Source organism: Galleria mellonella, unplaced genomic scaffold (genome assembly GCF_026898425.1).
Source record: "Galleria mellonella isolate WM207_F2 unplaced genomic scaffold, CSIRO_AGI_GalMel_v1 utg778, whole genome shotgun sequence".
NCBI lineage: Eukaryota > Metazoa > Arthropoda > Insecta > Lepidoptera > Pyralidae > Galleria > Galleria mellonella.
The window spans coordinates 1,371,930-1,948,510 of record NW_026442150.1 but is presented as its reverse complement, the minus strand read 5'-3'; the positions used below and the strand labels follow the sequence as shown (position 1 = coordinate 1,948,510).

General features: G+C 37.3%; 41 protein-coding genes and 5 long non-coding RNA genes across 74 annotated transcripts; 23 read left to right on the top strand and 23 right to left on the bottom strand.

Annotated features, from left to right (window-relative positions):
- Positions 1 to 7,605: 7,605 nt before the first annotated feature.
- LOC128202118 (uncharacterized) lies at positions 7,606 to 9,947 on the top strand. Its single transcript, XM_052901259.1, has one exon. The coding sequence runs from the start codon at positions 8,396 to 8,398 to the stop codon at positions 9,848 to 9,850; it is 1,455 nt and encodes a 484-aa protein (XP_052757219.1). The 5' UTR covers positions 7,606 to 8,395; the 3' UTR covers positions 9,851 to 9,947.
- A 579-nt stretch (positions 9,948 to 10,526) lies between these two features.
- LOC113510082 (zinc finger protein 664-like) lies at positions 10,527 to 12,576 on the bottom strand. Its single transcript, XM_026893498.1, has 2 exons — positions 12,549 to 12,576; positions 10,527 to 11,707 (listed from the first exon to the last, which is right to left on the bottom strand). Exons 1-2 carry the CDS (start codon positions 12,574 to 12,576, stop codon positions 10,527 to 10,529), a joined length of 1,209 nt encoding a protein of 402 aa, XP_026749299.1.
- Positions 12,577 to 13,345: 769 nt separating this feature from the next.
- LOC113510081 (zinc finger protein 208-like) lies at positions 13,346 to 18,888 on the bottom strand. Its single transcript, XM_052901211.1, has 4 exons — positions 18,876 to 18,888; positions 17,087 to 18,211; positions 14,164 to 14,538; positions 13,346 to 13,989 (listed from the first exon to the last, which is right to left on the bottom strand). Exons 1-4 carry the CDS (start codon positions 18,886 to 18,888, stop codon positions 13,346 to 13,348), a joined length of 2,157 nt encoding a protein of 718 aa, XP_052757171.1.
- An 860-nt stretch (positions 18,889 to 19,748) lies between these two features.
- LOC113510080 (zinc finger protein 431-like) lies at positions 19,749 to 21,615 on the bottom strand. The gene is made up of 3 exons (XM_052901209.1): positions 21,564 to 21,615; positions 20,921 to 21,058; positions 19,749 to 20,677 (listed from the first exon to the last, which is right to left on the bottom strand). Exons 1-3 carry the CDS (start codon positions 21,613 to 21,615, stop codon positions 19,749 to 19,751), a joined length of 1,119 nt encoding a protein of 372 aa, XP_052757169.1.
- A 2,254-nt stretch (positions 21,616 to 23,869) lies between these two features.
- On the bottom strand, positions 23,870 to 31,138 carry LOC113510079 (zinc finger protein 184-like). Its single transcript, XM_052901260.1, has 2 exons — positions 30,979 to 31,138; positions 23,870 to 25,619 (listed from the first exon to the last, which is right to left on the bottom strand). Exon 2 carries the CDS (start codon positions 25,597 to 25,599, stop codon positions 24,301 to 24,303), a length of 1,299 nt encoding a protein of 432 aa, XP_052757220.1. The 5' UTR covers positions 25,600 to 25,619; positions 30,979 to 31,138; the 3' UTR covers positions 23,870 to 24,300.
- LOC128202119 (uncharacterized) lies at positions 26,415 to 31,219 on the top strand. The gene is made up of 3 exons (XR_008253615.1): positions 26,415 to 26,577; positions 30,017 to 30,153; positions 31,080 to 31,219. It is a non-coding gene; the product is annotated as an uncharacterized LOC128202119 (long non-coding RNA).
- Positions 31,220 to 32,714: 1,495 nt separating this feature from the next.
- Positions 32,715 to 38,351, bottom strand: LOC128202106 (zinc finger protein 845-like). The gene is made up of 2 exons (XM_052901208.1): positions 37,265 to 38,351; positions 32,715 to 33,910 (listed from the first exon to the last, which is right to left on the bottom strand). Exons 1-2 carry the CDS (start codon positions 38,349 to 38,351, stop codon positions 32,715 to 32,717), a joined length of 2,283 nt encoding a protein of 760 aa, XP_052757168.1.
- A 3,273-nt stretch (positions 38,352 to 41,624) lies between these two features.
- Positions 41,625 to 43,683, bottom strand: LOC113510076 (zinc finger protein 354B-like). The gene is made up of 2 exons (XM_026893492.3): positions 43,472 to 43,683; positions 41,625 to 42,816 (listed from the first exon to the last, which is right to left on the bottom strand). The coding sequence occupies exons 1-2, from the start codon at positions 43,659 to 43,661 to the stop codon at positions 41,681 to 41,683; spliced, it is 1,326 nt and encodes a 441-aa protein (XP_026749293.2). The 5' UTR covers positions 43,662 to 43,683; the 3' UTR covers positions 41,625 to 41,680.
- Positions 43,679 to 44,977, bottom strand: LOC128202105 (zinc finger protein 366-like). Its single transcript, XM_052901207.1, has 2 exons — positions 44,947 to 44,977; positions 43,679 to 44,319 (listed from the first exon to the last, which is right to left on the bottom strand). Exons 1-2 carry the CDS (start codon positions 44,975 to 44,977, stop codon positions 43,679 to 43,681), a joined length of 672 nt encoding a protein of 223 aa, XP_052757167.1.
- A 177-nt stretch (positions 44,978 to 45,154) lies between these two features.
- On the bottom strand, positions 45,155 to 71,929 carry LOC113510180 (uncharacterized). The gene is given in 14 exon segments (XM_052901206.1): positions 45,155 to 46,837; positions 49,009 to 49,756; positions 49,910 to 50,044; positions 50,716 to 50,873; positions 50,972 to 51,963; positions 51,965 to 52,308; positions 52,953 to 53,052; positions 54,045 to 55,125; positions 55,973 to 56,015; positions 57,588 to 58,810; positions 64,963 to 65,082; positions 68,427 to 68,516; positions 69,967 to 70,108; positions 71,499 to 71,929. Coding segments are annotated over 14 exon segments (6,462 nt in total). The 5' UTR covers positions 71,637 to 71,929; the 3' UTR covers positions 45,155 to 45,689.
- Positions 71,930 to 72,059: 130 nt separating this feature from the next.
- On the top strand, positions 72,060 to 79,384 carry LOC113510178 (zinc finger imprinted 3-like). Of its 2 annotated transcripts, XM_026893627.3 has the most exons (6): positions 72,062 to 72,289; positions 74,216 to 74,369; positions 75,420 to 75,488; positions 76,022 to 76,165; positions 77,185 to 77,316; positions 78,138 to 79,384. In XM_026893627.3, exons 1-6 carry the CDS (start codon positions 72,068 to 72,070, stop codon positions 79,337 to 79,339), a joined length of 1,923 nt encoding a protein of 640 aa, XP_026749428.2. In that variant the 5' UTR covers positions 72,062 to 72,067; the 3' UTR covers positions 79,340 to 79,384. The 2 variants fall into 2 exon arrangements, with proteins under 2 accessions (XP_031766500.2, XP_026749428.2); XM_031910640.2 differs by lacking the exon at positions 77,185 to 77,316 and having other exon boundaries at positions 72,060 to 72,289.
- Positions 79,385 to 84,321: 4,937 nt separating this feature from the next.
- On the bottom strand, positions 84,322 to 92,451 carry LOC113510179 (GDNF-inducible zinc finger protein 1-like). The gene is made up of 5 exons (XM_026893628.3): positions 91,909 to 92,451; positions 88,212 to 88,350; positions 87,302 to 87,382; positions 86,249 to 86,416; positions 84,322 to 85,585 (listed from the first exon to the last, which is right to left on the bottom strand). Exons 1-5 carry the CDS (start codon positions 92,035 to 92,037, stop codon positions 84,381 to 84,383), a joined length of 1,722 nt encoding a protein of 573 aa, XP_026749429.1. The 5' UTR covers positions 92,038 to 92,451; the 3' UTR covers positions 84,322 to 84,380.
- A 341-nt stretch (positions 92,452 to 92,792) lies between these two features.
- On the top strand, positions 92,793 to 119,531 carry LOC113510074 (uncharacterized). The gene is given in 8 exon segments (XM_052901262.1): positions 92,793 to 93,076; positions 95,498 to 95,654; positions 96,812 to 96,913; positions 97,852 to 98,037; positions 108,609 to 110,472; positions 112,071 to 113,807; positions 113,903 to 115,698; positions 118,050 to 119,531. Coding segments are annotated over 8 exon segments (7,215 nt in total). The 5' UTR covers positions 92,793 to 92,923; the 3' UTR covers positions 119,270 to 119,531.
- Positions 119,532 to 119,655: 124 nt separating this feature from the next.
- Positions 119,656 to 120,720, top strand: LOC113510072 (zinc finger protein 432-like). Its single transcript, XM_026893489.1, has one exon. It carries the CDS (start codon positions 119,656 to 119,658, stop codon positions 120,718 to 120,720), a length of 1,065 nt encoding a protein of 354 aa, XP_026749290.1.
- A 2,022-nt stretch (positions 120,721 to 122,742) lies between these two features.
- Positions 122,743 to 127,451, top strand: LOC113510071 (zinc finger protein 729-like). Its single transcript, XM_026893488.3, has 3 exons — positions 122,743 to 123,916; positions 126,527 to 127,305; positions 127,365 to 127,451. The coding sequence occupies exons 1-3, from the start codon at positions 122,743 to 122,745 to the stop codon at positions 127,449 to 127,451; spliced, it is 2,040 nt and encodes a 679-aa protein (XP_026749289.2).
- Positions 123,910 to 133,440, top strand: LOC113510070 (zinc finger protein 57-like). Its single transcript, XM_031910615.2, has 2 exons — positions 123,910 to 124,005; positions 131,854 to 133,440. The coding sequence occupies exon 2, from the start codon at positions 131,952 to 131,954 to the stop codon at positions 132,846 to 132,848; it is 897 nt and encodes a 298-aa protein (XP_031766475.1). The 5' UTR covers positions 123,910 to 124,005; positions 131,854 to 131,951; the 3' UTR covers positions 132,849 to 133,440.
- LOC116413158 (zinc finger protein 667-like) lies at positions 127,439 to 129,402 on the top strand. The gene is made up of 2 exons (XM_031910614.2): positions 127,439 to 127,616; positions 127,905 to 129,402. Exons 1-2 carry the CDS (start codon positions 127,589 to 127,591, stop codon positions 129,017 to 129,019), a joined length of 1,143 nt encoding a protein of 380 aa, XP_031766474.2. The 5' UTR covers positions 127,439 to 127,588; the 3' UTR covers positions 129,020 to 129,402.
- Positions 133,441 to 134,461: 1,021 nt separating the features above from the next.
- LOC113510069 (zinc finger protein OZF-like) lies at positions 134,462 to 136,159 on the top strand. Its single transcript, XM_026893486.1, has 2 exons — positions 134,462 to 134,468; positions 135,069 to 136,159. The coding sequence occupies exons 1-2, from the start codon at positions 134,462 to 134,464 to the stop codon at positions 136,157 to 136,159; spliced, it is 1,098 nt and encodes a 365-aa protein (XP_026749287.1).
- Positions 136,160 to 137,684: 1,525 nt separating this feature from the next.
- Positions 137,685 to 141,580, top strand: LOC128202117 (uncharacterized). Its single transcript, XM_052901254.1, has 2 exons — positions 137,685 to 138,749; positions 139,274 to 141,580. The coding sequence occupies exon 2, from the start codon at positions 139,279 to 139,281 to the stop codon at positions 141,148 to 141,150; it is 1,872 nt and encodes a 623-aa protein (XP_052757214.1). The 5' UTR covers positions 137,685 to 138,749; positions 139,274 to 139,278; the 3' UTR covers positions 141,151 to 141,580.
- Positions 141,581 to 141,661: 81 nt separating this feature from the next.
- Positions 141,662 to 150,008, top strand: LOC113521922 (zinc finger protein 808-like). Its single transcript, XM_052901258.1, has 5 exons — positions 141,662 to 142,027; positions 143,076 to 143,232; positions 146,369 to 146,509; positions 147,600 to 147,749; positions 148,853 to 150,008. The coding sequence occupies exons 1-5, from the start codon at positions 141,884 to 141,886 to the stop codon at positions 149,992 to 149,994; spliced, it is 1,734 nt and encodes a 577-aa protein (XP_052757218.1). The 5' UTR covers positions 141,662 to 141,883; the 3' UTR covers positions 149,995 to 150,008.
- A 1,473-nt stretch (positions 150,009 to 151,481) lies between these two features.
- Positions 151,482 to 158,972, top strand: LOC113510092 (zinc finger protein 568-like). Its single transcript, XM_031910477.2, has 5 exons — positions 151,482 to 151,893; positions 153,013 to 153,175; positions 155,128 to 155,232; positions 156,965 to 157,114; positions 157,748 to 158,972. Exons 1-5 carry the CDS (start codon positions 151,750 to 151,752, stop codon positions 158,956 to 158,958), a joined length of 1,773 nt encoding a protein of 590 aa, XP_031766337.2. The 5' UTR covers positions 151,482 to 151,749; the 3' UTR covers positions 158,959 to 158,972.
- A 1,089-nt stretch (positions 158,973 to 160,061) lies between these two features.
- Positions 160,062 to 173,296, bottom strand: LOC113514109 (zinc finger protein 879-like). 2 transcript variants are annotated; one of them, XM_052901256.1, is made up of 5 exons: positions 172,988 to 173,293; positions 171,865 to 171,998; positions 171,186 to 171,349; positions 169,986 to 170,213; positions 160,062 to 163,313 (listed from the first exon to the last, which is right to left on the bottom strand). In XM_052901256.1, exons 1-5 carry the CDS (start codon positions 173,144 to 173,146, stop codon positions 162,262 to 162,264), a joined length of 1,737 nt encoding a protein of 578 aa, XP_052757216.1. In that variant the 5' UTR covers positions 173,147 to 173,293; the 3' UTR covers positions 160,062 to 162,261. The 2 variants fall into 2 exon arrangements, with proteins under 2 accessions (XP_052757216.1, XP_052757215.1); XM_052901255.1 differs by lacking the exon at positions 160,062 to 163,313 and adding an exon at positions 165,553 to 168,111 and having other exon boundaries at positions 172,988 to 173,296.
- A 3,272-nt stretch (positions 173,297 to 176,568) lies between these two features.
- Positions 176,569 to 189,339, top strand: LOC113513568 (PR domain zinc finger protein 5-like). Its single transcript, XM_052901257.1, has 5 exons — positions 176,569 to 177,918; positions 178,711 to 178,858; positions 180,984 to 181,115; positions 181,953 to 182,162; positions 183,191 to 189,339. The coding sequence occupies exons 1-5, from the start codon at positions 177,763 to 177,765 to the stop codon at positions 184,306 to 184,308; spliced, it is 1,764 nt and encodes a 587-aa protein (XP_052757217.1). The 5' UTR covers positions 176,569 to 177,762; the 3' UTR covers positions 184,309 to 189,339.
- Positions 189,340 to 192,972: 3,633 nt separating this feature from the next.
- On the bottom strand, positions 192,973 to 199,630 carry LOC113510093 (SET and MYND domain-containing protein 4-like). The gene is made up of 3 exons (XM_026893510.3): positions 199,524 to 199,630; positions 194,531 to 195,972; positions 192,973 to 193,460 (listed from the first exon to the last, which is right to left on the bottom strand). Exons 2-3 carry the CDS (start codon positions 195,958 to 195,960, stop codon positions 193,124 to 193,126), a joined length of 1,767 nt encoding a protein of 588 aa, XP_026749311.1. The 5' UTR covers positions 195,961 to 195,972; positions 199,524 to 199,630; the 3' UTR covers positions 192,973 to 193,123.
- A 2,277-nt stretch (positions 199,631 to 201,907) lies between these two features.
- On the top strand, positions 201,908 to 210,195 carry LOC113510143 (zinc finger protein 568-like). Of its 3 annotated transcripts, none has more exons than XM_026893572.3 (5): positions 201,908 to 202,225; positions 206,120 to 206,258; positions 207,389 to 207,508; positions 208,131 to 208,274; positions 209,180 to 210,195. In XM_026893572.3, the coding sequence occupies exons 1-5, from the start codon at positions 202,064 to 202,066 to the stop codon at positions 210,178 to 210,180; spliced, it is 1,566 nt and encodes a 521-aa protein (XP_026749373.2). In that variant the 5' UTR covers positions 201,908 to 202,063; the 3' UTR covers positions 210,181 to 210,195. The 3 variants fall into 3 exon arrangements, with proteins under 3 accessions (XP_026749373.2, XP_031766522.2, XP_031766524.2); XM_031910662.2 differs by having other exon boundaries at positions 207,377 to 207,508; XM_031910664.2 differs by lacking the exon at positions 208,131 to 208,274 and having other exon boundaries at positions 207,377 to 207,508.
- A 2,608-nt stretch (positions 210,196 to 212,803) lies between these two features.
- On the top strand, positions 212,804 to 214,325 carry LOC128202115 (uncharacterized). The gene is made up of 2 exons (XR_008253612.1): positions 212,804 to 212,947; positions 213,995 to 214,325. It is a non-coding gene; the product is annotated as an uncharacterized LOC128202115 (long non-coding RNA).
- Positions 212,807 to 214,112, bottom strand: LOC128202116 (uncharacterized). Its single transcript, XR_008253613.1, has 2 exons — positions 213,977 to 214,112; positions 212,807 to 213,684 (listed from the first exon to the last, which is right to left on the bottom strand). It is a non-coding gene; the product is annotated as an uncharacterized LOC128202116 (long non-coding RNA).
- Positions 214,326 to 217,120: 2,795 nt separating the features above from the next.
- Positions 217,121 to 221,702, top strand: LOC113510094 (PR domain zinc finger protein 5-like). The gene is made up of 5 exons (XM_026893511.3): positions 217,121 to 217,334; positions 217,792 to 217,939; positions 218,219 to 218,329; positions 218,974 to 219,096; positions 220,670 to 221,702. Exons 1-5 carry the CDS (start codon positions 217,215 to 217,217, stop codon positions 221,671 to 221,673), a joined length of 1,506 nt encoding a protein of 501 aa, XP_026749312.2. The 5' UTR covers positions 217,121 to 217,214; the 3' UTR covers positions 221,674 to 221,702.
- A 2,179-nt stretch (positions 221,703 to 223,881) lies between these two features.
- Positions 223,882 to 232,900, bottom strand: LOC113510125 (zinc finger protein 26-like). The gene is made up of 4 exons (XM_026893547.3): positions 232,595 to 232,900; positions 229,044 to 229,179; positions 228,317 to 228,415; positions 223,882 to 226,725 (listed from the first exon to the last, which is right to left on the bottom strand). Exons 1-4 carry the CDS (start codon positions 232,748 to 232,750, stop codon positions 225,560 to 225,562), a joined length of 1,557 nt encoding a protein of 518 aa, XP_026749348.2. The 5' UTR covers positions 232,751 to 232,900; the 3' UTR covers positions 223,882 to 225,559.
- Positions 232,901 to 233,496: 596 nt separating this feature from the next.
- LOC113510096 (uncharacterized) lies at positions 233,497 to 235,553 on the bottom strand. The gene is made up of 3 exons (XM_031910655.2): positions 235,226 to 235,553; positions 234,524 to 234,707; positions 233,497 to 233,882 (listed from the first exon to the last, which is right to left on the bottom strand). Exons 1-3 carry the CDS (start codon positions 235,323 to 235,325, stop codon positions 233,666 to 233,668), a joined length of 501 nt encoding a protein of 166 aa, XP_031766515.2. The 5' UTR covers positions 235,326 to 235,553; the 3' UTR covers positions 233,497 to 233,665.
- Positions 235,554 to 235,976: 423 nt separating this feature from the next.
- On the top strand, positions 235,977 to 237,978 carry LOC128202104 (uncharacterized). Its single transcript, XM_052901204.1, has 3 exons — positions 235,977 to 236,688; positions 237,040 to 237,238; positions 237,792 to 237,978. Exons 1-3 carry the CDS (start codon positions 236,607 to 236,609, stop codon positions 237,976 to 237,978), a joined length of 468 nt encoding a protein of 155 aa, XP_052757164.1. The 5' UTR covers positions 235,977 to 236,606.
- A 329-nt stretch (positions 237,979 to 238,307) lies between these two features.
- Positions 238,308 to 241,676, bottom strand: LOC113510160 (oocyte zinc finger protein XlCOF20-like). 2 transcript variants are annotated; one of them, XM_052901252.1, is made up of 2 exons: positions 241,589 to 241,676; positions 238,308 to 239,590 (listed from the first exon to the last, which is right to left on the bottom strand). In XM_052901252.1, exon 2 carries the CDS (start codon positions 239,553 to 239,555, stop codon positions 238,515 to 238,517), a length of 1,041 nt encoding a protein of 346 aa, XP_052757212.1. In that variant the 5' UTR covers positions 239,556 to 239,590; positions 241,589 to 241,676; the 3' UTR covers positions 238,308 to 238,514. The 2 variants fall into 2 exon arrangements, with proteins under 2 accessions (XP_052757212.1, XP_052757211.1); XM_052901251.1 differs by lacking the exon at positions 241,589 to 241,676 and adding an exon at positions 239,673 to 239,800.
- LOC113510145 (gastrula zinc finger protein XlCGF26.1-like) lies at positions 240,572 to 317,739 on the bottom strand. 19 transcript variants are annotated; one of them, XM_052901249.1, is made up of 6 exons: positions 317,402 to 317,737; positions 314,213 to 314,390; positions 312,401 to 312,511; positions 310,939 to 311,139; positions 272,346 to 273,432; positions 272,002 to 272,151 (listed from the first exon to the last, which is right to left on the bottom strand). In XM_052901249.1, exons 1-6 carry the CDS (start codon positions 317,552 to 317,554, stop codon positions 272,139 to 272,141), a joined length of 1,743 nt encoding a protein of 580 aa, XP_052757209.1. In that variant the 5' UTR covers positions 317,555 to 317,737; the 3' UTR covers positions 272,002 to 272,138. The 19 variants fall into 19 exon arrangements, with proteins under 19 accessions (XP_052757210.1, XP_052757208.1, XP_052757206.1 ...); XM_052901250.1 differs by lacking the exons at positions 272,002 to 272,151; positions 272,346 to 273,432 and adding an exon at positions 240,572 to 241,674 and having other exon boundaries at positions 317,402 to 317,738; XM_052901248.1 differs by lacking the exons at positions 272,002 to 272,151; positions 272,346 to 273,432 and adding an exon at positions 242,979 to 244,108 and having other exon boundaries at positions 317,402 to 317,738.
- A 7,745-nt stretch (positions 317,740 to 325,484) lies between these two features.
- Positions 325,485 to 334,997, top strand: LOC113510149 (uncharacterized). Of its 2 annotated transcripts, none has more exons than XM_026893592.3 (6): positions 325,485 to 325,577; positions 325,864 to 325,927; positions 327,463 to 327,595; positions 328,760 to 328,927; positions 329,463 to 329,571; positions 330,325 to 334,997. In XM_026893592.3, exons 1-6 carry the CDS (start codon positions 325,571 to 325,573, stop codon positions 330,720 to 330,722), a joined length of 879 nt encoding a protein of 292 aa, XP_026749393.2. In that variant the 5' UTR covers positions 325,485 to 325,570; the 3' UTR covers positions 330,723 to 334,997. The 2 variants fall into 2 exon arrangements, with proteins under 2 accessions (XP_026749393.2, XP_052757271.1); XM_052901311.1 differs by having other exon boundaries at positions 325,569 to 325,632.
- An 827-nt stretch (positions 334,998 to 335,824) lies between these two features.
- LOC113522345 (zinc finger protein OZF-like) lies at positions 335,825 to 353,512 on the bottom strand. Of its 2 annotated transcripts, XM_052901308.1 has the most exons (9): positions 353,132 to 353,504; positions 351,905 to 352,052; positions 345,028 to 345,159; positions 344,382 to 344,546; positions 342,666 to 343,179; positions 340,965 to 341,067; positions 339,893 to 340,089; positions 339,305 to 339,478; positions 335,825 to 337,844 (listed from the first exon to the last, which is right to left on the bottom strand). In XM_052901308.1, the coding sequence occupies exons 1-9, from the start codon at positions 353,285 to 353,287 to the stop codon at positions 337,763 to 337,765; spliced, it is 1,671 nt and encodes a 556-aa protein (XP_052757268.1). In that variant the 5' UTR covers positions 353,288 to 353,504; the 3' UTR covers positions 335,825 to 337,762. The 2 variants fall into 2 exon arrangements, with proteins under 2 accessions (XP_052757268.1, XP_052757269.1); XM_052901309.1 differs by lacking the exon at positions 345,028 to 345,159 and having other exon boundaries at positions 353,132 to 353,512.
- A 2,765-nt stretch (positions 353,513 to 356,277) lies between these two features.
- On the bottom strand, positions 356,278 to 364,280 carry LOC113510112 (zinc finger protein 782-like). 2 transcript variants are annotated; one of them, XM_026893530.3, is made up of 5 exons: positions 364,039 to 364,280; positions 363,446 to 363,587; positions 361,874 to 361,987; positions 360,643 to 360,801; positions 356,278 to 358,188 (listed from the first exon to the last, which is right to left on the bottom strand). In XM_026893530.3, the coding sequence occupies exons 1-5, from the start codon at positions 364,201 to 364,203 to the stop codon at positions 357,089 to 357,091; spliced, it is 1,680 nt and encodes a 559-aa protein (XP_026749331.1). In that variant the 5' UTR covers positions 364,204 to 364,280; the 3' UTR covers positions 356,278 to 357,088. The 2 variants fall into 2 exon arrangements, with proteins under 2 accessions (XP_026749331.1, XP_026749332.1); XM_026893531.3 differs by having other exon boundaries at positions 364,035 to 364,172.
- Positions 364,281 to 370,712: 6,432 nt separating this feature from the next.
- On the top strand, positions 370,713 to 378,362 carry LOC113510098 (zinc finger protein 99-like). Its single transcript, XM_052901307.1, has 8 exons — positions 370,713 to 370,969; positions 371,421 to 371,562; positions 372,319 to 372,432; positions 373,229 to 373,423; positions 374,514 to 375,192; positions 375,968 to 376,213; positions 377,047 to 377,212; positions 377,920 to 378,362. Exons 1-7 carry the CDS (start codon positions 370,805 to 370,807, stop codon positions 377,207 to 377,209), a joined length of 1,704 nt encoding a protein of 567 aa, XP_052757267.1. The 5' UTR covers positions 370,713 to 370,804; the 3' UTR covers positions 377,210 to 377,212; positions 377,920 to 378,362.
- Positions 378,363 to 379,853: 1,491 nt separating this feature from the next.
- Positions 379,854 to 386,881, bottom strand: LOC113510128 (PR domain zinc finger protein 5-like). Of its 2 annotated transcripts, none has more exons than XM_026893554.3 (5): positions 386,615 to 386,881; positions 385,012 to 385,150; positions 384,492 to 384,590; positions 383,245 to 383,394; positions 379,854 to 382,219 (listed from the first exon to the last, which is right to left on the bottom strand). In XM_026893554.3, the coding sequence occupies exons 1-5, from the start codon at positions 386,780 to 386,782 to the stop codon at positions 381,117 to 381,119; spliced, it is 1,659 nt and encodes a 552-aa protein (XP_026749355.1). In that variant the 5' UTR covers positions 386,783 to 386,881; the 3' UTR covers positions 379,854 to 381,116. The 2 variants fall into 2 exon arrangements, with proteins under 2 accessions (XP_026749355.1, XP_026749354.1); XM_026893553.3 differs by having other exon boundaries at positions 379,854 to 382,222; positions 386,615 to 386,879.
- A 1,196-nt stretch (positions 386,882 to 388,077) lies between these two features.
- Positions 388,078 to 395,121, bottom strand: LOC113510017 (ferritin, lower subunit). 2 transcript variants are annotated; one of them, XM_031910582.2, is made up of 6 exons: positions 394,903 to 395,121; positions 392,871 to 392,989; positions 392,395 to 392,409; positions 390,270 to 390,503; positions 389,850 to 390,034; positions 388,078 to 388,939 (listed from the first exon to the last, which is right to left on the bottom strand). In XM_031910582.2, exons 2-6 carry the CDS (start codon positions 392,983 to 392,985, stop codon positions 388,775 to 388,777), a joined length of 714 nt encoding a protein of 237 aa, XP_031766442.1. In that variant the 5' UTR covers positions 392,986 to 392,989; positions 394,903 to 395,121; the 3' UTR covers positions 388,078 to 388,774. The 2 variants fall into 2 exon arrangements, with proteins under 2 accessions (XP_031766442.1, XP_026749237.1); XM_026893436.3 differs by lacking the exon at positions 392,395 to 392,409 and having other exon boundaries at positions 394,903 to 395,119.
- A 592-nt stretch (positions 395,122 to 395,713) lies between these two features.
- LOC113510018 (ferritin subunit) lies at positions 395,714 to 411,203 on the top strand. Its single transcript, XM_026893437.3, has 5 exons — positions 395,714 to 396,019; positions 404,960 to 405,102; positions 405,606 to 405,740; positions 406,843 to 406,977; positions 410,519 to 411,203. Exons 1-5 carry the CDS (start codon positions 395,953 to 395,955, stop codon positions 410,672 to 410,674), a joined length of 636 nt encoding a protein of 211 aa, XP_026749238.2. The 5' UTR covers positions 395,714 to 395,952; the 3' UTR covers positions 410,675 to 411,203.
- On the bottom strand, positions 400,855 to 403,827 carry LOC128202131 (uncharacterized). Its single transcript, XR_008253620.1, has 2 exons — positions 403,606 to 403,827; positions 400,855 to 401,220 (listed from the first exon to the last, which is right to left on the bottom strand). It is a non-coding gene; the product is annotated as an uncharacterized LOC128202131 (long non-coding RNA).
- An 887-nt stretch (positions 411,204 to 412,090) lies between the features above and the next one.
- LOC113510187 (putative U5 small nuclear ribonucleoprotein 200 kDa helicase) lies at positions 412,091 to 456,108 on the bottom strand. Its single transcript, XM_052901306.1, has 41 exons — positions 455,729 to 456,108; positions 454,551 to 454,714; positions 453,457 to 453,655; positions 452,226 to 452,337; positions 451,426 to 451,553; positions 449,433 to 449,546; positions 448,359 to 448,608; positions 447,451 to 447,581; positions 446,474 to 446,663; positions 445,648 to 445,781; positions 444,679 to 444,876; positions 443,636 to 443,780; positions 441,083 to 441,219; positions 439,818 to 439,924; positions 438,617 to 438,734; positions 437,634 to 437,731; positions 437,329 to 437,491; positions 436,473 to 436,650; positions 435,531 to 435,692; positions 434,934 to 435,069; positions 431,885 to 432,116; positions 430,767 to 430,944; positions 430,091 to 430,197; positions 429,377 to 429,601; positions 428,317 to 428,498; positions 426,798 to 426,978; positions 425,638 to 425,847; positions 424,997 to 425,097; positions 423,255 to 423,385; positions 422,706 to 422,845; positions 421,761 to 421,997; positions 420,985 to 421,166; positions 419,990 to 420,161; positions 419,126 to 419,286; positions 418,047 to 418,198; positions 416,292 to 416,424; positions 415,747 to 415,894; positions 414,864 to 415,040; positions 414,177 to 414,311; positions 412,816 to 412,923; positions 412,091 to 412,374 (listed from the first exon to the last, which is right to left on the bottom strand). The coding sequence occupies exons 1-41, from the start codon at positions 455,771 to 455,773 to the stop codon at positions 412,135 to 412,137; spliced, it is 6,441 nt and encodes a 2,146-aa protein (XP_052757266.1). The 5' UTR covers positions 455,774 to 456,108; the 3' UTR covers positions 412,091 to 412,134.
- Positions 456,109 to 461,374: 5,266 nt separating this feature from the next.
- Positions 461,375 to 479,532, top strand: LOC113510104 (lysine-specific demethylase 4C-like). Its single transcript, XM_052901203.1, has 5 exons — positions 461,375 to 464,544; positions 473,791 to 473,915; positions 474,659 to 474,803; positions 475,848 to 475,952; positions 477,251 to 479,532. Exons 1-5 carry the CDS (start codon positions 461,773 to 461,775, stop codon positions 477,377 to 477,379), a joined length of 3,276 nt encoding a protein of 1,091 aa, XP_052757163.1. The 5' UTR covers positions 461,375 to 461,772; the 3' UTR covers positions 477,380 to 479,532.
- Positions 479,533 to 482,998: 3,466 nt separating this feature from the next.
- LOC128202130 (uncharacterized) lies at positions 482,999 to 491,500 on the top strand. The gene is made up of 3 exons (XR_008253619.1): positions 482,999 to 483,860; positions 485,324 to 485,401; positions 485,476 to 491,500. It is a non-coding gene; the product is annotated as an uncharacterized LOC128202130 (long non-coding RNA).
- An 8,148-nt stretch (positions 491,501 to 499,648) lies between these two features.
- LOC113521140 (unextended protein-like) lies at positions 499,649 to 534,440 on the bottom strand. Its single transcript, XM_052901305.1, has 15 exons — positions 533,716 to 534,440; positions 525,763 to 526,485; positions 524,125 to 524,227; positions 522,713 to 523,285; positions 521,938 to 522,054; positions 520,118 to 520,289; positions 516,657 to 516,848; positions 514,827 to 514,973; positions 513,564 to 513,704; positions 511,984 to 512,123; positions 511,049 to 511,175; positions 510,070 to 510,199; positions 509,627 to 509,723; positions 507,445 to 507,507; positions 499,649 to 505,928 (listed from the first exon to the last, which is right to left on the bottom strand). The coding sequence occupies exons 1-15, from the start codon at positions 534,168 to 534,170 to the stop codon at positions 505,791 to 505,793; spliced, it is 3,318 nt and encodes a 1,105-aa protein (XP_052757265.1). The 5' UTR covers positions 534,171 to 534,440; the 3' UTR covers positions 499,649 to 505,790.
- Positions 534,441 to 535,834: 1,394 nt separating this feature from the next.
- Positions 535,835 to 562,326, top strand: LOC113514788 (dipeptidyl peptidase 9). Its single transcript, XM_052901304.1, has 19 exons — positions 535,835 to 536,372; positions 538,544 to 538,742; positions 539,011 to 539,192; positions 540,125 to 540,222; positions 541,128 to 541,230; positions 542,552 to 542,670; positions 543,746 to 543,872; positions 544,752 to 544,893; positions 545,375 to 545,564; positions 546,703 to 546,812; positions 550,259 to 550,411; positions 550,667 to 550,805; positions 551,843 to 551,932; positions 553,962 to 554,134; positions 555,436 to 555,579; positions 556,719 to 556,797; positions 558,056 to 558,248; positions 560,120 to 560,231; positions 562,156 to 562,326. Exons 1-19 carry the CDS (start codon positions 536,071 to 536,073, stop codon positions 562,246 to 562,248), a joined length of 2,748 nt encoding a protein of 915 aa, XP_052757264.1. The 5' UTR covers positions 535,835 to 536,070; the 3' UTR covers positions 562,249 to 562,326.
- Positions 562,327 to 576,581: the final 14,255 nt, after the last annotated feature.

The following is a 576,581-nucleotide window of genomic DNA, read 5'->3' as shown; positions in this document are numbered from 1 at the left end:
TTATTTATTTATTCTTTATTCCACAATAAAATTTTTGTACAAATGGCGAGCTTAATACCATATGGCATTCTCTACCAGCTAACCAATGGGTAAAAACAGAAAGCGTATGAAGGGCAGATGTGGTGAAAAATATGTGACAATTATAGTAACACATTAAGGCAATACACAATATAAATATAATATACTCATAAGAAATGCACATATAATACATAAACATTACTTTTAATATATATGGATAATTTTTTTTAATAATTTTTTTTAAATAAATTTCTAAAGCTGTGTGAAAACGTTTTTGGACGTCCTTGATCTTATTGAATTAAACCTTTTTTACTGCTACTATTCGTGTTAAATATAATTTTAAATCTTAGTTTTAAACTTAACTGTAAGTTTTCCTATATGTATACGCACCATTTTATAATGGCTGTACTTGGCTAGTTGTTTTTTATTTTGTCTACAATTATATAGACAAGAACTGTACCTGTTTAAAAAAATTTTTTAAATATCGTTCGTGATCAGAATCAGTCTTTTTTTTAATAATTCAGTTGGATTATTTAAAAAAAATTCAATCGAATTGTGGACCTCCTTTATTAAAATCGGTTGTAAAAATTTAGTTTCACCGGTGGAACACTGCCATAAAAATAAGATTTCAACTACGCCCTTTATAAAAAATGTAAATAAAAAACTTACGTAAATGAGAAATTTACCAGAGGGAGACTTTGTACAAAAGTCGATTGCTTGGATACCTATGTCCCATTCGTGTTTCAACCGTGAAGCAATTGTGTTTGCATGGCTGTGTTTCGGTTTGAAGGGTGGGATATGGCGTGAATTTACTGGGTACAGAGGAATAACACCTGAGTCCTCAGGAACGACAACGCATGGGGAGTATCATGGGCGAAACAGTATACTCTGTTATGTCCATGGTACTGCTCATGTCTATAGGCGACGGTTACCACTTTCCACCAGGTGGGCTGTCAGCTTGTTGCCATTATAAGTTGTATAAAAAAAAAAACCAAGATAATATTCTCGCTCTTTATTTCCATATTCACAACAACATGAACTTAAATCTAAATATAAACATATAATCATTAATCAACCACTATTTTTTATTTATTTATTAAATACAAAATATTTACAACAGCGAGTACATTGGAGCCCGCACTAGGCGAACCTGTATCGCGGGAGTCCATATGAGATTACCAAGACACGGTGATTTACAAATATAAATTAAATTAAATTAGTGAGCCAGTTTTACGAAAACAACAAGTTAGAATGAAGTGCATCGTGAAGACAATAATGCGCATAAAACAGAAAATTATGCAAATACTTTAATATTACATAAACAAATACATATAATTAAATATAAGGAAGAGATTGCTTAGCAATAAGACCGCCTTTTGTACTACACTATACGTACTGAAAATTGTTCAACAAATCATGTTATGTTGGTGCAATAAAGTGTTAAATAAATAAATATACTAAAGACATACACTAATATATATGAATATCAATAAATGGTATATAATATTAATTCTGTGGCATCGTAATCAAGATTTTGTAAATATCCTTGTATCCTATGTTTAGCCTAAATAGCTAACATTTGAACGCAGATTCTAAGGCGCCATTTTTCTAAAACTATCCCTCAATGTAAAATTTCTATTTGATATCACTGCCAAATTTTTATTCTAGGGTCTAATATGAATTAAATTTTTAATAAATATTAGTCAAATCCTTAATACGGTAAGTTTGCAAAATTATCAAAATTACGCGGGCGCAAGCTTGACTGACTTCACAGTGGCTCATGACTAAGAATCACGATTTGATCCCGAAACTAGTCGAGCTTTCTCTAATTACACATAAGTAAAACCGGTATGTTATTATATTAAAATGCAATGTGTGTTTATGAATTTTTTTAACAATTAGAGATAATTGCGACTTTGGCATACTTTGCTATGAACATTCTTAAACTTGTTTACTATGCTTCGACCACATATGACTCTTCCAACTGCATTTCTGAACAAACGCCTGACCACAAATTGTGCAAGCAAATCTTCTATCATTTGCGTGGATCCGCATATGTTCTCTTAAAGTATTTCTTCTTCCATACGCCTTATGGCACACATCGCACTCGAACTGTCTCAAGCCAGTATGTTTCGTCATATGCTTTTGTAAACTGCTCTTACCAAAAAACCTCATATTGCACTCCCCGCATTGATGTTTTCGCTCCAAAAGATGATCCTTCCTTGTATGGCGGGATAAAGATCTTTGATTATCGAACGTGCGATCACACGCTTTACATTTTATAACAATGGGCTGTTGCCCATGCTCCTTCACCATATGGTTGACTTTCTTCCAGTAATCGACAAATCTCTCCGGGCAATGCGGACAGACGTTCCTCTTTTCGAAGCCAAGGTGTTTCCTCCTCAAATGTTCATTTCTTTTAATGTTCGTAGTGAACGTTTTGTCGCATTGTTCGCATTTGTACTGGCCGTTCTCGTGTCTCTTTACGTGACACTGCAATAAACGGACCGACACAAACCCCGTACCGCATACGTGACAAATATAATTTCCGAAGTGCAAATTCATATGTTCCTGCATTCGTTTGAATGACGCGTGAGTGGTTTCACAAATTGCACAGCGAAGTTCCTCTGAATCGAATTTAAATGGCAAAATTGGGCTGATTACGTCCGTATATATTTTTATACTGTGTTCATTGTTGAGATGTGTCATCAATTCTTCAAGTTTATCCAAATCTTTGTCACACAGAGCGCAGTTAAGAAAAGTTATGTCCAGCTTAACAACTTTCTCGAAGAGTTTCTCTGACATGTTTCTGATTAATTTATCATCGTTGTGCTCTTCTAGAAAATGTTTCTTTAAAACTTTAGGTTCAGGAAACTTTTTTATGCAGAAACCACAGCCGTATCCGTTGTTGTCTTTGCATCTTATAGGGTTAGCATTCGAATTTAACAGAATGTTCTGGAGGTTTTCTTTACTTTTAAACAGGTCAGTAGCGTAGATGCCTCGTGTAACCTTGACATCTACAGTGCGTTTGTGATCTGCCCCGATTGTCAGAATCCTAGTCCGTCTTGCAACACCTACAAAGAGAAATGTTATTAATGTAACACAATTTCTAAATATTAAAGTTGGAACATAACCTATACACATTGTAATAAAAAAAAAAATGAAAAAAGTAAATAGTGGTCACATTAATTTAGAACAGAGGGCCTACCATGAAATGTTTTCCGAAATTTCGGAGCTAAACGAAACACAAATTTGATGTTAAAATTACATAATACATGTCATTTGGAAATATTAAAAATGTTAAAATATTATTTCTTTGGACTTTTATGACAGGATGTATGACGAACGAAATGTTAAACTCCATTTATTGGTCCGATTTTGGTATACACAAAAACACGAAATTGAGCCCGAAATTTCGGAATTTCATTTCATTGTAGACCCGCTGACAATGACATCGATGTCGTCATCAGTTCTAAATTGATAATCAGTTATAAATTGCTCATCCGTCATACTCGTGAACTAGTGCCTCTAGTAGGGATTGGTCTGTTCAAGGATACTGTGATTGATTGTAGTTGTGTAGTTTTTTTTTGTTTTTTCTTTCTTTTATCAATAAGTAGTTTATGATAGTCATTTTATGCATTCATAATTCTTTTGTTGTAAACTTTTATTTAAAAAAAAGCAACAGCTGTGATTCTTGCCTGTTATTCTCAGCAATTTCATTCCGAACTGGTACCTCTGTCCCATTCGTGTTTCAACCATGAAGCAGTATTTGCATGGCTGTGTTTCGATTTGAAGGGTGGGATATGGCGTGAATTCACTAGGTACAGAGGAATAACACCTGAGTCCTCAGGAATGGCAACGCATGGGGGTATCATGGGCGAAACAGTATAGATAGATAGATAGATAGATAGATGACATTTATTACCATTACTAAGAAATTAAAACAACAAAAAGGAAAAAAAAAAACAATTAATGTTGCTGGTAATAGGAGCCGCCTCAGCTATTGCTATATATGTACAACTCCAGCGAGATGTACCTATATAGCGCTGATTTTCAGGCGGCCCCTTAACTTCTTTACCTTTAGCATGCGTGCGGATCGCTAATACCTATTTCTCGGATGGGAGACTCAACACGCTTACCAACAAATACATAATACATTACAACACATACATAAAACATTACAATAAATACATAAAACATTACAACAAATACACAAAAAATTACAACCAAAACCGAGAAGAATAAACTCTGAATAAATTATCGCACTTCACAATGACAGCATCATAAAAAAATAAAAAAAGAACGAGAAGCGTCAGTTTCTCAACTGTTTTGAATTTGTTTCTCCAATAAGACTTTTTTAAGTTTATTTTTTAAAGTAATTAATCCACAGTAACGTGAGAGCGTGCAGATCTTGGCATAATCAGTGACTGTGGTTTGTGGAGAAGGTAACAGAGTGAGTGCACGTCCAATAAGGAAATGGGAAGGGGTAAGCGCTTCTAGGTCTGAGGGATCAGATGAAATAGGAGTGAGAGGTCTAGAGTTTAAAATCGCCTCAATTTGTATTAATAATGCATTCATTTCCTCATATGTTAAATGTGCAAAGGAAACTACTCTTTTTAAGTGATGTTTAACAGCCTTGACGGCGCTTTCAGCCAACCCATTGAAATGAGGGCTATATGCTGGACTAAACTTAAAGTTAATCATTGTATTAGCAAAGTAAGAACTAATATCATCCGAATTATATTTTAAAAATTTATCTAATTCATTACTTGCGCCTATGAAACATTTTCCATTATCTGAGAAAATGTTGACGGGTTTACCCCTGCGAGAAATGAAACGATTTAAAGCAGAAATAAATGCATCCTTAGACAGGTCGGTTACCAGTTCTATATGTACTGCTTTGATTGCCAAACATACAAATATACATATATATGATTTAATTAATTTGCACCCTCTGCCACTTCGACTCACTATCATGACTGGCCCGGCGTAGTCAACTGCTGTATTAATGAATGGATAGTCAGCGTGTAGACGCTGTTTAGGTAAATTTCCCATAATTGGTTGAATACTTTTACCCGAAAATCGACAACATTTGACACAGTTGTGTACAATTTTTCTGGAGAGATTACGTGCTCCTATTGTCCAGTATTTATGACGTGTGCTTGCTGTGAGTAGTTGAGGACCTCCGTGAATTAGTATTTTGTGATAATAACGAAATATTAATTGTGTAATATAATGAGAAGCATGCATCATAATCGGATGTTTTGTATCATAATCATAGTATGAGTTAGATAGTCTGCCTCCAACGCGAATTAAACCGTCTGAATGTAAAAATGGGTTCAAATATAAGAATTTGTTTTTATATGGCAATAATTTATTCTTACTTAACAAATTGTATTCGGGTTTGAAAGATTCAGCCTGTGCGATTTTACACAACATATTGTGAGCATTCTGAAGCTCGTGTATCTGTAAATAGCCTATTCGTTTTGTGTAAGGATGTCTACAATTATAGATGAATCTCAAAATGTATGCTGAAGCACGCTGTAACTTGCTGAAATCAGAAAATCGTTCTATGAACGAAGAAAATTGTGACAATGACGCGTTAACGTGACACTGAACCTTGGTTTCAGGTAAGTCGTGTTCATGTATTTGTGTAGGTTGTGTTGGCCATGTGGATTTATCTTGATGAAGAAGAAAAAATGGTCCTGACCACCACAACTTGCAATTTTTTAACTGTTTTGCATTTAAACCGCGTGACCCTATATCAGCAGGATTTAAATTTGTGGGTATATAACGCCATTCTGATGTGTTAGAAGTTTCTAAAATTTCGCTTACTCTGTTATTGACAAAAGATTTGAGTAACTGATTTTTGGTAATTTTAAGCCAACTTAAAACAATTGTTGAGTCACACCAATATGTACAGCTAGATATTTGCAATCTTAGTGAAGATTTAACTTTCTCTGTCAATCGGGCAGAAAGGAAAGCGCCACACAGCTCTAAGCGGGGGATGGTCATCGGTTTTATAGGTGATACTCTGCTTTTTGCTGTCAACAAATGAACAGAGATGATTTTATTTTGAGCAATGGATCTAAGATAAATACATGCACTATATGCATGCACAGAGGCATCGCTAAAGGCATGTAATTCGATTACCTCTGGGTCGTTACATATAATGTGCCGTGGTATTTTGATATCAGACAAATATGACAAATTACTCATTATTTTAAGCCACGTTGATTTTAATTTGTCAGGGACGTTTTCGTCCCACGATAATTTAGATGCCCATAATTGTTGTAGTACTATTTTAGCTTCTAACACACATGGATTAATTAACCCCAATGGGTCGAAGATTTGTGAGATAATAGAAAGAATTTCACGTTTAGTTATTTCTTTATGTTGCATTGTGTTAAATGAAAACATCAGTATGTCTTCTTTACAATTCCAAAGCAATCCTAACGTTTTGGAAGACTCATTTTTTATGATGTTGAGCAATGAGTCACGGCCATTTTCGCCAACGATTTGATTAACGATTTGTGGATTATTAGAATTCCACTTTCGTAGATGAAACTGACTATTTCCTAATTGTTGTTTTACACTTCTACAGTCGTTCACGAGTTGAGTTTGTGAGTCTGCGCCTGTAATCAAGTCATCAACGTAGAAATCGTGATTAATAATTACAGCTACAGACTCTTCTAAGCATTCATTTGCCAATTGCTTAATGCATCTCGTCGCCAAGTAAGGTGCTGAAGCTGTGCCGTATGTTACTGTATTGAGTTTATATTGTTTTAACTTATCTGTCGGTTCAAACCGCCATAATATTTGTTGTAAGATACGTTGATTTTCATTAACATTTATCATACGGTACATCTTTTCAACATCTGCAGTGACAACATATTTATGCTGACGAAATCTAATTAAAATGCTTATGAGGTCATCTTGTACTGTTGGACCCACTAGCTGAATGTCATTAAAGGATACGCCAGATGTCGTGACTGCAGATGCATTGAACACGACCCGTAACTTGGTAGTAGAGCTTGTTTCACGCATTACTCCATGATGTGGCAAAATATATGATTGTGTATCTTCCTGTGGATTTGTGTTTTCTGACATATGTCCTAACTCACTGTACACTCTGTTACTTAGCTCACGTATTGGTATCAGTCCTTTATATGTATTGACTTTGCTTGAACTTGATTATTTATTGATGATGATGAGTACTGATTTATTGATGATGACCGTCCTCTTCGTAATAATGTTATGCTGTCCAGGCGCAAAGTATTCCTTTGATCTGCATGAACTGGTACTGGTTACTCGGCAACACGTAGGTTCTTGTAGCAAGACGGGCCGATGAATAATGATGATTTATGATGATATCCGACTGAAAACTGAATGAAGGTCCAAATGGGCAGTAAGATACTTAATTTTACCTGGTTGGCTATACGGTCGGACGATCGTAATTGTCAGTACAATTACGATCGTCCGAAATAAATCATCATTATTCATCGGCCCGTCTTGCTACAAGAACCTACGTGTTGCCGAGTAACCAGTACCAGTTCATGCAGATCAAAGGAATACTTTGCACCTGGACAGCATAACATTATTACGAAGAGGACGGTCATCATCAATAAATCAGTACTCATCATCATCAATAAATAATCAAGTTCAAGCAAAGTCAATACATATAAAGGACTGATACCAATACGTGAGCTAAGTAACAGAGTGTACAGTGAGTTTGTTCCAATTGCCTACTACCCACCCGTATCCATTTTATCACTTAGATTTGAATAAATTACTTTATTTCCTTACTTTAAATAAGTGAATTCCAACTACTTTCTTTAATTATTTAATATTTTTAGACAAGTTATCATTACCTACCCTACACTTTTAGGTTTAATAGATTTTTTTACTCAATTAATTGCATACGGTTGTCATTATATACATTATATATATAATTCAGTATCTCATTTTAAGTAAATCTTTCATCGTAATTTAAGTAAATATCGTAATATAACTATTTCATTGAATATTTTTAATATCATAATAATTCTTCAGTGTCATTAGTGTTTGGAGTTGCCTCGTATGTATTAAAATTCGAATAGGCAATCTATACTTAATACCTATTTGTGTTTAACAGTTTTGCTAATTCCAGCAGTGTTACATCGGAGAAATCGTTGAGCTAGCGGAGCGTACTAGGTGCCCGGGCGCATAATTCGTGCCCTGTCACGACCCGCATTTGCTGACTTTATAAAATATAAGTATACCGTCTTACTTAAATTTATTTCTTTCGATTTGTGCCTATACCACTTAACTATTTCTAATATAAACATAGTGATTTGAACTTGAAATTTGCTTTAGATTTTACCTAAAATAATACAAAATGGATTTAAAATCTTTAATTAAAAAGCGTGGTAGTTACAAAGCTAGACTTACGCAATTCTCTTCATATCTAAATGTAAATCAATCATGTGAATCACTTTCTAGTTTACAAATTAATGAGCTCAACATAAGATTATCAAAAATTGAGGAACTTTATTCAGATTTTGATTGTACGCAAATTGAAATAGAAAATTTATCTGAAATTCCAGACGATCAGTACAAAGAACGCGAAACATTCGAAACTCAGTACTTCGGCGTGATAGCTGCCGCTCGAGATATGTTGACGCGGTCAGCGCCTGCGAGTGCTGAAACGGACTCAGGTTCGGTTGCTGGTTCTGCATCTAAAGGTTGGCCAAAATTGAAATTGCCTTCTATCAGTATACCGAGCTACTCGGGCCAGTATCTCAATTGGTTGGAATTCCACGACACTTACTCCACTCTCATACATTCAGATAATTCAATTCCTAAAATTAATAAATTTCACTATTTGCGCGCTGCACTTAAAGATAGCGCCGCATTAATCATTAGTTCACTTGATTTCTCAGCTGAAAATTATGATGTTGCATGGCAGCTTCTATGCGAACGGTATAACAATAAAAGACTTTTAATCAATAATCATATTCATGCTATTTTTGCTATTGAGTCTATACAAAGAGAGTCGGCTAAGGCATTGCGCAACATTATAGACACTGTCAATAAAAATCTGAGAGCTCTCAAAACACTTAAATTACCCACTGACCACTGGGACATATTAATTATACATATAGTCTCGAGTAAACTCGATATCATTACAACTCGCGAATGGGAAACGTATCGTAATAATCTTAAAGATATTCCATCGCTTTTAGATTTCAATACCTTTTTAAAAAATCGTGCAGATCTATTGGAAACAATGGACGAGTCACAAAACCGTAGGCACAGTGATACTACACATACACGTCACAAATCTTTTATAGCGAACTCACACTCTCCACCCACTCGAACATACACATGTCCCTTATGTAAACACAACCATGCTATTTATCAATGTCCAAAATTTAAATCGTTGCCAGTTGAAATAAGAATACAAAAGGCAAAATCATTAAAATTATGTATTAACTGTTTGCGTCAAGGACACAATGAAACCAAATGCAAACTAGGTCACTGCAAACTTTGTCTTAACTCTCATAATACTTTACTTCATGTCAATCATTCATCACTTACACCACAGTCATCTACTATTCCAACTTCAACAAGTAGCAGTGTCGTCTTGACTAATTCACATCAGAATAACACAAAACAGAAAACAAAACCAATTGATGACACATCGTCAAAATCTTTAACTACACATAGTGATATAGTCCTTTCCTCTGTCGATAACACGCAAAATGTTGTATTATTATCCACAGTCACGTTTTACTCTGTTATGTCCATGGTACTGCTCATGTCTATAGGCGACGGTTACCACTTCCCATAAGGTGGGCCGTCAGCTTGTTTGCCATTCTAAGTTGTATAAAAAAAAAGTGTTTACCTATTAGAAATTACTGTACTATACTAATTATAGAGGGCGAAATTGAAATAAATCTAATATATAAAATTCTCGTGTCACAATGTTTGTTACCAAACTCCTCCGAAACTAACCTTACCGATTTTTATGAAATTTTGTATGCATATTGGGTAGGTCTGAGAATCGGCCAACATCTATTTTTCATACCCTTCAATGACAAAGATATTTTACGAGGTTTTATTTTACATGTAATATTTGTTAATTTGTTTTGGTCAAATCTTGAATACTACATTAGAACACCTTTAGTCCTGACGAATATATGTATTATTCGATATTGTAATACTTTCAAAATGGCCGCCCTCACAAGATGGCGGATGGTGTGTATTTTGTCAACCGTTTAAATATGAGTGTCAAATGAAAGAGCTTAGTGAATAGAATGATAGAATATAATGATGTAATTTAAGATTGTGTTACACGAAAAGAAACTTAATTTCAATTGTGGTAAAACAAGTTATTTTAAATTAAGAACTAAACTACTGAATCGATTTTTTTGAAACCTATATTTTGGAAATAAGTATATCTTATCAGATTAAAAAAAATTACAAATAGCTTTGTAAATGACGGAGTTAAAAGATAATAAATATAATCACATCTTCCCGTGTTTAGATCTCAGATGTCCTTTTAAGCTGCACTTCTGCACGAAAGCCTGTCCGCAGTGTTGACATTTAAACTTGCGATCATTATTGTGTATCCTCATATGTTCCTTAAGCGTCTTCTTCCTTCCGTATGACTTGAAGCAGATGGCACACCGAAACTGCTTCACACCAGTATGTTTCACCATATGATGGCTCAATTCCTCAGCGCTAAAGAACCTCTTTGTACACTGACTACACTTATGATCCTTTTCTAATAAATGGTATCTCTTCAAATGCAATTTCAAACCTCGAACGGTCGTGAACGATTTATCGCAGGCCTGACATTTGGCCAGTGTTCTCTTTATTCCATGAACAACAGCCAAATGCTCTATTCTCCGTCTATGGTCCGAAAACCCTTCGATACAATAACCACATTTATACGGGTAAGTGTTTTTATGTATTTTTCTCTTATGATAGTTCAATTTTGGCAATGTTTCCAACACTAAATCGCAGGCGTTACACTTAAAATTGCCAGTAATGTGAATACGAGAATGATGATAAAGCAGTGCACGATTAACAAACCCAGCATTACATTTGTCACAAGTATAATTCTTATAATGGGTAGACATATGCTCCAATAGTCCTTTAAAATTGATGAACTCGTTCGAACACATAAAACACTTAATTACATCTTCATTTTCAAATTTAAACGGCAGTATATGATTATTTATGTCGGTGTGTATCTTTTTGTAATGTGTAGTCTTTAAATGTTCAAACAGATCTTCTAAAGTATCGATACTGCGACCACAAATTTTACATCGAAGACCAGTGATATCGAATTTAGCGAAGTATTTCGATATGACACTGCCTTTCATGAACTCTGATTTGGAATTGTCGTCATGTTCGTTTAAAGTGTGCTTTTTCAAATTTGCCGGGCTTGCAAATTGTTCAGTGCAGAAGCTACAACAGTAGCCTATCCCGTGATAAGCTCGAATTGGAGTTGCATTAGAATTTAGCAGCACCAGTCTCGCGTTGTAGCGATGTTTTTCTATTTCTTCCCTTGGCTTGATCTTACTTTCTTTCTTTGATTGAGTGTGTTCTGCAACTTCATTGTTCTTTCTATTTGTATTCTCATTAAATTCTGGCTTAATAACTTTCAATTTCAGGATTACTTCCTCTTTTTTGATGGTACCTATAAAGAAAAAGTTGATTTAACGTAATTATAAGTAGTTATAGTGTCAGCATGATATTTAGAAGTTGTAAAATAAATGTAATGTTTGTATGACGTCAAGTTCTTACCAGTTTATATTACTAATATTTAAATGAAATATTATTATTAGAAAAATACACACAAATTCACATAATGAACACATTATTAAAAGACAATCGATACGTTCATGTAACTGTTTATTTGCAACAATTTTCAAATTTTTCATCGCATAATTAAATTTCTGTTTCGCCAAAGGTTGACTGTGAGAGAATACTTACTCATAAATTATTAAGTCCACCTTTTGTACCAGACATTTTTTTTTTGTAAAGTGGTTAATAAAGCATAAATAAATAAATAATCAACATGCAAAATGTGAGAGTACATTTTGCATTTCAAGTACTCAGCATTGGAGATACAACACAGATATTATTGTACTATTTACCACGGCTTTACTCGTGTTAAAAAAACCTTCCTGTGTAATTTTTTTCAAATCCATATATCCGTTTAAGTGTGATTAAATTAATAGTGCGACGAACCAACTTTCATATTTATTATATTAATATGTACTTTGTCTAAATTTTATTTGGGGTCTGCGTAATATATTTCTCTTTCATTCATATTTATTTGCAGTTCTCTTAGTATTTGCATCCTTCTTACTCGAATCATTTAGGAAGATGAGATTAATAGTAATGGGAAATAGTGGATCCATTGTTAGCTATAACATGTTGAAGTCCACACGGTTTACCCTAAAAACCATGGTGATTGATTTGTCATGATGGGACATCTAATCAGACTTCATTCTCACCCGTCAACATTCACTCACCATCGTACATTGCAACAGTGCAGGCCATTTTGAGCAAATAAATAAACGCATATTTGATTATTATTATTATTTACCATTACATTATCATCTCCATAAAAAATATTCTCTTCTTAATCTGTAGTGAAAGACAGGAAAGTTATTCAAAATTTATTTTCCCGACCATTATAGACTTTTTTAAAGCCACTTTTTGGAACATGCCAGCGCTATCCCCGCAAAGCCTTGCATAAATTTCCGATATATTGCCGGCTATTAGAAGCATTAAAATTAGAAAACATTATTCTATAAATCGAATCTAACAGATAATGTTACAGATATAACAATATATATATAAAAATGTAACCAAACTGTACTGGAATCAATATCAATAGGAGCGCCCAGTAACTACATGCGAGCACGTCGACGGCACTTATTCGATGTTGCATTACGAAGAACAGAGTTCGCTAAGCAGGCTCCTCTATCTCTTGCATTGAAACTACTCAATGATATTTTGAGCCGGTATCCGCAATTGGATGTATTTGCCTCCAACTTGCTGGAGTTTTGTCGAGTGACCACAGAGTATTTCTGTACTCATGCTTTCCTGGGTGAGCGTATTGGAAGACTGTAAGGCTCACCCAGTGGATGTAATAAATAAATAAATAATTAGAAGGATTATTTAAACTACAAATAGGATTATTTTAATTAAATAATACTTTAAGGAGAAAATCATAAATTGTTGATATCTAATTATAGAAACAAATAATACATCATTACTGTTATTGTAATTGTATTATATTAAATAAATTTTAACAAATTCTAACTTAGATAGAATCATTGCACATTTTCCCGTGTTTGGATCGCAAATGTCCTTTTAAACTACACTTCTGCACAAAAGCTTGCCCGCAATGCTGACATTTGAATTTACGATCATTATTATGTATCCGCATATGTTCTTTGAGCGTTTTCTTCCTTCCATACGACTTATAACAGACGCCACACTGAAACTGTTTTTCACCAGTATGTTTCACCATATGATAGTTCAATTCCACACCAGTAAAGAATCCCATCGGACATTGTGAACACTTGTAATTTTTTTCAAGTAGGTGATACCTTTTCAAATGCTGTCTCAACGCTCGTGTAGTTGCAAACTTTTTATCACAAGCCTGACATTCACCTGGTTGTTTTATTCCATGCACTTCAATTAAATGTTCAATTTTTTTATAATTCTCTTTAAATCTCTCATTGCAGTAACCACATTTATGCGACTGAGTTTTTCTATGTGCCTTCCTCTCGTGGTGTTTACTTTTTGGTAATGTTTCGAATACTGAATCGCAGTAGTTGCATTTGAAATTACCAGTTACATGAACCAGAGAATGACGGTACAGCAAAGACCGGTTAACAAAGCCAGCGTCACATTTGTCGCAGTTATAATTCTTATAATGTACAGACATGTGCTCTAGGAGACCTTTAAAATTGGTGAACTCATTTGTACATATACTACACTTAAGTATATTTTCATTTTCAAATTTAAACGGTAATATATGATTATTTATATCAGTGTATACATTTTTGTTGTGTAAAGTCTTTAAGTGTTCAAACAAAGCGTCTAGTGAGACGATATTGGATTCACATATCTTACAGCTCAATCCAGTGATATCAAGTTTAACAGAATACTTGGCCATAACGCTGCCTTTCATGAATTTAGATTTGGACTTGTCGTCGTGTTCATCTAGTGTGTGCCTCTTCAGGTTTCCAGGGTTCGGAAACTGTTCAGCACAGAAGCAGCAACAGTAGCCTATACCTTGGTAAGCTCTGATTGGAGTAGCATTTGAATTTAGTAGAATCAACCTCGCGTTATGCCGGTGTTTCTCTAATTCTTCCCCTATTTTGCCATCACTTTTAATATTTGATTTAGCTTTTGCGGCAACCTTTTTTTTCTTTTCATTTGTATGCTCGTTAAATTCTGTCTTAACTTCTTTCAATGTCACGATTACTGCCTCCTTTTTGATGACACCTACAAAGAAAAAGTGGATTTAACGCAGTTACAATATTGCATAGCATTAGTGATAGATTAGATTTGTTTATTTGCCAGAACATTGTTTTTAAAAGAATGTAAAGGATTTTATATTACATAATTTTTACCTATATGTAGTACCGAAAAATAATTACTAGTTAATGTTAAAAATTGAAATCGTGAAAGATTGTTACCAAACTATTAGCTTTGATAGTATTATCTCCTTATATAATCAAGCTGATAGATTGGCTAATACCCCAACTCCTGGATCACCTTAGTTAAATGTATCAAGTGATCCAAACCCAGAATCTTTGTAAGTTATAGCCAAGATTAACATGGATACCGATCCGATATTTGTATATTGGGTTTCTCTGGACATTGATGGTGGAAAAAAGATTATTTCGATATCTCCCATATCGGTCGGATATTTACATTCGTATAAGTTAAAAGTCTGTTATCCAATATATATTTTTTTTTTTTGGAAAACAGACTTTTAACGTATTCCTTATTGGAATTATATATACCAGATATTGTAACTAAAATATATAAATATTGTTATATATTATCCACCCTTAGTAGTATAGTAGCCAAAGCACTAGGTGCCAGAGCCGTAGAATTAATATAGTTGTATCTACGTCGTGACAATTAAAAAGAGGAAGACGGTCGATAAGGCGAGAATAATTATTGTATATAATTGTTTGTATCTACATAGTAACTAAGTGTATAAATAAAGGTAACAGGTTAAGAACCAAAAAGTTTATGAATTGAAATGAAATTTACTTGCCAAAAACATTGTAGATAAGACGTTGCATCTGTCATGTTTACAAAATGTCCATCATGTTACGCCACATCAATGGCATGCAAATATTAACCATTAATTAATTTCCAATGAAAGGTTATTCCAAGATGATCCTGTATTATTGAAATATGATCTTTGCCAGTATTATTTATTTTTGTACGTATGTGTATCAATACAGATTCGAGCTTTTTAATACTTCCTTAAAGTGGAAAGATTTTTTTTTATTATTAATGACGTAACGGAGCAGATAGTGCACTTGATAGAAACCGGTTAACGTCGCCCATTAACACCTGCAACACGACAGGAGTTGCTTGTGCGTTTTTTTATGTAATAAAGAAATATATAAATAAGAAATAAATAAATAAAATTATTAATATTTTTAAATTAAATTCATTACTGTGAAGGTTAATTGTAGATACGTGTGTTGGTTTGAAAGAACGCTCTAAAATTTGAAAAGGCATGCTATGTTTGTTCAAAAAATGTCAGATAAAAGGTTGGCGAAAGAAATACGAAATACAAAAAAATTATGATGATAAAAGACAAATATATTAATAACTAGCGGCCCGTCCCGGCTTCGCATAGGTGGACATTTATACATTTTACATTTTTATTGTTACATCCAATAAGTAGAGAGCCGTCCGCGCGACTGAGCTGCGCGTCTACATATTTCATAAGTGTGCCCGCCCCCGCCTCCCACACCGCTACAATGCCTGGCTAGCTAGCCACGCGGCTGATACAGTGCGGGTGGCTGGCGACGCCTTTTCTATATCTAACTTTTTAACATAATAAGCGGCCCGTCCCGGCTTCACACGGGTGGACATTTTTACAAAATTTTACATTTTTATCTGTTCCTATTTCATACCTAGTTACCTATTTCATAGATGTGCCCGCCCCCACCTGCCCCTCTTTCGCACCGCTAAAATAGGTATGAATAACATGTACAACGCGACAGCGTTATTTTTTCTATTTCTATGAATTATTAAATTCGTAATATCTATTAAATGGAATAGCCGATTTGAACTATTTAAAAGTAATCTACATAAATTGAAACAGTTTTGAAAACAATATGATTTATTTGAATAAGGATTAAAACAGAAGTATGAATAACATGGTGTAGTTTTGGTCGGTATTTCCATCAACTTTTAAAATGTAAATAGTGGTTATTGTGACATAACGATAATAGTTAGACATATAGTACCGCGAAGTTTTTTGTAGTTATTGATATTTTCTTCAATATTGTAGAACATACTTTTGTTCTATCACTAATAGTTTCCGCAGCGCACGCGACGAAATACATTTTATAGCATTTTTTTTTTTTACATCTTGAGTTACGTTATTAAAGTTTTAGTAAGGATCTCTAAACTTTTCTAGCAATAAATATAGAAAGAATTTTTGAAATCGGCAAAGTAGTTTTTGAGTTTATTCATTACAAACATACGTACACACAAAAATATAAATCTTTCCTCTTTATAATATTAGTGTAGATGTAGATCTTGTATTAAGTACTACGATGGAGATGAATTTTGTAAATAATATTTTTTACTTGTTGTGTTCGGCAATGATTTTGATGATGACATTTATAGATATAATTTAGTAAAATTAAACATTAGATAGTATTAAATCAATTTATTTGTTTATTTATTTATTAATATTTGCACTGCTATCACTGTATCACGGTCACAATATAATTTGTTTAAAAATATTAAACTATTTCCCCATGCTTGGAGCGCATATGTCCCCTCCAACTACATTTCTGCACAAAAGCCTGTCCGCAGTGCTCGCATTTGAATCTGCGGTCGTCGGCGTGTATCCTCATATGCTCTTTCAGTGTATATTTCCTTCCGTAAGATTTGAGACACACGTCGCATTTATATTCTCTCTCACCGGTGTGACTAAGCATATGATTTTTCAGTTGTCCAACTGCGAAGAACTCTTTATCGCATTGTTTGCATTTAAAAAATCTCTCCATTAAATGATCCCTCTTCGTATGTGAATTGAGTAGCTTCGTAGAATTAAATGTTTTATCGCAAGCTTGACAATTGAAAGAAATCCTCACACCGTGCACCGATTTTAAATGTTCGTCTTTCAAACGCGGCAGTGTGAACCTCTCGTTGCAATACCCACATTTGTGCAAAACATTCTTATAAATATGCACCCCTTTTTCGTGACCTCGTCTCTTTGCTTGTGTATCGAACACTTTATCGCAATAACCACATTTGAAAGTGCCTGTTTTGTGTGACGGCCTATGATTTGTCAACTGCCTCATGTTTACAAAACCCGCCTGGCATGTATTGCAAACATAATTCTTGTAATGCGAGTTCATATGCTCCAGCAATGATTTGAATTTGTTGAATACATTTAAACACATGAAACATTGAAGCGATTTCGTTTCAAATTTGAACGGTAATATATGGTTTTTGATATCTGTGAATATCTTTATTTGATGGTCGGATTTTAGATGTGCCATTAGATTTTCCAAAGTATCAATATTGATACCACATATTTTACAAATGAGTTCCGTTATGTCCAATCTAACAAAATATTCAAACAACCTATTACGTTGCATGAAGGAAGCTTTGGATAGATCATTGTGTATTTCCAAAGTGTGTCTCTTTAAGTCTGCTGGATCCGGATATTGGTCAGTACAAAAAGAACACGCGTATCCAATACCACCGCGACTTCGAATGGGAGTAGCGTTAGAATGTTTAAGAATTTCTCTTATATTAACATAATGTTTTCTAAGTACAGAAGCGTCGTCTTTCCTTTTACGTTTTCTTAAATCTACTTTATTTTGATCGTCTTTACGTTTTACTACGCCAGTCCTTGTTTCAACTTCATTAATCTCTCGTGTTGCGTTAGCCTGACCTCCACTACCTACAAACAAAAGGACTGAATTATTTCAAATTTTTGCTGCTAAGATTAATTGCTTTACTGTTTACTAATTACTTAGTTAATAGGTTACTGTGTGTTCATTAAATTTGGTTTTTTTTTTACAAATGTAATATTATTATTATTATGTCGAATTATCTATTTAACAACTTCAAATAAAGCCACCTCTGTGTTTACTGTTTTAAGTTTGGCAAACGTGCCTTTAGAATCTTAGAAAGCCCTACACATGATTTGAGAGAAGATATAGTGAATTTTATGAACAAAGCCAAAACACCAAACGATTACTTGAACGACAAAAATGCATTGTGTTAGTCGATCATACACGGGCTTTTAACGACCACGAAATTTTAGACATAGTACATTTAAATAAATACACATAATGTTCACAAAAATTTAAAAGAGTAAATGTTGAGTTGCAAAATGACGATTTAAAAGTGCTTGTACTAAGTCTGTTTGTAAAAAATTAAAAATATAATTTATTATATAAAATTTTAAAATTTATTTAAACTGCATTCTGGATAATTACTTAATTTCTGCCGGTAGCATATTGTATAATTTTATATTCAATTCAACACCTTGTGTAAGCAATTATTAATATATCGATTATAAAATGCAATATGGACGGTAGGTACTACTAATGTAAATATACTGCCTACCGCCATTTTCGTTGATTTAACACTTCACGCTGATCATTATCAAAACGGTAACGGTGTGCACATTGATCACAGAAGTTAGTTGAAGCAAAAGGTGTATCAGAGATTGATTAAAGACAGTAAACAGGTCAGTTCGATTCATTTAAATAGTATTTGTGTTATAGTAGTACTATGGCTGATCAGAATTTTGTTGGAATTAATTGTATGAATATTAGAAAGCGGCTTATCAAAACCTATATCTGGAGTATAGCTCTGTATGGATGTGAGACGTAGACATTAACTCAGAAGGAAATGGATAAACTTAGAGCCTTTGAAATGTGGTGCTGGAGAAGGATGGAGAAAATTAGCTGGAGTGATCGAATTAGCAATGAGGAGGTCATGCTTAGGGTTAAGGAGAAAAGACAAATTATTAGAACTATTGAGGACAGAAGGGGAAAAATGTTGGGACACTTGATACGACACGTGGAACTTATGAACATTATAATAGAAGGTAAGATAGAAGGAAGGAGGGGGAGAGGGAGACCGAGACATAGTTACATCAGGCAGATCAAGGAAGGAGTTGGTGTCGTGTCGTATCAAGAGGTGAAGAGACTCGCTGAAAATCGTAGTGAGTGGCAAGAGCTCCACCGACAAGAGCGCAGCTCTTAAATAGATAGATAGATAGAATTGTATGAAATGAATAAGACATGTTAATTATTTGTAATCGTAATTTTACTTGTACAAATCCTCACCCCATTTTATACTTGTTTTAGTGTTTTAACAAATCTAGTTTCTGGTAATTGGATTGTAAGCAAGGTTTATTAAAAAGAAACTGTTCATTTTATATTTTTATTTATGTACCAAATTGTTTTCATAATTATTTCCACTAATTAAACCATTTCGTCGTGCTTTGACCGCATATGTCCCCGCCAACTACTCTTCGCTACAAACGCCTGCCCACAAATCTGGCATTTGTACCTTCGATCATTTGTATGAATACGTATGTGCTGTCGCAATGCGTTCTTCGTTGAAAAGTGTTTATTGCACAAATCGCATTCATACAGCTTCAATCCCATATGCACTCTCCTCTCGTGCTCTTTCAATGCAGCCGAGTAAGTAAAACTCTTGTTGCATTGCGTACAAGCGTGAGGACGTATCATCAAATGGTTTAACTTCATATGTGCTAAATACGTCGAACGCGTCGTAAAAGATTTGTCGCAAGCTTGACAGTTAATCGGAGCCATAACAACACCGTGTACTTTCTGCAAGTGGCGCTCTTTGCTGTGGAAGAATTGGAAACTTTCATTACAATAACCACATTTGTAGGCGGGCTGCGATTTTACGATATGAACAGCACGCACGTGTGCCTTCAAAGTACGACCGTTGGTAAATACTTTTCTACAGATTTCACAAGCGTAGTTTCCGATATCGTGGAAGTTCATGTGAACTCTCAACTGTGCAGGATTTATGAAGCCCGCGTCGCATTCTTGGCACACATAGTTTCTGTAGTGGACTTTCATATGTTCCAAAAGAGATTTGAATTTATTGTACATCGCACCGTTGTCGCAGATGGCACACGTGAGGATTTTCGTGTCGAATTTTAATGGTATCATTTGATTCTTTATGTCGGTGAATATTTTAACCTCGTGTGTATTCTGAAGATGTTCCATAAGATCTTCCAATGACTTGATATTACTGTCACATAATTTGCAGCGAAGAGACGTGATATCTACTTTGATTATGTTATCACAAATGGATATGTTGTTTATATAACACTGATTGACGTCATTGTGCCTCTCCAAGGTGTGCCTCTTCAAATCTGCAGCATCAGGATACTGTTCGGGGCAAAAACTGCAGACGTAACCAATCCCACCGCGATGTCTAATAATAGTCGCATTAGAATACTCAAGTACAGCTTTTATATTTGTCAAATGTTTATGTTTCACGGTGGCGTCTTCCTTTCTATTGTTATTACTCTGTACCACTGTTTTTAATTTGTCTGTATTAACCATTCCATTTTCTTTAACAGTTGAAGATGTTTTAACAGTTTGATTTTCATCACCACTGTCATTTGATTTTTCAATTATAAGAATGTAATCTTCATCTTTGTCTGTATCTACATAGGATAATTCTCGTGTTGCCACTATTTCCTTTGTATTGACATCTTTAACGTCAATTCTGATGAGCTTCTGGCGTTTACCTATAAAGAAAACGATAGAATTAACTGAATAGTTTAAGAATTTGCAATATATTTTAATGTAATAACGACCAGACGTGTATTTAAGTCGAGAAAGTTTGACTAGTTTCAGGACCATCCGGGACTCTTAGTCATGACGATGCCGTAAACATCTACAGCTCGCGTTTAACGGGCCGAGCCGTAAATTCCGATTCGCACTGCTGGCCTTACGGTCACTTATGTTTAAAGGTCTCGAATGGTCCCAAAACTAGTCGAGCTTTCTTAACTTAAATATGTGTAAGATAATCCGGTATTATTACATTAAAATATAATGTACTTAAGAGACTTTTAACATTACAATTTGTCTGCGGTATTCGGATAAGGCAATTCATTAGAATCCGAAATAATATCTTACCTACACTGAAGGTATATCTCTGACAGATTTACATTTATTTTGGACACCAGTTGTTCATAACAATATCTGTTTTTTTTTTTTACAACACAGGGGACAAATGAGCGTGCGGCTCACCTAATGGTAAATGACTACCGTCGTCAATGATCACCGACAACACCAAAGGCATAACAGGTGTGGGGCCGGTCTTTTAAAAAGGAATATGTTCTTTTCTTGAAGGTTGAAAGTTTGAACTAATTATATAAAATAGTATATATTATAGTAATCAATTTCCAGAATTTTAATGACAGTGCTCGATATGAACCGCCGCGGAAATCTGACTGGATAGGGGGGAAAACGAATGTTAGTAATGGAGACTGAGAATCGCATTCCTATCAATATACTCAACCAGGGCGATCTCCTCGCGGCTCCCCCTGGAAACTATATTGGTTAATTCCTGATGAATTTATCATGATAGGCTAACTGGCCTGTTTTAATCCTCATCTATCATCACTCACTGGTGCCCTGCCAGCGTATACCGATAGCGCAAGCGGGGTTACTATTCCATTATCACCCAAAAAAAAAAAATTACTGGATAATCTATTCGGAATCAAATGCATATTTAGATGAGGCGCTAGAGCTACCTGGCGGGCAAGACTTCGCAAAATGTCAGAGAGAACATAAACGTTTTATTTAAAAGGGCGAATTTAGTTATACGAAGTTATAATTATATTAGTTAAATTTGTGTAATATATTATTCGAAAAATAATATAATTTAATTTAATAACACTGGGCACATTAATATAAAAAAAAAATATTACATTTAAAAATGCAGTATATTCTCTCTGCCTATATGGTTACAGTGGTAACCTGTAAAGGTTGGGGGGAAAAGGGATTGTTAACAACCCTATTGTTAGCAATATACACTATCCAGCACGTCGACCTCCTCGCGGTTCCGCCTGGAAACCATCGTGATTGATTCATTAGTGAATTTATCATAATGGGCTAACTGGCCTGCTTCATTTTCACCTATCATCACTTACTGGTGCCACGCCAGCGTATACCGATAGCGCGGGCGGGGTTACCATTCCATTATAATCTATTAAAAAAGAAACCTGTAAAGATTGGAATCGAAATTATTAACACCCTTTTAGAGTTCTCTTTTCAGTTGACCGTATTCATGGAGTATGTCTCTATATTCGATACATCCACACAGCAACACCATCCATACGGATGGTGTTGCTATAAAAAAAACTAAATAATAACTGTGACTGCGGAAAAACGAAAACGTATGTCAATTGAAAATGTATATTTCAACTAATAGAAAAGATAAAAAAAAAATAATGTAAAAAGAAAATAAAACCAATCAGTAAAAAAAGGAAACCGATTTGGAAAATTATTTTTTTATATGAAAGGATATACTTACAGATTGGTTCCGTAGAAACTTTATCAATATCTTTTTTTTTATACAACTTAGAATGGCAAACAAGCTGACGGCCCACCTGATGGAAAGTGGTAACCGTCGCCTATACACATGAGCAGTAGCATGCACATAACAGAGTATACTGTTTCGCCCATGATACCACCCATGCGTTGCCATTCCTGAGGACTCCAGTGTTATTCCTGTGTACTCTATAAATTCACTGCCATATCCCACCCATCAAACCGAAACACAGCCATGCGAACACAACTGCTTCACGGTAGAAACACGAATGGGACAGAGGTGGCCAAGCGAACGACTTTTGTACAAAGTCTCCCTCTGGTAAATTATTGACAGGTTCCATGTTATTTTTTTGTGTACTCGTAATTATAGAATTCATAAAAAAGATATACAGTTTAATATCTTTTATTAATAACATTTGACTAAGATTCAATATATATATATCTACATAAATATTTTACAAAACAATAAAGTTCTTATTATTTATCCTATTGATAATAATAAATCACATATCTTGAATAAATTGTAAGAAGAATTTTAGGTATAATTTTACAAGAAAACTAAGAGTTTAACTCGCCTTTGTAAATACATTTGATTACCTCTGTCATATTCTTATAATTGGTGTGTACAATAAAGGAGAAAGAAAAAAGAAAGAAAAGTTCCCAACCATTTTTAGATTGTTATATTGAGATTGTGGTGAGATGATACTCACCAATCATCATCTTCTTACCCTTATCCCAATAATTTGTGGTCGGCGTAATATGGTTTTGTCTATATTACAAAAAGACTTGGTTTTTAGTTTTACGACCGGCCGCCTGCCTGACGTCAACCCTCTTTGGGAATACTCACCAATGTTTATTATATATATTAGCTTTTATAATATAATTTAACTTAAAAAAAAACAAGCAGACAAACAAACATTTATATATATATATATATATATATATATATATATATATATATATATATATATATATATATATATATATATATATCATGCCGCTTGATCACGGGACTCGCAAAATGCGCGCGTAAGTCGCGCAGGCGCTTTGTTGGCTGCGCGCGCATACCGCGCACGGGCCAGCGACCGGAGAGTGTTTTGTTAATTGATTCAAAAATTTATTTGTTTTATTGTAAAATAATTTATGAATTTTAATTATTGATTAAAAATATTTACAAGATAAATACTACTATCAATCCTACAAGATAAAACATACATTAAGACAGAAACACCACTGGATCGATTTGGTGTAGTGACCTTTGCTTGACGCCAAAACATAAAATCAGTCAAAAACTAAAAAAGAAAATAGCTTCGGCTACTATTGCTCCTATCAAGAATTCCTGTAGCAGTGTTTCCTAAACATCTCTCATGTACAGACATCGACTAGTTACAATTTCATTATAATAGTAAGATTACTCTCGCGCGAAAAAATATTAAACTACTTCCCCATGTTTAGACCTCATATGTCCCCGCCAACTGATCTTCGCTATGAACGCTTGTCCGCAAACATTGCATTTGAATCTACGATCATTTGTATGAATACGCATGTGTTGTTGCAACGCCTTCCTCGTTGAAAATGTCTTCAAACATTCATCGCAGTTGTACAATCTTAATCCCATATGCACTCTTCTCTCGTGCTCTTTCAATTGGGCCAAATATGCAAACGCCTTATCACATTGCGTGCACGCATGTGGACGCAACATCAAGTGATTCAACTTCATATGTTTCGTGTAATTTGAACGAGTTAAGAACGATCTATCGCAAGCTTGGCACTTGATTCGTGCAATTTGGACGCCGTGCACTTCTTGTAAATGTTTCTCTTTCGTGTGAAAATACAGGAACGCTTGATTGCAGTAGCCGCATTTGCTTAAAGGTTGCGACTTCATAACGTGAACAGCTCGGATGTGCGCCTTCAATTTTCTAGTATTGTTAAACACTTTATTACATTTGTTACAAGAATAACTTCCGGACTCATGCACGGATCTGTGTTGTCTTAATTGCTCGAAGTTAATGAAGCCTGCGTCACAGTCCTCGCATACGTAATTCCTGTAATGTACCGTCATATGCTCTAGCAGAGACTTGAATTTATGGAACGGCACTCCGTTTTCGCATAAGGCACATGTAAGATTTTTCGATTCGAATTTAAACGGTATTATATGATTGTCTATATCGGTAAATGTTTTAACCTTGTGAGTATTCTGTAGATGAGTCATAAGGTCCTCCAAACGTTTAATGTTAGTATCACATAATTTGCAGCGAAGAGACGTAATATCTAACTTAATGATATACTTGCTCAATGTCATATTATTTACAAAATAACAAAGACTAACGTCGTCGTGTGTCTCCAAGGAATGTCTCTTCAGATCTGCAGCATCCGGGTATTGTTTGATACAATAACCGCAGGCGTAACCAATTCCGCCACGATGCCTAATAATAGTTGCGTTAGAATTCTCAAGTATCGCTTTTATATTAGTGTAATGTTTTTGTTTTGTGACGGCGTCTTCTTTGCTTTTATTTGTATTGTTTTGTACAACTTTTTTTGGTTTAACTTTATTATTACTATTTGCTTTTACATCTGTAGATATTTCACCTTTTTGATTGTCATTTATACCAATAGTATTTGATTTTTTTGTTCTAAAATTGTACTGTTGATTTTTGTCTTTAACGATATCCGTTAAATGTCTCGTTGCCACTACTTTCTTTGTTGTGACCTCTCTGATTTCAATTTTCATGGATCCTTGACGGTGGTCACCTACAAACAAAATGACAGTGTTAACTATATTGTTTTACAACTTCCAACAAAAGTTTTCCGTGTTTAATAAAATCCTGAAAAGACTTATCATGATTTTGAAAATCTGTTAACCACCAAAGTAATAACTAATAAAGATCTTCTTACTGCCCTTTTTGCGTATTTGTTTTTTCTTTTCCCTTCTGATCTATTTGCAGTCACCTCGCCATTCATTCCCTTTTAAGCCATGCCACCTTTCACACAGTAAATCCTCATTTTTCTGGGTCTTCCTCTGCACTTTATAAGTGTGTTCATCCACATTCATACGTAATACCTTTCTTATCACATACACTTCTTCTTCAATACTAATAAAGATCACAAATATATTGATCATCGACAAAAAGGATATATAAGTAAATAATCGTCACCTAAATATCCAAGTGCTATACTTGGCAAGCATAGTAATGGTAGGTTAATACTATAGTATGGACGCTCCCTACCGCCCTCTGCGTTCTGACCTCACCCCCTCTCAAATACGTGTCAGCGTCTTCCAATGGATGTCTCTAGTCTACGCTTCAGTTGCCGCCGATGTCAGGAAAGGATAGAGGATACAATATTTAGGTTTGAAGAGGATAGCTAGCTAGTCTCAGCTAGTTTTAATTTTCTTTTAAATCAAACTTTATTAAAATACAAAATGGACTGTCGCTGCGACGCACTGACCTTGTATTTTTGGACGCGATATCAGCACACCTGATTAAAAATGATAACTATGTCTTATAGATAAGGATATTACTATGTCTTCCAGAATATAAAGTAACATCTAAAGTGCCACTTATTAGGCGTAGATAATATATATATTCCCGTCCTAGTAAAGAGAGGAGCTTAGGAGCGGGCCGTCGCCATCGGAGTCTCGGACGACTTCAAGCGGATTCCCCGCGGCTACGGCAATAAGTGGACGAGGAACACCGGGGGGTTTTAGCCGGTAAGAGTCCGACAGTACCCACATATCTCCACCGAGCTATGTGGGTCTGCATGAAGCATTTCCCGCCTTTTTTTTCGACAAAAAAAAAGGCGTAGGTAATATATAGCAATATCTCTAATTTTAGTTAGAATATTTATTTATTTATTCATTAGTACAAATATGTGTACATGGCGGACTTAATGCTAAAAGCATTCTCTCCCAGTCAACCATAGGGAAGTTACAGAATACTCGAATGCGCTACTAGTAATTATTGATATACATACATACTAAAAATACATATATAAACGAATAAATATATATGAATAACAAATATACTTACACATATATGATATATACTATATTATACACGAATTTGGGAATAATATAAAGCACTTACTGCTCGGATAAAGATAAAAAGTGAGCGTGAACGTGAATATCTATATACGTGTCCAATAAAGAATATGTCAAGTCTGTTATCAAAAAAAATATATATTGGATATCAGGCTAACACATTCAAAAATAGATATTCGACCGATTCGAGAGATATCAAAATGGGTAAACTTTTTTCTGCCACCAGTATTCAGAGGAACTTAATATATAGATACCGGATCGGTATCCAAATTACCTATACCTACCACTCATACATTGCTATTACTGAGAACTAAAGTGTTATACATGCGTATCCGATAATTTGAAACTTTTTTTTTAATATAACAAAATATATATAGCAATTGGATGTATTTGCCTCCAACTTGCTGGAGTTTTGTCGAGTGACCATAGAGTGTTTGTGTTCAGACGTTTTTTGTTTAAGTTAAATCTTTTTATATTATTTTTGTTATTTTTTGTTTAATATTCCTTTTTATATGTTATTGTACTCATGCTTTCCTGGGTGAGCGTATTGGAAGACTGTAAGGCACACCCAGTGGATGTAATAAATAAATATAGTGAGATTGTCTAGTTGCATTTTTACATACATACATATCTGTCACGCCTGTCTCCCATTAGGGTAGGCAGAAACAATGGAACGCCAAATGCTTCGATTCAAACAAACCTCTTTCGCTTCTTCCTCATTCATCAATCTTGTCATACACGCTCGCCGGTTACGGGTACTTTTAATTTGGCCCTTCTTCAGCACGTCGCCTATTTGGTCGACATACGTCCGTCTAGGGCGGCCCCTACCGACATCTCCATTCATTCTTGCTCGATAAATCTCTTTCGTAATTCTTCTTGCATTTTTATTATATTAGTAATTGGAACGCCTATAGTTATAAGCACTACAAGTGGTACCTGATATCATCCAAAGTCCACCCAAATTGCCGGTGTTTATACGAGTACTACTCAAATTTAAATAATGTTTACAAAGTTAATTTAAACATATCCAACAGCAATTATTTTACAATGTTTTAAAGAATAGAAAAAAAATACATTCATATTAATTATAGTATATTTATTAATAAACTTAATTTTAAGTTTATTCATGATATCAATTTCAAACTGTCAAATCATGTTTCGAGCGCATATGTCCCTGCAGACTGATCTTTGCTATGAACGCCTGTCCACAAGCATCACATTTAAACCTACGATCATTTGTATGAATGCGTGTATGCTGTTGCAACGCTTTCTTCATTGAGAATGTCTTCTGGCAAAAATCGCATTTGTGCAACCTCAATCCCATGTGAACCCTCCCTTCATGTTCCTTCAATTGGGCCGAATACGCAAATGTCTTGTCGCACTGCGTACACGAATGTGGCCGAAGCATCAGGTGATTTATCTTCACATGCGTCGTGTAATTCGAACGAGACGAGAACGATTTTTCACACGCCTGACATTTAATTCTTGCTATATTCACTTCGTGGACTTCTCTCAAGTGTTGCTCCCTCATGTGAAAAAATTTAAAACTCTCCTTACAATAGGCACATTTGTATCCAGACTGTTTTACCGCGTGTACATACCGAATATGGGCTTTTAATTTGCGATCATTGTTATAAACTTTGTCACAGGATTTACATGAGTACGTCCCAGACTCGTGGACACCTTTGTGGTTTGTCAATTGCCCTAAATTAATGAAACCCGCGTTGCATTCTTGGCACACGTAATTTCTGTAGTGCGTCGTCATATGTTCAAGCAGAGACTTGAATTTGTGAAATGGTACCCCGTTATCACAAATAGCGCATGTAAGATCTTTAGAATCGAATTTAAATGGTAATATATGGTTGTGGATGTCGGTGAATATTTTTATTTCATGTTTATTTTGTAAATGTTCTATAAGGTTCTCCAAAGAATTGATTTTGCTGTCACATAGTTTGCAGCTGAGACATGTAATATCTAATTTAATAATACATTTGGTCATAGGCATTTCATTCACAAAGGAAGATAGACTAACATCGCCGTGTGTTTCCAAGGTGTGACTCTTCAAATCTGCAGCTTCCGGGTACTGTTTTGTGCAAAAACCACAGTGGTACCCAATTCCGCCGTGATGCCTAATCAGAGTTGCGTTAGAGTTCTCGATTATCGCTTTTATATTACTAAGATGTTTTGTCTTCCTATTAAGATCTTTCTTACTGTCGTTATTTTGAACTTTTTTTGACCTTGTTCTAGTTTTTGTCTCTTCATCTTTTACAGTCTCATCCTTTTGATTTAAATTTTTAACTTCACATTCAACCGTAATAACGCATTTTTTATTTTTGTCCACAATGGCATTATTTAATTCGCTTTTTACCACTACACTCTTCGTGGGGTCATCTCTGATTTCTTTATTGGCGAATCCTTGACGCCGGTTACCTATAAACAAAACGGCAGAATTAACTGGGTTGCTAAACTGTCAATAATCTTGGTTCATGTCTTGTCATATATCTTGCAATGATACTTTAAAATCATTGGTGTCTTAGTCAATTTTAATCTTTCGCGTTGTTGGCACATATTTTAAATACTTAACACGACCATTAATTTTGTAGTCCTGTCGTGACCACGACTTGGTGCAATCCACGTCGAAATTTTGGCAATAAAAAAGCAGGTATGTAGATACTGTTAACTTGCAAAGTTTTTCATCATTGGTGTCTTGCGATATATATATATATTAAAGTCTGGATTTATTTGGAAACTTTTTTAAGATACTTCATGTTCACGGTATATCGAAATATGAACACGAAAAGGTAACAAAACCTTGTGTTCTTCTTTGTAATACGTTGAATAAATCTGCTACTTTTAAAAATTGATCTACGCTATTGCCTGCACTTTTTTATATGAAATAAAAGTGGTATGGTAACCCCGCCTGCATGGCATCAATGCGGGATGATAGGCGAGGATGAAAGCAGGTTAGTTGACAGTCGTAACTAATCCAAAAAGAATTAATCACAATAGTTTCCAGGGAGAACCGCGTAGAGGTCAGCCTGACGGCATATATTGCTAGCAATGGGGCCGGTACTTCTTATTACTAATAATCCCTTTCCCCCTATTGCAGGTACTATTGAAGATAGATGAGGACGAAGTCAATTCTATGCGCTTATCGTGAGGATTTCACCATGGATTCCAGGGATTTCCACAATGAGATCCAGGGAAAATCGCGTGAACTTTAATCAAACAATTATCTTCATAATGGTGGGTAATATATAGCAATATCTATATATTGCAGTTACAATATATATACATATATTGGCTCAGTAAAGAATATATACATATCGGCTATCCAATATATAATATCGAAAAGAGAAACCCGCTCGTGATAAATTTAGATATCCGACTGGTACGGGCGATATCGCAATGGGTGGCCATAATATCTAGAAGAACTGGATATATAGATATCGGGTATTACCAACCTCTATCCCTTCTCTAGAGGTTTTGCCTTTCTTTATACATATTTTTATCACGAAACTTTTAGAAAATACTACGTTTTTCCCTGCACTTCCTTAAAGACGTTGTTTTAGTATTGGGCTTATAGAAATAAAAAAAATTTATGTGAACTTGATATATATATTTTTTAATACAATGATCAAACATATAATACTACTGGAAATAATAATATAACAAACTTTATTAACAAATACTACCTAGAATACCTATATATTTTATTAATATAATAAAATTGTAACTAGACAATGTCTGTACATAGGAAATGTTTAAGGATTCGTGTTTCAACCGTGAAGCAGTTGTGTTTGCATGGCTGTGTTTCGGTTTGAAGGGTGGGATATGGCGTGAATTTACTGGGTACAGAGGTATAACACGTGAGTCCTCAGGGATGGCAACGCATGGAGGGTATCATGGGCGAAACAGTATACTCTGTTATGTCCACGGTACTGCTCAAGTCTATAGGCGACGGTTACCACTTTCCATCAGGTGGGCCGTCAGCTTGTTTGCCATTCTAAGTTGTATAAAAAAAATTTAAAGAGGTCTTATTAGAAGTAATAGCTTTTAAAAATTCATCACCGATAAACTATTGCACCAAATCGGATGCAGTTTTCACACTTGTATTTCTTAAGGTTTCACTTAGAAACTTGTGTGTGATATGTTTAACTTTGATACTACAGGTTAGTTATATCGTAACGGCGGTCTCGCTCGCGACCTCAACACACGTGCGTACGGGACGGTGGTTACTGCCGACTACTCGCGTCTACCCCTGCGCTCGGAGCGTCGAGGTGCGGGCGGAGAAGTATGCGGGGAGCGATAGGCCTACCTACCTAGGATATACCTACAGCTGTCTTACTATGCGCGCCGGCTATAATACGCTATTTTATTGTTTTTTCTACTTGGGACGCTAGAAAAGCGTCAAAAAACTAGAAAATAATGTAACTGCTTATCAGGTATCTTATCTATTTGAACATCTTGCATTACTTGCATGTATATTTTGTTCTGCAATAAAGATTGTGTCCCACGAAACAAACCAACTTCAATAATACCATAATCAGTTATTTTGGTCTAAAGATTAAATTGCCGAACCGATTTTGATAAAATTCCTATGGCACCAATCTGTAGGTAGTCCTTTGATTTAAAAAAAAAAAGAATTTATCAAATCAGTTTAGAACTGACGTAGTTATAAAAAAAAATTTACTGTTCTTTTTTTTTCTTTTCATAGTTGCTTATTTTTACACATGTAATAATTTTAATAATTTTACAATATTATTATTGTTGTTGGTAATAAAGAATATATATGTCTATGTATCTAAAAAAAATACAACTGAATTCTTTTTTTGAAGGGAGAAAATGTTATGGTAACCCCGCCCGCGCCAATGGGATACGCTGGCGAGCACCAGTGAAGGGTGATAGATGAGAATGAAAACAGGCCAGTTAGCCCATCGTGATGAATTCATCAGAAATTAACCATGATAGTTTCCAGGGAGAACCGCGAGGAGGTCAACCTGTTTGGGTATATTGCTAGCAATAGGATTCTCAGTCTTCATTACTAACAATCCCTTTCCCCCCAATACAACTGAATTGAGAGCGTCTTTCTTTTTGAAGTCGGTTGAAAAGTCTTCAATTATGACAAACATGCAACGATGCAATATTTCGGAGATAGGTTGTACTGTAAAATATTCGAAAATATATCAACACGGAATCCTACCTATGTGTTTATTTTGCTATGTAACAAGCCGTTTTTTGCTCTGCAAATAAAAATGGCGGTTTTAAACATTACAAAATCAAAATCAAATTAAAAACAATGGTCGAAATTAACTTTTTTTTTTGTAATGTTCTTTAAATAGAAAAGATAGACATCTAAGCCAAGAAGTCAGATTAGATTTATTTTTCATTTTTTATGGTCGAAGACGAAATGGTAACCCCGCCTGTACTTTCGGTATACGCTGGCTAGGCACCAGTGAGTGATGACAGACGCGGGAGAAAGCGGGTTAGTTAGCTCATCTTGACGAATTTAACTAGAATTAACCACGATTGTTTCCAGAGGAAACAGTTTGGAGTTCGACCTGATAGAGCTGTTTGACCCCATTACTAACAATTCCTTTCCCTCCAGGATAGGAAGTTAGGAGTCTAAAGAAAGGTCTTAGGGCGTAAGAAGTCAGTCTTCAGGATCAGTTGTTGGTAGTCACAAGCATACTAATATTAGCGGAATTAAATAAAACTCTCATCAACTAATCAGTGATATGGCCTTCAAAAAATTAACGCCTAGTTCAACAAAATATATGAGTACATAGTCAATTATTAACTATATTCTAAGCTAATTCGCCATGCTTGGAGCGTATGTGACTCTTCCAACTGCATTTTTGAACGAAGGCCTGCCCACAATGCTCGCATTTAAATCTTCTATCATTATTATGTATTCGCATATGTTCTCGAAGGGTCTTCTTCCTCGCGTAAGACTTCAAGCATATACCACAGTGAAAATTCTTTACTGAACTATGTTTTAACTGGTGACTCTTGAGCGTCGCTAGAGTTGAAAAAGTCATATCACATTCCGTGCACTTGTGTGGTCTTTCCATTAAGTGATCTCTCTTCATATGCGTCCTGTACTTGTTACGATGCCAAAATATCTTGTCGCAAGCTTGGCATTTAATCGGCACTGGCCGTATACCGTGGACTTCGAGGAGATGCTTTTCTTTCATGTGGAACCATTTAAAAGTATCATTGCAATGGCCACATCTATTCTGGAACTTCGGCTTCACATCGTGAGCTAGTTTCTCATGGAGTTTCTTCTTTCGAATCGTATCGAACACCTTCTGACAAACATCGCAAGTGAACGTTCCCGTGTCGTGAGATGTTTTATGATTAGCCAGCTGCCTCTGATTTACATAACCGGCGTCGCAAAGATCACACATGTAGTTCTTGTAATGGCTGCTACTCATGTGTACTTGTAGCGTCTTAAATTTAGCGAAAATATTGAGGCACAGGAAACATTTAAGACCGTCTGTATTAAATTTAAATGGTAGTATATGGTTCTTTATATCCGAGAACATTTTAATTTGATGACTCTTTAAATGTTTAACTAGATCTTCCAAATTGTCGATATTGTCTCCGCATATTTTACAGCGGAGATCTGTAATGTCCACTTTCACTACGAATTCGGATATTCTCCGATCCCGTGCAAAGCTGGCTGTGGAGACATCGTGCTGGTCAATCGTATGCATCTTCAGATCCGCTGGATTTGGATACTGTTCTTGGCAAAAATAACATTTGTAACCAACGTCCCCGTGAGCCCTGATTAATGTCGCATTAGAGTTTTTAAGAATTGCCTTTATATTTAAGATATGCTTATCGATTTCATTTTCGTTCGTAGCATTACCTATAAGACTGTGACCTTCGTTCTTTAACGCTTCAGTTTCCTTCTTTACTTTCCTTGATCTGATAGATTTTACTGATACATTGTTTTTTGGTTTTCTCTCTTTTTTGATGATAGCCTCACGCGGACTACCTATAAAGAAAATTTTCAAATTATTCACTTGCAGTTTTGTTGAAACTCCAGATAGAAAAAACAATACGTTTATCATATCAGGAATTGCCTATATTTTAATACTTTCTTCTTATTAATAACATATTAGAGCATGTAAATAACTATGAAGCGACAAGTGAATGTTTTAAAAACAGTAAATAAGAAGTACTTATTGTACTACATAGAAGATCGTAAACTTTTAGACTTATCATCGGTGTATTTAAGATATCCAAAACGAGCCTGCTTGGCCCCATATAAAAAGCGTATATGTACTCTCGGAGATCGTCTTTGTGAAGCTTCGTTGGCACGCTGGGGTTGACACAAAACAATTGTGGGGGTGGGCACGCCCTCACCCCCATCCGGGCCTATTTAAATGAGATACTCGTAGATACAGAATGCTTGACTGCAATTCAAGAGTTCCAATATCAAATTCGAGCCTAGACCTCTGAAAATATTTCGAATCATTAAAAAGATATTGTAAGCTGTGATCCAGGAAGCTAGATCAAAGATCTTCGTGTAAAGCGGCTTTATTTTATATCACGAAGGTTATATACTGGTTTGGCAAACCAGCCTATTTTATGGTAAACGGTCACTGTAGCTTGTTTCTAGAAACCTAAACCTTTGACTCCAAAGGGAGTTTAATTATGTCCAAGGGTAAATACAGACAGTATCTGCTTTGTTCTAAATCAGTTAAAAAAATTAAAAAAAAAATAGAATTGTTTTAAATAATATATTTAACATTAAACAATAAAAAAAACATTAATATGTCATTTACAACAACGAATTACTCATGAATCTTTCTCTTTCTGGTACCTTTTGCAATTTAAACAACATTATAATACACTCACAACTTAGATTATATAGAAAGAGCATCGAGTCTCAAAAACGGGTCAATTTTTTTTGCCGGATCCCTGAGATCCTGTTGATGTGAACGACCAAAGATACGTCGCGAACCCCTTTAGATAACCTAGGTATCTCTCGTACCGGATAGTAAAATTGTATATTATATACATAGTCGCAGAACACACAATATGATATTATAATTTACTAACAACTAGGCTTATGCCCAAAAAAAGTTTGCAGATTTTATCGCAGTGAGGAAGAAACGCCGCAGCACTTAATTTGTGGCTGTAAAAAACATCGTTACAAAAACATCTTAAAATTCCTATCACTGATAGGAATTAGCAGTCAAAAAAGGGCGTCCACAAAATATCATGGAAAGGTCGCAATGTCACAAGTTCTTCTGCCTAAAAATGTCCGTCTCTTAATGATATTAAACAATTAATAAAAATAATAAGAAATAAAGAAATATTAAGCAATATAAAGAAATATTTATACTAAATTCCCAACTTGAAAAAAAGTGACAACACAATGTAGGTTTGTATTTAGTTTTAATTTTTATAAATAAGAGGGTAATTTTAAATTTAAATAGATTAAAGTTAACACTATAGATTTAGTCTATGATAGTTCATAAAACAGTAATTTTGCTAAATTATTAAATACAAATGGCGGTGTAGGTCCCGGCATAGAATGGGCCACCCCTTTCTTTCACGTAGGTGTCGTAAGAGGCGACTAAGGGAGAGCGAGGGATGGGCAGCAGCGTCCCTCTTAAAACATCTCTAAAGCATAACTGCAGTTGTCAATGAGCCTGTCAAGCGTGGCAAAAACCCCCAAGGGGGAGGCTTATGTTCAGCAGTGGACAGTCAAAGGCTTATATGATGATGATGATGATGATTAGGTTAAGAGATAAGTTTAAGAGTAATGGTGTCCCAGAATTGTGCCCGATGTGTATTAAGATGTTAGAGAGATTTAAGGATTTGCATAGTAATACATTATGTATAAACAAGAATTAAACCAAACACCTAATACAAATATAACGATAAAATATATCCAACTATTAAAAATATAGAAAAAAAAACAAAAACACGCATATTACCCATCTGTACAGTACACTTTAGTCTGTCTGTTTATAGTGATTGGTTAAGCCGTTACCAAACTCACTTTCACATTAATTGCAACTGCTTATCCTAAAGTACAGGATTTATCTATTTAGGGAGCAGAGTTTTACCTATATTTAAAATGTAACATTTATTTTGAAATAAATTATTATAATTAAAAAAAAAATTACGTTATTTAATAGTACATTAGTTACGTTCACGTGAATTTACTGGGTACGGACGAATAACACCTGAGTCCTCAGGAATGGCAACGCATGGGGGGTATCATGTGCGAAACAGTATACTCTGTTATGTCCATGATACTACTTATGTCAATAGGCGACGGTTACCACTTTCCATCAGGTGGGCCGTCAGCTTGTTTGCCATTCTAAGTTGAATAAAAAAAAAAAGAACGTTTATAATATTATATTATAATATATTATTTATAATAGTAAGGATTTTGTAAAGTTCATGACGCTGCTCTTGATATGTAGTTGACGAGTACCACTTTCTATCAGTTTGTCTGTTAATCCAAATATATGTATATATATATATATATATATATATATATATATATATTTGGTTATTTAAGAATTATTAACTTTAAATTAATAAATAAATATAAAAATAAATAAATAAAAAACCTCATTCACATATCACAATATAAAAGTATATATAAATATAAAAGATAATATAACATTTACAGACACGTATTTTCTCTCTGGTTGTAACAAGGTTGTTAACTGCCTGGTAGCGGGGAGCAATGGATTGTTAGTAATGGGGTCTAACTGACCTATTGCTAGCAATACACTATCAGGTCGACCTTCACACGGTTCCCCCTGGAAACAGTCGTGGGTATTTTTAGTAGAATTCGTCACGATGGGCCATCTGATATGTTTTCATCGTTACCTATTATCTTTCACTGGTGCTCTGTCAGCGTATACCGATAGCGCAGGCGAGGTTACCATTCCATTATCACCCATTTTTTTTTATGGGTGATAATGGAATGGTAACCCCACCCGAGCTATCGGTATACACCGGCGGGGCACCAGTGAAAGATGATAGGTGAGGATGAAGCAGGCCAGTTAGCCTATCGTGACGAATTCAACAAGAATTGTTCACGATGTTTTCCAGGGGGAACCACGTAGAGGTCGACCTGATAGGGCATATTGCTAGCAATCGGGCTGTCAAACTTCATTGCTAACAACCCCTTTCCCCCCATTATCACCCATTAAAAAATATGCTTGATACCTGAATACATATACCGTCTTAGATTTACATTAGCTCTAGTATGGACAGATTGCTCGCGTAATGGTCAATAGCTTATTACTATTCAGGCTATATTAGTGACACCAACTAATTAATTAAACTAACAGAGAATGTTTGGACTTCATATGACCTTTCCAGCTACATTTCTGGACAAACGCTTGCCCGCAATATTCACATTTGAATCGTCTATCATTATTATGTATACGCATATGTTCCGCTAGAGTGGTCTTCCTACCGTACGATTTTAAACACAGATCACACTGAAAATGTCTCTCGCCCGTATGCTTAAGCATATGGTGCGTCAGCTCGGACGATTTGAAGAACTTCATGTCGCACTCCGTGCAATGGTGTCGGCGCTCCATCAAATGATCCCGTTTCGTGTGTACAGTAAACGCTCTGCGATCAGAGAACACTTTGTCACACGCCTGACATTTCAATTCCACCGGCTTGATGCCGTGCACCTCGAGCAAGTGCCGCTGTTTCCGTCTGTAGCAAAGGAAAGCCTCATTGCAAATTCCACATTTATTTCTCCCGCTGGGTTGCACGTGGCACTTCTCGTGCGCTTTCCTCTTCTGCAACGTATCGTACGTCTTGGTGCAGACACCGCAGCTGAAGACACCGGACTTATGGATCTGCTTGTGAATTTGTAGCCGCCTCTCGTTCACGAAGCCCGTATCACAAATGGGGCACACGAAATTTCTATAGTGGCTATTCATGTGTTCGAGAAGTGCTTTGAATTTCGCAAAATTGTTCAGACAAATATAGCATCTTAACGTTTCGTTTTCGAATTTGAATGGCAGTATTTGATTTTTAATATCAAAGTGCACTCCCTTCCCATGTTCTGAATGTAGATGATCCATTAAATCCTCGTACGAACTAGCAGGTTTACCGCACATTTTACAATGTAAATTTGTAATGTCTAATTTCACAAAGAACTCGGACAGACACTTTCGTTTCATGAAGCTAGTAGTGGCTACATCGGCATGATCGTTTATTGTGTGCGTTTTAAGTTGTTCAGGCTTAATAAATATCTCATTACAGTAGCTGCATCCATAGCCGATACCATCATGATTGCGAATGGGCGTCGCATTTGAACACTTTAGAATTTCGGACAAATTAAAAATATGCTTGTCCAATTCTTCTCGTTTCATCGTAACAGCATTTTTATTGGTTAAATTTACAGCTTTTCTATTTTTATTCAATACTAAATTGTTCATATCGAATTTCCCTTTTATTCTTATAGCAACACTACCTGGTAATTCTCTTTTGGTGTTACACGAGGGCGGACTACCTACAAAGAAAAAGATAGGCTTAGTTTTTGAGATTGTGACAACAAACACTTATGTACTATTTTTCATTGACACTTAAACTTTTCTTACATGTTCGAATTGCTTGTATAATATTTCCATTAAATAATATTTAATATATAATAATAATATTTTCCTCCACGATTTCAATTAACAGTCTAAGCACGATGAATAGAAAAGATTTTTTTTTAAAACACAGGCGGCAAACGAGCATGCGGCTCACCTGATGGTAAGTGACCACCGCTGCCCATGGTCACCCACAACACCTACGGCATTGCAGGTGTGCTGCGGGCCTTTTAAAAAGGAATATGCTCTTTTCTTGAAGGTTATGTTGTCGTATCGGTTCGGAAATACTGCTGCTGGAAGTTGATTCCAAAGAGTGGTTGTGCGTGGGAGAAAGTGCCTTGAAAAACGCACGGTGGAGGACCGCCACTCGTCCAAATGGTTGGCACAATTTAGGTTGGGTGAAAAGGAGACGAGACTAAATGATGATGCACTCTTTGGATTCTATACCATACAATCACCATGAAAATTAACTTAGCAATTTTATACAGATGGAAAATATTTTCTAGGTAAACTCACCAACTACGCTGCAGCATTCCAACCTCTACTGTTTAATTAATTAAAAACAAATTGACGGTAACTCAGAACAGTAATATTTAGTGTAATTAATGTATTTAAATAGATAGATAGATACCATTTATTGTTTCCTCCGTAAGATTACAATAGTAAACTTATTATAGATACAAACAATTACAAGAAAATATTAGACTAAGAAAACAATGGGCGGCCTTATCGCTAAGAGCGATCTCTTCCAGGCAACCTTTGGACGAAGAAAATTAATTTAAACAGTTTGACTGGAGGCACGAAACTTCATTTTTTAAATACATATACAGATATGCATACGTACAATAATATGAATATATAAATGTATACTTTAAGTTACTAATAAATACTTAAATAAAGTATTTAGTTTAGTAATATTTGTGACGGAGAATAGGCTAGAACATGGGTAACATTAGAATCGCTTTGATACTACAGGGCTGTGCTAGACCCAAGTTTAAGGTAGGGCAAAAGAACTTTTTAGTAAGGCTAAAGCCATAATTAAGTGACTTTGAAAAAGCGAATCTCTAATTTTCTTGGGACTTTCATTTTAAGGGCATTGGGATTTTTAAGGTAGGGCATGGACCCTCAATGTTCTACCTTAAAAAGTCATCTTAAGTCATCGTGAGAACGCCAAATACAATGCAGAAGAAAATTACGCGATCTTCCAATTTTGAATTATACTTGCCAACAAACTGCAATGTAATTCGCATTATATTGCAACTGTTCATTATAATCGATAACGATTCAAAATCGTTTGTTTTAAAAAAGCCTGGCCCTCTAGACAAGTGGCAAGCGAATTCGTCGATAGAATCGACATCGCTAGCGAGTCCGTGAGTAGGAATGAGTCATCCGGCGTTGCTAACTCATTCTATCTCACGGACGCGCTAGCAATGTCGATTCCATTGACGAATTCGCTTGCCTCTAGACAAGTGGCAAGCGAATTCGTCGATGGGATCGATATTGCTAGCGAGTCCGTGAGTTGGAATGAGTCATCCGGCGTTACTATCCCATTCTCTCATCATTATATTAAAATATTTGACTACATTATAAACATATTTTACGACATATTTCAACATAATCAGATCTCAGACAGAACTCGAAAAATAAATTATTGGAATATTGAATGGAAAGACATGTTTATTTAATCATTAACCAAAGAAAATATGGTATAAAAGGCGGAGTTAGGAGCATTCTCTATCAGTCAACGGTTGAGAAAAACCACTCACCAGGGGGAGACTAACATACATAAGTCGTTTGCTTGAGCACCTCTGTCCCATTCGTGTTTCTACCGTGAAGCAGTTGTGTTTGCATAGCTGTGTTTCGGTTTGAAGGGTGGGATATGGCAGTGAATTTACTGGGTATAGAAGAATAACACCTGAGTTTCATGGCAACGCATGGGGGGTATCATGGGCGAAACACTATACTAGGTTATGTCCATACTATTGTTCATGTCTATAGGCGACGGTTACCACTTTCCATCAGGTGGCCCGTCAGCTTGTTTGTCATTCTAAGTCACATAAAAAAAAAATTGTCAGTATAGTATTTTTGAACTGTAAATCACTTCGTTGTTTAGATAGAAAAATAAATATAAGAATGTATAATATAAACAAACTCTTAAAGGTTAAATCGACTTCGTAATCTACTTAGAATCACGCGTGGATTTCAAAAGTACTAAATCAATGAAATTAACTACCTTTAGATAGCATTTATATGCTACATATACCGATTTTAAAGACGTTTCGGAACACAATTTTTTTTTTTATTTAATTATCATACATAAATACATTAAAAAAATTGGATTTTTAGTACCACTTAAACCTCTTGGGCTTGTGTGTGGCTTGTGAAAACGGAATTCATTATCATACAGAGGTATTTGCGTGATGCCAGTACAAACAATATTCTGACAGCCAAATTTCACTTCATTTCAAACATGCACAGAGACAAAATCTCTAAACATTTTTTTATTAGCATCTATTAGTTCGATTAAGATCTAGATACAGACTTCGTCTAGTTAAAATTTCAATATTTTAGTAAGAATAATAAGATTATTGTGATTCGTAGTGTGTAACACGTAATGCAGCCGTGAACCGCGCTCATGAATATGGACTCCTTCGTAGGCAAGCTCGGAGATAATGGCGAAACTATTATTGAGTAGTGGCCTATTTGGATCATTGCGATTCAAATAGGAAAATAACATATTTATATATTTTGTTTTATTTTTATAAATATGTAACTTATTTGACTGTGTAAATTTAACTGTAAAAAATTACGTGTGTATATTTTTCAGCCGTTAACTGTCCACTGCTGAACATAAGTGTTCCTCATAAGGGGAGTTTTGGCAGTGGTTGCCACGCTTGGCAACCGCGGTTAGGCTTTTAGAGATGTTGTAAGAAGGACGTTGCTGCCCATCCCTCGCTCCCTTTGTCCCTTTGTCGCCTTTTACGTCCACGGGAATAAAAGGGATGGCCCGTTCTATGCCGGAGCACACACAGCGAACACATGTGCAATAGACGACTTAAGTCTTTATCTATCTATCCGTCTATCTAATAGTGAGTAATAATAATAAAAACACAGGTATATATTTAATTTAATCAATAAATTATCGCAAATTCAATATAACAGATACGAAAGATTCACTTCACCAAATCCTGGTGTTTACTTCGTATATGAGCTTTCCAACTACACTTCTGCACAAACGCCTGTCCACAGTAATCGCATTTGAATCTTCTATCGTTATTGTGTATCCGCATATGTTCCCTCAAAGTGGTCTTTCTTCCATACGACTTCAAACAGACCCCACATTGAAACTTCTTTTCGCCTGTATGCTTCAACATGTGTCTTTTTAATCCCGAGGAACCGTAAAACTGTTTGTCGCAATAATCACAACTACGCCGTTTCTCCATCAAATGTGTATAATTTATATGAGCTTTCATAGCCTTCTTGCTTGCAAATTCTTTATCGCATGCCCGGCATTTAACTGTCGGATTAGGAACACCGTGTGCTTCAGTCAAATGGACCTCTTTTAAACGATAGTCTTTGAAGACCTCATTGCAATAACCACATCGGTAAAACTTGCCAGTATGTGCATTTCTCACATGAGAAACCTTCTTGGTGAGACTGTTGAACCCTTTCTCACAATATTTACAAGTGAAGACACCCGTTTTGTGATTATGGGAATGGCGAGATAGGGCAGAGCGGTTCACAAAACCGGCAAAACATATGTTACAAACGTAATTACTGTAATGCGAATGCATATGACCGATCAAAATCTTGAATTTTTCAAAGAGAGCTAAACAAATGCAACACTGCAACACATCCCCATTAAACTTGAATGGGATGATATGATTGTTTATATTTGTATGTATATGTATTTTATGATCATCAATAAGATGTTTCTTGAAAGATTCCAACGAATCAATACTTTTATTGCATAATTTGCAACGCAGTCCGGTTATATCTAACTTTGGGATGTATTCGGAAATGCCACGTCTTTGAGCAAAGCCGAGGTGATATTCGCCATCGTGCGTCTCTAGTGTGTGTATTTTTAAATCGGCTGGATCGGGAAACTGGGCTGAACAATAATTGCACATATAGCCGATACCAGCTCGTCCCCTAATCAATGTGGCATTAGAATTCTTCAATATCTCAAATAAGTTCTGGCGATGCTTCTCTAGCTCTTTAAGCGCCTTTTGGGATTTATATTTTACATCCTCCATTTTAACTAATGCGGTACCTTTAACATCAGGTGTGGTCGCTGTACAGCGGTCACCTATAAAGAAAATAACAATTACTCAGTAGAATCTACTATAAGGCGTGAGGCTGTTTAATTCTGGGGTCTTATTCTATGAAGTACTTGCAGCAGAAACTAAAACTGAGTGGTACTTTATGCTTGAAAGCAATATACGAGTAATCAACAATTTCACTTTTACTGTATGTTCCTGTAACAGGAGTTCTTCGAAAACTTCTGTTGAACTGTTAATGACAAATTTGTAATTACGGCTCGGCTTGTTCGAGCCGGCGCTTCATTTTTTATTATTATTCTATCGTCCACTTTTGTGTTTCTAGTACTGTGCCATCTTGTTTTTACTTGGACAGTTATAACGCCAGCTAGAACATTACTGTTAATATATATATTAAAATAAACGCACTTATCAACTATTATGCGAATTTATTCTAAAATAAATTCCATTGTGTTCACGACGAGACATGAACTAACACTAGAAGTATTTAATCTCACGACATATGTCCCAAAAAAATTGAAGACATTTAAGCTTCCAAAGTCTCAAAAGATCCATATTTCATAATATTAACGTTGTAATAGTTGTTACTATTTCTATGATTTATGTAAAAGTGGTACGCATTTTCAGGTATTAAGTATTTTTAGACCGCCATTGTCATAAACGAAGATTACTACCGTGACTTACTGGATAACGAATACATGCCCTCCACAACACAGAGCAATTGAGGACAAAATAGAAGTTTCGCTGGGATCATTTTTACTATCACATAAATAAATAAAAATACGTCTTCACGCTTCAGTTTATTCAACGGATTCCCATACATTCTATGTAATAAACATAAATAATTCACATCACTAAGTAATACAGAGATCATCCTGAGATAATTTATAATTAGTCATCATCTTTCTCGTGGGTCGAACTATGGCGGAATAGACCGCTGCGGTTCACGAAACCAGCGCCGCAGAAATTACAAACGTAATTCCTGTAATGGGAATGCATATGCTCAAGAAGTATCTTGAATTTATCGAATACGGCGGAACAGATACAGCACTTCAATTCTTCGCCGTGGAACTTGAATGGTAGGATATGATTATTGATATCTGTAAATATATGTAGGCCGTGAACATCAGATAGATGTTCTTTAAAACATTCCAACGTTTCTACGTTTGAATTGCATAATTTGCAACACAGGTCGGTTATGTCCAATTTCGCAAGGTATTCGGCTATCCCTTTTCTTTGAGCAACTCCTAGATGATATTCGCCATCGTGTTCTTGGAGTGTGTGCGCTTTCAGATCTGCTGCATCTGGGTATTTTGCAGGACAATAGCTGCATATATACGCGTTCCCAGCTCGACATCTGAGCAGCGATGCGTTTGAATTCTTCAATATCTCGGTTAGATTCGAGTGGTGCTTCTCCATTAACTCTTTGTGTACGGCTCGAGACATTTTCGTGTATGATTTGAGGTTAACGTATTCCATTTCCTCGTACGTGTCACCTGTGCCTTCAGACACGATGGCTTTACGGCGTTTCCCTACAAAGAAAACAGAAAACTTTCAGTATTGCAAATCACAAACGACGTATCTACATTCACAGCTATTTACGTTTGAGAAGGCATCTTAAAATAAGTGTCCATAAAAATCACCAGTAAATTTTTATTTTTATTAATTAACCTGTAAGAGATGAGGTATTCGGTGAATTAACTTCTCTTTATTTAAACTGATAATTATTTGCGAATCGGAATTTAATAATAAGCTTAGTTTTTTTAATGGCACATATTTAGTATTTATCTTACTAATATATTAAAATTGTAACTAGACGATGACTTTATGTGAAAAATATTTAAGTAAATTTGACGTAAAGAGTTTTAATAGTAATAGCAATCAAAACAATTTTTTTCTATTTTTTCTGTCTATCTTCATCGGCTTCTTACAAAAGCTACTTCAGCAAATTAAACGCGGTTTTCACAATCGTATTCCTGAAGATCAGATTGAAAAAAATGATATGTTTTTATCTTGATGCGACATCTAGAAGTGGAGGCACTACCCTAAGCACCAGCACCAGCGTCAAAACATGTTTCCTACTAAGAATTCACCTACTGACACGAAGAATACTACAGACGTCCCAGAACTGTGCTGCCACGGCATCTCTTATGCGTTACCATTGTCGAGAACCAAGGCTTCCAAAGTCATCTCATGAGTATATGATTATTACTTTGACAGACATTTCCAATGTTCCAAGCATTATATTGATAGGAGTTCAGACATTTTAATTATAGGATGAAATGCTTATATACTGAAAATGATTTTGGAAAGAATACAGTTCAGTAACATTTGGATAGGTTTATATTAATATAAAATTATTTACAAGTAAAATTTTATATATACATTTTAAAACAGAATATAAGAACAAGATTAAAGTTTATTTTTAAAATAACATGATATAATAAATTTACAGTATATATACAATTAATAATGAAGAATATATCACAATATATTTATAATCTCTAAATAGTTTCCCTGCTTACTTTAGAAGTAGAAGAGTTAGAAGGAACAAAATCAAAATCCTAATAAATCACTTGACGGATTTAGACATGAGTTTTACTATCATATTTGTATGCACAGTACATCCCAATTAAACTTTTGTATAATCAGATTTTGAAGAAGTGAAAAACTGTAGAAAGAAGAAAGAGAAATATTTTTATTCAAGTACACTTAGAAGTATTTTTGAATAGTTGATTATTCGCCGAATATATACGTATTACACTATATCCAAAGAAAACTGACGTTAGGCAAGTGGCCGGTGGCAAAACTTTTTTTTAAAAGCCAAAATCTTGGATAAAATGGATAAAAACATATTACGCCGATGGCAAAGTTCATATAATTGAAATAAGTGAAAAATATGTTACACAAGATCTCCATGTTTAGAACGCACATGCCCCTTCCAACTACACTTTTGTACAAACGTTAAGCCGCAATGTTCGCATTTAAATCTACGGTCGTTTATGTGGATACGCATATGCTCGTTCAATGTCTTCTTTCTACCATATGACTTATGGCACACATTACATTGGAAGCGCCTCTCCCCTGTATGTTTCACTAGATGATCACGTAACTCGCTGCTCGAGAAAAAAGTCATTTCACACTGTGAACACTTATGAGGTCTCTCCATCAAATGATCTCTCTTTGTATGGATCGTGAAGGCGGTTTTGTTAACAAAACTTTTATCACAAGCTTGGCATTTGAGAGCTAGTAGACGCACACCGTGCACTTTGGCTATATGGTCGTCTTTCTTCCTGTAGTCTTTAAACTTTTCGTTGCAGTATCCACATTTGTTCAGCATATTCGATGTTATGTGAACAGACTTTTCATGGGACTTTTTCTTGCGTCTGGTATCGAATATTTTCGGACAATAATCGCATTTGAACGTTCCGAGTTTATGGGTCTCCTTGTGACTAAGCAGTATGTGGCGATTCACAAAACCAGCGTCGCAAACGTCGCAAACAAAATTTCTGTAATGAACATTCATATGTTCTTGAAGAGCTTTGAATTTGTTGAACATTCCTCTACAGATAATGCAGCGTAAATACTCGTCGTCAAACTTGAAGGGCATTATATGGTTTCTTATATCTGTGTATATTTTCTTTTCATGGACATTAATTAGATGGGCGGTGAGTTGCTCCAATGACTCTATGTTTGTTTCGCATAACTTGCATTTTAGCTGCGTAATATCAAGTTTGACTAGAAAGGAGAACATCATTTTCTCCCTCATAAACTTAAGTTTTGTTTTGTCGTCGTGCGACTCTAATGTGTGGTTTTTCAAATCCGCAGGGTTCGGGTATTGATCAGCGCAGAAACAACACGCGTACCCAATACCACCGCGGCACCTTATCGGTGTCGCATTGGAATATTGCAAGATCATTCTGATATTCGCACGCTGTTTGTCCAACTCGGTCATTTTCAGTTCGAACTCCCAATGCTTTTTTGTTTTCCTTGTACCACTCTTAATATCGTTTGGAGATTTGCTCTTACCAACGACATTACGTCGGTCACCTACAAAGAAAAGTAAATATTATTGTATTTACTTACTCCGGAGTATTTTAGATATTAGAATTAACTATAATACTGACTAGTCAAAATTTCTTCACTCTTATTTTTTTTTTTTATTTAAATCTTCAGAATATATTGCCATTTCTTGAACAGAGATTAAATATAAAGATTATAAACTTGTGTTAGTAAGAAAACTCATTATCCGTACATACCTACATAACACAACTAATAAATCAGTTAATTGAAACTTAAATAATTTTTTTATTTAATGTGATAATACTAGTACGTATTGCGACTTTATCAATGTTATATAGTTCTAATATTAACCTTGTATAGTTCTAATCATGCGGTTGTTAACCTACCTGCCAAGCGTGGCAAATACTGGCAAAACCCCTTTTATGGGTAAAACCTATGACCGCTGATATAATGATGATATCTATTAGTAAAACGTGTAATTCAAAATTACAAAATACCCAATAAAAATCACAAGTCTCGGTTCTAGCGCCATCTAGTATTTCGTGTCCAATTTTGTTTAGTGACCAACTTTAAGTACACATTTAATAGAATAATGAATATTTCGGTTCGCTATCAAAGCACTTTTAATAATAACCAATCGAAAATATCGAGAATACTTAATTAAATTTACCTCAAAAGGATGCTAAACGTAATCATTAGTATCGCCAAGTTATTGTAAAATTTCTTTTCAAAGAAAATTACATCGACGTATTTGCACCGTTTATGTTTGTGCCGCCGAGGTCCTTGTGCATGACTAGATTTCAATTTTAAGAATGAAGTCATTTGGAGTGATTTTTTTTTTGTTAATTATACTGTACTCATATTTATGTAATGTCTCAAATTAAGAGACATAGATATACTAGTTTTATTTTGAACAATCAATATATGGGCAACAAAACCAATTTGGATTTAGCCATTGTAAAGAATACTACTTCTAATAATAACGATAAATATGCAAAACACAAATTAACAATTTTATTTGCATCATTCCTCGTAAAAGAAACTACAAAATAAAAACATACCAATATGGAAAGTTTTAAAAAGGGCAACAAAAGTTAAAACAACAATTCTTAGAATTTTTTACTACCACATTAGATGCAGTTTTCAAAGTTGTATTTCTGAAGGTCTATCTTAAAATTAGCAGGTCTACTTTTGAATCTAATATCGATTTTAAACCAATATTATACCCAATTAATCAATATATCAAATAAATCAATGTACCAAAACAACAATTAGGGATTAGGTTGTAATTAGGATCAGTTTACAATAGTATATATTGGTAAATTACACTAATATGCATCGATCAGAACAATATGGAACCATTGTCGCTAGTGTTGCAATATAAGAGTGCTAAGTCTCAATGTCAAAATCGGGGGGAAAGGGATTGTTAGTAATGGGGTCAAATAGCCTTATTACTAGCAATATACCCTATCAGGTCGACCTCCACGTGGTTCCCCCTGGAAACCATCGTGACTAATTCTAGTTTAATTCGTCAGGATGGGCTAACTGACCTACTTTCATCTACATCTGTCATCCCTCACTGGTGCCCCGCCAGTGTATACCGATAGCGCAGACGGGGTTACCATACCATTATCACCAATTAAAAAAAAAAATATGTCAAAATCGATTTATCGGAATTTATTTCAAGATTAATCCTACTGATATAGTTTTATTTGGAAACACTAATTAGAGGTGTTATACTTCTTTGGTTTCCTATATTTGAAATCCACGCGTACGAAGTAAGGAGCAAAAAGTTAAGATTTGTTATGAACATGTTATTTCAGAGATTTTCATTGTGTTTAGACAGTAAATGTCCTATTAGAGCTCTTATAAATGAATGCTAGGTCACAATGGCCGTAGGTTAGGGCCAGAGAGGAACTTTTGAGAACTCTCAACGAAGACCCATGGGGGCGCCCCTATAGGAAAGTCAGGAGCAAGCTCTGCTCCGGGGCACCACCTGCGGCTGAGGGTCTCCAGCCACAGCAACTGGAGGAGGTGCTAACCGGTCTGTTTCCGGAACAACCGGAATATCAGCCTCCTCCTATGGTGCCGCGGAACCGTAGACAGGAAGAGGGCGGCGGCACCGAACACGCTGGGGCCCCGCCGATCACTTCAGTGGAGTTCTCACTGGCCGTGGACAAGCTCCGGGGGAAGAGTACCGCCCCCGGGCCAGATGGTGTCCCTGGCCGGGTCCTGGTCTTGGCCCTGGATGTCCTTGGGGACCGACTCCGGCGTCTTTTCGACGCTTGCTTGGAGTCGGGACGATTTCCCAGAAAGTGGAAGACGGGCAGGGTTGTCCTGCTCTCGAAGGAGGGTCGCTCTGCGAACACCCCTCTGCCCTCGCTGTTTCGCCCGATCGTGCTGCTGGATGAGGTCGGTAAGCTCTTTGAGCGGGTAATAGTACGCCGACTCGTCCAACACTTGACCCAGGATGGCCCTGATTTGTCCCCAAACCAATACGGTTTCCGGAAGGGTCGCTCGACCATAGACGCGCTTGCGCGTGTTCGCACCCTCTCGGAAGAGGTGGTTTCCCGGGGCGGGGTGTTGTTGGCTGTCTCTCTGGACATCAAGAATGCCTTTAACACCCTGCCCTTTGCCGTCATCAAGGAGGCACTCGAATATCATAAAGTGCCTCCCTACCTTCGGGATATAATCGGGGCCTATCTCGAAGACCGGGAAATTTTCTGTGTCGGGCGAAACGGTATGATAGTACAGAGGGACGTACAACGCGGCGTTCCGCAGGGTGCGGTCTTGGGACCGGCCTTGTGGAACGTCGGCTATGATTGGATTCTGCGGGGCGCACTCCTCGCGGGCACAAGTGTCGTCTGCTATGCTGACGACACATTGGCTACTGCCCGGGGACGGGACTTCATGCAGGCTGTCCGTCGTGCCACAGCGAGCGTGGCACTAGTTGTCGGTCGTATACGTCGGTTAGGGCTCAAGGTGGTGCTCGAAAAGTCGGAGGCAATTTGTTTTCATGGCCCCCGGCGAGCGCCACCCCCAGGAGTCTACATGATGGTCAGTGGACACAGAATCGAGGTCAAGTCTCACATGCGTTACCTGGGGCTTGACCTCGACAGCAGGTGGAACTTCCGAACTCATTTCAGAAATCTGGCCCCCCGCCTTATGGCGGCGGCTGGTGCACTCAGCTGGCTGCTGCCTAATCTGGGGGGCCCAGGAGATAGCTGTCGCCGCCTATACATGGGGGTAGTGCAATCCATGGCCCTATATGGGGCTCCCATCTGGGCGGGAGCCTTAAATAGGATGAATGTGACCTGCCTCAACAGGCCACAGAGGGCCATGGCCATTCGAGTCATTAGGGGATATCGTACCATCTCCCGCGAGGCGGCATGTGTGCTGGCAGGGTCCCCGCCCTGGGACCTAGAGGCAGAAGCTCGCGCGTCGATCTACAAATGGCGCGCGGAGCGACGTTCCCGGGGCGAGTGCCCCACCGAGAGGGAAATGAGTTTACGGAAGTCCTGCGCTCGGCGGATCCTTCTGGAGAAGTGGAATGAGAGGCTGGCCGACCCAGGGGCCGGCCTGAGGACCGTCGAGGCTGTCCGCCCAGTGCTGAAACACTGGTTGAGCGGGCGGCGCAAAGGTCCACTGACCTTTCGGCTGACACAGATACTGACCGGTCACGGTTGTTTCGGTCAGTACCTGTGTCAGATTGCGAGAAGAGAGCCGACAACTGAGTGCCATGAGTGTGGTTGCGACCGGGACACGGCACAACATGTTCTAGAGGAATGCCCAGCGTTCAGTGCAGAGCGCCGCGTCCTGGTTGCGGAAGTGGGGGGTGACCTCTCGCTGCCGAATATAGTTCGGAGGATGGTCAGTAGCGAGAGGTCGTGAAATGTAATACTCACCTTCTGTGAAGCGGTAATGTCGCAGAAGGAGGCGGCCGAGCGAGAGCGGGAGAGTGCCCCCACCGCTCCCGTCATGCGCCGCCGCCGAGCCAGACGAAGGAGAAGGGGCGCGCCCAACTCTGCCTCTTCCTTCCCCCCCATTAGGGTCGAGGTGTTGCCTTGAGGAGGCACACCCTTCATATGACCCTAGGAGGTGCGCGCACGTATCCGTGCCCTCCTGTGATGGTAGGGTGGGAGGGACATTCCCCACCCTAACTAAGAGAGGAGGCCTGCCCTACAAAACCTACAGGGCGGGCCGTCGCGTTGGATACTCGGTAGTTGTACAAACGGGAACCCGGGATCCAACATAAGCGCCTCGAGGTACGTCGTGTGGTTTTTAGTGGGTACGAATCCCACACACCCCAGCTGCCCTCCCTTCGGCAGATGGGACGGTCTTTCCGAAGATTTTCCACACGGAAAAAAAAAAAAAAAAGGTCACAATGGCCGCACTTGAATCTACGGTCCTCAAAATGTATCCGTATATGCTCCTTCAGATGTTGTTTCCTCCCAAAACTTTTGAAGCACACTTAGCATTTAAATTCTTTAAGACCTGTGTGTTTCACTATATGTTCTCTGAGGGCTGACACAGTGTAAAATTCCATGTCACAACCCGTACACTTGTGCTGCCTTTCCATTAAATGGTACCTTCTTTTGTGGGAGTTCAAGACAGGCATTGACGGGAAGATTTTGCTGCACGCTTGGCATTCCATTGGAGGAGTACTGTGAACCGTCTTTAAATGGAGATTTTTTTTATGATAGTCTTTAAATTTCTCTTTACAATGCCCACATTTATACGGCAAAGCCAAATGGACGTTTCGTTCGTAAGACTGCTTCTTGCGAACTATATCACACACTTTCGTACAGTAGCCACAACTGAAAACTCCGGTTTTATGTATTCGGCTGTGACCAGTCAGACGTCTTCGATTAATGAACCCCGCACCACATGTATCGCAAGTATAATTCACGTAATGCATATGCATATGCTCCTGCAAAACCTTGAATTTGGAGTACACGTTACGGCACACAACACATTTGAGGATAACGTCATCAAATTTAAAGGGTAACATATAGTTTTTGATGTCTTTGAACATTTTTACATCGTGACTAAGTAGATGGTCGATTAGACAATCTAGATTAGTAAAATCCGCATGACAGATTTCGCATTTTAGCGAAGTAATATCGAGTTTCACTATAAACGAATACAATTCTCTTTATAAACTATTCTTTGGTCGCGTCATCGTGATCCTGTATATTATGGTTCTTTAATTCAGCAGGATCTTTGTATTGTTGATCACAGAAACAACACGAGTAACCAACGTCGTCCCACCGTCTTATAGGGGTAGCGTTTGAATATTTCAATAAATTTCTAATATTGTAACGTTGTTTAATAATCTCTTTGCAATCTGTAACTTCTGCATCTGGTTTATAAGGATCTTTATCTATAAAAACTATCCTACTTCCGATTTTAGTATTGATTGCTGCAGTTTCAACTGCAGCTCGTTGGTTACCTATAAAAAAAAGATTGCATACAAATCTCTGAAATTGCAAAATCATCTTTCATGTTTCTGTCTTTGCATTATATTTACAGTCATAATTTTTTTTTTTTTTTTTATTTGATTATTCTTGGAGAAGAGAATGTAATTTTTCTCGTGAATGTTTAATTATTTACATATGATTTGTATGAAAATAAAGCCTAAATTTCGTTTGAGATTTAGTTAACGCACATAAAGAGTACATGGACTCCAAGATTATTTATATTTAGTATGTAAGACTCTATTTGTTTAAACTGTTTTGAAATTTATTCCATTATTAATAAAAACGTCAAACCTCTCATAAACCTATTTTAGCTATTGAACTGTTTTGTCTCTTTCTTTTGTGCTAAATTCTCAGTTTGAATGAAAGTGACAAAATAGTGTAATTGTTGAAACAAGTTTGTATAGAGTTTAGTTTTTATGAAATATGCTCAAGAAGCAATAGTTGTTAATTGTAACAAATTGTTCAGTTTCATAAATGCTATATATCTTGGTACTACAGCAAATACAGTATATTTATAGTCGTGTAGGTCCCGGCATAGAATAGGCCACCCCTTCCCTTCCCGTGGATGTCGTAAGAGGCGACTAAGGGAGCTTATGGACGAGAAATCGGCAGTGGGCGTCCCTCTCTAAACAACACCAAAGGCCTAACTGCGTTTGCCAAACCGCCTCCCAAACGCGGCAACTATTGGCAAAACTCCCCTTATAGGAGAGGCTATGTACGAAACATAATGGTTGATGTAACAACAACATCGCGTCCATCAACCTAAAATACAACCAGTACAGGTAATTTTTAGATATTTTCTCTCTCTCTCTGGTAAAGACTTTTAGGAATATGAAAAAATAAAAAACAGAGTATAAATTATAAGAAATATAATTTAAATTAAGTTAAAAATTGTATATGATTAATATATTCTAATAGATATAATAATATCACGATATAGAGAACTAGATAATGTATTGAGACCAATAATTTCGACGTTTACGCGCTATTAAATACATAATACATACTTATGTATTTTGAGATTCTTTAGTAGGCAACGTAGCGCTCACTTCACTAAGTTTATGGCAACTAAAATATTTGATCATGAATTAAATTGGCATATTTTGGCCCATATTTGAACTTCATGTCTGACGATTCTTTTTCCTCTTCCTTTACGGTGAGGCTATTGTAATATTCCCAATTATCATTGAGCTAGCAATTGATTCCAAATTGGTGCCTCTGGAAATAAACGTGGTCAATTCCTGATGATCTCGTCATGATACCTGATCTTCATCTCCAACTATCATTCCCACCCTACCTGTGTACCAGCCCATTTTTATCCAATAAAAAGATTTCCACATGATCTTTATAATTCTCTGATGTTTATTGCGAGAGCAAATGTCTTATAGGGGCGGGAGGAGGGGGGAGTTACTGTTAGTAATGCAGATCTAACAGCTCCATTGCTAGCAATATACCCTATCAGGTTTATCTCCATACGTTTCCCCCTGGAAACCACCTTGGTGAATTCTTGTGGAATTCGTCACGATGGGCTCGATCTGCTTTTATTCTCATCGATCATCCCTTACTGGTGCCTCGCCAGCGTATACCGATAGCGCAGGCGGAATTTCATTTGAGCAAATTCTGCTAAGTAATCATGAAGTAATTTAATATCACTTAATCCCTTATTTGCAATGCAACTAAAATTCACACATTTAATTCGGTAGGCATTTTCTTTTGTACATTACTAAGCGTTTCTACAAAGACTGAGATTTCACTTCGGTATATTCTGTGCCAACTGTGTACTTTTAGATATCCCGTGATTCTTCTTCATGTGCTTGCCTTTACTGTTCTGTGTAGCATACGCCTTGCCGCACACATCGCACTTGTATTTCCTCTCGTTAGTATGCGTTGCCATGTAATGGCCGAGCATATGCCGTTTGATAAAGAACCCCATGCTGCAAACCGAGCATTCGTATGGCCGCTCTTTCAAATGAACCCCACGCATGTGCAGCATTAAATTCGATTTCAAATTAAACTTTTTCTCGCACATATCACATTTGATTCCTTCGACGTTGTGCACCTGCATCATATGCCTCGTCTTCTGATAATAGTTCTTGAATCTAGCCTTGCAAATCTGGCAGACGCTGTCACCGGCTATACCTTTGTGCACAGTATTGACATGCGCCTTCCGTTTAGACTCCGCCGCGAACACCTGTCCACAGTGCCTACACGGAAAACTGGATTTTTTCTTTCCATGTGTCGTTTCGTGCCTATTCAGTCGAAAGCTATTCACGAATCCCGCACCGCATATCGTGCAGATAAAGTTCCTGTAATGTATATTCATATGTTGCATCAAGAGTTTCATATTGTGGAATACTTCGTTGCATAAGCAACAGTTGATCTGTTGCTCGTTCGTTAACTTGAACGGTTGAAAGTAATCAGTTACGCCGAGGTAGTACTTCTTGTCGTGTTCCTTGACTAGATGCTCTGTTAAAAAATTCAGACTGTCCATGTTTTGGTCGCATATTGTGCATTTTAAATCTACTATATCTAGGAAGGCGACGAAGCTCGCCATACCAGAACCGGCTTTGTACGTCGGCTTTTCCCTAACGTGGTCGTTCTGCGTGTGATTCCTCAGGACATTCGCGTCAGGGAACGTTTGAAAACAATAGGCACAGATATATCCTGCATCATTCCTGTCCTTGAAAGGCGTCGCGTTAGAATACTTGAGTAGTGTTGTCAGGTTGTGCCACTGTTTCTGCATCTCTGGCACATGTTTCTCTCGGTACACTAGCTTATCTACTTTCTCACCCTCCTCCTTTATGGTGCATTTCCGTCTTTTCCCTCCAGTCTTACCTATAAAAGAAAAACAATCTTTCACACGCCGTTTAGTCTTCTTAATCATAAGAATTATTGGTATCACTGTTATATTGAGTGTTCCGATTAGATCAAATGTTTGGATAGGAACACAGGTATTGGAAAAATCGAAGCGTTTAATTGGTATAAAACTAAACTATTTCCGAAAGTAAACGCAGTTGATAAGCTCAACCAGTTTTAAGAGGTAAAATCGTCGTTTCATGTTAGCAAAGTCAGTTAATCATATTACGACAGGACAATTGGCAAATTCCCTCAAATTGTAGCTCAACTTGGAGAGGTGACCATATTTGGCTCGATACGTATAACGCCCTTTGGAATAATAGCTATCGTTGCCACTAATTTCACAAGAAATCTCATCCAGTATATATTTATCGTAATATTTGTGCTACACAATTACACTGAAGGATCTTAATAGTGGAGGGATGGGCAGCAGCGTCCCTTGTTAAAACATCACCAAAGCCTAACTGCGGTTACCAAGTCGCCCGCCCAAGCGTAACAATTATTAGCAAACCTCCTAATAGGGGGAAGGCTATGTAGTGGGTAGTAAACCGCTTAAATAACGATGATGATGATGATGATGATAAAACTATTACACTAATAGCCTGGTTGGTCAACAAGCTGTAATACCGTGTTATGGAGAACCAGACGACGAACATCTAGAGACACCCAGAGCTGGCCCTATCTCAAGACAAGTGGCAAGCGAACCCATTGATGGATACCTCATCGTTAGCCAGTCCATGAGTTGGAATGAGACATCGGACGTCGCTATCTCATTCTTTCTCATGGACCCGCTGACTATAACGATTTCATCGCTGGATTCACTTACCACTTATCTCGTGGGCCTGAGCTAATTTAGAAAAGTTCATTTCCTAAATTGCATCCCCGCTGAGATAGTAAACAAGAATACGGCCTACCTGATGATAAGCGGTTACTATAGCATATGAACACCTACAATACCAGGGGCATTATGGACGCATTGCCGACCCTGAAGAAACCTCTTTACCCGTTTTTTGAAGAACCCCATGCTGTAGTCTCTTGAAAAAACCTCGAGAGAGAGCTCATTAGACTACCGAGATTTGGAGTTCATTACGCAAAACAATTCCCAATTTGCAGCATCACAGAGGTAATTAAATAAATAATGATCATTAATTTTACAAAACAACTTTGTGTAAATGTTATATTTTATTATATAATTACAAATAAAATTACAATAATATAAAGTGTGTTCTAGATCTTAAAACATAATATAGCTGCAACTATAAAAGAAATCTCGTTTGATCAGACATTACAAAAATAACCCCATATAACATTTCGAGAACATCTAAAACCACTGTATTCGACATAATATATGCTTCTTCTAATCTACGATACTTGTAGACGATTTAGACCTTTATCTCTTCTACAAAAATATCTAAATTTAAAACGAAACTCTAAATATTAGACACTTTATCGTAATGCAGTCCCGTATCTGTTATTGTGTTGTCTAATGACCATTATTGATTATAAATCGATAGTTTAATCGATTAAAATCGAATCAATTGATTATATCGACTAAGGTGTTATAAATTAAATCGATAATGTCGATATGAAGATTTAAGACAAATAGTCTATAGGATAAAACGATAATAGTATAAATTGGTAATCCAATAATCGGTTACTTATTCGATTACGAATACTCATACGAATGTCCTTACTAATATTATAAATGTGAAAATGAGTTTTTTTAGTTCGTCACCCCACAACCGTTTTAGTGCCATTGATTTTTACTCATATCTACTTAAAAATGCCAAAGAAATCTTTGTCGTGTTGATGTCATTTACCCTTGTCTCTGAAAAAAACTGTATCTCCTCCAAAAATTATCCAATTTCAATAGGTTTTTTTTTTTTTAAACGAGCTAAACAACAACTGATTGTACCTGCGCTATGGTGCTCGTCAGCACTCAAACGGTTAAAATATCCGGTCACGCGGAAGACTTCGCGGATAAATGCCAGTATAAAATATTCGATATAATAATATTGCATCACTACCGATTACAAATCGATTAAATTGCTCAAATCTTCATATATTTCAAATAAATGTATTATCGATTTAATCGATCTATATTATCAATACACCAATCGATATTTCAGTGTTCATTCTTTAGCTTACCAAAGTGAGGCAACGTTGCAATCATCTGTCAATGTTGTGTCCCTCTGTAATGTCTCTGCGAGCAAATTAGAATCAAATAATACACTTTTTTGTCATCAATATCCGTGACAGATTAGTATAAATATTATTGCTCAATTGACATTTTAATTAAAGATATGAACGCTCTTAAATTATTCGAGTGAACACTATCGATTAATTAATAATCGATCATTAGTCAATACCAATCAGAGGGGACAGCGAATTCGTTATAATTTTGTACACAACTCGTCACTATCAAGACACACGACTCAGACAAAGTCCATCAACTTCTCCGCACGTTCTTTCTTCTTCGATTCGGCGGCAATCTCTTTCAACGTCATCTCTCTATTGTCTATTAAATGCTTGACGTCATCAAACTCTTTGAATATATCCAGGTCGTCCTGGTGAAGGCGCACGTGGCTTTTGAGGCTACATTTCTGCATGAACGTCTTTTTGCAAACCTCGCATTGGTATCTCTTCTCGTCGTCGTGCAAGCGCATATGGTCTTTCAAGGTTCTCGACCGCGAAAAGGTCTTACCGCATACATCACACGGGAACACCTCCCCGCCCGAATGCCTGGACAAATGGTCAGCTAGGCCCCGCTTCGAGAAGAACTTGGCGTTACATTTATCACATAAATAACTCCTCTGCTGCAGATGATGGTGCTTGATATGCCTGTTCAGCTCAAACTTTTTCTTATAAGTCTTGTTGCAGGCATTACATGGATACACGACAGGGGTCCCGTTGTGCACTTTGACCAAGTGCTCACTTCTGTCGTAGTAACTCACAAAGATTTCAGGACAATGCGGACATTTGTTCCTGAGCCAGCCGCCGGTGTGCACCCCCTTTTCGTGGTTACGTTTCTTGGTTAGGGACGTGTACGATTTATCGCAGTAGCCACAAGGGAAGATGCCTTGGGCGTGCGTCTTTCCGTGCTTCCTGAGAGCCGCTATAGTTATGTAACCGGCACCGCACTTCTTACAACAATAGTTCCTATAGTGACTGCTCATGTGGTGATATAAGTTCTTAAACGATATATGAACAACAGAACAGATCACACACGTGAAGTTTTGGCCGTTCTCCAAACGGAACGGCAGTATTATGTCTTTTATATGTTTGTGTATTGTTTTATTGTGTACTGTGATTAAATGTTCTTTTAAATCGGCAAGATCGTTCATTGCTACATCGCAAACGGTGCACCGGAGATTTGTAATATCAACTTTAATGGGGTTATAACTGAGTTTGTAATCTATCATGGTGTTTAATTTATCTTTCTCCGACTGCTGAGCTGTATGCGCTCTCAGATCGTCGATGTTTTGAAAGGATTTGGCGCAGTAGAGACAGGAGAAACCGCGTATCGTCTTATCTCTGAATGGGCTAGCGTTGGAATATTGTAGTATTGCCGTAAGGTTGACTCTGTGTTCTACACGCTCTGGTGTCGCACTTTCGTCGCCTTTCTTTTTTCTTTTTCTGCGCTTGGGCGCGTCGCCATCCGTTCCTATAACAAGAAACGATCACATCTCATTATCTTGCTCCATTCTATCTCTTCTTATCATTATGGTATAGTTAGGGCCGTTCTTTGCTTCGAGTGTTGGTTGGCGTTCAGTTTCTAATTTTTTTTCGTATTTCAATCAGTCACTGAGAAATTAGGAACGTTTAGATGACAAATTGTTGGAGAAAAACAAAGAAAAACCAAAGTAATTTCTTTATTTAAAAATAAGCATAATAATGGTACAACAATAATAAAATATACATAACATCGATTCAACCAAACACTAGATATAATTTAATCTTACAATAACTACGTTTTATTTATACACTTGATTACTCGGGCGTTTTGCATTAAAATCATTTCAGAATACATAAATAGAAATACTGGTCAGCAGCAATCAGTATACAGGATTAAAGATGCACACAATGCCTTACAAATAAAAAAAGAAGTTCGACCTATAGCAGACGCCTGATTCCATTAGATCCGCATTTTTTATTATTATTGAAAGACGGGCTTTTTCCAAAATAAACCTGTGACTCTGCGACCTTTCCATGATCTTTTGTTTTCGCCCTTTTTTGAAGTTCGCTACTAATTCCTATCAGTGATAGGAATTTTAAGGTGTTTCTTGTAGCGATGTTTTTTATCCTCTCAGGATACAGAGTGTGTTTTCCAAAGGAGATATATCGTTCATGTATGAGTGGGCTACAACCGCAAATTAGGAAATCCGCATAGTTTAAGTTATTTGTAAATCACAGATACATTTATAAATCTAAATCACTAGATAGTATAAAACAAAGTGGCTTCCCGCTGTCTGTCCCTATTTATGCTTAGATCTTTAAAACTACGCAACGGATTTTGATGCGGTTTATTTTAATAGATAGAGTGATTCAAGAGGAAGGTTTATATGTATAATACATGCATAATATAGTCGAGGAACACTGATAATTTTAGAGGTTTCTAATGTAATGCCGTAATGTAATGGGGGGCCGGCGGAGCTATTTAGTATCAACATTACAACCGGGCGAAGCCGGAGCGAGTCGCTAGTAATCCTTATAAAACACAAACTTTCGCGCTTATTTCATAAACCTTATGAAGTCACATATGTTTATGCGTGCAATACAGTAAGGAAATTGTTTGTTTATCAAGAAGATTATTAATTCATTGTTAATTCAACACTGCACGTACTTGGTGTCATGTGGCATGTTATGTGGTGTTAATGTGTCGAAATGGGAGGAAAGGATTGTTAGTAATGGCGATTAGCAACATTATTACTAACCATACACCCTATCAGGTCGACCTCCGCGCGGTTCTCCCTGGAAAACATCGCGATTGGTTCATTGTTGAATCTATCACGATGGACTAACTGACCTGCTTCATCTTCACTTATCATCTCTCACTGATACCCCGCTGGTATCTTTTTTTATAAAACTTAGAATGGCAAACAAGCTGACGGTTCACCTGATGGAAAGTGGTAACCGTCGCCTATAGACATGAGCAGTACCATGGACATAACAGTATACTGTCTCGCCCATGATACCCCCCATGCGTTGCCATTCCTGAGGACTCAAGTGTTATTCCTCTGTACCCTGTAAATTCACGCCATATCCCACCCTTCAAACCGAAACATAGCCATGCAAACACAACTGCTTCACGGTTGAAACACGAATGGGACAGAGGTACCCAAGCTATCGACTTTTGTACAAAGTCTCCCTCTAGTCTCACTATGCAACAACTTTACCAGCCCGCGTACTCACGAGTGGGCACACGACATGTTTTACTTGGGGACCGCTTGTACACCGGTGGGCATGATTTAAATACAATTTATATACAGTAGTCGATTCGCCGCTCCCCCTTTGTTAATTTGACAGAATTATTGTACACTAAAAAAAAATATATAAAAATTAATATACGTAATTAACTATAAAAAAATGGCGGTCCATATGTGTAAAATACGATTTTGCAATGCGGTCTTAAACGTGTTAAATAATCAGTCCGAAATATTGAAACATGTTTTTTTTTTTTATTTTTATAGACAGACTAGCTGACCCCGTAAACGTTGTTTTACCACTTATTGCGGAATATAAAAATCGCGCTTAAAAAACAGGGGTTGATCGTAAAAGGGTGAAAATTTGAAGTTGTATGTATTTTTCAATGATAAATCACATTTAAATAAAAATAAAAAAAATTGTCAAAAAAATAAAAAAAAAATTTTTAGTGGTGGGTCACCCTTATCATTGAGGGGTATAAAAAATAGATGTTGGCCGATTCTCAGACCTACCGAATATGCACACAAAATTTCATGAAAATCGGTAAAGCCGTTTCGCAGGAGTTTGGTAACAAACACCGTGACACGAGAATTTTATATATATTTGCGACTTTGCCACACTTCGGTAAACAATAGATGAACTCTCTAAGTGAAATATCGCTTGTGGAAGATATTATCAAATATACTGTAAAATTATAAAAAAAAACCCAAAATTGTATCAAATATATTTCATGATAAGATTATGCAACAAAACAGGTTTTTTTACGGTTTAATTTACAGCAAACTAACTTTTGACGCAATCAGACGAATTGGAATCGAATCAAAACTGAATCGAGTAGCCGTCAAATTGAAGATAACATTTCGACGAATTTGATAATTAAAATCGTATTGAATAGTCGTCAAATAGACGGTACCATTTCGACGAATTTACCAACCGCGAAATCGTATCGAATAATCGTCAAATTGATTTAATCGATCCAACATGATTTCGAGTATTCGGTGTAATCTTGATTCGATGCCAATGCCTAACACGTTCAAGTCAAGGCAGCAAATTACAATCGAGTATTTATTTTTTTTATTTACAACCTTATCACTGGCAAATTATTTTAAACAATAAACTTAATACTTGATCCGCGATAATAGAAACTCTTTAATCTCCTCGGGTCTTGCAACAAGAGACTTTAGAGAAACCAAACTTACCTTCCATCGCAATTAAACGTCACATCCTCAATTCCAGTCGTATGTCATGGCTGTTCCACTGAGCCATCATCGTACTCATCATGGTATCTCAAACTCTAATCACAGAAGGAGGATTCATCTTCATCTTTTACATTCCGTCCAGTTCATATTCTTTATACGAGATCACGTAAATGTTATTTGGCACATCGTGAAAATACTTCCTTTTGACTGCAAGACATTACATTCGATAGCCAAATATTTGGCCAGACATTGGTCGGTGAAAAAACCGTACGCTTTGCAAAACTTATTGGCGGCCATTTTGGTTTGGACCGGGTTTTGGGCGTATGCCTCTTTAGTTTAATAGTATTTGGGTAAAACCGTACAAGTATTTTTGCTTACGCTACGTTCCAGTTTTACACGTTTCACTACTCTAAAACTAACAAAACGACAGTAAAAACAGAGATTTTATGTTGCAAGCGGACATTATCAAAATTATCAGCAATATCTAACTTGTAATTCCTATTTATGCTTTATTTACCTTAAACTTTGCTACTTTGGTTTGTAAGTTTAATTTTGAATATCAAGAACTTTAAATTTCTAAATAAATCTTTTGGTCCTTCAAGCCGGATTTTAACAACCTAACTATAAATTGTAATATTTATCGGCCACTTTTACAACAAAATAGTAGATCAACGCTCCGTTATTACATAAATGGAACCTTAAAAACATTTTTAGTTAAGATTTGGTTTTCTCAGTTGGGCGTAGTTGAAGCTTCTGTTCTAACATTTTTTCCGAAATTCAATAATGGTCAATCCATTTTAGATTCTACATACAATGCAAATAGGGTTAATAATTGGGTCAATACCCAATTAATTATCGTCAGATTAAAGTGCAGTCTCATATGATTTAAAATATGTAAGAAATAGTTAATAAGCTATAGTATGAAAGATATATTCTGGACGGCTTAATAGTATCATGCTACGTAGTTTAAACAGTTCTGCTTAATTATATTATGATTTTTATTTGGAATGTACATTCATTCCTGCATTTATTATTTTAAAATGACAACAAGAAACAAGTTTTCATTTATAATCAACAATATGTGGGAGGAGGTTTGAAAAAAATATACTCTAGCAGATCTTCTTTCATAGGATACTCTTAGAAACAATCGCGGTTAATTCCTAGTGAATTTATCACCACATATGTGCCAACTGACCTGACTTTACCTGTCATCACTTATTGGTAGATCACAAGTGTGCTAATAGCGTGGATCATGTTATCATTCCATTTTCACTTAATTGAAAATCGAAGTCAAAACCGGTTAGTGTTACGTTAACCTACCAGAAGTGGTTACGTTAACCTACGTGTCTGGCACTGCAGGAAGGAGTGCCTCACAAAAAGAGTTTATTTAAAAATTTACTTTCGTTAGAATTTTTTTTTCACTGTGAAAATTTTGTCATAATCTATCACCCAGAAAAATCAGTTTATCTCATACTAGCGGCCCGTCCCGGCTTCGCACGGGTGGACATTTTTACAATATTTTAAAAAGTGGTTATTGTGACATAACGATAATAGTTGGACATATAGTATCGCCAAGTTTTTTGTAGTTATTGATATTTTCTCCAATATTGTAGAACATACTTTTGTTCTATCACCAATAGTTTCCGCGGCGCACGCGACGACAGATATTTTATAGCATTTTTTTACACCTTGAGTTATGCTACTAAAGTTTTAGTAAGGACCCCTAATTCTTTCTAGCAATAAATATAGCCTATGTTACTCAGGGTGAATGTAGCTTTCTAATGGTGAAAAATTTTTTGAAATCGGCAAAATAGTTTTTGGGTTTATTCATTACAAACATACACAAAAAAATACAATACTTCCCTCTTTATAATATTAGTGTAGATTGGGTTTGCTGGAAGAAATCTCTTTCAGAGATATGCTCGCCTTTGTGCACTGATATGTTTTAATATATTTATTATTCTGATACAATACCTTTTTGTGTAAAATAAAGAATAAAACGGTTTCTTGTTCTATTAATAAGTCCACATATATAATTAAGCAGAACCATTACTTATAATTAAAATAAAATAAATATAATTACGTTATATGATAGATATTTGAAGAGCTGCATCTAAGGTTGTCTGTAAGAGATCGCCCTAGCGATAAGACCGCCTTTTGTACCTTTACGTATATAATTTAATCTGTATTTTACGCTACTGCATTTCACTTGAAATGTTTAATTCTAATTGTATATTTTTATGCTTTTGATGCAATGAAGAGTTAAATAAATTAATAATGTTCGAACAGTTTATAGATGAAGCACTATATGAGACATTAAGAGAAATAAGTATTGTAATAAACAAATGCAACTCAGTTGAGCAGCATTCGACAAACTACCTGTCGTCTTTGGAGGCAAAACGACCAACGGTGGGATGTTAAATGAATGTATGTAGTGTAAATCAATGTTGCTTTTCAAATATCTATCAAAGTGAAACAATGGCTGTGTGTGCACGCCAGTCTAAACCACTACAGAAAACGTGTGAAAAAAAAAAAAACAAGTTTGAATTTAGAACACCTATCAATGGAGACATAAAACGTAATTCAAATTACCGGAAAGCAATAAAATTATTTTTAAACGATTTCAAAATAAGAAGACGATTAATTCGATTATATTTTTTTTTATTTTACATTGCGTAATGTTTTTGGTAAAATGCAAATAGATTGAAAATGGAACGATAACATGACCAGTTATTAAATGATAAGCAATATTGTATGATGGTGGATTTTATTTAATCCATATCATTAATACTGGTCGCTTTTACGGAGTAGACAGAGAGAATGATATTGAATTAACAATTAATATAATACAAATAAAACGCTATATTGATATCCCACTTCTGAAAAAAGAAATTGTCTTGTTTCTAATAACAATCTAATCAAATCGTACATCAATATACCAGTTGAGACATCCACTTTTATAATTTTTTTTTGTGCATATTCTATGCGACATTTCTCAGATAGCTTAGGCAAATGACGTTTGACGGTACAGATTAGTTAAAAACACAACAAAACGAATTCGCGCCAAATGCTTGTACATTTTTTTTAAGAGCAAAGGAATCGCAATTTACAGCCATAATTTTCTACATCGGTGGCGACACAAAGCCGCGTGCACACACAACCAGTGTCACTAATAACGAAACTATTCACTTACGTTTGGTGGATGGCTCGCCGTCGTCCAATTTGGGCTTTTTTGCCCGCGACGTGGTCGGTTTGGCCGCCCGCTTCTTGGGCTTTGGCTCTTCTGTCTCTTTTTTGATCGGCAACTCGAATTCTGGAATCATTGGTGTTGTTGTAAAATTACTTCCTCATATTGATACTAGCCTTTTCCCGCGACATTAACCGCGTAGATCAGAATAGTAAAGTGTTGGCCGGAAGCACACCTATAATGCCTCTGGTATTGCGGGCGATCATGGGCGGCGATAGTCACTTACCATCATTTGCCCCGTGTTATAAAAAAAATTATGCGTCAATATTAATCTATCCGTGTACCAAATTTCATTCTAATCCATTCAGCTGTTTTTGTTAGTAATGCAGACCATGGAAACTATAGTGTTAATTTCCAGGTGTTTTTTTTTTTATGGGTGAAAATGGTATGGTAACCCCATCTGCGCTAACGGGATTCGCTGGCGGAGCACCAGTGAAGGGTGATAGATGAGAATGAAAACAGGCCAGTTAGCCCATCGTGATGAATTCATTAGGAATTAACCATGATAGTCTCCAAGGGGAACCGCGAGGAGGTCGACCTGGTTGGGTATATTGCTAGCAATGGGATTCTCTTTCTCCATTACTAACAATCCCTTTCCCCCCTTCCAGGTGTATTCATCACGATGGGCTAACTGACATGCCTTCATTCTCACCTATCATCCCTCACTGGTGCCCTGCCAGCGCGTATTCAGTTAGACAAGCTTACTATTCCATTATCACCCATTAAAATCCTTACTATAATATTATAAATGCGAAAATAAATATTTGTCTGTTCGTGCGTTTCTGTGTTCTATAAAAAAAAAATTATTTAAAACCTAAACTACTTAACCGACTTTGATAAAATTTCTATAGAAGCAATTTGTGAGAATAACCTTTTAATTAAAAAAAATAAATTTCAAATCGGTTAACAATTGACGAGGTTATGAGGTGACAAACATAAAAACGATACAAGCGAATTGAGAACTACTTTCTTTTTAAATTCAGTTGAAATTTGGTATACACGTACTATATATAGAATGTAGAATCCCGGTCAGGGAACATATCTCGGTCACGCGAACAAAGTCGCCGGTAAAAACTAGTATAGTAGCATCTCGATTATCCGAAACAAATAAAACCAGAGCTATTTTCCGTATAATCAAAAATCCGGATAATCGATTTCAAAGTCAAGTCAAGCAATATATATATATATATATATATATATATATATATATATATATATATATATATATATATATATATATATATATTATATAAAGGGTTTTAAATACTTCATTTAGAGCAGTGTTTAAAAAAGCGTAGGTCGCGACCCCTTGGGGGGTCCCCGAGCCTCTACAAGGGAGTCGCGGAAGGGCGCGAAGCAGTGAAAACTCAACAGTTCCGTAAATACATCAATCAATTAATAATACGTAATGAAGTATCTATAACAGACATCGATTACATGTCCGTTTTAGATACTTTATTATGTATTATTTTATTTTATCGATACCTAACTATAAATATAAATACAACTGTACGGATTTCATAATTGCACTATAATAAAATTCATACACATTCGAAACCGTGGAGGATATGGGGTCGCAAGATATTTTAACATACTACCCCTTAGTATTAGTATTAGTCATGTCATAAAAAATTTGGAACAGTGATTTAGAAGATATAAATAAATAAAAAAAAAACAAACCATAAAGACAATGGATTAAATAATACCTATTTACTACATTATTACTGTTGTAATTAAGTTAAATTTAATAATCACATTTATGTAAAGGGGACACGTAGCGCCATCTGTTATCGCTTTGAGAATAACTCGGCGCAGGCCATATTGTATATCTCTCTCTGATTTCGTCTGTCACTTGCGTTGCATGGCTAAAGTATGTAATAAAATTAAATATAAGATATATTAAAAGTTCTCGTCTCCCATTAGGGTAGGCAGAAACAATGGAACGTCAAATGCTTCGATACAAACAATAATAATAATACTATACGAGGTTTGTCCGGAAAGTACGTATAAAAGTTTTTTAAAAATTTTATTTTACAATTATTCAGGTAAATCAATTTTATCCCCTTCAAAGTACTCCCCCTGTGACATAATGCACTTGTGCCAACGCCGTTTCCACTGTGAGAAGGCTCCTTGAAAGTCCTCTGGTTGTAGGTTTCTCAGCTGCCCCGTCGTAGCTTTTTTTATCTCATTTATGTCCCCCAAATGCCGCCCCCGAAGTACCAATTTGGTTTTTGGGAACAAGAAGAAGTCACACGGGGCCAAATCCGGCGAATAGGGGGTGTTCGGTCACCGTAATGGAATTTTTACTCAAAAACTCACGGACAACAAGAGAGGTGTGGGCAGGGGCATTGTCGTGGTGAAGAATCCAACGCCCCTCTCGCGCCAATTCTGGACGAACTCGTGCCACACGAGCTTTGAGGCGTCTGAGCACATCGACGTAGAATTTTCCATCAACTGTCTGGCCTGGAGGGACGAATTCTTGATGGACAATCCCCCGAACATCGAAAAAAACAATCAACATTGTCTTGACATTTGAGCGGGATTTTCTTGATTTTTTTGTTCGTGGTTCCCCGGATGTCTTCCACTCTTTGCTTTGGGATTTTAATTCGACATCAAATTCGTAGAACCAAGACTCATCTCCAGTGATGACTCGGTTCAAAAAGTCACCATTCTCTTCGGCTTCCAACCAGTCCTCACAGCAAGCAACTCTTCGTGATTTTTGATCCGGGGACAAAAGCTTGGGAACGATCTTGGCGCAAATTTTTTTCATTTGAAGTTCGTTTCTTAGAATTTCGTGGACCACGGTTTTGCCCAAATTAAGCTCTTCAGCCACCTGTCTGACCGTTAAACGACGGTCCCCATTAACACAAGTTCGAATTCTTTCCACGTTTTCGTCGGAATGTGAAGTGGAAGGACGTCCTGAACGTGGGTCATCTTGAACGCTTTCTCGGCCCTCTCTGAATCTTTTTAGCCACTTGTGGACGGTTGGTTCCTTCACAGCATCATCCCCATAAACTGTTCTGAGATCGGCAAAAATTTCACGGCCATTCTTGCCGAGTTTCGAGAGAAACTTGATTACGACGCGCTGCTCTTCAACGGAAGCGGGCTCCATGCCGACGGGGTTTCGTTAAGAGGTAACTTCACAGATGGCGTGACAAGCCAGTTCGCACCGCACGGCGGTCAGACCAGAACTGAAGCATTGTTAGGGACATAAGGAAGGGGTCCTGCGCTTACCTGGCCTCCCCACTCCTCTTTCTCGCATTCCAGAACACTTTTATACGAACTTTCCGGACAGACCTCGTATCAGTAATTCGAGCCGTGAAGAATAAGTCCGGATAATCGAATATTTTGAATAATTGATGTACGGATAATCGAGATTCTACGGTAAATAAACAATAAAGGTGACTCACCAAGTTCGGAGAAGTTATCTGACAGGTTGTTATCGTTGTCCGAATTGTTCACTTCGTCTAGTGGTGCCGCTTCTATTTTTACTACATCACCTGTGTAGGAAAAAAAAAAAATACCAGTCTTAATAATAAAAACTAAAAGAAATCTATTTTTACACTGTTTTGTCCATAGACATAGCATACTTCGTTCTTATCCCGCCTTCTATTTATCTCGCTTTTTTACTCTTCCACATTATCAATCTATACACATAACAGTAATCTAAGGTTTTGTCAGCTTATTTCAAAATAGGAATTTAGCGCCAGAGACAAAACAAATTCAATAGCTAAAGTGGGTATATGAGAAGTTTTACGTTTTTATTAATATAGGAAATTGATAGTAGCACTCACCAGTATTAAGCAACGCCGGGACCAGGATCAGTGTTAAGGAAAACCAGGACTAGGATTTTGGTTACCTACACTAGTTAATATTAGTCAGTTAGCAAGTTCAGTCAATGTTCATAGTATGTAAGACAAAAGGGTAATCAGTCATTTTTATTCTAATATTATTTTTCTTTATTTTACATTGACAAGCGCTGCTAGAATACATATCGCCTGCCATTGAACCAAGGAGGTTCTTAACATTTATGAATAAGGGGGTTAGAATTAAAGTAAATATTGGGGTCGATTCTGAAGCGCCATTTTCGAACATCCTAGGGCTTAGCTCCGAACACACAGACTTGAGCCAATTCCGAAAAGTTAGTATACGAATTGGCCCAACCGGGAACCAAACCCTGGACCTCATTTACAAAACAACACGCCTACCACTATGACACTGGTATTGAATATAAAAGAAATAAGATTTTGAATCTCAAAAAAATTAACATCAATGGTAACAAAACTGAATTAAGCATAATCCTGACCATGTACCATTTTAAAAAATCATTTGAGCTGACTTTAATGATATCTCTTTCTGACCCATCTAAAAATATATCTTTCCAGATAAAAAAAAAAGTATTTTCTAAATTGGTTTATAAAGAGACCAACAGCTGATGTCTATAGGCGACGGTTACCACTTTCCATCAGGTGGGCCGTCAGCTTGTTTGCCATTCTAAGTTGTATAAAAAAAAAAAAAAGCTAAGAGAACAAAGTTATAAAATAGAACATACAGAGAATATCCTACTCTTCTTTGAAGTCAATTAAAAAAATAAATACTGCTGTCAACATTACACTGTGCAATCTAATCATAAGCTAAGCAGACCTTGACCTTGTACTATGAATATTATTTAAATAATTATTATGTAAATAATTATTTTCATAAATACATACTACTATAAATAACACAAATTAATGTAATTAAAAATTGTCCCAAAAAAAAAAAACAATAAAAAAAATGTCAAGGGGCATCAAACTGGTGGCAATGAGGATTTAAAAAAAAATAATGAAAAACAATTTTTTTTTTCAAATTAACTTATTTAAGATATCAAAGATTTTATTATTAAGCATTTTTTTATTAATTTTTTTTTCATACCTCCACACCAATGAGGTAATAAAATTTTATACTTACTTTTAAAAAGTTTATTTTCTAATCGTCTTTTAAATTGTTCCTCTGTGTGCTGAACTTGCTTCTTGAAGTTGGCAGCATTGCGGAGTTGTGTAATGCATACCTCGCATATGCCACCTTCTTCGCCCGGTTCTGATGTGGTTAACTGTTAAAATAAGTTAGATACTTAAATATTTAAAACACAACATTCAGGAACCAAAGAATACAGCCTGAAATAAATGGGGGGAAAAAATACCACTGGGGAGAATAGTCTTTTGTTATTCATAAATAACACATCTGCTCATAATTCTTGACCGATTGCAGATATAACTGAGGAAATTAAGAAAAATATTTAAAAAGGAGTAAGGATTCCATTGAAACACTTGGCTTTGGCCCATGAATAAAAAACTTTATAAAGAGAAAGAAAAGGAGGCTTTTAGAGGCTAAGTGCGGAAAACAGAGTCTTTCTTACAAAGAGAAAGAAAAAAAAAACAAAAAAAAATTCATAGCTATGTCTACCCACCACTTGACCATTCTGTATTGCCATTTTTAAAGGAATTAGAAATGTTATGGTAGCACGCAGTAATTTTAATGTCATATACCTTCAGAATGAAACAGTCCTATGAGTAAATATGCAGGCATTATTTCACCATTACATCATGGGCTAACTAATCTGAGGGCCTACCATGAAATGTTTTCTGAAATTTCAGAGCAAAACAAAACACAAATTTGATGTTAAAATTAAATAATACATGTTGTTTGGAAATATTAAAAAAGTTAAAATATTGTTCCTTTGGACTTTTATGATAGGATGTATGACGAACGAAATGTTAAACTCCATTTATTGATCCGATTTTTGTATAAACAAAAACATGAAATTGAAACTTCGAAATTTCATTTCATGGTAGACCCGCTGGTTTCATCTTTACCTATCAAGGATCATAGGTGCAAATAAATGAAACAGATGAGTGATCATAGGTGCTCCACCAGTAAATATCAATAGGCAAAGCAGGGTTACCATTTATTATCATACTGAACACTAATAAAATTTATAAATAAATAAATAACAACTATATTGAATGCATTAAAAAAATTATAAACAAGAAAATTATATCTAATTAAAATATACTTGATTCTTATTAGACAATTAGTAGAAGTCAATTTAAATTATATTGTAATATTAAATGATTAAAATTAAAAAGTCCAACATTTTTTAAACAGACCACTTTATCCATTAAAAAAAAAACAGCTGCACTAAGTATACAAAGTTTTTTTTTTTTTTTAAATGGATCAACGCACAAATACGTTCTGGTGTCATGGAAATAATACATGTATTACGATAGGTTTACATATGAAATTAGTATTGTGAACTAGTTTAATATGTAAAACCGGCTTTATGTATCAAACAAAATAATGAGAACAAAGTAAGTAAAATCGATTCATAAACACCGCTATTTCCATTGACACAAAACCTTAGTTAACATATTATAGAACATTTCTATTTCATATTTTTAATGAAAGAGAACATGGCAAAGTAACAAAATACGAATACTCACAGAAATATCGAAACATTCTTTCAACATGTCGGCATAGACCTCCTCTTGTCCCATCCAATGATAGGTGTTGGAAAAGTTTTTAAATGTCCCTTCTGAAGCACAGCACCGGCACATGCCATTGTTTAATGAAGTCTCCATTTTGTCCTTAACACTACTACAACAATAAAACTGAAATTATCACAATATAATTATAGGAAAATCCTATTTTTTATTAACGCTAACCGAAAGCGAAGAATAATTTCGCAAGGTCCGCCATTTTGTAAGCGATTCGATATAATGTTACCAAGTAACAAAAATATAAAGTTAAGATTTGATGAAATTCGTAAAAAGAGGAATTATCCGTAATTTACGGTGATATGAGAGCATGCTGCAATTATATACATATATTTTATTTCTATAGATAGCAAAACACAACAAACACACAATAATGAGGAAGTATTATTCTATAAGTAGTTGGAACTGTCTAGTTTAGACTAAGAACAAGATAAATTCACAAAAGACAGATGATAGAAGACAAATAACAGCTGTCAAAACTGCTCTCTATCTGGCTGTCACTGAATGTCAAGTTTATGTCAATATTTCAGAAAAAAATATTCCTTTGTGGAAATCCAATTGGAAAATATTATAATTTGTTTCATATAATTGGTATTAAAACAACAAACATGTCGAAAGTTACATTCTGCCGGTGCTGCCTCGTCCGTCCGCCGGACAAAGACCTAAAAACAATGCACATATTCCTTGGAAAGCCTGAAATATATTCTGATATGTTGAAGGAATGTTTTGAGATTCATGTAAGTAAATAATAGTGAATATATTACTAATTTCATCAAGTCTTTGACAAAATTAGGTAGTTCCTTTAAAAAAATTGTCAATAAATCAGTGCTAATTACTAACACTATCAATCATAAGCTTACTTAGTCTAAGCCAAAACAAATATTTAATAATAATATTCTTTATTTAAAACAGTAAGTTACAGAATTGCTTAACTATGGTCCCCCATATAGAACGAGCCTGTGCTTGGAGAACCTATTAAATTATATACACTTTTATAATTTGTAAATATATAACCATCTAGAGGGCAACATGCTATCATAGTACATACAAACCCCAATATACCCTGTCAGGTCGACCTCCACGTGATTCCCCCTGGAAACCATAGTGCTGATTTCCATGTGTAGTCATCACGATGGGCTGACTGACCTGCCTTTTTTCATTATTCACCTATCACCCCTCACTGGTGCCCCGCCAGTGTATACCAATAGCGCAGGCGGGTTTACCATTCCATTAATCATCCATTAAAAAAAAAGTACATACAAACCCTTACTATGTGGCATTTATTTATTAATAATAATAAATATAATTAAACATTTAAACACCAGAGGGAGACTTTGTACAAAAGTTGTTTGCTTGGGCACCTCTGTTCCATTTATGTTTCTACCATGAAGCAGTTGAGTTTACATGGCTGTGTTTTAGTTTGTAGGCTAAGATATGACAGAATTTACAGGGTACACAGGAATAACACCAGAGTCCTCAGGAATGACAATGCATGGGGGTATCATGGGCGAAACAGTATACTCTGTTATGTCCCTGATACGGCTCATGTCTATAAGCGATGGTTACCACTTTCCATCAAGTGGGCCAATTTTTTTTTATACAACTTAGAATGGCAAACAAGCTGACGGCTCACCTGATGAAAAGTGGTAACTGTCGTCTATAAACATGAGCAGTACCATGGACATAACAGAGTATACTGTTCCACCCATGATACCCCCCATGTGTTGCCATTCCTGAGAACTTAGGACTTACTAATTGACTAAATATAATAATTTAATCACAATCCTTCATATTTTATTTAATGTTATTTTATTTTTATGTATTTTTTTTTTATTTATATAATACTTTATTGTACACATTAGTTATAAAAATATGACAGAGGTAAACAAAAGTACAAAGGCGAGCTTAACTCTGATAGAGTTCTCTTCCAGCAACAGCCAAAGTGGAAAGGAACATCAATGACAGCGGATACAGCAGTGTACAATTTTTAAACAGCCAAAATTAAATGAAATACATTATATTTTATCGTACACATATACATATATATATAAATATATACCTAAGAAATTAATGTTTATTCCTAAAAACTTTTATTTTCAATAATAATAAAATAATTTTAATGAATAAAATCTTATATTTTATATGGATAAGCAAGCTGAAGTGGCAATGGGCTGGTCACATTGCTTGAAGAACCGACAACCGATGGAAAGAAAAGGTTCTTGAGTCGCCACCATGTATGGGCAAACACAGTGTAGGACTACTCCACTAGATAGAGTGACAACGTTAAATGCATTGCAGGGAGTCAGTGAATGCAGGTGGCTCAAGACTGTTCTTTATAGCAATCTAATATTAATAATACTTTTTTCCTTTCATTTTGGGTATAAAACATATATCATCATCATCATCATTTCAGCCATCATCCGTCCACTACTGGATATGAGCCTCCCTCTTGGGGAGTTTTGCCAGTAGTTGCCACGCTTGGCAGGCGAATAAACAACCACAGTTAGGAGATATTTTAAAAGGACATGGTTGCCCATCTCTCTCCCTCCTTTAGTCGCCTCTTACGACACCCATGGAAAAGGAAGGGATGGCATTTTCTATGCCAGGACCACATGGCCATCTTAAATATTCAATCTACCTGAATTGTGATCATTCCATTCTAGCTACCTGCAGGTACCAGGGAAGGGGACAATGGGATATGTGAAATGTGCATCACGAGGCTCCGGGATGCGTCTGACTTCAAAAAACAAGTGCAGCAGTGCCAGAAGGAGTTCCAAATGCAAGTCGATCTTAGTCAGAAAGCCACAAATTGTCAAGGTAAAAAAGTAATTCATGCAATATTTTACTGAATATTTTATTTACTTTACGGAAGACCATATCTGATTTGATATCTCTCCAGCGCTGAACATAGGCTTCCCCCATAAACTGCCATAAGGAAATCTTATGTTTTTTTTTTATACAACTTAGAATAGCAAACAAGCTGACGGCCCACCTGATGGAAGTGGTAACCGTCGCCTATAGACGTGAGCAGTACCATGGACTTAACAGAGTATATTGTTTCACCCATGATACCCCCCATGCGTTGCCATTCCTATGACTCAGATGTTATTCCTCTGTACCCAGTAAATTCACGCCATATCCCACCCTTCAAACCGAAACACAGCCATGCAAACACAACTGCTTCACGGTTGAAACACGAATGGGACAGAGGTACCCAAGCAATCGACTTTTGTACAAAGTCTCCCTCTGGTGAGAAATTGTAACAAAATGTCACTGATTATTAGATAAACATCGCTAAGGCACACGGGATACCTCAGAGACTTACCGAAGGGAGACTTTGTACAAAAGTCATTTGCTTGTGCACTTCATTCCCATACGTGTTTTTTTTTATGGGTGATAATGAAAAAGTAACCCCACCCGCGCTATCGGTATACACCGGCGGGGCACCAGTGAAGAATGATAGGTGAGGATGAAGCAGGTCAGTTAGCCCATCGTGACGAATTTAACAAGAATTGTTCACGATGGTTTCCAGGGGGAACCACGTGAATGTCGACCTGATAGGGCATATTGCTAGCAATCTTTTTCCCTTTTAAGTTGCATAAAAAAAGCCGCTACAAAAGCGCGTGAGCCGCAGCAGCGACCTGAAATTGTTAGGATTTCAGTATTGACTATTATTATTACTTTTTTTATGCAACTTCGAACGGCAAACAAGCTTACGGCCCGCCTGATGGAAAGTGGTAATCGTTACATTTGCTTCTCACCTATCACCTTTCTCTGGTGCCCCGTCAGTGTATACTTACTATTTACTATTACTGGGCAGGGTTAGTATTCCATTTTCGTCCATTAATAGCTATTTCTTATTCGCAGATGATGAGGTACAGAAGGTAAAAGAAGAAATCACGGACCCTGAAGATGACAATGGCATTTATTTTCTAGGTGTGTAATATTTAAAAAAAAAAAACTATCTATCTTAGACAGATAGGGAAAACTTAAAAATAATAATAGGTTTAATAATGGGCCATTGTCCATTAAACAAACATTTATACACAATAGGAGCCACAGACAGCCCTCTATGTCGAGGCTGTTTCAACGCCGAAGAAACGGCTGCTCACGTAATCCTGGAATGTGAAGCTGTGGCCCATAAACGTTTAGAAATCCTCGGAACGGTGAGGTCGCTCCGTGAGGCGTGTGAAGAACCCAGGAAGCTTCTGTGCTTCTGGGCGGAGCTAGGTTGGCTGTACTAGCCACGACTCATACGCACAACGGCCCAAATGAGAGGCTAAGCGCGGAAAATCTGTATTACATTACATGTTCTCTCAGACATGTCTTTGCGCATAGTTAGAAATCTCTTTTTTCATTCTGGAATGGGCACCAAACAATTGTGGGTGGGCACGACCCACTCGGCCCCCCTTAAATACGCCCATGGTAGTTACCATTCAATAACATTTATTTTAGAAATTAAATTCCAGAAATCAAAGACGAGCTATCAGACTGCGAGAACTTAATGGATGACGATGATAAGAAGCTGGCGGAGATGCTGAGCCTCGCAGATGTCACCATCAAGAGAAAGTCGAAGAGAATCAAGAAACTCGGACTTGACAAAACTGACTCTGGTAAGTTGAGATACCTTTTTTTTTATCGAGGGGAAAATCTTCAGAAAGAGACCCACGGGATGGCGATGGGTACTGTGGGATTTTTACCCACTAAAAACCACCTCGGTATTCCTCTCAGCGCCGTGTGCCGATGACGAGGGCTCGCGATTTGCAGTCGTCCCAATCATCGGCGGAAGTTGTGATACCTCACGGAAAGAAAGAGAGGCCTGGTGTCTTCACTTAAAACTGGAAACTTCTCCCTATATCATCATATTAGCCTTTAACTGTCCACTGCTGAACATGAGCCTCCCCCTTGGGGGGTTTTGGCAGTAGTTGCCACGTATGGCAGGTGGATTGGCAACCGCAGTTAGGCTTTAGAAATGTTTTAAGAAAGACGCTGCTGCCCATCCCTCGCCCTCGCTTAGTTGTCTCTTACAACATCCACGGGAAAGGAACGAGTGGCCTGTTCTATGCTGGAACCATACGGCTATCTCCCTATATAATGGGAATAAATTAAAACATCTCCCCTAAGTTTCTATATAGAAACTTTATTAAAATTGATTCTTTTATTTTGAAACAAATTAACTGGTATTGCCAGATCAGAATTTTTTTTCTGGAACATAAATATAAATTATATTTACTGTACTTATATAACTGTATCGTTACATTTATTAATTGTCTTGCTTATTCCCTATATTGTATAATGCAAGTATAGTATACTTACTTTTTTTATGCAAATTAGAATGGCAAACAACCTGACGGTCCACCTGATGGAAAGTGGTAACCGTCGCCTATAGACATAAGCAGTACCTTGGACATAACAGAGTATACTGTTTCGCCCATGATACCTCCCATGCGTTGTCATTCCTGAAGACTCAGGAATTCTTCTGGTCCCTGTAAATTCACTGCCATATCCCACCCTTCAAACCGAAACACAGCTATACAAACAAAATTACTTCACGGTAGAAACACGAATAGGACAGAAGTGCCCAAGCAAACGACTTTCGTACAAAATCCACCACTGGTTATTATAATTACAGATATCAAAGAGGAACTATCAGACTTTGATGACGACAAAAAACTGGCCGAAATGTTGGGCTTCGCAGATGTCACCATCAAGAGAAAGTCAAAGAGGCGCAACAAGTTACTGGGGCTCGAGAAGACAAACTCCGGTCAGTACAGTAGTAATAATTGCTGAAAGATACCGAGGACATCGCCGTGTCGGAAACCCATGGGCAAAGAAGGGTTGGCCTATTCTTTACCACAAAGCGTTTATTTAGTTACTCTCATCTAATTTACTAAAAAACTGCTTCTGTTCCACATATTCAGTAATAACTATACAGAGGGGTTGGGGGGAGTGATATTAGTAATAGGATCAAACAACCCCATTGTTACCAATATACCCTATCAGATCGATCTTCACGCAGTTCTCCCTGCAAATTATCCGTTTGCCAAACGTATCTGTTAATGGCAAAACTCCCCTTATGGAAAAGGCTTATGTCCAGCTGTGGACTGTTAAGGGCTAAAGTGATGACTAAGGACATCTATCAGGCGTGACGCCATTCCGGACTGTCACTCAAATATGTGCTTTCGGGTTCAGCTCTTGCCAAAGCTGAGTATTTGCACAGACACAACCAGGTAGCGAAAATAATTCACGATGCACTAATTGGCTTGCCCTTTCATCGTCACCTAACATCGGAGTCAGCCCTTTTCCGGGAAAAATACAAAAAGTACTGCTCTTTGATACTGCCCGCATAGTGTGCCGGTTTCTCTCCTTAAGTAAATATTTCCTTTCAGATAAAAAAATTCCCAAATCGATTTACAACTGACGGAGTATCTTTCTTCTTATTGAAGTCAGTCGAAAAAGGGCTGAAGATAAAAAGACTTTGTAAATCTAAGTCTTAGTAAGTAATAATTAGTACCTTATATATGCCTACCTCCTTCCTATTATCTTGTAACATGATGTTCATACGCCATAAATCTTCGATTACAGATCGCAAATCCAAGAAACTACTTACCAAACCTCTCAAGATATCTCTTCACGCACTCTCCCAAATGGAAAAACTGAAAAACTCCTCGGTGGCTTCAAGTCTTCGGTACGTAAGCGAGAAGAAGAAGCACAAAGCCAACATCACAAACATCATAAAATACTCCAACTGTACACCGTTCTCGAGCAAAACTTTGACTGGCATTGTCTGCGCGTACTGCAAAGACACCCACCCAAACACGGAAACTTTGAGGACCCACACCCAGGAAGTGCACAAAGAAGACGATTTAAATGCCAACAAAAGGATAGACAAAAACAACATGTCACTAAAAGTGGATATCACAGACTTGAAATGCAGCATATGCAACGCAAAAACGCCCCTCATATCGGATCTGAAGATGCACTTGATGAAAGAGCACGATATTAAATTTTATCTCGATATAAATGATTATATTTTAGAATTCAAACTGACAGATGGGGAGATGCTGAACTGTGCACTGTGCCACTCCACGTACGAGACATTTAAAATGCTACTACAGCATATGAACGGCCATTACAGGAATTATATATGCGAAGTGTGCGATTTGGGATTTATAAACAAGCATAGACTGAAAAATCATCAACGCACCCACGAACTAGGAACGTTCAAGTGTTCCTTCTGTGATAAAGTGTTTAGTACACGTGTGAAAATGATGTGCCACGAGAAGTACACGCATAATACAAGTGCGAGGTACACCACGAACTGTCCGTACTGTGACCAATCGTTCACCAGTTACTACCAGCGTAACAGACACATGTCCAACGAGCACAACACAGCGGCTGCGTCATACAAGTGCAACATATGTGACAAATCGTTCATTCTAAAATCAAAATTGACCTCTCATATAAAGAAAGTGCATCTAATGGAACGTAACCACAAGTGTGCGGAGTGCGGACAGGGTTTCTTTATTAAACAGTCCTTGGATGAACACATGATCAAGCATACAGGTGAACGGGTCTACAAATGTACAGTTTGCCACAAGGCGTATGCAAGGAAGAAAACTTTAAGGGAACATATGCGGATACATAATAATGATAGGAGGTTCAAGTGTGGTGTGTGCGGGTTGGCGTTCATACAAAAGTGTAGTCTCAAAAGCCATATGCTGTCGAACCATGGGATCACATTATCGGAGTATGAAAATGTTCGGACAGAGTTGAATAGTACGTAGTGATGTGTAATATAATAGTTTAATATATAGATTGTTTCAATAGAATGTATTTATTTATACTTTTTAACCGACTTCAAAAAGGAGGTTCTCAATTCGGTTGTATTTTTTTTTGTTTGTTTGTTACCTCATAACTCTGTCAGTTGTGAACTGATTTGGAAAATTCTTTTTTTTTCTGAAAGATAAAAAGATCCAGATTGAGCACATGGAAATTTTATGAAAATCGGTTTAGTAGTTTAGTTTTTAAAGCAAAATAACTCTGGTTTTGCCACAATTGAAGTCGTTTTTTTTTTTTGGTAGACAATCTTTAATTATGTACATTTATGTTTAACATATAATAAATATCAGAGGGCTTACCATGAAATGGTCTTCGTAGTTTCGGGGCTAAACGGAACACAAATTTGATGTTAAAAGCACGTGTTACATACTGTTTAAAAATATTAAAAATGTTAAAGTGTCTTTCCCTTGTACTTTTATAGTAGGATTTACGGCAAATAATATATTAACCCTTTGAATGCCGACAAGCGCCATTACGCTCGTGCGCATTGCAACTAAAAGTGGCACGAGCGTCATAGCGCTCGTGGAATCAGTCGCTGTTTAGCTTGCTGTACAAAAAAAATATTAAAATTGGATAATTTTTGGAGGAGATACAGTTTTTTAGAGACAAGGGTAAATGACATCAACACGACAAAGATTTCTTTGGCATTTTTAAGTAGGTATGAGTAAAAATCAATGGCACTAAAAAGGGTTAAATTTCACTTATTGTACGGATTTCGTGTGAACAAAAACACGAAATTGCGTCCGAAAATTCAGTATTTCATTTTTTTTTATATACAACTTAGAATGGCAAACAAGCTGACGGCCCACCTGACGGAAAGTGGTAACCGTCGCCTATAGACATGAGCAGTACCGTGGACATAACAGAGTATACTGTTTCACCCATGATAGCCCCCATGCGTTGCCATTTCGTAGTAGACCCCCTGATTATAAAAAAAACGTACACAGACGGACTTATCCTTTAAAGGGATTTCTTCCAGTCCACCTTGAGAACACGAAAGGAGAAAGCATCTATAGGATTTGTATATAAACCATAACATATATAGTGCAAGAATAATACAATATACATATTAAAATTTTATGAAAATGTAATCAAGTTTTGTGTAAATTATCAAAGAAACACTCTTTAAATGAAATTTGTAAGAAATCGAACCGTTCAATCGATTGATCGATGATCCTGAGTCCTCAGGAATGGCAACGCATGGGGGGTATCATGGGCGAAACAGTATACTCTGTTATGTCCATGGTACTGCATGGTACGTCTATAGGCGACGGTTACCACTTTCCATCAGGTGGACCGTCAGCTTGTTTGCCATTCTAAGTTGTATAAAAAAAAATATTTGTACTAATGTTGGACGGGTGGTCCCGCCATAGAATAGGCCATCCCTTCCTTACCCGTGGGTGTCGTAAGAGGTGACTAAGCGAACTTAATGGTCGAAGAATGGCCAACAGGGCAGCAGTGTACAAATACAAATAACTTTATTGTGGATCATAGGTCAAATTAAGGTATTACATCAGTTAAATAGTATCTCCATGTCGTGTTGCAACAACTGCTGTTACCAACCTGTCTGTCAAACGTGGCAACTCCAGGCAAAACCCCCCAACAGGCAGAGGCCTATGCTCAACAGTGAATTGAAAACCTTTTTTGAAGTCGGTTGAATATGCAAATTTTTAACGGTTTTTTTTTATGGGTAAAAATGGTATGGTAACCCCGCCTGCGCTAACGGGATACGCTGGCGGAGCACCAGTGAAGGGTGATAGGTGAGAATGAAAACAGGCCAGTTAGCTCATCATGATGAATTCATCAGGAATTAACCATGATAGTTTCCAGGTAGAACCGCGAGGAGGTCGACCCGGTTGGGTATATTGCTAGCAATGGGATTCTCAGTCTCCATTACTAACAATGGCTTTCCCCCCGATTTTTAACGTGTGAAAATAGTGACTCCGCCTACGCTATCGGTTTACGCTGGCAGGGCACCAGATCTGATGATAGGCAAGAATGAAAACGCAGGTCAGTTAGCCAATCGTGGTGAATTCACTTGGCTATACCAAGTGGGCGTCGTAAGAGGCGACTAAAGGAACTTAACGGTCGATGGATGGGCAGCAGCGTCCCTCTTAAAACATCACCAAAACCTAACTGCTATTGCCAATCTGCCTGCCAAGCGTGGCAACTGCTGGCTAAATACCCCAATAGGTGAAGGCCTATGTTCAGCAGTGGTAATAAACAGGCTATCCGGTTAAATGATTATCCTTGAGGGAAAGGAACTAGTAAGAATGAGGTATAATATCCCCATTGCTAGTAATATACCTTCTCAGGTCGACCTCCACGCGGTGCCCCCTGGAAACCATCATGGTAAATTCTTGTCAAATTCATCATGGTACGCCAACTGACCTGCATTGGTTCTCACCTATCATCTTCCACTGGTGCCTAGCCGGTGTATACCGATTGCGCAGGCGGGGTTACCATTCCATTTTCAGCCATTAAAAAAAAAAGCATTATCCTTTTTAATGTCATAAAATTAAACGGTTTAACTTACTTGTAAAGGAAGCTCGACTAGTTTCGGGATCAATACGAGACCCTTAATCGCGAGCGGCTAACGCGACCGCAAGCGTGACTGAAAAAATTATCTGTTAAATCTTTAATTTATTTATATCAGTGTTCTTCCATTATGTATTATATAGACATTTATGTAAATATGTAAATTTATGATTTATCATTATTTATAAACTGTTGTAATCGTATTAAAAGATTTTATTTAAAGATATCTGTTTTTTTTATGTTACTTAGAATGGCAAACAAGCTGACGGCCCACCTGATGGAAAGTGGTAACCGTCGTCTATAGACACGAGCAGTATCATGGACATAACAGAGTATACTGTTTCGCCCATGATACCCCCCATGCATTGCCATTCCTGAGGACTCGGGTGTTGTCCCTTTGTACCCTGTAAATTCACGCCATATTCCACCCTTCAAACCGAAACACAGCCAGCCAAACACAACTGCTTCACAGTTGAAACACGAATGGGACAGAGGTACCTAAGCAATCAACTTTTGTACAAAATCTCTCATACCATGGACATAAGAGATTACTGTTTCGCCCATGATACCTCTCCTGCGTTACTATTCCTAAAGACTATCTAATCTTATTTTCGCATATGGGGTCAGCCAAGCCGTTGCATCACGTCGACCCATCGGGATCTTTTGTGCTTCTCCCTTACCTTATTCCATTATTTCATAGATCCTATGTGTTAACAATATCCCGCTATTTAAAATATCTGTAGTCCCCAGGCTCTTCCTGAGGACTAAGGTTTTTTTTTTTAATGGATGATAATGGAATGGTAACCCCACCCGCGCTATCGGTATACACCGGCGGGGCACCAGTGAAAGATGATAGGTGAGGATGAAGCAGGCCAGTTAGCCCATCGTGACGAATTCAACAAGAATTGTTCACGATGGTTTCCAGGGGGAACCACGTGGAGGTCGACCTAATAAGGCATATTGCTAGCAATGGGGCTGTTAAACTCCATTACTAACAATCCCTTTCCCCCCGGACTAAGGTGTTATACCTCCGTACCCTGTAAATTCACTGCCATTTCCCAAAGTACAAACCGAAACACAGCCATGCAAACACAACTGCTTCACGGTAGAAACACGAATGGGGCAGAGGTACCTAAACGCATCAGTTTTTCTTACCATTGTGTAGATTGCAGAGGGACATCTAAGAAAATGTATGAGAATTTAATGGAAAATTACAATTTCACGAAATAAGAAGTCTGCAGGTTCACACCAAAAAAGACGTCGTTTGTCGTATCTCCTCACTTTCAGGGCACTTCCCTTGATATTAAATCGAATTTAGGGATCCTTGGCGCCGATATATCTAGCGATGTCCAATTTTGCGGTCATTATCCATGGAGGAAAAAGCTAAAATGGCTTCCAAAAAGTTAGAAGTGCTCAATAGATTGAGAGGGTATTTCACGCCGGAAAATAGCTTGAAATTGTATAAAGCTCAAGTCAGGTCACACACTGGCGTGAATTTACTGGGTACAAAGGAATAACACCCGAGTCCTCAGGAATGGCAACGCATGGGGGGGTATCATGGGCGAAACAGTATACTCTGTTATGTCCATGCTACTGCTCATGTCTATAGGCGACGGTTACCACTTTCCATCAGGTGGGCCGTTAGCTTGTTTGCCATTCTAAGTTGTATAAAAAAAAATTGTTAATCTATACTTATAATAAATCTGTAGAGAGGTCATGAAATATATTTACAAAATAACTATCAGGGGTATGTTCGTTATAGAAACAAAAACTACTCGACGGATTTTAACGAAACTTGGTACAATTATTGTTCATACTCCTGGGCAGGTTATAGTATACTTTTCATCACGCTACAATCAATAGGAGCAGAGCAGTGAAGGGAAATGTTGGGAAAACGGAAGAAGTTACTCCATTTATAAGCTTCCGTCGCGTGTGCAGCCTTAATGGCCACTTTTTAAAATGTAAAAATGTCCACCCGTGCGACGCCGGGACGGGCAGCTAGTTTAAAATAATATTGAAGTTTTTTAAATTTCATTGCCTATTTAGCCTGCTCATAATGTAAAGATTAGCGCCATTTATAAATATAGAAAAAATTCGAAGATACGTGTTTTATAAGGAACATTGTTTTTCCTGAATTTTTTATCTAAGATAAAAAGTTTTTAATATTAGTCGAGTTTTTTTTTTTTTATACAACTTAGAATGACAATAGAGTACCATGGACATAAAAGAGATTACCATTTCGCCCATGATACCCTTCAAACCGAAACACAGCTATGCAAACACAACTGCTTCACGGTTGAAACACGAATGGGACAGAGGTACCCAAGCAATCGACTTCTGTACAAAGTCTCCCTCTGGTATTTCACTATAAAAACTGAGAAAGCCATCATACTGCCAACATATTGTATAATACATTTATTACAAATTGTACACTAAACACATTTAGTACTAAGTAGATATAATATCGCTCGCGGCCATACTGATCCCATGGTTGGACAGCAGGTGACTTTTCAAACTGCACTTCTGCACAAACGCCATTGCACAGACGTCGCATTTAAACCTCCTATCGTTATTGTGTATCCTCATATGTTCTCTGAGCGTATATTTCCTAGCGTACGACTTATGGCACACTTCGCAGGCGTATATCCTCTCACCAGTATGCTTAATCATGTGTGCTTTAAGCGCTTTCTTGCTGAAAAACCTGAATCCACACTCTGTACATTGACAGTTGCGTTCCATTAAGTGATTCTTCTTTATATGATACATCAGCAATGACTTTAATATGTACGACTTATTGCAAACGTTACACTTGTACTGCGCTTCGGAGTTGTGGACTTTAACGAGATGCTGGTTCCGTTGATAGTAGCTCCGGAACGGTTCGTTGCAGAACGGACAATTGCTTATGTTCCTCGCACCCAAATGCTTGGTTTTCTCGTGGTAATGCTTCTTGGATCTGCTCGAGAAGACTTTGTCGCATTGATCGCATTTGAAGTTGCCTTCCTGATGGGTAGTCCTGTGGGCGTTCAGTGATCTCTTAGTTGCGAACGAACTGTCGCATTTGGGGCACGTGTAGTTACAGTAATGCTTGTTCATATGCTGTTTCAGCATCTTGAACGTCTCATAGGTAGACGAGCACATAGCGCAGTCGTACACGTCGCCCTTCTTCAGCTTGAACTGCAGTATGTGATCCTTGATGTCGTTGTATATGGTCTTATTGTGGGTTTTCATTAGATGCTCCTTCAACGACGTCAGATTCGCCATCCGCTCGTCGCACAGCGTGCACGTCAGATCAGTGACGTCCAACTTCACGTTGTATTCGGTCATGTCGAAGTTCGATTTAAACTGTAGCCTCTCTTTTTTGTGGTCCACCTCTGTGTGGCTCCTCAAGTCGATGGGGTCAGGGTATGTGGCGTCGCAGTATCCACAAATGAAGCCGAGCAGAGACTTGTTCTTGAACGGTGTGGCGTTTGAAAACTTCAATATGGTCTGCAAGTTTTCCTTGTGTTTACTCTTGTCGTGGTTCGTGCGTGTGGTCCACATTAAATTTATTTTGGTTTCTTTGTATATTGGCTCTTTTGTGATGGTGATTTTAGTTCTGTTTTTCACGTCCGTTTCTGGATTCTTTAGGGTCAAGTCAGGTATGTCGCAGGTATCTGAAATTTGTATTTTATATATTATATATTTTCTTTTTTAATACATGATATTTTTTTTATACAACTTAGAATAGCAAACAAGATGACGGCCCACCTGATGGAAAGTGGTAACCGTCGCCTGTAGACATGAGCAGTACCATGGACATAACAGAGTATACTGTTTCGCCCATGATACCCTCCATGCGTTGCCACTCCTGAGGACTCAGGTGTTATTCCTCTGTACCCAGTAAACTCACGCCATATCTCACCCTTCAAACCAAAACACAGCCATGCAAACGCAACTGTTTCACGGTTGAAACACGAACGGGACAGAGGTACTCAAGCAATCAACTTTTGTACAAAGTCTCCCTCTGGTAATGGAATGGTAACCTCGCTTGCGCTACCAGTATACGCTGGTGGGGCACCAATGACGTATAATAGATGAATATGAAAAATCTGTTAACCCACTGTGATCAATACACCTGGAATTCAGCACGATGGTTTCCACTTGGAAGTCGACCTGATAGGGTATATTGGTAGCAATGGGTCTGGTAGTTCGCATTACTAACAATCCTTTTCCCGTATATATTTATATTGCCATCCCAAGCCAACTGGCAAAATCATGGGGAAGTCGACCTGACAGGGTATATTGTTAACAATGGGGTTTAGCAAGAATTTACTTACTGATAGAAGTAGCTAGTCTGCTAACAAGATTTTTAATCTTCTCCGAACGCCATTTCCCGCCTGCCTTCTTTACGGACGTCTTCCTTATTGTTTTCTTCTTCTTCTGTTCTGTTCTCTTCTTGGGCTCCTTGGCCTCGCATTTTATTTTTTGTTCTGCCGCTTCTCTTACTAGAAACAGGATTATAAGCTATAAAACCTTAAAAGATTGGCATATTTAAGAAGAGGCCGAGTGGGCTGTGCTCAAATGGGAATTGTTTGGTGATTACCGCAGGGTAAGAGAAGAACTTTTAATTGTGCACAAAGATATGTTAGCCACGTGGTCCCGGTATTTTTTTTTATTTAACTTAGAATGGCAAACAAGCTGACGGCCCACCTGATGGAAAGTGGTAACCGTCGCCTATAGACATGAGCAGTATCATAGACATAACCGAGTATACTGTTTCGCCCATGATACCCCCATGCGTTGCCATTCCTGAGGACTCATGTGTTATTCCTCTATACCCAGTAAATTCACGCCATATCCCACCCTTCAAACCGAAACACACCTCTGTCCCATTCATGTTTCTACCGTGAAGCAGTTGTGTTTGCATGACTGTTTCGCTTTGAAGGGTGGGATATAGCAGGGAATTTACTGGGTACAGAGGAATAACACCTGAGTCCCCAGGAATGGCAACGCATGGGGAGTATCGTGAGCGAAACAGTATACTGTTATGTCTATGATACTGCTCATGTCTGTAAGCGACGGTTACCACTTTCCATCAGGTGGGCCGTCAGCTTGTTTGCCATTCTAAATTGTATAAAAAAAAAACAAATATTCAAATCCGTATAATCAACTTCCAGCAGCAGTATTTCCGAACCGATACGACATCATAACCTTCGAGAAAAAAGCATATTCCTTTTAAAAGGCCGGCAGCACATCTGCAATACCTATTGTGTTGTGAGTGACCATGGGCGGCGGTAGTCACTTACCATCAGGTGAGCCGCATGCTCGTTTGCCCCCTGTGTTGCAAAACAAAAAAAAAGAACTTTTTCAAGCATTTTTTTTTTATTTACCCGCATCAGCCAGGAAGTAGTCGTCGGAGTCATCATCGCTGTCTTGCTTCGGTTCCAATTTGATTGCCACCGGCTTCCCGTCTGAAAATAGAGTGTGGGTAATTTTTACCCTATTTCGAAAAGTTTAAAATTTGATTGTTTCATTTGGAAGGTTTCCATTGTTTCTACCACCCTGATGGGAGACAGGCGTGATAGATATGTACTTATGTTTAAAATTAGTTTTTTTTTTTTCTTTTAAGGAGGTTCAGAAATTCCTGTCACTTGTGGCTATATTACATGATTTTAGCGCCAATTTTTAATATAATACTGACAACTATTTCTTTTTTTTTTATCCTTTTTGATGTAGTTTTTTTTTTATATTTTTTTAATGGATGTAAATAGAACGATAACCCCAGTTGCGCTAACGGTATACGCTGGCGGGGCACCAGTGAGGGATGATAGGTGACGATGAAAGCAGGTCAGTAAGCCCATCATGACGAATTACACTAGAATTAACCACGATGGTTTCCAAGGGGCACCGCGTTCAGGTCAACCCGAAAATACACCTCGTATTGCTGAAAATGGGTCAGTTAGACCCCATTACTAACAATTCAATCCCCCCCCTACTATGAAGGTCATCATGCAAAGTATAAACTTAGATGATTTTAATTGTACATATGTGTTATTATACTGGTGATTGATCGTATTGAAATGAAATGAATTTATTTTGATAGAATGTAGGTAGTTTTCGATGAAAGAGGTTTATATTTCCCATATACATTCTGCCTCTATGTCGGCGTGCAAATTATTAACAATGTCAAAAATTTATTCATTCTACACTATATTTCTTTTCATTATTATTGGGGAACTGTAGAGCACATCCAGTTGATGAAATAAATAAATAAATGATTATTCTATAAAAAATAATCACCTGGCCCTTGGACATCCGCTATCCTCTTAAGCAGCTCACTTTCCGAACGGAGCACCTGTTGCTTGAAGTCGAAGGAACTGCGGAGCAGCTCGATGCAGACGTCACATATTGCACGGCCAGTGTACTCCGACATTGACAACTGTGGAGACATTTGACATGAGGGTTCCATTTATTAGTGACAATGGCAGACTAAGTCCGTCAGAGGGCCGGGGCAGGGACGCTGAATGAGGCCAGCAGTTTAAGCATTTGATTTTACAAGCTTTTCATTCAATTCACATTTATATGTCAACGCAGTGTAGAATGACGCCCCACTAGATGGAGTGACAATCGAAATGCATTGCAGGGAGTCAGTGGATGCAGGTGGTTTAGGACCGTTCTTTATGGCAGTCTATAGGGGAGGCTTATGTCCATTGTGTTCATGTTCCCTTAGTTCAGAGGAGCTTCCTCCTGCTAACACTCAGGTTGTGGAATGATCTTCCTGCTGGGGATTTCCCTACCACTACAGTATGGGGTTTTTCAAAAAAGGCATATTAAAGTTTTTTAAGGGTTTGCAACGCACTGGTAACATTCCTTTTGTTACAGGTTATGGTAACTCTGCTTACCATCAGATGGGCTGTATGCTTATTTGCCACTGTAGTATTATAAAAAAAAAGTTAAAATCTTGTGAGTAAAAGACTTAAATAAACATACATAAAATATAATAATGAATTGGAACTTATTGGACATGATGATATGTTGTCTGTATTTTTTAAATTTTAAATCACTATTATATATTATATTTCTTTATTAACCAATGTAACAGTTTTCGTTACACAATGACAAGTTAATATTTACATTATAATTTTGAAATTAATAAAATAAATAATAACATTTAAAAAATTATATATGCCAGAATAAAAACATATTTTATTGTTGAATAATAACAAATAATTGTAATATATTTTATAAATAACAATGACAATAACATTTGAATTATAAAATAAAAATAACATAAATTAATTACAGTTAATATTATGAGTTAGTTTTTATTTTTTGCCAATTGTGTTACTGTATTGGGTAATTTATTATACATTTTTATTTATTTTTATTTGCATGCTTATACATATACAAGATAATTAAAAAGCTGCTAAAAATAAATCCACATAGCTATGGCCTGGGACAGAACTGGCTGGAAGAAGATGCATGAATTGCACCGACAAGAGGAAACTCTTAAATGAAAAGAAAGATATTACCTAGAGATCCCAACTATCAAGGAACAGATACAGAGAGCCTGAGGAACTTATACACAGTGACTAAATTGACATAAAAAACCAACTGGCCATAAAGCTATTGAATACAAATGACTGGACAATTAGATTAAAAGGATCTCAGATAGCCAGCGTTTAAAAATTTAATCTCATACAATGACATGACATCTCCTGGATATGCATCTCTCAATGTCCACAATTTGTAATACAACAGATCAGAATATGGCAAAAAAGGGCCAATTGCAGATAGAAAGAAAAAAAACATACATATTTATGTAATATGGGTGTGGATGAAAACAGGCTTTTTTTTAATGGGTGATAATGGTATGGTAACCCCGTCTGCGCTGTCCATATACACTGTTGGGGCACCAGTGATAAATTACTTATGAGGATAAAAGCAGGTCAGGTAGCCCATCCTGACGAATTCAACTAGAATTAGCCACAATGGTTTCCAGGGGGAACCACGTGGAGGTCGACCTGACAGGGTATATTGCCAGTAATGAGGCCATTTGACCCCATTACTAACAATCCCTTTCCCCTCCGACGGAAACAGGTTTTTTTTTGGTGAATGAAAATGGAATGGTAACACTACCTGCGCTAACGGGATACGCTGGCGGAGCACCAGTGAAGGGTGATGAGAATGAAAGCAGGCCAGTTAGCCTATCATGATGAATTCATCAAGAATTAACCATGATAGTTTCCAGGGGGAACCGCGAGGAGGTGGACCTGGTTGGGTATATTGCTAGCAATGGGATTTTCAGTCTCCATTACTAACAATCCCTTTCCCCCCAACGGAAACAGGTTAGTCAACCCATCATCAGACATTCACAAGAATTTGCAACAGTAGTTTTAAAGTGGAAACACAAGAAGGTCGGGGGGAAAGAGTTTGATAGTAATGGGGTTTGACAGCCCCATTGCTAGCAATTTACCCTATCAGGTCGACCTCCACGTGGTTCCCCCTGGAAACTATCATGACAAATTCTCATTGAAATTGTCACGATGAGCTAACTGACTTGTTTTTTCATCCTCACCTATCATCCCTCACTGGTGCCCGCCAGTGTATACTGATAGCGCAGGGGGGGGTTATCATTCCATTATCAGCCAATAAAAAAAACACATGAAGGTCGACCTGATAGGGAAGATTGCTGGCAATGGGGCTATTAAGACCCATTATTAACAATCTCTTCTCCTGAAGATACATTGCTATCAATAAGTTACAAGTTGTTAAGAGTCATGGTTCAATGGCTGGTGAAATGAGGAGTTTCCCAACTGCCTCTTGGCCACAACAGAATATCACTGTTTTGCTCTTTTGAGGGCAAAGCAATAAACTGAGTTGTGACCATTTTGTGTTACTACGGCACACGAATGGAGGAAGGGTAAGAAAGGAGATTGTTAGTTTATATATTTAGTTTTTTTTGTTTTTTTTAAATTTGTGCTTTTTTATTTTCATTCTTTTATCTCTTCTACTGTTTATTATATGTATGTTTTTTTTTTATTGTAATTTGTGTGCTGTAAGTAAATTATCTATCTATCTATCTATCCATACCATAAAAAATAAGAAAAAATTACTGATTACCCTTTTTTCTTAGATACTATGAACATTATCATTAAATCACCTCATACCAGCTCTAAACTGTTCAGCGCTGAACATATGCCTCCCCCTAGGGAGGTTTTGCCAGTAGTTGTTAGTAAAATAAAAAAAATAATACAATACTATATAATTTTTTTTTAATGGGTGATAATGGAATGGTAACCCCACCCGCGCTATTGATATACACCGGTGGGACACCAGTGAGGGCTGATAGGTGAGGATGAAGCAGGTCAGTTAGCCCATCATGACGAATTCAACAAGAATTGTTCACGATGGTTTCCAGGGGGAACCACGTGGAGGTTGACCTGATATATTGCTAGCAATGTCAAACTCCATTGCTAACAATCCCTTTCCCCCCAATGCTACATAATTGTGTACTGAACTATAACAGTTCAAGTAGTATATAATAGACAGCACACATAAACAATAGATCTTGTGTCTAGTCAAGTCAACCAATCCTAAACTAATCTTATAATAAATATTGATTCTAATAAGTTTCAAATTAGACTAATTGTACATAAAAAAAAATAAATATATTGTTTCGCAGTATGTTTTATATTAGAATGCTTACAACTATATCAAAACTAGTGTTGACCCGCGACTCACTACAACCGGAATATATTTACATCCCATATAGTATGTATTTTCCGAATATCATAGTGATTGCTTAGTAATTAACTTCTTAATATGTAACTAACAAACAAACACACTTTCACATTCATAATATTAGTAAAACTAATACCAAAAGTGTGTACAAAATTCCTGTTTAAGGGTATCTTTGTCCCATTCTGTGTATACCGACAGCGCAAACAGGGATACCATTCCGTATAACTATTAAATAACAATTTGTATTACTTACAACAATATTAAAGCATTCCAGCAACATATCAGAATATATTTCCTTTCTATTCAGCCAAACATATGTAGAATTTAGATCTTTGTTCGCGCCTCTAGAAAGACAACAGCGGCACAAGTTTTCAGAATCCATTCTTTATTTTTAAATTAATATTTACAATATTACATATATTATTAACTCATTACAAAATATACATTAATTTAATATGTCACAATTCGTATTTTGTTTACAAAAATATAAATAAAGTAAAAGAGAATAATAATCAACAAATTACAATTTATTCAAAGAGAAGACACTTCACACTTAACAAAAAACAACGAACTTGAAAGACAATCTTGCAACCTTCGAAATTTTGCCTAAATAAATAAATATTCATAGTATTTTAAACTATTTATAACTAAATAAATAAAATAATTAAATATAATATGCCTCTATTAAAAATATTGATATTCTATATTTATGAGAAACATATTACAAAAGATCTTAGACCCTCTTTTAGAGGGTAAAATTTTCAATTTTAATGAATTGGTCACATATTTTTCGTAATTTTTAGTTTATATTTTTTTATCACAGTAGTGTGGCTTCTTTGGATTTTTACCGTAAGGACATTGACTACCTGCAATTTGTATGAGGTTCGTATGTAGAATGTATGAGGGAAAATTCTTAGGGGAAAACGGAACAGTTGTAACTGACAGCAGTAATTTTTTGTGCATAGATTAAGAATAATAAATTTCGTGGTATAAATTTTTTAAAAACATTTTATTTGTTGGAAATGACTAAATATACGATATATATTATATATTCGATATCTTTGAACAAATCCTATATTAAAAAAAAGTAAACACAGATTAAAAATAGTACCATCTGACATTATCTTTCTACGGTTCTTAATTTGAAAACAGAAAACAAAATGGCGAATTTCATAAAACCTTATAGATGCTACACAATGTAAAATCAATGAAATATTTAACTCAACCCATATTTATTAATGTAAATAGTGTTTAATCACTGTACAAAAATGGAATTTGACGAAATAATTGTGAAAGAGAGCCCAGGACTCTGCCGGTGCTGTTTATCCGAAGGTTGTTACAAAGATTTGGGGACGGAGTACTCTTGGATGAATGAAAATGAAGTTTATGCCGATATGTTATTGGAATGTTTCGATATTAGCGTGAGTAAATAAATACAAAATTAAAGATAATGAAATATAGATTTCATCATTTATTTTTTTGTCTATACTCAAAGAAAAAAAAATTGTAATGGATTTACTCGAAAATGATTCTACTGATTTTAAAAACGCATTTACCAATAGAAAAATACATTATTAACGAGTAATATAAGGCAGGTTATATATTATTATTAAAAGTTAATAGTTAAATATTAAGTATATATAAAGCCGGCCGGATCGCGGATAGGGTTCCTCGAGAGGATCGACTTCGGTCATATATTTTTTCATGCACCGCCCCGTTTCCGAATTATAGGGACTTGAACATTTCTGGGACTTATTAAGAGGGGGAATCATGACATCGACAAAGTCGAAGTTTTCCCAAACTCAATTCCATTGTAAAAAAAAAATTGTAGGCTTTTTAATAGTGCCTCTATTCATACATCCTAACTCCAACTACCCTTAAAGTTATCCACTGACTGAATTAATCTTGTACATAATATTATATTTTGTTTTATTATCTATAACTACCTAAATATATATTTTTTATTGGATAATAATGAAATGGAAACTCTACCTGCGCTATAAGTTTTAATGGATGATAATGGAATGGTTACCCCGCCTGCGCTATCCTTATAAACTGGCGGGACACTGGTGACGGGTGATAGGTGAAGATGAATTAGGTCAGTTAGCCTATTGTGACAAATTCACTAATGAATCCATTACAATCCAGGAACTGCGTGGAGGTCGACCTAATTTTGCTAGTAATAAGGCTGCTAATCTATGCACAACGACCCATATGAGAGGCTAAGCATGGAAAATAGAGTCTTTTTCACATTTAAGGCTGCTAATCCCATTATTAACAATCCCTTTTCCTCCCTGCACTATTGGTATACACTGGCAGGGCACCATTGAGAAATGATAGTTGAGGCTGAAAGCAAGTCAGTTGGCTCAGTGTGAATAATTTGACAATAATTAATCATGATGGTTTCCAGGAGGAACCATGCAGGTCGACCTGATAGAGTATATTGCTAGCAATGAAAATTAAAATCCTAAATGCCAAATATATATATATATATATCTGTGGGTAAAGATGTCCCTGACAAATTTACATGACAAACCTAACATCCAGACATTAGGGGGAAGGGATTGTTAGTAATGCAGACTCACTCCCATTACTAGCAATATGCCTCATAAGGTTGACGTTCATGTGGTCCCCTCTGGAAACCATCATGCTGAATTCCAGGTGTATTTATCATGATGGGCTAACTAACCTGCCTTTTCAGGGGGGAAAGGGATTGTTAGCAATGGAGTTTAATAGCCCCATTGTTAGCAATTTGCCCTATTAGGTCAATCTCCACGTGGTTCCCCCTGGAAACCATCATGAACAATTCTTATTGAATTCGTCACAATGCGCTAACGGACCTGCTTCATCCTCACCTATTATCCTTCACTGGTACCCCTCCGGTGTATATCGATAGCACGGGTGGGGTTACCATTCCATTATCGCCCATTAAAATAAAATTCTGCCTTTTCATTCTCACCTATCATCCCTTACTGATGCCCCGCCAGTGTATATCCTTAGCGCAAGTGGGATAACCATTCCATTATCATCAAATAAAAAAAAATTCAGACATTCAATGCAATGTGACCATAAGTCCCTCCTATTTGTATTAGTGCAGTCAAGGACTTTGATTACTTTTTATAACAGTTTACAGACACCAAACTTCTAAACATTGCCTTCAGAGTAATAACATTGTGGAATAGTAGTTACTGTGACATGTTTCTTCACCTTAAAATGTCAGATCCTTAAAGTGTAACATAAAAAAGCACAAAAGAGTGGCCATAATGCAGTCAACTGTTGTATGTAGTAGATTCTCTTTTGATCATATCATGAACTACATTGGCCATGTAGCCCCGACATAAAATAGGCTACCACTTCCTTTCCCATGGGTGTCATAAGAGGTAACTAAGTGAGAGTAAGGGATGGGCAACTGTAGACTATCCGCCTGCAAGTATGGCAACATTTCTTTTATAACACGGTAGTCCCACATTAATTTTTTTATAGATGATAAGGGAGGCAGGGTTACCTCCTGTACTAACGGTATACTCTGGCAGGGCAGCACTGAGCAAGGATAGGCTTAATGGTCGAGGAATGAGCAGCAGCAGCAGCAACATCCCTCTTAAAACAGCACTAAAGTCCAACTGCTGTTAACCAACCTGCCTGCCAAGTGTGGCAACTACTGACAAAACTCTTAGAGGAAGGTCTATGTCCAGCAGTGGACAGTTAATGGCTGATATGATGATGATGATACTAAGTATATGAAGTGGACTACATAGCTACTTTTTTATCCCAATCAAGGAATATATCCTGGTCAGCAGTATGAAGTTACAGACACAAACTAACTTAGAATTCTGTGTGTCCAGATATCACAGCACAATGAGGGTCCCAACGGACCCAACCGGCTCATATGCGAGGTATGCATCACTCGACTCCGAGACGCATGCAACTTCAAGAAACAGGTGATGGACTCGGAGAAGAAATTCATTGATATGATTGGCAGGGGCGAGTTTAGGCCAAAAGGTAAGTATTTACTGAACTAGGTGTTACTTTGCGGAGGTCCATATCACTGGTTATTTGATACAAAAAATTTTGTTTAATTCCGCTACAAATTGTATGACTACCAACTCTCAAAGACCCCCTTATGGAGTACTGTTCTCACCTTTGCTTGGGCGCCTCTGTCCAATTCGTGTTTCTAACGTGAAGGTTAGAAGGTTTGAAGGTTTTTTTTTAAATGGGTGAAAATGAAATGGTAACCCCGCCTGCACTATCGGAATACGCTGGCGGGGCACCAGTGAGGGATGGTAGGTGAAAATGAAGGTAGGTCAGTTGATCCAGCGTGAAGAATTCAATAGGAAATAACCACGATGGTTTCCAGGAGAAACCGCGTGATAAATGAGCAATGAGGCTGTTATAACCCATTACTGACAATCCCTTTCCCCCCGGTTTGAAGAGTGGGATATGGCAGTGAATTTACAGAGTACAGAGGAATAACACCTGGAGTCCTCAAGAATGGCAACGGAAGGGGGTGTCATGGGCGAAACAGTAAACTCTGTTATATCCATGGTACTGCTAATGTCTATAGGCGACGGTTACTACTTTCCATCAGGTAGACCATCAGCTTGTCTGCCATTCTAAATTGTATAAAAAAAAGGTACAATGACCTGTGGATCGAGGCTCCTGGATACCAGCTTGGGCCTCTTCACTGCGTTTAAAGACGAGCTATGAGAATAGTCGATGATCCCAACTTCCCAGGCGGTATCGTACCCTCTAGTCTAAGGCGAGACTTTGCCTCCCCCTGCGTAACGGATTGTGTTTTGAGAAATTATTTGAAATGATGCCCACAGCCACCTTTTATCATCACAACTCTCGTCATCAACAGGAAATACATCCTCACACGCTTGAACCTAAACGATCGCGTACGATTTCAAAGGGATTCTCTTCCGCGAACGCTCAGGCTGTGAAATGAGCCCACCGCCGAGTTTTTCCCTTGACTGCAGTATGGGATTCTTCAAAAAGTTAAGGTTTCTTCAGGGTCGACAACGCGCGCGTGATACTCCTGGTATTGCAAGCGTTCATAGGCTACGGTAACCGCTTGCCGTCAGGTGGGCTGTATGCTTGTTTGCCACATCAGTGGTATAAAAAAGATGCTGTAATTGGTATTTTTATTTTTGTTTTAGTTCTTATATATCAAACACAAATGAAGGCGGAGGGTGTAGAAGCGGAAACGAATGACGAAGCGGAAATAGAGTACCTGGAGGATGACATGGAGCTCGGAGATGGTGAGTGATTAATTTGTCTTTTCCAAAAATGGAAAATTAAGGTGATGACGACAGATCTACTGAATCCTGCATGAGAGGGTTTTTTTTGTGTAATGTATGATAATGAAATGGTAACCAAATGGTGGCCAATTGTTAGTAATGGGGTCTAACTGACCCATTACCAGCAATACACCCTATCAGGTCGACCTCCACGTGGTTCCCCCTGGAAACCATCGTGGCTAATTCTAGTGGAATTCGTCACAATGGGCTTACTGACCTGCTTTCATCGTCACCTATCATCACTGGTGCCCTGCCAGTATATACAGATAGTGTAGACGGGGTTACCATTCCATTATCACCCAATAAAAAAAAGGGTATTCGCTGGCGGGATACCAGTGAGGGATGATAGGTGAAAATGAAAAGTTAGGTCAGTTAGTTAGTTCAGCACGATGATTTCCAGAAGAAACCACGTGGAGGTCGACATGACAGGGTATATTGCTAGCAATGGGCCTGGTAGTCCGTATTGCTAATAATCCCTTTATACGGCAATAATTTATTTAATATAAACATGATTATAAAAGCCTTTTAAATAATAACATTCAAACTGGGAATTTAGCGCGAAAGAAAGAGTCAGAATAGTTCAATAGCTGAAATAAGTTTATGACACATTTTTATGAACAAGGGTGTTAGTTTTTTTTTATACAACTTAGAATGGCAAACATGCTGACGGCCCACCTGATGGAAAGTGGTAATCGTCGCCTATAAACATGAGCAGTACCATGGACATAATAGAGTATACTGTCTCGCCCATGATACTCCCCATGCGTTGTCATTCCTGAGGACTCGGGTGTTATTCCTCTGTATCCAGTAAATTCACGCTATATCCCACCTTTCAAACCGATTCATTCAGTCGTATCATCCAAAAACATATAAATATATTAGAAATAAATTCCTTCCAGACGAATTCCTGAAATCAGCTGAGAATCCAGAGGCTACCGTCTCCGAAGGCATCACAGTCACAACACTGCCAGTGAAGAACAAACGCGGCCGACCAAAGAAGAATGCCACAGCTGTGAAGCCGGAGAAGAAGGCGAAGATCTCCCAAGTGGAGGAGAAGCCCAGGTCGTCCAAAGCCGTAATCAAAGGTAGGTCTTGATTTATAAATAAACATATTGTCTTTGAAAAGCCTGCCTTGTGATCATGTTACTGTAAGTTTTGTTTTTTCGGAGAATTTATTTATTCTTAAACATGTAGTTTGTTTCATAAAATAACAAAAAAAAAAATTGTAGTAGATCGGGGGGCACGGTAGTGCCACCGCCAAGTTGAGAACAACCGTACCATTCCTTTCCAAGCGACTCGCATCGCTTTTGACCCCACTGTAACTTCATTGTGAATGAAGCAAGATGTTTGAATTTTTAATAATCAAGAAAACTATAACTAGATTTTTTTTTTGATGGGTGAAAATGGTATGGTAACTCCGCCTGCGCTAACGGGATACGCTGGCGGAGCACCAGTGAAGGGTGATAGATGAGAACGAAAACAGGTCAGTTAGCCCATCATGATAAATTCATCAGGAATTAACCATGATAGTTTCCAGGGGGAACTGCGAGTAGGTCGACCTGGTTGGGTATATTGGTAGCAATGGGATTCTCAGTCTCCGTTACTAACAATCCCTTTCCCCCCAACTAGATATATATATTTTCATGTGTGGCGGGGCACCAGTGAAGAATGATAGGTGAGAATGAAGCAGGTCAGTTAACCCATCATGACGAATTCAACGAGAATTGTTCACGATGGTTTCCAGGGGGTACCACGTGGAGGTCGACCTAACTAGATATATTGTAAGCATACTTAAAAATTATACCTTCGTCATATCAATCGTTAACCGTTCATTGCTGAACATAAGTCTCCCCATAAGGGAGGTTTACCTAATAGTTGTCTCGCTTGACAGGCGGCTTGGAAGTCGCACTTAGGTCTTGATGATGTTTTAAAACGAACACCCACTGCCCATTCCTCAAGTTCCCCTAGTCATCTCTTACGACACGCACAGGAAAGGAAGGGGTGTCCCGTTCTATGCCGGAGCCATACGGGCAAAAATTATATCTTATAGTTTGCGAATTATCGCTAGTCCAAGTTCATTAATATTGTCATTGACACTCGCCAATTGTCAAAATTTTCAATTTTTCCAGCAATGTCACTAACTTCAAATTTTGATTTCTAAATTTTCAGAGTTTTAATATATGAATGATCACAATCCGGGCATTTTAAAGAGTTTGATAATAATATTTTCTGTTACATAGATTTTTAAAAGATGCCGAAAGTTCTAGAGTTGTATATATATATATATATATATATATATATATATATATATATATATATATATATATATATATATATATATATTTTTTTTTTTTATGCAACTTAGAATGGTAAACAAGCAGACGGTCCACCTGATGGAAAGTGGTAACCGTCGCCTATAGACATGAGCAGTACCATGGACATAACAGAGTATATTGTGTCGCTCATGATATCTCCCATGCGTTGCCATTCCTGAGGACTCAGGTGATATACCTCTGTGCCCTGTAAATTCACTGCCATATCCCATAATTAATCTGCTTACCAGGTGTAATTCTTTTAACAATGTTTTCACAAACAGAGTTAATACTAAATTACATAAAAACAAGTTAAAGAGGCAACAATGGCCGGCCTTATTGCTAAATAGCAATCTCTTTCAGGCGACCTTATATTTAGTTTTAAACTTTCGCGTTGTTTACACATATTTTTAAATACACAATCGGGACTTAACTCGATGAAAAAGCGTTTATAGGTAAATAGTTTTTAACGTCAGGAAAAATGCATCATGCAATCCTACACAGGTTTTTTTTATTGGATGAAAATGGCGTGGTAACCCCGCCTGCGCTAATGGGATACGCTGGCGGGGCACCAGTCAAGGGTGATCGATGAAGATGAAAACAGGCCAGTTAGCCCATCATGATGAATTCATCAGGAATTAACTATGATAGTTTCCAGGGGGAACCGCGAGGAGGTCGACCCGTTTGGATATATTGCTAGCAATGGGATTCTTAGTCTCCATTACTAACAATCCCTTTTCCCCCCTACCTACACAGGTTAGGGCCCGTGTGGGTACTGTCGGACTCCTACCGGCTAAACGACCTGACGATATACCTCCTAGTCACTTAACGACAGTGCCGTGGGAGCCCTTTCGTAATCTGCCATGACACCGCCAGAGATCGACCAAAGGGTAGCTCTTCTCATGTGTGCAGGGTATATGCTGCACACCGTTTACACGATCCTTTTCCTACCTGGTGAGCTTTGGATGGCCCTAACCATCCGCCGCCGGGGGGAGAGGGATTGTTAGTAATGGAGATTGAGAATCCCATTGCTAGCAATATACCCAACCAGGTCGACCTCCTCGCGATTCCCCCTGGAAACTATTATGATTAATTCCTGATGAATTCATCATGATGGGCTAATTGGCCTGTTTTCATCCTCATCGATCACCCTTCACTGGTGCCCCGCCAGCGTATCCTGTTAGCGCAGGTGGGGTTACTATTCCATTTTCTACCAATAAAAAAAAAACCATCCGCCGCCCCGAGGATCAGGTAAATAGTACCTACATACCTGCTTCTTTACTGCCGACGTTTCGACGTGGATTGCACCACGTCGTGGGTCACTTCAGTCGTGTCGTGAAAGCTTTTTCATCGTGTTAAGTTCCGAATGTGTATTTAAAAATAAGACCTTACATTTGTTAATGATTCGACATCATTTTTTGACCCTTGTCCCAATAATTACTAGTGTTAACTGGTTTAGTTTGTTTCGGTTGGCTGTTTTGTAAATTTCTTATATGATGATAGTTTTATGATCTATTAGATACCGTGTTATAAGTTTCGTTTAATGCAAATTATTAATTATATATAATAAAAGAGAAGGAAAATCATATATATATATATATATATATATATATATATATATATATACATACATACATATCTGTCACGCCTGTCTCCCATTAGGGTAGGCAGAAACAATGGAATATATATATATATATACGTAGTACATAGTAGCTATTTACTAATTATGCTTCCCACCTTTCGAAATTTAAATGTTTTCTCTAAACGTTAATCATGTTACGTACACATGTTTTTTAAACTATATATAAAATCTAATATAATTCTAATATATGTGTGACTTATTAAAATAAATAAATAAATAATATATTTTTTTTATTTTAATATTACAGTCAACATTATGTAACAGGAAATATACATATCTATTTTATTATATTTAAGTTAGCATAGATTTAACAGTTAGATGTTTAATTCCGCCATTATTTTGTCTATGGTATATTCTGTCTACCTCATACGCAACTCTCCTTAGTCTATGGTGTATGCTGGTTAGTCGATTATTTTGTTTAATTCCGCTACCATTAGTATGCATACAACTTTAACACTCGAAGATGGACTACTATTAGTACTAGAAGTTCTATGATCTCTCTTCAGTTATCAATTTCTGACCGTTATTCAGTCCACGCACATATTGTGACACGTGTTTCGCCTCTAAACGAGGCACCATCAGGCAATTGAATGATTGCTTCTCGGAGCCTACTGTTCGCCGTTCAGAGTCGACGCCCAGATTGCGAATACGACCACTTTTCAGTGTCGACATCTGCATACGGTATAAGTGGAATTAAACAATATAATTGTTATCAGCTAACAAGTGATATGGTAAAATAGTGAGACAGTAAATGGTACGATAATATTAGAACGAGACTATAAAGACGTATGTATAGACATTTTTGTCCATGTCTTTCTTCAAGGACAGCTTCTAGCATAGAGTGTGTTTCGGTTTGAAGAGCGAGCTATGCCAGTGAAGTTACTGGGTATTAGAAAGAAACTTTGTACTAAAGTTGTCTACATGGCAAAATCGTCTCTGCTGGAGTGAAATTACAGGGTACTCGGGCATGATTAATAGTTCTTAGAAAGGGCACTGCATGAGGGTTTCACGGTTCTAGTAACTGTAGGCGTTCGGTGCCACTTGCCATCAGGCAGACCGTCAGCTTGTATGACAATCCAAATCGTGTATGAGTGTGGGCAATTTCAGAAATGAATGACACCTTTCGGTAAAATTAGATTGTTTTTTTCATTGACTATATTTTAATAGAAAATATTTATATTTTAAAAAGTTTTAAACTATCAATAGGTAGGTGTACGTGACTTCCGATCTGTGACTTATTTTACAGTCACATAATAAATACATAAAACTTAGTTTGTATTGCAAATCCTAATTATTTCAATAAATTCACATTTATACATATCTATATTATTATATTTAAGTTAGCATAGATTTAACAGTTAGGAGAAGATTAAGAAAAAAAAAATATATAAAAATATACATTTCCGTTAATTTTAAATTTATTTCTTATTTTTTTAAACTTGACTCTATTTTAATAGAATATATTGTTTATATAAAAAAAAAAAGAACTAATTGATTTATGTCCATTAATTTAAAGGAGACAATGACAAAATAGAAACCCAAGAACACTTAAGGTAGTGATAGCTTAAAAAATGGACTCTTGTGCTGGCGATGTCTAAAATGGATACGAATCCGGATAATTGTTTATTTTATTAATCTATACTTATAATAAATCTGTAGAGAGGTCATTTCTGTATATTAAATATATTTCCAAAATAACTACCAGGCGGTGATTAGTGATCGATACTGATGCCAGAAATGCAATCAGTAAAATTTTTGTCTGTCTGTCTGTCTGTATGTTCGTTATAGAAACAAAAACTACTCGACGGATTTTAACGAAACTTGGTACAATTATTCTTCATACTCCTGGGCAGGTTATAGTATACTTTTTATCACGCTACGATCAATAGGAGCGGAGCAGTGAAGGGAAATGTCAAAAATGTCCACCCATGCGACGCCGGGACGGGCCGCTAGTCTTCAATAAACTAACACAGTGTACTCGTAAATGGTGGACTTAACACCAGATGGCGTTGTCTTACCAGTCGATCGTAGACAGGAATAAGAGGAAATATGCATTTTGTCATGTATTGTATCCGTCGTTAACTGTCCCATAATGAGGGATAATAATTTTGCCAGTAAATTATACTTTTGCCACAAAATTATGTTTTAAGAGGGTATTGCTACTGCCCACCCATCCCTCCACCATAAGTTCTCTTTTTCATCATGTCAAGTGGTTAATCCACAACCCGTTACGGGGTTATAGATGCGGGTCTCGAGTTAAGATTCTCTACCCGAGCCTCAACTGCGCAGGCTGCCGCCAGCGCGTCACTATGTTTAGGCCCAAAGGGCCAAGCCGGCACTATTGTAAATAGCACCCGCTGAAAGTCTTTTTCATGTATTTAGGTTAAATAAGTTTCAGATTGTGACGAGATAAAAAGTAGCTTGAAATGGTTCATATAATTATTACACTCAGCTACTGCATCGTCGGTTCCTTTTTCTTTAGACTTGGCTATACATACTGCCGAGTGTCTTAGATCCGCTAATACGAATCTCTATTTTTTTTTTTAAGCAGTTAGTGTCTGACATTTCTTTTTTTAATGGAATTGTAACCAGTGAGGGATGATAAGTGAGAACGAAAGTAGGTCAGGCCAGGTTTTTTTTTCTCCTCACAAAGGTTAAAATAAAGTTAAAAATATTATTAAGTTGAAATAATGTGAAACAAGCTATCAATAAAAAGTGATTTAATTTGCTTTTGTACAAAAGTCGATTGCTTGGGTATCTCTGTCCCATTCGTGTTTCAACGGTGAAGCAGTTGTGTTTGCATGGTTGTGTTTCGGTTTGAAGGGTGGGATATAGGCATATTGCTAGCAATGGGGCTATCAAACTCCATTGCTAACAATCCCTTTTTTCTGTCGATCTTTGCGAGGGATTAGAGTCTATGTTAATATCTGTCTTACAAAATCACCAAGCCCTCACCCTATAGACATGAGTAGTAACCATGGACAACAGAGTATACTGTTTCGCCCATGATACCCCCATGCGTTGCCATTTCTGAGGACTCAGGTGTTATTCCTTTGTACCCAGTAAATTCACGCCATATCCCACCCTTCAAACCGAAACACAGCCATGCAAACACACAACCGCTTCACAGTTGAAACACGAATGGGACAGAGGTACTCAAGCAATGTGCGTTATGAGTGGACCTCCGTGCGTGGGCGTGCATGTGGACGCGGTCGACTGTGCGCAATGCATTAATGTACCCGGTAGCCCTTCTTACTAACAATCTTTTCTCTTTTATAAAAGAATCACTGGCGTATTTACGATCATTATGTACTTTTAGACATGCCTTTGATCACAGCAGAAAGCTTCGCGCCTGATCCTGATATGGGTACTGGGCTATTTTGTGGGCACTGAAGAGAGCAACTTATTTCATATAGATTTTGAAAACAAGGACCAATATGAAATAAGTTTTTAAATGATTTAAGTAATGTTTTTATAATTCTGCCCATAAAATGGTAATTCGCAAAATAATCGAATTAAAATATCAAGTTAAAAAATAGGTTTAACTAAACGGCGCCTCAGAGTCAATCCCAATGTATCAGGTTCAAAAACTTTGAAACTAAAACTAGTTGGGATCAGACTTGATGATTCTCATGTAAAATGAAGCACAACGTGTATTTTCCGTTAACTCAGTAAAAATATTTAACTCTTTTAGGTATTAAAAGATCGCTTACTAGCGCGGAAAAAAAATAGAAGATACAGAGAGGTTAAAAAATGAACAGCTCAATGAATATGTTGCCCACTGTAAAAGAAATTTAGAAAGAATCAATTTAAAAAAGAAATGAATTACCGCATATGTCACTGGAAGAAGCTGAGCAACAGAGAAAAAAATGGCGAGAGGCAAAAAGGAAAAATGCCAATAAAAGAAATGAACGGAAAGAAACAGTGACTAGAGTGGAAAATGAGCCAGGAAGTCTTATTTTAGACAAGATCTTTTTGTAGTAAAGCATCAAGTTCTAACTGAGAGTAGATAAACTGAAAACGTAAACCACTGATTGCTGCTCCGCGTTATAGGACTCAAAATCAATCCTCCTTAAACGTCAAATTGCTTATAAACCCACTTTTAGATTATTTCTATTCACAAAACACTTTATCATCATCATCATCATCATATCACCCTTTAAGCGTCCACTGCTGATCATAAGCTTCCCCCTTGGGAAGGTTTGGCAGTAGTTGTCATGCTTGGCAGGTAGATTGGCAACCACAGTTAGTCTTTGGAGATCTTTCTTCCATGCACAACCACTCTTTAGAATCAACTTCCACCAGCAGTATTTCCGAACTGATACGACATCATAACCTTCAAGAAAAGAGCATATTCCTTTTTAAAAGGCAGGCAGTACATCAGCCTTTGTTATTGTGGGTAATCATGGGCGGCGATAATCACTTACTATCAGGTGAGCCGCATGCTCGTTTGCCCCCTGTGTTAAAAAAAATGTTTTAAGAGGGACGCTGCAGCACCAAACACTTTATGTCTTCAAATAAACTATTGAATTTGTTGCGGGTTCTCCTCAGCAGATAACAACATTCCAAACTCAGCATTGGAATAATAAAACGTCTAATAAAAATAAAGTGACAATATAGAAGAGCGTGTAACCAAGTCTATTTGAATATAGATTATGGCTATTCTGTCACTAAACAATGGATAAGATGTCCACAATAGATCCAATGGATAAGGGATCACAGTAGATTTCTTATGATAACTGTGCCACAGATGAGCTAGCTCAAAGAGGTCCTGGACCGAAAGCGGCAGGTCCGTAACCGCTTCTTTCTTCACGTGTCACGCACACGTAATGTAACAAGTAACGTAACACGTGTCCTTGCATTAAACCTCTAATAAACGTATTTTAGTTATTGAAATGTTTTGTCTTTTTCTTTTGTTTTAATTTCTTAATTTGAAAGACAGCGACAAAATACGAAGAATAAAAGTCCAATCTGGAGTATATGATCTACGCATGGCCTAGCTATGGCCAAGTTTAATATAGGGCAAAAGAACTTTTTAGTAGGGCAGAAGCCATAATTGACTTCGAAAAAGCGTATCTAATTTTCTTGGGGTCTTTCATTTTAAGGTAGGGCATTGTGCCTTTTAAATTTAGAGCATTGCCACTCAATGCCAGCTTTGCTTGAGCTTAAATCAGTTTTGCCAATATTATTATTATGAACTAACACTGTTTGTCCTTTGAGGGTAAGCAGAGGTCATAATCTTCCTCCAACGTCATATTCATCTTCCTGATTTCAAATGCCACTAATGTGGGCTTCTTCTTTTTCTTTGACTTGTTCAACTTCTTTTAAATATACCCCAAAAAACTTAAAACTACTATAAACCTATTTTAGCTGTTGAACTGTCTAGTCACTTTTTTAAAACTGGAAATAAAAGAAAGGAACAAAACAGTTTAATAGCTTAAATAGTTTTCACGTTTTTATGAATAAGAGCGATATTTTTTTTTTTTTTATTATTTTTAATTTTACCATTGCATTACTCACCTTTGGTGGTGTTGATACCATAGATTCGTAATCTGTTACTAAAAAAAAACTAAATTATGCCACTCTATTGTCCATAAAAGAATCAAGAGTCATAAAAAAATTAAATTTCGGATTAGGACAGCAAAAATTAAAATGGATTTTTAGAAATTCTTCCGAGAATGTATCGTGATGGTAAAAAAAAACCATAAATCTGAATTTAAAAAAAAGACGCAAATTCGACAGTGGGGCTAAACTGAAGGTTCACTAATTTTGGAGAAATAATTTTAGATTTCTACTCCACTGTACCGTTATATTGAGCCAGTTATATCATTAATGCTTCAATACAATTTACATTCATCTTCGTTCAGCAAAAGAACTATCTGCTTACATTTTATTTCGTCTTAATGATAATGACACTTCAATATCGAATCCACCGATTAACTAAACTAAGAACGCCGAAGAACTACAATCGTCAATTACAAACTCAATCTCTCTTTTTAGGTGAGAGAGCGACCACGGCATCTAAGTCCACTATATCATCTACCAAACGCAATCGCCTTATGAAGAGAAATGCTATAATCATTCTAGAAACTTCCACAGTCCTACCATTCAAATGGCATAGACACAACTACCTGTGTTTCTACTGCCACAGAGCATTTAAAGATCCTCAAGTATTAAAAGAACATACTAAAAATGGACACGAAAAGCCTAATATAAAAGCTGCTGTTTCTTACCTGAGGAGAGATGAAAAAGTCAAAGTTGATGTTACACTACTATCTTGTGATATATGTAATGCCAATCATGCTGATATAGATAAATTAATTGATCATTTAAAGCTAGTTCACAAGAAGGCGTTTACTGAAGATTGCGGATACGGGTTGATACCTTACAAGTTAAATAAAGATACATTTCAATGCCCAGTTTGCCAGGAAGACTTCCAATACTTTATCAAGCTGAACCAACATATGAACAAACATTACGGAAACTATATTTGCGAGTTATGTGGCAAATCGTTTTTGAGTCAGGACAGACTGCGATGTCACTCTCTAAGTCACGGATCGGGTTTCCGCTGCGATTTGTGCTCGCTCACTTTCGATTCTTTGACCCAGAAAAATACACATGACTCGAAAGTCCACAATAAAGACAAATTGCTGAAATGTTACTTCTGTACCGAAACATTTCCTAATTATACTCAAAGGAAACGGCATCACAATATATCCCACAACGTCGAAGTGCCCGAATTTAGTTGTCCAGTTTGCGGAAAGACATTCCAAATAATGAGCAAGATGAAGGTCCATTTAAAAGAGGTTCATATGAGGGAGAAGAATTTTTCATGCTCCATGTGCGAACAGAAATTTTTTTCGAGGACACACGTTCAAAAGCATATGGTTAAACATTTTGGTGAGAGGGTGCATCAATGTGATGTGTGTTCGAAGTCTTACGCGAGAAAGCAAACTCTGAGAGATCATATGCGTATACATAATAACGATAAGAGATTCGTCTGTTCAGTTTGCAGTCAGGCGTTCATTCAGAATAATAGTTTAAAACTACATATGCGAGTGCATCATCCGGATGCTGTAAATGCCTAATATGTTAATTACATTTGTTACAGAAAATATGCAGTTTTATTACTGTTGTTCATTAAAACATATGTGTATATATTTTTAAACCAAGAATATTGGAAATATATGTATATTAATAAAAAGAGATATAGTAAAACAAAGGGTCATGAAGGGGACCCAAAAGGGAACAAGTAGCAAGATGTATCTTTTTTGAATTTGGTAAATATTAATATAAAAACTATAAACAATATAAGTGGCCACAAATAATATTCTGTAATTTAACTTCAGATGTATATCACTTTTAATTTAAATGATTTGACAATGATATTTTAGGGCCGTCTTTTATTATAATAATAACAATTTTTTATTTGGAAGAAAAACAATGGTTACAATATTATTGAAAAACGATGATATCCGCAGAAGTATAAAACTGTCGCGAATATCAACGCCCTCCTCTTATAATATATATATATATATATATATATATATATATATATATATATATATATATATATAGGTAGCTTTAAAGACTTTAAATGTACCCTATTCAATAACTGTGATTATTAGAAAATTAGATATTTCTTTGAAATCTGTAGTTTAAAATAATAAGGGTACATTTACAGTTGGACTTTCATTTGCAGATCTAAAACTGCGGAAATACAAGGGCTGCGAATCGTCTTCGATGCGCAGAAGGAAAAATCTACAAATTGTGTTTAACAACACAAGCATACTACCATTCAAATGGCGAGGAAAGTATCTCTGCTTCTACTGCAGCAAAGATATCGCCGAATACACAGAATTGAGGAAACACACGAAATCGCACGGGAGCTGTTCTACTAAAGATCATTCCCTAAAAGTTTTGAAAGGTGGTCAAAACATGGAAATAAAATTGGACGTCTCGGAAATTACTTGTGAGATCTGCAACGAATCTTTCCCTTCATTCGATGAGATTTTAAACCATTTGTACATTAAACATAAGTTAGAATACGACAAAGCCGTGGACATGGCTATAGAAGAGTACAGATTGGTGGACTTGGCTTGTTTGGCGTGCGGTGAGAAATTTTCGTACTTCGGTTACTTAGTATCACACGTGAATAATAATCACCCCAAAAACTGTCTAATTTGTGACAAATGTAATCAGAAGTTTAACAAAAAGAGAGATCTGTTCTCCCACATGAAGAATTACCATCGAGAAGGTGGTTATCAGTGTGAAATGTGCCCACAAACATTCAGCTCTTTAAATATCTTGCGCAAACATAGAAATAACAGGCATTTGACTAGATGTAATATATGTCAATTGAAGTTACCGTCAGCTGCTTTAAAACAAAAGCATATAGAGTTAGAACATCCAGATGACGGGTCTCTGCAGTGTGATAATTGTTACAAGGAATTCCACACAAAGCATGGTCTAAAAATGCACGCTAGAAAATGCAAAGGCGAGGCAGATTTGTTCGAATTTACAATTAAAAAAGAGGGCTACGATGTTATGGACCTTGATGATAACTACGAGGATAAAGTGAAACGACCTAGTGTCAAGCAAATCCGTGAAAACATTCTCATAGTCATAAACATGTCCACAGCAATACCATTTAATTTTTACAAGAACAAATTTAATTGTTTCTACTGCTCCAAAGATTTCCCTGACTCTGATTCCATGAGAGAGCACACAGTTATGGAACACCCGGTATGCGATATGAAACAGAAATGCATCAGGAAGTGCAGGGAGTCAGTGGCTTGCGTGAAAATCGATGTATCTTCACTCACTTGTAAAATTTGCTTCGAATCCATGAGTGATTTGGAAAAGTTACTGGACCATTTAATGTTGAAACATGAGGCTAACTATGATAAGTCTATTACGACCTGTCTGCAACCGTTTAGATTGATCAAAGACCATATGGAATGCCCGCATTGTCCCGGGGAAGTGTTTCGATTCTTTGGGACTTTACTAAAACACATGAATAAAAAACATACAAACAACAATATTATTTGTGTATACTGCGGCCAGACTTTCAGACGCGATCAGAATCTGCGTGTTCACATTTGGAGACACCACAGAGATGGGCGCTTCAAATGTAACATTTGCGGTGCTGAGTGTAATATTCCTTCAAGACTGTACATGCATATGGCGAAAGCGCACGGAGTGAAAGCGGCCAAATGTCCAAAATGCCCTGAAGCGTTTGCAACGCAATATCTGAGACAGAAACATTTGATCGAAGCCCACGATTCAGGACACAAATGTACATATTGCGGTAAACTCTTCACACGAAACTCTTTCATGCGAGATCACATAAGACGGACACATTTGAAGGAGAAAAATGTGGAATGTTCCATTTGTAATATGAAATTCTTCAACAATATACTGTTGAGGCGGCATATGGTGAAACACAGCGGTGAAAAGAATTTTCACTGTGACATTTGCGGGGAAAGATTCTTCTGGAGAAAGAGTCTACGAACGCACATGGCTAGACATAATAAGAATTTGCATTCAATACAATTATTAAGTTAGTGATATGTCACTAAATGTATTTATATGCTTTTTAGACTATAAAATCATTGATCTCATATTCCAATACGTAAACTAAGATTATATATAAATATATTAATAATTTTAAAGAAAACAGTCACATTTCTTTATTTTTTACCCAACTTTGTATAAGTTTATTAATTTATATGCGAGTATTTTTTTTTCTATTCCAATCGTTGATGCACGTAATATAGAAAATAAAAACTCGTACTGTATTCGGGGTTGGTATGAGGACATGATGATAATTCATGATGGATGCAACTGATGAGAATTCACGTTTGTTTATCTCTATCTCTACGTCCCTATCTCTCTTTAATTGATATGCTTATTTATGCGCGAAATATCTAGTGCGCTAGATTCTCATCCGATATTCCATCGTCCAAGAAAGATCCAAGGTTAGATCCTCCATTGACGACTGCTAGTTTGCACAGTCTAATATAAATATACTGAACGGATCGCGTCCATTAGCCGCAACTAAGAGATGCGTCCAATAATATGTTTGCGGCCTAAGAGCTCCAATCGTGTTCGAAACTAGTCGAGCATCCCCGAATTTTGAATTCCTGAATGATACTCATAATGAGAGTGATTTTATGAAAAAGATCTAATAAATGTTTAATACATATGATATTGGCCAATGACTAGTAATTCGAAGTAGTCGTCACTTGTCTAACAGTGGGATATTCATAGTCTAGGATTTTTTTATTTTTTTTTTTTTATTTAAAAGTTTGCTCTTGTCGTAGCAAATAATTAATTCATTCTCTTCCAGCCAGCTCTATTCTAGACCAAATTTTTGACCTCCCTCAACGACTTGACGCCTAATGTTTCCTTTGTCTGTCCAATGTAGTTATTTTTCGAGCCTCCTCTTCCTCTTTTGCTCTCTATTTTTTCTTCTAGTATGCTCTTTAAATAATCATGTCGTATAAAATAATATATAAAATATATTCAAGAAATTTAAAAGTATGATGACAGCCATTAATTTAATGTTTAAAGATACACAATTAACCTCAGAGATATATTGTAATTGTATTCACAACACAAATATTCTTAAATATAGAAAGGTCTAAGGTCAGAGGGTCGTGCGTCGGAATTTGGTTGTCAAAAATATTAAAATAAAAAGGCAAATTTGTCGTATCAAAATTATATCCGTCTTATCTTTCGGCCTTCATCCTACTCATTTGTTTTATCACAGTTTGTTAGTTTTGTCTGTAGAACGTCTTAGCGGTCAACGAGAAAACCGCTCAAAGGGGCCGCAATAAATATCATCAAAAATTTATATTCGCAAATGAATGAAAATAGGATGAAATTATCATGATTATTCATAATCATTAATACTACCCCCTTATGGGGTAGGTCTATGTTCAACAGTGGGCAGTCAATGGCCGATATGAATTAATAGTAACAATTTCAATAGCATCGAATACTCCTATTGATTTAATAATTTTGAGTACCTGCATCCAATTCAGAATAATATTTGCAGATATTATATTAAGGATTCGCAGTATCCTGAAACTACAAATCTGGTTTCCATCTTTTCAGATAAGAATGGACCGGGAAAATTACAGAACGCCAATAAACTAAGGCGGCAGAATCTGCAAACATTATTCAACAACACCTCAATGGTGCCTTTTAAATGGAGGGGAAAGTACATGTGCTTTTACTGCGGCGAAGACTTGGTTGCTTACGGGGATTTAAGGGCACATACAAAAACTCACGGCTTCTGTTCAGACAGAGATCGAGCTCTTAGACTAGTTCGCACCAGTGACACCGAAGTGAAAATCGATGTTTCTGATATCACTTGTAAACTATGCAATGAGTTTTTTAATACTTTCGACGAAATAGTCGTTCATTTGATCTCCAAACATAAACTGCCTTACAACAAAGAAGTCGAGTTGATAATATCCACTTATAGATTAGTAGATTTAAAATGTTTATTGTGCGATGAGAAATTCAAATACTTTAGTAAACTTATCACTCACGTTAATAATACGCACCCTACCAACTGTTTTATATGTTACGAATGTAATCAGAAATTTAATAAGAAAAGAGACTTGGAGTCGCATTTAAGGACGCATCATCGGAAACAGTATCAATGTACAAAATGTACTGCACAATTTTCATCTAATGCTGCCTTATTGAAACACAAATCACATTCGCACACATCAACCTGTAATATTTGCTTTGAAACGTTCTCTACTAACAGCAAAAGGCTTAAACATATGAAACTTGAACACATTTCTGACGGGGTCTTACAGTGCGGGTTCTGTCTCAAAACGCTAAGTACTAAATTGGCGTTCCTAAACCACGCGGCGAAATGTACTATTAACGACAATTCTAAAACTGTAGACGAATGTATAACTGTAGAAGCCAACGAAAAGAAAGCCACCGTCTCTGAAATCCGAAATAATATCGCGTGTATTCTAAACATGTCCACGGCAATGCCCTTTAAATTTTTCATGAACAGATTCCGATGTTTTTATTGTCCAAAAGATTTTATTGAATGCGATGAACTCAAAGAACACACAATTACAGAACATCCAATTTGTGATACGAAACTCAAGTGTTTTAGGCTGCGCAACAGAGAAGACGGTATTAGAATCAAAGTTGATGTGGCGTCTTTATCTTGTAAGATGTGCATGGAAACAATGCAAGATTTAGATGCGCTAATAGATCATATTATTGTGGAACACAAAGCACAGTATATAAAATCGGTCGATAACAACATGCAACCTTTTACTTTACTAAAAGATAGTTTCTCGTGTCCTTTTTGTGAACAAGTATACAGATACTTTGGTACGCTCTTAAAACATGTTAGCAGGGGTCACGCGGACAATAGAATTATTTGTGTACACTGTGGCAGGTCGTTTAGGACTGATCCCAGTTTAAGAGCCCATATCTCGCGAAGTCACAGAATTAACAATTACAAGTGTAATCTTTGTGATCACGAATTTACAACAAATCACGCCTTACACACTCATTGCGGTCGAGTCCACGGCTACAGGACATCCGAGTGTTCGCAATGTCTTAAGAGATTTACGTCTCTATATTGGATGCAAAGGCATATGATTAATGCTCATGGTACAGGTCACAAATGTTCACACTGCAGCAAATTGTTCACCAAGAACTCTCACATGGTGAATCACGTTAGGCGTACACATCTGAAGGAGAAAAACGTGCAATGCGCCATCTGTTTCGAGAAATTTTTCGACGTACAACATTTGAGAACGCACACCGTAAAACACACAGGCGAACGGAATTTTCATTGTGATATTTGTGGCAAGAAATTCCTCTGGAAGAAAAACCTTAGGGCCCACATGGCGTCGCATGTTAAAAATTCTAATCCCCAAACGCAAATCTAATTGTTATACAAATAGATAAGTAAAAAAGTAATGCAGTGATATGGTGCCATTATAGCAAGAATAATTTGTTTTCAGATGAATATGCGCCTGGGCCTTACGAAGCGTGTGCCTCTGAGAGAAGGCGGAAAAACTTGAAAATACTGTTCAACAACACGACGATAATGCCATTCAAATGGCGCGGGAAATTTCTCTGTTTCCACTGCGCTAAGACGTACACTCAGTACCAGGATTTTAAAAAGCATACCAAAGCACACGGACACTGCACCACTAAGGATTACTCCTTGAAAATCATCAAAGGAAATCACATTGAGATAAAACTCGACATATCTGAAATTGTATGCGAAATATGCAATGAACCATTTGATAGTCTAAAAGAAATAGTTGACCATCTGATTGGAAAACATAAATTGGAATACGACAGAACAGTCGATATACCCTTCCAAGAGTACAAGCTAGTAGATTTGCGCTGTATGTACTGTGATGAGCAGTTTAGCTATTTTGGATATCTGGTTAACCACGTGAACGTTATGCACCCGCAGAACAGTTTCATTTGCGACGACTGCGGTGCGACTTTCAACAAGAAAAGGGATATGGCGTTACACTTAAGGAACTACCATCGCCAAGGAGGTTACCCTTGCGACCAATGCGCGCAGAACTTCGAAACTTATTACCTATTGCGCACGCATCAAAATACAGTGCACTTCCGGAGATGCAAGAAATGTAACATGAAGTTTGTGTCACTCACACTTCTACAAAAGCACATACGATTAGAACACACTCAAGATGACGGTACTCTAAAATGCTCATTTTGCGCAAAAGAATTCCGCTCTTCACAAGGTTTATCGCAACACATAAGTAAGTGTAAGGTGAAGACTCCGCAAATAGAACTGCAAGACAGTACCGCATTCGTCTCGGAACATAACCTGGAGCCCAAGAAGAAGCAGAACATTTTGCAGATACGACAAAACATTCAGTGCGTTCTCAATATGTCCACGGCTGTGCCTTTCAAGTTTTTCTCCAAATACACATGTTTTTATTGTTCAAAGAAGTTTATTGAATTCGAAGAATTAAGAGAGCACACAATGACGGAGCATCCCGTTTGTGATCTTAAGTCTAAATCTATGAGAAAATGTAAAGGCGAAAGGGTTAGCGTCAAAATTGATATAGCCTCGCTTGCTTGCAAACTATGCTGCCAGTCGATGTCTGAATTGGACTCTCTCATAGACCATTTGATATCCGAACACAAGGCCAATTACGATAAAGCTGTGACCGGCTGTTTGGAACCATTTAAGGTCATCAAAGACAGTATGCCGTGCCCGCTGTGTCCCGACAAAGTGTTCCGATACTTCGGTATACTGTTGCGTCACATGAACGCGGAACATAGTAACAATAATAGAATATGTGATTTCTGCGGACGTTGCTTCCGGAACGTGGCAAATTTAAACGTTCACATATCGTACACGCATACGGGTGCGTGCGAATGCAATGTATGCGGTATACAGTACAAGAATCAATGGTGCCTCGCCCGGCATAGGGCTAGGAAACATAACGCTAAGGACTACAAATGCCCGAAATGTCCAGACAAGTTTCCATCTCAGTACCACAAACAAAAGCACCTGATAAAGGTCCACGATATCGGACACAAGTGCAGTTACTGCGAGAAGATGTTTACGAGAAACTCCTTCATGAAAGATCACATAAGGCGGACGCATTTGAGGGAAAAGAACGTGCCATGTTCTGTTTGTAACGAGCGGTTTTTTGATAATTATTTGCTGAGAATGCACATGGTGAAACACGAGGGCGACAGGAAGTTTGTTTGCGCTGTATGCGGTAAAGCTTTCCTAAGGAAAAGCAATCTGCATTCTCATATGGATATGCACAAAAGGTACGGTCACCTCCAAGCGGCACTGTGATCGTAGTTTGGAATTGGCATTGCCCCACGGTTTAAAGCATCGATGAAGATTAAGAATTAGGGATCTCTCACGATATAAGGCATTGGTAGAGATAAATCCAACATCCTTCGTGTAAACGTCAAATGACTTGTTATTGCTTCTGTCATTTTAATTGGCGCCAAATGCTCAATTTTTAGTTTTTATGTATAAAGTGTAAAGATTCGATGTTACCCATTCTTATCTTCAACTAATGTTATAAATCTGAAAGTGAGATTGTTTTGCGCCTTATTGGCTTAACCAATTACTATAAATGGAGAAGAATTTTAGGCTATTTATTAGCTCCCTCTCAGTAAATATATCCCGGTCACGCGAAGTCACGGGCGAAAGTTAATTTAAATATTATTGTATATAAACCAGTCGAAATAACAAATTGATCTGATAATGATTTTACCTTATTAGTAATTTATTGGCACACCATTCTGTATTGTAATTTGTAAATTAATTTTATATACTTATTTATTTCAACTTTAATGCACAGTAAAATTGTATATACATTTGGAAAAAATTATTTTTGTTCATTTTATTAATATTCACATGTATGTAGAGAGCGTAAGGGACAAGTTGGCAAAAATTGAAACAGTGAATTTGATAGCAGACATCTCCGAATATCGTTATTGAGCCAATATATACATATAGATTTACTACATAAATACTAATAATACATAGAGTTAAGCAAATTTACAAAGTCGAGTATAACAACAATAGTTATGTCCCAGTCGTTGATCTTTTGCAATTTTTCTTCAATATAATTGTTGCATATATGGCATCCCTGTGTCATTTAGTCGAAAATTGCAGTTGTGGATGGCAACACATTTTGAAAATAAAAGATTACATATGGACGCTCCTCTGTTACTCTGTGTTTCATTTCAAATAATAATTATAAAAACCATTCTGCCTGTCCTGTCATATAGAACAATGATACATAAAAATGAAAATATAATATATATATATACGTAAGTATGACACAGAAAAGCAATCTTTTGTTTGTAATCCCAGAAATATCCATTTTTATAATAAAAAAAAAATTATGTAAATAAATGCAGGTCGATATGAAATCTGTGTATCTAAAGTATGCATCATCATCCCAGCCATTATCCGTCCACTGATGAACAGAGTAGACTGAACATCTCCCGTAGACTGCTATAAAGAACGATCCCGAGCCACCTGCATCCGCTGACTCCCTGCAATGCATTTGAGGTTGTCACTCCATCTAGTGAGGGAGTAGTCCTACACTGTGTTTACCCATATGAGGTGGCGTCTCAAGAACCTGGTTCCATTGGTTAACAGTTCTTTGAGCTATGTGACCAGCCGATTGCCACAAAAGCTGGTAGGCTTCGATGCGCCCGTCACGCTGCCATTTGATGTAAATCGTGCATTACATGTCGAACTATTTATAATTTAATTTTAGAATGATTTTTTTGTATTAACATCGAATATATTAAGTATGTTAATTGCAAAATTTTGTCTTTTTTTTTGTTACCGTTGCCTTGTAGATTCAATTTCTCAATATATAGATATCGGTAATATCCGATATCTATATATTGGGTCCTCCTGGATATTGACCATTACCCATTGCGATATCGCCCATACCAGTCGGATATCTATATTCATTACGGGATCTTTCCGATGTCATATATTGAATAACTAAAAGTTATTTACCTGTTATTGAGTCAATATATGTATAGATATTGTAAATGCAATATATATATATATATTATCATATTATAATATCTATATATTGTCATGTACACATATCTGTACTAATAAATAAATATTGCTATATATTATCCACCTTTACTACTAAATACTTGAAATACAAATTTATAGTCAAGACAGTTCTTGACTTCTTGACTTCTTCCTATGTACTCAAAGTTATTCATAATAATAAACCGATAAAGTCTGACTAATTTAATGATCCACTGCTGGACATAGGCTTCTCCTTAATGCGAGGGTTTTGCTAGTAATTGCCATGTTTGGCAGGCGGTTTGCCAACCGTAGTTAAGCCTTGATGATGTTTTAAGAGGGACGCTGCTGTCTCCACTTAGTCGCGTCATATGACACCCACGAGAAAGGAAGAGGTGGCCCATTCTATGCCGGGACCACACGGCATATATATGTATATATATTACAGTAACTTATTAGACAATATACTGCGACTTTTCTGAATTATTTAAAAACAGAACGTCACAGAAAAAAAAAGAAACAAGAAAGAGGAAATTTGACAAGTAAAAACTGCCAATTTGTTTGCAGGTGCAAAATTTAACACAGTGGAGGACAAATATAAGAAAATGGAAATGGCGCGTAAGTTTATGATAAAATGCCGAAATATCGAGTACGTGCTACAGTACAGCAATGTGACGCCATTCCTCTGGTACAAAGGGAAATATAGGTGTTTCTATTGTACCGAACCTATAAAAGATCCACAGTTACTCCGCGAGCATACCGCCAATGTACACCAATTCGCAAACCTAGAACTCGTAGTGCACGATCGGACTAAAAACAACAGGAACAAAGACGCCGCAGTGAAAATCGACGTAACAGACGTTACTTGCAAGCTTTGTCGCAAAGGTGTTACTAATTTGGAAGAGCTAATACACCATTTGATTATAGCTCACGACGCTGAATACGATGTGAGCGTTCCCAACTGTTTGTTGCCGTTCAAACTGGACAAAGATCAACCCACGTGTCCCACGTGTGACACGAAATTCGTTTTCTTCGAATACCTTCTTCGGCACGCCAACAAGCACCATTTGTCGCACGATTATATATGCGACGTATGCGGCACAAGTTTTCAAGGCGAGAACCATTTGAAGATGCACAACCGTTACTATCACAGACAAGGCGGTTACACGTGCGACTATTGCGGCATTAATTTAGCGACACTCTCCAAGAAGATACTCCATGAAAAGAATATACACTTGGTGAACTTGTCCACGTGTCCACACTGTCCAGAGACCTTCAAGAGTCCGTACTTTAAAAAGCTGCACTTGGCCAACGTTCACGGCGTCGAGGAGTTAAAAATAAAGTGCCCCTATTGCCCGAAGGTTTATCCGCAAGAGAGTATTATGTCAAGGCACATGAGGAGGGTACATTTACGAGAGAAGAACGTGAAATGCGAGGTATGCGGTGATAAGTTCTTTGGGCCTTACGATGTCAAATTGCACATGGTTAAACACAACGGTGATAAGAAATTTGTCTGTTCTGTGTGCGGAAAGAAATTCTCAAAGAAAAGCAACTTAAACACTCATTCAATTTTACATACGGGCGAGAAAAAGTTCGTTTGTACCGTTTGTAATAAAGCGTTTGCCCATCAAGCCAACTTTAAGATGCACATGAAAAACCGCCACGCACAGTATTCTGAAGAGACTCCAGAAGTGGTTGAGGATATTGATGAAACAGAAATGGTGCAAATGGAATTCATAAGGGACGACTTAGAGGGAGCTGAAGTTATAGGACAGTACGTGCATTGACGCTGAACCCCAACAAAACAAAATATATACTTTACGCGTGATTTCAATGATATTAATCACTTATGATATTCTAAATTATTGATAATTAAACATCCAATTAGACTGTTGTTTTAATATTACTCCTAGAAATGTTAACACAACATACTCTGTAAATATGGACCGAACAATGTACGATGCATTATGATACACTAATGACGCAGCTAATAATTATAGTGTTGAATGAATTAGATACAGTTTTCAAATAAATAATACTTAAAATAGATCTATTTGTATTCCTTGAATCCTGATTTTACTGGCCTTTAAAATAGAAGATGATATACATATAAAGAACTTAGAAAGAAGGGTAACATCATACTCTCTTTCCAGGAGACCAAACCAAGAGAGATATGCAGAATACAAAACGACTGTATATAGCGCGGAAGAACGTTCTCACAGTACTGCAGTATGGCAAAGTGATGCCGTTCAACTGGAACACATCGGGGTTCAGGTGTTTCTACTGCGGAAAGTTCATGAGGGACTGCGTAGCGCTTCGAGAGCACACTGAATCGAAACACAGCTCTGTAGACATGGAAAACTGTTTGCCAAAGAGGATAATTTCAAAAGATGTCCCCGTAAAGATAGACGTGACAGATATAGCTTGCAAATTTTGTCCAAACACCGATCTGAATACTCTTGAAGATCTGATATCGCATATAACCTCAATTCACAAGGAAGAATACGACGATACAGCAGGAGTCTGTATATTTCCGTTCTGTCTTAAAAGAGACATCATGAATTGCGTTCTTTGTGAGAGCGTTTTTGACAATTTCACATCTTTGATGAGACACATGAACAAAGAGCATATCGCTCATGGGTATATCTGTCAAATTTGCGGGTTAAGCTTCGTTGATAGTATACGTCTCAAACGCCACATCACGTACAGCCACGTAGGCCACCGTTGCACCTTATGTGGTAAACTATTCGAGGCCTCTCACAAATTGGAGTGGCACAGACAAAGGATTCACGGTCAGGTCAAAACCCACGAATGTAATCTCTGCAGCGAAACGTTTGATAATAAATACCAGGTCAAAGTGCATATGGGGAAGGTGCATAATGTCGAGAAATACAGGATCAAGTGTGAATACTGCCCGAAGATTTGCACGACCAAAGGAGCGATGGTATTGCATGTACAATCCCTACATTCGGAGGTACGGTACGAATGTGATATCTGTGAATACAAGACTGCTATCAAATGGATGATAAAGCTTCACAGAAGGAAACACTTTGGGGAGAAGAACTACGCGTGTAGCATATGTCAGAGGAAGTTTGGGAGGTCGAGTAACTTGCGTGCTCACATGAAAGTACACACAGGCCAGAACGGTCGCGTGTGCAGGCGTTGCCATCAAGGATTTACCGATTTTGAGTCTTTGAGTAAACATGAATTAGAGCTACATTATTTTGAACAAGTGTAGTTTTGTGTGACCGATTGTTGATAATTCTCAAGAGCATTCAAAATTTAGCTTATCAAAGTGTGGCAACTTCGCATTTATCTGTCACTTTTAAAATAGACATGGGTAATATGGATACCGATACGATATCTATATATTAGGTTTCTCTGGACATTGATGGAGGAAAAAAGGTCAACACCCATTTCGATATCGCCCATATCGGTCGGATATCTATTTTCGAATATGTGAAAAGTTTATCCAATATTATTTTTTAGATAACATATTCGTTATTGGACCAATATTATATATTACCCACCCGTAGTAATCAATCTTTAGTCCACGCTTTAAAAAGTTTTAACTTTAATATGGTTGTATTGATGATGTCAGGTTATTGTGCACTGCTTAATATAGGCCTCCCCCTATTGGGAGGTTTCGCCAATAGTTGCCACGCTTGTCAGGCAGACTGGCAACCGCAGTTAGACTTTGGTGATGTTTTAAGAGGGACGCTGCTGTCCATCCTTCGACCATTATTGTATTATACTGTCAGTAATTATGATATTAATAAACATATGCAACTATTGAAGCTCTTTTATTTATGATTACTTTTTGTTTACTACTTCGTGGATAGATTTCAGAACTAAAACCAATGAAATAGAGACCAGAAACAATTAACTTGCATGTGACATGTGCGTGTGTAATTAGGGATAGCGCGGGAAAAAAAAGAAAAAAAACGCGCGCTTAGATCTAGATAGATAGATAATTTATTTACATTACTTACAGCACACAAATTACAATACAAACATACACATAATACACAGTAAAAGAGATAAAAGAATGAAAAACGAAAAAAAAGCAACAAAAAAAACAAATAGCAAAATATATAAAACAACAGTTTCCTTTGCCTTCAAAAGAGCAAAACACTGATATTCTTTTGTAGCCAAGAGTCAGTCGCGAAATTCCTTATTAAAAATAATAATAATAATATTTTATTCTATACTTAGATTATACAGATATATTATCTCCATACAAATGCTTCGGGAGAAGCGAGTCAACTTTGTCATATAATTTTGCATTATAAATAGTTATGAATGTTTCCTTTAAAACTTCTATATTTATTTTGTTTTATAAATTTTACACCTTTTTAATGCGTAAAAACTTATTTTATTGATTAAATAATTAAGTAAAGATACGTCAAGATATGTGCGTAAGTATAATAGAACGCTGAGAAAAAAACAAGTCAGCTAATTTGACAATTAGCTGACAAAAAGTTGACCCATATTTGAGGCTCGATGTTCATTTTTTTAGTACGTTTGTTCCGTTATGGAACAGGCTAAGGTCGGAGACCATGCTGCCTAGCTCTCGATGTATACAATCTAAGGTTCTTTATTGTACTTGTAATTTAAAAAATTGTTAATTGTAAAAAAAAAAGTTAATTTAATTTTGTACAATTAGTTGCACACAACCATTTTGCATATTTTGTTTTACAGTAATAGATGGCCAACGTCGTTAGTGGCACTAAAATTATTGATATTTAGATATATATGTATACTAGCTGACTCGGCAAACGTTGTTTTATATAATAAATAGTAATAGTGACTACCAGTCCCATTGCTAGCAATATACCACGTAAAAGTCAACCTTACAGGGTTGACTTTTACGTGGTCCCCCTTGTAAATCATTGTGCTGAATAGCTGTATTCATCACGATAGGCTAACTGGCCTGCCTTGTCATTCTCACCTATCATCCCTCACTGGTGCCCCGCCAGCGTATATCGTTAGCGCGAGCGGGGTTACCATTCCATTACCATCTATTAAAAAAAGACATCTGTAAGGCAGGAAGGCATTGTTACTAACGCGCGTATACCGTTAGCGCAGGCAGGTTACCATTCCATTAAAAAAATGTCTGTAGATAACGAATATCACTTTCCATCAAGTGGATCGTCATCTGATTAACTGTCATTGAAATCTAGTATTTCCTGTAAGCTAAAATGTGTGAATTTAAATGCTGCGTCATTTATTAAATGCATGACAATTTCTGGCGGCCTCTATGTGTTCTCCATTGAAAAATACTAGAAACCTCTATAAAGATGCTGTTTTCCTTTCAGGAGAACCTAGAGGTGGCCAGAAACCGTCGAAAGCAAAGGATACGGAAAAAGTAGCTGACGAAAAGTTCGAGCCGGTTGTAGATACAATAAACTCCCCAATATCGCCAAAGGACAAACGGAAAATTATGAGAAGGAACGTAGTTCAAGTGCTGACAAAATCGACTGTGATGCCATTTCGTTGGCTGAAGAGTTCCTACAGGTGTTTCTACTGCTACGACATATTTCAAGAAGCTAGTGAGCTCAAAAACCACCAGGAAGTCCACATCGGCGATGAGATAAAGGAACAAACAATGAACAACTTTTGGGAACCTGTTGTTTATGTGGACATATCAAATTTGTCGTGCAAACTGTGTCCTGCCAGAATAACTGACTTGTACGATCTGATAGACCATCTAGTCGACAAGCACAATGTCATTTACAATAAAGATGTAGGCATATGCATGGTAGCTTTCAAATTAGACAATATGTCGGTCAATTGCCTAGCGTGTGGCGCCTCTTTTTACACTTTCGGTCCTTTGCTCCATCATACGAACAAAGATCACAAGGGCACTTCCGCGATACTCTGCGACGTGTGCGGCCAACATTTCAAAGATGCTCACCTTTTGCGTCTCCACGTAAAGACCGTGCATGAGAACACCGGGCTTCTCTGCCCGGAATGTGGAGAGAAATTTGAGACCAGATCGAAGCTGAGAACTCATCAGAAGAACCAACACGATATTAACAGTAAACATAAGTGCTTGGTGTGCTCGCAAACGTTCTCCAGCCATTACATGAGGTCGAGACATATGGCTGCTGAGCATAAAAATCGTGAGGAAATAAAGTGCTTGCATTGCCCGAAGACATTTGTCTTCCGGAGCATGATGATGACCCATGTGCGCGACACACACTTGAAAATGAGGAACTACATTTGTGGTGTTTGTGGGTGGAAGGCTTTCAACAGCCACCGCCTCAAGAATCACATGTACAAACACAGTGGCGAGAAGAACTTTAAATGTGACGTTTGTGGTAAAGCCTTCACGACTAAAAAGATAATGAGGGCCCATTTCCTTCGCATGCATAAAACTGTACAATCTCAAATAATGGTGTATGATAGTGCCCTCAATTCTTATGCCGCGCGTTAGTAGAAGTATATTTGTAGGTACTACTACTCGTGTAAGAGTGGCGCCATCTGCTGTCAAAAGTTTTGGACCATCTTCATTCAGCAGGTAGATGTCTGAAGTGGTTCCACCCTCTTACTTGCCAGTGCCTAGTCATTCCCCATTTAGGGATCTACTTACATGTCTCAACTTTTGATTTTAATGAAAGCATAATTGCGTTTTCAGTTATTCTAGTCTCAGCTTTTTTTACTTTTATTTATTATTATTTTTTTCTAATTATTATCATTTATTAACCGACTTCAAAAAACGAAGAGGTTATGAATTAAATAGGGTGAAAATTATAGGTTTTTGTCAACTGTCGTTGTGGTAAATTGAACACATCTCGCCGAATACAATATTAATTCAAATATTCAAAGGGCCTACCATGAAATGTTTTCCGAAATTTCGGATCTGAACGAAACAAAAATTTGATGTTAAAATTACTTGATACATACCGTTTAAATATATTAAAAATGGTAAAGTATCGTTCCTTTGAACATTTATGGTAGGATTTATGATAAATGAAATGTTAAGCTCCATTTATAGAGTCGATATTGGTACGAACAAAAACACGAAATTAATCCCGAAAATTCGGAATTTCATTTCATGGTAGACCCCCAGATCTAAGTTTGAAGAAGTATTTTAAACTAGCTGCCTGCCACTTATCTTTGCTTCGCACTAATGAAGACAATGAGACCTAACAAATTGACAACACTGTCAATATTTTTGAAGACCTCCCCACAATCTCACTCACTCACTTTTTTGTATGGAGATTTTTACTTCAAATTGTTACATCTCCATATGATTTTTCAACCATTTTCTTTTATACAAACCATGTCCTAATAATTAAAAATACAATAAAAAAGAATTAGACAAATTAATGCAGGTATTCTAGAGTGATACGCTCACATACATTCGGCAATTGATTTTTATTTATATATTGGTAGATTTCACGATGCCATGACATGAATGAATGATGAATGATCTCATACAAAATTGTATACATAAATATTATTTTAAAAATTACACTGTAATATCTAATTGTGGCCATAATAGTATACGAGTTTTACCGAATAGCAACATTGGACCCTTGGCGCTGTTTCAGCTTTGCCACTTAGAACAAGTTGATCCTTCGAGCCGGATTAACTTGTTTAGAGCTTTCTTTATTAATAAAGCTTAATGTTCTTATGTAAATATAGGAGATAGTATAACTGCTATACAGGTTGAATTCGTTAGCCTTACGTAAAAGAGTACCCATGCTATAGAATCGAAAATTCAAAATCGATAGCAAATTTTGAGTCTCTCACATTAATACAACATGTGAACGCATCGTGTTAGTTTGGAAAGCTAAATATTTGTCATTTTTCGACTCATATTTCTTTAGTGAACATGTTCGTCAATTTGGGGTTAGAGAACGGATTGTAGGAAAGGAGTATTTGAGATAAGCAAACCCATTGCTAGCAATGTACTTCCTCATCAAAAATCAATCAAAACATCATGATTGATTTGTTGTTGTTGGCCAACTGACCTAAAATCCTTTACTGGTGCCTTGCCAGTGTATTACAGTATATAAATGTGTGAGCATTCCTTTATAATCTATTTAAAAAAATCGTCAATGGGGTAAAATGAAACGAAAAATAGATACAACGATTGAAGCAGAATAGCCAGATGGCTACCAGTGTTGCTATTTGATAAACTGATAAAATAGTAATAATGAACCTAGTTCCTAATTAAGATTAAAAGACAATTTTTATAAGTTATTAATAAATATATCCTGCAATAAAACCTACTTTGTAGTCTGTATGCACATTTTATATCTTATTTAAGCAAATATCCCTTGTACATTAAATTTAGACTGATTATTTCGGTCGAGTAACTTGGACATGCATTTCATGGATGAATAAATTAATTAATATATTTTTATTTGTATCATTATACAATATAGGGAATAAATCGCCATTTGGTCCCGGCGTAGAATAGGCCACCCTTTCCTTTGCCGTGGGTATCGTAACAGGCGACTAAGGGATGGCGAGTAATGGGCAACAGCATCCTTCTTAAAATATCGCCAAAAGCCTAACTGCCAAGCGTGGCAACTACTGACAAAACTCCCCTTATGGGGAAGGCTTATGTTCAGTGGACAGTTAACGGCATTTTGATTTACACTAGTTTTTATTTACGACTTCCGGAATTTTTTACTTTTCCTTAGCAGACCACTTATACCCCATAACAAGACATGGGTTTCTTAAGAGGAAGATTCTGGAATAGGTAATTAAATACATAATATAATAAAAAATGATATGATCTCTATACCTCAAAGAATTAATATCTATTCGGACTACTGACTCTCTGTTTTCAGCCATATATATACGTAAAAATGATTATGAAAGAACTTCACTTAATATTTATTTATGAAAAGAAATACCTTAGGTATAGATATGACGGAATGGAATAAAATACAAAGTCAAAATCCTTGCAGAATTCAAAGATATTTGGCAAAAACTTTAATCATTGCAAATAAATAAATAAGTCACGAAAAACGACCTTCCAGTGTACTCATGAACAGCTTCTAAGAAGACAATTTTGCTTTCAGGCGATAGCAAAAGAGCAGTAAACCAAGATATAAGATGCAAGGACGAAAATACTGAGGACCCGCCTACAGCCGTCAGCAAAGATATATCCGCAAAAGAAAGACTAAACATAATGAGACATAACGTCGTTCAAGTACTTTTAAATTCCACTGTCATGCCATTTAGATGGCTTAAAAGTTCCTACAGATGTTTCTACTGTTACGATATATTTAGTGAACCTAAAGACCTCAAAAATCACAACGAAATGGTACATGTTAACAACGACGAAGAGATATCCAAGTCCATGAAGACGTACTGGGAACCGACAGTATTCATCGACATCTCCAATATGTCTTGTAAATTGTGTCCAGAAATCATAACAGACTTCTTCAGTTTAATAGACCATTTGATGTTTGTACACGATATGCCGTTTAACAAAGATGTAGGCATTTGTATGAATCCATTTAAACTATATAATATATCGGCAGCGTGCGTCTTATGCGATAAAGTTTATAGTACGTTTGGCCATCTCTTAGTCCACACAAATAGAGATCACAAAGGTTGCTCGCAGCTTCTATGTGATATTTGTGGGCAACATTTTCGTAACATACAGAATTTACGCGATCACAACAATAAAGAGCATGGAGGCAAGGAAATCGTTTGCTCGCTGTGCGGGGAGAAAATAAACGGCATAAATAGAATGAGAACGCATATGCAGAACTCTCATAATAAGAGGTACAAGTGTTTCATATGCACTGACTTGTTCGACACTCACTATAAGAGAGCACTTCATATGATGACTGTGCATAAGAAGAGAGAGGAGATAAAGTGTCAGTTGTGCCCCAAAACGTTTGTCTTTAGGAGCACAATGATGAGACATCTGAGAGAGAGACATATGCAAGAGAAGAACGCGGTGTGCACAGTTTGTGGGTGGAAGTGCTTCGGTGATCATAGACTACAACTGCACATGATGAGTCATAGTAACGTTAGGAATTTCAAGTGTACATCGTGTGACAAAGCATTCAAAACCAAGAAAACAATGCGTCGACATTACGCTAATATACATGAGAAAGTTTTAAAAATAGATGGTGCTCCAAATATCGTCGAATAATGGTATGAAAGAGAAATAGAAAACTAGTGCTTTAAGTATGATTTTACATTACCAATTATAATATATATCAATGGCAACGTTGAAAACGTTAGAAATCTATCCTGTTACTGGTTTTCAACTTTGAATATTACAAACATTCAAACAGAGATATACATTTTAAATCTTTTCGCATGGCGGAAAATGTTATAAATACAAAAATCTAAAGTTAAGCCTTGTTTAATTAAAATTATGAGTGTCAATCTCCTGTGATTCTAGACATTATAACATTACGTCAATTTTTATATTTTCAGACGCGAAAAAGAGCTACAAGCGACATATAAAAGTTACTGGATCATCGACAGAAAACGAAAAGATAATGTTACGTGAAACTCTAAACACGATTCTAGAGAATTCCACCGCGATGCCATTCCGCAGGTACGGGAACAAGTATAGATGTTTCTACTGTAACACCAGTTTCTCAGAAGCCACCAATTTGAGAGATCACACGGCAGAACACGAAAATGTTAATAAATCTAAATGCGTTAAGAAAAATGTCACTCAACTGTTGGTTAAACTGGACATAATTGGTTTACAGTGCAAAATATGTTATCAGTCTATAAACGAATTTGATGATCTCATCTCTCATCTGGGAGAACACAACATGATCTTGAATAAGAGTGTTCTACAATACATAATTTGTTTTAAACTATCCGATGGCGATATCAAATGTTTGTTTTGTAACGAGACATTTGCTTTCTTTGGACCCTTACTGCTGCATACTCATCGTAAACACAAATGTAGAGAATTTATATGTGAAACATGTGGCATCGGTTTTGGGAGTAAGGGAGCCGTAGATCGGCACTCCCAAAGCGTCCATCCGACAAGCACGTACCAATGCAGATATTGTGAGAAAAAGTTCTTTGCTGTACACCGCAGGGACAATCATGAGAAGCGAATTCACAATGTACACGAACGGAAATGCCACATTTGCGGAGACGTATTAGGAAGTATCTATAAAAAGGACACACATCTGGCCATTGCCCATAATATCTGGAGTTCTGAGTTTAAATGTGACATTTGCCCCAAGAAATTTCGATATAAGCATCTCCTTCTCTCACATAATAGAAGAATACATTTGAAAGAGAAGAAAATAGTCTGTGATGTATGTGGTGATAGATTCTTCGATCACCGCTTGCTGAAATTGCATATGGCAAGGCATAGTGATTTGAAGCCGTTTGAATGTGGAACGTGTCAAAAAAGATTCCCAAGAAAATGTGGCTTGGTCATACATACAAGGATACATACAAATGACAGGAGATATAAATGCAAACTTTGCGAGAAGGCGTTCGTTCAATTCGCGAGTTTGAAGCTTCATACAAAGACACACCACAACAGCAATTCTAATTATGTAAACAAAAAAAAATAAAGATTAAAAAGAAAACATAGGGTCTTATTAAATAAGTAAAGTTTTGAAAATAAATCAAACACTTGTATAGATAAAAAATAAAAATTGCAATAATGAGCACCTTCATCTTCTTTTTTATTTTTTTCAATGGCAACTCGTCGTCATTGTATTCAAATAATTTTTTTTTTTCGCGTCGTTTTACTTCTCTCTAAAGGTGCAGTTTTCATAAGCACTTCTCGTTACTTCGGAATTCTTGGCTCGTTCAAATTGCGCGCCTTTTTTAAATTACAAGATTAATTAAATTACGAACACAAAAACAGATGACATGTAAAAGGAGATGGAAACCGAATTACCGCAGGCTAGTAAATGTGTAATAAATCTGTTTTCAATAGCATCAGATAAAATACATATGTGTCCTAAAAAGTTGAAAATGTAAAGAAAGAAATTAGGTAGCTTAGCGATAATACCGCCTTTTGTATTACTTGTACTTTTAATTATTTAGTATAATCCTTACTTTTGTATCTGGTGCAATAAAGTGTAAATAAAAAAAAAAAGTATAACTGTTATGAATTTATCTTCCAGGTTATTTTAATTACTTTTTGTTCTATTTAAATTTCAAGCTTGGAACTTGATTACCGGTAAATACTACCTACATATTTTATTTTATTGCCAACATTTCCGTGTCTGTTACGCCACGTCGTAATGATGGCAGGACTGAAGTGAACGGTAACGGTAACACGTCTTCTAAGCTTCAGTGGCCAGCATTTGCCATCAGACGGGCTGTATGTTTGTCATCTTTGTGGTATAAAAACAAGCAACTAGCGCGGCTTACTTTCTTCTATTTTAAAAAGTGGGATATGACAGTGAAATGACAAGAAGCCTTAGATTATACAAGAGGCATAACAACTTCTTAATGGATGATAAGTGAATGGTAACCCAGTCTGCGGTATTGGTATACATTAGCGGGGCACCAGTAAAGGATGATAGATAAGGAAGAAGGCAGATTAGTCGGCTCATCGTAACGAATTCCACGATAAATTATTCACGATGGTTTCCAGGGGAAACGGGATAGAGGTCGACCTGATAGGGTATATTGATAGCAATGGGGACTAACCTCCCTGTTACTAACAATCTCTTCCCCCCGGCATAACAACTTAGGCATGGGAACGCATAAGGTACTTTTTAAAGGGTAAAAATGGAAAGGTAACCTCACCTGCCCTATCAGTATATGCTGACGGGGCAACAGTGATGAGTGATAGGTGAAGATGAATATAGATAAGTTAGCCATGACGAATTTACAAAAATTAGGTAGCCCTCGACCTGATAAAGTATATTGCTAGCAATGGGGCTATCAAACCCTATCACGATAAAAGAGATAAAAGAATGAAAATAAAAAAGCAACAAAACAAAAAAACAAGATATATAAACCAACAAGTGTGCCACAGTAACACAAAATGGTCACAACTCAGTTTATTGCTTTGCCCTTAAAAGAGCAAAACACTGATATTCTGCTGTGGCCAAGTGTCAGTCGCGAAACTTCTCATTAAAAATAATAATAAAAAGAAATATAAATAAAATGCATTGTATGCGTCCATTACATTCGTCTCCATTTTTATAATATATCTATATAAATAAATAACAGATACCATTAGATGAGGGGTAGTCAGAGGTCACTTTCTGTCACATTCAGGTATTCAGGCAATAAATATTTCCGCTACGTACCTATTAGGTATGCCAATTTTTTGCTTATTAATTAAAAAAAATTAAGTTCTGTCTAAAAAATGTGTTTAGTATTAGGTATTATGAATCGTTTGTATGGAAGTGTAGAAAAGTGTTGTTTTTAGACATTTTCAGGCATTTTTAAAAATTTTCTCTCTGTAAGAACCATCCTCGTATTTCCAGGAATATTATAAAAAAAGAATTAGCGAAATCGGTTCAGCTGTTCTCTCTAGGTTTACGCTTAGCAACACATTCAGCGATTTATTTTTATATTATAAGATGAATCAGTGAGGTAGGACGTGAAAAAACGGAGGATGTTCTATACAGAAAATAGCTAGTTAGCTAGCTATTTTCTGCTATAACTAGCTAGTTAAATGATGTTATTTAATTATGCGTCGAATTCCTTCGATGAACAATGTTTTTAGAGTTCTGGAGCAAATATCCAGAGTCAACAACATACGCAAGTTACCGGAGTTATCATAAACACGTTTTATCAAGGGGTAAATTTCTCAAGTTTCTTCGGACTCTGCAACAGGAAGATATTAAAAAAAAAAAACAATTTTTAGGGTAAGCTACAATGCCCCTAATATTGTAGACGTCTTTAAACTACGCTAAATACTTGCTATCAGGATCGTATGCTCAAATGCTATCTGAGTGACACGAAAAACATACTCCAAATTAATTCATCTTATTATCAGCCGTCTACTGTTCATTGCTATTGCATAGGCGTACCCCTTAGGGGGTGTTACCAGTAGTTGCCACGCTAGGCAGGCGAGTTAGCAACTGCAGTCAGGCTTTAGTGACGTTTCAAGAGGGACGTTACTGCTCATCGCTCTACAATTAAGTTCCCTTAGTCACCTTTTACGACGCCCACAGGAAATGAAGACGTAGCCTATTCTATGCCGGACCACACGGACGTTATTAGCAGAAATGCAACCTATTATTTGTTTAAAAGGTCCTCACGTCACGTGCTAAGTACGGCAGTCGATAAATTACAGCGGGATCCTAGGGTACACTTATAAATCGAACCACTACGTGAAAAAGTGCTCTGATAATTCCAAAAAGTTCCTCAGCTAAAAAAGACTACGTTGTCTTTTTTGAAAAATAAGACAGTGATGTCGGTTTTTTCATTTCAGAAGATTCCAGACCATCTACCAAGGATAAAGAATACGGCAGACAGACAAAAATTGAATTCGCCGTATTATTGAGATTTATCATTGAAAACTCCACGATCATGCCGTTCAGATGGCATAAGGGCAAATTTATGTGCTTCTACTGCTGCGAGATGTTTGATCTGAGCTCCCAACTGAAGGAACATACCTCAAACCATCCCGGTGTCGATATCGCCGAGCTTTTACTCAGATGTGTCTACAGTCACAACAGAACGAAACTAGACTTCTCGGATGCATGGTGCACTATTTGCCCGAAGGAAATCGAAAACTTCGAAGACTACCTCGCTCATATATATGAACACCACGATTTGGAGTTCGAAGAAACCGCCATTAGACCGTTCGACGAGTTTAAATTGTCAGACGACTGCATAAAATGCTCTGAATGCGAGGAGACCTTCAAAAACTTCTCTACACTGCAGTACCATATCCACAAAACGCACGTCAACGTTGACATCGGGAGATACCTTTGCGAGGTTTGCGGAAAGGCATTCACAAAATTGACGAATGTGGACAACCATGTAAAACAGACTCACAGCGTGCAAAAATGCAAGAAATGCAAACAAACTTTCCCATCGAGGTATGCTTTAGACGCACACGTTGACAGCGTGCACAAAAAAGATGCATTAAAATGCCCATTGTGCCCCAAAATTCTGGGTACTAGATACTTGAAAAGACGCCACTTAGCCCTGGTGCATGATCACAAGAGTGCGCAATTAGCATGCGATATTTGCTCAATGATATTCACCAGGAACTGCAAACTGCAGATGCACAAACGCAGAGTGCATTACAAGGAGAAGAACATGACGTGCGAGGTATGCGGCTACGTGGCATTCAATATGGAATCTTTAAAACGTCATATGGTCAGCCACGATGACTGGAGACCCTTCCAATGCGACATTTGCCAGAAGACGTTCCAAAGAAAACCAACATTAAAAATGCATTTAAAAACACATTCGTAGTAAGCTAACTGCGATGGTAGCGATAATGGGGACGATTCATTTACAAATAATATATTAAATAATACCGAAACATCCGTTATTATCTAAAAGTTGGCATTACGTGATCCTTGATCATACGTTTGACGTAGATTATTATTATATTTTACTAAATAATCTTCCAAATACGCTACGCTAATACAAATACAATAAAAATACAATAATGCTAATACTGAAAAATGCCAAGATTTATTTTAATTTTAGATACAGAGAGTCTACCATGAAATTTCGAATGTTCGAACTTATTTTCATGTTTTTGTACGTACCGAAATCGGCCCAGTAAATGGAGCTTAATATACCATTCGTCACAAATCCTAACATAATATGTCTATGTATATATGTATATGTATTATCGTATACAGATATGTATTTATTTTAATTTTAATTGTATGAGTTACTTATATATGTCAACATATTTCATAATTTTTTAATAGAAACATCTATAAGGTTTCCGTCTATTATTGTACGCATACTGCCCGCTAATAATTAATGCTCCTTTCTACTCAGGGTTTGCTGGAAGAGAACTCTAACAGAGTTAAGCTCGCCTGTTGTACATCTTTATTTTATATATATATATATATATATATATATATATATATATATATATATATATATATATATATATATATATGTTGTAATTTTTTCTGTGTACAATAAAGAATAAATAAATAAAATAAAAATAATAGTTCAAAGGAATGATATTTTAACATTTTTAATTTTTTAAGTGATATATGTAATTTTAAATAACAAATTTGTATTTCGTTCGGCTTCGAAATTTCGGAAAATATGGTATGCCCTCTGATTCCATTAGATATGTGACTAGTAAAATCGAGTTTGATCTTTGTGATTGTTATATATGTATGCTTTTATAAATAATTAATATTGGAATGTCCATTTGTTTTAATGTAATTTAATTCTGTAAATTTTAATATTAATAAAATATTTTTTAAAGGAAACCTAGTTAATTTACATTTTGAGAGCAATACTGACGTTATCCCTCGCTAGTGCTCCGTCGCCGTATACCGTAAACGCAGGCAGGGATACCACTCCACTGTCATCTATTAAAAAAAAAATACAAGGAGGAAGGGATTGGCAATAATACATATTGCTGCTTAACCTCAGTCTGATTTCTTGGGCCCCCCTGGAAACCATCATGATTAGTTGCATCAGTATTTCCTAATAAATTCGTCAAAATTTATTTCCATTTCATTTTTATACTATTAAAAAATTCCTAATTGATTAAAACGCATGTTACCTTAGTTATTAGGAGTTTTTGATATATGATAATAAAATAGTAGCGTCCCGGGGGAAAGGGATTGTTAGTAATGGAGACTGAGAATCCCATTGCTAGCAATACACCCAACCAGGTCGACCTCCTCGTGGTTCTCCCTGGAAACTATCATGGTTAATTCCTGATGAATTCATCATGCTGGGCTAACTGGCCAGTTTTCATTCTCATCTATCACCGTTCACTGGTGCTCCGCTAGCGTATCCCATTAGCGCAGGCGGGGTTACCATACCATTTTCACCCATAAAAAAGAAAATAGTTGCGTCCCACTTCCGCTAACGAGGCACCAATGAGGGGTGATAGGTGACAATGAAAAGGCAGGTCAATTAGCCTATCATGATGAATACACCTAGAATTCAGCACGATGGTTTCTAAGAGAAACACGTGGAGATCGATTGACAGGATATATTGCTAGCAATGAAATTGGCAGTCCACATTTCCAACCATCAACAACAATTCACTCTCATCTATCATACCTCACTGGTGCCATGCTATCGTTTTCTACTTGCGCATGTGGTGTTACCATTCCATTATCATCCTTTAAAAAAGAACTTTACCCTCCCCTATCATCCTTCATTAACCTACCAGCATATACGCAGGTAAGATTACCATTCCATTTTCTTCCATAAAAAAATGTTATACTTCTGCAACCAAACCAAATTGTATCCCGTAAGCAACGCATATTAGGCTCCAACCTAAAGGAACTTGAGTTTCCTTCAAAAAAATAAAAAAAAAACCAAAACGTTAAACAAGTAGCAATGTGTTTAACTAAACAGGAACACTCATAAAAGATGTAGATAAAAGATAAAGATATAGTTAAAACATAATTGTCATCGTTTATACAATTACCTAATTGCCGGGCCTATACGGAGTGATAATTATTTCGTTTATTTCAGATCCGACACCCAGCTCAGACGCCAGCCTGCAATTTAGACACAACCTGATCAAACTTCTCACTGTACTATTAGAAAACACCACAGCAATGCCATTCCGGTGGTGCGCCAATAAATACATGTGTTTCTTTTGCTGTTGCACCTTCATAGACAGCTCGAAACTGAAAGAACACACCAGAGAAGAACACCAAAGTCCCAAATTGAAGAACGTCCTTAAAAGATGTATAAGAAATAGCACGATCAAACTAGATATATCCGAAATAGCTTGTAAAAAATGTCCAAAAACAATAAAGAATTTAGATGATTTTCTGGAACACGCGGCGGTGGTTCATGAATTGGTATTTAATAGGGAAGTCAGTGCACACGTGTTTACGTTCAAACTGTCAGATGAAGGTATGAATTGCCACGAATGCGGGCAAAGTTTCCGATTCTTCGGTCCATTGTTAAAGCACGCGCATCGTTACCACAATAAATCCAGTCCGTTCCTTTGTGAAATTTGTGGACGAGGTTTCGTCGGCAGGGCGAACGTGGACAGCCATATAAAACATACTCATTCAGGGACACAGAACCAATGCAAAAAATGCCAGGATGTATTCCCTACACTGCACTCTCTGAAGACACATTATGAGAAGGTTCATAAGAGAATGAAATGTCCGAAGTGTCCAGAAGTTCTCGGTAGTAGATATTTGAGGAAACGACACTTGGCATTGGTACATGATGTTCAAACGTCCCAATTCCATTGCGACGAATGCCCTCGAATGTTTACAGAGAAGAGCAAACTGGTGCAGCATAAGTCAAGGATACATCTGAAAGAGAAGACTGTGACATGCGAAATTTGTGGCTTTAAGGTTTTCAATAAAGAATCTCTGAGGAGACATATGGTTAGGCACGACGATTCAAGGCCGTTCGAATGCGAGATCTGTAAAAAGGCGTTCCAAAGAAAGAAGACCTTAGACTTCCATAGAAGAATACATACAAACGACAAGAGATACGTTTGTAAAGATTGTGGGAAGGCATTCGTGCAGGTGACCAGTTTGAAGTTGCACATTCGAGTTCATCATTCGACTATTAATGAGAGTACTACGTGGAATTGAATTATTTACAGTATTTATTTTATTTTTAGTGAATATAATATAATTCCTATATTTTTTTTTCTTTTTTGTCTAATCATCATCATCGTCATATTATTCGTTATCTGTCCACTACTGAACATAAGGCTCCCTGAAAAAGAGGACTTTGCTTATAGTTGCCACGCTTGGCAGATGGATTGATAACCACAGTTAAACTTTGATGATGTTTTAATAAGGACGCAGCTACTCATCCCTTGACCACTCAATTCTCTTAGTCGCCTTTTATGACACTTTCCGGAAAGGAAGCCCATTCTCCCTCGAAGATTCGTTATGTAATAATTATATAAGTATTTGCTTTATATATCTTTTTGATATAATTCTCGGTCTGATAATATTATATCTATAAATTTGGCAAATTATGTAAAATAAATCTTAATATGATTCATGTACAATGGGCTTTCTTTATCATGTCCATGGCTATAACAGTAGAATAATGTCCTTTGGTGATGTCCCTTAATAAATTTTTTACGCCTTCACAGGCAATGATAGAAAAAAATTAGTTTGTCGCCTTTTATTGAAATCAATGGCGTATTTAATTTCTAGGTGGAGACAGATCTCTTATACTAAAAAGTGATATGTACTTTTAGACATTTCTTCATAGCTAAAAATTTTGCCTCTGTCCTTGAGATGTGCACAAAACAATTCCACAGAGAGCATGAAACCAAACCCCACCACCTCAACCCCTCCCTCTAAGGCCATGTATATATCATTCATGATGATTAATGATGACTGAGCTACCCCGGAGCAAAGTGCAAATGGTGTCCGGTAACTCTCCTGTCGGGGGGAAGGGATCGTTAGTAATGCGGACTACCAATCCCATTGCTAGCAATATACCCCATTATGTCGACCTCCACGTGGTCCTCCTTGAAAACAATCTTGTTGAATTCTAACTGTATTCATCACGATAGGCTAACTAACCTGCCTTTACATTTTCATCTATCATCCCTCATTGGTGCCCCGCCAGCGTATACCGTTAGCGCAAGGCGGGGCCATTCCATTATAATTACAGATGGGCAAAGCACCGGGTTTAAACCCGGTGCTTTGGTAAAAACCCAATAAACACCCATAAACTCCCATAATCACCCAAAAAAATAGGTTTTTACGTATTTTTTTGAAAATATGTAAGTAATACCAATAAATTATTTTTATAAATTGTATTGATCAATTCTACAATATTAAATAAAACGTTAACTAATAATATTTCAGGAAATTTTAAAAATCTATATATAATAAAATGAAAGTAATTAATTTTCAGTGTTTTCATGTTGCAGTTGATCAACATGTTGGCCTTTTGCTTCCCGTAGATACTTTAAAATTTCTTCATAACACCTCGTTCGCACACATGGCCGTATATATTTAAATTCTTGAGCCACTAACAGTCCGAAATACTCATTTCTTTTATCCTCTTCTCCATAAATTAAGCATTTAGAACAGTTTGTTTCTTCTTTCAGTAAATTTTCTTTTACTTTATCCTGGTTTTTTTCTTTGTTGCGACGACGCTGGGTAAATCATCTGGACACTGGGTCTCACTATCGCCAAATATATTTGGAGATCGGCTTCGGCTACGGCTTGGCAGACATTTTTTTCTTTCTACAATTTTAAATTAAATTTATTAGAATAAATGCTTCGAACACACGCGATCTAAGTACCTTTTGTGTTTATTATACCTTACCTACCTAGGTATAAAAAGAGTACTTACGTAGATTTTCTTTTATTAACTGTTTTATACGAAGATCTTGATCTCTCAAATTAGCATCCATTTTACTTCCAGTGATTATCAACTAAATTAATAATCCACAAAGTATTAAATAACGTTTTTATGAAATATTTAGCACAAAAACAATACCCTTTAAATATCGATCGTCAGTAACTGTGGCTGACTTACCTATATTCTAGCAAGCAGGACTGCCAGATGTGAAGGGGAAATCCCCAATAAATTGTTGCATGTGACTGATGATGTGAGCATGTTCGTTTCATAATAAAAATGTTGCCAGGTAACCAAAAAGTCGTATGTTTTTGTGCGAATTACGATCATAATCTTTACGATCGTACATTAAAAAATAGACAAATAATAGTATGAGTACGATTTAAATCGTATATCTGTCAACCCTGCTAGCAAGACAGCGACAAAATCACGTTGCATAACAATGTAGCCCAAGCTTATATCTTATGAAATATACGGAAGAGATACGGACTTAGAAAAAACAGAAATGTTGTTCTTTGTGGAAGTCATTGATGAAATTCTATGTATTTTAGCCCGCAAACTTTCTTCAAACAAAAACAGCGCCATCTAGTATCGAGTTCTGTAATTATCTCTTTGTTTATGGATTTGAAGTAAGACCGCCACGCATGCAATACATTATGACTGGGGATTCCCCTATTCGTCGACGCTGAATATGAGGCGACGACAATCACTGTCAAACGTGTTCACTATTACTCTGACTCTGGTAACGTGACTTCCTGGTAACGTGTTAGGTAGGAAAAGCAGTAAAAAAGTGCATATTAAGGGAGCAGATTTGAAATAATATTTATACTTAACAAGAAATAATTAAAGGTAAGTGGATTTTTGAATGATACAATTATATCATGATCACTTAACAATTTTAACTTAAAATTAGATGTATTATTACAAGCTTTTATTTAGCTTGCGTTATGTAAATAAAAGTATGTAGGTATGTTCGTATGTTGATGCAATTATCCTCAATCCTCAACCGACTGGGATAAAATTTTCCATACACGTTTATTTTGGATGATAGTGCATAGTTAGCTGAGAGTCGTCATTGGATAATAATGGTGGATAGCCTAAGATGTGTACTAGATATTTATTTTTAACATAATATGCGTAAGTACCTAATCGAATTAAAGAAGTTGCTGAGAAAAATACAGAACAATACGATAATAAACTAGCGTCTGCGTTTAATCCTCCGAGGAGATGTAATTTTACAAAGGTTTTTTGTATTTATTTTATTATTTTTTTAATAAATTTATTGTAAATAACAAGAAATAATCATTGTAAAAAAATAGGCACTCTATTGTTGAATTTTCGTCAGACCAACTAATCATCGTTCATTTTTTTAGGTTCAATGGGGAGACCTAAAGATTTACGCATATGGGAGCACTACCGTACTTTACCAAACAAGTCTGTTTCTTGCAAGCTTTGTAATAAGGTCTACAAATTCAGTAATGCTGCCAAAATGCTTCAACATCTTATCACTTGTCCAAAATCTCCAGAAACATTAAAAGACTCTATGAAACTTATAAAAGATAGCTCGTCCAAAACCAAAATGTCTGGACTGTCAGAGATAGAGACAAATGATTCTTTTATAAGCCCCTCGTCGTCTGCTAACACTACAATAAATGCTGAGTTTCAAGACACCGATGATCATATAAAAACAGAATTAGCGAGAGCTATATTTGTAACAGGGACGCCATTATCGATGGTGCAACATCCTTTATGGATACAATTTTTCGAAAAATTGCAACCAAAATTTAAAATACCTTCACGTAAAGCTTTAGCGACAAAATACTTAGATAAAATATATAGAGAAATGCGTTTTGAGTTAAATGAGGAACTAAATGCTTGTAGTTACTTACACATTCAGTGCGATGGCTGGTCTAATTTAAGAAATGAAGGAATAATAAACTTTCTTATATCAAAACCTCAACCTGCATACGTTAAAAGTTTGAATACAGAAAGTAATCCTCACACTAGTGAATACCTTAGCCAAGAAGTTGAAAAAGTAATGAAAGTGTATGGAGCAAATAAGTTTCTTGTACTTATTGGCGATAACGCTAGAAATATACAAAAGGCATTCGAATTAACAAAACTCAAATATCCACATGTTGTTCCTCTCGGTTGCTGTGCACATATCCTTAACTTGTTGTGCCAAGATATTGTAAAGATACAAGAAGTAACTGTGTTTATTATGCAAGCCATAAATATAATAAAAACTGTTAAAAGGAGTCAACGATTAAGTTCCTTGTTGATAAAATCAAGGCAGGGTGAAGATTCTACACAAACACTAAAATTGCCTTGTGCTACAAGATGGGGAAGTCATGTTACTTCGTTAAAAAGTTTGAAAGCAAATAAGATAGCTTTGCAAATATTAACAGTTAGAGAAGATGTGGTAATTTCAAGAGATATTAAAGATTTAATTCTAAGTGATGATTTCTGGACGAAGACAGGGGAATGTATAAGTATTTTGGAACCAGTCACTGAAAGCATATTTTACTTAGAGAGCGACCAGAATCGTTTGCATCGCACATACATTACATTTAGAGATGTACAAGCTAAGATACGTTTTGCATTAAATGAGATTTCGACATTGAGCGAAGAAAGCAAACAGCAGATTCTAACATCAGTATCTTCAAGATGCAATATGGCAATGAGGCCAATACATTTTGCAGCATATATTCTAGACCCCAGGACTCTAGGAGTCGAACTTACTCAAGAGGAAGAACTTAAGGGTATGGAGTTTATCTACAATTTAAGCCAACACTTAAGTTTGTCAAATGTAATGGCAGATTTGGCGTGTTATAAAGCTAAAGAAAACTTTTGGGCCAGAGGATTTGTATGGAGCTCATTAGATAGCATTGAGCCCCTAATATGGTGGAAAGGTATTTGTGGTTCCACTGAGTTAAGCAAAGTAGCGATTCGTATTCTATCAGCTCCCTGTACTTCGGCAGCCACTGAGCGTTCCTTTAGTATCCAAGGCTACATACATAATAACAAAAGAAATCGACTTACAACTGAAAGAACTGAAAAAATTTCATTCATTTGTTATAACTGGAATCTTAAACATAAAGCTGAATGCGAGGACATTCAGTTTAATGAAGAAAATACCTTAGAAGCTTTCATTGAGCAAGTAAATGAACATAACAGTTTAGACGAAATAGAGCCTATCGAACCTATACAATTCATCGCTTGTAATAACTCTGAATCTGACAGTGATTGACTGTAGTTTTACATTTTACTTTCATCTCTTTCTTAATAAACTCAAAATCAAATTAAAAGTTTTTTATTCTGTAGGCTGCATAATAATATTGTCTATGTCCAGTATAGTGGACGTCTTGCGGCTGAGATGACGATGATGAAGTACAAAATCATAAACACCCAAAAATTTGGGTGTTTATGGGGTTTAAACCCAATAAACCCAAAACACCCGGTTTTTACCCACCAGACTTTAAACCCACCCAGGTGGATTGCCCATCTCTAATTATAATCAATTAAAAAAAAATCTTCCCTGTTGATGACGAGAAACAGATGTTCATCGAAACCTATAACTCTTACATTTCGGCGTAAATATAACTTCGAATGGCAACACTGCTGAAAAATTGACAGTGACAGTTATAAATAAATGTCAAATTCCAGACAAATTATCTTTTTGAAGACTAGGCAGCATGGTCTCCGACCTTAGCCTGTTCCAAACGGAACAAACGTACTAAAAAAAAAAAAAAATAAATGTCAATTTTAATACAATTTGTGCTTAATTTTTTGGTACCAACTCGGGGCTTATTATTTATAAATAAAAAAATTACTTTTATTCCCAAATCCTGTGTTTAAAACTATATATTAATTTATGTAATAATTACTAAAGAATGGTTTTAAATAAAACGATAATTATGAAAAAATCATAATATTCCTTTTTCAAATAAATTAAACCGCGTATTTTGTAAATAGTGTATAACATGGAAATAAAGAAAAATACTATTTATGGCCAATGCCGGTGTTGTCTAGCTAAGGGAAACCACAGAGGTATCATGCAGGAGTATTACAGTAACGGAATACGCGAAGTTTATTTTGATATTTTCATGGACTGTTTTAATTTGTTTGTAAGTACTTGATTTTTTTTTAAATTTTCCTAGAAATCCGCCCGGGCCTAGGAAAGTTTTTTTAAAAATAACGTTGCATACAGCCCAAGTTAGTTGTAATTTTCTATAAGTAAATTCTTTAAATTGGTTAAGTAAGTTTTGTACTTATTCATTAAAAACAAACAAAAAAATGTTTGCATAATATTACTAGTTATTCGCCCGACCTTGCTCAGATAAATAGAAAGATAAATTAGTTTTTTATATTACTTCGGGTTACTTTATTGTAATTTTCATTAGTATTTTTTTTTTAACGTTTTTGCCTATGTTACTGGCTGTTTTCTATATATATATATACTTATTGCACTAAAACATACAGTAACAACAATAAGTTAATAACAATGTTAGCAAATGCGAACTTATCTCTAAAAGAGATCTCTTCCAGTCAACCTAACGCAGTGGCATAGCAAGTAGTAGTGCAAAATGGAAATTAAATATTTACATAAATTGTAAAGAATTTTTAAAATTGCTTGAGTAGTTTTTTGTTTATATAAACAGACAAATATAGAAAAAACAAAGTCTTTCTCATTTATAGATATTTTAGACTATTTCATATAAAAAAAAGTGTCTCTGATGGAAAAGTGTGATATATCATCCCACTTTTCCATCAGAGACACTTTAAGAAATTTATGTCTTTTTATCTTATCTATTTATCCTCCTTTCCACTTTGGCTGTTGCTGGAAGAGAACTCTATCAGAGTTAAGCTCGCCTCTGTACATTTGTTTACCTCTGTCATATTCTTATAACTAATGTGTACAATAAAGAATTAAATAAAAAATAAATGAATATTTTTTAAGGAACTTTTTTATGAAGTGATAATGGAATCACTAGTGCCCCCCCAGCATATACCGTTAGCTCAGGCGAGGTTACCATTCCATTATCATTCATTAAAAAAAATACAGTTTTATTTACCTCTTATAATTGCTCTCGGCTCCGGATGTTTCACCTCACTGCTTGCACATCCCGCAGACTTATTACCCAAACTAAAAAAACAATAATCCTATTGTTCCAGCTATCAACAGATACAACGCTAAGCACGCTGATTTGCTCGTCGTGTGTGCAGCGTCTCCGCGACGCGAACAGTTTCCGCATGATGGTGGTGGCGACGGAACGGCAGCTGCTGTCGCAACTGAACGTTGGTGATGGGAAACAGACTGTATTTGTGAATGGTAAGTCCTCTGTGATTCTCTTGCTGTCATAAAATGTGCCCTTAGTGAGTACTGTGAGATGCATTCCTAGTATGTGTTGCGAAATGTGCCCTGTATTGTGAAGTATGCCCCTAATGAGTATTGAGAGATATGCAACTAGTGTGTACTGTAGGATCGCTCCTAGAGGATATTACATAGTGTGTGTTGTGGGATATGTCTCTAAAGAGTATGGGGAGATGCTTAATTAATAAGTGTTGTAGAATGTGCCCCTAGAATGCTTCAATTGAGTTTTGGGTGATGGGCAACTTTCACTAATCATGGTCGTAGTTGTTGTGAAATGTGCCCCTAGTGAGTGTTGTGAAATGTGCCCCTAGTGAGTGTTGTGGAGTGTGTCCCTACAGGGTGTTATGTGTGTTTAGTTAAAGTTCTAGGATATGCCCCTAGTGTGTATTTTTTTTTTATTTTATATGAACACATAAAACAGATCAAAACCATAAAAAACTTAAGTAATAATAACATTTGTGATTCGGCTAGGTTATAATCCAATTACATTATGTGCACAGCTTGAGTAATTCATTAAAAGCAAACATATAAAATAAAATAAATACTTAAAATGTTATATAAATATATAAAAGACCAAACTAACCATGACTTGAGGCGGATTCTGGAATGGAGTAGGTGCTTTGGCATTCGGATTAATCCAGATAAAACGCAAACGATTATTATTGGTAGCCCCGCTTACATATCCAAGTTAGATATATCTAAATTACCTTCAGTGGAGTGTAATGGTGTTTGTGTCCCTTTTAGTGAATCTGTCAAGAATCTTGGTATTTACTTTGATTCCACTCTATCTTGGAGGTACCAAGTGACCGAGGTTAGCAGGAAGATGTTCGCTGCTTCTGCGTCGCTTCGAAGACTTAGAAACTTTCTACCTACAGCCACTAAAATTTCCCTAGCTCAATCCCTCCTACTCCCTATCCTTGACTATGCAGATGTCGCTTATCCAGATCTAAATATTGATATGCTAAATAAATTAGAACGACTTCAAAACCTCTGCATACGATTTGTTTTTGGTCTGCGCAAATTTGATCATGTATCGCACTATCGCTCTCAGCTTAAGTGGCTTCCCATACGCCGGCGAAGAGATTTACATACCCTCTCTTTGTTACATAATATTCTTTTTAACCCTGGTGCACCTGCCTATCTTAAAGAACGTTTTAAATTCATCTCCTCTACCCATACTTTAACATTACGTTCTTCCGAAAACCTTTCCCTTATGACACCTGCTCATTCCACTAAATTTTATCACAATTCCTTCACTGTTTCTAGCATTAGGTTATGGAATTCATTGCCTGTTGTTATTAGAAGTACAAAATCCATTGATTCTTTCAAACGACAAGTGAAAGATTATCTTTTCTCTATCTGATTTTTCTTCATTTAAAAAATTGGCATTCTTTATTTATGTATTTATATAATTATTTATTTTATGATAGTTTGTTTTCCTTGTGCCTATAATTATTAATATGTATCTTAGCATTGGGTACATATTTGACATATATGCATGGGATTATATAATTTTGTTTGATTGATAGGTATATGTATGTGTGTATGTATATATGTATGTGTATGTATATGTATGCGTGTGTATGTGTATGTATATATTTGTATGTGTATATGTATGTGTATATGTATGTGTATATGTATGTATATATGTATATAATTTTTATATATTTTTAATTTGCAAAAGATGCTTTTTTTTAATTATAAAGCACTATTATACCTACTTGTACAACAATTAGTCCATTACCTTAAGGTTGTCTTGAAAAGATTGCTCTCAGCAATAAGACCGCCTTACTGTACTTATACAATCGTATCGTTATGTTTGTAAATTGTCTTGTTTATTTCCTATATTGTATAATGCAAATAAAGTATACTCATTCATTCATTCAAAAGACAAAACTATATAAACAAACACATTTTCAATCAATTTCTACAAAATAGAAAACTAGTTCTTCCTAAAAAGTAAATATTTTGTACAGAATACGTTGATGGGATTGAGATTGGATGTGTATTGGGAAATATGCCCTTATAAGTTGTGTGATTTGCCCTTAAATGTGTGTTAAACATATAAATTAGATAGAAAATAAATTTAATGTATTCATGTATGTAGTATATATATATAATCATAATGTGCAGTAGTTGGGGGGAAAGGGATTGTTAGTAATGAGGTCAAATAGCCCTATTACTAGCAATATACCCTGTCAGGTCGACCTCCACGTGATTCCCCCTGGAAACCATCGTGACTAATTCTAGTTTAATTCGTCAGTATGGGCTAACTGGCCTTCATCTTCATCTGTCATCCCTCACTGGTGCCCCGCCAGCGTATACCAATAGCGCAAAAGGGGTTACCATACCATTATCATCCATTAAAAAAAAAAAAAAAGTGCAGTAGTTCTCCATTGTATTGTATGTATCGTGAATTGTAAGTCAATATCGATACGTACGTGTAATTGTTTATTTTCAACAATTTTCAATTTTTTTCACTACATAATTAAATTCCTGTTTTTCCAAAGGTTGAATACGAATGCTATATAGTATTAAGTCCGTCTTTTGTACGAGAATTTTTTTACCAGAGGGAGACTTTGTACAAAAGCCGATTGCTTGAGTACCTCTGTCCCATTCGTGTTTCAACCGTGAAGCAGCTGTGGTTGCATGGCTGTGTTTCGGTTTGAAGGGTGGGATATGGCGTGAATTTACTGGGTACAGAGGAATAACACCTGAGTTCTCAGGAATGGCAACGCATGGGGGGTATTATGGGTGAAACAGTCTCTCTGTTATGTCTACAGTACTGCTCATGTTTATAGCCGACGGTTACCACTTTCCATCAGCTTGTTTGCCATTCTGAGTTGCTAAAAAAAGTAATTCTTTAGTCTTTCCCTTCCTCTGCATGCATGATAATTAAATAAAAAAAAAACTATCACAGATTATACTGTGAATATGTGTAACTATCACGAAATAGATTGTAGTACTGCATTGCCACACCTGACTAAGGCCTCTATAAACTGTCATATATCTGCCATATCCCACCTATCCGACCATAACACAATCATACAAGTACAGCTGTTTTTACTGCAAATCGTCCGTATTTGGTTCGCAGTACCAGTCGGAGAACACTCAGAACACAGCGAGGTACCCATCAAAACGGAGCAGGTAGAAGATGTGAAAGAGGAAGCCAGTGATGCAGAGTTTGAACGGGACACGCCGGCTGAGGAGTTCGCTGTGGAAGACGACGATTCTGGTAAGGAACTTCTAATGCTTGGCCATGGGCGAAAGGGATTGTTAGTAAAGGGGGTATAAAGTTCCCTCTATTAGCAATATGTCCTATCAGGTTGACTTCCATCATCATGGTTAATTCATGTTTACTTGGTCCGTATGGACTGACCGCCATGAAATATTTTCCCAAATGACGTGGCCAAACGAAATACAAGTTTGATGTTAAAGTCACATAATACATACCGTTTAAAAGTATTAAAAATGTTAAAATATCGTTTCTTTGGATCTTTATGGTAGAATTTATAACGAAGGAAATGTTAAGCTTTTTATTAACGTAAATACAAAATAAGGCCTGAAAATTGAAAAGTTCATTTCATGGTAGACAGACCCTTGTATTCGGGAGAAAGGAATTGTTAGTAATGGGGTCTAACTGCCCCATTGCTAGCCATACACCCTATCAGGTCGACCTCCACATGATTCCCCCTGGAAACCATCGTGGTTAATTCTAGTACAATTTGTCTGTGGGCTAACTGGCCTGCTTCATCCTCACCTATCATCCCTCATTGATGCCCCGCCGGTGTATACCGATAGCGCGGGCGGGGTTACTATTTCATTATCACCCATAAAAAAAACTTACGGAATTGTTTCATTAAAATTTGTTCAGAAATCGATTCAGTAGTTTAGTTTTAAAATCAAAACAACTGATTTTGTTACAAGAAAAAAAAAATTGAATATTGTTTTTTTTTGTTAAACTAATTTTAGTTTTTTTTTTATGCAACTTAAAATGCCAAACAAGGTAACGGCCCACCTGATGGTAGTAGTGGTAGCCGTCGCCTATAGACATAAGCAATACCATGGACATTACAGAGAATACTGTTTCGCTCATGATAACCCCCATGCGTTGCCATTCCTGAGGACTCAGGTGTTATTCCTCTGTACTCTGTAAATTCACTGCCATATCCCACCCTTCAAACCGAAACACAGCCATGCAAACACAACTGCTTCATGGTAGAAACACGATCAGGACAGAGGTACCCAAGCAAACGATTTTTGTACAAAGTCTCCCTCTGGTAAAATCTGATTTAATTATATAGATAGTTATTTTTTCTTTTTAGATTCAGAGGTCGAGAGCAAGGAAGACGAGTTCCTAGCTGCAGAAACGGCTCTGCTAGCGAGGTTCTCGGGCTCCCTGAAGCCACTGCCCACCAGGCAAGACCTGTACACCAAGTGTCCATTTTACGTCAAACATTTGGATTTGTTTAAAGGTATGATAACTAGATGATTTCTATATTTGCATTTATTTAATATATTTGTCTCTTTCTTTCTTTAATAATAGTAATCTTACTTTTTTTATTATTGGATGAAAATGGAATGGTAACCCTGCCCGCGGTAACGGCGGTATACGCTGGCAGGGCACTAGTGAGGGATGACAGGTGACGATGAAGGCAGATCAGTTGGCCTAAGTTGACGAATTCAATAGGAACTAACCACGACGGTTTCCAGGAGGAACCACGTGGAGGTCGACCTGGCATATTGCTAACAATGGGGCTGCCAAAACCCAATATTAATATTTGCGTGATAGAGTCCGAAACGAAGATATCCGCAAAGTAACCGACATAGCCCGGAGGATAAGCAAGCTGAAGTGGCAATGGGCTAGTTACATAGCTCGAAGAACCGACAACCGATGGAAGAAAGGTTCTTGAGTGACGACCACGTATGGGTAAACGTAGTATAGGACGACCCCCTACTAGATGGAATGACCATTTGAAATGCGTTGCAGGTAGTCAGTGGATGCAGGTAGTTTTTTTTAATGGATGACTATGAAATGGTAACCCCACCTGCGCTATCGGTATACACTGGCGGGGCACCAGTGAGTGGTGATAAGTGAGGATGAAGCGGGTCAGTTAGCCCATCGTGACGAATTTATCAATAATTAACCATGATGGTTTCCAGGGGGAACCGCGTGGAAGTCAACCTGATAGGGCAGTCAGACCCCATTACTGACAATTTCTTTCCCCCCGAATGCAGGTGGTTCAAGACCGTTACTTGTGACAGGCTATGGGGGAGGCCTATATCCAGCAGTGGACGGATAATGACCTAAAATGATGATGACGATACAATAAAAACCGTGGCAAATAATCGATGGAGTGATATTTAAATTACATTAATAAATCTCCTTTAACCAAAGCTTGTCTGTAAGAGATCGCCCTAGTGATAAGACCGCCTTTTGTACCTTTACGTGTATATTTCAATCTGTATTTATGTCACTATATTTATTATATTATATTATTCATTATATATTATTCAATTGTCATTGTATATTTTTGTTTCTGGTGCAATAAAGAGTTAAATAAATTCCATTTTCCAGATGTGGTCATCCTTCCGAGAATGATCGCGAAACGCCTAGAAGAAGACAGTAGAAAGTTCAAAGTGAACAGTAAAAGGTCGTTCGTGACCGAGAAAATGGCGCACATAACGAACGCGTCCGCCATTCTGGAATGTTCCAACGTGATACCTTTTAGAAGCAAAAGCAGGGCCGGCTTCCCTTGCTTCTACTGCAGGAATGTATTCGAGAACCTCGACAAATTGAAGGAGCACACGAGAAGTCACAAGAAGAGTGAAATCAAGAGAATACTGAGCAACTACGGGGCGGAATGCCTAGTCGTCTACGCCGATATATCGAACCTGAGTTGTGCGTTATGCGACACAAGTCTACCCAACTTGAACGAACTGAAATTGCATCTAATCAGAGTACACAATAAGAAAATTTTCACAGATTACAACGACCGAGTCATACCGTTCAAGCTGTCCCAAGACGGCCTGTACGAATGCCAAATATGCGGATTCAACTTCGAGACGTTCGGCTCGATAGAACGCCACATGAATGTCCATTTCAGGAACTATGTGTGTCAGGACTGCGGCACAGGGTTCGTGACGAAATATCGTTTGAAAGTGCACAGTAAAAGCATGCACGCCGGTGGAAATTTCCCCTGTGACATATGCAAGAAGGTGTTCACGACACACCAAAAACAGAAGAACCACGTGGACGCCGTACACAAAATGGTGAAGAGATTCAAGTGCACTCGCTGCCCGGAACGGTTCTCGGAGTATTTCAAACGGCAGAAGCATATGGTGGAAGTGCACGGAGTGGCACCGTTGCAGTACAAATGCAATGTGTGCGATAAATCGTTCGATAGGAGATACACACTGTCCAGACATATGAAACGTGATCATTTAGAGGAGAGGGACTTCCAATGCCAGCTTTGCGCGTACAGATGTTTCACGAATAACGAGCTAAGGGTGCACATGGTAAAGCATAACGGGGAAAGGATATTCGAATGTTCCGTATGCAAAAAATCGTATGCAAGAAAGAAAACGCTGAAGGAGCATATGCGCATACATAATAATGATAGACGCTTCGCGTGCGCTATATGCGGACAGGCGTTCGTACAAAAGTGCAGTCTCAAAGGACATTTAAAGACTCATCACCATGAATACAGTTTGCAATAAATTATTTTAATCGATTTTCGAAGTGTTATTTACAAAAATATACCCTTTAATGGATACATCATCTTCCTACCCTTATCCCAATTATTATATGGGGTCGGCGTAATATGTTTTCCTCTTCCATTCTTTTCTATTCCCAGTCATTTCCGCATTCACTCCCATTCTGGCCATATCGTATGGATACATGGTATAATAATCTTATAAGTAGATTTTTTTTAAATGGGTGACTATGGAATGGTAACCCCGCCTGCGTTATCGGTGTACGCTGGCGGGGCACCAGTGAGGGGTGATAGGTGAGGATGAAGGCCGGTCAATAGGTCGATATTTTTATTGCTAGATAGCGCTTTTTATAGAAATTGCAATTTTCAATCTTTCAGTAGGATGCTTTATTTTGTAAAAAAAAAAACTACGAAGGCTTAATGCCAAAACAACGATGATAACGTACCTATTTTTTTTTTATAATGGTGATAATAGAATGGTAACCCCACCCGTGCTATCGGTATACACCGGCGGGGTACCTGTAAGGGATGATAGGTGAGGATGAAGCAGGTTAGTTAGCCCATCTTGACGAATTCAACAAGAATTGTTCACGATAGTTTCCAAGGGGAACTACGTGGAGAACGACCAGATAATGCATGTTGCTAGCAATGGGGCTGTCAAACTCCATTGCTAACCACCTCTTTCCCCCCAACGTACATATTTGGATGTCATACTTTACTCTGTGATTCTCTTAGTAATATAACTCTAAGAACAAAGAACTACATAGAAGGAATGATAAAATAAAAACTGTAAATCATATGATTGATCAATCTCTCCTTTCTTCTTATGTAAATACAATTAGTAAAAAGAGGACGAAAGATACACAATTTATTGCTATTTTCTCAATTCATAGCAGGCTAGTGTATAGAAAATGTTATACGGCCGTATAACCCTACCCAATTTAGATACAACCTCAAGCAAGTTTAAGTTTAGCAGCATACTTTCTGAATAAACTGTGTCAAATATATAATCTAGTAATGTAAATAAACAAAATTTTTACGTACACATTTTCAAAACAGAAAAATAGCAAATGATGGTGTAGCTTTCATCCTCTTTTTACTAATTATACTTGCATAAGAAGAAAGGAGGCAACCATATGATTTAGAGTTTTTATTTTATCATTCCTTCTATGTAATTCCTTGTTTTTAGCTATAATTGCCCAATCTAGCAGGATGTGGGCCGCTTATCATAACGGTAAAATCGTACGTTATCGTGAAGTTGCACGTAATAATAAAAAAAAACGCCCATAAGTACCTATGCAATTCATGTGAGTAATAAACAGTCACCTTATTTGCATTCCAGGTCGTATATAATTAAAAATATAAAATGTCAAAACTGAAAAATACTTAGAACTTATACTATATCTGTGGAAAAAATAACAGAAATATATTATTCTCTATCTCTAAAATCTTTTTTTTTTTTAGAATGGTAACTTTATTCAAAAATAGACAGCTTAAACTTGACATTGTCATAATAAATAAATTACATTTTTAAATTTTTTGATCATTAAATTTGTAATTCGTGTATTTTTACTTTTTATACTTTCAAAATGAAATCTATTATATTAAACTGTCCACAATGTTAACTCTCTCAAAAACAAAAGGTCGAAGCACCTTTTTATTGAATAGACGTCAATCCGAAAGAATAGTCAATTACTTTGTTTTTCTCTGATTCAAAATTCGAATGTTTTGAATTTTTTTACCAATATTTTTCTTAAAAATGGATACATATATCGTCACTAACTACGGACAGTGTCGATGTTGCTTGACAAAAGGAAACCACAAAGATATGATGAAGGAATATTATAGGAATGGTATACGCGAAGTGTATATTGATATTTACGCGGAGAGTTTCGGTGTGTATGTAAGTATCTATACTATTGGTATTTAGCTTGAGATATTCCCTAATATTTTCGTAGTGGAAGGGAAGGGATGATGCTATATAAACATGATATAAAAAGTACTATAAAATTTAATATAAGAGCAAATACAGAAAGCGACCATTGTTTCTAAGGATTGTCAACTTAATTTAAAAACTATAATTTTTTAAATTACAACCGGCCAGTAGTTTACAGCTGTATGAAAATAAACCTATTTCTAACATATACAATTTATAAATATTATCTTTTAAAGTATAACTTTTTAATCACTTCACACGCACAACGGCCCAAATGAGAGGCTAAGTGCGGAAAACAGAGTCTTTCTTACATTACAATCACTAGTTTTTACTGATGAATTTTGCATTTCTAGAATAAACAAAAGCCTATATATTCTGTATAGTAACAAATATATAACATATTTAATAGTGATAGACTGGGGGGAAAGGGATTGTTAGTAATGGAGACTGAGAATTCCATTGCTAGCATTATACCCAACCAGGTCGACCTTCTCAAGGTTCTCCCTGGAAACTATCATGGTTAATTCCTGATGAATTCATCATGATGGGCTAACTGGCCTGTTTTCATTCTCATCTATCACCCTTCACTGGTGCTCCGCCAGCGTATCCTGTTAGCGCAGGCGGAGTTACCATACCATTTTCACCCATCAAGAAAAAAAAAAAAGATATGCCTCCATAGTCCAATACAACCCCAACAATAACCAAAGCATAACTGCGGTTGCCAACCAGTCTGCCAAGTGTGGCCACTACTGGCAAAACCCCTCGAGAGGAGGCCTATGTTCAGCAGTGGATGGTTAATGTCTGATATGAGGATGCAGTGGTATTTTTTTATTATTTAAATGTTACAATAGTATTTTTTTTTTATACAACTTAGAATGGCAAACAAGTTGATGGTCCACCTGATGGAAAGTGGTAACCGTCACCTATAGACATGAGCAGTACCATGGACATAACAGAGTATACTGTTTTGCCCATGATACCCCACATGCGTTGCCATTCTTGCCATTCTCTGTACCCTGTAAATTCACGCCATATTCCACCCTTCAAACCGAAACAACAATCTAATCTAGTCTTACATTCCAACAGCCGTCTCGTAATCCGAATTTAACAACATTAATATGCACACAATGCATAGAGAGGTTACAAGATGCGAGTGATTTCAAGATGATGGTGATCAATTCAGAACAACAGCTCCTGGACGCTCTCAACAATATTGGTGATGAAGACAAAGTATTTGTATTTGCTGATGGTAAATATTTTTTTTATACAAGGGTCATTTGAAAAGTTCTTAGCCTAACATACTTAATGAAACCACACCATTTTGAGTTTATTTTTATTTTTCAACATACTCTCTGCCGAGTTCAAAACACTTTTTCCATCGACCCGGTAAGGCTTCGATGCCCGTTTTAAAAAATCTTCGTCTAACTCCTCAAAATAAGCGTCCATGGCGGCTATGACCTCTTCATTTGTCACTGCACGATGTTCAATTTTATCCATTTTCAAAAATAGCTCTGACTTGATTTATGGTATTACATGTAAACGAACAATGAGTTATTGTGAATAAACTAAACTGTGCATACTGGGGGGAAAGGGATTGTTAGTAATGGAGACTGAGAATCCCATTGCTAGCAATATACCCAACCAGGTCGACCTCCACACGGTTTCCCCTGGAAACTATCATGGTTAATTCCTGATGAATTCATCATGATGGGCTAACTGGCCTGTTTTTATTCTCAACTATCGCCCTTCACTGATGCTCCGCCAGCGTATCCCGTTAGCGCAGGCGGGGTTCACCGTACCATTTTCACCTATCAAAAAAAAAAACTGCATACTTATTGCTAAATAATATAACTACAAAATGAGGGTAGTTATAAAAAAAAACCAATGACTTTAACTATGTTAGGCTAAGAACTTTTTAAATGACCCTCGTACAATGACTCGTGTAACGAATGCCTATAGTTCATAAATCATTAATAGGATCAAGACATGAGCTAAATGACTCTAACTCACAGTTTTAGGAGGGAAAGTGATTGTTAGTGATAGGGATTGAACAGCCCCATTGCTGCAATACACGTTATCAGGTCGATCTCCACGCGGTTCCCTCTGGAAATCATCTTGGTTAATTTTGTATGAATTTGTCGCTATGGGCCAATTGACCTGTTTCATCCTCATATATCATCCCTCACTGGTGCCCCACCAGTGTATATCGATGGCGCAGGACGGGTTACCATTCTATTATCACCCCATTAAAAAGAAACACTAGGTGCATTCTCAATTCGGTCGTATTTTTTTTATGTTGGTAATAGATGGAGCGAGAAATACAAATTAGAGTCATTTAACTCTAACTCACAGTTTTAGGAGGGAAAGTGATTGTTAGTGATAGGGATTGAACAGCCCCATTGCTGCAATACACGTTATCAGGTCGATCTCCACGCGGTTCCCTCTGGAAATCATCTTGGTTAATTTTGTATGAATTTGTCGCTATGGGCCAATTGACCTGTTTCATCCTCATATATCATCCCTCACTGGTGCCCCACCAGTGTATATCGATGGCGCAGGACGGGTTACCATTCTATTATCACCCCATTAAAAAGAAACACTAGGTGCATTCTCAATTCGGTCGTATTTTTTTTATGTTGGTAATAGATGGAGCGAGAAATACAAATTAGAGTCATTTAACTCTAACTCACAGTTTTAGGAGGGAAAGTGATTGTTAGTGATAGGGATTGAACAGCCCCATTGCTGCAATACACGTTATCAGGTCGATCTCCACGCGGTTCCCTCTGGAAATCATCTTGGTTAATTTTGTATGAATTTGTCGCTATGGGCCAATTGACCTGTTTCATCCTCATATATCATCCCTCACTGGTGCCCCACCAGTGTATATCGATGGCGCAGGACGGGTTACCATTCTATTATCACCCCATTAAAAAAAACACTAGGTGCATTCTCAATTCGGTCGTATTTTTTTTATGTTGGTAATAGATGGAGCGAGAAATACAAATTAGTATAGAGGCTTTAGGTAATCAAATCTCCCTGCTTACCCTATAATGTGAAGATAACATAGTGATCCAGCTAAAAAACTTTATTACTACAGAATTTGTGAATTGAAATATGGCAACCTTGTTATAAGAATGCCAATAATAAATTTAAGTGTTGCCATTTTTATTACAAAGTAACATAATATACTGTTGGTTACAGTGAACGAAGCTCGCAGTGAAAGTAAACTTGAATTACCATTGGCAGTGAAGGAGGAATTGTCAAGTACACATAGTGATGCATACTCAGAAGACTGGTCCATCGATGGTGTGTATTAATTCAATTTTCAACGGTAAACGAGTAAATTGATGCTGTTTGTAACAGACCAGTGCTGGAAAATGCCCAAAATAATGAACCCCGCTTGGTATTATGAAGTCTACCAGAGGGAGACTTTGTACAAAAGTCGATTGCTTGGCCACCTCTGTCCCATTCGTGTTTCTACCGTGAAGCAGTTGTGTTTGCATGGCTGTGTTTCGGTTTGAAGGGTGCGATATGGCGTTAATTTACTGGGTACGGAGGAATAACACCTGAGTCCTCAGGAATGGCAACGCATGGGGGGTATCATGGGTGAAACAGTATACTACTCATGTCTATAAGCAACGGTTACCACTTTCCATCAGGTGGACCGTCAGCTTGTTTGCCATTCTAAGTTGTATAAAAAAACAAAGTTTTATTGATCTCTTTAAAATTAGACACGGACACTGGCAAGACACTTTATACAACTCACAAAACAAAACTGACTCGTGCACGCACGTGTCACGTGGCATGTCCGCCGGCGTCAATTCCATCAAAGTACCAACAGATGGCGCTAGTGGTGACATTAAGAACAAATTACAAAGTTGAAATATTAAATAATTACGAGGTTACGCGGTGCGTCGCCTACACTGTTTAATTAATATCCGGAATATTACATTTCTGGGGTTTGCATTCGAATATTCGATTATCCGGACTTATTCTTCACAGCTCTAATTACCGATTTAGAAATGGTATTACATATGTATTATATATTTATTTATTTATTTTATTTCTCTCACAAAATGACAATAAAATTTACAGCTATATAGGTTACAATTTAAAAACAATTGTAATGTATTAATTGGGTAAATAAGTATTATGTTATTCATTATCTTTATAGCTCGTATTTTTTTTTATATCGTATTGTCTAAGTGACGTATCTAAAACCGTTTAAATATAAAAAAAAAAAATATATTAAAATTTAATTATGTATGGTTTTGATTTGAGTTTGAAATCGTCTATCCGGATTTTCGATTATACTCGTGGTTTTATTTCATTCGGATAATCGAGATTCTATTGTAATATTCGAATAGTAAATCACTTCTATTTGAATATATTCGAATAATTTGATATCTAAATTTATTATTAATTTTATTAATTTTAAACAACTTGGGTCCATTTTTGTTAGTAGTACTTAGTACTTTTCACACACACACACACACACACACGCACACGCTCACACGCTCACGCACACGCACACGCACACACAATCTAGTAACTATTGTTATGATGTACTATAGTGTAGTTTTGTTTTTTATTTCCTTCTAAATTTTATAATTACTCTAGCCACGACAAATTTATATAGCTAAGTCAGTGAAAACCTATTATTGGCTTTTTATATGGACGAGTTGTTGTTGTTTTAAGCTATAAATTGTAAGCTGTTGGTTTTCCAATAAATAAATAAATTAAAAACTAACAATCGACTTTAAAAAGAAGACGGTTTTTTGTTATTATATCACAAAGGTGGCAAGCAAGCATACAGCCCGTCTGATGGTAAACGGTCACTGTAGCCTATGGACGCTTGCAACACTAGGGGTGTCACGTGCATGTCACCGACCCTGTAGAAACCTTAATATGTCCTAATTGAAGAACCCCATACTGTAATCTCTATGGAAAACCTCGGCAGGGCCCATTCCACAGCCTGAGCGTTTGCGGGAGAATTTTTTTACAATTTTTTTTTTATTTCTTCCTTTATATTTATCAGATGCTGCAGAGTCCAAACACGTAAAGTTAGTAGAAGGAGAAGCCGAATTCCTGGCCAGGTTCCCACCGGGATCTTTAACAGCTCTCCCCACCAGAGCCTCGTCGAGAGACGCATGTGCTGAGTACTTCAGACATTTGGACTCCTTGAAAGGTAATATTTTCTCATAGTTGCAACGAAAAAACAACAAAGAAAAACAAACAAAATTGTGTTATCAAGGGCGGCTACAAGATCAAAGAGCTGCGCCATTGTAAGAGAAAGTTTAAAATGAAACTCTATTACCGAGCCACAGGTTTTACGTAGAGGCTTTCGGTAAATCTTTGACCCTCCCCTCGCTGCTCTCCCACGTGGAAATCCACTGGTCCATTCAAAATTACGAAGGTATGAATTTGATGCGGCTTTATTAATGTGTGGTTCGTATGGTGCCTTTAAACCACGATACCCCTTGATAGATGATAATAAAATGGTAATTCCGACTGCGTTAACAGTATACGCTGGCGGGGCACCAGTGAGGGATGATAGGCGAGGATGAAAAGGCAGGTCAGTTAGTCCATCGTGACGAATTCCGTTAAATTTAACCACGACGGTTTCCAGGGAGAACCGCGTGGAGGTCGACCTGATAGGGTGTATTGCTAGCAATGGATCTATTGGAGCCCATTACTAACAATCCCTTCCTCTCCTGTATTATATATTTTATTCATTATAAATCCAAGAAATACAGGAGAGGACAACAAAATATCAAATTTTTATTATATTAGTTTAGATAATAATATTATTTTTTTACAGGAAAAGTCATATCAGCAAAAATGCTCCAATATCTCATAGAGGAACCAGCAGACAAAATTACGCCAATGGACGATACCAATAAAAAACGTAAACACAATTTAAATAAAGAAAAACACAGTGATACCAACATCGCCAACGGTGTCGTGTCAGAGAAAATGGCGCACGTTGCCAACATAGCAACGTTATTAGAGTTTTCGAATCTAACCGCATTCAAAACCAAATACAAAAACGGTTTCCCGTGTTTCTATTGCAACAATATATTCGATAGTTTAAATGTATTACGCGAACACCAAACAACACATGTCAAAGTAGATATAAGAAAGTTAATATTAAAAAAATATAGACCAGGCAGGCCCGACTGTTTAGTCGTATACGCAGATATATATAACCTTAAATGCACGATTTGCAACCAAAACATGTCCAGTCTGAACGAATTAAAATCACATTTATTTGGTAGGCACAAAAAGAAAATATATACAAACGTCACAGATAGGGTTATACCGTTCAAAATGGCGGGAAACAGTTACGAATGTCAAATCTGTAATTTTGACTTTGAGACTTTTGGCGCGATCGAACGTCACATGAATACGCATTACAGAAATTACGTTTGCAACGAATGCGGCTCCGGTTTTATAACGAAACAGCGTTTGAAAGTTCACACTTACAGTTTACACGCACATAATGTAAAAACGATCTATTGTGACATTTGCAAAAAAGAGTATACATCGCATAAAAAATTTAAAATTCACTACGACGTTGTACATAAAATGCTCAGGAAAATCAAATGTTCGAAGTGTCCCGCCCGTTTCGCAGATTACTTTGTGAGACAGAAACATCTGGTCGACGTGCACGGCGACACACCTATACTGTACACTTGTAGAGTATGCGACAAATCGTTCTCAAGACGATTCTCGCTTTCCCGCCATATTAAAAAAGATCATTTGGAGGAACGCGACGTGCATTGCTCGCTGTGTTCACACACGTGTTTTACTAGTTACGAATTAAAGACGCACATGGTTAAAAAACACGGCGAAAGATTATTCGAATGCGCTGTTTGTAAGAAGTCTTATGCCAGCCAGAAGTCGTTGGCTGATCATCTGAGGATACATAATGATGATAAAAGATTTGCCTGCGATAGTTGTGGATTGTCTTTTGTACAGCGCAGTGGTCTGAAAGCTCACTTGAAAAGTCATTATTTGGAGGATCAATAAACAATTTGAAACATTTTTTTCTTTTATTTGCGTTTGATAAACTTACTATCTTAGCACATTCCAGAGGGAGACAGCGTAAGTCATTTGTATGGGTGGATGGGATTTAAATGAGTTAGGCAATGAATAATTCTCATTTTTATATTTAATTAAATTAATCATATTTTTTTCTTTTGGCTTCGGCATTTTAGGGTAGCCATTAGCCATTTTCAAATTTAATTAAAAAGTAGGGGAATTCGACGCGGAATAAAACGGGAATATAGTGGCAGAAAATTTAAGGATAGGATTATAGGATTAGGAGAGTTGGAAGAAAAAAGGTAAGGTAGAATAATAAATTTATATATATATATAGATTTAAAATTATTTAATCTCAATGGGCTGGATCTCAGTTTCTTGAAGTCTATGATATAGGTTTACCATTTCATTTTCACCCATTAAAAAAAAAACTACAAATGGCACGATGACAACACCAAACAATAAGGGGGAAAGGGATTTTTAGTAATGGGGTCTAACTGACCCATTGCTAACAATACATCCTATCTCAGGTTCACTTCCACGTAGTTCCCCTTTGAAGCAATCGTGCTGAATTCCAGGTGGAATCATCCTGATGGGCCAACTGGTCTGCTTTCATCCTCACCTAATCCATAACTAGTACCCTCCCCCCCCCACTCTATACCGTTATCGCAGGCAGGGTTACCATTCCATTATCATTAATTAAAAAAAAAACAGAAATAGCAACACCTAAAGTGTTTCGGTTTGAAGGGTGGGATATGGCGTGAATTTACAGGGTACGGAGGAATAACACCTGAGTCCTCAGGAATGGCAACGCATGGGGGGTATTATGGGCGAAACAGTATACTCTGTTATGTCCATGGTACTGCTCATGTCTATAGGCGACGGTTACCACTTTCCATCAGGTGGGCCGTCAGCTTGTTTGCCATTCTAAGTTGTATAAAAAAAAAAGGGTACCATGGACGTAATTAATTATGTCTATGGTGCATCTTACACTTTTAGGCTCTGCACTCAGGCGAACCATCAACTTGATTACCATTCCCATTCCCATGATTGAAATCAAATCTCCATATTTCAAAATCTCAAACAAAAGATTGGTAAAAACAAAATATTTATTTGAAATTTAAAATATAATCTAAAATTAATATATTAAATACAAGATTTTTGTAATTTAACAGGTCAAGCAACAAAACTTGCCCTCTAGCCCCTAAATACCTGAAGTTTCAAATTTGATACCGCGGTTATAAATCGCATTGGGCGCCTACAATCGATTTTATTTTAACATTTACACGTTACCAAATGTTTTTTTCAAAATAAATATATAAAAATATCGTTTTGATTTTTTTATCATTTTCCCCCATTAGTAAACACAGTAATGGGTACACTTACATATTTTTTAATTTGATTTAAAAAATCAGGCTTTTAAGGGCTAGAATAATGTAATGTGAAATAAATTTATTTAGTTCTCTATATAAGTAGATACAATACAGCCGATTTTGAGGCGTCATTCTCTGGACCTGCCTCTAAAACTCTAAATCGATATCACAACAAAATATTTTAAGAATCTAAATTTAATAATTATAACAAAATAATTTATTTCACAAAATTGAAATTATTTATTTAAAAATGGAAGCAATATTTTTTATTTAGGGACTTTTTTTTATTTAATTTATATTTATGATTGTATTATTATCAGAGGGTTTAATGCAATATCAATGTAATTTTAAATAATGTAACAGTACACATTTAATTTATTAAACAGACTCAATAATTTATATATCTCATAATGTTTATCGTAGTTTTGATGTTTGATGTTTTACCAGAGGTAGTATTTGTTGACGTCGGAGATGTGGTGAGTGCGAAAGCGAACCCATGTGTCCAACATATGGCACCTCGAGGGTATATCGTCTGGTTCTTGGTGGGTGCACCCCCCACCTTACGGGGGGATTCCCACAGTACCCATTCACCTCCCACAAGGTATATGGGTCTGCTTAAAGCATTTTCCAGACGTAAAAAAAAAAAACAAAAAAAAAAAAAGATAATATTTGTACAAAAGTAGTTGATTGCATGGCTGTTTCGGTTTAAAAGATGCGATACGGCAGTGAATTTACAGGGCACAGAGGAATACCTTAGTCCTTAGGAATAGCAATGCATGGGATGTATCATGGGCGAAACAGTATACTCTGTTATGTCCATGGTGCTGCTCGTGTCTGTAGGCGACGGTTACCACTTTCCATCAGGCGGGCCGTTAGCTTGTCTGCCATTCTAAGTTGTTTATTGTGTAATAAACAATAAATAAATAAAACAAACATCTATAATTTTATTACTACCCTCAATTTCAAATACCATTTATTCCACAAATATTTATTCAACTGCATTTATTCTAGTTACAAATACAGTAATAGTTGAACCAAACATATTAATGACACATTTATTTTAGTTAATTTTAAATTTTCGCGTGATTTACATACATTTTAAATACATTATCGTGGTTTGAGGGTACCCAAAGAGTGTTAGGAGCTGCCAGACGAAGACGCCGCTCACTTCAGTCCTGTCGTGACCACGACGTGGAGCCATCACTCGAGAAACAAGATTAAGTACTAACTAAACATATTCGATACAACAAGGCATAAGATACTCCTCTCCATCCAAAGGTCGCCTGGAAGAGATCGCTCTTAGCGATAAGGTCGCCCATTGTTTTCTCAGTGTAATATTTTCTTGTAATTGTTTGTGTCTATAATAAGTTTACTATTGTAATCTTACGGAGGAAACAATAAAGAGTATCTATGTAAAGTTATGTAAATACACACATCAGTTCCTAATACATTTAAGTAAAATTTTTATAATTTATGATTACAAATTAAAATTTTAGATTTAGAAGAAGAACGCCCCAGAATCGATCCCATTTTTTATCATATGCATAACAAAGAACAAGACGCCCGATGTTGCTATCTCGTTTTATCAAATAAACGCGAAACCATAGCCATTACGTACTTGTTCATAGTCTCTTTTTTTTTTAAATCACGAAGGCGTCAAATTACAGGCCGACTGATTGTAAACGGTCACTGTAAACTATGGACGTCTGCTACTACTAGGGGTAACATGTGCGCGTTGCTGACCCTAAAGAAACCTTAATACACACTTTGAAATACCCCATACTGTAGTCTCTAAAAACATGTTCAGCCAATATGACGTTTGGCTCATTAAAAGTTGACCCGTTTTTTATACTTAATGCTCTATGTATATACGCTATTACATTTTTAACCATTAAAAACAGCTTTCAAAGGCCTCAAGTTAGGATTTGGGAGCAGGACATATGACCACTAGACTGGCTGGCGTCTCTAACACAGTCGTGAGTTTGTTATGTGTTTTGGCGTGACTCCTCAGTTCCGCCTTCGTCACGAACTTCTTGTCGCAATGGCTACATTCCACCGTCTTCTGCCCTTTGTGCCTCATGATATGCATCTTTAGATCATGTCTCGACACGAACTGCCTCAAGCAGTACTCGCATTTGAATTTCTTGTCCGTTGAGTGTTTCTTCCTTACATGGGCCAAATAGTAAGCCCTCCATGTGAAGGTGAGACCGCAGATTTCGCACGTTATCGTCTTCACTTTCTCCTTGTGTTCCTTGACTACGTGCATGTGGCGTTCTAGCTCAGTGCTGTATTTGCAGTCGCAGTATAAACATTTGAAGTGTTTCCCAGTTTTGTGCACGAAGTTTACGTGTTTAGTCCTGTACTTGTTCAAAGTGAAGACTTTCCCGCATTCTTGGCATGGGAATCTTTCGTTGCTGTGGATAAGAACGTGTTTCTTCAGTCTGCACTCTGTAATGAATGTGTCGCCGCAATCGGCACACACGTAGTTATTGTAATGGGCATTCATATGCGCGTCCAGGAAGTGGAAATGGGAGAAGTTCATATCGCACAATGCGCATTTGTGGTCGTTGGTCAGTTTGTACGGTATTACCCTTGTGTAGGCCTCGTCCAGCTCAACGTTGTGGGTGTCTCTCAGGTGTTCGAAGAGCTCGTTCCACGTCGGGATCCTGATGTAGCACTCGTTGCAGGCCATGTTGGTTATGTCGACCCTGATGACTTCGTTCAGCCAATGCGGCCGGAGGACAATGTCCAGATTATTCGCTATTTGGTGTTTGTGTTTGTCGTACGTGTGGATCCTTATTTGTTCCGGATCGTCGAACACTGGACTAGGCTCGCAGTACGCGCAATACAACCTAGTTCTCCTTACCTTGAACGGGACGAGGTTCGTGTAGGCGAGAATTACTTTCGTTTCTTCAACGAACCTGTAACGTTTATCGTGGAACAGTTGACGTATCTCGATGTCGAGCGTGTCTGGAATAGAAACGATTATTTTTTACTATTTCTTTTTTATTAATTAGACACATAGACTAAGGCATAGATCATAAAAAACTTAAATAGTAATAAAATTTTCTCACGCGTTGCTCTGAGGACTATGGTGTTATGTAATACCCCATAATTTCACACCATATATTTATCTATTTAAAATTTATTGCACAGTAAAATTCTATGTAAATTTGGCGAACTTAATACCGGACGGTGTTCTCTACTAGACAACCTCACCTCTCTATCAGGGGGAAGGAATTGTTAGTAATGCGGGACTATCAATCCTATTGCTAGCGAAAGGTCGACCTTTACATGGTCCGCCTGGAAAACATCGTGCTGAATTCCAGGTGTCCATGTGTGTTCATCACTATGCATTAACTGATCTGCTTTTTCATCATCTATCATCACTCACTGGTGTCCCGTCAGTGTCCTGTTAGCGCAGTCGGGGTTACAATAATCATCCATTAAAAAACCTCTTTACCATGGGAAAAAGGGACAGTTAGTGATGGGTATTTTTTTTATGGGTGATAATGGAATGGTAACCCCACTCGCGCTATCGGTATACACCGGCGGGGCACCAGTGAAGGATGATAGGTGAGGATGAAGTAGGTCAGTTAACCCATCGTGACGAATTCAACAAGAATTGTTCACGATGGTTTCCAGGGGGAACCACGTGGAGGTTGACCTAATAGGGCATATTGCTAGCAATGGGGCTGTCAAACTCCATTGCCAACAACCCCTTTCCCCCCATATCCTGTGATGGGGATTAACAACCTTAAGAAAAGGAAACTAACCTCAACCCTAAGAGAAAAGAAGCCTCTAAATCGCCCCAATTTCAATAAAATTTGGCTACCTTCTTATCAAGTTCTGGGAGAGAGTGGGGGGGGGGGGAGGGGAAGTTGTTAGTAATGTGGTTTGATATAAAAAAAGAAACATTTATTTCTGTATACTTTATTAAATATACACAATATTAAATAAATCTTAATCGTCCTTGTTCACAAAAACTAAAACCTAACGAATCTAAAACTATTTACATTGTTTTGTCACTTTCATTCAAATTGAGAATTTAGTGGAAAAGAACGAGACAAAACAGTTCTTTAGCCAAAATAGGTTTGTGAGACGTTGGACAGTTTTTATGAATAAGGTATCTAAATATTTTAAATACAAAAGTAAATGTATAACTTAAATATATATAATAGCCTAGCTTATAGTTAAAAATTTACTAATTTAATACAATCAGTTATCGATAATAGAGAATAGAAGAGACAAAATGCTGGGCCATCTTATACGTAATGACGATTTTTTAAAGAGCATAGTCGGGGGAAAAATTGAAAGCAAAAGAGGACCAGAGGGAGACTTTGTACAAAAGTCGATTGCTTGGGTACCTCTGTCCCATTCGTGTTTCAACCATAAAGCAGTTGTGTTTGCAAAGCTGTGTTTCGGTTTGAAGGGTGGGATATGGCGTGAATTTACTGGGTACAGAGGAATAACACCTGAGTCCTGGCAACGCATGGGAGGTATCATGGGCGAAACAGTATACTCTGTTATGTCCATGGTACTGCTCATGTCTATAGGCGACGGTTACCACTTTCCATCAGGTGGGTCGTCAGCTTGTTTGCCATTCTAAGTTGTATAAAAAAAAAAAAAAAAGGAAGGCGAAGACCGAGGAATAACTACATACATACATATCTGTCACGCCTGTCTCCCATTAGGGTAGGCAGAAACAATGGAACGCCAAATGCTTCGATACAAACAAATCTCTTTCGCTTCTTCCACATTCTAATAACTACATGGGACAGATAAAAGAAACACTAGGTGTCATGTCGTATAGGGAGGTCAAGGATGTGGTCTGGGATAGAGCTGGCTGGAGGAAGATGCATCGACAAAAGGAAACCCTTAAATGAAAAGAAGAGAGTACAATGTTAATCGAAGTGCTTTGTTTTCTTAAAATTTGACATTTAAAAATTAAAATAAGTTATTATATTTAAAAGTAATGACATATATATATACATATATACATACACATATTATGTGTATATGTTTTATTGACGAGCATTTTTCTTTTTTTTTTTATTAGTTAAACTTTTAGCGTCAAAGAGTTAGTCTTTTTTCTTTTCTCCTCTAATCAAAGGTTGTCTGGAAGAGATTGCTTCAGCGATAAGACCGTCTTTTATACTTCATTATATATATATATATATATATATATATATATATATATATATATATATATATATATATATGTAGCTATTAGAATATTTGTATTATTCTTTAAGTGGTACGATAATGTTTTTTTTTTTTTTATAAGCCAGGGGCAAACGAGCATGCGGCCCTTACCTGATGGTAAAATAAATAAATATATTATAATAAAATTGTAACTGGAGAATTGATACCACTGAAGTGGCAAACAAGCATATGGCCCATCTGATGGTAAGCGGTTACCGTAGGCTATGAACACCTGCAATATCGGAGGTAACACGCGCGCGTTGCCGACCCTGAAGAAACCTCTTGAAGAACCCCATGCTGCAGTCTCTTGGGAAAACCTCGGCAGGGAGCTCATTCCATAACCTGAGTATTCATGTTCGCATCTGTATTGCTTCCACTTATCAGGCTATTTCTCTGCTCAATTCTCTGATTGCTCAGCAGCCAGATGTTGATACATTTAATGACAAAATAGATATATTTTTAAAATGTTTTTTAAAATTTTTAAGTTTGTAAAATAATTGTAAAATAAAGTCACACACCACACGAAGTCTTCACAGTTATGTAGATATAACTAGAAATATATATAAAACGTCTTATTGCTTATTCAAAACATTTTTTACTAACTGTGCCAAATAACTATAGAGAAATACATAAATATTTATTCATAGTAAACTTTTGGTCATAAACAAAGATGCTACGTATCATATACGGGTTATCAGGCCGACCTCCACGCGGATCGCGTAGAAATCATCGTTGTTGTAAATGTATATAGTGATTTAAAGGTGGCCCTTATCGTGGATCATAGTTTATATTTTTATACGATTTTAGAATGACCGCTTACGTGATACATTTTGTCTTTTTTCTACAATATTCCTTCATCAAACATCGTGGTCCTTCGAGCCGGATTTGAACCGGCGACCAAAAGTTTACTATGAATAAAAAGTTTTTACAATATCAATATTACATTTATTACAATTAATAGTTTAAATTTAATCTTGTATTTTTAACCGACTTCAAAAACGACTGCTCGTCGCCTATAGACATGAACAGCACACCGACGTTACAAAATATATTAACGCTTATGGTACCCCTCATAGGGGCGGAGGGGTGAAGGGATTGTTAGTAAATGAAATCTAACAGCTACATTGCTAGCAATATACCCTTTCAGGTCGATCTCCACGCGACTCTTCCTGGAAACCACAGTGGTTATTTTTTATGTATTCATCACGATAGGCCGACTGACGAGATTTCATCCTCACCTATCATCCTTTTACTGGTGCCCCGCCAATGTAAACCGTAAATAGCGGTAATTTCGATTTTTCATTATCATCCAATAATAAAACTGGGAATGAGACTAGACATTTTAAACCGCGAGATATCCTAAGGTGCAGGATATATAAAACAGGGGGAAGCACAAAACATCCTGACGGGTTGACGTGCGACAGTTTGCAGATTGATCCCAGAGGCGAATCACAGATAGTCAATTAAATAAAATTATGTCTATTCTTCAAGTGGCCCTGCAACGAGCACTTTTGGATGAATGTCTGCCCGCAAAGTTCACACCTGAAGCGTCTATCATTGTTGTGTATCCTCATATGTTCCCTCAACGTATACTTCCTGCTGTAACTCTTCAAGCACACGTCACATTTAAATAGTCTTTCCTTCGTATGCTTCAGCATGTGATTCCTCAGCCCTTTCTTCTCGAAGAATCTCTTATCGCACACTGTACACTTCTCCCGTTTCAGCTTCAGGTGACACCGATTCACGTGTTTCGTCAGCGCGAATGGACAGTTGAATGCCTTCTCGCAGTCTTTGCACGGATACACCTCGGGATCAGCTCCGTGGGACTTCACCTCGTGTTTGTTCCTCTGAACATCGTTAACGAACCTCTCCTCGCAATAGCGACATTGGCGCGTCTTATGCAACTTCCTGTGGAGAACCCGTTCGTGATTCATTTTACTGACGTGGGTGAGAAACACTTTGGGGCACTGCGAACACTTGTACGTGCCCATTTCGTGTCTGGCCACGTGGTAGCTCAGTGTACGCTTGTTTATAAAACCTTTGTCACATATGGAACAGCTAAAGTTGCTGTAGTGTTCTATCATGTGATTCAATAGCAGTTTGAAGAACAAAAACTCGTTTTTACACACCACGCACCTGTAAACCTCGTCTGCAAAGTTGAATGGCAATATTAGGTGGTTAATCTCAGTGTATATAGTCTTCTTGTGGGCCCTGAGGTGCACGTACAAGTTCTCCAGACTGTCTACGTCCGAATAGCACAGTTTGCAGTTCAAACCGGTTATATCCAGTTTAAGGATGAATTCTGACGTTTGGATGAGTCCCACTCGGAATGCGTCAATGCCGTCGGAGTGTAGTTTCCGGGTGTGCCGCTTCAAATCGGCGGGCTTTGTGAAGTCTTCTCGGCAGAAGTAGCATGTGTACTTGGTGCCGCCCTGTCCGGCGAACGGGGTAGCGTTTGTGTATTCCAATATGGTCCTTATGTTGGCGAGCTGTTTACGAATCTCCTCGCCCCGCTTCGCCCTGGTTTCTTTGTTTGTAAGGCGCTCTGGGCTCTCCCTCTCATCTACAAAGAACAGATTTCTCTTTTATATTCTGCAGCGTCTTGACATAGATAAAGACATACACTCTATACATCTTTCGATTTCATTCATAAAAATTATGATCACAATTATCTCTCGGACAGATTTTTTTCGCGCCACATCGGCGCACGCGTTCCTTATACTGTATATACACTGTGCAATCACTTCACGATCGTTTGCTGATTGTCAAAATGTTTAATAATCGCTAAATTGTTTAAACGTACTTTTCTCTGACAAATTGCAACATTAACCCCCGAGCGTTTATCTAAATATTCGGTAAAAGAAACAAGTTAGTTAAAGCACATTTTTTTATTTTATTTTCACTGTGATCTCGGAAAAAATATCATTTATATATTTCGTCTTTATATTCATGGCGTTAACGAAATTTGATGACAAAACGTTTGTAATACATTACAATATTTTGGTATCAAGAGCCGACACCTAGGTGCATTTGTGGGGTTAAAAATAAATAGAACTGACAAATAGTTTTAGTTCTTAAATTGCTCTGTAGAGTCAGCACCAGCGTTCACTTGTAAACCGATAAATTTATCAGTGAATGAACACCATCATACAACTCATGACATGTCTGAATCCTTAACGATGTCTTAAAACCATAGTTTTTTCTTGATATAAATGACAAAAATAATCAGAGATTTTGTCAGTCATCTTTACAAGCACCTCTGTCCTCGTATTTCTGTCGTGAAACAGTTACGCTTGCATAGCTGTATTTCAGTTTGATGGGTGAGATTATCACATCGGCCGTTAACTGTCCACTAACTATACACTAACTGAACATATACTTCCCCCTATTGAAAGAGTTTTGCTAGTAGTTACCACGCTTGGCAGGGGGGGTGGCAACTGCAGTTAAGTTTTGGAGATATTTGAAGAAGGACTCTGCCCATCCTTCAACCAATAAGTCGCCTCTTACGACAGCAACGGGAAAGAAATGTTTGGTCCATTCCATGCTGGGACCACATGGCACTGATGATGGTGATGGGTGGGATATGCCAGTGAAACTACTGGGTACGTAAGTATGAAAAAAATCCTTAAAAACCTAGAATGGCAAACAAACTGATAGATTCCAATTCTTATATATTAACACTACCATGTCATCACAGGATATACAGTGAAGCCCATGACACCCACAAACACCATGAATTGTCACTAAATATAATAATAAATAATTATGCCTCCATACCCTGTGGTTTCGTCGTGTAGGTTTTTTTTTTTATACAACTTAGAATGGCAAATAAGCTGTTGGCCCACCTGATGGAAAGTGGTAACCGTCGCCTATAGACATGAGCAGTACCATGGACATAACAGAGAATACTGTTACGCCCATGATAGGCCCCATGCGTTGCCATTCCTGAGGACTCAGATGTTATTCCTCTGTAAACTGTAAATTCACGCCATATCCCTTCAAACCGAAACACAGCCATGCAAACACAACTGCTTCACGGTTGAAACACGAATGGGACAGAGGTGCCCAAGCAATCGACTTTTATACAAACTCTTCTTCATGCTGTCTCCTTGGAAACTATCGTAATTAATTCTTTGTTGAAGTCAACATGATCGTTTAAGTGACCCGTTTTTTGCATGGCTGTGTTTCGGTTTGAAGGGTGGGATATGGCGTGAATTTACTGGGTACAGAGGAAAAACACCTCAGTCCTCAGGAATGGCAACGCATTGGGGGTATCATGGGCGAAACAGTATACTCTGTTATGTCCATGGCACCGCTCATGTCTATAGGCGACGGTTACCACTTTCCATCAGGTGGACCGTCAGCTTGTTTGCCATTCGAAGTTGTATATAAAAAAATACCAGGCCCCGAGTAAGAACTAGTAAAGTAAAAACTAACCGGGTCTGTTCTTCAAGTACGTGATTCTAGTGTTGATAGTCCTCCGCGGTATGCAGTACCGCTCGGAAGCTTCCACCACAGTTAGTTCATTGTTGATCACGGCCTCAACTGCTCTCCTCAAATCCGCCTGGTTATAATTCTTATACGTCGCTTTCACGTCACCCTTTCTTTCTTTCTTCGTACACTTGCTCGCCGGCGTCGATTCCGTCGATTGCGACTTGGTTATCTCTGAAAGAGATGACAGTTTTTTAACATATTTTCTGAGTTGGGGCGAGATTCGCAGACAGGGAATGAGAGATCTGTTTTTTTGATGGGTGAAAATGGTATGGTAACCCCCCGCCTGCGCTAACGGGATACGCTGGCGGAGCACCAGTGAAGAGTGATAGATGAGAATGAAAACATGCCAGTTAGCCCATCATGATGAATTCATCAGGAATTAACCCTGATAGTTTCCAGGGGGAACCGCGAGGAGGTCGACCTGGTTGGGTATATTGTTAATAATGGAAATTGAGAATCCCATTGCTAGCACCATATACTCAACCAGTTCGACCTCCTTCACTGGTGCTCCGCCAGCGTGTACCATACCATAATCACCCATCAAAAAAAAAAAAACAATATATGTACCTTGTTAGGTATGTCGTTTGTATTGTTATGGCACACGCACAAAAAAAATTGTACTTGGCTTTATGTAGTTTTTTTAGTCATTTATGTTATTTCGCTTTTATGTACGTAATATCTATATATCTTATAATTTGTGTGCTGTTAGTAATACAAATAAATTATCTATCCATCTATCTATCAGGTCGACCTCCACGCGGTTCCCCCTGGAAACCATCTTGATTGTTTTTTTAGGAATTCATCACGATGAGCCAACTGACCTGCCTTCATCCTCACCTATCATCCTTCACTGGTGCCCCGCCGGTGTATACCGATAGCGTGGGCGGGGTTACCATTCCATTATCATCCATTAAAAATAAAAATATGTTTAAGGGATGCAATCTTCAATTGTTGTATTGGTAGGATTCCTTACCTTTTTTTATGCAACTTAGAATAGCAAACAAGCTGACGGCCCACCTGATGGAAAGTGGTAACCATCGCCTATAGACATGAGCAGTACCATGGACATAACAGAGTATACTGTTTCACCCATGATATCCCCCATACGTTGCCATTCCTGAGGACTCAAGTGTTATTCCTTACCTGCTGCTACTAGAGCCTCGTCTTCCTCCAAATATTCGATTTCCTGGTACTCAGGCTCTGACAGATGTTCCAATTTGACCTCCTGCTCCATATCTTCTTCTAAGTACTCCTCCTCAAGTGATTGGTTGTCTTGAAACATTTTCTTCTCTTGCAATTCTGTATCACTTCCTGTTGATATTACAAATGTATTAAATACATGAAAATTAAAAAACAACAGGTCGACCTCCCTGGAAACCATCGTGCTGAATTCCAAGTGTATTCACCATGATAAGCTAACTGGCCTGCCTTTTCATTCTCACCTCAAAATAATGATAGGGATAATAAGAGGCCATTGTCCATTAAACAAACATTTATACACATTAGGAGCCACAGACAGCCCTCTATGTCGAGGCTGTTTCAACGCCGAAGAAACAGCTGCTCACGTAATCCTGAAATGTGAGGCTGTGGCCCATCAACATTTAGAAATCTTTATGGTGAGGTCGCTCCGTAAGGCCTGTGAAGAACCCAGGAAGCTTCTGCACTTCTGGTCGGAGCTAGGTTGGCTGTACTAGCCACGACTCATATGCACAATGGCCCAAATGAGAGGCTAAGCACGGAAAATAGTCTTTTTCACATTCACACATATCTCAGTTAGTCCGATGAAGTCACTGGTAAAAACCTATAAGTCAATAAAATGTACTTGCCCTCATTATAAAAGCTATCCTCTTGTAAAAGGTTCAGGGATGCCTGCACATCCTTTTTGAAGTTGAAGGCATCTCGTAACCGCGTCACACACACTTCACAGATTTGCTCCAGTTTTTCTAATTGGTTGCACTAAAATATTTATTAAATAAGTAAGTAACGCAAGGATTAATAGAAAAAGTAAAAATTAAGTTAATTCAATTAGTTACGCTTCTTGCAACAAATAGCTACCGCTTCTTTCTTTTCTCCTCTACCCAAAAAGATTGTTTGGAAGAGATGGCTTTAGCGATAAGACAGCTTTTAGTACTTCATAAGTGTAATATATATTTATCTTTGTATTATTCTTTAAATATAATAATAACTTAAATTCATAACCATTGGTTCTCCTTTATAGTAAATTAACAATGGGCTGCTAGCCCCTATTATTAATAAATCCTCTCCTCGACTATCATGATTCATTCTTGATACCTTTCCACTGGACTAACTGAACTGCTTTCCTCTTGCCTATCATTACTCATTAGTGCCCAACCAGCATATGCCAATAGTGTCGAAGTGGATATTATTTATAGATATAGAAGAAGGGCCAAATTAAAAGTACCCATAACTGGCGAGCGTGTATAAAAAGATTGATGAATGTGGAAGAAGCGAAAGAGGTTTGTTTGAATCGAAGCATTTGGCGTTTCATTGTTTTTGCCTACTCTAATGGGAGACAGGCATGACAGATATGTATGTATATATATAGAAGTGATTTCCTGGGTGTTTTGGGAAACTGTAAAACTTATTCATTTTTACACATTTAATTTCATAAACAACTAAATAAATTATTCCATTTAAAATAAACACCCAATATCTCCTGCAGAGCTCTAAAACGTCACATAAGTATTTTGTGAGGGTAAAAAATTATTTTGAGGTTACTTTTTAAAATAGTTAAAAAAAAAATCAAGTCTAAGGCAATTAAAATTATAGGAGGTTTAGTGACGCTACCAAATACATTCCTCCTCCATGCTTACACATAAAGATCCTTACAAACCAAAAGGAAACTTAAATCAACTAATTTCTTATTGTTTAAATTCAGTTTAAAATTAAGTGTTGATTGGTAAAAGTTCTATATAGTAACTTACAACTATAGAGAAAGTTTCCATTAGCATTTCTCCATATATTTCTCGTTCTCCTTCCCAATAATGCTCTATCCACATATTCTTCATGTAACCATATTCCATACAACAGATACATCTCCCAAAGAAAGTTTTTGTCTCAACTTCATCTAATGATTCCTCCATGTTATAATTATCTTGTTTTATATAAACAAGTTAATAGTGAGTTCTGAAACGGAAAAAAATTTAAAAAAAAAAAAATATTAAATTGATAACAGAAGGGACAATAAGAATGCAAACAACATCACCGCCACAAAATGAATGAAGGAAGCGAATAAAACGTCAAATTTGAATAATTCAGTTGTCAGTTGTCATGAAAACACCACATTGTTCTTAGATATATACGTAAGTAGATTATAAATATTTTTTTTAATCCATGGCCTAAAAGTAGTAGCTGTTACTATTATATCTTATCGGCTAAGGGACTACTCACACTTATTTAGCTCTATTCGGTTTTTGTCCATAGAAAACAACGATTTTGTATGAAGACGTGTACGCATCTACTCAGCTTTCCGCGTCTATTCTACTTTCGCGGCAACTCAGTATAAAATGAGCGGAGAGCGTTCAGCACTGTTCTGCCGCGTTCAGCGCTGTTTCGCCACATGCTGCGTTCGACGGTGACTGCGGACTCTTTACAGAGATGTTTCGCGACTCCTTGTGTAATTGTTTCAGCATTGATTTGATTTATTATTACGTAATCATTACGTACGCAAGGATTAAAGAGTGCAGACCTATAATAATTATAATTATTTTGTTTTCACGAAATGCAGCATATTCAACGCCGTATGTAGTAGACAAGCGTTTCAGCAGAGATAGCACACTATGACGGCTTTTCTCATTTTTATGACGCCGTACGCGGCTGATAGAAACAGAGCTGTATAAGTGTGACCAAAATCATTCGTGAAACGCGAATGGAGCTGAATTGTCCCTAATTCACAATAGTGCTATTGAATCTATATTCCTTCTTACATAATATTTACACTTATTTTAATACCAGACGCCAACTCCAGCTTAAGCTCCAAAGATTTAAGAGCATAAATCCCAAAATGCAAGGGCCCGGAAAAAAATAGCCCTCAGTCTTAATATTCGGCACCTCTATTATTACTGGCCCTAGCCAAGATGAATATCAAAGTAAATATTGGCATTTACAACATCGGCATATCCTGTCTTAGATAAGGATATGACGGGACTCAAAACTGGAATTGGGGTTCTAAATGCATTTGGTATTGTCTGGCATTGCATGCACCTGGGACTGTCAAGAGTCAGAAGGCAAAGACTACGTAATCTTAGAATAAAGAAATCCTCATAAATAACATCTCAATGGTTTCAAAGGTCTTCGCAATATCACCGAGGGCCACATATCTAATATTTAAACTCATAGAGAATTACAGCTTGAAGGTAATGTGAGTGTACCCACCAACATTGACATATCTAAACGAAAAGGTTGAAGTTATGCACCATGTCACTAAAAACTTATTTAACTATATAATACCTATTGATGCTAAACTATTTGTTATTATCATCATTATCACCTGATTGCATTTAAGATATTTGTAGCTAAGAACAGTATCAACTCATCATTGTCTTAAATCTAACTTGTTTGACGGCTAATCTTTCTTGACAAAGAGACAAAATTTTGGTATTTAGCTTGAGATATCAGCTAATATTTCCGCAGTGGAAAGGAATGGGATAAACACGATATAAAAGTACGATAAAATTTAATAGAAGACCAAATATAGAAAGCAACGATTGTTTCTAAGAATGTGTCAACTTAATTTAAAAACATATTAAATTACAACCGGCCAGTAGTTTATAGCTGTATGAATATAAACCTATTTCTAACACAAAAAAACGAAACGCACTCGGTTATTGACATTTTGTCAAGCTTTCGATCGTGTTAATTCATGCCCAAAATTTCTCACTGACCCATTCTCAATTGATGAAATATCCAGTGCAGTAAAATCTAGAAAAGATACAGCTAGTGGCCTTGATCGCTTAACATACAATATGTTTCGATTGCTGAATAAAATAAACCTTACTAAACTCTTACAAATTTTTAACGATTTATGGAAGGACTGTATTATCCCACCAGAATGGAAAATGGATTGTTTGATTCCAGTAATTAAACCCGGTAAAGATCCTACAAATTTCGACTCCTATAGACCTATAACATTGACGTCCTGTGCAGGCAAATTATTCGAACAATTAATTAAACAGCGTTTAGAGTTCTTTATTGAAAGTAATAGTATATTACCATCGAATCAATTTGGTTTTCGCCGTGGATATTCAGCGCGCGAAAGTTTAGCGAACTTCTATGTCGACCTTAGTACTGCTTTGAATAACGATGAATATGTTCTATCTGTTTTTTTAGATGTCGTAGGAGCTTTTAACAATGTAAATTTAACAGTTCTATCTTCGATTCTATCCTCATTTCTTCCAATGAAACTTATCGAATGGATTTATAATTTTCTTAGTAATAGAGAAGTGTATGTTAAAGTAAATAGTAAATTAATAGGACCTAGGTTAAGCTCTAAAGGAGTATGTCAAGGTGGTATTTTAAGCCCGCTACTATATATTTTATATATCTATAAACTTAATTTAGTTTTAGGAAACAGTGTGAACAACTTGCAATTTGCCGATGATTTATTAATTTATATAAAAGGAAAGAATATTATTGATATGCAATTAGTGTTAAATGAGTCATTAAAAAGACTTGAGAAATATTTTTCTCTTCTTTCCCTCGATATTAGTTTAACCAAAAGTAAAGTAGTTGTTTTTCATCAAGTTCATAAATATGTTCCATTAATGAATATTATATATAATAATCAAACTCTTCCAACAGACTGTAGCGTTAAATTTCTGGGGGTAATTTTTCATCAAAATTTAAAATGGGATCTATACGTTGATTGCTTAGTAGATCGTGCTTTAAGAGCCACTAATATAATAAGATCTGTAATTGGTCGTAACTGGGGAGCTGATCCTAAAATTATCCTTTTACTTTACAAATCTCTTGTTAGAAGTAATTTTGATTACGCTTTCTTTTGTTATGCCTCAGAACATAAATTAGTAGAAAAACTCGAAAAAATTCAAAATATGAATTTAAGACTTATTTTAGGTGCTATGTATACTTCTCCAATTATCTCAATGCAAGTAGAATGTAATTTGCCTCCTATCCTTCTTCGTTTCGAATACCTAAAACTCAAATTTCTCTTCAAAGTTTTTTCAGTTTCCAATAACCCACTCATACTCAAATTATTAAATTGCCCCATTTCTATGTTTTTGAATAAAACTATTATCAATGATTTGAATTTACGAGATGAATATAACATCTATAGTAGTAAGATACTTCCTTGTTATAATGGCCTTTATGAGAGTAAGTTCTGTAAGATCAAAATTGTTATACATAAAGACATAAAAGAAAAGCACGATATGTATGAGACTTTATCAGAATTTATTGACTACAGGCAGATATATACAGATGGTTCCAAAAATGCACTTAGCACTTCAGTGGCTTTTTACGATTTGTCTAATAGATTTGGTCACGGTTATAAAATTTCAACTTTGGCTAGTATTTACACAGCAGAAGCAAAAGCTATATTTTTAGCATTAGAATACATAGAAAAACAGGTACTATATTCGAAATGGATTATAATTACAGATAGTATGAGTGTTCTTATGGCATTAAAAAATAACACAATCATTTCATCATCAAACTACTTAATTCAAGAAATTCGTAATAAATATTATCATCTCTGTACTATATATGGAAAAGATATTATCTTCATCTGGACCCCTTCACATATTGGAGTGTTTGGGAATGAACAAGTAGACACTTTGGCTAAAATTATTAATTCAAGTGCTGCTCGTGTTCAAGATTTACCCCTTTGTTACTCAGATTGTAGTATTGGAATACATAAAATCGTTACAACTAAATGGGAGGAGCATTGGACTCAAATATTACAGACTAAAGGCAAATGGTACCGCAAAATTAATTGGCGTATTGGAAAACCGTGGTTCTGCAAAGGAAAGGACACAAACAGAAAATTTTACACCAATATTTGTAGATTACGAATCGGCCACGGACATTTCAACGAACACCTGCACCGAATGGGCATGATCGCTTCCCCATCATGCACATGGTGTAACTCAAATACAGCCCAATCTCTACATCACCTTTTTTTTGATTGCTCTGAATTTGTCATTCAAAGACACATTATGTTTGACGAACTTAGGATTATCTTCAAAAAACCCGAAAATATCCCGCACTCAATCCCGCTTCTCTTAAGATTTCCTTCTTGTTTCAAAGCTATTTTCACTTATATTACTACAACATTCAAGGAGCTATAAGAATACTTTTATTGAATTGCAAGACAATGATTTTTTATAATTATTTATTTTTAATTTGATAAATCCACTGGTTTAAGAAAACTCAAGAAAAGATATTTATGAAAATGTACTTACCGGATTTGACAAATGAAATATTGAAGATTATGACAATAATTGAAGCGACATTAGAAAAATAAAATTCCAGACAAATTATCTCTTTGAAGACTAGGCAGCATGGTCTCCGACCTTAGCCTGTTCCAAACGGAACAAACGTACTAAAAAACAAAAAAAAAAAAAAGCTTTCGATCGCCATTTTTTGTTTGGGTCGATGCTAAGCAGTAATTCGTAAATAATATGAAAATAATTAGAAAATATTACTTAAAATATAAAAGTTGAGTGTTTGTGTAATTTAGAAAATGAGTGTTACGAAAAATAACGGACCTATAATAGATCCAGCTATATGTAGGTGCTGTAGAACAATAAAAAAATGTAGAATACTTACTGCAGAATATACATGGATGGATAAAAAAGAAGTTTATGCTGACATGGTGATGGATTGTTTCGGTATTCTGGTAAGTATTTAAACCTTCTAACATGTAGCAATAACTTGCATGCTTTAATAACTTTGTAATACTTCAATTCAACTAACAAATGTAAGTTTTCATAACATTGTTTTAGTCATCTTTTTTTTTATATGAAAACTATAAAAAAAAATTATTATGTGTTATAATAGTCAGTGGCTACCCTTAAATTTTATTTGTGTATTTTTTATCTTCCAATTATTTCTAACTAACCAGTATCATCCCAGTCTTTCATTTAATAGTGGGTGTATTTTTTTTTTATTTATGATGTTATTTATTATTTTACACAATGTACATATAATGTATAACAGTCAGGGAATGTTAAATTTATCAAAGCACACATTCAATCACCTGACATAAAACCAGACTGGCTATTTGTACTTAGAAATTTTTTACATTTTAAAAGTGTCCATTAAGGCCGCACACGCGATGGAAGCTTAAAAATAGAGTAACTTCTCTCGTTTTCCCGACATTTCCCTTCACTGCTCTGTTCCTATTGATTGTAGCATGATGAAAAGTATACTATAACCTGCCCAGGAGTATGAAGAATAATTGTACCAAGTTTCGTTAAAATCTGCCAAGTAGTTTTTGCTTTTATAACGAACATACAGACAGACAAAAATTTTACTGATTGCATTTTTAGCATCAGTATCGATCACTAATCACTCCCTGATAGTTATTTTTGGAAATATATTTCATGTACAAAATTAACCTCTCTACAGATTTATTATAAGTATAGATATAGATAAATTATATATAAATATATAAGTATTTCACTTCCAGTTGTCCCACGTGGACGACAATGAGAAGGACAGCGGCGTGTGTGCGACATGCGTGGTCAGGCTGCGGGACGCGTGCGCCTTCAGGCACCAGGTGCTGCAATGCGAGGAGCTCTTCTTGCACGCCAAGCTCGAGGACAAGGAGACCGACGGTACGGCTTGTAAATTTATCACTGACTACCAACCTGTCCCAGCTTCGCAGGTGTCACCCGACTTTGCAAAGGGGGAAGGATTGTTAGTAATGCGGGCTACCAGTCCCATTGCTAGCAATACACCCTGTCAGGTCGACATCCACCTAATCCCCTGGAAGCTAGATTTATTCATCTCAATGGGCTAACTGACCTGTTTTTATCGTCACCTATCATCCCTCACTGGTTCCCCGTCAGCATATACAGTTACCGCAGGTGGAGTTACCATTCCATTATCATATACATACAAACATACAAAAATAAAAAAAAAATCCTTAATAATTTTTTTGTATTGGGTGAAGATGGAATGATAACCCTGCCTGCGTCATTGGTATACTCTAGCGGAGCATCGGTGAAGGGTGACAGGTGAGGATGAAGGCGGATCACTTGACCTATAGTTACTAATTGAACGAGAATCAACCACTATGGTGTCCAGGGGGTACCCCATGGAAATCGACCTGCAGGTCTACTCTTGAATCCAATATTAATATGAATCCAATTTATTTATTTTTTATGTGAAAATGGTATGGTAGCCCCGCCTGCGCTAACGGTATACACTGGCGGAGCACCAGTGAAGGGTGATAGATGAGAATGAAAATAGGCCAGTTAGCCCATCATGATGAATTCATCAGGAATTAACCATGATAGTTTCCAGGGGGAACCGCGAGGAGATCAACCTGGTTGGGTATATTGCTAGCAATGGGATTCTTAGTCTCCATTACTAACAATCCCTTTCCCCCCTAAATGAGAGATGTTAGATATCATCATATCAGCCTTTAACTGTCCACTGCTGAACATAGGCCTGCAGCTATTGGGGACAGGCAGTTAGCCCTTCGTGATGAATACACATAGAATTTAGTACAGTGGTTTCCAGAAGAGACCATGGGGTATATCGCTAGCAATGGGATTCTCAGTCTCCATTACTAACAATCCCTTTCCTCCCATGAATCCAATGTATTGCCAATGACAATTCTATACTGCACTCGTGTAACAACAGTTAGGAATTAGCTTATAACTGGGATCGGTTTACAATAGTTCGCATCGGCAAGTTGCACTAATATGCATCTATCAGAACAGTATGGAGCCATTATGTCGCTAGTGTCGCAATTCGCGAGTGCGAAGTCTCAATGTCAATATCGATCTATTGGGATTTATTTCGAGATTAACCCCACTGATAGGGTGTATTTATTTATTTTACACTTTATTGCACCAAGTAAAGCAATCATCTATTGAATCTAAAAAACTATACCAATGTCAAATACCTCAAGAGTTTGTTATGCCATATTATTGTTTATTTGTTAATGAGCATGCTGTGTTTCCTTTAAAATGTTTGTACACTAAGTATAAACAGACAGTAATTTTAATATTAAATCCTATCAGTGTAACAATTGCTGGGTGAACAAATAAAGATAAAAAAATAAAAGTAAAAAGAGAAATAACAAATACAGTAAATATTAATGAGAAGTGATACAAAAGGCGGTCGTATCGCTAAGCAATCTCTTCCAGACAACCTTTGAATAGAGGACATTGAGAAAAAGACAAAGGGCAGGTGGCGCACTATTATATAAATATTATCATATACACACATATATAGATACATACATTTTTTTTATACAACTTAGAATGGCAAACATGCTGACGGCCCACCTGATGGTAAGTGGTAACCGTCGCCTATAGACATGAGCAGTACCGTGGACATAACAGACTATACTGTTTCGCCCATGATACCCCCCATGCGTTGCCATTCCTGAGGACTCGGGTGTTATTCCTCTGTACCCTGTAAATTCACGCCATATCGCACCCTTCAAACCGAAACACAGCCGTGCAAACACAATTGCTTCACGGTAGAAACACGAATGGTACAGAGGTACCCAAGCAATCGACTTTTGTACAAAGTCTCCCTCTGGTGAATACATATATAATATATACACAATCAAATATATACATAACATATACATACTAAACATGTATTGCTAGCAATGGGGCTGTTAAATCCCATTATTAACAATTCCTTCCTCCCCCTCCCCCACCCCCTTTTTAAAATATTAATGTAGATTAGTAAAATTAAGATGTTGATGATGAATTCCAGAAATAAAGAAAACCGTCGACATAGAGTTGAAAGCGGAACCCAAGGACGACGTGAGCGACCACAACTCGATCGGAGCCGACCACGACGACGGATTGTCACTGGACTACTCTGCTGACGACCAGCCGCTGGATGGTAAGCTTTTTTCTTTTTTTTTTATACCACTGAGGTGGCAAGCAAGCATACTGTTTTTGTGTTACTATGGCACACGCATGAAGGAAGGGTAAGAAAGGAGATTGTTAGTTTATATATTTTGTTTTTGTATTTTTTTTTTGTGCTTTTTTATTTTTATTCTTTTGTCTCTTTTGCTGTGTATTATGTGTATGTTTTTTTTTTATTGTAATTTGTGTGCTGTAAGTAATGTAAATAAATTATCTATCTATCTATCTATCTATCATACGGCCCACCTGATGAATTCGTAGAATGAACGGAAAACCGGGAGTGACCGTTCACCATCAGACGGTCTGTATTCTTGTTTACCACCTTTGTGGTATAAAAAAACTATATATGCTTACAATGTTTCTTGCAAATAAATAATCAATCATTTATTGTGGGGGAGACCAGAGGGATACTTTGTACAAAAGTCGATTGCTTGGGCACCTCTGTCCCATTCGTGTTTCTACCGTGAAGTAGTTGTGTTCGCATGGCTGTGTGTCGGTTTGAAGGGTGGGATATGGCGTGAATTTACAGAGTACAGAGGAATAACACCTGAGTCCTCAGGAATGGCAACGTTTGCATGGGGGTATTATGGGCGAAACAGTATACTCTGTTATGTACATGGTACTGCTAATATCTATAGGCAACGGTTATCACTTTCCATCGGGTGGGCCGTCAGCTAGTTTGCCATTCTAAGTTGCATAAAAAAATTTTGATTATGGCAATATACTCTCTCAATTTGGGATGAATGACACAAGAGAAGAAAGAAATACATCTAAATAACAAATAATTTGGTCATCTCCTATCTCTTTACAGACGTAAAACTACCGAAAAAAGAGGAAAATGAGAAACTCGACTCCTTACCTTTGCAAGATCTGATTACAAAGTTGGACGCTGCCGTGGACAGCGACAGTTACTCCTCATCCGACTCCGACAAGCCGATCAAGAGGAAAAAAAGCAAGAAAAAGAAGACAGCAAACGGTACACAGAAGAAGAAGAAATCATTAAAAACGAAGCAGAAAGCAGGTTTGTCGTTTAAAATTCATACATCGATTATAGTGTTATTTGTTTAGAATCATTTTGTTTAATTCCGCTACCATTACTATGTGTGTGACTGCCAACACTCGAAGATTGACCACCAGTATTACTACCACACACTCCATACAATTATGATAATGGGATGGCAACCCCGCCTGCGTTAACGATATACGCTGGCGGGGCACCAGTCAGGGATGATAGGAGATGACCGATCAGTTAGTCCATCGGGATGAATACACTTGAAACTCACCATCATGGTTACCAGGTGGACCACGGGGAGGTCGACCTGACAGGGTACATTATGCAATAGCTAGCAATGGGATTGGTAGTCCGTATAACTAACAATCCCTTTCCCCCACCACAACAAACGGGCAAACATAGTGTAGTGTGTAGGACGACCTTTCCACTAAATGGAGTGATGACTTCAAATGTATAGCAAAAAGTCATTGGATGCAGGTGGCTCAGGATCGTTCCTTATGGCAGTCTATGGGGGAGACCTATGTCCAGCAGTGGACAGATCATGACTGTATTTATGAGCATGTGACTAGTATATTACCACCAGAGGGAGACTTTGTACAAAAGTCGATTGCTTGGGTACCTCTGTCCATTCGTGTTTCTACCATGAAGCAGTTGTGTTTGCATGGCTGTGTTTCGGTTTGAAGGGTGGAATATGGCGTGAATTTACTAGGTACAGAGGAATAACACCTGAGTTTTCAGGAATGGCAACGCAGGGGGGTATCATGGGCGAAACAGTATACTCTGTTATGTCCATGCTACTGCTCATGTCTATAGGCGACGGTTACCACTTTCCATCAGGTGGGCCGTCAGCTTGTTTGCCATTCTAAGTTGTATAAAAAAAATTTAAAGTATATTAAGGTCTGCAAGGCGCACGTGATACCCTTAGTGTTGGAGGCGTCCATAGGCTACAGTGACCGTTTACCATCAGATGGCCTGCAAGCTTGTTGGCCACCTTCAGTATATAAAAAGAAAATAAAGAAGTAAGGATTTTTTTCCAGGTACATCATCCAAAAAAGCATCGAAAAGTCCAAAAAAACCACCGGTTGAGAAAAAGAACAATTACGACAGAGATCTGGACTGTATGTCGGAGGAGAATCTACTAACAATAATACAGTATTCATACGTCTGTCCGTTTAAGAACAGAAGGAATAATTACTACTGCTTCTACTGCAAGGATTACTACCCGAAACCTGAGGATTTGCGTGAGCACACAGTCAGCCACGACACCAAACCGTTCCAACTGTTGATGGGTTACAAGAAGATGCCGAAAATAGACATCACCAGGATAGACTGCCGGCTGTGCCCGGCCAAGATCGATGACCTGAACGTGTTCAAACAGCACATAGATCAAGTGCACGGCAAGAAGATATACTTCGAGGCACCGGACAAGATGCTACTCTACCGTCTGACGTGGAACGACCTCGTGTGTGTGATGTGTAGTGATATATTCGAGGACTTTAACACACTGAACACACACATGGTGGAGCACTTCAGTAATTACACATGTGATATTTGTGGCGTTTGTTTCCTGGAGAAGCCCCGGCTGGACGCTCACCTGAAGAGGCACAAAGACGACGAGAGGCACACCTGCGAGGTCTGTGGGAAGGTGTTCAAGTCGAATCACTATAAAGACATGCACGTGGACGTAGTGCACAAGAAGAAAGCGATCATCCGGTGTCCGAGGTGCGACGAGTGCTTCATGTCATACGCTTTGAAGAACAAGCATCTGACTGAAGCCCACGGACAGAAGAGGACGTACCCGTGTAATTTGTGTGACAAAGTGTACAACAGGCAGAAAACGTTGACTGAACACCAACGCAGGAATCACCAGAAGGTACTGAAGCACCAGTGCGAATATTGTGACCAACGGTTCTACTTGCCTTCGAGGTTGAAGGAGCATATGGCGACACACACCGGCGAGAGGAACTTCCGATGTGAATACTGTGATAAGAGTTATCCAAGACTGAAATCGCTCCAGTACCATATAAGGACTCATACGAACGACCGTAGATACAGATGCCACATATGCGGGCAGGCGTTCATTCAAAATGCAAGCTTAAAGTCACATATTAAGAGTCATCATCCCGAGTGCGATATAGAGGGATGTTACTTTTAGTAATTGTAACCTATTTGTTTTTTTTTTTATGGGTGATAATGGTATGGTACACCCGCCTGCGCTAACGGGATACGCTGGCGGAGCACCAGTGAAGGGTGATAGATGAGGATGAAAACAGGCCAGTTAGCCCATCATGATGAAGTCATCAGGAATTAACCATGATAGTTTCCAGGGGGAACCGCGAGGAGGTTGACCTGGTTGGGTATATTGCTAGCAATGGGATTCTCAGCCTCCATTACTAACAATCCCTTTCCCCCCAATTGTAACCTATTAAAACCCATATCACAGTACATGTAATAGTATTAAAGTACAGTATAGGCACTCCCCGCCGCCCGCTGCGATCCGACCTCACCCCCTCTTAAACACGCGTCAGTGCCCAAACGTTATTTTCTCGCGCTAATCGTAACTACACACACATAGTCACATATACAGACGTTACTTGTTTCTGTAGTTGTGATAAGCACGGATCAAGGCGTTTTTGTATATGTACAGTGCTCTGTAAAATCCGTTTACAACAGAAAAATAATCGATAATTCGATTGCGGCCACAAAGAATCGAATAATCGATTAAAGCTATTATTAACGACTTATAATTCGCTCTGGCTTCATACGAGTCGATAGAAAGATAATATAGCATACTTTACTTCCTGACTGTGGTTTCCCATATATAAAAAAAATATGTCAACATTAAGTTTATCCATTATAAACAAGCAATAAAATTTTTCGTCTTTCTAATTTTAATGTAGTCGACTATGTCGTATAATCGATTATACTAATCGATTATTACATTATCTGTGGTCTCAATCGAATAATCTATTATTAGGCAAAACTATAGTGTATAAGTAACTTAAATGAAATGTATTTGTCAGAAACATTGTAGATAAAATGTTGCATTTGTCAAGTTGACAAGATATCCATTTTGTTTCGCCACATCAAATGGCGTGTAAATATTAAGCATTGAATTTACATTGGTTATTTTACATATATATTTAATTTCCAATTACTACATTCTGGTTGTTAATGAAGTAATAACTAACTTTTGTTTAAAATTACCACATGATTGCTATTTCTATGAAATTAATAACGAATCGAAACGATGAATCGATTATCGAACTAATCGATTATTATTTGCATTACTGTTGGACATGAGCAGTCGGTCTTATCGTTTTACAGTCGGGCCAATAATTCTTAGTTTAAATTTTCAACAAGTTCATTGTAACAGTTTGCTCTCTCCGTATATGCTTAGATTTACGTTCGAAAGCGTATCAAGATTCATATTCCAATTTTTGGCGTATTTATGGTTATTTTTCAGGAGGGGGGAAGATTAAATGGATGGTAATGGAATGATAACCCCGTGCTAACAGTATTCGCTGACGGGGCACCAGTGAGGGATGATAGGTTCGGATGTAGACAGGTCATTTGGTCTGTTCCTATTATGAGTCGGATAACATTGGGGTCTGTTCTGAGGCGTAATTACTCTAATGCTATCTCGAAAAATTTCAATATGTCACAGCGTAATCCTTATTGGAAGGACCAGTTATGGGCTAATTTTCAAATAAATTTAAATAGAAATTATGAAAATCTTAGTTTATTGATGGTCCACAAAACAGTAGCTCGGCGAAACATTTCAATTACAATGGGCTTAAAGAAATGGCGTCTCTGAATCAACCTTATTGACGATTTGGCGTTCTAAATAAATAAAATACAGTTTTATATATATATATAAAACTGTATTTTATATATATATATATATATATATATATATATATATATATATATAATGTAAGGTCTAGATAATCCTGATTAGTGTATAAATGATGAAAAGTATTAATTTATTTAATTTTGATTGCAATATTTATCTATTGATCGATTTTGATTAATTAGGTTAAGTAACGTTTCCATCTTTTGGATGGGTGATCATGTTTGTGCTTCCGGAAGACGTTAAACCTTTACTGTTTTTTTGAGTAACTTCGGAAAGGAGGAAATTCTCAGTTTTTATCCACATTTTGTGCGTTAAGTGATGCCTTCACCAATTTTTGTGTCGATTTTAATTATTCTTTTTGTAATCAACGATGTTACTATTGTGCGTATTGTAAAGCATAATGTGGCTTTAGAATATATCGTAGAATTTTGTCCAATCGTTTTAAGGATATTTTTATATTTGTAACGCCATCTAGTAAGTGCTATTATACTACAATATTACTTTTGTTACCGCTAGATGGCGTTGATAAATCGATCACATACAACACCAAAATGCAAGGTAAATCAAAATATTTGCGGTGAATACTTATATTATGACCCTCCTTAGTTCTTCCTTTAGAGTAGAAACTCGATGCTAAAAAGCAGATAATGAAAAAGAATATAATCAAAGCATTTCAGGCTAAAATTAATGGCAGTTTCCTGGGGCAGACTACTACATAAATAGATTCATAAAGTGTAGCAAAAGTTTGATGACCCTGGTTTTATTTTTTATTTATTTTTTTAATTTTTATTTATTTATTAAATACAAGAAATTTACAACAGTGAGTACATTGGAGCCCGCACCAGGCGAACCTGCATCGCGGGAGTCCATATGAGATTACCAAGACACGGTGATTTACAAATATAAATTAAATTAGTGAGCCAGTTTTACGAAAACAACAAGTTAGAATGAAGTGCTTCGTGAATACAATAATGCGCATAAAACAGAAAATTATATCAGTACCTTCAATATTATATAAATACATACAATTAAATATATAAAAGACTTACACGACTATATACGAATATCAATCAATGTTATGTAACATCAATTCTGTGGCATCGTACTCGAGATTTTGTAAATATCGTTTTTTAGGTTCTTCGAAGAGCGCACAGGTGGAGACCTCGATGCGAACTGCTTTGCCCCGGCTTCTCTGGAGGTATTTTTTTTGATTGGTGAAAATGGTATATAAAAAAAAATCTCAGCATGGATGACGTCACTACGAGCGAGGATTGCCGTACCATTGTACAGCATTCCAGTCGGTGAGACCTCGTTTCACCTGTACACGTGATAATTGTACACGCCGAAGTCCAGTCGCGTCGCGTGGCCTCTCACGCGTCCGTCACGAGCCTCTCCGCGCAGCGGACGCATTTGATCGGCCTGTGACAATTTGTAGAGGCGTGGCCGTAAGCCTGATAGTGGTGGCATTGTACCATCTTGTTCGTGGCCTTGCCCCTATGGTGACTTTCGGTATCCTCAGCAGTACCTTGGTGCTGAAGAGCTGGGCGGGGTCTTCTTTGGACAGATGGAGAGGTTGGGCGTAATAAAGACAGCTAGGTCGCTCCAGGCACGCCGGTATGGCGCGCAATAGGGACACCTCGAAGCCTACTGCCTTTAAGCCGGCTGTCACAGCATTTGTCTGAATAATTAAGGGGAGGTCCCATATAGCCACCTTTGTAGGCAGCTCCTCTGACAGGCTGTAAAAGTACCAGCTCAAAATCGACTCATTATCACCTAATCAGAGTTAAGTACCGTTGTACGGTACGGAATTGCGATTCACTTTTCGCGATAAATTCGATTTCCGTACCATACGATCGGGCATTGGAGTGTTGTCCGAGCAGTTGCTCCAATTAGCATAAAAGATTCTGCCAGTTGGGCAAACATTCGGCCGCTATATGCGACCACTATAAGGACTTGCCCTGGTCTGGTGCCGGTGGTTGAGCCCCTCTAAGGTCTGGCACGGCGTCGGTGGACGTAGATATCGACGCCGCACAGTGGGAACTCGCCTAAGAAAGCCATCTCATAAATACTTAAATTTCGTTTGGTATAATTTTATAGTATCAAAACAATAGAAGTCATATACGAGGTTTGTCCGGAAAGTACGTATAAAAGTTTTTTAAAAATTTTATTTTACAATTATTCAGGTAAATCAATTTTATCCCCTTCAAAGTACTCCCCCTGTGACATAATGCACTTGTGCCAACGCCGTTTCCACTGTGAGAAGGCTCCTTGAAAGTCCTCTGGTTGTAGGTTTCTCAGCTGCCCCGTCGTAGCTTTTTTTATCTCATTTATGTCCCCCAAATGCCGCCCCCGAAGTACCAATTTGGTTTTTGGGAACAAGAAGAAGTCACACGGGGCCAAATCCGGCGAATAGGGGGGTGTTCGGTCACCGTAATGGAATTTTTACTCAAAAACTCACGGACAACAAGAGAGGTGTGGGCAGGGGCATTGTCGTGGTGAAGAATCCAACGCCCCTCTCGCGCCAATTCTGGACGAACTCGTGCCACACGAGCTTTGAGGCGTCTGAGCACATCGACGTAGAATTTTCCATCAACTGTCTGGCCTGGAGGGACGAATTCTTGATGGACAATCCCCCGAACATCGAAAAAAACAATCAACATTGTCTCGGCCCTCTCAGAATCTTTTTAGCCACTTGTGGACGGTTGGTTCCTTCACAGCATCATCCCCATAAACTGTTCTGAGATCGGCAAAAATTTCACGGCCATTCTTGCCGAGTTTCGAGAGAAACTTGATTACGACGCGCTGCTCTTCAACGGAAGCGGGCTCCATGCCGACGGGGTTTCGTTAAGAGGTAACTTCACAGATGGCGTGACAAGCCAGTTCGCACCGCACGGCGGTCAGACCAGAACTGAAGCATTGTTAGGGACATAAGGAAGGGGTCCTGCGCTTACCTGGCCTCCCCACTCCTCTTTCTCGCATTCCAGAACACTTTTATACGAACTTTCCGGACAGACCTCGTAGTGTGATACCATTTTAGAATGCTTAGAATGTGTACTTTACTATCAAATAAAAATATATTTAGTTTAGTACAATATTACTTAACCAAAGGTCCATATATCGTTATATGTACTATTTTCTTTTCTCAAACTTTCAGTTGAGGATTTGACATTTGCCTGAAATATATTGTAATTTGATGGCAAAACATTTTCACTGCGTAATATATTTAAATCTAGTATAATATCACGGTGAGATTAATTTTTGTCTGTTTTTCTTTATTTGAGATTCTCTGTCTGTACACTGTATATATATATATATATATATATATATATATATATATATATATATATATATATATATATATATATATATATATATATATTATATTCGTGAGGACGCGGGTGTTATTCCTCTGTACCCAGTAAATTTAAGAGACATATGCGAACTGGAAGTGATTTGGTTATTTTAAAAATTTTTTGTCTGCTTTTACCAGTTTTTGCTATGGATATCATTCAACTGCTAAGATTTTCTTGGGGAATTCAAACTAACTTCTTTGTTTTTATTATTGTTTTCTACACTCGTAACGATTAAGTAATGACAAAGTGTTACAGGCATTTTAAAGTCCTATAATTTCTCCAATTCGCTTTCTGTTTTAAAATGTTGGTGTATAATTTAAAAAGGTTTGTAGAATTGTCTCTTTACGATAGTAAAACGCTTAGTCTCTGCCTGTAATGTTTTCATTATCTGTTTTTTAGAGGCTCTTTTTTATAAAAATATATTTAAAAAATACTGTAAATTCGTTCAATATAGTAACTGTGCGAAGGTAAATTATTTAGGCGCCGTATCGAAATGACGATATGGTGGTCCTAATTTTTTTTTTTTTTTATTTCATTTTCACTCGAAAATGAAGTGTTTTCGCCGCCTGCGCTATCGGTGTATATTGGTGCCTACCAATGTAAACCAAAGAGTGTGTACTCCAAGGAGGGTGAGTTGCCCCATGGGCAGGGGCAAAGAAATCCACAATATGCACTTTATTTATTTATTTATTTATTTACACATACACTAAACAAACTTTTCATTTAAATAATATCATTAACTAAATACAATCGCTCTTTAAGAAAAAAAAAATATAAATTATACATGTTACATATAACAAAGCAACATAATAATGAAGATCACACAATTATATAATAACATTACTATTCTACTTTGAATTTAGAATAAATAAATAAATATAAATAAATATATACGGACAAATCACACAGATTGAGCTAGCCCCAAAGTAAGTTCGAGACTTGTGTTATGGGATACTAACTCAACGGTACTATATTTATAATAGATACATATATATAGATAAACATCCAAGACCCAGGCCAATCAGGAAAAGATCGTTTTCCATCATGACCTGGCCGGGGATCGAACCCAGGGCCTCCACGTCGCAGGCAGGCGTGTTGACCGCTGCGCCACGGAGGACGACAATAAAAAGAAAGACATATGACTGCGCATATTTACAAGTATTGTACTGAACTGGGTGTCATCTTGCGGAAATCCATATCACTGGTTATTTGATTCGAATTATTTTGTTTAATTCCGCTACCGTTATTATGTGTGTGACTGCCAACACTCGAAGATTGGCCACCAGCATTACTACCAGAAGTTCCACAGTCTTCCATATTAGCCATCAATCTCCGACTGCCATTTTGTTCACGCACGATTCGCACTACGTGGTTCACCTCTAAACGAGGCGTCTTCATTGTTCTTCGAGTGTTGGCAGTCACGCGCATACAAATGGTAGCGGAATTAAACAAAATAATTCTAAACAAATTTAATGGCTCCACTCACGTCCTAGTAACGCCACGCAATTCTGGAGTGATCATGCCCCCCGCCCCCTGAGAGTCGGCCATTTTCTCACCCTACTCACGCTGGTTCGTATTGTAAAATTAAGACTCGGAAAGCGTAAACAATTGTAAATATTAATTAGTTTATTAATTTATAAATCCAATAATAATGATAATAGAAATCTTGTTGTATAAAAGTATTATAATTAAGTGATAATAAATTATTATTTTTTTGTAATTAATTTTTTTTTTATTCAAAAATATTAAGAATATTTTTGACGTTACAGAATATACTGACCCCGATGGTTTTTTTTTTGTTTTGATAGATGAAAATGGTATGGTAACCCCGGCTGCGCTAACGGGATACGCTGGCGGGGCACCAGTGAAGGGTGGTAGATGAGAATGAAAACAGGCCAGTTAGCCCTTCATGATGAATTTATCAAGAATTAAACATGATAGTTTCCAGGGGGAACCGCGAGGAGGTCGACGTGGTTGGGTATATTGTTAGCAATAGGATTCTGTCTCCATTACTAACAATCCCTTTCCCTCCTGGTATCCATATTAGGTACCCATGCCTACTTTTTATCGTCTGCTGTCATTATGTAAAAGCAAAGAAGGGTAAGCTTTGTGAAATCCAAATTGTAATATTTACATAATGAAAAATTATTTAATTCGAAATTTTTTTTTTTACAAATAAGAGTCATCTTGCGACTGTTTTCTGTACTAAATTAAACAACAATTTTGAGGGCCTTCTATGAAATGTTTTCTGAAATCTGAAACAATCTCTTCTCTCCTATTACAGAGAACCATTTTGGCTGGAGGGGAAGGGATTGTTAGTAATGGAGACTGAGAATCCCATTGCTAGCAATATACCCAACCAGGTCGACCTCCTCGCGGTTCTCCCTGGACACTATCATGGTTAATTCCTGATGAATTCATCATGATGGGCTAACTGGCCTGTTTTCATTCTCATCTATCACCCTTCAATGGTGCTCCGCCAGCGTATCCCGTTAGCGCAGGCGGCGTAACCATACCATTTTCACCCTACCCAAAAAAAAAATAAAAACATTTTGGCTTCTGTAAACATCTGCATTATTTTTTTAATGTATTGTTAATATAAAATTTTCTTAAGATAATGATTTGATGTTTTTTAACGGATTAATGACGGATAGCTTGGATAGTGAAAGAATAATAGAATTTAGAAGAACGAATAGGAGTTTCTAAACGACCGGATCGGAGGCAATGTACGACCCTGAGAATCGACATGAAACTAAAATGATTATTACGGAAGAACTTAGCGAGTTTTAAAAAACTCAAAGACTGTACAAGTAGAAACTTACGCAATATAAATAAGCTTATTTTACCTAAATGCCGTCTGCACAAAATCAGTAATTCATTCTATGGTAATTGCATAAGATTTTATAATAAACTGCCGGAATCTGCATTAAATCTGACAGAGAGGCAATTCAAATCTTATATTAAACAATTTTTATGTAAGAAAGCCTATTACAGGATAGACGAATTCATAGATGACAACATATCAAGTAAATAATTAGTTTATTAGCATACAACGTTATAATTTTATTTTCTCATTGCTTTCTTGATTTAATTGATTAATTTTAGAAATATGAAAGCGTAGCGATTTTTTGTATTAATTGCCGCATGCATTCTTATGTAAAATGTGAATACTATAACTATCAGATGGCAATTGTGAGTAGCTTTGACGTGGTCTAGTGTTTTGAGTAGTCATGCTCACTAAAATGTCCAGACTTGTGGCGGCGTGGTGGGCCGGGTCATTGGGCTCCCTAAAATATGGTCGAGCGCAGTGATGGCTGGCTCATCCGTCATACTCGTGAACGGGTGCTGCTTGTAGGGACTGGTCTGCTCTAATCACTATGACTGATTTCCTCTTATTAATTGTTTAACCAGTTGGTTATGTATTCAATTTTTTTTTCTTTTTGAGTATTTAATTGAATTAGTGCTAATTGGTGGTTTGTATTCACACAATTAAACTTAAAAATGTAAAATAATAATAAAATTATTTAAAAGAGCATCACGCAAGTTTCTTGCTCGTTCTTCTTGTGATGAGACAGCTTTCCGAACGAGCGGTAAATTAAAAAAAATGTAATGACTTTTCAAAAGTGCTTCAATGTAAGTTTATTTGAATAAATGATTTCTATTCTATTCTATTCTATTCTATTAATGATTATGTTACAATTCAAATGTATACGTTGATAAATATATGCCTGATATATGTATTTTAATAAATTGATTTCAATTTATTCTGAAAAGACCGTATTTTGTGTGTTAGAAAACTGAAAACGCAGTATGTTATTTCTGAATGCATTAAACAATATGGCGTATGCGACAGTATGAGAGACATCGTCCAATGCTGCGAGGGTATTACACGTCTCTTGGAACACCTTCCTATCTTGATTTTCGGTAGTCGATACGAGCGTCTGCCACTGACGTACCATTCTCTCTTGCTTTGCGCTGAGCTCAGTATTTGGTAGAAAGCTTTTCTCATTACAAAATCGACAATTGCATATTAGACCCCTTTCAATTAATGAAATATTTCGTTCCTCCTTCGTATAGATACGTTCAAACCAATAATTCCTGAAATGAAATGTACATAAATATTTAGCTTACGTTCAAAAACGGGTGTTAAAAACGAATTAAAATTTTGTTTTGCTGTTTCAGTTTTCACAGAAGTTTCCTTGCAACAATGCTGAGGCTGTAGAGTAAAAAAAAAAAAAAGTTTTAACACGTGTTTTTTAAATCGAAATAAAACGCGCCAATTTTTCAGTGTTGCAAGTAATTGGTTTAAAAATTTGCCACATCAGATCAATTCTTTAAATTTGATTTGGGAACTATTTTTTTTTATATATAATACAAATATGTCAATAAATAGACACCTTCAATTATTTAAAAAGGAAAATATATTTTAAAACAAGTAAATATTAAATTTAAGTATCATTATGTATCATAATGTGCTGCTTATCCTATTATTTTAAATGTACTTTTTTTTTTAGATATTTTACTATACTAGATAATTTTAATAATGTTATCGGAATTAAACAAAATAATTCAAAATATTCAGTATTCGTAAAAATTTGGATCATTTTTATTTTTCGACCGTTGACACAAATATTTTTTTTTATTGGGTGAAAATGATATGGTAACCCCGCCTGCGCTAACGAGATACGCTGGCGAAGCATCAGTGAAGGGTGATAGATGAAAATGAAAACAGGTCAGTTAGCCCATCATGATGAATTCATCAGGAATTAACCATGATAGTTTCCAGGGGAACCGCGAGGAGGTCGACCTGGTTAGGTATATTGCTAGCAATGGGATTCTCAGTCTCCATTACTAACAATCTCTTTTTCCCTGACACTTATATTATATCATAAAATCATCATCGTCATTTTAACCATCATCTGTATACTGCTGAATATAGGCCTCCGCCATAGAATGCCATAAGGAAAGGTCCTGAGCCGCCTGCATCTACTGACTCCCTGCAATCCATTGCAAGGTCGTCCTACACTGCGTTTGCCCGTACGCGGTCACCATTCAAGAACCTTTCTTCCTTTATAATAAAATATAGTCTTTAAAAGCGCGGTACGATCATCCGATATGCGCGATGCTAAATCGCTTCGTTGTGTTAAAATAAAATTATAGGTACTTACAAGAAGGACACTGTCAGTTCTGTTCCTTTCTTTATAGGTTTCGCAGCAATTAAGCCAATCTTCTTGTTGAGTCCAACCTTATACAGATTTGCATCACAGGAATGCTTCAGCTTACTAGCAAAAGAGAAAATCCCAAAGTTCGGATTTAATTTATCGGTCACACGATGGTGAACTGTCGGTTTTAATGTACCATTTACAAGCTGGTGTTCAGCAGTGTATTCACATGCAACATTCCTTATTTCAAACTCAGACGGGAACGTTACATATAAATGTAGCATTATTCTCCCCAAAGCTTTCATAGCCTCAAACTTTTCGCCGTCGTCAGTCGGAAAGTAATCCGGTATATTACATAATCTGTCTATAATTATTGCAAAAACAAAGCTTTGGTTGAATATTTTGCCGTGAACATAATGTTTATCATCGTTGTAACTGAGAATTGATTGCGGCTTGTATGAATCAAATATTTCTTCATCTGAACTGTTCATCATTCTGTCAGTGCCAATATTGTGTGAAGCTACCACGACGTCCTTCCAACTCTTTGACATCTGTTTAATTTTCAATGCAGTCTTTACTGACAATTTACACTTTGTTGTTGTCGCAACGCATTCAAGAATATCCATTAATTGGCATTCGATTTTGTGACAACCTTCCATGCTTTGCTTCCTGCAGGATTCATTGCAGAACATAACGTAACAACAACCCTCACACGGGATCAGGTTGGGAGTAAATGTAAAGCAGTTATAACAAGATATATTCCGGTTATATTTATTTTGTTGAGCAACAAAAGCTGTTTCAATCGCTACAAGTTCACCTACTGGTATGTCCTTGGCTGCAACCACTTTTGGTAAACCGTTTTCTCTCACTATGCTAATATTTAAGCTCGCACAGGGCACGCACTTATTGCGTTTTGCAGAGAACTTAAAATATTTTCTATCGAAGGTGCTGGTTAATGAAGCCTTACATGATAGTTCTTTTGGAACAATTTGATGACATTTATTTTGTAAACTCCTAAGAATATCAGGTGGACATTGGTCAGTAGAAATTAATTCAAAATCCTTTAAACTCTTACTTGTTGCTCCTAGTTGCATTGACAGAATGGCTCTTTGGTAATATATGATGGACATAATACGAGTAATTTCGTTCTCGGGTATAGTGGCTGGAATGTGCAGAAGTGCGGCGTTATAATACTTTAATGCTCGCTCATTTCGAAAAGAAGAAGCTAACTTTTTAAAGAAAAGACATTTTTGTAAATCTTTTTTTTGTTCTATAATCTGTGGTTTTAAATTTAATTGGCGCGTAATATCAAGGGCGGCCATTACCGCCTCACTCGTGCCGCCATTATCGATGGCATTGTACATCTTGTCGAGGAGGCCTCTTTCTGCTAACATCTCGACGTGTGCCTCAAGCGTTACGTCAAAAAGTCGTATCATTTTGTTGTGAATCTGTGACAGAGTAAATATAAAAATTATATATTATTATATATATTAACGGGCGCTCTATAGTGGGTGTATAAGGAGATGTAGAAGGCGTAAGATTTTAAGACAATTCATTCCTCAAATCATAATTTCACCGAGTAAACGATTGGTTAAACCGATAAAAAGAAACAGCAAGAGCAAGAAGTAATTTTTATTATTATATTATTATTATTTATTATTATAAAAAATTAACACATAAATTAACACCTCTAGATGAAATGCCAAAAAAAGGTTACTATCTATTTATACTTGGGACACTCAGAAAGTTTAGCGACAATAAAAAAATTTTCTATAGGTAAATATATTTTTATTACATCTTTTCAAAGTACTCTCCACCAGCCTCTATAAAAAGTTTTATCCGTTTGAACCAGTTTTTGAAACACTTTTTCCAGTCCGCCGCAGATACCTCGTTTACAGCTTGCTCGAGCGCTGAGAACGCAACATCCGGCGACGAAAATTGTATCCCTTTGAGCTGATTTTTTATTTTTGGGAATAAGAAGAAGTTACACGGTGCTAGGTCAGGGCTGTAAAGAGGGTGATCCAGGAGTTTGACTGGTGTGCTGTCTAGGAAGTCCCTCGTTTTGATTGCGGTGTGGGCGGGCGCATTATCATAGTGGAGCACTAGCCCGCGGAGCCCTGAGTTTGGTCGCTTGTTGCTCACAACAGAGAAAACTTCTGCCAAACATTTGGTAGTATACCATTCGACGTTAATGCTTATTTGGTTTCGTAAAGGAATTAACACCAAGTAGCCAGTCAAATTGAAAAAGCTCGCGATCAAAATCTTCCCTCCGCTTCTAGGTCACTTTACTTTGGTAGGCGTTAATTCGTTTTGAAACACCCAAACCGTCGACTGGCGTTTTGTTTCTGGATCATATTGATAAATTCAGGATTTATCACCTGTGACGATGTCGTAAACACGCCAAGACGAGCCTGTTTCAATATTTATCTATCATATCATGGCACCATTCCACCCTTGCCTGCTTCTGAACATCGGTGAGGTTGTGCGGCACCCAGCGTGAAACTATCCTCCGCACCCGTAGATGCACGTGTAGAATCTCGTGATGGCTTCCTGATCCAATCTGCAATATATGGTGAATCTCTTGGTATGTAACTCTTTTATTGTCGGAGGGAAAGGGATTCTTAGTGATGGAGATTGAGAATCCCATTGCTAGCAATTTACCCAACCAGGTCGATCTCCTCGCGGTACCCCCTGGAAACTATCATGGTTACTTCCTGATGAATTCATCATGATGGGCTAACTGGCCTGTTTTCATTTTCATCGATCACCCTTCACTGGTGCCCCGCCAGCGTAACCCGTTAGCGCAGGCAGGGTACCATTCCATTTTCGCATATAAAAAAAAACTCGTCTATCGTCTTGGATCAAATTTTTCACTGCTAACACGTTTTCTTCCGTAACAGCCGTTTAAGGGCGACCACTTATTTTTGCATCCCCCAAAGTTAGTCGACCGCGCTTAAATTCATTATACCAATGATACACGGTTGCCTTAGAAAAACCTTCATCCGTGAATGCCATTTGGAGTCTATCGTACGATTCGTTCGGTTTCAGGCGACACTTAAAATCGTAAAAAATCATAGCGCGAAAATGTTCTCGACGCAAATCCATTTTTCAATAAGAAAGTAATTTTAATTAGCTCGCAAAAAATGTGGAGGGAAGTTTTGAATTTAGAACGTACCTATTTTTATATTTAAGTAATCATATTTTTCAATAAATTATAACTGGCCAGTCTCACATACATAAAAACTTTTTCTCGCAATACTTTCTGAGTGACCTAGTACATGTATATGTGCTTTAGATTAGATTATATACATAGAACACCGAGTGTCAAAAACTTGACCCGTTTTTTACACTCGGTTCTTGATACGTGGATTTTTATTTAGATTAAATTTTCCGAAGTCATTTTTTTTTAAATACATTGGAGTATATTTTTCTGATATACAGCATCCATGTTTCTTTTTCTAACACACATATAAATCAAAGTCATCGGAGGGAAAGGGATTGTTAGTAATGGAGACTGAGAATCCCATTGCTAGCAATATACCCAACCAGGTCGACCTCCTCGCGGTTCCCCCTGGAAACTATCATGGGTAATTCCTGATGAATTCATCACGATGGGCTAACTGGCCTGTTTTCATTCTTATCTATCACCCTTCACTGGTGCTCCGCCAGCGTATCCCGTTAGCGCAGGCGGGGTTACCATACCATTTTCACCCATCAAAAAAAAATCAAAGTCATCAGTAAAAAAATAGATCACAATACGAATTGTTATGAACTCTTTATTTTGTTTTATCAAATATAATTTCTCCTATATACGAAGTAATATTATGGACATTATGGCAACCCTATTTACGTACGCATTGATACCTAATTGAGCTGTTTTTAGCGAAACATTTGTATGGAGATTTGAAACGCCTCCACTTTTGACATACATATCTATATTCTATACATATTTAAGTCTAATTTAACTTTCAAAGGGAGACTTTGTACAAAAGTCGTTTGTTAGGACACCTCTATCCCATTCGTGTTTCTACCGTGAAGCAGTTGTGTTTGCATGGCTGTATTTCAGTTTAAAGGTTGGAACATGGCAGTGAATTTACAGGGTGTAAATAACACAAGAATAATACCTGAGTCCTCAGAAAGTTATCATGGCTAAACAGTATACTCTGTTATGTCCATGGTACTGCTCATGTCTATAGGCGACGGTTACCACTTACCATCAGGTGGGCCGGCAGCTTTTTTTAGATTCTAAATTGCATAAAAAATTTCATTTACAAAGATTTTAACAGGGAGTTCATCCTCATGTCCTACAGCCTCAATGGTCGCGTACTGCGCGGTTTCAAAGATTGATCCTCCCACGAACACTCAGGTTGTGGAATGAGCTCCCTGCCGAGGTTTTCCCAAGAGACTACAGCATGGAGTTCTTCAAAAGGGGGGTAAAGAGGTTTCTTCAGGGTCGGCAACGCACGCGTAATACCTCTGGTATTGCAGGTGTTCATAGGCTACGGTAATCACTTACCATCAGGTGGGCCGTATGCTTGTTTGCCACCTCAGTGGTATAAAAGAAAAAAGATTTTAACTAAATAAACACAAACATTTAAGCATAAAAACGTGAATAAAATGAAAATCTTGTAAACTTATAACTTATTTAAAGTGGGGGCCTCAATAAGCTATGCCGGCCCGGGCTTCTGGCGGGCTTAGTCCGCTTAGTCCGCCATTGTTCACAGGGCATTATAATTAAAAATTATGTCCCACGCAAAAAAAAATGAAGTCAACTGTGACAAGAGCAAATATTTTGATTTATAAACTAAATAACTGAATCGTTTTTAAAAAAATTCTTGTAAACTAATCTGTAAAAGTATAAAAAACATAAAAAAAAAATAGAAATCGGATTACAACTGACCTTTGCAAATGACACAATTATGACACAAACATAAACAAACATAAAAAAAATACACTCGAACTCTTTTTTTTAAGTCGATTGAAAACAATTAGAACTTACCAACTTTTATGTACTTCGATGATAAATAAAGACTTTCTTCAACTGGCGTCGATATTATTTTTTTATTAATTTACATAAAGATATGGCATGTTACAAATTGTTAAATAGATAAGATAAAAAAAAAAATATTCATTATCTTTGTATATAACTAGTGATCCGTCCCGGCTTCGCGCGAATGTATAGGCAGAAAGATACACTTTTTTTTTTAAACCACTAAGCTGGCAAGCAAGCATAAGGTCCACTTGATAGTGAGAGATTACCGTAGCCTATAACGCCTGCAATACCAAAGGCATTACGCGCGCGTTGCTAACCCTAAAGAAATCCCTTCACACCTTTTTTGAAAAATCCCATGCTGTATTTTATATATTTGCTTTCACAGGCAAATTTCGGTTACTTTTTATTGCGTTATTATAATTTACGCAAAGATACGATTACAGGATCAGGGAAATTGGAAAAAAAGTAAATTAAGTAATCGTAAAATAATGTATATAGTTTTTTTTTTTTATGCAATTTAGAATGGCAAACAAGCAGACTGTCCACCTGATGAAAAGTGGTAACTGTCGCGTATAGGGGGGAAAGAGATTGTTAGTAATGGAGTTTAACAGCCCCATTACCAGCAATATACCCTATCAGGTCGACCTTCAAGTGATTCTCCCTGGAAACAATCGTGAACAATTCTTGTTGAATTCGTCACGATGGGCTAACTGACCTGCTTCATCCTCACCTTCACTTCTATCAGCTTTCACTGGTGCCCCGCCAGTGTATACCGATAGCGCGGGTGGGGTTACCATTCCATTATCACCCATTAAAAAAAAATGTCGCGTACTGTTTTTATTCTAACAGATTACAACAAATTGGGTCTCAAGAACAATTCTTTAAAATTTTTTTTTTTTTTTTGCGAAACAGTACACTCTATTATGTTCATGGTACTGCTCATGTCTATAGGTGACGGTTACCACTTTCCATCAAGTGGACCGTAAGCTTGTTTGCCATTCTAAGTTGTATAAAAAAAAAAACAGTGAACAGGTATGACACATTCTCATCGTAATTAATAAAATAATGTTTATGCTATTATTGTGGTGGTAAAAACAAACGATTTTATCTATGATTCGCATGCTGTTTGAACTTTATGGACTGGCTGATTCGGTGAACTTGGTATCACCTACAAAGTAATTCTCAGTAATTATGCAAAATTACTTTTGATTTTTCTAATTTTTCAGCTGAACTTTTCTTTGGTTTTCCATTTTTTTTTTCTTTTAAACTGTCCATGTATTATAGTCAACAAAACAAAAAAAAAATTTAGACAGTAAAGCCATTTTTGAGTTTTAGTAAAACTAACGAACAGCTATTGTTTTATATATAATAAATAATAATAGATTATCCCTGTGATAATAAAAAATATTGGAAATAATAATCGCGATTAGATCACTTATGGGACAGAACGACAAATAGTCACTACTAAATAATCAGTGTTGCCATACGCAAATTTAAATTCAAATAATTTTTATTCAAACAGACTTTTATAATGTAATTTTTTTAATCTACTGAAGGCTTCGGTTGTAATCTGTTTCGAAATGTAGCGGGCTCTTAACACTAGATAGGCGACTAAATGCTGGAATAACATACCCCCTCCAATGAGACTAGCTGCATCTAAATCCATTTTAAAAAAAAAATATTAAAATAGCATTTATTAAATAACAAAAAACTTGGGTTAGTCGCCTGGTAGCGACTGCTTTCAATATAATAATTAATGTGGTTTATCCAGACAGTTTTTACCAGAGGGAGACTTTGTACAAAAGTCGTTTGCTTGGGTACCTCTGTCCCATTCGTGTTTCAACCGTGAAGCAGTTGTGTTTGCATGGCTGTGTATCGGTTTGAATGGTGGGATATGTCGTGAATTTACTGGGTACAGAGGAATAACACCTGAATCCTTAGGAATGGCAACGCCTGAGGGGTGTCATGAGCGAAACAGTATTCTCTGTTATGTCCATGATACTGCTCATGTCTATAGGCGACGGTTACCACTTTCCATCAGGTAGGCATTCAGCTTGTTTGCCATTCTAAGTTGTATAAAAAAAAAAGTTTTTTATTACAAGAACCTATTGTTACATATTTTCTTGGGTTTCCTAATTGGATTTAAATTTAATATTAAAAGAAACCGACTACTTAACGTAAATCGTTTATTCAAAATCACTCATGACAAAAGTGTGAGACAATAGATGTCATAAACAAACTTAAAAAAATTACAATACATAGATCTTTTACGAAACGCATGAACATTCATAAACGATCTTTTCTAAACTACCAATAATTTACGACACGTTTTATTCAAATAGAATGAAAATAAAAAAAAATAAGACGTAATGTCACTGTCAATTGAGTGTCACTTAAAAAGACATTTGTTTGTTTTCTTTTTTATTATTGTCGCTTCCGTGCATTGAAAATCGATAAAAATGAGAGGAAGAATTTAAATATTTAATTGTTGATACTGATTGTATGTTCGTAATTAATGAAACCTTTTTCAATTATTCTTAAATAATATGGATGCGGCCAATAGAGACTCATTAGACATTAAGAAGTGGCACAACTATTGTCGGTGTTGTATGAAGACCGGTCATTTTAAAGATATTACTGCCGAGTATGATTATTACGGACAGAAAGAAATTTATGACGAAATGCTTAAAGGAACGTTTAATATTCAGGTTTGTATATTTTTAATTATTTTTTATATAATGTTTTGCAGTGAGACAAAACGTGCAAAATATTTTATAAAAATAAAAGACCTAAAGTTTGTGTGTAATTTCGTCAGTTTAAAAATTAGGTATGTCAGTTTTTATATTTAGGTTCATGGTTTCAAAACGAAATCTGCTTGACATCGAAAACAAAACACAATTGAAGTCAAAAACTAGCCTTTCTCTATATGAATATATAAGATGCACACATTGCCACTTATAAAAGTTAATTTTTTCTTAACGCGTTAAAAAGTATCCTATCCTAACTCCTGAAACACAGGTTTTTTCATACTTACCTCGGGAGTTAGGGACTTCAAACTATATTGTAACAAAGAGTGAAATAAAAAATATTTATATTTATTTATTTATCCTGTCTCAAGTTGGTACAAAGAATACATATTTTTAACATTTAATTAAAACCAGTTGAACAGTTTCGGTAATTAGAGTAAAAGAACATAGTTACATGGGATTTTCAACATAAACATTCTAAAGGCTGTATATTTTTTTATACAACTTAGAATGGCAAACAAACTGACAGCCCACTTGATGGAAAATGGTAACCATCGCCTATAGACATGATCAATACCATGGGCATCTATCTATCTATCCACTTAAGAGCTGCGCTACCATGGGCATAACGGAATTAATTGTTTCGCCCATGATAACCTCCATGCGTTGCCATTCCTTAGGACTCGGGTGTTATTCCTCTGCACCTTGTAAATTCACTGCCATATCCCATCTTTAAAATTCACAAATCTAAACACAACCATGCAAACACAACTGCTTCATGGTAGAAACATGAATGGGACAGAAGTGCCCAAGCAAACAACTTTTGTGCAAAGTCTCCTTCTAGTTATATGTTATATACATATTACATTAAATTTACTTGCCCCTTACATGTACATAACATATCTAGTGTTATCTTCTCTTCCAGAAAACTCGATACTCAACTGAAATGAACAAATTATTTACATTACCAAAAAAACCTCATAATATAAATTACATGGAGTCTTTTCTAACCCTGACATTGGCTGAAAATCACCATTGTGTCTATGGTGGAAGCCATTTAGAAAAAAAAAAGAAGTAAAATACCCATTTCTATCTATATATAACAGTATTGCATGAGCCTTTAACTGTCCACTGTTGAACGTAGCATAAGGTTGGTTTTGCTAGTAGTTGCCACACTTGGCAACTGCAGTTAGCCTTTAGATATCTTAAGAGGGATGCTGTTGTCCATCCATCGATCATTAAGTTCCCTTAGTCACCCCTAATAACACCCATGGGGAATGAAGGGGTGGCTCATTTTATACGGGGACCATGTGGTAATAATAAAGTATTTCATAACACTATCTTATTGTTATAAAATCTTTATTGTACATAATTTACATTGGACACATTAAAAGATTTAATATACAATGGCGGACTTATCCCATAAAGGGATCTCTTACAGTCAACCCTTGAGAAGCTGAAAGAAAACTATAGAATGTTTAAGGCTAAAAACCATACAGCTAAATAATAATAATTATAATTTTGGACTTTTTTTTTGTTTGCTCCATTAAATATTTATTAGTAACAATATTCTTAAAACTAATGTTAGTAAATTTACATAATTTACATAAATTTACAATCCCTATGAGGTTGGCATAGTCACTCTGGTGTACTAAAGCCTCAACAAAAATATGATTAAAAAAAAATAAATAAAAAAAAATTAACATACAAAATACACACACACACACACACACACACATAATATATTAAATAGTATACAGATAATCACCGCTGTACAATTTCATTGGAAATTGCGCAGCAATGATTAACGTACACACAGTGCAGCCTGCTTGCCATCATACTCAGGATGCTGTTGGCGCTGGCATGTACTGTGTTCACCAGGGATGCATACCTTTTCCGCATTGTGGCATAAAAACAACCTACACGATGCTCAGCGGACATCCCTGACGCGCTACAGAATTGTGACAGCCCCTATAACACCCTGAACACTTTTTTTTTTGATGGGTGAAAATGGTATAGTAACCCCGCCTGCGCTAACAGGATACGCTGGCGAAGCACCAGTGAAGGGTGATAGATGAGAATGAAAACAGGCCAGTTAGCCCATCATGATAAATTCATCAGAAATTAACCATTATAGTTTCCAGGGAGAACCGCGAGGAGGTTGACCTGGTTGGGTATATTGCTAGCAACAGGATTCTCAGTCTCCATTACTAACAATCCCTTTCCCTTCAAACCCTGAACACGTTATTATATTGAATACGAAGGTCGCTGTAGGATTTTTGGGTACATACAGACCACAGGTTGCATGTGTAGAAAGATGTGCAATATTAAAAAATAAATCTATTTGTTGGAACCAAATATTATGAAATACATGTTTTTACAAATTACAAAAGTAGAGTAGTGTACGATAACAGCCACGTTAGTTAAAAATAACTGTGTCGTGGCAGTCAACGCCCACCTCCTCAAGGCAGAGGCGCTAACGTTCCAGTGCAATAAATAAATCTGTTAATTAAATAAAGGCAAAGTTAGTGTTAAGATATAGCATGTACATATAGCACATATATATACGCCCAACATACATATAAACATTTAGTTTAATATGATCTAAATAATATTTTTCTATTTAGATAGATAGATAATTTATTTACATTATTTACAGCACACAAATTACAATAAAAAAAAAAAAAACATACACATTGGTCATGGCTGGAAAGAAGCCATATAGTATATTTAAAAAAAGAAAAAATATGATTTGAATTTTTGCATACCATTCTTGTCTCTCTTTGTGTAATGTCTAACTATAATTTTGTTATGTAAATAAATATAAAAATCACTAGTGGAACTATAAAAGTGGTATCATTTTGGAGTACGTCGTATACACATAATACACAATAAAAGAGATAAAAGAATGAAAATAAAAAAGCAACAAAACAAAAAAAAAACAATATATGAACTAACAATCTCATTTCTTTCCTTTTCTAAACTGTCCCTTATAGAACAATAATTCAATATGCTGTCTGGATGTCAGGTTTAAATTTTCTTTTTACCCCTTTCAGACCTGAACGATACGGGCGTGATTGTAACTTTAAAAAATAAAAAACCGCGCGCAATTCATTTTTACGCACGAAGCTGAAATAACATGATAGTGAGATTCTAAACCAGCCAATAAGAAATCGTTTTAGCGGTTAGGTGGTGCAGTAGTCTCGTGGGTGCCGGCAACATGGCTTAGCTCCAAAACACGAAAATATATTTACTCTGAAAAAAAAAATCTTGAGTCTAAAAGGGATATATGATGAGGCCATTACATTAACCAGCTCTTAGTACCTGTCTATAAATCTTTCTACCAGTCTTTGGATGCTGTGTCGTTTTTCAAGCGAGAGAAACTAATGCTTCCCAATCCTAGTAATTGTGGGCCAATTAAAAAAAATATATAAATTTATGTATATGGACATCAAACTAATTAAAGTCGATTGCTTGGGCACCTCTGTCCCATTCGTGTTTCAACCGTGAATCTGTTGTGTTTGCATGGCTGTGTTTCGGTTTGAAGGGTGGGACATGGCGTGAATTTACTGGGTACAGAGGAATAACACCTGAGTCCTCAGGAATGGCAACGCATGGGGGGTATCATGGGCGAAACAGTCAACTCTGTTATGTCCATGGTACTGCTCATGTGTATAGGCGACGGTTACCACTTTCCATCAGGTGGGCCGTCAGCTTGTTTGCCATTCTAAGTTGTATAAAAAAAAAAAACTGAAAATGGTGAAATAGGAAATCGAGACATTCAGCAAAAATTATCAATCCAGGTTGAATAGGCATAAAGACAAACTAAATAATTATTTATTATTTTATTTACAGATTCCTAGCGTTACTGAATACCGTCAAATTTGTGAAGACTGTACCTTGAGGTTGCGGGATGCCACCACATTCAAGCACATGGTGGTGGAAACCAACAGAATCTTCTCGGAGTATCTCTCAAACTCACTGTGTGATGTAGGTTAGTTAATTGGTTTGCCAAAGATAATCAAGGGAGATGTTTCCTCCCACGAACACTCAGGTTGTGGAATGAGCTCCCTGCCGAGGTTTTCCCAAGAGACTACAGCATGAGGTTCTTCAAAAGGGGGGTAAAGAGATTTCTTCAGGGTCGGCAACGCACGCGTAGTACCTCTGGTATTGCAGGTGTTCATAGGTTACGGTAACCATTTACCATCAGATGGGCTGTATGCTTGTTTGCCACCACAGTGGTATAAAAAAAGGCCCTTAGAGTGGGTTGTTTTTTTTTTTTAATGGATGATGATGGTATGGTTGCACTTGCGTCAACGGTTTACGCTGGCGGGGCACCAGTGAGGGATGTTAGGCCAGGATGAAAAGGCAGGCCAGTTAAAGATAATATACTTAAAGATTTTTTTTTTTTATTTATTTACACTTTATTGCACCAAGTAAAAAGAGAAATAACAAATACAGTAAATATTTATGGGAAGTGATACAAAAGGCGGCCTTATCGCTAAGCAATCTCTTCCAGACAACCTTTGAGTAGAGGACATTCAGAAAAAGACAAAGAATCCCATAGAAGTTTTACTAAAATCGGTTCTCGGAAGTCGGTGTTTTCTTTTTTCGAGGTACAAAATCTACTTTTGCGATATTTTCACATACAGACAGTCCTCGATTTACGTTGCTTTAAGTTACGTTAAACAATGTTTTGACACTATTGCTCAAGCATACGTCAATTGTTTCGATTCCCGGCATAAGAGAGTTCATTTCACATCATATAATTATTTTAAGAACTTTTTTTTTTATACAACTTAGAACGGCAAACAAGCTGACGGCCCTCCTGATGGAAAGTGGTAACCGTCGCCTATAGACATGAGCAGTACCATGGACATAACAGAGTATACTGCTTCGTCCATGATACTCCCCATGCGTTGCCATTCCTGAGGACTCAGGTGTTATTCCTCTGTACCCAGTAAATTCACGCCATATCCCCACCTTCAAACCGAAACACAGCCATGCAAACACAACTGCTTCACGGTTGAAACACGAATGGGACAGAGGTACCCAAGCAATCGACTTTTGTACAAAGTCTCCGTCTGGTAATGGCATTTATTATATTAACAGGATTTATTGCAGATAATAAAGCATTAATCACAGAAATGAAACTGGAGTCTGTAAAAGTCGAAAGCCTACCGGTTGCCAGTGATGTTTTCGATGATGATGATGATTGCGTTGATGACAGTCTCGATGATAACGGTGAGTGATGTACAGTAACGACCTAAAGGGTGGAGAGGGGGGGGACACCCTTGTTTATAAAATGGCGGTAGCCGGTCTTTATTTTGTTATATATTTTTTTTATATTAAAAAAAAATTAACAGACCGCATGTTTGTTGCCTTAGTATTTTTTTTTTAATTTATTCAGTTATTTACTTATTTTTACCAATTTTAATTTGTTTTATCTTGTAATCTTTATTTTTTTTTTAATAGATGTAAATGGAATGGTAACCCTGTCCGCACTATCGGTATACGCTGCGGGGCACCAGCGAGGAATGATAGGTGACGATGAAATGTAAAATGAATGACAGGGGATATATCGATAGCGCGGTATACACCGACGGGGCACCAGTGGAAGATCATAGGTGAGAATGAATGCAGGTCAGTTGGCCCACCATGATGAATTCCACAAGAATTAAACATGATGGTTTCCAGGGGGAACCGCGTGGAGGTCGACCTGATAGGGTCAATTGCTAGCAACGGGGCTATTAGACCTCATTACTAACAATCCCTATCCCCCCTAATCTTGAATATTAGTTAATTTTAAATTTTCGCCTTGTTTACATATTTTAAATAAATTTATTACTTTTAAATTACATTTCAGAGATTCTCGCCAATATAAAACTAGAGTTAAGCAGAGACAATGTGAATGAACGTTTGGAATCCATAGAGAAATCAGTCAAACGGAAATGTACCTATAAGAATGTTCCAGAATCAAAAAAATTTAAATCGAATAAAGTTGATATGGGTAAAATGGATTATTATATATATTTTTTCTAAAACTAAATTAATATTATAATTATTGCCGTGTGGTCCCGGCGTAGAACAAACCACCCCTTTAAAAGCTTTACTAAAAAAAAAATTAAACTCTATTCTATAATCATCATCATCATACCAGCCTTTAACTGTCCACTGCTGAACATAAGCCTCCCCCTAGGGGGGTTTTGCCAGTAGTTGCCACGCTTGGCAAGCGAATTGGCAACCGCAGTTAGGCTTTAGAGATGTTTTAAAAGGGACGCTGCGGCCCATCCCTCGGCCTCCGTTAGTGTCGCCTCTTACGACACCTACGGGAAATGAAGGGGTGGCCCATTCTATGCCGGGACCGCACGGACATATATCCTCTTACGTGTGCCTCCACGCGGTTCCCCCTGTAAACCATCGTGGTTGATCAATGTTGAATTCGCCACGATGGTACAACGGACCTATTTCATCCTCACCTATCATCCCTGACTGGTGCTCCGCCAGCGTATACCGATAACGCAGGCGGGGTTACCATTCCATTATCATCCATTAAAAAAAAAAGGTTTTTTTATTAAACACTTTGGACATCACTAAAAACATTTTGTAGGATTTTTGAAATTTGTAACATGTGTCTACATGTTTTTTTTCCTTGATGGGTGAAAATGGTATGGTAACCCCGCCTGCGCTAACGGGATACGCTGGCGGGGCACCAGTGAAAGGTGATAGATGAGAATGAAAACAGGCCAGTTAGCCCATCATGATGCATTCATCAGGAATTAACCATGATAGTATCCAGGGGGAAATGCGAGGAGATCGACCTGGTTAGGTATATTGTTAGCAATGGGATTCTCAGTCTCCATTACTAAAAATCCCTTTCCCCCCTATGTGTACATGTTTATCAAATCTTCGCAGATAAACCACAAAAAGACTGGCGCAAAATAGTTGAAAGGCGCGGCAATGGTCCGATACTCAGGGAGATATCGCTGAAACTCCTCGCCAATTCCACCATGTGTGTATTTCAATGGAATAAGAGCCGGTACAGATGCTTCTGCTGCAAGGAACCCTTCTCCGATATGGACACGCTGAGGCACCACACCGCCGAGCAGCACACGTTGGAGAACATCGAAAAGAAGATCATCTTCCAACAAAACAGGCTCGTCAAAGTCGAAATCTCTGAACTAAGGTGCCGTCTGTGTAACAGAAAGATGGAAACGCTGCAAACGTTCCGAGACCACTTGAGCACCACCCACGGAATGGAGTTCACGCTAAAAGAAGACTTACTCGTACCGTTCAAGATTCAAAATGGCGATTTGCACTGCCAGTTATGCACGGAGAGCTTCAGTACATTCAGACTGCTTAATATACACATGAACAAACATTACCAGAAGCAAGTGTGCCATATATGCGGTGCTGGGTTCTCGAATTTGGTGTTTCTGAACCTCCACAAAACGAGGTCCCATCGTCCGTTGACTTGCAAAACTTGCGACGTGCTGTTCCCGTCGAAAACTGAGAAGAGACGCCACGACGCGGTAGTCCACGGGGTGAAAGTGGAGAGGAAATTAAGATTCCCCTGCCCATACTGCAGCGAACGGTTCTACCAAGAGAATTTCCGTGTACAACATTTGGTGGAGAAGCATGGAATGGTGAAGCCGCAGTTCGCTTGTGCGGTTTGCTCGAAGATCTTCATCACGAAAAGCCTGTGCAACAATCACACCAAGAATGTGCACATGAAGGAGAAGAATCATGAATGCAACGTGTGCCATAATTTTTTTTACACCAAATCCGACGTTTTGAGGCACAGTGTGACGCACACTGGCGAGAAAAAATTCTCGTGCGGAACGTGCAATGGACCGTTTGCGACGAAGGACTCCCTCCGGCGTCACATGAAAAGAGCCCACATGGGTTTAAATTAAATATTTTTTGTTAAACTGTAGTTTTCTTTATTCTTTATTGTACACAAAAGGTTATTGAAATGTAAAAACAAACATAATAGTGCACAAAGGCGAGCTTATCTCCAATAGAGATTTCATCCAGCAAACCCAATTCTTTCTATGGATGGTAATGGTATGGTAACCCCGCCTGCGCTAACGGGATACGCTGGCGGAGCACCAGTGAAGGCTGATAGATGAGAATGAAAACAGGCCAGTTAGCCCATCATGGTGAATTCATCAGGAATTAACCATGATAGTTTCCAGGGGGAACCGCGAGCAGGTCGACCTGGTTGGGTATATTGCTAGCAATGGGATTCTCAGTCTCTATTACTAACAATCCCTTTCCCCCAGAATATCGTTAGGTGTAGACAATAAAAAAATCCATATTAATTCCAAGGTTAATATAATAATAGTCACATAAGAACACATACGTGCGTACATAGCTTTAGAAATTGAAATAAAAAAAATGCACGTGTATGTTTTACCCCCGTCTCGTGGGATCCGTATCAATACTATTACTAACTTATTATACTTACTTATAGTATAAAACAAAGTTGCTTCCCGTCTATCTGTCCCTTATGTATGCTTAGATCTTTAAAACTACGGAACGGATTTTGATGCCTTTTTTTTTAATAGATAGAGTGATTCAAAAGGAAGGTTTATATGTATAATACATGCATAATATAGTAGAGAGCGGGGAAAGGGATTGTTAGTAATGGAGACTAAGAATCCCATTGCTAGCAATATATCCAACCAGGTCGACCTCCTCGCGGTTCCCCCTAGAAACTATCATGGTTAATTCCTGATGAATTCATCATGATGGGCTAACTGGCCTGTTTTCATCCTCATCGATCACCCTTCACTGGTGCCCCGCCAGCGTATACCGTTAGCGCAGGCGGGGTTAACACTCCATTTTCATCCAATAAATAAATATATATATATATATATATATATATATATATATATACTCTCTCTCTCTATATATATATATATATATATATATATATATATATATATATATATATATATATATATATATATATATATAGAGAGAGGAGACTTTGTACAAAAGTCGATTGCTTAGGCACCTCTGTCCCATTCGTGTTTCAACTGTGAAGCAGTTGTGTTTGCATGGCTGTGTTTCGGTTTGAAGGGTGGGATTAGGGCGTGAATTTACTGGGTACAGAGGAATAACATCTGAGTCCTCAGGAATGGCGACGCATGGGTGGTATCATGGACGAAACAGTATACTCTGTTATGTCCATGGTACTGCTCATGTCTATAGGCGACAGTTACCACTTTCCATCAGGTGATGGCCAGCTTGTTTGCCATTCTAAGTTGTATAAAAAAAAAAGAACCGATAACCCACAATAACAATTTTATTATGCGCAATAAAGAGTTTATTGTTATTACGAGGTCTGTCCGGAAAGTTCGTATAAAAGTGTTCTGGAATGCGAGAAAGAGGAGTGGGGAGGCCAGGTAAGCGCAGGACCCCTTCCTTATGTCCCTAACAATGCTTCAGTTCTGGTCTGACCGCCGTGCGGTGCGAACTGGCTTGTCACGCCATCTGTGAAGTTACCTCTTAACGAAACCCCGTCGGCATGGAGCCCGCTTCCGTTGAAGAGCAGCGCGTCGTAATCAAGTTTCTCTCGAAACTCGGCAAGAATGGCCGTGAAATTTTTGCCGATCTAATTCGATAAGACATCCGGGGAACCACGAACAAAAAAATCAAGAAAATCCCGCTCAAATGTCAAGACAATGTTGATTGTTTTTTTCGATGTTCGGGGGATTGTCCATCAAGAATTCGTCCCTCCAGGCCAGACAGTTGATGGAAAATTCTACGTCGATGTGCTCAGACGCCTCAAAGCTCGTGTGGCACGAGTTCGTCCAGAATTGGCGCGAGAGGGGCGTTGGATTCTTCACCACGACAATGCCCCTGCCCACACCTCTCTTGTTGTCCGTGAGTTTTTGAGTAAAAATTCCATTACGGTGACCGAACACCCCCCTATTCGCCGGATTTGGCCCCGTGTGACTTCTTCTTGTTCCCAAAAACCAAATTGGTACTTCGGGGGCGGCATTTGGGGGACATAAATGAGATAAAAAAAGCTACGACGGGGCAGCTGAGAAACCTACAACCAGAGGACTTTCAAGGAGCCTTCTCACAGTGGAAACGGCGTTGGCACAAGTGCATTATGTCACAGGGGGAGTACTTTGAAGGGGATAAAATTGATTTACCTGAATAATTGTAAAATAAAATTTTTAAAAAACTTTTATACTTACTTTCCGGACAAACCACGTATATATTAATATTTAATTTAACTTTTTATTTCTAACTTATGTATTGATTAGTATAAATGTTTTTTGTACAGCACTCGTGCACATGCTTTCCTTGCTTGTATTGTGTTGACTGGAAGAGATCTTTTGCAAAGATAAGTCCACCCTTGCTGACAATATTTATAAATGCGTAATCTATGTAATTTACAAGCACAATAAAGAATATGTTTATTACGGAACCCTAAAAACAATGAAAAACATAAACAGGCAATCAATATTAGCACAGCTGTCCAACAATTCGTTATAAATTGAAGACATAACAATATTTGCTTCATTTGACAATTAAGCATAATATAATTTAGTTGTGTCTTCGCCATATTTTTTTTTATAAGCAATTTTAACATCATGTTAAATAATCTGCGTAAATTGTTTTTTATTTTAGCTTTTATAATGGTTTCCCTCGATTTTTGCACAGGTAAATAATTTTTTTTTTATTTTTAAATTCTAACGCTAATTCTATATAATAAGTATTTCTTTTTTATTTTTAAGTGGTAGCAGGCCAGTATGAATTCTTGTTTTTTTTTTTTTTAATATATAAAAGATCTATCGATTTACACTGGCGGGGCACCAGTGACGGGCGATAATTAAGGATAAAAGCAGGTCCGTTAGCCCATCGTAACAAATTCCACTAGAATTAACCACGATGGTTTCCAGTAGGACCCGCATGGAGCTCGACCTGATAAAGCCACCTACCTATTTATGCTTTAATTCCTTCTACCCAAAGCTTGTCTGGAAGAGATAAATCTCTATAAAAAGTAAATAATGAAATTAAAAAAAAGAATGTACTTATTCTTTTTCATACAACTGTGTAAAACAAATAAATAAAACTCACTTATCGGTGTTTATATATTTTGTGTAATTAATATGTAGTTTATATTAAACTTTGAATGTAGATAGATAGATAGAAACTTTTTATTTGAGCCATTTATGACACACGTAAATTTACAAATGAATTTATACAATCAAATTATTTACACTTTTCAAAACATACAACAAAAGATAAAATATGAAAATATGGTTTCGCCATGTGTGTCGCAGTGATCCAAATAGGCTACAGCTCAGTCATGGTTTTGCTTAAAAGCAAAGCACTGATTTTCAGCTGCAGCTTGAAGTTAGGCTACACGGACGCGTGCAACGAACCCAGAGTGTAACCTGTGTAACAGCCAAAGATAAAATGTACTTATCGCACAATGTTATGGTTATGTTAATAATAAATTTAAGTGTTTTTATTGCAATGTACACAAATCATATGATTGTTTTAATTAACAATTTAAATCACATGTAAATGTTTGCTGGAAGAAATATTTTATTAGAGATAAGCTCGTCTTGTACGTTACATTTAAAATTAAAATTAAAGACTAAAGAAAGAAGAAAAATTACATCATTTTTTTTTTTACATACAGCTGGTTATATAATTTTTAAATTACTGGTTTTGTTATATTACTGTTTTTTTTTCACACAGCTGAATGTCACGGTGACAATAACGCGACAAGCGGCTGCAGCAACTACTGTGGCCATGAATGCTTTCAATCAGGACCCAGGGCGTGCCCAGATTTCTGCATGGTTGACGGCTGTGCATGTCTATCGGGTTACCAGTATGATACTGTAATAAGAAAGTGCGTGCTGCCAGTAGATTGCACTAAAAATATCTAAGTTACAGTTTATCCGCTAAGGAAACAAAGGTACAATGTTATACAGCCTTATCTTCTGTAGTACACTATTATTGCATAATTATAGTCTATGATTGTACAACATTACGAAAATACTATGAAATAAAATAAAACTTTTTTTAATTTGTTTTTTTTTTTCTACGATTATGGCGGTCTCTCTGCAATACTCTAGTGCGTAGAATTTGCGGTTGACGCATTCCTATAGAAATTTGGTACATTGTTTTCATATATTTCAGTATAATTACGCAGGTAGTTTCCTAAATATATGAAAACTGTAAAGGTAACTGAAATACGACAACATTCGTCCAAGTAACTTGACAGTTTATTCATAATAAACACACAATCAATACACGAAGCACTATAATCGCACTGTTATATTAAAAATGTGGAAGAAGCGAAAGAGGTTTGTTTGAATCGAAGCATTTGGCGTTCCATTGTTTCTGCCTACCCTAATGGGAGACAGGCGTGACAGATATGTATGTATATTAAATTTTTTTTAATAAATAAATACAATTTTTAGACAAAATCAATTTAGAGAGCATGACAAATATTAAGGTTATTATTGTTAAGTCAATAATATTTTTCTTTTTCGATTTTCAAATTTCACTAAAGAATTTATTGATACCTAGTTTGTGCACAGTGGAAGCGTGCTGGGCCCATAACCTGATGGATGTGGAGTTTTACGGGAGACCAATAATGTTATTTAATATTTTCAATATTTTATTACGTACAATGTTACAAAGATTATTTTAGTGACAAGACACAAGTATTTTTATTTTTCTAATTAATTGAGCTGTAGGTCTATGGCCGTGTACAACCTTTTTCTTACAGCCCCTTAACATTCTGTCCAGCGATATTCATCATAATCTTTCTGCATGCAAAGTTAGTAGTTAGTTAGTTACTGAATTCAGAAAATATCCTGAGTGTTGTAGTGACTCAGGATATTTTCTAAAACGGTATTATTCGATAAAACCTTAGATTATGTAGATTGAGCCTCGAGCCTCAAAAACATGACCAGTACCATGGGCATAACAGAGTATACTGTTTCACCCATGATACCCCCCATGCGTTGCCATTCCTGAGGACTCAGGTGTTATTCCTCTGTACCCAGTAAATTCACGCCATATCTCACCCTTCAAACCGAAACACAGTCATGCAAACACAACTGCCTCACGGTTGAAACGCAATGGGACAGAGGTACCGAAGCAAACGACTTTTGTACAAAGTCTTCCTATTTAAGAATATTTAAGAACGAACACGCTAGGGACATATTACTGAATTTGCATAGGCTACGATGAGGGTCGTGGCAAGGGAGTAATGTGGCGTGGCCATTGCTCAATAAGAGTGCATAGTCATACATTATTGCTTTAATTATATACTTAAAAAAAAAAAAAAACAGTTTTCCCACCTCTTCTTTGGTTTCGGCGTTTTGGTTCCCTATAGCCATTTCTAAGTATGAAAACGGGGAAATCAACGTGTATCAAAATAGTAATAATTTGGGAACAAAGACATTATAAATAGTGCAATAAAGTTTAAAATGAATAAAAAAGATCAGAAGAGTAGAAAAAGGATAATAAAAAAATATAGACATAATAAAAAAAAAACACGCACACACACACACACACAGCTCTACATACAGTTATATTAACAAAGTTGTCGCAGAAAAAAATAGCGACAGAAAGTATAGATTATTAAAAAAAAAAAAACTATCACTAATACCAAAACCCTTACCGTTCCTTTTTAATATCCCGTCTCGTTTCCTGTTTATTAGTGACATAATACGCAACACTAGCTCTTTGCCATTTAAAAAAAAATCACAAATACTAACTTTTTAATCGTGTATTCTATATAAAAAAAAAAAAAACATGATCATTAATACTAATAAACGAAATGGAGAAAGCATGTTTTTTACATTAAACATATTTGTCGTATAAAATGGTTGGCAATTATTCAACAATCGTGTAATCACGAACGTTAGGTAAGTTAAAAAGTAATAAAAGGCAAATGAATGGTCAAGTGCGAACTACAATCGTTAGTTCTAGCGTTCTGTATCCTCGCAAGTGATGTTTATATTTCATCTGTACGTATTATGATACTAACTGGAAGGGATTAATGTTATATTTATAATTAAACCGTGATCTCATAATCTTAACACTATATCTTAACATAAACTTGCTGTTCCGATGTATCGTTTAGAAAAAGTTAATACGTCTTTTATGGGAATGGACATTAAATGAGAGTTACTTTAATGATAAATGAGATAGTTACTTTCAAAGTATACTTTCCTATGGTATATTATTATGGGGTAAGACTGCCGACATCTAAAGCATATTTCTATAACAATAACGTGCTATTTGTGCAATTTATTCTATGAAAAGTCGTGAGTCATTTCTTTCCAATAATGCTTCGCAGCAAACTACACCGTAAAGGAATTTATATAATCTGTAATTTTATACTTTAAAATTTCTTATTACATTCCATCGCAGCAACAACACAAATATTGAAGAACCCTATGCTGTAGTCTTTATTGTTAATTGGCTTTATTTTCCAAGGACGCAACTTCAGCCTTGCAAGAATTTTTTTTTTTCTTTAGTGGCGTTCGTTCACCCCGATATTAGGGTATTTTGCCGAAATCTAAATTGGACGTAGACTATATTTTTGACATTGACATTTTGTTCATAAAAAAATTGTTTTGTTTGGTTTCATAACCGGATCATATAGAAAAAATAATATTTGTATAATATCTATGTTACCAATTGACTTTCAATATTTTTCATTAAAATACATTATAATTAATAATAAATAATTGTACAGTACCATGAATGTTAGTTTATTTTATTGTATAATATTTACTGGTGGTTACATAGATTATTTTCCAGTTTCGTTTATATCTAGGTAGTTTCGACGACTTAAACTTAACTAACATCATTAGACATTTGTTTTTTTTATTATTAAAAATAAAAAGTTGACATATTTCAGTTATTTTTTTATTTGTTTATCTACACTAAAATTATGGATTCTTGTCGCTGTTGCCTCACAAAGCCTTGCTTTAAAAATATATCCGACGAATATTCTTATGGCGGACAAATTGAAATATATAGTGATATGTTATTGAATACATTTAATTTATACGTAAGTTCTAAATACAATTTATTTATTTCAATTTATAATTCTGATAATAATGAATTCTATTTTTAAATGTTTCGTATGTACACATTAGATTTTAATGTAATCATTACCGGTTTAATTTGTAATTTAGTCGATAAAGCTCGATCATATTCGACACTATCCAGGACCCTTAGTCTTGAGCGGCTTTTACGTGAGCGCTAGCCTGATATTCTTGGTACACGTAAATTAAACCGACAGTTATTACATTAATAATTTTTATTTTTACCAAAGATATTGGCGCATTTTAGATAATTTTTCAGGGAGACCTCTTAATGAGCACACAATGTAGTCTTAAGTCTGTATCCTTCGGATGAGCTGCAGTTGTTTCTAGGATCCCCTCCCCTAAATAAATCTATACCAGAGAGAGACTGAACAAAAATCTACATGAATACCTCTGCCTTACATTAATATTTTCTTCTAGATAACAAAATTCACTGATTGTGAAGCACAAATGATATGTGACAGATGTATCACAAGACTCAGAGATGCCACCGAATTCAAGAAGCAAGTGCTGTCAGCGGAAGAAACTCTGTTGAGCCAGTATACTGTGTCAGATGGTTTATCTAAAGGTATCAATTATAATACTTACTAGTGATCTGTCCCAGCTTTGCATAGGTACATAGATATGTCCTATACCCAAATGTTGTCTGGAAGAGATTGCTTAGCAATAAGGCCGCCTTTTGTATCACTTCCCATTAATATTTATAAGTATTTACTATTTTACAAATATTGCATTAAATAATTAAATAGATAGAAATATAAATTTGTATTTTATAGTAACTTTATTTCTCTGTACCCTGTAAATTCAGTTACATTCACACTTTACAATTTTCCATTTTTTTTTTCAGAAGGAGACCTCATATTGGATATTAAAGAAGAGGATTATAATGAAACTTCTGATGGTCAATCTGATGATTCAACCTTTATCATTGATCAGGGCAGCATCAATGATTCTGAAGGTACATAAATGGTTGAATATAGATATGTTAAAATACATGGTGTGCGTAAGTATATAAAACGCTTATAAAGCAAACGAGTCAGCTTTTTTTTTATACAACTTAGAATGGCAAACAAGCTGACGGCCCACCTGATGGAAAGTGGTACCTGTCGCCTATAGACATGAGCAGTACTATGGACATAACAGAGTATACTGTTTCGCCCATGATAATCCCCATGCGTTGCCATTCCTGAGGACTCAGGTGTTATTCCTCTGTACCCAGTAAATTCACACCATATCCTACCCTTCAAACCAAAACACAGCCATGCAAACACAACTGCTTTATGGTTGAATCACGAATGGCACAGAGGTACCCAAGCAATCGACTTTTGTATAAAGTCTCCCTCTGGTATACAAAGTTTCCCTCTGGTAATTTGACAATTAGCTGACAAAAAGTTGATTCGTTTTTGAAACTCAATATATAATCTAAGCTAAAAGGATATATTCACAGATTGTTTCTATAGAAATTTCATAAAATCAGTTGATGTCATTGCAATTTAATAAAAAATATACAATTTAGTTTTTGGATCAAAGTAACTCCTTTTTTCACAGTTAAAATCGGTTTTTTCTGTAGGACGCAATTTTTATTTTATTTTTTAATTACAGGACAAATATTTGTAATCAAAATGGACAAGAAAGAAGAATCTGTTAATGAAAAATCAACAGTACGTAGGCCTCTACCGGTGCGGAGGAAAAGTGAGGCCAGAGTGAGGTCTTTAAGGAAGTCGAGTGAGTATATATGTATATATTGTTTATAATTACTCCTCTCCATCCAAAGGTTGTCTGGAAGAGATCGGTCTTAGCGACAAGGTCGCCCATTGTTTTTCCACTGTGATCGTTTCTTGTAATTGTTTATATTTATATTAAGCTTACTATTGTAATCTTATGGAGGTAACAATAAAGAGTATCTATCTAAAATGGGGTAGGTGCTTGGGGGGAAAGGGATTGTTAGTAATGGAGACTGAGAATCCCATTGCTAGTCCCAATCCAATTGCAAGCTAGTGCTCCGCCAGCGTATCCCGATAGCGCAGGCAGGTTTACTATACCATTTTCACCCATCAATGGGGTAGGTGCTCGTTCGCTCACCATAGTAAATATTTGCTAGAATAGTGGCTAGGTTTGCGCGGTAATATATATATATATATATATATATATATATATATATATATATATATATATATATATATATATATATATATATATATATATATATATATATATATATATATATATGTATTATATATGTATATGTATATATATGTATATATATATATATATATATATATATATATATATATATATATATATTATATATGTATATATCTCCTATTTAACCCTAGAATGGGCTCACTATGAGCATTTTGCCGCCCACTGGACAATATTTTTTTTTATGATACGAGCATACGGCTCACCTAATGGTAAGTGACTACCGCCGCCCATTTTCAGTCGCAACACCAAGGGCATTGCAGGTGTGCTGCAGGCCTTTTAAAAAGGAATATGCTTATTTAAACAATTTGGAGTCACTATAGCAATATCTCTTTATTTGAGTCACAATATCTACATATATATTGGTTCAAAAACGGATAACAAGAACGATTGCATGGCTGTGTTTCGTTTTGAAGGGTGGGATATGGCAGTGAATTTACAGGATACAGAGGAATAACACTGGAGTCCTCAGGCATGGCAACGCATGGGGAGTATCATGGGCGAAACAGTACACTCTGTTATGTCCGTGGTACTGCTCATGTGTATAGGCGACGGTTACCACTTTCCATCAGGTGGGCCGTCAGCTTGTATGCCATTCTAAGTTGTATAAAAAAAATTAAATATCAGTTATCCGAGTTTTGCTGTATGGTCCCGGCATAGAATAGGCCATCTCTTCCTTTCTCGTGGGTGTCGTATGAAGCGACTAAGGGAACTCAATAGTCAAGGGATTGGCAGCAGGGTGTCAAACCGTGGCACCTTTTTTGGCTCACCTGATGGTAAGTGACTACCGCCGCCCATGATCACCCACAACACCAGCGGCATTGCAGGTGTGCTGCCGTCCTTTTAAAAAGGACTCTTTTCTTGAAGGTTATGTTGTCGTATCGGTTCGGAAACACTGCTGTTGGAAGTTGATTCCAAAGAGTGGTTGTGCGTGGGAGAAAGTGCCAGTACCTACCAGTAAAACCCTTCAATAGGGGAAAGCTTTTGTTCAGCAGTGGACAGATAATGCTTAATGTGATGATGACGATGAGACCATAAGGTGATAATTGCTCGTATGTACTAAATTTTGTTTAAAAATTTGACATTTGTTTTACAGATACATCTATGAAGACAAAAACGAAAAAAACACCAGATATATCTCAAACGCAAATCGATCTCAGGGAAAATTCCCTGAAACTTGTGCAAAATTCAAATTTGTGCCTCTTCAAGTCGAGGAAAACGAGATTCGGCTGTTTCTTTTGCAAAGAGTCCTTCTTGAAAATCGCAGAGTTGAGGGAACACAATAAAATGCACTCTAACACGAAGATCTTAAAGCTCAGATTCAATTCGCTACGAGGACTGTCCTACAAGAACGTCGAAATTACAAACCTGGCTTGCAACACCTGTTCAGAGACGTGCAAAGACTTGCAAGAACTGAAAACGCATTTACAAATTCACAATATAAAATTTGGCGTAGACACAGAACGTCATCTGTTGATACCGTACAAACTGGAGGGAGATTTAAAATGTACTATATGCGCGCAAAACTTTAATACATTCACCAGATTGGCCGTTCATATGAACAAGCATTTCATGAACAACGTTTGCGAGATCTGTGGCGTGTCGTACATAAATCGTTTAAGTTTGAGAACACACGTGAACTCTATGCATAGAGAAAAAAAATGTACTCTATGCCCGGCTACTTTTTTAACAAACTATTCGAAAGTTAAACATATGAAGAAGAGTCACGACACTGGCGCGTCGAAGCGGTATTGTCTATTGTGCAACAAGACATTCCGTTACACGTATATGCTGTTGGAACATAGGATACAAGAGCACGGCGCCCAACGACAAATATACGAATGCACGGAATGTGGGAAAACGTTTTACGCGCAGCAAAATTTGAAAACTCACATACGCTGCGTGCATATAAAGGAACGCAACTATCCATGCAGTATTTGTTTTAGGAGATTTTTTACTAAATGCGACCAGAGGCGGCATGAGAGATCCCATGAGGATGTAAGGTCGTTTTCCTGCGGCTACTGCGAAGGCAGGTTCAAGTCTAAAGACTCGTTGCGTCGCCATTTAAAGAGGCAACACGGTCAAATGTATGAGAAATGACAATAAAATTTATTAACTGAAATTATAAATTTATTTTTTTATTCAAATAGAAATTTTGTATTAGTTTGTGTAATATTTTCTTAATACAACGCCATCTAGCGGTAAAGGTTGTAACTATATTTTTTGCATGATAATGGAGTGGTAACCCCGTTTCTGTTATCGGTACACGCTGACGGTGCACCAAAGGAAGGATGATAGGTGAATAAAACAAGCCAGCTTGTGACGAATTCCACGAGAATTATTTAAGATATGTATACAGTGGTGGGGCATCAGGGAGGGATGATAGGTGAGAATGAAAAGGCAGGTCATTTAGCCCAACGTGATGAATTCAACAAGAATTGTTCACGATGGTTTCCAGGGGAATATAATAAAACTTTTTGAGAAAAGCAACCAGCTGAGTTTCTTGTCCGTTCTTCTTGGCTTTTTTTATGTAAATTAGAATGGCAAACGAACTGATGGCCCACCTGATGGAAAGTGGTATCCGTCGCCTATACACATGAGTAGTAACATAAACATAACAGAGTATACTGTTTCGCCCATGATAACCCCCCATGCGTTGCCATTCCTGAGGACTCAGGTGTTATTCCTCTGTACCCAGTAAATTCACACCATATCCCACCCTTCAAACCGAAACACAGCCATACAAACACAACTGCTTCACGGTTGAAACACGAATGGGACAGAGGTACCCAAGCAATCGACTTTTGTACAAAGTCTCCCTCTGGTAAAAGTCAACTTAATTTGCCATAAATTTTGCCAGAGACTTATCGGTGGTCTACTTGAGGTGGAGGGAATGATATTTTGTTGTTGATATTGCATTTACTTATTTATTGCTGGAAAATAAATTTTAATTTTTAAAATGTTATTACATCAATTTGGAAATTCTTTGATTTCGAATGGATCACTGGTACGCACCTCTTTACATTCAATCAATCAATCAATCATCTTTATTCATATACATCTGTTACAGATTATGATACGTCACTTTATAATTATAATAATGACTATATAAAATAATATTGATTTAAAAAAGAAAAATACAATAATTACATTTACAATACAATTCGCATTAATACAAAATTCAAATCCATGCAGTTCTGTCATTTAGATAGTCATTTAATTTATAATATGCTTTTGTACAGAGAGTCCTTTTTATATATGTCTTAAATTTTCTCTCATTTAAATGTAAAACGTCATCTGGAAGTTTATTATAAAAACGTATACAGTTCCCCATGTAAGATGTACTGACTTTTTTAAGGCGATAACAACATTTCTGTCATTCATGTATGTTTATATAATAAAAATATTCTTTATTATCAGGTACTTAACCCATAGAGGTGGGGGGGAAGGGATTGTTAGTAACGGGGAGGTTAGTCCCCATTGCTATCAATATACCCTATCAGGTCAACCTCCACGCTGTTCCCCCTGGAAACCATCGTGCTAAATTCCAGATGTGTTCATCACGATGGGCTAACTGATCTGCCTTTTCATTCTCACCTATCATCCCTCACTGGTGCTCCGCCAGCGTATACCGTTAGCGCAGGCGGGGTCACCATTTCATTATCATCCAATAAAAAAAAAAACCCATAGAGGTGCAATTGTATTACGTGTTCGGATAACATATCAAAATAAAATATATATATATATATATATATATATATATATATATATATATATATATATATATATATATATATATATATATTGTTATTGTGTCTACTGTTTGTTGACCTAAATAAAGAGAAAAAAACTAAAAATTTTGATATAAAAACTAAATGACTAAACCGATTTTGATAGAATTTCTATACGACCAATCTGTAAGCGGGGGGAAAGGGATTGTTAGTAATGGAGACTGAGAATCCCATTGCTAGCAATATACCCAACCAGGTTGACCTCCTCGCGGTCCCCCTGGAAACTATCATGGTTAATTCCTGATGAATTCATCATGATGGGCTAACTGGCCTGTTTTCATTCTCATCTATCACCCTTCACTGGTGCTCCGCCAGCGTATCCCGTTAGCGCAGGCGCGGTTACCATACCATTTTCACCCATAAAAAAAGACCAATCTGTAAGCATATCCTTTCAGATAAGATAAAAAAATTCAAATCCGTTTACAACTGATGGAGTTATGAGGTAACTTAAAAAACGAATTGAGAACCTTTCTCTTTTTAAAGTCGATTAAAAAGGGCTAAAAAATTAAAGACTATATAAATGTAAATATTTATATTATGTATAACAATATTAACAATATTTTTTTATTACAATAAAACATTATGTTATAACAAAAGTTTATTCCATCCTTTGCCTTCGTATCTGCCAAAACAGAATGCAGTTCTATGCCTATATATTTTTTATACAAATACCATATATAGTTCCAGGCGGTATGGGCATTTACAGTCGTGAAATGACTAAAAACTGACCATAGGTGACCTTAAAATGACTAATTAATGACGTCACCTATTGACCTCGCTTATAGTGTTAGTTGTGAAAGGTACATTAAACTGTTCTTTTTTTTATACAACTTAGAATGGCAAACAAGCTGACGGCCCACCTGATGGAAAGTGGTAACCGTCGCCTATAGACTGTTTCGCTCATGATACCACGCGTTGCCATTCCTGAGGACTCAGGTGTTATTCGACGAATGGGAATGTCAAAATAACATTTGAAATTGCCATACAAGCCACCCGGTCACGCGATTAATGTATGAGAGGTAAAAAAAATCTTATAAAATTTTGTCTATTCTTTTTGGGGGGACAAATTGTTAAATTTCATTTTAACTGATACTGAATTTGAACTTGAAACTACAATTTCGACTGAAACTGTGTATTAATTACAGACGTCATTTTTTAGTCATTTTACGGTCGTGACCTAAAAATGACCGAATGATGACGTCGTTTAAGAGTTACCAAGTCACTTAGCTTAGATACAGATCCAAATCGAAATAAGCATCTTCATACATAATACAATTCTGATTAATTTTAGAATTTTTGACGTTTTTCGACACATGCATATGTCTTTAGGGAAAAATGTTCAACTTCGTTGGTAGAAAACTCCCATACAACCATTACTATTTCGATTTTACATTTTTTTATTGCACTAACGTAACGAATTAAACAGCTTGCTAGGGGGGGAAGGGATTGTTAGTAATGGGAGGGTTAGTCCCCATCGCTATCAATATGCTTTATCAGGTCGACCTCCACGCGGTTCTCCCTGGAAACCATCGTGACTAATTTATCGTTAAATTCATCACAATGGGCTAACCGATCTGCCTTTTCATTCTCGCCTATCATCCCTCACTGGTGCCCCGCCAGCGTATACCGATAGCGCAGGCGCGGTTACCATTCCATTATCATCCATCAAAAAAAGCTAGCTAACTAGCTAGCTCTAAACGAACTGTTCCAGCCAACCAAATGCTGTGATCACCATCGACTTCCTACCCTCATCGTAATTATATGACTTCAGGTCGACAATGTTTTTAATCACACTTCCCAAGGTTTGGCATTTAGTTTTACGACTGGCCGTTTGCCTGACGTCATCATCGAAGCAGAATCAAAACAACTAGCAAATTCGACTTTTTCTCGTGAATTTTAGAGTATTAATATGGCAGACGATTTGCTTCTTCAAATCCTACTGTCATAAATTGGTGGGGGAAAGGGATTGTTAATAATAGGATGGAATTATCCCATTGTTAGCAATATTACAGGTCGATCTCCACGCGGTTTCCCTTGGAAACCATCGTGGTTAATTACTGCTGAATTCGTCACGATGGGCCAACTGACCTCCATTCATCCTCTCCTATCATCTCTCACTATTTCACTATCATCCTTTAAAAAAACTATCACGACTCCTAATACGTTGTATTAAGGTATATTTTTCAATGACCACACTACGCCGAATGCAGCGGTTGAACGATCCGCTCGTCCAGATCCAGCTTTCTCTCATGCACCTTAAGGTGTCCCTTCAAGGTGCATTTTTGCGTGAACGCCCTCCCGCACACCGGACACACAAACCTCTTATCGTTGTTATGTATCCTCAGGTGCTCGGTCAACGTTTTCTTCCTCTGATATGACTTCTGACAGATGTGACACGTATGTATCCTCTCGCCGTCGTGCTTGATCATATGCATCTTCAATGCATTTTTCGTGTAAAAGGCCAAATCGCATTTGTCGCATTTATGATTCCTCTCGTTCAAATGGTCCCTTCTCACGTGGCTGGACAAGTGTCCCGGGGTGATGTAGCACTGAGAGCACACTTTGCATTTGTACCTCTTCAACTCCTCGTTGTGAACCTCTGCCAGGTGCTTCTGTCTCGCGTAGAACGAAGTCAAGGATATGTTGCACCGTTTACAAGCGTACCGGACACCAGACTTATGCTCCTTCGAGACGTGATTCTCCCTTTTGGTGACTCTGTCGAATACAGCATCGCAGTACCTGCACGGGAAGTTGCCCACTTCGTGCGTCCGCATGTGACCTCGTAATCTTGCTTTAGAAGCGAACGCCTTGCCACAACTTTCACATATATAGTTCGGGTAATGTATATTCATATGTGTATTTAAACTGACATAATTTAAGAAGGTTTTCTCACAAACTGGACAGTCGAGCTGGTCCTTCTCGAGTTTGAACGGCAGCTTATTCCATTTCCTGCCGTATTTCAGTTGGCTACAGTTGTCTATGTGGTGCCTCAGCTCGTCGTAGCTAGCGACATCTGTCGTGCACAGTTTGCAGCGTAGTTTCGTGGCGAATTTGTAGAATCTGGTCCTTTGCGAGTTTGAGAACATCATTTTTTTGAATGCCAAGTGTATATTGTTCTTGTTGTGCCCAGTTACATGCATTTTTATATCTTCCAAGTTTTTCGAACTCTCCGGACATATTGAACATGTGAACGTTGAGTTTTTACGGATTTTGAACGGGAACAGGCCGGCTTCGAGCATCGCTTCTGTGTCTTTAAGGTCGTTCTTTTTCAATAGTTTCATCAGTTTAGGCTTAGCACTCTTTGTTCTGGTTTTCCTCGGCTCGTTGTAGGGTTCCTCTTTTATTTTAAACTCATTGAGAGCTGAAAGAAAAAAAGAATATAAAGTCCCACATCGAGATATTATATATATTATATTATAGGGAAGTTTTATACAAAAATCGTCTGCTTGGGTAACTCTGTCCCACTCGTGTTTCCATCCCCAAATAGCTGCGCTCGCATGGCTGTGTTTCGGTTTGAAGGGTGGATTATGGCAGTGAAATTACAGAGTACTGCGGCATAATACCACAGTCAGGGGGGGAAGAGATTGTTAGTAATGGAGACTGAGAATCCTATTGCTAGCAATATACCCAACCAGGTCGACCTCCTCGCGGTTCTCCCCGGAAACTATCATGATTAATTCCTGATGAATTCATCATGATGGGCTAACTGGCCTGTTTTCATTCTCATCTATCACCCTTCACTGGTGCCCCGCCAGCGTATTCCGTTAGCGCAGGCGGGGTTACCATATCATCTTCACCCATTAAAAAAATACCACAGTCAGGGAATATTAGTAATGCAGACTACCAATCCATTGCTATTTGCTAGCAATATAGGGTATATTGCTAGCAATGGAATTGGTAGCCTAGACAGTCAGGGCGAAGGATGGGCAGCAGCAAGTGGTTAATATAATCTCATCATTTTTTATATATATTGAACATTTTCGAACCCTCTACCTTCCTTATCTATCAAATCTGGGTTAAAATGGGGGGGTAGATGGACAAAATCAGTCTGTAATCCAACTGCACGTCGAGCTTATCAAGTTCCGCTAAGATCACGAATAAATTTCCACCAGTTGCGTATTATTCGATCAGCCGCGATCTCCGCGCAACATATTGACACCTTAAGCCAGGGGTTCCCAAACTTATTTTGTCTACTATCCAATTTGAAAATAAATTCTATTTTATTTCACCAGAGGGAGACTTTGTACAAAAGTCGACTGCTTGGGTACCTCTGTCCCATTCGTGTTTCAACCGTGAAGCTGTTGTGTTTGCATGGCTGTGTTTCGGTTTGAAGGGTGGGATATGGCGTGAATTTACTGGGTACAGTGGCACTTTCAGTTGCAATGCGCACGAGCGCGATGGCGCTCGTCCGCACTCAAAGGGTTAAGCGAATCAACAAAAGTGTTGGACAATTAAGAAAAATAAAACAAGACGTATAAAAGACCTACACGCGGGGACTACGTGAACCAGGTTTGTCCCTTACCCTTCTTATCCATCAGTAAGTAATCTATACTTATAATAAATCTGTAGAGAGGTCAATTCTGTACATGAAATATATTTCCAAAATAACTATCAGCGGGTGATTAGTGATCGATACTGATGCCAAAAATGAAATCAGTAAAATTTTTGTCTCTCCGTCTGCATGTTCGTTATAGAAACAAAAACTACTAGACGGATTTTAACGAAACTTGGTACAATTATTCTTTATACTCCTGGGCAGGTTATAGTATACTTTTCATCACGCTACGATCAATAGGAGCAGAGCAGTGAAGGGAAATGTTGGGAAAACGGGAGAAGATACTGCATTTTTAAGCTTCCGTCGCGTGTGCAGCCTTAATGGCCACTTTTTAAAATGTAAAAAGTCCACCCGTGCGACGCCGGGACGGGCAGCTAGTCAATAATAAAACACTTACTGATATGATCATCTTCATCACCAAAGTCCGTAAAATCAAACTCCTCACTGTGATTAATGGATTCTTCTTTTTTAACACTGCCTAAGGTGCCCTGGTCATCTGTAAAGGTGGTATTTTAGCAATAAATGTAAACCAGAGGGAGACTTTGTACGAGAGTCGATTGCTTAGGCACCTCTGCCCCATTCGTGTTTCAACCGTGAAGCAGTTGTGTTTGCATGGCTGTGTTTCGGTTTGAAGGGTGGGATATGGCTGTGCATATAGAGTACAAAGGTATTTTTTATGCAACTTAGAATGGCAAAGAGCTGAAGGCTCTCCTGGTGAAAAGTGGTAACCGTCGCCTATAGACATGAGCAGTACCATGGACACAACAGAGTATACCGTTTCGCCGTATACCCTCCATGCGTTGCCATTCCTGAGGATTCAAGTGTTATTCCTATTAAAATGTATATATATGTGTATATAAAATTTATAAATAAAATAATAAAAATTTTACAATACAATACAATACACACAGTCAAATATATTTTATTTACATACATACATACATATCTGTCACGCCTGTCTCCCATTAGGGTAGACAGAAACAATGGAACGCCAAATGATTCGATTCAAACAAACCTCTTTCGCTTCTTCAACATTCATCAATCTTTTCATACACGCTCGCCGGCTACGGGTACTGTTTTATTTATTACTAAAGAATTATAAAAATCGTTTAAAAATCATTTACCGTGAAATTTATATGCTGTTTCCAGTGACTTGAGTGATGTTTCCACCTGTTGCCTGAAGAGTAGACAGTCGCACAGCTTGTTGATGCATGAGTCGCAGATGAGACGTTTCGAGTCGCCCAATTGCAATATTGTTATCTATACATATATGAAAAAATAAACCGGTCAAGTGTGATTCGCGCAAGCGTGAGTCGGATTCACGCAACGAGAGCTCCGTACAAAATTATCAAATTAAAAAAAAATTGTGAATTACAAAATTACGGTTTTCGGATTTTTTCCTTTACTTGTGCTTCATGATATTGCTTCTTACCAAATTTCATATTTTTTTACAACACAGGGGGCAAACGAGCATGCGGCTCACCTGATGGTAAGTGACTACCGCCGCCCATGGTCACCCATTTCATGATTCCAGGTCAACGGGAAGTGCCCTATTGATTTGGGGTCCCTTTGGGAATGTCAAAATATGTGATATAAATATGCCGATATCAGACCTGAGCATGTGATATTAATTACAACTTGATACCTCCACACATTCCTAAGAAAAAGGGTATTAACAGACAGACAGACAGACAATGAAATGATCCTGTAAGAGATCCACTTTTTCTTTAGAAGTAAGGAACCCTAAAAAGACGTAAAAGAAACTGTACATAAGTGGTATTTGATGGCTCTTATCTTATATGGGGTCAGCTTAACCACTGCATGTCAACCCATTGGCATCTTCTGTGCCTCCCCCTGCCTTATACATCATTTTATAGATCCTATGTATTATTTATTTATTTATTTCTTATTGCATTCCATAATATAATTAGTAGATAACATTTCAATTATGGACCGTGTTGGGCGCAGCGAGTACGAGAGAGGAGGACGACACTTCTTTCACTTTAGAAATAGTCTAAGGATCCGTTACAATGTTATCCAGCCATTGATATTGTATCACGATAGCTACGTATTTCCTTATTATTATTATTATTCATTATTTAAGTATTGCTGTGTATGTATTCATGTCGTAATTGTTGTTAGTATTATATAGTTATTTAAAATATTCTGTAGTTTATAATTATTTATATTCATATTGTAAAATTAATTAATAAATAGTTTAATAATAAAATTTGAGCAATGTCAGTTTTAGCTATGTCTTAAATCATTATCAATTCATAATGTCATGTACAGTAAGAAGTGAACGATAGCAACACCGGATGTGCCCCAGGATTGGTCCGTCTCGTTACGAAAAGGGAACAAAATCTTGCTGTACGTGTCAACGGATGTGAAAGTCGATTCAAAAAATTTCAAGTGCATCAACGCAACAGCTTTCATGTAAATTTATATTTTTGTAACTATTCGCAATTAAAATCAATTAATTCAAGCTTGTTTATATGAAATTGACCCTTTAATGATCTGTTAAAGACATCAGCACGTACCACATAATTAGTTATTTATTTATAAATTACAAGAATATATTTGAAATATCCTGTCATTTAACTAATATCCTGTTATTTGACTCATATGCATACATGCCAACAAATCACATCATTCACAACATTGTACATCAGGTGTTCCATGGAATCCGATAAATCTTTTATTGATGATAATGGAATAGTAACCCCTCCTGTGCTATCAGTAAATACTGGCGGGGCACCAGTGAAAAATGATAGGTGAGGATGAAAGTAAATAAGTTAGGCCACCATGACAAATTTAACAAGAATGTATCACTATAGTTTTTATAGGAGATTATGTGTAGGTTGGACTAACAATTAATTACCATTTCCCATCAGGTGTACACATTAGTTATAAAAATATGACAGAGGTAAACAAATGTACAAAGGCGAGCTTAACTCTGATAGAGTTCTCTTGCAGCAACACCCTAAGTGGAAAGGAGCATCAATATCAGTAGATACAACAGTGTACAATTTTTATACAAAATTAAATTAGTTTGTTATTCTATGTTGCATAAAATAAATATTTATACATAGCTCCACTATTAAAATATTTTTTTATACAACTTAGAATGGCAAACAAGCTAACGGCCCACCTAATGGAAAGTGGTAACCGTCGCCTATAGACTTGAGCAGTACCATGGACATAATAGAGTATAATGTTTTGCCCATGATACCTCTCCATGCGTTGCCATTCCTGAGGACTCAGGTGTTATTCCTCTGTACCCTGTAAATTCACGCCATATCCCACCCTTCAAATTGAAACACAGCCATGCAAACACAACTGCTTCACGGTAAAAACACGAATAGGATAGAGGTACCCAAGCAATCGACTTTTGTACAAAGTCTCCCTGTGGTAAAATGTTTATAATATTTTTTTTTACTTGTGTGTGACAAAGTAAAACTATTTTAGTTACAATAAATAACTTTTTGAGTTCTTTATAGACATATTTTACTGTACGAGGTCTGTCCGGAAAGTTCGTATAAAAGTGTTCTGGAATGCGAGAAAGAGGAGTGGGGAGGCCAGGTAAGCGCAGGACCCCTTCCTTATGTCCCTAACAATGCTTCAGTTCTGGTCTGACCGCCGTGCGGTGCGAACTGGCTTGTCACGCCATCTGTGAAGTTACCTCTTAACGAAACCCCGTCGGCATGGAGCCCGCTTCCGTTGAAGAGCAGCGCGTCGTAATCAAGTTTCTCTCGAAACTCGGCAAGAATGGCCGTGAAATTTTTGCCGATCTCAGAACAGTTTATGGGGATGATGCTGTGAAGGAACCAACCGTCCACAAGTGGCTAAAAAGATTCAGAGAGGGCCGAGAAAGCATCAAGAATTCGTCCCTCCAGGCCAGACAGTTGATGGAAAATTCTACGTCGATGTGTTCAGACGCCTCAAAGCTCGTGTGGCACGAGTTCGTCCAGAATTGGCGCGAGAGGGGCGTTGGATTCTTCACCACGACAATGCCCCTGCCCACACCTCTCTTGTTGTCCGTGAGTTTTTGAGTAAAAATTCCATTACGGTGACCGAACACCCCCCTATTCGCCGGATTTGGCCCCGTGTGACTTCTTCTTGTTCCCAAAAACCAAATTGGTACTTCGGGGGTGGCATTTGGGGGACATAAATGAGATAAAAAAAGCTACGACGGGGCAGCTGAGAAACCTACAACCAGAGGACTTTCAAGGAGCCTTCTCACAGTGGAAACGGCGTTGGCACAAGTGCATTATGTCACAGGGGGAGTACTTTGAAGGGGATAAAATTGATTTACCTGAATAATTGTAAAATAAAATTTTTAAAAAACTTTTATACGTACTTTCCGGACAAACCTCGTATTGTTAGTATGCAAGATTGTTGTAACTCTTTGTACATTTAACTCAATATCAACAAACAATTTCCAAGAAGATTCTTGTATGAATATTCAGAAACAATTGAAAATGTATTCTATACAATTTACCATAGGCAAAGTTGGTATTTTTATCATAATTATTTAAAACTATAAAAAGACAAAGGCATCTCTTAAATGCCAAAATATTGCGCCAATCCTTATTTTTCGCGTTCCATTTTTAAAATAATTTCAAAATATAAAAATTAATAATTATTAAATTTACAATTTGCATTGTATACTTACATCAATGGAGAAGCATTTTGTTAACATATCAATATAAGATTCCGTATTTTCGTGACGATGTTCGGAGAGCAACATACTTTTTACAGGTCCTTCGGTCAAACACAAATTGCACGTCCCGAACAGGGGAAGCGCCTCAACCAATATCTCTGGATCCATTATTATCTTTCAGTATATATTTTTTTGGATCAACTCAACATTTTTCGAGTAATAAAATGTAATATAAGAAGTTAATAGGTCAAAATCATAATAAATAAACAATCGCAATAACAAACTCCATTCTAATTTCGTCCATTGATAGGAATTTGACAATCGATGATTGACGTTTTCACGCTTAACTGTCAATTACGACCACAGATTTTGACATTTTATTTTTATTCAGACTGGCAATGTTGTTTAAGAATAAATTATACGATCATAGTTCAACTGAAGACTAGGCAGCATGGTCAGATACCTTAGACTGTTCCTTAAGGAACATATTTAGTACGGTATACTAAGTCTATGGGAACAGACCTTATTAAAAAAAACAAGAGATCACAGTTATTTTTCTATTGATGGGGCAATATTTTACTCCCCACTTCTATATCGCTCGTAGGCAATTTTTTATATTTTAAAAATTACTATTTAGTATACAATTATATCATATAGTGTATTGTATGCTTAAGATTAGCTATAGCTGGATTTGCCTACTTTATATTAGAAATAGATGTGCCGTTTTTTCCAGTCAGTAACATCGAGTAAATATTATATAATTATTTTTTTAATTTATTGGGTATCTACACGGATATTTTTTTTTATGTAAAATAATACTTCAGTGAATTTATTTATTTTTATTAATATGACTTATAAATAACATAACAACAATGCAACTAATGAGTAAAATTAATATATTTAAGAAGCTCGTGTAAATTAATTGTATTTAGAATATGTTAGTCGTAACATATTCTTTATCTTTGATTACATAACATATTCCTTAGCATCATTAAATGATACCTATTCGTTATAATAAAGAAAAAAAAAACCCGCTAAAATTCAATTTGAAATAACTCGAATATCTATAGTATTTTTTTCAATTCACCCTTTTCTGTGTTGTTTTTTCTTATTTTTATTATGCATATGCTTCGTTTTTTTTTCAATTTGACCGCGTTTCATTAGTAATTCTTGAGGTATGGGCATTTGTCCGTAAGAATCCACACCTGGCCCACAGTTCATTCTCATTTTGAATTCTGGTATTCGGTGCAGTGATACGGAAGGCATATATTTTGTGGTCCCGTTATGGAAGTGTAGGTCTCTGTATAACATAAATATACTATTGATATAATAAATACGAAAGTTTTTAACGATCTATGGCAGGATGGATGGATGGAGGGGGGAGGGGAGGATTGTTAGTAATGCGAACTACCAGTCAAATTGCTACGGGGTTACTATTCCATTATCGTCCATTAAAAAAAATCCGCCTGCGCTAACGGTATACGGGCACCAGTGACGGTTCCCGTCGTGATGAACATACCTGGAATTCAACACGATGGTTTCCAGGGGAGACCACATGGAAGTCGACCTGATGGGCTATATTGCTAGCGATGGAACTGGTAGTCCGCATTCGCATTACTAACAATCCTTGCGAAGGCGGAGTTTCATTATCATTCATTAAAAAAAAACTGTATAGACGTATTATATAACTTATATCTATTACTAATAGTATTGGGGGGGGGGGGGAGGAGAAATGGAATATATATATTATTCAAGAGAGTACAGGACTCCAAAATCTATACAAGACCACGCCGCTATTGCTTACGGCACTTACCCGGCGACACCTTTGGAGTTGAAACCGGCGCAAACTCAGAGGCTCCTAACCTAATCTAACCTCATCTCAAACTCTCACCAAGAGGATCAGAAAACCAGTTGTCATCGTACTAACCACCTCAAGCTCACCTGATGTCGGGAAACTGGAAAGGCGCATAGGTCCTCTCTTCTATATGTCGCTTGTACTGCTCCCAGCGGCAGGCCAGAAATTTATTGCGGTTCAAGGAATAATGTCGTATGTATACTTGCTCGAACACGCTTTTCGCAAATGTCGGTAATGTACGATAATTGTTACCGATCTCTTTTAATATAGCTGTTAAATAATAGTTATGTGCATTTATTTAAATAACTTTATTGACCCAAACTTTTTTCTTTTCCGTAGATACACGAAGAAGTGAACTAAATACTCCCCTTTTATATTATATTTATTTTCCTTTATAGGGAAAACTTACCTTTTTTATTTTTCCAAAGGGAATGTATTATGTAATTTTAACATCAACTTTGCGTTTCGGTTGGCTCCGAAATTTCCGAAAACATTTCATGGTAGGTTCTTAGATATGATATGAAATGAGTGATGATTATTCCCGCCATTAATATCCAGAGGAACTCAATATATAGATACGGGAATAGTATTCGTCTTACCCATGTTTAAATGGGACAGAGATACTCAAATAGACAATTTTTGTATAAAGCATCCCTCTGCAAAAAAAATAGTATTGCCGTCTCAGGCCTCTGACGGCTTAGACCGTCACTAACTGGAATTTATTTCAACAATAACCCCACGCGTGGGAATTACAATTGTACATTTAATATATTAAAAAAATACTGTACCTTCATCAATACTATACTCAGGTTGAACTCTCTTTATATGAGCACATTCAACATAGAACATATTGTTTTTATCAGCTGACATCCTAATGTTTTGTACCATTGATAATAATTTGAAAAAAAAAATTGGATAAATTTAACTTCGGAAATACCTAAAACTTGACAAGCAAATTGTAGGATATTAAAAAAATATTTATGTTCAAACAAACCTCCGTCGAATTTAGTGACAACCGCATAACAAAGATAAAAGACGTGTGTACTTTTATTAATCTATGAATAAAAAGTAGTATATATCTTTCTCAAAATACACAATGTAAATCTTAGATTATAAAGTACGTAGTACGGTATTCTATGTCTATGATATAAATAGTATTTTACTTTTGTCAATGGCAATCGGTCGTTATTTTTACGACTATTTCTGCCAGCGTCAAGTATTTTAATTGATGTATGTAGTTTTGCGGGAAACTAATATTATTATTTTATATTTAAATATTTTATTACGTACGACGTTATACAGAGAATATTTTAGTGACAAGACAAAAGTATTTATTTTTCTAATTAATTGAGTAGATCTATGGCCATGTACAACTTCTTGTTACATTAATTTTAGTTTTCTTCCGAACACCGTCAAGTTTAATCGTTAACAAGATTCCCGCCTTTTTCGATCACCATATTATACATTCAGCGATCACCATTAAGTAGTAATTTATCTGAGTTACAAATATTGTTTTGAGATAGTGACACTACCTATAAAAAACAAAAAAATGATAGATGTTATCACCACAGATTATATAATACTATATGTACTAGTTATCACCATTACTAATACAGTGTTTATGTTAAGAATGGGCAAGAGACACAATTATTCACTATCTTTGATACGAACAAAGTGCAATAGAATGACATTATTTTGTATTGGTTTTTGATTATCAAAATAAATAAAAATAACCCTTTGACCAAAAGGATAAGTAAGAAAAAAAATCTTAACCACATTTTCTTCAGTTGTCCTCCTTTCTCAGTACCATACACGTATATTTTATATTTTGTGCTCAGTACAAAGAATTGAACTATGAAAAGCTATCTCCAATTCCAAAACAGAACTCCATTGATACATTATAGAAGTATTAAAAATGTTAATAATTATTTGTTTATCTATATTTCCATCAAGAACACAATTTATTACCTAATTCTGAAATACATAAAAAGAAAAATTCTACTTACATCAAACTAGACTGTATGGGCTTCGTTTTGCCTATCATGCAAAAGAGTAAAAAAGAAAAAAGAAAAATAAAATTGACGTAATTAATTTTTGAAATAGATTTTCCTTGTTAATTTTTGGAAGTGATTTATTTTTTAATATTTTATTTTAATAATAATATTTTCTATGGCTAGCTCTAAAGCTAAAGACAAATATGCTGTATATAGAAATTTTGAAAAAGGAAAGCCTGATTTTAAATTAAATGAAGGTGAGTTCCTTTTTATAATACAGAGGGCAAAGGAACCAGCGGCTCACCTGATGCTAAGTGATTACCGCTGCTCATGATCACGTGCAAAACCAGAGGCATTGCAGATGTGCTGCCGGTCTTTTAAAAAGGAATATGCTCTTAATAGTAGTAAGTAGTTGAATAGTAATCCCACCTGCACTATTTTTTTTAATGGATGATAATGGAATGGTAACCTCGCCCGTGCTAACGGTATACGCTGGCCGCACCAGTGACGGATGATAGGAAGGAGCTATGAAAATTTCCAAGGAGCACCGTGACCGTTAAAGCCAGTCCTGTCTGGTATACTAGAAAAAAATCTTACTCATCTTCCAGAACTAAGAAATTCCATTGCCAGAGACTACAGAGTTCTCCCTTTGCTAGAGAAGAAGTTATACGATCACGCTTTACAGAAATATTACTCGTTGGAGTGTAACGAAGTACTCTCATGTCGCTGGAAACACTACGCTGATAACAGACAGGGAGGTCGGCGTACCCCATTTAATTTCCCTAAAGTTGAGTATGTATTTTCCATAAATTAATAAATATGACTGCCAGCACAGGGCCGAATTAACCATATCGGGACTCCTCAGAGTCTCGGACGACTTCAAGCGGGTTCCCCGCGGCTCCGGTAATAGGTGGACGAGGAACACCGGGGGGTTTTAGCCGGTAAGAGTCCGGCAGTACCCACATATCTCCTCTGAGCTATGTGAGTCTGCATGAAGCATTGCCCCTCGACAAAAAAAAGGCAATACTCTTTCCGCTTACAAAACAAAAAATAGATTTTTTTTGTAATATTCACGTGTATTTTTATAAATTGAATTTTTTTCACATTTTTCGCTTCAGAATCTTCGGAGGTAACTTCGTAATCTGTTGAATTAGTATCTATACCGTTTGTATCTTCTGCATATGTGATATGGCATTGTATTAAAATATTATGCTTGTATACCATAACACCACTATTTGATTGCACCTGATCCTCATCGCGCGGTCTTTGCTGGCATACCGACCCCAAAGAAAGTTTCTCAGATTTCAGATCATAGTCCGATTCTGATTGTTCGGCACACATGTTATTTTCTTCATTTCAGAGATTTCCACTTCTACAATTATGTGAATCGTTACATGCCTTTACAGTCGGTGAGCAATCGCGCGCATTACCGACTGCATCTATTTCCAGGGCCCGGTGTCGACGCACTCGGTCAAAAACCCATTCCCAACGACTTACAGTTGAGGAAAACAGCAGGAAGACAAAAGAAGGAAAAAAAAGGAAGCTAATTCGAAACCAACAAATTAAAAAATAAATATATTTTCATCTGTATACACTAAATTCTATGACTAAAAACCCCAGACAACCTAGTGCTGATATATATGGCTATATAATGGCGTACTTGGCTACTTTTAGGTAACCAAGTTAAATAGCTCATCCTGATCGTTCTATTTATAAAACACTAGTTTTATTCATTAGTAACAATAGTATAAAATTTTAATTTATAATTATTAAAAAAACCTATTCTAAATTCCTATAAGTTCCTTTATTTCCGTCCAGCTTCCCGCCATTCTGTATATTGTACAAACTACTAATTAATTGTCAAATTAAAAAAAAAAACAGTTCACAGAATGTAATATTTATAGTAGTTGTCTTACTGCCAAAGTGTTAACAAATAAAAAAAATTATGAAAATAGAAAATACCGCGAAGCGATATATATAGACTCAAGGCCAAAGTTTTTTTATTTATTTACACATGACTATAATTTCTTTATTAATGGCGAGCGGTGTGTTAATAGAAGGTAGGAGTAAAATTATAACGGTATTATTTGGCATGTAATTCGGCCATGTGCTTCCTATATTTAATTTTACCAGAAAACCCAATCCAGCATTCAGAACACGCGAACTTCCAATTTGGATTGTGTACTCTCATGTGATCTTTTAAACTCTTTTCATATCTGTAGGTTTTAGTGCACAGGGAGCACGCAAAGTTACGTTCCTCCGTATGCATTGCCATGTGACGATTTAAATGGTTTCGTTCAGAAAATGGCTTTTTGCATATTTCACAAGAAATGCTCAATGTATGATACTTTATCCGATGGAACGCCAAAGATTTTTGAGATTTATAATTAGCGCCGCAAGATTCGCATTTGAACTCGATTTTCATGCCGTGCGCTTCGCTCAAATGTCTCACTTTTTCATAATGATGCACAAATCTTTCCGAACAGTGTTGGCACTTTGACGGTTTTACTTTTTTAGGACTGTGCACTTTTTCTCTATGGTATTTCAGTTTTGTAACGCTTGAAAATGTGACTTTACATTTCTCACATGGATATTGATCGTTTCCATGTATCTCTCTGTGAAGTAACAGCCTTTTGTGGGATACAAAACCTTTACCGCATAGTTCACAGATAGCGTTATTGTAATGAACATTTATATGTTTATTTAAAAGAAAGAAACTATTAAACTTATCCGTACACAAGTGACAGGAGAACATTCCATCTTTTGTTTTTAAACTGTACGCTATCATTCCGTTTCCTGAGGTGGAAAATACTTTTCCGTGTTCATCTGTCAAATGTATTCGAATGTCGTTCAAATCTGAAAATGGAACGTTGCATAGCCGGCACTTCAGTTCGGAAATGTCAACTTTGAGCGTTCTTTTTCCTTTTTTTAAATGTGTCCTCATGATTTCCGATCGTTCTGGAGTAATATGGTTATCAGAGTGCTGAAGTAATGTATTTAATTCTGGATATTCTTCATCGCAGTAGAAGCATTTGAATCGGAGAGGGAAGGAGAGGTATGTGAACGGCCGGACCGTGGTATATTGTATGAAGTTGGCAGCATTTTCGCGTTCTGGCAACGTCATCGCCCATATGCTTGTGGCTGGACGTAAACTGGTACCTGAAAAACAATATAATTGTACATATTGATGTTAAATATAAAATATATGGGTTTCTATAAATTTTTAAATCAATATACTAACCTTTTTACAAGCATTCCAATTAAATAAGCTTAGATAATAAAAGAAAAGCTTGTAACGTTGATATTTTGTAATATCAGTTATACGAGTATTTAGAATCATTTATATATGACATATAAGCAAAAGGATCTTGAGATGGAGTTTCTAGAAATCGGATCATTTCTAAAAACTTTCCGAACATTGCAGTATGCTACATTCGTCAACTGCTAGAGAAATCCGTGTTCATTTAATACTAGTACGTTTTTTTTATAAAACTGGACTTATCAAATCCCGAATTGGCCATATTCATCGTTCTTATTAGAAAGCCAGTTCCGATAAGTAACTCCTTTATTATATTAAATTTATTGGATCAGTGTTAAGGTGACTATCCTCAAATATTTACCGTTTGTTGTTAATGATCTGCTTTTCTGGATTTCCTAATACTTTTAAAGACATAGTATTAGGCGTAATTAAGGGCGATTCGGGTGGATCGAATCCACCCTAGAATTGTCTATCTCAATCCCATCTCAGTATCCGAGCGGAGTTTTCAGCGATGCCGAAAGAGATGTCTGAGGATATATAAAGGTATACGCCTTTTTAAGAGAACTTCTTTAGAAAATAATCTTATAATACTCTAAAGCGCATAGCAAAAGTTATGAGTCTTCTCAGGTAACAGGTAGTAACAATTCTAAATTGCCGTGTAGTCCCCCATAGAATAGACCACTCCTTTCTTTCCGTGGGTGTCGTAAGAAACGACCAAGAGCACTTAATGATCCTGGGTTGGGCTGCAGCATCAAAAGCTAACTGCGATAGCCAAGTATTCGCCTGCCAAGCGTTGCAACTACTGGCAAAACCCTCCAATAAGAGAAGGCCTATGTTCAGCAGTGTGCAGTTAACGGTTGATAAGATGATGATGATGAACAATTCTAAATCGCATATTATTCTAAAACATCCCGAAATGAATGCCACTGTCTATTGTGTTTAACAAATTCACTTTTATTATGAAACCCGGAACCGCATTCTGAGCATACGAACTTAAAGACCGAATTATGTATCCTCATATGTTTTCTGAGAGTTATTTTGTGCATATAAGCATTTTTGCATATTGGGCATATGAAATTTCTTTCGCCAGTGTGACCACGCATGTGCTGTTTCAATTTGGATTCTATGCCAAAACATTTAAGACATAAATCGCATTTGTATTTCTCCGTGTGAAATCTGGTAGTATGTTCAGTTAATGCACGCCTTGTACTGAAAATCGCTTTGCATATATGGCATTGGAAGGTTTTAGAAATGCCATGGGCTTCTTTCAAATGTACCATCTTGCTGTAATGTTCCTTAAACGTCTGCGAGCATTCTGGACATTTTTTTGGCTTGACTCTATCTTTGCCTTTGTGGATTATCTCTGTATGATACTTAAGTTGGCTTTTCTTGAAAAATATCTTCTCGCACATTTTGCAAGAAAATCTCTTCGTTAGATGAGTCTCCTTATGTTTCATTAATAGATGTTGGTTCAGGAAACCGGCGCCACAGTTTTCGCATACCACCTTCCCGACATGACAGTTCATATGACAGTTTAAGAGCGCGAAATTGTGGAACTCTTTACCACATATGTGACAGATCAACATTCCATTTTTAATTTCCATATCGTACTCCGTCATACCGTTACTGGCTGGACAGAATTCTTTCCCGTGTTCACAGATTAAATGATCCCGTATCGAATCTAAATTTGAATAATTCTTCAGACATAACCGACATTTTAAATTTGAAATGTCGACTTGTAACGTTCTTTTGCCTTTTGGTACGTATTTTTCTAGAATTTCGTCTGCGTCGTCTACTGTATGACTGGATGTATGGTCTAGCAAATGTGGTATTTCTGAATAATACGCCATACAGTAGAAGCATTTAAAACTTGATCCCATGAATGTGAAAGGTCGTACCGTTGTGTTTAGAATGAATGCAGCGGCGTTCTTTCTCTCGGCCACAGTCATTTGCCAAATGCTCGTTTCCGATATGGTTCTATCGCCTGTGAAAAAAAAATATAACGTTCAGAACACTATGTGAGAAGGAATCTTCTAATATAAGCTTCTAAAATTTTGCTAGAGTCTAAAGTATCATTTCTAATCTCAAATATTAAAATTTTAGATTGATAGTTTAGGTAAAATTTATGTAATCGACTTCCATGATTTAAAATTTAAATTCATTCCAATTCAAAATTATTATGAACTTTACTTTTGAAAGTTTTATAATTACACATTATATTTTAATGTAATAATAGTAATAATATTCTCTGATTAGGTGCAATTTACATGTTCGTCAAATTTTAAAGAAACATACACGTAACTTTAAGACCTTCAAATATTTTTTTTTTAATAAATTGTAGTCACAGACGCATATGTTCCATGTAGAATAACCAGTTATGGAGTTAAATTAATAAATGAAAACAATATTTTACATGTGTGATTTTTTTATACCACTGAGGTGGGAATCAAGCATACGGCCCACGTAATGGTAAGCGGTTACCGTAACCTAGAAACGCTTGCAATACCAGGGGTACTACGCGCGCGTTGCCGACCCTGAAGAAATCTCTTTAGCCCCCTTTTGAAGAACCCCATGCTGTAGTCTCTTGGGAAAACCTCGGCAGGGAGCTCATTCCATTTTTAACCTTTATTTACCTGAGTGTTCGTGGGAGAAAACATCTCTAAAACCGCGTTGTAAGCGACCATCTAGGCTATGAAGTTAAACTCCTTGAAACATTACCTTCAGTGTCCTGCTCGTGACAAATGAAACAAAATGAAGTAATATTTAAGCATACAAAGTTATACAGCATATAAAGCTCGCTACTTTATTTACGTGGATTTTAGAAGTAGGAAAACCAATGTCTAGTTGCAGTTATATTATTTTAAGTAAAGAGAGAGACTTTTTTATAACTTAGTCATGCAAAAATATTGGGTTTTTTTAATTGTGGCAAACCCGATTTTAATAAAATATCTATGGGACTAATTTGTAAATATATCTTTTTAGACAAAGAAATAATTTTCCAAATTAATTTACAACTGACAGAATTATAACGATAACTGACATAAAAAAAATACATCTGAATTGAGAACCTTCTTCTTTTTTAAGTCGATTGAAAATTAAAAATATTCAGATGTTGCCACACTTTCATGTGATGACATAGACTAAGGATAGTACCTGCAACGTGAACGCTCTCAACCAATTACTATTTTTATGAATTCAAAATAAGAACACAAACCGAGTCATTGAAATAAATATATTTTTGTAAATGGAATTTCAACCATAGATGAGGTATTCTTTGGATGAGTACACCAATAATTTTATAAATCAATTAAAATAGGTGCGTGGATGCCACTCTCTTACATGTTTATTAAATTCATTTCTATTGGGGAATCCATTTCCACACTCAGTACAGGTGAATTTCACGTAATCATTCCCCTCAATATGAGTTCGCATATGCTGTCTCAAGCTCCTTTGATGTCTATAAGCTTTGTGACATAAGACACACACAAAATTCCTCTCTCCCGTGTGACAAATCATATGCTTCTTCAACGTAGAAATGCAGCTGAAACTCTTTTTACATATCTCGCACTGAGTTTTCTGAGTATGAAATTTGTTCGTATGCATCGTCAAAGCCCTACGACTTGGGAAAACTGATTTACATACTTCGCACTCGAACGTGAACGTTATACCGTGAGTCTCTTTCAGATGTTTCAACTTTCTGAAGTGTTCGGCAAAACGTTCGGGACAATGTGGACACCGTAACATACGCATCTTCGTCGTACCTTCATGTGCTTTTTCTATATGATACTTCAGGTTAGAATTTGTCGTGTACACTTTGCTGCATCTATTGCAAGGGTATCCCCCAGGTAGATGGATTTCTTTATGCTGTATAAGACGCTGGTGCGTCATGAACCCAGCCCCACACGTCTCGCATACCGCGTTACTAAAATGCACATTCATATGTCGATTCAATAGTATAAAAGTTTGGAAGACTTTATCGCATATATGGCACGAGAATTGCCCGTCTTTTGTCGACAAATTGTACGCTACTATACCGTTACGTGATTCCGTAAAAGGTTTCTCGTGTTCCGTAACTAAATGTGTTCTGATCGCGTCTAAATCTGCAAAATCTTTTGAGCACACTCTACATTTCAATTCTGATATGTCTACTTTAACAGTTCTTTTGCCTTTTGGCAATAAATCTTTAAGAATAGCAGTGATGTCAGGTACATCGTGTGTTAACGTATGTTGCAAAAGTAATTTAATATCTGAGTATTGTTCACGACAGAAGAAACACTTGAAAAAATATCTGCAATAGACAAAAGGTCTCGCCGTTGTATTCTCTAGTAGTATTGCCGCGTTTTGTCTTTCCGATAGCGTCAACTCCCATATACTGGTCAGTGCTCCTTGGCGGCGCTTTGACTCCTCCCTCTGTGGTCCTGGGGAGATAAAATATTGTCTTTTAAAGTCTGCCGTTTCAGCGTTAGATCACAAACCCTCGTGGTCAAATATTTCAACTTGAAATAGTACAGTAAGCCAAGCGAAAACTGAAAACTTTATACAAATCCAATTCATGCATGGTTCTGTAATGTGATAGGCATCTATGTAGAAGTCGATGCAGAAAGATACAGCTATAGTTTGAAGAAGAAATGAAGGGAAAAATATTTTTATAAATAAAACAATATTTGCAATAAATATACCTGAATTAATGTTTATTTTTTATATGTACAATAAAACTGGTTCATGTTATTTGCATTGTGACATTTTTGTTATTAATATGATTTAAATTACTAGAATTAAAGCTATAAAATAAATGTACCACTAAAACGCATACATTAATTTTGCTTTTGAAGTTTTTGGACATTCGTAAAAAAACTTCGCTCCTTTTTTAAACAAAAGAAAATTTAACATTAGAGGTAGATAAGTTATGAACACGATTAATTTTAATGTCACTCTAAACATTTGAATCGCTGCAAATTTCGAAAACTAATATCATTGAAATATAATAACTTATCACGTAGAAATATTGAGTCAGGTGCGAAAAATTTTCAATTTATAAGATCACTGCCAAAATTTTTTACTATCGTCTTGAACTGCCATTGTGGATGCCACTGTTTCATATGTTTATTATACTCATTGCGACTATTAAATTCATTTCCGCATTCTGTACATGTAAACTTCCAAATAGGACCATGTACCCTCATATGCTGCCTCAATGTCCTCTCATGCATATAAGCTTTATGACAAACCGAGCAAACAAAATTCCGTTCTCCAGTGTGACCTCTCATATGCATTTTGAGCAATGAACGAGTCCCGAAACATTTTCCGCAGACTTTGCATTGAATTTTTTGCGTATGCAATTTCGTTGTATGTTCAGTCAAGGCACGCCGTGTGGGAAACACCGATTTACATGCTTGGCACTCGAAGGTAAACGTAATACCATGAACTTCCTTCAAGTGCGTCATTTTTCTATAGTGTTCCGAGAACCTCTCCAAGCAATGTGGACATTTCAACGGTTTTATTTTCTTAGAATTTGCAATTTCGTGTTTTTTGAAGATGTGGTAACGTAATTTGAGCTTCGTACGAAACATTTCCTGGCATTTGTCGCATTTATGATCCCCGTTTTCGTGAACTATCCTATGATTGATCAAACGTTGATGTGATATGAACCCTAAACCGCACGTTTCACAAACTACATTGAAATGAGCATTCATATGTCTGTTTAATAAGAAAAACGAATTGAAAGTCTTAGAACACTTATGACAGGAAAAAAGTCCATTATTAACGCTTAAATCGTATGCCATGAGACCGTTTCCAGCAGAATTGAACTCCTTCTTATGGTTGATGATTAAATGTTTCTTGATGTCGTCCAAATCAGAGTAATTTTGCTCACAAATTCTACATTTTAAACCTGAGATGTCTACTTTTATAACTCGCTTTCCTTTTCTCAAATGCTGCTTTAATAGACAAGATCTTTCAGGAATTGCGTGAAATGCGGTGTGTTGTAGAACCGAGTTGATCTCTGGGAAGACTTCGTTACAATAGAAGCATTTGAAATTAGCCTGTTGGTAAAAGAATGGCTTGATGGTGGTGAACTGGAGGAACGTGGCAGCGTTTTGCCTCTCCGATACGGTCATTTGCCATATGCTTGTCCTTGGTCCGCGCCGTTCACTTGTCGATAGTCCTGAGAAAATAAAATTTGACCTTAATTTCTTGTCTCCAACATACCTACATATCACTTAATTGTGACGTGCAGAAATAAAGATACCAACCGTTATTGTACTAAGATCCTTTGTTATAAATAATATTTAGAAATGATATTTTAACTTGTTAATATTCAAATCTTTGAACCGGGACTAAAGAACAAAATGATATGCTCTTTAAAAAATAAAATTATTTTTAATAAAGATTTTATTGAATATTTAAAAGTAAACAATTTTTGTAATCCATTACGAATAAATTTCATATAGGTAAGTATTAAAATGAAATATTTATAAAGCTCCATGACTGACGTTTACATGAGCGAAAAGTGATGCTTGATCCACATAATTTTGTCCACATATGGAACAAATAAAACCAATTTCGTGCTGTCTCATGTGGTCCTTCAAATTTTTCTTTCTTACATATCCCTTCCCACACACCCCACACAGAAACTTTTTCTCCCCCGAGTGAATCACCATGTGTCTCGACAAGCAATACTTGGAGAAGAATCTAGAATGACATATTGAACATTCTTGGTTTCTTTCTTGTAAATGTACGGATCTTATATGAATAAGTAGATGATATTTCAGATAGTACTCCCTTCCGCATGTCTCGCATCTGTACAATCCGGTCGTCTGATTATGGATCATTCGTAAATGTTTAGTTCTTTGATAATTAGAGTTAAATCTCTCGGGGCACATGGGGCATCTTCTCGGCCACTGTTTTAAATGGACCCCACGCATGTGTATAGTTCTTTTTGCGGGATTACTAAAGATTTTATTGCATTTGTCACAAGGGAAGTTCCCTGATTTGTGAATCTGGAGGTGCCTTCGCAGCAAATGGAGGGATATGAATACGGAGCCACACATATCACAACTGTAGTTGTTGTAATGTTTACTCATGTGAATAATAAGAAGTCTTAGCTTTAAGAAACTCTCTCCGCAAATTTGACAGTCAAATGTCTTCGCATCAAGTTTGAATGGGATAAGATTATCTTTAAAACTTAAATCTACACTTTTGCCATGTTTCTTTAAATGTTCTTTGAGTGCTTCTATATTTGGTAGTATTTCCAAACACAATTTGCATTGTATATTACTAACATCCACTTTCAAATTCTTATCTCGGACCCTATTATTCAATTCTAGTTTTAGTTCTTTAGCACTATGGTCATTTATAGAATGTTCTTTTAATAGAGCTGCATCTAAAAAGGGTTTTGCACATACAAAACACTTATATTTATTTCCAGAATGAACAAAGGGGTATACATGAGAATTTTCGAAAATAGTTAAAGCGTTCTGTTTCCAAACATCAAACTGTTTATTTTTCGATGTTCTGTGACTATATTTATAAAGACCTTGAACAGTTTTGATATTAACTGTAACAGCATTAGACTGTTCCGTGATTCCATCGAGAGATATTGGCTCTTGCAACATCATCATTTTAGTGCGTCTTTCTTCAAGTTTTATCTTTCGTTTTACTCTAACTTTCGTTTTTAGTGAATACTTTTTTAGCTTTTTCTTTTCTTTTTCATACGGCAATGTATCTAGAGGTATGGGAGTCTTCAGAACTGTTAATTTTATATCAGCGCCATCTTCGTCTTTTAGTATAATTGTAGAATCTGTTTCTTGGATGATTCCTAGAAGAAAAATAAAAATATTGATAGGATTTGCTTTAGCAATGTGTTAATCTAATCACGGAATAATACTAGAATTAGTTACTTACAAAATAAGAGCGTTACAATGTCTACAGTTAATATCCAACCACCAATGTTAAATCTATATATTAAGGCGTGAAATTTTGTTCCTCTTTTTACAAAAATTGCGCGGACGAAAGGGTACGGAATTCATAATCGCCCATTTATAGTTTATATAGAGAAGGAGTGTAGAATGCTAATATTTTTATTTTAATTACGCGTAAATATACATTAAATCAATAAAAAAAAAAATTACACACACTACCATGTATTTGACACGCACACGCATATATACAATTTATTACAATATATGTTATGGTCGAATTTGGACCATTGGGCGACCACTAATTAATATTGATACGAAGTAAAATAATATTGAATCAGTTGAGAGAAATATAACACGGTTTTATATTGTTAAATCGTAAAAATATTATGTTACAATTAAGTAAACTTTTAATTTGTAAAAATACTTCGTTACAATAAAGTAAGCTTTAGAAGTAATTTTTCATTTATTCAAATCAGCCGTTACCTATCCACTGTTGAATATTGGCTACCCACATAAGAAGATTTATGACAGTTACCACACTTAGCAGGCGGGTTGGCAACCGCAATTCAGTTTTTAGTAATGTTTTAAGAGACGCTGCTGCCCATTCCCTGACTATTAAGTTCTCTTAGTCGCCTATTACACCTACGGGAAAGAAAGCGGTGGCCCATTGTATGTCAGGACCACACGGAGTTTTAGGAATAAGTATTTATTTAATAATGGCTGTGTTTCCGTTTGAAGGGTGGGATATGGCGTGAATTTACTGGGTACAGAGAAATAACACCCGAGTCCTCAGGAATGGCAACGCATGGGGGGTATCATGGGCGAAACAGTATACTCTGTTATGTCCATGGTACTGCTCATGTCTATAGGCGACGGTTACCACTTTCCATCAGGCGGGCCGTCAGCTTGTTTGCCATTCTAAGTTGTATAAAAAAAAAATACCAGCTGTATTCTATGTCTTCGCTCGCGTGAATCATTTTATCAGGTATTTTATATTTTAACTAAAGATATGACCTATCCTTGTAGATAATTCCATTCGAATTTATTCAGTACATTTATTATGTATATTTATCCTATCTTATAATTTTATTACTATATCCCTCCCTTTAAACCGAAATAGCCACAGGTACAGCTATAACTTCTTGACGATAAATTGGTACAAGTGTACAGGTTCACTAAATATCCTGGAACTATATTTTATTACTGCCCTATAACCATATGAATTTTTTGATAAATTGGCATAAAATATTGACTTGTCATATTTTTAAAGGATGAAGACGAAATGACATCCGGCTCGAAGGACTAATTCGTTTAGGCCTTTATGAGTAGAAGAGGATGACTTAATGATAACACAGTGAACTGTAAAACTGTTATAATTCTCGTTGTAGTTATTCAAATTTGATTAAAACAATATTAAAAAAAAAACATAACCTATACTTATAATAAATCTGTAGTCGATACTGATGCCAAAATGGTAATCAGTAAAATTTTTGTATGTCTGTATGTTCGTTATAGAAACAAAAACTACTCGACGGATTTTAATGAAACTTGGTACAATTGTTCTTCATACCCCTGGGCAGGTTATAGTATACTTTTCATCACGCTACGATTAATAGGAGCAAAGCATTGAAGGGAAATGTTGGGAAAACGGGAGAAGTTACTACATTTTTAAGCTTCTGTCGCGTGTGAAGCCTTAATGGCCACTTTTTAAAATGTAAAAATGCTCACCCGTGCGACGCCGGGACGGGCCGCTACTTTTTTTTGTAATAGATGATAATGAAATGGTAACCCCGCCTGCGCTAACGGTATACGCTGGCGGGGCACCAGTGAGAGATGATAGGTGAGGATGAAAAGGCAGGTCATTTAGGCCATCTTGATAAATACACCTGGATTGTTTCCAGGAGAGACCACGTGGAGGTAGACCTGGCAGGGTATACTGCTAACAATGGGACTGGTAGTCCGCATTACTAACATTTTCTTTTTATTTTTATTTATTAATTTCTACAAACTATTCTACCTGATTACAACTAAGAAACTTTGAGAAATAAAAAAAGGAATATGCAAAATATAATTTTATTATTGTGCACCTAAAATATAAATAATCATGAATTACATAGTTACAATTAAAATACCATAATAATTAATAGATATTAAATAAAGTTGGAATTCAAAAAACATAATATCTAATTTATTAAATATACACATCATTTTTGGAGGCAAAGGAATCAAGAATTTCATGTAATGACGTACGATCTCCATAAAGAAAATAAAAAAAAAAATGCAATGCAGAGTTGCAACAAACAAACAGCTAATGGAAAATGGTAACCGTCACCTACTGACGTGAACAGCGCCACAATTTGACATGCAATGGTGCAAGTACGGAGAGCTAGATGGCGTTACGCACCAGGGCCGTCGGAGTCTGCTCAGCCAACCACAAATTGAATGAATGAATAAATCAAAACTCTTTATTGTCCCCTTCAAAGAATTATACAGATTAATTTAATGGAAATTTTCGCACCTTATAAATGTAAATAAAATAGGTTACATACATACATATCTGTCACGCCTGTCTCCCATTAGGGTAGGCAGAAACAATGGAACGCCAAATGCTTCGATTCAAACAAACCTCTTTCGCTTCTTCCACATTTATCAATCTTTTCATACACGCTCGCCGGTTACGGGTAATTTTAATTTGGTCCTTCTACAGCACGTCGCCTATTTGGTCAACATACGTCCGTCTAGGGCGGCCCCTACCGACATCTCCATTCATTCTTGCTCGACATTAATCATGGCAACACAGTTAAACGGTTCTGGGCTCATAAGGATTAACTTCTGAGCTGCAAAATATCTTCAAAAAAGGGTTAATCTACAGTGTATGATAAAGAGCTAATGATAAAAAACGTTTGCATTTTATAGTAATTATATATATTTATATTTTGATTCGATTTTATCAACCTAACCTAACCTAAACAGTTTAATAGTTAGGGCCCCAGATCTTTTTGCACCAGACCTTGGGTTACCTAACTACGCCTCTGGTGACACGCATAATACTCTTTGCTTTATCCTTACTGACACATTATTAGTTATGTAAATAAAAATGTATTTTTTATTATTAATTGCAATTGTGGTAATTTTCATACAAGATAAAATCGTAATCTTTGACGGTACAAACGTGAATGAAAATTCAAGAACGACAATAAATTATAAGCCTCCTATACTAATTCAACATTTGAACGTAGTATGGAAGGCTAAAAAACCTTTAGTCGTTTTTCGAAGCACATTTTGTTATTGGTGGAAACGCCCAGTTTCAATAATAGTATGTTACAAAGTACATTAACAATTTCAATTTCAGCTTACATATATATGCTAATGAGAATTACTTGCAGATACTTCATTTGATGAAAGTGGCAACCGAAGTAAAATATATCAATCTTTCTGACCAGAAATCAACAATTCCAAATTCTTTGTATTAGAATTAATAATTCTATCTTTCCCCAAAAAATCTTAAATTTTAAAGACATATGGGAAATAGAAAAATATATAATTTGTATCGACACGAAAACAGAAATTGCACTTCTGACTGTAATACTATATTTATATCACCTTAACGCAAAAGAATTAAGAAATCCTAGACTAAACTTCACGATACGCCATGCAGCCTCAAATGGTCTTTCAAATTCTTCCTCCTCAAAAATGCCATTCCGCAGACTTCGCATTTATAATTCTTCTCCCCTGTATGAATTATCATATGACGCTTCAAAGTCTCCTTGTTGCAGAACCTTTGATGGCATACATCGCACTGTTGGTTCCTCTCTTGTAAATGAACAGATCTTGTGTGACAAATTAAATGGTACTTCAAATTAAACGCTCTCCCACATGTCTCACACTTATGGACCCTAGTCGATTGGTTATGGACGTCTTGCAGATGAATCGTCCTTTTGTAATTTGAATTGAATCGTTCCGGACACATTGGGCAGCGTCTGGGAAACTGTTTCATATGTACCCCTCTTACGTGAAGAGTCCTCTTGTACGCTGTATTGAAGACTTTGCTGCAACGGTCACACGGGAAGTTTCCGTTCTCGTGCACCTCCAAATGTTTCTTCAAGAGTCGTAACGTCATAAACCCAGAGCCACATATCTCGCAGCTGTAGTTATTAAAGTGCACGCTCATGTGAATAACTAAAATCCTAATTTTTATAAATGACTCCTCGCAAATAACACATTTATAAACACCGTTGTGTGCGTCCAAATTGAATGGTATTATGTTGTCTTTTAAATCGGGATCTATGGGTTTTTCGTGGGTCTTCAAATGATGCTTCAATTCTAAGAGATCTTTTGGCCTTAACGAGCAAATCTTGCACATTATATCGCTGATGTCAACTTTCAAGATGTTCTCTCGTCTATTGTTTACTAATCTCTTCAAGGGAGCGAAGGTATGAGTATCGATCATGTGCTGCCTCAGCAATTGCGTTTCCAGAAACGGTTGCGAGCATACAAAGCATTTGAATTTGTTGTTCCCATAAATAAAAGGGTACACAGTCGAGTACTCGAAGAGCGTCAGCGCATTCTGTCTGACGTCACCTGTTTTCTGATGTTCTTTAGGTTTTGCAAGATTTGTGGCGAATTTTATAGGAGACACGGATCTTGGCAGGGAAAGCGGTGACGGACTGCGCGAGGGACTGAACTTTTTCACTGTAACTTCATAATCATAGTCCAAATCCATCTGTTTCAATTTGCTGAAGTTGACCAGTGTGCCCAATGGTCTACAGAGCGATCGGTCGTAGGCAACTTGGAATAAAGGCACAGTCCGTCTAGATTTCTCCGTATCTGTGTTGTCGGTTCCTAAAAACAGAAAAAAATGTATGTACTTGTATGTGGTCCCATTCATGCAGACTTTTATAGTATTAATCAGTGAGTAAATTCGTTTATGTGTGGATTAGAACCGTATTCCATTATATATGGTTATATTTAGGATTTTTTAAAAATCACATGATAAAAGACAAATAAAGAGTAAAAATATGACAAATTGTAAATGAAAACAATTAATAGGAAATTTAAAGAATTAATTAAATTCTCTAATTCTCATAATATTTAATAAAACTCATATACAAAGTGATTTTTTGTCTTCTCTCTTGCCTCATGGTCCACCATTTTAATCACCATTTTAACTTGAACAATAACTTTACAACATTTTACAAAAATTCATATCTCTTGACTTGTTCGATCATACATAATAGTATCATGAACGTAGTGGGAGTTCTGAATTTACTAGATGCAGATACGTAGTATTGGAACTGTTATCATCATTAATTTTTATAAAAAGACTAGCTATTGTGACTTCCCTTTTATACGTGTGGATTTCAGAAATAGAAAAACAAATAGGCCATTTCTAGATGATGTAGAAAGATAAAGCATACACCAGATTTTAAGTTAAATCTTCAAAAACAAAAATGTGTACTATATCCAAATTGGTGCAGCGGTTTCTGCATGATGCCGAAATAAACATACAGACAGTCTAATATATAAATATGTATATCATGCACAGGCTTTTTAATGACCATGTAATTTTAGACATAGTACTTTTAAATACTCATAATGTTAACAGAGATTTAAAAGAGTAACTATTGAGTTTTTTGCGGACTCTTCTTAACAGATAACAACTTTCCGAACCCTAAAGTAGATTTAAAAAAAATTGACGTTTTAAATGCTTGAAAACAAGTCTATTTGAAGAAATTATTTGAATAAAAATTTGAAGATTAAAAATAAACAAATAAGTAACTAAAATATTTTATTAATACAAAATTGTGAAATAATTTAAATACACAAATGGTAATAAAAAATTTGATCGTATTTCTGGAAAAAACCAGGGAAAGATTTAAAATAGTAATATAGTAAAATAACACATTACAATTTGTTATTATTATGAAGAATTGTATAAGAACAAAAATAAGTTTTCAAGAATTATTTCTTATTAAATTCGTGAGTGAATTGTTCACTCTTAATTGCTCAAGTGTGTTACGCACCTTAAATCGTGAAAACAGTCATATATACAAACGTATTACGTTTTATTATATCTAATTAAATTATAAATTTCATTATTATTATTACGAAACTACAAAAGATATTTTAGAGCTAGGGCCCAGTCACTGCATCTTTTTTTTTTGCAACTTAGAATGGTAAACAAGCCGACAGCCCACCTGTTTTTTGCAACTTAGAATAGCAAACAAGATGTAAAATGGTAACCGTCGCCTATAGACATGAGCAGTACCATGGACATAACAGAGTATACTATTTCGTCCATGATACCTCCTATGCGTTGCCGTTCCTGAGGACTTAGGTGTTCTTCCTCTGTACCTTGTACATTCACTGCCATATGCCCATTCAAACCGAAACACAGCCATGCAAACACAACTGCTTCACGGTTGAAACACGCATAGGACAGAGGTGCTCAAGAAATCGACTTTTGGACAAAGTCTCCCTCTGGTAAAATAATCTATATATAATATAAAAACACAAATCCCAAGTGTAGCTATATTTGAATTATATTAAAACAATTTGTGCCAATAAATTACTTAGAATATGGCTTATATTTTCTATTTTTCCGATAATTTTGTAATTTCTCAATTTTTGAGATACTGTACAATGACTGGCTTCAGAAAGAAAGATCTGTTTTACGAGTTTTATGGCGTCACCCATTTAATCATGACGGAAACAAACCACATGCCATTTTATTATCCGGTACCGCGGTGGGATGGTGTACTTTGGTGTGATGTTTCAAACTACAGTTCTGAACGAATCCAGTTCCACAAATTGTGCACACAAAACGCCTGTCATTATCGTGTATCCTCATATGCTCCCGTAATGTGTACTTCCTAGCGTATGCTTTCTTACAAACGTTGCATTTATACTTTCTCTCCCCTCCGTGTCTTATCATGTGGTCCTTCAGCTCAGATTTAGAGTAAAACTTCCATTCGCAAACATCGCAAGTATGTCTCTTCATCTTCAAATGCACAGTCTTTATATGAAGCCCTAATTTTCCGCTCAAACTGAACACTTTGGGGCACATGTTACATTTGAACTCTTTTAATTTGAGCCCGTGAATGTTGGATATATGTTTGTTCCTTTGAAAGTAGTTCCTAAACGTTTCCGCGCAGTGTGGACACCTATGTCGTTTCACTTGCAAATGGACTGTAGCAAAATGTTCATTTTTCGCATTCGTCGAACGGAACACCTTGTCGCAGCTCTCGCACGGAAAAGAACCAGTTTCGTGCGAGAACGCGTGCGTTCTTAGTCTTTCCGGCGTCATAAAGCCAGTTCCGCATTGCTCACATATGAAATTTTGGAAGTGCACATTCATATGATGGTTTAGCGATTTGAACTCTGCGTACCGTTCATCGCAAAGTGCGCATGGGAAGTCATATTGTGTTACTGTGAAAGGCAAAACTCCATCGTTCGATTTTGGGTCTATACTTTTCATGTGTTTTAACAATAAATGCGTTTTCAATATATGAAGGTCTTTGATGTTTTCTTCGCAGAGCTTACAACCTACATCTGTTATATCTACTTTGATCAGCTCGTATTTCTTTAGTTTTGACATTGCTTCTTTTATTTGGACGCACTTTTGGGAAGGATGCTCTAAAAGGTTATGTTCTCTCAACTTCGCTGGATCGGAGAATTGCTGTTCACAGTAAAAGCACAGGTACAAGTTCTTCATCCATCTGAACGGACATATTTTGGAATTTTCCAGAAGCACCGTGGCGTATCGTCGCCGAGCCTTCAGTTCGTCGTTTAGCTTTTTACGTTCCTCCTGGCTCCGCGCTTGCTCGAGTTTTCTAAGTTCTACGTCTGCCGAATCGACAGGCGAGTCATCACCTAAAAATGAGAAAACATACGTGCATGAGCGTCTCTCTTTAATTACATGCAACTTACAGGTATTTTAAATATTCCCTGATAGCACGGCGATATCTGGCTGTAAAAAGACGGCATTCTTTGATCATTTTAAAGTCATGACCCTAAAAATGGCGTCTGTTTAGCCTCTTCAGACAACATCCTTTGAGTTGCATCCCTAAAATAGCCAAAAAATGTTGTCTTTTTAATGTTGCGATTGTCGTCGTGTTACCTGGGTTGATTTTATTAGTTCATTAGATTAGAATTCGTCAATTGAGAAAATTGCTCATTCACGTGATATTTTCTTAATGAAAAAAATATAGAAGAATAAATACAATGTAACTTGTTCAGACAGAGCCAGGTAATTATAAATTAAGCACAGCTTATGCTGTAGGTACTGGACAACTAAGTGGCTAATGTAAATTATACGTATGAATACATGTTTATATATTTTATCATGCCCTCAAATAAACTGTTCTCTAATTATTCATCTCCATCCAAAGGTTATGTTGCTGTGTGGTCCCGGCATAGAATAGGCCAGCGCTTTCTTTCCCGAGGATGTCTTAAGAGGCGACTAAGGGATTTTACTAGCCGAGGGATGAGCAGCAGCGTCCCTCTATATAATAACACTAAAGTCTAACTGCAGTTGCCAATCCGCCTGCCAAGCGTGGCAACTACTGGAAAAACCTCATCCAAAGGTTGCCTGGAAGAGATTGTTGTTAGCAATAATGCCGCTCATTGTTTTCTGTATACCGTAATTATATTTTCAGAACTATTTATTTCTTGTATTTTTACCAAGTTTACAACTGTAATCTTTTGGAAAAAATAATAAAGAAAATCTTTAAAAAGATGTATGCATAAAAAGATTATTCTTCTTCAGGCATCATTTGGATAGAGGTGAAAATTCTAGAGATGGGTAATATCCGATGTCTAAATTATTGAGTTTTTCTGGACATTGTTGACCACTCATTGCGATATCGCCCATAGTAGTTGGATATCTTTTTCATCTTCACGATTTTTCATCGTGCCTCCCACCAAATCGTTTATATTTACTCCTCTCCATCCAAAGGTTGCCTGGAAGAGATTGCACTTAGCGATAAGGTCGCCAATTGTTTTCTCATTGTGATTATTTCTTGTAATTATTTATATTTATAATAAGTTTACTATTGTAACCTTTTGGAGGAAACAATAAAGAGTATCTATCTATCTATGTTCATTAGGAGCAGGTTCATCATTTCGATATTATATTGGATAACCGATAACAAATATATATCGGTTTGAACGGTGGAATATGGCAGTGAATTTACTGGGTACAGAGGAATAACACCCGAGTCTTTAGGAATGGCAACGCCCCTCATGGGTATCATGGGCGAAACAATATACTCTGTTATGTCCACGATACTGTCTGTCGTCTACAAGCGACGGTTACCACTTTCCATCAGATGGGCCGTCAGCTTGTTTGCCATTCTAAGTCGTATATAAAAAACTGTTATTGGGTCAATATATGTATAGATATTGTAACTACAATATATAGATATTGCTATATTAATTTTATCATAATTAGAATAAATATTGTTACTGTAAGGTATTATACTGTACCTTACAGTAACAATATTTACTGTACTACTGTAAAGTAAATATTACCTAAAATGTCTCCAGATAAATAAGATTTTACCATTTTGCACGCCATTAAAACAATGTGGCTAAATATGTGATTCTATAACATCAAATAAGATCAATTTCAAACATATTTATGCCTATAAATTAGTATTATTGTATATAACCCACTCTTAAAAAACACAACTAAAAATAATAAAGAACGAAGGTTGACAGAGATAAAGATAAAACCTGTAGTTTTTGTAATAATAATAGACAAATTATTTCTGGCATAATCCATCTTGTGTTTATAAAGTAACTTAAAATATGCGGTAGTAGTATCTGTGGTAGTAGCTATAAATAATAGTCTGTGGTCCAGGGAATAAAATATTGCAATTAAAAATCCTCTTAAAAAAGAAATAAAAATACAATTGGTCAATATCCTTTACATGCCCAGGATGCTGTAGAAGGCAACAAAGAGAACAAGTACAATAATAAGTGCCACACTACCACATCGATCGCCTAATTCTCAAACTAGGATATCCTGTCTTATGACGAACCCGCTAACGACCATCTGAAGGCACAACTAAAACACTCAGACCTGAGAGAAGGAAATATCGATCGAATCTACACCAAATCGACTAGTTAATGTGATAACATCCTTCTTAAGGTATGAGACTTGGTAGTAATCATGGCATTTCGAAAAAATTAGAGAAAGAAGAATTTTTAAATAAATTTATTTTCAATCGATTAAAGTATCTAATTACATATATTCTGGACTATAGAAAAGTTCGATTTTTGCTTCAACCTCCATGTGATTCGAAAAAAATCAAAGTGCCAATCGATACTCGATACATTTTTTGCATCGAATTTTCTTGAAGATCTTTTTTTTTTATACAACTTAGAATGGCAAACAAGCTGACGGCTACCTTATGGAAAGTGGTAACCGTCGCTTATAGACATGAGCAGTACTATGGACATAACAGAGTATACTGTTTCGCCCATGATACCCCCTATGCGTTGCCATTCCTTAGGATTTAGATGTTATTCCTCTGTACCCTGTAAATTCACGCCATATCCCACCCTTCAAACCGAAACACAGCCATGCAAACACAACTGCTTCACGGTTGAAACACGAATGGGACAGAGGTGCCCAAGCAAAACGACTTTTGTACAAAGTTTCCCTCTGGTATTACACATTTTAAAATTTTATATTTTCGTTTCTATATCAATGACTTGGACATCTTTATGATGAGTTTTCATATGACTTGTCAAACTGCACTTCTGCACAAATGCCCTTCCGCAACATTTGCAAATGAATCTTTTGTCGTTGTTATGTATGCTCATGTGACTATGTAAAGTAGTTTTCCTCAAGTAAGATTTACCGCAAACCTCGCATTTAAAATTTCTAACCCCACTATGACAGGCCATGTGAATCTCTAAATTCGATTTATAAGAAGTTTTAAAATTACAAATGTCGCATGTGTATAAATTGAGCCTTATATGCTTCTGTCTCTCGTGCGCTCTCAATGCGGAGCTGAGTACAAAAGATTGGGGGCAAAAACTGCATTTGTAATTGTTCATTTTGTCTCCGTGAACTTCTATCATATGTTTCACTTTTTGGTAGTAATCCTTGAACCATTCTGGACAATAATTGCATACACTCCGACCCTTCTTCATATGTATTAGCTTATAGTGCGAACGATTGCGAGATTCGCTCGTATACACTTTTCCGCATTCTTTACAAGGATATTCACCGTTCTCATGTACTTTCAAATGGCCTTTCAATCTCTCTACTGTCATAAATCCGGTGCCACACTGTTCACAAAAGAATCTGCGATAATGCTCTTTAACGTGATTATTCAATCTGCTATACTTATTAAATTCATTGTCGCACAGCACACACTGCCATTTATCATCAGTAATCCTGAACAGCGTGGTTCCATCATTATTGACATCAATTTTTTTCTCATGTTCTTCGAGTAAGTGGTGTTTGAGTTGGTCAAAACCATTAAGCTCTGAATTACACAATTTGCAACCAAAATTTGTTACATTCATTTTTATGAGCTGCGATTTTCCAGTTCTGTTAAGTGCCTTGCGTATATCTTTCTCCTCCAGCGAGCTATGTTCTGTATTGGTATGCGTCTCCAACTCAGACATATTAAAGAAACTCCTTGTGCAATAAATGCACATGTAAAATCTATTGAATCTGAATGGGCACAAGGTTGTGCTTTTAATAAGAATAACTGCACTGCGTCTACTGGCCTCTTTAGTAAGTAAATCTTTCTTGGTATCCCCATCATCAATGTTACTGATTTTCACAGGGCATGATAGTGACCCTTGAGGTCCTGTACCATCCCGCGGTAATCCTGTCTCCTCGACATGAAGAACTTTTATCTTCACAGGATATCTACGATCTTCGGCTATTGTGCGTACGCGCACGGGTGTTTGTTGTTGACCTAAAAATAAAAAATAACTATAAACATTACCCTCCGTAGCTAGTAACGATTGTTTTTACCAGACTATCACATCTTTTTATGCACGATGAGTACCGTTCATAAATTGTTATAACCCAAAATATCCAATAAATATTCTTGAATGTAAAAAAGTTTCCAAAAACACTTATCAAGAATTCTCGGATATTGAGAGGAAAATCAAGAAATTGAGAACCCTAATTAACATAAATAATCTTTCATGTAATACGAACACCAATAGACGTTTTTCAAACTTGGCGTCCGTTAATTTTTCAAATTATAAGAAAATGTATTTATTTTTATAGTTGTACTACTAATATCTCGGTGTCGCGCTGTGTTGTCAAAAGATTCTGACCGCCTTCATTATATATAAAGGCACCTCACAACAACTCCGGTAAAACTCAGACCCCGTGACCCGGGAGAAATTGCACTTGGAGTTGAAACTGTGACAAACGAGCTCGCCCCGAGGCCCCCACCCAGTTGTCCAAAGCAGCCGTTCCTCGTTTATCTTCCCCGTCCTTGCGTTCCTAGCAGGAAGGCAAGGACGAGAAAAAATCTACGGTAGATAGCTGTTCTAAGGCCATATTTTATTTTTTATAAAGATATCCGACACTGTCCTTAGAGCATTTGCCCTTACAATATCACTTGGATTTTTTTCTTACATAAATTTTTTTTTTATACCGCTGAGGAGGCAAACAAGCATACGGCCCACCTAATGACTAAATAACACATAACAAATAACTCATCTTTCCCATCCTTGCGTTCCTAGCAGGAACGTAAGGATGGGAAAGATGACCTTATTCATATATAAAAACCCATAACGTAGCTTACCGAGCATCGTTTAACATTTGTCAACAAAACTTGTACTCCGTCTAAATTTTGTATTCACAAAACTGTTTCTTTATGAAGAAAAACTACTTTATGATTAAACAAAACATTTATTACTAAACATATATTGTTATATATATATTTATTTACATTATCTAAAATATATACCATTTACATAACATTCAAAAGACTTATTCCGGACTAAATTTATCGTTTGGTCATCGCACAAATCTTATGAATATATACAAACATTTAGAACTAATAATTTATATTTTCAACGTCTTTATGATGGGTCTTCATATGGCCTTTTAGGCTGCACTTCTGTATGAACGCTCTATCGCAATACTGACACGCAAATCTCCTATCGTTGTTATGTATACGCATATGTTCCTTTAATGTCCTTTTTCTTGCGTACGCCTTCTTGCAAATTTCACATTTGAAATTCTTCTCGCCGCTGTGACATATCAAGTGTTTCTTCATAGATTCTTTGTAATAAGTTCTATGATCGCATATATCGCACGTGTACGTATCTAGTTTCAAATGTGTTTGCCTCTCGTGGGCTCGCAGATGAGAACTGACCATAAAGACTTTGGGGCAAAAACTGCATTTGTACTCGTTTGCACCCACACCGTGTACGGAGATCATATGCTTTCTCTTGTGATAGTAATCGGTGAAACTCTCTTGGCAATGTTTGCATATGTTCTTCTTTGTTTTTATATGAATTTTCTTGTAATGATCCAGTCTCGTTGCTTCAGTTTTATAAACTTTGTCGCAATCTGTACACTGGTACACGCCGATCTGGTGCGTAGCTAAATGACCCTTCAGACTGCTAGCCGTTACAAAACCAGCACCGCATTGTTCACACGAGAAATTCCTGTAATGCTCGTTCAGATGTTTATTAAGATATATATATTTAACAAATTGCTGCCTGCAAATAACACAAGCGTACTCTTTATCCGTAATCCTAAATGGTATAACGCCATCGTTTTTTAAGTCTATATCTTTTTTATGTTTCGTTAACAAGTGTGTCTTAAGATCATCGAAATCTACTATATCAGTACTACACAGTTTACAAGCTACATCGACCACGTTCACTTTTATCGGCTGCGCTCTTTCAGTCCTACTAAGGGCTTTGCGTATATCTTTCTTTCCTAAACCACTGTGTTCCTTTTGCGTGTGCTGCATCAGTTGGGACATTTCCAAATATTTTTGTGTACAATAAAGACACATATAGAATCTGCTGAATCGGAAAGGGCATACTGTGCTGAATAAGATAATGTTTATAGCGCTGCTCCTACTGATTTGCTTTGCTAATACGTCATTAAATAATCCATCGTCGACTTCAGCTATCTTAATTTGCTCGTGCTCCGTAAGAGCCTCCGTATTGCAAGGCATGGTGGTTGCTTGGTCACCTAAAAATAGAAAATATCAGTATAAGCGTCTATCCATTCAGCATTGTACAGTGAAAGATGACTTGACATCAATATTATGACATTTTTGTTTAAATAACGATGTAAGGATTTTCTGTGCTGGTCAGATTTTAAGAATTAAAAGTAAATCTTCGGTAGATAACTGTTCTAAGACCATATTTTATTTTTTATAAACATATTTCAACACTGTCCTTAGCGTATTTGCCTTTACACTGTCATGTGGATTTTTTTCTTATATTACATTTTTTTTTTATACCACTGAGGTGGCAAACAAGCATACGGCCCACCTAATGATAAGCGTTAATTACCGTAGCCTATGAACGCCTGCAATATCAGGGGCATTACGCACGCGTTGCCAACATTAAAAAACCTTTTTATCCCTTTTTTCAAGAACCCCATGCTGTAGACTTTTAAAAAACCCTCGACATTTATCATTATTACGATTAGATGAGAATAGTATATATATATATATATATATATATATATATATATATATATATATATATATATATATATATATATATATATATATATGCAACTTAGAATGGCAAACAAGCTGCCGGACCACCTGATGGAAGGCCTCTAATAGACATGAGCAGTACGTTGGACATAACAGAGTATACTGTTTCGCCCATGCAAACACAACTGCTTCCTGTTTTCTTTATTTTTCTTTTACAATATTCTCCTTTCTCTTTCATAAAATTATACTTTGTTGCGAGTCTGCTAATCCTACATGTTTCGCGCCGCGAATTCAAATTTCGATCGTAGATGTTTATATTTTTAATCTGATGAAGTATATTCTTAGACTAAGGAAATAGAACAATGCTATTCTTGAATAAAAATTATAAGGCTCATTCACACGCGTAAAAGGGTAAATAGAAGAACAGAGGATCAATTACAATAAAAGCCATCAAATAATATAGAAATAATATATTTTTTATTTGCCTATGATATTATAGGGATTCGGGAATTCATAATAAACTTAACTACTAACTTTATCTTGCAATGAGATCCAGATCAATCTTGCAGATGGAAAATAAAAAAAATAGGAACGAGAAAAAACAATTATAAGCTTTAATTTAATATTTGCAAACGATGAACAGCAGGTCCAATCTATTTTTTTTTATTGGATGAAAATGGATTGGTAACCTCGCCTGCGCTAAGGGGATACGCTGACGGGACACCAGTGAAGGGTGATCGATGAGGACGAAAACAGGCCCGTTAGCCCATCATGATGAATTCATCTGGAATTAATCATGATAGTTTCCAGGGGGAACCGCGAGGAGGTTGACCTGGTTGGGTATATTGCTAGCAATGGGATTCTCAGTCTCCATTACTAACAATCCCTTTCCCCCCATGAATTCAATGTATTGCCAATGACAATTCTATACTGCACTCATGAAACAACAGTTAGGAATTAGCTTATAACTGGGATCGGTTTACAATAGTTTGCATTGGCAAGTTACACTAATATGCGTCTAATTAGAAAAATATGGGCCCATTATGTTGCCAGTATTGCAAGACGAGAGTGCAAAACGTCACAATTTCAATTTGTATTTATTGGAATTTATTTCAAGAGTAACCCCACAGGAATGATAGAAAGAGTGAAATAATACAGCCAAATATTAAACGTGATACCTTTCTATAAATATAAGAAAATAAAACGTCACGTTTTTTTTCTTTTCGATGCAATTAAAAAAAATATATATTGCACTGACATTAAATTTGTTGCCACATTTAAAAATTGATAATGGAATAGAACGCTATAATATAAACATTTATATAACAAAAAAGAATTATTATAAAATTATGTAAAACCTGTTTACACTTTGTTTCACTTTACTAATTTGTATAAATGATAATGTATTGCCATAGAAAAAAAAGAAACATGAATGAAAAAAATGAATAATATAAAGATTTATTTACAATATTGCATTTTTTTAAAGCTTATTAAAAATAATTAACAGATTATCATATTAGCCTTAGTTTAATAACTATTTGTACATTGTATAATGCGTGTATATCACCATGACGTGACCGATTTGAGGTTTTTAAATAAAAATTACCGTCAACATTTAAAATACAATAAAAATAATAAACCACTTTAATAGTCAAAACACTGGCACAATTATTAGCAGATGGCTTTGCCATAATAAAAAAAAAATTAAACGTCAGACTAGGCAGTAGGCACTTCGTTCCTTTTAACTATCCTTGTAAAAAAGGATATATATATAAAAAAGGTGGTTTGTCCTTTTTTACAAAAGAAAAAAAAATTACGACTTTTCGCAAAAAAAAAAAACAAGTACGTTAAGTAGGTACTTCAATTGTGATAAAACCAATGACTGGGTGGGAACATTGCTTTGCGTAGATGAATTGGTCCCGGTTTTCATTTCTGGTCGGGCCAAATAAAATCGTTTTGTTGGTTTCGGAGATTAACGTGAACGAAGTTCGTGACACGGGATTTTATATATATTTAGATATTTATAACGGTGGCCATTTTCTTAAAATATTAACCCCCCCCCCCCTCATATACACGTGATCACGTTGAGTGTTACGTTCATTACAACGGCAACAGTTGACAGATTTATTTATTTATTCTATTTGCTTATTTACACAAACAATATTGGTTAGATTTTACAATAACAAATAATAAACATTCCAGCCCTTGTGAGTTCCCTTAGAGAACATAAGGAAATCAATACCTCTATTCGAAATATTATTTAACAAAACAAGTGCTCTAATTAAAAATGTATGATGGAGCAAATTTTGCCTCAGGCACGGCAAATAACACGTGACGTCTAGCACGAGCATATTTGTCTGGCGCAAAAAAGTTTATGTTGGCCAATTTGACAGAATTTTTAATCTTTCCCTTTGTACGTGGACAAGGCGGACATAATACTAAAAGCATTCTCTCCCAGCCAACCTTAGAGATGTCTCTGCAGATCCCAATCTTTATAACGTTTATAATCGTGAACCTCTTTTAACAATTAAATTATCTCCACGTCCTGGTGATGCGTTCTTATATGTGTTTTAAGACTACAATTCTGCACAAATGCCCGACCGCAATAATTACAAACGAATCTATCACTATTATGTATGCGCATATGTTCTCTTAACGTACTGTGCCTTGCGTACGCTTTTTTGCATATATCGCATTTGAAATTCTTCTCACCGGTGTGACACATCACGTGTCTTTTTATAGACTCCTTATAATGACTCTGATAGTTACATATATCGCATGTAAATTTTTTGTTCTTCAAATGTACTTGCCTCTCGTGCGCTTTCAAAGCGGAGCTCACCAAAAAGATCTTTGAGCAAAAGTTGCATTTGAAGTCATTAAACTTTATGCCATGCACATCTTTCATGTGCTTCTTCTTTTGGTAATAGTCCATGAAGCTTGCTTGACAATGCTTGCATATATTTCTCTTTGTTTTCGCATGAACTCTTTTGTAATGCTCGATTTTGGCAGCGAGCGTATTGAATATTTTGTCACAATCGGTGCACGGGTGTGGGCCGATCTGGTGCCCTTTTAAATGGACCCTCAAACGGCCTGCAGTGACAAACCCCGCCGCACACTGATCGCAGAAGAAATTTCGAAAGTGTCCGCTCACGTGCTTATTCAGAAACCTATATTCCACAAACGTTTCCTTGCAAAGGATGCACTGGTATTCCTTATCGGTTATTTTAAACGGCATAACTCCATCGTTCGCTATATCTATTTCTTTCTTATGTGTTTCCACTAAATGATTCTTTAAAGCTTCAAAATCCGGTGCGACGGAATCGCACAGTTTACATCCGTAATCGATGACGTTTACTTTTATCGGTTGCGACTTTCCCGTTCTACTGAGTACTCTGCGTAAATCTTTTTTCCCTATTGCGCTGTGTACCGTTGTAGTGTGACACACTAGCTCGGACATATCTAAATAACTCTGAGTGCAGTACAGACACATGTAGAATCTACTGAACCGAAAGGGGCATAGCGTACTATAAAGCAGTAGGTTAATAGCGCTACTCCTGCTGATTTCCTTCTTGTATACGTCTTTAAAAGATCCGTCCTCGTCGACTTTGGCTTTCTTAATTTTCACAGGACCCGTATTCCTAGATGAAGTGGCCGGGTCACCTAAAAATAGAAAAATATCGGTGTAAGCACCACACAAGGCTAACATGATTTGTTTTTACTGCACTTATATCAATTAAGGTCTTTGTTGGGCATAGAAAATAAGATTCTTTCTTCATATCCTTCAAAAATATTTTTATTTTATAATCCATTGAAATAATTCTATGTATACATTTTTGATCCTTGGAGCCGGATAATAAATGAGTTTTCGATTTCAGTACCCTGGCTGAAAAAGCATACCTGCGCTGTCTGAGAGAGCATTACTGTCTATGGTCATTAGCTTAAGCACCAACAAAACGGAAGTGACCGCCAGTATCTATGGTTACTCTTGAAATTATTTTCGATCGAATGATATTAGAAATGTTTCGCATTAATTGCAACATTTTTTTAAAAACTACTTATATTTGGACAAAATACACAAAATAATTTATTTTTGAGTCCCATTGGTTTACATTTTTGATCACGAGTTTCATTTTAAACTACAATGACATATTGGTTGCGTATTGAATTCTCATTAAAGAAATTAAAACTACCATAGATTATTGTAATTGGTATATTTGGTATCCTCGATGCTATTTTAACAGATGTTTAATAGTATAATATGCCAATACGAAAGCGACCCAAATACCAATCCAATCCGTGTTACCTGAATCATTGGCTAAATAATTGTTGGCTGAAATGGACATGAAAAATCATGATTAGTATTGCTATTATCACATTACATTCGTCAGATTCAGGATATAATATGCGGTAGGAACTAATTCCTACCCCATATTATCTGTATCTAAATACAGATCGGTGGTAGTACAACTCTTCTAAATTATATCCTTGCTCTTATGATGCGTTCTCATGTGGCCCTTTAAGCTACACTTCTGTATGAATGCTTGACCGCAGTAATTGCAAGAAAACCTTCTGTCGTTATTGTGTATCCGCATGTGCTCCTTCAGAGTTTTCTTTCGTGCATACGACTTCTTGCATACTTCACATTTGAAGTTCTTTTCGTTACTATGACAAACCATATGCCTTTTAATGGACTCTTTGTAATGACTTTGATATCCGCATATGTCGCAGGTGAAGTTTTGATTCTTCAAATGCACTTGTCTCTCATGCGCCCTCAATGTCGAGTTAACTAGAAACACTTTGGAACAGAAACTGCATTTGTACTCATTCGAATCGATTCCGTGCACTTCCTTTATATGTTTTCTTTTCTGGTAATAATCTATGAAACGTGCTTGGCAATATTTGCATAGGTTCGTCTTTGTTTTTGTATGTATCCTCTTGCAGTGTTCTAATCTGGCTGTGTACGTGTTGAACACTTTGTTGCAGTCGCTGCACGGGAACGGACCTGCTATGTGTCCTTTTAAATGACCAGTTAGTCCAGATGACGTGACAAATTCAGCACCGCACTGTTCACAAAAGAAATTTCTGTAATGCCCTTTCGAGTGTTTAATTAGATCTCTGTACCCTACACACTGTACATCGCAGAGGCCGCATCGAAATTCATCGTCAGATATTTTAAACGGCATGAGACCGTCATTCTTCACGTCTATATCCTTTTTGTGTGTCTCCACTAGATGATTCTTTAAATCTTCGAAGCTTTTTAGATATTCTGCACACAGTTTGCAACCAATATTCATTAGGTTCACTTTAATTGGTTGCGACTTTGCTATACGACTTAGGGATTTGCGTATATCCTTTTTGCTCATTGCATTGTGCTCTAAAGTGTTGTGCTGTGCTAATTGGTATATATACAAAAAGCTTTGGCTACAGTATAGGCACATGTAAATCCTATAATAACGAAAGGGGCACAGCGTCGAATATAGAAGTATATTTATGGCGCTGTTTCTGCTAATTTCTTTAGAAAAATCGGGTGTAATGACTCCATCGGTGTCAACTTCTGCCGGCCTAATTTTCACAGGCACCGTAAGAGCGCTCGAATGTCTAGGCATGGTGGTTGGTTGGGCACCTAAAAATAAAAGAAAATATGGATATAAGACTCTTGTAGGCCAAAACCTAAAATATAGAGATATTTCATAGTAATAACGGACAACTTGAAAGTGTATTTTTTTTCTGACCATCTCAACATTCGCTGGTTTTAATTTTAGGAAACAGCAAAAAGAGCTGATTGGAAAGGAGCAGCATTTGGGCAGTAAAGATAGTATGCGGAGAAAATGCCTCAGACTTTCTGGGACGGGTCGACGCTTGAAGTAAATTGATATCTCGAATCTCTTTGGACAGAATAATAAGGGCCACACGACCACACCAATTGTTAGATCCTCAAGCTAGGATACCTTGTATTATGAGGAACCAGACAATGAAAAACTGGAACCAAAACTCAGAATACTCAGCGCCGAGTCATTTCAGGAATATTCGTGTCCTAAATTGATCCGACTGAGAATCGAAACCGGTATTGTACAAAGTAAGTCCTCAGAAATAGCAAAGCATGATAGGTATTATGGGCGGCACAGTATACTCTGTTGTGTTCATCGTATTATTCATGTCTATAGGCAATAGTTACCATTTTCCATCAAAGTGGGGCGTTAGCTTGCTTGTAATTCTACATTGCATAAAAAAAATTAAAAAGTAATATTTTTAAAAGAACAAAAAATATGTGTTCAAACTCCACGTAGTTCCTAGAAACTATCTCAGTTAATTCCTGATGAATTTGTCATGAATGGCCAACTGATCTAACTACATCTTACTGGTATTTTGCCTACGTGTAACTTTTTTGATAGGTGAAAATAGAATGATGACTCCTATTGCGCTATCGATATACGCTGGCAAGACACCAATGAGAGATAATTGGTGAGAATGAAAGCAGATCAGTTAGCCCATCGTGACGCATTCTCCAAGAATTATGTTAACCACTTTTAGCAATAAGACCGCCTCACTGTACTTATACAACTGCGGGTCTACCATGAAATGAAATTCCGAAATTTCGGACTCAATTTCGTGTTTTTGTCTATACCAAAATCGGAGCAATAAATGGAGTTTAACATTTCTTTTGTCATACATCCTATCAGAAATGTCAAAAGTAACAATATTTTAACATTTTTAATATTTCCAAACGGCATGTATTATGTAATTTTAACATCAAATTTCTGTTTCGTATGGCACCGAAATTTCGGAAAATATTTCATGGTAGGCCCTCTGTATCGTTACATTTATTAATTGTCTTGCTTATTCCCTATATTGTATAATGCAAGTAAAGTATACTCATTCATTCATTCCAGGGAAAACTGCGTGGAGTTCGACCTAATCTAGCAATATACTCTATATTGCTAGAAATGGAGTCGTTAGAAATCATTACAAACAATTTCCGCCGCTACGTAATGAAATGTAATGTAAATAGGACTCTATTTTCCACGCTTAGCCTCTCATTTGGGCCGTTGTGCGTATGAGTCGTGGCTAGTACAGCCAACCTAGCTCCGCCCAGAAGCACAGAAGCTTCCTGGGATCTTCACAGGCCTCACGGAGCGACTTCACCGTTCCGAGGATTTCTAAACGTTGATGGGCCACAGCTTCACATTGCAGGATTACGTGAGCAGCCGTTTCTTCGGCATCGAAACAGCCTCGACATAGAGGGCTGTCTGTGGCTCCTATTGTGTATAAATGTTTGTTTAATGGACAATGGCCCGTTATTATCCCTACCATTATTTTGCCGCCGCTACGTATAATAGCGCAGGTTTTTTTTATACCACTGAGGTGACAAACAAGCATACGGCCCACCTGATGGTAAGCGATTACCGTAGCCTATGAACGCCTGCAATACCAGAGGTATAACGCGCGCGTTGCCGACCCTGAAGAAACCTCTTTACCCTCCTTTTAAGGAACAGAAGTGCAGAAGCAGATGGAGTTACAATTCCATTTTAAAGACCATCTATATCTATCTATATCATCGTCATATCAGATTTTGACTGTCCACTGTTGAACATAAGTCTTTTCTATAAGGGGAATTTTACCAGTAGTTGCCACGCTTGGCAGCGGGTTGGCAACCGCACACACACAGACCACATACATACATATTTTTATGTATAACTAGCTAACGTCGTGAACTTCGTACCACCTAACAGTCGATTCTCTATTTTTTTGTTTTTTTTTTTTTATTTATTTTGCTATCCGAGACGCCGGGTCAGCTAGTAAGATAAAAAAGAAAAAACTAAGTTATTACTAGTTTTTCTTTTTTCTTAGTCAACAATTACATTATGTCAAAAAATAAGAATTATAAAACACGCCGAGCCAAGTCACTCAATTGTTTTGCCTTCCCGGAACCTCTCCACTAACACTTGAACTTTATAGTATGGTATTAAAGTTCAAATTGACTTTTTAAATATTATTACGAATCGTTTGTATAGGAGTATAGAAAAGTGTTGTTTTTAGACTTTTTCGGGAAATTATTAAAAATTTTCTCTCCGTAATAACTATCCTCGAACTTCAAGGTATATTCTAAAAAAAGAATTAGCGAAATCGGTTCATCTGTTCTCAGCACATTCAGCTATTCATTTTTTATATTGTATTATAGATATAAATCGTTTATTTTACCTTTATTTGGCAGATCACCAGTAAGAATATTCCACTGAACTATAGAGAATGCCAGTATTTTTTTTATATCTGGGATGAATTAATATTTTAATAAAATAAATAAAATGTTTCTTTTTTTATAATACTATTTATTACAAACTACATGTATATAAGTAAACTTAAATATACTTTTTACAGTATATACTCTATATGTACAGTCGAATGGACGTCTTTAATTTACTGCAACAAAACCGTCACGGTACAATAGGAGAGCAAAACGTATGCAATTGTATGGGGCACCTTTAATTTTCCACGACGATATTGCGGAGGGGCACGGAAATTTAAAAATGCAAAAAACAAACAAACAACCAAACTACATACATTTCGCTCTCCTATTATATCGTGACGATAAATTCTACTGCAGTAAATTATAAATACACCCAATAAATTATTTTAATTATTACATCTCATCTTTACTTGATAAAGAACCTTGTTAATTTTGGAAACTATGCATCCGATATTTCCTGACCTATCCATAGATATGTTAAAACATATCTACCTTCATATGCGTGGGGTGGTGAACCCTCATATGTTGTTTCAGACTACAGTTCTGTATGAACGACTGTCCACAAACCGGACACACGAATCTCCTATCGTTATTGTGAATCCTCATATGCTCTCTCAAAGTCTTCAGCCTAGCGTAGGACTTCTTGCAAACGTCGCATTGATATATGCGAGCTCCACCGTGTTTTATGGAATGCTCCTGGAGCTCATAGTTGGTGAAGAACTTCATACCGCAGATAGGGCAAACGTGGTTTCGCTCTTGTAGGTGCTGGAACCTAATATGAGCAGTGCGCCGGCTACACAAATCAAAAACTCTAGGGCAAGAAGGGCACGGGAATACTGCCGTTTTCTCGCCGTGCACCGAGTTTAAATGCTTCAATCGATGTTTGTAAGATGCGAATTTTTCATCACAGATGGGACACTTGTATCTTTTGTTCGATCTGTGCACCTTTGCCACGTGAGCGTATAAAGACGCGTACGATGGGAAAGTCTCTTCACACCGTTTACATGGAAAGTCACCGCGCTCGTGTGTGCGAGCGTGATTCACCATTCTCTGCGATGTGGCAAAACGTTTACCGCATGTTTCGCAAATAAAATGTTCGTAATGATCATTCATGTGTTTATGAAGGCTCAGAAACATCTCGTAACGTTTTCCGCATATTTGACAACAATGTTCGTCTTTACTTAGTTTATAAGGCAGAACGCTCTCTCCGTGCGAGATATCTATCATCTTTCCATGTTCCATAGTCAAATGGACTTTCAGCATAGCGTAATCCATAATATTAGTACCGCACAACTTGCAGGAAGTCGTCGCGAAATCCATCTTTAACGGTTCGTATTTTCGCGGCTTCAAAAGCTGCTTTATATCGGAATGTTGCCTTTTGTTATGTTCGCGGAGTTTCTCCGGCTCCAGAAATGTACTTTTGCAGAAGAAGCACAGGTAAGTGCCCTTCCTGTACTTGAATGGGTAAGCTGTGCATGATTCCATGATAACCGATATGTTATTCCTGAACGCCGCCCGTCTCTCGTTTCCCATATCGCGCGCTGTTGCTAAAATTGCTGCTGTATTATTCTCTGTGTCAGACTCCACTTCGGTCTTAATCTCTATTTCTTCAGATTTTCTTCCTAAAAATAGAAAAACAGCCGATATAGGATCTTCAACTTCTGTTTCTTATACAGCTTATATAAGCATGTTCTACTGCTACATAAGCATAAGGTCAGAATCTGTATGTTCAAAAAGTTAAAATAAATTAAACGAATATATTACATGTGTTTAAGTATTATGTATTTGTCAATAATATACAACTGATGCTCTTTACTTTTTTTTCTTTAAAGATTCCGAATTCGGATGATGTGTTCGTATATGGCTTTGAAGGCTACACTTTTGCACGTACGCATTATTGCAGTATTCGCAAACGAATCTCTTGTCATTATTATGTATCCGCATATGTTCTCGTAACGTTTTGAGTCTCGCGTATGCCTTTTTGCAGATTTCACACTGATATTTCCTCTCACCTATATGTTTGATCATGTGATTTCTCAATTGAGCACCGGTCACAAATTTATAGGGGCAGAAAGTACATAAGAACTGCTTATGTCTTATATGAACCTGCTTTATGTGTTTAGTCCTTTGGTTACACATCGCGAAAACAGCCGAACAAAGGTGACATGCGTATTCGATTTTTTTACCGTGCGATTGTTTGAGATGTTTATTTCTATCAGCATAACGTTTGAACGAATCGTTGCAGTATGGACAACGATATCTATATTCAGGTCCATGTGTTAAAGCTATATGATTACTCCTATGAACTTTAGTTGCAAAAACTTGTTCACACTTCGTACATTTGTACTGTTCACCATTCTGTTCCTCGTGAATAACTAAATGTGCTTTAAGTCTATGCGCTGCAGAAAAAACTTTACCGCACTGAAAACATATATTGTTAGGATAGTGGTTATTTATATGAGTGTTCAATTTGGTGAACAATTCGAACCGTTCATCACAGTGAGTGCAAAGGTACTCTTTGCCTTCTAACAAGAATGGCATTAAACCTAAACCTGCCTCTTTGTTTATTGGCTTATTGTGAACGCTAATCAAATGATCTCTAAGTGCATCTAAATCTTTAATGCTATCTGAACACAGTTCACATTTAAGTCCACTGATATCAACTTTTATGTTATCTATGGTGCGTGCAAGTCGCATGGCCTCGATCTTATTAGGATGTTCTATAAAGTGATCTTTTAGGCCTTTAAAATCACCGAAAGTTAAACAGCAGTACGCGCATGTGAACGCGCCCCGTTTCCATCTGAACGGTACAACGTTGGAACACTCTATAATTATGGCTGCATTGTCTCTTTGATCGTTATACTTGCGCTTCGGTTTCCATTTTACTTTGTTGTCGATGGCTCCTAAAAACAAAAGAAAATCCAATTTGAAAAGCACGTATAATTTCACTTTTTATTTCATTACAGAAAATCATTCTTTCTACATACATTTAGATCGTTAGATTTAGTAGCCATTGGATTATCGATCCTCTTTATAAGATTTTTAAATTCCAATTTTAAAAACTGGCAATTCAAACAAAGCACATTATTAAAATATTTTTATTAATGTATAATTGACAGATATATCTAACATAATTTAGATTTTATACAAGATTCGAATTTATACAAGAAATTATATTTAATTCAAACTCTTCCTCTTCTTCCTATGGATCCGCATAATATGGGAATACCTTAATGTACCACTGCCAAATATTGCTGGGCAATAATTACATCGATACTCTGCTTTCTGGCCATGAGCTCTGTCAAGGTGTCTTAATCGAATGTGATACGAGTCGAAATGTATATCGCATATTGGACATCTGTATCTCTCCTTGGGTCCATGAGCAATGGAAATATGTCTATTCTTCGCGGTGCGATTAGAAAAAACTAATTCGCATTTCGTACATGCAAACTGACCGGACTCGTGCGACATCTGATGGGCGCGTAACTTGTGTTTCCCAGAGAATCCTTTACCGCAAGTATGGCATACGTAACTTTGATAATGTTTGTTCATATGTACAAATAGACTCATCGAGTTTTCCACAGCCACACCGCAATGAACACATTTATATTCTTTTCCTGTTAAAACGAATGGTATAACACCATCGCCATATTCAGGATTTACATGTTTAGCATGTTCTGTCGTGAGGTGTTCTTTCAAATGCTTCAGCGTATCTATTGACTTATCACATATATTACACGACAAATCTGTAATATCAACACGAAGTGGAAACGAATTGCGAACCTCTGGATTTTCGAAAACGTTTGGTTTACCGTGCGTCACTGAATGTATTCTTACTTCATTGACGTTCGCACAAACAGATGGACAGTATGCACACATAAATTTCCCGAATTTATACCGAAACGGAACTGCGTTTGAGTATTGAAGAATTAGAGCTGCGTTGGCTTTGTCTTCTACAATCCTCCGCTTTCGTTTCCAATTAACTTTAATTGGCGACTCCATGTCCAATGACGGAATCCCATCGGGTCCTATAAAAGAAAAGAAACTCGTTTGAAATCGCCAACTGTTCTTTAATCGGCATTATTTTACTCCAAAACTACTGTTACTAAAATTATTGTATGTTGATAATTTAGTATATCCATCCAATGTCCAAAGAATAAAAAGCAAGGTGATCGGTCTTAGTGCCACTGTATTTCAATTTCCTTGATTAAAACAGTGTAACAGAAATACAAGTATAAAAATTCAATTCCTCCACTATTGCTCTAGCTTTCTCATATGAGTCATACTGTGCCGCTGTAGTTTCCCTTTCGTAACAAAAGAATAATTACACTGAGAACATCGATATTTCCTCTCAACATTAGTATGCGTCATGCGAAAATGCGCCGCGCGCTTCGAAGCCGTCTCGTAAGTTTTGCCGCAAACTGGACAGTCATAATCGATTTTCTGTTGTCCGTGCTCATCTACTAAATGTTTGGCTCTACTATAATAATGAGTGAACACTTCAGGACATCGCGGACAAGTGTATCTAATACCTTTCCGATGTACTTTCATCCTGTGGCACAACCTAGCAACACGAGTGTTAAATATTTCCTTACAATCTGAACATGGAAATGTGCCTATTTCGTGAGACTGAACGTGTCTTCTGAAACGAGACTTCGACACGAAGGCTTTGCCACATTCCTCGCAGATATAATTTTGGTAATGAGAATTCATGTGCTCGTTGACTTTTGTGAAAGTGTCGAAATGCTCGAAGCATTTCTGGCAATAGAAACTGTTCATTTGTAGCTTAAATGGCAGGACCCCGTCACTGTAGTCAAGGAACAAGGTCTTTTTATGGAACGAGACCAAGTGATCCTTCAAAGAGTCAACACTGTCTATATAACAATTACAGATCCTGCATTGAAGATCACCTATATCAATTTTAACCATATTATTTTCCCTGAGCTTTGTAAAGATTTTCTTTGTGGGTTGCTCGTTAATATGATTTTTGAGGACGTGGTCGCGTAAGGGATCTATGTCGGCGAATCTTTCTTCGCAGTATGAACAGTAGAAGGTGCCGTGAAACCACCTAAACGCCCAAGCTGTGGAACTTTCTAGTAACGTAATAGCGTTCCTTCGCATCATTGTTTTAGCTATGCGCTTTTCAGATTCCTCGGGCAACTGATTGTTGGCACGCCGTCGCCTTCTCAACTGTCGATCGCTAACGTTTTCCTTTAACTTCCTACCACGTTTACCTTCACCTACATTCGACTCTTCTTCCGCTAAAGCGGAACCTAAAAAGAAAATAAAACGAAGTTACAAAATAAACAAAACCATACTTGAAATACGTAGATAGACCTACGTAAGCAATGATATAATAATTGAGACAAAAACTTTAAAAATGTTCACTAAGAATGCTTAATAAATACTTTAATGAATTAGATGTTACTTCATCACTAGTTAGTTGATTAGAATTATTCGGTTTAATTCCGTTACCATTCATATGCATGCGACTGCTAACATTTGAGGATTAGTAGAGGCTCGACAACACTACAAAAACAATTTTCCACTGTTTACATAGAAAATTTATGTTCAGTAACTTTAGTGAATTCAAGTACTACATCATATCGTCTATTTAGTATCCTCTGAACAAACACTCTATTAATCCCTAGAGACTAATGAGATATGGCGATTTTTAGTTTTGGCTAGTTACTGAAGTATACCGTATTCAAACCCCTACATATTATTTTATTGCAAAATAAAATTTGTACAAACTGCATTGTTTACCAGTTAACCATTAGGCAAAAGGCGATTGAGAGGCAGTGATGATGAAAATATTGATTTATAAATGATTATTGTAATATATGTGTGAAATGTGAATGTGAAAAAGACTCCATTTTCCGCACTTAGCCTCTCACTTGGGCCATTGTGCGTATGAGTCGTGGCTAGTGCAGCCAACCTAGCTCCACCCAGAAGCGCAGAAGCTTCCTGGGTTCTTCACAGGCCTCACGGAGCGACCTCACCGTTCCGAGGATTTCTAAACGTTGATGGGCCACAGTCTCACATTCCAGGATTACGTGAGCAGCCGTTTCTTCGGCGTCGGCGTATTGTAATATATAAAAATAGCAATAATTAATATAGTTATAACAGTAAACCAATCTTTCTACATTGAGATGCATTTAAAATACTAATTTACAATTATAAAACCTTTTACAACCTAAAACTGAAACACGCAACCACGCGAGCAATGCCGTGGGCAATGGATAATAATACATAGAGAGAATTAGCTGTGTAGTTCCCGGCATATAATGGGCCATCCCTTCCTTTCCCATAGGTGTCGTAAGAGGTTACTAAGAGAAGGCGAGGGATGGACAACATGTATTTATTTATTTAATTTACAAATATTGTTTACATTTATTTAAATACAGTATCGGGACTTAGAGCGACGAAAAATTTTGCAGATAAATTATTCGTACTTGCTTCTTTATTGCCGACGTTTCGACGTGGATTGCACCATGTCGTGGAAGATGGATATAGGCTTATATAGAAACCAGTGATTGGTGGATACCGTGATTGCGGTGTGTAGGGTGGATCTTGATAATCTTAATAACAGTGTGAGAGTAAGTACCCTAAAAGACTTTACCAGAGGGAGACTTTGTACAAAAGTCGATTACTTGGGTACCTCTGTCTCATTGGTGTTTCAACCGTGAAGCAGTTGTGTTTGCATGGCTGTTTTTCGGTTTGAAGGGTGGGATATGGCGTGAATTTACTGGGTACAGAGGAATAACACCTGAGTCCTCAGGAATGGCAACGCATTGGGGGTATCATGGGCGAAACAGTATACTCTATTATGTCCATGGTACTGCTCGTGTCTATAGGCGACGGTTACCACTTTCCATCAGGTGTGCCGTCAGCTTGTTTGCCATTCTAAGTTGTATAAAAAGAGATGTGTGCGCTGTCAGACGAAGACGCCGCGCACTTCAGTCCTGTTATGACCACGTCGAAACGTCGGCAATAAAAAAGCATGTATGTAGGTACTATTTACCTGCAAAATTTTTCATTGCGTTATACCCCAATAGTGTATTTATATAAATTTACAAGTAAAATAAAGAATACATATATAATAATAATTTCGGATCCAATTGTGTAATTTCTTTCGTTTAAGTAATTGAATTTTAATAAATAAAAGATTTAAAATGTATTAAAACGTATAATTCTGAAAATATAATACTGACATGATTAATTATTAAATATACTTAACAATAGTATCCAAAGGAACTAGAAATGGGTAATATCCGATATATTGGATAACCGATAGTTAATATATCTATTATTGAGCCATATATACGTATAGATATTGTAACTACAATATATAGATACCACTTTATATTACCCATCCTTAAAAGGAACTAAATCTATCAGCCAAATGTTAAGGAGTCATGCGTTACTTTAAAACATTAAGCCTACTGCTTTTAATTGACCTAAAACATACATTTCCTTTATCATAAACTTCAACTATGGCCCTGTCGTAGATGCGCTAGTAACTGAGGTTTCTGTTTGAACACCGTGGAACACCATTTACAACAAAACTCCTCGTGCACTTTCAAATGGGACAACAAAGCTCTGTTCCTCGGGAAAGACTTCCCGCACACGTTGCAATGGAAATTCCTCTCTCCCGTGTGTCGAACCATGTGTCTCTTCAGTTCGTAACTAGTTCTGAATTGCCATTCACAGTACGGGCAACTATAATCCCTTTGCGGCGGGAAATGAACGGAGCGAACATGAACGGCACGCTTCCCGCTCGTTTTGAAGGACAGCTCGCAGTGCGCGCAATCGTATGACACCGCTTTCTCGCTGTGCGCCTCGTTTAAATGCGCCATTCTATCGTAGTACCCTTCGAAACGCATATTACAATGGGGGCATCCGTACCGCGGCCCCTTTGCATGAGCGTGCGCTTTGTGAGAATCTCTGGCAGCGCGCATTGTAAACACCCTATCACATTCGTTGCATGGAAATTTTCCACTTATATGAACTTCTGAGTGCTTCCTCAACCGTGGTGCAGTCATGTACCCTTTACCGCATGTCGCGCATATATAATGCTGGTAGTGAACATTCATATGTTCGTAGAGTTTGAGGAAATTATTGAACTTCTCCTTGCAGACCACGCACTTCCACGATTCCTTGTCCAAACTGAAAGGCAGCACCCCATCTGGGTGCTTCGTGTCAAAGCAGAAATTGTGTTTTGCAACGTGATCGCGCATTTGGTTTATATCACTGAATGAAACAGCGCATACTCGACATACTGCGTCAGTTACATCGACATTTATTAGGGGCATTTCTTTGAATTTACTATAAATGTCCTTAACGCTATGCTGGGAGGAGCACGCTCTAACATGGTCTCTTAACAAATTGCATTCAGTAAAGTAAGCTTCACAATAGGAACATTTGAATTTGTTCCTTTTCCATCTAAAAGGGCAGAGAGCCCAACATTCCAGTATGGAAGCGGCGTTTTTCTTTATGATAATTCGAGCCTCTGCTCGCGCGCTCCTCTGGTACCGCCGTTTTTCCTCGACCTTTTCCTCTCGTCTCACTACATTTCCAGTCGCTCCTACATCTACTACGGTCTCATTGACTTGTCCTTGGAATCCTAAAAATAGAAAATGTATGGTCAGATTTCATGTTTCTGGTTGTTGTTGACCAGAGGTGGCCGACTTGACTAGGACCAAAATCTATTGTTTACTGACGAAACCCTGTGCGATCAACCAATTACATACTCTTGAAATCTCAAATGAAACAACATAGTTTAATACACAATTATGTAGTATTGTAGTATTTTTTATTTTATTAAGAGGGAAAACATAAAACTGAAGATTATTCTTAATAACTTCTTATTTATATTGGTGTGAGCATTGCGCCTGAGAATCTTCCGCTAGATTTATTTTTATAAAACAAAGGTGGCAAACAAGCATACAGCCTGTTTAATGGTAAACGGTCACTACAGTCTATGAAAGCCTGCAACACTAGAGGTGTCATGTGCCTATTTTATGAAATCTCTAGGGAAAACCTTGGCAAAAATACTATTGTTTTCATCTCTTGGATAAAGTGTCATATCTGTCTGTTTAATGTATATTTATCTATTTATTGTATGGATAATCTGATATTATTGTTTTATTGTTACCCAATTCCCTTTGGCCGCAACAGAATATCAGTGCTTTGCTCTTTTGAGGGCGAAGCAATAAACTGAGTTGTGGCCATTTTGTATTGCTATGGCACACTCACAAACGAAAATTGTATTTAGCTTTATGTATTTTTTTTATCATTTATATTATCTCGCTTTTTTTGTATATGTATGTTGTAATTTGTGTGTTGTAAGTAATGCAAATAAATTATATATCTATCTATCTATTTTGGGACCTGTCAGAATATCAGTGTTGCCAACAGTGGGTAATGCATGCTATTAATGGCTTAATGCTAAGACAGGGTTAGTAGGATCCTTTGGCAATTTTTGTTAGTACTGCACCTATGACTTTTGTATATTTCATATGAAAATATTTAATGGCCAGTAAATATTTTCTATTCTATTTGTCAAAATGGACAAATATGTATAATCATATAGAGATGAACATTTCTTACTATAGGCATTTTCAATAATGTAAAAAAATATTTAAGCATGTATAGATATGATATTGTGTAACACTTTTTTTATATATTTTTTTATACAACTTAGAATGACAAACAAGCGGACGGTCCACCTGATGGAAAATAATAACCGTCGCCTATAGACACGAGCAGTACCATGGATATAACAGAGTATACTGTTTCGCCCATGATACCCCCATGCGTTACCATTCCTGAGGACTCAGGTGTTATTCCTCTGTACCTAGTAAATTCACGCCATATCCCACCTTTCAAACCGAAACACAGCCATGCAAACACAACTGCTTCACGGTTGAAACACGAATGGGACAGAGGTACCTAAGCAATCGAAAATGCTTGTTTACCGCTAAGGTGGCAAACAAGCATACCACCCACCTGATGGAAAGCGGTTACTGTAGCCTATAAAAACCTGCAACTCCAGGGGTATTACGCTTGCCAACCCTGAAGAAATCTCTTTACCCCTTCTCTGAAGAACCCCACGCCGTAGTGTCTTGGAAAAACCTCGACAGGGAGCAGAGGATACTTAGTATAAGTACAAGTTAGTACAAGTTCTATTTAATTTAAGATTAGATGATGCTGTGTGAACGCAATGGTATTTACTATTCTTAACCAGTAAGATTATTTGCATTAAAATATCACTAAAACCGAACTGCGGTTACCAACCCACAACTACTGAGATAATCCCCAAATGGGAGATCTGAGTTCAAAAGTGGATAGTTAACAGCTGATATGATGATGTGTAGTCCCAGCATAGAATAGGCCACCCCTTCCTTTCCCGTGGGTGTCGTAAGAGGCCTTAGTCACCTCTTAACAATAATCGAGAGATGGGCTGCAGCGTCTCTCTTAAAACATCCCCAAAGCCTAACTGTGGTTGCCAGCCAGCCTGTCCAGCGTGGCACCTACTGGCAAAACCTCCCCTAGGTGGAAGCCTATGCTCAACAGTGAACAGCTGACGGCTGATATGTTGATGATGACCATGATTACTATTCATACGATATTTAATTAAAACCCAGCTATCGTGTTCTTAATATATATTATATTTTCACAATAAATATAATTTATTTTGTATCTTACAGTTTAAAATATTACAATTTTTCAATTCTAATATTGCTAGATCTAAATTATTCACTTTATGCATATAAATGGATAAAAACAATATCATTTTAGACTATGCAGATAAGAATGTCACCATACAAATGCTTTGAAAAAAGCGGGTCAACTTGTTGTTACAATCTTGCGTGATCAATAGTTACGAGTGATTCCTTTATAACTTGGATTGGTAGTTAAGTCTTCTCTAAGTGTATAACTGTCACTTAGTGCACATTGACGTTTATCTGTGAGAGCTGTATACACCTTTAATTGATGTGTTCATATGGCCTTAAGCTTGGTAGTGAGGAGTGAGATGTTTTCGTTCAAGTAAACTTAGATTTAAGCATTTTTTAATAGTAGTTTTTCACTTTTTACTTACTTATAACATTGTACATCTGCTTAATTGTTGTGAGCATATTGTTGGTGTCTTTTATAAATAACTTCTATATATATTTTGTTTTATAACTTTGCACATTTTTAATGCGTAAAAAGTCATTTTATTTATGAAATAATTAAATATAGATACGTCATGATATATTATGTACGTAAATATATAGAACACTGATAAAAAAAAATAAGTCAGCTAATTTGACAATTAGCTAACATACAGTTGACCCGTTTTTGAGACTCGATGCTCTATCTGTATAATCTAAGATGAGCATAGGATTTGTTGGTGTTAAAAATATATCCAAATGTCGACTTACATGTGGAATAAAAAATGAATAAATTCGTTTACACGATATCCTGAATGCCAAGGTTTGTGAGGTTGGATGTTTGCTTACGCAAAAACAATTCAACCGATTCGATTGAAATTTGAGACACCGATAGGTTATATCACAATTTAAAACATAAGAAACACTTTATATAATGATTTACGCGGGTGAAACCGAGGGATACAGCTAGTAATACAATATGTATCCTTATCTCGAAAAGGTTTAAAAAAACATTACAAGTAAATTATCGAAAATTTCTGCGCTTAAGGACTCCATAGATGGTCAAGCGGCTCGAATCCGATCTCGAATCCGGCTCGAGCGGATGAAAAAGTGGCAGCTCCGTCTTACAAGTAAGTAATAGATGGCCATCCGACTCAATCCGCTTGACCGTTTATAATGAAATAGAAACTGTAGAGACGCCTACATAATCAGTAGGTCAAATACATAATCTAAATGAAGCAGAATATGCTTTTAGCATATACGAATGTTTAGCTAGAATTATTTGTCTCTTAAAATTTTTTTTCACAATTTTATAGTAGACTGATAATGACACAAAGCTATTGTACCAAAAAAAAATTTATACTTGATTAACAACAAAAAATATGGTTTCCAAAAGGTTAGAATGTTCTTGAAAAATAAAATAAAAAAGCATTGATTAATGGATGAACCATCAAAATTGGTTTAGAATTGGCGAAGATATGGCATACATAAAAATACTCGCTGTATTTTTTTTATCAAATTCACAGTCAATACAAGTTTGGAACCATTTGTTAAGAATACAATAAATATATAACAATGAATACTGGCCTAGAACATTCTATTCGGATTTGAAATGGTTTCTAAAATTTAATTTCTACGATTTGATCTTATTAACTGGATAATGTTTTAGTATTAAAACAAGACAATTTTAGCCATATTACCATGAGATTTCTTGATGAGATTGCATTATCGTTTAACGATAGGAAGTAAAAACTAATATCTGAATTATAAATGTAGAGAAATGTATATCTAATCACAGATGTAAGTCACACACGTCGTGCCTTTTTCATATTGTCCTATTGAATTTTGTATTATTCACCGAGTTTACGATTACTAAACAAACCCTTTGTTATTTCTTACACCATATTTTTTCAATATTTTAATGTAAATACTTTTAGAATTTATACATCATGCAACGAATCTAAAATGTTAGTTCCGCAATGAGACAGTTGAAACTATCATACATGGAAATGCTTTTTAGTAATATGTTTCTCAAGCGACACTTTAGAAGCGAACGCTCTGGAACAACTACCACATGGGTAACTGTATTCCGTCTCTTTTTTCGTGCGATGAGCTTTCACGTTGTGATGATACTTCTGAGATCTAGTTTTGAAAGTCATATGGCAAGTGGTGCATTCGTACATTTCGGCGCCCGGTTTGTAATTGTGGAATTCCATTAAATGGCGCTTCCGAAGCTCCCACGTTGCAAACCGAGGCTTCTCCTTGCAATAAACGCACATATAAGGTAACTTGGTGTGTTGAGTTTTTATATGCACACTCCTCTCGTCAAAGGTTGAGAATGTGGCCACGCAGCGGCTACAGTGATATTTATTATCGTGTGGTATTTTTGTGTGCGCGATTAATGCCGATTCTGTGATAAACCCTTCGCCGCATGTATCGCATACGTAGTTCTGGAAATGCTCGGACGTGTGCTTCTTCAACGATATAAAATCGGAAAACTGTATTTTACATATGGCACATTTCCAACACGAACCGTCATTCAACTTGAACGGTAGCACACCGGGCTCGACGTCAGCGTTTATCGGTTGCTTGTGATCGTTCTTCAGATGCGCCATCAGATCGTCCAAACTGTCTATTGGCATGAAACAAAGTTTGCACTGAAGATCTGTTATGTCAATTTTAAGGAACTCTTTCCGCAGTTTTCTGCTAAACACGAGTTGTATATCAAAATTTGCGTGACGCGCCGCCATATGTGTACGCAAACCATTCGGATCGTTCGATTGCACCCGACAAAAGACGCAGTTGAAATTTTGTCCCCAAGTTCTGAACGGAGAAGCCGTGGAACATTGTAGAATAATTTCAGTATTGCTGCGGTGTTTCAACGCTTTCCCGAACCGGGGTTTATAGGAGGACTTGTAGCACCTAAAGTTTCTTTCGTGTTGCCGCAGTCCGTGTTCAGACAAGAACGTTGCCCCGCATTTGTCGCACGTAAATATCTTCACGTGACTACGCAAGTGTCCGTTGATTTGTGAGAATTCCGCAAACGTTTTATCACAGTCGAGGCACATCCACAGTCCCGTAGGTCCCTGCCGATACGGTAACACACCAAAAGGTACATTGAAATTGACTGATATCCCGTGATCCTTGGACAAGTGACTCATTAGTATATCTACATTTTGGATATCTTGTGAGCAAATATTACATCTTAACTCGGTTATGTCTATTTTTAAATCGTCAACGACTTTGTAAAACGCACTATTGTGGTCAGCATTCGAGTGATCTGCCTTGATGTGATTTCTCAGAGCTGCCATAGGTTCGAATTCGTCGTGACAATAGGAACATACGATTCTATTAAATCGGGTTTTAAACGGAAAGGCCGTGGAATGTTTTAGTACGAGAACAGCGTTTTGCCGCTGCGGGTTCTGGTTTACTGATCTTTCGAACAGCCGCTTTTTTGGCTTATTCTCTTTCTTTTTAATTCCGTCAATTTTTCTTCTCGGCCCTAAAAAAAGAAAAGAACTTCATCATTATTATATTCTAAATACATTCTTCGTTTATATGGCTGCATTAATACATTAATTAGAAGCTTCCATGCTATACTCTTTTCTACAAGCAGTCAGTGTGATCTCATTACTATTAGGATTATTCTTTACCTGTTACGTAAAAATATCACAATTTATACTCTATTTTCACATATCAAAATATTACTTTGCTAATTGTACATTTGTCCATAAAGAGTTTAATTGTGGAATTTTTAGGACGACTTGAATGACTTTCATGTCTTTTATTTATTCATAAAATCTTGCCATATAATTATTTTAAAGATACCGAATCTAAATTATGTTTTAAAGATACGCATTTTTACATATATCTGCGCTATTTTGTAAATACATAATTAATAAATTCCAAATTTCTTGGTTAACTACCTGCTGGTGGGCGACGTCTTTGCTGTAGTTATATGTACGTACAATGGTTTAATTTTTATCTCTAAAGTTCCAGACTTCAAATATCGAAAGCATCTTTAATCAATCAACAATTACTAATATTTAATAAGTCATGCTATAAGCCGATCACAGTTGATAATCTATATTTCTGAAGAATAGTGTTATGCCTTTTGTTAATGATAACAATTGCCTCGTTCGCAAACGACACCATGCTCTAAAGCTTCCATATAATCTTGGCTCTCTCTAATACATTCTTCGTTTCTATGACTTTATTAAAGAACATTTAATTAACAGCTTTTCCAAATCTATAATTACAGCAGTCATCATTACCACAAGATTCTCCATTGTTATAAGTTATCAGTAGTAAATACATATTACTTCAGTTTTTAAGTATTGAATAAAGAGATCAAATTTTTAACACGACGTTTCACATCATATCAAAATGTTTCTTTGCTATATGCTTATCTAGAAATAGTTTAGTCGTGAATGCTTTGGGACAACTGGGACAAGGATAGTTGAGCTCAGTGTCTTTTTTCATTCTGTGAGTCCTCGCCATATGATTGTATTTCCCAGAACGTGTCTTGAACACTTTCTGACAACTCGCACATTCGTACTTATCCGCGCCAGTTTTGTAATTATGAACTTCCATCAGGTGTTTCTTGCGTAACTCCCAGTTGGCGAATCGTGGTTTCTCCTTACAGTACATACACATATAGGGCATGTTTGTATGTTGGGTCTTCACGTGGATGTTTCTCTCGTCGAGTGATGAAAACGTGGCTACACATCGACTGCAGCTGTATTTATTCTCATGCGGTATCTTTGTGTGCGCAATCATTGCAGATTCTGTTATGAATCCTTCCCCGCACGTATCGCATACATAGTTTTGAAAGTGTTCGGACGTATGCTTGTTCAGTGAGACGAAATCTTTGAATTCGTTTGGACACATCGTACATTTCCATACTGATCCGTCATTCAGTCGAAACGGCAGTACACCTATTTGAGCGTCCGAATTTATAGGCTGCTGGTGATCATTCTTCAAGTGATAGGTCAGCACTTCAAAATTATCGATTGTCATAAAACACAATTTGCACTGCAAGTCCGTTATGTCGATTTTCAGAAACTCCTTCCCTAATTTCTTGTAGAACGCCGCTTGGACATCGTAATTCGCATGTCGAGTCGCCATATGATTTCTTAGACCAGTAGGATCACTCGACTGTACTCGACAGAAAACACAATTAAAATTGTTCTTCCAAGTTCTAAACGGGCACGCCGTGGAGCATTGCAGTATTATTTCAGCATTTGTCCGCGGCTTTAGGACCTTACCATTCCGCGGTTTGTACGCAGTACGGAAGCATTTCACTTGACGATGATGGTCGCGTAACGCATAATCTGACATAAAAGTTGTGCCACATTTATCACAGCTGAAGTTCATAAAATGATTTCCTATGTGCCGTTTGAATTGAATGAACTCATCGAAACATTTGTGACAGTACACGCACAACCAACGGTTCTCGTGGTCCTGCTTGTACGGAAGTACACCAAAACGAGCATTAAATTTAACTGGCTTCCGGTGTTCTCTAGATAAGTGGGTCATCAACGTATCCACATCGGGAATGTCTTGAGAGCAGAGCTTACATTTCAAATTCGTTATGTCAACTTTAACGAGATTGTCTTTTGTTCTATAGAATACATTTTTAAAATCCGAATTGATGTGTTCGGATTTCATGTGGTAACGCAAGTCCATCAGAGTGTCGTACTCGTCGTGGCAATACGCGCACAGTATCTGACTAAATCTAGTCTTAAAAGGGTAGGCGGACGAACACGTTAGTATGAGCTCGACATTGCGCCGCTGTGGCGTCTGGTACACTAGAACAATTTTCTTTTTTGTTTCATTGTCACTGTCACTACGTCCGTGTATTGCCAGTGTCGACCCTAAAAACAAAAAAGAAAACGGTCAGTGTCACCGAATCGTGGAAACTAAAACAAAGGCTTAACTCATGCAGGCTTTTTAAGTGATAAAATTAAAATACTTTTTAGAACTTATTAATATCTGGATGATGAGACTTCATATGGCACTTTAAGCTAACTCTTTGTGCAAATTGCTTATCACAAATTGCGCACACGAATCTTTTAGTTTCACTGTGAATCCACATGTGTTGTTTCAGGCTTTTGTCTCTAGAAAACGCCTTAGAACATACTGTACATTTGAAAGTTTTCTCTCCAGTGTGACATATCCTATGATCTTCTAAAAGCCTTCTACACGCGAACTTTAAACCACAAAACGAGCATATATAATTTTCATCGGTATGCATCAATTTGTAATGAGTATAAAACAAACTTCTCGAAGCATAAACTTCGCCACAATCTGGGCAATCGTATGTTGGCTCCGGCAAATTATGAATGTCGACTGCATGCCGTTTCTTCGACTCCCAAGAGTTGAATCTCTCGCCACAAACGGTGCAACAAAAGGTCCAACACGCCTTAGACAATTTTTGGTGTTTCCTTTTCTCCTCTAGCGTTTCGAATTCTCCCCAACATTTACGACATAGATGCTTTCCTGAATGTGAGCATTTGACATGATACTTCAGCGCTTCGTTTGTGAGGTAACATCGGCCACAAATATCGCAGGTAAACTTCTGGTAATGTGAAGTCGTGTGCCGACACAGTTTCGTTACAGATGCAAACTTTTGATTGCATATCAGGCATTCAAAATTATCCTTTGAAATTTTGTACGGTTGCATGCCTATTTCATGATTCAAATTCAGTTCTTTGCAGTTGTGTCTTTCGTATATATGTTCTGCAACGTCCTCTAACTTTTCGAACGGTTGTTTGCACAATCGACATTTGAGATTCGTGCAATCAACTTTCAGATAGTCGCTACGTTTACCAAAGTGCGCGAAGGCAGTGGAAACGGTAAATTTCTCATGAGTCTCGTCCATGTGGTTTCTGTAAACTGTTGGATCTTCGTATTTATCGCAACAGTATACACATTGCATCTGCTTGCCTCGTAGTCTGAACGGATATACCGTTGAATACTGCAAGACAAGTTCGGCATTCCTTTTCGCAACGTGGCCATGTGGTTCTAGAAAAAAAAATATTCCATTGTGACTGTTGGCTCCGATTTTGGTCTCCTTTTGGGGAAATAAACCTGTTAATATTTATTGCTTTAATATAAAATAATTACTTATATAAAAGGGCAGTAAACTGTAACAGTTTTGAGAATATTGCAAAAAAATCTATAACTGTATAGAACCAGACAAACGAATCGGACATAATTTTCAATGACGATTATTTGTGCAATAAATCCTTAATAAAATTATTTACTTTTTAAAAAGATAAAAATGGCAACCCCTCCTACGCTTTTGGTTTAAGAGTGACGCACCAGATATCAATCGCTTTCACTTAATACCGGTATATTTATTTAAGCGTTAATACATTCTGTAATTGTATGTACATTTAGCGGACTAATATATACTGGTTGTAAGGTGCACGATGGCAAAAACTGAAATAGTGAATTCAGACCATTATTCTGAACTGAAAACCAGTAGAAATTCTTTCGTTTTCTGTATTTTTCATTTAAAACCCCACAATCTATGATATTATCACATAATATAAAAAATAATATTTTGTAGTAAAATACTAGGAAATACCGAAAAAACAACAATGTAATATTCGTATTAAGATCCTAGTGCGACTCGCGGAATCAGCTTTGTAAAGTCATCGCGTTTAGGTATTGAAATGTTTTGCCACTCTTTCAGATTGAGAAGTTATTGCAAAAGAAAAAGACAAAACAATAAGTTTATGAGACGTTTCTATGAATAAGGAGGTTAGTTTTAAACCTACAAATTAAATAAAACCAAACTATACAATCATTGTTGTTGCACGATAGCTTACTTAAGAGCGGCAGGACAATTTGTTGCTTTTTGTTGCAGCATAATTTATTTTTAGTTATATATCCCTTACTCAGAATATGCATAACAGATATATGTATACTTATTATAAATCTGTAGAGAGGTTAATTCTGTACATGAAATATATTTCCAAAATAACTATCAGGGAGTGATTAGTGATCGATACTGATGCCAAAAATGAAATCAGTAAAATTTATGTCTGTCTATATGTTCATTATAGAAACAAAAACTACTCGACGGATATTAATGAAACTTGGTACAATTATTCTTCATACTCCTGGGCAGGTTATAGTATACTTTTCATCACGCTACGATCAATAGGAGCAGAGCCGCGAAGGGAAATGTGTCTGTTACATCAAAACCACTGAACCGTGAGGAAGGACATAGGCTACTTATTTTACGAAAAACGACGGAATCGCGGACGAAGTCGCGGGTAATAGCTAGTTTTTATATAAAATTCTATTTTACAAGCTGACAGACTACCTAATGGATAAGAATTTAATTAAATTAGTTTTTCTTAAAACATCACCAAAAGCCTAACTGCGGTTGCCAACCGTGGCAACTACTGTCAACCCCCCCCCCCCCTTATGGGGAAAACTATGTTCATCAGTGGACAGTTAACGTCTGATACAACACCAATGCATACGCTCATAGCATTTCTATGGCATTCTCTTTCTACCTCTAAATATATACACCTTCATATGGGGAGCTCTGTCTGTTAACCGTGGCAACTACTGACAAACCCCACCTCCCCCCCCCCCCCCAATAAGGAGAAACCTATATTCAGCAGTGGATAGTTAATAACTGATATGGTGATAATGATGGGGGTGATCATTTAATTAAAAACAATGTTATCATTATTTATTTATTGTAAACTAAACACGAACCTTAGTCTAGAACGATTTGAAACAAACAACGTAAACCTTAAACCACTAAATATAATTTACACGTGTAAGAAATTACCATACATTGGTAATCCCATCATAAAAAATCTATATGTACATTTGTATAAATAATTCTAAAAATTAAAAAAAAAAAAGTATCAAAGTGTAAAGAATAAAAATTAAATATTATATTTTTAACAATAAAAAAAAAACCGTTTTAATATAAAAGAAAGCTTTTTTTATATACAACTTAGAATGGCAAGCAATCTGACGGTCCACCTGATGGAAAGTGGTAACCGTCGCCTATAGACGTGAGCAGTGCCATGGACATAACAGAGTATACTGTTTCGACCATGATACTCCCCATGCGTTGCCATTCCTGAGGACTCAGGTGTTATTCCTCTGTACCCAGTAAATTCACGCCATATCCCACCCTTCAAACCGAAACACAGCCATGCAAACACAACTGCTTCACGGTAGAAACACGAATGGGAGAGGTACCCAAGCAATTGACTTTTGTACAAAGTCTCCTTTTGGTAATAAAAACCACCCATAAAAACCCTCTGGTAAAAAGTCTGGTAAAGCTGCACATAAACAGTAAAAAAAAAATACACTGCATGTGTAATATAACAATATATTCCCAAGAAAGATGTTATACCAAAATTGCATCTACCCATCTCGCTTACACACACGACTATGTTTACATAGTAAGCGTCCGTTACCTAGTACTATCTAAAAATAATGTTCAATTAAAAATATTTAACAATGTTATATGATAAAGACTTCTTTAGATTATATACATAAAAAAAAAACTAAATAAATTAACCTAGGTCACAAATATACAACGCGTTCAGCAATACGCGTTCACCAAGGGCCTACGCACGTCGCGTTTATTAAACGCGCGTTTATTAAACGCGCGTTACATACACGCCTTTAAATGTAAAACGTTGTTTGCAGCTGGATTGTGTAAATAGGTAACAAGTCTCGTTGAAAACATTAAGAGGTGAAACTTTGAAAAAACACTTGACAATTTACTACATACATGCAATTTGAGAAATATTATTAATATAAGAAAACCATATTTCAAAATAAATAAAATTTACTGTGATTCGTGTAAGGGAGGCTTTTTAATACCGAATTGTCACTGATAGTTTTTCGAAAAAAGCCATACCATTTGATATTTTTGATTTATTTTTAATTGAGATACAATAATTATTATTTGTAGGCGTGGGTAATCTATACGTAAAATATATAGGTAGCAATATCTATATATTTCAATTATAATATCTATATACTGGTCGAATAACGAACACGTTAAAAACTTTTATCCAAATAATAATACTAGATAACAGATTTTTAACATATTCGCAAATAGATATGTAACCGATATGGGCGATATCGTAATGGGTGATGACCGTTTTCCCGCCATCAATGTGCAGAGGAACCCAATATATAGATATCGGATCGGTATCCATGTTACCCATACCATATGTAACTATAAATATTAAAAAAATGTTAACATCGAGAAATGACAATCCAGCTTGAGATCGACATCTGTCGCAGCGCGTTTCAGGTGCGTTTAACGCTCATTAGCGGCGCGTTTGAAAAACGCTCGCGTGTACAATCTTAGATGAAACTGGCTCTCTCTATATTACATATATTATTATTTACAATCTGCATATATTACAATAAAACTCATTATTTTTTAACTAATCCGATATTTTGTACACATACTGGCTAAAATCATAATACGAGTACTGTTTCCGTAAACCTTGCCCTCTCGACTTGAAAAGATTACTTGTAGCTAAAAGTGGATAATATATTATAATATCTATATATTGCAGTTACAATATCTATATACTGGTCCAATAACAAATATGTCAAAACTTTGTAACCCAAAATAAAAATATTGGATAAGAGATTAACATATTCAAAAATAGATATCCGACCGATATGGTCGGATATCTATTATATGGTTTAGAGGAACTCAATATATAGATATCGGAGCAGTACCAATATGGTCCATGTTTTTTTTTCACTAACTAGAGAAAAATTTACATCTCTGGCGTGCTAGCGATAATTTTATCATTATGCATTAGTTAAATCTTGTTTTTATTCGTGAAAACCTGTAATTGGTTTTTTGTTTGTTTTTTTTTTAAATTTTCTAGCTGTTGGTTTTATTTATTTATTTAACTCTTTATTGCACCATAAATAAAAATATACAATGACAAGTGAATAATTCAAATAACATAAATACAGATTATACACATAAAGGTAAAAAAGCGGTCTTATCGCTAGAGCGATCTCTTACAGACAAGCTTTGGTTAAAGGAGAACAGATAGAAAAGGGATAGATAGAATTATTTTCTTTAATAATGAAGTACATAAAATATATAATTACGTACGTAACAGATGAGTGAGTGATAAAATGCTGACGGCTATGATGAACCGTACACTACATAATAAACGTGTATAGTATTTTTTTTATATTTCGTTTTTGGCAATACAAAATGTACTTGTTTTAAAAAATATTACTAATATTGTCATGGTGTCCGTATGATAGGAAAGAATGCAATGTACCACCAACGACATTGATTTTCATCACAAGGATGTGGTAAATGTCAATAAAACAATAAATTCATAGTATATCTATATCCTCGTTTTATGGGAAGATCGTTAATGGGTTAAAATTTATGCTTTAATTGCTATCAATTTCGGGATGGATCGACTCCATATGCTTTCGCAAGGTGACCTTCTGATTGAAAGCCTTAGAGCACACAGAGCACACGTGCTTCTTCACCTCACTGTGTATCCACATGTGTTGAAGCATCGTATACTTTCTTGGAAACGCTTTAGAACACACTTTGCATTCAAACCGTTTCTCCCCCGTGTGGACCGCTTTGTGCTCCTTCAGTTTCGATTCAGTGTGAAATTTACGATCACAGTATGTGCATTTAAAATAGTTATCCGTGTGTGCGATAGTGAAATGCGCTTTCAACGTCACCTGACTTCCAAACATGCTACTACATTCCACGCAAGGGTATTCCTTCACGGGCTCTCCGTGCTGTTTCACCATGTGGGCCTGTTTCCGGAGCCAAGTGTAGAACCTATCGCCGCATATATTGCATAGATAACTACCACACGTGCTCGAATTCTTCATGTGACTGCTGAGCTGATCTGTAGAGTCAAAGATTTGCCTACATCTTTTACACCAAAGTCTTTTCCTCCCGTGTTTTCGCTTTATATGACCCTGCAGTGACGTCAACGTGGAATACGACGCGCCGCAAGACTCACAGGTGAACTTAGCGAAATGCGTTTGCGTGTGTCTACTTAAATTTCGCAACTGTAGAAAGTTCGCATCGCATAATGCGCACGGAAACTTGCCCTTCTGGAATTTAAAAGGCTGCATACCAATGTCATGGTCCAAATTTAAACTAAGCTTATGGAAACTCCTCAAGTGGATAGAGAGGGGTTTTAGTTCTGCAAAACTATCCTTACATATATTACATGTGAGTTCGGTGCAATCAGCCTTTACATAGCCCTCGCTAATGTGCGCGAAGGCGATATGTGATTTAAACTCTCGATGTTCCGACCTCATGTGCATTCTAAATAGCGTCGGATCCTCAAACCCTTCGTCGCAATATACGCAAACCACTTTATTCTCCGGTAATTTGAAGGGATACGCTGTAGAATAATTAAATACGATTTCGGCGTTCTTTCTTGCGATGCCCATCGGAGTTAGTTCTAGAACAAACAGAAATGTACTTTTTAAGGCTATGTCCGGGGACATTTTGAATCAGATTCCCAATTTCGAGGTTCTTTAAATCAGTTTCGATAGATTCTGCTACATTATGTCATGGCGTAGAAGAAAATAGACATATAGTATGTTCTTGTATGAATTATAAATACTATTCTCATGAACCCGTAGCCTTCACTATAAATATTTCTAAACTGTCTTAAACTCGGAATCTTTGAATCCCAAAATGCAATAGTCAATCGATTTTATCGTAAACTCTGTCTTCGTTTAATGAAATGAAAAAAATGAGCTTAATGGACGTACTGGTTTTGCTTACAGTTCGTATTTTTTATATTTCATACATATCAGCAGATATATTACCGTTACACTTAATCTGTTATTTCAGTACCGCATTTTGAAGTATCAGTAAACACTGGCGGAACATTTACAAACACATCTAAGAAATTCTTTCTTATATCTTAAAAGATTAATGTATAAAAATAAAAAGAAATCCATCAACAAATCTTATTTATTTGCAGCAAAAACCATATCAGCGTGGTAGGTCCGCATATGGGACTTCCACGTAACGTTTTGAGTAAACTGCTTATTACATATTTTACATGAAAATCTTTTGTTCTCGCTGTGTATCCACATGTGCTGTACCAAATTCCTTTTCCTCGCGAAAGATTTCATACAAACGGTGCATGGGAACAATTTCTCCTTTGTGTGAACCACTCTGTGCTTCTCTAAGTTAGTCTTCGTATCGAACTTGCGACCACACGAACAAGTGAAATACTGGTCTGTGTGTGTTATTTTAAAGTGAACGCGGTATCGCATTCGATCTGGAAACACCTCGTTACATTCTAGACAATTGTACGTTTTTTTCTGAGCTCCGTGAAGTTGTGCTCTGTGAGCATCTCTCAGGGTTGCCGTCATAAACCTTTCGCCACAATCTCGACATAGAAAAGACCAGCACCTGGGTGATTCGTTCAGATGCTTCCTCTTAGCTTCCAGACTTACAAATGTCTTTTTGCACTTGACACAAATGCGTTGGTCGCCTATGTGTGAGAGCTTCATGTGTTGCTGCAGAGACGATGAGGTGAAATAGGATTTGCCGCACGTATCGCAAGTGTGTTTGAGGTAATGCGACTGAGTGTGTCGACTCAGGGCGCGAAGCGTCGCAAATTTTTCATCGCATAACGCACACGATCGCCTCCCGCCCACAAACTTAAATGGCTGCACGCCTAATTCGTATTTCTTGTCCATATTGAGGTTGTGAGCCGATATCAAATGATCAGTTAGAGTATCCAACTCCTCGAACACATGATAACAGAGGCGACATCGGAGATCCGTTATATCGACTTTGATGTACCCCTCCGGTATATGGGCGAAAGCGATACGTATTTTCACTTCTTGGTGTTCCTCATCCATGTGCTTCCTGAACTGTGCGGGGTCATCGAAAGACTCCAAGCAATAAACACACACCATAGAACACTCCGGAAGCTTGAATGGGTACGCTGTCGAATATCCGACTATAATCTGGGCGTTTCGTCGTGCTAGCGTCATGGGCGATAGGTTCGTCTCTAGAACAAAAAGAAACGGATCTCGATCAGCGTCTGCTCCTGGTCTAGTCTTGTTTAATACCACTTTTTATGTTAATAAAAGGACACTTGATCATTAATTATTGCTACATTATTAAATTAAACGTAAAAAATAAAGGCTATTTATTATTGATTTCGACGTGATTAGATTTAAAGTGACTCCGGTACTTTGTTCGATTGGTGAAAATCGATTTACACTCTGGGCACGAGTAAGTTCGTTTCTGAGCACCGTGCACTTTGCTTTGGTGTTTCAAACGCATGTTCCATGTTATGAATCTTTCCCCGCAAACCCTGCATAAATGCGCCCAACATTTCTGCGACTCGCTCAAGTGTCGCCTTCTTTCTTCCAATGTTTTGAAAGTCCGTTTACATTTTCTACAGAGGCGTTTGTCACCGATATGCGAATTCTTTATATGAGCTTGCAAAGTTGATACTGTAGAATATGATTTGCCACAAGATTCACATGTATATTTGGCAAAATGCGTCTGAGTGTGCCTACTTAGAGTTCGTAGGGTCAGAAACTTATCATTACAAAGAGCACACATCCATTTTCCCTTACATAGTTTAAATGGCTGCATTCCTAAATCGTAATTCAAGTTCAATGAAGTCTTTGAGTGGACTTTTAATAAATGTTCAGCAACCTGTTCCAGTTTTTCGAATAGTTCTAAACAAATCCTACAATGGAGCTCCGTACAATCCACCTTTATATAGCCCTCGGGAACGTGCTCAAATGCAGTCCACAGTGGAAAATTGCGATGTTCATCCTCCATATGCTTTCTGAATTGCGAAGAGTCCTCAAATGTTTTGTAACAATACACGCAAGCCATAGTACATTCTGGAAGTCTAAATGGGTACGCGGTTGCGTATTGCATAATAATCGCAGCGTTCTGCCTCGCGATGTCGATCGGACCATTTTCTAGAACAAAAAAAAACGTTCACGATGAGTCTTGTACTATCCATTTCCTTATTTGAACTAATTGCGAAAGTTAAACATTGTATTTCATCCCCTCACAATCGAATATGCTGGTCGCTTGGTAAGGGGGAATATGAATTTCGGGATGGTAACTTTTCATATGCGTTTTCCAGCTAACTCTCTGATTGAACTGTTTGTTGCATTGCGTGCATTCGAATCTTTTGTGCTCACTGTGGATCCACATGTGCTGTGTCAAATTCTTTTTCCTTGGAAAAGACTTCGAACACACAGAACACGGATAGAGTCTCTCTTTCGTGTGCACAACTTTGTGGTCATCGAGGCTACGTTTGTTATCAAACTTTAGCTCGCAAAATGCACACTTATAATGGTCATTAGTGTGATTTATTTTAAAATGCACATGGAACTTATTCCTATCCGAGAAGACCTCCCCACATTCCGGACACACGTGAGACTTTCTCTCGGCCCCGTGTACTTGGCTCAGGTGGGCTTGCTTTAAATTCCACGTAACAAACCTCGTGCCACACAAGTTGCATAAATACGACCAGCACCGAGGCGATTCATTCAAATGTTTTCTCTTATCGTCCAACGTCTTGAAGGTCTTTTTACATTTCCTGCAGATCCGTTCGTCGCTAAGATGCGTGTTCTTTATGTGCACTTGCAAGGACGACGATAATGAATACGACTTTCCGCAAGATTCGCAAGTGTATTTAGCGAAATGTGTCTGAGTATGCCTACTCAATGTTCGGAGAGTAGAAAATTTCTCATTGCATAAAGCGCACATCCACATTCCCTTCACTAACTTGAAAGGTTGTAGTCCTACATCATACGCTAAGTTCAAATTGGTCTTCGAATGTATTCTGAATAGGTGTTCAGCTACCTCTTCCAGTTTATCAAACCCTTCCGAACAGATTCTACAGCGGAGATCAGTGCAGTCGACCTTAAAATAGCCCTCAGGGACGTGCGCGAATGCCGACCGTAACGGAAAATCATGGTGCTCGTCCTCCATGTGTTTTCTAAACTCGGAGGAGTCCTCAAACGTTCGAAAACAGTACACACATGCCATCGTTTCTTCCGGTAGCCTAAAAGGATACGCCGTTGCATATTTCACAACGATCTCAGCATTCCGCCTCGCGTAGTACATTGGTTCATTTTCTAGAACAAAAGAAATGATCCTCATCAGATATTTGCTCTCATTAATTTATCTGAGGATTGTGGGGATTTGAAAAACTTGTTAAGTTTTTAATCATCTTTCAAAACAGAGAATAATAGTTTTAAGTTATTATTCTTTCCTTCGTCAACGAACTGGCTAGTCGATTGGTACGGTGGAATATATATCTCCGGATGGTATGATTTCATATGTGTTTTCCAGCTGACCCTCTGATTGAACTGTTTATTGCAAAGGGTGCATTCAAATCTCTTGTAGTCACTATGAATCCACATGTGTTGAGCCAAATTCTTTTTTCTTGGGAAAGATTTTGGACATACAGGACATGGGAACAGTTTCTCTTTTGTATGCACGACTCTGTGCTCGTCCAGACCGCGTTTAGTCTCGAATTTTAAGCCACAGCACGTGCACATAAAGTTGTCGTCGGTATGAGTAATTTTAAAATGAACTCGATATTTTTTCCTGTCCAAGAAAACAGCTCCACACTCCGCACAAACGTACGTCTTTTTTTCGGTGCCGTGTACTTGATTCAGATGAGTTTGTTTCAAATTCCACGTGATGAACCTCTCCCCGCACATGTTACACAAGTGTGACCAACATTTGGGAGTTTCTTTCAAATGTTTCCTTTTATCCTCCAAAGTGCTGAATGTCATTTTGCATTTCCTACAGATCCTTTCGTTTTCTATATGAGTAAATCTAATATGATGCCGCAAAGTAGTGATTGTGGCGTACGATTTACCACAAGCCTCGCACGTATATTTCAGAAAATGACTTTGAGTGTGCCTACTTAATTGTCGGAGACTAATATATTTGGCTTGACAAATTGAACAGACGAATTTATCGTTTTCTAATTTGAACGGTTGTATACCTAAGTCTATATTGAGATTTATCGGTCTTTCATGAACCATTACCAGATGCTTGGCAATGTCTTCTAAGTTCTCGAATGTTTCCGTACAGAGTCTACAGCGGAGGTCTGTGCAGTCGGCCTTGATGTAACCTTCGTTGCAATGCACGAACGCCATGCGCACGTTAAAAATTTCGTGTTCGTCGTGCATATGTCTCCTATACTGGACTGGTTCATTGAAACTCTCGGCGCAGTACACACAGACCATGACTTCTTCCGGTAGCCTGAACGGGTACACTGTAGAAAATTTCACGATTATCTCGGCGTTCCGTCTCGCGATGATATAAGCATCATTTTCTAGAACAAAAAGAAATGCCCTTGGTCATTTGACTGTTCTGCTTATTTGTTATTAACGGTTAGGCTGATTTCACGACGGGTTATCAAACAGTTGTCTGAATTTGATAAGTTTATTCCGTTATATTTATTCCGTGCGTGTAAGTACGCAATTTTTTAGGTTATCATTTATGATGTGATTTGTTGTTATTCTGTATGATATGGATTGAATAGATTAAAATGAAGATAATAATAAATCAAATGACAATAAATGAAGACCAGGAAATAATGAAACAAGAAGCGATGAAAAGGACAATCTTTATGTGACGAACATAATAAAAATAGAGGAATGAAATCTTATAATCAGAAAAACGTCGCAAGGATTTCTCATAATAAAATATTTCGAATAATATTTATTTAAAAGTTTTAAATGTTTTTAAGAATACGTAATTTTTCTAGATGGTTGAATAGTTAGATGTTAGAATAGATCTTGATGATTCATCAAGATCTATCTACCTGTTGATGTGCAAGGTATATTTGTTGATGTGATAATATAACAAATAATAATAATGATTTCTTTTTCACCCCATATTTATCACAATTCCAGGCCTACTTACGGTGTGTAAGACTTTTTAAACTTTGATTCCTTTTTTAAACACGCTACCTGCATCCTTCAAACTTTCGGATTATGCATCTAATTCATTAACCTTTTCCCTGACATTTATTCTAATCGTACAAGTTTGAATCAACTTAGTAAACCTTATATAAATTGAACATTAGGAAAGCAATTTACTATTAAAATCACCTATCGCTAACTAAGAACCCTAAATGTGTTATACTGTTCTAAATTTTAGAAAGTCTTATTAAATTTTTGTTATAGCTCACCAAGGAGGATAAAAGGTAAAGAAGTATCACGTACTTAATAGACGTTCCCTAAAGTTCACGGTAAAATTAGTCAAACTGAATGCTTTTTGAGGTGCCTATTAAGACGAGATTTGCACGAGAACTTTAATCCACATTGTGTACACAGGAGACTCTCTTCACAATGTTGCTTTTTGATGTGCTCATAAAAATATTTGCGATCTGTGGTAAAAAGATCGCATATCGAGCACTTGTAACTTTTGCACGATATACCGTGAGCTTCCTTCATGTGGCGATGCTTCGATTCCCAATTCGAAAACCTTTCTGGGCACCGAGTACAGCAGTGGAGCATGCAACGTTTCTCCGTTCTCTGGTGGAGTGATTTGGCCTCTAACGACGGAAACGTCTTCCGACAACGTCTGCAAAACACATTCGATTCCTTGTTATGCTTCGACTTGACGTGTTGTAACAATCCTGTAGACGCTACGTAGCTCTTTCCGCAAATTTCACACACATAATTAAGAAAATGCGTTAGCGTATGTTTGTTTAGGAGCAAAAGAGATGGATGGGTTCTATCACAGAGCGCACATTTCCAGTTATCCTTGTCTAGTAAATACGGCATAATTCCTATTTCAGAATTCAAGTTTATAATTTTATTATGATGATTCAGATGACTAGCAGCGTCTGGAATATCGGACAATGTCTTTGAGCAAAGCCTACACGATAATTCAGAAATATCCATTTTAATATATTCCGTCGTGCGTAAATTCATAAATGCCATTTTACTATTGAAGATTTCATGTTCATAATGCATGTGTTTACGGAATTCTTTGGGACAGCCAATAATATCACCACAATAAACGCAAAGTAGTGATTCTATGTTGACGCGGAAGGGATAAGCTGTCGTGTACTTTACTATTATCTCGGCATTCCTCCTGACAGGGTCGCGTGCGTCTAGAAAGGAAAAAATCTTTGTAATTCTCTTGTTCTGGTGATCTTCAACTTTGAAAGTTATTAAAGACATAACTCAATCACTCTTGAATGGCCTATCAGATTTGAATGAAATTTCATGTCCATATATCAAATATATTTTTTTATCAAGTTATAAACAGTTTCGTAAGCATACATTATATTTTACTGTAATAACTATCGGTTTAACTTACGTGTAATTAGATAGAGAAAGCTCGACTAGTTTCGGGATCAATAGGTGATCCTTATTCATGAACAGCTCTTTTTGTGATGGATCATGATGGAATCGTATCCCCGCCTGCGCTAACGATATTCCCTGGCAGGGCACCAGTGAGGGATGATAGGTGAGAATGAAACGCAAGGTCACAGTTAGCTCATCGTGATGAGTACACGAGGAATTCAGCACGATGGTTTCAGGGTGGAACCCCGTAGAGGTCAACCTGACAGGGTATATTTTTGGCAATGTAACTGATAATCCACATTACTAAGAATCCCTTCACCCACCTATTCATAAGTGGATGTGACGGGAGCACGAGCCTAACTGCGCGGACAGCTTGGCCTGCTGACACGAGCTGGAGGCGCTCGCGTCAGGGCTGCTAAAGCGCGTAACTTAAATCGGCAGTTACTACATTAAAGTTATCAAATAGGTTTGAATAAAACCTATTTGGGAAGAGACCCAAGAAATAGCTAGTATATTATAATGCAATACAAAACAATATGTTAAATAAAACAGTACACTCAACCTGTGTCGTAATTGACTAGATTTCTCTACATAAGAACATTCAAGAAAAGAGTATATTCCTTTTTAAAAGGCCGGCAGCACACCTGCAATGCCGCTGGTGTTGTGGGTGACCATGGGCGGCGGTAGTCACTTACCATCAGGTGAGCCGCATGCTCGTATGCCCCGTGTTGTAAAAAAAAAAAAATTCGGCAGGCCGACCATCGTATTCACTTACTAGTCCTGATCATCTAGTCATTTTTCAGCACTCAATTAATTTTCTTCAAAAGAACATGCGGTTACGAAGTATTCCGTAAAGAACAAATAAATTGAAGGTGTTATAAAGCAATTATATCAGATTATTGCTAATAACTCAATCATACCATATTCTGGTGATAAAATTAAATTGAACGAGAAGGTTCCTTCAAGGGCAACGATGTTGAGGACAATGGAGGGTTGATAGTTGTAGTGTGGTAATTATAGATCGTATTTAAAGAGGGGAGTTTGAGTGAACCGTACGTACGCAGAGTACGCACGTGTAGTGCGTACCCTGGGATGCAAAATCTTTCGGCTATGCGCAGACATATGTGTGAGTACATATTCATATTTATTTAAAAGGCCACCCCCCCCCCCGTCCTCTTGAAAATAATCTTAAACACACCGATGTAATTGGTTTAATGTTTAATGGATGATTTTTCTCAGTGGTAGTAGGGGGAAGAAAATTATTGGTTGGTTAAAAATTGCAGCCTCATCGCTAATAAGGCCAACAGTACCCAGCCATTGGTCTCAATTAGGACAAATAGACAGACGTACCAAAGAAAAGAAAAACCAATTATTGCCCGTATATGGCCGGCATTTTAAATTATCCTCCGGTAGCCTATGTTACCATAATTAAAACGAATCTAACACCATCCATCCGATTCATTAAAATCCATACATTTTCATTTATATATTTATTCAAATTTATAATCAATTAGGTTACACATTTCGCCAATCATTTCAATATGAGTACTTACAAATATTGTAAAGTCAATTTAGTAAATATATATATATATTTTTTTTTTGCTTTAGTATAATATAAATTGATTATATAATCATATATACATACATATAAGATAGACCAAATGGCACGATTTATTTAAATCAATAAAAAAGATTTGCTTTTAAAATAAATAATATAATATTTAACACTTTCAATTGGACTCTATTCCGTTCTAAATTACGTTAGTTATTTACAATTTCTAAAATCTATTAAATAAATTAGATTTCTAAAAAGATACTTCAGAATTTCTAGTTACGAAGGTCACACACACTCTGTTCCAATAAATAATATATCAAATACACGATTTTAAAACCATGCTATTGCATGGTATATTTACCAATAAACGTAAGGTACGTAATTCGATTCGGATAACGTAAAATCCGTATCAAAATTCCCAATGGGAAATAATTAGAAAAATTTCCATACGCGGCCAGAAATAGGGTTGGATTTCACAAGCGAAATGTGAAATAACATAAACATGCAAAATAATACATCAATCCTGATACTTCCTTCCTTCAGCCCGCTACAAGTGTAATAAGTTAAAAATCGCAGTGTCACGGCGTTTGAATTTCATCGTAAGTTATCAGCGGCGCTCAGTTAATGGTGAAATCAAAATCGCAGTCGATAGAGCATTCATGATAGTCGGCTGGGGCATAACAAGCGAGCAAATAGATACCTTCGCAGACTGATCATTAAAGTCGTGATTCATACTTCCTTTTCAGTAGCGAATTGTAGCAATTGTGATTTAGATCTTAGCGAGTGTATACCTGTATAAGTTATTTATCACAGGTGAAATCTCTGCACCGGTGAAAAATAATTTCTCAACATATAGTGAATTTTATTTAAATTTATCATTATAATGATTTAAAAATAACTAATTCCGTGCTTAGCTGGCAATGTCACTCGTCTGAAACCCTAAAATTAAGTACTAGTACGGGTTTCATAAATAGTAAAATAATAAATCTTTCTCCTATTTCTAGCAGCATTTTTTGTGTACTAAATCAAGTCGCTTGACCGTCGACAGAGCCCTTAAGAGTAAATTAAATACTATGCTTCGACAAATGTCGCTTCAACCGGTACAACGACAAAAATTTCATGCCACAGTGTTTGCATACGGCGCAGTCCGCGGAATGTTGCAATCTAAAATGGTCGTAGTAAGAGTTCTCGTTTTGAAACGTCATGTCACAATCACCGCAGCGGTAAGTCTTTTTCGACTGTCCGTGCGTCGTTTCCATGTGCCGCTTCTTAGTTTTCCAATCGAGGAATCGCTCGTTACACTTGTGGCAGCAGTACGGCATGCAAGACTTCTCCACCCTGCGGTGTTTCTCCTTCGCCTCCATCGTGGGGAACACCCGCCCGCACTTTTTGCACTCCACCTCGTAATCCTGATGCTTGGACCTCATGTGGCGCAATAGGCCAGTGCTCGCCACGTAACTGCTTCCGCACACATGGCACACGTAACTCAAAAAATGCGTTATTGTATGCCTATTTAGGTGGAAGAGCGAGGGAAAGTTTTTGCCACAAATCGCGCAGTTGAACACGTCCTTCTGGAGGTAGTATGGCATAATGCCGAGTTTGGCTTTCAAATTAATCGGCTGCCTGTGCGATTCTGATAAGTGTGCGGCCGCCGTCTCTAGAGACTCGCATTGCTGCTTGCAAACTTTGCACTTCAAGTTCGTAAGGTCCGCTTTAATGAACTCCGCTCTGGGTAGGTTGTTGAACGCGACCTTGTAACTGAATATGTCGTGTTCCTCGTCCATATGCTGTCGGAACACGTCCGGGTCGTCGTACAGCTCTTGGCAGTAAACGCACAGTATGGACTTATCATTCACCCTGAAGGGGTAGGCGGTTGTGCAACGCATGATGACTTCCGCGTTACCGCGCGTTGGGTCGTGACACTCTATAAAAAGAAAAATTCTCCATTGTAGCGAAGCGAGTGTTCACGACTTAATTCTTTAGAAATCTTGTCATTCTTAATCCAGCTATTAATACCGTATGATACAGTGTTTAATTCTATGTTTGTTACATTTTCATATATTCATGTTTAGGTTAAAAGTTTTGGTGGTTCATGGGCGCCCGAAGGCAAGTCAGTTAATTGTAATATGGAATTATAAAAGTTATATGCCGTATCTTTATTGCTATAACTAAGTCACACGGCCCAATTGTAAATCATTGGCTATTACTTTATAAATGTATCTACGACTTTACAATTGGGCATCATACATTGATACTTGGACGAAATTATTTGGGCGACTTGATGACATTCAATTGGATGTAAAATCTAAAAAGTTCATTGATCAATTACCTATATAATGTGTCTTATGCTGATATCTATGTTCTAATGCAACAATCACACATCCTCTTACGGTGTATGATATCTTGGTACTTTTATAATATTTTCTAAGTTATATACGTATATAAGTTTATTCAAAACTTGTAAAAACTTTGGCATTATTATAGTCAATACTTAAAATGAGTTCCAATCAAAATCAATTTATGTTTCAACTGTCTCCATAACAAATCACTTATATAGATAATCAATGAAACCACATAAAAGCAAACGATAAAGCAATTTCGTCTCATACAAATAAAGACGAAATTGCATTGTCGGCCAAATAATTTCCTTAACACGGTCCAAACACCGTTTTATCATATGGAATTATCCCTTTGTCTTATATCAATTCTATCCGGGTCACACCAAAAAAAAAAACAATGGCGGCGTTATCTCCGGATGTGACGTCAGAGCCAGCCTTAACTACTTATATCTAGTACTCACCGGCGACGACCGGAACCGATGATACGGGAATTGAACCCGGTATACTGCTGGATACCTTCTTTTTTGGACTAATTATCATGTAGACTAGAAGAGATCTTGGACTTTAAAACCTATAATTATCATTACGGGGTATGATTAGCCCCGGAAATGAACCACTTCAGTTAGTTCAGTGCAAGTGCTATTCGAAATAACATTTAATATAGTGATCCTACAAGAGTAAACTCGATCGATAGCAAAAAGACATATCAAAATCGATTCAGGATTCGTCAAGTTGTAACCATCCACAAAAAACAAATACTGGCAATTTGATTAACCTCCTATTTTTGGAAGTAACAATTAACCAATCTCTTTGAAACTACCACAAATAATAAATATACGTAAAAAACAAAACGAACCTTCATGATTTCAGCTATTCACTGTTCAAATGTCATAATTTATAGTCCTAGATCACCTGCATCCATCGAATTCGTGCAATACATTTTAGGTTATCTCTAACTAAAAATCGCCCTATCTATCTGTTCATACAGGGTCGACGTTCGAGAACTTTCTTCATTTCAGTGTTTCGAATGAGAATTGTACTGTTTTCCTGTAAGGGAACGCCACTCGTATTCAAACACACTCGAACGACACTCGAATAATCAGTTCAGTGTCTTCGGACTTTAAAGCCACCTAAATATATTTTTGGGCAATTTGTAATGGCAAAACAAGCTGACGGCCCACCTGATGGAAAGCGATAACCGTCGGGTATAGACATAAACAGCAATGTTGGACATCACAGAATACACAGTATTTTTATATACCACAAGATGGCAAACAAGCATAAAGCCTGTCTGATGATAAACGGTCACTGTAACCTATAATCCTGATCCTGTAATAAGCGTCGACATTTTTAACAACTATAGTGTTATGTCTCTGTTACCCCGTATTTTCACTGCCATATCCCACCTTTCAAACCGAAACATAGCCAAGCAAATATATCTGCTTCACGGCAGAAACACGAGTGGGACAGAGATACTAAAACAGACGTCTTTTATACAAATATCTTCGCCTTCAATTCGCGGCTCTTACAGCTACATATACGACCGACCCATTGTGCCACACAGGTACCCATATGTACCCATAAGCCTTTATACAGTGTGCTCCTTCAATTCGCAATTTTCTCAGCTGCATGACCGATCCATTACCATTAAAATGTATTTAAGTTAATATTAATTTGCATTATCAATAAATAATTAACATATCGGTCGTTTACTGTCCACTGTTGAACATAGACATCCCATACAAAGGTTTTGACAGTAGTTGTCACGCCTAGCAAGTGAGTTGGCAACCACTATTAGGCTTTGATGATTTAAGAGGGATACTCCTTGCCCGTCTCCCTCGACTACTAAATTCCCTTAATCGCCTCTTACCACACCCACGGGAAAGGAAAGATGACCCATTATAAAAAGGCCCATTCTATGTCAAAACCACACCACTATCGATAAATAATATTTATTATTAATAGAAAAATATAAATTTCAAATAGCAATTTCGATCAATAATAATAAAATTCACAGCCCAAAAACATTTTCACTAAGACAAACAACATCGAGACAACGTTTTAAAAATGCCAAATAAGTTTTCAAAATTAGAGTTACTACAGATATACTTGTCCCTGTCTCTCTGATCGTCTAATCAATTTTGAATAACTTGTTAAGATTTATAAACGACTGTAAATATAATTACTACTGATCGACGGCTAGCAATGCGACTGGCTTGATTTTTATGAAAAATTTATACACTACCCTAATCTATAGACATAACTGCATTATGACTGTAGACGTATCCGAAGATTGCTATATAATGCTGTAAAACATATTAGTTCAACGCTGTACGAAATAATGATAAATATATTTTTTTTTTTTTATGCTCCATAGTAAAATTGTTATGACAAAAAATATTTCATCCCGTTCGGGATGAAGGCGGTTATATTAAAATTTACTTAATTTTACATACTATTACATTTTAATGTAATTAAATTTTACATTAAAATTCACTTAATTAAATTAATTATACTACTACACTAGAAGCACTTATTTATTTATCTTTTGTATATCTTTAGTATTAAATAATATACTTTTTATCATATTTTTGCACCATATATGTTATTCTTTATATAAAAACCCTATAGATACTTTCTCCTTTCAGGTTCTCAAGGTAGATTGGAAGAAATCCAAAGCCAAATCCATCCGCCTGTATACCTTCTCATTTTGTTTAGAACCTGATATTTAATTATGATGTACAAAAAAATTTATAATACTAATTCGTACAGCGTTAAAATCAAACAAACACATATGAAACTTAAAACTAATTTGGCTCAGATGCTTCATATAATTGCACTTAATTTCATATAATGTAAATTAATTCATTTACGTCCAATTAATATGAAGCATGAACGGGATATTTCCATATGAACACTAATCTAGCATGCTCAATAAATACAAGTTAAAATTGAAAAGTTTTCTGTTCGAATAAAACTTATTATGTATTATAGTGTCTTACTTATTTCTGCTTACTCCAATTGGACACATGCGCTACGAATATGCAATCAAAATTGTCTAATGCCTTTTTTTTATACAACTTAGAATAACAAACAAGCTGACGGCCCACCTGATGGAAAGTGGTAACCGTCGCCTATAGACATGAGCAGTACCATGGACATAACAGAGTATACTGTTTCACCCATGATACCCGCCATGCGTTGCCATTCCTGAGGATTCAGGTGTTATTCCTCTGTACCCAGTAAATTCACGCCTTTCGTAGGACTATAACTATCAGTAAAAACGAATTCTTTCTCCTAAAAAAAATTCCAAGCCTTCTGTACTAATATTGCAAATCCACATGTCAAGTTAGTATGGGACACTCAATAAATTTTACTGTTTTTCAACGCATTTATCTTTAGGAATAAACTTCAAATTCATTAGTCAAATGTTCCATTAAAAACAATCTAAAAATTTCGATTTCATCCTATATGTAATATATGTAGTATTTATATATGATCACTTTATATGAAGATATCGTCATAGTCGTAGAATACCGACATATAAAGATCCGTCAGTATTCTACGACTATGACGATATGTGTAAATATGGATATATTGTTAGGTTATGTGTAAATATAGTTAGGGGACGTAGGAAACAAAGCATAATACAGTACAAGAGAATTACTTTCGCCTTTAGACATGAACAGGGTCGTGTACATTAGAGCATAGCGAGGCTCATGGTGGTAGCATGGCGCGGCATGGTTTCCGAGTTGTGGCACATGTGAGGCACCTCATGTACCACTACTCAGAACTAGGGTATCACGCTTCTCGTGTCACAGATTGCACTGGCCAGGGAGCACAGGAATATCAGTGTACCCCTCTGATGTGTATATGGGATTCATCTGCACATTAATCGGTGGAAAATGATCAAGATTTAGAACATTTAGAACTAACAAAATGTTTCATCGTGCCTCCCACCAAATTGTTTATAATTACTCCTCTCCATCTAAAGGTTGCCTGGAATAGATCGCTCTTAGCGATAAGGTCGCCCATTGTTTTCTCATTGTGATTATTTCTTGTAATTATTTATATTTATAAGTTCACTATTGTAATCTTTTGGAGGAAACAATAGAGTATCTATCTATCTATCTATTCAGTCATTTCGATAATTGGATAACTGAACTGACATTTGATATATCCGTTTTTGGGCCAAAATACATATATATTATACTAGCGGCCCGTCCCGGCAACGCACGGGTGGACATTTTTAACATTTCCCTTCATTACTCTGCTCCCATTGATCGTAGCGTGATGAAAAGTATACTATAACCTGCCCAGGAGTATGAAGAATAATTGTACCAAGTTTCGTTAAAATCCGTCGAGTAGTTTTTGTTTCTATAACGAACATACAGACAGACACACAGATAGACAAAAATTTTATTGATTGCATTTTTGGCATCAGTATCGATCACTAATCACCGCCTGATAGTTATTTTGGTAATATATTTCATGTACAGAATTGACCTCTCTACAGATTTATTATAAGTATAGATTGTTCTTCAAAAAGGGCGTATTAAGGTTTCTTATGGGTCGGCAACGCGCGTGACATCCCTGGTGTTCAAACGTCCATAGGCTACGGTAACACTGTTTACTATCAGACGGGCTGTATGCTTGTTTTCCACCATATATATATATATATATATATATATATATATATATATATATATATATATATATAGTATATATAATTAAAATACATATATGCAATAAATATACTAAAATACAGTATGGACACTTCCTGCCGCTCGCTGTTCATCTGTGCATGATATGTTTACTAAAATTATAAATGTAAAAGTTAGTTTGTTTGTTACCTTATAGCGTCTCAAGGGCTTAACCAATCACTATACAATATGGTATACACATACTGCATGGGATGGAGTCGGATATCATACCATATCAGCCAATAATTGTCCACTGCTGAACATAGGACTCCCCCATAATTTGGGATTGCCAGTAATTTGCCACGCTTGGCAGGTGGGTTGGCAACACAGGCCTTTGTTGATGGTTTAAGAGGAACGCTGCTGTCCATCCCTCGACCATAAGTTCCCTCTTACGACATCCACGGGAAAGGAAAGTGCGACTCATTCTATGACAGGGCCTACACGGTGTAACTTTTCATCCTCATCTATCATTCATCACTGGTGCCCCGTCAGAGTGTATCGACGCAGGCAGGGTTACCATTCCACTGTCACCCATTAAAAAACCACTCCTGTTAGTAATGATGATAATGGAAATCAAGTGATATATGTGTGTGTATGTAGTGTGTATTTGATGTGTATGTGTGTGTGTGTGTGTGTGTGTGTGTGCAATACATTATGTAATTCGAACAGAATACCTTTCAACAAAATATTGGTAAGGAGAAACGCAGTGAAAGCCCATTCAAACATTAAATTCAAGTGATAAAATTAATACATAAATTGTGACCAACTTGTCAATTGATTGATCCACTTGATCCCACAATTTGTATATATTAAAACTGGTTTGTATATACTTTTACGGTGTATAGTTTTCGACTTACAGGAATCTTATGAGATTTTGAATAATTTAAGGTCTTTTTCTACAATGTTATAGAAATATGAAATAACAAACACAACCAAACAAAAAAAAAATAAAAACCTTTTTAAAGTTGGTTGAAAACAATCACCCATTTACAGATTATTTTAAGTGATATGTTTAATTAATGAATTTTTTTATACAACTTAGAATGGCAAACAAGCTGACGGCCCACCTGATGGAAAGTGGTAACCGTCGCCTATAGACATGAGCAGTACCATGGACATAACAGAGTATACTGTTTCGCCCATGATACCCCCCATGCGTGGCCATTCCTGAGGACTCAGATGTTATTCCTCTGTACCCTGTAAATTCACGCCATATCCCACCCTTCAAACCGAAACACAGAAATGCAAACACAACTGCTTCACGGTAGAAACACAAATGGGACAAAGGTACCCAAGCATTCGACTTTTGTACAAAGTCTCCCTCTGGTGTTATTTAAATACTAATATTATAAAGAGAAAAGATTTGTTTGTAATGGATCGAGTCAAAAACTACCCGACCGATTTTCAAAATTCTCTCACCTATAGAAACCTAAATTATTATGGAATAATATAGGCTATATCGTCATAGCCGTAGAATACCGACGGATCTGACAAACATTACATATATAGATCCGTCAGTATTCTAAGACTATGACGATATATTATTTCCGAAAACTCTATATACCCGCGCGAAGCCGGGCCGCAATACTAGTTTTAAATAACAAGACAATCGTTGGTCACAACATATGTCTGATTCCATAAGAGTTCTATCTTATTTATTTAATAAACTTAACTGGTCCAAAGAAAATATGGTACAAAAGTCGGATTTAATACTAGTAGCATTCTCTACCAGTCTAGCGTCATTCACAGCGTCTCCCCTCCCCAACAGAAATAGAACGAGATAGATGCCTACCTTTCTTTTTCTTCTCCGGTTTAGGTTTGCTACTGGTCGGTTTGGGTGCTTCCTTTTTCGTCTTCTTCGCCGGTGTCGCCTTGATTTTCGTGCTGGACTTCCTTTTCTCGGCCGCTTTCGAGTTGTCCAGCAAGTCTAGGATGTCGACCGATTCTTTTTTGGGCACTTTCGTTGCGAACTTTGTGAGGGGCTCGTCGTCAACTATAAGGGAGAAATATGATTTATATAAATATGTTTTATTACACCTTCCGTTAACACAGCAGTACTTTTTTTTTATGGGTGAAAATGGTATGGTAACCCCGCTTGCGCTAACGGGATACGCTGGCGGTGCACCAGTGAAAGGTGATAGATGAGAATGAAAACAGGCCAGTTAGCCCGTCATGATGAATTCATCAGGAATTAACCATGATAGTTTCCAGGGAGAACCGCGTGTAGGTCGACCTGGTTGGGTATATTGCTAGCAATGGGATTCTCAGTCTCCATTATTAACAATCTCTTTCTCCCCAACACAGCAGTACTGTGTTAATATCATTTGAGGAGAAAAAGTTCGACGTGTGGTCCCATCATAGAATGGGCCACCCCTTCCTTTCCTGTGAGCGACTAAGGGAAGTAAATGGTCGAGGGATGGGCAGCGATATCCCTCTTTAAACATCACTAACAGCCAAACTGCAGTTGCTAATCCGGCTGCCAAACGTGGCAACTACTGGCAAACCCCACCTATGTGGGAGGCCTATGGTCAGCAGTGGACAGACAACAGCTGATATGATGATAATGAAGGTAAAAAAAAGTGAGAAATCTTTGGAAACAGAATTGCGCCTTCTTGTGTCAGTTTCTAGACTTCCTTCGTTGTACACAAAGACATTTTTTTTTAATAGATGATCATGGTATGGCAACCCCGGCTGCGCTATCAGTATACGGTGGGCCTGCTTGACCTGCTTTCATCCGTACCTATCATCCTTCACTAGTGTACAGCCAGCTTACACCAACAGGGCAAACCATCTGGAAACCATAGTGAACAATTCGTCACGATGAGCTAACTGACCCACTTCATCCTCACCTATCATCCTTCAGTGGTGCCCCGCCGGTATATACCGATAGCGCGGGTGGGGTTACCATTCCATTATCATTCATTAAAAAAAAATAGGGCAGGTGGAGTTACTATTCCATTATCATCGTCGTCCTCCGTGGCGCAGTGGTCAACACGCCTGCCTGCGACGTGGAGGCCCCGGGTTCGATCTCCGGCCAGGTCATGATGGAAAACGATCTTTTCCTGATTGGCCTGGGTCTTGGATGTTTATCTATATATGTATCTATTATAAATATAGTATCGTTGAGTTAGTATCCCATAACACAAGTCTCGAATTTACTTTGGGGCTAGCTGCTAACTAATCTGTGTGATTTGTCCGTTTATATATATATAAAAAAAAATAATCATCCATAAAAAATAACTCGGGACACTTACGGTCGTCGTCATCATCATCGCCAAAGTCGACCCGGTCGTCGAACTCGTCGTCCGACAGCCGGGACTCCACCTTCACCGCTTCCACCTTGACATCTTCAGGTTCTATGTTTACTGTAATTACAAAAAATCTGTTAGGTAACATCTTTGGGGGAAAAAAGAGATTGTTAGCGATGGGGTCTACCAGACACCATTGCCAGCAATGTTACTAATCAGGTCTACCTACCACGTGGTTGCCCCTGGAAACCATCGTAGTTACCTCTCGTGGAATTCTTCACGATGGGCTAACTGAACTGACCTGCCTTTTCATCCTCATCTATCATCTCTCACTGGTGCCCCGCCAGCGTATACTGTTAGCGCAGGCGGGGTTACCATTACAATATCACATATTTAAAAAAAACATTTTCGACTACATTGAAGACAGCAGACATCTTGTCCGCGTATAGGTACGTACTATTTTGATACATAACTATTTTCATTGAATGAATGAATGAGTATACTTAATTTGCATTATACAATATAGAAAAAAAAGAAAACAAAACAAATGTAACGATAAAATTGTGTAAGTACAGTGAGGCGGTCTTGTCGCTGAGAGCAATTTTTTCAAGACAACTTTAGGGTCAACCTTTCAAGCAACTTCAAAAAGAAGGAACTTCTCAATTCGATTTTTTTATACAACTTAGAATGGCAAACAAGCTGACGGTCCACCTGATGGAAAGTGGTAACCGTCGCCTGTAGACATGAGCAGTGCCATGGACATAACAGAGTGTACTGGTTCGCCCATGATACCCCCCATGCGTTGCCATTCCTGAGGACTCAGGTGTTATTCCTCTGTAGCTATCTGCAATCCCTCGTTACCGCATAACTCTGTCAGTGGTAAACCGATTTGGACAATTCTTTTCAACCAATTTCATAAACAAGAGATTACAGGAGACTTTGTACAAAAGCCGATTGCTTGGGTACCTCTGTCCCTTTCGTGTTTTTACCGTAAAGCAGCTGTTTCCATGGCTGTGTTTCGGTTTGAAGGGTGGGATATGGCGTGAATTTACTGGGTACAGAGGAATAACACCTGAGTCCTCAGGAATGGCAACGCATGGGCGAAACAGTGTGCTCTGTTATGTCCATGCAAGGAGCTTGATATCTTCCAACAATCCTTGCAATGTCACATTAAGGCTGCTAATTTGTTACTTTAAACTTATAGCCGTCATTCTTTTAATGTTTCTAATATCGAATGTAATGCAAAACAGTTGTCGGAGTGCAAATTTAATGCTGTTTTATGTAATATTTATTTTATAAATGTATTAATTTGTAACCTGTTGCCTTGCTATAAATAAATAAATGAGTATGCTTTTGTTTATATTTGTTTTATTGCTTCGGAGATTAGCCCGTACAAACAAATAAACAAAAATATTGAAAATAATCAAAATATGTTCTATTTCACTTCTTTTTTTTTTTCTATGTACACACCTTTGACCTCTACAGTTTTATTATATGTATAGATATACACATATACATATACATACATGTAACATACTGTACTGTAACATGTAATATAACATGTAACAGAAGATAACAGTTATTATATGAAATATTGAATATAAATTATAAAATATTGATATCTAGAACGCACCTCATACATTGTCATAGGATGGTGGCGCCACTATCGTTTTTTTTATTTCCTCTATTACCTTGCACTAATGTGTGTATTGTACCAGCGACTACAATTAAACCTTTCTACCAATTAATTTTTATTTTAATTTATATACTGAAATCCCGATCTAGGATCAATCCAAAAATATTCAACAAAAACAATACCCATGTTACCATCACAGCCGAGAGCCGATGAGCTGCCAGGGTCCAGGTGCTGCATGAATGTCTTCTCGCACTCCTGCACTTGCCGCTTGAACTCCGATGCGTCTCGCAGCCGTGATATACATGGCTCGCAGATGAGCCTACTGTTACTGTTCGGCCCACCCGCCGTTGAGTAAGCAATCTGTAAATTAGGTTACGTTTTACTTGACAATTGAAAGAAAGGAAATATTTTTATTCAAGTAAACTTAGATTTAAGCATTTTTGAATAGTCCTTTTTTCATTACAGCCCATTCGGAATGCAATTTCAGCAAAAAGAAGGAACATAAAACTCAGCTATTGTTTTTTTCAAAAAGTTTAATTATATAAATAATAAATTTTTGTGAATACAAACTACTAAGCAGTATCAGATCATACAATTTAAAATATTTTTAATTATTTATTTATACTTTTGCACACAATAGAACATGTATACAGGGCGGACTGAATGCCTGATGGCATTCTCTACCAGTCAACCGTTTCACTAAACAGAGAGAGTAAATGGTGGTGCATAGATTAAAAAAAAAAAAAATAAATAAATAAATATTTTGAAAGATAACAATTTATGATAAATAAACATACAAACATATAAAATAATATACTTACAAAACATATACTATATAGTATAAAATTAAAACAAATCAATAAAATAAATTAAGTGCAGTAACCAGATACACACAAGGGCCCAAATGTGAGGCTAAGCGCGGAGAGTCCAATTTACATTGCAGTAACCAGAGCAGACCAGTCCCTACAGGCAGCATCCATTCACAAGTATGACAAGTGAACCCTCATGTCATATTGCCCTCAACCACATTTTGGGGAACTAAATAACCCGGCCCACCATGCCACCACTTGTCTGGACATTTTAGTGAGCATGACTTACTCGAGGCCCCCAACCAAACCAAAGGCTACCAAGCATGGCAACAACTGGCAAAACCCCCCAAGGGGGAGGCTTATGTTCAGCAGTGGACAGTTAAAGGCTGGTATGATGATGATTATGTAACTACATTTTTTTGCTCATTGCATAAATAATTACTAATAAAAAAAAATTATTCCAAAATAACTAAATTGCTGCTATGTAAAAACTAGTCTTTAGACAGAAAAAATGTTACCCAAATCACAACATTTTTTTTTATACAACTTAGAATACAAGCTGACGGTCCACCTGATGGAAAGTGGTAACCGTCGCCTATAGACGTGAGCAGTACCATGGACAAACAGAGTATACTGTCTCACCCATGATACCCCCCATGCGTTGCCATTCCTGAGGACTCAGGTGTTATTCCTCTGTACCCAGTAAATTCACGCCATATCCCACCCTTCAAACCGAAATACAGCCATGCAAACACAACCGCTTCACAGTAGAAACACGAATGGGAGAGGTACCCAAGCAATCAACTTTTGTACAAAGTCTCCCTCTGGTAAATTATTTACTACATGATTCTTATTAAAAAATTTGTTCTACAGCAAATCAAAGTTTGCTATGTACAAAATAGTTTCGTCAGAAAAATATGGCTTCAATTATGACAATACTAATCTAGTTGGATAATTTATTTTTAATAATTTATATTTATTTTTTTTTTCATTATAAATACTGGACTAACAAGAAAATAAGCACAATCACACACAAATATAATTAACGAAATTGAAAATAATAAAAAAAACTATGAAATTCTAAATCCTCTATTTTATAATTAAAACGTGTTTCACAAAAAAAAAAAAACAGACATTTTGATTTGACGAAATCAGTTTTTTTTTTTATATATATATATTAAAACTACTCAGCATATTTTAATAAAATTTCTACAAAACTATGTATGTATATGCAATTAAACAAAAAATAAGTTGCAAGAATTTTCCAAATTGGCTTAGAACTGATGTAAAACATAAGAAAAAAAAAATCAACCAAACTGAAAATCTCCTTTTTAAAGTCGGTTGATAAAGTTGTTTAAAAAATATATTTTAACTGTTTTACAACACCTATTAATCCTTTCCACTCCAAGCCTTTTTTTTTTCTTTTTATTCCACCAGCTCCGCACTAAAATAGTGTTTTGTTTTTTAACTTTTACGAGTTTTTCATATTTTGTAAATAATTTTTTTTTTCTTATATGATAAACTTTATTTTATGAGTAATTAAAGGATACTACATTATAATTCTTAATTCTAATCTTTATAATCCCTCTTGGTATAATACAAAATCAATGTTCAGTGACACTCGACATTGGAGTAGAAAGGGTTAAAGACATGAATAAAAACTGCTTTATTCCCCCTCAAAGGGGTACTTTTTCCCTTAAAGGGAGAAGCAAGTAAACACCTCTTTTTATTTTTAATTTAAGCCACAATAGAATATCAGTGTTTTGCCCTTTTGTGGGTAAAACAATAAACTGAGTTGTGACCATTTTTTGTTACTATGGCACAAACAAGAAAGGAAAAATTATGTTAATTCTTTTATGTATTTTTTTTATGTGTTCTTTTCTTTTTTTTTTTTTCTTATATATCTATTGTTATTTCTATGTTGTAATGCAAATTAATTAAACACATCTGTCTAATTATAATTTAGCAATATATTCATTTCGGTTTCAAAATTCTGTCAGTGGGTATCCTTACGACCTAAAATCCCCCCCCCCCCCCCCCCTTTGAGGAGTCCTCATCCTACAAAAAGATATACGGATTGTTTATCCCCTTGAGGGATAATAATTGCATTCCTCTTCCCTGTCCTCGAGAAACTTACATATACTAATTCCTAAACAACAAACCGGTATTCACTTTAGTTTCTGTATCTCTGAACAAAGGCACATCGCACATTCGATGCATACGACCTTTTTAATATAAACATGAAACCTTTTAACGCCTTTTTCGGGGTTTAATGTACATCCTATAAGAAAATTAAGGTTAGTGGCTACCCTTAGGAGTAATTATACAATAAAATTATAACTAAATATAGATCTTTTCAAATGAAACACCGCATTCGTCTCAGGACGCCGAAAGACAAAGTATTGATTTTATAACCCAACCAAACGAAATTATCCACCATCTCTAGAGGTTTACTTGTTAAATGCACATCAACTTATCTGGTCGGATTATATCGAAAATTGCCGACTCTCATAGAAAATGGACGCCATTTCATTAAAATTCGGATGCTAAATAATTACTTACGCTAACACTAAACGTTTCCGACAGCATTTCGGCATACACTTCCCGCTTTCCCATCCAAAAATATTCTGTAGAAATGTCTTTATAACAACCCTCTGCTAGACAACACCGACAAACCGTGGGGCCCGGTCGCCATTCCATGGTTTTAGTAGCCATTATCACTATAATATTGGAATATGCACATAAAATATTGTTAGCATTCTAATTTTGTATTAATTACTTATATCATTATGTCACAACAAAGTGTTGAAACTAATTTATACACTAAATACATCACAGAAAAAGCAAACGACGCCATCAACTCTGAGACAGTCAGTGTTACCAAATATAATTCAGCTTTCGGGCTATTTAAGCTATAATAAAAAGAAGCTAGAATAGTCTGAAATTAAGTTTTATCACTGTCATATTATTAATGATTAGTTTTAATATAATTAATTACAGCTAGCCTCAAAGACAGATTACAAGTCGGCGGTAATCTTAAGGTTAAAAAACAAGGACTTAGAAAACATCGAGGAATTCGTATTCCGAAAGAGATTAATTGGCAACACTGGTAATCGATGTTTACGATGTACATATTTATTCGAGATTTTTATTTATCGTTAAATGAAGGATCGAATTTAAACTTGAGACTAACTTTTATATATATAGTTTCCGCTAAATATCAGAGAACAAGAAATAATAGGAATCGAGTGATGTTTTTAGTAGCAAGATAAATTTATTAACGTGACAATTCAGTAACAGACAGGTACAATAAAAAAAACTAACTACCAAGAAGTATTTACACTATAACACTAACTCGAACAAATGTACGAGTAGGTACACTTAAAGGTATTCGTACCATGAACCTTGTATCTTGAACAGTAAGGGAACTCTTCAAGGGTTAGTAGTAAGAACTAGCAGATTTGTCAGTAGATTTCACTTATACAGTTTATAAAGTTCAAACGAATAACACAATATATATAAACGAATACACAATATTACTCAATGTTTAAATGAAACAATATTTATATCATCTACCAATTTTCTATTTTGTAATAAACGACAACAATTGCTAGACAACACTCGCAATAGGTGTCATACCGTACTTTAATTTTAGACAAACCAAAAAGTATTAACAGGTGCTTGCACGGATATTAATAAGTATTAAGAGAAACGGGTTGATAATAAAAATGCTTAAATATTGTAGTTCTCTTTTATCACGTCTTCATCGGTAAGAAAGCCAAAACTAATAATGACATGACTAAAAACATAAAAACAATAGAAGTATAAAAATATAACAGACGGAATATGATGGCCAGTTATATAAAAGGCGTATTGTGATGGCCAGTAATACGCCACAAGTATCAGACCCATATACTTTTTTTTTAATTAAATTAAGTTTACTTTTATAAAAGTAGTAAATATATTCTAACAATTGTTTCTTTGATAATTAAGGAAAATATTATTTCGAGTAAAATGCTGTAACAGAAACCGAAACAAATAAACCTACGAGTAATACCTATTTGACTACCATGTACCCTTATCCAGAGGGCCTGCCATGAAACGTTTTCTTAAATTCCAGATCCAATTTGATGTTAAAATTAAAAAAAAAAATACATGCTAAAATATTATACCTTTGGACTTTTATGACAAAAAAAATTTTGAGCTCCCTTTAAGTACTGAGTAGATTTCAGTATGAACAAAAACACGAAATTGACTCCGAAAATTCGCAATTTATTTCATGATAGACATCTGTATTACAGATACAGACAGATTAAAGAGACTAATATGTATGACAAGTACACAAGTAAGTATTTATATACCTCAGATTATAGTACCTATTTTTTTTAATAGATGATAATGACATAGTAACCACCTTTGCTAACGGTATATGCTGGCGGAGCACCAGTGGGAAATGATAAGTTTTTTTATACCACTGAAGTAGCAAATAAGCATACGGCCCACCTGATGGTAAGCGGTAACCGTAGCCTATAACGCCTGCAATACCAGAGGTATAACGCGCGCGTTGCCAATCCTGAAGAAACCTCTTTACTCCCACCCCCCCTCATCCTTTTGAAGAACCCTATAGGTGAGAATGAAATGGCGGGTCAGTTAGCCCATCGTGATAAATACACCTTGATTGGATTCAACACGTTGGTTACCAAGGGAGGCCACGTGGAGGTCGTCATGACAGGATATATTGCTAGCAATAGGACTGGTAATCCTCATTACTACACTTTTTTTTTTTTTTTTTTTTTTTTTTTTTTTTCTTTTTTGTGGCGTTCACCCCGATATTAGGGTATTTTGCCAAGAACAAAACGGGGAAACGATAATAGTAATAAAAATACCTAACACAAACGAATTTAGAAAGGATAAGGATTAGGTCTAGGATATTTATAGGATATGAAACATATACTTGTACATATGAGAATATACTTATAAATATATAGGAAAAGCAATTGATGCAACTATAAATGTATTCATGTAATATAACTAAATCTTAATATTGTTATCATATATATATGAAGATAGTATTTTATAGATAATAGGATCATTGGAAGAAAGTAGAGTAAGAATAGAAGTTGGGAGTGGAACACGGATGGATCGGAGATGATTAAAAAGGGAGGTGTGGTCAAATTTAGAACATGAGAAGAATATATGATTCAAGTCCGCCACTTCAGCACCGCAATTACACGACGAACTTTGTACAATACCAAGCTTGTATAAATGAGAAGGTGTGCATACGTGACCTAGACGCATACGAGTTATAATAGTTGTTGCGGTCTTTCCAAGCTTTAATTTACAAAACCATGGTTTGAAAGGAATATCGGGTTGTATAAGGCGATAAAATCTTCCTTTTATTGTACTTGTTTTTTCCCAATATTCCTTCCAGGCATACCTTAAATATATTTTTGGGAGACAAGCTAGGTCACTACAGTAATTATGATACGGATACATATCACCACAAGTTACAGCCTCTCTTGCAATAAGGTCAGCTTTGTCATTGCCGCTAATACCACTGTGTCCTGGTAACCAGGCAAAAGAAACGGAATAACCTCTCAACATGCAAAGATAAAGACTTTGTCTTATGTCACAAATAATGGGATAAACTGGTTTTGATTTAAACGGATATTTGGCTAGAGCTTGCAAAGAGCTCATAGAGTCAGTGAAAACTATTGCCTTATGTAATTTCATTAAAAGTATATATTCTACAGCTTTTAAAATACCATAACATTCCCCGGTAAAAACTGAAGACTCCGGTGGAAGTTTAATTTTTTGAACGATATTAAATTGTGAATGAAACACACCCACACCTACACAACCGCTATTGTCTGGTTTTGATGCATCAGTAAAGATGTAGTGCCATTCATTCCATTCAATGTCAGTTATAAACATAAATTTGGCATTCAATTCTGAATCATTTTTTAATAACCCAAAATCATATTTAATATTAGGAGATAAAACTAAAGATTGATATGAGCATTTATAAATGGGAAAACAGGACGATGTAAAAGTGGGAGATTCTATGGATTTATATTTTTCATAACTTTGTATTAAACATGGAGGTTTTTTATGTTTCCAATAAGATGAAGACGAAATAAAGATATGTAGTTGAGATAACTTTTGAATAAGCGGATGATCAGATAATTGTAAACAACGAAAAAAGAAGCGATCAGATAGATATTGTCTTCTTAAAACCAAAGGTGGATCACCGACTTCGAGCTGTAAAGCATTGATTGGACTTGATTTCATTGCTCCAGAGATAATCCTCAAGGCCTTTGATTGAATTAAATCCAATTTCTTAAAAGCAAATGAACTTCCTGGAGCTAACAAAAAAGTTCCATAATCAATGACACTCCTTATAAGACCATTATAAGCAAGTTTTAGTGAAACGGGATGTGCTCCCCACCAAACTCCAGCAAGGCACCTAAGAATGTTGAGGTTACGCTCACATTTCGTAGAAATATAATTACAGTGGGACAGACCTGTTAATTTATTATCTAGCACGATACCTAAAAATTTAATTTCAGTCTTTATAGGAATGTATGAGTTATCATAAAGCACCTTAATTTGTTGCGGTGATCTCATTCTTGAAAACAAAACTACACTACTCTTGGTTACAGAAAGATTAAGACCATTTGCATCTAACCACGTTTTTAACAAATCTAATGAATCAGATAATTTGGCAGAAGCAGATTCTATGGACTTCGCAATAAAATATAATAAAAGATCATCAGCATATTGTAAAATTTTGACGGATTTATCAAGGAATAATTCTAGATCGTATGTGTATATGTTAAATAAGATTGGACTGAGAACAGATCCTTGTGGAAGGCCTTTCCATACTGTTCTAGATAATTTGGTATCTTCATCTAAATTCATATATGTTGTTCTTTCTGATAAAATATTAATAATGAAATTAGAAAGCATTACCGGTACATTTAGAGCTTGTAATTTAGTTTTTAAAATAGAAATTATTACATTATCATAGGCAGAATTTATATCTAAAAAGGCTGAGAGGATTGACAAATTTTGTGAGAAAGCTATATGAATATCTGAAATAAGAATGCTCACATTATCTAAGGTGCTCTTACCTTTCCTAAAACCAAACTGGTTCGGGGATAGTAAGTTATTACTTTCTAAAAACCATTCTAGACGGTTTTTCACTAAATGTTCAGCTAGCTTTAGTAAGACAGAGGAAAGTGCAACAGGACGGTATGAAGATGGTTCAGAAGGTGGTTTATGAGGCTTTAGAAATGGTATAATAATCTGAGACTTCCATGAAGTAGGTATATTTCCCGAAATAATTATGGAATTAATTATATTTAAAAAGTAAATTAATGTCGCATCGCTAGCATTTTTAAAAAAGGAATACGGTATACCGTCTTCTCCCGGTGCAGAGTCTTTAATAGAAGCTAGAACACCTTTAAGTTCTACTAGAGTAAAAGGAGAGTCAAGTTCGAATAATTCGTCAGAGACGGATAGAGAAATATTGTAAAGGCATTCCGGCACATAACTAGGAGCAAGGCGATCTAAAAATTTATTCGCTAAAGTTAAATCGAGTGCAGAACGTGATGTATGATCACTAAAGGCAGATCTGAATCTTTTAATATTATTCCAAACGACTGATGAATTAACTTCTGGACAGATAGAAGAACAAAATCTTCTCCAGCCTTCTAATTTCTTTTTTTTCAGTAGTTTTCGAGTAGAACGTGAAACTGCGGTGTAAATTTCAAAATTTTCTGGTGTCATGTAATTATTATAATTTTTTTCAGCCTCTTTACGATTTTTAATTGCTTCCGTACAATCTTCGTCCCACCAAGGTGGCGAGGGAATTTTCCCTGAAGCACTATTTTTAACAGGAAATAATAAATCAGCAACCTCCTTCATATTTATCATCAAGTCATTACAACATTGATGTTCATTTCCATGGTAAACAATAGGTAACTCCGATATTTTATTATCTAAATATTGTTTGTAAATATTCCAGTCTACATTTGATAAATTATATTTAAGCCGAGGACCACTCTTTCGACTTGAGGGAATGGAAATTGGAAAAGAAAGAATGAGGGGAAAGTGATCGCTTCCGAAAGTAGAGGAATGAGGATACCACGACAGTGAAGAAGCTAAATCAGAAGAACATATTGAAATGTCAGGAGCACTAAACCCTTCATTCGGTGCAGTTCTACGTGTTGGTACATCTGAGTTAATAATACATAAGTTGTAAGTGTCAATTATCGTCAGGAGTTTTCCACCATAAAAATTAGAAGTAGAACTGCCCCACGATTGGTGTTGAGCATTAAAATCGCCCATTACGAGAAAAGGTTTAGATAAAATTGAAAATAATTGTTCTAGTTGTGAATATATTTGGCATGTAGGATCAGGAATATATAAAGTAACAAAACAGATACCATTTATAATTATAGCAGCTGCATTAATGCCGCTATATACAGGAAGCGAAAAAGAAGAAAAAGGAAGGGAGTTTTTGACCAATATGGCAACACCGCCATATCCGTCAGCTCTATCATCACGGAGACTTGTAAAGCCTGAAATCCTAAAAGGATATCCTGGCTTTAACCAAGTCTCTTGGAGAGCTATTATAAAAGGATTATATTTATTAATCAAATAAAATAAGTCTGATTTCTTGTTTGTTATGCTACGACAGTTCCACTGAATTATTAGGACTTTGTAATCCATTGTGAGAAGTTAATAATTGAGAAAATACATTGTAAATGGCATCGTTGGACGGTGGTAAAGTTGTTTGTATCATTTTCGATTGCGATAACACTTTAATAAGCATGAGAATAATATCAAAGATGGATTGATTATTGTCAATATTATTTGATGATAATGCACAACCATTAGAGGGAGCAGGAATATTATATTCCTTAACTAAGGCTTCATGGGCAGAACGATCATATCCTTGTTGTGCTTTTTGAGGAGTGCGTGGTTTAAGTGTAACTGTTTTTTATATGATGATTGAATATGTGGTAATGATGATTTCTCTTTGAGGAAAGAAGATTGAAAATGAGATTTATTGGACGGAGATGATGATGTTAATACATCTGAATATAGTTTAGAAGTGGGAGGATGAAATTTTGATGCTTCAGCATAAGAAACACAACTGTGGGCCATTGTTTCTTTAATGGCTTTCTGACGTGCATATTCAGGACATTTCTTACTAATTGCTGAATGAGAACCATTACACAAGATACAAGAAACATTTTCCTCATCTACTTCACATTTATCACCTGTATGATTTTGCCTGCATTTATAACACCGAGGATTTGAACGACACTGCATCTTGACATGTCCGAACCTACAGCAGTTATAGCATTGGATAGTGGGGTAAATGTACAAATCTACAGTTAATGATGTGTAAAACATAAATACTCTTTTTGGTAATATTTGTCCATCAAAAGTAATAACAATGGTTTCAGTATTAATAAAACTTGGTTGTCCTTCATTAATGGTCTTTTTCTTAATTCTTCTGGTTTTTAGAATTCTCCCACAACCTATAGGTACTGATATATTTTGGATTACTTCCTCTTCTGTCCAATCTTTAGGAATACCCCTCACAATTCCCATACGGGTTACATGGAAAGAAGGTATAAATGCCTTAAAATTATGTGTTTCTAAGTGACTATTATTTAAAAATGCATTTGCATTTTCAAAATTTGAGAAAGAAAGCGATAAACGGTTTCTTCCTATTCTTTTGAGGCTACCATTCACTATATTATTTATCTTATTAGTGTGTAAAAAGCGACCAAATGCAATAGGATGTAATGTAGTGTTATCATTAGGATGTGTTTCATTTTTTTGTACATGAACGACATAAGGAGCTACATCCTCGGCATTGTACAAAGTTCTGCTTAAAGTACTGGGTGGAGAAGCAGGTTTAACAGACTCGGTATTATTTACAACTGGTATTGATACTAGAGTTTGATTCTCATCCTCAATACATTGACAATCACTATCTTTAATTTTAGATTCGAGACCTTTGGTGTGCCTCCTTCGTTTTTTATTGCAATGTTTGCAAATGCGACGTTCGCCACGTACTCGCTTACGTTTAGAACTTGCAACGCTAGAACCATCTGTGTCCATACTAGATTCACCCAATATATCAAAACTATTATTAAATGGGATAGTTATATTTGCAGACACCTGGGGGTTGTCCCCCCAGGGTCTATAGGTGGATCCATAATGTCTAATTAATATAGGTAATTTACTTACCAATATTTACAGCAACAAACACTATTACTACAAAATATACAATTATATATACAATCTAATACACAATATATAAATAAGACTAATCCTTATATAATTAAAAATAAAATTAATTTAAAGAAGATCAAAAAACACTCCCGCTTTTTTAAACGTTTCCCGCGCTTTTTTCGACCATTTCATTAATAGCAAAGATTATTTAACCTTATTTAATCAAGAGATAAGAGTACGCAGTTCATACAAGCCACGTAAAACAACTTCATTACTACACTTCCCCCCCTCCATATGTACCTATTAGGTTTCGAGTCGCCACTCGATTCTAGTTTAAGTACTTCGATTCAACCTAATGTGAATCTTCATGCATCCCTAACTTGTCAATCAATTAGGTACGATACAAAGTGATTAGATTGTCAAATTTGTCAATTTAATGATATATTTTTCAATATCTTTGATTTTTTATAAACAATGACGGGTATTTTCTTATTTATTAATATTATTATAATAATAAAATACAATTTTAATCTAATGTAATTTTTTTTTAGTATTTTGAATCATTACAGTAAATACTATGAAGTAAACCGGAACATACAATTTTTGCAATACGAAATTGCAATTAGCAATTATCTACCAACCAAACAAATTAATTTCCTAATAATTTATTTACCCTATTATATTATTGTTATCGTGTCATAATGACAGAAAAATTAAAAAAAAAAAATACTTTGAGTGTTGTTAATTTTTTTTTTATATTTTTTTAGCGATGGCACCAAGATTACGAGCCAGTGCAGAGCAATTTAATGCTCTTTTAGAATTTATGGAAAGGTATGCAAGGAAACGTATAAACAACTTATTATATACTGGTTTTAACCCGCGATTTTGCTCGTGTTACTGGGATAAATAACCTATACCATTGGCGTATTCAAGACTATTTTTCCGGCGGATTATTTCTCCTGGACCCTCGATTATTGACCCCTTAAAAAAAGTGTGTATGTACCTTTCGACATGTTTTTACTTATAGCTGAAAGTTTCCCTATAATGCTGGGCTGGGTATTAGAAAATTCTGGAGTGGGTATCAGACAATTCTGGGAATGACACCCCCTCCAATGTGTGTATAAACTCCCCCCCTTAAATACTCCTAAGGCCGAAAGCCTTGACAAATAGTATAAATGTAGGGAATTTAACAGTCAAGGGATGGACACTGTTGTAAATTATAATTAGTTTAGAAAGGATCGTTTATGAACATTCATGCGTTTCGTAAACAATCTCTGTATTGTCATTTTTTACATTTGTTTATGATATCGATCGTCTCACGCTTTGCTTTTGTGTTGAGTCAAAAATAAAGTATCCACAATAAGTACTATTCTTAAAATATTAAATTGAAATCCAAGTGGGTGACCCAAGAAAATACGTAACAGACACCACCGTCTCTATTAAAACATCACCAAAGCCTATGGTTGCCAATCTGCCTACTAAGCATAGCAGTTATGAGCAAAATCCCCCATTAAGGGGCAAGTCTATGTTAAGCAGTGGACAGTTAACATCTGGTATAATGAGGAGTTATGTTATGCTTTAGTGCCCTGTAATTTCACTATTATTCACTTGATACAAATATTTGTATTCTTTAGTTGTTATATGGCAGAAACATATGGAATAGATAGAAGTACTTAGGACAGAAGAAAGACGGAGACATTCAAGTATTACATAACACAGTTTTTAGAAATTTTTAACCACCTCCCCCTATGTTATACGCTGTAATATTTTTCTGTACTCCCTCCCTAAGTGTTATGTAACACCCAAGTAACCATTTTTACCTAAAAGTTATAACACTAATGAATATTGACAATTAAAACAAAAAAGCCCAGTTCCACTTGTCCCTATAGCCAATGGATTCACTTCTCTTAAAACATAGATGAAAAAAGTTGCCAATTTGGGAGATTTTAATTCACTAGTTTTTTATCTAAATGAAAAAGAAAACAATGTTATGTAACGCATTGTTCAAACCCCCTGTAACGCAGTGTAATGTTTTACAAGTCCCTCTCCCCATAAATTGTGTTATATAATATTTGTATGTCCCCTAACTTGTATATGTAGGGGGAAAGGATTGTTAGTAATGGAGACTGAGAATCCCATTGCTAGCAATATACCCAACCAGGTCGACCTCCTCGCGGTTCTCCCTGGAAACTATCATGGTTAATTCCTGATGAATTCATCATGATGGGCTAACTGGCCTGTTTTCATTCTCATTTATCACCCTTCACTGGTGCTCCGCCAGTGTATCCCGTTAGCGCAGACGGAGTTATCATTCCATTTTCACCCAATAAAAAAAAAAAAAACTTGTATATATATTCATGTTTCAGACATGGAGACCTAAGTAGACCTCAAGTTGGTATTCAAGAGCGCTTGAGAGTCACCAGATTGTGGCAACAGTTGGTTTACATTTTAAATTCAAAAGGAAATGGCGTTCGGAAATCATCAGAAAAGTGGAAAAAGGTAAATAGCCTGTTTTTTTTTTAATGGAAGATCAACAGAAATTATGATCTCATCTGATTAAGTGCTAATTCCCACTGGCTTAACAAGAGCTGATTTTCTTTGAGACCACATTTATTTACAGTTCAGAATTTATATGTCTATCATACTTTTTTTTAATGGCTTTTTTTTTGTTTTTAATGGATGATAATGGAATGGTAACCCCACCCGCGCTATCGGTATACACCGGCGGGGCACCAGTGAAGGATGATAGGTGAGGATGAAGTAGGTCAGTTAGCCGATCGTGACGAATTCAACAAGAATTGTTCACGATGGTTTCCAGGGGGAACCACCTGGAGGTCGACCTAATAAGGCATATTGCTAGCAATGGGGCTGTCAAACTCCATTATTAACAATCCCTTTCTCCCCTTTTTTAATGGCTGATAATGTAATAGTAACCCCGCCTGCGCTATCGGTATACACTGGCGGGGCACCAGTGAGGGATGACAGATGAAGATAAAAGTAGGTCAGTTAGCCCATCCTGACGAATTAAACTAGAATAAGTCACGATGGTTTCCAGGGGGAACCACGTGGAGGTCAACCTGACAGGGTATATTGCTAGTAATAAGGCTATTTGACCCCATTACTAACAATCCCTTTCCCCCCTGTCTGTCATACTTGTGAAACTCTACTCACAACGGCCCACATGAGGGGCTAAGAAGAGTCCAATTTGCATTACGTTATGTTCCATTACTTACTTGTGTAAGGGTGCTTCTTGTGTGAGCTGATCTGCTCATGTCTTCTTGTTTATTTTACATTTAATAATACATATAAATAGTACTTAACTGTAATTATAGTTACAGTACACATCAGCTCAGCCATTATGTGTCCACTGCTGAACACATGCCTCCCCCATAGTCCCCCATGCAAACGTTAAATTATCTTGTACATAATAATTTGAAAAGAGTACCAGTTGAATTGTTCAATATGATGCCCACAGCCACTTTCTACGACATATACGTTATTATGTTTTTTTTTTTCTCTTTTGATTTATCAATCTACATGCTTTATAAAAGAACACTAATAGTTTTTATTTCACCCCCCATACAGCCTTTTTTTTTATACATCTTTGTTTACTGCCACTTTTTAACTATACAAATCTTGATTTCTACAATATTTTGCAAAAAGGTATGGGTGGATTGGAAGACGAAAACGAAGAAGAAGGCATTCCTCATCAAGCAACGCGGCAGGTGGAGCGCAAACAGGCGCCTGACGGCGCCAGAGGAGAGGGTGCTGGCTGTTATGGAAGCGTCATCCATTCGACAGGCTAAAGAGCAATTCAGAGTCGAAGATGAGGTAAGGAAATCAAAAAAAATTGTTTTTAAAACTACCCCCCTTTAGTCTCGGCACCCTTTGTTTAACCACTTAATGCGAGGATTTTACTGTGAAATGAAATCAACTGGCGAACTGGCGCATGCACTAAATTCGAACGAGTATACAACAAATATACACTTAGCTCTATGAAATACAAACAGGCGAGAAGGTATCGCTCCAGATGAAAATATAAACATAATATTTATAAGTGGCGAGAGGTATTCGAGATAGCACAAATCGGAACACATTTGATGCGCGAGAGCGTTCGAGATGCTTAAGTGGTTAATCTAGATGCCTCTTTGGACCAAGACGAATCCCAAAAGATCTCGAAAGATCTCAGCACTCACGTGGGTCTCGACGCACCCTTTTATCTGGGTCCCATCTTGGGTCTCAGCGCCTTCTTTAAGTCTTGATTCCTTAGTCTTTGTAATTCTTTGCCCACCCCAAACTACCATACCCCTTTCAAGAAATAATCTTAAATAGACCAATGGTTACTGAATAAAACCTTTTCTGTTAGGATATGAGCAGCCTTCGGGATTATGAAGCACCCACAACAGATGCCAATCTTTGCGTGAAGCAAGAAGTCACTGTGGATCAACCGTACCTGGAGATTTCAGGCATAGAGAGTATGTATGCCTAACACCTTCATCTTTTACCGTGTGGTCCCGGCATAGATTGGGCCACCCATTCCTTACCCGAAAAAATCTGCAAAAATTACGTTTTTTAATGGGTGATAATGGAATGGTAACCCCGTCTGCGCTATCGGTATACGCTGATACGACACCAGTGAGGGACGATAGGTGACGATGAAAGCAGGTCAGTTAGCCCATCATGAAGAATTCCGTGAGAAATAACCACGATGGTTTCCAGCTGGAACCGCGTGGAGTTCGACCTGCTGGGGTGTATTGCTAGCAATGGGTCAGTTAGACCCCATTACTAATAATAATCCCTTTCCCCCCATCGAAAAAGCATTACATAATACTTGAATGTCCCCAATATACACTAGGATGCCCACTATAAACTTTACACGTTACCGTTTCTGACGACTCTTTATCTCTAAAGACGACTGTTCGACTGCATTGAGTTTGCCTATATGAAGTCACCGAAAATTCTCCCTCACCAGTTGTCTATAATTCGAGCTATACGGCCAACTATTTTTTTTTATGTAACTTAAAATGGCAAACAAGCTGACAGCCCACCTGATGGAAAGTGGTAACAGTCGCCTATAGACATGAGCAGTACGTTGAACATAACAGAGTATACTGTTTCGCCCATGATACCCCCCATGCGTTACCATTCCTGGGAACTCAGGACTTCCTCTGTACCCTGTAAATTCACTGCCATATCCCACCCATCTGAATAAACGACATACTTTTCAGTTTACCAAACACCAACACAGCAGCCGCAACCCAAAGCACCGTCCCCAGCGGCAGAGGCGCCAGCGTCTCCAGCAGAAGCACCCTCGTCTCCGGAACTAGTGCAGCGGGTCCGCAGACCCTCGCCCGTCCGCTTACGACCCAGACGCCGCCGCAGAAGTCCAAGGAGCACCTCCGAAAGTGTCGCCAGCGAGTTCGCAAGCATAGAACACCGACGGCTAGACCTCGAAGAGATGAGGCTGAAGGACTTACACGTGAGAGAAATGGAGAAACTGAGATTGGAAGCGCAGAAGAACGCGCTCCACGATGACCTACTGCAGATATTCCGGCGTTTGGTGGATATAGCGCAGGCGTGGTTCGAACGGACGCATTTTCCTAATCCAGGACAAGTTTCCCCATAGAGAGAGCATATTGGATAGTTAAATAGTGCTTGACTAATTTCCCAAATTTAAGGGTCCCAAGATCGAATTCTAGCCTAAACCTCTAAATTTAGAGGGGGGGGGGGTTTGCTAGTAATGCAGTCTACCAGTCCCATTGCTAGCAATATACTCTGTCAGGTCGACATCCACGTGGTCCCCTTCTGGAAACCAACGTGCTGAATTCCAAGTGTATTCATCACGATGGGCTAACTGACCTGCCTTTTTATCCTCACCTATCATCCTTCACTGATGCCCTGCCAGTGTATACCATTAGCGCGGGTGGAGTTACCATTCCATTACTTGGATGGTAGAGTGAAACTGAGTCAGTTAGTCCATTGGGACGGATTGATCAAGAATTAATAGATGAGTCCCCTATAGGTAACGATTACCACTTACCACCAGGTGGGTCCTGTTTATTTAGAATTATAAATTAAAAAAAAAAAATTAAAAAAACAATAATGAAACCAAAATATTAAATTAGGAAGTATATTAACAGGTCAGTGATTCGATAGCTATGTATACTTAGTCCAGCCATAAGTTCTGTTACCAATGAAAACTTTTTTTTTTAATAAAGTAATGTAATAATACTAAAATTTATACCTACAAGTAAACTCCCAGCAAAAAGTAAAAAAAAAAATTCGAAATGGCCACATTTGGCTTTTCTACAGGCCTTTAATCTGCCCGGCCACGAATCTATGGATTTACGCACTGTTTCCAAGGGAAATTTCGCCACTGCTTGCTGCAAAGATTTTTTAAGACTCAATGTCGCCGTGTCTTTTAGAGCAGGCCATGTCCTCTAAAACTGACCATAATTTGAACTCCAAAAGGTTGAGATCTGGGCTAGATGAGAACCAGGCTTCACCTCTTATTAAGTCCAGAAAGTTGGTTTCAAGCCACTGACTCCTTGATAAGACACGCCCCACCAAACCATCACTGACGCAGGATGATGACCACGGTGTACCTTTCCGACCACTTGAGCAGCTTCTTTAGAGCTGTGAGCGTACACTTTATCATTTTGCTTTTTGTAGTTTTTTTCAAACGTGCAAATTTTTTCATCGGCAAAGAGGATATTTCTGTGCTTTTCGCCTGCGTATCGACGATAAGCACCGAACTTCAGGTCTTGTTTTATAATACGCGACAGAGAGGGGAAAGGGATTGTTAGTAATGGCGACTGAGAATCCCATTGCTAGCAATATACCCCACCAGGTCGACCTCCTCGCGGTTCCCCCTGGAAACTATCATGGTTAATTCCTGATGAATTCATCATGATGGGCTAACTGGCCTGTTTTCATTCTCACCTATCACCCTTCACTGGTGCTCCGCCAGCGTATCCCGTTAGCGCAGGCGGGGTTACCATACCATTTTCACCCATCAAAAAAAAAATACGCGACAGAGTCCTAGCTTCCCGCTAGTTATAGTCCGCTAGTTTAGCTAGTATGTTCATTTCTCACAATAAGATTTTTTGCTTCCTAATAGGGTTTCGACGAATTCTGGCTTTAACAGGATTAACAGTCTTTGTAGTTCTAACAGCACGCGGCCGCCCCGATCTTCTCTGGTCTTCCACAGAAGAAGTGTTATTGTATTTGTTGATGGTACGACATACGAACATACGGCTGATACCAAGCTTTTAAAAAGTCTGGAATAAGACCGACAGCTCCATACCCACTTTGTGTAAGGCGATCACTGCGATATTATTTCCTTTAACACCCCATTCCATATTGTAATAATGTTAAATGGCGCGAAATTGAAATAAGTTCTTAAAATAATAAACGTATTCCATTATTTATTTAAAATATTTAAAAAAGTTGAAAAATAGTTTTTATGTACAAAAACAGTATTTATGGCTAGACTAGTATACATATACTAATATATATATATATATATATATATATATATCGTCATAGTTTTTCGACAAAGATTACATATAAAGATCCGTCAGTATTCTACGACTATGACGATATATATATACATATATATATATAGGCGAGCCAATGTGATTGAAAATTTTGCAGCGAGTGTCATACAAAATAATAGCTTACACGTGATATAAATATAGGATAAAGAATAAAATATAACATTTAAGTAATAGACTGATGACTATAATATGCGATCGATTTTACATTTTTGTATTTAACTTTAAAAAAAAAATGCTGACACTACAGGTGGGTAATATCCGGTATCTATATATCGAGTTCTAGACACTGATGACCATCCATTGTAATATCAGTCATATCAGTCGAATACCAGAGGGAGACTTTGTACAAAAGTCGATTGCTTGGGTACCTCTGTCCCATTCGTGTTTCAACCGTGAAGCAGTTGTGTTTGCATGGCTGTGTTTCGGTTTGAAGGGTGCGATATGGCGTGAATTTACTGGGTACAGAGGAAAAACACCTGAGTCCTCAGGAATGGCAACGTGAAAATGGTAACGTCCATGGTACTGCTCATGTGTATAGGCGACGGTTACCACTTTCCATCAGGTGGACCGTCAGCTTGTTTGCCATTCTAAGTTGTATAAAAAAAAATCATTACGAGCGGATTCTTTTCAATATTATATAATGGATAATCGACAGTTATTTTTTTTTATTTATTTAATTACCATGCATAAATACATAAAAAAAAAAAAACTGGATTTTTTAGCACCACTTAAACCTCTTGGGCTTGCGTGTGATACTTTACATTTCGTTCACAAATGTCAATATATTTACATTAATATTCCGCTGTTTTAGCAAGCTTGGACAGTAAATAAGCTTTCAGTTTAAACTTTATGTTTTTAACAGTGATATTGCTTCGCAAGTCGGTAAAGCTGGTCACTACTCGACCAAAAGTTACTATGGCGAGCGACCGAGCGCCTACCTTATACCGCGATTAATAAATTCCCTACCTACCGACTTACGAAACAATATCACGGTTAAAAACATAAAGTTTAAACTCAGAGCTTATTTACTGTCCAACCTTGGTAAAATAGCAGAATATTGGTAAATAGTGACATTTGAGAACCGAGTGTAAAGTATCACACGCAAGCCCGAGAGGTTTAAGTGGTAATAAAAATCCAATTTTTTTAATGTATTTATGTATGATAATTAAATAAAAAAAAAGTAGAGTATTTACTGATCGCGGTATTGAGGTAGGCGCTCGTTCACTCGCCATAGTAGTTTTTTGCTCGAGTAGTCACTAGCTTGTTTTAGCTTGTACGTATACCATGCATTAATGCTCTTTCGAGGGCGAAGCAATAAACTGAGTTGTGGCCATTTTGTATTGCTATGGCACACTCACAAACGAAAGTTGCATTTGGTTTTATATATTTTTTTGCCATTTATGTTATCTCGCTTTTTTTTTGTGTATCTATGTTGTAATTTGTGTGCTGTAAGTAATGCAAATAAAATTATCTATTTTATTTGCTATATTACTAATCTTTTTAATATTTTTTTTTTTAAATTTAATTCACTCATAATCTTATTTTCTGATATTGCTCACAACTTAGATTACATGTTTATTTTTGTTATTTACTTAATTTTCTTACACTGTATAATTATGTTAAAGTGAATGCTGTGAATACCTATAACAGGCGTGTGCATTAATATTGTATTGTATTTAATGTTGTTATACCTATATGTTATAATGCAATATGCTGTTGGTGTTCCTTAAATAAATAAATAAAATAAAATATCTATCTATCTATCTTATTTTTGTTTTAATTTCCTCTTTAATTTTTTAAGAGGCAATATTTTTATCATGGCAGCCATCATAGGCAGTGTTGGACAATACTCAATTTGGTATCACTTGCGAGATTTGATTTGATTTTAAGTGGGATATATGTATAGTTATTGTAAGTACGATATATAGATATTATGTACTATATATTACCCATCCTTAGTTGAATAACCTTTGGGGTAGTCAGAGTCATAAGACCAAAACTACCGACTTCCAATCATGTATTTAAAATGTATTATTATCCAATGAAATGATTGTATATTTTATTGTTTTATTTATTTATTTATTTGCAATTTATTGTGCCATTTCATCATCTTATTTCATGCCTTTAACCGTCCAATACTGGACTTAAGCCTCTCCCTTGGGGGGTTTTGCCAATAGTTGCCAAGCTACCTTACTCAACTGCTTCTACCGTGAAGCAGTTGTGTTTGCATGGCTGTGTTTCGGTTTGAAGGGTGGAATGTGGCGTGAATTTACTGGGTACGGAGGAATAACACCTGATTGCTCAGGAATGGCAACGCATGGGGGGTATCATGGGCGAAACAGTATACTCTGTTATGTCCATGGTACTGCTCGTGTCTATAGTCGACGGTTACCACTTTCCATCAGGTGGGCCGTCAGCTTGTTTGCCATTTTAACTTGCATAAAAAGAATTGCCCATGAATAAGGCGGCCTTTTTTATCGCTTCTCTTTAAAATTCACTGTATTTATTATTTTTACAAATGGTGAATTAAAGTGTCAATAAAAAAAGAAATCCAACTAAATTCGATAGGGGGAAAGGGATTGTTAGTAATGGGGTCTAATAGCCCCATTACTGGCAATATACCCTCTCAGGTCGACCTCCACGCGGTTCCCTGTAAACCATCATGTTTAATTCTTGTCGAATTCATCATGGTGGGCCAACTGACCTGCATTCATCCTCACCTATCATCTTCCACTGGTGCCTCGTCGGTGTATACCGATAGCGCGGGCGGGGTTACCAATCCATTTTCACCCATTAGAAAAAAAAACTCATTTTTTTTTATACAACAAACAAGCTGACGGCCCACCTGATGGAAAGTGGTAGCCGTCGACTATAGACATGATCAGTACCATGGACATAACAGAGTATACTGTTTCGCCCATGATACCCCCCATGCGTTGCCATTCCTGAGCAATCAGGTGTTATTCCTCCGTACCCAGTAAATTCACGCCATATCCCACCCTTCAAACCGAAACACAGCCATGCAAACACAACTGCTTCACGGTTGAAACACGAATGGGACAGAGGTACCCAAGCAATCGACTTTTGTACAAAGTCTCTCTCTGGTAAATTTGGTTACCTTTTCATTAATTGAAACAGGTTATGGGTGACTGTAAATGAAACTAGATAATGTCTCAATGTAATTTAATAATTCTTATACATTAGTTATATTTAGTGTAATATAAATAATTTATTTATATAATATAAAACATTATATACATTAGATGAGTATTTAATTATTGTATAAATTCAAAATTATATAAGTCGTGAGCCATTTTCAACGCATGGATTTTTTTTTTAATACTGAGCAGCAAAGGAAATATGCTAAATGTGACCATGGCCATGACCAATGTGACATGGTCGACACGTCGACATAACTCAGGTAAATTGTAAAAAGAAAATACCTAAATAATGGCCATAATTCCCGTCCCTTATAAACCATAAACCATGCAATGCAAAAGTCTATAATTAAAATTGTTTTATATAATAAATTTGAAAATATTAAATAAAATAAAATAAATTGTAGTTAATTTTACTTTAAACCTAAAGTACTAAGCCGATTTTGATAAAATTCTGTCTATGAATCCAATCTGTAAGTATATCCTTTCAGATAAAAAAAAGAATTTTCCAAATCGGTTCACAACTGGCGGAGTTATGAGCTCACAAACATAAACAAAAAAAAAATACAACCGAAACGAGAACTCTCTTCTTTTTGAAGTCAGTTGAAAAGTTAATATATTATAGTACATTGGCCAGCGACTGAGGCATTGATGGACGAACGTGCAGATGTGGGCCGAGGCGTTGCCGAGGCACACATACATGAGTCCATCAATGCCTAGTTGTTGCCAAGGCTTGTATAGTACTTTTCTCAAACAATGCGTGGAAATCAAAAACACAATTTTACTTTTTAAGTTCAATGACGAATAACGAATAATAATATTTTTTTACGCGCCATAATATTCCTTTGTTTTTTTTTTCAATAAACAGCTTTCTATTTGCAAGCCAGTTCGAAATTTAAATAAACCCTTTTATTAGTTACCTCCTTGGTAGCCATGTTTAGAAGTAAAAGATTATTTCATTTTTAAATTACAGGACAGATGTATCTGGCCGCCAAACACGACAGATATGGATTTTCATACAACTTTTGCCAGCAGCTGCCCGCATGTATCTGGACAGTACGGCAATATTGATTTATCTCGAAGAAGATTGTCAAAATAATGCTCGCATTTCCAAGCATGTTTGAGAAAAATGTATTTATTAAAATCCTAACACGATGCGTGTGACACTTGACAATTTGGACGTTTTTTTTTTACTAAAAACAAAATTATGTTGAGCGAGATTTTTAAAGTCGAAGTTAATCTAATATAATCATTATACATAACTTTTCAAATGTTTTCCTGAATCCGTAAGTCATGAATTTTTTTTTTCTTCATGATCAAATAATTTGTAGTTCGCAAGTCGAAGTTACCGTTACTGTATTAACACGCAGAGTAGGTATAGTTTTTTTTTTATTGTTTTACTCTATTTTGGTAATGTGTTAGAGAAAAAAAAAGCTTTCATTGGAGCCAATTCTGAGGCGCCAATCCTCTAACTTAACCTAATATTGGATAGAAGGGCTTGTTGTTGAATAATATACCCTACTCTATCAGATCGACCTCCACGCAGTTCCTCCTGGAAACCATCGTGATAGATTTACTATTAAAATCACCAACTGATTTTCTTCATCCTCACCCATCGTCCTTCACTGGTGCCCCGCTCGCGAATACCGATTAGGGTTACCAACTATACTTTTAAATATAAAATTATAAAATAATAATATAAATATAATAAATATATCGTCATAGTCGTAGAATACTGACGGATCTGACAAAGATTACATATAAAGATCCGTCAGTATTCTACGACTATGACGATATAATATATATATATATATATATTTAGAGAAATGGCGCCCCGTAATCAACCACATTATTTCAAATCGAGATCTAGAAATAATTAATTTATATTAAAATTTCTATAATAAAAATACCACAATACGATTTTATATGTCTAAACAGATACGTTAATCTTATCCATACTCTGGATGCTGACTCTTCATATGGCCTTTCAAACTACAATTCTGTATGAACGCCTGGCCGCAAATGTGACATCTGAAAAAACAAAATTTAAACTTTACTAACTAATTAAATGTGGTACAAGTCTGACTTAATGCTATAGGCGTTCTTTTTTTTTTAATGGATGATAATGGAATGGTAACCCCACCCGCGATATCGGTATACACCGGCGAGGCATCAGTGAAGGATGATAGGTGAGGGTGAAGCAGGTCAGTTAGCCCATCGTGACGAATTCAACAAGAATTTTTCAAGATGGTTTCCAGGGGGAACCACGTGGAGGTAGACCTATTAGGCAAATTGCTGGCAATGGGGCTGTCAAACTCCATTGCCAACAATCCCTTTCCCCCCCAATGCTATAGGCGTTCTCTACCAGTCAACGTTTAGTTAGAATGTTAAGAAATACTCGATGGTTTGATTCCTGTCCATCCTAAGGTTGCCTGGAGGAGATCGCTTATTTAGCGATAAGGCCACCCTTAGCTTTATTGTACACAAAAAGGCTATTTTATATATATTTATATGTATATATGGAAAGGATAAGCTGGACAGAAAAACTAGTGAGGAATGAGGAAATCCTAAAAAGAGCGAACGAGAAAAGAACATCAATTAAAATAATAGAGAATAGAAGAGGCAAAATGCTGGGCCGCCTTATACGACATGATGATTTTTTAAGAGCATAGTAGAAGGAAAAATAGAGGGCAAAAGAGGAAGAGGAAGACCGAGGAGTAACTACATGGGACAGATAAAAGAAACACTAGGTGACATGTCGTATAGGGAGGTCAGGAATATGGCCTGGGATAGAGCTGGCTGGAGGAAGATGCGTGAATTAGTTGCACCGACAAGAGGAAACTCTTAAATGAAAAGAAAGAAGTATATATATACCAGTGAGAGGTGACAGGTGAGGGTAAAAAGGTAGGTCAGTTAGCCCATCGTGACGAATACACCTGGAATTCAGCACGACGCTTTCCATGGAGGACCACGTGGAGGTAGACCTGACAGGGTATATTGCTAGCAATGGGACTGATAGGCCGCATTACTAACAATCCCTTCCCCCCAATTACTAATATTTAATAAACAAAATGCATTCACTCATCAGTCCCTAAAAGGAGCACCCGTTCACGAGTATGACGGGTGGCTAATGAAAGATTGTAAATAGGCATGTCGTGGCGGCCTTTAATTGAGGCAGCATTTTATAATGTAAACTTATTATAATGTATTTTAAATAGATTCACCAGAGGGAGACTTTGTACAAAAGTCGATTGCTTGGGCACCTCTGTCCCATTCGTGTTTCAACCGTGAAGCAGTTGCGTTTGCATGGCTGTGTTTCGGTTTGAAAGGTGGGATATGGCGTGAATTTACTGGGTACAGAGGAATAACACCTGAGTCCTCAGGAATGGCAATGCATGGGGTGTATCATGGGTGAAACAGTATACTCTGTTATGTCCATGGTACTGCTTATGTCTATAGGCGACGGTTACCACTTTCAATTAAAATCATACCTGTATCTCCGATCGTTTGTGTGTATCCTCATATGGTCCTTCAGGGTCTTGAGCCTGGGGTACGACTTCTCGCACACTTTACACTTGTAATTTCTCTCGCCCGTGTGTGTGGGCATGTGGTTATTCAAGGCGAAACGCGTGAAGAACTTCTGGCCACAACACTGGCATTCGTATCTGTAAAACCAAACACATATATATATATATATATATATATATATATATATATATATATATATATATATATATATATATATATATATTGGTATATCGGGTATATATATATGTATATATATATTGGTATATTGGTATATATATATATATATATATATAATAGGGTATATTGGGGGGGAGGGATTGTTAGTAAAGGAAAGTAAAGGCTCTATTGCTAGCAATATACCCAACCAGGTATCATCCCTCACTGGCGCCTCCGCAGCTGTGCTGCTGGCCTTTTAAAAACGAATATGCTCTTTTCTTGAAGGTTATGATGTCGTATCGGTTCGGAAATACGTTTCCGCAAACCACGTCGTCTCAATACTACCAGCAGCAAGATTCTGCTACTTTTCGAAGACTATGAAGAGAAGTAGGTACCTGTAATCCTTCAGGTGGTCCTTCCGCCGGTGTATGGTCAGCGTGCGACGCGTGTCGCATACTTTGTCGCACATGCTGCACGGGAAACTCAGAGGCTCCTCCCCATGCACTTCCACCAGGTGCTTCAGCTTCTGCGGGTACGACATCAGCTTCATGTCGCACTTAGGGCAATATACCCTGCCCCTCTTGTTGTGTACCTTCGGATGAATATATACAGGTTGGTATTTATTTATTTATATACTAGCGGTCCGTCCCGGCTTCGCACGGGTGGACATTTTTACAACATTTTAATAAGTGGTTATTGTGACATAACGATAATAGTTGGACATATAGTGTCGCTAAGTTTTTTGCAGTTATTGATATTTTCTTCAATATTGTAGAACATACTTTTGTTCTATCACCAATAGTTTCCGCAGCGCACGCGACCAAAGATATTTTATAGCATTTTTTTTACACCACGAGTTACGTTAATAAAGTTTTAGTTAAGATTCCTAATCTTCTCTAGCAATAAATATAGCATATGTTACTCAGGGTGAATGTAGCTTTCTAATCGTGAAAGAATTTTTGAAATCGGCAAAGTAGTTTTTGAGTTTATTCATTACAAATATACCTGTTTTCATCCTCATCTATCACCCTTCACTGGTGCTCCGCCAGCGTATCCCGTTAGCGCAGGCGGGGTTACAACCCATTATATATATATATATATATATATATATAGCTTAAAACTATAATAAGAATTAAATATATATGACAACTGTAAGCCAATTAGAAGCCACCACATAATATCCTATCAGCCTTTAACCGTCCACTGCTGAACATAAGCCTCCCCCTTAGGGGTTTTTTTTTGATGGGCGAAAATGGTATGGTATCCATCATGATGAGTTCATCAGGAATTAACCATGATAGTTTCCAGAGAGAACCGCGAGGATGTCGACCTGGTTGGGTATATTGCTAGCAATGGGATTCTCAGTCTCCATTACTAACAATCCCTTTCCTTTTAGTTTTAATTACTTTTAATTACTGGCACAGGCATTGGCCTCCAACTTCCAGGGCGGCGAGACACTGTACATACCCTGTCTATATGTAGGTCCCTGTTGTACTGCGCTTTGAATATCTTCCCGCAGGTCTCGCACGGGAAATCGCCAACGTCGTGACGCTGCTGGTGCATCACGAACCTGAAATATAGGGGGAGGGGGGGGGGAAGGGATTATTAGTAATGCGGACTAACAGTCCCATTGCGGGGGCAAAGGGATTGTTAGTAATGGGGTCAAATAGCCCTATTACTAGCAATAGGGTATATTGCTATTGCTAGCAATATATCCTGTCAGGTCGACCTCCACGTGGTTCCCCCTGGAAACCATCGTGAACAATTCTTGTTGAATTCGTCACGATGGGCTAACTGACCTGCTTCATCCTCATCTATCATCCTTCACTGGTGCCCCGCCGGTGTATACCGATAGCGCGGGTGGGGTTACCATTCCATTATCATCCATTAAAAAAAAAGTCCCATTGCTAGAAATATGCCTTATAACCCCCTTGGAAATCATCGTGCTGAAGTTTTTTTTACAACACAGGGGGCAGACGAGCATGCGGCTCACTAGATGGTAAGTGACTACCGCCGCCCATGATCACTCGCAACACCTACGGCATTGCAGGTGTGCTGCCGGCCTTTTAAAAAGGAATATGCTCTTGTCTTGTAGGTTACGATGTCGTATCGGTTCGGAAATACTGCTGCTGGAAGTTGATTCCAAAGTATGGTTGTGCATGGGAGAAAGTGCTTTGAAAGAATTCCAAGTGTATTCATCACGATGGGCTAACTGACCTGCCTTTTCATCCTCACCTATCATTCCTCACTGGTGCCCCGCCAGCGTATACTGTTAACGCAGGAGGGGTCACTATTTCATTTTCTTCCATTAAAAAACCACACCATTGAGAGTCAAGGTGAGGCGCTCGCTGTCAGTCTTGATATTGCAAAGGCATCTGACCGGGTCTGGCATCGGGGTCTTCTATCGAAATTGCCCTACTATGGACTTCCCGACTGCCTCTGTAAATGGGTCGCCAGTTTTTTGTCTGACAGATGCATAGAAACCGTTGTAGATGGTTGCTGCTCCGATAGCATGGATATTAACGCTGGCGTCCTGCAGGGCTCTGTGCTGTCCCCAACGCTGTTTCTGCTGCATATTAATGATATGTTAACCTTTGGTAGCATTCATTGTTATGCGTATGACAGCACTGGGGATGCCCATTATACGGGTCGTACCAATGTCCCTCTTTCCATCGTGGAGAACAATCATTACCGACAAGTCAACAATCCCCCCCTCCACCACTGTGTTTTGGTTTGAAGGGTGGAATATGGCAGTGAATTTATAGGGTACAGAGGAATAACATTTGAGTCCTCAGAAATGGCAATGCAAGAAGGGATGGCCACTCTATACCAGAGGGAGACTTTGTACAAAAGTCAATTGCTTGGGTACCTCTGTCCCATTCGTGTTTCAACCGTGAAGCAGTTGTGTTTGCATGGCTGTGTTTCGCTTTGAAGTGAATAATACGTCAGTGAATTTACAGGGTACAGAGCAATAACACCTGAGTCCTTAAGAATGGCAACGCATGGGGGATATCATGGGTGAAACAGTATACTCTGTTATGTGCATGCTACTGCTCATGTCTACAGGCGACGGTTACCACTTTACATCAGATGGGCCGTCAGCATGTTTGCCATTCTAAGTTGTATAAAACAAAATACTCAACAGGCAAATAAAACAACCCAACTCACCTGGCTTTGTCCACGAAGCCCAAACCGCATGTTTCACATACATAATTACTGAAATGTTCGTTCATATGTTTGTTTAACGCGTGGAAATAAGGGAACAGAACGTCACATAGGGCACACTTCATTTCGTGTTTCGTTAAACGGAACGGCAGTATCGAATCTTTATGGTTGTAATAATACTTCTTTCTGTGCACACTAGTGATGTGCTTCTTGAAATCCTCCAGATTGTCGATTGACGCGCCGCACAATCGACAATCGATCCTTGTCAAGTCGAGCTTTATCACGTTCTTCGTCTCTGTCACTTTGAACTTCTTCGGATGGTGCGCGTTCTCTGTGTGCTCGCGCAGAAGGAGGGGATCCTGGAAGTTCTGGCCGCAGTAGTAGCACAGGAGGTGGTTGTGACGGCATTTGAAGGGGCACACGTACGAGAACTCCACTATAGTCAGGATGTTGGTCTCCCTGATGTAGGCGGGGTCGCGCTCACGCATCATCTGCTGCAGTTTGGACATCGGCAACTCTGGAAATATCATCGTATCTATTGTTAACTGTCCAATGCTGAACATACCCCTTTTCCATGAAGGGAGGTATTGGCAGTAGTCGCCACGTTTGGCGAGCGGGTTGGCAACCGCAGTTAGGATTTACTGATGTCTTAGGAGGGACGCTGCTGTTCATCCCTCGATCATTAAGTTCCCTTAGTCGCCTCTTACGACACCCACGGGAAAAGAAGGGGTGGTCCACTCTATGCCGAGACCATACGGCCATATAGAAATCTGGAATCAACAAATTGATCCGGAAACAGTCTGCTTAAAGTCAACTTTTTTTTTTATACAATTTAAATACAAGCTGACGGCCCGCCTGATGGAAAGCTAACCGTCACCTGTAGACATGAACAGCACCATGCACATAACAAAATGCCTCCATACCCTGTAATTTCACTACCTTCCCTAAGGGAAAGGGATTGGTAAAAATGCATAATATCAGTCGAATTACCAGCAATACCTAGTCAGGCCAACCTCCACATGGGCCCTACTGGAAACCATTAGGCTGCATTCCAAGTATATTATATTATATACTAATTTAATTTTGTCTAGTTCGTTTAAAAATTGCCCCAATATTGTACACCGCTGTACCCGCTGACACTGATGCTCCTTTCCACTTTGGCTGTTGCTGGAAGAGAACTCTATCAGAGTTAAGCTCGCCTCTGTACATTTGTTTACCTCTGTCATATTCTTATAACTGACGTGTACAAAAAAGTATTAAATAAATAAATATATTCATTTCAATGGGCTAACTGACCTGCCTTTTCATTCCCACCTATCATATCTCACTGGTGCCCCGCCAGCGTATACCAGAGATGAGCCCACCCTTGCTAAGTTTTTTTTTATACAACTTAGCAATGGCAAACAAGCTGACGGCCCACCTGATGGAAAGTGGTAACCGTCGCCTATAGACATGAGCAGTACCACGGACATAACAGAATATACTGTTTCGCCCATGATACCCCCCCATGCGTTACCATTCCTGTGGACTCAGATGTTATTCCTCTGTACCCAGTAAATTCACGCCATATCCCACCCTTCAAACCGAAACACAGCCATGCAAACACGGCTGCTTCACGGTTGAAACACGAATGGGACAGAGATACCCAAGCAATCGAGTTTTGTGCAAAGTCTCCCTCTGGTTATCAAACTAATCACTGTATCTTTACTTTTTACTCACTCTTCATCATCAGGGGCGAAGGTCGCACGCCATTCGGCCGCTTCAGTTCCAACCTCTTCAAGCCACCCGTACTCTTCTTAGCGCACCGCTGGTGAGACAGCGGCATATCGTCCGAGTTGGTGTCCTCATTGCACGTTTCTGACTTGACCAATTCGTCATCTTGATCTGAATGTATGACAATTTTAAATTACATAACAGTGCAGTAGTTGTATGGTCAAATTAAATTCACAATAAATAAACACAGGGGGAAAGGGATTGTTAGTAATGGAGACTGAGAATCCCATTGCTAGCAATATACCCAACCAGGTCGACCTCCTCGCGGTTCCCCCTGGAAACTATCATGGTTAATTCCTGATGAATTCATCATGATGGGCTAACTGGCCTGTTTTCGTTCTCACCTATCACCCTTCACTGGTGCACCGCCAGCGTATCCTGTTAGCGCAGGCGGGGTTACCATACCATTATATATATATATATATATATATATATATATATATATATATATATATATATATATATATATATATATATATATATATATATACTTATACATATCAATTACTAAATACTGTAGACAGATCACTGAATACGGTATCAAATTACGGTAGTCTTTCTACATAATAAGCAAAATAAGCGACATACTAACAGTCGGCGGCGGCGTCCGCTAGTGCGTCCCCACTCACGGAAGCTGTATCGCTGTTCCGCTCCTGGGGTTCTGTCTTCACCGCGTCCACCTCCACTTTGGGTATACATACTACTGAGTCGTCCATTCGACGATCTATAATAAATATTATATACTAATGCCAGAAATTTATTTTATTTATTGTAAATTTCTTTTTTTTTTATACAACTTAAAATGGCAAACAAGCTGACGGCCCACCTGATGGGAAGTGGTAACCGTCGCCTATAGACATGAGCTGTACCATGGACATAACAGAGTATACTGTTTCGCCCATGATACCCCCTATGCGTTGCCATTTCTGAGGACTCAGATGTTATTCCTCTGTACCCAGTAAATTCACACCATATCCCACCCTTCAAACCGAAACACAGCCATGCAAACACAACTGCTTCACGGTAGAAACACGAATGAGACAGAGGTAGCCAAGCAAACAACTTTTGTACAAACTCTCCCTCTTGTAAATAGACAGTTAACATGCATAAGTGACAATAAAACATGAAATTCACCTCAAAATTTTACAACAAAGGGCTTTTTTTTAATGGGTAATAATAAAATGGTATACCCTGCTTGAGATATCGGCTGCTACTAATGATGGGGCACCAATGAGAGATGATATTTGAGGATGAAGAAAGTTAGCGCATAGAGATGATTGTTGGAAAACCACATGGAGATCGACCTGATAGGGTATATTGCTAGCAATGGGGCTGTAAGATCTCCATTACTAACAATCTTTTTATCCTAAAATGGCCTTAGTATGAAGAATTGGAAGACTTCTGGGGCCCATGATGTTATCAGAGATGTCAGCTTTCACAAAAGTATGTTTTTTTTTAAGAGGTCAGGCCTCCATAGTCATTTTTTTTTATGCAACTTAGAACTTAGAATGGTAAACAAGCTGACAGCCTACCTGACAGAAAGTGATAACTGTCACCTATAAATATAAGCAGGGATCTGTCACTTGAAGGTGTTAGTGAATACACGTTTTTTGTTGGAATCTTTATTATTTAGTGTTATATTGTGTTGAGAATCCTTATATTTATTTCATTTTGTCCTGTGTTTGTCCTATATTCTTAGTGGTGTGTGGTAAGTAGTTTCTTATGTGTATATTCGCTCCACCTCCGTAATTATGGAGGTGAGCGGTGATGAGGATCCTCCCGATATAGGAGGTATACCTATAGAACCTATCGATGATGGCTTGGAGCCCTCTCAATCCCTGGTAGGTAATACAAGGAAAAGACGAGCGTCTTTGGATCTTGACAATAGGGATGGGAAAAAAACTAATCCACCCTCAGAATCAATACAATTTGTTTACACCAGACCAGGTTTTGAGAGTGACTCAAAAGCAAAGTATAATCCCCAGGATGCGGCTCCTTATTCCGTACATGTAACAAGAATAGAACCCGATGTTTCAACTGGATTATCAATAAAACTATTAAGATTTGCGCAGTTCTTACACAAAAATAAAATCACAGGAATCAGGAAGGGGGGTATCAAAGCATTAGGTCGTAATAGGATATCTGTTGAATTTAAAAATCATTTAGAAGCCAACAATTTTGTTGAAAATCCACTCCTTACAGATAATAAATACTCTGTTAGCATCCCAAGATTCCAAATCTCCCGAATGGGGGTTGTTCGTAATATACCTAATGACTGGTCCCTTGAGGAACTGGTCCAAAATATCGATACTCCTCCTAATTGTGGACAAGTGATAAGAGCTAGACGATTAAATGTCAAATCTCATAAACCGGACAACTCAGTCACTTGGATACCCTCATCTTCAGTTGTATTGACTTTTGAAGGGCAGGTTCTTCCAGAAAAAGTTTATTGTTTTGATACCTCTCTCCCGGTTCTGCTATATAGGTTACCTCTTATTCAATGCAGAAATTGCTGTAGGTTTGGCCATATTCGCACTCAGTGTCGATCTAAACCTAGATGTTATTATTGTGGTGCTCAACATGCAGGTGATGCATGCGATAAAAGTAAGGAACAACCACATTGCATACTCTGTGACAGTGATAATCATGCAGCTACAGAGTCGGTGTGTCCCGAACATGCAAGACAAAAAAGTATAAAAATTGTAATGGCTGAAGAAAATATAAGCCACATGGAGGCATCTGTCCGATTTCCTTCTGTAAAGCGGTCATATGCTGATGTAACATCGACTCAACAAAATTTACACCAACCTCAAACCTCTCATCCTCTAAACTATCAATTCTCAGTTACATCATCTCCATCCTCATCACCCAGAAAATCATATCGTGAAACAGTCCTTTTAACTCCCCGACCTCGTCCCCCCATGGGTAAATCGTATGACATATCTGCACATAATAATATTACTCAGACACCCAAATCCTCTCAACCTAATGGTTGTGCTGCTATAGGCCAACAAAAATATGAGGAAACAACTCCTCTCCCTACCCCAAATGACAATCTTGTGGAACTTCTTGTTTGTACCCTCATTAACATTATATCAAAATTTTCAGATGCATTACCGAACAATGTCCAACAATTACTGCAGCTCCTCCTCTCCTCCTTCTTAAAAAATGACCCTAAACCTCCTACAATGGAATACTAGGAGTATCTTAAATAAAAAACATGATCTTATATATTTACTCAATAAATTTAAACCAGTGGCATTTGCCATCTCGGAGACATGGTTAAGACCTGGCACTACATTCAGAGTGCCTGGCTACTCATGTCTCCGGGATGACAGAGCCGACGGATGGGCGGGTTCCGCTCTTCTGGTTACAAAATCTACTACATTCTCCCAAATCCCCATCCCCTCACACAGTCCAGAATTTCAAATAGTAGCAGTTAAAACCTTTGGTATTACCTTAGTCTCTATTTATATCCCTCATCCAAATCAATCGATACTCTCTGAGCTTCAGTCACTCCTATCGACTCTCTGTCCTCCTTTTATTATCATGGGAGATTTTAACTGCCATCACACATTATGGGGCTCACAATCCACTGACACAGTTTCCACATACTTGTTAGATCTACTCGACGACATTGACCTCTGCGTGCTGAATGATGGATCTAGTACCCGTAGAGTATCCCCTCTTCAAAACCCCAGCTGTCCTGATTTAACACTTGCATCCCCTACCCTAGTCACTAAACTTACATGGCAAGTCCTACCTAATTCATATGGTAGTGACCATCTTCCTCTCTTAATTACATTCTATAATACTTATTCCAAACCTACGTCTGTCCCCAGTCCACTTCTAAAATATAAAACAGATAAAGCTGATTGGCATAAATTCTCCAGTCTTTTAGAAAATAAATTTTGTTCCCTCCCTGCCATAAGTATAAATAATTTTCAGGAAACCTACAATAATTTTGTTACTTTTTTAACATCAGCAGCTAATGATTCGATCCCCCTTAAAAATTCTACTCTTAACAAAATCCCTTCCCCCCTTGGTGGGACTCTGAGTGTACAAATAGTGTCAAGCTGCGAAAAGAGGCTGAAAGAACTTATTTATCAAACTTGACGATGGATAATTACCTCTCCTATCGTAAGATAGCTGCTCGCACAAAGAGACTACTCTCCAAGAAAAAATCTTCAGGATGGCATAGGTTTTGTGAATCCTTATCTCCAAGAGCCTCCCCCTCTCTTGTATGGAATAAAATCAATTCATTTCGCAATGGAACTATTAATCATAATTTAACATCGAATGATCCCTCGTTATGGGTAGATGCTTTTTTTGATAGGCTTGCTCCACCTTTTGTCCCCTCAGAAGATTCCCTTCCTTATGCAACTCCTCCAACTTCTAGTGGTGACAGAATGGATGAACCATTCTCGTTACCAGAATTGATTTGCGCCCTTGATCATCTCCATGACTCCTCTCCAGGAATTGACGGCATCCCATATTCTTTTATATGTAATCTACCCATGTCAGGTAAAAAATACTTTCTGGATATTATTAATTGTGTCTTCTTATCTGGAATAGTACCTGAATCTTGGAAATCCCAAATTATAGTTCCCATCTTAAAACCCCAAAAAGATCCTAACGATCCAAATTCTTACAGACCGATTGCCCTATCTTCGGCCTTGGCAAAAATTCTAGAAATTCTTATTAAACATAGACTTGAATGGATTTTAGAAAGTAAAGGTTTATTATCCAAATTACAATTTGGATTTAGACGTGGCATGGGTACTACAGATAGCCTTAGTGTCCTTATTTCGGAAATACGCCTTGCTTTCTCCTGCAATGAACACCTCATAGGAATTTTCCTTGATATCTCGTCTGCGTATGACAATGTCCAGCTTCCAATACTCAGGCAAAAGCTGCAAAATCTGAGTATTCCTGTGAGACTGACTACTATCATATGTAATCTCTTAATGGCTAGATCGATTTCCTTGCGTGTTAATGGCTCTCTTTTTCCTTCAAGACTGGTCTGGAAAGGTCTCCCACAGGGCTCTGTCCTTAGTCCCCTTTTATATAATATCTATACATCTGACCTTGAATCCTCCGTTACTTGTTTCTGCAAAATCCTACAATATGCGGATGACATTGCTATGTATATCGCCTCAGATTCCTTTTCTGACTCCTCTTCCCGCCTAAATTCCGCGTTATATTACCTCAATCAGTGGCTAGATGATCATGGGCTAACACTTTCTATTCCAAAGTGCTCAGCGGTCGTTTTTAGCCGCAAGAGACAAATCCCCGTTATTGAACTCTCTCTAAATAACGAACCTATCTTAGTACAAGATAAAGTAAAATTTTTGGGTGTTATCCTAGACTCAAAATTAACAGGCCTGCATCATTTAAGCTACGTAGTAAATAAATGCGAAAGTAGTATTAATATCTTAAAAGCCCTTTCTGGTGTACGTTGGGGTTCTCATCCATATAGCCAAAAACTCTTATATAATGCTATTATTCGAAGTCACTTTGACTATGGCTCATTTCTGTTAGAACCTTGCAACAAAATTGCTCTAGCTAAATTTGACAGAGTTCAAACTAGGTGCTTACGTATAATTATTGGTGCAATGAAGTCATCTCCAGCAAACGCTCTGCAAGTCGAATGTCTAGATCCCCCTCTCCATCTACGTAGACAATATCTCTCAGACCGCTTTTACCTCAATATTGCCCAATATAACTCCCATCCTCTCCTTCCTATCTTAGAGTCTCTCTCAGAACAAATAAACCTATCAAGTTACTGGACCCATAAAGAACCCCCTCCCATCCTTAAGAGCTTTACCAAGTACAAAAACCCGATCTCACTTATTAAAAAAATAGACCGTAACCCTCTTTTCGAATTTGATTATGATTCTCTAATTTATCGTCCTAATGTAATTCTAGATTTTGGATTAGTAAAACATTCACCTTTTGCTAATCAAAAGTTTAACGCTATTGTCGCGGAAACATGGCACGACTGGCTTCTGATGTTTACAGATGCTTCTAAAACCGACAAATCAGATCATGTTGGAGCCGCTGTATGGATTCCAAAATATAACGTTGTCCTCAACTTCAAATGTTCTCCTTCATCCTCAACATTTACTGGTGAATCTATAGCTATTATGGAAGCAGTGTCCTATGTAGAAACACATAAATTAAACAATACCCTCATTCTTTCGGACTCCCTAAGCTGTTTACAAGATATTTTAAAACTACCTTTTAAATCCAAAGAAAACTTTTACATAACTTTGCAAACTAAACAAATTTTACATAGGTGCTACAAGTCCGGTATTAATGTTACCCTTGCGTGGATTCCTAGTCATTCAGGAATTATTGGGAATGAAACAGCAGACTCTTGGGCCAAAAATGCTATCCAACATGGTAATAATTACAATTTTTATTTCACTCGAGATCTACGTTGTCAGGCTAAACCACACATGTTAGAGGCTTGGGATAACTTGTGGCAAAAAACTAGACAATCTAAAGGCAAGTATTATGGTAATATCCAGCCCTTCATCCCTATAAAACCATGGTTTGCTACTCAACGAAACTTAGATAAGTGGGTTACATCAGTTATATGCCGCCTACGTTTGGGACATGTCTGCACACCCGTATTTTTATACAAAATCCGAATCCAAGATCACTCTCTGTGCGAATGTGGCTTAGCGGAAGGAACGTTAGAGCACCTATTTTTTGAATGCCCCAAATTGACCCTTCCCCTCTATGACCTGTTGCCTCGTACCTTTCCACGTCCTGTAAATATTCCATTCCTTCTTACCTTAGTCCACTCTCCTTTGGTTAAGGTACTGGCCAAATTTATATGTACTAATAATATAAAAATTTAAAATATAAGTATATGTCACACTTTACACTTCTCGTCTTTTCATTCCTTCCGCGTATTGTCTTTGCTATAATACACTCATACACACATATCATATTAAATTTATTTTTCCTTTGCATGTATATAACATATTTTGTGTTGTCCTCCTTTCCAGAGAACTCAACTGAACGATTTATCTTCATTACTGAAAAATGTCATAATATAAAATTCACGGAGTCTTCTCTAACCCTGACATTGGCAAAAAATCACCGTTGCTTCTACGGTGGAAGCCATATTTTAAAAAAGAAGAAGAAGAAAATATAAGCAGTACCATGGATATAAAAGAGTATACTGTTTCCCTCATGATACCCCGCATGAGGTGCCATTCCTGAGGACTCAGGTGTTATTCCTCTGTACCCTGTAAATTCACTATCATATCCCACTCTTCAAAGCGAAACACAGCCATGCAAACACTCACGATAGAAACACAAATGAGACAGAGGTGTCCAAGCAAACAACTTTTGTACAAAGTCACCCCCTCTGGTAAAATAACAGCTATCTCAAATATTCTATTACTTTCTGCTTCTAGAGCCACATGAGAAAATAAAAAAAATAAGTAGCACACCTTCATTCTCAGCATCATACATCCTCATTTGCAGGAAAGCCTCCTCGCATTGTAGAACTTGCTGACGAAAACTGAGTGCCTCCCGCAGCCGCAGTACACATGTGGCACACACCAACCTCTCAGATGGCTTCCCATCTAAATGGGACAACTGTAATTAGATATTGAATTAATTATATTGTTAATTAATGAAACTTAATATAATTAAGGTAAATGTTACTGAAATGAAATATAATGTTTATTTGCTTTAAAAAAACCATTTGATATTTTAAAGTCCATGTGACAGAACTTTTTGGTCTCTTGTTTAATTGCCTTAAAATTGTAGGTGTGCAAATCAATTTTTATTGTTTAAATAAGGATACAAATTAAAGTTTGTGATTATTAAGTGTAATTGTAGGATGAAATAATTATTTTTACTTTATTTATTCATTAAATTTAAATACATTTACATGTTGAAACTTCACCAAAGACTAAGTGTGGTTGTCAATCGCCCTGTCAAGAGTGGCAAATACTGGCAAAACCCCCTTGTGATCCTTAACAGGCTGTTTAGCAGTAGACAGATAATAGCTGATTTTGATGATGATGATGATGATGATGATATGTTGGAACAATTATTTAAAATTGAAATAATTAATTTTTAATTATTTCGGGGAAACAGTAAAGAGTATTTATCCATATAATAATTAACATATTTTAATTAAATATAAAATAATTTAACTTGAGTAACAAATAATTAAAAATAATCCAACGCGGAAATGCCGCAAGTGTCATGGGGACCTTTGGGTCGGGTACGGATCATGAGTGGGACTGATTGTTGGATTTTTTTTTGTGATTCTGTGAAATATATTAGTTTTATGAGTATTGTAATTTGCGAAATGAATATTAATAAATATTAAAAATAATAATTCAAATTATTTAATAATATGTGTAAATATATTTAAATGTAAAAGATTAACTGCCGACTAAAGGGTAAATTATTTAATTTTTTAATTTATAAACATAATTTTTTTTTTTCTATGGATGAAATTGTAACTTCACCTTCACTTTTGACATACACATGTGGAATACCAGTGAGAGATGTGGTGGCAGTGACAGTGGCATCATAACAAACATATTAAAAATTAGGTCTCCCTGATAAACCACAACGCTAGCATAAGGTCTAGTATTCTATAGTGACAATCCCCTTTCGGCCGTAAAAGAAAATTTGTTAACGATGCAAATTTCTCTCACCAATAACCCGAAGCAGTCCATCATCATGTCAGAATACACTTCCTTTTTGCCGTTACTCTCATACTCCAAGTTGAGTACACGACACCTCTTCATGGTGCCACAACATCGACACAAGCCGGGGTCGTATATTGGGCCTTTGCCCTTTATAGCGCTCATTTTAATATTTCAATTTACTCACAATAACATCTAAATGCATAATGTGTTATGTTTATGACATAGAAAATTTTTCATTTTCAGAAATTAATTATAAAATATAGCAGGAAAGTGAAACAATGCAAGTAAAAGTCGTAAATCCCAGGTAAATAAATCAATTTTGACAATAATTGACAACTAAATGTCAGTATTATATGACAGAGTACTTGAAAACTATGTCTTGACATCGCAGTATTTTATATACCGTTTAGCAACTAAGAAGCAGTCGTGCTACGTAATACCATTCTTTCACATTTAGCAATTTTTCGCGAAGTAGTTATTAAAATTTTTATTGAAATGGCAACATTATGTCGAATACAGTGACCTCTTGTATGCGATAGAAATAACAAGTGATTTAATGGTAGCTACTTAATACTAGATGGCAGTAAACGAATAAAATTTGTCTAATATGAAGTTATATACTTTTAATATATATCGTTGAGTATTTGGATATGACATTTATTATTATGTTAATTTATATTAATTGGTAATTCCAATCCTGCAACTCTCAGCCGTTGTTCTTTGTACGCACCCCAACGCTGCATGCGATTGCGCGCTTGTCGACTACTATCGGCACCGCCGGTTCGCACCTGTACTGCTCAGTTTGCTTCCACTTATTAGGCTATTTCTTTGCTCAATTCTCTGATTGCTCAGCAGCCAGATGTTGATACATTTAATGACAAAATAGATATATTTTTAAAATGTAGTACAAAATTTGTAAGTTTGTAAAATAAACCTATGGCTATAAATTTATAAATAATAAATAAATAGTATTCTATGGATGCCTGCAACAGCATAAAGTGTCACACGCTTTACCGACGTCGAAAAAACCATACTGCGGTCTCCAGGAAAAACCGGTAGTTCATTGCACAAGCTGAGCGTTTGTGGGAGGAAACTCCTCTGAAATCACACTGTACGTGACCATTTGGGTTCTGGCGCGAGAGAATTAATTTCGCTGTTGATAGCGAGCGGTGCGATGATTCTTTTTTTATACAACTTTACATAAAATAAATAAATATTTTCACTTTGGTAGAATATAAAGCTTTATTTAATTATATAAATAATATAATATATAGGTACACAACTCTCTCTAACATAACTGTTTAGTTAGTCACTTTTGTAAAATTTTATCCATATTGGTACCCGCGCTATTGGTATACACCGGCGGGGCACCAGTGAAGGATGATAGGTGAGGATGAAGCAGGTCAGTTAGTCCATCGTGACGAATTCAACAAGAAGAAGAAATTCTGGACCGCCTAGCGGTATGAAATATACTTTACAGCCTAGACTTGTTGAGAGGAAAATGATTTTTAGTGATGGAGGTTGACAGCCCCATTGCTAGCAATATACCCTATCAGGTCGACCCCCACGTGATTCCTTCTGACCTGCATTCATCCGTATGTCATTTCACACTGGTGCCCCGCCAGTGTATACTGATAGCGCAGGCGGGGTCACCATTCCATTAACAGTCAGTTCTCTTTAACAGTTTCAATACACTCTGTTACATAGATTTTCTTGTACTAAACTTGTAATAAATCAAATAAGGTATCCTTTATATTTTATCTATCTTTCCAATTTAATTTAAATATAAAAATGATTAGAAGACTGTCATCATTGTGTTCTCTTGTATATGATATTTATATGTTGTATTTAACGTGTGTATGTATGTGTGTATATGTATGTGTATATGTATATATATGTGTATGTGTATGTATGTATATATGTGAATGTATGTGTGTATATATATAATTATTTATAATTTATGTAAATATTTATTTAAATTTCTGTCTTGCACTACTACTGCCCACTCACTACTTGCTATGCCACTGCGTTAGGTTGACTGGAAGAGATCTCTTTTAGAGATAAGTTCGCGTTTGCTAACATTATTAACTTATTGTTGTTACTGTATGTTTTTGTGCAATAAAGAATATATAAAGAATATATAAAGAATATATATATATATATTACACAAACAATATAATTAATCAATAATAAATAAATACAAAAGTATTGGTATTAATCGTAAACACTGCGAATATCCCGTCCGCAAAAAGTTGCCGATCTTTCGATGCGTAAAATCGGCGACCAAAGATACGACGACTCTTGCAGTAACCTCAGAAGGACCCGCGATGAAAACTAGCGTCACAGTGTAAGAAATATAACCATATTTATTGAAAGTATGTATGTATTATATGTGTATTTTTTATGTATTACGTACAATATTACAAGAGGGAGACTTTGTACAAAAGTCGATTGCTTGGGTACCTCTGTCCCGTTCGTGTTTCAACCGTGAAGCAGTTGTGTTTGCATGGCTGTCTTTCGGTTTGAAGGATGGGATATGGCGTGAATTTACAGGGTACAGAGGAATAACACCTGAGTGTTCAGGAATGGCAAAGCATGGGGGCTATCATGGGCGAAACACTATACTCTGTTATGTCCATGGTACTGCTCATGTCTACAGGCGACGGTTACCACTTTCCATCAGGTGGACCGTCAGCTCGTTTGCCATTCTAAGGTGTATAAAAAAAAATTTCAGTGTGTTATTATAATTATGTCGCATATTTTTCACTACATCTGCCCTTCATACGCTTTCTGTTCTCACCTAACGGTTAGCTGGTGGATAATGCCATATGGCATTAAGCTCGCCACTTGTACAAAATTTTATTGTGCAATAAAGAATAAATAAATAAAGATAAAAAAAATAGTTCTTTACACTGTGGTAAGCCGATCTTCGATTGCATATCTTCGGCGACTCATCAAATCGCAAAAAGTTTGCTACGGCGGAAGATCGGTCACTCAATCGGCGGAAGATCGGCGACGAAAAATTGCACGTTCCCTTACGTGACGCGCCATACTTTGCGGAGGGTTTGCGGTAACTGCTCGCGTTGGTAGAAACTCAAGCGACCAAAAATAGGCTGAAGGAGGGATTCCTACACTTTCAAGAAAATAGGAAAGGCACTAAATAAATACTTTTTAATTAATAGAACTCCATATCAAATAAAAGACACTGTAATTTGTAATTCGCGTAGCCTCTGATTGCTCTTTACCCGCGTTTTTCGGAATCCTCCGTGCTCCATCCGCACTGTGCCATAGTCCGGGTTGAATTCACGTTTACCATCTACCTACATACATAACAGTAGGGAGAAAGGGTTTTGCTAATTGACCCATTGCTAGCAATACACCCTATCAGGTCGACCTCCACGCGGTTCCCCCTGGAAACCGTCGTAGTTAATTCTAGTACAATTCGTCACGATGGGCTAACTGACCTGCCTTTTCATCCTCACCTGTCATCTCTCACTGGTGCCCCGCCCGTCAGCGTATCCCACTAGCGCAGGCGGGGTTACCATTCCATTATCACCCATTAAATTAACATAACAGTAATGAGTTCTTATCACATATTTTGTGTTATTTCGAAATAATATAATATTTGTACTTAACTATGGTATTTTTTAACAGCCACAAATAAATATTTTTCTACGTAACCTCTAGGTTCTATGGATTATACTTTGGGAATCACTGCACTAAGGTATATGAGGCGTCGTATATAGCAGGGGAACGTTCAAATATTATGTAACACAATGTTTGAAGATTTTTGAAACCTCGTTTGCCCCCTGTGTTATAAAAAAGAAGGTAAGTAAAGTTGTTCGAACTCCCCTCCCGTCCCTTTATCGCATCGTAGTTTTACAAACCCCGTAATACTATGAACGCCCCTTAAGTTCAACCGTGATTTCACTTGATGAGAAATAACATGCTCTAAATTGGAATTCACTCATCGTCTTTCACCTCAAACCCCTGGTGCTTCGTCCGCATATGTGTTTTCAAATTATTCGCCTGCGTATACGCATTATTGCACAACGTACACTTGTAACGTTTTGCGTTCTCATGCGAATGCAGGTGCACCTTGAGCGCCCTCAGACGCGGATATGTCTTCGCACAGTATTCGCACCTGTAGTTCCTTTCCCCTGTGTGCGACATCATATGGTCCTTCAGAGCGGATGGCAAGTAAAATTTCTTCTCACAAACCGTACACTCATGTTTCAGTATCCTCAAATGATTCTTCTTATTGTGCTCCCTCAGTGTCTTTCTATTATTGTATACCTTGTCACAGTTCTCGCATGGGAACGATCTGTGTTCACCGTGCACCTCTATCATATGTTTGTACCTTTTGTAATACGAGAACAACACTTCATCACACTTGTAGCAGGGATACGAAGGTACAGTACTGTGCCTGTGAGTCATATGGTAGTAGAGACCGTGTTTGGACTTGAAACTCTTGGTGCAGTGTTTGCAAACGTGCATCTCGTCCGCTTTCTGGGTGTGCGTCTTCATGTGATTGGAGAGGCCGTGCTGGTCGAAGTAGTGGGCGCCGCACACGTCGCATATATGAGTGCCGAAGTGCTCGGCCATGTGTCGTTTTAGCGCGTGGAAGAAACTGAACGTACTGCCGCACTCTATGCAACTCACTTTGCCCGGCTTCAGTTTAAACTTCAAAAACTCCGTATCCACTTCATCGTATATCACTTTATTGTGCACCATAGAGATGTGTGTTTTAAACGATTCCACCTCGTCGATTCTGGCCGGACATAGTCGACAATCGACTCTGCTTACGTCGATTAAAGGGATCTTTTTCTCTAGTGCTACGTCCTTGTATTCCCTGGGATCGTGGGTCATCGTATGCTCGATTAGCTTGTCTGACTCGGTGAACAGCTCTCTACAGTATATGCAGTGGTAGTCGCTGAAGATCGTGAAGAAGGGACACACGTACGAGTTCTCTATTATGGTGAGCGTGTTGTGGTACGTATTGAACTCTTTGTCAGTCGACTTGTGGCTGACCAGGGGTGGCAGTACTGGTGCGTTTGTTTTGTCTGAAAATAAAATTCGTTTTGATAACCCTGTTATAAAATGCTATCTTCATATATCATCATCAGCCTCCAACTGTCCTTTGCTGAACTTAAGCCTTCCCTTTACAGGGTAATAATACCAGTAGTTGCCATTCTTGGCAGGCGGATCGGCAATCGAAGTTAGGCTTTGAAGATTTTTTTTTATGTAACTAAGTACGGCAAAGAAGCTGGCGGCCCACCTGATGGAAAGTGGTAACCGTCGCCTATAGACATGGGCAGTACCGTGGACATAACAGAGTATACTGTTTCGCCCATGATACCCCCCGTGCGTTTCCATTCCTGAAGACTAGGGTGTTATTTCTCTGTACCCTGTAAATTCAGTGCTATATCCCACCCTTCAAACCGAAACACAACCATGCAAACACAACTGCTTCACGGTAGAAATACGAATGGAGCAGAGGTGCTTAAGCAAACATTTTTTATAGTCTCCCTCTGGTAAATAATTTGCTTCCCAACCCTCGACCATTTAATTCCCTTAGTCGCCTCTTACGACACCCACGGGAAAGGAATGGGTGGCCTATTCTATGCCGGGACTACACAACCACTGTGTTAACATTATGTGTTTATTTAAATGTACTATGTCCAATATTACATGGTCGTTGGCAGCCCGCGCATGATCGACTAACACCATGCACGCTTGTCATTCAAGTAATCTTTAGCGTGTAAATGGGCTTTGTTCAATAAGTGTTTTTAATAACAATTTTAAACTTATTAAAAGGCAGATCCAAAATATCCTTTGGTAATTTAAAACAGCATTTAAAAAACACGATTGCCAATTTTTCTTAAATAATTCTCACATACAGATAACACCATTATCTCAGCCATTATTCGTCCACTGCTGGACATAGGCCTCCCCCATAGACAGCCATAAGGAACGGTCCTGAGCCACCTGCTTCCACTGGCTCCCTGCAATGCATTTGAGGTCGTAACTCCATCTAGTGGGGAGTACATTGTCAAGTTACAATTTTATTGATAGATAGATTGATAGATAGATAGATAGATTAATAGATAGATAGATTGATAGATAGATAGATTGATTGATAGATAGATTGATTGATAGATAGATTGATAGATAGATTGATTGATAGATAGATAGATTGATAGATAGATTGATTGATAGATAGATAGATTGATAGATAGATAGATTGATAGATAGATAGATTGATAGATAGATAGATAGATTGATAGATAGATTGATAGATAGATTGATTGATAGATAGATAGATTGATAGATAGATTGATTGATAGATAGATAGATTGATAGATAGATAGATTGATAGATAGATAGATTGATAGATAGATAGATAGATTGATAGATAGATTGATAGATAGATTGATTGATAGATAGATAGATTGATAGATAGATTGATTGATAGATAGATAGATTGATAGATAGATAGATTGATAGATAGATAGATTGATAGATAGATAGATAGATTGATAGATAGATTGATAGATAGATTGATTGATAGATAGATAGATTGATTGATAGATAGATAGATTGATTGATAGATAGATAGATAGATAAATTGATAGGTAGATCGATAGATATTTTGATAGATAGATAGATAGATTGATAGATAGATAGATTGATTGATTGATTGATTGATTGATTGATTGATTGATATACAGATAGATAATTTATTCACATTACTTACAGCGCACAAATTACAATAAAAAACATACGCATAATACACAGTAAAAGAGATAAAAGAATGAAAATAAAAAAACAACAAAACAAAATATATAAAACAACAATTTCCTTTTTTAATACTTGTGCTCTAGTAACACAAAATGGTCACAACTCAGTTTATTGGACAAGGTGATGGTAAGTTTTTTTTTTTTTATGTATGATAATGGAATGGTAACCCCGCCTATACTATCGGTATACGCTGGCGGGGCACCAGTGAAGGATGACAGGTGAGGATGAATCACAACAATCTTGCATACTAACAATACAGTAAAATATGTCTATGAAGAACTCAAAAAGTTATTAATTGTGATTAAAATGGTTTTGCTTTGTCGCACACAAGTAAAAAAGAAAATATTATAAACATTTTACCAGAGGAAGACTTTGTACAAAAGTCGATTGCTTGGGTACCTCTGTCCCATTCGTGTTTCTACCGTGAAGCAGTTGTGTTTGCATGACTGTGTTTCGGTTTGAAGGGTGGGATATGGCGTGAATTTACTGGGTACAGAGGAATAACACCCGAGTCCTCAGGAATGGAAACGCACGGGGAGTATCATGGGCGAAACAGTATACTCTGTTATGTCCATGGTACTGCTCATGTCTATAGGCGACGGTTACCACTTTCCATCAGGTGGGCCGTCAGCTTGTTTGCCGTTCTAAGATGTATAAAAAAAAAACCTTGAAGTTATTAAATTAATAAAAATAATAAAGTTTCATAGATTATTTACCTCTCTTCTGTATAATTTTCAGCTTGTCCTTCATCTTGTTTAGTTTGGCTAACATTTCATGTTTTGCTCTCAAATGCTCCTCAGTGGCCGCCTGCTTTGACGTGACATTGTCATTTGCTTGCTTCACTGGTAGCAGTTCATTCTTCATATTCTGACGATCTGAAATGAATAGGGGACTCTATTTCAAATATAAGTGAGTACTATTGAAGGAACAAAATGAAGGAGAATATAACTATTACATATTATTGTACCAGTATATAGATATTGTAACTAAAATATATAGATATAGTAACTAAGATATATAGATATAGTTACTAAAATATAATGATATGGTTACTGAAATATATAGATGTAGTAACTAAGATATATAGATATGATTACTAAAATATATAGATATTGTAACTAAAATATATAGATATAGTAACTAAGATATATAGATATTGTAACTAAAATATATAGATATAGTAACTAAGATATATAGATATAGTAACTAAGATATATAGACATAGTTACTAAAATATAATGATATGGTTACTGAAATATATAGATGTAGTAACTAAGATATATAGATATGATTACTAAAATATATAGATATTGTAACTAAAATATATAGATATAGTAACTAAAATATATAGATATAGTAACTAAGATATATAGATATAGTTACTAAAATATAATGATATGGTTACTGAAATATATAGATGTAGTAACTAAGATATATAGATATGGTAACTAAGATATAAAGATGTAGTAACTAAAATATATAGATATAGTAACTAAAATATATAGATATTACAACTAAAATATATAGATATTGCTATATATTACCCACGCCCAATATAAACTCCATCGACTAAGATTGATTTACCAAAATCGTTGTTCACAAATGACAATGAAGGTCGCCTTTTGTATCATCTTTTTCTCTTTATAATTCACTGTATTTATTAATAGAGGGAGACTTTGTACAAAAGTCGATTGCTTGGGTACCTCTGTCCCATTCGTGTTTCAACCGTGAAGCAGTTGTTTGCATGACTGTGTTTCGGTTTGAAGGGTGGGATATGACGTGAATTTACAAGGTACAGAGGAATAACACCAGAGTCCTTAGGAAAGGCAACGCATGGGGGATATCTTGGGCGAAACAGTATACTCTGTTAAATATTGGCCATGTCCAGTATCTTTGCAATGGACTACTATATAGTCTCCCTGTGATAATGTCTGGAAAATACTATACCATCGTCTATGTGGTCAACCATGTCATCCACATAATCATCCTCTCCTGGTTCAGGGTTCACATCACTCATTTCCACCTTTACAAATGCATCAGTGTTGATTTTCTCCTCTGTCTCTGAAATAGAAATAATTCTTATTTGAATAAAGTAAATTTTTAAACACTTTTTATGATTCCACTGGCAAATTCAGGTGATTTCAGTTAAGAAAAGGCAAAACACTCGGCTGCCGTTTTTCAAACAAAAATTGCCTTTTACAAATTACAAATAATTGAAGATCGTGTCCCACAAAAGAAAACAACTTTTATTGTGAACAAAACATGTTATTTTCATCTATTTTAAAACCACTCAACTTTTCAGATTTAGATATTTTATTTTATGTAACTTAGAATGGCAAACAAACTGACAGTCCACCTGATGGAAAGTGGTAACTGTCGCCTATAGACATGAGCAGTACCATGGACATAACAGAGTATACTGTTTCGCCCATGATACCCCCTTGTGTTGTAATTCCTGAGGATTCGGATGTTATTCCTCTGTAACCTGTAAATTCACGCCATATCCCACGCTTCAAACCGAAACACGGCCATGCAAACACAACTGCTTCACGGTAGAAATACAAAAGCGACAGAGGTGGCCAAGCAATCGACTTTTGTACAAAGTCTCCCTCTGGTAAAATTTCTTTGGGACTAATATGTAAGCGAATACTTTTAGTTAAAAAAAATCAATTGAATAATTAGTAATTGGATTATTAAAGTTGTGCACTGCAATGGTCAACAAATCTTTTGAGGTCTTATTATATTTTAAGAGACTGAGACCTCCCGAGAGTCACAATCCCCCTGTGAAGAAACGATGGACTACAACATAATAGGGGGGAAAGGGATTGTTAGTAATGGAGACTGAGAATCCCATTGCTAGCAATATACCCAACCAGGTCGACCTCCTCGCGGTTTCCCCTGGAAACTATCATGGTAAATTCCTGATGAATTCATCATGATGGGCTAACTGGCCTGTTTTCATTCTCATCTATCACCCTTCACTGGTGCTCCGCCAGCGTATCCCGTTAGCGCAGGCGGGGTTACCATTCCATTTTCATCCAATAAAAAAAAAACATGATATGTTAATAAATAAATGTTATTATAGCCTAAAGGAATATATCAATGATAAAGATAAATAGTCATAATTAGTAAAAAATAATGTCTCCTATAAATATTTTTTTTTTATTTACAACACAGGGGGCAAACGAGCATGCGGCTCACCTGATGGTAAGTGACTACCGCCGCCCATGATCACCCACAACACCAGCGGCATTGCAGGTGTGCTGCCGGCCTTTTAAAAAGGAATATGCTGTATAATTTTAAATGTTATGTTTTATATACTGTTAACTGTTCCATCCATTGTACGCGTATATAGCAGGACATGGAGATACTATTTAACTGATGTAATACCTTAATTTAACCTATGATCTACAATAAAGACATTTGTATTTGTATTTATGTCCTATTTTAGAGTATAGGATACTTCACTAACTGACTCACGTAGGTAAAGCTGTGGGTAATTGTAAATTTATATTTTACCTCCGTGTATGTGTATTTTTGCCTGTAATAACTTCTGCTCGCAACACAGCACCTGCTTCCTGAAGGAGCAGGCCTCTCTCAGCCGAGTGACGCATGTAGCACATATGAGACGGTCCATTGCCTCTCCATCCAGGTGGGACAGCTATAATAGAAAAAATAAATAACACCATTAATGTATGACTTTTTATATGTGATAAACATGGATTATTAATTTTATATTCTTTTTATGGATGATGATGAAATGGAGACTTTGCCTGTGCTGTCAATATACGCTTACGGAGCACCAGTGAGGGATGATAGGTGAGGATGAAAGCAGTCTAGTTAGTCCATTGTGAGAAATCCTTCAAGAATGATATACATTGATTTTCAGAGAGAACCGCGTGGAGGTCGACTTGACAGGCTATACAGCTAACAGAGGGGCTACTAGTCTTCGTTACTAACAATCCTCTCACCCTTCTGCATCGCGTTATATCATTCAAAATTCTAATATGATTTTTATATTGTGATCACACTTTACAAGAAATAAACTATCGATACAAGGTAATAATCTGCTATCTTAACATAAATAGAAATAAATTAAAGAGCTTACAAACCAATAATCCAAAACAATCCACGAACATATCTGAATAGACTTCCTTTTGTCCCGACCATTCGTATTCTACATTTAACAAACGACATTTCTTCAGACCACCGCAACAACGGCAGAGGCCAGGGTCGAAGACTGGCCCTTTACGGCTCATTGTGTTGATATTAGACATAAATAGTGGATAAAAACACTGAATAAAGTGGAATATCAATAAATAAGTGTAAGTAAATATAATAGTTTTCAAATGGAATTGATTCTTCTTCTTCTTTTTTAAAATATGGCTTCCACCGTAGAAGCAACGGTGATTTTCTGCCAATGTCAGGGTTAGAGAAGACTCCGTGAATTTTATATTATGACATTTTTCAGTAATGATCGTTCAGTTGAGTTCTCTGGAAAGGAGGACAACACAAAATATGTTATATACATGCAAAGGAAAAATAAATTTAATATGATATGTGTGTATGAGTGTATTATAGCAAAGACAATACGCGGAAGGAATGAAAAGACGAGAAGTGTAAAGAGTGACATATACTTATATTTTAAATTTTTATATTATTAGTACATATAAATTTGGCCAGTACCTTAACCAAAGGAGAGTGGACTAAGGTAAGAAGGAATGGAATATTTACAGGACGTGGAAAGGTACGAGGCAACAGGTCATAGAGGGGAAGGGTCAATTTGGGGCATTCAAAAAATAGGTGCTCTAACGTTCCTTCCGCTAAGCCACATTCGCACAGAGAGTGATCTTGGATTCGGATTTTGTATAAAAATACGGGTGTGCAGACATGTCCCAAACGTAGGCGGCATATAACTGATGTAACCCACTTATCTAAGTTTCGTTGAGTAGCAAACCATGGTTTTATAGGGATGAAGGGCTGGATATTACCATAATACTTGCCTTTAGATTGTCTAGTTTTTTGCCACAAGTTATCCCAAGCCTCTAACATGTGTGGTTTAGCCTGACAACGTAGATCTCGAGTGAAATAAAAATTGTAATTATTACCATGTTGGATAGCATTTTTGGCCCAAGAGTCTACTGTTTCATTCCCAATAATTCCTGAATGACTAGGAATCCACGCAATGGTAACATTAATACCGGACTTATAGCACCTATGTAAAATTTGTTTAGTTTGCAAAGTTATGTAAAAGTTTTCTTTGGATTTAAAAGGTAGTTTTAAAATATCTTGTAAACAGCTTAGGGAGTCCGAAAGAATGAGGGTTTTGTTTAATTTATGTGTTTCTACATAGGACACTGCTTCCATAATAGCTATGGATTCACCAGTAAATGTTGAGGATGAAGGAGAACATTTGAAGTTGAGGACAACGTTATATTTTGGGATCCATACAGCGGCTCCAACATGATCTGATTTGTCAGTTTTAGAAGCATCTGTAAACATCAGAAGCCAGTCGTGCCATGTTTCCGCGACAATAGCGTTAAACTTTTGATTAGCAAAAGGTGAATGTTTTACTAATCCAAAATCTAGAATTACATTAGGACGATAAATTAGAGAATCATAATCAAATTCGAAAAGAGGGTTACGGTCTATTTTTTTAATAAGTGAGATCGGGTTTTTGTACTTGGTAAAGCTCTTAAGGATGGGAGGGGGTTCTTTATGGGTCCAGTAACTTGATAGGTTTATTTGTTCTGAGAGAGACTCTAAGATAGGAAGGAGAGGATGGGAGTTATATTGGGCAATATTGAGGTAAAAGCGGTCTGAGAGATATTGTCTACGTAGATGGAGAGGGGGATCTAGACATTCGACTTGCAGAGCGTTTGCTGGAGATGACTTCATTGCACCAATAATTATACGTAAGCACCTAGTTTGAACTCTGTCAAATTTAGCTAGAGCAATTTTGTTGCAAGGTTCTAACAGAAATGAGCCATAGTCTAAGTGACTTCGGATAATAGCATTATATAAGAGTTTTTGGCTATATGGATGAGAACCCCAACGTACACCAGAAAGGGCTTTTAAGATATTAATACTACTTTCGCATTTATTTACTACGTAGCTTAAATGATGCAGGCCTGTTAATTTTGAGTCCAGGATAACACCCAAAAATTTTACTTTATCTTGTACTAAGATAGGTTCATTATTTAGAGAGAGTTCAATAACGGGGATTTGTCTCTTGCGGCTAAAAACGACCGCTGAGCACTTTGGTATAGAAAGTGTTAGCCCATGATCCTCTAGCCACTGATTGAGGTAATACAACGCGGAATTTAGGCGGGAAGAGGAGTCAGAAAAGGAATCTGAGGCGATATACATAGCAATGTCATCCGCATATTGTAGGATTTTGCAGAAACAAGTAACAGAGGATTCAAGGTCAGATGTATAGATATTATATAAAAGGGGACTAAGGACAGAGCCCTGTGGGAGACCTTTCCAGACCAGTCTTGAAGGAAAAAGAGAGCCATTAACACGCAAGGAAATCGATCTAGCCATTAAGAGATTACATATGATAGTAGTCAGTCTCACAGGAATACTCAGATTTTGCAGCTTTTGCCTGAGTATTGGAAGCTGGACATTGTCATACGCAGACGAGATATCAAGGAAAATTCCTATGAGGTGTTCATTGCAGGAGAAAGCAAGGCGTATTTCCGAAATAAGGACACTAAGGCTATCTGTAGTACCCATGCCACGTCTAAATCCAAATTGTAATTTGGATAATAAACCTTTACTTTCTAAAATCCATTCAAGTCTATGTTTAATGAGAATTTCTAGAATTTTTGCCAAGGCCGAAGATAGGGCAATCGGTCTGTAAGAATTTGGATCGTTAGGATCTTTTTGGGGTTTTAAGATGGGAACTATAATTTGGGATTTCCAAGATTCAGGTACTATTCCAGATAAGAAGACACAATTAATAATATCCAGAAAGTATTTTTTACCTGACATGGGTAGATTACATATAAAAGAATATGGGATGCCGTCAATTCCTGGAGAGGAGTCATGGAGATGATCAAGGGCACAAATCAATTCTGGTAACGAGAATGGTTCATCCATTCTGTCACCACTAGAAGTTGGAGGAGTTGCATAAGGAAGGGAATCTTCTGAGGGGACAAAAGGTGGAGCAAGCCTATCAAAAAAAGCATCTACCCATAACGAGGGATCATTCGATGTTAAATTATGATTAATAGTTCCATTGCGAAATGAATTGATTTTATTCCATACAAGAGAGGGGGAGGCTCTTGGAGATAAGGATTCACAAAACCTATGCCATCCTGAAGATTTTTTCTTGGAGAGTAGTCTCTTTGTGCGAGCAGCTATCTTACGATAGGAGAGGTAATTATCCATCGTCAAGTTTGATAAATAAGTTCTTTCAGCCTCTTTTCGCAGCTTGACACTATTTGTACACTCAGAGTCCCACCAAGGGGGGAAGGGATTTTGTTAAGAGTAGAATTTTTAAGGGGGATCGAATCATTAGCTGCTGATGTTAAAAAAGTAACAAAATTATTGTAGGTTTCATGAAAATTATTTATACTTATGGCAGGGAGGGAACAAAATTTATTTTCTAAAAGACTGGAGAATTTATGCCAATCAGCTTTATCTGTTTTATATTTTAGAAGTGGACTGGGGACAGACGTAGGTTTGGAATAAGTATTATAGAATGTAATTAAGATAGGAATATGGTCACTACCATATGAATTAGGTAGGACTTGCCATGTAAGTTTAGTGACTAGGGTAGGGGATGCAAGTGTTAAATCAGGACAGCTGGGGTTTTGAAGAGGGGATACTCTACGGGTACTAGATCCATCATTCAGCACGCAGAGGTCAATGTCGTCGAGTAGATCTAACAAGTATGTAGAAACTGTGTCAGTGGATTGTGAGCCCCATAATGTGTGATGGCAGTTAAAATCTCCCATGATAATAAAAGGAGGACAGAGAGTCGATAGGAGTGACTGAAGTTCAGAGAGTATGGATTGATTTGGATGAGGGATATAAATAGAGACTAAGGTAATACCAAAGGTTTTGACTGCTACTATTTGAAATTCTGGACTGTGTGAGGGGATGGGGATTTGGGAGAATGTAGTAGATTTTGTAACCAGAAGAGCGGAACCCGCCCATCCGTCGGCTCTGTCATCCCGGAGGCATGAGTAGCCAGGCACTCTGAATGTAGTGCCAGGTCTTAACCATGTCTCCGAGATGGCAAATGCCACTGGTTTAAATTTATTGAGTAAATATATAAGATCATGTTTTTTATTTAAGATACTCCTAGTATTCCATTGTAGGAGGTTTAGGGTCATTTTTTAAGAAGGAGGAGAGGAGGAGCTGCAGTAATTGTTGGACATTGTTCGGTAATGCATCTGAAAATTTTGATATAATGTTAATGAGGGTACAAACAAGAAGTTCCACAAGATTGTCATTTGGGGTAGGGAGAGGAGTTGTTTCCTCATATTTTTGTTGGCCTATAGCAGCACAACCATTAGGTTGAGAGGATTTGGGTGTCTGAGTAATATTATTATGTGCAGATATGTCATACGATTTACCCATGGGGGGACGAGGTCGGGGAGTTAAAAGGACTGTTTCACGATATGATTTTCTGGGTGATGAGGATGGAGATGATGTAACTGAGAATTGATAGTTTAGAGGATGAGAGGTTTGAGGTTGGTGTAAATTTTGTTGAGTCGATGTTACATCAGCATATGACCGCTTTACAGAAGGAAATCGGACAGATGCCTCCATGTGGCTTATATTTTCTTCAGCCATTACAATTTTTATACTTTTTTGTCTTGCATGTTCGGGACACACCGACTCTGTAGCTGCATGATTATCACTGTCACAGAGTATGCAATGTGGTTGTTCCTTACTTTTATCGCATGCATCACCTGCATGTTGAGCACCACAATAATAACATCTAGGTTTAGATCGACACTGAGTGCGAATATGGCCAAACCTACAGCAATTTCTGCATTGAATAAGAGGTAACCTATATAGCAGAACCGGGAGAGAGGTATCAAAACAATAAACTTTTTCTGGAAGAACCTGCCCTTCAAAAGTCAATACAACTGAAGATGAGGGTATCCAAGTGACTGAGTTGTCCGGTTTATGAGATTTGACATTTAATCGTCTAGCTCTTATCACTTGTCCACAATTAGGAGGAGTATCGATATTTTGGACCAGTTCCTCAAGGGACCAGTCATTAGGTATATTACGAACAACCCCCATTCGGGAGATTTGGAATCTTGGGATGCTAGCAGAGTATTTATTATCTGTAAGGAGTGGATTTTCAACAAAATTGTTGGCTTCTAAATGATTTTTAAATTCAACAGATATCCTATTACGACCTAATGCTTTGATACCCCTTCTTGATTCCTGTGATTTTATTTTTGTGTAAGAACTGCGCAAATCTTAATAGTTTTATTGATAATCCAGTTGAAACATCGGGTTCTATTCTTGTTATATGTACGGAATAAGGAGCCGCATCCTGGGGATTATACTTTGCTTTTGAGTCACTCTCAAAACCTGGTCTGGTGTAAACAAATTGTATTGATTCTGAGGGTGGATTAGTTTTTTTCCCATCCCTATTGTCAAGATCCAAAGACGCTCGTCTTTTCCTTGTATTACCTACCAGGGATTGAGAGGGCTCCAAGCCATCATCGATAGGTTCTATAGGTATACCTCCTATATCGGGAGGATCCTCATCACCGCTCACCTCCATAATTACGGAGGTGGAGCGAATATACACATAAGAAACTACTTACCACACACCACTAAGAAAATAGGACAAACACAGGACAAAATGAAATAAATATAAGGATTCTCAACACAATATAACACTAAATAATAAAGATTCCAACAAAAAACGTGTATTCACTAACACCTTCAAGTGACAGATCTGGAATTGATTGAATGATAGATTGTTATTGTTTTGACAGTTTGAGTGACATCGGCAAAGAGCACCTCTTTGATATAGTTAATATTCTGTAAGTACATTTTTTAAATATAGTTTTACTGCAAATTGCTGTTTACTGGCTAATCTTTAAATAAAATATAATGAAAATTAAATCGTACATCTTACTTATAAATATTATATTGTAAAATGATAATGCCCACTTACTAATAAACATAATAATCCGTTTCGAATAAAGATTACATAATAAGCACATTTTTAATTAAGTGGCAACACTGTCCAATACAGCGACCTCTAGTATGCAATAAAAACACATAATTATTCAATGCTAACTATTGCATACTAGATGGCAGAAGTACGTAAATATAAAATATTTTAGTTTTTCAAAATATAGGAAGCTGTATGTATATTACACAATAAACATTCATATAAATTATCTACCACAAAGATTTAGTAATCTTTCTAGGTTGATAAAATTACAGATTTTATTTTATTTAAATTCCCGTACTTATGCCATCTAGTATAGAGCAGCAAGCATTAAAAATGAAAAGATGTTTTTTCTATTACATACTAGAGGTCGCTGAATTCGACAGTGTTGCCATTTAATGAAATAGTGTACTTATTGTGTATTTATTATCTTTATTAGAAACGTAGATTATTTTGTGTGTAAATAGGTATTATCACTTTACGATGTAATATAATTAATTTCATTATATTATATTTAAAGTTTAGCACGTAAAAAGCAATTTACAGTAAAACTATAATTTTAAGAATATTAAGTACATAAAGGTGCTCTTTGCTGATGTCAATCAAACTGTCAAAACAGTAACAATCCATCATTCAATCAATTCCATTTGAAAACTATTATATTTACTTACACTTATTTATTGATATTCCACTTTATTCAGTGTTTTTATCCACTATTTATGTCTAATATCAACACAATGAGCCGTAAAGGGCCAGTCTTCGACCCTGGCCTCTGCCGTTGTTGCGGTGGTCTGAAGAAATGTCGTTTGTTAAATGTAGAATACGAATGGTCGGGACAAAAGGAAGTCTATTCAGATATGTTCGTGGATTGTTTTGGATTATTGGTTTGTAAGCTCTTTAATTTATTTCTATTTATGTTAAGATAGCAGATTATTGTCTTGTATCGATAGTTTATTTCTTGTAAAGTGTGATCACAATATAAAAATCTTATATATATAAAAAAATCCTTGAGTGATATAACTTGATGTAGGAGAGAGGATTGGGAAGGGCGACTATCAGCCTCTCTGTTTGCTACTTAGCCTGTCAAGTCTACCTCCACACTGTTCTCTGAAAATCAATGGTATTTATTCTTGAAGAATGCCACAATGGGTCAACTAAGCTGCCTCCATCCTCACCTTTCATCCCTCACTGGTGCTCCATAAATATATACAAACAGTACAGGCAGGCTTTCCATTCCATTATGATCCATTAAAAAAAAATTATAAACTTGTTTATCCAAGTATATCATATAGAAAACTCATGCATTAAAAGTATTATATATTTTTTCTATTATAGCTGTCCCACCTGGATGGAGAGGCAATGGACCGTCTCATATGTGCTACATGTGTCACTCGGCTGAGAGAGGCCTGCTCCTTCAGGAAGCAGGTGCTCTGTTGCGAGCAGAAGTTATTACAGACACAAATACACATACATGGAGGTAGGTATATATATGGCTGTTACCTGTGTACATATTTTTTTATTGGGTAATAATGGTATGGTAACTCCGCTTGTGCTAATGGTATATGCTAGCAGGACACCAGTGAGGGATGATAAGTGAAGATGAAAAGGCGGGTCAGTTAGGTCAATCCATCAGATTCACTTGAAACTGAACACAATGGTTTCTAGGGGGAACCGTGTGGAGGTTAAACTAATAGGGTGTATTGCTAGCAATGGGGGAGACTAATGCCAATTACTAACAATCCCTTATCCCCCCCATTTGTACGTATCACATATGTAAACATATAGAATGAAATCAATATTGTTAGTCATATGTAAATCTAAAAATGTACCCATTCTATACAATGTTTAGGACAGAAATTTCATGAATGAAAAAATTCAAAAACTACAAAACATTTTGGGTCCCCCATACTAACTTAAAAGCAACACCATGGTAATATGGGAAGTTCTTTATATTTTGTCATTTTTAAACCCTTATTTCTTTGATGAAAATGTTCAGCTTCATTGATGAAGCATTAATGAAGTATTGTGCAATTGTTTAAAACTTGACCCTATCTCTACCCACATATTGCCCTGTTATATTTTTCTGTATATTTTTTTAAGAGGGACATATTAGGCACGCCTCCAAACTATAAGAATAAGTGAATAATAAATTTATGGTTTAATTTTATGTTATTTAAATTAAATTTATGTTATATCATTATACATTATATACTGCAATTATCTTTATTTTCAGAGACAGAAGAGAAAATCAACACTGATGCATTTGTAAAGGTGGAAATGAATGATGTGAACCCTGAACCAATAGAAGATAGTGTCATGGACGACGTAGCTGATCACATAGACAATGGTATGGTCACCATCATCATCATATCAGCTGTTAACTATCTACTTTGATGGATGAAAATGGAATGGTAACCCCACCTGCGCTAACGGGATACGCTGGCGGAGCACCAGTGAAGGGTGATCGATGAGAATGAAAACAGGCCAGTTAGCCCATCGTGATGAATTCATCAGGAATTAACCATGATAGTTTCCAGGGGGAACCGCGAGGAGGTCTACCTGGTTGGGTATATTGCTAGCAATGGGATTCTCAGTCTCCATTACTAATGATCCCTTTCCCCCCAATATTATAATAGTTTGCAGGAGGAATTGTGTGAAGATCAATGTGATAGGGGTATTGCTAGCAATAGAGCTGTTTTTTTTTAATGAATGATACTCTAGACTCTAGACAATGATGACGGGAAAAAGGTCTTCTGAGCGATGACCTTACCAGAGGGAGACTTTGTACAAAAGTCGTTTGCTTGGCCACCTCTGTCTCATTCGTGTTTCTACCGTGAAGCAGTTGTGTTTGCATGGCTGTGTTTCGGTTTGAAGGGTGGGATATGGCGTGAGTTTACTGGGTACAGAGGAATAACATCTGAGTCCTTAGGAATGGCAACGCATGGGGGGTATCATGGGCGAAACAGTATACTCTGTTATGTCCTGCTGCTCATGTCTATAGGCGACGGTTACCACTTTTCATCAGATGGGCCGTCAGCTTGTTTGCTATTATAAGTTGCATAAAATAAATCTCTTTCCCTATCGCCCATATCGCCTTTTTCTATATCGTCCAAAATATTACTTAATGGCATTTAACGTTATAGACGGAGACAGTGTCAAGAGTGAGCCACAAACAAAACCAAAGAAATTGACAAAGTTGAAAAAGAAGAAAGAAAAGAAGGGAACAAAGAGGAAATCCAAAAAGTCCCTCCAGAACGGTGAGGAGCAGCTGGCCAGAGAGGACGTGCTGCAGAAGATTGCCAAGATGAGCGAGAAATTGAGGAAGATGGCGGAAATTAGTAAATGAGAATAATTTTATTTATTTTTTGAATTTTACTATTATTCTCATCTCCCCTCTTAAGGAGAGGAGATGGCAACTAACACACTAGCACAGTCGGCCGGGGTTCAGGGCCCCAGGGAGAGAAACCGGCGTACAATGCGGACAGAATGTAAGAGCACCGCTTTCTGCATCCTTCCCGGGAGTGAGCCGCCTCGGAATCCCAACCGTCTGAGATATTGTTCCAGACTGGTTGGGATAAGACCGTTCACCGACATAACGATTGGGATGATTTATTTATTTTATTATTATTTAGTATTATTTAGCTTATCTTTAGCTGTACGGTTGTTACCCTTGTACATTCTACAGTTTACTTTCAGCTTCTCAAAGGTTGACTGTAAGAGATCCCTTTATGGGATAAGTCCGCCATTGTATATTAAATCATTTACCAGTATTTAATCTGAGTTATGTACAATAAAGATTTTACAATACAATACAATTTATTTCTTAAAACAAAATTAGCCTATGGTACAATATAGCTGTGACCTAGGCACTAGGCAAACCCTGTCTCGTGGATGTCAAAGCGAGAATTTTAACAGTTACGGTGCGGTGAGGAGGGTTAATATAAATATCTAACGTTTCATGTGAATTTGGATATGCTTATGCGTGCATGTTTTAGGTGTGTATGAACGCGCGCGTATGTGCGTGCGTGTTTGTATGTACATGCGTGCGTGTGTGTGTGTGGGTGCGCGTGCGTGTGTGTGTGTGTGGGGGTGCGCGTGTGTGTGTGTGTGTGTGTGTGTGTGCGTGCGTGCATGCGTGTGCGTGTGTGTGTGCGTGCGTGCATGCGTGTGCGTGCGTGCGTGTGCGTTCGTGTGTGCGTGCGTGCGTGTGCGTTTGTGTGTGCGTGCGTGCGTGTGTATGTGTGTGTGTGTGTGTGTGTGCGCGCGCCTGTTTGTGTATGTATGTGTGTGTGTGTGTTTACAGTAAAAAAACGAATGGGACAGAGGTACCCAAGCAATCGACTTTTGTACGAAGTCTCCCTCTGTTAAATATGATCATTATGCTGATGATGGTAATATGTATTTTACGCATGTCCACCTCCATTCCAGACGGTCCGCAGCCAAAACCGAAGCGCACCGTCGACAATGACCACAAAACCTTCCACAACACCGTGGCGATCGTGGAGAACTCCTACGTGTGCCCATTCGACACGTCCTTCAGTGACTACTACTGCGTGTACTGCAGAGAAGTGTTCACCGATCCCTGCAGGCTGCGGGAGCACACGTCCACCCACGACCCGACCACGTTCAAGACGTCCGTGCCAAACAAAAAGTTGCCTCAACTCGATATACACAGGGTCGACTGTCGATTGTGCAGTGCGCCCATAGACAATATAGAAAACCTCAAAGAGCACCTGTCAGGGAGTCACGGTGTTCAACTGTACCCCATAAACAATGAGTTTCTAACGTTCAAATTGACCGTGAATAACCTGACGTGTTTAGAATGTGAGGCTACCTTCAGTTTCTTTCACGCTTTAAGGAAACACATGGCGGAACATTTCGGCACGTGCATATGCGATATCTGTGGCGCACATTACTTCGAGGAGAGGATGCTGATGCTGCACCAGCGGTCGCACCAGCGGGTGGAGGAGAACTACCCGTGCAAGGAGTGCGGGAAGAGTTTCAAGTCGAAACATAGCCGGTACCTGCATATAGCGAGGATGCACAAGAAGGAGCCGGCCTACCAGTGCAACAAATGCGACGAAATACTGTTCTCTTATTCATTAAGGTAAGTTCCTTTCCCCTGGTTGTTGTAGGGAGGGCGAGGGATTGGCAGCAGCGTCCCTCTTATAGTATCTCTAAAGCGTAACGGCTGCCAACTACTAGCAAACCCCTCCAAAGGGGAGGCTGATGTTCAGCATTGAACGGTTAAAGGTTTATATAATAAAGGTAAGTGTGAGTTCTCGGGGGGGGGGAAAGGGATTGTTAGTAATGGAGACTGAGAATCCCATTGCTAGCAATATACCCAACCAGGTCGACCTGCTCGCGGTTCCCCCTGGAAACTATCATGGTTAATTCCTGATGAATTCATCATGATGGGCTAACTGGCCTGTTTTCATTCTCATCTATCACCCTTCACTGGTGCTCCGCCAGCGTGTCCCGTTAGCGCAGGCGGGGTTACCATACCATTTTCACAAATAAAAAAATGAGTTCCCGCCGTGTGGTCCCGGCGTAGAATGGACCACCCCTTCCTTTCCTGTGGCTGTCGTAAGAGGCGACTAAGGGAACTTAACAGTCGAGGAATGGATAGCAGCGTCTCTCTTAAAACATTAAAAGCCTAACGCCCACCATGCATTGAATGGCAGCGCATGGGGGGTATCATGGGTGAAACAGTATACTCTGTTATGCCCATGGTACTGCTCATGTCTATAGGCGACGGTTACTACTTTCCATCAGGTGGGCCGTCAGCTTGTTTGCCATTCTAAGTTGTATAAAAAAAAAGTATTTTTTTATAAAGTGTTCAATAAAGAAATGAATTTAAGAGATTTTTTTTTTAAACCTAGATACAGGCACATGATCGAAGTACACGGGGAACAGCGTATGTACCCGTGCGAGCACTGCGACCGCGCATACGACAGCCGGAAGTCCCTCAGGGAGCACAATAGGCGGTTCCACCTGAAGATCTTCAAGCACCAATGCGATTTATGCGAAAAGAGATTCTACCTGCCGTCCAGACTGAAGGAGCACATTGCAACGCACACCGGCGAGAGGAACTTCAGGTGTGAATACTGCGGCAAGAGCTATCCGAGGTTAGTTGCTTTTTTTCTCTGCAAGTTAATCTTCCTCTGGGGGGAAAGGGATTGTTAGCAATAGAGTTTGACAGCCCCATTGCTAGCAATATGCCTTATTAGGTCGACCTCCACGTGGTTCCCCCTGGAAACCATCGTGAACAATTCTTGTTGAATTCGTCACGATGAGCTAACTGACCTGCTTCATACTCACCTATCATCCCTCACTGGTGCCCCGCCGGTGTATACCGATAGTGCGGGTGGGGTTACCATTCCATTATCATCCATTAAAAAAAAATCTCTCTCCTCTCTCTCTCTCGCACGTTCGTGTGGTCCCGGCATTGTATAGACCACCTTTTACTGTGGGTGTCAAAAGGCGCCAAAAGGATTTTGATGGTAGAGAAATGGGCAGCAGCGTCCCTCTTAAAATTAAACTAAAAGCCTAACTGCAACTGCCAACCCGTAAGTAGTTGCCAAATTTGACAATTACTGGCAAAACTCCCCTTAAGAAGAAGGCTTAGGAAGAAGCGTTGGACAGTTAACGGCTGAAATTGAATTAAGAAATTTGTTATTTTTTATAATACTCTCCAACAGTCCTCAGGAATGGCAACGCGTGGGTGGTATCATGGGCGAAACAGTATACTCTGTTATGTCCACGGTACTGCTCATGTCTATAGGCGACGGTTACCACTTTCCATCAGGTGGGCCTTCAGCTTGTTTGCCATTCTAAGTTGTATAAAAAAACAAATATAACTTGCTGACTTAATGGGGAACCGAAGTGCTGGTGAAGTGTATTTTGGGTGTTTCACCATACTTAACTCCCGAAGAAGTGTGAAGATATTTTTCCATTGCAGACTCCGCGGCCTCAAAGTCCACATGCAGTCTCACAGCTCGGAGAAGAAGTACAAATGTATGATGTGCAACGCTTCGTTCACGCAGAACGTCAACCTGAAGAATCATATGAAGAGGCAGCACCAGAGCCTGGACGCCGAGGAGGGTTACCACGAGGGGGCGTAGCGGGTACATTAATAAAATAAGCAAGCTTTAGTTCTTTTTTAATGCATGATAATGGAATGGTAACCCCGCCTGCGCTAACGGTATACGCTGGTGGGGCACCAGTCAATGGCAATCAAGCTGACGGCCCACCTGATGGAAAGTAGTAACCGTCGTCTATAGATATGAGCAGTACCATGGACATAACAGAGTATACTGTTTCGCCCATGATACCCCCCATGCGTTTCCATTCCTGAGGACTCAGGTGATATTCCTCTGTACCCAGTAAATTCACGCCATATCCCACCCTTCAAACCGAAACAAAGCCATGCAAACACCACTGCTTCACGGTAGAAACACAAATGGGACAGAGAAGTTAGGGGGGAAAGGGATTGTTAGTAATGGAGACTGAGAATCTCATTGCTAGCAATATACCCAACCAGGTCGACCTCCTCGCGGTTCTCCCTGGAAACTATCATGGTTAATTCCTGATGAATTCATCATGATGGGTTAACTGGCCTGTTTTCGTTCTCATCTATCTCCCTTCACTGGTGCTCCGCCAGCGTAACCCGTTAGCGCAGGCGTGGTTACAATACCATTTTCACCCATCAACAAAAATGGGACAGAAGTGCCCAAAGTAATGACTTTTGTACAAAGTATAATCTAAACATGCATTACGTGTAAACAAACTATAACTATGCCAGTAACTGGTTTTTTTTTTTTTATTTTAATAGGAATTATCAATCAAGAACACACCAGGAGATAACTCTAACCGCCGCCCATAGACAACAGAACTACGGACGTTTAGAAAAAGAATTGTGTAAATAAATATTACAAATAGTAATCAGCCAGCAAGATTTTATTTTATGAGTATTTATTGTTTAAGATTTATTTATTTTACTCTGTATGTATCCAATTTGTTTTAATAAATATTTCTTCCTCAAACATTCTTGGAAATGTGAGCATTGTTTTGACAATCTTCTTAGAAATAATATCAAAATTGCCGTACTGGCCAGATACATGCGGGCAGCGGCCGGCAAAAGTTGTATGAAAATACATATCTGTCGTGTTTTGCGGCCAGATAAATTACTATGTAAACTCATATCTGTTCTGTAATTTAAAAATGGAATGTCCTTTTACTTCGAAACATGGCTGCCATTAAACTTCAAAAGTAAAATTGTGTTTTTGATTTCCGCACATTGTTTAAGAAAAGTACTATACAAGCCTTGGCCATAACTAGGCATTGATGGATTCACGTATGTGTGCCTCGGCCCATCAATGCCTCAGTTGCTGGCCGCTGCAGTAATGTACTATATTATTATAAAAAAATGGTTTGTATATATTGTTTATTGCACTTGTAAATTACATTATTAATGCATTTATAAATATTGTGAGCAAGGGTGGACTTATCTCTGACAGAGATCTCTTCCAGTCAACCCAATGTAGTTAGAAAACATTTTTTTTTAATATAATTTTTTGTCTGGCAAACAGCCTCTAGTAAGTGTAGGTCCCGGCATAGAGTAGGTCACCCCTTTCTTTCCTGTGGGTGTCGTAAGAAGCGACCAAGAGAGCTTATGGTGGAGGGATGGGCAGCAGCGTCCCTCTTAAAAGGCCAAACCAGAAGCCAAACTGTGGTTGCCAACTCGGCTAAGCGTGGCAACACCTAGCCTTATGAGGGAGGATATGTTCAGCAGTGGACAGTTAACAGCTGTTTTTATAAAGGCTTACGGCCCATCTGATGGAAAGGTTACACTCGCCCATGTCTGTATCACGAAATGAGACAAAACCAATTTTAAAATTCTTTCACGTATAGAAAGCTAATCAGTGAGTACCGGGAAAAAGGGATTGTTATTAATGGGGATTAGTAGCCCCATTGCTAGCAATATGGCCTGTCAGGTCGAACTTTTTTTTTTATACCACTGAGGTAGCAAACAAGCATACGGCCTACCTGATGGTAAGCGGTTGCCGCAGCCTATGAACGCCTGCAATACTCTTCGTGGTTCCCCCTGGGAACCATCGTGATTGATTTATTGTTAGATCCGTCACGATGGGCAAACTGACTGACCTGTCTTTTCATCCTCACCTACCATCCCTCACTGGTGCCCCGCCAGCGTATACCGATAGCGCAGGCGGGGTTATGTTACCATGCCATTATCATCAATTAAAGAAAATCAGTAACATAATATATATATATATATATATATATATATATATATATATATATATATATATATATATATATATATATATATATTTATATTTTATACTATATACCTTATTATTATATACCAGAGGGAGACTTTGTACAAAAGTCGTTTGCTTGGGTACCTCTGTCCCATTCGTGTTTCAACCGTAAAGCAGTTGTGTTTGCATGGCTGTGTTTCGGTTTGAAGGGTGGGATATGGCGTGAATTTACAACGTACAGAGGAATAACACCTGAGTTCTCAGGAATGGCAACGCATAGGGGGTATCATGGGCGAAACAGTATACTCTGTTATGTCCACGGTACTGCTCATGTGTATAGGCGACGTTTACCACTTTTCATCAGGTGGGCCGTCAGCTTGTTTGTCATTCTAAGTTGTATAAAATAAATGCTCAGAAATTCTACCTACCCGCGCGTAGCCGGGTCGGATCGCTAGTAACACATAAGGAAATTAAACACAAAGCATAATAATTTAAATAATTTATTACAATATATTACACTATAATGAGGGTAGATGGCGCCACTATATGGTTATAAATTGCCACATTAGCTTTAAAATAATCAAATAAAAAAAATATGGCTCAAAGATCTTTAAAGGTTAACGGATGAGTCTTAAGAGACTACCGGCCCCATTGTTAGCGATATATTGTCAGGTCGACCTTCGCACGGACCCTTTTTTTAACACAGGCCAAACGAGCATGCGGCTCACCTGATGGTAAGTGACTACTACCGCCCATATACCCGCAACACCAGGGGCATTGCAGGTGTGCTGCCGGCCTTTTATAAAGGAATATACTCTTTTCTTGAAGGTTATGTTGTCGTATCGGTTCGGAAATACTGCTGCTGGAAGTTGATACCAAAGAGTGGTTGTGCGTGGAAGAAAGTGCTTTGAAAAACGCACGGTGGAAGACCGCCACTCGTCCAGATGATGGGGATGGAATTTTAGTTTGTGGCAGGTTTTTTTTTAATGGATGATAATGGAATGGTAACTCCACCCTCGCTATCGGTATACACCTGCGGGGCACCAGTGAGGGATGATAGGTGAGGATGAAGCAGGCCAGTTAGCCCATCGTGACGAATTCAACAAGAATTGTTCACGATGGTTTCCAGGGGGAACCACGTGGAGGTCGACCTGACAGGATATACTGCTAGTAATGGGGCTATTTGACCCCATTACTAACAATCCCTTTCCCCCCGATTTTGAAGGTTGACTAGGCGATCTCTTGCCTATTCAACCAATATGCTCCGACTTCACTGTGGCCATAACTCTTTTTAAGGACCTAGAGGCAGAGTTGTACAGGCAGCAATATCCTTCTTAAAACATCACAAAAGCAGCAGCAGTGGACAGCTAAATGGCTGATACAAAGTTTCTTCAACTAACCTGCCTTCATGTTCGCCTGTCATCTCTTACAAATGCCAAGCCAGCATATACTAACCGGGCTACCATTTTCATTAATTACAAAACTTGCTACTTCAGGGGGGAAAGGGATTGTTAGTAATGGAGACTGAGAATCCCATTACTAGCAATATACCCAACCAGGTCGACCTCCTTGCGGTTCCCCTGGAAACTATCATGGTTAATTCCTGATGAATTCATCACGATGGGCTAACTGGCCTGTTTTCATTCTCATCTATCACCCTTCACTGGTGCTCCGCCAGCGTATCCCATTAGCGCAGGCGGGGTTGCCATACCATTTTCACCCGTCAAAAAATAAAAAATTGGCTACTTCAAAAATTACTATTCATCTCGAATCCTTGGTGGTGACTCTTCATGTGGTTCTTCAGGCTACCATTCTGGGTGAACGATGAGTTGCAAACATTACATTTGTATCTCCTATCGTTACTGTGAGATCTTATATGCTCCTGTAGCGACTGGAGCCTCGGATAGCTCTTATCACAGAATTCGCAGCGGAAATTCCTCTCGCCCGTGTGGGTGGCCATATGTTCTTTCAACCTGGACGGCAGGTAGAACCTCTGTTCGCACAAATCACACTGATGCCTGTACACTTTAAGATGATTCCTCCTGTTGTGTTCCATCAACGTTTTCCTCCTATTGTACACTTTATCGCACAATTTACACGGGAACGTGCGTTTGTCCCCGTGCACTTCGATCAAGTGCCTGTTCCTCAGCGCGTAAGACAGGAAACTGGCCTCGCATTTGTAACAATTGACCGTCGGCTTCTTCTCGTGCACCGTCGCAATGTGAAGGTATCTACTGTATTTGGATTTCAAATTTTTCCCGCACACTTCACACGGGAAATTCGCCTCGACTTTACTGTGCGACTTGATGTGGGTCCGTAAAGAGTTCTGCTCGAGGAAGCACGCGCCGCACACGTCACATATATATGTGCCGAAATGTTCTATCATATGTTTTTTTAACATATCAAAATATGGGAATACACTATTGCACTCTGTACACGTCAAATTGTTTGTGGACAAACGAAATTTGAGAAATTCGTTGTCGACCGGATACATTTTTTTCCCGTGTACATTAGTGATGTGGTCTTTGAACGTTGGCAAGTCGTCGATTTTCACGTCACACAATCGACAATCGATTCTGGTGATATCGATTTTGGGGATCTTCTTGTTCTCCATCATACTCTCGAACATGTCTCTGGGGTCGTGGGACAACGTGTGCTCTCTCAGTTCGTTGGGATTGAGGAACTGGTCTTTGCAGTAGTAACAATAGTAATTGCTGATTCTATTATGGAAGGGGCATACGTAGGAGTTCTGCACTATGGTCACCGCGTTTGCGTACACCATATGGTCGTGGTCTATGGACAGTTTCTTTTTTTTGTTGACGCTCGCCTTCGACTTCTTCGGTGGGTCGGCTACTGAAAATAAAATATTAAAATTTCATTTTTTTTTTAAGAACGGCGGAAGTTATGGACGCAGTATTTAATTATAAATTTTGGTCCACAAAAAACAATACAGACTTCAATTTAGCTGGTTATTTTTATTTTAAAACTAAATTGCGAAAAACGATTTTGATAAAATCTCTATGGAATATCTATCTAATACATATATCCTTTCATAAAAACAGAACTTTCAAAATCGGTATATAAATGACAAAGTTATTATAGGGTAACAAATATTATACCAAATATACAAAACGAATTTAGAAACTTGTCCTTTTTTGGATTCTCCGAAACCACTTGACCGATTTTAATAAAATTCCCTTAAATGCGTAATCTTTGCTCCACATTGAGAGATAGGATAGTTTTCATCCGGTATGTATAAAGAGCAAAATAAGTTTGTCAAGTAATCTAGCTAAAGTTCGCGACTGACTCTTGGCCACAACAGAATATCAGTGTTTTGCTCTTCTGAGGGCAAAGCAATAAACTGAGTTGTGATCATTTTGTGTTACTATGGCACATGCATGAAGGAAGGGTAAGAAAGGAGATTGTTAGTTTATATATATATTTTTTTTTTATTTGTGCTTTTTTATTGTCATTCTTTTATCTCTTTTACTGTGTATTATGTGTATGTTTGTATTGTAATTTGTGTGCTGTAAGTAATGTAAATAAATTATCTATCTAGGTAAAAAAATTCTTGATGGAATGCAAGGTAATGTAAGTACAGATAAAGGAAGTGGCGCTTAAAAAATCATTAAAATAAATAAAATAAAATAATGTTTATTCAAATAAACTTAATAATAAGCACTTTTGAATGGTCATATTGTATGAATCTATCGCCCAGTTCAAAATGCAATTTCTGCTGAGAAGAATTGGCAAGAAACACAACTGTTGGTATTTTTTCAAATAAGAGTTAAGCGTACAAAAAAAAAAATAACTGGATAAAATCTCTATCACAAACTTTGTATGGATAAAAAAAAAAAGTAAAAAATAGACAATACCGGGCTTCTCCAGCATCCTGTCCAATTTCTCCCGCAGCTTGTGCATCTTGCTCAACAGCTCACGTTTCATCTTCTGCCGTCTCCCGCGATTACCGTCCTCTACTTCCATTTTTGTCTCTGGTAAGTTTATATCAATCTTCTGCTCGATTTCTGGAAGTAATATTTTTAAACATTTTATTTTATATAACTGTGTTATATATATGTGTGTTATGGGGGTAAACGAGCATGCGTCTCACCTGATGGTAAGTGACTACCGCCGCCCATGTTCACCAACAACACTAAAGGCATTGTAGGACCAGAGGAAGACTTTGTACAAAAGTCGATTGCTTGGGTACCTCTGTCCTATTCGTGTTTCTACAGTAAAGCAGTTGTGTTTGCATGGCTGTGTTTCGGTTTGAAGGGTGCGATATGGCGTGAATTTACAGGGTACAGAGGAATAACACCTGAGTCCTCAGGAATGGCAACGCATGGGGGGGTATCATGGGCGAAACAGTATGCTCTGTTATGTGCATGGTACTGCCCATGTCTATAGGCGACGGTTACCACTTTCCATCAGGTGGGCCGTCAGCTTGTATGCCATTCTAAGTCGTATAAAAAAAAATGTATTAAGGTTTCTTAGGGGTCAGCAAAACGCGCGTGACATCCCTGGTCTTACAGGCGTCCATAAGCTACAGTAAACCCATTTACCACTAGGAATTCATAACGATGACCCAACTAACCTGCTTTTATCCTCCCCTAGCATCCTTCACTGGTGCCCGTAAGCGTAGGCGAGGATACCATTTCGTTATCATCCATTAAAAAAAACTGTGTTTGCCGATCCGCCTGCTGCACAAGGCAATAACTGACAAAACCGCCTTTATGAGGAAGGCTTATGTTCAGCAATTAACGCAGGCGGGATTACTATTTCTTTATCACCCATAAAAAAAAACCAGAGGGCCTGCCATGAAATGTTTTCCGAAATTTCGGAGCCAAACGAAACACAAATTTGTTGTTAAAATTACATAATACATGCCGTTTGGAAATATTAAAAATGTTAAAACATTGTTCCTTTGGACTTTTATGATAGGATGTATTACGAACGAAATGTTAAACTCCATTCCGATTCCGAGTCCGATTTTGGTATAAACAAAAACGCGAAATTGAATCCGAAATTTCGGAATTTCATTTCATGGCAGACCCGCTGTTTACCATCAAGATCCGTACGCTCGTTAGCCACAAAATGGTCGTGATGATGACAAAATGCTCACCTGCCTCATGGAGATCATCTCGGTCGTCCATTTCATCATCTAATTCCATTTCGCATACGGGTTCTGTCTTCACTTTCACCTCAAGTTTTCGGTCCACGTCTGAGAATTGAAAAAACATTTTATTTTTTATTTTCAACCGACTTTAAAAAGAAAGAGGTTCTCTTTTCGGTTGTATTTTTCTTTATGTTTGTCACCCCATAACTCCGTCAGTTGTAAACCGATTTAATAAATAATAATAATACTTTTATACAGTTTTTTTTTAATTAGTGATAATAGAATGGTAACCCCGCCCGCGCTATCGGTATACACCGGCGGGACACCAATGAAGGATGATAGGTGAGGATGAAGCAGGCCATTTAGCCCATCGTGACGAATTCAACAAGAATTGTTCACGATGGTGTCCAGGGGGAACCACGTGGAGGTTAACCTAATAAGGTATATTGCTAGCAATGGGGCTGTCAAACTCCATTGCTAACAATCCCTTTCCCCCCTATTATGATACATTAAGAAAAAACCCAACCTTTGCTCTCGAGTTTCGCGCTAAGGAACGCATCCTCGCACTGAAGCACCTGCTGCCTGAACGCGCAGGCGTCGCGGAGCCTCGTCACACAGGTCGCACATATACAGGACTCCTTGCTGTCTCCGTCCAGGTGTGACAACTGTTAAAGTACAATGATGGAAATATACTATATATTGATTGTTTTTTTTTTTTTATACATCTTAGAATGGCAAACAAGCTGACGGCCCACCTGATGGAAAGTGGTAACCGTCGCCTATAGACATGAGCAGTACCGTGGACATAACAGAGTATACTGTTTCGTCCATGATACCCCCTATGTGTTACCATTCCTGAAGAATGAGGTGTTATTTCTCTGTACCCTGTAAATTCAATGCCATATTCTACACAAATACACAGAAACACAGCCATGCAAACACAACTGCTTTACAGTTGAAACATAAATGGGACAGAGGCACCCAAGCAATTAACTTTTGTACAAAGTCTCCTTTTAGTATCTTTATTTAGGGTTCCATGTAAAGGAAATAATTGTTATTTCCATTACAAGGTTGATGGGTGAAAATGGTATGGTAATCCCGCCTGCGCTAACGGGATACGCTGGCGGAGCACCAGTGAAGGGTGATAGATGAGGATGAAAACAGGCCAGTTAGCCCATCATGATGAATTCATCAGGAATTATCCATGATAGTTTCCAGAGAGAACCGTGAGGAGGTTGACCTGATTGGGTATATTGCTAGCAATGGGATTCTCAGTCTCTATTACTAACAATCCCTTTCCCCCCTCCTTTACAGGGTTACCACTCAAGAACTTTTCTTCCCCATTGGTTTTTTGAGATGTATGACCAATCCGTTGAAATGAAATGAAATGAAATGAATTTATTTTGCTAGAATGCAGGTAATTTTAGATGATAGAGGTTTATATTTCCCGTGTACATTCTGCCTCTATGTCGGCGTGCAAATTTTTAACAATATAATAAATTTATATATTCTATTATATATCTATTTATATTCTACATTATATTTCCTTTCCTTAGTCATACAATATATTATTATTATTAATTACAGTAAACTGAAAAAATAAAAGCCTGTACAATAGTTGTCACTCTAGCTTGCTAATCTTCAGACAATGTTAATAACTTTGATTCTTTTGCTGATATTCTCGTTTCATTTATTCGTTTTCTTGTTACGTCCATGGTACTGCTCATGTCTATAGGCGACGGTTACCACTTTCCATCAGGTGGGCTGTCAGCTTTTTTGCCATTCTAAGTTGCATAAAAAAAAAAACAAGGTATACCTACTTTTAAATATAATAACATACCTAAGTATTTTATAAGTTATTCAACTTCTATAACACAAACTTCTTTACTAGTTCTACACACACTACTTCCCAAAATCTAAAATATATTAGAGATCGTCGCTCTACCTTGTGGGAGGTGATACTACACTACGTTTGCCTTTACGCGGGCGCCACTCGAGAACCTTCCTTCCCCATCACTTGTACATTCTTCGAGTTATATTACTAGACAATTATCACTTAAATTTACTCACTCTTTAAGGTATGTCGGTCAAATTAGTTCACTTTCTGTTTATTTATAATATAAACTTACCAATAAACCGAAACAGTCCATAAACATATCAGAATAAACTTCCTTTTTTCCGCTCCATTCGTATTCAAATGACAAAAGTCGACATTTCTTTATCGAACGGCAACACCTACAAAGGCCAGGATCGAATATTGGACCCTTGCTCTTCGTAGCTACCGTTTGAGTAGCCATCTCGAAAGAATTTCACATTTATTTTCATAAAAATATCAATCAGAGACGCTAATTTCATGGCCATAGACGCAAATTTGACATTTCGAATTTTCAATTTTTTTATTTTTTTGTTACGTTCCGTTTAACGTGTTCGTTCGTCCCTATAGCGTGCAATCGATAATCTATCAAAATTAATTTAATTTATATATTACAATAACTTTAAAATGTTTAATCAATGTAGTTTTATTATTGTAATAAAACGTAATTTCAGAATTAGTTAAAGTTCTTTCCGTAAGTAAAAATACTAAAATATGTACTTATAGAAAAACATAACTAGAAACGGAACTTTCTTTTGCTTCTCCTTCGAGCAAAAAGTCAAGAAGGATATAGGTGTAGGGTGTCTAAAATATTACAATTAAAGGACAGTTTTTTTTTTATTATTGACATATTTCGTTTCATAGTACCAGGCAATAATTAAAATGTTACTTTCTGTTGTTTAGTAAACTGAGTGTTACGATATTATACATAGATTTGATTTGAAAACTAAGATTCTTAATTCATCAATTTATTTACAATTTGTTTTCCTTATTAATTGAATGTATCGATACAAATGACTTTAATGTCGCTGCCATAATTTTATGAGCTATTTTTTTTATTATTTAGATTTATTTACTTATTTATTTTAATCTATACTTATAATGAGTCTGTAGAGAGGTCAATTCTGTACATGAAATATATTTTCAAAATAACTATCAGGGGGTGATTAGTGATCGATACTGATGCCAAAAATGCTATCAGTAAAATTGTTGTCTGTCTGCATGTTCGTTATAGAAACAAAAAGTACTAGACGGATTTTAACGAAACTTGGTACAATTATTTTTCATACTCCTGGGCAGGTTACAGTATTTTTATCACGCTACGATCAATAGGAGCAGAGCAGTGAAGGGAAGTGTGTCTGTTACATCAAAACCACTAAACCGTGAGGAAGGACATAGGCTACTTATTTTACGAAAAACATATAGATGATGAAAATCTCAATCAATTTGTATAAGAGTATATCTAATACTATTTTCTTGTCGTTCTCGTCGGTGTCGTTAGAGGTGACACGGGATGGGCAGCAGCATCTCTCTTAAAAAGTTTAATTGCAGTTGTCAACTTGTCTGCTAAGTGTGGCAACTTCTGGTAAAACTTCCTTATGGGGGAGACTTATGTCCAGCAGTGGAATTATAATGATAATTATGTGTAATATAGTAAACAGATTTCAGAACACGAAATGTGGGGAAAAATACATAGTGTTAAAACAACAAACAACACAGTCTAATGATATTTTTTATTTGAAAATAACATGAAATCTACATGATGTTACTAATATACTTACAACAATATACAATTTTAAATTCTTATTATAAAAAAAAAATAAACTTAATTATTGAACAGCCTGTATTTGTACATTGGAACCGATATTTTACCAACATTGGCGACTTTGTATGAATATTGAGACAGGGCTTATAAAGTGGAGTATTGTACTATAGGATAAAATATTAAGATATGATGAATGGGCGTACCCGTTTTATATATCTGTTCTAAATTTAATATATACCCATAGGATGCAACAAGCCAAAACGTTATGGTGCCCATAAAATTAAGCACTTTTTATCCATATAACAACCCTCTCAGACATGTGACAAACGCATTTATCAATAGACACGTTTTCGTGTCGTGAATAAAAAAAGAAAGTGTAATAAACTGAACATGACTGACTCATGTATGCGGTAGCGATAACATACCTATCGACAGATTAATTAACGACATATCAAAAGGGACAGGGTAGATTTGAAATATTAAACCCTTTTTAACGAACTATGATTTGAAGTCAGTTATACAAATAATGTTACTATATTTCGACTTGTTTTTATTACATCCCATTTCACACGATTCACGTTAACGCATAAGTACAGAACAAACAAATGTAAAATGCCTCTAAAACTGAGTACGCCCAAGTACATTTGGTGTTTAAACGGTCTTCTGTAAGTATTCGTCGAAGAGGTAGAACGCGAGCGACTTGTCCTGCCCATTGTTGGCGGTTATGAAGCTCTTGAGGTCGGTGATGTGGCCGGCGAGCTCGCGGATGGTCTTGGAATGGTCCTCGATGAATTCTTCCTCGAGATATTGAGCGACCTGGGGAGTTATGTTCACTACTTAGTACCCTGATGAGAGCTTTTTAGCTGCATTTTATATATCCATACCAAACTGACACTTATTTTTTTTTATACAACTTAGAATGGCAAAGTGGTAACCGTCGCCTATAGACATGAGCAGTACCATGGACATAACAGAGTACACTGTTTCGCCCATGATACCCCCCATGCGTTGCCATTCCTGAGGACTCAGGTGTTATTCCTCTGCACTCTGTAAATTCACGCCATATCCTATCCCTTCAAACCGAAACACAGTCATGCAAACACAACTAGTTTACGGTTGAAACACGAATAGGACAGAGGTACCCAAACAAACGATTTTTGTACAGTCTCCCTCTGGTGTTCGCTTCTGCAAATTTAGTAAATTATAGTCAAAACATTGCCATGTGGTACCGACATAGAACGGATCACCCCTTCTTTTCCCGTGAGTATCGTAAGAGACTAAGAGAATTTAACGGTCAAGGAATGGGTGGCAGCGTCCCTCTTAAAACATCACTAAAGTCTAATTGCGGATGCCAACACGCCTGCCAAGCATGGCAACTACTGACAAAACCTCCTAATAGTGGCCTTTCTTTAGCAGTGGACAGTTAACGACTGACATGACGATGATGATAATCAATACATAATGAATATAATATATAATATAAGAAATCATTAGTATCTCCTGAAGGAAATGCTTTATCAGCAAAACTGAAGATTTTCACCAAAGAAACATAGGTTTTCAATATATAAACAAAAAGATTCAGGCCACTCATACTAACACAGAGATTTCAGACTCGAACGTTTTGTTGTTTCTGAATTCTTGAACCGCGAACTTTCCAACATCTTGCTTAGTTTTATTACTACTAACGATTTTAATTACGCAGATATTAACTGAGATTCAAACTTACTTCAGGGTCATGAAGATGCTGACTGTTCCTGGTGGCTTCGCGGTGGATGTAGAACGCCCTCTCGGCGATCTCCTTCTGGGTGTCGAGGGCCTTAGCGAGGGACTCCAGCTCGTGCAGCTCGACTGTGTAGTTCTTGCGTTCAGCCGGTTGCTGGGTGCTGCGCTGCGCGAAGTTCATTTCGCCACCTTATTGTAAAAATTAAAATTAGTAAAATTTGTCTATTCTATCTGAAATGTAAGTAATCACTATTTTTTATACAACTTAGAATGGCAAACAAGCTGACGGCCCACCTGATCGAAAGTGGTAATTATCGCCTATAGACATAAACAGTACCGTGAACGTAACAGAATGTACTGTGTCGCCCAAAACAAGCTTCATGAGCACTAACGTCTTTTTAATGGTAACCCCGCCTGCGCATACCTCTCTTAGTAATATGTTTGATCAGCTCGATTGTCTTCTCCCAGGCCTGGTCCGATAGCTTCTTGAACAGCTTGCTAAATCCATCACGATTGGTCTGATAGTTGTTGAAGTACGCAGCAGATAGCAGGTACTCGTAGGAACGTTCTAGATGCAAGTTGGCGTACGCCTGCATCTCTGTGGCGACGTTACCATGGCGACCATACTCCCCATATATAGAGTTACAGTGCGCCAAGCCTGGAAAAGGCAAGTAAATTTATAGATGATCAACAAAAAAAATGATTACTTAAATGTTATATGTATATTAGGTATGGGTAATATCCGATATCTATATACTGAGTTCTTCTGGATATGGATAGTTATCCACAGCGATATCGCTCATACAGTCGTAATATATACATTGCAAGCGGGTTTATCATTTCGATATTATATATTGGATAACCAATAATTAATATATCTGTTATTAGACCAATATATGTATAGATATTGTAACTACAATATATAGATATTGCTATATATTACCAATCTCTAACGAGTACGGTGTTAGTCGAACATGCACAAGCCGGGGGAAAAGAGTGTCAGTACAGTGGTACCTCGATACACGAGTGTTTTGAGATACAAGCCGCCGTGCGAGCGATATTTTGCTTTGAGATGAGAGCAAGAATTGAGATACAAGGAATCACACACTGCACCGCTGCACACGACCCCCACATGCGGGGTGGATGTTGGTGTTCAACAGTTTCTTCCACCTCAGACTAACACTTAACAGAAACAACTGAGGTGGTTTATGGGAGTACGAAGTAATGGCATTTCAATTAATTCCAATAAGGGAAAATTGCTTTGAGATACGAGCAATTTGACATACAAGCAAGGTTACGGAACGAACTAAACTCATATGTCGAGGTACCACTGTAATTGGTTCTAACAGCCTCATTGCCAGCAATATACCTTTTCAGGTTGATCTCCAAGCGGTTTCCCCTGGAAACATAGTGGTTAATTCTGTCGAATTTTTCCTGATGTGCCGGACTGACTTGCCTTCATCCTTACCTATCACTGGTATCCCGCCAGTGTATACCGATAGCGCAGGCGAGGTTACCATTTATTTTTCACTCATTAAAAATAACATGCCCGAGCTTTAAAATGTACAAGGGCCATCTAATTTTTTCTTTTATTATATTTTTATATATATATATATATATATATCTTTTTTTTTTATACAACTTAGAATGGCAAACAAGCTGACGGCCCACCTGATGGAAAGTGGTAACAGTCGCCTATAGACATGAGCGGTACCATGGACATAACAGAGTATAATGTTTCGCCCATGATATCCCCCATGCGTTGCCATTCGTGAGGACTCAGGTGTTATTCCTCCATACCCAGTAAATTCACGCCATATCCCACCCTTCAAACAGAAACACAGCCATGCGAACACAACTGCTTCACGATTGAAATACGTTTGTGATTGGAGATTGTAAATAAACGTTTAGTATCAATGTTAACAAAGATTTGAAGAAAGTAACTGTTGAGTTTCTTACAGATTCTTCTCAGCCGTCAACACATTTCGAACCCATCAGTAAATTTGTAAAAAATACTATATTTTTTAATGGACTTCAAAAATAAGGAGGTTCTCAATTCATTTACGAATATAAACTCAACTAAGATAACTGCATACAACAATATTGTATATTTATTTTACCTAATATTCTTAATATAAATAAAATAATATAAAAATAAAATGTTACTGATAGATGGCAGAATGAAAATTAATAATTTATTTAATAACTATAATTAATAATAAAAATAATTTATTTATTTGCTAAAAACACGGTATACAGATGCTAGTACCTAATAATAATATGTTAAGAACATGCATGTTTTAATGTAAATATATGTAAATATATTCTATTTAACTATTAAAAATGGTAACAATTAGTATTATCACAAATAAATAAACATGAATAAGCATATTAAATATGTAATCGAATAATGACAATCCTTTAAACATATATATATATATATATATATATATATATATATATATATATATATATATATATATATATATATATATATATATATATATATATATATATATATAGTTTTATAAAACCCAATTCATACTTACTATTCCGAGCTCTGCCTGTAAAAGATAAGATGTCATCTAAGATACGATAAGTATATACATATATGTATAGATAATAGATACGATATATAATATATATAAATATAATATTAAACAATGACGAATGTTATATTAATATTGAAATATGAATAAATAAATATCTAAAAAAAAATCATTAAAAACGAAAATATGTATAGTATAATGTAAAAAATACATGATTTCTGAACTAAATGTGGTGGTAGTTAATGATTTATTGTACAGAAAAAAAAAAAATGTTAATTCAAACACAACAATTGCAATAAGTATTAATTTTCATTGGAAATTTAATATTTTAGATAGCTTTTTTACAACTCTACGCAGCGGGGACCAAGTTAACCGCTGTTTCTTGAAATAATCTAGTTTGTTAACAGAATTTTACCACCACTTAAGAGTTAGTTGTAAAATTAACACAATTTTTAAGTGTCAGTTATAAAACTTACCCAAGTTGTTTGAAGCCTGTGCACACTGCAGAGAGACATCGTTATAGCAAGCGTCCTCAGCGAGGGCACCAGACACGGCGAGGAAGCACGCGACAACTGAAAGTATGACCTTCATGTTTCTGGAACAACGAATATGTAAGAATAAAAATATATGTTAATATTTTCTTCCGTATCACCTACTGAATTGATGTAAATTTTTTTTTTATTTTAAATGAATATTCTTTTATAAAATTATTCCAAAACAAAGTATGTAATATTGTTTCTAAGTAGCAAGATATAAAAACTCGAAGTGTTTTGTCAAATTTGTCTTAATGGGATAACTGAACTACTTTCAGCCTCATCTACCATCTCTCACTGGTATTCCGCGAGCATATACCATTAATGCAAGCGGGGTTAGTATTCCGGGTTATTTATACCCATATAAAAATATATATAATCTAGTATAGTAAGGGGGAAAGGGATTGTTAGTAATGAAGACTGAGAATCCCATTGCTAGCAATATTCCTAACCAGGTCAACCTCCTCGCGATTCTCCCTGGAAACTATCATGGTTAATTCCTGGTGAATTCATCATGATGGGCTAACTGGCCTGTTTTCATTCTCATCTATTACCCTTCACAGGTGCTCCGCCAGTGTATCCCGTTAGCGCAGGCGGGGCTATCATACCATTTTCACCCATCAAAAAAAAAGAAAAAAAAACCTAGTATTATATTATCTGTGGTATAACATTATCATTAATACGTAGTACAGATATACAACTGCAAGTCTAGATGAGATAAGAAATTTGAGATTTTATTGACTGTTGTTGATTGATTTATGTTCTTTGTATTAAATCTATAGAACACTCGACTTTAGTACACTTAAAAATTGAGGCGGTTTTTATTTCGACTATATACTCTTTGTATTATCTTACCAATTTTTAACAGAATTATTCTATTAAATTAATTTACTCGCATGTAGGTTATCTAGTACAATAAAAAAAAAAAACTTAAACTATTTCAAAATGACGGAATGACGAGCACAAAATTAAGATTGAGCAGATAAATTTGCATCAGTATTTAAAAAAAATCACAGTTTTTATGTTGTCTAAGTATTTTAGTTATAAATACTTAATTATAATTAAATTGTTAAATATAGGTACTAGAAAGTGTAGATTCAAATTAGATTTCACCATTATTTTTTTTAAACATTGTCAAAGGGACTATGTACTTAAGCAGGAAAATGCAATTACGAAACAAACTCCTTTTGATACATTTATATCATATACCTACGAGATTAATAAATCAGAGCAAAAGATATTGTAAATAAATCAATAATTTTATTATCTATGTAAGTAATTGGATTAATATTTACAATAGACTTAGATATAGCAACAACCTATTAAATGGTATTAAATTGATAGATTGATTTATTTACTACATGTCATCAATGATTATTAATGATATTAATATTACAGATATTTTTTATTACTCTGAGTAAAAAATAAAAATAATTCCTAAAAAATACAAAAGCGTGGTTACACTGTAAATATTGTCAAATTTTTTTATAGGGTATGAACGCCTGTTCTTGTTCTTTTACTTTTTTTTTTAAACTAATTTGTATAACAATGAAAAGATAGATAGACAGTCTATTGTTTCTTTCAAAAGATAACAATTATTAAGACTGGTTACGGTAAGAAAACAAAGAAAAATAATTTTAATTCAAGTAAGAATTTAGTTTCATGCTAAACAGTGTTTCAAGTACATAGATTACTTTGTGGTAATGGCCGATAGTATTTTATTAAAAAATTTAATTATATATATTTTGTTTTAATAACAAAAAAAAAATCTTGCCACAACCCACTGCATTTCTACATCCACAATTTGTATACGCAGCTATTTTTACATCCAGAGCATAACACAAAGGTTTCTATAAAAAAAAAAAAAAAAGAAAACGCAATTACGAAATGGAACGTCTTCTGTTCTGACTGTGATTGTTTACAACGCACATTAGGAACAATACGCCAAAAATTACAAACATAATTATGTACTTACCTATATAATAACACGCAATGACTTTGTTAGAATAATAATTTGACACGATGTGATCCGTCGAAAGTGCAGCCTTTACACACACTGGCGCAGAAGGCGACTTTCAACAAAGACAAAATAGTACTGATAAAAATCCGTATGATCTGCCGAGGAAAACTCCACGTCTGGGTAATTATAAATTTTTGTGTACCGATTGAGTGGCGACCAAAGATAATATTGTCAGTAAAATAGATACTCATTCCGTGTGAAGTTGGACACGCATCGGCCTGGGTTACCAGGTACAACATTTTTTATTCCCGAAAACAATTAGAAATAACCATTAGTTGGCTTGCTATTAAGTTTATGTAACTTTTAACATATTTAAATGGAAGTAAACTATCGATCAACGGTTAACAATAGTCAATATAATGATTCTTTTCATTAATAATTTACTCCTTAGATAATGGTAATTTTATAAATGGTATCACCATTACACCATCCCCCCTCGGCCGCGATTTTCCTCCAAGCTCCGCGTTATCGTCTGCTAATGACGTAAAAACTTGAATCATACAATGGACGTTGAAGTTTTGTGTTCCAAGGCATTTCTTTATATTTCATCATACGCCAATATTAATAGTTTTTATACATTATTTTCACAAAATATATGTATTTAGTTAGGATTTTGTCCGAATACTGTAATAAAAAATTATATTTCAAGCCTAGAATATTCTAAAGACGAATTAAAAAAAATTCCATGACTCCACTTGCAACACAAAACCTCGACATTTTTAGTACCCACCCAGCTATCGTATTATCCCTCCCGCTCGCGCATGTCATTCCGTGAGATCATTTGTCAACAAGACATGGTTTTGTTATCGTTGCGTAGTTCATTATTTTCGTTAAAACTGAGCCATTGAGGCGAATAGTTCGTCTTTGTTGCTTATTGTCGAGTTTTGAGTCGCCTTCTGCACCAGTGTGTGTAAAGGCTTGACTTTAGCGTGTACTCTCACCTACATCGAATTTTTATTATTACACTTCGTCAAAGTATCTGTGATTTAATTATAGATTGAAAAGATGAAGGCTATCCTGGTAGCAGTTCTTGGTCTCCTGGCTGTTTGCGCTCCAGCATTCGCCACACAATGTAAGTACTTCAATTATTAATTACGTGCTTTATTTTCGATAGAGGTCCTAAATTGGCACATTTACCTTTTACTTTTTTTAACAATGTCACATGTTCGCAACTCGAATTAATTAAAAAAAAAACATAAAATTGCTACATCATTCTAGCAATTCTTACTTTAACATTTTGTGATTAAAATATTGAATCTAACCTCAAATTAAGCTTCTTTCTATCGATAAAGTAAACTTTTATTCAATTCACACTTCTAATCTTACAATTAATTATTATTTAATTGCAAATTTAAACGATTTTAATACAATACATACTAGCTATACGGATTTTACGGATTTTGTCTTAATTTAGTAAAATTTTTTTCATTGCTACCTACCTAATACGTACCTTTATATTAGATAATTGTAGTATTAGTGTATAACTATATACTTATTGTATCTATTAAATCAAAATATACATATTTACTTAAATCCAATAAGAATAATAATATACCTATTCACCCCGTTTTATCTGCTCTACATACAATGACAAACGCGGCTAACTTCATTCTGAATTAATACTGCGACTTCGATAAAAGAATAAGGTGAAAGTTCAAATAGTTAATAGTTTTAATATATTAGTCCACATAGATAGTAGGTACTTCATATTTTCTAATGCGAATCTTTTCGAAATTAGAACTGCCATAACTAAAGGCTGTCTGTAAGAGATTGCCCTAGCGATAAGACCGCTTTTTGTACCTTTATGTGTATATTTCAATCTGTATGTTACTGTATTTCACTTGAATTATTCACTTGTCATTGTATATTTTTATTTATGGTGCAATAAAGTATTAAATAAATGAATAAACAAAAACATACCGCCAGGAACATAAAAAGAACATAATCAGGCATTTTAAATTTATATTTTCATTAAAAAAATGAATTAAAAATTAATAAATAAATCCCGTGGAAATCGCACATTTTGCTTACATGACGCAAAACGAAAAGGGATAGTGTATACCTAGTCGTAATTTTATTTGAAAATTAAAGATTCGTACATTTTACAATATTGGTTAAAATTCGGAGAGACAGCAGAAAATCCGTTGTAATTAAAACAGATTGTAACCCTATTTGCACTTTTGCGAGAATATTTTTTTCCAAAAAGAAGGTTTTTTTACCTCATAACTACATCAGGTATGAACCGAATTGAAAAATTCTCTTTTTATCTAAAAGGATATATGTACTTTCAGTTTGGTTTCGTAGAAATTTTCTTAAAATCGATTCAGTGATTTAGTTTTTAAATCCAAATAACTGGTTATGCCACAGATAAAATATGTTTTTTTTTTTGTGAAACAATCTTTTTTTTTTCATATTCGTCCCTTCGAGGGTAAATACATACATACTGCCGTATGCTTTATTGTCATTTTTAGAATATAACAATGTCAAGATCATTGTTGTAAGGACTAGAGGTGGATAATATGTAAGGTGTATATTATATTTTAGTTACAATATGTATATACTGATCCAATAACAAATATTTAAGAAAAATACTATTGTATATTGGAATTTAAAATAATCGAAAATAGATATCCAACCGATATGGGCAATAGTGAAATGGAAAATAATTATTTTTCCCCCCATCAATGTCCAGAGAAACCCGATATATAGATATCAGATCGGTATTTATATTACCCATGCCTATTTAGGACCTTTGCTAGTTAAACCCTTCAACCCCTGGTATAAAATCGGTAGACTTCACTATCTTTGATTTTTTTCTTTTTGCAATTGACAAGGTTTTATAAAGTATATATATATATAGTTAGTCTATGGAAATGTGACGCATGAGAAATGTCAATTGGGCCTATTCTGAGGCGCCAAATCTTCAATATTAAGGTTTCACTTTTTTGTCTCTTATATTTTTTTATTTATTAGACACATAAAGCAGATATTAATCATAAAAAACTTAAATAATAGTTACATTTGTGATAGAACTAGGTTACAATCCAATTACATTATGTGTACAGCTTGAGTGATTCATGTAAAAACAGTTCGTAACAAAATGTGCAATTCACGCAAGCACATTATACTCGTAAAAAAAAAATACAGACAGTAAATAAATATATAAAAAACAAAACTATAACAAATAAGATTCCATGTGTTTAAACATATTTCACAAAACAGAGAACAAGTTTTTTCTAAAGAGTTTACTCTTTTTTTTTATTTTGTATCGTAAATGTCGATACTGACTTGTAGTCATGGAACCTAGACTTGTTGATTAAAAAGTAAATTAAAAAGTAAAAGTAAATTAAAATAAAAAATAAAAGTAAATTAAAAATTTACTGTAACTACCACCTTTGCGTTGTTTGTCATTCCAACTTTACTATTTAAATAATTAAAATTAACTAAAGAAAGCAATTTGTAAGGTATTTTATACCTTATTGACTAATTTGGATTCAAGATGTCATCTTATTGCAATTCCAAGAAGGTCAGGTTTATCACGACTTCTGTATAATAAATAAACATACCCATATCTATAACGTCAGATAGATAAATAGATAATTTATTTACATTACTTACAGCACACAAATTACAATACAAACATACACATAATACACAGTAAAAGAGATAAAAGAATGAAAATAAAAAAAGCAACAAAAAAAAAACAAAAACCTTATAATATAAAAACAAACAAATTCCTTTCTTTCCTTTCCTTCATGCGTGTGCTATAATAACACAAAATGGTCACAGCTCAGTTTATTGCTTTGCCCTCAAAAGAGCAAAACACTGATATTCTGTTGTGGCCATCAATATGTTTTATGTATTTCAGATGACTGGTTGTATTTGTAAATATTTCACTGAACTATGTGTTATATGCGGTCATCCATATCACTGGTTATTTGTTTAGAATTATTTTGTTTAATTCTGCTACCATTAGTATGTGTGTGACTAGCAACACTTGAAGATTGGCCACCACTGTTACTACCAGAAGTTCTACAACCTTCCATATTGGCCATTAATCTCCTACTGCCATTTTGTTAACGCACGTTTTGCGGCTCATGTCTCACCTCTAAACGAGGCATCTTCAGGCAAATTATTAGAATGTGTATGTAAAATTTTTGTTCATTTACATTACTAGATTATATATTCGAGACAGTTTATGTAGAAAGTATGCAAGCGGGTTGTATCTGAATTTGGTAGGGTTAAACGGCCGTATAATATTTTCTATACACTAGCCTGCTATGAATTGAGAGAAATAGCAACTGATGGTATATCTTTCGTCCTCTTTTTACTATTTATATTTACATAAGAAGAAAGGAGGCAACCATATGATTTACAGTTTTTATTTTATCATTCCTTTAATGTAATTCTTTGTTCTTTGATATAGGCAGAAACAATGGAACACCAAATGCTTCGATTCAAACAAGCCTCTTTCGCTTCCTCCACATTCATCAATCTTTTCATACACGCTCACTGGTTACAAGTACTTTTAATTCCCTTCTTCAGCACGTTACCAATTTGGTCGACATACGTTTTTCAAGGGTAGACTATACCGACGTCTCCATTCATTCGTGCTTGATAAATCTCTTTTGTAATTCTTTTTTCATCCATCCTCTCCAAATGGCCGAACCAACGCAACAATCCCTATTCGATTTTTGTCACTATATCGTCTTTCATTCATTACTTCTCTTTAATTACACTACTTTTATAGTAATACCTCTACAGCATTTATCTTTCATGCTTTTTCTGCCATACTTTTATTTAGTTGTCAGTACTCCCTGAACTATGGCAAGGTGAGTTTCGCTCGATACATATTTATTTGCTTTCAATATCGAGAGAAAATAAAAAATGACAAAATAATCTTTATTAAAAAGTTACAAAAATATCTACGTAAACATGTATCTATTTAGGTACGTATTGAGATTGGTAGCTAGCCAATGAATTAACGAAATATCTCTACCAACTAAGTATAAAAGAACTTTCTGTTTTGGCATCACACGGAAGAACGGAAATTATTCATGGACAGGATGATATTGTGCAAAAAACTACTGCGTAGAATAGTGACTACTTACTCTGTGTTACTGCGCGCAATTTATTTGTTTTTTTTTTTATAAGTGTAGAATTTGACGTACCTGCATAATATAGACTTGCCATCTATTTTTTTATTTTACGTAAATGAATTTATTTATTTAATAATCAAAATTATACAAGTTTAACATTATAAATACAAACTGTTTAGTTTAATTTGTCGGTGCACGGGCTTTTTAATGACCATATAACTTTAGACATATTCCTGAGTCCTCAGGATAGGCAACGAATGGGGGGTGTCATGGACGAAACAGTATACTGTGTTATGTACATGGTACTACTCATACATAAGTGACGGTTACCACTTTCCATTAGGTGGGCCGTCAGTTGTTTGCTATTCTAAGTTGCATAAAAAAAAGACAGTAAATACATTTAAATAAATACATATAATGTTAACAGAGATTTAAAAGAGTAACTGTTGAGTTTCTTCTTAGCAGATAACAACTTTCCGAGATTGCCTGTTATGAATTGAGAAAAATAACAACTGATGGTGTATCTTTCGTCCTCTTTTTACTAATTATATTTGCATAAGAAGAAAGGAGGCAATCATATGATTTACAATTTTTATTTTGTCATTCCTTCTATGTAATTCCTTGTTTCTAGGTAACAAATCAGTTAGTAACATCATTAGGTACCTATCCGTCTGAATATCTATTATTTCTTAATCTCAATCACTGTCAACTATCCATTGTCTATGACCCGTGTCAGATAAGGAATACGTGTTTAATAACATATCAGTATCATGCACTTGAAACGAGATAAACAAAAAAATAGACAATAGCTACTTCAAAATCTATTTTATAGATTATAGATAGATATAATATACATAATGTGTCATTGGAACGATATCACGTATTTATTATAAGTATGTAGAGGTATATTCCTGCACTTTTTCTTGATAAATGATAAAGTCTTTGTTGATGATTTTTTCTGATGAGCCGCCTCTGACGACACGATGAAAAGAAAGGATAACCTATACTATGTAACCATATGTGCATGAAACAATATGGCATATTAAAATGTATTAATATTTAACACAGCTTGATATTGATATTGTTGTGAATACGCGCAGTCGACTCGCTTGATAAATACAAATAATGGGGTCGATTTACATATTTTTTCTTCTTTAATGGAGTCAACGTATTTCTAAAACAAAAAAAAAACACTCATTTTATTTATTAAATAATATGTCAAGATACATTTAAAGCGTACTGATAAAAAAAAAAAAGAGTCAGCTAATTGTCAAGTTTGCTGACTGAAAGTTGACCCGTTTTTGAGGTCTGATTCTCTATCTATGTAATCTAAGATCCACACATACAGTACTACGATTTTTTTTTCAATCCATCAAGATGTCTTCCATTATAGGATAAACAGAGAAAACGTGACTACAGGATAACCTCTGTACAGATAATAAACGTGAATTAATTAATTTAAATGACAGGCAACGTCACTGTTTCAATTCAAATAATATATCAATAAATTAATCATTACTAAATACATTTTGTTATCTGTGTTCAGTTACCGGAGTGAAAAGTTATTAGGGTTGTCAAATTTGGTATCATTGTCTTCGCATCAACCTTTAACTGTCTACTTTTTAATATAATTCTTCTCCATAAGAGATGTTTCGCCAGTAGTCGTCACGATTGACAGGTGGAGTCATAACCGCGGTTAGACTTTAGTGATGTTTTAAGAGGTACGCTGCTGCCCATCCATCGACTATTCAGTTCTCTTGGTCGCCTCTTACGACACCTATGGGAAAAAAAGAGATGGCCTATTCTGTGCTGGAACCACACGGCGGTTTTGTATATTATTTATATTTAAAGTTACGATTTTTTTTTATTTAATTATTTTAGTACATGAAATTTATTCTAGGAAAATATAATAGACCTTAGATTATATAGATAGTGTCTCCATACAAATGCTTCGAGAAAAGCGGGTAAATGTGACAATTAGCTGAGAAAAAGTTGATTTTTGAGAGTCGATGCTCTATCTATGTAATTAAAAGGTAATTATATAGACAAAATAAAAATCTTTTACGCACTTTAATATATTCTGAAAACGTAATTGCTGAAATAATCCTGACCTATTTCATAAAAGTGAAAATGTATTTATTCTTTTGGAGCCTTAGTAGCTCAATTAATCGTCATAAAATTTTAGTATACATGTACTATTTGGTACAGAAAAGAAAATAAGTTACTATTTATGTCGGTTAAGCCACGAGTAAAAGTTAGTATACAATATTTTATAGAACATGTGACAACCCTAGCTTCTATTGTAATATAATTAGCGACCTACAAAACCAAAATAGATTAAATAAACAAAACACATATATTCAATTCTATTATAAAGAACAATAAAGTTTATTTTATAACCGATTTATAAAAGAAGGGCTTTCTCACATTTCGGTTGTATTTTTTTGTTTTTTTTTTTTTTTTTGTGGTTAATACCTTTTTTTTATGCGTGACAATGGCATGGTTACCCCGCCTGCGCTATCGGTATACACTAGCGGGGTACCAGTGAGGGATGATTGGCGAGGAGGAAAAGGCAAAGGGCAAAAAAAAAAGGAAAAGGCGGAATGTAACAATAAATCAATCACGATGGTTTCTAGGGAGAACCACGAGGAGGTCGACCTGACAGAGTACATTGCTAGCAATGGGACTGCTAATCCTAATTATTAACAATCCCTCCCCCACCTCCATTTTTTATATTTGTTACCTCATAATTCCGACAATTGTGAACTGATTTGAAAAAATTTTTACTTTATTTTAGTACGTAAGTACTAAATTTAATTGGTCACATAGATATTTTATCAGAATCGACTTAGTAATTCAAGTTTTTAAATTAAAATAAATGGTTTTGCCACAATTGAAGTCGGTTTTTATGGAATTCAATTGATGGACTTCATTTTATTCGCCGCCATTGTTGTAACACGTGTTTGCAATGTGTCATTATGTGATTAAAAACATAACGTGTCTAACTACTCGAATAGGCAATGTTTACGTACATAAAAAGATGCGTAGGGCACATTAATTAGATTAGCAGTATGCTGTAAACTGAAGATCAATTTATTGTTATGAATGCTAGGTTTATTGTAAATTTTCCATTAATTTGCGGAAACATAGATAAATAAATAGATCTAAATAGCTATTAGTGTCTATACCCCATTTACTTTTTCTAACTTTGCAATTTAAAATGGCTGTGAATTCGATGATCTACCTGATGGAAAGTGGTAACCCTATGTAGAAGGTGATCAATTTCGAAACTTAAAAAGTCCCGCCAAAATGGCATATCTATTTATATTTAATTTATTTTATTGGTTATACCCAAAAAATAACCTACTTTTTTAAACATAAATTGAAATGCCACGTGTAGAATTGCATGCCGGGTGATTTTTTTTTTAATTGGAATTTAACACGTCTCTTAAACAAAAACAGAAAAAGTTTGAACAATATCCGGGCGTATCTAGAACGGATGATAACCCTACTATACAGTTTAGGGTTAGAATAAAAGCACAGCATAGACACAGAATACCTGTATTTATATATTCTTCTATGTAATTCATTGTTCTTAGGATTATACAATATCCATAAACAAGTAAGTGTTATTTAGTCGTAAGAAGATAAAGAAAGTAATGATAATAAATATCTTGTCGACTTTACGTTCCGTTACAGTCTTATAAAATTGGCGCCAAAATTCACTACGCTATAAATAGGTAACAAAATAATTGCGCAGCGAAACAAAATAAATGTCAATTGTTCGGCAAACAAATAGCCAATGACCTCGGTGTGGTAAATAAGATATTTAAGTAGGTATTGAAACGTTAAAAACGTAACATTTAGGTGTACATCGTTAGTGGTATATTTAGGATTATTTTCTAAGGGGATCTGGCTCCTTAAAAGAGACCCGTTTTTTTTATTGATAATAATAAATTAGTAACTCCTTTACGCTATTGGTATACGTTGGCGTGACACTAATTAGGAATGATAGGTGAGGATGAAGTCGTGAAAAATTATTAGAAATGTCTACGATGATTTACAGAAGATTACGTGAAGGTATACTTGACAAAGAGATGTGTTGTCAATATCAAATTAATGTTGGCGATCGAGGTCGAGGCGACAGGGGACAAAGTCCTAAGAACATATTGTACGTAATGTTTTTTAATGAAGTTACATGATATATGGCTCAAAAGACATATTGAGGAAAGGGATTGTTAGTAACGCCGTCTAAAATCCCTATTGCTAACAACATACTCTATCAGGTCGACCTCCGCGCGGTTCCCCCTGGAAACCATCAGGATTAATTTTGGAACCCCGTCGACGTATACCAATAACGTAGGTAGGGTTATTATTTCATCATCATCATCATCCATTAAAAAAGACCCCTGGAAAATAATCTTTGATATAAGCCAATTGTCATAAACAAATCATCGAGAATTAATCACGATTAATAAAAATGTAAAATGTAAATGTCTGTAACTTGTCAATTTCTATAATAGATAGATATTTTTGAAAAATAAAGTCTACGGATGCTATACTTAATCTATGCATAACATTTATATTGAAATTGTAAGTACTACTTAATCTATGTCATTAAAAAATTATGAAATAAATTTCCTAATAATAATATCAAACTATAACTGTCACTAATACCAAATTCCTTACCTTTCCTTTTTGATATCTCGTCTCGTTTCGTTGTTCGTTAGTGGCATAATGGGCAACATCAGCCCTTTGTCATATTAAAAAAAAAGGAATTCTGTGTTATAAAAATCCTAAACCAATCCTTAATTTATCTAGTATGTTGGCGAAACTGATAATTTAAAAATCCTGTCTGCGTTTACTAATGCGTAATTTGAAATAATTCTAATTTCAAATTTTCTTTCTCCAAGGCACCGTAAACCCGGTCAACATTCCAAAAGAATGGATCACAATGCAACGCCCGTGCCGCGACAGCATGCGACGACAAATACAAATGGAAGTTGCCGCTTCGCTCCAATATTTGGCTATGGGCGCGCACTTCTCTAAGGACACTGTGAGTAGTTTCAATTCGGTATATCCAATTTTCGCCGTGTAATCCCGGCGTAGAAAGGGCCTTCCCTTCCTTTCCAGTGGGTGTCATAAGAGACGACTTAGAGAACTTAAATGGCGAGAAATGGGCAGTAGCGTTCTTTATAAACATTACCAAAGTCTAACTGCGATTGCTAACCTGCTTGCCAAGAGTGAAAACTATTAGCAAAACCCTCCTTTAGGGAGGAGGTTTATCTTCAACAGTGGACAGTCAACGGCTGATATAATGATGATAGTTACTGGGTACAGAGGAATAACTCCAGAGTCCTCAGGAATGGCAACGCATGGGGGGTATCATGGGCGAAACAGTATACTCTGTTATGTCCACGGTACTGCTCATGTCTATAGGCGACGGTTACCACTTTCCATCAGGTGGGCCGTCAGCTTGTTTGCCATTCTAAGTTGTATGAAAAAAATCTGAATTTTCTAGCCAATTGCCAATTTTTTATCAATTTTCACCATACGTAGATCAACCGTCCCGGCTTTGCGAAACTGTTCTTCGACGCTGGATCCGAGGAGCGCGGGCACGCGATGAAGCTGATCGAATACCTGCTGATGAGGGGAGAGCTCACCTCTGACGTCACCTCGCTCATTCAAATCAGGGTACGTTGCTAGTATTAAATGTTTGCCTCTTTGTAAATGTCTTTAGTGAAATTAAATCTATTTTAACATATGTAAACAATATCAATCGCTGTCTGAACCTTGGCATAGAATGAGCCAGCCCTTCCGTTCTCCCGTGGGTGTCGTAAGAGGCGACTATGGGAAGGCGAGGGATGAGTAACAGCGTCCCTCTTAAAACATCTCTAAAGACTGTGGTTGCCAACCCATCTGCCAAGCGTGGCAACTATGGGCTAAACTCCCCTTATGGGGAAGGCTTATGTACAGCAATGGACAGATAATGCCTGAAATAATAATAAAATAAAAAAGAAACCGATAATTTGTGGTCAAACTCTTGATAATGCTGATATCTATTAGTAACTTGCTTACAAATTTATTATAAACCAAGATTTTGTGTTTGTATGAGTGGCTCAGAATATTTTTGATCTGTTTCTATTAATACCTACTTCTTTGGAAAGCGTTCAATTGTATTGATAAAATACTTTCTTAAAAGTGGCATTTCCTTAAACTGTAACAATGGTCTCGTGCTAGTTGGAATATATCCTCAACATACTATTTTTTAATAAAGGATTGACTTCATAGCCAAAATTGCAGGCATATTTAAGACGGGTTTCGGTGTTCCTTGTGTTCACCAGAATCGTATAGTGTTCGATCGAGAATCAACTTTTTTTTTTATTTTTTGTTTTTTTGACAAAGAACACAAAGTTACAAAAACAAGATACAATGGGCCGCACACTAGGCGAGCCTGTATCGTGGGCACCCGACAAAGATTAACAAATCACAAATGTGTTGTTATAAAAAGTACATAGTGGGCGGGTGTTAATATAAAAAGGAATAGAAAATTGAAATAGTGAAAAAAGTAATAAAATCAACAATAACAATACTCGAGCAATTATAAAACACTAATAATGTATGCCTTTAAAAGAAGCAGAATGCGAGTAAAGCTTCGTCAAGACATGTTTGAGAGTACACTTATGTCTTACTTCCGTGGCTAGGCTCCCCCTGGAAAATAACCATAAATATGCCAAAGTCCATAATTGGATATTGGATATTAATTGGATATTAATAATACACATTTCATTGGCAGCCGCCAGAACGCAAATCATGGAGCAGCGGCGTGGAGGCGCTCGAGCACGCGGTGAAAATGGAGAGTGACGTCACAAAGAGTATCCGCACCGTCATCTCGGAGTGCGAGAGCGACCCCAACTTCAACGATTACCATGTAAGTATCAGTACGTAACCTACGTATTCCGGGGGGCGGGGAGGGATTGTTAGCAATGGGGTTTGACAGCCCCATTGCTAGCAATATGCCCTATTAGGTCGACGTCCACGTGCTTCTCCCTGGAAACCATCGTGAACAATTCTTGTTGAATTTTTCACGATGGGCTAACTGTCTTCATTCTCACCTATCATCCCCCACTGGTGCCTCGCTAGTGTATACCGATAGCAAACAGTATTTCTTTATCATCCATTAAAAAATAAAATTACGTATTTCTATTTGCTAAGTTTACTACTTAATTAAATTAAGTTATTCTAACATTTTACATTTAAACTCCTAAATCAGTTACAATACATCAATTAATTAAAGTTAATATAAAATTCCTTAAATACTAATACTAATTGTAAGTAATCTATAATAATGGTGGGACACCGCACCACACCGAGGCAGCGTGCCCAAGATACTGGCAGCATTACCTCTTTGGATTGCCAAACTTATCTTTTGGGCAAAGTAGCTACCAGTTCTCGCTGCGATCGTCCGATAAAAATTCTTCGCATCTGGGCACCACGGGCCCATCGTAAATTGTAAATTATAAATCATTATAAATCCAGTTATAGTAAAATTAAACAAAAAAAAAAATTGAATGTAGGAATCATAAAGAGAGAGAAAGAAATCCTACTACCTCTCACTTTAGTACTATTTTCCTGTGTTCTCTCTTCGTTTTCCTTCGTCATTTTTTTCCTGTTGTATGTGTGCTGTTATGTATATATTTAATTGTGTATATATTATATATGTATGTACATACATATATGTATGTATGTATATATGTTTGTATATGATAATATTTATACAATAGTGCGCCACCTACCCTTTGTCTTTTTCTCAATGTCCTCTACCCAAAGGTTGTCTGGAAGAGATTGCTTAGCGATAAGGCCGCCTTTTGTATCACATCTCATTAATATTTACTGTATTTGTTATTTCTCTTTTTACTTGGTGCAATAAAGTGTAAAATAAATAAATAAATAAATAAATCATAAAGAGTAACTCTGTCTTGCCATCACAATGACAACCATAACACATTTCACTGATGGTCGTTGGTTTCTCCTATAAGAGAAAGGTTGGCACGTGGCTAGCAAATTATACAAAAGAAATAAATGGTATGAATTATTCGGGAATTAAAAACGATGGTCAAGGAAAGGCGACGTAGAGGTAAATCCTTTCATTGGTCCAAGATCATGGCAAGATATAACAGAATAAATGTTTAGAAATCTAGAAATATAAATTCAAATTGAAAAATCATTCGAATAGTTTTGTAGTTTTAAAACTACGAACACTTTTAAATAGTTTTTTTTTTTTTTTAAGAACGCATCTTTATAACTTAAAGGCCTGTATAAAACCAAAAGTGGTCATTTCGAATAGAGACTTTAATAAATATGTAGGTATAAATTTTAGTAATAATACATTACTTTATTAAAAAAAAAAAAAAATTGTCATTTGTAACAGAACTTATAGTTGGACTAGGTATAACTGACTATTTTTTTTTTTATTGGATGAAAATGGTATGGTAACCTCGCCTGCGCTAACGGGATACGCTGGCGGAGCACCAGTGAAGGGTGATAGATGAGAATGAAAACAGGCCAGTTAGCCCATCATGATGAATTCATCAGGAATTAACCATGATAGTTTCCAGGGGGAACCGCGAGGAGGTCGACCTGGTTGGGTATATTGCTAGCAATGGGATTCTCAGTCTCCATTACTAACTATCCCTTTCCCCCCCTATAACTGACTATTATTAATCAAATAATAAACTTGTTTTCCAAAGTAGGTGTCGACTTCTCAACTATCTTATCTATTTATTTCACTACGAGGTCACGATATAAATAAACTATCAACACTTCACTTTTCGTGTTAGGTATTTATTTTACCGATATGTAAATACCTCAATGAGTCATAAATATGTATTGCGTGTCCCGAATTTTAGTTTCGGATTTATATATGAAAATTTTATTTGTTGTACATTGGGAAATGGCCTCTTTGGAGTCCCAAAATAAACGAATGAAAATTATATTATTACTAGCCTGACTCGGTAAACGTTGTTTTACCATATAAATTATTTCTAGAACTATACATGAAAATTTATCGTACTACAATTATTATATTCGATCGCCATCTTGCAACCCTATTGCGGAATATAAAAATAGCGATTAAACAACAGGGGTTGATCGTGAAAGCGTGAAATTTTTAATTTGTATTTATATTTCAATGCTAAATCATAATAAAATAAAAATAAAATTGTCAAAAAAATAAAAAATATTAGTGGGTCATCCTTATCATTGAGGGGTATGAAAAATAGATGTTGGCCGATTCTCAGACCTACCCGATATGCACACAAAATTTCATAAAAATCGGTAAAGACGTTTCGGAGGAGTTTGCTAACAAACACCGTGACACGAGAATTTTATATTTTAGATTTTTAATGAAAGGTACAAATTCATAAAATATATGTATCTAAAGTTGTAATACAAAAATATAAGATAAGGGGGCACCAGTGGGAGGCCTTATCTCATCTAATGACATATATTTCTTAAATATAGAAGTACTTTAATAGTAACTACTCTACAATCAAAGGATACCAGAGGGAGACTTTGTACAAAAGTCGTTTGCTTGCGTACCTCTATCCCATTCGTGTTTCTACCGTGAAGCAGTTGTGTTTGCATGGCTGTGTTTCGGTTTGAAGGGTGGGATATGGCGTGAATTTACTGGGTACAGAGGAATAACACCTGAGTCCTCAGGAATGGCAACGCATGGGGGGTATCATGGGCGAAACAGTATACTCTGTTATGTCCACGGTACTGCTCATGTGTATAGGCGACGGTTATTTTGCCATTCTAAGTTGTATAAAAAAAAAAACATTTTCATTTTTTTATTATCACACCAGTCGGTCGGTACACGGTTTTATTTCTAGTTTTCCTATGTTCGAGTATTTATGTATTGTTTCCTTAGTCACGTCTCTTGGTAATGAATAAAAACGATGACTCATTTATATTGTTTTGTTGTCACCACACAAAGAACGCACTTTTAAACGTGACTTGGCCAAGACATGAAACGGAGAATCACTAAATTTTGTATCATTTCCCTTGCATTCGACAACTTTGTGGGTTTTTTTTTTCTATATTTTATTGATTTATATCAAACAAACCGGATGTAATGTTAACTGTGTTGCCATATCAAACATTTACTACTTGTACTACATATTTAGTACCTTATTGTTTAGATTTTTTTTCCCGTAAAATATGCTAAATGGCTCTTAAGACTTTTTGCTTTTACATATCTGTCACGCCTGTCTCCCATTAGGGTAGGCAGAAACAATGGAACGCCAAATGCTTCGATTCGAACAAACCTCTTTCGCTTCTTCCACATTCATCAATCTTTTCATACACGCTCGCCGGTTACGGGTACTTTTAATTTACTTATCATTTTACTTTTTACAGCGTTAATATGTAGGTATATTGAATATTTATAAACATTAATATATTTTTTGCAGCTTGTCGACTACTTGACTGGTGAATTCTTGGAAGAACAATACAAGGGACAACGCGACCTTGCCGGCAAGGCTTCCACGCTCAAGAAGATGATGGACCGTCACGCTTCTCTCGGCGAATTCATCTTCGACAAGAAACTCCTTGGTATCGACGTGTAAATACTCAGCGCCGTGCCATATAGCCTTGCAATATAGTTATAAACATATTATATTTTAAAACGGTACAAATTATCCCGCGCATTTTGACTTTAGTTTGTTTCATTTCGCGCGCCAATTGGTAAATGTAAAAATTTGCTTCTCCTTGTAAACTCCTGTAAACAAAATAATTCCTTTGAATGTCTATGTAAAGTCACATTTGTACAAAATATTGTACTAAACTGCTATAATCTTATTTAAATGTAATATCCATTTAGATTTTCAACTAGAAATTGTACAAAATGTAGTGTAAGATTAATTATGTTATATATTCTTTTAAAGCCTGTTTTAGCAGTCAATTAAAGTAATCTAGAACGCGTCGAATTCTTAGGTTGGTACTATTGGCTGTCAAAATTGGCGCCAAATATCACAATACTTCGTCTTAAAATTACGTGATTCAAATATTGTAGAATTTGAAAACAACTTAGTTATCAGCAGTCGAATAAATATGTTTGTTAATATTCCTATAATAAATAAAGTTTAGTCATTCATACGAAGTTTTTTTTTGTCATTCTTTTACTACACGAAAGAGTCGGATACTTGACGGCAAGAAATGTAAGTTTTTTTTTTATGGATGACAATGGAATGGTAACCCCACCCGCGCTATCGGTATACACCGGCGGGACACCAGTGAAGGATAATAGGTGAGGATGAAGCAGGTCAGTTAGCCCATCGTGACTAATTCAACAAGAATTGTTCACGATGGTTTCCAGGGGAAACCACGTGGAGGTCGACCCAATAAGGCATAATGCTAGTAATGGGGCTGTCAAACCCCATTGCTAACAATCCCTTTCCCCCAGAAATGTAAGTTAGATTTGTTGCCATCAAGTACCAATACCGTAATGGCTAATTACTTCATTATCCATTACTATATTGCCCATATCGGTCGTATATCTATTTTTGAACATGTTAAATATCAGTTATCCAATATTCTTTTTTGGATGACAGACTTTTAACATATTCGTTATTGGATCAGTATATATATGTAGATATTGTAACAAAAAAAAAACATATTTAGAACTAACAAAATTTTTCATCGTGCCTCCCACCAAACTGTTTATAATTACTCCTCTCCATCCAAAGGTTGCCTGGAAGAGATCGCTCTTAGCGATAAGGTCACCCATTGTTTTCTCATTGTGATTATTTCTTGTAATTATTTATATTTATAATAATTTTACTATTGTAATCTTTTGGAAACAATAGAGAGTATCTATCTATCTATCTATCTATATCTAAAATTCGAAAGGTTATATAAAAAAAATACATCAAAAATGTCAGACACTTGTCAACAATAAAAAAGAAAGAAATGTCACTGTCAAATCATGGACTATTGATAACGGCTGCATTGTAACACCTTTTTATATAAAAAATAATACATAGTTCTTTCAAATCAAGATTTATTATCACTTAAAATATACACAAATTTATTCCGAATCACTCGACTCTGAGTGGGCGTCGCCTACTTCCACGTTGAACTTGTACTCCTGGTCGGCCCCGAGGTACGCGTCCGACATGAAGTACAGCGTGTACGTGTGCCGGCCAGGACTGCCGCACACGAAGTCCAGCCGCACCTTAGCGGTCCGAGCGAGGGACACCCGCTTGATTGAGAGGAGGGTGTTCGTTTTGGGGTCACCGATCACCACCCACCAGCCTTCTTCGCGTTTCTGGATAGCGGAAACAATTATATTATTTGGAATGGCAAATGGAAGACATTGTCGGCTCAAAATTATGGGAAATCATTTTCATGGCTATGTTTCGGTTTGAAGAGTGGGAAATGGCAGTGAATTTACAGGGTACAGAGGAATAACACCTGAGTCCTCAGGAATGGCGACGCATGGGGGTGTCATGGGCGAAATGGTATACTCTGTTATGTCCATGCTACTGCTCATGTCTATAGGCGACGGTTACCACTTTCCATCAGGTGGGCTGTCAGCTTGTTTGCCATTCTAAGTTGTATAAGACTTCATGGTTGATTTCATCACGATGTGCCAACTAGCCTGCTCTCATCCCCACCTGCCATCCACGTAGTGAGGACTAGTACCCCGCCAGTGTATACCGTTAGCGCAGGCGGTATTACCGCTCAATTATGTTCTATTAAAAAATACCTGAGGGAAGAACGGCGCGATGACTGGCCCTACGATGTCATCCTCTCTCTCCAGGGACACCTCCACCACGATCGGCTTGCCGGCGCTCAGTCGCCGCTCGTTCTTAACCTGCGTAGATAATAAAAACTATTAAATCATTTTTAAATTAATTACGTGGATTGCACGTGTTCGCAATTAACATCTGTCTTGCCGTGACCAGTATATGGAAACGTCGCCAAGTATGACGAAAAATAGTGTCCTACAAAAAAACTGACTTCAATATTGTCTGTAAGAGATTGCTTCTAGCGATAAGGCCTCCTTTTGTATATACACATTCTGTATAAATACTCCTTGTATATTCTTCATTCCATTTTATATTTTATATATATAAATATTCTTTGTGTTGTTTCTTTATTATAATTCTTAATATATGGATTTTTTTTAACCCCTGTGTGGGTGTCGTCGCATATTTCTTGTAAAATAAAGTTTCTTTCTTTCTTTCCTTGTATACATCACATTGAATAAATATGTACAGTATATGCACAGTAGTGCATATACTGTACATATTTATTCAATAAAGAGTTTATTATTATTATTATATTTAATTATTTTTATTTAAAAACTAAACTCGATTTAATAGTTTAGTTTTAATTTTCATTAAATTCTCTAAGTTAATCTGTAAACATAATTTTCATTGCTTCAACCGTTAACTGTCCACTGCTGTACATAAGCCTCCCTCATAAGGGGAGTTTTGCCAGTAGTTGCCACGCTTAGCAGGCGGGCTGACAATCATAGATAGGTTTTTTTATATACCACTGAGGTGGCAAACAAGCATACGGCTCACCTGATGGAAAGTGGTTACCGTAGCCTATGAACACCTGCAATACCAGAGGTATTACGCGCGCGTTGCCGACCCTGAAGAAACCTCTTCACCCCCCTTTTGAAGAACCCCATGCTGTAGTCTCTTGGGAAAACCTCAGCAGGGAGCTCATTCCACAACCTGAGTGTTCGTGGGAAAAAACATCTCTGAAACTGCGCAGTACGCGACCATTGAGGCTGTAGGACATGAGGGTGAACTCCCTGTCGATGGCGAGCCGTACGATGGTAGAAAGTGGTTTTGGGCATCATATTGAACAATTCCTCTGAGCACAATCCATTGTACAGGCGGTAGAACACGCAGAGTGAGGCAAAATCTCTCCTAAGACTTAAGGGTTCGATACCGCTTGTGAGCCTGGGATCATCGACAATTCTCATAGCTCGTCGTTGCAATGAGTCGAAAGATTTTTAGAAATTTTCAAGAGAGACTAATTCACGCCTTATCGGCACAAAAGCACAGCGGGGTTACCACATAATTTTGCATCAATAAAGAAAAAACCACTGACCTCATATGACAGTTCCACGTTGGGGTATCTGTTGCAGAAGCGCGCCACGTCCGCCATCTCGGTGGCGGACAGCTGCAGTAGTTTGGCGCGGGCATTGTCCTCCAGCTCCATCACGTCGAACACAGTCTCCACGTTCTGGAATAACAGAGATATTTACACATAAAAATAGATAGATGGATACTCTCTATTGTTCCCTCCATAAGATTACAATAGTAAACTTATTATAGATACAAACAATTACAAGAAATGATCACAGTGAGACAACAATGGGCGGTCTTATCGTTAAGAGCGAAATAGATATGTCCACATCGACAAAGACTTTTTAGGCGACATATGTGAGGCCGCAGTAAAGTGTGCAAATCACAACTACCTCCGTAAGACCGTATACGTTCCACCTATTATTTCTGCACTATGTATTGGTAGTATATGGGAAACGGTAGTCAAGTCTGCCATAAGTCACCAGAGGGAGACTTTGTACAAAAATCATTTGCTTGGGCACCTCTGTCTGTCTGTGTTTCTACCGTGAAGCAGTTGTTTGCATGGCTGTGTTTCGGTTTCGGAGGACCACCACTCATCCAGATGGTTGGGATGTGGCTTCAGTTTGTGACAGGTTGTTCAGTGAGAATCAGCAGGGGCTATCAATCCGAACAATTCCTCCAAGCGCTCCCCATGATATATTGCACCTACCTTCTCGGCGCAACGCTGCACCAGCTCGGGCGTGAAGTGCGGCAGCTGGCGCAGGTACGAGTCCTTGGCCCACATGGCCTGCGTCACCATCTGCGCGAGCTCCATGGCCGCCACGGCTGGAGACAGCCACCCGCTGCTCGACACCACGTCCACGCACGCCTGGATCAGACGGATCGCCTACGGGGCCGTACAAGTAATTTATAGTAAGTACAATTTTTGTAATCTAATATTATTATTAAAATTGTATTAAAAAAATAGACTTAAACGGTGACAAAACCAGTTATTTTAATTTCGAAATTTAACCACTAAACTGATTTTGATAGGATTTCTAGTCTCGAGATCACGGGCGGCGGTAGTCACTTACCATCAGGTGAGCCGCATGCTCGTTTGCCCCGTTTAAAACAAAACTCCGCCCGCACTAACGGGGCAATAGTGAGGGATAAAAAGGTAGGCCAGTTCTTTTTGATGGGTGAAAATGGTATGGTAACCCCGCCTGCGCTAACGGGATACGCTGGCGGAGCACCAGTGAAGGGTGATAGATGAGAATGAAGACAGGCCAGTTAGCCCATCATGATGAATTCACCAGGAATTAACCATGATAGTTTCCAGGGGGAACCGCGAGGAGGACGACCTGGTTGGGTATATTGCTAGCAATGGGATTCTCAGTCTCCATTACTAACAATCCCCTTCCCACCAAGGTAGGCCAGTTAACCCATTGTGATGATCACGGCCAAGACGGCCCGTATGGAGGTCGACCTTACGTCTTACTTTAGTCCCATTGCTAGCAATATACCCTACATTGCTAACAATGGGACTGATAATCCGCATGACTAACAATCCCTCCCCCCCCCCAACTATGTATATTAAGCTTAGTGAACCCTACCTTTGTGAGTACAATGGCGGTGTCGGCCTGCAATTCTGCGGGCAGTTGCATGCGCGACAAATGCGCCTGAAGTAGCACGTGTGCCTTCACGTGCGGCTCGTTGTACTTCACCGTGCCGCCAGAGGGCGCCGTCGGCTTGTGCGGCACTCTGTGCATGACGGAAATTTATTTTTATATACATATATTATATATCGTCTACCTAAAGGTTGTCTGAAAGAACGCCGAAGCGATAAGACCATCTTTTGTATATTTTATACACATATGCACGCACGCACGCACGCACGCACCCACCACGCACGCACACGCACACGCACACGCTCACGCTCACGCTCACGCACACGCACACGCACACGCATCGCACACGCACACGCTCACGCACACGCACACGCACACGCTCACGCACACGCACACGCTCACGCACACGCACACGCACACGCTCACGCACACGCACACGCACACGCACACGCACACGCACACGCACACGCACACACACACACACACACACACACGCATACGCAGACGTAGGCGCACACTTGTGTACTTACTTGGCGGCGAGTGCTTTGATGATGTTCTCCTCCCGGTGCCTGATGCAGAGGTCCGAGTACTCCGCGGCCGAGGATATGATCTCGAGCAGACCGCGGATCTTGGTCTTGTTTGTGAGTGAGAGGCTGAACAGTTCTGGCAAAGAAATATATATATATGTTAAGAGGCCTTCCAAATACCTTGATCATCATTATACCCACCATTAACTGTCGACTGATGTACATAGGTTTCCCCCATAAGGATGAGTTTTGCTAGTAGTTGCCGCGCTTGGCGAGCGAGCAGCGATCTATTAATTTGCCTAAAGATGCCTAGCTTAGAGGTCAAATATGTGTCGCAAAACGTGCGTGGACTGAATGGCGGTCGGAAATTGATAGCTAATATAATATAATACTAGTCTAATGGCAGCGGAATTAAACAAAATAATTCTAAACAAATAACAAGTTCAATAAAAAAAAATCAGTTTAAATGAAGCTATTATTATATTATATTTTTTAATAAATTTTTCTCTCTTAAGGAGAGGAGATGGCTAACTAACCCCCGGCAGTAGCACAGTCGGTTGGGGTTCAGGCCCCCAGGGAGAGAAACCGGCGTACAGTGCGGGCAGAATCTAAGAGCACCGCTCTCTGCATCTTTTCCGAGAGTGAGCCGCCTCGGAATCCCAACCGTCTGAGATGTTGTTCCAGACTGGTTGGGACAAGACTGTTCACTATATTTCGGTCACCTCGTAAGCCAAGTCGAGATAATTATTTCCTCTTCTTCTCGGTTTTGGCTTTCACGAGATTCACGTCATGTTCGATATGGTAACATCCACTAGGAATACTATTATTATTGTAAATTTTTATTGTCTCGTTTTGAGTCAAAGAATAAGTGGTCACGTTAGTGATGGCCTTTCTTTCGTCATGGTTGTCCAAAAGAACCCAATATATAGATATTGGAACGGTACCAATACCACTCGTGCCTAAACGAATAATTTTAAGTAATAATTGTAATATGGTATTTTTCTCAAACATGCTTGGAAATGTGAGCATAATTTTGACAATCTTCTTCGCGATAAATCAAAATTGCCGTACTGGCCAGATTCATGCGGGCAGAGGCCGGCAAAAGTTGTATGAAAATCCATATCTGTCGTGTTTTGCGGCCAGATAAATTACTATGTAAACTCATATCTGTCGTGTAATTTAAAAATGGAATGACCTTTTACTTTAAAACATGGCTACCAAGGAGGTAACTAATAAAAGATTTTATTTAAATTTCGAACTGGCTTGCAAATAGAAAGCTGTTTATTGAAGAAAAAAACAAAGGAACATTATGGCGCGTGAAAAATTATTATTGTTCGTTATTCGTCATTGAATTTAAAAAAGTAAAATTGTGTTTTTGATTTCCGCGTATTGTTTGAGAAAAGTACTATACAAGCCTTGGCCACAAATAGGCATTGATGGACTCACGTATGTGTGCCTCCGCTAGGCCTCGGCCCACATTTGCACGTTCGTCCATCAATGCCTCAGTTGCAGGCCGCTGCAGTAATGTACTACTTTATACCACAAACGTAGCAAATAAGCGTACAGTCTATATTATGGTAAACGGTCACTGTAGCCTATGGACGCCTGCGACACTAGGGGTGTCACGTGCGCGTTGCCGACTCTGAAGAAATCTACAACACTTTTAAAAGAACCCCATACTATAGTCTGTAGGAAAGACTTGTTAAAAAAATAAAAAAATTGTTAACCTAAATAAATAAGGTGACAACAAGGCTGTACCTATTGTGGTGTAGTTGATGTAGTAGTAGGAGGCGATCATGCCCAGGTTGAGCGGCTGCACGTCCATCTCGTCCTCGATGGCGATGCACTTGGACTGCTCCAGGTCCGTGAGGGTGCTCTCCACCAGCTCGGACAGGTGATCCGACAGGTGCCTGCCGGAGGATAATTGTTTAGACCAGCCTTTCCCAAAGTGGGTAATAACGCCCCTTTGTGGGTGCTGCAGGCTTAAAGGGGGGGGGGACCCAGAAAAAAATGGGGGCGTAGTAGAGGCTTGAGGTGTGATTTGTTGATCTTGAAGTAATAGTGGTTTTTAAGTAGGTGAAAAAATGGGGGGCCGCTAAAGCGTAATTGATTCTCAAAGTGAGCAGTAAACGAAATAAGTTTGGGAACCCCTGGTTTAGACTCTCGTATTACAATGTTAAAAATAGCAACTAGCAACCCACCCTGTGCCATGTGGTCCCGGCATAGAATAGGCACAGACTGTGAAAACTGCATCCAATTTGGTGCTATTTGTAATTTGGTACAATTTGGTATTTGTGTGAAATTTTTACATACGGGGGTCGCAAGATATTATTACATACTAAAGGGGTCGCAAGATATGTTTACATACTAAGGGGGTCGCAAGGTATGTTTACATACTAAGGGGGTCGCAAGATATGTTTACATACTAAGGGGGTCGCAAGATATTTTTACATACTAAGGGGTCGCAAGATATTTTTACATACTAAGGGGTCGCAAGATATTTTTACATACTAAGGGGGTCGCAAGATATGTTTACATACTAAGGGGATCGCAAGATATGTTTACATACTAAGGAGGTCGCAAGATATGTTTACATACTAAGGGGGTCGCAAGATATGTTTACATACTAAGGGGGTCGCAAGATATGTTTACATACTAAGGGGGTCGCAAGATATTTTTACATACTAAGGGGGTCGCAAGATATGTTTACATACTAAGGGGGTCGCAAGATATGTTTACATACTAAGGGGGTCGCAAGATATTTTTATATACTAAGGGGGTTGTGTCATGAAAAAGATTGAAAAACACTGCAACAAAAAAATAAAAAATATATTTACCTGTGCGTGACTCCTTGCAGATTGTAGTAGTTGGGGTTCTGCGTGAGACGGCGGTACAGGAACGTCCACGTGAGGTAGTCCACCGCGTCCTGTTTGTTCTCTATGGTCTTCGTCACGATCTCCGCGTTCATGTGGTCGTGTAGTCTATGGTCTAAGTGGCTCTGTTGGAAAACAAATGTATAAATAAAAAAAAAAAATTCATTATAACTACAAATTACTCTAGCCACGACAAAATAAATATAAATAAATAAATAACCGTACAAAACTATTAAATATGCCGTGGATATGGCGGCGGCTCAAGACAGCGGCCTTATGGCGGTCTATGGGGGAGGCCTATGGTCAACAGCGGGTAAATAATGGCCGAGATAGTAATGATTTATTATACAAACTTTTTTAAGTCACTCACACAAACAAGCCACGTGTCAGTCATGAATCAATCATGCAAATAATTTATTACTCAAATAATTCGCTTGTCCAAATCATTGCCGCCGGGAGGAAAGGGATTGTTAGTAATGGAGACTGAGAATCCCATTGCTAGCAATATACCCAACCAGGTCGACCTCCTCGCGGTTCCCCCTGGAAACTATCATGGTTAATTCCTGATGAATTCATCATGATGGGCTAACTGGCCTGTTTTCATCCTCATCGATCACCCTTCACTGGTGCCCCGCCAGCGTATCCCGTTAGCGCAGGCGGGGCAGTCACTCCATTTTCATCCAGTAAAAAAAAAATCCATTAACATCCATTAAAAAAAAAAGACTCCCACATTTCGGTCAGTTCCTGAGCCAAGTCGAGATATTTCCTCTTCTTCTCAGTTTCGGGTTTTCCTTATTATAAATAAGCTACCGTCATCAAATGGATCACCTCTAGCGGCAAACAGTCGTTGAGCAGCTTGGTGAAGAATGTCTTGTGGTGTGCGACGCACATGAGCACCGCGACCGAGTGGTCGTCCTCCAGGGGGCGGCACGCGCGCCCCAGCATCTGCAGCACCGTCGTGATCGGGTACTGCTCGTACGAGTGCAGCTTGCCGTTGTACCTGCACAAGGAAAACATGTAAGTTATCATTATCAGCTATTACCTGCCCACTGCTGGACATAGGTCTCCCCAATACACTGCCACAAAGAAAGGTCCTGAGTCACTTGCATTCATTGAGGGTGGGATATGGCGTGAATTTACTGGGTACAGAGGAATAACACCCGAGTCCTCAGGAATGGCAACGCATGGGCGGTATCATGGGCGAAACAGTATACTCTGTTATGTCCATGGTACTGCTCATGTCTATAGGCGACGGTTACCGCTTTCCATCAGGTGGGCCGTCAGCTTGTTTGCCATTCTAAGTTGTATAAAAAAAACCTATCCAAAAGTTTACTAAACTCAATTGCTACGCAGAATATCACTTTGTAACTGAACCATAAATTCAACTCCGAAACGTACACGCTTCCCTACCTACCTAGCTGATATCTATAAACAATAGGTAAAGGTCTCCACACTTGCTGACCATCTGTGTGGACGTAAACAAAAGGTTGGAAATGTTTGTGAAAGTAAGAAATTTTGGTGTCTCTTTAGCGGCCAACTTCGGTCGCAATACCTGCATGGGATTTCTAGGAATTTGTTACAAATGATTCATTAAAAACAGTCGATACACCCGAACTCGGCGTTACATGCAAAGTCGCTATAGCCACATGAATTTTGTACTAAAGTATGCTTTAAATTCAAGAGGCTTAAATTTAACGTCGCTATAGGCAAATGGTCGCTACAACCAAGGTCGTAATAAATGAAATCCACTATATATATAATGGCACTTTAAAAAACTACCTTTGCCGACTTTGTGGCAAAAAAAGTAGACTAGAGATACTGACGTGTGCGTGTCTGCGACGATGACGGTGTGCACGTGCGCGGCGAAGCCCCACGCCAGCTCGGCCGCCAGCACGCACAGCTGGATGGCGCCCGACTCCACCAGCTGCTGCACCACGCGCCGGTCGCTCGTCTCCACGCCCTCGTGCAGGTACGCCACGCCCGCCGCCAGCGTCTCCTTCAGCATCTGTGTGCCAAGTAACACTATGAGCACACTAAGCCATCATCATCTTCCTACCTTCACCAGAGTGAGACTTTGTATAAAAGTCTCATGGCAAACAAGCTGACGGCCCACCTTATGGTAAGTGGTAACCGTCGCCTATAAACATGAGCAGCGCCATGTACATAACAGAGTATCCTGTTTCGCCCACGATACCCCCCATGCGTTGCCATTCCTGAGGACTCAGGTGTTATTCCTCCGTACCCAGTAAATTCACTGCCATTTCCCACTCTTCAAACCAAAACACAATGCAAACACAACCGCTTCACGGTAGAAACACGAATGTGACAGAGGTACCCAAACAAACGACAGCTGTACAAAGTCTCCATCTGGTAAAAGCATGCGAACGGGACGGCATGAACCTAGCGAAGACCGCTAAGTACTTATGAACAGGACATCATTATCCTAGTACATTAAAGTGACTAGTTCGATGAAGTGTTTTTTTTTTTTTTATACAACTTAGAATGACAAACAAGCTGACGGCCCACCTGATGGAAAGTAGTAGCCGTCGCCTATAGACATGAGCAGTAGCATGGACATAACAGAGTATACTGTTTCGACCTTGTCGTGTATCCGCTTGAGGAAGGGCTGCATGAGGTCAGGGCGCGCGTGCAGGAACCTGGTGGGGCGGCCGTGCGCGGCGGCCAGCGCCAGCAGGTCGGCCGCCAGCAGGCGCGCGTGGCGGCGCGACGGCACGAACACGGCCGCGGGCCGCGAGCCCGCCACTCGTCCCAGCGCCGCGTATATCGGCTTCGTCATGGCCGCTAACCGGGAGCCCGCGTGCGATATGTTGAAGCCCTGTATGAAATCACATTATATATATATATATATATATATATGTAATTTAGTTTTTTATTTTAATATACGAACCACCCAGACTATGTCATGTGTATTTTAATCGAGAATATAATAATGAAATATATGATATATATTTTTTTTATATATTTAATTGTAAAAGACAACAGGAATTCAAATAATTTCGTTTTTTAGTATGGTGTGATATGATGTAGTGTAATGTGGAGTAGTGTAGGATAGTGGAGTGTATGTAGGATAGTGGACTGTAGTGTGGGGTAGTGGAGTGTAGTGTGAGGTAGTGGGATGTAGTGTGGGGTAGTGGGATGTAGTGTAAGGCAGTGGGGTGTAACGTAGTATAGTGGAATGTAGCGTAGGATAGTGGGGTGTAACGTAGTATAGTGGGGTGTAACGTAGTATAGTGGAATGTAGCGTAGGATAGTGGAATGTAGCGTAGGATAGTGGGGTGTAACGTAATATAGTGGGATGTAGCGTAGGATAGTGGGGTGTAACGTAGGATAATGGAATGTAGCGTAGGATAGTGGGGTGTAACGTAGTATAGTGGGATGTAGCGTAGGATAGTGGGGTGTAACGTAGTATAGTGGGATGTAGCGTAGGATAGTGGGGTGTAACGTAGGATAGTAAGGTGTAGTGTAGTGCGGTGTGATATGGTGTAGTATAGTGTAGTGCGGTGTGGTATAGTGCAATGCATACCTGTATATGCAGTTCGAGCGGCAACGGGCGTACGCTCGGGTGGAAGTTGAAGGTGGCGTTGGCGTTGCAGCCGAGCCACTGCGCCACGTCGCGAGCGTCCGCCAGCGGCAGTGACAGCGCCACTATGCGGATCGGCCGACCTGCAAACGGGCAAACATTTTTTATTATAAAAAAAAAACGTCGTACCACTCATAAACGCAGAGGGAGACTTTGTACAAAAGTCGATTGCTTGTGTACCTCTGTCCCATTCGTGTTTCTACCGTGAAGAAGTTGTTGAGTACAGTAGCATGGAGTACAGATTAAAATACACATATAAAGGTACAAGAGGCGGTCTTATCGCTAGGGCGATCACTTACAGACAACCTTTGGTTAAAGGGGAACATATAGGTACATAAAGATGTGGCGCAGGAGTGAATTAATAGAGAGATAGAAAGAGATAGCAACGTTGGATGTCTCATTCCAACTTACAGACTCGCTAGCAATGTCGATTCACTTGCCACTTATGTAGAGGGTCAGAGGTGTATATAAAAGTAGGGGAGGTGGACTGACCGATTTGCGAGGCGATGTACCGCATCCTGGAGCAGACCACCTCGAGGACGGGCCCCTCCTCGCCGCCGAGGAGTTGCAGCGCGTCCACTATGAACAGCGAGACGCTCTGCACGCTCTTGCGGACTTTCCATCTGTAATCAAAAGTTTTATAATGTTTTATTTATTTATTTATTTATTTATTCTTAGATAACTGGGATCCATTCTTGTTAGTAAGTGTACTTAAAAACTATGTTAATACTTAATTACTAATAATGATCTAGTCCTCTCGGAGAGCATTTTCACGAGAGGACTATCCAATTTATTAACAAACATGTTCAGGATACTGTTGCTACTCCCGCGTATTCGACGTAAAAACGAAGCTGTCTTTTTACGCCAGACTGCGTCAAAACTACTTATTTATTTATTTATTATTTATAATACTATTATTTAGAAACCAGCGGCCCGTCCCAGCTTCGCACGGGTGGTCATTTTTACATTTTAAAAAGTTGCCATTAAGGCTGCACACGCGACGGCAGCTTAAAAAATGGAGTAACTTCTCCCGTTTTCCCAACATTTCCCTTCACTGCTCTGCTCCTATTGATCGTAGCATGATGGAAAGTATACTGTAACCTGCCCAGGAGTATGAAGAATAATTGTACCAAGTTTCGTTAAAATCCATCGAGTAGTTTTTGTTTCTATAACGAACATACACGACAGACAGACATAAATTTTACTGATTGCATTTTTGGCATCAGTATCGATCACTAATCACCGCCTGATAGTTATTTTGGAAATATATTTCATGTACAGAATTGACCTCTCCACAGATTTATTATAAGTATAGAATATTTAGACAATTAAAAAAAGAAACATTTTTACGAGTCTTCCTTCAGTTCATAAGAGCGATTGGTTTACAAAAACCGGTCAAGTGCGAACCGGACTCGCGCACCGAGAGTCCCAAACAAATTATAAATGGAAAACACAACTGCAAAGGATTGCTGATTTGAGTATTTGATATTAATTTAACCTTAACGCTTCGACACTTTGCTGAGAAAAAAAAAACAATTGTACTAAAACAATTAAATCGATTATGACAAAATTTCTATGGGACCCACCTGTAATTATATGCTTTCACACAAAAAAAAGATTTTTCCAAATCGGTTTGCAAGTAGGAGTTATGTGGTAACAAATTACCTCCTTCTTTTTTGAAGTCGGTTAAAAAAAGGTTCTTGTTAGACGGACAGACAGAAATTCATACATATATGTTCTGTTCTGATGTCATATTGCATTATTTAGATTTATTTCCAACATTGGAATTATGATAACTCCAACACCCGAGTCCTCAGGACTGGCAACGCATGAGGTGTATCATAGGCGGAACAGTATACTCTGTTATGTCCACGGTACTGCTCATGTCTATAGGCGACGGTTACCACTTTCCATCGGGTGGGCCGTCAGCTTGTTTGCCATTCTAAGTTGTATAAAAAAAAATCTTCAGAACAGACTGTCAAGTACATTTGTTGGGGGGAAAGGGATTGTTAGTAATGGAGTTTGACAGAACCATTGCTAGCAATATGCCTTATTAGGTCGACCTCTACGTGGTTCCCCCTGGAAACCATCGTGAACAATTCTTGTTGAATTCTCTAATGTAATTTGGTACATGATTGTAAACTTTAATAGCTATAGGCGACGGTTTCCACTTACCATCAGGTGGGCCGTCAGCTTGTTTGCCATTCTAAATTGCATTAAAAATAGCCACCCACCTGCGCGACAGCACGTCCCATTTGTCAGCCGTGGTGATGATTATCTGGCCCTTGTTCAGCAACTTGTGATCGGTCGCCGTCTCGCCAGTCAGCTGCACCACCTGCGAGCAAACTCAACGTGTTAGATAGATACCATAGAACAATATACTTTTTTTTTAATGGTTGATAATGGAGTGGTAACCCCACCAACGCTATCGGTATACACCGGCAGGGCACCAGTGAGGGATGATAGGTGAGGATGAAGCAGGTCAGTTAGACCATCGTGACGAATTCATTGAATTGTTCACGATGATTTCCAGGGGGAACCATGTGGAGGTCGATCTGATAGGGTGTATTGCTAGCAATGTCGAACTCCATTGCTAACAATCCCCCCCCCCCCAATAAATATACTCTATGAAATACAAACGGGCGAGAAGGTATAGCTCCAGATAAAAATATAAACTAGTGTCCGACTGAACTTTCGGTTTTGCTTTCGGCTAGTTTCGGCCAGAAATTACACTTTCGGCCTTAGTTTCGGTTGTCTGAAATTTGTTTTTTTTTTTTTTTTTTTAACTTCCAAGAGTAATTCATAATTTTAACCGTCATGTGGGTTAGCTCGTTTGCCATTCTAAGTTGTATAAAAAAAAGAACCTGCTATTTACCTTCAGGTTGAACCGCGTGCCAAACTTGTGATACCAATCGGCGAACACGATGTCGGCGAGCGCGTCCTTGGGCAGTAGGTAGACGGCGCGCGGGTTGTTGGTGGTGGACAGCAGCCGCAGCAGCGCCAGCTCGGCCACCACCGACTTGCCGCTACCGGACGGGGCGCCCACGAACACGTTGTCGTCCGAGTTGTATACCGCGTTGAACACCTGTATAATATAGTATATGTCATATATGTGTAAGTATATTTGTTATTTATATATATTTATTTGTTTATATATGTAATTTTAGTATGTATGTATATCAATAATTACTAGTACCGCATTCGAGTATTCTGACACTTGCCTATGGTCGACTGGGAGAGAATGCTTTTAGCATTAAGTCCGCCATGTACACATATTTGTACTAATGAATAAATAAATAAATAAATAAACACCTGCCCGAGATGTCCAGATTAATGGTATTATAACAATAAAGAGATCAGAACAACTCGATTTTGAAGGTGAATAAATTTGTATAAAAAAAAAAAATATTTAATACTTTATTGTACACGCCAGTTATAAGAATATGACAGAGCTAATCAAAAGTACAAAGGCGAGCTTAACTCTGATAGAGTTCTCTTCCAGCAACAGCCAAAGTGGAAAGGAGCATCAGTGTCAGCGGGTAAAGCGGTGTACAATATTGGGACAATTATTGTTCTTTATTGCACAATAAAACTTTGTATAGGTGGCGAGCTTAATGCCATATGGCATTTTTTACCAGCAAACGATTAGGTAAGAATAGAAAGCGTTAAGGGCAGTGGTGACCAACGTTATACAAAAAAATAAATTATATATATATATATATATATATATATATATATATATATATATATATATATATATATTAATAATAATATGTACTTATTTAACTATTAATACGTAATTAGTGCTGAATTTGTTGACTTAACAGATAATTGGACAATTCTCTTTGGAATATGTAAGCTTACTTAATATACACAGGTGATACTTTTTTTTTAAATTATTTAGTATTTCATTCAAAATAAATACATTTTAATAGATCGAGACAAAAATGATCGTATCTTTCAAGTTAGAACTAAGAATTGGAACAAGTCGGATTTCGTTCGCATTTTGGTCCTTCGAGCCGGATCAATAAATACCTGCGTCTGCACGGGATTGAACTGCGGGAAGGTGTCGTTGTACAACTCCTCGTATTTAGGGTTCCTCAGGGCGGATATCGGCAGCGGCTGCAGGTCTAGCAGTTCGGTGGGCGGTAAGTTCTTCTCGGGCAGGATCAAATGGCGGAAAGACACCGGCAGCTGCGTCTCCGCTGCTATCCATCTGATAAAAAATATTTAATAATTTAAAAGGGGCATACTTTAGCATAAAAACCTTAATTAGTTTCCAAGGTAAGATATAATCTTTTTCATGTCCCATTATTGGGCATAAATGGGCTTATTATGAAGGCTTGAAATTTGATAGTTTTACAGATTAAAGGGCATGTCTGTAAGCGTCTATTACGACATTCCGTCAGGCAGGTCATCAGTTTATTTTGCCACTATAAGTATCATACAAAAACTAGGTAACAAAAATATGTTACGACATCTTCTATACACTTCTGTTCATAGCTGAACATAGGTCTACCCTTATAGGGAGTTTTGCCAGTAGTTGCCACTTGGCAGGCGGGTTGGCAACTGCAGTTAGGCTTTTATTATTTCAGCCGTTAACTGTCCAGTGCTGAACATAAGTCTTTCCCATAAGGGGAGTTGTGCTAGTAGTTGCCACGCTTGGCAGGCGGGTTGGTAACCTCAGTCAGGCTTTTACAGATGTTTTAAGAGGGACGCTGCTGCCCATCCCTCCACCCTATCACAAAAGCTTCCCCAGTCGCCACCTACGATAGCCACGAGAAAGCGGTGGCCCACTCTATGCCGGGACCACATTGCAATAAAGTTTCATACAAAAATTATCCTTCTCCATCTAATATAAGTTTTTCGCAAGAAAATTTTGCCAATAACCCTCTCCTGGGTCACGTCTATCTCTATACCAAAATTCATTACAATCGATTTAGCGTTTTAGGCGTAAAAGCGTAACAAACCAATTCACTTTCAGGTTTATAATAAGATTTCTACTTATTTATAAGATTTCTTTATATCTATTTCATGTATTTTATTACTCCTCTCCATCCAAAGGTTGGCTGCAAGAGATCGCTCTTAGCGATAAGGCCGCCCATTGTTGTCTCACTGTGATCATTTCTTGTAATTGTTTGTATTTATAATAAGTTTACTATTGTAATCTTTTGGAGGAAACAATAAAGAGTATCTCTCTATCTATTTCATGGCTATTACCACCTTATAAGAAGACACTTCCAGAGGGAGACTGTACAAAAGTCGATTGCTTGGGTACCTCTGTTCCATTCGTGTTTTTACCGTGAAGCAGTTGTGTTTACATGGCTGTGTGTCGGTTTGAAGGGTGGGATATGGCGTGAATTTACTGGGTACAGAGGAATAACACCTGAGTCCTCAGGAATAGCAACGCATATGGGGGTATCATGGGCGAAACAGTATACTCTGTTATGTCCATGGTACTGCTCATGTCTATAGGCGACGGTTACCACTTTCCATCGGGTGGGCCGTCAGCTTGTTTGCCATTCTAAGTTGCATAATAAAAAAAGAACTTCACCTGTCAGACACCACCCTGAGGAAGTATTGGGGCGGCAGCGGCTCGAACACCGGCACGAACAGCTTCACCTGGTGCTCATCTTTACTGTACTTCTCCTTGAGCAGGAAGTACTCGTGGTGTAGCACCACCTCGCTGTCCACGTCCTCCACGAGGATCCAGAACGCCTCCGACTGCCCGTGGATCTGAAACGGGATTTTATATTTTAACACTAGTTATAACCCGCCGTTTTCCTTGCGTCATTGAAGCCAAGTACACATGTTCTACCTATATGTTCTCCTTTAACCAAAGCTTGTCTGTAAGAGATCGCCCTAGCGATAAGACCGCCTTTTGTACCTTTATATGTATATTTTAATCTGTACTCCATGGAGTAGCATGCTATTGTATTTCAGTTGGATTGTTTATTTTTATGTTTTTGGTGCAATAAAGAGTTAAATAATAATAATAAACAAAAATAAGAAACAATGAAACAATAGCATCTGTACAGTTCATTTCCATTCCAGTCGAGAGTAATCATAAGCTATATAGTTCTGATATCTATATTTTTTTTTGACAGGTGAAAATGGTATGGTAACCCCGCCTGCGCTAACGGGATACGCTGGCGGAGCACCAGTGAAGGGTGATAGGTGAGGATGAAAACAGGCCAGTTAGCCCATCATGATGAATTCATCAGGAAATAACCATGATAGTTTCCAGGGAGAACCGCGAGGAGGTCGATCTGATTGGGTATATTGCTAGTAATAAAGTTGCTAATCCCCATTACTAATAATCCCTTTCCCCCCGCAACGTGATGGGTTGTATGTGCGTAGACATCTCTATGAGACGAGAACTAGTGCCTTTATAAATGCTTTAAAAAATAGATAGATAGATAATTTATTTACATTACTTACAGCACACAAATAACAATACAGACATACACATAATACACAGTAAAAGAGATAAAAGAATGACAATAAAAAAACAACAAAACAAAAAAAAAAGCTAAATATATAAAATAACAATTTCCTTTGTTTTTTTTTCCGTTCACGCGTGCGCCATAGTAACGTACTAGAAATGAACTCACCTTCTCGTCCCACTGGAAGTCAGGCGTGATGGTGAGCTCCACTCGGAGGGTGGACCGCGTGATGGGTTGTATGTGCGTGGACAGCTCCAGCTTTGGGAACTGGTGCACGTATTTGTGTATCATCTTGCCCAGTTTCGGAGCGCGCACCAGTTCGCCGATCTCGTTCGGTCCCAACTCGTATAATTTCTCCCATGGGAAATTCTTTTTCTCTAATTTCTTGACGACCTGTTACGTTTTAATAGTACATTACTGCAGCGGCCAGCAACTGAGGCATTGATGGACGAACGTGTAAATGTGGGCCGAGTCGTAGCCGAGGCACACATACGTGAGTCCATCCCTGTCAAATTTTATCAAAATCGGTACAGTAGTTTAGTTTTTAAATCAAAATAATTGGTATTATCATTATTGTCAGTTTTTTTTATGGGACACAATTTTTATTTATATTTGTTCATTTTATGTCGTGTGGTGCCCTGCTTTGAACGGGCCATTCCCTCCATTCCCGGGGGTGTCATAGAGTGCGACAAAGGAACTTAACGGTCGAAGGATCTGCAAAAGTGCCCTATAAGTATAAAAATACATCACCAATGTCTAACAGGTGTTGTCAAACCGTCTGTCAAGCGTGGCAACCACTGGCAAAACACCCGAATGGGGGAAGTTCTATGTTCAGCAGTGGACAGTGAACGATTAATAGAATAATTATAATAATATACTGACCTCTTCTGGCATTTTCCTGAACTGCCTGAGCGGTGACATCGACTGCCACATGCGTCGGTCCACCATTTTGCATAGTGCCAATGTCTTGTCCACTAGTTGGGCCCAACCTTAAACAAAAGGGGGGAAAGGGATTGTTAGTAATGAAGACTAAAAAATCCCATTGCTAGCAATATACCCAACCAGGTCGACCTCCTCGCGGTTCCCCTTGGAAACTATCATGGTTAATTCCTGATGAATTCATCATGACGGGCTAACTGGCCTGTTTTCATTCTCATCTATCACCCTTCACTGGTGCTCCGCCAGCGTATCCCGTTAGCGCAGGCGGGGTTACCATACCATTTTCATCTAACAAAAAAAAAAACCTTAAACAAAAGAAAGACATATACATTTCTTTATTTATGAAACATGAGATACAGGTGTTCTTGATAACATCAATAGAAGCTAAAACAATACTTTTTGAAAATTTTATCTGTCTGTCTGTATGTTTGTTCCGACATCAAATCAAAAACTATACCTCAAACCGAAACAATCATTAAAAAATGCAAGTGGATTTCCTCCGTTATAAATTGATTAGTAAAAACACATTGAGAACAAGGCGACTTTTAGTCGCAACCTAGGCTGTCGTGCGACTTTTAGTCGCAAACCCGACAGACATGCGACTTTTTGTCGCACCCACCTCTGTGCAGCACGATCTCGAATATCGCCCGCAGCAGCCGACAGGCGGACTGCGTGACGTACACCATGTCGGCCATGAGCGCGAACCCCTCCAGTTTCAGCTGCGATATGTACGCCTGTAGCAGCACGTTTATCTTGGCCGACGGCTCTTCTATGCTCTCCTTGATTGGGATAGGGACCTGACAATCGTTAAAAAAAAAAATAAAAAATAATATAAGTAATATAACGCTTGCGACTATTTTAAACAACTTATAGTCCTTGTAATTTGTAATTTGTGCAAAAGCGAGACACGCAAAGGGCCAAATGTCCCCTACCTGAAGATTTCCGGATGAAGTCGAAACAATTGCCAGATTCGGCAAACACAGTGAGTTAATTTTTTTCTATTATTAATTTAAATAATCCATTCGAAGAAGATTATTTCTATTGTAATAAAATCCCTTGTCACAATATTATTTGTATTTTTAAAATTTATATAAATTTTTTATCCGATGTCTGTTTGCCGTTTTCGGTTAATTCGTTTAATTTGAACGACGCGCGACTATTAATCGCAACTTGGACTAGTCGCAACAGAGCCTCTTCATCTGCTTATGAAGCCCCAGTATAATTGAGAAACTAAATGATGCTTTCAATCGCAACTGAGAACAGTAGCGGGTCACCCTATGCATTAATTTATGCAGCTCCAGTAATGTTGAGAAACTAAACACGCGACTAGTCGCAGCTTGCCCTTTCAATCAGCTTATGCAGTTACAGTGACGTTGAGAAACCAAAAGTAACCATGTGCGACTATTAATCACAACTAAGAATAGTCGCGACTCACCCTCTACATCAATTTATGTAGCTCCAGTAACGATGACAAAATAACATTCAACTAACGACACGCAACTATTAATCGCAACTGCGATTAGTCGCAACTCACCCTTTCCATCAGCTCCAGTAATGTTCAGAAACTGAACTAAACGACGTGCGACTATTAATCGCAACTGCGACTAGTCACCACACACCTTCTCAATCATCTCCAATAAAGCTTCAAAAAATTTAACTAAACGGCATGCGACTATTAATCGCAACTGCGATTAGTCGCCCGATAAATCGCAACTGCGACTAGTCGCGTCCACTCACCCTCTCCATGAGCTTGTGCAGCTCCAGCTTCTCCTCCTCCCGGACGGTGATGTTCTTGAACTCGGCGGAGAGCGAGAACACGCGGAACAGCTCGATCTCGCCGAGCGTGGGCCGCAGCAGCTGATTGTACGACTGCATCGTCTCGTACGTGCAGTAGAAGTGGGACGCGATGCGGCCCAGCTCCGTCGGCTGGAAGTGGCCCGACTTGCGCTCGTACTTTATCAGGCCCGCCCTGGGACGGTGGAACGAGAGAATTTATTTTTATTTAAAAGGTATACACAACTGGGAAATTGGGCTTTGAATCAATAAAACAAGCTCTCCAATATTATTTTATATTGGTGTTCTCTACTGTGCTACTAGGAAGTCAATGCAAGTCTGCTCTCTAGCGCATAGAAGTATCGTTCGAAAAAGAGTGGGACGGTGACGTAGGAGAGTGAAAGTTAAATACATGAGTCATTCAATATCAATCTTTAGTCAAATGAGAGATTAATTTTTGTACATTAATTTAAATAATATCAACAACAACAGAGGGCCCACCATGAAATGTTTTCCGAAATTTCGGAGCCAAACGAAACACAAATACACTCCTCGCAAAAATTAAGGGAACATAAAAATTTTTGAAATTTTTGGGTGATTTTCAACAGGCTGTATTTCAGTGAAAAATAATCGTACAGGAAATTTAAAAAAAGGGTTTTGAAGCTTGAAAACTCTAGTTTTCAGATTTTTTGGTTAAAAAATTTTTTGAGCTCCGGTTTCCATGCAATTCTTAAACAAAGCTCAAAATAATTTTTTTCTAATTTTTCTAGGTTTCGTTTTTCACTCTATGGGCATGGAAAAATTTTTTCGAGCTACTCCATTGTATAGGTCTCTTAGCGTGTTTATTCAGCTTCAAAAATCGCTTTGGATGGCTCAATTACGACCATTTGTCTCCGAGATATCGAACTTTGAATGCAAAAGCATCCTTTTCCGTTCAACTGCTAATATCTCTGGAACTACTGGTCGCACAGCAAGCAAAAATTTTTCTTAAAAATTTTTTTGATTTTTTTCGATTTTTTTTTTGATAATTAATTTTTAAAAAACAAAAGATTGAGTAAAAAGTGAAAAACAAATGAAATTATTGATTTTTGAATGGATTAGGGTGAGTTTAAGGGACAAAAACCTTGTTCCCTTATTTTTTCCAAAATTTCAATCAATTGGTCCGGGAAAAACCGTTGAACCGATCGCTCCAAAGATTTAGGGGGTTCTTTAAGGAACAATAGACTGTAAAATTTTCCTCAAACCTTAGCTTTCCCGCCCATATTAGCGAAGATACAGCCAAGTAACCAAAAAAGGAGAAAAAGTCACTTTTTTCCACTTTTTTCAATTCAATGTTAGAGGTGGAAAAAAATTTTTTCTTCACTAACTCTTGACTGTGCTTAATTGGAAATTTTATGCAGATAAAGAAACTCGGCGCCCGCTTGCTGTGCGACCAGTAGTTCCAGAGATATTAGCAGTTGAATGGAAAAGGATGCTTTTGCATTCAAAGTTCGATATCTCGGAGACAAATGGTCGTAATTGAGCCATCCAAAGCGATTTTTGAAGCTGAATAAACACGCTAAGAGACCTATACAATGGAGTAGCTCGAAAAAATTTTTCCATGCCCATAGAGTGAAAAACGAAACCTAGAAAATTTAGAAAAAAATTATTTTCAGTTTGTTTAAGAATTGCATGGAAACCGGAGCTCAAAAAATTTTTTCACCAAAAAATCTGAAAACTAGAGTTTTCAAGCTTCAAAACCCTTTTTTTAAATTTCCTGTATGATTATTTTTCACTGAAATACAGCCTGTTGAAAATCACCCAAAAATTTCAAAAATTTTTATGTTCCCTTAATTTTTGCGAGGAGTGTATGATGTTAAAATTACATAATACATGCCGTTTGGAAATATTTAAAATGTTAAAACATTGTTCCTTTGGACTTTTACGATAGGATGTATGACGAACGAAATGTTAAACTCCATTTATTGGTCAGATTTTGGTATAAACAAAAACGCGAAATTGAGTCCGAAATTTCGGAATTTCATTTCATGGTAGACCCGCAGGTTACAGTCAATAACATTATAAACATTTCTATAAAGATAACAGTTTGAACTAGATTGAGACCCAGACAGGTGTACACACAGCATGGTTAGCAGCAAGCAGCAAGCAGTTGGCAAACAATGTTAAATTATAAATTATATAAAGAAAGCATATGAATGTGGTAAACAACAATATTTACAACTAGCGGCGCGCCCCGGCGTCGCACGGGTGGTAATATTATTGAAATTGACGTATTAGTATTGACGTACCAGAAGGAGACTTTGTACAAAAATTCTTAACCAAGTTTTATATGGCAACGTATTCTATGATTAACGTTTTAGTTTGGTAGCAGAGCACTGTTTAAATCATCAAATGTTACCACATTGAAAAATGTTCAACTGTTTTTTTTTTAATTGACAAATAATTGCGACGTAGCCACACCTAGGTAAGTTACTAACTCGAAAGCTTAAAAACAGCAACTAATAGCTATAATACTAATACTCTTGTTGCCAGGATTAAATCGCTCGAAAGCCCCGATATAAAATTTTGCAGAAACTTAAGAAATGAAGTCTTTTGAGTAAAAATAATAGGTGTGTATTAACAAGGGCCCTCACTGGACACTGCAAACTAAACAAGCATATGGCCCAACTAGGCTTATGCCCAAAGTGTTTGAAGATTTTGTCACAGTGAGGAAGAAACGCGGCAGCACTGAATGTGTCGCTGCAGCCCACTCATACATAAACGATATATCGTCTTTGGAAAACACACTCTGTGTCCTGAGGAGATAAAAAACGTCGCTACAAAGAACATCTTAAAATTCCTATCGCTGATAGGAATTAGCGGCGAACTTTAAAAAAGGGCGACCACAAAAGATCACGGAAAGGACGCAGTGTCACAGGTTTTTGTGCCTGAAAAAGCCTGTCTTACAGTAATAGTAATAGGTAAGCTAAAGTATAAACGCCCTCAAGTCTAAACACTTAAGGTACAAACTCACTTATCCAGCAGATTGGCCGCGGTGTGTATGAGATCGGCGCGGTGCAGCTCGAGCAGCGGGTCCTCTTGCAGCTTCTCCGGCGTTACACCGTACAGGGTGGGCTGACGCAGCATGCGGATGTAGAGGTACGTGTAGCCTGTATGGGACATGAATGTATGTATTAGCCGTGCTCCCTCCCATAAACCATAAGGGGGCATTCAAGGGCTTTTTTTATTGATGATAATGGAATTGTTAACCCACTTGCGCTAACGGTATACACAGGTGGGTCACCAATGAGGAGTGATAGGTTAGAATAAAAAGTCAGGTCAGTTAGCCCATCGTGATGAATACACCAGAAATCCAGCACGATAGTTTCCAAGGGGGACCACGTGGAGATCGACCTGACAAGATATATTGGTAGCAGTGGGATTTGTAATCCGCATTACTAACAAACCCTTCAGACAGAGACAGGGAGGCATTCAAGCTGACAATTCTTTTTCTGATAAAATTTGTAAGGGAGTATTGGAAAGCAACACACTTTAGAAGTTGGTTAAGGCCGGGGGCATTGTAAAGCACTATTTCTTAATAACCCTTTCGTATATGAGGTGCTATACTCACCAAGCCAAGTAACAGCATCTCGGAGACTCTGCACTGAGCCGAGCACTATCTCGGCATTGAGCATGTCCGGGAGTCTTCCCACCAGCTGCGACTCGATGGGCAACTGCTGGTTCAGGAGCGACAGGTAGTACTGCAGCTCTGAGTGGTTCGTGATGAGGATACCTGCCAGAGAGAGGTACATACTTTATTTTAATATAAAAAGAATTTCTCTTGATCTTAACAGATCTATTAATCCATTTAAACCATTAGGTTTAAAACTATAACACTAAAAATACGCAGCTAAAGATTATTTTGATCTTGTTACCAAGAAAGTCCAGCATCTGGACCGTAACTTAAAAAAGAAAGATTCAAGCCAAATTAGAAAATCTTTTATTTACCACCTAAATTTCTTTATATAGAAGGATATATTTTCTATATCTAAGAGGTTTGTTTGTATCGAAGCATTTAGCGTTCCATTGTTTCTGCCTACCCTAATGGGAGACAGGCGTGACAGATATGTATGTATGTATGTATTTCTTTATATAACACACTTTACAGCTTATCCAGCTCCCAACTGACTCCACTCCACCTATATTAATGCTGGCTGTATATCTTTATGTTCTTTTCTAGAGAAGATACTTAAGAAGTAGGCTATACGTTTCACCTTTGCCCTTGTGGTTCTGTGGACGATTAGTTCTGACCTGCATCTGAAGAACATTTAGAGTTCTTAGCTCACACTACGTATCTTAATGGCTAGCAGTACACCTAAACGTTCCTAAAGAAGATACTTAAAAAGTAAACTATGCCTCTCACCTTCGCATATGCAGCTCTACCACGGTCAACCAGATCTGCCCTACATCTGGAACACATCCAGAGCTCCCAGCTCACTCCGATTGTCTCTCTATTCATAATAGACCAAACATATCTTCTTCATAGAGTATTAAAGTCTTTTAAGTCTCTTACCTTCGCCCTTGGTATCGTACTGCGGCCGACCAGCTCTTCCCAGCATCTGGAGCACATCCAGCGCTCCCAGCTCACTCCACCTTCCCTTCTCCGGCGAGTACACCTGGGTGCCTTTCACGATGACCGTGTGCGCGGGCAGGTTCACGCCCCAAGCCAGGGTCGCTGTCGACACCAGTACCTGCGACAGTCGTACCGGTATTAATGATCAAACTTTATATATTTCTTAGTAACCAAAATATATGGATAAAAATATAAGGCCAGGTTTGCTGGTTGTTCAGTCATCCAGGTTTATCTAGGTTGTCTGTAAGAGATTGCTTCTAGCGATAAGGCCTCCTTTTGTATATGCACATTCTGTATAAATACTCCTTGTATACATCTCTACTGTGCGCAATAAAGAGTTTATTATTATTATTAAAGCTAAGAAAGAGAGAAAAGTTGTTACTTTTCTCTCTTTCTAGGGAAACCTAGACTGTAGATATATAAGTAAGTGATTTATTTATTTAAATACCAGAGGGAGACTTTCTACAAAAGTCGTTTGCTTGGCCACCTCTGTCCCATTCGTGTTTCAACCGTTAACCAGTTGTGTTTGCATGGCTGTGTTACGGTTTGAAGGGTGGGATATGGCGTGAATTTACAGGGTACAGAGGAACAACAGCTGAGTCCTCAGGAATGGCAACGCACGGGAGGTATCGTGTGCGAAACAGTATACTCTGTTATGTCCATGGTACTGCTCATGTCTATAGGCGACGGTTACCACTTTCCATCAGGTAGCCGTTGCATAAAAAAAATAAAATATGGTACAACCTTTGGGATTATGCGATGTGATTTATTTATTAATAAATAAATAAAAACTGACCTGTATGTGCCGATCAGCGAACAGATCCTCGACGAGTGTCCTGTCCACCCTGCTCATGCCGGCGTGATGTATTGCGAAGCCGTACGGCAGCAGCTCGCGGAGTTCAGGGTTCTTCACCTGTTCCGCCTCGGTACGGAGCACCTCCATACTCGCTGAACCCTCCCTGTGACCAAAACAAAGGTGTTTTTTTTTATAAAACTTGGAAATTAGAATGACAAATACTCTCGCGGCCTACCTAATGAAAAGTGGCATCCGTCTTGTATAGAGAAGAAAGGGATTGTTAGTAATAAAAAAAATAAAGTCACCTAAGAAACTGTCCCAGGGTGTCTTTTTCCAAGCACATGTCGCGTATCGCGCGGGCCGTCTTGCCTGTCTCCTTTCGCGAATGTACGAACACTAATATCTGAAACAAAACATGCACAACGTTGATTGCCATCATATTTAATGAGAGTTCAGCGCTGTTGTTTAAAACACAGGTTTTATAACCAAGTTCAGAGAGGGGGAAAGGGATTGTTAGTAACGAGATTTAATAGCCCCATTGCTAGCAATACACCCTACCAGGTCTACCAACACACGGTTCTCTCTGGAAACCATAGTGGTTAATTCTTGTTCAATTGGTCACTGTGGGCCAACTGAACTACCTTCATCCTCACCTATCACCCTTCACTGGTACCCCACCAGCGTATACCGATAGCGCAGGCGGGGCTCTATTCTTTTTTTTATACAACTTAGAATGGCAAACAAGCTGACGGCCCACCTGATGGAAAGTGGTAACTGTCGTCTACAGACATGAACAGTACAATGGACATAACAGTACACACACATACTGTTTCGCCCATGATACCCCCCATGCGTTGCCATTCCTGAGGACTCAGGTGTTATTCCTCTGTACCCTGTAAATTCACGCTATATCCCACCTGGAAAAAGTGAAAAATTCGGATGCCCGAGCGAATCCGGGGCGAGCGCTTGTAAAATATAAATTTCTTACTCACTATTTCTCTCTCTCTCTCTCTCTTTCTCTCTCATACTCTTCCAAATATGGGGGGGGGGGGGGGTTAGTAACAGAGGCTAAAAATCCTATTGCTAGCAATATACCGAACTAGGTTGATCTCTACGCGGTCTCCCAAGAAACTATCACGGTTAATTCCTGATGAATTCATCATGATGGGCTTCCTGACCCGTTTTCAATCTCACCTATCACCTCTCACTGGTGCCCCGCCAGCGTATACCGTTAGCTCAGGCGGGGTTACCATTCCACTACCACCTATCAGAAGAACTCTAGCCTCACCTGATTCCTGCCGGCGTGCTCCATCGTCTTCTCATACACTATGTCGTTCATGACTTGGAACCGTTTGAGTGCCTTCTTCTCTGTCACACCAATGTATTGCTGCTCCAGTGCCACAGGCCTGTGAGAGAAGGACAGATATAAGTAAAATTTTAACGAATTTTAGAAATATAGAGTACAGTATTTAAAACACCTGACTCCATAGGAATGGCAACACATGGATCATGGGCGAAACAGTATACCATGGTACTGCTCACATCTATAGGCGACAGTTACCACTTTCCATCAGGTAGGCCGTCAGCTTGTTTGCCATTCTAAGTTGTATAAAAACCTATTTTTTTTTTTATAACTGAAACAGTGAATTCAGACCATTATTCTGAACTGAAAACCAGTGGAAATTCTATCAGTAAAATTTTTTTTTATTTAATATTATGTAATCTATGATATTATGTGATAAAATAGAAAAAAATATATTTATATTTATTTATTCATTAAAAATAATTATAACATTATAACAGCAAAAGCCAAATCAATAATATAACAATATTTTATAGCGAAATACTATGAAATACCAAAAAACAGCAATTTAATATATGTATTAAAATTCTACCGTGACCCGCGAAATCAGCTGTGTAAGGTCAACGCTACAAGCGTACGAAAACTACCTACGAAGAAGCGCTATTGGCCTTTTTTTATACAACTTAGAATGGCAAACGAGCTGACGGCCCACCTGGCGGAAAGTGGTAACCGTCGCCTATAGACATGAGCAGTAGCATGGACATAACAGAGTATACTGTTTCGTCCATGACACCCCCCACGCGTTGCCATTTCTGACGACTCAGGTGTTATTCCTCTGTACCCAGTAAATTCACGCCATATCCCACCCTTCAAACCGAAATACAGCCATGCAAACACAACTACTTCATGGTTGAAACACGAATGGGACAGAGGTGGCCAAGCAATCGACTTTTGTACAAAGTCTCCCTCTGGTAAACCCTGACCTGTAGCACTGTACGCGCTGTAGGTATCGCGCGTCGTGTGGATCGTAAAACTTCAAATACATTGCGCGGCGTCAAAAGAATTATTAATTATATGGCCGCGATGCATTTCCGGTGGAAAAACAATCTGCCATCTGATTCATGCCATTCATCTGAATCAGCTGGTTTCGTTTTAGCCAACCTGTCCCTTCCACTCTGTATCTTACCTGAATGAATTGTCGAAGTAGAACAACCCTTGTTCGGGTTTCACCCTCAGGAAAGTCGCCACGTCATTGTAGTTGGGCAGCGTCGCAGACAGACCGACAAGACGGACCTACGATCATTTGAAGCATTCATATATATATATATATATATATATATATATATACTAGCAGCCCGTCCCAGTTTCGCACGGGTGGACATTTTTACAACATTTTAAAAAGTGATTATTGTGAGATAACGATAATAGTTGGACATATAGTGTCGCTAAGTTTTTTACAGTTATTAATATTTTCTTCAATATTGTAGAACATACTTTTGTTCTATCACCAATAGTTTCCGCAGCGCACGCGACCAAATATATTTTATAGCATTTTTTTACACCACGAGTTACGTTAATAAAGTTTTAGTTAAGATTCCTAATCTTCTCTAGCAATAAATATAGCCTATGTTACTAAGAGTGAATGTAGCTTTCTAATGGTGAAAGAATTTTTAAAAACGGCAAAGTAGTTTTTGAGTTTATTCATTACAAACATACACATAAAAATACAAATATTTCCTCTTTATAATATTGGTATAGATGTAGATATATATAGACAGATAGGATTGAATCGGACTAAACGAGAAATTTTTAGGCAAATTGTTAGATCACACATAGAACACAGCCTAGTGTTAACACGGAAACGTGTGTGAATAAAATGGCAGTCGGAGATTGATGGCTAATATGGAAGATTGAGAAGGGAAAAGGGATTGTTAGTAATGGAGACTGAGAATCCCATTGCTAGCAATATACCCAACCAGGTCGATCTCCTCGCGGTTCTCCTGGAAACTATCACGTTTAATTCCTGATGAATTCATCATGATGGGCTAACTGGCCTGTTTTCATCCTCATCTATCACCCTTCACTGGTGCTCCGCCAGCGTGTCCCGTTAGCGCAGGCGGGGTTACCATACCATTTTCACCCATAAAAAAAAAATGGAGTGTTGTGTAACTTCTGGTAGTAACAGTGGCGGTCAATCTTCGAGTGTTGGCAGTCACACACATACTAATGGTAGCGGAATTAAACAAAATAATACTAATAAAATAACCAGTGATACGGACTTCCACTAGGTAACATTACAGGGTGCGTAGATATTGCAAGGCACAAAGGAAACCATGCTGTCTTTGGTAATGGCCACATTCCCATTCATAACTCTATAGGCGCCGACTGCCACTTGACATCAGGTGGACCGTCAGCTTGTTTGTCATTTAAATCTTATAAAAAGACCCCTACCTCTTCCTGGGTCTGCTCAACGGTGCGTAGTGTCCTGGCGACGAGCGCCTCCAGCACGGGGCCGCGCTCGTCGTGCAGGAGGTGCACCTCGTCGATGATGATCAGTCGCACCAGGTTGGTGAACGACCGCTCGCCGCCTGTTCACAACACGTCGATACAAGATCAATCAATTACTCGGGTAACTTAATAAACGATCAATCAATTACTTGGGTAACTTAATAAACTATCGAATCAATTACTCGGGTAACTTAATAAACTATCGAATCAATCACTCGGGTAACTTAATAAACTATCGAATCAATCACTCGGGTAACTTAATAAACTATCGAATCAATTACTCGGGTAACTTAATAAACTATCGAATCAATTACTGGGGTAACATAATAAACTATCGAATCAATTACTCGGGTAACTTAATAAACTATCGAATCAATTACTGGGGTAACATAATAAACTATCGAATCAATTACTCGGGTAACTAAATAAACTATCGAATCAATTACTCGGGTAACTTAATAAACTATCGAATCAATTACTGGGGTAACATAATAAACTATCGAATCAATTACTCGGGTAACTAAATAAACTATCGAATCAATTACTCGGGTAACTTAATAAACTATCGAATCAATTACTCGGGTAACTTAATAAACTATCGAATCAATTACTCGGGTAACTTAATAAACTATCGAATCAATTACTGGGGTAACATAATTAACTATCGAATTAATTACTCGGGTAACTTAATAAACTATCGAATCAATTACTCGGGTAACTTAATAAACTATCGAATCAATTACTCGAGTAACTTAATAAACTATCGAATCAATTACTTGGGTAACTTAATAAACTATCGAATCAATTACTCGGGTAACTACCCTCCGCCAACTGTGTGTTTTTTTTTCACACCGTCAACCGTCACGGACGATAATTTGACCTACTTAAAGGTAAGGAAATATTCCAAGAAAATTCGGGAAATATGTTCTAGATTTCTTTTTTCTGTTCAAGATTCAAACTTGGCGCAGACGATATTGTCCTATATGGTTGGTGGGGGGTTAGTAAACCATCAATCAATTACTAAGGTAACTTAATAAACAATCAATCAAACTAATTATCCATCAATCAATACATCTGTAAGGTGAGAGGCTTAGATTATATAGATAGAGCCACGAGCCTCGAAAACGAGTCAACTTTTTGTTGACGTGTTTTTTATCAGTGTTCTATATACTTACTTAATGTTACAAATTAAAAAAATTTAAACAAAATAAAAAAAAACTATCTAATTTGTCAATGTGGGTGCGTTGCCAAGCGTGGCAACACACTAGCAAAACTCCCAATGGCAAATACCAGGAGCGATCGGCCTTTAGTCCTTTAGCTTGGGGCTGTTCCATATGACAGTCTATAGGGGAGGCCTATGTCAGCAGTAGACACCTTATATAATAATGATGATCTTTCTTAGCTTTATTAAAACCTAGCGGCCCGTCCCGTTTCGCATGGGTGGACATTTTTACAACACTTCCCTTCACTGCTCCGCTCCTATTGATCGTAGCGTGATGAAAAGTATACTATAAACTGCCCAGGAGTATGAAGAATAATTGTACCGAGTTTCGTTGAAATCCGTCGAGTAGTTTTTGTTTCTATAACGAACATACAGACGGACAGACAAAAATTTTACTAATTGCATTTTTAGCATCAGTATCGATCACTAATCACCGCCTAATAGTTATTTTGGAAATATATTTCATGTACAGAATTGACCTCTCTACAGATTTATTATAAGTATAGATATCCATATTATATAGGATATAAAGCTAAACACACACTATATATCAATGAATCAATCAATTAAAAACAATTAATTGGTCTATGAAACAACCAATCAATCTTAGAATCAAACAATTGACCTATGAATCAACCAATCAATCCACAAATTAATCCATATATTAATAAATCAATCAATTTATATGTGAATCGATTAATTAAACTATCAATTAATGAATCAAACTATTTGTTTGTTTCAGACAAGTTTAAATTTTACAGTTTGTTTTTTTTTAACATTGAAAATGAAAAATTTTCAGACTTTTTCAACGCGTTTATTGACTGCGAATTGAATTCAATATTATAAGAAGATTGTGATTAATTGCTAATAATAGAAATTAACTAAACCATAGACTATGAATCAATCGACTACATAATTAATCCATCGTTTAATTAATCCATCGTTTAATTAATCAATCAACTAATGAATGAATCAATCAACACAATTATTATACCAATATTATGGCCGTGTGATCCCGGCATAGAATAGGCCACCCCTTCCTTTCCCGTGAGTGTCGTAAGAGATCACTAAGCGAGGGCGAAGGATGCGCAACAGTATACCTCTTTAAACATCTTCAAAGCCTAACTACGGTTGCCAATCCGCCTGACAAGCGTGGCAATTACTGGATAAACTCTCTAATTGACTGATATGATGGCATATATAAATACTATCCACTTCATTCAAGAGTTAGATACCGTAGCCAATTTATGCCAATTATACATAATAATACAGACCTTTCCTGGTGATGATGTCCCACTTCTCTGGTGTGCAGACGATCAGCTGGGTGGCCTCAATCTGTTCCCTGGTGAGCTGGTGGTCACCGGTCAACTCGGACACCTTCATGTTGTACGCCGATAGACGCTTGCTGAAGTTACCCACCTGCCGAGAGAGACATTGGTCAAAACCTTCACAAGACATGTGTACGCGCATAGCTGAAAGCTTTGCTACATCCTGGGGGTCATTCATGTCATCCAGACAATTCTGGGGTCTTAGCGGATGATAATGAAATGGTAATCCTTACACTTAACAAGTAGATTTTGTTCCAGGAAAAAAAAACATACATAAATTCAACATACATACATTGGTTATTTTAAATTAAAAACAAAATTCCTGAAGCGATTTTATTAAAATTTCCATGGGACCAATCTGAATGTGTACACTTTAAGATAAAAAAATAAAAATATAACAAATCAGTTTACATATGATAAGTTTCAACAGTCTTCAAAAAGAAAGAGGTTCTCGATTCGGTTGTATTTTAAACCAATTTGAATTTTTTTTTGTCTGAAAGGATATACTTTCAAGTCCTATAGAGATTTTATAAAAAAAAAAGGATAAAACTTTGATAAAATTTTCATATAAAAACTAAACTACTGAGTTCATTAGACTAAAATAACTGGTTTTGCTACGATTGGAGGTTTTTTTTAGAACATAATTTGTTTATTCTGAAGTCGGTTGAAAACAAATTCAACTTCAAAATAACTGATCTTCTTAGGGTTCCGTATCTTCAAAGGGAACAGCGGAACCCTTATAGTATCACTTCGTTGTCTGTTAGTCCGTCAAGACCCTTTTTCTTAGCAACGCGTTGAGGTATCAATTTGAAATTAATATCATATACTCAGGTCTGAAATCTCTTAAAGCAGTGAAACTATCAAGCTTCTAAATCGATACGGTCATTGCGCGAATGCGATCCGCACTTGACTTTTTTTTATATAACGAAATATTATTACTTTAAAGTCGGTTTAAAAGAAGTATGCATATACCGCGTATAAAAGCTTACCATCTCCTGCACGAGGGAGCGCATCGGCGCCACGTATATCATCTTGAAGTCGTTTACGTTGACGGAGCCGTCGTCGTTGACGTGCTTGCCCACCTCGCGCAGGATGCACAGCAGCGCCACGTTGGTCTTGCCGGCGCCGGTGGGCGCGCACACCAGCAGGTTCTCGTCAGTCTCCAGCGCAGCCTTCGAGATGCGGCTCTGTGGGCGTAGCGATAAACACACTTCCTTCACATACTATTTCTGCATTATTTTCCTTTGTCTAGTGTTCTAATTATCATTGGAATTATGGTTGTATATTGTTTTTTTTTTTTCTATTTAATTTAACCTACTCTCCAAAAATAAGCATAATATTGTCTGGTATACAAATTGGGAATCCAATTTGTTCAAATTATTCTAGATATAAGCTCTTGATTCCAGATGTAATATTAAAATAAAATAAAAATATGGCAACTTTCTTCTTTAACCTACTCTCCAAAAATAAGCAATCTCCAAAAATAATATGTATATCAGACAATATTATATTGTCTGATATACATATTGGAAATCTGTAATTGGCCAATGCATGGTGTAAATTTAATATTTCAAATTATTTTAAATATAAGCTCTTGATTTCAGATGTAATATTAAAATAAAATAAAATAAAAATATGGCCGTGTGATCCCGGCATAGAATAGGCCACTTCCCTCCTATCCTGTGGGTGTCGTAAGAGCCGACTAACGAGGAACGAGAGATGGGCAGCTGCATCTCTGTTAAAACATCTCTAAAGCCTGACTGCGGTTGCCAATTCGCCTGTCAAGCGTGACAATTACTGGCAAAAATAATATTGGATAACAGACTTTTAACATATTTGTAAATAGATATCCGACCGATATGGGCGATATCGAAATGGGTGATGACCTTTATTCAGTGGAACCCAATATATAAATATCGGATTGGTATCCATATTACCCATGTCTAATATAAACCCACCTGTATCCTGTTGAGGGTCTTGAAACCGTCAAAAGCTGGTTGCACATATTTGGGTAACTTCTCAATTGGTACAAGGGTCTCGTCCTCTTCGAATGGCTTAGGTTTCAGGGCTGGCACATGCACTTCTTCGTAACCTGAACAGAAATATTATATATTCAAGGTGTGAAGGGTGCGATATGGCAGTGAATTTACAGGGTACAGAGGAATAACAACCGAGTTCTCAGAAATGGCAACGCATGGGCAATATCATGGGCGAAATAGTCTGTTATGTCCATGGTATTGCTCATGTCTATAGTAGACGGTTACCATTTTCCATCAGGTGGGCCTGACTTGTTTGACATTCTAAGTAGTAAAAAAAATCAAAGTGGTTGAAAATATTTTAAAGGCTAAACCCTGCAATTGAGAATAACATAGTGACGTCAGATACAATGACGTTTAAAAAAATTGTTAAAAATTTCCCATACTGACAGCAGTGCAGATAGCAGAGTGATGTGGTAGGTTGACTGGTAGAGAATGCTTATAGCATTAAGTCCAGTCCGCCTTTTGTACCACATTTCATTGGTTAATATAGTTTAAATAAATAAATGTGGGTTGAAATCCGCTTCCATCCATTGAAGGTTATTTTTTCAAACTGTAAAGGTGATTACTATTTACTCGATAGCAAACTAACTTGATAGCAAAGACACCATATCTAAATATTTTTTTTTTAGTAATCTTTCAATCTATGTATCTTTGGGTAAAACACTAAGTTTCACTGGTGGAACACTTGAAAGGCAAATAATAATTCAATTTTCGTCACTTAAAAAACAAACTATAACAAACATACCTTTCCGCTGTTTTCTGAAGGATCCGGGTGGCAGCTGACACCTCTTGTTGGCCATGAAATGAGCTCCGGCCGCGAACACAAGATCCTCGAGCTGCAGCATCTTGCGGGAGCCGCTCACCTGGCCTGTGCCCTCGCCTGTCTCCACTTCGGATTTGTGCCGTTTACGCGGCGCCTCCGATTGCTTGTCCATCTGTGAGATATTAACAAAGTTGGTGCCGTGACCAGGATTGTAGCAGTAATTAAAAGAAATTAAACATTTTTTTAAGACAAGAAAAAGATGGTGCTGATTTTTAAAGCGGCGTAGTGAGGCGGGTCGTTGGGCTCCCTATAATATGGTTGAACACAACGATAGTTGGCACATCCGTCATACTCGTGAACGGGCGCTTCTAGTAGGAACTGGTCTATTTAAGAATACTATGACTGATTGTAGCTTGGTAGTTTTATATTTTCTTTTCATTATAAATACGAAGTTTGTGATAGTAGTTTTATCCATTCATAATTTTATTTGGTTGTAAACTTCACTTTTATTTGAGAAAAAAAGCAACAGCCGTATTACTTGCCTGTTGCAGCTGAGAAAACTAAAATTTCATTCCGAACTGGAGTGAAATTATGAATCTACCAATAAAAGACATGACTATTTAAAAATTTTTATTATTAAGTTTACTTGAATAAAAATATCTATTACTAGCAACCCGCCCCGGCTTCTCACGGATGCAACGCTGATAGTAAATAGCGGCACATTAGAAACCTCTAAATCATCAGTATTTCTCTACTATATTACGCATGTACCTTCCCTTTAAATCACTCTATTTATTAAAAAAACCACATCAAAATCCATTGCGTAGTTTTAAAGATCTAAGCATACATAACGACAGACAGCGGGAAGTAACTTTATTTTATACTACGAGTATTTAGGGATATAATACTATTAGTAACTGCCAAAGTGAGGCAATTGATAGTCACGGATAAAAACTGACCTCGTCATCCCCTTTCCCCGTCTCCAGTTGTGCTAATATTTTCTGCAAGTGCGGCTGGCGAGACATTTCATCCCTAATCGCCGCCCGCTCGCTCTCAGACTGCGATGAGGCTAACTTTGTGCAGTATAGAACTGTGAACAAAATAACATTTTTTTTATATACAATTTGTAATATCATCATCATCACAGTCATTATCTGTAAGAAAAGACCTGAGTAACCAACATATATAACAATGAAATTATCCTGTATGGAAGCTTTTCAATGTATGACAATGGAATGGTCACCCCGCCTGCGCTAATGATAAACGCTGGCCGGGCACCAGTGAGGTGATATGTGGGGATTAAAGGGCAGGTCATTTAGCCCACCTTGATGAATACGCCTGGAATTAAGCACGATGGTTTACAGAGGAAACCACGTGGAGGTTAACCTGATAGAGTATATTGTTTGAAATAGGACTGATAGTCCGCATTACTAACAATCCCTACCCCTTAGGGTATTGAGGCTTAATAACACCATAGTACACAGGAATGTATCATAGGGGTGCCATTAACTACTTTCCATCAGGTAAGTCATTTGTTTGCTTGCTATTTAAAATACCATAAAATCTAAAAGATTAATTATACACACACTATTAAAAATGATATTATTTATTTCATCAACTGTACTTTACAGTTCCCTAGTACGCTCACCCGGGGGGAAGGGATTGTTAGTAATGGGGTCTAATGAACCCATTGCTAGCAATACACCGTACCAGGTCGACCTCCACGCGGTTCCCTGGCCTGCTTTCATCCCCTACTGGTGCCCCGCCAGCGTATACCGATAGCGCGGGCGGGGTTACCATGCATTACTAAAAAAACATCCCCCCTCCCCCTGTACTAAATTTGACCAACCATTTGTATTATACTCACTCATGTGTCTATATTTGTTTAAAACTTTCACAAAATCAAAGCAGTCGTATCCTAGCAGCAGAACCAGCCTATTCTCCAGGTCTCGGTCGTCTGCGGCGTCAGCTAGCGCCTTCAGCACCTCGCTGGACTTCGCTTGGGAGACCATGGCGTCGGGGAAATGGCGGGAGAGCCGGCGTTGGAGCCAGTACGCGTCGATGTCCATGGGGTGGAGTACTGTGTCCCGACGCTTTTGTGTTTGCTCTTCTGATAGCTGAAAGATCAAGGTTAAATGTTTACAAATTAGTTCTATAGGCACTCTAAGTAATTTACATTTTTTATGGATGATAATGCAATGGTAACCCCGCCTGCGCTATCGGTATACGCTGGAGGGGCACCAGTGAAGGATGATAGGTGAGAATGAAAAGGCAGATCAGTTAGCCCATCGTAATGAATACACCTGGAATACAGCATGATGAATTCCAGACAAACAGGTCGAGCTAACAGGGTATATAGCTAGCAATGAGACTGGTTGTCCACATTACTAACCCTCCCCCTCCCAACCCCAATATTTTATATTCGACACTTTTATAAATTTATACATTTCTATTGAATATCATATTTTGATATCAGCCCTTAACTATCCACTGTTGAGTTGCCACACTTGGCAGGCGGCAGGCGGCTTGGCAACCGCTGTTAGGCTTTCGGTGAAGTTTTAAGAGGGACGCTGCTGCTCATCCCTCAACCTCCCCTAGTCGCCTCTTACGACACCCACGGGAAAGAAAGAGATGGCCCATTCTATACCGGGATCACACAGTAATTTGTATTGATACAAATTCATTTATTTTTTTATAACAAGATCCATTTTGTGATTCATGGTGCTGTTCGTATAAAGCTATAAGCAACTCATTTGAACTAATTTCAATAAAAAAGTTTCTTAATGGGAAAAGTTGCTTATAGAAAAAAAAGAAGTATAAAAATACTTACAGTCTGGAAAATATTTTTACTTATTTCTTTTACTAACTAAGCTGACTAGATAAATATAATATAAAAAATGTTGCTTATATAGAGCGTTCACTGTATTAATAAAAAACTCACGTTAGTATGTATAGCGTTCCTCCGCCCCTCCCCGTCGCTGTCTTCATCGCCGCTGCTGTTTTTCTCTTTTTCGTTATCTGTACCTTCGCCGTCTTCCTTATCTTCTTCGCGGACCTGCAATAAGGGGTCACACCCTTAGAAGTGGGCAATATATAGATATAACTATATATTTAAGTTACAATATATTGGTTTAATAACAAATAAACGTTAAAATAAGTCTGTTATACATAAAAAATATTGCTTTTTTTATGCAGCCTAGAATGGCAAACACGCGGACAGTCCACCTGATAAAAAGTGGTATCTGTCGTCTATAGATATGAGCAGTGCCATGGACATAACAGAGTATACTGTTTCGCCCATGATACCCTTCATGCGTTGCCATTCCTGAGGACTCGGGTGTTATTCCTCTGTAACCTGTAAATTCACGCCATATCCCACCCTTCAAACCGAAACACAGCCATGCAAACATAACTGCTTCACGGTAGAAACACGAATGGGACAGAGGTAATGCAACGACTTTTGTACAAAGTCTCTCTCTGGTAATAATATTGGATAACATACTTACCATATTCGAAAATAGATATCCAACCGATATGGGCGATAAAGAAATGGGAAGTGACCTTTTTCCACCATCAATGTCTAGAGGAAACCAATATATAGATATTGGATCGGTATCAATATTATCCATGCCTAGTCTTTAATACCAAACACTTATGTCTGTGAGTAAAGTAAGTCACTTTAAATTACAGTTAAAAAAATGGTTACTGGAATGCAATTTTTATTCAATAAATGACTTTTTAAAAAATTAAATGTATGTATGTAAATGTATAATTCAGTTGTATTGTACGCCATTTGTTATGTTTTTGACTTGTTATGTATTTGTTTTTGTTTAGTTTGCATTTATAATAATAATAATAATCATTTATTTACAAAATATTGGTGATTGCCAGTAACAGATCTTAAGTTATAGTTGTTCAGCAATATTTACCATTTCGGTGTGTAAATGTTTTTTTTTTTTTTTATAATATCCAAAATAAGTCAAATTAACATCAACAAAACCAATTACTTCAAATTACAATCACTAATAAGCTCTTACAATGTCAAGTATCACAAATTACATCTATTCAAAAAGTCTTTCACAGAATAGAAACAACCATCAATCAAATAGTCAAACAATCTTCTCCTAAACTGTGTGTTGGTCAAATTTTTAACATTATAAGACAATTTGTATTTGTTTAGTTCTGCTGCCTTTGGTATGTGTGAGACTGCCAAAATGTATGGATTTTTTTTTTGATGTGTTAAAATGGAATGGTAACCCCGCCTGCGCTAGCGGAATACGCTGGCGAAGCACCAGTGAAGGGTGATCGATGAGAATGAAAACAGGCCAGTTAGCCCATCATGATGAATCCATCAGGAATTAACCACGACAGTTTGCAGGGGGATCCGCGTGGAGGTCGACCTGGTTGGGTATATTGCTAGCAATTGGATTCTCAGTCTCCATTACTGACAATCCCTTTCCCCCCAATATTTATGGATTGACTCCTACTAGGCTATTAGTATACGTAAGCCACTAAAAAGTAAGTAGCATGTACTGAAATAAAAACTTGCATGCCTTCAGATAAGCCGAAATGTGTAGCTCAATAAAATTTAACGCCATTTGTACCACATTTCGAGCAAATAAATAAATTATTATTATTAAAAAAGGTGTTTCTAACTGATAGGTCAATCCTTACATACAGACATTCCTTATGAGGCCTGGCATAGTCGCCCAGGTGTACTGAAGCCTCAACAAAATAAAAAGTAACCATTTTTTTTTTCTTTTACAACGCAGGGGGCAAACGAGTATGCGGCTCACCTGATGGTAAGTGACTACCGCCGCCCATGATCACTCACAACACCAGCGGCATTGCAAGTGTGCTGCCGGCCTTTTAAAAAGGAATATACTGATTTCTTGAAGGTTATGTTGTCGTATCGGTTCGGAAATATGCCATACCTCTCCATATGCATCCTCATCGTCTTCCTCTGAAGACTCCTCAAATTGCACATTGATTCCATATGTCTCATCTATTTCAGTGTTGCCTTCAGACGATGTGTTTATATTGAAATCTGTTATCTTTTTACCTGAAACAGACAAATAATCACTACATAGTATAAAACAAAGTCGCTATCTGTCCATCCTTATGTATGCTTAAATCTTTAAAACTACGCAACAGATTTTGAAGCGGTTTTTTTAATAGATAGAGTGATTCAAGAGGAAGGTTTATATGTATAATACATGCATAATATTGTAGAGAAACAATGATAATTTTAGAGGTTTCTAATGTGATGTCGTAATGTAATGGAGGCCCGGCGGCGCTATTTACCAGAGGGAGACTTTGTACAAAAGTCGATTGCTTGGGTACCTCTGTCCTATTCGTGTTTCAACCGTGAAGCAGTTGTGTTTGCATGGCTGTGTTTCAGTTTGAAGGGTGGGATATAGCGCGAATTTACTGGGTACAGAGGAATAACACCTGAGTCCTCGGGAATGGCAACGCATGGTGTATCATGGGCGAAACAGTATACTCTGTTATGTCCACGGTACTGCTCATGTCTATAGGCGACGATTACCACTTTCCATCAGGTGGGCCGTCAGCTTGTTTGCTATTCTAAGTTGTATAAAAAAAAAATTTGTATCAGCATTGCACCCGTGCGAAGCCGGGGCGGGTTGATAGTAACAATTAAATAAATACACCAGTAAAGTCATTTGAGACACCCCTTTTAAATTTCGAATTTATCATTCAATTACTGACTTACCTAAATTAACTAATAATGCAAATCTTTCATCAGCTATGGGTCCCAGTAGCAATTCTATTTCTTTCTTCTTCTCTAGATCCTTCAGTTTATCATTTTTCAGTACTACCAACACCTAAAAAATTAGAAAGCATATATTAAACTTTTTAGCAGTAACTGATAGTACTGAAGGCTGTTTTTTTTAATAGTTAAAAATAGAATGGTAACCCTGCCTGCGCTATCGGTATACGCTGGCGGGGCACCAGTAAGAGGTAATAGGTTCCAAATGAAAGCAGTAGGCCTACCATGAAATGATTTCCGAAATTTCGGGGACGAACGAAACAGAAAATTGATCTTAAAATTACATAATACATGCCGTTTAAAATTATTAAAAATGTTAAAATATCGTTCCTCTGGACTATTAGGATAGGATTTATGATGAATGAAATGTTAAGCTCCATTTACTGGGTCGATTTCGGTACAAACAAAAATACGAAATTGAGCCCGAAAATTCGGAATTTCATTTCATGGTAGACCACCAGGTCAGTTAGCCCATCGTGAAGAATTCCACGAGGATTAACCACGATGGTTTCCAGGGGGAACCGCGTGGGGGCCGACCTGATAGGACACATTTCTAGCAATGGAGCTGTTAGACTCCGTTACTAAAAATCCCTTTCCCCCCCTAGTAGAGGGTTAGCTCTTTGCTAGCAAGGAGACATGCTAGCAAATATGCTAGGCGCAATAATATTTTTGTTTTCTCAAGAGAGGCAAGAGTTGAAACTTGTTCAGGAGGCAGGTAAATTCCCATTACCTATTTCTTTAGTTTGCATTGATGTTTACTATGTGTTATTTACCTTGATTTATTTAGTATATTTATATATATGTATGTTTATATAACTTAGTCTTACTTTAATATAAATGATATTTAGAATATTAAGCATTTTGTTGGGTTACTTTATTTGTATTTACTGTGTCCGACTTGCGCCATCTACCTTTCTCTCTCTACTATTTATGTTAGGTTGTCTGTAAGAGATTGCTTTTAGCTATAAGGTTGCCTTTTGTATATGCACATTCTATATAAACACTCCTTGTGTACATTTCTTTTATGTGCAATAAAGAGTTTATTATTATGTTCCTAGGTCGGCAAACATGAATTGCGTTGTTGTTGATTTTCCATCAGCACAATGATTACACCATAATGGATAGATGATCGAGATAAGACAAAATATAATTGGTATCCAGTCAGTGTACTAACCTCATCACACGCCCCACACAGTATGTCCCTGGGCTGGTCTCCGAGCGCGCTCTGCATGAACGACAGTAGAAGCTCGTACGCGTGCCGCGTGTGCTGTGCCCGCGGCCGGTACAGCACGCCGGGCGAGTCGTCCGCCCACGCTACGCGCGCCGTCTTCGACTTTGACAGCTCGTATGATGCTTCGTCACGTTTCTGTCGCCTTGCAAATTAAAAAAATAATTATAAAAGCATGTCTTCATTGAAAGTAGTTGGACAAGTAAACATTTTTTTTTATTAATTGCTCGCCATTGCTTTTCCATTCCATTTTTAAATATTTTTTAATCATTACATATTCCATGTGTATACTAACAAAAAGAAATACTATTTAAAATTGGAAGCATCAGTAGTTGCCGAGATATAGTGCTGTAACAGAAGGACTGATGTACCAAAGTGCACAATAAGGATTCCTTTGTACTTTTTATTACAATTTTTTTTTTATATACCACAAATTTATACGCATAAGGCAGGCACACAAACGAAAATTGTATTTAGCTTTATGTATTTTGTTTTATCACTTATGTTATCTCGCTTTTTTTTTATATCTATGTTGTAATTTGTGTGCTGTAAGTAAGTAATGCAAATAAATTATCTATCTATAAGTCCATCTAACTGTAAGTGGTCACTGTAACATGTCACATGCATGTTGTTGATCCTAATCATTAGAAAATTCACAAATATAATCCATAATGGGGTAGTCCAGAGATATTTGTCAACTTGCTGCTGTTGTAGTGAATGTCACTTTAATATGTACTTTAAAATGTAGACAACATGTTTACATTTCAAAGAATATACATATTAAAATCTAACGTTTAATATGTTAGATTCAAGATATTTAGTTGTGTTTTTCATCACTGGAAAGAAATTATATTTTTATATATTTTTTAAATGCCATTACAGAAGATGCCTAAAAAGCAGCATGAAAGAGTACTCAATAGCATAGCATTTAGATTTAGCTCTTTAAAAATTTAATATATATGCATCTGAATACATCTAAAAGTTAAAAAAAAAAAAATTAAAAAGCATAATAAACATTATAATTTATAAACAGCACTTACTTTGCTTTTCTTTCTTCAGCTTTGTCTGGCTTAGTTCTCTGTGCTCTGTCACCCATACGGGTCCCACCGAGTTTGCCCGAGAGTGACAGAACCTCACCGGTCGCTTCATCTCGTCCACGTCGCTCTATCAATCTCACATCGGCTTGTAAGACAAGATTGGAGTTCTGTGTAATAAGAATTCAGTACTTAAAATACATAAATAAATTTTACTTCATAAATTATGAACCCAGAAACTAATCATAGAGATTAGGTCCTGGTAAATTAATTACAATGGTCTGACTGATCATTTGATTGATCGACAATTGATCATCATGATCACCAATCACCCCTCACTAGTGCCCTCCAGCATATACTATTTTTTTTTATACAACTTAGAATGGCAAAGTGGTAACCGTCGCCTATAGACATAAGTAGTACCATGGACATAACACAGTATACTGTTTCACCCATGATACCCCTCATGTGTTGCCTATCCTGAGGACTCAGATGTAATTCCTCTATACCCTGTAAATTCACACCATATCCCATCCTTCAAACCGAAACACAGTCATGCAAACACAACTGCTTCACGGTACAAAACATGAATGGGACAGAGGTACCTAAGCAATCGACTTTTGTACAAAGGTGATTGTGACCTTTGGAAAAATTACAAATATAGCAAACAGGGTTTCTGATCCAATTTGATTCATCAAAAAAAGGTCCCCTTGCATGTACATATGCTTTTTCAAGCAACTTCTAAAAGATTCTCAATTTCGTTGTAATTACAGATTGTTCCTATGGAAATTTTATCAATATCGGTCCAGTACTTCAGTTTTTAAACTGGTTTTGTCATAAAGTTTTCATTGTGAAACACAATTTTAAATTATTCGTTAAAAAAATTAAAAAATACACAGAATAAGGCAGTTCAGCAGCCAACCTTTGTCTATTTAGTCTAAATAGTTTTCGATAAAGTTTTCTGTTTCCTGTTTTACCGTTCCTTTTGGTGTCCGTATACATTTATCTAGACAATATTTGTAATTGCGTTTAAAAAATATGACCATGATTCTTAAAAATTTACGTATTATCCCGCCTATAATTTTAATGGATAATAAAATGGCACTTTTGACTTATTAATAAAAGAAATTAATGGTTCAAACTAAATAAAAAACCAAAATAACAAATTTCAAAATAATACTTACAGCTTTATATTCATATTGTAGCTGTCTGGCAGCCGCATCCGCCATAACGATGGCTTATTGTAAATACACAATACAATGTCACAATTATAAAGAATTAATACAATATTTCTTGGCAAACATACGAAAAACAGTTTATCAGTAATTGTAATATTATTGTAGGTTATGCCGAAGCAATACCGCCATTTTTATTACTTGTCAAAATTATCCTTTTTAAAAAGTGCTCGAGCAGCATTAGATAGAAGTCTTTTCACCAGATACTTTTAATGAGATCGGGGGGCATTTATCTAGTAATTAATTAGTTTAGTGATTAGAAATTAATCGCTTGCGAAGTAGTCGTGCAGTGTTTGTTTTTATAGGAAACCCACTTTCTATTTTTTAGATAGAAGAATACCTATTAATCGTAGTTCGTCCAGTATGTTGGTTAACCTGTTTTTCAATTTTTAACCTATGAATGATAACCATAGATAAGAAATTGTAGTTGGCCTGCGACTTCAATAAAAATATTAAATAAGTATATACTATTAACATGCGTATAATCAGCTGATTTTGATCAGCTCTTTATCAATTGCTTATGCAGCAGGAGTTCATTATTCTCATTCGATACTTATTGTTATTACTTTTTATGTTGCAGAGGACAATAAACTAAAAACCACATGGATAAATTCTTCTATAATAACATTTATTATCACTATGTTTGTATTCTTGTCAAAAGTTTAATGATCTTTATTTATTACTCTATATTACTATTAGGTATCTACGTAAAATATGCTCATATCTGTCATATATCTACTTATTTATGTGACATATAACTAATCACGTAGATACATTGATATAATATTATGTCATACAAGTAACTCAGAGCTCAATTACAAACAATTTACTAATGATAGAAAAAGTTTTAATCCGTTACTAAAATTAGATAGAAGAACCACAGAAACCTTAGCATAGAACTTTATCGTGACTGAAACTGTTAAATTTTACAATAGGACCAATTTAATTGCACATAAATTCCCAAGGTCACGCGGAAAACGTCACAATGCAGATGACCATCATCTTCCTACCCTTATCCCAATTATTATATGGGGTCGGCGTAATATGGTTTTATGCATATTACTAAAGGATTTGGCTTATAGTTTTACGACCGGCCGCCTGCTTGACGTCACACCTCTTTGTTGTTTGTGCATTTGTTGGTGGTTTCCGCCACCTGCGGTTTGAGGGAAAATATTGAGGAAAAAAAAAGAATGCAGATATTAGACGATTTTAATATGAAAAAATTAGAACACAGTGATTTTTTAGGGTTACGTACCAAACAGATACAAAGAACCCTTATGATGCGACATTGTCTGTCAGTCCATTACAACGTCTTTGTCTGTCACAACGCTATATATTAGTAACTACTTATGCTATCGATTTGAAATTTGGAATAGTTTTTTATATCATTTGCCCGCAAATATATATAATATTTTGTAATTTTTTTATCATTCCCTCTTATCATCGAAGTTTCTGAAGCGAAAAATAAAATATTGTATCTAACATCGTTTTTTGAGATTTTAATAAAAAATCTCCAAAACCAAGTTCAGTTATTAATGTAGTAGCACTCACCAGTATTAAGCAACGCCGAGATCAGGATTAGTATTAAGGAAGACCAGGTGCAGGATTTTAATTTATCTACACTAGTTAATATTGGTCTGTGAACTTGCTAGTTCTGTCAATGTTCAGAGTAAGTATAGACAAAAGGGTAATCAGTCATTTTTTATTCTATTTTTTTTTTTATTTTACATTGACAGGCGTTGCTGGAATGCATATCACCTGTCATTGAACCAAGGAGGTTTTGTAACAGTTATGCAGTCTAGTTATTATCCACAATTATGACCCAAAATAAGAAATTACGAACTGTAGTATCAGTAATAATAACTACTTTTTTTTTAATAGATAATAATGGAATGGCAACCCTGCCCGCGCTAATGGTATACACTGGCGGAACACCAGTGAGGGATGACAGGTAAGAATAAAAAGGCAGATCAGTTAACCTATCGGGATGGGGGGGAAAGGGATTGTTAGTAATGGAGACTGAGAATCGCATTGCTAGCAATATACCCAACCAGGTCGACCTGCTCGCGGTTCTCCCTGGAAACTATCATGGCTAATTCCTGATGAATTCATCATGATGGGCTAACTGGCCTGTTTTTATTCTCATCTATCACCCTTCACTGGTGCTCTGCCAGCGTATCCCGTTAGCGCTGGCAGGGTTACCACATCATTTTCACCCTAAAATAAAAAACTTATCGGGATGAATACACTTGGAATTCAGCAAGATGGTTTCTACTGGGGACCACGTGGAAGTCACTGGCGATCAGCATTACTAACAATGTCTTCCTCCCCAATAATAATTATTAGGTGACTAATTCGTATAAGAAATACAATGAAAGTAATTTTTTATGACATATATATTTATTTATGTACAGAACCCTCGGCGTGTGAGTTCAACTCGCACCTTTTTTTCTTCAGCGCTCCATCGTGCATTCGCCTAAAAACTATAAGCAGATTGTTTGAACAAGAAGTTGGTGGAGAGGTCTGTCCTTCAAGTAAAGAAACCAGCTTGTTATTGTTATCCATTAATTTTCCTATTCATTACTTAGTAGTCAAGTGAGGTCCCAGATGTGATACGCTTAAACCTTTTTACTTTTACAGATACACTTAAAGTTCTAAAGTGTAATGTTTTTTTTATACTACTTAGAATGGCAAACAAGCTGACGGCCCACCTGATGGAAAGTGGTAACCGTCGCCTATAGACATGAACAGTACCATGGACATAACAGACTATACTGTTTCGCCCATGATACCCCCCATGCGTTGCCATTCCTGAAGACTCAGGTACTATTCCTCTGTACCCAGTAAATTCACGCCATATCCCACCCTTCAAACCGAAACACAGCCATGCAAACACAATTGCTTCACGGTTGAAACACGAATGACAAATAAGTGTTTTGTATGTTCTTACTCTATACTCAAATTCTTGTTTGTTAATCTGAAGACATTCATATAGTTCAGATCTTTAAACGAACTATGAATCATTTGCTATCATTTCTGGGGTCTTATTTGAAATCTTTTGAGGATTTCAACATTGGAGTTCTTTGCAGAGCCCCATAGTTAAATTTTATGTCTACTTTAATTTTTAAACACTATTTCATAGACTAGAAGTTTATTTTTCAGAGGTACAGATGATGCACGACCTAAAAGTCAGTGAAACTTCCCAGTTGTAAATTAAGCGCATTCCGTTTTTTCTCTATGTGATGTCTCCACGTTTGTTTACGGCCGAAATGTACATATATCAAGTCTTTGGCAGTTTCTTCAGAGGAATCATATGTTCCTAGTGCTAACTATGGTAGTGGATTTACAGGGCACAGAGGAATAACACCTGAGTCCTCAGGAATGGCAACGCATGCGGGGTATCATGGGCGAAGCAGTACACTCTGTTATACCCATATCTATAGGCGACGGTTACCACTTTCCATCAGGGAGACCGCCAGCTTGTTTGCCATTTTAAGTTGCATAAAAGAAACTAACTTGTTAACTAACAAAAAAAAAAAAGAAAAAATAATAAAACCGTAAATTTGTAGTTATATTACATTTTTTTTTAACTTGATGATTTCGTATTTTTCGCACGGGGCACTTTAGTGATGTCAAAAATGTGATAAAGCCAATTTCCATAATATCAGTGATGTCACTATTGCCGTTCATAGACTTAACATACTTATCGCCGCTAGACAAGTGACGCAGAGTAATATTTAATTGTTTAATGCCGACTAGTAGACCTTTAATTAAAAATCATATTAATTTGTATTATAAATGAGAAAGTTTGTATGATATTTTTTATTCTTTCACGCAAAGACTACTTAACGAATTTAAATGAAAGATTAGACTGGCACATTACATACTAACTTAATACATAGGGTTCTTTGTATACTAATACAAGCGGGCGAAACCGTGGGTTACAGCTAGTAAGTAATATTTCTTGGCCTAGTGCTTTACCTTTAAAACAGAGTAGGTTCTTACTTTATTCAACAGTATTTTTTAACATTCATTTATTACATAATATTATTTATTAATTTTTGATTTTAAACCGATATTATAAATATTTTTTTAATTAAAAAGATACATTTTCTGTACCTATTATCACTTTACATTCCTATCAAATGACGCGAGTCGATATTTTACTAGCTTTTATCCGCGATTTTGGCTCTATAGTAAACATACGATTTCAAGTAAACAAATAATAAGAGCTTAAAAATCTCTGATTATAGAAAAAAAAAAAATTATAAACTAGTATTATTAGTACATATATAAGTACGTTATACTGAGTCTATGAATATAACAAACTTTTATGTGTTCAATAAAAAAAAAAGCAGTATTTTTTTTATAAGAGTTTACAGCTCGGTGCAGCATTGTTTACAAATATTACAGTAGTGAGGTGCATAACTGATTAAAGAACATTAGCGTTCACGAGTTTAGTGAGTCATTCTTTGATTTTGCACCTCGCTTTGCCTCACAAGGTCATTGGCTTTTGCGTTGTATACTAGTGATGTATTGTGACTTTGCATGACAGTTATCGCTACTGTCAATGATGATTATTATGTTACTTGTAGAGTATTAGCAAAAATAAAAATCGATACAAAGATAAATTAAATATAGTAAGCAGATACTTATGGAAAGAGAAATTTTTAAGAAACATTAAACATTAAATTGCTTTAAAGTTTTTAAAGCAATTTAATGTTTAATGTTTCTTAAAAATGTTTAGCCATGAAAAATAACAGACAGATAATTTGTGACAACCCTGCTGTATTGTTTGTTGTAATAAGTGTAACAAATATAAACAACGAAATAAGCAACCTTGAATAAGTAAACTAGTACGGCCGTATATGCACTGTTTAGTAATTAATCTTATTAATAGGTATAATAAAATTGTAGTTCGATGATATTCCTAGAATCTTATAATAGCAAAAGTTTGTAATTTGTTTGGTTGTTTATGTGTTTGTTGCAACATCATGCAAAAAAACTGTTACACCAAATTGGATGGACTGTGTAAACCACACAGTTGTGTTTTTGATAGTCTAACTTAAAATCCGGTGTATGTTTTATTTCGATACGTCATCTAGAAGTGGTATATTTGATTGTCTTTCCTATTTTCAAAATCCACGCTTATGAAAGTAAAAGGCATAATGTATTAAAAAAAGTAAGTATAAATAAATTAATAATAAATATAAAAATTTCTTTAGTGAGACAACCCTATTATATCGATTGTGGAAATGAGATAGACAGCGAGTCTCGAGTTGAGTGAGCGAAACTGACGTCGTAACGCATACCGAATTCCGATTCCGAATTGTGAGTTTGTGTTGTTATGTGTTATCATTGACTTCGCGGAATAAAAACACCGTGTTGCCGCTATTGATTGAATTTAACTATGGCGGCCCCTACAAATGGTAGCGGCAATTTAGTTGAAGAATTCGAGGAGTCTTTTGAGGTAAGCGAAATATTCACAATTATGAGATTATTCATTGTTATAAAACCAAAATTGTATTGCTAACCTCTATGTGTATAAATAAGTTTGTATTGACATCTGTCAAATTTTGCTGCCAACATTACGAATGTAATCGCACTGTGCCCAGTGTTGCTGTTAGTTGAAGCTTCGTAAGTGAAATTGAATAATACACACCGAAAATACTATCAACTGTCGTGTCTACGTGACCTCTTTTCGAATATGCGGCTTCAACTACACTTCGATTTGTTTTCGGCTATTTTGTTGCAAGCCCAGCGCATCTCATTCAATTTAAGTCGGCCATTTTAGTGATAATGTTTCCTATTATTACGAAAGTGTAATCGCGTGTTTTCTAACTCAATTAATGAACAAGAAACGTTAATTTATTGTGTTATAATAAATTAAGTGACAATAAGGATTACAGTGTCGGACAAAATGGTGTAATAGGTTGAAATCGTGTTTAAGATTTTGTTGTTGATTTTGTGTATGGTGATTTGATAAAAAGACAATGTCTTCGCTCGGCGATGACGCTGCTGGATCCTCAGGGGGCATGGCCATACAGGTTTTTCGCCCCACGTGGGAAGAATTCAAGGATTTTAACAAATATGTACAGTATATGGAGTCAAAAGGTGCACACAAGGCTGGACTCGCAAAAGTGATCCCGCCGCCTGAATGGGTCCCAAGGAAGGCTGGATACGACCTGGACCAGCTGAACGTGACGATCCCCTCGCCAATATGTCAGGTAGTCACTGGCAAACAAGGTTTGTTTCAACAAATTAATATCCAAAAGAAGTCAATGACTGTAAAACAGTTCGCGGTGCTTGCAAACTCGGCAAAATACTGTACGCCGCGGCACACTAGTTTCGATGATTTGGAAAGGAAGTATTGGAAGAATGTGACATATGTGGCGCCTATATACGGGGCAGATGTGAATGGCAGTATCACAGATCCTGATGTTAAGGAGTGGAATATAAATAATTTAGGAACAATTTTAGACTTTGTCAACTCTGACTATGGTATTGAAATAGATGGAGTCAACACAGCATATTTGTATTTTGGAATGTGGAAGACCACATTTGCATGGCACACTGAAGATATGGATCTATATTCAATAAACTATCTACACTTTGGAGATCCTAAAACTTGGTATGCGATTCCACCGGAACATGGTAAACGGTTTGAGAGGATTGCTGCAGGATTCTTTCCAACATCGGCAAAAACCTGTCAAGCATTTCTACGCCACAAAATGACATTGATATCGCCACAAATTCTAAAACAGTATTCAGTTCCCATTAATAAAATAACACAAGAGGCTGGGGAGATTATGATAACATTCCCATATGGATACCATGCTGGTTTTAATCATGGGTTTAACTGTGCAGAGTCTACTAACTTTGCTGCACCACGATGGGTAGAATATGGGAAACGAGCAACCCAGTGCACTTGCAGTAATGATATGGTAAAAATATCCATGGATACTTTTGTTAAGCGATTTCAGCCTGATCGTTACGAACTCTGGTTAAAGGGCCAAGATATAGGGTGTCACCCAGAACAGCCAGAGAAAATGGTTCCAGCACCACATCCCTCTGGCCAGGATATTCTGTGTAATAAGAACAACACAGAATTGCCTGAATCCTTTATCATAGCTGAAGAAGAGGGAAGTAAAAAGAAGAAACGCCACCCTCTGCATTTGAAACGAGCGATGGCTAGTAAGAGCATCTCAGAAGGAGCAATAGCTGTTTCTATACTTGGCCATGATGTCATGGATGATGATGAAATGACAATGGCTGAAGGCGATTTAGACATGATGACATCTATGAAAAGACCAAATATGCCCATGGAACCTGATGATACCCAATTAGATGTTCTAGAGGATATTTGGCTGAAAGGTGATGAAATGGAGCCATCAGAAGCTCAGCTACCTGATGTTGGGTACATGGATTCTGATAAAGACTCTGATTATGAGGCTCCAAATACAAAGAAGAGTTCTAAGATTAGGAAAAAGAGAAAAGAGAGTGTTAAAAAGGAGAAGATAAAGAAAGAAGATGACACAGAAATAAAAAATGAAATAGAAGATGGTGGATCTAAGAAAAAGGTCAGTGCTAAACCAAAGGGCCGTAAAATAAGGGCTAAGAAGTTTTCTGAAAAGGATATAGAAAGTATGGCAGCTGTTGTGTCTAACTGGGAGTCACCACCTCATGTTGAGGAATGCAGCCCTAAGCCAGACGAGAAACCGGATTTTACTGATCCACTATGTACTGCAACTATTATTCCACCTTTGGAAAAACCACAAGTAGAGACTAACCTGCCAGAAGTCAAGAAGGAAAGAAAGAAACGGAAACTAAAGGATGAGAGTGAGAAAAAAGATAAACCTAAAAAGGAAAAAATGCCAAAAGAGCCCAAAGCAAAGAAGGATAGCGAAGATGGCAAACAAGAGAAGAAACCACGAAAGCCTCGTGCACCCAAGAAAGTGAACAACTTTGAGTACAATTCTCCACTACAACCAGTTATGGGGAGTCTGTACAATTCCTATACTGGCACACAACCTGAACTCTTCCAAACGCACCCATCCGATACCTCTAAGTTAGGCAAAGCTAAACCGGTACCTATACTTAAACCAAAAGCTCCGAGCACAGCTATATCTTCAACAAATCCACGAATCATCACACATGCCTCCAAACCGGTTATTTCACCATCCAAACCAGTTATTTCACCCTCCAAACCACATTATTCCTTATCAGGATTGAAGTCTCAATCGCCCGCAAAAACTTCAGAGAAGCCCTACTCTGGTCTGCTTCTGGACGCGAATTTGCGTGTACCCACCATTGTACCGCCAATAAATAAAGACCCTAACGCCTTTCAAGGTGAATTCCGTAAATTTATGGACACTAAACAGAGAACAGAGTCAGCCATTATAAACGCCAAGCAGTACAGCCAGCCAAGAAGCGATCGACTAAAGACTGATCGTTCGAAGAACGATAGAGTTATGGTAGAACCGGTAGAACCAACCCCACCGCCCACTACATCGAGGACGCAAGACTGGCCCATGCCTGTTGGGCAATACAACGATGCGATATTCGTCAACAACTCTCCCTTAGACTTTAGCAGTTACACACAAAGCAATGAGCGAGGGCACACTCAGGTACACTCCAACGACAGAGAGTGGAGAAGCAACCAGCCGAACTACCGGCAACCTTACCAGAACGCTCCAATGTTTGGTACGCCGAATATGGACTACTATAGGAACCAATTTCAACCACCATGGTATGGTTACCAGAAATAACTTAGTGCAGTATTAAGTTAGTGTACTAATATGGGGGATAGATGTCGGAGGCAGCATGCTAAGATATTATATTTTGTAAATATTGCATCAAATTATGGAATATATTTGAATATATCTATACACAGACTAAAGACTAAATCATTAACAATACAGCCTTTTCAGTGTTATAAGGTTATATTTAGAAAATGGAATATTTTTGTCCAAAAAAATAAATAGCAATATCTGTAAACAGTGAATGTTCTATATAAGCAACTTCTCTATAAACAATATTCTTTATATTTTATTTATTCTGCTCAGTTTACTTAGTAAAAAAAATAAGTAAAAATATTTTCCGGACTGTAAGTATTTTTATACTCCTTTTTTCCCTGTAATCAACTTTTTCCAATAAGAAACTTTTTTTTTTATTGTAATAGCTTCAAATGAGTTGCTTATATAGAGCTTTCACTGTATTATAGATGTGTGGTTCAGGCATAGTGTGGACCACCTCATTCTCTTACAATATCCATGGGAAACCATGGGTATTGTAAGAGAATAAGGTGACTAAGGGAGCTTAATGGTCTAGGGACGAGGAGTAGTGTCCCTCTTAAGACATTACCAATGTATAAGGATATAATTTTATAATAATTTTGACTTAAATACTTAAGTGTATTAGAAATTTAGTTAATATTGGCCCTTAGAGTGAAGATTTCGATTCTATATTTAAATTTAAATTTTAAAGATAGATTTATAAAAATGACAATTAATCCCAATGTTTAGCAACCATTTTTGGCAAGTGCAATCTCTGTCTATCTTCAGTGGACCTTTTAAGTGTGCTTTTAACTTCCAGTCACTATTAAAGCCATGTTCTCAACACATAGAGGGATCATTTATAAAGCACTTTTTTTTAGACATGTCTTTTTGATGTTTTTAAATGTTTGGCAAGATTGTGTCCCACAAAAAATGAACTTCATATGTCACAAAATCAGTTCATATGATTTAAAATGACTTTTTCTGTTTAAATATTAATAATAAAATTTTTGTTTAAATATTTATTTAATAAAAACCATGTATCTAATATAGATAGATAGATACTCTTTATTGTTTCCTCCAAAAGATTACAATAGTAAACTTATTATAAATATAAATAATTATAAGAAATAATCAGAATGAGAAAACAATGGGCGACCTTATTGCTAAGAGCGATCTCCTAATATACCTAATTGTTATTTATTGTAGACCTCAAAAAGGCATATTATTGATAAAATATGTATATTGTAAGACATTGTATTATACACCCATAATGAACAATAAAAATAATCAATAAATAATATATATATATTTAAATAAATAAAGCTTAATAATAGTAAAAAAAAAACTATCTTAAATTGTGACAAAATCAGTAATTTTTATTTAGCTAAACTACTGGTAGCGATTTTTATAAAATTTCAATTAAACCAATCTCTAAGTATAATATATATTTAAGATGAAAAAAAAAAATCCAAAATGGTTTACAACTAATGGAGTTATGACAGTTACAAACATAGAAAAATATATTCAAATTGAGAACTTCCTTCTTTTTTAAATCAGCTAAAAAGGTCACTGAAACTAAACAGAATAGACAGAGAAAGATAAAATTTGAAACAAATCTGGCCATGTTCCATTTTACTGCTAACATTCCCTGACTCAGTTTTTAGCTTTTTTTTTTCTATGTACAGACATGGGACCTCGACAGTTTTATTATAATTATTGTGTCATTTGAATTGATTTTAAATTTGGAATCTAACACTGGAAAGGTTTCACACAATTTGACTGTTTATAATCTTGTGATTGCAAGTCCAATAAAAACTAGTAAATAAAAAAAAAAAAGAAATTGTTTATGATTTAGTTTTCAAACTGTATATGAGAATACAATGTCTATGGCATTATGGTGTTCTAATTTTGTTTTTTTTTTTTTAATAACTACTTTTTAATATGCTGCCTTAACGTTTTGCTTCATAGTACTATAATTCAGTTTTAAATGGATGTGTAAGTAAAATGGTTTTTTTCTATACTCAACATAATTAGTAAAAGTTCTTGGCGTTTTCTTTTATCATGATAAAAAATAGGCTTATATACCTAATGGGGTAGTCCTAGGTATTTTTTTTAATGAATGACAATGAAGTGGTTGATCCTGCCTGTGCTAACATACAGACATGAACAGACAGAAATGAAATATATGAAAAGACAGGTCAGTTAGCCCATCATGATGAATATACCTAGAATTCAGCATGATGGTTTCCAGGGGCTACCAAGAGGTCGACCTAATTGGGTATTTTGCTAGCAATTGGGGTCTTAATCTCCAATACTGACAATTTCTTCCCCCTCAGTCATTCAGGTATTATTAATGGGTGATAATGTTATGGTAACCCTGCCAGCGCTATCGGTATACGCTGGTGGGGCACCACTGAGGGATGACAGCTGGTTAGTTGGTCCATCGTGAGGAATTCATAAAGATTGAACTAAGACAGATTCTACAAAGGCAACTTTCTTTCCCCCAGTGAGAGGCATACGTTGACTACGTATGCCTCTCACTGGGGGAAAGGGATTGTTAGTAATGGGGTTAATAGATAGCGCAGGCGGGGTTACCATTCCATTATCATACATAAAAAAAAAATAGTAACCAATTACTATCGTCATATATATTAGGAGGGCCTATGCTTGTTTGCCACCTCAGTGTTATATTTTTTTTAAATTACAATATATTTAAAAAAAAAAACTACTAATACTCTTTGTCTCTTCTATGTTTAAATGATAAAAAAAATCGAAGACTGTTTACTAAATATGTAAAGTATATAAAAAAAAAAACTGATAAATGTTGTGTGGTGGTAGCAAGTAACAATGTTAATAAATTTAAAAAAAAATTACTAGAGATACATGGATCTCATTTACATTACAAAGGTCAATCTTGAGTAGGGTTAACATCCGTTACGAAATTTCCGGATTTTCTCTTTTCTAGTTGGACTTTATCCAATATGTTACTTCGACCGAATGGATCGATCTTGACCACTTGAATTTGCATACTGAATTATATACTATGTTGTCTCAATAATAAAGTCTGTTATACATTGAAAGAGGATAACGATAATAAGGCATTGTAGATAGTTTAGTGTTTAACAAACGGACAAATACATTGGTATATATGTATACTGCTGCACATTGAATATTGTAAATTTGACCTATTTTGTAATTTAATAGAATTACAACCTTATGTTACTGCTAATTGGGGTCATATTGCATTGTCAGTTATAATTCATCGCTGATTTCTATACTTATCAGTACAGTCAGCAGCCTAAATGTTCTATAAATAAATAAATGAATGACAATTTTTTTTTTTAATTTCACATATTTTCCTGCAGATTCTTCTCAATAAAAAGCACGCGACGTAAATTCGCTTGTATTTACCGGTTTTAAGGATACTTTTCCCCTGTCAGTGTGGTTTCATACGAAATTTTGTTAAATTAAGCATACTTTTTCTGTAAAAAATATGAAGTCCAATAAATATATACTTGAAATAGATAAAAATTAAATGCTGGCTGTACATTTCTGTTATAGAAAAAAAAAAAGTATTTTAGATCGAATTATGACTTGAACGAAACGGCTTCCAACCAAGCCAAATTTTTTTTTTTATATATGCAATATATTCGATAGCAGGCAAAACGAATAAGCTACGCAGCTTTATAGTATAGTAATTCACTATTTGAAACTAACAATATGTTTGTTTGTATCTACTTTTCTCTATTATCATAAATTTGAATCCGATTTTTTTAGAAAATCATTATAAGAAATTAATTCTCAGAACTGATCACACTATATATAATGCTGTTCTCAAAAAATCGGATCGTATTTTGGGCTTTTAATTTGTTTGCGTATACCATGGTCAAATGATGAATTCATCTGCATATTTTTTTTAAATTCTATTTTATTGTTTAAGTATCTTTTTTTTTACAACTTAGAATGGCAAACAAGCTGACAGCCCACCTGATGGAAAGTAGTAACCGTCGCTTATACACATGAGCAGTAGCATGGACATAACAGAGTATACTGTCTCACCCATGATACCTCCCATGCGTTGCCATTCCTGAGGACTCGGGTGTTATTCCTCTGTACCCAGTAAATTCACGCCATATCCCACCCTTCAAACGGAAACACAGCCATGCAAACACAACTACTTCACGGGTTGATCTTTATTTTTTATTGTAATGGCGAATAAATACCTATTCAATATCAAATATGCGATTACAATGGAGATGATTCTGATAATGTGTCGCATATTTTATTATAATTTACTTTTAAATTACATAAAAATACATAAATTTTGGGGAATAATTTCAATAAATTTGAAGCACCTGGCTTAGTTTTGTTGCACTCCAAAATCAGAAAGAATAAACATACATACATACATACATATCTGTCACGCCTGTCTCCCATTAGGGTAGGCGAAAATAATAAACCTGCCTTTAAATTAAGTAGTCTTTAAATTTTAAGAGATTTTTACAAGCGTGTTATTCTAAATTCATGTGCATTTCTTTTTTTTTTTATCATATTTTCCCAAATTGTGACTTTTCATTTTTATTCGATGATTTTCTATACACACGTTGATCTAATAGTAAAAATTGTAAGGGAAAATATGTAGAATGAATTCAAAATATTTTGAGAATTAGAATCGAGACTATGGTATACGCATATACGTCATCGTATCCCCATACTTGTATTATAGTTTTATCAATATTTTGACTGATTTTTAATTAATTTGAATCACATTTCTACGTTTGTAAGTAATATTTCCACAAAATTAGATAATTTGTTGGAAGCTTTACTATACTTACACAATGTATTAGATTAAGTTTTTAAAAGAAATCTAAGTTATCAATCTTTGTTTATGAACGTTGAACATTTGAATTTGGAACATGTACTCCAATTGTGACCATATATATGGGCATAGATAATTTTAATATAAAAAAAAAAAAAATTCTTTTCTGTTTGTATTATTTTAGTGTCCTTAAACAATATTTGTCAAGATTTAAATAAATGGTCGATTGAAAACGAAGGAGAGAAAAATCTCAAAGTTATGGTTTTTTTTTTTTTGTAATAAAATATAATAGACACTAGAATAATATAAATAATACCTGTCCGAATAACATTGCCGTGTGATAAATAAAATTGTGTGTTTAAATAAAGTTTGTTTGTTTGATAAAAAAATATGTGAAAGTTTAAACGTTTTGAGTGAAATGTGATTTTGTGCACAAATGACTGATTGAATAGTTAAAAAATCCAAGGCTGGATTGCTGTCACATATGGATAATTTTTTTCATAGTTCCTACAATAATAGTAAATTTTGTTATAGGCTGCGTTATATTGTGTGTTTAAATATTTTTTTGATTTTTAGTAGTTTAAATAAATTTGCGGTGGATTCTCTTTAGTTTTATGTAAATTTTGTCAAAAACTCGAATTGTTATAATTATTAAAAAAAAAAAATGGAGTTTTCTTTTATCGCTTGTCACTTTTGTACTTGGCAAAATAATGTTAGTATGTTTTATAAGGAAAATATAGTGGGGACCACATCCCTACTATAATTTAGGTAGTTGGTGTGACTGTGTGCATTTGTTTATTAGTGTTGTCTTTACTGAGAGTTTCAAAAAGCGATTTTACGCTAATTTTAATAAAGTTCATTTTGTATAAACTGCCAAGTTTAATATTCATCTTGTGTGTGTGTGCGTAATGTTATCAGATTAATAGAGTTTCATTGGCGCCTTATAAGAAATTATATAATTATTTATCTTAATGTGATTCATTTAAAGTTTATTTTTTAATTTGCTGTTTTTTTTTTAAATTTTATTTTGCTGCCAGTCACATTTCACTCAATTGTCAAATAATATGTGTACGCGATGGTATTTGTAGCAGCTATTTGTATTCGAAATCCAGAATTTAAATTGTAAATTGAGATTTAATTATTGATAATAAATTTAATATTATAGCTATTTATATTTAGTCTAAGTGTGGTCACACTAGCGGCGTTCAGCTCGTGTGGCCGCCCGCACGTGTACGCGATACTTAAGTTTGACTTTTTTTCGATTATGTCGAGTCGTCGTGGCAAGAGAACAAAATTATACATTTGTGGTTGAAATAGTTACTTTATAGAGGTTTATTATTGAAATTGAATATTTATCTTCTTTATTGGTTTATTTTTCTATTCATAACGCCATCTAGTACTATCGTTCTACAACTCTAATACTATTTATTACCGATAGATGGCGCTATATGTGGAAATTTAACAAAACCTAATAGACAAAATTTTGTGAAGTGTATGGACTATTTGCAAAATTGAAATTAAGTAAATTGTTTTTATTTTTCTCTTTTTACTTAATAATTGTTTCTTGTACTGACATTTGGAAATAAAGTCGTAACTAATGGTGTCATAAGAAACGGATGTATAAAGTCATGTTTAGTAAATACAGAATCCTATTAGGCTCTTAACCGATTTGACAAGTTTAGTAGTGTAATGCGTTTCATCACAATTATTAATTTTTGTGCAGGAAATGAATGTAAATTGACATACCTTTATTTTATGGTATTTAATGGCGTAAAAATTTTATACGCTCGTAAAAAAATAATTATTTATTTTAATTAATGTTACCAATATTTAAATAACTGGACATCACATAACTTCACTTCCTATATGTGTTATGTAACTTTTTTTTAAGTGTAACAATGTTTGATGAATAAATTATTATATTATTATATAATATTTATTATTATTATTATTATTATTACATATTGCTATCTCTTTCGATTAATATATTAATTGAAAGAGACGGTGCAATTAAATAATGTAAAAATCAAATGGTTAAGAGTCTGTAACACATAGTATATTGTAGATTACATAATAATAATTTAAAACATGTTTTAAATGGAATTAAGAAATAAAACGTTCAATGAAACAATGTTATGTTTTACTAGCAACATCCTACGGCTTTACCCGTGTATATTAGACGTGTATTTATTTTTTTTAATACTATTAAGGTGGCAAATAAGCATACAGCAGGTTTGATGGTAAACGGTCACTTTATTTTTTTTTTTAAATAAGGGATTATGGAATGGTAACCCCGCTTGGGCTATCAGTAGATATATATACATATTTTTTTTAATGGGTGGTAATGGAATGGTAACCCCACCCGCGCTAACGGTATACACCGGCGGGGCACCAGTGAAGGATGATAGGTGAGGATGAAGCAGGTCAGTTAGCCCATCGTGACGAATTCAACAAGAATTGTTCACGTTGGTTTCTAGGGGGAACCACGCGGTGTTCGACCTAATAGGGCAAATTGCTAACAATGGTGCTGTCAAACTCCGTTGCTAACAATCCCTTTCCCCCCAATATATACATATATGTGGTGGGGAACCAGGAGGAAATGATAAGTGACGATGAAGGCAGATCATTTGGTCCATCCTAATGAATTCAACAAGGATTTACTAGTTTCTAGAGGAAACCGCGTGAGGTTGTCTTTATAGGATATATTGTTAGCACGAGCTCTGTTTTTTTTTAATGGGTGATAATGGAATAGGAACCCTGCCTGCGCTATCGGTATACGCTGGCGTGGCACCAGTGAGGGGTGATAGGTGATGAAAGCAGATCAGTTAACTAATCGTGACGAATTCCACTAGAATTAACCATGATTGTTTCTAGGGGGAACCGCGTGGAGGTTGACCTGATAGGGTGCATTGCTAGCAATGAGTCAGTTTGTTTAATGGGTGATAATGGAATGGCAACCCCACCCGTGCCATTGGTGTACACCGATGGGGCATCAGTGAAGGATGCTAAGTGAGGATGAAGCAGGTCAGTTAGCCCATCGTGACGAATCAACAAGAATTGTTCACGATGGTTTCCAGGGGGAACCACATGGAGGATGACCTAATAGAGCATTTTGCTAGCAATGGGGCTGTCAAACTATTGCTAACAATCCCTTTCCCCAGCAATGCGCCTGTTACACTCCATTACGAGCCATTCCTTTCCCTCCTTGGTAAACGGTCACTCTAGCCTCTGAATTAAAGAAAATATATAAAATATCTATAGGTACTAGCGATCCACCATGACTTCGTAGAGGTAAATAGGTAAATTAGCATTTTATAACAGCTTTAATTACATTAATTTGGCCATGTGGTCCAGGTATAGAATGGGCTATGTGTAACGTGAATTTACTGGGTACAGAGGAATAACACCTGAGTCCTCAGGAATGGCAACGCATGGGGGGTATCATGGGCGAAACAGTACACTCTGTTATGTCCACGGTACTGCTCATGTGTATAGGCGACGGTTACCGCTTTCCATCAGGTGGGCCGTCAGCTTGTTTGCCATTCTAAGTTGTATAAAAAAAAAGATTCATTATCATCATCTCTTTGGGTGTTGCTTGAAGAGAACTCTTTTGGAGTTAAGCTCGCCTTTGTACATTTACTTACCTCTGTCATATTTTTTATGTAATCCGATCCAGTTCAAAGTTTCAGAGCTCCCTTCTTGTAAGAACCATTTTTTTTTGGAAACTCCTTCACGTTTCGTGCTGCGCAACTGTGGAACAGGCTACCTGCTGACGTACAGGATAGTCCTTCCATTACTTCCTTCAAGAGAAGACTGAAATCACACCTTTTAACCTATTGTACATGATAATTCTATGCACTTATACATATGTATATATATATATTTATCTATTTTTTATTTACGTATTTATTTATTTATTCACAATTTGTATTTCTTTGTTGTATTTACATTACTTTTACCGGTACCTTTCCTGCACTGGATTACCCGCCAATTAATTATTTTCTCTCTAACTACACTGGGTTGGTTGGAAGAGATCTCTTTCAGAGATAAGTCCTCCTTTGCTAACAAGTTGTTAAACTAATCGCTACATGTATTGTTCAAGTGCAATAAAGAATATATATAAAAAAACATTATCATAGCTGGTGACTGTCCATTGCTCAAAATTGGCCTCTTTCGTAGATTGTCATAAGGAAAAGTCGCGAGCCATCTGCATCTGCTGGTTCTCTGTAATGCGTTTGAGGTCCTCGCTCTATCTAGTGAGGAGAGGGGGGTCGACCTACACCGCGTTTGTTTGTATGAGAGCTCCACTCGAGAACCTTTCCTCCGAATTGGTTGTCGGTTCTTCGAGACTAATGTACATACCTAGGACATGATATTCTCTTTCTACGGTTTCATTGTTGTACGTCCTTTATCAGGCATGCCTCAACGTGCTGACGAAGCAGGAGGCGTCGCCGAGCGTGGAGAAAGAAGAGGTGAAGGTGGAAGTGGAACGGTTCATCGACCTCGCCAGGCAGATGGAGGCGTTCTTCTTGCAAAAGAGGTTTGTTTTAACTTTATTTAAGCGATTAAGGTATTATAATAATTAAATTACTGTGTGGTCCCGGCATAGAATGAGCCACCCCTTCCTTTCCCGTGGGTGTCGTAAAAGGCGACTAAGGGAGGACGAGGGACGAGTAGCAGCGTCCTTCTTAAAACATCTCCGAATCCTAACTGCTGTTGCCAACCCGCCTGCCAAGCGTGGCAACTACTGGCAAAATAGCCCAAGGGGGATAAGCCTCTCCCTTGGGCTATTTTGCCAGTAGTTGCCACGCTTAGCAGGTTCAACAGTGGACAGTTACAGGCTGATACGATGATGAAAAATTATAAAGAGGAAAGACTGTATTTTTTGTATGTATGTTTGTAATGGATAAACTCAAAAACTTCTCAATCGTTTTTAAAAATTCTCTCACGTATAAAAAACTACATTATTTGCAAGTAATACAGGCTATGTATTATTTAAGAAAAAAAAATAGAGATCCCTATGTAAATTACAATAAATTAAAACCAAAGTATCAAAACTTGCTTATTAAACAATTTTTATTTTTTTAATGCAACTTAGAATGGCAAACAAGCTGACGGCCCACCTGATGGAAAGTGTTAACCGAACCACGACCACGTGGAGGTCGACCTGATAGGGTGTATTGCTAGCGTCGTGGTTGTTAAATCTCATTACTAACAATCCCTTTCCCCTCATATTACCCACTCCTATTATAAATAGAGATATTAATTAAAAACTATCACCAGATTCCTGCTATCAGCCATGAAGCCTGAACTCCTCGTCAAGGAGGACAACAATGAGTTGAAATGCGAGCTCCAGCGTAAAGAAGAGTTACTCAGGCGGCACTACGACAAGATCAGCCAGTGGCAGAATTTGTTAGCTGACCTGCAGGTAAAGGAAATTAAATAGACAAAAAATAATAGCAGTTAGCGGATCTCGCCCTAGTATGGGCCACACCTTCCTTCCCCGTGGGTGTAGTAAGAGGTGACTAGGGGAACTTAAAATTAAATAGGGAAAAAGTAATAGGAAAGTAGTGCCGTGCGGTCCCGCCATAGAATGGACCACCCCTTCGTTCCTCGTGGGTGTAGTAAGAGGTGACTAGGGGAACTTAAAATTAAGTAGAGAAAAAGTAATAGTAAAGTAATGCCGTGCGGTCCCACCATAGAACGGCGCACCCCTTCCTTCCCCGTGGGTGTAGTAAGAGGTGACTAGGGGAACTTAAAATTAAATAGAGAAAAAGTAATAGTAAAGTAATGCCGTGCGGTCCCGCCATAGAATGGACCGCCCCTTCTCCATGGGATTCGTAAGAGGCGACTAAAGAACTTAATGCACGATAGATGGGGAGCAGCGTCCCTTTTGAAACGTCACCAAAGTCTAACTGCAGTTGCTAACTCGCGTGCTAAAAGTGGCAACTACTGGTAAAACATCCCAAGGGGGTGGGGCGGCATTGGGGTCGATTCTATGGCTCCATTTTACTATATCTATTTCTTAATTTTATACTTAAATTTAGCGAAATGAATGAATGAATGAATGAATGAGTATACTTTACTTGCATTATACAATATAGGGAATAAGCAAGACAATTTACAAACACAACGATACAGTTGTATAAGTACAGTGAGGCGGTCTTATTGCTGAGAGCGATCTTTTCAAGACAACCTTAAGGTAATGGACTAATTGTTGTACAAGTAGGTATTATAGTGCTGTATAATTAAAAAAGCATATTTTATAAACTAACCTTGTTATTTATAAAAACATCAAACCTATTATAAACTTAATTTAGCTAATATTTTAGGTCAAAATTTTGGTGAAAAAGTGAATGATTACTATATGGCTAGGTACCATATATTTATATATTTTCTATGAAGCGGGCCATTAGCCTGTCATTCCAAGTAGTAAACCAGACTGGACTATACATGTCGCGACATGTTCCAGGGACATACAGTATACAATAAATGCCAACAGCAGAGCGCGCAGCCCGGCATCCAGCAGGCCCCGTCGCCGCGGCAGCAACCTCCCAACGTGCAGCAGACAGTTCAGGTGAACTAACCTTTGCTTCACCATAACGATAAGAGGGGAAGGGATTGTTAGTAGTGAGGTAGGTAACAGCCCTATTGCTAGTAATATACCCTATCAAGTCGACCTCCTAAAAACCATCATGTTTTTTTTATTAATGGATGATAATGAAATGGTAACTTCGCCTATGATATCGGGATACGCTGCTGGGGCACCAGTGAGAAGTGATAGGTGAGAATGAAAAGGCAGGTCAGTTAGTCCATTGTGACGAAGTCTGCCAGCATGATGGCTTCCAGGAGGAACCACGTGGAGATTGATCTGGCCAGGTTATATTGCTAGCAATGGGACTAGTATAGTTCGCGTTGCTAACAATCCCTTCTCCTCCTACCATAATTTTTAATTCCTGTAGAATTCATTACGATGGGCTGATGTGCTTTCTTCCTCACCTATCAGCCCTGACTGGTGCCTCGCCAACGTGTGTCGATAGTGCAGGCGGGGTTGACATTCTGTTATCACACATAAAAAAAAAACTTTTGTTACAGAGGAATAACACCCGAGTCCTCAGGAATGGCAACGCATGGGGGGTATCATGTGCGAAACAGTATACTCTGTTATGTCCATGGTACTGCTCATGTCTATAGGCGGCGGTTACCACTTTCCATCAGGTGGGCCGTCAGCTTGTTTGCCATTCTAAGTTGTATAAAAAAAAAGTTCTCTTTTAAGACTTCAGCCATCAAAGAAAAATTTGGGTAACAAATAAAATTTGATGGCTGAATTACATGAAATTCCAGGTGGGCCACCATCAATCCGATAAGCCACAAATTTATTTGGTATTCAAATTTGCATAAAAATATGTTATTCTTGCTTAATTATTTATAATATATTATGTATTAGTGAGAGGGGAAGAGAGGGTTGACACAGTGTATCAAATGTTAAAGATCTTTATTGTATTGTAAAAATCTTTATTGTATATAACTCAGATTAAATACTAGTAAATGATTTAGTATACAATGGCGGACTTATCCCATAAAGGGATCTCTTACAGTCAACCTTTGAGAAGCTGAAAGAAAACTGTAGAATGTATAAGGGTAATAACTGTACAATTAAAGATAAACTAAATAATACCCAGTAAAAAAAAAAAATTGAATATATAACACAATAAAAACAGCTCTATATACCTACATATGTAAATAATAAAAGTAAATTAATAATAATATAACATTAATAAATAAAAACTTATACACATACACATATCTCTCATAGATCTCATACTAATCTTTTGCTATATCCACGTTTATGTTAAATATCTTTTTTTATTGCAGGCGCAACAAATGGCCGCCGCGGCCGCCGCGCAACAAGCAGCGTTGCAGCAACAGGCAGCGTTGCAGCAACAGCAGGTACAGCGGCCCCCGCACCCGCCCGCCTACCCCGCCAGCGTGCCCAGGCGGTAGGGGTGGCGGTAGTAGGCTTTGGGTAGTACATATCCGGCTCGAAGGACCATGGGATTGTCAATAATCTGCGAATTGTCAATATGATTGGAATCTTATTATGAGCGTTCCAAATCTGTCAGTTTTACAGGTGTAATCGAGCGACCTAGCAAATTGGCAAGGAAAGCATAGACAAAATAGATACCATTTTTAAAGGATCCTCGTACACGAATATGACTTTTTGTTTTTTAACTACGTGACGTAGTATTTTTTGCAAAAAGTGTTCCCTGTCTACACAGTAACTAAATTTCAGATTGTTTTATCAATTTAGTCGAATGGCGAGTAGTTTAGTTAGTATAGATTATAATCGACTAAAATGTCTTACTTTACTTACTTACTTACTACTCATAAATGTTTAGTTACTAAATTCTTACAACTCAACTAAATTACCGAAAGAGTTGGGTTTAAAAAAAAAAAAGATTTCTTAATCTCTAAATATCTTTATTTAGAGATTGACAATTGAAATTACAATACTAAGATTAATTGACGTACAGACAGATAGGCAGACACTATGCTAATATTGGATTCTTTTCTCTAGTTAGCTACTAAATTTCGAAATTCTAAAAATTTATGTTTTTTTTTTCTGAAATGTAAAATAATCACTTAGTAACGTCGAATTCTAGCTTCTAGGCGACAAATACAAATAATGAAGTCTGTTCTGAGGCGTTATTTCACTAACTCTTCCCGTAAATTAAAATTTCTATTTGATATTACACCGAATGCCTTTATTCTAACAATCGTTATGAGCTGCATTTCTAATAGATTTGAAAAAAGAAATAAAAAAGAGAGAAAGAAAGAAATATTTTTAAGTAAACTTTGATTTAAGTATTTTTGAATAGTCATTTTATTCATTACCGCCCATTCGGAACGCAGTTTTAGCCAAGAAGACCGGGCAAAAAACTCGACTGTTGCTTTTTTCAAATAGTTTAATTTTATAAATAATGATTTGTGTGAATACAAACATATTAAACAGTAGGTATTAGATTATAAAATGTAAAATATGTTGAATTAATAACTAAAAATTATTTTACATTCATGATATAATTTTATCATTCAATTTCATTCAATCATCCATTAAATAGAAATTTCAAGAAACTATCAAATTAAAGTAATAGGTTTACGAGATAGGTTTAAAGAAATGGCGCGTTAGGACGCCATTATGTTTGAATTTGATTCAAAATTGAAATGGTCACAAGCATAATTACAGTATAGAAAAAATATTACTACATAAGTAAGATGGACGATTTACAACATACACTTTGTATGACGTATTTACAAAGTACGTCTCACTACTATGTTGAAGAAAAAAAAACTATCTGTCACATTTTGGCGGGAATAATAATAAAAATAACAGATTACATTAACATTTCCTTTGTCTTGTACAGAGTAGCGTTATTTTACCGCGGAAACACGCGTAGACAGATTTGACTTTTTTTTTTAGGTTAGATCAACCTATTTGTGTGTTTTTTTCTATAATTGCATAATAATAAGCAGGTATTCAATTTATGATTATTTCAAAGCTTAATGAATTAAAAAAAGTTTATTATTGTATCTAATCACGTGATATCAATTTACAGTAAATTAACGCATGCGAAATGGAGGCATATTGAGGTAGATTCAGACGCGCCATTTTTTCAATTTACCTCTTAATCTAATATTTTGATAATTTCGGGAAATTACTTATTTTATTAGCTATCATAAACTAAAATTACAATAATTTTCATCTGAATCTATTAGAAAATTAGTTCGTATTGGTCATTACAATAAAGAATTCGCTGTAATGTCAAATTACAACAAGGACATCTCTTGCCCGCCGAATGATGCGTGGGCGGGCGAGGTAGGGGCCTCGGGGTATACCCCACTACCCCGGCTTCAACTCCGGAGGCGACGACCTCCCGGTCGCTGGGTTTTTCAGCCGGCATACACTGGTGGTCTGTGTATGCCGGCGTCAAATTGAAATTTTTATTACATATAGAAATAAGTTTAGAGAGATGGCGCCTCGGAATTAATTTTATTTCATTCATTTTGTAAGTTTAAGTTACAATTAAAATTTATATGTTTCTTTTTTAATTTGTGTTCATTGTAAAATGTTGTAAATATATTTTTATTTTACATTATTATTTTTGTTTGATTTTATTTTTTTTTCATCCTAATTTTTAATAAAGTTCGAATAAATCGAGTTTTATTTATTTAATTACTTTTATTTTATTTTTTGTAACATTAATGAGGTACATAATTATAAAAAAAAAATAAAAACTATTGCATTTAGTGCCAAAAACAAATGTTTGGGAAACTGCATTTTTGTAAAGGGAGTTTTGGACGACGGAATTTAGACTAAGGATCAGAAAAGTTTAATAATGGATATTGGTAGATGAAGGCCAGATAGCGGAAAAGGTATTACAATATATTCATTACATTTGGGAATTTGTTATTAAGAATATTCTGGAAATAGCTGAATTCCTATTATAAATTTCAAATTTTTTACATCGATAAATTTGAATCAAATGGAACACGCATCTTTTATAAACTGTGTTCAGTGTCGCCAGCTATTTACTTATTTTTCACGTTATACTAAATCGAAGTTCCGCATACTTTTTTTTTTATAAAATACGGCGTAAACGAGCATGTCTTTCGCCTGATGGTAAGTAATTACCACTGTCCACAGACACCCAACATTTTGAACTTTCTAATCCCAACATCGAACTGATATAATTTGACTGAACTGTAGTAGCGACCTGCCTCGCATGGTTTCGTTTATGACTAGGGGTGGGTAATATATAACAATGGGGGGAAAGGGATTGTTAGTAATAGAGACTGAGAATCCCATTGCTAGCAATATACCCAACAAGGTCGACCTCCTCGCGGTTCTCCCTGGAAACTATCATGGTTAATTCCTGATGAATTCATCATGATGGGCTAACTGGCCTGTTTTCATTCTCATCTATCACCCTTCACTGGTGCTCCGCCAGCGTATCCCGTTAGCGCAGGCGGGGTTACCATACCATTTTCACCCATTGAAAAATAAAATATATATATAACAACATCTATATATTTTAGTTATAATATCTATATATTGGTCTAATACCGAATATATTAAAAGTCGATGCCGTGTGGTCCCGGCATAGAATAGGACACCCCTTTCTTTCCCGTGAGTGTCGTAAAATGCTACTAAGGGAACATAATGATCGAGGGATGGGTAGCAGCGTCCCTCTTGAGACATGACCAAAACCTAACTGCGATTGCCAAGCGTGGCAACTACTAGCAAAACTCCCCTTATGGGGAAGACCTATATAGTCGATGGCTGATATAATGATAACAATAATAATTTCTAAAAAAGGAAAATTCAATTCAATACAATACAATTTATTCCATAACAATATTACATTGTGTTTAATAAGAAAGTATTTTTTTTATACAACTTAGAATGGCAAACAAGCTGACGGCCCACCTGATGGAAAGTGGTAACCGTCGCCTATAGACATGAGCAGTACCGTGGACATAACAGAGTACACTGTTTCGCCCATGATAGCCCCAATGTGTCGCCATTCCTAAGGACTCAGATGTTATTCCTCTGTACCCAGTAAATTCACTGTCATATCCCACCCTTCAAACCGAAACACAGCCATGCAAACACAACTGCTTCACTTTCTAGACCGTACCAGTATAAAATCATAAACATGCAACAATTTTACATATTCCCTTCTTTGCATGATTTTTTTTATTGATGAAATCAAAGTCATATAATCAAAGTGATATAATTCATGTTTAAAATTAAAAGAAAAATGGTTAAAACAATAAATTTGACAGCTATGTTTATTTTTTGCAATGGACATTAAAAAGGTATCCAGACACGATCAACTTAAAGTGAACTTGGTATTTTTTATAAGTTTTAGGCATTCAATGTTATGATGGAAATTTACACCAGTATGCAAAGAAAGGTTAACAATGTCACACACAAATAACATAATAATAATTAATGAATTAATAATAATAACATTTCTAATCATCAAGTATCACACACAAGCCCAAGAGGTTTGAGTGGTACTAAAAAAACAGTTTTTTTAATGTATTTATGCATGCTAATTAAATAAAAAAAAAAACAATCTAATTTGCTATCACAACGAAATATTTCTGCAAAGAATTAATATAAATACAATTTCTAATAGATTTAAAATAGAATAGAAAACATTTTTTTTTATTTTATTTTATACAATAATCCACAGCTCTTAAAAAAACAACTTTCATGCTAAGTCTCTTATGAGGAGTATCTCTACTTAAGCAGTAAATTCCAGTATCTTTTTGAAACTCACGATCGTAACCTTCGTTCCAATAATACTCTCTATCTTTCCCCTCTCACTGTACTGGTTTCGCTTCAAACTCTTTTCTCCTACATTCTTCACGACTCTGGAACGCGCTTTCTGATGCCATTAAGAGACTACCGACTAAACCGTCTTTCAAAAAAAACGTTCACGCTCACTTTTTTCCTTTATCCGAGCAGTAAGTGCTTTATATTATTCTCAATTTCGTGTATAATATAGTATATGTCATATATGTGTAAGTATATTTGTTATTCATATATATTTATTCGTTTATATATGTAATTTTAGTATGTATGTATATCAATAATTACTAGTACCGCATTCGAGTATTCTGACACTTGCCTACGGGTGACTGGGAGAGAATGCTATTAGCATTAAGTCCGCCATTTACACATATTTGTACTAATGAATAAATAAATAAATAAAACACAGCCAATAACGGATTTTGTTTACACAAACCAAAATTATAATTCCAAAGCGAGGTAGGCAAGTTAGAGTGGGCGTATGCAAGTAATATACGTGCATGTATGAAAGAAACCACGTATAATAATGAGTGTCCATAAAGTCAGGTTAATTGATATATAAAATACTTAAAATCCATGTTGCTACAGTTCAGATATTGACGGCAATGATTAAATAATACAAATTCATGGTCAGTAAACATAAAATCACAATAGAAAATACAAGAACGAACGAACGAACGAACAAGAAATTCGGTACAAAATATTTGATATTTAGGAAGAACTTGTTTTCTATTTTGTAGAATACGATTGAAAATATGTTTTTTTTTATATAGTTTTATCTTTCATATATTTATATAACATTTTAAGTATTTCTTTTTATATTATGCGTTTGCTTTACATGAAATACTCAAGCTGTACACGTAATGTGATCGGATTATAACCTAGCCGAATCACAAATGTAACTATTATTTAAGTTTCTTATGGTTGTGATCTGTTTTATGTGCCAATAAAATAAGATAAATAAATAAATAAACAAGAAGTGTCCCATACTAGGCAAAAGGAACCGATTCAGCTGATGCTGCGAGTGTTTCAGCGCAATGTGAACAGTTGCACAGCGCTGGTTTTCAGCCAGTCTCTCCAGATTTAGATCGGAATTATTACAAATTTAGTTTACGATGGTCCATGTAACAGTAATTTAGCGAAACTTTTAAAATATTAGGTTAAGAAATGGGCCTAGAGAAATGACGTCCCGAATTGACCTTATTGAATGATGATAGGTGAGGATGAAGTTTTTTTTTTATTGGGTGAAAATGTTATGGCAACCCTGCCTGCGCTAATGGGATACGCCGGCGGAGCACCAGTGAAGGGTGATAGATGAGAATTAAAACAGGCCAGTTAGCCCATCATGATGAATTCATCAGGAATTAACCATGATAGTTTCCAGGGGGAACCGCGAGGAGTTCGACCTGGTTGGGTATATTGCTAGCAATGGGATTCTTAGTCTCTATTACTAACAATCCTTTTTCCCCTGGTGAGGATGAAGTTAGATCAGTTGGCCCATTTCCAGAACATGTGGTATGGACCCATGTGGTATGGGTGGACCGCGTAAATTTTTTTTTAATTAATGGATAACAATGGAATGGTAATCCCGCCTGCGCTAACGGTATACAGTGGCGGGACACCAGTAAGAGGTGATAGGTGAGGAAGAAAAGGCAGGTCAGTTAGCCCATCGTGATGAATACACCTGGAATTCCGCACGATGGTTTCCAGTGTATATTGGTAGTAACGTGATTAGTTATTTGCAATACTAACAATCTCTTCCCCCACCACAATGGTTTTCAGGATGCACCGCGTGTGGCGTGAAGCAGTTATGTTTGCATGACTATGTTTCGGTTTGAAAGGTAGGCCTATACTACTGTTCATGTCTAAAGGCGACAGTTACCACTTTCTATCAAGTGGGCTATCAGCTTATTTGCCATTATAAGTATCATAATTCGTTATCACTACGGGTTCCATTTGCCCAGGGTGTAACAACCATGGGGTGTCCACAGATGCAGAGCAGTCTTGCCCAGGGCATGTTCTTGGCTGGTGGACGAGGGGCGTACGCTGGAGCCGCGCTGCAGGGTCCCCTAGCTTATTTGGAAAAGACCGCCACTAATATAGGTACTTTTTTTTTGTTTAATGTACTGGCTTTGGATTCCCAAGCACTTGCGGTTGCGCTTTTAGTGTACGCTCGCATATGCCAAGGTTTGCAGTCGATTAGGTATGTAATTATATGGATAAAGAATTTGAGCTTCATCTAATATAGGTACTTTTTTTTATGAGTGAAAATGGTATGGTAACCCCGCCTGCGCTAACGGGATACGCTGGCGGAGCACCAGTGAAGGCTGATAGATGAGAATGAAAACAGGAAAGTTAGCCCATCATGATGAATTCATCAGGAGAGAAAGACTCTGTTTTCCGCGCTTAGCCTCTCATTTGGGCCGTTGTGCGTATGGAATTCATCAGGAATTAACCATGATAATTTTCAGGGGGAACCGCGAGGAGGTCGACCTGGTTGGGTATATTGCTAGCAATGGGATTCTCAGTCTCCATTACTAACAATCCCTTTCCCCCCTCTAATATAGGTACTGTCTCAACCATAAGAAGTTACCAGAGGTATTTTGTACAAAAGTCGACTGCTTGTGGGTACATAGCAGCAGAAATATAGAAGGTCAGAGGTGTCTAAACTTCTATATTTCCGATGAAAAACAGCTGTACTTGCACAAAAGTGTTTTGGGTTACTTTTTTTTAAACACAGGAACAAACGATTATGCTGCTCACCTGATGGTAAGTGACTACCGCCGCCCATGATCACACGCAGCACCAGAAACATTGCAGGTGTGCTGCCGGCATCTTAAATAGGAATATGCTCTTTTCTGTTCGGAAATACTGCTGCTGGAAGTTGATTCTAAAACGTGGTTGTGCGTGGAAGAAAGTGCCTTGAAATACGCACAGTGGAGGACCGCCACTCGTCCAGATGGTTGGGATGGAACTTTAGTTTGTAGTGAGTTTTTGAAGGGTGGGATATGGCAGTGAAATTACAGGATAGTTCTTAAGGATAGCAACGGATGATTAATTATGATTAATTAATTTTTTTATTTATCGGATGGTGCCTTTATATGCCCAAAGCAAATGATATTTTTAAACGATTTTTTTTAATGGGTGAAAATGGTATGGTAACCCCACCTGCGCTAACGGGGTACGCTGGCGGAGCACCAGTGAAGGGTGATAGATGAGAATGAAAACAGGTCAGTTAGCCCATCGTGATGAATTCATCAGGAATTAACCATGATAGTTTCCAGGGGGAACCGCGAGGAGGTCGACCTGGTTGGGTATATTGCTAGTAATGGGATTCTCAGTCTCCATTACTAACAATCCCTTTCCCCCCATTTTTAAACGATACATGTTTTTATACTTATATACTTTTAAACGATCCAGACAAATTTAAATATTCAGATGCTTTTGGAGTTCAGTCAGAATTTAATTTGTAATTGGTCTCGAGTCGCCAATTTCAGTAACTTAAACACTTGACGATCCCTAAAAAAGTCTTTGGAAAACTCTATATTATTTGCATTCTGTTCCAGACATGGTGGGACTTGGGGATGGAAGGAGGTGACGCGGTCGCGGGAGGGGCAGGGGTCGGGGCCGCGGCAGAGGTCGAGGTGAGATTACGTTTACGAATGTAGTTTTATATTTTTTTGTGAAAGCTGTACAGAAATAATACCTTTGCCCGCAGGTCGTGGAGCATCCCCTGAATATGGCGGCAGCATGACGCCGCCATAGCGCGCCCCTCTCCCGGCGCACACGGACGCACACACACACGCCCCCACGTCCACATGCACACACAGCACACACACACAGTACGGCGCAAGCGCAGACACTGGTTTTTTATAATTTTACTGGCTTTGTAAAAAAAATTTGGCTTTTTATTTTAACGACTGCCTTAAAAAAAAGGAGTGTATTGTTTTCAGGTTCATGTATGTGAGTTTATTCCGCCATAAATTTTAAATGCCTGTAAAGATTTAGATGTATGAGATATTGTTAAAATCCTTACATCATCCTGAGCAATACTGGTTATTTTTTTTTTACTTTTACTTATTTTTTTTTAAAAAAGGCAGTCGTGTTTTTTTTCTGTGTAGCTTGTTTTTTTATGTTGGTGTTGGTAGTAGGTACTCTGATATGATAGCCGACGAGAGAGTCTAAGATACAGACATCACCATTTCATGGAAATCTTCAGGAATCATTTACCTACAAGCAGATTTTTTTAAATACAGCACTAATTTATCTGAATCAATATTATAAAAAGGAAAGATTTGATTTTTTACTTGTAATGAATAAACTGGAAAAATACTTAATCGGTTTTGAAATAATATCATTTTTAGAAAGCTACATTTTCACTTTTTTTTATACCACTGAGGTGGCAAACAAGCATACGGCCTACCTGATGGTAAGCGATCACTGACTAACATGGGTTGTATTCTATCAAAAAAAAAAAAAACTGCAAAATAATCGAGTAGGAAAAAAAAACAATGGAACATGTAATGTCCCGATTCAAATGTTCCGAATCGATGCAACGTTGTAACCTTCAAGGAAAGAGCATTACTCCTTTTTAAAAGGCCGGCAACATATCTGCAATGCAGTTGGTGTCGTGAGTGATCATGGGCGGCGGTAGTCACTTACCATCGAGTGAGCCGCACGCTCGTTTATGTCGCCCCTTATGTTACAAAAAAAAAAAACATACCATACAGACTTCTTTCGTCTACTCTATATTTATTAATCTGCAGACGCCATTATCAACACCGCTTTTTATAAGTTTTAATTTTTCTTAAGAAAAAAAAAGTATTTTTATTTTTTAATTCCATTGACGCGCAGTGCACGATGTAAAAAGTTTATAAATATAAATGTATTAACAATACTAAACTGATCCATTGCTAACCAGTAAGTATGGAATTTTATTATCAATAAAATATCTCTTTTGGTATTCATGGTATGGTACACTGTACATTTTTTTAACAAATATTTAAAATTGGCATTATGCAGAAAACTTATCTCTCTCAACTTATTGTAATTTCATTTAGTTTTGTTTGTAATTTGTATGAATAATTTATAGATACTAGTAAACTTATTCTACCCTAGTTAAAAGAATCTGACGATAGATAAGTTTTCGTTAACACACATATAAGTGTAGGCGTATTTAAAAGGGGTCTAATTGGGCCGTGTCCATCTTAGAATTGTTTGGTTCCCATCCTGGGAGTAACGAAGCTTTTAGCTATCGGTAATACCATGTCTGGAGAGTGCATATACGGCATGGCCTCCCTGGAAAATAATCTTAAATACGTTAATGCTTATAAGAAGAGAACGCTTGATATTGCTATCTCTTTCTGTTTGACAGGCAGCAGCGATAACTCATCTATTAATTCAGTTTTCGTTTTTAACTAAATAAAATAAAGCCTTCACCTCATGTTAGTAACAATATTAATATAATAAGAGTATAAATTCGACTGGTTAAAAATGGATTAGTTTAAAAACTGCACAAAAAATATTTCCCAGCAAGTCTACCATCACGGAATGGAATTAAGCACTATATGTTTTTTTTTTATTTCTGTTCTATGAAAAGCCGTTATATAGGCAGCACAGTTATGGACCTTAGCCTGTTACTCACGGAAAGGACACACAACGAAATAATTACACAAAATTAGGCTGTATAGCAATGTACCTTTGTATTTCCATTTTCGATAACTGTAACTAGTATAGACTATTTCAATGGAATTTAATAAAAATATAAAAAAAAGCAATGACTGACTTGGTCATAAGACAGTTCGCTGATGTCCAACAGTAGTACAAATAAAAATTAGATTAATCAATTGAATGTTTCGATTTGTTACTAATTCTATTTAGAAAGTGTTTCTGTGATAATTTCAATTTGTTTTTACATTTTCATTAAGTTTCGTTAAAACTGGCTATAATTCAAATAAAAATAATAAATTGCAACTCATGATGCTTAGATTATATATTTTTTTTTTTTTAGTACGTTTGTTCCGTTTGGAACAGGCTAAGGTCGGAGACCATGCTGCCTAGTCTTCAAAAAGATAAATTGTCTGGAATTTAGATTATATAGAGTCTAATGTCTAAAATGTGTCAAAATTTAGTCAGCTAATTTGACGGTTGACTTTTTTTTTCATATCATAATAACGCATTATTCGCGCTTTTTTTCAGTGTTACCAGTAATTAGATTAAAAATCCCTAGAGTTGGTCGATTGTTTAAATTTGTATTGGGAACTATATTCTCTAGTGTAAAGTAAAGATACATATGTACGCATTGCTTAATAAATAATATACTTATATTAATTAAAATGGCGACCATTTTTAATTATTTACAAATGAAAACATATTTTAAGGATATATTCGGATATAAATATATATAATCAGTAAATATATGCGTCATTCTGAATAATTATGCACTGTTAATCTTGTACTTTTAAATATATTTATAGGAATATTGTATAATTTTTTTATTTTTCATTGTGATCTTAATTTCTCCTATATGTTAACTGGGGGGAAAGGGATTGTTAGTAATGGAGACTAAGAATCCCATTGCTAGCAATATACCTAACCAGGTCGACCTCCTCGCGGTTCCCCCTGATAACTATCATGGTTAATTCCTGATGAATTCATCATGATGGGCTAACTGACCTGTTTTCATTCTCATCTATCACCCTTCACTGGTGCTCCGTCAGCGTATCCCGTTAGCGCAGGCGGGGTTACCAATACCATTTTCACCCAACAAAAAAAAAAAAAAAAAAACAGTATATACTGGTAACCCTCGATAAAAAAAAATTCCCGTTATTTTTAGTAAATCATTTGTACGTAGATACTATGTCTATATAATCTAAGCATTCTAAACTATGATGGTAGTCCTGCTAGATGGGATCACTTTCTATAATCAATGTGAATTAATAAGATGAACTAAAATAAGGTCGATATATGAAGAAAATCAATAATAATCTATTTTGAAGTATATAAACATCTGTGTGCGTAAAACTAGATAATGTATAATAAGTAAATATAGCTCTTAATAAGTATTAATAAGGTGCAAACTCTAAAACTGGCAATGGACCGCTTCTGACAGCTATTTCTCTAAATCTATCACTTAATATAATATTTTAATTCGATAATTTGATGATCACCGCCTTACTGTCCGACTCGACCCACTGAAACTGCGCAGAGATGTTGCATCTCTGTGCATCTTCTATCGAATTTATCATGGGGAGTGCTCTGAGGAATTGTTCGGATTGATACCTGCTGCTGATTTTCACCACCGTACAACCCGCCACAAACTAAAGTTTCATCCCGATCATCTGGACGAGTGGCGGTCCTTCACCGTGCGTTTTTCAAGGCACTTTCTCCACGCACAACCACTCTTTGGAATCAACTTCCAGCAGCAGTGTTTTCGAACCGATACGACATCATAACCTTCGAGAAAAGAGCATATTCCTTTTTAAAAGACCGGCACCTGCAATGCCGCTAGTGTTGTGGGAGATCATGGGCGGCGGTAGTCACTTACCACCAGGTGAGCCGCATGCCCGTTTGCCCCCTGTGTTGTAAAAAAAATTAACAATTTTACGGAATTATTGTTTTTAGTAATCAAATTATAAACTAAAGGTCTAATTTTGACTTAAATGTATTAGTAAATGAGTTAATATTGTTCCTTACTTTAAAGATTTCGTTGCGATATCAAATTGAAATTTTAATTTTAGAGACGTTCAGAGAGATGGCGCCACTGATTCGGTCCCAATGTCTGGATTATCTGTGTAATTTTAAGAAGTATTTGATTATGTTTTAAACTCACTTTTTGCCCGACCATGATAGTAGCAATATAGTTGCAATTTTATTATAATAATAAAATTATTTTAATTTAGGTTCAATTTTTACAGATAAAAGGGACATTGCTAGTTTTACAATGCGACCTATTTAGTGGTCGTTCCCACATATAGTATATGTCACATATGTGTAAGTATATTTGTTATTCATATATATTTATTCGTTTATATATGTAATTTTAATATGTATGTATATCAATAATTACTAGTACCGCATTCGAGTATTCTGACACTTGCCTATGGTTGACTGGGAGAGAATGCTTTTAGCATTAAGTCCGCCATGTACACATATTTATACTGATGAATAAATAAATAAAAAAATACTGGTCTAATAACGAATATGTTAAAAGTTTCTTATACAAATAATAATATTGGATAACAGACTTTTAACATATTGGTAGATAGATATCCGACCGATATGGACGATATCGCAATGGGTGATGACCTTTTTCCCGCCATCAATATCCAGTGAAACCCAATATATAGATATCAGATCGGTAGCCATATTTATTTGTTATAAGTTACAGTAAAAGTTTGCAAACAAAAATGAAACATTAAAAAGAAAACAATACAAAAATTTATCAATGTTTTTTTATACAACTTAGAATGGCAAACAAACTGACGGCCCACCTGATGGAAAGTGGTAACCGTCGCCTATACACATGAGCAGTACCATGGACATAACAGAGCATACTGTTTCGCCCATGATACATCCCATGCGTTGCCATTTCTGAGGACTTAGGTGTTATTCCTCTGTACCCTGTAAATTCACGCCAATACGCAGTATTGCCAGCCTTACATTGTAAACATCGTTTAACACTAAGTTAGAAGTAAACGCTGTAACGCTTTTATAGATGTACCTTACATTACTGATTACAGTTATGATCCAAACTTATTCCATCTCAAAACTATACAACGACCTCTTAAACCTAACAGTATTCTGATGAAGTTATTACCCATGCTTACTTCAAAAAGAAGATACTAAACTCGGTTGTATTTTTTTTAATCTAATTACCTTTTGTCAAACATGCTTGAAAATGTGAGCATTATTTTGACAATCTTCTTCGACATAAATCAAAATTGCCGTACTGTCCAGATACATGCGGGCAGCGGCCGGCAAGAGTTGTATGAAAATCCATATCTGTCGTGTTTTGCGGCCAGATAAATTACTATGTAAACTCGTATCTGTCCTGTAATTTAAAAATGGAATGACCTTTTACTTCGAAACATGGCTACCAAGGAGGTAACTAATACAAGGTTTTATTTAAATTTCGAACTGGCTTGCAAATAGAAAGCTTGATTGAAAAAAAAACAAAGGAACATTATGGCGCGTGAATAATTATTATTGTTCGTTCTTCGTCATTGAACTTAAAAAGTAAAATTGTGTTTTTGATTTCCGCGTATTGTTTGAGAAAAGTACTATACGAGCCTTAGCCACAACTAGGCATTGATGGACTCACGTATGTGTGCCTCGACTACGCCTCGACCCACATTTGCACGTTCGTCCATCAATGCCTCAGTTGCTGGCCGCTGCAGTAATGTACTATATAACTCCGCCAGCTGTAAACCGTTTTGGAAAATTCTTTTTTTTTTTATCTGAAAGGCTTAGATTATACTGAAAGGATATACTTACATATTGGTCCCATAGAAACTTTATCAAACTTGGTAGTTTAGTTTTTAGATCAATAACTAGTTTTATCACATTTGATATCGATTTTTTTGTGGGACGTAATCTTCTATTATTATTTATTCTATTTTTGAAATACAAGTATTAATTAGAGTATATTAAGTACACAGTAAATTTGTAAAATAATTAATATATAAGTACACAAAAATGTTAGTTTAAAATAATAGTTAATTTGGAATTAATAAAAATATTGATATTGGAATTCGAAGTTTATTTCAAACTGGTTTTTGTCTGCGAATTTGTACTTAGAGTAATATGTATATATAACTATATATATATATATTTCAGTTATAGCCAGTCCTGTTACCCTATTGTTACGGGGGGAAAGGGATTGTTAGTAATGGAGTTTGATAACCCCATTGTATGCCGTATCAGGTCGACCTCCACGTGGTTCCCCCTGGAAACTATCGTGAACAATTCTTGTTGAATTCGTCTCGATAGGCTAACTGACCTGCTTCATCCTCACTTATCATCCTTTACTGGTGCCCTGGCAATGTATACCGATAGCGCGGGTGGGGTTACCATTTCATTATCATCCATTAAAAAACAAAAAACCCTATTGTTATACCACTGACTTTTAACATATTTGTTTCGAGACCAGTGTACAGATATTGTAACTGTGGGGGTAAAGGGATTGTTAGTAATGGGGTCAAATAGCCCTATTACTAGCATTATACCCTCTCAGGTCGACCTCCTCGCGGTTCCCCCTGGAAACCATCGTGAACAATTCTTGTTGATTTCGTCACGATGGGCTAACTGACTTGCTTCATCCTCATCTAACATCCTTCACTGGTGCCCCGCCGGTGTATACCGATAGCGCAGGTAGTTACCATTCCATTATCACCCATTAAAAAAGTAGCCACGACAGAGGAATTCTCTTAAATAAAAAAGAATTTGAAATATTGTAAATTTTTCAACTTTTATTTATTTATTAAACACAAGTAATATACAACACGAGTATATTAGACTCCGAACTGGGCGACCCAGTATCGCGGAAGTCCATAAAGGGATTACCCAAACACAATGTCTTACAAATATAAATCTGTGAACCAATTTTGGCGAATTAAACATGACAGAAAAAATATCAATAATTAATTAATAAAAAAAAAAAAGTATTTTGCGAAGACATGCATTTAAAATTATAATTTGTTTTCGGTACGAACGCCCTTAATACTACTACTAATAGAGAAATGTTTTACAATACTGTTTGTTCACAAAAGAATCGGTCATTACTCACCCAAGTGTGGCAACGTCGCATGTATCTGTCAATTTTTCAATATTACTTTTTTTTGCATACTGGTGGAAATTTCCATCATAACATTGAACGCCTAAAAATTATATAAAAGAACAAGTTCACTTTAAATTGATCGTGTCTGGATACCATTTTAATGTCCATTGCAGAAAAAAAACATAGCTGTCAAATTTATTTTTTTAATCATTTTTCCATCAATTTTGAACATGAATTATATCACCTTGATTTATTTCACCAATAAATAAAAAATCATGCGAAGAAGGTTTAAACAGTGCTCTGCTACCAAACTAACACGTTAATCATAGAATATATTGTATATAAATCTACTACAAAAATGTTTGCACCTACTTCATAGTACTTCCGAAATAAAGTTCAGAATTGTTCAAATACATTTATGCCATCAAACTAAAAAAAAAATATATATCAGTCACAATATTATTGCGTAATTAAAGTTTTAATTTGGTAGCAGACCACTGTTTAAATAAACAGTCAAAAACATTAAAACTTTTCAACTATTTTTTAAAATTGATGGATAATTGCGGCGTGCCACACTTCGGTATGAACGCTCTTAAGGTGGTCTGTCACTAAACAAAATCAGACAAGAAATAACAGATGGCGCTGTCCAGACTTATTGTTGTTTATTTTTTAATTAAAGATAATTTGAAGTAAAATTTCCAAATTGATGATTGGTTTTCATTATTATGTATGAATGACAAGTGGCAGATAATACGTCATCTTTTCCTGAATGAATTATAACCCACACAATCGTAATGTCTCTTGCTAATGTGTATTTTTTTACAAAATTGTACAATACAAGAGAATAAAGACAAAAATTATGATAACTCATTACTGTATCGGTAAAAAAGAAATAAAAACACTCGCCAATTTAGAAATTTTGCTACAAATTATCTTTGATTACAAAATAATCACCAAAAGCAACAAGTGTCGATTCTAGCGCCATCTACTCGTGTTCAATTTCGTTTAATGACCGACCATTTTAACACTAGTACTAATAGAGAAATGTTGTACAATACTGTTTGTTTATAGAAGGAACGAAGTGACTAGTGTGAGTCGAGAGTATTTCACTGCCGTAAATAGATTGCCGATTAAATAAAAGTTTGTGGCGTTTTAAAATTTGATGAGATATAGATGGTGCCACAATTCACAATTATTATAGGTGGAAGGGGAAGGGGGAGAAGAGAAGGGCTTGTTAGCAAAGAGGACTAGCAATACCCGGAGTTGAAGCTGAGGCAGAGGTCGCCCCGAGGCTTCTACCTAGGTCTAGATGACACGGATTGTGCATGACACAGATGTAAATTATCTGCAGTTACATTCCGATATGTTTTAGCAATTCATTTACGGTAGTAATATATTTTTGCAACTGTGTTAGCGGCTACGTTGACACTTTGTATAAAAACACCTTACCTGCGCCTCTAGTGGACGATTTCGGAAACTCAAAATTCAGCACTTATCGACGCAAACATATATGGATTTAATTTTTTTAAATACACTGTTTTCTTATAATGCACATTAGAGGCTCAGAGATGTCGGTAAGGCAGGGTAATCGTCGTATTACGCTACATTTGAGATTCATTTTAAAAGACCATTTTTACATTGTATTTGTACCATTTAAATATGAAATATGGGATATGGCAGTGAAATAACTGAGTATTAGGGATGGGCAATATACATCAATATCTATATATTTTAGTTACAATATCTATTTATTTATTTATTTATTTATGCTTTATTGACCACATTACAAAAAAAAAATGTCTGGTACAAAAGGCAGACTTAATACTATATAGCATTCTCTCCCAGTCAACCTTTGGCTAAACAGAAATTTTAATATGCGGTGAAAAAAAATTACAACACATACAATAGAGATTATATAAATATACATACATGAATACATTAAACAAATATTACATAAATATACAAATATGTAATAAAAATACATATATACAAATATAAATATACAAATATAAATATACATATATAAATATACCTACTTATAGATTATATACGATAACACAAATAAACAACGATAGAGATCAAAGGTGATGATGATGAAGGTGAACTGCTTTCACAGTTTTTTCCAAAGATATTCGTAGACTTTTCTCTTAAAAATAAATTTGTTAGAAATTTGTCTTATGTATCTATATATTGGTCCAATACTGAATATGCTGAGTCTGTTAACAAAAAAAAAATATCGGATCACAGACTCAACATATTCGTAGATAGATAATCCGACCGGTACGTCCGATATCGTAATGGGTGTTGACCTTTTCCCGCTATCAATGTCCAGAGTAAACCAATATATAAATATCGCATCGGTATTCACATTACCCATGTCTACTGTGTATGGAGGCATAAATAGGTTAGTAGTAAACAAAGTGACAAAAAGGTACCAACGTGTTTATGAACGTGTGCTGTTCATGATTATAGGTGACGGTTACCACTTTTCATCAGGTGGACTATCAGGTCGTTTGTCATTCTAAGTAGTGTAAAAAATAACAGACAGAAGAAGTAAGCTAACGGCCCACCTGATTGTAAGTGGTGACCATCGCCTATAGACACAAATAGCACTGTTGACATTGCAGGGTATAATAGCGAGACTTATGATATCTCTTATGTTCCACTACTCAGGACTAGTGTATTACGTCTCTCGAGTCAGAGATTTCACTGCCATCTTACCTTTCCAATCGGAGTACAATGCGGGCATTTTTTAATTACACTATCGGCATTTAAGCGATGACAAAATTTGCACGTATACAGTACCTGCATACCTGCTTCTTTATTGTCGACGTTTCGACGTGGATTGTATTACGTCGCGGTCACGACAGGACTGAATTATGTTTCGACGTGGATTGTACCACGTCGCGGTCACGACAGGACTGAATTACGTTTCGACGTGGATTGTACCACGTCGCGGTCACGACAGGACTGAATTACGTTTCGATATGGATTGTACCACGTCGCGGTCACGACAGGACCGAATTGAGCAACGTCTTCGTCTAACAGCCCGTGCAGTCTCTTCAGAAACCTTCACACTGCATGATCCAAAAGTTCTATCAACCGAACTTTACTGTTATTCTCGGATAATATCATTAAAATTAGGAAACATCCGACGAATTTTAATATGGAAAGTGGGTATGGGCTAAAACACTCGATAATTTGTTTCAACGCAGTGTAGATATCGTACGTGAGCATGAGTAGGTGTTAGATTTATACATAAATGTTAGTAAGGGCCGACACAAGAAGTGTGTCGGCCTTTTCAAACCTCCTCTCGCCCGTTCCAAGTGTGTATTGAAATACACACTTGGAACGGGCAAGAGAAAGAGAGTGAAGAAGAGGATGGGGAAAAAGGGATAGGGAGAGTCGTCGTATTGGTCGACGAGGCAATCGCGATCGCTAGTCGCTTGTGCACAGGAGGTCCCTAGGCGTGGGACGGCCGTCCGACGGACGCGCATGTTTTTTTTTTTTTTTTTTTTTTTTTTTTTTTTTTTTTTTTTTTTTTTTATAGAACTTAGAATGGCAAACAAGCTGACGGCCCACCTGATGGAAAGTGGTAACCGTCGCCTATAGACATGAGCAGTACCATGGACATAACAGAGTATACTGTTTCGCCCATGATACCCCCCATGCGTTGCCATTCCTGAGGACTCAGGTGTTATTCCTCTGTACCCAGTAAATTCACGCCATATCCCACCCTTCAAACCGAAACACAGCCATGCAAACACAACTGCTTCACGGTTGAAACACGAATGGGACAGAGGTACCCAAGCAATCGACTTTTGTACAAAGTCTCCCTCTGGTAAATGTAGCGGCCCGGCCGAGGCCCCTCAGGTGGAGATGCGGATCGCCGTCGGCACAGGCGAATATTTTGCTCGCCATGCCGACGACGAACTCTTCGACTGATGGGACTCTTAAGCCACGGACGATAACGATGTTTTGCTGGGCCTGCAGCTGGTGCCTTAGCGTTGGAAAACACAGTGCTTACCAAGCAGGAGCGGCGTAAGTGTGCCGTGAGCGGACGTAGGTTTTGTAAATGGAGACCTGCATCCGCAGCGGCAGCCTGGAGGTGAGTACCAGCCGGAGACAGGCTCGAGCCGCGCGGATCTGCGCTATGACCCGATCGACTTGCGGCCCCATTTTCAGCGACCGGTCAATGTTGACCCCTAGGTATCGCACGGTCCTGGGGGATGTGCTAATATACCGGCGCATCCTCCGAGTGGTAGGGTGAGCACGCCATCCACCCTATCTTGAGAGAGGAGACCTGTTCTTACCATCTGGGGGCGGGTCGCTGCCGTCTGAGATGTGGTGAGTGCGAAAGCGAACCCATGTCTCCGACATATGGCACCTCGAGGGTATATCGTCTGGTTTTTAGTGGGTACACCCCCACCTTACGGGGGATTCCCACAGTACCCATTCACCTCCCACAAGGTGTATGGGTCTGCATAAAGCATTTTCCAGACGTTAAAAAAAAAAAAAAAAAAAAAAAAAAAAAAAAAAAAAAAAAAAAAAAAAAAAAAAAAGGTATCGCACGGTGTTCTTCCACGCGATCTCCTGCTTATGGAGTCTTAAAGGCGGTGGTGGTGCTGTGCGGTTGTGGCGGACCAGTAGCGCGACCATCTTATAAACTTTGACGGTTATGCGCCACCGGTCTAGCCACCCCGGCAGCAAGTCCAGTTGCCGCTGCATTTGTGCGGTGGCTCTCGTTTTCCAATACGACGACGAGAAAAATCCCGTGTCGTCTGCAAACAGAGCGAGCATGACCTCCCGTTCCAGGGCCAGTGTATAGGGCTGGCTTTCAAGAACTGGGATGTCATTAGTATACAGCGCGTAGAGCGCTGGGGAAATGCAGCTACCTTGTGGAACTCCGGCGACCACTGGGTGGGTGTCGGAGCACGCGTCCTCCACCGAAACGAAGAAGCTACGGCCCCTGAGAAACGACGCCACCAGTCGCATATAGGCGGGCAGCGTGCCAAACACGGTCGAATGCCTTTTCGATTGCTAAAAAAACACCGACGACTACTCGACCGTGGTTGTACTCGGCGGCCAGGTGGTGCAGCACGCGCGCCAGCTGCAGAGTGGTCGAGTGCCCGGACCGAAAGCCGAACTGTTCGCTCCTAGGAATGAAATGTTCGGCCAACCGCCCGAGCAACAATCTCTCAAACAGTTTAGCTATGTGTGCTAGTAGCGTGATGGTAGCTTCCTGGCGGCGATCTTTACCTGGTTTGGGGAGGACGATTACTCTATTCAGTTTCCAAAACTTTGGAACGTGGCCGGTGCGGAGGATTCCATTGAAGAGCCTAGTGAGCGCTACCAGGCATCTTCGCGGCAGCTGCATTACCTCGGCGTTGAGAATTCCATCGGGACCCGGCGCCTTCCTCCTGGGTAGGCCCTCCACGGTCCTCCGTAGCTCGGCAGGCGAGATAAAATCTACACCTGTAAGCGGCGGGGACTCGCCCGTTAGGAATTCCTCTACACGCCGTGTCAGTCGCTCATGATGCTCGACGACTGCTGGATCTATGAGATCGGAATAGGGATGGGGCTGGAATTGCCCCTGTAGGTGGTCGGCAATAATGTCTGCCCTGTCCTTGGCTCCGTAACGACGTGTGCTCGCCGCGTCTAGCAATGGGCACACGGGTAGTGGCCGCGTGGAGAACTGTCGGCAGAGCCGGTGCAGAAACTGGGATTGGTGGAACTGGGAAGGGTGGCAGGGGACGACTCCTCTGCGCAGACTTTTTTGTCGTCATGAGCTACGGATGACTCCGACGACGAGGAGGTAGAGATAGGGGCTGCGCGCTTAGTAGCCTCCGTGGGGGGGTCGACCCCCGGGAGGGGGACGGGGACCGGGGAGTATCCCGCAACAGAGTGCACTCAGGCACACGCCGCGTGATGCCCAATCTCCCGGCCGACGGGGACCGAGCCCCAGGGCTGACGCGGGGATGATCTCTGACTTGAAGGGATCTAAAAGATCCCTCTTAACAATAGGGCGCTCGGGGGCGCCGCGAGGGCGGCCCCGTTGGGACATAATGGTTCCGTAATTCCGGAGAAAGTCAGTATGGGAAATAGAGATGGTAAAGGGAAAGCAAGACGGGTGGAGGGCGTTGTAGGGCGACTAGGGGTTAGGAATGGTAGGGGAAAAGTGGTGGTGCGACAAGGTACAGACGATTTCACAATGAAATCGCTGCCCTTATCTCGCGGCTCCCGGCTGCGGCTGAGGGGGTCGCTTGGGCAAACCCGCAGGTTGGAGTCGCCGTGCGTGGGCGGGCAGCGCACGGCGAGGCTGGGCGGCTAGCGGACCTGGGGCGCGACTGGCGGACTACCAATCACGCACGACGTCGCTCTCACTCGCACACTTCACTTCTCACTCGCGCACCGCACTGCACATGCTATTGGGCAACACCGACGCCTGTCTAGCAGTTGGGGGCTGTAGATCGGCGCGCGGAACGATTCGTGCGCATGCCTACAGCTGCGTTATCACTTTTATCGTAACAATTAACTGTTAATTGATAATTGAAGACAGAAAATTATGCGCGATTGGGCAGCGCCGGAGGCCGTCTTGCAGCTCACGGGCTATAGGTCTTCGCGCGGACCGCGGAACGACTCGCACGAGAGTCGGTACATCACTCGGCCCGTTAGTATCAACGTCAATTTGAAGACAATTACTTTGTTTTGATATATATATATATATATATTCTGACATCTCTTTCAGTCAACCTTTGAATATCTGAAAGAAATTGGTGTCTATGATGGACCTAGATAATAATAGTGACAATTGGAGGGTACCCGAAGAGACTGCGCAGACTGCCAAAAGACGGCGCTAACTTCAGCCCTGCCGTGGGCACGACGTGGCGCAATTCACGTCGAAACGTCGGCAATAAAGAAACAGGTATGTAGAAGTACTATTGACCTGCAATTTTCGTCGCGTTAAGTCCCGATAGTGTATTTAAAATATGTGTCAACAACGGGAAAGTTTAAATTTAACTAATTCGTGCATTGTTGCTCCACGAAAGATATAGGTACATTTGAAAACTTACAATTACTGCTTATTACTACAACTTAATAAATAATACAATCATTGTTTAAATATAATTTAATAATAGTTAAGTACTCGCCTTAGTGCACCAAGACGAATGATAAACGAATTTATTGATAAACAAGTTTTCTTTAGCAAGAACAAGGCGCTAGATGTCGCTGTGTCTTTTTATCTGATGTTTTTGTGATCTTTTTGTGATAGCGATAACGTATCTATCGATAGATTAGTTTACCAACTGTCCAGGGGGAGTATGGATGTAACAGAACAATCTTTATTCTAAAAGTACTTTGCCGCTGTTAATTGAAATTGGATTTATATCTTTTTGCTTATTTTTCCATATACGACGCCACGTATGGTAGTACTATTGTTGCCCCAATAGATGGCGCTTTACACAAATTGATGGTTTTATAAAAGAATAGAAATAGTGTGAAGTGAATAGAATTTTTAAAATTTCTAAAATTAAAGAAGTTATAAAATACAAATACTGGAAAGTATTATTATGAAGTCTATGTTGCTTTTTTTATATTTAGCGTTCAGGATCTCAAAAAATATATTTTTTTAAATATTTTACTAACAAGCCACTTCGTACAACTTCTGTCCTCGTTACATTTTGCAAATATATATAAACAGCGCCATCTAGTGTTAACAACAGTACTACCGATAGATGGCGCTGAACGTAGAAAAGCAGACGTAACATATCTTAGTGCCGATTTCGCATTATCATTTCCTATCGAGAACCACTAGTAACATTAATTCTATATTTACACCCCTTTATTAAAAAAAAACTTCTAATAAAAAAAAAAAAAAAACTATAAATAACTATTGAAGTGTTTTTTTTTTCTTTTGCGGTACATTTTCCATTTAAAAGAATGTAACAAAACACTGTAATAATTAAAATAGCTTTATAAAGTTCCCTTCAATGGAAATAAATTAAAAGGTTTCGTTGAATTTATCACAAGAATAGGAGTGAGTAATATATAGCAATAGTATATATATACCAATAATATATATAGTGGTTACAATATCTATGTACTGATACAAGAACGATAATATTAAAAATTTGTTATCCAAAAAAAAAAAAAAAATTGCATAGCAGACTTTTAACATATTCAAAAATAGATACGGGTGATATCGCAATGGGCGACGACCTTTCCGCCATTAAAGTTCAGTACCAGTTTACCAGAGGGAGACTTTGTACAGTCGATTGCTTGGCCACCTCTGTCCCATCCGTGTTTCTATCGTGAAGCAGTTGTGTTTGCATGGCTGTGTTTCGGTTTGAAGGGTGGGATATGGCGTGAATTTACAGGGTACAAAGTTAGAGAGATTCGTTCCGTGTTGTAGAAGTTTTTTTAATGGATGATCGAGCAATCGACTTTTGTACAAAGACTCCCATCTGGTAAAATTGACTGACCTGCTTCATTCTCACATGTCATCTCTCACTGGTACCTCGCCAGCGTATACCGATAGCGCAGGCGGGGTTACCATGCCATTTTCACAGTTTAGAAAAAAACCCATGTTATAGGGGGAGATTATTGTATTCGTTTGTTTATATTATCATCAATTTCTATTAAAATAAATTACATAAATTTTTATTTAATACAGACAAGGGTGCAACTTTTTTTTTTAATAATCAATTTATAACATCAGAGTCCTTCGCTATACAGTTTTAACTATTTTTTTTAATCTATTTATTTTTTTATAATCTATTAAGTGCACTATATTTAACTATATTACAGTGCTTTAAATACAGTGTAAAGAAGTGCTCACCAGTCGTCCAATGCGCACGTTTGCAGTACGGCGTCCCGAACCGGCTTACAATGGTACGGGACACGCCCACGTTGGACCACTGCTCGTTTCTTACACTGTGGCATTATAATTAATTATTATCTATTTCCTTGTATAATTTGGGAGTTTGTCGCGTATATTTTTTATAGTTTTCGCAATATTAAAAAAAAAAAAAAAAAACTGAAATTTTAGACCAATAAGTAAACATGTGCTTGAAAAAAAAAACTAAGATAAAATAGAATAGATTGTTCATATGTGCAGCATCATGAACGTCACAGTATACACAGTGACGCCAATGATAACCCTCATAAGCAAAAACATAAATAATCTTACTACAAAAAAAAAATTAAAACACTGCCTATCTAAACAGTGTTTAACAAAACTGTGTCTAAGCGATTAAACATTGTTTAGGCAACGTTTATTTGTAACTTTATATACCAAAATCTATAGACTATTATAATAAAATGTGTTGCCTTAAACATTTTTTATTTTTAATACAACAGACTTTCTTTTGTTTAGACGTAAACATATGTCAGACACGCTTATGTAGTAAGAGGACTAAACATGTAATTAACACCTGTTTAACTTTATTCTAATAAGACCGGACAGTTGCTTGTTTGTTCTTTATTTGCATATGCAAAAATAATACTACAAGACTCTAGAATATAGTTACAATATCTATATATTGGTACAATATCGGATATATTGAATATTGGTAATTCAATATACAAAGTGAAATTTAACTGGCTGATTATCCGCAGCGAAAAGATTTGATCTCGATGGTACAATCGATTCGTAAACCCTTTTTTCCTAAAAGTCAAATAATGGCAGATTTATAATTTGGAAAAATGAAACTCGAAATCTTTATCGAATGCTTTGTCAATTTGATTTCACAACGACACATCATCGGTACTTTGTGTTTATGAATGAAATACGCGCGTAGTAATACGTCACGTGTAATGAGTTACTAATTGTTTCTCACGCTTTCGAGTTGGAGAATTATATTTTTGATTATTCGAAAAAAAAAAAAACATGTTTTTTTAATTTTACTTTTGGAATCGATAGTACTACTGAGACCAAATCTTTTCGCTGCGGATAATCAACCAGTTAAATTTCATATTGTATAATATCGAAATTAATATAGATATCCAACCGATATGGGCGATATTGAAATTAGAGATGACCCTTTTCCGGTTATCAATATCTAGATATCTAGAGAAAACCCAATATATAGATATCGTACCGGTATCGATATTAGCCGAGGCTTACCTAGACCGTCATGATAAAAAGAATCCTAGCATGGGGTCTAGAATTATTGTCACAATATGCGTTATTGTAAGCGTAGAAAAATTACTTTTTTTTTTAAATATTTTATAAACACTTAAGAGCGTTCATAACGAAATGTGGCAACATCGCTATTATCTGTGAATTAAAAAAAAAAAAAAACAACATTTTACAATGTTTCCGATTCGATTATTTGAAAAGTACTCTGATAACGAGCTTAAACAATAATGCAATAATTTTCTTATTAAGCCGTCCCTGAATTTGATAGAAAATAGTACATTATTGCAGCGGCCAGCAACTGAGGCATTGATGGACGAACGTGCAAATGTGGGCCTAGGCGTAGCCGAGGCACACATACGTGAGTCCATCAATGCCTAGTTGTGGCCAAGGCTTGTATAGTACTTTTCTCAAACAATGCGCGGAAATCAAAAACACAATTTTACTTTTTAAGTTCAATGACGAATAACGAACAATAATAATTTTTCACGCGTCATAATGTTCCTTTGTTTTTTTTTTCAATAAACAGCTTTCTATTTGCAAGCCACTTCGAAATTTAAATAAAACCTTGTATTAGTTACCTCCTTGGTAGCCATGTTTCGAAGTAAGAGGTCATTCCATTCTTAAATTACAGGACAGATATGAGTTTACATAGTAATTTATCTGGCCGCAAAACACGACAGATATGGATTTTCATACAACTTTTGCCGGCCGCTGCCCGCATGTATCTGGACAGTGCGGCAATTTTGATTTATCTCGAAGAAGATTGTCAAAATAATGCTCACATTTCCAAGCATGTTTGAGAAAAATATATTTGAAAATTTTCGAAACTAAATATGCAGTTATCCATCCGTAAGTGTCCGTCATGGACTGCAATAAGGACCGGTTCTGAGCCATCCGTATCCATCGACTTCCTTGCATTTAACTTCACTTCATCTAGAAAAAGATATAATAATATACATACATACATATCTGTCACGCCTGTCTCCCATTAGGGTAGGCAGAAACAATGGAACGCCAAATGCTTCGATTCAAACAGACCTCTTTCGCTTCTTCCACATTCATCAATCTTTTCATACATGCTCATGCATTTCCATATAATAATATATTCTATGATTAACGTATTTGGTAGCAGAGCACTGTTTAAATAAACAATCAGAAACATTGAAGAATATTCAATTGTTTTTGTAAATTGATATATAATTGTGACGTAGCGACACATCGGTATGAACGCCCTTAACACTGCAGTGCTATTCTGTAAAGTCAATCTCAAATTTCACTAGCGGATTCACGAGTGATTTACATTTGGTATTCTATGTAACAAGTGAGAACGACCACAGCGCCATTTCGTTAGTGTGGCGGCGTTGTAAAGTGAACACATTTGTGTTACCATCTTTAGGAACTCACATTAGTTTTCAAAACTCATTTCGAATTAGGGATTTCATTTCGTACTATATAGAGCAATATCTATATATTTCAGTTACAATATCTATATACCGGGTCTAATAATATTTTTTTTTATACAACTGAGAATGGCAAACAAGCCGACTGTCCACCTGATGGAAAGTGGTAACCGTCGCCTATACACATGAGCAGTGCCCTGGACATGACAGAGTATACTGTTTCGCCCATGATACCCCACATGCGTTGCCATTCCTGAGGACTCGGGTGTTATTAATATGTTAAAATCCTGTTATCCAAAAAATAATATTGGATAACAGATTTTTAACATATTCGAAAATAGATATCCGACCGATATGGACGATATCGTAATGGGTGATGACCTTATTTCCATCATCAATGTTCAGAGAAACCCAATATATAGATATTCAAATCGACTTTAATCGTGACATAACTAGTTTGTTTTGAAAAACTAAACTACTGAATCGATTTTGATGAAATTTCCATATGAGCAATTTGAAAGTATATATGTACATATTTTCATATAAAAAAGAAATTTTCCAAATTAATTTATAAATGACGCTATTCTGAGGTAACAAACATGAAAAAAAAAAAACAACCGAATTGAGAGGGGGGAGGGGAGAAGGGATTGTTAGTAATGGGGTCTAATAGCCCCATTACTGGCAATATACCCTCTCAGGTTGACCTCCACGCGTTTCCCCTGTAAACCATCATGTTTAATTCTTGTCGATTCATCATCATGGTGGGCCAACTGACCTGCATTCATTCTCACCTATCATCTTCCACTGGTGCCTCGTCGGTGTATACCGATAGCGCGGGCGGGGTTACCAATCCGTTTTCACCCATTAAAAAACCGAATTGAGAACGCTACTCCTTTTTTGAAGTCGGTTGGTGAGGTGAGCTGCGAGACGTAATACGAACCTTACAGAATAGCATCGCCGTTCCGTTCTAATACCACTAAGTTGATCGAATTAATTATTAATGAGATTTCCAACTTTTTGTATAAAATAACGCAAAGCAAATAAATAGTTTAAAAATCACTGGTAGTAACTACTAATTATAGACTAGTGTCAAATATCTTTTCTATATTAATAACGTGTCGATTAAACATAAGGCCCGCCGTATGGTACATTGCATTTGAATATTGCATGGTATAATGCAGACAGTGACCTTCAGATAATGTGATTATTTACTTACATTTCTCATTAGCATCAATAAATTGTAAAAATACATTTACAATTTATTTTTACAAATATGGTTTTATTTGAATAGCGGTGATTGTAAATTTAGAATACATTTATAATAATTTATTCTCAGCATGGCGGTGTTCACTTTTGTATTTGGAACACAGTTCTAATTTATCCTCACATATGACGGTATCGCATTTGAATTCAGAATATACTTCTAAATATTTATCTTCATAATGGCGGTAATCACTTTTGAATTTGGAACATATTTCTAGTTTATCTTCACATACGGCGGTGTGCACTTTTGAATTTGGAACATATTTCTAACTTAATCTCACACATGGCGGTGTTTACTTTTGAATTTGGAACATATTTTTAATTTATCTTCACATACGGCGGTGTGCACTTTTGAATTTGGAACATATTTCTAATTTAATCTCACAAATGGCGGTGTTCACTTCTAAATTTGGAACACAGTTCTAATTTATCCTCACTGTTGGCGGTGTGGGTTATTTCAACAGTTTCTCCTGCTCGTCGGCCCTCGCCCCGGGGTACAGGTCTCCGTTGCGCGGCTCGGGGGAAGCACGGGACGCGAAAGACGACCGCGTGTGGGGGGACGCCGACACTGGTAGGGGGTTGGGGGACACCTGTGACAATTATTATATTAGTATCAATTTACATTTGTTGGATTTGCAGCTGAATACCTATCTTGTTTTTTTTTTGGTAACCCCGCCTGCGCTAACGGGATACGCTGGCGGAGCACCAGTGAAGGGTGATAGATGAGAATGAAAACAGGCCAGTTAGCCCATCATGATGAATTCATCAGAAATTAACCATGATAGTTTCCAGGGGGAACCACGAGGAAGGCGACCTGGTTGGGTATATTGCTAGCAATGGTATTCTCAGTCTACATTACTAACAATCCCTTTCCCCCCAATACATATCTTGTTAGGAGTATATAGGATAGATATACATGGTCAGATAGACCAGCGTGAGGACAGTAGTAGCACTTATATTGAACTTATACTGATCGTCTGGAATTCTTCGGGATGAAGTCACTGAGTCAGCGTAGAAGTCTGTCAGTCAAGTCAGATCTTATAATTTTTTTTATACAACTTAGAATGGCAAACAAGCTGACGGCCCACCTGATGGTAAGTGGTAACCGTCGCCTATACACATAAGCAGTATCATGCACATAACAGAGTATACAAAACAGAGTAAACTTAGATTTAAGCATTTTTTAATGGTAGTTTTTCACTTTTTACTTACTTATAACATTGTACATTGTCTGCTTAATTTTTGTGAGCATATTATTGGTGTGTTTTTTATAAATAAATAAATAAACACAATATTTATGCTACATTATATAGTTAAAGTATTCTATTTATTAATATTATATTTTTATTTAGTGTCACATCACACTCTCACACACGGATACGCTCACACACACACTCACACGGCACACGTGGGTGTGTACCCACGCACGCACGCACGCACGCACGCATACACATATGTTGTGGATGGACGGTGTTAGCGACCAGCTGATGCAAACTTCTTTAGATCTTTTTCTATACTTTTTCCTAGATTTGCTTTTAAAATGTTTTAATTTACAATTTTCATTTGTATATTTTGACATTGTTTCGTTTCTTCTGTCGCTGTACAATACATTTCTGTTATAATCCGTGTCCTTATCACGTGTTACATCATCACAGTCCACCGCAACGTAACAGACGGTATTATGACCAGGTCGACCTCCACGCGGTTTCCACTGGAACCCATCATGGTTGATTCTTGTTGAATTTTTCACGATGGGCCGACTGACCTGACCTTTCATCTTCACCTATCACCTCTCACTGGTGCCCCGTCGGTGTATACCGATAGCGCAGGCGGGGTTACCATACCATTTTCTCCCATTATTATAACAGATGGTACTGGATTGAAGGGATTGTTAGTAATGCGGACTACCAGTCCCATTGCTAGCAATATACCCTGTCAGGTCGACCTCCACGTGGTCCCCCCTGGAAATCATCGTGCTGAATTCCAGGTGTATTTATCGCGATGGGCTAACTGACCTGCCTTTTCATTTTCACCTATCATCCCCCACTGGTGCCATTCCATTATCATCCATTACAAAAAAAAAAAAGATGGTCTTATGTGACTTACCTGTCTAGATGGCGTCTTGTGCTCGCCGCTTATACTGATGTCTTCATCCACAGACTGGAGTAACTGCGGCAAAAAGAAAAAAAAAATTAATATGCTGTTAGTTTGTATTCTGTACTGTCTATAGTACTACTCATGTATATAGGTGACAATCACCACTTTCCATCAGGCGGGCCGTCAGCTTATGCACCACTACTAGTCGCATACAAAACAAAAATGCATTTTTTATCGTTCAATCAATACAATATACTGTACGTTTGTGCACGCTAATCTCAGAAACGGCTTAACCGATTTGAATGCGATTTTCAGTAACGCGTTGCGGTTTGCTCCACTTAACATTTAGTGTTTGTTTTATTTCAATCGGTTCTTTTTTTATACCACTGAGATGGCAAACAAGCATACGGCCCACCTGATGGTAAGTGGTTACCGTAGCCTACGAACACCTGCAATATAAGGGGTATTACGCGCGCGTTGTCGATTTGGGGTTCTTCAAAAGGGTGGTAGAGAGGTTTCTTCAGGGTTGGCAATGCGCGCGTAATACCTCTGGTATTGCAGGTGTTCATAGGCTACGGTAACCGCTTACCATCAGGTGGGCCGTATACTTGTTTGCCACCTCAGTGGTATAACAAAAATTATTTGTTTACAATATATGAATATACCAAGTATTGCTTTATATTTCCTCTATTCAATAATGCACCGCCTACTTATTTCCTGTCTGCCCAATGATCGACTGGTAGAGAACACCGTCCGGCGTTCAGTCCGCCATATGTACACATACCATTTACCAGAGGGAGACTTTGTACAAAAGTCGATTGCTTGGGCACTAATTTTTCAATGTATATATATATATATATATATATATATATATATATATATATATATATATATATATATATATATATATATATATATATATACCGGAGGATTATTTAAATGAAATTGAACCCTATTGACTGTGGAGGTGGACCCAGCCAAGCGGTACTGGCGGATTTTCCAAGTAACTTTTTTAACTTCGACATAGGTATGTTGGCGCTTGACGAAGGACAGAGGTGCTGTAAGAGGGAATCTGTGATGGATCGGATAAGAGGGATAAGGGGATGAGTAAATGATTTTCATTGGATGCAGTTGGCTCAGGACTGTTCCTTATGACAGTCTACGGGAGAAGCCTATGCTCACCAGTGGACGGATAATGGCCGAGATGACGATAATGATAAGTAAATGATTTTATAGTAAATTAAACAAAAAATATTAAATCTGTCATATTTTTTTTTTATACGACTTAGAATGGCAAACAAGCTGACGTCCCACCTGATGCAAAGTGGTCACCGTCGCCTATAGACATGAGCAGTACCATGGACATAACAGAGTATACTGTTTCGCCCGTGACACCCCTCATGCGTTGCCATTCCTGAGCACTCAGGTGTTATTCCTCTGTACCCAGTAAATTCACGCCATATCCCACCCTTCAAACCGAAACACAGCCATGCAAACACAACTGCTTCATGGTTGAAACACGAATGGGACAGAGGTACCCAAGCAAACGACTTTTGTACAGTCTCCCTCTGGTTAATTAATTCAATAGCTGAATACAGCGCAGTCAGTATTTGAGAGACTCCAAATTTTATATTGTTTTTAACACATTTTTTTATGGTAAAAATATTCAGTTCTCCTGTTGGTATTCTTTCGGAGGATGTTATTTAGATTTCACCCTGTATAATGAGTTTGGCATACGGCCAGTCTTGATGGCAAGAGAGCACCGCGACTAGAACCGCGGCTACCATCCAACGTCTCTCGGGACGTGAACATTTCGAGTCACCGTTCAGAGTACTAGCGTTGTTTTGTAGATACCCAATAGGGTCTATGTAACTTGTCTCTCTCTTTCTCTCTCTCTCTCTGTGTGCGTGTACGTGTGCGCGTGTGTGTGTGTGTGTGTGTGTGTGTATATATGAGTGTGTGTATATGTATGTGTGTATGTATATGTACATACACACACATGTATGGCGTGCGTTCGTGCGTGTGCGCGTGCGAGCGTGCGTGTGTGCGAGCGTGCGTGTGTCCGTGCCTGTGTGTGTGCGTGCCTGTGTGTGTGTGTGTTGTGTGTGTTGTGTGTGCGTGCGTGCGTTAGTACGTCGTATGTTATAACAATTGTAGTGGCTTCCATTTCCAAAATGTACTTGTTAATTACCTTGTCCACTTCGGTGTCGAACTGCTCGTTGGTGGCGCCTTTGGACAGCGCTCCCTTCTCCATCAGCGTGGCTCGTTTAGCGGCCAGGTACAGGGAACTGGTGATACATATAAATTTTTTAAACACTTCTGAACAGCACCAAGGCTAACCACTTAATGGAAAATGGTAATAAATGGTAATGTTAATGGGGGGGGGGGGGATTATTGTTAGTAATACGGACTACCAATCCCATTGCCAGCAATATTGCTGAGCAATATACTTAACAGGGTATATATCCTGTCAGGATATCGTGTTATTACAATTGTGTTATATTAGTACGGGGGGGGGGGGGGGAACCTCTTTAAAAAGTCGCATATGTACACTCAGACGGGACTGGAGTGGGCATCAGACAATTCTGGGGTGGGCACGCCCCCCTCCGGTTAAGTACATCAAGTTCCACTCACCGTTTAACGGTGAGGTAGTAAAGTTCGGCGATGGCGCGCACGGAGTAGTCCGGCACGAAGGTGTGACGCAGCATCGAGTCCATGGTGATGTTCTGGAGCGAGCCCATGGCGGACGGCGTCGGGGACTCCGCTGGTGTCACAGTATTATTTATTTACTTATTTATAAACTATTTATTGCACCACATGATGAATATATATAATATATATGGTAATGACGTTGACGATATCAGATTTTTGCCAGTAGTTGCCACGTTTGGCAGGCGGGTTGGCAACCGTAACCCATCTCTTGACCATTAGGTTCCCCTAGTGACCTCTTACGACCCCTACGGGATTTGAAGAAGTGGCCCATTCTATGCCGGGACCACACGGGCAATGTATGTTGCATGTATATATATTATATGCCACTTGTGTATTATACGCCACGTGTGTATTACATGCCACGTGTGTATTATATGCCACTTGTGTATTATACGCCACGTGTGTATTATATGCCACGTGTGTATAATATGCAACGTGTGTATTACATGCCACGTGTGTATTACATGCCACGTGTATATTACATGCCACGTGTGTATTATATGCCACTTGTGTATTATACGCCACGTGTGTATTATATGCCACGTGTGTATTATATGCAACGTGTGTATTACATGCCACGTGTGTATTATACGCCACGTGTGTATTACATGCCACGTGTGTATTATACGCCACGTGTGAATTATATGACACGTGTGTATTATATGCCACGTGTGTATTATACGCCACGTATGTATTATATGACACGTGTATATTATATGCCACGTGTGTATTATATGACACGTGTGTATTATGTCACGTGTGTATTATACGCCACGTGTGTATTATATGCCACGTGTGTATTACATGCCACGTGTGTATTACATGCCACGTGTGTATTGTACAGCACGTGTGTATTATATACTATGTATTTATTACACGCTACGTATGTTACAGTACTAACCAACGCCAATGTTCTGCGTGAGAGCCTGAACACCGAAATACGTGAAGGGCCCCGCCTCAAACACGAGGTTCTCACGGCCCACCGTCACCTCCACGCGGCCCTCCAGGATCAACACGAAGTAGTCTACCTGCACACAAAATCACCACCATTAATACAACCCATCAACTGCTGTTTGCTTGGGGGAGGGGATTGTTAGTAATGCAAATTACGAAACCTATTGCTAGCAATAAAACTTATCAAGTCGACCTCCATGTGGTTCCTCTTAGAAACCATCATGCTGAATTCCAGGTGTATTCATCACGATCGTGATGAATTCATCAGGAATTAACCATGATAGTTTCCAGGAAGAACCGCGATATGGTTGGGCATATTGCTAGCAATAGGATTCTCAGTCTCCATTACTAACAATCCCTTTCCCCCCTGGCAATTGCAGGCAACGCCCATCCCTCGACCACTAATATACTTGATTAAAAAAAAAATCTTATTCCAAAAAAATATTAGATTAACTGCCAATATGTATATTACAGACACACACAATGCATTTTATTTATATTGCTTTTTATTATTATTTTTAATAAAGAATTTCGCCACAGCAGAATATCACTGTTTTGCTCTTTTAAGGACAAAGCAATAAACTGAGTTGTGACCATTTTGTGTTACTATGGCACACGCATGAAGGAAGGGAAAGAAAAGAAGTTGTTGGTTTATATATTTTACTTATTGTTTTTTTTTTGTTTTGTTGTTTATTGTCATTCTTTTGTCTCTTTTACTGTGTATTATGTGTATGTTTGTATTGTAATTTGTGTGCTGTAAGTAATGTAAATAAATTATCTATCTATGTATAAAAAAAAAAAAAAAAAGAAATACAGTACACTCTCGACGGTTATTATTCAAAATTGGTTACATTTTTTTTTTAATATGTAATTGCTACTAACCGGTTTCCCCTGCTGGAAGACGTAGGTGCTCGGGTCCTTTTTAGTCTTCCCCTTCAGTTTGATGTGGTGGATCACATCCTGGCGGAGCAGGCGGCGGAGCACCGTCTCTGACACCGTGTCGGGCTTGAACGCGTCCACGCCTGGTGAAAGGAATATGTGTAAGAAATGTGGTCGTGTTTTTTTTTTGGGTGTAAATGGTATGGTAACCCCGCCTGCGCTAACGGGATACGCTGACGGAGCACCAGTGAAGGGTGATAGATGAGAATGAAAACAGGTCAGTTATCCCATCATGATGAAATCATCAGAAATTAACCATGATAGTTTCCAGGGAGAACCACGAGAAGGTCAACCTGGTTGGGTATATTGCTAGCAATGGGATTCTCAGTCTCCCTTACTAACAATCCCTTTTCCCCTCAATGTGGTCGTGTTAGAGTGGGAGGACTAAGGTGTTTTTTTTAATGGGTGATAATGGAATGGTAACCCCGCCTGCGCTAACAGTATACCAGGCGGGGCACCAGTTAGGGTTAAGTGCAAATTACACAGCAGGTCAGTTAGCCCATCGTGATAAATACACCTGGAATTCAGCACGATGGTTTCCAAGGGAACCACGTGGATGGAGGTCGAACTGACGGGGTATATTGCTATTCCCCCCCAAGACTAAGGTGGTTGGTCAATCAATCAAGGTATCCTGGGGAATGAACCTATTTATTTACCACTTTATAGAACCAATATTACAAGACTTGTTGAAGAATTTTCAATAAGCATAGTGTAGGACAAAAGGGGGTCTTATTGCTAAGCAATCTCTTCCAAAAAACCTTTGGGTGGAAGGAATTAAAGAAATAAATAGGTAGACTTGTTAGTAATGAGGTCTAACTGCCCCATTACCAGCCTATTAGGTCAAACTCCAGGTTCCCCTGGAGTCCCCTGGTTAATTTTAGTGGCATTCATCACGATGGGCCAACTGACCTGCTTTCATTTTCACCTATCAACCCTCACTGGTTTCCCGCCAACGTATACGTATATCATACCATGTCAGTCGTTAACTGAGTCCACAGCTGAATAGATCCCTATAATGGGGGTTTTGTCAGTACCAGAGGGAGACTTTGTAGAAAAGTCGTTTGCTTGGGTGCCTCTGTCCCATTCGTGTTTCTACCGTGAAGCAGTTGTGTTTGCATGGCTGTGTTTTGGTTGGACGGGTGGGATATGGCGTAAATTTACTGGGTACAGAGGAATAACACCCGAGTCCTCAGGAATGGCAACGCATGGGGGGTATCATGGGCGGAACAGTATACTCTGTTATGTCCATGGTACTGCTCATGTCTATAGCCGACGGTTACCACTTTCCATCAGGTGGGCCGTCAGCTTGTTTGCCATTCTAAGTTGTATAAAAAAAAATAGCTATCGCGCTTGGCAACCGGAGTTAGGGTTTGGTAATATTGGCTTTAAGGGGGACGCTGCTGCCCATTAATGGTCGAGTACCATTAAGCTCCCTTAGTCGCCTCTTACGACGTCCACAGGAAAGGAAGGTGCGGGACCAAACTGCATCTAGCTATCGGTACACGGTACTGGGTTATACTTACTGGTGCTTAGAAACTGGAATGTGGCCAGCGTGAGCTGCGGCGATATGTGGATGCGCTGGTTCTCGTGACGTTCCGCGAACGCGGCGAAGTCTTGCAGCTTGTTCTGAGGCCGGTTGCGACGTCTCTTTGTCCGGTTGTCCACTGATGGGATGCAATGTATATTTATTTATTTAAACTTTAATATGCACATTGAAATTCTATGCACATATGGTGGACTTAACACCAGACAGTGTTCTCTACCAGTCGACCATTAGGCGAACAGAGGAATTAGTATATACTTTTTCTCAAACATGCTTGGAAATGTGAGCATTATTTTAACAATCTTCTTACAGATAAATCAAAATTGCCGTACTGTCCAGATACATGAGGGCAGCGGCCGGCAAAAGTTGTATGAAAATCCATATCTGTCGTGTTTTGCGGCCAGATAAATTACTATGTAAACTCATGTCTGTCCTGTAATTTAATAATGGAATGACCTTTTACTTCGAAACATGGCTACCAAGGAGGTAACTTATAAAAGGTTTTATTTAAAATTCAAACTAGCATGCAAAGAGAAAGCTGTTTATTGAAAAAAAAAAACAAAGGAACATTATGGCGCATGAAAAATTATTATTGTTCGTTATTCGTCATTGAACTTAAAAAGTGAAATTGTGTTTTTGATTTCCGCGTATTGTTTGAGAAAAGTACTATACAAGCCTTGGCCACAACTAGTCATTGATGGACTCACGTATGTGTGCCTCGGCTACGCCTCGACCCACATTTGCACGTTCGTCCATCAATGCCTCAGTTGCTGGCCGCCGCAGTAATGTACTACTATATCATAAATATTCTTTACAGCACTAAAACATACAGTAACATTAACAATTAGAAGCAATGTAAGCTAACTAAGCTTTAACTGTCCACTGCCTTTTCCCTATTGGGGGGCTTTGCCGATAGTTGCCACAATCAGCAGACGAATTGGCAATCACAGCTAGGTTTTCGTTTTAAGAAGGATGCTGCTGTCCATCCCTCGACCATTGAGTTAGAAAGGTCACGGGGGTTTTCGTTTTAAGAAGGACGCTGCTGTCCATCCCTCGACCATTGAATTAGAAAGGTCACGGGAAAGGAAGGATAAGAAACAAACAATTACAAGAAATGATCACAGTGAGACAACAATGGGCGGCCTTATCGCTGAGAGCGATCTCTTGCAGCCAACCTTTGGATGGAGAGGAGTATTTATAAACAGTTTGATCGGAGGCACAATGGGAAATTCTGTATACTCACTGAACACGTCCGTCTCGTCCACAATCTCGGCCTGGATCATCTCTTCAATGACGTCCTCTAGCGTGACCAGCCCTATGGTCTCGTAGAACGGGTCCCCCTCACCTTCGTTGTTGATGCGGTGCACGAACGCCATGTGACCTTTGTGACCTAATGACAATTATATTTTATTTATTTATTTATTTAACTTTATTAGTGAAACATAGGATTCCTAAAATAAATAATAAACACAGCAATAAGATATCTATATATATAAAAATTAATGCCACATTTCGTTGTAATTTTATAACTCAAGCACGGGCTCACCTATCCAAACCAAATGTTTACGCTTTGTTCGAACTATTTAGTAGATGGTTTATGTGAAGTTTGCACAAAATCGGTCGAGCGGTTCTTCATTTATCACATTTTTTGTAACAAATGAATTCAATATAAATGGCGGATCATTTTGTTAATGGGGATTTTTGTGTCAAATTCAAACTTTTTTTAAGATGGGGATTGTGCTGTCAAATTGAAACTTTTTTCAGTGTTGACAGTACAATTAAAATAGCTAGCAATTAATAAAATATTTTTTTGTTTGAATAAATGAATTTGATGTTAATTTTTTTTTTATTATTTCACTTTATACGTAGCGAAGCACGTACCGGACCGTTAGTATTACATATATTTTACCAGAAGGAGACTGTACAAAAGTCGTTTGCTTGGACACCTTTATCCCATTCGTGTTTCAACCGTGAAGCAGTTGTGTTCGCATGGCTGTGTTTCGGTTTGAACGGTGGGATATGACAGTGAAATTACAGGGTACAGAGGAATAACACCTGCGTCCTCAGGAATGGCAACGCATGGGGGGTATCATGGGTGAAACAGTATACTCTGTTATGTTCATGGTACTGCTCATGTCTATAGGCGACGGTTACCACTTTCCATCAGGTGGGCCGTCAGCTCGTTTACCATTTTAAGTTATATAAAAAAAAAATAGTAGTGAAATTCCCACAATAAACTAACACATTTTTTTTTGCTTTACGGTTAAAACACGAATGGGACAGAGGTACCCAAGCAAACGACTTTTGTACAAAGTCTCATCAAATAAACGAGAGTATATGATTAATATATAGCCGTGTAGGTCCCGACATAGAATGGACCACCCCTTCCTTGACCGTGGGTGTCGTAAGAGCGACTAAGGGAGCTTATGGTGGAGGGATGGGCAGCAGCGTCTCTCTTATTAAGCAGTTACACTTTGGCGATGTTTTAAAGAGGACGCTGCTGCCCATCCCTCGCCCTCCCTTAGTCGCCTCTTACGACACCCACGGAAGGAAGGAAGGGGTGGTCGACCAAACCAAACGGTTGAAAGTTTAAAATTATCTAGTACAAGTATTTTTCTAATAACATTGTATACTGGTTTTTCAAAAAAGGGGTAAATTGGTTCCCTCAGGGTAGGCAACATGCGCGTAATGCCCCTGGTATTGCAGGCGTTCATAGGCTACGGTAACAGTTTACAATCAAGCGGGTCGTTAGCTTGTTTACCATCACGGTGGCTTTTTTATAATAGGCGACAATGGAATGGTAACCCCGCCTGTGCTATCGGGGTACGCTGGCGGGGCACCAGTGAGGGTTGATAGGTGACGATGAACAGATAGGTCAGTTAGCCCATCGTGACGAATTCCACTAGAATTAACCACGATGGTTTCTAGGGGAATCACGTGGAGGTCGATCTGATACCAGCCAGCAATACACCCTGTATTGCTGGCAATGGGTCAGTTAGACCCCATTACCAACAATTCATTTCCTCACACCACAGTTGATTAAAAAAAAAATCGATGCTTTAAAAATGCTCACCGTCCTTGAACTGTTTGAACATGACGTCCAGGGTGACGTCCTCGAAGACGAAGTTGCACGGGTTCTGGTAGTACTGGCACAGCGTGCGGAGGGGCGTGTTGTCGTCGGGATCCACGAACGCTAGGTCCTTGATGAACAGCACGGTGACGATGTTCCCGCGCGTGCCCTCGTACACCGGGATACGGGAGTAGCCTGGAATGGGGGGTCATTTATTAAAACTAGCTCAACTCAAGTGGCTTCCCATCAGGCTACGAAGAAATGTCCACATTCTTACTCTTCTTTTCAATATTCTTCTTGATCCAAGATATCCACATTAATTATAGGAAAGATTAAAATTCCGCGAGATTGATATCTGTCTGAGATGCAGTAAAGACTTCATTATGAATTTGCCTTGTTTTTTTTTAATGGGTGATAATGGAATGGGATATATATATATATATATATATATATATATATATATATATATATATATATATATATATATATATATATATATATATATATATAGCTGACCCCGTAAACGTTGTTTTACCACTTATTGCGAAATATAAAAATCGCAATTAAAACAGTGGTTGATCGTAAAACGATGAAAATTTAAAGTTGTATGTATTTTTCAATGCTAAATCATAATAAAATAAAAATGGAAAAATTTGTCAAAAAAATAAAAAAATTTTTTTTTAGAAAGGGGGTTACCCTTATCATTGAGGGGTATGAAAAATAGATGTTGGCCGATTCTCAGACCTACCCGATATGCACACAAAATTTCATAAAAATCGGTAAAGCCATTTCGGAGGAGTTTGGTAACAAACACCGTGACACGAGAATTTTATATATATATATATATATATATATATATATATATATATATATATATATATATATCGAAACAGTATTGTTACTGCCAATGCTCATGCATGTATGTATATAGATAGATAGATAATTTATTTACATTACTTACAGCACACAAATTACAATACAGACATACACATAATACACAGTAAAAGAGATAAAAGAATGAAAATAAAAAAGCAACAAAACAAAAGAAAAAAAAAAAAACAAAAAGCAAAATATATAAACCAACAATTTCCTTTCCTTCCCTTCCTTCATGCGTGTGCCATAGTACATGCATGTTATTTGCCAAGTAATACGAAACTTCGGCAATTTCACTTAATTGAAACAAACTCATCAATTTAATCGAATAGTTACTTTACTCTTCATTGCATAATAGTGGAAATTTCCATCATAACATTGAACGCTCAAAAATTATATAAAAGAACAAGTTCACTTTAAGTTGATCGTGTCTGGATACCTTTATAATGTCCATTGCAGAAAAAAAAACATAGCTGTCAAATTTATTTTTTAAGTATTTTGCCTTTAATTTTGAACATGATTTATATCACCTGGTTTAATTAGCCAATTAAAATCGTAGCGTGATGAAAAGTATACTATAACCTGCCAACGAGTATGAAGAATAATTGTACCAAGTTTCGTTAAAATCCGTCGAGTAGTTTTTGTTTCTATAACAACCATACAGACAGACAGACAGACAAAAATTTTACTGATTGCATTTTTGGCATCAGTATCGATCACTAATCACCCGCTGATAGTTATTTTGGAAATATATTTCATGCACAGAATTGACCTCTCTACAGATTTATTATAAGTATAGATAGGTTATAAAGTATATTATTAAAAAATTGGTCGAATCGAGAATCTCCACCGATCTGACGGTTTCTGCATACGTACGCGTCAAGGTCGGCAAATTGTGTTGAATATGGTTTAAGATGATAGACGAAGGACGCCTGGCAACGTTCCAGTTAACTCATGTACAGAAATAGAAAATTTCAAATATTAGAGACATAGGTACTAGCCAGCGGACGGTTTACAATTTCTACACTTGACTACGAAATATTTTTAACCGACATTTTTTTCTTTTCCTTCTTTTTTTATACAACTCAGAATAGCAAACAAACTGACGGCCCGATGGAAAGACATGAGCAGTACCATGGACATAACAGAGTATACTGTTTCGCTCATGATACCCCCATGCGTTACCATTCCTGAGGACTCAGGTTTTTTTTTATAAAACTTAGAATGGCAAACAAGCTGACGGTCCATCTGATGGAAAGTGATAACCGTCGCCTATAGACATGAGCAGTACCATGGACATAACAGAGTATACTGTTTCGCCCATGATACCCCCCATGCGTTGCCATTCCTGAGGACTCAGGTGTTATTCCTCTGTACCCTGTAAATTCACGCCATATTCCACGCTTCAAACGGAAACACAGCCATGCAAACACAACTGCTTTACGGTTGAACCACGAATGGGACAGAGGTGCCCAAGCAAACGACTTTTGTACAAAGTCTCCCTCTGGTAAAAACCAGTATAGAGATGATTGGCAATTGAATACTTTAGTGTCATCATCATCATACCAGCCTTTAACTGTCCACTGCTGAACATAAGCCTCCCCCTTAGGGGGGATTTTGCCAGTAGTCTCCACGCTTGGTAGGCAACCGCAATTAGGCTTTGGAGATGTTTTAAGAAGGACAGTGTTGACCATCCCTCGACCTCCTCTAGTCGCGTGTTTACGACACCCAAAAGGAAGGGGTGGCCTAATCTATGCTGGGACCACAACGCCAACTTTAGTATAAATAGCTGTTATTCAGCCTGATGAAGTAAAAATAATATTTATGTAAAACAACTAAACAAGCATATGGCCCAACTAGGCTTATGCCCAAAAAGTGTTTGCAGATTTTGTCACAGTGAGGAAGAAACGCCGCAGCACTGAATGTGTCGCTGTAGCCCACTCATACATAATCGATATATGGCCTTTGGAAAACACACTCTGTATCCTGAGGAGATAAAAAACGTCGCTACAAAGAACATCTTAAAATTCCTATCGCTGATAGGAACTAGCAGGGAACTTTAAAAAGGGGAGAGCACAAAAGATCACGGAAAGGTCGCAGTGTCACAGGTTTTTGTGCCTGAAAAAGCCTGTCTTACAGTAATAGTAATAATAATAGCACTGCAGCTAACTGCGTTCGAAATGTTACGAAACGTTACGAAATGCGTTTTTACTGTACTGAGGGCCTACCATGAAATGTTTTCCGAAATTTCGGACACGAACGAAACACAAATTTGATGTTAAAATTACATAATACTTACCGTTTAAATAAATTAAAAATAGTAAAATATTATTCCTTTGGACTTTAATGGTAGTATTTATGACGAACGAAATGTTAAGCTCCATTTACTGGGCCAATTTATGTATGAACTAAAACACGAAATCGTGTCCGAAAGTTCGGGATTTCATTTCATGGTAGGCCCCCTGGGTTGACTGGAAGAGATGTCTGTCAGAGATAAGTCCACCCTTGCTCACAACATTTTATATATAAGCTACAAGTGCAATAAAGAATATATATATGTACATAATATTCTGTTTGAACACTCTTCTCACCTGACTTGATGATTTCCGACATCGTCTCAAAGTCGAGTATGGACGTGATTGGCAACATGAACGCGTCCTCCAGCTTCGTCATCACGTCGGAGACGGTCTTCTTGCGGAGCTCCAGCGCCCCCGAAATGATGTTCACCTCGTCCTTGTCCAAATCGTTCACATCTGTTGTCACCTGCAGTACAAATATTGTTGTAATACTGCATCATGGCTGCAACTCGTTTGTTTAACCGGGATATATGAATTTTTTTAATGGGTGATAATGGAATGATAATTAACTTTCTTCCCGCGCTATCGGTATACACCGGCGGGGCACCAGTGAAGGATGATAGGTGAGGATGAAGCAGGTCAGTTTGTCCATCGTGACGAATTCAACAAGAATTGTTCACGATGTCCGCGTGGAGGTCGACCTAATAGGGCATATTGCAGGGGGGAGAAGGGATTGTTAGTAATGGAGACTGAGAATCCCATTGCTAGCAATATACCCAACCAGGTTGAACTCCTCGCGGTTCCCCCTGAAAACTATCATGGTTAATTCCTGATGAATTCATCATGATGGCTGGCATCATCAACTGGCCTGTTTTCATTCTCATCTATCACCCTTCACTGGTGCTCCGCCAGCGTATCCCGTTAGCGCAGGCGGGGTTACCATACTATTTTCACCCATCAAATAAAAATATAGAATACTAATTTATGAGTTACTTTAAGCCTTTTGGAATCGCTAACAAAGAATATTTTTCAATTATTGTTATTGAAATGAAATGAAATTTATTTGCTAGAAACATTGTAGAAAAGGTGTTGCATTTGTGAAGTTTACAAGATGTCCATTATGTTTCGCCACATCGAATGGCGTGCAAATATTAACTATTGAATTTATACATTGGCCATTTTATACAGGTACATTATGTATTTAATTTTCAATTATTTACTACATATGGCAATATATGCGGGCCAATGATATGGAAAATCGTTCCAAATTTAAAATCGATAGCAGTAGTAGTCGCTGTAAGTCTAACATGAAATAAAATTTCAAAATTTCGAGCACAATTTTGTGTTTTCATTGGAAATGGAGCTTAACATTTCGTTTGTCATAAATCCTACCGTAAAAGTCCAAAGAAACGATATTTTAACATTTCAAATATTTTCAAACGGTATGCATTATGTAATTTTAACGTCAAATTTGTATTCCGTTCGGCCCCGAAATTTCAAAAAACATTTCACGGTAGGCCCTCTGAGGTATAGCGTTGTGACGGGCGAACGAACGAACGAATGGACTGACGGAAGAACGTTCGAAAGGAAGGAAGGAAAAAGCCTAGCATATTATGGTTCCTTTTTTGAATGAATGAGTGCTTTATATTATTCTCAACTTCGTGTATAATATAGTATATGTCATATATGTGTAAGTATATTTGTTATTTATATATATTTATTTGTTTATATATGTAATTTTAGTATGTATGTATATCAATAATTACTAGTACCGCATTCGAGTATTCTGACACTTGCCTACGGGTGACTGGGAGAGAATGCTTTTAGCGTTAAGTCCGCCATGTACACATATTTGTACTAATGAATAAATAAATAAATAAATAAATGAGTATACTTTATTTGCATTATACAATATAGGAAATAAGCAAGACAATTAATAAATGTAACGATACAGTTGTATAAGTACAGTGAGGCGGTCTTATTGCTGAGAGCAATCTTTTCAAGACAACATTTTTTTGCATATTTTTTAGTACGGAACCCTAAAAATAGACTGCAAATTTTGAACGAAAGAGCTTAATAGAACGACGTTACATAAAACTTTTAAAAAATATTACCTTAACGAGTTCCTTAAGCCGCTCCCTGTTGTAGACGCTTCCAATCTCTTCACCCAGGAAATAGTCCAAGAGTTTGCTCACGGGAAACGCCATGGGGGCAGTCAGGGCCATCACCGCCTAAAAATATGCACGTATTAAGTAATCTATAACACTCATGCACAAACACGTGACACCCCTAGTGTTACAGACGTTCATAGGCTACAGTGACCGTTTACGATCAGGCGAGCTGTATGCTTGATTGCCACCTTTGTGGTACTCGTATAAGAAAAAAAAAACTACTTGAAATTGTTTATACTCCTCTCCACCCAAAGGTTGTCTGGAAGAGATCGCTTTTAGCGATAAGGTCGCCCATTGTTTTTAAACAGGATTTTTTTTTATACAACTTAGAATGGTAAACAAGCTAATGGCCCACCTGATGGAAAGTGATAACCGTCGCCTATAGACATGAGCAGTACCATGGACATAACAGAGTATACTGTTTCGCCCATGATACCCCCCATGCGTTGCCATTCCTGAGGACTCGGGTGTTATTCCTCTGTACCCTATAAATTTACACCATATCCCATCCTTTAAACCGAAACACAGCTATGCAAACACAACTGCTTCACGGTAAAAACACGAATGAGACAGAGGTACCTAAAGCAATCGACTTTTGTACAAAGTCTCCCACTGGTTATACGTTATAGGATACGTTATGTATTGATTAACAATACATAAAATATCCTGATCCGCGGACAAAGCCGCGGGTACAGCTAGTATAAAACAATAAACTCACCTTGGTTATCATAATACTCTTGGCGCCCACCATGAGACCATGCCGTGAACAGATCGCCTGAGGCGTTATCTCTCCCAACAGCACTATAGCCAGCGTCGAAAATATAACGGCGAACAGTCCAGACGTCAATTCGTCTAAGAGAATCGTGAACGTCGAATTCACCGCTACATTCCCCAAGAGAATACTACACAATAAATAATTCCCGTGATCCCGAACCGGCATTATAGCTCTCGCGTACTTCCTCTCCTGCTCCGTCCCAGTATTGGCTATGATCTTCAACTCTGTCCTATCTAACGACATCAACCCAAGATTCAGCCCCGAGAAAAGGGCTGAGAACATAAGGCATATTAGAATAAGTATAAACGTGGCCCATAAAGGAAGCAGTTTGTTATGGGTCGCCAGAACCTTCCATGGGTCAGTCCCTTGGTGTATGTACTTGTCCTCGTCGTTGGATATGTCTGTAATTCCTGGCTTTAAGTTCTTCACGCATAAGTACAGTTTGGAACCAGTTATGGGGGGCGGAGCCGTTATTTCGAAGACAGCGGACTTTCTTGTAACAGTATCTTCCTTTGCCTGGAAAGTTGATTTGAATTTAGAATGACAACTTTTTAAATACTGAACTCTGTTATTTTTTTTATACAACTTAGAAAAACAAGCTGACAGCCCACGTGATGGAAAGTGGTAACCGTCGCCTATAGACATGAGCAGTATGTTATGTCCATGGCTCTAGCCTATTCATGACTCTAGGCGACGGTTACGACTTTTCATCAGCAGGTCTACTCTTGAATCTGATATCAATATCAATCCAAATCTATTGCTAATGACAATTCTATACTGCACTCATGTAACAACAGTTAGGAATTATCTTATAACTGGGATCGGTTTACAATAGTTTGCATTGGCAAGTTGCACTAATATGCACCTATCTGAAAAATATGGATATACCCAACCAAGTCGACCTCCTCGCGGTACCCCCTGGAAACTATCATGGTTAATTCCTGATGAATTCATCATGATGAACTAACTGGCCTGTTTTCATTCTCATCTATCACCCTTCACTGTTGCTCCGCCAGCGTATCCCGTTAGCGCAGGCGGGGTTACCATACCATTTTCACCCATAAAAAAACCATGACGATTTCTAGAGGTGTATAGCTAGCAATGGGTCAATCAGACCACCATTACTAACAATCCCTTTCCCCCCCAACTGATCGGTTATTTCTGTCTACTCGTGCGAAGCCGGGTCGGATCGCTAGTTGTTAACAATTCGCCAACTTATGGGAGATATTCGCGCCATAGTTAACTGTCAGGTATGTTTACCTCGCCATGACAAGGACATACCAATCAATAAAGCGTTCGTAAACAAGCGCTATATAAACAAAGCTTATCACTTCTTCCTTTACTGTCATACATACCATATATTCACCTTTCAGAATGAATTTGCACTGCTGGCCATACTCCTGCTCGTGGTTCGTGAAAGCTATCACCGTCCTTGGAGTGAAACCCTCACCGAACAACCTGCAAGTGTAATTCTTCAGCAATTATTTGGGAGAGTTTCAAAGTCGTTTGCTTGGCCACCTTTTTGTTTTCATACAATTTAAAATGGCAAACAAGCTGACGGCCCACCTGATGGAAAGTGGTAACCGTCGCCTATAGATAGACATGAGCAGTACCATGGACATAACAGAGTATACTGTTTCGCCCATGATACTCCCCATGCGTTGCCAATCCTGAACACTCAGTGTAAATTCACTGCCATATCTCACCCTTCAAAGCGAAACACAGCCATACAAACACAACTGCTTCACGGTAGAAACACGAGGTACCCACTAATCGACTTTTGTACAAAGTCTCCCTCCCTCCCTCTCTCACCTCTGTCCCATTCGTGTTTCTACCGTGAAGCTATTGTGTTTGCATGGATGTGTTTCGCTTTGAAGTGTGGGATATGGCAGTGAATTTACAAGGTATAGAGGAATAACACCCGAGTGCTCAGGAATGGCAACGTATGGAGAGTATCATGGGCGAAACAGTATACTCTGTTATGTCTATAGGCGACGGTGACCACTTTCCATCAGCTTGTCTGCCATTCTAAGTTGTATAAAAAAAAACACGCATTAAAAAAAAAGCCTCTTTCAAGCGGACGGACAAAAATTACTCGTTTGACCCATTATAAGACGGTGATAAGTCAGCGCTAATCGGGAAAGGCCACCGATCGATGGCGCCCAAGGTCGGGCGGTCTACGCACGCAGTCTAGCCGACTGCGTCACTCGTGATGTATTGTTACATTTACATACAGTTAGTATTTTTTTTAATTGACGTCAAAAAAAAGTAGATTCTCAATTCAAAACTTTTAGAGTTTATTTATTTATTTATTCTTTATTGTACACAAAAAATTACAAACATATATATGCAATAAAGATGTACACAACAGGCGAGCTTAACTCTGTAAGAGTTCTCTTCCAGCAAACCCTGAGTGGAGAGGAGCATTAATTATTATATTTTATTATTATATTATATATTTAGGGTTCCGTACCTCTAAAGGAAAAATCGGAATCCTTATACGATCACTTCGTATTTAAAAGAGAGAGGGAGGAAGGGAGTTATGTTACTCTGTTATGTCCATGGTATTGCTTATGCCCATAGGCGACCACTTTACATCAGATGGGCCGTCAGCTTGTTTGCCATTCTAAGTTGTATAAAAAAACCTTATAGCACCTTAACGGCATAACCGGTTGTGGAATGTTCCTGCCGAGGGTTTCTCCAGATGCTACTGCATGGAGTTCTTCAAAAAGGGCGTATTAAGACTTCTTTAGGAGCGGCTACGCGCGCGTGACATCCCCGGTGTTACAGGCGTCTATAGGCTACTTAACCCCGTTTACCATCAGACGGGCCGTATGGTTGTTTGCCACCAAAGTATTATTACAAAAACTAGTTACTTAGAAATCTGGTATAGAGGGATGGAGAAGAACGGAGAATATAGGCTAGTTTTAGTCCTGGTCACGGGGACAAAGTCGCGACTAAAAACTAGAGTATTTATATTATATAAAACTCACCGTAACGTAACGCCGGAGTCAGCTAGTACACTGGGAAGGCCCTCTTCAGTAATCCTCGGCTCCTTCTCAGAGTCTTCTATCCTCAATCCGTCCACATGGATCACAAACGGTGCTGATCTTACATTTGTGAAATCATTGATATCAGGGAACATAGCTTGCCTTTGTACACGTACTTTATTCACGTCCTCCTTATCATGATCATCAACGTCATCATCAACGGTACTGTTCACTTTGACTTTCGTATTACAATTCACTACTTTATTGTTATTGTTATTTTTAACTAAATTTGTACTATTCAACTCGTGTTTCTTGCGTTTATGCACCACTGTATTATCTTTATGTAAAATTTCATCGATAGCTAAATATTTATCAAATAGATTTCTATTATGTTCCATATTCATATCTACATTCGAATCAGCGTTTATAAAACTACTTACTTCACCTTTCTTAAGTTTATTATCGTCGTCATTGTCAAATATATCGTGTAATACTTCACGTTTACTTCTATCGACCTCTATATCATTTTTACTATCTATTCTATTGATTTTTAATGATGTATCATCGAGATTCTTATTAAGTCCACTTAAATGTATATTTGTTTTTGTTTTAACATCGTTTGGTGCAGTCTTGGTTGGTTTGTGTTTCAAACTGAGGTAATTCACATCTGTGTCGTGGGAAAGGTCACCCCATTGTGCTCCGTCGATGGCGTCTGGGGTTGTTTGCCTGTTGAAAAAGATATATTTATATTAAGTGTTGCACTTGAACTTATTTCTAAAAAATCTTTTCGTGTTAATGTAACAGAAGTATGGTTCTAGAATGCTCGGTGAAGTGTGTGGAAATCGAGTGTTATGTTCACCACCAGTTATGATCGAAAATATGAGGAAAAATATATTTCTTTCCCCATTTATCTGCAAAGTTTACGTTTGTATGGCTGTGTTTCGGTTTAAAGGGTGAGATATGGCAGTGAAATTACAGGGTACAGAGGAATAACACCTGAATCCTCAGGAATAGCAACGCATGGGTCGTATCATGGGCCAAACAGTATACTCTGTTATGTACACGGTACTGCTCGTGTTTATAGGCGACGCTTACCACTTTCCATCAAGTGGGCCGTCAGCTTGTTTTCCATTCTGAGTTGCATAAAAAGAAATACTGATCGTGAATAATCGGTCGAAGCCGCGGGAAACAGTTAGTTTCGCTTATATATCAGACTGCTTGCTAAACAGACCGTATCATTCGGTATACGCGCGTCGATCGACGCAATGAAGTTTCACCTACACTTCTCCGCCTTACCTTGAGTTATTTCTGTGACTATAGGAATATTCATAAAACTGTACCATAAAAATATTAATGCTTAAGAACTACGAACTATTATCTGCATATTAATACGTGAAGCAAAAACTTTGTATCCCTTAAGAAAATTGCACGGACGGAGGAGTATGAAATTTCGTACACTTACAGTTTAAATAGAGGAGTGCAGAATGGTATTTTTTTTTTAATTATACATAAAAGAAACATCACACACATTGCCATGTATTTGACACACACACACGCATATATAATCTTTTGTTTATTGTTGAAGTCTGTGATCAAATTGAGAATAATTTAATCGTTAGAAATAGGTTTATTTCATACAGCTGCACTGGCCGATTGTAATTTAAAAAGATATGTTTTTTTTTTAATTAAGTTGACACACTTTAGAAACAATCTTTGCTTTTTGCTCTTTTTGCTTTAATGTTATCGTACTTTTTAATTTGTCAACTTAAATGTAACCTAACCATAACATAACCATAATAAATTAATTTATTACAATGTATGCTTAGATTATGTAGATAGAGTATCGAGCCTCAAAAACGGGTCAACTAATCATTTAATTAAGGGGGAAAAGAACTGTTAGCAATGGAGTTTGACAGCCCCATTGCTAGTAATATACCTTATTAGGTCGACCTCCACGTGGTTCCCCCTGGAAACCATCGTGAACAATTCTTGTTGAATTCGTCACGATGGGCTAACTGACCTGCTTCATCCTCACCTATCATCCTTCACTGGTGCCTCGCCGGTGTATACCGATAGCGCGGGTGGGGTTACCATTCCATTATCATCCATTTAAAAAAAAATTCGTTCAATTAGCTGACTCGTTTTTTTTATCAGTGTTCTATATTTTTACGCATATAAAGTATCTTGACGTATTGTTTAATAAATAAAATGAGTGTTTACACATTAAAAAGATGCAAAAGTTATAAAATAAAAAAAAAATACAGTAATTATTGAATTTACACGGTAGAGGAATAACAGTCGAGTCCTCAGGAATGGCAACGCATGGGGGGTATCATGGGCGAAACAGTATACTCTGTTATGTCCATGGTACTGTTGAATGTTTATAGGCGACGGTTGCCACTTTCCATCAGGTGGGCCGTCAGCTTGTTTGCCGTTCTAAGTAGCATAAAAAAGTTATAAAGGAATCACTCATAACAATTTATCACGCAAAATTGTATGAAAAAGTTGCTTTTCTAGAAGCACTTGTATGGAGACACTATGAATACACACATATGTTATGGGCTAACTGGCCTGTTTTCATTCTCATATATCACCCTTCACTGGTGCTCCGCGAGTGTATCCCGTTACCGTAGGTGGGGTTACCAATCCATTTTCATCCAACAAAAAAAAACCATCGTGTTCAATTCTAAGTGAATTCATCAACAATGGGCTCATCATCCCTCACTAGTGCCCCGCCGGCGTATACCTTTTTTTTAATGGGTGATAATGGTATGGTAACTCCGTCTGCGTTATCGGTATACAATGGTGGGACACCAGTGATAGATGACTGATGAGGATGAAAGCAGGTCAGTTAGCCCATCCTGACGAATTCAACTAGAATTAGCCACAAAGGTTTCCAGGGGGAACCATGCGTGGAGATCGACCTGTCAGGGTATATTGCTAGTAATGGGGGTATTTGACCTCATTACTAACAATCCCTTTCCCCCCGGTAGCATATACCGTTAGCGCAAACGCGGTCGCCATACCATTGTCATCCATAAAAAAAAACTCCCATATATAGACACCATTTAGTTACAATAAGGATCAACTCAGCACTAACAATGTTTTCCTTTAGACAGTGTTTTTCTTTTTCATAACACGATGCCCCCCCCCCCCGTACGAAAAAATACTTCCCGACTCCTCGACCTTTCCCTTTTTTTCATGTATTTTATAATGCTAAGAACGAGGAATTACATAGAAGGAGTGATAAAATTGTCAATTCATAGCAGGCTAGTGTATAGAAAATGTTATACAGCCTTATAACCCCTTTTTTTTTGTTTTAAGTCAGGAAAAATGCATCATGCAGACCCATACAGCTTAGGGACCGTGTGGGTACTGCCGGACTCCTACCGGCTAAACGACCAGACGATATACCTCCCAGCTAACAACGACAATGCCGAGGGATCCCTTTTGAAATCAACATCGACACTGACACGAGCCCCAATGAAGGGTAATTACACCTCGGGGCGTGAAGGGTATATGCAACACTCCCCCACACGGTCCTCATTCCCCCTTGGCGAGCTTCAGATGGGCGGCCGTGTAACCCTACCAAATTCAGATATAACCTGCTTGCATACTGTAGTAACTAAGGACATCTAATACAGTAATAACTAAGTCACTAACCTTGCTTGCAGAATGATTCTATTCATCTTGCAGTTGAAAGACAGAAGGGAACTAATGAACAGCAATCGACAATAACATTTAATCACTATTTAATATTTTATATTCGTAAAGACAGATAGATAGATGTAAGATAAAGTAAAACTCAAACGTCACAATGTTTCTAAATTATGCAAACGAAAAAGAGTCTTAATATTATATTGAGGTAAAAATTGTTGGCGCTTTTAAAAGGAGGTAGCGGAATGAATCGCTACACATACATTCTACATAAGCTGTGTTCAATATATAATCTAGTAATGTAAAATTTTTCATTTACAAATAATTGACATACCAAACACTGTCTACCTGCTATCTATTGGGAAAAATTACAATTGATGGTGTATCTTTCGTCCTCTTTTTACTAATTATATTTGCATAAGAAGAAAGGAGGCAACCGTATGATTTACAGTTTTTATTTTATCATTCCTTCTATGTAATACCTTGTTCTTAGTTATAATGTTACAAAGATGTTGTAGGGACTGAATATTTCAATCTATACAACATCTTTATGAATTTGCATAATTAGGTTTCGGATAAAAACAGAATTAATTACTTTAATCTACACTAATATTATAAAGAGGAAAGATTTGTATTTTTGTGTGTATGTTTGTAATGAATAAACTCAAAAACTACCAGTTTCAAAAATTCTTTCACCTCTAGAAAGCTACATTCACCCTGAGTAACATAGGCTATATTTATTGCTAGAAAAGATTAGGGATCCTAACTAAAACTTTAGTAACGTAACTCAAGGTGTAAAAAAAATACGCTATAAAATATCTTTGGTCGCGTGCGCTGCGGAAACTATTGGTGATAGAGCAAAAGTATGTTCTACAATATTGAAGAAAATATCAATAACCACAAAAAACTTCGCGACACTATATGTCCAACTATTATCGTTATGTCACAATAACCACTTTTTACATTTTAAAAGTTGATAGAATAACCGACCAAAATTACACCATGTTATTCATACTTTAAATCCTTATTCAAATAAATCATATTGTTTTCAAAACTGTTTCAATTTATGCAGATTACTTTTTGAATTGTTCAAATCGGCTATTCCATTCAATAGGTATTACGAATTTAATCATTTATAGAAGTAGAAAAAATAACGCTGTCGCGTTGTACATGTTATTCACACCTATTTTAGCGGCGCGGAAGAGGGGCAGGTGGCAGTGGGCACATTTATGAAATAGGTAGCTAGGTAGGTACAGATAAAAATGTAAAATGTTGTAAAAAATGTCCAACCGTGCGAAGCCGGGACGGGCCGCTAGTGAATAAATAAATAAATATTTTTACATCGAATATGACGTTAAATTGATAACGCGATTTATATGCGTACCGAAATAATGTGACGGAATCCCCGCCCGAATGTCCCGAATGCCGGCAGTCCGTTCCGCGAGTGTATGTCGCAAATCTATCTTTATAATTTTGTTTGTTTTTACTTAGGTCGCAAAAACAGGTAGTTTTACCCCCCCCCCCCCCATAGAGGCTTCGAAACTCCACCAGGGGGTCGCGACCCAGCCGGAAAAAACACTGCTCTACGATTTAAAACGAAATTGAAGCTCTTTCGTGCCCGTCGCTTCGCTCGCGCTGTGAGTAGGTATACGGCGGAACACCAGTGACGGGTGATAGGTGAGGATGGAGCAGGTCAGTTGGCACTCCGTGACGGATTCCACTAGAATCAACCACGATGATTATCACGGGGGAACCGCGTGCCGTCGGAGATGTGGTGAGTGCGAAAATGAATCTATGTCTCCGATATATGGCAGCTTGAGGGTATATCGACTGGTTTTTGGTGGGTACACCCCCGCCTTACAGGAGAATTCCCACAGTATCCATTCACCTCCTACAAGGTGTATGGGTCTGCATAAAGCATTTTCCACACGTTAAAAAAAAACAAAAAACAAGGGGAAACCGCGTGGAGATCAATCTGATAGGTTGTATTTAAATAGGGTTTCCAGAGAGACCGCATATGTTATAGAATATATTGCTAGCAATGGAGTTTTTTTTTTTTAATAGATGATAGTGGAATGATAACCGCGCCTGCGCTATCTGTATACTCTGCCGGTGTACCAGTGAGGAATGATAGGTAAGCATGAAGATAGGTCAGCCAGCCATCATGAAGAATTCGAATAAGTATTAACTACATTGGTTTCCAGACCTAGACAGAAGTATATTGCCAGCAAGAAGGCTGTTAGATTCCATTACTAATAATTTCTTTTCCGCTGGGAAAGTTTTTTTTTATACAACTTAGAATGGCAAACAAGCTGACGGCCCACCTGATGGAAAGTGGTACCCGTCACCTATACACATGAGCAGTAACATGGACGTAACTGTTTCGCTCATGATACCCCCATGCATGGCCATTCCTGAGGACTCAGGTATTATTCCTCTGTACCCAGTAAATTCACGCCATATCCCACCCTTCAAACTGAAACACAGCCATGCAAACACAACTGCTTCATAGTAGAAATACGAATGGGACAGAGGTAGCCAAGCAATCGACTTTTAAACAAAGTCTCCCTCTGGTAATACTATTAAAGGATAATATAGGCAAGGATTATGTGAGCACAGTTGATATATCATGCCAAAGTTATGTAAAGACATGTCTAAGAAAACAAAAAAATAAACAATCTTGAATATGCCAATGCTGATGGTGGAAAGTACTTTCATTTATGGACATAAACACTATCATGAACGTTACAGAGTATACAGTGACACCTATGGTACCCTCATGCAATGCCATTTATGCAAGAACAAATTAATACTGCCTCTTTGCCCTGCAATTTTGTTACTATAATGAGATGCTGTGTGATCCCAGAATAGAATGGGTCACCTCTTCCTTTTCCATGGGTGTCATAAGAGGTGACTAAAGGAACTCAATGCTCGAGGGATGGGCAGCAGCATTTTCTTTTCTTTTTAATGGGTGATAATAAAAAGGTTACCCCACATGCATTACCAGTATACACTGGTGGGGCACCAGTGAGTAATATGTATGGATGAAGCTAGTCAGTTAGCCTATCGTGACAAATTCAACAAGAATTGTTCACAATGGTTTCCAGGGGAACCATGTGGAGGTCTACCTAATAGGCTATATTGCTAGCAATGGGGCTGTTAAACTCCATTGTTAACAATCCCTTTCCCCCCTGCCAACCCAACTGCCAAGCATGGTGATTACTGGCAAAATCCCCCCAATGGTAAACTGCCATAAGGAATAACCACTCCTTATGGCAGTCTATGGGAGAGGCTTATGTTGAGCAGTGGACAGATAATGGCTGATAATGATGATGATGATGAGTGAGATTATGTTAAGATTGGAAAAGTCATCAAAAGTATGTAATAACTGTTGTATGTATATTGTAGACCACTATAGGTAGCTTAACACAAGTGTTCACTTTCTGATGGTCACAGGTTCAATCCCTACACAATATAGTATTCATATACATGCCTATTTGTATTTCTCGGAGTGTTTTCTGTGTATAATCATAGACACATTTAGAGAGGGGGCCGGGTGGGTCATGTGTAGCCTAGAATTGTCTGGTGCCCATCTCAAAATTAGGAATAGAGCTTTGAGCTTTAAGCAAAAACTGACCTGAGAGAAAACTATGTACTTTTTTAAGGGACCAGCCCTGGATAATTGTTATAAATATGTACAGGGGGTACTTATAAGGGAAGTTTATATTCATAAAAAATAAATAAATAATTTTTTTCTGTAAAATTTGTGGAGAAAATAAATAAATAAAAACTAAAACCTTCTACAAACCTATTTTAACTATAACAATGTTTTGTCACTTTCTTTCAAATTAGGAATTTGGCTCCAAATAAAGAGACAAAACAGTTAAATAGCAAAAATGGATTTATGAGAAGTTTGACGATTTTATAAAGGGGCATAATTTATGTAGGTAGACATTTATGAAAAAAAATCAGTTTTTCCCTCATTTGTCTAGTATCTATAATATAAGCTTAGCTTATTTTGTGATTAGATAATGCTGTGTAATATGACCTATATATATTGGTATTATTGATTTATTTATTTATATTCCAACGGTATGAAGACGCCTTTAATTTTCCGCGACGATATCGTGGGCGTACACGGAAATTTTATGTGTCTTCATACAACACATACATTTAGCTCATCTTATTTATCCGTAATAATAAAATTTTATGATAACATACCGTGCTAAATTAAATTATAAAAACGCACATTAAGTGTGTAATTTTTTTTTTCATTATTATTATTATTTATTTACTTACGACAATTCTTGTTTTTCTTCTTCTGCGTCCCCAATTTTAGGGTCCAAAAATATAGTCTCCCCTTGGTGCGACCATTTGCCGCCGAATGGTGTGTTTTTCTTCTCATAATAATGTAAACAGAAATATATCTTGCTACTTCCGTGCGGCACCGTTACGTTTAGCTTAGTATACCACCGCGTCGTTTCTACTTCTCGCAACTCGTAATTTGGGTAAATCACGTCACAATCACCACCCTTAGCACCACCCACTGGGGTTAGTCTCCAAGAATAATGACCGAGAAACTCACCACCGTTCGCTTTTAGTAAATATTTACATTTATTTTGAGTACAATTTTTCGACAACAATTCTAACTTAAGTATCCATGGTTCCGGGTTATTATAATCGACAGCGAACACGTTTAAAATTAAACAATATAGTAAACCACAAGTCCGTAACACACTTAACATCGATGCCATGTTTAGAATGCGTATTTGTGAAAAGAAAACAATGAAGTGTGAGGTATAGATAGCGCGACATATTTAAGAATTGACAGTTCGGCGGCAGTTGTTGCCGGAACTGCGGTATAACAAAGAAAAAAATTTAAGTCACATCCGTTTGTAAATTTTTACAAAAAACTATTACAGACAGGTACTTAATTTGATTATCTTTTATCATATACAACGTGAACAATTAAATAAAAAATAGATATTAATAATTACGTAATTTTTACAAAGTTTACAAATTACGTTTCAATTAGAGAGTGTTGAACGCCTTTATATGTACTGTCATTTTTTAGAGTTCCGTGTAATATTATTCCGTAAATATTATTTCAATGTATTATGTATTACTACCGAAAATCAAAAAATAATAATTTTGGACCTCAGATACTCAAGTTACATTTAATTATTATGATACATGTTTTCGATTTTTTTTTATGGGTAAAAATGGAATGGTAACTCCGCCTGCGTTAACGGAATACGCTGGTGGAGCACCAGTGAAGTGTAACTGATGAGAATGTAAACAGGTCCGTTAGCCCATCATGATGAATTCATCAGGAATTAACCATGATAGTTTCGAGGGGGAACCGCGAGGAGGTCGACCTGGTTAGGTATTTTATTTATTTATTCATTAGTACAAATATGTGTACATGGCGGACTTAATGCTAAAAGCATTCTCTCCCAGTCAACCATAGGGAAGTGTCAGAATACTCGTATATTGCTAGCAATGGGATTCTTACTCTCTATTACTAACAATCTCTTTGCCCCCAATGTTTTCGATTATGACAATAATATTTGTGTACATACTTTATTTGTACTATTATAGATTTGTCCAGAAACCCAAAAATCCAGAGATAATGGGATTAATTAGAAATAGTGTCTGAAGACTTTTTAAAGAGGTATCACGCCGTGCTCATCTACAATCAACGGTTCTCATCTCAAAATTAGGAGCGGATTTTTAACTATCAGCAGATGTATCTAAGATTACATATGCATCTTTTTTAAAAGACTGAATCCTAAGACTAAGTTAATCTAGATATTAATTAATTCATTTATAGACTCGTTAATACCGCAATTAATTAAAATTAACCTATCCATTCTGGACCTTTTTGCGTTGCAAAACATATCGCGATTTATTTTTATTCATATAAATAAAAAGACAAAATATGTCGAGTAATAAATTTCTACGGAACCACATAACTAAAAAGTTAAATATTTTATCGTTATGTTGTTATAAGTGTAAGAATGCCGTTCGGATACCTATCTCAAAAGTAGTGGAAAGTTAAGTTGTATTTGACCATTATATTTAAATTTATTTATAATAATAAAAAGAACATTTTCATCAAATTCAAGATTTTTATTTTGATGTCAAATCAAAGTTACATTCGTATAACAGTATAATTGTTAATATTAATAAAAAAAATATTTCTTATTTTACTTCATGAAATTAAATACATTTACCCGAATGTAGTGTATCCAAATTTTTCACTTTTCCACAATAAAATAGAACTCACGACAAATTCATTTACTACTATTGTCATCTTTCTTTATTTCCATGTGTTAGAAGAAGATAGTGAATATTTTAACGCGATAAATGGGTGACTTTTTCATCTGTACCACAGTAGTGGAAGTGTAAGATTTGGTCGCGAAATCGACAGCCAACCGAGCCGACCCGAATTACCAGCGACCATTTGGCAAAAGTCAAAAATTCGTGTGTTGGCTTTCTTTAGTCAAATATTAGATCACGTAATTATATTTTACAATGGAACTCACGCGTAAATATTTCGCTTAATTAGATAGTTAATTAGTAAAACAGGTAGTAGCGAGTAGGTTTGACTGGGTCTTTTTTAGATCATCATGTAATTTAGCCGATGTATTTATGAGTCTCAATTTGATGGATATTGTAAATATGGAGGTGAGGGAGGCTGGGGACGGCGCCGCGGCCGGGGAGTACATTAGGCCTCCCTCCAAGCGGTACACCTGGGCGGAAGTAAGGCAAGCGGTACACGATTTGCGGAAGGAATTGTCTTCCTTGTCCACAATGGTACCTATGGCAATATCGTTCAGGAAGCTTAGTAATGGCAAGACGAGGATATACTTCCTGAAGACGCCTCAGAATGGATGGGAGATCACTCTCTTGTACACCGACTTGACGCTGACGAATCAGCCCAACAGTGCGAGGTTAGTTTGATCGTCTTTTAAATATTTGAAAATGGAACGATAATCCTATCTGTACAAAAAAATGTTTACAAATTTTCGTTGTTTACATTGGAAACATTTTTATGCAACTTAGGATGGCAAAGAAGCTGACGGCCCACCTGATGGAAGTGGTAACCGTCAGCTATAGACATGAGAAACACCATGTACATTATAGAATGCATACTGATGGTACCCCATATGCAATGTCATTCATGAGGACTACAGTGTTATGCCTCCGTACCCTGTAATTTCACTGCTATAGTGTGGGACCTTTAAAATCGAAACATGTATATAATCACAGCTGTCTGATAGTAAAAACTATGAGTGGAACCGAGGTACTCAAATAGATTACTCAAACACATTCATTAACTATAACCTTTACATCTAGAAATCTTATATATAAAATTCTCGTGTCACGGTGTTTGTTACCAAACTCCTCCGAAACGGCTTAACTGATTTTTATTAAATTTTGTGTGCATATTGGGTAGGTCTGAGAATCGGCCAACATCTATTTTTCATACCCGTCAATGATAAGGGTGACCCTCCCCAAAATATTTTTTTTTGTTTTTTTGACAACTTTTTTTATTTTTATTCTATTATAATTTAGCATTGAAAAATACATATATCTTTAAATTTTCAACGTTTTACGATCAACACCTGTATTTTAATCACGATTTTTTATATTTCGCAGTAAGTGGTAAAACAACGTTTACGAGGTCAGCTAGTAATATATATATATATATAAGCCCTTTTACTCCGAATTCTCTATAACCCTAGCAAGACATTTGCCCTTTCTATTTATTATAATATATCTCTCAATTCGGTGTGCCTCCTGGTATAGGCCTCTTCCAGCTCTCTCCACTGAACTCTATCCTCCGCCACTGTACTCCAGTAAGGCCCCAAGGTTTGATGGATGTCGTCTATCCATCTTGTTCCATTTTCTTGTGGTCTTTAATATGGAAGATAATTTATTTACTGAAATTATAAATGTGAAAGTGATATTTTTTTTTTGATGAGTAAAAATGGTATGGTAACCCCGCCTACGCTAACAGGATACGCTAGCGGAGCACCACTGAAGGGTGATAGATGAGAATGAAAACAAATCAGTTAGCCCATCATGATGAATTCATCAGGAATTAACTATGATAATTCCCAGGGAGAATTGCGAGGAGGTCGACCTGGTTGGGTATATTGCTAACAATGGGATTCTCAGTCTCCATTACTAACAATCCCTTATCCCTCAATGTGAAAGTGAGTCAGGGGACTTAAAAAAGAAGAAGGGGTTTTTTGAAGTCAACTAACAAAGAAATTTACTTTATTATTTGTGGAAGTAAAGTAGGTTGTATTCTGGTTTTTTTTTGTTATGTCATAATCCTGTCAGTCATAAACCAATTTGGATTTCATTTTTATCCAAAAGGCATGAAATGACTGGGTACAGAGGAATAACATCTCAGTCCTTTGGAATGGCAACGCACGGGGGGTATCATGGGTGAAACAGTATACTCTGTTATGTCCATGGTACTGCTCATGTCTATAGGCGACGGTTACCACTTTCTAGCAGGTGGACCGTCAGCTTATTTGCCATTCTATGTTGTATAAAAAAAAACTTTTAATAAAAAAAATACTTGCAGATTGTTCCTATAGAAATTTTATCAAAATCGATCCTCTATTGTAATATTTATTTATTTATTCTTTATTGTACACAAAAAAATTACAAACATATAATATATATTAAAAAAAGTTTCTTTTTTTATACCACTCAGGTGGCAAACAAGCATACGGCCCACCTGATGGTAAGCGGTTACTGTAGCCTATGAACGCCTGCAATACCAGAGGTATTATGCGCGCGTTGCCGACCCTGAAGAAACCTCTGTACCCCCCTTTTGAAGAACACCATGCTGTAGTCTCTTGGGAAAACCTCAGCTGGGAACACATTCCATAACCTGAGTGTTCGTGGGAGGAAACATCTCTGAAACCGCGTTGTACGCGAATATTTAGGCTGTAGGGTACCTGACCTACCCTACCCACCTGATGGAAAGTGCCAACTGACACCTATACACTAGAGCAGTACCAATCCTTCCATCACTTACAAATCGTCACATTTAAAAATAATAAAAAAAAAAGTAATAAAAAATATTAATCTTTTGTTTCAGATTAGACTGGAAACCGCTGATAGAGCCAGTCGCGCTGGGCGTGTCCTCAGGCAAGTGGTCCCGCGAGGAGCAGCTGCTGTGGGAGCGGCAGCGGGTGGCCGCCTGGGGGATAGCGTCCTACGAGCTGCACGCTAAGACCGGACGCGTCTTGTTCCCATGCGCCTCGTCGCTCTTCGTCGCCGAAGAGGGGCCTAATCAGGTGATCACACACACACACACAACTAGTTATGCTTAGCGCGGGAAAATAGAGTTGGTGCGCAGACGCGTATTTGAGAGGGGTGAGGTAAGACCGCAGCGGGTGGCGGGGAGTGTCCATACATTACTACTATTACTTATACTGTGCTGTCAGTAAGGTAATAAGCATCTGGTAAGAAAGAAAGACTCTGTTTTCCGCACTTAGCCTCTCATTTGGGCCGTTGTGCGTTAAGCATCTGGTAGTGGAATCTTAACGGTATTGTCCTTTCCAGTCGCCGCCGCTGGTGCCCCGCTCGCTGAACACGGGCGGGGGCGCGCCGCTGACGCCGGCCATGTGCCCGCGCACGCCGGCCCTGGTGGCGCACGCCGCGCGCGGCGACATCTGGCTGGCCGGCGGCGGCATACGGCGGCCCACTCGACTCACGTACGCTTGCAGGGGACACGAGCCGGATAGGTGAGTTTTTTAGTGCATGATAATGGAATGGTGATTCTGCCTGCGCTAACGGTTTACGCTAGCAGGTCACCAGTAAGGGATGATAGGTGAGGATAAAAAGGCAGGTTAGTTAGCCCATCGTGATGAATACACCTGGAATTAAACAGGTTGGTTTCCAAAAGGAACTGCGTGGAAGTTGATCTGACAGGGTGTATTGATAGCAATGGGGCGGGGGAAAGGGATTGCTAGTAATGGAGACTAAGAATCCCATTGCTAGCAATACACCCAACCAGGTCGACCTCCTCGCGTTTCCCCCTGGAAACCATCGTAAACAATTCTTGTTGGATTCGTCACAATAGGCTAACTGACCTGCTTCATCCTCATCTATCATCCTTCACTGGTGCCCCGCCAGTGTATACCGATAGCGCGGGTGGGGTTACCATTCCATTATCACCCATCAAAAAAAAATGCAATTACATGATTGTTGTGCTTTCATAAGCACCCTGCGTCACTTCTTACGGCTAGCGATCGGTCTCCCTCGAATTGGGGACCGGTAGACGGCAGAGGTCGCCACTTCGAAGGCCGACCACATACTCATTTGTTGGAGTATCCGGCTGTTCATTTACCTTCCTTGTGCTCCTCAAATATTGCGTCTAAACTACTAGTGAAAACACCATGTACCTTATTCTATAGGCATTCTGTCATCCGTAACCAATTGCAGAGACAGCCTCAGAATGCCTCAAATACTGTACCGCAAACCATAAAAAAAACAGCAATGGGGCTCCTACTCAATTATTGACAATCCCTTCTTCCCAAAGGCTTACCTAAGTTATACTGGGTCGTGCTTATTACTGGTATCCATTGGGAATCGTATGGAGATCACAGGTAATATTGCTAGCAAAGGGGACTAACGTCACCTTTACTAACAATCCCTTTTCCTCTCCACTGTTCAGGTTAGCAGACGACCCTCGCCAAGCCGGTGTACCGTGCTACGTGACCCAGGAGGAGTTCTCCAGGTATACCGGGTTCTGGTGGCAGCCCAAGTCAGATGGTAAGTGTTGGTTGGTTAAATTGTCCATTGCTGAATATAGACCTTCCCCTTGGAAGGTTTTGCCAATAGTTGCCACGTTTGGCATGCAGGTTGGTAAATGCAGTTAGGCCTTGGTGATGTTTTAATAGGGATGCTGCTGTTCATCCCTCGACTATTAGGTTTCATTAGTCGCCTCTTACGACACCCACTAGAAAGAAAGGGGTGGTCCATTCTATGTCGCGACCACGTGATGTCTATTTATATATACTGTCACGCGGACGAGGTCGCGGGTAAAAGCTGGTATTGTTATGTTCCTTTTAGAAGTTATGAAGCAACGTACATCATAAACAGATACCATGGATAGTAGATCCGTCGTGCCCTTACCAGCATAGAATGGGTCACTCCTTCTTATGGTCGAGGGATGGGCAGCAGTGTCCCTTTTAAAACATCTCCAAAAGTCTAACTGCAGTTGCCAACCCACCTGCCATACGTGGCAACTACCGGCAAACCCTCCTTTATATATTCAGCAGTGGAGTTAACAACTGATAAAAAAAAAAAACATATATTTTTTTTTTATACAAATTAGAATGGCAAACAAGCTGATGGCCCCCCTGATGGAAAGTGGTAACCGTCGTCTATAGACATGAGCAGTACCATGGACATAACAGAGTATACTGTTTCGCCCATGATACCCCCCATATATGTTGCCATTCCTGAGGATTCAGGTGTTATTCCTCTGTACTCTGTAAATTCACGCCATATTCCACCCTTCAAATCAAAACAGCCATGCAATCATAACTGCTTCACGGTAGAAACACGAATGGGACAGAGGTACGCAAGCAATCGACTTTTGTACAAAGTCTCCCTCTGGTATATATAAATATTGTTATACATTATCCAATCCTAATACCAATATTTTTTTGTAGACGATGTGTACAGAATAGTATATGAAGAAGTGGACGAGAGTGATGTCAAGGTGTTCAGCTTCCCCTCGTCGCAGACCAGCAGTGGGGAGGTGGAAGAGTTCAGGTGAATACATACTCTGTTAACTCGGTTAACTCATTCATCATACTCATGAACTTTTTTTTTTTTAATTAAAATGGAATGGATACTTCGCTGGCGATATAAACTGGCCATGCAGCGAGGAATGATAGGTGAGTTGATGAATTCCACAAGAATTAAACAAGGTGGTTTCCTGAGGAATTTGCATGGAGGTTGACCTGATACGGTCGGGTATATTGCTAACAATGGGACAGTATTAGAAAAAAAAATGGATTCTATTAGATTACTTTAATATTTACTTTGTATAAGATGTTATTTCATTAGTTTGATTTTGAATTTGTACATAAGTCTTTGAATTTTTACAAAATTCTATTTGACTAGTTTGCTTTTGACTTTGTACAAATTTATATTTAATTAGTTTGGGCTTGACTTTGTACAAAATTCTATTTAATTAGTTTGGGCTTGACTTTGTACAAAATTCTATTTAATTGGTCACGAACACTCAGGTTATGGAATGAGCTCCCTGCCGAGGTTTTCCCGAGAGACTACAGCATGGGGTTCTTCAAAAGGGGGGTAAAGAGGTTTCTTCAGGGTCGGCAACGCGCGCGTAATACCTCTAGTATTGCAGGCGTTCATAGGCTACGGTAACCGCTTACCATCAGGTGGGCCGTATGCTTGTTTGCCACCTCAGTGGTATAAAAAAAAAAAAGTTTAGGTTTGACTTTGTACAAAATTCTATTTGATTAATTTGGTTTTAACTTTGTATGCAAGTTTATTCAAGTAGTTTAACAGACATAAGACAAGACAGACAAAAATTAAAAAAAAAATTTGTTTTGACATTTCTTGGTCTTATTAAGACCCCTCATGTAAATTTTTCATAAATATCTCCCACATACAAACGTCGTCTAGTTTCAATTTATATATATATATATATATATATATTTACATTTCAAAAATAAAAAATTATGCAACTTAGAATGGCAAACAAGCTGACGGCCCATCCGATGGTAAATAGAAACCGTCGCCTATAGACATGAGTAGTACCATGGACATAACAGAGTATACTGTTTCGCCCATGATACCCACCATGCGTTGCCATTCCTGAGGACTCAGGTGTTATTCCTCTGTACCCTGTAAATTCACGCCATATCTCATCCTTCAAACCGAAACACAGCCATGCAAACACAACTGCTTCACGGTTGAAACACGAAGCGATATAGTGTATTAGTTTAACAACTTGTTAGCAAGGATGTGGCAGAAATAATCTGAAAGAGAGAGTTATTTCTTCCGGCCAACCTAATGCAGTTAGAGAGAAAATAATTAGCTGATAATATTGTGTCGTGTGCAGGTTCCCCCGTGCGGGCACCCCCAACGCTAAGTCCTCGCTCAAGATGGTGACCTTCCGGTTGCAGCGGGCGGCACCAGCCACCGTCCTCGACTACTACCAGGACGGCTCTACCGACACAGGTCTGTACACACACATATATATAATATATATACAACTACAAAGCCATCAGCCATGCAAATAACAACTTTACTTTTATTCTGCTAATCCGGACGCCGGGTCAGAGGGCCTACCATGAAATGTTTTCCGAAATTTCGGAGCCAAACCAAACACAAATTTGATGTTAAAATTACATAATACATGCCGTTTGGAAATATTAAAAATATTAAAACATTGTTCCTTTGGATTTTTATGATAGCATGTATGACGAACGAAATGTTAAACTCCATTTATTGGTCCGATTTTGGTATAAACAAAAACGCGAAATTAAGTCCGAAATTTCGGAATTTCATTTCATGGTAGACCCGCAGCTAGTAAGATAAAAAAAAAGAATGTTAATAAGTAAACAATTACATTATGTGAAAAAATAAAAATTGTCAAAGACGTCGTGCCACGTCACTCCACACACACCAGAGGGAAACTTTGTACAAAAGTCGATTGCTTGGGTACCTCTGTCCCATTTGTGTTTCAACCGTAAAGCAGCTGTGTTTCGGTTTGAAGGGTGGGATATGGCGTGAATTTACTAGGTACAGAGGAATAACACCTAAGTCCTCAGGAATGGCAACGCATGGGGGGGTATCATGGGCGAAACAGTATACTCTGTTATGTCCATAGTACTGCTCATGTCTATAGGCGACTGTTACCACTTTCCATCAGGTGGGCCGTCAGCTTGTTTGCCATTCTAAGTTGTATAAAAAAAAAAACTCAATTGTTTTGCCTTCCCGGAACCTCTCCACTAACACTTGAACTTTATGGTATGGTATTAAAGTTCAAATCGACTTTTAAGTATTTGTAATGTTTACATGTTTGTATGGGAGTATAGAAAAGTGTTCTTTTTAGACTTTTTAAGGCAATTTATTTAAATTTTCTCTCCGTAAGAACCATCCTCGTACTTTATGGAATATTCTAAAACAAAGAATTAGCGAAATCGGTTCAGTTGTTCCCGAGATTTGCGCTTAGCAACACATTCAGCAATTTATTTTTTATATTAAGATTTGTTTGTACAATAAAGTATAAATAAATAAATAAATAAAACAGTATCAGACAACAATGAAGCAATGGAAGTGACCGACATCCGATGGTACGAGCTGAGGACGCCCCTCAAGGAAGCGTTCCCGTGGTTCGAGTACATCGCCAGGGTCGGCTGGACACCATGTGGCCAATAGTGAGTTTTTCTATAGTACTTATGATTTTATATTATATGGCATATGGGGTCAGCTTAGCTGATGCACGTCAATTCATCGGGATCTTTTGTGCTTCCCCCTGCCTTATACCATCATTTCATAGATCCTTTGTGTTACCCTAACGGTATCCCGCGGTTTAAGATATCTGTAGTCCCCTGGCTTTGGATAAGCCGCTCCCAGTAGCCTCATGCGCATGCTCGCTAACGAATCGCAGTTGCACATCAAGTGTTCCATGGATTCCGATCTCTCCCCGCACAGTCTGCACAGTGTGTCCGAAGATAGACCCATCTTGTGTAGTATATGCCTTATTGGCATATGTCCAGTTAGGGCACGCGTAATGAGTCCCGCCTGTTGTCTGCCACCGCTGTAGATGAGTTTATCCCATCCCTCGACATTGTCATTTAAGAACTTTTTAGAATGTCTAAGAATCATGTGTCTCTTCGCTAGAGGGCGGCCTTGCTAATAGTTGCCACGCTTGGCAGACAGCTTGGCAAACGCAGTCAGGCTTTCATGATGTTTTGAGAGTGACGCCCTTCCTTAGTCGCCTCTTACGACACCCACGGGAAAGGAAGGGGTGGACAATTCTATGCCGGGACCACACGGTGAAGTAGTCTTTGGAATCAATTTCCAGCGGCAGTATTTCCGAACCGATACGACGACATAACCTTCAAGAAAAGAGCATATTCCTTTTTAAAAGGCCGGCAGCACACCTGCAATGCCGTAGGTGTTGTGGGTGACCATGCGGCGGTAGTCACTTACCATCGGTGTGCCGAATGCCCGTTTGCCCCCTGTGTTGTAAAATATATATATATATATATATAAAACAAAGCTTTCTGTGCACGAGTATAAATGTTCTGCAGTGTATGGCTGCAGCTGCTGGACAGGAAGCAGCAGCGGCTGGAGCTGGCGCTGGTGCCGCTGAGCGAGCTGAGCGCGCCCGCCGCGTACGAGCACGCGCCTCCACACGTCGGCCAGCCGGATCCGGATGCAGACTGCGAACACGTGAGTGACCATACGTAATCTCCATAAAAGACTTCGAAGTCGGGCAGCTCGAATTATTGATAGTCAGCGCCTTACTGTCACCAGAGGGAGACTTTGTACAAAAGTCGATTGCTTGGCCACCTCTGTCCCATTCCTGTTTTAACCGTGAAGCAGTTGTGTTTGTATGGCTGTGTTTCGGTTTGAAGGGTGGGATATGGCGTGAATTTATTGGGTACAGAGGAATAACATCCGAGTCCTCAGGAATGGCAACGCATGGGGGGTATCATGGGCGAAACAGTATACTCTGTTATGTCCACGGCACTGCTCATGTCTATAGGCGACGGTTACCACTCCATCAGGTGGGCCGTCAGCTTGTTTGCCATTCTAAGTTGTATAAAAAAAAACATCCAACCATATCATACACCAGCCTCGCGTCGTCAATTTATAGATTTATTATCATACTCATAGTAAGATTGCTTCTTTATATTCGCTTCTCTTGTAGAAATCCCAAGACATCCAAGTGCTGGTGTCGGAGTCGGCGCCTGACGCGTGGATCAACGTGCACGACATACTGCACTTCCTGCCGAGCGAGCCGCACTGCATCAGCTTCATATGGGCCTCCGAGGAGACGGGCCACCTACACCTGTACCTCATCACGTGCGCTCTACACTCGGACAATATGAAAACTAGATGTGAGGGCGTTTTCTCCAATTGGATTCTACATTTACCAGAGGGAGACTTTGTACAAGTCGATTGTTTGGCCACCTCTGTCACATTCGTGTTTCTACCGTGAAGCAGTTGTGTTTGCATGGCTGTGTTTCGGTTTGAAGGGTGGGATGTGGCAGTGAATTTACAGGGTACAGAGGAATAACACCCGAGTCCTCAGGAATTATTTTATTTATTATCTTACTAATAATAGATTTTTTTTTTATACAACTTAGAATCGCAAACAAGCTAACGGCCCACCTGATGGAAAGTGGTAATCGTCGCCTATAGACATGAGCAGTACCGTAGACATAACAGAGTATACTGTTTCGCCCGTGATACCCCCCATTCGTTGCCATTCCTGAGGACTCAGATGTTATTCCCCTGTACCCTGTAAATTCACACCATATCCCACCCTTCAAACCGAAACACAGCCATGTAAACACAACTGCTTCACGGTAGTAATACGAATGGGACAGAGGTACCCAAGCAATCGAGTTTTGTACAAAGTCTCCCTCTGGTGAGATTCTATCCGTCCACCCGTGTAGTCTTGGCATAGAATTGGCTTTCCTGTGGTTGTCGTAAAAGGTCATTAAGGGAGCTTAATGTGCGCGAAATGGGTAGCAGCGTCCCTCTTAAAACATCTCTAAAACATTAACGGCAGTTGTCAACCCGCCTGCCAAGCGTGGCAACTCCTGGCAACATCCCCTAAGAAGGCTTATGTTCAGCAGTGGACAGTTTTTGTTTTCATTTATTATTCTATTATTAAAAAAAAAAGGCCTGATGAGTCATAGTTGTCTTCCTGAAGGTCTAACTTAAAAACAAATTTTTATTTCATCTTGATACGCCATCTGGAGGTGGTATATTACATTAGTTTAGTCTACTTCTAGCACTCTAGACAAGTGGCTAGCGAATTTATTGATGGAATCGACATCCCTAACGAGTCCGTGAGATAGAATAAGATAGCAACGTCGGATGTCTCATTCTAACTTGTAAATCTGTAGACTCGCTATCAATGTCGATTCCATTAATAAATTCGCTCGCCACTTATCTAGTGGGCCTGAAGTCGACGCGTACGAAGTAGCGGGCGAAAGCTAGTAACTAATAGTTAGATATTTGTTGCAGCTGTTATAGAAATGATTACTGACGATGACGCGAACGCGGTCGGGCCAAATATCATCAGCAAGGAGGCGATCACGGCTGGCGAGTGGGAGGTGATGGGCAGGAAGATATGGGTGAGTTTAATGGAATGATAACCCCATCTGATAGGGGGGAAAGGGATTGTTAGTAATGGAGACTGAGAATCCCATTGCTAGCAATATACCCAACCAGATCGACTTCCTCGCGGTTCCCCCTGGAAACTATCATGGTTAATTCCTGATGAATTCAACATGATGGGCTAACTGGCCTGTTTTCATTCTCATCTATCACCCTTCACTGGTGCTCCGCCAGCGTATCCCGTTAGCGCAGGTGGGGCTACCATACCATTTTCACCCATAAAAAAAATAGATTGGATTAATGGGGAGAAAGGGATTGTTAGTAACGGAGACTGAGAATCCCATTGCTAGCAATATACCCCATGGTCTCTTCTGGAAACCATTGTACTAAATTCTATGTGTATTCATCACGAATGGCTAATTGCCTGTCCCCAATAGCTGCAGGCCTATGTTCAGCAGTGGACAGTTAAAGGCTGATATGATGATATCTAACATCTCTCATTCAGGAGAGAAAGGGATTGTTAGTAATGGAGACTAAGAATCCCATTGCGAGCAATATACCCAACCAGGTCGACCTCCTCGCGGTTCCCCCTGGAAACTATCATGGTTAATTCCTGCAAATTTAAAGAAGCTTTAAAAAGTCTTACTTGGTCAGAGGTATTTAGCAAAATTGACACAAATATAGGGTTTGAATTATTTCATGACATATTTTGTTCTCTGTATAATCTCTGTTTTCCAATAAATAAAATCAAAATCAGAGAACAAAATTATAAAGCTAAGTGGATCACCAAAGGAATAAAACTATCATGCGCACATAAAAGAAAACTTAGATATAATGCGTATAAACAAAATACAAATAAAACTCGATCAACTTATCTTAAATATACAAAAATTCTAAATAAATGCATTACTTACTCAAAAAGAATGCATAATAATAATATTATCAATAAGTCAAGAAACAAGTGCAAGGCCACTTGGGATGTCATAAATAAAAAAAGAAGCAATATAAGTAAACAAGAAATTAAAAGTATTAAGGTTGAGAATAAAAAAATAAATGATCCTCAAAATATTGCAAATGCATTTAACGATTATTTTATATCGTATACAAAAAAAAATCCGGAAAAAGCAAATTGCCAGCACAAAAATATTCAAAATCTGAATTCATCAGTATTTATAATACCTTGTAATGAAGAAGAAGTCATTAAAATTATAAAATCTTTGAAAAGTACAAGGTCTGTGGGTTTTGATGATATCTCAACTCATATATTAAAAAGAGTTGCAAACGAGATTGCTCCAGTGTTAACGTATATTGTGAACTTGTCTTTCATGCTAGGTATATTTCCAAATCGATTGAAACATTCAATAGTAATCCCACTACATAAAAAAGACGATAAAACCAAATTAAACAATTATAGACCCATTACATTAAACTCAGTATTTTCAAAGGTATTTGAAAGATTGATGCATATTAGACTGAATAAATTTATTAATAAATTTAATATAATTAAAAAGGAACAAAATGGATTCCAAACAAATAAATCGACAACATTAGCTGCATTTTCTGTTATTCGTAATTTGACACATTATATTGACAATAAAAAGAGAGTAACAGGAATATTTTTTGACATGACTAAGGCCTTTGACAATTTAAATCATACTATATTATTAAATAAGTGCGAAAGATATGGGATTAGAGGTCCTACTCTGAAATGGATATCAAGCTTCATCTCAAACAGAAAACAATGTGTACTTATAAATAAAATTGATAATACAAACACAAACAAGTCTTTTAAGTCTAATTGTCATTGTAACCTATCGGGAGTCCCACAAGGAAGTATACTAGGACCTCTATTATTCCTCCTATATATAAATGACTTGCCAGATATAACTAAATATCAATGTGTTTTATTTGCCGACGATTTATCAGTTATTATTCCTGAAAATGAAAGAATAAAATCTGACTATGAAATTACTATAAAGAACACAATAAGAGACATAGTAAACTGGTTGCAACACAACGATTTAAGTGTCAATATATCTAAGACTAAGTATATGCAATTCTTGAATTATTCCATGAAACCAATAAACATTTTTATAACATGTGATAATGAAATTGTAACCGAATGTAAAGAAATAAAGTTTCTAGGCTTTATATTGGACCAAAATTGTAATTGGAAAGGACATACAAATAATGTAAGGAAGCGTATAAACAGTTTTGTGTATGCTCTAAGAAGGTTAAAAAGAGAAGCCAATGAAACCACAATCCTTACCGCTTACCACGGTTATGTAGGATCGATATTGAGATACGGACTTCTACTATGGGGAAATTCCGTATTAGTAAGAAAAGTTTTTATCGCGCAAAAGAAATGTATAAGAGCGATTTGTGGTGTTGGTCCAACAGAATCTTGTAAACCTCTATTTAAAAAATTAAAGCTTTTGACACTTACCTCAATGTATATTTATGAGGTGGGAATATTTGTAAAAAAACATTTGTATTTATTTACAACAATGACAGAATATAATAAATTTACACCCAGAGACCCCACACAACTGAAACTACCCACCTGTAAGTCAACGCTGCATCAACAAAATTGCGGTGTAATGGCTATTCGAATTTATAATAGGATACCAAAAAAAATAAGAGAATTGCCATTAAATTATTTTAAATTAAAATTGAAAACATGGTTAATAGAAAATAATTTTTACAATATTAATGAGTTTTTGTAAAATATAAATGCTGTGACATTGACTTAGTTGAAATTTAAATTGTAATTTTAATTTTATTTGACATTTTTATTATTTTATTATTTGTAGTAGCTTTATTGACTGTTTGTAATGCATGACCAAAGTGACACTTCGTACTAATAGTGATTTATTGTATATGTAATTGAAAATTAAATATATGATGTACCTGTATAAAATAGAAAATGGATAAATTCAATAATTAATATTTGCACGCCATTCGATGTGGCGAAACATAATGGACATCTTGTAAACTTCACAAATGCAACACCTTTTCTACAATGTTTCTAGCAAATAAATTTCATTTCATTTCATTTCATTTCATTTCATTTCATTTCATTTCCTGATGAATTCATCATGATGGGTTAACTGGCCTGTTTTCAGTTTCTGTTTGTTGCAGATCCTAGGTTAGGTTCCTAAGTCGACTTGATACCCTATCAGGTCGTCCTCCCCGCGAATATATTGCTAGCAATGGGGCTTTTAGATCCAATTACTAACAATACCTTTCCCACTTAAGTCTTACCAGTTAAGGTATCGTTTTACAATCTCCCCATCTCGATATTAACTCTGTCAAGTAGGAAAAATCTTGTGTTTGAACCGCGAGAATGTGTACAAAGGCACAATATTTTTTTACGATATCTTCTTTAAAGGATCTTATTGATTGTGCCATTATGTTGTTAAAAAGTGAGTTGTGCTGATAAATTTTCCTTATCGTTGGTCAGGTGGACGAGCCCCGGCAGCTGGTGTACTTCGTGGGGCTGCGCGAGACGCCACTGGAGCGGCACCTGTACGCCGCCTCGCTGGCGCCGCCGCGCCCCCACTCGGTCACACTCCTCACCTCCGTCGGACACTCGTGCAACGTGGATATCGATGAGGTCACCAGTTATACACTCGCTTGGGGATTTTTGTTTTGTTTCAACATAAACCAGCATAATACTAATATCAAATCTTTATACCGTCTTTCGCTTGAATACTTCCTTTATTACTGTCTGTCATCATATATATATATATATATATATATATATATATATATATATATTTGAAAGATTTACATATTTTACCTTTTACTTTTTTTTTTACTCTTCACAAAACGCAGTAAATGGTAACAGTTTTAATTATCCCGTACGCAGGAGTGTACAACGGCGGTGATCACGTCGTCGAACATCAGCAGCGTGCCCAGCACGCGCGTGTACCGGCTGCTGCACGAGCAGCACCACCACCACCCGCGGCTGCTCGCGCAGGGCACGCTGCTCGAGAGGACCGCATCAGGTGAGGCAGCGCCGCGGCTGGATACTCAACGCAACTGCCACGGACAGACGCTGGGGGACGGCTAGGGAAAGGGAGTGAGAGAGCGGGAGATAGACAAAGGGAGAGGGAGAGAACGAGAGGAAGAGACTGCGAAATAGAGATAGGAAAGAGTAGAGAGAAAAAGTAAAGAGAGTATTTCTGGGAACATGATTACAACCTAATTCCGTTCCGTTTATAGTCCCCAAGATACAGGTCTGGCCTAGTTTGGGGACTGATGGTAATGCAGATATTTCCTCGTTGTATATAAATTGTAAAATTTTAATATTATTTTATCCTAAATTCATATGTGTAAATTTAAGTTGTTTGTGAGGAGACATTGTTTGTGAACTATTTGCATGAGATAAAAATTGTAATAATAGTGGAAGTCCCATTGGTTGATCTAATAAATAAATAAATAAATAAATAATCTAATCGATGGGGAGAGTGTGTGTGTGTGTGTGTGTGAGAGAGAGAGAGAGAGAGAGAGAGACGGAATGAAATGCCCAATGTAATAGACTAATGTGGCTTGATTCTCGCAACGGAGAATAAGAGAGAAACATAGATGGGATCATCTCAGGTTGTCTGATTTGTAACAGATTATAGTATAACAAAATGAGAGAGAAAGAAAAACACATAGCGTAAAAGAGAAAGAAACGGTGTGCGTGCGAGAGAGATGATTCGGACAGGAGGAGTACAGTACGACGGTGGTGGACACCTATTTTTTTTTTGGTGCATGAAAATGGAATGGTAACCCCTGCGCTAACGGGATACGCTGGCGGAGCACCAGTGAAGGGTGATAGATGAGAATGAAAACAGGCCAGTTAGCCCATCATGATGAATTCATCAGGAATTAACCATGATAGTTTCCAGGGGGAACCGCGAGGAGTTCGACCTGGTTGGGTATATTGCTAGCAATGGGATTCTCAGTCTCCTTTACTAACAATCCCTTTCCCCCCATGTGGTCACCTATACAAATAAAACAAGATTATTTCTAATGTAATGTGTCTATTGTCCAACAGAGGGATCAGAGACACGGAGTTTTAACGGTTCTTGGGACAGTCGGTCGGACGCGGACGATGAGTGCGGGGACGCCACCTCACTTGTTAGAGGTATGTATGTATTGCTTTTAAATTCTATATTTTTGAATGGATGGCCGCACATCCGATGGAAAGTGGAACGCGACGCAGTAGACATGATAACCATAGACGTCACAGAGTATAGTGACGTTCATGTCAATGGTGATGATGGTATCAGCTGTTACCTGTCCACTGTTAAACATAAGCCACCCCATAGCGTTTTTTACCAGTAGGTGTCACGCTTGGCAGGCGGGTTTGCTTGTGTTTTTTTTTTTGATGGGTGAAAATGGTATGGTAACCCCGCCTGCGCTAACGGGATACGCTGGCGGAGCACCAGTGAAGGGTGATAGATGAAAATGAAAACAGGCCAGTTAGCCCATCATGATGAATTCATCTGGAATTAATCGTGATAGTCGACCTGGTTGGGTATATTGCTAGCAATGGGATTCTCGGTCTTCATTACTAACAATCCCTTTCCCCCCGGGTTTGCTTTGTTAGTGTTTTAAGAAGGACGCTACTGCCTATTGCTCTACCATTCGGTTCTCTCTTGTCTTCTGTTCTCTTCTCTCAGTTCAGTGGCTTTTTGATAATGTTTTTTTATAATTTAAATGAATACTTTAATCTTAAAACTCATTAAATTAATAATTAATAATACATACATATACATAATAATACATACATAATAATACATGTAAGCGAAGTTATGTTTATTTTAATTTGGTTATCATTATTCTTTGTCTTGTTAATTGTATTGTCAAATATTTCATATTTATTTGTAATCGAGTAATGGTAATAGCATTTGAATGTGTCGATGTTAACATAATTACCTGTTCTTAAATTGTTGCATGCCCGATATGGTATAACTGTTGATACTGATGTCAAATTCAAAGTAATAGGTACTGCTATATTTTTTTTTTATGCAACTTAGAATGGCAAACAAGCTGACGGTCCACCTGATGGAAAGTGGTAACCGTCGCCTATAGACACGAGCAGTACCATGGACATAACAGAGTATACTGTTTCGCCCCTGATACCCCCCATGCGTTGCCATTCCTGACGACTCAGGTGTTATTCCTCTGTACCCTGTAAATTCACGCCATATCCCACCCTTCAAACCGAAACACAGCCATGCAAACGCAACTGCTTCACGGTAGAAACATGAATGAGACAGAAGTACCCAAGCAATCGACTTTTGTACAAAGTCACATCTGCTATATGTATGTACACAGTTAGCAATAAAATTCTATTCTATTCTATTCTATTCTTAGTGTCCTCTTACGGCACCTGAAATAAAAGTGGCGGCTTAATCTTTCTCCCGGAACATAATGCCGGCTGTCTTGATGATTATAAGGGTATTATAGTATTCTTCATGTGCCACTACTCAGGACTTTTTTTTTTTTATTGGATGAAAATGGAACGGTAACCCCGCCTGCGTTAACGGGATACGCTGGCGGAGCACCAGTGAAGGGTGATAGATGAGAATGAAAACAGGCCAGTTAGCCCATCATGATGAATTCATCAGGAATTAATCGTGATAGTTTCTAGGGGGAACCGCGAGGAGGTCGGCCTGGTTGGGTATATTGCTGGCAATGGGATTCTCAGTCTCCATTACTAACAATCGCTTTCCGTCCCACTACTCAGGACTATGGTGTTATGCCTTCATATCCTGTAATTTCACTGCCATACCCTTTAAACCGAAACACAGCCATGCAAGACAGGGGGAAGGGATTGTTAGTAATGGGGAGGTTAGTTCCTATTGCTATCAGTATATCTTATCGGGTCGACCTCCACGCGGTTCCCCCTGGAAACTATCGTGATTAATTTATTTTTGAATTAGTCACGATCGGCTAACTGACCTGCCTTTTCATCCTCACCAATCATCCCTCACTGGTACCCCGTCAGTGTTTACCGATAGCGCAGGCGGGGTTACCATTTCATTATCATCCTTTAAAAAAAAAGCCATGCAAGACTTATGAATTCTATTTAAAAATTTATATGATTTGATATATTATTGAAAGAAATGAAAATATTTTGTACAAGACTCTCATTATTTCCATTTCAGAAAATTCCTTAAGCGTCTGCGACATCCCTCCCCCTCAAATATACGAAACGCGGTTGTCGTGTGGAGCGGCGGCCTACTGCACACTGTGGCGCTGCGGTCGCCCGGGGCGGAGCCCCACAGTCCTGCACGTGTACGGCGGGCCCGAAGTGCAGACCGTCACCAATAGCTACAAGGTATTTTTTTTTTGGTGGATGAAAACGGTATGGTAACCCCGCCTGCGCTAACGGGATACGCTGGCGGAGCACCAGTGAAGGGCGATCGATGAGAATGAAAACAGGCCAGTTAACCCATCATGATGAATTCATCAGGAATTAACCATGATAGTTTCCAGGGGGAACCGCGAGAAGGTCGACCTGGTTGGGTATATTGCTAGCAATGGGATTTTTAGTCTCTATTACTAACAATCCCTTTCTCCCCGCTACAAGGTATTAGGCATGGGTAATATCGGCACGGCTTTAGTATCTATATATGGGATTTCTCTAGACATTAATGGCGGGATAAAGGTCATCAATTTTGATGTTTATATATATATATAAAAATTTAATATGTATTTTATTTCATAATTGCAATATCGCACGTCAGGTATCTGATATTTACTCGTATATTCAATTTGATCGGATGCTTTATTTCGATATTATATATTGGACAAGCGACATTTAATATATCCCTTCATTAAACCAATATATAGATATTACAAATATATAAATATTGCTATATATTATCTTTATAAAGTATAGTTATACTTCTCAGTATACTTACCTATTCTGTGATCATAATACTGCAACGTGCGACGTCGCTAACGCCCGGTGTCGAGCCTCACCCTCCTTCCCGTAACTAATATATAAATATGTCAAGCCAAATATCTTTATATATTATTATATTTTTAATTGTTATTATTACTGTATTTATACAATTTATTGATGTTTTTTAATGTTATTGATTGTAACCTGTTGTGAATACATAATATATATATATATATATATATATATATACTCAAAATTTCAATTTTATTAATAAGACAACTAAAAAACTAAATATTAATTGATTTAGAACAAGATGTCAGTTTGGACTATTGCTACTGAAATGGTACTTCCATTTAAGCTTTAGTGAGGGATGATAGATGAGAATGAAATGGCAGATTAGTTGGCCCATCGTAATGAATTCACCAGGAATTATGCATGATGATTTTCAGTGTGGAGGTTAACCTGATAGAGTATATCGCTAGCAATGGGGATTGTTAGACCCCATTACCACAGTAAAAGTAGCTGGCTGCGATTTGACTTCACTCCTGAGAAGGAGTTTTGTTTGAGAAACAAGTCGGCACCTACATCTATGTTTCCGCGCTAATCGTAACTACACACGCACACATTGTCACATGTATGAACATATGTTTCTGTATTTGGCAAACATGGATCCTGGCATTTATGTATGAAGTATTCGGAGTATACGGTTACTAACAATCTCTATTTTGCAGGGTATTCGCCAGCTCCGCATGCATATGCTGGCGGCGAGGGGATTCAACGTGGTCGCGGTGGACTCGCGCGGCTCCAAGCACAGGGGCCGCGCTTGGGAGGCCGCCATCAAGGGCAAAATGGGCCAGGTCGAGCTGGATGATCAGGTTAGAAGGATACTAATGTATTTTACTTTAGTAAATTTTAAATTACATACATATCTGTCACGCCTGTATCCCATTAGGGTAGGCAGAAACAATGGAACGCCAAATGCGTCGATTCGAACTAACCTCTTTCGCTTCTTCCACATTCATCAATCTTTTCATACACGCTCGCTGGTTACGGGTACTTTTAATTTGGCCCTTCTTCGGCACGTCGCCTATTTGGTCAACATACGTCCGTCTGGGGCGGCCCCTACCGACATCTCCATTTATTCTTGCTCGATAAATCTCTATCTTTTCTAATTCTTCTTTCATCCGTCCTCTCCAAATGACCAAACCAACGCAACATTCCTTTTTCGATTTTTGTCACTACATCGTCTTTCAGTCCACACTTCTCTCTAACCACACTGTTTCTTACTCTATCTTTTAAAGTAATACCACACATACTTCTCAAAGCTCTCATCTGTACAGCATTTATCTTACTTTCATGCTTCTTCTGCCATACCCACGATTCGCTTCCATACATGAGTGTTGGTGTCAGTACTCCTTGAATTATGGCGAGGCAAGCTTTGCTCGATACATTTTTACTTGACATAATCGAGAGCAGTGCACCGTTAACACTGTTTCCCGCTTTAAATTTTAAATTAAGTTTTGGACAAATGATTGTTTGATTCCAAGGAGGCTTGACGTTAATTAGTAATAAAATTAAAAGCCAAAATATCGAGTCATATAAACATAATAAGTCGATTTTTTTCTGTGGAACAAAATCTTAAATTATTTCTCTTATAACATAGTGCTTGCATATTACGCCCGAAGCCGACGATGGAGTAGTTTTAGATAGATAGCTAGATAGATAAATTATTTACATTACTTACAGCACACAAATTACAATACAAACATACACATAATACACAGTAAAAGAGATAAAATAAGAATGAGAATAAAAAAGCACAAATAAAAAAAAAAAACAAAATATATAAACTAACAATCTCCTTTCTTTCCTTCCCTTCATGCGCGTGCCAGAGTAACACAAAATGGTCACAGCTCAGTTTATTGCTTTGCCCCTCAATAGAGCAAAACACTGATATTCTGTTATGGCCAAAAGACAAAAGCCAGTCTTATGTAATATAGACATGTCTGTACAGGTGGAGGTGCTACAATGGCTCGCCAAGGAGACAGGCTGCATCGACATGGAACGCGTCGCCATACACGGTTGGAGTTACGGTGAGATGATTGATATACATACATACACATGCAGATATAGAGAAAAAAAAAATTGTTTTTATTTATTTATTCTTTATTGCATAATAAAACTTTGTACAAGCGAGCGAGCTTAATGCCATATGGCATTCTCTACCAGCTAACCATTGGGTAAAAACAGAAAGTGTATGAAGGGCAGATGTGGTGAAAAATATGCGACATAATTATAGCAACATACTGAAATAATTATACATAATACATAAGAAATGCTCATATAATTTTTTTTTATACAACTTAGAATGGCAAACAAGCTGACGGCCCACCTGATGGAAAGTGGTAACCATCGCCTATAGACATGAGCAGTACCGTAGACATAACAGAGTATACTGTTTCGCCCATGATACACCCCATGTGTTGCCATTCCCGAGGATTCAGGTGTTATTCCTCTGTATAGTGTAAATTCATTGCTATATTCCATCCTTCAAACCGAAACACAGCCACGCAAACACAACTGCTTCACGGTTGAAACACGAATGGGACAGAGGTGGCCAAGCAAACGACTTGTATAAAGTCTCCCTCTGGTAAGGAGGATATATATCTTATGATAGTAATAATAATGAAGTGCCGTGGTTCGTATTGTCGTCGTTCGTGGAAAGTCCGTTTTACCTATCATATATCCTTTTAGTCAATAAAATTATTTTAAAAATAGTACATTACTACAGCGGCCAGCAACTGAGGCATTGATGGACGAACGTGCAAATGTGGGCCGAAGCGTAGCCGAGGCACACAAACGTGAGTCCATCAATGCCTAGTTGTGGCCAAGGCTTGTATAGTACTTTTCCCAAACAATGCGCGGAAATCAAAAACACAATGTTACTTTTTAAGTTCAATGACGAATAACGAACAATAATAATCTTTCACGCGCCATAATGTTACTTTGTTTTTTTTTTTTTTCAATAAACAGCTTTCTATTTGCAAGCCAGTTCGAAATTCAAATAAAACATTTTATTAGTTACCTCCTTGGTAGCCATGTTTCGAAGTAAAAGGTCATTCCATTTTTAAATTACAGGACAGATATGAGTTTACATAGTAATTTATCTGGCCGCAAAACACGACAGATATGGATTTTCATACAACTCTTGCCGGCCGCTGCCCGCATGTATCTGGCCAGTACGGCAATTTTGATTTATCTCTAAGAAGATTCTCAAAATAATGCTCACATTTCCAAGCATGTTTGAGACAAAGTAAATAAATGAAACATTCCATCGGTGGGTGCTCGCAGGCGGGTACCTGTCGCTGCTGGGGCTGGCGACGCGGCCGAACATCTTCAAGGTGTGCGTGGCGGGCGCGCCGGTGACCTCGTGGCGGCTGTACGACACCGCCTACACCGAGCGCTACATGGGGCTGCCCGCCACCGCGCCGCACGCCTACACGCGAGCCTCCGTACTCGCGCACACGCCCTTCTTCCCGGACCAGTGAGTACCGCCGCCAGGGGGCGCTGTTACATAGCCGTAACTATATATGTTGAAGCTAATGGTTGACCGATGGAAAGTGGTAACCGTCGCCTATAGACATGAGCAGTACCATGGACATAAGAGAGTTTACTGTTTCGCCCATGATACCCCCCATGTGTTGCTATTCCTGAGGACTCAGGTGTTATTCCTCTGTACCCAGTAAATTCACGCCATATCCCACCCTTCAAACCGAAACACAGCCATGCAAACACAACTGCACGATTACGGTATAAGTACTATTATTATAATCTTCTATTTCCTATCTGTGAAAGAAATTTGTTTCGATTAAAGACTTGTGTTAGTTAAAATATCTTTTTTTTTTTTTTAAAAGTCTCATCTCACCCACCCCGTAACAGGCCGCTGCCCGGCTACATTGGCCTCCGATACGGGTTGCTTTTGCGGTCGATTTGCTATTTTTTTTTAACCCCTCGAGCGTTTATGCATCGTACGCTGTAACGAATAAAAATGTGGGCGGGCGCTAATGCAACACAATAGCGTCTGTTGCATAACTCGAATTTGCAGAGGCGTTTTCATTAAATTTATATAAGTCATTAATTTATATCGGTCATTAATTTATGTAAGTCATTAATTTATATAGGTCATTAATTTATGTCGGTCATTAATTTATGTAGACCATTATTTTATATCGGTCATTAATTTATGTAAGTCATTAATTTATATAGGTCATTAATTTATGTCGGTCATTAATTTATGTCGGTCATTAATTTATGTCGGTCATTAATTTATGTCGGTCATTAATTTATGTCGGTCATTAATTTATGTCGGTCATTAATTTATGTAGGTCATTAATTTATGTCGGTCATTAATTTATGTAGGTCATTAATTTATGTAGGTCATTAATTTAAGTAGGTCATTAATTTATGTAGGTCATTAATTTATGTCGGTCATTAATTTATGTCGGTCATTAATTTATGTAGACCATTATTTAATATCGGTCATTATTTTATGTAGGTCATTAATTTATGTAGGTCATTAATTTATGTCGGTCATTAATTTATGTCGGTCATTAATTTATGTCGGTCATTAATTTATGTCGGTCATTAATTTATGTCGGTCATTAATTTAGGTCGGTCATTAATTTAAGTAGGTCATTAATATATGTCGGTCATTAATTTATGTAGGTCATTAATTTATGTCGGTCATTAATTTATGTAGGTAATAAACCCATTTATCCATAACCTCTAATCGAAATTTGATAACTTAAAAAATCGGTGACGCAGTGCGTGTAGCCAGCTAGCCTGCTCATGTCTATAGGCGACGGTTACCACTTTCCATCAGGTGGGCCGTCAGCTTGTTTGCCATTCTAAAATATATAAGTTGTATAAAAAAACAAAATAAGCCTAGAGCCGATCGCTCACTGGTTAATAGATGGAAATGTAATGGTGTAAGGTATTACATACTCGTAAATACATTTATTTTTTAACAGACTAATGGGGTTGCCACTTCTGCATCAGGACCTTGCCTATACGTCTTCTGACCACTAAGTGGAAGTCAGAGGACATAGTTGGGGGTCAGAGTAAAGATAAAACTGGTTTCCTATTATGGGGGGAAAAGATTGTTAGTAATGGCTCTAACAGTCCCTTTGTATAGCATTAGATCCTATTAGGTCGACCTCTACGCGGGTTCCCTCCTCGAAACGGAAACTCTAACTCGGAAACCAGCGCTGGAAATTCTCGTCGAGTTCGTCCCTATGGGCCAACTGACCTGTCTTCATTCTCGCCTATCATCCATTGCTGGTGTCCTGCCAGCATGTACCGAAACGAAGGCGGGGTTTCCACCAAGCATTGAAAAAATACATGTTTTGTCTTCAGGGAAGGTAGACTGCTGATCATCCACGGCCTAGCTGACGAGAATGTGCATTTCTGTCACACCGCTGCGCTGCTCTCCGAGCTGGTGAGGCTTGGGAAACCGCATCGAGTCCAGGTAAAAATATGTGCTACTAAGTATGTGTATGTTTGTTTATATGTGTGTTTCTATATATATGTAATGGTCGAGGGATGGGCAGCAGCGTTCTCCTTAAAATATTACCAGGACCTAACTTTTTTTATACCACTGCGGTGGCAAACAAGCATACGGCCCACCTGATGGTAAGCGGTTACCGTAGCCTATAAACGCCTGCAATACCAGAAGTATTACGCGCGCGTTGCTGACCCTGAAGAAACTTCTTTACCCCCCTTTTGAAGAACCCCATGCTCTAGTCTCTTGGGAAAACCTCGGCAGGGAGCTCATTCCACAACCTGAGTGTTCGTGGGAGGAAACATCTCTGAAACCGCGCGGTATGCGACCATTGAGGCTGTAGGACATGAGGGTGAACTACCTGTCGATGGCGAGCCGTACGATGGTAGAAAGTGGCTGTGGGCATCATATTGAACAATTCCTCTGAGCATAATCCATTGTACAGGCGGTAGAGTGGATTGTGTGATTGCGGTTGCCAACCCGGCTGCCAAGCGTGGCAACTACTGGCAAACTTCCCACTTATGGGGGAGGCTGATGTTTATGTGTGGGCGGTTAACAGCTAATATGACATGATATACCTCTATAGACTTTACAATTACTAATTATCCAAAATTTTCAAAAAATTACTTATAATTTCCAAACCCATTTCAATTTTTTCCAAGAATTAAATTTTTCCAAATTTTCGCAGTTCTTTTTTTGTAAATTGTTAACGCGGTTAGTGTGGAGGGAAAGGTATTGTTAGCAATGGAGTTTGACAGCCCCATTGCTAGCAATATGCGCTATTAGGTCGACCTCCACGTGGTTCCCCCTGAAAACCATCGTGAAGAATCTCATCTTGCTGAATTCGTCACGATGGGCTAACTGACCTGCTTCATCCTCACCTATCATCCTTCACTGGTGCCCCGCCGGTGTATACCGATAGCGCGGGTGGGGATACCATTCCATTATCATCCATTAAAAAAAAATACGCGGTTAGTGTGGGAGTTGTTGCGTTCGAATTTATTTTATTTATTTATTTTAGACAACTTGGGTCCATGTTTGTTAGTAAATGTACTTAAAAACTATGTTATTTATTTACATATTTATTTATTCTTTATTGTACACAAAAAATTACAATATATAATACAAACTATGTTAATAATCACCTTTTTAGCTTTTCTCTATCCATAGCAGGCTAGTGTATAGAAAATGTTTGATATGTCAATTATTTGTCAATAACAAATTTTACGTTACTAGATTATATATTGGACACAGCTCATGTAGAAAGTATGCGAGCGGGTTGTATCTGAATTTGGTAGGGTTATACGGCCGTATAACATTTTCTATACACTAGCCTGCTATGAATTGAGAAAAATAGCAACTGATGGTGTATCTTTCGTCCTCTTTTTACTAATTATATTTGCATAAGAAGAAAGGAGGCAACCATATGGTTTACAGTTTTTATTTGAATCATTCCTTCTATGTAATTCTTTGTTCTTAGGTTTCACTGTGCATTAAAGTTTACCAGAGGGAGTTCACTAGGGGAGGGAGAGGGAGTTTACCAGAGGGAGACTTTGTACAAAAGTCGATTGCTTGGGTACCTCTGTCGCATTCGTGTTTCAACCGTGAAGCAGTTGTGTTTGCATGGCTGTGTTTCGGTTTGAAGGGTGGGATATGGCGTGAATTTACTGGGTACAGAGGAATAACATCTGAGTCCACAGGAATGGCAACGCATGGGGGGGGGGGTATCATGGCCGAAACAGTATACTCTGTTATGTCCATGCTACTGCTCATGTCTGTAGGCGACGGTTACCACTTTCCATCAGGTGGACCGTCAGCTTGTTTGCCATTCTAAGTTGTATAAAAAAAAAGTTTAAATAAATAATTTCTGTCTATCTTCCGTCCCTACCAGGTGTATCCCGGCGAGAGGCATTCGCTGCGAGCGATGCACGCAGCCAAACACTACGAAGCGACGTTACTGCACTTTCTACATGAAAATTTGTAAATTTTGTATTAAATAGCTTGTATCTAATCATTATATATAATAATACAAATAAATCAATATTAAATTGTATACACTTAATTGTATTTTTATTACTCATCATCTTCCTACCCTTATCCCAATCATTTCCCAATATATATATATATATATATATATATATATATATATATATATATATATATATATATATATATATATATATATATATATATATCTTTATTGCACTAAAACATACAGTAACAACAATAAGTTAATAACAATGTTAGCAAAGGGGAACTTATCTCTAAAAGAGATCTCTTCCAGTCAACCTAACACAGTGGCATAGGAAGTAGTGAGTGGGCAGTAGTAGTGCAAAACAGAAGTTCTTTGAACTTAAATAATTATTAAATAAATATTTACATAAATTATAAATAATTATACACATATCCATATACACGTACACATACATATATACACATACATACATACGTACACATACATACACACACACACACACACACACACACACACACACACACATATAAACATCAAATACAAGAGAACACAATGATGACAGTCTTCTAATCATTTTTATATTTAAACAAAATTGGAAAGATAAAATGATTTTAATGATTACAAATATCATATATCCATATTGCAAAAAGATTGGCTTTTAGTTTTACGACCGGCCACCTGCCTGACATCAACCCTCTGGGAATGCATTTGTTGGTGGTTTCCGCCACCTACGGTATGGGGAAAAGGATTGAGGAAAAAAGGAAGGGAACGTTGGAAATGGGTAAAGAAAATTGGTGAATGAGAGGAATAAGGGACTTATGTGGGAAAGAAAAGGGGGGGGGGGGACACTACAGTTGCGGAAAGGACTAGCAGCGGCTCGAGAGGTCGGAGTCGCATACCCGTATGCCCTTATTCTAGAATCGAACAGATTTCTATTTAATTTATGTAATTTTAGTATGTATGTATATCAATAATTACTAGTACCGCATTCGAGTGTTCTGACACTTGCCTACGGTTGACTGGGAGAGAATGCTTTTAGCATTAAGTCCGCCATGTACACATATTTGTACTAATGAATAAATAAAATAAATAAATTTCTAGAGAATTATATCAAATTATACTCTGAACTATTTACATTATTTTTATTATACACACACCGCACAGACAATCACCAATAATATTGCTCTTTTTATTTTATTATATATTTATTTTAATTATTATTTTCACGTACCCTCAAATGGGTTAAAGCTGAAAATCAGTGTTTTGTTCCTTGAACAATGTTCCACGCTGAGCTTCGACCTTTTTGTATTGCTGCAGATCACACATAATAACACAATTATAAATCTTATGTTGTTTTATGTATTATCTATTCTTATGTACATGTTGTGTGTGATTAGTAACAAACAAATAAACGATCTATCTATCTATCTATCTATCTAACACCCCTGACGCTTGATGAACTGTATTTTTATTACTCTAACGCTGTTTTTATTTTCTTGTCAAAAAATGCCCATCCATCGATGGGTGTAAAGAAAGGAATAATTAATTCAAAGAATCATGCGACTCGCACAGTAGCAAACGAAACGAGAACAAAACAAACAAAAAGAAAAAAATAGTATACAAAATAAATAACGCAGTGTAGAACTACTCCCCACTAGATGGAGTGATGACCTCAAATGCATTGCATGGAGTCAGCGGATGCAGGTGGCTCAGGACCGTCCCTTATGGCACTCTAGGCCTATGTTTTTTTTTAGAATAGAAACATTTATTGCCAGTAAACATACAATTACAATATAAAATATAAATAACATATACAAAAAGTGTCCCATACTCGGCAAAAGGAACCGGCTCAGCTGATGCTGCGAGTGTCCCAGCGCAATGTGAACAGCTGCACAGCGCTGGTTTTCAGCCGGTCCCTCTCTTAACAAAACATATTTATACCACTAATATATATACCACTGAGGTAGCAAACATACGGCCCACCTGATGGTAAGCGGTTACCGTAGCCTATGAACGCCTCTAATACCAGGAGTATTATGAATATAAATAATTATAAACTACAGAGTATATTAAATAACGAGTATATAAAAAAAGTTATGGAACACTCTAAATTTGAGAGTAGGGATCCCACTAAATTAGTTGTAGCTAAATGTAAAACTTCTGTACATCAAAGGAACCGATATTTTATGTCTAATAAAATTTATAATAAAATTTCCCAGCATTTTAAAAAGCGACGTGCTGAAGAAGGGCCGAATTAAAAGTACCTATAACCGGCGAGCGTGTATGAAAAGATTGATGAATGTGGAGGAAGCGATAGAGATTTGTTCGAATCGAAGCATTTGGCGTTTCATTGTTTCTGCCTACCCTAATGGGAGACACGCGTGACAGATATGTATGTATGTATGTATTTAAAAAAATTACCAACTAATTATTTTAATTCCCAATCACAAAAACGGCTTATTGACCATTGTTTCTATTCAATTAATGAATTTATGAAATTTAAAATGAGTATTAATCTATCTATACTTATAATAAATATGTGGAGAAGTCAATTCTGTACATTAAATATATTTCCAAAATAACTATCAGGCGGTGATTAGTGATCGATACTGATGCCGAAAATGCAATCAGTAAAATTTTTATCTGTCTGTCGTGTATGTTTGTTATAGAAACAAAAACTACTCGACGGATTTTAACGAAACTTGGTACAATTGTTCTTCATACTCCTGGGCAGGTTACAGTATACTTTCCATCACGCTACGATCAATAGGAGCAGAGCAGTGAAGGGAAATGTTGGGAAAACGGGAGAAGTTATTACATTTTTAAGCTTCCGTCGCGTGTGCAGCCTTAATGGCCACTTTTTAAAATGTAAAAATGTCCACCTGTGCGACGCCGGGATAGGCCTACTAATATGTATTAATGGGGGGAAGGGATTTTTAGTAATGGGGTCTAATGAACCCATTGCTAGCAATACACTATCAGGTCGACCTCCACGTGGTTCCACCTGGAAACCATCGTGAACAATTCTTGTTGAATTCGTCACGATGGGCTAACTGACCGTTTCATCCTCACCTATCATCCTTCACTGGTGCCCTGGCAATGTATACCGATAGCGCGGGCGGGGTTACCATTCCATTATCACCCATTAAAAAAAATGTATTCATATTAAATCAGATGCAGTATATTCATTGACACAAACTTGTATTTGACATATTTTTGTTTTTTTTTTTTATAAGTTTTTTTTTATAACATTTGTTGGTGACAGACCTCTTTTTATATAATTTTACCTTTTCAGATTTATTTTTTATATTTCGAATATAGCTTTTGATAACTCTTTTGTTTTCTTTCCTGACTGACAATTGTGCCTGTCTCAAGGAAATGATGCTGGTAAGCCTCTCTAATATTATTATTTATTTATTGCCGCCGCTTTACTCTCTTACCAGCTCCATTAATAACATTGTTTATTTAATAATTAAGTTTTTTAAATATTGCTCGCCTAATTGTGGCGAAATATGTGCAAACTATTATTTTAACACCCGTATACTTACCATGGCGTGAATTTATTGGGTACAGAGGAATAACACCTGAGTCCTCAGGAATGGCAACGCATGGGCGGTGTCATGGGCGAAACAGTATACTCTGTTATGTCCATGGTACTGTTCATGTCTATAGGCAACGGTTACCACTTTCTATCAGGTGGGCCGTCAGCTTGTTTGCCATTCTAAATGGAAAAAAAAAATACGCTGGCGGGGCACCAGTGAGGGATAATAGGTGAGGATGAAAGCAGGTCAGTTGGCTTAGGTAGACGAATTTATAATTAATCACGGTGGTTTCCAGGGTAACAGCATGGTGGTCGACCTGTTAGGGTACATTGATAACTGGGGCTGTTTTTTTTTTATTAGTGAAAATGGTATGGTAACCCCGCCTGCGCTAACGGGATACGCTGACGGAGCACCAGTGAAGGGTGATAGATGAGAATGAAAACAGGCCCGTTAGCCCATCATGATGAATTCATCAGGAATTAACCATGATAGTTTCCAGGGGAACCGCAAGGAGGTCGAACTGGTTGGGTATATTGCTAGCAATGGGATTCTCGGTCTCCATTACTAACAATCCCTTTCCCCCCACATTGGGGCGGTTAGATCCCATTACTAAGAATCTCTTTCCTTCCGGAGTTATAAGGTAACAAACATGAAAATACAACTAAATTAAGAATTTTAATCTTTTTGAAGTCGATTTTTTTATACAACTTAGAATGGAAAACAAGCTGACGGCCCACCTGATGGAAAGTGGTAACCGTCGCCTATAGACATGAGCAGTACCATGGACATAACAGAGTATATTGTTTCGCCTATGAAACCCCCCATGTGTTGCCATTCCTGAGGACTCAGGTGTTATTTCTCTGTACCCAGTAAATTTATGCCATATCCCACCCTTCAAACCAAAACACAGCCATGCAAACACAACTGCTTCACGGTAGAAACACGAATGGGACAGAGGTACCCAAGCAAACGACTTTTGTACAAAGTCTGGTAATAGAAAATATGTATTATATGTATAGATAAGGTTATTCTGTATTATTTTACAGTAACAATTCTATACGTTTGTTAATTTAATAAAATCGAACAATACATATTTAGAGTTGCACCTAAAAATAATCAAATGCTAATATGACATCACCCAGCGACAAAAACCTGAAGTTTTGACCTTGGTGAATGAACTGGGTATGTTATGTCATGTATGTAGGTAGGTATTTATCTTTTATATCTTATCCCTTTTCAATCTTTAAAAATAAATTTACTAGAGGGAGACCTTGTAAGTCGTTTGCTTGGGTACCTTTGTTCCATTCGTGTTTCTACCGTGAAGCAGTTGTGTTTGCATGGCTGTTTCGGTTTGAAGGATGGGATATGGCGTGAATTTACAGGGTACAGAGGAATAACACCTGAGTCCTGTAGAGAGGGGGAAAGGGATTGTTAGCAATGGAGTTTGACAAGCCCATTGCTAGCAATATCAGGTCGGCCTCCACGTGGTTCTCCCTGGAAATCATCGTGAAGCATTCTTGTTGAATTCGTCACAATGGGCTAACTGGCCTGCTTCATCCTCACCTATATCATCTTTCACTGGTGCCCCACCGATGTATACCGATAGCGCGGGTGGGGTTACCATTTCATTATCACCCATAAAAAAAAACACCTGAGTCCTCAGGACTGGCAACGCTGGGGGGGGAGGGTATCATGGGCGAAACAGTATACTCTGTTATGTCCTCGGTACTGCTCATGTCTATAGGCGACGGTTACCATTTTCCATCAGGTAGGCCGTCAGCTTGTTTGCCATTCTAAGTTCCATAAAAAAACTCAATTAGGTCTGAATGGATTCGAATGAAATATGGTACACGGGTATGTTATATCCTAACTTAGAGGTACTTTATGTAGCCATTTACGGGAGCAAACCCATAGAATAAATAGTTCAGTTACAATCTAGGCCATATCGTCTATTACAATGTAATTTAATGTAAATTGGACTCTATTTTCCGCGCTTTATTTATTTATTTATTTGGGCCGTTGTGCGTATGAGTCGTGGCTAGTAGAGCCAACCTAGCTCCGTCCAGAAGCGCAGAAGCTTCCTGGGATCTTCACAGGCCTCAAGGAGCGACATCACCGTTCCGAGGATTTCTAAACGTTGATGGGCCACAGCCTCACATTCCAGGATTACGTGAGTGGTCGTTTCTTCGGCGTCGAAACAGCCTCGACATAGAGGGCTGTCTGTGGCTCCTATTGCGTATGAATGTTTGTTTAATGGACAATGGCCCGTTATTGTCCCTATCATTATTTTGAGGTTTTTTCCTATCCAGATGTAATAAACGTTTTGATAGTCGTCGATTCAACGTTGGCACGGCCAATTCTGATTGTCTGCAATCAGTAGCCTGTATTACAAAACTTTATTGTATTTATTTACCTATCAATTAATTATTCAAATACTATGTTGAATTTAAATAGAATATGTTTTTTCGTGAGAGGAAAAAATGTCGTCAAGTTATATGGCTCAAGGCGCGTCTTGCTCAACAACTAACGTCTCCGTTGTCACATCTGTGTCAAGACAGTTTTTTTTTTTTTTTTTTTTTTTTTTACAACACAGGGGGCAAACGAGCATGCGGCTCACCTGATGGTAAGTGACTACCGCCGCCCATGATCACCCACAACACCAGCGGCATTGCAGGTGTGCTGCCGGCCTTTTAAAAAGGAATATACTCTTTTCTTGAAGGTTATGTTGTCGTATCGGTTCGGAAATACTGCTGCTGGAAGTTGATTCCAAAGAATGGTTGTGCGTGGAAGAAAGTGCCTTGAAAAACGCACGGTGGAAGACCGCCACTCGTCCAGATGATTGGGATGAAACTTTAGTTTGTGGCGGGTTGTACGGTGGTGAAAATCAGCAGCAGGTATCAATCCGAACAATTCCTCAGAACACTCCCCATGATAAATTCGGTAGAAGATGCACAGAGACGCAACATCTCTGCGCAGTTTCAATGGGTCAAGTCGGACAGTAAGGCGTTGACTATCGATAATTCGAGCCGCCCGACTTTGAATGCGGTCTAACGGAAGGAGTTGGTACTGTGGCGCTCCTGCCCACAGGTGAGAACAGTATTCCATATGCGGCCTGACTTGGGCTTTATATAATTTCAGGCGGTGTTCTGGCATGAAATATCGTCTCACCCTATTGAGCACTCCTAACTTTTTGGAAGCTATCTTAGCCTTCTCCTCCAGATGACCGCAAAACTGGACGTCGCAAGATATATCAACGCCCAGAATTCCTAGACTTGACTTTTTATCAAGGGAAGTGCCCTGAAAGTGAGGAGATACGACAAACGGCGTCTTTTTTGCGGTAAACGCGCAGACTTGTGTCTTTTTGGGGTTAAATTGGACAAGATTTTGTTCACCCCAGATCGAAACTTGATGGAGTGAAGTTTCGATTTCAGACACAAGTCTATTCCGGCACTCATCGGTATGTGCCCGCGAGATCTTTGCATGACCGGTATATAATGTATCTCCTGTACTGTCGTCCGCATAGCAATGAATATTACTTATCTGTAACATATCATTGATATGCAGAAGAAACAGAGTCGGAGATAGTACACAGCCTTGCGGGACACCAGCATTCAAAGGTTTTAAATCAGAGCATGCACCGTCGACTACGACCTTAATGCTACGTTCCTTGAGAAAACTGGCGACCCAAATGCACAGTCTCGCAGGCAACCCAAATGAAGGTAACTTTGAAAGCAGCGCTCTATGCCACACCCGATCAAAGGCCTTCGCAATATCCAGACTAACTGCTAAGGCCTCTCCCTTACTCTCGATTGCCACTGCCCATCGGTGTGTTAAGTAAGCTAAAAGATCACCGGCCGAACGTCCCTGTCGAAAGCCATACTGGCGATCACAGATCAGCCGGTGCTCTTCTAGGTACCGGAGCAGTTGACGGTTAATGATGGATTCCATAACCTTCGAGAATAAGGAAGTGATAGCTATGGGCCTATAGTTAGCTGGATCTGAGCGATCTCCCTTTTAGGGATCGGATGCACCAGAGCAGTCTTCCAAAACTTTGGGACAATGCCCGATGAGTAGCTAAGCCGAAAAAGACGCGTAAGAACCGGAGCCAACTCTGGTGCGCACGTCCTAAGCACAATTGGAGGAATACCATCAGGCCCACTCGACTTATGGATTTCGAGGGAGAAAAGTGCTCTACGCACTGAGCTATGCGTGAATTTAATGTCAGGCATAGAGCTCCTACAACACGTGATGGTCGGTGGTGGTTTCTCCCCGTCATCCAATGTCGAGTTTGACGCAAAGATGGATCCAAGAAGATCGGCCTTTTCTTTAGCGTTCTGGGCCAACGAGTCATCCTCCCTGCGCAAAGGTGGAAAGGATGACTTACAGAAATTCCCTTGTGCAGCTTTGGCAAGAGACCAGAAAGCTCGAGTCCCAGAGGGCAAACTAGCCAGTCTCTTGCCAATTCTACTAATATGCTCTGACTTCGCTGTGGCTATAACTCTTTTGAAAGACCTAGAGGCAGAGTTATACTTCTTTTTAAGAGCACTGGTGTTAGGATCTCGCGACGCCACACCTTTAGCCCAGGTTAGGAAGCACTCCTGTTTCAGACGAGATGCTGTTCTACAGGAGGCTCCATACCAGGGCTGGGATTTCCCGCCGACGGGCACCACAGAGTTAGGAATAAATAATTCCATTCCCTGAAGCACCACATCAGCAATGGAATCGGCAATGGCGTCGGGATCATCCAGTGTGAAGCAAACCTGCCTCCATGGGTAAGATGCGAAAAAAATCCGCATCTCATCCCAATCTGCCGACCTGTAGTGCCAAATGCGACGTCTACCCGTAGAACGAGGTGGAGTCGGACTCGTAAGAGGCACTTCGCTCCGCACCAAACAGTGATCCGACGATCCAAGCGGGGCTTCGACGGAGATCACATAGTTGTCTGGGCGGGTGGTCAGCAGAAGGTCCAGCAGTGAAGGTGAATGGTCCAACACATCAGGGATTCGCGTAGGCGAGGAAACAAGCTGTGTCAGACCATAAGCCAAAGCAAAGTCATGAACAGATCTTCCCGCATAGTCGGTTGTACGCGAACCAAGCCATTCGGCATGGTGGGCATTAAAGTCGCCAACAATCACGACTTCAGCGGAAGGAATCTGCTCAAGCAGGGAATCTGTAGCCATTTGGACGTGCTCAATTAGTTGGTCGGTTTCAGTGTTACCGCTGTGGGACCTGTATAGGCACGCATAGATGCGGGGATGGTCATTGCAATCTACGCGCAGCCATAGAATGGACAGGTCCGTACCTTCAAGAGTCCCAAGGCGTCGACAGCAGATATCCTCTCTGACATACGCACATACACCGGCACGCGAAACAAAACAATGTTCAAGCTTATACCCCGGGTAGGTCAGGTATGATGTTTCGTTAGGAGGGGATATCTGTGTCTCCGTGAGGAAGAGCAATGCCGGCCGCGCCGTTTCTAGGTGGTGGTGGACAGCGTTCAGGTTTGAATGAATTCCCCTAATATTACAGAGGCTCACATTGAGCAAAGGGGATGCCGCAGAAGTCTTGCTCTGTTTGCCCTTGGTCCCATAGAGCGGAATTTTGCCCCCCCCAGAATACGCAGGGCAGCCCGAGCGTGGTTGCTCGAGGGAGGATTCTCCAGCAACATGGCTGCTGGTACCTCCCTGGGGTACGTTATTTTTTTTAAATTCCACTGCCATGGTATTGAAAGATGGGGGGACGGAGTTGGGGGAGGATTTTAGGATAAGGAAGGGGATGGGTATAGGATGGGCCTCCGGACTCCCTCACTCACCATACGGAATGTGGTCGCACTAAAAGTGCGGCCACTTAGCGTCGGTATTCTGTGAGGGTGTGGTACTTCCCCGGTCGAGCCGGCCCATTCATGCTGCAATACCATATAGTATTACAGCGTGGCTCTACCACCTAAAATGTGGGATACGAGTGGGATACGATATCCCACAGTGTGGGATACGAGACTGCTCGGATGTTTGGACTTTTTTTTTTTGGATGAAAATAGTATGGTAACCCCGCCTGCGCTAACGGGATACGCTGGCGGAGCACCAGTGAGGGGTGATACGTGAGGATGAAAGCAGGTCAATTAACACATTGTGACGAATTCAATAAAATTTAATCACGATAATTTTCAGGGGGAACCATGCAGGAGTCGACCCGATAAAATATATATTTAGCAATTTTGTTTTTTTTTTTATACAACTTAGAATGGCAAACAAGCTGACGGCCCACCTGATGGAAAGTGGTAACCGTCGCCTATAGACATAAGCAGTACCATGGACATAACAGAGTATACTGTTTCGTCCATGATACCCCCCAATGAAGCTATTAGACCAAATTACCAAGTATCTCTTTTTCGCCAATTATGTGTTTTGTTTGTAGTTCAAATTGTTAATCGGTTTTTTTTCTTTTTTTCTTTTAAGGGCTTCTAGTTGGTTTTTGAAATTTGAAAATGGAACGGGAATCCCGCCTGCGCTATCGCTATGGCGGGGCATCTGCGAAAGGTGATTAGATGAGAATGAAAACAGGTCAGTTAATATATTGTTGCTCGAATTAACAATAATTGCATAGTTATTAATGTTAATGTATGAAATCATTAGTTTTATATATATATATATATATATATATATATATATATATATATATATATATATATATATATATATATATATATATATATATATATATATATATATATATATATATATATATATATGTATTACGTATACGTCGAATCGACCGTCCCGCGCGGAGGTTATCGAATCTTGACAACTTTATTACATTACTTGACCTGACCAGTTGCCCAGTTCAGTTCAGTTACCATTGAAATGCGCGGTTGAATACACGCGAGTACAGATAATAGAATAAAAAAATAAAACTTTATCTTTTTTATTGTCATAGACAATAAAAACAAGAAATAGTGATGTGATCATTTAGTATTATAAATAATTAATGATACGTGATTAAGTGGCTATTTTAAGTTTGGTGATAAAACTTTTTTTTTTTTTTTTTATATAATAAATTATGTAAGTATATCTCGCTAATGACCTTAGCTTCTCAGAAGTTAATAACAGTTTTTTAATACACGCTAAATAGATACCTAGATGCTGTTTTTGCTATGATAACAATGCACTGACAAATAAATTTGTTTAAATTTAGACGGTAGGTACATGATAGATGTGTTCTTTTTTTGTTTGATGGGTGAAAATGGTGTGGTAACCCCGCCAGCGCTAACGGGATACGCTGGCGGAGCACCAGTGTAGGGTGATAGATGAGAATGAAAACAGGCCAGTTAGCCCGTCGTGATGAATTCATCAGGAATTAACCATGATAGTTTCCAGGGGGAACCGCGAGGAGGTCGACCTGGTTGGGTATATTGATAGCAATGGGATTCTCAGTTTCCATTACTAACAATCCCTTTCTCCCCGATAAATGTGTTATTGCATTGTTGTTTATCTTGTGTATATAAATAAATGTAAAACAATAAAGTAATTTACTAGTTATCGGTATATAGATGCTTTTGCAGTGGTATTATGTATTTTGATTTTAATTAAATAGAATTTTGGCAAAAGTCGATTGCTTGGGTACCTCTGTCCCATTCGTGTTTCTACCGTGAAGCAGTTGTGTTTGCATGGCTGTGTTTCGGTTTGAAGGGTGCGATATGGCGTGAATTTACTGGGTACAGAGGAAAAACACCTGAGTCCTCAGGAATGGCAACGCATGGGGGGTATAATGGGCGAAACGGTATACTCTGTAACGTCCATGGTACTGCTCATGTCTATAGGCGACGGTTACCACTTTCCATCAGGTGGGCCGTCAGCTTGTTTGCCATTCTAAGTTGTATAAAAAAATCATTACGAGCGGATTCTTTTCAATATTATATAATGGACAATCGACAGTTATTTTTTTTTTATTTATTTAATTACCATGCATAAATACATTAAAAAAAAAACTGGAATTTTTAGCGCCACTTAAACCTCTTGGGCTTGCGTGTGATACTTTACATTTCGTTCACAAATGTCAATATATTTACATTAATATTCCGCTGTTTTAGCAAGCTTGGACAGTAAATAAGCTTTCAGTTTAAACTTTATGTTTTTAACAGTGATATTGCTTCGCAAGTCGGTAAAGCTGGTCACTACTCGAGCAAAAAGTTACTATGGCGAGCGACCGAGCGCCTACCTTATACCGCGATTAATAAATTCCCTACCTACCGACTTACGAAACAATATCACGGTTAAAAACATAAAGTTTAAACTCAGAGCTTATTTACTGTCCAACCTTGGTAAAATAGCAGAATATTGGTAAATAGTGACATTTGAGAACCGAGTGTAAAGTATCACACGCAAGCCCGAGAGGTTTAAGTGGTAATAAAAATCCAATTTTTTTAATGTATTTATGTATGATAATTAAATAATAAAAAAAAGTAGAGTATTTACTAATCGCGGTATTGAGGTAGGCGTTCGTTCACTCGCCATAGTAGTTTTTTGCTCGATTAGTCACTAGCTTGTTTTAGCGTGTACGTATAGCATGCATTTATGCTCTTTCGAGGGCGAAGCAATAAACCGAGTTGTGGCCATTTTGTATTACTATGGCACACTCACAAACGAAAGTTGCATTTGGTTTTATATATTTTTTTGCCATTTATGTTATCTCGCTTTTTTTTTTGTGTATCTATGTTGTAATTTGTGTGCTGTAAGTAATGCAAATAAAATTATCTATTTTATTTGCTATATTACTAATCTTTTTAATATTTTTTTTTTTTTATTTAATTTAATTCACTCATAATCTTATTTTCTGATATTGCTCACAACTTAGATTACATGTTTATTTTTGTTATTTACTTAATTTTCTTACACTGTATAACTATGTTAAAGTGAATGCTGTGAATACCTATAATAGGCATGTGCATTAATATTGTATTGTATTTAATGTTGTTATACCTATATGTTATAATGCAATATGCTGTTGGTGTTCCTTAAATAAATAAATAAAATAAAATAAAATACCTATCTATCTATCTTATTTTTGTTTAAATTTCCTCTTTAAAGGATTGTATTTTTTAAGAGGCAATATTTTTATCATGAATAGGCAGTGTTGGACAATACTCAATTTGGTATCACTTGTGAGATTTGATTTGATTTTAAGTGGGATATATGTACAGATATTGTAAGTACGATATATAGATATTATGTACTATATATTACCCATCCTTAGTTGAATGACCTTTGGGGTAGTCAGAGTCATAAGACCAAAACTACCGACTTCCAATCATGTATTTAAAATGTATAAATGTATTATTATCCAATTAAATGATTGTATATTTTAATGTTTTATTTATTTATTTGCAATTTATTGTGCCATTTCATCACCTTATCAGCCTTCAACCGTCCAATGCTGGATTTAAGCCTCTCCCTTGGGGGGTTTTGCCAATAGTTGCCAAGCTACCTTACTCAACTGCTTCTACCGTGAAGCAGTTGTGTTTGCATGGCTGTGTTTCGGTTTGAAGGGTGGGATGTGGCGTGAATTTACTGGGTTCGGAGGAATAATACTTGAGTCCTCAGGAATGGCAACGCATGGGGGGTATTATGGGCGAAACAGTCTCTGTTATGTCCATGGTACTGCTCGTGTCTATAGTCGACGGTTACCACTTTCCATCAGATGGGCCGTCAGCTTGTTTGCCATTTTAACTTGCATAAAAAAAATGCCTATCAATAAGGCCGCCTTTTTTATCGCTTCTCTTTAAAATTCACTGTATTTATTATTTTTACAAATGGTGAATTAAAGTGTAAATAAAAAAATAAATCCAACTAAATTTGGTAGGGGGGGAAAGGGATTGTTAGTAATGGGGTCTAATAGCCCCATTACTGGCAATTTACCCTCTCAGATTGACCTCCACGCGGTTCCCCCTGTAAACCATCATGTTTAATTCTTGTCGAATTCATCATGGTGGGCCAACTAACCTGCATTCATCCTCACCTATCATCTTCCACTGGTGCCTCGTCGGTGTATACCGATAGCGCGGGCGGGGTTACCATTCCATTTTCACCCATTAAAAAAAAACTAATTTTTATACAATTTAGAATGGCAAACAAGCTGACGGCCCACCTGATGGGAAGTGGTAACCGTCGACTATAGACATGAGCAGTACCGTGGACATAACAGAGTATACTGTTTCGCCCATGATACCCCCCATGCGTTGCCATTCCTGAGCAATCAGGTGTTATTCCTCCGTACCCAGTAAATTCACGCCATATCCCACCCTTCAAACCGAAACACAGCCATGCAAACACAACTGCTTCACGGTTGAAACACGAATGGGACAGAGGTACCCAAGCAATCGACTTTTGTACAAAGTCTCCCTCTGATAAATTTGGTTACCTTTTCATTAATTGAAACAGGTTATGGGTGACTGTAAATGAAACTAGATAATGTCTCAATGTAATTTAATAATTCTTATACATTAGTTATATTTAGTGTAATATAAATAATTTATTTATATAATATAAAACATTATATACATTAGATGAGTATTTAATTATTGTATAAATTCATAATTATATAAGTCGTGAGCCATTTTCAACGCATGGATTTTTTTTTTAATACTGAGCAGCAAAGGAAATATGCTAAATGTGACCATGGCCATGACCAATGTGACATAGTCGACACGTCGACATAACTCAGGTAAATTGTAAAAAGAAAATACCTAAATAATGGCCATAATTCCCGTCCCTTATAAACCATAAACCATGCAATGCAAAAGTCTAT

Excerpts from the sequence above, each read along its gene's own strand:
- LOC113510079 (XM_052901260.1), bottom strand. The coding sequence starts at position 25,599 with ATGAAAATTGAAATCAGAGAGGTCACAACAAAGAAAGTAGTGGCAACG.
- LOC113510112 (XM_026893530.3), bottom strand. The coding sequence starts at position 364,203 with ATGTCTAATATCAACACAATGAGCCGTAAAGGGCCAGTCTTCGACCCT. Across the intron at positions 363,588-364,038 it reads TGGATTGTTTTGGATTATTG|CTGTCCCACCTGGATGGAGA; the intron begins GTTTGTAAGCTC and ends TTTCTATTATAG. Across the intron at positions 360,802-361,873 it reads GGTTGACCACATAGACGATG|ATCGTCAGAATATGAAGAAT; the intron begins GTATAGTATTTT and ends TATTCATTTCAG.
- LOC113522345 (XM_052901308.1), bottom strand. The coding sequence starts at position 353,287 with ATGAGCGCTATAAAGGGCAAAGGCCCAATATACGACCCCGGCTTGTGT. Across the intron at positions 344,547-345,027 it reads AGCGGACGCCGCCGCCGACT|ATCAAGATGACGAATTGGTC; the intron begins GTTAGTATGTCG and ends TCATACATTCAG. Across the intron at positions 339,479-339,892 it reads GACCACCTGAAGGATTACAG|ATACGAATGCCAGTGTTGTG; the intron begins GTACCTACTTCT and ends TTGGTTTTACAG.
- LOC113510128 (XM_026893553.3), bottom strand. The coding sequence starts at position 386,782 with ATGGCTACTCAAACGGTAGCTACGAAGAGCAAGGGTCCAATATTCGAT. Across the intron at positions 385,151-386,614 it reads TGGACTGTTTCGGTTTATTG|TTGTCACACCTGGACGGAGA; the intron begins GTAAGTTTATAT and ends GTACTTTAACAG. Across the intron at positions 384,591-385,011 it reads CGCGAAACTCGAGAGCAAAG|ACGTGGACCGAAAACTTGAG; the intron begins GTTGGGTTTTTT and ends TTCAATTCTCAG.
- LOC113510098 (XM_052901307.1), top strand. The coding sequence starts at position 370,805 with ATGTCTAATATCAACACAATGAGCCGTAAAGGGCCAGTCTTCGACCCT. Across the intron at positions 371,563-372,318 it reads ACAAATACACATACATGGAG|AGACAGAAGAGAAAATCAAC; the intron begins GTAGGTATATAT and ends CTTTATTTTCAG. Across the intron at positions 373,424-374,513 it reads GAGGAAGATGGCGGAAATTA|ACGGTCCGCAGCCAAAACCG; the intron begins GTAAATGAGAAT and ends CCTCCATTCCAG.
- LOC113510094 (XM_026893511.3), top strand. The coding sequence starts at position 217,215 with ATGGATTCTTGTCGCTGTTGCCTCACAAAGCCTTGCTTTAAAAATATA. Across the intron at positions 218,330-218,973 it reads CAGCATCAATGATTCTGAAG|GACAAATATTTGTAATCAAA; the intron begins GTACATAAATGG and ends TTTTAATTACAG. Across the intron at positions 219,097-220,669 it reads GAGGTCTTTAAGGAAGTCGA|ATACATCTATGAAGACAAAA; the intron begins GTGAGTATATAT and ends TTTGTTTTACAG.
- LOC113521922 (XM_052901258.1), top strand. The coding sequence starts at position 141,884 with ATGGAAATAAAGAAAAATACTATTTATGGCCAATGCCGGTGTTGTCTA. Across the intron at positions 146,510-147,599 it reads TGTGGAAGACGACGATTCTG|ATTCAGAGGTCGAGAGCAAG; the intron begins GTAAGGAACTTC and ends TTTTCTTTTTAG. Across the intron at positions 147,750-148,852 it reads ACATTTGGATTTGTTTAAAG|ATGTGGTCATCCTTCCGAGA; the intron begins GTATGATAACTA and ends TCCATTTTCCAG.
- LOC113513568 (XM_052901257.1), top strand. The coding sequence starts at position 177,763 with ATGAGTGTTACGAAAAATAACGGACCTATAATAGATCCAGCTATATGT. Across the intron at positions 177,919-178,710 it reads TGGATTGTTTCGGTATTCTG|TTGTCCCACGTGGACGACAA; the intron begins GTAAGTATTTAA and ends TTTCACTTCCAG. Across the intron at positions 181,116-181,952 it reads TGACGACCAGCCGCTGGATG|ACGTAAAACTACCGAAAAAA; the intron begins GTAAGCTTTTTT and ends ATCTCTTTACAG.
- LOC128202118 (XM_052901259.1), top strand. The coding sequence starts at position 8,396 with ATGGATTTAAAATCTTTAATTAAAAAGCGTGGTAGTTACAAAGCTAGA.
- LOC113510018 (XM_026893437.3), top strand. The coding sequence starts at position 395,953 with ATGAAGGCTATCCTGGTAGCAGTTCTTGGTCTCCTGGCTGTTTGCGCT. Across the intron at positions 405,741-406,842 it reads CCTCGCTCATTCAAATCAGG|CCGCCAGAACGCAAATCATG; the intron begins GTACGTTGCTAG and ends TTTCATTGGCAG. Across the intron at positions 406,978-410,518 it reads CCAACTTCAACGATTACCAT|CTTGTCGACTACTTGACTGG; the intron begins GTAAGTATCAGT and ends TATTTTTTGCAG.
- LOC113510082 (XM_026893498.1), bottom strand. The coding sequence starts at position 12,576 with ATGGCCTGCACTGTTGCAATGTACGATG. Across the intron at positions 11,708-12,548 it reads CACTGTTGCAATGTACGATG|GTACCATCAAAAAAGAGGAA; the intron begins GTGAGTGAATGT and ends TTTTCTTTATAG.
- LOC113510093 (XM_026893510.3), bottom strand. The coding sequence starts at position 195,960 with ATGATACGACTTTTTGACGTAACGCTTGAGGCACACGTCGAGATGTTA. Across the intron at positions 193,461-194,530 it reads GAACTGACAGTGTCCTTCTT|GAATTATTGGTTTGAACGTA; the intron begins GTAAGTACCTAT and ends ATTTCATTTCAG.
- LOC113510070 (XM_031910615.2), top strand. The coding sequence starts at position 131,952 with ATGCCGTTCAGATGGCATAAGGGCAAATTTATGTGCTTCTACTGCTGC.
- LOC113510160 (XM_052901252.1), bottom strand. The coding sequence starts at position 239,555 with ATGACGTTGCCAGAACGCGAAAATGCTGCCAACTTCATACAATATACC.
- LOC113514109 (XM_052901255.1), bottom strand. The coding sequence starts at position 173,146 with ATGGAGGAATCATTAGATGAAGTTGAGACAAAAACTTTCTTTGGGAGA. Across the intron at positions 170,214-171,185 it reads CGAGGCTCTAGTAGCAGCAG|AGATAACCAAGTCGCAATCG; the intron begins GTAAGGAATAAC and ends CATCTCTTTCAG. Across the intron at positions 168,112-169,985 it reads GTACTTGAAGAACAGACCCG|ATGAGAGGGAGAGCCCAGAG; the intron begins GTTAGTTTTTAC and ends TGTTCTTTGTAG.
- LOC113510071 (XM_026893488.3), top strand. The coding sequence starts at position 122,743 with ATGTGTTCTCCATTGAAAAATACTAGAAACCTCTATAAAGATGCTGTT. Across the intron at positions 123,917-126,526 it reads CCTCAATTCTTATGCCGCGC|GCGATAGCAAAAGAGCAGTA; the intron begins GTTAGTAGAAGT and ends TTTTGCTTTCAG. Across the intron at positions 127,306-127,364 it reads GAGCACTTCATATGATGACT|GAGCACAATGATGAGACATC; the intron begins GTGCATAAGAAG and ends GTTTGTCTTTAG.
- LOC113510092 (XM_031910477.2), top strand. The coding sequence starts at position 151,750 with ATGGATACATATATCGTCACTAACTACGGACAGTGTCGATGTTGCTTG. Across the intron at positions 151,894-153,012 it reads CGGAGAGTTTCGGTGTGTAT|CCGTCTCGTAATCCGAATTT; the intron begins GTAAGTATCTAT and ends ACATTCCAACAG. Across the intron at positions 155,233-156,964 it reads AGAAGACTGGTCCATCGATG|ATGCTGCAGAGTCCAAACAC; the intron begins GTGTGTATTAAT and ends TATATTTATCAG.
- LOC113510017 (XM_031910582.2), bottom strand. The coding sequence starts at position 392,985 with ATGAAGGTCATACTTTCAGTTGTCGCGTGCTTCCTCGCCGTGTCTGGT. Across the intron at positions 390,035-390,269 it reads CAAACATATTACTAAGAGAG|GTGGCGAAATGAACTTCGCG; the intron begins GTATGCGCAGGC and ends TTTTACAATAAG. Across the intron at positions 388,940-389,849 it reads AGCATCTTCATGACCCTGAA|GTCGCTCAATATCTCGAGGA; the intron begins GTAAGTTTGAAT and ends ATAACTCCCCAG.
- LOC128202104 (XM_052901204.1), top strand. The coding sequence starts at position 236,607 with ATGGCTAGCTCTAAAGCTAAAGACAAATATGCTGTATATAGAAATTTT. Across the intron at positions 236,689-237,039 it reads TGATTTTAAATTAAATGAAG|AACTAAGAAATTCCATTGCC; the intron begins GTGAGTTCCTTT and ends CTCATCTTCCAG. Across the intron at positions 237,239-237,791 it reads GTTGAGTATGTATTTTCCAT|AGATTTCCACTTCTACAATT; the intron begins AAATTAATAAAT and ends TCTTCATTTCAG.
- LOC113521140 (XM_052901305.1), bottom strand. The coding sequence starts at position 534,170 with ATGGCATCGATGTTAAGTGTGTTACGGACTTGTGGTTTACTATATTGT. Across the intron at positions 526,486-533,715 it reads GAAGAAAAACAAGAATTGTC|GCAAACAACCCCAGACGCCA; the intron begins GTAAGTAAATAA and ends CTTTTTCAACAG. Across the intron at positions 524,228-525,762 it reads GACTCCGGCGTTACGTTACG|GTTGTTCGGTGAGGGTTTCA; the intron begins GTGAGTTTTATA and ends TTACACTTGCAG.
- LOC113510145 (XM_026893576.3), bottom strand. The coding sequence starts at position 317,554 with ATGGCTACTAAAACCATGGAATGGCGACCGGGCCCCACGGTTTGTCGG. Across the intron at positions 314,391-317,401 it reads CGGAAACGTTTAGTGTTAGC|ATTGCTTACTCAACGGCGGG; the intron begins GTAAGTAATTAT and ends CCTAATTTACAG. Across the intron at positions 287,064-310,938 it reads ACCGGAGAAGAAAAAGAAAG|GGTCGACACTGGCAATACAC; the intron begins GTAGGCATCTAT and ends TTTTGTTTTTAG.
- LOC128202117 (XM_052901254.1), top strand. The coding sequence starts at position 139,279 with ATGGGGAGACCTAAAGATTTACGCATATGGGAGCACTACCGTACTTTA.
- LOC116413158 (XM_031910614.2), top strand. The coding sequence starts at position 127,589 with ATGGTGCTCCAAATATCGTCGAATAATG. Across the intron at positions 127,617-127,904 it reads CCAAATATCGTCGAATAATG|ACGCGAAAAAGAGCTACAAG; the intron begins GTATGAAAGAGA and ends TTATATTTTCAG.
- LOC113510143 (XM_031910662.2), top strand. The coding sequence starts at position 202,064 with ATGGATGCGGCCAATAGAGACTCATTAGACATTAAGAAGTGGCACAAC. Across the intron at positions 207,509-208,130 it reads TGACAGTCTCGATGATAACG|AGATTCTCGCCAATATAAAA; the intron begins GTGAGTGATGTA and ends ATTACATTTCAG. Across the intron at positions 208,275-209,179 it reads ATCGAATAAAGTTGATATGG|ATAAACCACAAAAAGACTGG; the intron begins GTAAAATGGATT and ends AAATCTTCGCAG.
- LOC128202106 (XM_052901208.1), bottom strand. The coding sequence starts at position 38,351 with ATGAACAATTTAGTATTGAATAAAAATAGAAAAGCTGTAAATTTAACC. Across the intron at positions 33,911-37,264 it reads CCAGAAATGTAGCTGGAAAG|GTAGTCCGCGTGAGGCTATC; the intron begins GTCATATGAAGT and ends TTTTCTTTATAG.
- LOC113510076 (XM_026893492.3), bottom strand. The coding sequence starts at position 43,661 with ATGATCTCTGTATTACTTAGTGATGTGAATTATTTATGTTTATTACAT. Across the intron at positions 42,817-43,471 it reads GGGCATGTATTCGTTATCCA|GTGACCGCTGTACAGCGACC; the intron begins GTAAGTCACGGT and ends TTTTCTTTATAG.
- LOC113510104 (XM_052901203.1), top strand. The coding sequence starts at position 461,773 with ATGTCTTCGCTCGGCGATGACGCTGCTGGATCCTCAGGGGGCATGGCC. Across the intron at positions 464,545-473,790 it reads CATGGTATGGTTACCAGAAA|GCATGCCTCAACGTGCTGAC; the intron begins TAACTTAGTGCA and ends GTCCTTTATCAG. Across the intron at positions 475,953-477,250 it reads ACGTGCAGCAGACAGTTCAG|GCGCAACAAATGGCCGCCGC; the intron begins GTGAACTAACCT and ends TTTTTATTGCAG.
- LOC128202105 (XM_052901207.1), bottom strand. The coding sequence starts at position 44,977 with ATGACTTTGGAAGCCTTGGTTCTCGACAATG. Across the intron at positions 44,320-44,946 it reads AGCCTTGGTTCTCGACAATG|GGAAACGCCGTAAAGCCATC; the intron begins GTAACGCATAAG and ends TTTTCTTTGTAG.
- LOC113510080 (XM_052901209.1), bottom strand. The coding sequence starts at position 21,615 with ATGCCTTTGGTGTTGTCGGTGATCATTGACGACGGTAGTCATTTACCA. Across the intron at positions 21,059-21,563 it reads CGGTAGTCATTTACCATTAG|GTAAACGCCAGAAGCTCATC; the intron begins GTGAGCCGCACG and ends TTTTCTTTATAG. Across the intron at positions 20,678-20,920 it reads TGAAAAATCAAATGACAGTG|ATTTGAAGAGGCACACCTTG; the intron begins GTGATGAAAATC and ends CTGATGCTGCAG.
- LOC113510178 (XM_026893627.3), top strand. The coding sequence starts at position 72,068 with ATGTCAATATTTCAGAAAAAAATATTCCTTTGTGGAAATCCAATTGGA. Across the intron at positions 72,290-74,215 it reads AGGAATGTTTTGAGATTCAT|CTACCTGCAGGTACCAGGGA; the intron begins GTAAGTAAATAA and ends ATTCCATTCTAG. Across the intron at positions 75,489-76,021 it reads CAATGGCATTTATTTTCTAG|AAATCAAAGACGAGCTATCA; the intron begins GTGTGTAATATT and ends ATTAAATTCCAG.
- LOC113510096 (XM_031910655.2), bottom strand. The coding sequence starts at position 235,325 with ATGGTACAAAACATTAGGATGTCAGCTGATAAAAACAATATGTTCTAT. Across the intron at positions 234,708-235,225 it reads TGAGTATAGTATTGATGAAG|CTATATTAAAAGAGATCGGT; the intron begins GTACAGTATTTT and ends ATTATTTAACAG. Across the intron at positions 233,883-234,523 it reads TTCCAGTTTCCCGACATCAG|AGACCTACACTTCCATAACG; the intron begins GTGAGCTTGAGG and ends TATGTTATACAG.
- LOC113510179 (XM_026893628.3), bottom strand. The coding sequence starts at position 92,037 with ATGGATTCTGAAAACTTGTGCCGCTGTTGTCTTTCTAGAGGCGCGAAC. Across the intron at positions 87,383-88,211 it reads AGCGGATGTCCAAGGGCCAG|ACGGGAAGCCGGTGGCAATC; the intron begins GTGATTATTTTT and ends CTCTATTTTCAG. Across the intron at positions 85,586-86,248 it reads CAGACTAGCTACTTCTATCA|ATACCTGCGACATACCTGAC; the intron begins GTAAGTAAATTC and ends TACAAATTTCAG.
- LOC113510072 (XM_026893489.1), top strand. The coding sequence starts at position 119,656 with ATGCAGAATACAAAACGACTGTATATAGCGCGGAAGAACGTTCTCACA.
- LOC113510187 (XM_052901306.1), bottom strand. The coding sequence starts at position 455,773 with ATGGCGGATGCGGCTGCCAGACAGCTACAATATGAATATAAAGCT. Across the intron at positions 428,499-429,376 it reads ACTTCCAGTGGGACGAGAAG|ATCCACGGGCAGTCGGAGGC; the intron begins GTGAGTTCATTT and ends ATCCCGTTTCAG. Across the intron at positions 415,041-415,746 it reads CCGCCATTGTACTCACAAAG|GCGATCCGTCTGATCCAGGC; the intron begins GTAGGGTTCACT and ends ACGGCCCCGTAG.
- LOC113510125 (XM_026893547.3), bottom strand. The coding sequence starts at position 232,750 with ATGGATCCAGAGATATTGGTTGAGGCGCTTCCCCTGTTCGGGACGTGC. Across the intron at positions 229,180-232,594 it reads CAAAATGCTTCTCCATTGAT|ATAACAATATTGCAATTGGG; the intron begins GTAAGTATACAA and ends ATATATGTATAG. Across the intron at positions 228,416-229,043 it reads AACAGCATATAAATTTCACG|ATGACCAGGGCACCTTAGGC; the intron begins GTAAATGATTTT and ends CCACCTTTACAG.
- LOC113510149 (XM_026893592.3), top strand. Across the intron at positions 327,596-328,759 it reads CATCAGAAAAGTGGAAAAAG|GTATGGGTGGATTGGAAGAC; the intron begins GTAAATAGCCTG and ends TTTTGCAAAAAG. Across the intron at positions 329,572-330,324 it reads GGAGATTTCAGGCATAGAGA|TTTACCAAACACCAACACAG; the intron begins GTATGTATGCCT and ends CATACTTTTCAG.
- LOC113514788 (XM_052901304.1), top strand. The coding sequence starts at position 536,071 with ATGAGTCTCAATTTGATGGATATTGTAAATATGGAGGTGAGGGAGGCT. Across the intron at positions 550,806-551,842 it reads GCTCGAGAGGACCGCATCAG|AGGGATCAGAGACACGGAGT; the intron begins GTGAGGCAGCGC and ends ATTGTCCAACAG. Across the intron at positions 558,249-560,119 it reads ACGCCCTTCTTCCCGGACCA|GGAAGGTAGACTGCTGATCA; the intron begins GTGAGTACCGCC and ends TTTTGTCTTCAG.
- LOC113510081 (XM_052901211.1), bottom strand. Across the intron at positions 14,539-17,086 it reads ACAGGCTTTTGTGCAGAAAT|GTGTCATCAAAAAGGAGGCA; the intron begins GTAGTTGGAGGG and ends TTTTCTTTGTAG. Across the intron at positions 13,990-14,163 it reads TGATATCACTGGATTGAGCT|GTCTCCTAGAGCACATGTCT; the intron begins GTAAGATATGTG and ends CCAATTTTAAAG.